At 48.7% G+C, this 418,116-nt stretch overlaps 135 protein-coding genes and 2 non-coding genes across 137 annotated transcripts; 66 read left to right on the top strand and 71 right to left on the bottom strand.

Annotated features, from left to right (window-relative positions):
* Window positions 1-2,055: 2,055 nt before the first annotated feature.
* Window positions 2,056-3,647, top strand: J7337_006796 (uncharacterized protein; the record flags this gene model as incomplete). The annotated part of the gene is made up of 3 exons (XM_044824455.1): window positions 2,056-2,058; window positions 2,122-2,169; window positions 2,601-3,647. The coding sequence occupies 3 exons, from the start codon at window positions 2,056-2,058 to the stop codon at window positions 3,645-3,647; spliced, it is 1,098 nt and encodes a 365-aa protein (XP_044680112.1).
* Window positions 3,648-4,279: 632 nt separating this feature from the next.
* J7337_006795 (uncharacterized protein) lies at window positions 4,280-6,162 on the bottom strand (the record flags this gene model as incomplete). Its single annotated transcript, XM_044824454.1, has 2 exons — window positions 4,280-5,107; window positions 5,158-6,162. 2 exons carry the CDS (start codon window positions 6,160-6,162, stop codon window positions 4,280-4,282), a joined length of 1,833 nt encoding a protein of 610 aa, XP_044680111.1.
* Window positions 6,163-6,827: 665 nt separating this feature from the next.
* Window positions 6,828-7,277, top strand: J7337_006794 (uncharacterized protein; the record flags this gene model as incomplete). The annotated part of the gene is made up of 2 exons (XM_044824453.1): window positions 6,828-7,040; window positions 7,143-7,277. The coding sequence occupies 2 exons, from the start codon at window positions 6,828-6,830 to the stop codon at window positions 7,275-7,277; spliced, it is 348 nt and encodes a 115-aa protein (XP_044680110.1).
* A 637-nt stretch (window positions 7,278-7,914) lies between these two features.
* On the bottom strand, window positions 7,915-9,742 carry J7337_006793 (uncharacterized protein; the record flags this gene model as incomplete). The annotated part of the gene is made up of 2 exons (XM_044824452.1): window positions 7,915-8,237; window positions 8,479-9,742. 2 exons carry the CDS (start codon window positions 9,740-9,742, stop codon window positions 7,915-7,917), a joined length of 1,587 nt encoding a protein of 528 aa, XP_044680109.1.
* A 4,326-nt stretch (window positions 9,743-14,068) lies between these two features.
* Window positions 14,069-16,785, top strand: J7337_006792 (uncharacterized protein; the record flags this gene model as incomplete). Its single annotated transcript, XM_044824451.1, has 2 exons — window positions 14,069-14,648; window positions 14,696-16,785. The coding sequence occupies 2 exons, from the start codon at window positions 14,069-14,071 to the stop codon at window positions 16,783-16,785; spliced, it is 2,670 nt and encodes an 889-aa protein (XP_044680108.1).
* Window positions 16,786-17,070: 285 nt separating this feature from the next.
* On the bottom strand, window positions 17,071-18,857 carry J7337_006791 (uncharacterized protein; the record flags this gene model as incomplete). The annotated part of the gene is made up of 2 exons (XM_044824450.1): window positions 17,071-17,185; window positions 17,236-18,857. The coding sequence occupies 2 exons, from the start codon at window positions 18,855-18,857 to the stop codon at window positions 17,071-17,073; spliced, it is 1,737 nt and encodes a 578-aa protein (XP_044680107.1).
* A 1,401-nt stretch (window positions 18,858-20,258) lies between these two features.
* On the top strand, window positions 20,259-21,440 carry J7337_006790 (uncharacterized protein; the record flags this gene model as incomplete). The annotated part of the gene is made up of 3 exons (XM_044824449.1): window positions 20,259-20,436; window positions 20,491-20,574; window positions 20,626-21,440. The coding sequence occupies 3 exons, from the start codon at window positions 20,259-20,261 to the stop codon at window positions 21,438-21,440; spliced, it is 1,077 nt and encodes a 358-aa protein (XP_044680106.1).
* A 545-nt stretch (window positions 21,441-21,985) lies between these two features.
* Window positions 21,986-22,635, top strand: TIM22 (Mitochondrial import inner membrane translocase subunit tim22; the record flags this gene model as incomplete). Its single annotated transcript, XM_044824448.1, has 3 exons — window positions 21,986-22,069; window positions 22,133-22,228; window positions 22,282-22,635. 3 exons carry the CDS (start codon window positions 21,986-21,988, stop codon window positions 22,633-22,635), a joined length of 534 nt encoding a protein of 177 aa, XP_044680105.1.
* A 416-nt stretch (window positions 22,636-23,051) lies between these two features.
* Window positions 23,052-24,410, bottom strand: J7337_006788 (uncharacterized protein; the record flags this gene model as incomplete). Its single annotated transcript, XM_044824447.1, has 5 exons — window positions 23,052-23,149; window positions 23,198-23,867; window positions 23,935-23,981; window positions 24,033-24,086; window positions 24,143-24,410. 5 exons carry the CDS (start codon window positions 24,408-24,410, stop codon window positions 23,052-23,054), a joined length of 1,137 nt encoding a protein of 378 aa, XP_044680104.1.
* Window positions 24,411-25,780: 1,370 nt separating this feature from the next.
* Window positions 25,781-26,293, bottom strand: J7337_006787 (uncharacterized protein; the record flags this gene model as incomplete). Its single annotated transcript, XM_044824446.1, has 1 exon — window positions 25,781-26,293. One exon carries the CDS (start codon window positions 26,291-26,293, stop codon window positions 25,781-25,783), a length of 513 nt encoding a protein of 170 aa, XP_044680103.1.
* Window positions 26,294-26,706: 413 nt separating this feature from the next.
* Window positions 26,707-28,916, bottom strand: J7337_006786 (uncharacterized protein; the record flags this gene model as incomplete). Its single annotated transcript, XM_044824445.1, has 5 exons — window positions 26,707-26,914; window positions 26,966-27,867; window positions 27,917-27,955; window positions 28,002-28,161; window positions 28,213-28,916. 5 exons carry the CDS (start codon window positions 28,914-28,916, stop codon window positions 26,707-26,709), a joined length of 2,013 nt encoding a protein of 670 aa, XP_044680102.1.
* A 670-nt stretch (window positions 28,917-29,586) lies between these two features.
* On the bottom strand, window positions 29,587-31,402 carry PRP45 (mRNA splicing protein; the record flags this gene model as incomplete). Its single annotated transcript, XM_044824444.1, has 2 exons — window positions 29,587-29,760; window positions 29,819-31,402. The coding sequence occupies 2 exons, from the start codon at window positions 31,400-31,402 to the stop codon at window positions 29,587-29,589; spliced, it is 1,758 nt and encodes a 585-aa protein (XP_044680101.1).
* A 1,190-nt stretch (window positions 31,403-32,592) lies between these two features.
* Window positions 32,593-33,339, bottom strand: J7337_006784 (uncharacterized protein; the record flags this gene model as incomplete). The annotated part of the gene is made up of 3 exons (XM_044824443.1): window positions 32,593-32,616; window positions 32,674-33,129; window positions 33,187-33,339. The coding sequence occupies 3 exons, from the start codon at window positions 33,337-33,339 to the stop codon at window positions 32,593-32,595; spliced, it is 633 nt and encodes a 210-aa protein (XP_044680100.1).
* Window positions 33,340-33,789: 450 nt separating this feature from the next.
* Window positions 33,790-35,280, bottom strand: LEU1 (3-isopropylmalate dehydratase; the record flags this gene model as incomplete). Its single annotated transcript, XM_044824442.1, has 6 exons — window positions 33,790-33,990; window positions 34,061-34,095; window positions 34,156-34,278; window positions 34,332-34,926; window positions 35,012-35,083; window positions 35,230-35,280. 6 exons carry the CDS (start codon window positions 35,278-35,280, stop codon window positions 33,790-33,792), a joined length of 1,077 nt encoding a protein of 358 aa, XP_044680099.1.
* A 609-nt stretch (window positions 35,281-35,889) lies between these two features.
* J7337_006782 (uncharacterized protein) lies at window positions 35,890-37,932 on the top strand (the record flags this gene model as incomplete). The annotated part of the gene is made up of 3 exons (XM_044824441.1): window positions 35,890-35,964; window positions 36,081-37,678; window positions 37,728-37,932. The coding sequence occupies 3 exons, from the start codon at window positions 35,890-35,892 to the stop codon at window positions 37,930-37,932; spliced, it is 1,878 nt and encodes a 625-aa protein (XP_044680098.1).
* Window positions 37,933-38,283: 351 nt separating this feature from the next.
* On the top strand, window positions 38,284-39,186 carry J7337_006781 (uncharacterized protein; the record flags this gene model as incomplete). The annotated part of the gene is made up of 1 exon (XM_044824440.1): window positions 38,284-39,186. One exon carries the CDS (start codon window positions 38,284-38,286, stop codon window positions 39,184-39,186), a length of 903 nt encoding a protein of 300 aa, XP_044680097.1.
* Window positions 39,187-39,403: 217 nt separating this feature from the next.
* YAH1 (mitochondrial matrix iron-sulfur protein) lies at window positions 39,404-40,025 on the bottom strand (the record flags this gene model as incomplete). Its single annotated transcript, XM_044824439.1, has 2 exons — window positions 39,404-39,746; window positions 39,799-40,025. The coding sequence occupies 2 exons, from the start codon at window positions 40,023-40,025 to the stop codon at window positions 39,404-39,406; spliced, it is 570 nt and encodes a 189-aa protein (XP_044680096.1).
* A 444-nt stretch (window positions 40,026-40,469) lies between these two features.
* On the top strand, window positions 40,470-42,041 carry J7337_006779 (uncharacterized protein; the record flags this gene model as incomplete). Its single annotated transcript, XM_044824438.1, has 3 exons — window positions 40,470-40,886; window positions 40,940-41,391; window positions 41,441-42,041. The coding sequence occupies 3 exons, from the start codon at window positions 40,470-40,472 to the stop codon at window positions 42,039-42,041; spliced, it is 1,470 nt and encodes a 489-aa protein (XP_044680095.1).
* Window positions 42,042-43,095: 1,054 nt separating this feature from the next.
* Window positions 43,096-43,926, top strand: J7337_006778 (uncharacterized protein; the record flags this gene model as incomplete). The annotated part of the gene is made up of 1 exon (XM_044824437.1): window positions 43,096-43,926. The coding sequence occupies one exon, from the start codon at window positions 43,096-43,098 to the stop codon at window positions 43,924-43,926; it is 831 nt and encodes a 276-aa protein (XP_044680094.1).
* A 1,710-nt stretch (window positions 43,927-45,636) lies between these two features.
* Window positions 45,637-46,344, top strand: J7337_006777 (uncharacterized protein; the record flags this gene model as incomplete). Its single annotated transcript, XM_044824436.1, has 1 exon — window positions 45,637-46,344. The coding sequence occupies one exon, from the start codon at window positions 45,637-45,639 to the stop codon at window positions 46,342-46,344; it is 708 nt and encodes a 235-aa protein (XP_044680093.1).
* A 785-nt stretch (window positions 46,345-47,129) lies between these two features.
* On the top strand, window positions 47,130-49,253 carry J7337_006776 (uncharacterized protein; the record flags this gene model as incomplete). Its single annotated transcript, XM_044824435.1, has 1 exon — window positions 47,130-49,253. One exon carries the CDS (start codon window positions 47,130-47,132, stop codon window positions 49,251-49,253), a length of 2,124 nt encoding a protein of 707 aa, XP_044680092.1.
* A 2,261-nt stretch (window positions 49,254-51,514) lies between these two features.
* Window positions 51,515-52,960, top strand: J7337_006775 (uncharacterized protein; the record flags this gene model as incomplete). The annotated part of the gene is made up of 5 exons (XM_044824434.1): window positions 51,515-51,645; window positions 51,712-51,779; window positions 51,844-51,849; window positions 51,909-52,534; window positions 52,589-52,960. The coding sequence occupies 5 exons, from the start codon at window positions 51,515-51,517 to the stop codon at window positions 52,958-52,960; spliced, it is 1,203 nt and encodes a 400-aa protein (XP_044680091.1).
* A 964-nt stretch (window positions 52,961-53,924) lies between these two features.
* Window positions 53,925-55,709, bottom strand: J7337_006774 (uncharacterized protein; the record flags this gene model as incomplete). The annotated part of the gene is made up of 3 exons (XM_044824433.1): window positions 53,925-54,355; window positions 54,417-55,461; window positions 55,512-55,709. The coding sequence occupies 3 exons, from the start codon at window positions 55,707-55,709 to the stop codon at window positions 53,925-53,927; spliced, it is 1,674 nt and encodes a 557-aa protein (XP_044680090.1).
* A 1,082-nt stretch (window positions 55,710-56,791) lies between these two features.
* CNA1 (3',5'-cyclic-nucleotide phosphodiesterase (PDEase) (3':5'-CNP)) lies at window positions 56,792-58,707 on the bottom strand (the record flags this gene model as incomplete). The annotated part of the gene is made up of 3 exons (XM_044824432.1): window positions 56,792-57,700; window positions 57,749-58,338; window positions 58,533-58,707. The coding sequence occupies 3 exons, from the start codon at window positions 58,705-58,707 to the stop codon at window positions 56,792-56,794; spliced, it is 1,674 nt and encodes a 557-aa protein (XP_044680089.1).
* Window positions 58,708-59,963: 1,256 nt separating this feature from the next.
* Window positions 59,964-60,997, bottom strand: LXR3 (L-xylulose reductase; the record flags this gene model as incomplete). The annotated part of the gene is made up of 4 exons (XM_044824431.1): window positions 59,964-60,078; window positions 60,134-60,266; window positions 60,323-60,706; window positions 60,757-60,997. 4 exons carry the CDS (start codon window positions 60,995-60,997, stop codon window positions 59,964-59,966), a joined length of 873 nt encoding a protein of 290 aa, XP_044680088.1.
* A 787-nt stretch (window positions 60,998-61,784) lies between these two features.
* Window positions 61,785-62,905, bottom strand: J7337_006771 (uncharacterized protein; the record flags this gene model as incomplete). Its single annotated transcript, XM_044824430.1, has 4 exons — window positions 61,785-61,954; window positions 62,012-62,083; window positions 62,137-62,743; window positions 62,795-62,905. 4 exons carry the CDS (start codon window positions 62,903-62,905, stop codon window positions 61,785-61,787), a joined length of 960 nt encoding a protein of 319 aa, XP_044680087.1.
* Window positions 62,906-65,749: 2,844 nt separating this feature from the next.
* On the top strand, window positions 65,750-69,385 carry J7337_006770 (uncharacterized protein; the record flags this gene model as incomplete). Its single annotated transcript, XM_044824429.1, has 1 exon — window positions 65,750-69,385. One exon carries the CDS (start codon window positions 65,750-65,752, stop codon window positions 69,383-69,385), a length of 3,636 nt encoding a protein of 1,211 aa, XP_044680086.1.
* Window positions 69,386-70,830: 1,445 nt separating this feature from the next.
* On the bottom strand, window positions 70,831-71,845 carry J7337_006769 (uncharacterized protein; the record flags this gene model as incomplete). The annotated part of the gene is made up of 2 exons (XM_044824428.1): window positions 70,831-71,361; window positions 71,414-71,845. 2 exons carry the CDS (start codon window positions 71,843-71,845, stop codon window positions 70,831-70,833), a joined length of 963 nt encoding a protein of 320 aa, XP_044680085.1.
* Window positions 71,846-72,186: 341 nt separating this feature from the next.
* On the top strand, window positions 72,187-72,945 carry J7337_006768 (uncharacterized protein; the record flags this gene model as incomplete). The annotated part of the gene is made up of 1 exon (XM_044824427.1): window positions 72,187-72,945. One exon carries the CDS (start codon window positions 72,187-72,189, stop codon window positions 72,943-72,945), a length of 759 nt encoding a protein of 252 aa, XP_044680084.1.
* Window positions 72,946-73,175: 230 nt separating this feature from the next.
* J7337_006767 (uncharacterized protein) lies at window positions 73,176-74,183 on the bottom strand (the record flags this gene model as incomplete). Its single annotated transcript, XM_044824426.1, has 3 exons — window positions 73,176-73,629; window positions 73,685-74,131; window positions 74,170-74,183. 3 exons carry the CDS (start codon window positions 74,181-74,183, stop codon window positions 73,176-73,178), a joined length of 915 nt encoding a protein of 304 aa, XP_044680083.1.
* A 15-nt stretch (window positions 74,184-74,198) lies between these two features.
* On the bottom strand, window positions 74,199-74,783 carry ARG1 (argininosuccinate synthetase; the record flags this gene model as incomplete). Its single annotated transcript, XM_044824425.1, has 4 exons — window positions 74,199-74,492; window positions 74,549-74,604; window positions 74,682-74,695; window positions 74,761-74,783. The coding sequence occupies 4 exons, from the start codon at window positions 74,781-74,783 to the stop codon at window positions 74,199-74,201; spliced, it is 387 nt and encodes a 128-aa protein (XP_044680082.1).
* Window positions 74,784-76,185: 1,402 nt separating this feature from the next.
* On the top strand, window positions 76,186-81,335 carry J7337_006765 (uncharacterized protein; the record flags this gene model as incomplete). Its single annotated transcript, XM_044824424.1, has 2 exons — window positions 76,186-79,188; window positions 79,233-81,335. 2 exons carry the CDS (start codon window positions 76,186-76,188, stop codon window positions 81,333-81,335), a joined length of 5,106 nt encoding a protein of 1,701 aa, XP_044680081.1.
* Window positions 81,336-82,156: 821 nt separating this feature from the next.
* J7337_006764 (uncharacterized protein) lies at window positions 82,157-82,531 on the top strand (the record flags this gene model as incomplete). The annotated part of the gene is made up of 2 exons (XM_044824423.1): window positions 82,157-82,190; window positions 82,311-82,531. The coding sequence occupies 2 exons, from the start codon at window positions 82,157-82,159 to the stop codon at window positions 82,529-82,531; spliced, it is 255 nt and encodes an 84-aa protein (XP_044680080.1).
* A 418-nt stretch (window positions 82,532-82,949) lies between these two features.
* J7337_006763 (uncharacterized protein) lies at window positions 82,950-84,357 on the bottom strand (the record flags this gene model as incomplete). Its single annotated transcript, XM_044824422.1, has 2 exons — window positions 82,950-83,765; window positions 83,812-84,357. 2 exons carry the CDS (start codon window positions 84,355-84,357, stop codon window positions 82,950-82,952), a joined length of 1,362 nt encoding a protein of 453 aa, XP_044680079.1.
* A 2,196-nt stretch (window positions 84,358-86,553) lies between these two features.
* On the top strand, window positions 86,554-87,967 carry J7337_006762 (uncharacterized protein; the record flags this gene model as incomplete). Its single annotated transcript, XM_044824421.1, has 2 exons — window positions 86,554-86,996; window positions 87,052-87,967. 2 exons carry the CDS (start codon window positions 86,554-86,556, stop codon window positions 87,965-87,967), a joined length of 1,359 nt encoding a protein of 452 aa, XP_044680078.1.
* Window positions 87,968-88,274: 307 nt separating this feature from the next.
* On the bottom strand, window positions 88,275-89,016 carry J7337_006761 (uncharacterized protein; the record flags this gene model as incomplete). Its single annotated transcript, XM_044824420.1, has 2 exons — window positions 88,275-88,687; window positions 88,746-89,016. 2 exons carry the CDS (start codon window positions 89,014-89,016, stop codon window positions 88,275-88,277), a joined length of 684 nt encoding a protein of 227 aa, XP_044680077.1.
* Window positions 89,017-89,482: 466 nt separating this feature from the next.
* On the top strand, window positions 89,483-91,394 carry J7337_006760 (uncharacterized protein; the record flags this gene model as incomplete). Its single annotated transcript, XM_044824419.1, has 2 exons — window positions 89,483-89,579; window positions 89,641-91,394. The coding sequence occupies 2 exons, from the start codon at window positions 89,483-89,485 to the stop codon at window positions 91,392-91,394; spliced, it is 1,851 nt and encodes a 616-aa protein (XP_044680076.1).
* A 1,094-nt stretch (window positions 91,395-92,488) lies between these two features.
* On the bottom strand, window positions 92,489-94,785 carry J7337_006759 (uncharacterized protein; the record flags this gene model as incomplete). The annotated part of the gene is given in 5 exon segments (XM_044824418.1): window positions 92,489-92,647; window positions 92,699-93,325; window positions 93,343-94,056; window positions 94,105-94,617; window positions 94,675-94,785. The coding sequence occupies 5 exon segments, from the start codon at window positions 94,783-94,785 to the stop codon at window positions 92,489-92,491; spliced, it is 2,124 nt and encodes a 707-aa protein (XP_044680075.1).
* Window positions 94,786-95,438: 653 nt separating this feature from the next.
* On the bottom strand, window positions 95,439-107,209 carry J7337_006758 (uncharacterized protein; the record flags this gene model as incomplete). The annotated part of the gene is made up of 4 exons (XM_044824417.1): window positions 95,439-96,125; window positions 96,177-106,859; window positions 106,907-107,064; window positions 107,110-107,209. 4 exons carry the CDS (start codon window positions 107,207-107,209, stop codon window positions 95,439-95,441), a joined length of 11,628 nt encoding a protein of 3,875 aa, XP_044680074.1.
* Window positions 107,210-108,353: 1,144 nt separating this feature from the next.
* Window positions 108,354-108,868, top strand: J7337_006757 (uncharacterized protein; the record flags this gene model as incomplete). The annotated part of the gene is made up of 2 exons (XM_044824416.1): window positions 108,354-108,780; window positions 108,831-108,868. The coding sequence occupies 2 exons, from the start codon at window positions 108,354-108,356 to the stop codon at window positions 108,866-108,868; spliced, it is 465 nt and encodes a 154-aa protein (XP_044680073.1).
* Window positions 108,869-112,582: 3,714 nt separating this feature from the next.
* J7337_006756 (uncharacterized protein) lies at window positions 112,583-113,818 on the top strand (the record flags this gene model as incomplete). Its single annotated transcript, XM_044824415.1, has 1 exon — window positions 112,583-113,818. One exon carries the CDS (start codon window positions 112,583-112,585, stop codon window positions 113,816-113,818), a length of 1,236 nt encoding a protein of 411 aa, XP_044680072.1.
* A 2,233-nt stretch (window positions 113,819-116,051) lies between these two features.
* On the bottom strand, window positions 116,052-118,120 carry J7337_006755 (uncharacterized protein; the record flags this gene model as incomplete). The annotated part of the gene is made up of 2 exons (XM_044824414.1): window positions 116,052-116,112; window positions 116,277-118,120. The coding sequence occupies 2 exons, from the start codon at window positions 118,118-118,120 to the stop codon at window positions 116,052-116,054; spliced, it is 1,905 nt and encodes a 634-aa protein (XP_044680071.1).
* A 3,036-nt stretch (window positions 118,121-121,156) lies between these two features.
* On the top strand, window positions 121,157-124,731 carry J7337_006754 (uncharacterized protein; the record flags this gene model as incomplete). The annotated part of the gene is made up of 3 exons (XM_044824413.1): window positions 121,157-122,440; window positions 122,500-122,887; window positions 122,936-124,731. The coding sequence occupies 3 exons, from the start codon at window positions 121,157-121,159 to the stop codon at window positions 124,729-124,731; spliced, it is 3,468 nt and encodes a 1,155-aa protein (XP_044680070.1).
* An 875-nt stretch (window positions 124,732-125,606) lies between these two features.
* On the bottom strand, window positions 125,607-126,616 carry J7337_006753 (uncharacterized protein; the record flags this gene model as incomplete). The annotated part of the gene is made up of 2 exons (XM_044824412.1): window positions 125,607-126,183; window positions 126,237-126,616. 2 exons carry the CDS (start codon window positions 126,614-126,616, stop codon window positions 125,607-125,609), a joined length of 957 nt encoding a protein of 318 aa, XP_044680069.1.
* Window positions 126,617-127,408: 792 nt separating this feature from the next.
* Window positions 127,409-129,491, top strand: J7337_006752 (uncharacterized protein; the record flags this gene model as incomplete). Its single annotated transcript, XM_044824411.1, has 4 exons — window positions 127,409-128,065; window positions 128,118-129,035; window positions 129,085-129,142; window positions 129,196-129,491. The coding sequence occupies 4 exons, from the start codon at window positions 127,409-127,411 to the stop codon at window positions 129,489-129,491; spliced, it is 1,929 nt and encodes a 642-aa protein (XP_044680068.1).
* Window positions 129,492-130,339: 848 nt separating this feature from the next.
* J7337_006751 (uncharacterized protein) lies at window positions 130,340-130,777 on the top strand (the record flags this gene model as incomplete). The annotated part of the gene is made up of 2 exons (XM_044824410.1): window positions 130,340-130,529; window positions 130,587-130,777. 2 exons carry the CDS (start codon window positions 130,340-130,342, stop codon window positions 130,775-130,777), a joined length of 381 nt encoding a protein of 126 aa, XP_044680067.1.
* Window positions 130,778-131,224: 447 nt separating this feature from the next.
* Window positions 131,225-132,098, bottom strand: J7337_006750 (uncharacterized protein; the record flags this gene model as incomplete). The annotated part of the gene is made up of 2 exons (XM_044824409.1): window positions 131,225-131,786; window positions 131,842-132,098. The coding sequence occupies 2 exons, from the start codon at window positions 132,096-132,098 to the stop codon at window positions 131,225-131,227; spliced, it is 819 nt and encodes a 272-aa protein (XP_044680066.1).
* A 4,388-nt stretch (window positions 132,099-136,486) lies between these two features.
* Window positions 136,487-137,155, top strand: J7337_006749 (uncharacterized protein; the record flags this gene model as incomplete). The annotated part of the gene is made up of 1 exon (XM_044824408.1): window positions 136,487-137,155. One exon carries the CDS (start codon window positions 136,487-136,489, stop codon window positions 137,153-137,155), a length of 669 nt encoding a protein of 222 aa, XP_044680065.1.
* Window positions 137,156-137,730: 575 nt separating this feature from the next.
* Window positions 137,731-138,627, bottom strand: J7337_006748 (uncharacterized protein; the record flags this gene model as incomplete). The annotated part of the gene is made up of 1 exon (XM_044824407.1): window positions 137,731-138,627. One exon carries the CDS (start codon window positions 138,625-138,627, stop codon window positions 137,731-137,733), a length of 897 nt encoding a protein of 298 aa, XP_044680064.1.
* Window positions 138,628-138,991: 364 nt separating this feature from the next.
* Window positions 138,992-140,656, bottom strand: J7337_006747 (uncharacterized protein; the record flags this gene model as incomplete). The annotated part of the gene is made up of 1 exon (XM_044824406.1): window positions 138,992-140,656. One exon carries the CDS (start codon window positions 140,654-140,656, stop codon window positions 138,992-138,994), a length of 1,665 nt encoding a protein of 554 aa, XP_044680063.1.
* Window positions 140,657-143,992: 3,336 nt separating this feature from the next.
* Window positions 143,993-144,082, top strand: J7337_006746. Its single transcript has one exon. It is a non-coding gene; the product is annotated as a tRNA-Ala (tRNA).
* Window positions 144,083-145,871: 1,789 nt separating this feature from the next.
* On the top strand, window positions 145,872-146,767 carry J7337_006745 (uncharacterized protein; the record flags this gene model as incomplete). The annotated part of the gene is made up of 3 exons (XM_044824405.1): window positions 145,872-145,965; window positions 146,019-146,075; window positions 146,124-146,767. 3 exons carry the CDS (start codon window positions 145,872-145,874, stop codon window positions 146,765-146,767), a joined length of 795 nt encoding a protein of 264 aa, XP_044680062.1.
* Window positions 146,768-147,134: 367 nt separating this feature from the next.
* J7337_006744 (uncharacterized protein) lies at window positions 147,135-151,374 on the bottom strand (the record flags this gene model as incomplete). Its single annotated transcript, XM_044824404.1, has 4 exons — window positions 147,135-147,941; window positions 148,093-149,758; window positions 149,811-150,802; window positions 150,928-151,374. 4 exons carry the CDS (start codon window positions 151,372-151,374, stop codon window positions 147,135-147,137), a joined length of 3,912 nt encoding a protein of 1,303 aa, XP_044680061.1.
* A 517-nt stretch (window positions 151,375-151,891) lies between these two features.
* J7337_006743 (uncharacterized protein) lies at window positions 151,892-157,818 on the top strand (the record flags this gene model as incomplete). The annotated part of the gene is made up of 3 exons (XM_044824403.1): window positions 151,892-154,712; window positions 154,761-155,221; window positions 155,269-157,818. 3 exons carry the CDS (start codon window positions 151,892-151,894, stop codon window positions 157,816-157,818), a joined length of 5,832 nt encoding a protein of 1,943 aa, XP_044680060.1.
* Window positions 157,819-158,420: 602 nt separating this feature from the next.
* Window positions 158,421-159,799, bottom strand: INT6 (eukaryotic translation initiation factor 3 subunit E; the record flags this gene model as incomplete). The annotated part of the gene is made up of 2 exons (XM_044824402.1): window positions 158,421-159,335; window positions 159,395-159,799. 2 exons carry the CDS (start codon window positions 159,797-159,799, stop codon window positions 158,421-158,423), a joined length of 1,320 nt encoding a protein of 439 aa, XP_044680059.1.
* A 457-nt stretch (window positions 159,800-160,256) lies between these two features.
* On the top strand, window positions 160,257-160,827 carry J7337_006741 (uncharacterized protein; the record flags this gene model as incomplete). The annotated part of the gene is made up of 2 exons (XM_044824401.1): window positions 160,257-160,727; window positions 160,777-160,827. The coding sequence occupies 2 exons, from the start codon at window positions 160,257-160,259 to the stop codon at window positions 160,825-160,827; spliced, it is 522 nt and encodes a 173-aa protein (XP_044680058.1).
* Window positions 160,828-161,235: 408 nt separating this feature from the next.
* On the bottom strand, window positions 161,236-164,430 carry J7337_006740 (uncharacterized protein; the record flags this gene model as incomplete). Its single annotated transcript, XM_044824400.1, has 1 exon — window positions 161,236-164,430. One exon carries the CDS (start codon window positions 164,428-164,430, stop codon window positions 161,236-161,238), a length of 3,195 nt encoding a protein of 1,064 aa, XP_044680057.1.
* Window positions 164,431-169,710: 5,280 nt separating this feature from the next.
* On the bottom strand, window positions 169,711-170,958 carry J7337_006739 (uncharacterized protein; the record flags this gene model as incomplete). Its single annotated transcript, XM_044824399.1, has 2 exons — window positions 169,711-170,811; window positions 170,869-170,958. 2 exons carry the CDS (start codon window positions 170,956-170,958, stop codon window positions 169,711-169,713), a joined length of 1,191 nt encoding a protein of 396 aa, XP_044680056.1.
* A 522-nt stretch (window positions 170,959-171,480) lies between these two features.
* On the top strand, window positions 171,481-174,793 carry J7337_006738 (uncharacterized protein; the record flags this gene model as incomplete). Its single annotated transcript, XM_044824398.1, has 8 exons — window positions 171,481-171,540; window positions 171,614-171,812; window positions 171,868-172,200; window positions 172,255-172,381; window positions 172,476-172,517; window positions 172,569-172,653; window positions 172,703-172,748; window positions 172,803-174,793. The coding sequence occupies 8 exons, from the start codon at window positions 171,481-171,483 to the stop codon at window positions 174,791-174,793; spliced, it is 2,883 nt and encodes a 960-aa protein (XP_044680055.1).
* A 1,692-nt stretch (window positions 174,794-176,485) lies between these two features.
* J7337_006737 (uncharacterized protein) lies at window positions 176,486-178,241 on the top strand (the record flags this gene model as incomplete). Its single annotated transcript, XM_044824397.1, has 4 exons — window positions 176,486-176,551; window positions 176,607-177,212; window positions 177,269-177,501; window positions 177,551-178,241. The coding sequence occupies 4 exons, from the start codon at window positions 176,486-176,488 to the stop codon at window positions 178,239-178,241; spliced, it is 1,596 nt and encodes a 531-aa protein (XP_044680054.1).
* Window positions 178,242-179,431: 1,190 nt separating this feature from the next.
* Window positions 179,432-181,298, top strand: J7337_006736 (uncharacterized protein; the record flags this gene model as incomplete). Its single annotated transcript, XM_044824396.1, has 2 exons — window positions 179,432-179,662; window positions 179,724-181,298. The coding sequence occupies 2 exons, from the start codon at window positions 179,432-179,434 to the stop codon at window positions 181,296-181,298; spliced, it is 1,806 nt and encodes a 601-aa protein (XP_044680053.1).
* A 745-nt stretch (window positions 181,299-182,043) lies between these two features.
* J7337_006735 (uncharacterized protein) lies at window positions 182,044-184,060 on the top strand (the record flags this gene model as incomplete). The annotated part of the gene is made up of 2 exons (XM_044824395.1): window positions 182,044-183,191; window positions 183,250-184,060. The coding sequence occupies 2 exons, from the start codon at window positions 182,044-182,046 to the stop codon at window positions 184,058-184,060; spliced, it is 1,959 nt and encodes a 652-aa protein (XP_044680052.1).
* J7337_006734 (uncharacterized protein) lies at window positions 184,061-185,524 on the bottom strand (the record flags this gene model as incomplete). Its single annotated transcript, XM_044824394.1, has 1 exon — window positions 184,061-185,524. The coding sequence occupies one exon, from the start codon at window positions 185,522-185,524 to the stop codon at window positions 184,061-184,063; it is 1,464 nt and encodes a 487-aa protein (XP_044680051.1).
* A 164-nt stretch (window positions 185,525-185,688) lies between these two features.
* J7337_006733 (uncharacterized protein) lies at window positions 185,689-186,021 on the bottom strand (the record flags this gene model as incomplete). The annotated part of the gene is made up of 2 exons (XM_044824393.1): window positions 185,689-185,726; window positions 185,778-186,021. 2 exons carry the CDS (start codon window positions 186,019-186,021, stop codon window positions 185,689-185,691), a joined length of 282 nt encoding a protein of 93 aa, XP_044680050.1.
* A 2,537-nt stretch (window positions 186,022-188,558) lies between these two features.
* POL2 (DNA polymerase epsilon catalytic subunit) lies at window positions 188,559-195,426 on the bottom strand (the record flags this gene model as incomplete). The annotated part of the gene is made up of 3 exons (XM_044824392.1): window positions 188,559-194,443; window positions 194,629-194,771; window positions 194,819-195,426. 3 exons carry the CDS (start codon window positions 195,424-195,426, stop codon window positions 188,559-188,561), a joined length of 6,636 nt encoding a protein of 2,211 aa, XP_044680049.1.
* A 466-nt stretch (window positions 195,427-195,892) lies between these two features.
* On the top strand, window positions 195,893-196,456 carry J7337_006731 (uncharacterized protein; the record flags this gene model as incomplete). Its single annotated transcript, XM_044824391.1, has 2 exons — window positions 195,893-196,163; window positions 196,218-196,456. The coding sequence occupies 2 exons, from the start codon at window positions 195,893-195,895 to the stop codon at window positions 196,454-196,456; spliced, it is 510 nt and encodes a 169-aa protein (XP_044680048.1).
* Window positions 196,457-196,871: 415 nt separating this feature from the next.
* J7337_006730 (uncharacterized protein) lies at window positions 196,872-197,792 on the bottom strand (the record flags this gene model as incomplete). The annotated part of the gene is made up of 1 exon (XM_044824390.1): window positions 196,872-197,792. The coding sequence occupies one exon, from the start codon at window positions 197,790-197,792 to the stop codon at window positions 196,872-196,874; it is 921 nt and encodes a 306-aa protein (XP_044680047.1).
* Window positions 197,793-200,790: 2,998 nt separating this feature from the next.
* J7337_006729 (uncharacterized protein) lies at window positions 200,791-201,390 on the bottom strand (the record flags this gene model as incomplete). Its single annotated transcript, XM_044824389.1, has 2 exons — window positions 200,791-201,291; window positions 201,343-201,390. 2 exons carry the CDS (start codon window positions 201,388-201,390, stop codon window positions 200,791-200,793), a joined length of 549 nt encoding a protein of 182 aa, XP_044680046.1.
* A 957-nt stretch (window positions 201,391-202,347) lies between these two features.
* Window positions 202,348-204,303, top strand: J7337_006728 (uncharacterized protein; the record flags this gene model as incomplete). Its single annotated transcript, XM_044824388.1, has 1 exon — window positions 202,348-204,303. One exon carries the CDS (start codon window positions 202,348-202,350, stop codon window positions 204,301-204,303), a length of 1,956 nt encoding a protein of 651 aa, XP_044680045.1.
* A 948-nt stretch (window positions 204,304-205,251) lies between these two features.
* Window positions 205,252-206,274, top strand: J7337_006727 (uncharacterized protein; the record flags this gene model as incomplete). The annotated part of the gene is made up of 1 exon (XM_044824387.1): window positions 205,252-206,274. One exon carries the CDS (start codon window positions 205,252-205,254, stop codon window positions 206,272-206,274), a length of 1,023 nt encoding a protein of 340 aa, XP_044680044.1.
* A 202-nt stretch (window positions 206,275-206,476) lies between these two features.
* Window positions 206,477-207,836, bottom strand: J7337_006726 (uncharacterized protein; the record flags this gene model as incomplete). The annotated part of the gene is made up of 2 exons (XM_044824386.1): window positions 206,477-207,592; window positions 207,645-207,836. 2 exons carry the CDS (start codon window positions 207,834-207,836, stop codon window positions 206,477-206,479), a joined length of 1,308 nt encoding a protein of 435 aa, XP_044680043.1.
* Window positions 207,837-209,830: 1,994 nt separating this feature from the next.
* Window positions 209,831-212,119, top strand: J7337_006725 (uncharacterized protein; the record flags this gene model as incomplete). Its single annotated transcript, XM_044824385.1, has 4 exons — window positions 209,831-209,905; window positions 210,018-211,143; window positions 211,197-211,756; window positions 211,811-212,119. 4 exons carry the CDS (start codon window positions 209,831-209,833, stop codon window positions 212,117-212,119), a joined length of 2,070 nt encoding a protein of 689 aa, XP_044680042.1.
* A 1,957-nt stretch (window positions 212,120-214,076) lies between these two features.
* Window positions 214,077-215,333, top strand: J7337_006724 (uncharacterized protein; the record flags this gene model as incomplete). Its single annotated transcript, XM_044824384.1, has 4 exons — window positions 214,077-214,125; window positions 214,186-214,346; window positions 214,404-215,081; window positions 215,130-215,333. 4 exons carry the CDS (start codon window positions 214,077-214,079, stop codon window positions 215,331-215,333), a joined length of 1,092 nt encoding a protein of 363 aa, XP_044680041.1.
* Window positions 215,334-215,547: 214 nt separating this feature from the next.
* J7337_006723 (uncharacterized protein) lies at window positions 215,548-215,994 on the bottom strand (the record flags this gene model as incomplete). Its single annotated transcript, XM_044824383.1, has 1 exon — window positions 215,548-215,994. The coding sequence occupies one exon, from the start codon at window positions 215,992-215,994 to the stop codon at window positions 215,548-215,550; it is 447 nt and encodes a 148-aa protein (XP_044680040.1).
* Window positions 215,995-216,642: 648 nt separating this feature from the next.
* On the top strand, window positions 216,643-218,569 carry J7337_006722 (uncharacterized protein; the record flags this gene model as incomplete). Its single annotated transcript, XM_044824382.1, has 4 exons — window positions 216,643-216,673; window positions 216,910-217,262; window positions 217,321-217,702; window positions 217,758-218,569. The coding sequence occupies 4 exons, from the start codon at window positions 216,643-216,645 to the stop codon at window positions 218,567-218,569; spliced, it is 1,578 nt and encodes a 525-aa protein (XP_044680039.1).
* A 6,039-nt stretch (window positions 218,570-224,608) lies between these two features.
* On the top strand, window positions 224,609-227,640 carry J7337_006721 (uncharacterized protein; the record flags this gene model as incomplete). Its single annotated transcript, XM_044824381.1, has 2 exons — window positions 224,609-224,915; window positions 224,969-227,640. 2 exons carry the CDS (start codon window positions 224,609-224,611, stop codon window positions 227,638-227,640), a joined length of 2,979 nt encoding a protein of 992 aa, XP_044680038.1.
* A 743-nt stretch (window positions 227,641-228,383) lies between these two features.
* On the top strand, window positions 228,384-230,240 carry J7337_006720 (uncharacterized protein; the record flags this gene model as incomplete). Its single annotated transcript, XM_044824380.1, has 4 exons — window positions 228,384-228,462; window positions 228,591-229,111; window positions 229,160-229,255; window positions 229,305-230,240. The coding sequence occupies 4 exons, from the start codon at window positions 228,384-228,386 to the stop codon at window positions 230,238-230,240; spliced, it is 1,632 nt and encodes a 543-aa protein (XP_044680037.1).
* An 872-nt stretch (window positions 230,241-231,112) lies between these two features.
* Window positions 231,113-233,709, top strand: J7337_006719 (uncharacterized protein; the record flags this gene model as incomplete). The annotated part of the gene is made up of 2 exons (XM_044824379.1): window positions 231,113-231,131; window positions 231,311-233,709. 2 exons carry the CDS (start codon window positions 231,113-231,115, stop codon window positions 233,707-233,709), a joined length of 2,418 nt encoding a protein of 805 aa, XP_044680036.1.
* Window positions 233,710-234,224: 515 nt separating this feature from the next.
* On the bottom strand, window positions 234,225-235,882 carry J7337_006718 (uncharacterized protein; the record flags this gene model as incomplete). Its single annotated transcript, XM_044824378.1, has 2 exons — window positions 234,225-235,519; window positions 235,573-235,882. The coding sequence occupies 2 exons, from the start codon at window positions 235,880-235,882 to the stop codon at window positions 234,225-234,227; spliced, it is 1,605 nt and encodes a 534-aa protein (XP_044680035.1).
* A 2,661-nt stretch (window positions 235,883-238,543) lies between these two features.
* On the top strand, window positions 238,544-241,163 carry J7337_006717 (uncharacterized protein; the record flags this gene model as incomplete). The annotated part of the gene is made up of 4 exons (XM_044824377.1): window positions 238,544-238,906; window positions 238,954-239,153; window positions 239,244-239,577; window positions 239,628-241,163. 4 exons carry the CDS (start codon window positions 238,544-238,546, stop codon window positions 241,161-241,163), a joined length of 2,433 nt encoding a protein of 810 aa, XP_044680034.1.
* A 3,615-nt stretch (window positions 241,164-244,778) lies between these two features.
* On the bottom strand, window positions 244,779-245,404 carry J7337_006716 (uncharacterized protein; the record flags this gene model as incomplete). The annotated part of the gene is made up of 3 exons (XM_044824376.1): window positions 244,779-244,784; window positions 244,852-245,174; window positions 245,293-245,404. 3 exons carry the CDS (start codon window positions 245,402-245,404, stop codon window positions 244,779-244,781), a joined length of 441 nt encoding a protein of 146 aa, XP_044680033.1.
* Window positions 245,405-248,386: 2,982 nt separating this feature from the next.
* On the bottom strand, window positions 248,387-249,981 carry J7337_006715 (uncharacterized protein; the record flags this gene model as incomplete). The annotated part of the gene is made up of 2 exons (XM_044824375.1): window positions 248,387-249,208; window positions 249,262-249,981. 2 exons carry the CDS (start codon window positions 249,979-249,981, stop codon window positions 248,387-248,389), a joined length of 1,542 nt encoding a protein of 513 aa, XP_044680032.1.
* A 1,335-nt stretch (window positions 249,982-251,316) lies between these two features.
* Window positions 251,317-253,368, bottom strand: J7337_006714 (uncharacterized protein; the record flags this gene model as incomplete). The annotated part of the gene is made up of 1 exon (XM_044824374.1): window positions 251,317-253,368. The coding sequence occupies one exon, from the start codon at window positions 253,366-253,368 to the stop codon at window positions 251,317-251,319; it is 2,052 nt and encodes a 683-aa protein (XP_044680031.1).
* A 1,435-nt stretch (window positions 253,369-254,803) lies between these two features.
* J7337_006713 lies at window positions 254,804-254,892 on the bottom strand. The gene has a single exon. It is a non-coding gene; the product is annotated as a tRNA-Trp (tRNA).
* Window positions 254,893-255,348: 456 nt separating this feature from the next.
* On the bottom strand, window positions 255,349-257,198 carry J7337_006712 (uncharacterized protein; the record flags this gene model as incomplete). The annotated part of the gene is made up of 3 exons (XM_044824373.1): window positions 255,349-255,492; window positions 255,543-256,867; window positions 256,937-257,198. The coding sequence occupies 3 exons, from the start codon at window positions 257,196-257,198 to the stop codon at window positions 255,349-255,351; spliced, it is 1,731 nt and encodes a 576-aa protein (XP_044680030.1).
* Window positions 257,199-258,231: 1,033 nt separating this feature from the next.
* Window positions 258,232-260,340, bottom strand: J7337_006711 (uncharacterized protein; the record flags this gene model as incomplete). Its single annotated transcript, XM_044824372.1, has 2 exons — window positions 258,232-258,486; window positions 258,538-260,340. 2 exons carry the CDS (start codon window positions 260,338-260,340, stop codon window positions 258,232-258,234), a joined length of 2,058 nt encoding a protein of 685 aa, XP_044680029.1.
* A 1,140-nt stretch (window positions 260,341-261,480) lies between these two features.
* On the top strand, window positions 261,481-262,412 carry J7337_006710 (uncharacterized protein; the record flags this gene model as incomplete). The annotated part of the gene is made up of 3 exons (XM_044824371.1): window positions 261,481-261,781; window positions 261,883-262,300; window positions 262,352-262,412. 3 exons carry the CDS (start codon window positions 261,481-261,483, stop codon window positions 262,410-262,412), a joined length of 780 nt encoding a protein of 259 aa, XP_044680028.1.
* Window positions 262,413-262,574: 162 nt separating this feature from the next.
* On the bottom strand, window positions 262,575-263,187 carry J7337_006709 (uncharacterized protein; the record flags this gene model as incomplete). Its single annotated transcript, XM_044824370.1, has 2 exons — window positions 262,575-262,835; window positions 262,891-263,187. 2 exons carry the CDS (start codon window positions 263,185-263,187, stop codon window positions 262,575-262,577), a joined length of 558 nt encoding a protein of 185 aa, XP_044680027.1.
* A 1,655-nt stretch (window positions 263,188-264,842) lies between these two features.
* Window positions 264,843-266,926, top strand: J7337_006708 (uncharacterized protein; the record flags this gene model as incomplete). Its single annotated transcript, XM_044824369.1, has 5 exons — window positions 264,843-265,247; window positions 265,888-266,157; window positions 266,260-266,531; window positions 266,579-266,694; window positions 266,754-266,926. The coding sequence occupies 5 exons, from the start codon at window positions 264,843-264,845 to the stop codon at window positions 266,924-266,926; spliced, it is 1,236 nt and encodes a 411-aa protein (XP_044680026.1).
* A 448-nt stretch (window positions 266,927-267,374) lies between these two features.
* On the bottom strand, window positions 267,375-267,638 carry J7337_006707 (uncharacterized protein; the record flags this gene model as incomplete). The annotated part of the gene is made up of 1 exon (XM_044824368.1): window positions 267,375-267,638. The coding sequence occupies one exon, from the start codon at window positions 267,636-267,638 to the stop codon at window positions 267,375-267,377; it is 264 nt and encodes an 87-aa protein (XP_044680025.1).
* An 802-nt stretch (window positions 267,639-268,440) lies between these two features.
* On the bottom strand, window positions 268,441-270,464 carry J7337_006706 (uncharacterized protein; the record flags this gene model as incomplete). Its single annotated transcript, XM_044824367.1, has 2 exons — window positions 268,441-269,973; window positions 270,030-270,464. The coding sequence occupies 2 exons, from the start codon at window positions 270,462-270,464 to the stop codon at window positions 268,441-268,443; spliced, it is 1,968 nt and encodes a 655-aa protein (XP_044680024.1).
* A 3,473-nt stretch (window positions 270,465-273,937) lies between these two features.
* Window positions 273,938-275,777, top strand: J7337_006705 (uncharacterized protein; the record flags this gene model as incomplete). The annotated part of the gene is made up of 2 exons (XM_044824366.1): window positions 273,938-274,378; window positions 274,749-275,777. The coding sequence occupies 2 exons, from the start codon at window positions 273,938-273,940 to the stop codon at window positions 275,775-275,777; spliced, it is 1,470 nt and encodes a 489-aa protein (XP_044680023.1).
* A 1,023-nt stretch (window positions 275,778-276,800) lies between these two features.
* Window positions 276,801-278,304, bottom strand: J7337_006704 (uncharacterized protein; the record flags this gene model as incomplete). Its single annotated transcript, XM_044824365.1, has 2 exons — window positions 276,801-277,967; window positions 278,020-278,304. 2 exons carry the CDS (start codon window positions 278,302-278,304, stop codon window positions 276,801-276,803), a joined length of 1,452 nt encoding a protein of 483 aa, XP_044680022.1.
* Window positions 278,305-281,408: 3,104 nt separating this feature from the next.
* SPN2 (Septin Spn2) lies at window positions 281,409-282,611 on the bottom strand (the record flags this gene model as incomplete). The annotated part of the gene is made up of 3 exons (XM_044824364.1): window positions 281,409-281,741; window positions 281,797-282,359; window positions 282,491-282,611. The coding sequence occupies 3 exons, from the start codon at window positions 282,609-282,611 to the stop codon at window positions 281,409-281,411; spliced, it is 1,017 nt and encodes a 338-aa protein (XP_044680021.1).
* Window positions 282,612-284,238: 1,627 nt separating this feature from the next.
* J7337_006702 (uncharacterized protein) lies at window positions 284,239-285,275 on the top strand (the record flags this gene model as incomplete). Its single annotated transcript, XM_044824363.1, has 3 exons — window positions 284,239-284,241; window positions 284,422-284,851; window positions 284,905-285,275. 3 exons carry the CDS (start codon window positions 284,239-284,241, stop codon window positions 285,273-285,275), a joined length of 804 nt encoding a protein of 267 aa, XP_044680020.1.
* A 667-nt stretch (window positions 285,276-285,942) lies between these two features.
* On the top strand, window positions 285,943-286,599 carry J7337_006701 (uncharacterized protein; the record flags this gene model as incomplete). The annotated part of the gene is made up of 2 exons (XM_044824362.1): window positions 285,943-286,380; window positions 286,429-286,599. The coding sequence occupies 2 exons, from the start codon at window positions 285,943-285,945 to the stop codon at window positions 286,597-286,599; spliced, it is 609 nt and encodes a 202-aa protein (XP_044680019.1).
* A 209-nt stretch (window positions 286,600-286,808) lies between these two features.
* J7337_006700 (uncharacterized protein) lies at window positions 286,809-288,069 on the bottom strand (the record flags this gene model as incomplete). The annotated part of the gene is made up of 4 exons (XM_044824361.1): window positions 286,809-286,981; window positions 287,028-287,385; window positions 287,444-287,598; window positions 287,658-288,069. The coding sequence occupies 4 exons, from the start codon at window positions 288,067-288,069 to the stop codon at window positions 286,809-286,811; spliced, it is 1,098 nt and encodes a 365-aa protein (XP_044680018.1).
* Window positions 288,070-289,071: 1,002 nt separating this feature from the next.
* On the top strand, window positions 289,072-291,560 carry J7337_006699 (uncharacterized protein; the record flags this gene model as incomplete). The annotated part of the gene is given in 7 exon segments (XM_044824360.1): window positions 289,072-289,314; window positions 289,493-289,663; window positions 289,716-290,077; window positions 290,094-290,188; window positions 290,237-291,088; window positions 291,147-291,231; window positions 291,278-291,560. 7 exon segments carry the CDS (start codon window positions 289,072-289,074, stop codon window positions 291,558-291,560), a joined length of 2,091 nt encoding a protein of 696 aa, XP_044680017.1.
* A 55-nt stretch (window positions 291,561-291,615) lies between these two features.
* J7337_006698 (uncharacterized protein) lies at window positions 291,616-292,617 on the bottom strand (the record flags this gene model as incomplete). Its single annotated transcript, XM_044824359.1, has 3 exons — window positions 291,616-291,773; window positions 292,046-292,132; window positions 292,191-292,617. 3 exons carry the CDS (start codon window positions 292,615-292,617, stop codon window positions 291,616-291,618), a joined length of 672 nt encoding a protein of 223 aa, XP_044680016.1.
* A 1,201-nt stretch (window positions 292,618-293,818) lies between these two features.
* J7337_006697 (uncharacterized protein) lies at window positions 293,819-295,771 on the top strand (the record flags this gene model as incomplete). Its single annotated transcript, XM_044824358.1, has 3 exons — window positions 293,819-293,960; window positions 294,020-294,236; window positions 294,370-295,771. 3 exons carry the CDS (start codon window positions 293,819-293,821, stop codon window positions 295,769-295,771), a joined length of 1,761 nt encoding a protein of 586 aa, XP_044680015.1.
* A 566-nt stretch (window positions 295,772-296,337) lies between these two features.
* J7337_006696 (uncharacterized protein) lies at window positions 296,338-297,613 on the top strand (the record flags this gene model as incomplete). Its single annotated transcript, XM_044824357.1, has 3 exons — window positions 296,338-296,471; window positions 296,522-297,171; window positions 297,219-297,613. The coding sequence occupies 3 exons, from the start codon at window positions 296,338-296,340 to the stop codon at window positions 297,611-297,613; spliced, it is 1,179 nt and encodes a 392-aa protein (XP_044680014.1).
* A 429-nt stretch (window positions 297,614-298,042) lies between these two features.
* On the top strand, window positions 298,043-299,604 carry J7337_006695 (uncharacterized protein; the record flags this gene model as incomplete). The annotated part of the gene is made up of 3 exons (XM_044824356.1): window positions 298,043-298,205; window positions 298,306-298,515; window positions 298,571-299,604. The coding sequence occupies 3 exons, from the start codon at window positions 298,043-298,045 to the stop codon at window positions 299,602-299,604; spliced, it is 1,407 nt and encodes a 468-aa protein (XP_044680013.1).
* Window positions 299,605-300,227: 623 nt separating this feature from the next.
* Window positions 300,228-302,249, bottom strand: J7337_006694 (uncharacterized protein; the record flags this gene model as incomplete). The annotated part of the gene is made up of 2 exons (XM_044824355.1): window positions 300,228-301,841; window positions 301,893-302,249. 2 exons carry the CDS (start codon window positions 302,247-302,249, stop codon window positions 300,228-300,230), a joined length of 1,971 nt encoding a protein of 656 aa, XP_044680012.1.
* A 635-nt stretch (window positions 302,250-302,884) lies between these two features.
* Window positions 302,885-303,746, top strand: J7337_006693 (uncharacterized protein; the record flags this gene model as incomplete). The annotated part of the gene is made up of 2 exons (XM_044824354.1): window positions 302,885-303,190; window positions 303,246-303,746. 2 exons carry the CDS (start codon window positions 302,885-302,887, stop codon window positions 303,744-303,746), a joined length of 807 nt encoding a protein of 268 aa, XP_044680011.1.
* Window positions 303,747-304,173: 427 nt separating this feature from the next.
* On the bottom strand, window positions 304,174-305,085 carry J7337_006692 (uncharacterized protein; the record flags this gene model as incomplete). Its single annotated transcript, XM_044824353.1, has 3 exons — window positions 304,174-304,582; window positions 304,633-304,984; window positions 305,037-305,085. The coding sequence occupies 3 exons, from the start codon at window positions 305,083-305,085 to the stop codon at window positions 304,174-304,176; spliced, it is 810 nt and encodes a 269-aa protein (XP_044680010.1).
* Window positions 305,086-307,193: 2,108 nt separating this feature from the next.
* Window positions 307,194-307,598, bottom strand: J7337_006691 (uncharacterized protein; the record flags this gene model as incomplete). Its single annotated transcript, XM_044824352.1, has 1 exon — window positions 307,194-307,598. The coding sequence occupies one exon, from the start codon at window positions 307,596-307,598 to the stop codon at window positions 307,194-307,196; it is 405 nt and encodes a 134-aa protein (XP_044680009.1).
* Window positions 307,599-308,138: 540 nt separating this feature from the next.
* J7337_006690 (uncharacterized protein) lies at window positions 308,139-309,475 on the bottom strand (the record flags this gene model as incomplete). The annotated part of the gene is made up of 4 exons (XM_044824351.1): window positions 308,139-308,936; window positions 308,989-309,065; window positions 309,171-309,192; window positions 309,437-309,475. 4 exons carry the CDS (start codon window positions 309,473-309,475, stop codon window positions 308,139-308,141), a joined length of 936 nt encoding a protein of 311 aa, XP_044680008.1.
* Window positions 309,476-313,418: 3,943 nt separating this feature from the next.
* RPS25 (40S ribosomal protein S25) lies at window positions 313,419-313,925 on the bottom strand (the record flags this gene model as incomplete). Its single annotated transcript, XM_044824350.1, has 4 exons — window positions 313,419-313,444; window positions 313,524-313,747; window positions 313,804-313,841; window positions 313,923-313,925. 4 exons carry the CDS (start codon window positions 313,923-313,925, stop codon window positions 313,419-313,421), a joined length of 291 nt encoding a protein of 96 aa, XP_044680007.1.
* A 344-nt stretch (window positions 313,926-314,269) lies between these two features.
* On the top strand, window positions 314,270-315,069 carry RPS5 (ribosomal protein S5; the record flags this gene model as incomplete). The annotated part of the gene is made up of 3 exons (XM_044824349.1): window positions 314,270-314,409; window positions 314,490-314,673; window positions 314,752-315,069. The coding sequence occupies 3 exons, from the start codon at window positions 314,270-314,272 to the stop codon at window positions 315,067-315,069; spliced, it is 642 nt and encodes a 213-aa protein (XP_044680006.1).
* A 331-nt stretch (window positions 315,070-315,400) lies between these two features.
* On the bottom strand, window positions 315,401-316,234 carry J7337_006687 (uncharacterized protein; the record flags this gene model as incomplete). Its single annotated transcript, XM_044824348.1, has 1 exon — window positions 315,401-316,234. One exon carries the CDS (start codon window positions 316,232-316,234, stop codon window positions 315,401-315,403), a length of 834 nt encoding a protein of 277 aa, XP_044680005.1.
* A 1,007-nt stretch (window positions 316,235-317,241) lies between these two features.
* On the bottom strand, window positions 317,242-317,997 carry J7337_006686 (uncharacterized protein; the record flags this gene model as incomplete). Its single annotated transcript, XM_044824347.1, has 1 exon — window positions 317,242-317,997. One exon carries the CDS (start codon window positions 317,995-317,997, stop codon window positions 317,242-317,244), a length of 756 nt encoding a protein of 251 aa, XP_044680004.1.
* A 3,530-nt stretch (window positions 317,998-321,527) lies between these two features.
* Window positions 321,528-327,670, top strand: J7337_006685 (uncharacterized protein; the record flags this gene model as incomplete). Its single annotated transcript, XM_044824346.1, has 2 exons — window positions 321,528-327,045; window positions 327,096-327,670. 2 exons carry the CDS (start codon window positions 321,528-321,530, stop codon window positions 327,668-327,670), a joined length of 6,093 nt encoding a protein of 2,030 aa, XP_044680003.1.
* A 1,772-nt stretch (window positions 327,671-329,442) lies between these two features.
* J7337_006684 (uncharacterized protein) lies at window positions 329,443-330,008 on the bottom strand (the record flags this gene model as incomplete). The annotated part of the gene is made up of 3 exons (XM_044824345.1): window positions 329,443-329,652; window positions 329,703-329,753; window positions 329,805-330,008. The coding sequence occupies 3 exons, from the start codon at window positions 330,006-330,008 to the stop codon at window positions 329,443-329,445; spliced, it is 465 nt and encodes a 154-aa protein (XP_044680002.1).
* Window positions 330,009-332,525: 2,517 nt separating this feature from the next.
* J7337_006683 (uncharacterized protein) lies at window positions 332,526-333,047 on the top strand (the record flags this gene model as incomplete). The annotated part of the gene is made up of 2 exons (XM_044824344.1): window positions 332,526-332,550; window positions 332,614-333,047. 2 exons carry the CDS (start codon window positions 332,526-332,528, stop codon window positions 333,045-333,047), a joined length of 459 nt encoding a protein of 152 aa, XP_044680001.1.
* Window positions 333,048-335,882: 2,835 nt separating this feature from the next.
* J7337_006682 (uncharacterized protein) lies at window positions 335,883-338,165 on the bottom strand (the record flags this gene model as incomplete). Its single annotated transcript, XM_044824343.1, has 4 exons — window positions 335,883-336,609; window positions 336,664-337,337; window positions 337,387-337,602; window positions 337,653-338,165. The coding sequence occupies 4 exons, from the start codon at window positions 338,163-338,165 to the stop codon at window positions 335,883-335,885; spliced, it is 2,130 nt and encodes a 709-aa protein (XP_044680000.1).
* A 610-nt stretch (window positions 338,166-338,775) lies between these two features.
* Window positions 338,776-339,086, top strand: DPH3 (Diphthamide biosynthesis protein 3; the record flags this gene model as incomplete). The annotated part of the gene is made up of 2 exons (XM_044824342.1): window positions 338,776-338,973; window positions 339,024-339,086. 2 exons carry the CDS (start codon window positions 338,776-338,778, stop codon window positions 339,084-339,086), a joined length of 261 nt encoding a protein of 86 aa, XP_044679999.1.
* An 815-nt stretch (window positions 339,087-339,901) lies between these two features.
* J7337_006680 (uncharacterized protein) lies at window positions 339,902-340,199 on the bottom strand (the record flags this gene model as incomplete). The annotated part of the gene is made up of 2 exons (XM_044824341.1): window positions 339,902-340,032; window positions 340,100-340,199. The coding sequence occupies 2 exons, from the start codon at window positions 340,197-340,199 to the stop codon at window positions 339,902-339,904; spliced, it is 231 nt and encodes a 76-aa protein (XP_044679998.1).
* Window positions 340,200-343,061: 2,862 nt separating this feature from the next.
* LEU6_2 (2-isopropylmalate synthase) lies at window positions 343,062-345,902 on the bottom strand (the record flags this gene model as incomplete). The annotated part of the gene is made up of 2 exons (XM_044824340.1): window positions 343,062-344,279; window positions 344,340-345,902. 2 exons carry the CDS (start codon window positions 345,900-345,902, stop codon window positions 343,062-343,064), a joined length of 2,781 nt encoding a protein of 926 aa, XP_044679997.1.
* Window positions 345,903-345,970: 68 nt separating this feature from the next.
* LEU6_1 (2-isopropylmalate synthase) lies at window positions 345,971-346,583 on the bottom strand (the record flags this gene model as incomplete). The annotated part of the gene is made up of 2 exons (XM_044824339.1): window positions 345,971-346,459; window positions 346,491-346,583. The coding sequence occupies 2 exons, from the start codon at window positions 346,581-346,583 to the stop codon at window positions 345,971-345,973; spliced, it is 582 nt and encodes a 193-aa protein (XP_044679996.1).
* Window positions 346,584-346,909: 326 nt separating this feature from the next.
* J7337_006677 (uncharacterized protein) lies at window positions 346,910-347,441 on the top strand (the record flags this gene model as incomplete). The annotated part of the gene is made up of 3 exons (XM_044824338.1): window positions 346,910-347,153; window positions 347,206-347,276; window positions 347,328-347,441. The coding sequence occupies 3 exons, from the start codon at window positions 346,910-346,912 to the stop codon at window positions 347,439-347,441; spliced, it is 429 nt and encodes a 142-aa protein (XP_044679995.1).
* A 146-nt stretch (window positions 347,442-347,587) lies between these two features.
* Window positions 347,588-347,995, bottom strand: J7337_006676 (uncharacterized protein; the record flags this gene model as incomplete). Its single annotated transcript, XM_044824337.1, has 1 exon — window positions 347,588-347,995. One exon carries the CDS (start codon window positions 347,993-347,995, stop codon window positions 347,588-347,590), a length of 408 nt encoding a protein of 135 aa, XP_044679994.1.
* A 677-nt stretch (window positions 347,996-348,672) lies between these two features.
* Window positions 348,673-349,338, top strand: J7337_006675 (uncharacterized protein; the record flags this gene model as incomplete). Its single annotated transcript, XM_044824336.1, has 2 exons — window positions 348,673-349,029; window positions 349,084-349,338. The coding sequence occupies 2 exons, from the start codon at window positions 348,673-348,675 to the stop codon at window positions 349,336-349,338; spliced, it is 612 nt and encodes a 203-aa protein (XP_044679993.1).
* A 1,408-nt stretch (window positions 349,339-350,746) lies between these two features.
* Window positions 350,747-353,260, bottom strand: J7337_006674 (uncharacterized protein; the record flags this gene model as incomplete). Its single annotated transcript, XM_044824335.1, has 6 exons — window positions 350,747-351,129; window positions 351,184-351,896; window positions 351,947-352,429; window positions 352,483-352,560; window positions 352,613-353,172; window positions 353,222-353,260. 6 exons carry the CDS (start codon window positions 353,258-353,260, stop codon window positions 350,747-350,749), a joined length of 2,256 nt encoding a protein of 751 aa, XP_044679992.1.
* A 7,508-nt stretch (window positions 353,261-360,768) lies between these two features.
* Window positions 360,769-361,869, top strand: J7337_006673 (uncharacterized protein; the record flags this gene model as incomplete). Its single annotated transcript, XM_044824334.1, has 3 exons — window positions 360,769-360,798; window positions 360,986-361,261; window positions 361,321-361,869. The coding sequence occupies 3 exons, from the start codon at window positions 360,769-360,771 to the stop codon at window positions 361,867-361,869; spliced, it is 855 nt and encodes a 284-aa protein (XP_044679991.1).
* Window positions 361,870-362,728: 859 nt separating this feature from the next.
* J7337_006672 (uncharacterized protein) lies at window positions 362,729-364,188 on the top strand (the record flags this gene model as incomplete). Its single annotated transcript, XM_044824333.1, has 2 exons — window positions 362,729-363,294; window positions 363,348-364,188. The coding sequence occupies 2 exons, from the start codon at window positions 362,729-362,731 to the stop codon at window positions 364,186-364,188; spliced, it is 1,407 nt and encodes a 468-aa protein (XP_044679990.1).
* A 414-nt stretch (window positions 364,189-364,602) lies between these two features.
* On the bottom strand, window positions 364,603-365,877 carry J7337_006671 (uncharacterized protein; the record flags this gene model as incomplete). The annotated part of the gene is made up of 1 exon (XM_044824332.1): window positions 364,603-365,877. One exon carries the CDS (start codon window positions 365,875-365,877, stop codon window positions 364,603-364,605), a length of 1,275 nt encoding a protein of 424 aa, XP_044679989.1.
* A 1,068-nt stretch (window positions 365,878-366,945) lies between these two features.
* Window positions 366,946-367,743, top strand: J7337_006670 (uncharacterized protein; the record flags this gene model as incomplete). The annotated part of the gene is made up of 1 exon (XM_044824331.1): window positions 366,946-367,743. The coding sequence occupies one exon, from the start codon at window positions 366,946-366,948 to the stop codon at window positions 367,741-367,743; it is 798 nt and encodes a 265-aa protein (XP_044679988.1).
* Window positions 367,744-368,408: 665 nt separating this feature from the next.
* On the top strand, window positions 368,409-369,119 carry J7337_006669 (uncharacterized protein; the record flags this gene model as incomplete). The annotated part of the gene is made up of 3 exons (XM_044824330.1): window positions 368,409-368,471; window positions 368,698-369,034; window positions 369,073-369,119. 3 exons carry the CDS (start codon window positions 368,409-368,411, stop codon window positions 369,117-369,119), a joined length of 447 nt encoding a protein of 148 aa, XP_044679987.1.
* Window positions 369,120-369,932: 813 nt separating this feature from the next.
* Window positions 369,933-371,334, bottom strand: J7337_006668 (uncharacterized protein; the record flags this gene model as incomplete). Its single annotated transcript, XM_044824329.1, has 4 exons — window positions 369,933-370,316; window positions 370,369-371,000; window positions 371,059-371,126; window positions 371,201-371,334. The coding sequence occupies 4 exons, from the start codon at window positions 371,332-371,334 to the stop codon at window positions 369,933-369,935; spliced, it is 1,218 nt and encodes a 405-aa protein (XP_044679986.1).
* Window positions 371,335-375,945: 4,611 nt separating this feature from the next.
* J7337_006667 (uncharacterized protein) lies at window positions 375,946-377,786 on the top strand (the record flags this gene model as incomplete). The annotated part of the gene is made up of 5 exons (XM_044824328.1): window positions 375,946-375,956; window positions 376,064-376,133; window positions 376,195-376,275; window positions 376,333-376,683; window positions 376,740-377,786. The coding sequence occupies 5 exons, from the start codon at window positions 375,946-375,948 to the stop codon at window positions 377,784-377,786; spliced, it is 1,560 nt and encodes a 519-aa protein (XP_044679985.1).
* Window positions 377,787-381,492: 3,706 nt separating this feature from the next.
* On the top strand, window positions 381,493-388,015 carry J7337_006666 (uncharacterized protein; the record flags this gene model as incomplete). Its single annotated transcript, XM_044824327.1, has 3 exons — window positions 381,493-382,675; window positions 382,731-387,316; window positions 387,365-388,015. 3 exons carry the CDS (start codon window positions 381,493-381,495, stop codon window positions 388,013-388,015), a joined length of 6,420 nt encoding a protein of 2,139 aa, XP_044679984.1.
* A 10,191-nt stretch (window positions 388,016-398,206) lies between these two features.
* On the top strand, window positions 398,207-399,785 carry J7337_006665 (uncharacterized protein; the record flags this gene model as incomplete). The annotated part of the gene is made up of 3 exons (XM_044824326.1): window positions 398,207-398,958; window positions 399,071-399,230; window positions 399,294-399,785. The coding sequence occupies 3 exons, from the start codon at window positions 398,207-398,209 to the stop codon at window positions 399,783-399,785; spliced, it is 1,404 nt and encodes a 467-aa protein (XP_044679983.1).
* A 2,580-nt stretch (window positions 399,786-402,365) lies between these two features.
* J7337_006664 (uncharacterized protein) lies at window positions 402,366-403,461 on the bottom strand (the record flags this gene model as incomplete). The annotated part of the gene is made up of 3 exons (XM_044824325.1): window positions 402,366-402,649; window positions 402,698-402,728; window positions 402,778-403,461. The coding sequence occupies 3 exons, from the start codon at window positions 403,459-403,461 to the stop codon at window positions 402,366-402,368; spliced, it is 999 nt and encodes a 332-aa protein (XP_044679982.1).
* A 471-nt stretch (window positions 403,462-403,932) lies between these two features.
* J7337_006663 (uncharacterized protein) lies at window positions 403,933-405,732 on the bottom strand (the record flags this gene model as incomplete). The annotated part of the gene is made up of 2 exons (XM_044824324.1): window positions 403,933-404,717; window positions 405,051-405,732. 2 exons carry the CDS (start codon window positions 405,730-405,732, stop codon window positions 403,933-403,935), a joined length of 1,467 nt encoding a protein of 488 aa, XP_044679981.1.
* A 4,288-nt stretch (window positions 405,733-410,020) lies between these two features.
* On the bottom strand, window positions 410,021-412,648 carry J7337_006662 (uncharacterized protein; the record flags this gene model as incomplete). The annotated part of the gene is made up of 4 exons (XM_044824323.1): window positions 410,021-411,538; window positions 411,591-411,989; window positions 412,038-412,414; window positions 412,498-412,648. The coding sequence occupies 4 exons, from the start codon at window positions 412,646-412,648 to the stop codon at window positions 410,021-410,023; spliced, it is 2,445 nt and encodes an 814-aa protein (XP_044679980.1).
* Window positions 412,649-413,239: 591 nt separating this feature from the next.
* Window positions 413,240-414,382, bottom strand: ALC1 (Allantoicase; the record flags this gene model as incomplete). Its single annotated transcript, XM_044824322.1, has 2 exons — window positions 413,240-414,219; window positions 414,280-414,382. The coding sequence occupies 2 exons, from the start codon at window positions 414,380-414,382 to the stop codon at window positions 413,240-413,242; spliced, it is 1,083 nt and encodes a 360-aa protein (XP_044679979.1).
* Window positions 414,383-415,370: 988 nt separating this feature from the next.
* On the top strand, window positions 415,371-416,177 carry J7337_006660 (uncharacterized protein; the record flags this gene model as incomplete). The annotated part of the gene is made up of 2 exons (XM_044824321.1): window positions 415,371-415,509; window positions 415,564-416,177. The coding sequence occupies 2 exons, from the start codon at window positions 415,371-415,373 to the stop codon at window positions 416,175-416,177; spliced, it is 753 nt and encodes a 250-aa protein (XP_044679978.1).
* Between the last annotated feature and the right edge of the window lie 1,939 nt (window positions 416,178-418,116).

Raw genomic sequence — 418,116 nt, 5'->3', positions numbered from 1 at the left:
CCAGAGATTCAGGGTAGGTAGATATGCCAAAATTGTAGAAGATGCAATAATATGAGTAGTACAACCTACTCCGCACGACTCGCACATCATCGAATACTTCGTTATTTCTTTCAAGAAAGTAATATAAATCTGATATCGTGAAGTTCATGTTAAGCTGTTTACTATCGTTGTGCGAAGCTATACGCATGTTTTGACCATGAGCTGTTTACCTGCAGGTTCTCAAGCTCAGGAAAATGAGAATGCGGGGAAACAACCATAGAGGCAAACACTCGAGATGCAAAACTGCACCAACAAAAGAGATCGAGTCCGAAAAAGCTTGGCTTCGTCGCCATCATCATGTGGCGGTTCTGGTCGAATCTCAGTGAAGCTCCGGAGATGAAAGTGCAGAAGAGGCCACCCCGCATCCGCATCCGCATCCGTGACCGTAGCCGGAGTCATGGGTCAGGAGGAGTTTCGGGGGCTAAAAGCGGATGGATGGCGGGATACCGAATAGCGACGGAAATCAGATTTTGAGGCATATGAGTTTATGACAAGGTATAGTATGCAGTCATGAGACGATGGAAGTCTTACTACCTAGGTGTCAGTCGCCGGTCAAAGTATACTAGATACAGAGATATCAATGATTAAGAGGAACAAGCAAGTCCTTGTAAAGTGTAAATGAGGCAATCTACGTACGATATCAGAGCCTCAGTGGAGAGTCGGTCCATCTGTGGACAACTGCATCATTGATAACAGTTGACGACTCCGTAGCAATAATTGGAGCCCAATTACTCAATAGCAAGTCGTTTGGGTACGGTTGCTGTGGTGTTATTGTAGTTGTTACGGCATCATCCATCCATCATACGCATGTCCCCCACTTACACCATCGTCAGTATCACATCGCATCGCATCGCCTCGGACAATGTTTCCCTAGAATGTTCCATTCTTCTCCAAGAGGCAGACTAACTTGATTTTCTTCCAATTGGAGTCCCTTGGAGACACAGCATCACCTTTGATTTTTTTTTTTTTTTTTGACAACAAGATATACCTAAAGACGGAGATTTGTACCGTAGCTGCCGTTGACTTGAAGAGGTTGGCGGCTTTAACCCCGCTCTGTGGGTGCCGAAAGAGGCAACCGTGGAGACCCCGCCTGAAGCAAGATGGCCACACGCGATTGGTCTACAGCTCTAGCTCTTATCCTCCACTTTGCCCTTCTCGAGTTTCTCCCCCAGTCAAACCAACACCGAACACCGAGATATGCCCTGTATCATGGACGAGGAGCATCTCGCCCACTTGCCCATACTTTCCTCTTCGAGTAAGACCTCTCCAAGTGTGTGGTCGCACGCACGCACTCCCTCCTCCCCCTCCCCCGCTCTCTACGGCTGCGAGCGTGTTAGTTGGGACGGCATCCAGCGGGTTACAGGCCGGTCACCATGAATTGTACAGACCACAGACACTCGAAATAGCAGCCTGCCCAAGTACCTGATGGAATTGACAGCTCGATATTCAATGTCCGGTCTCGTTGCGGCTGCCAGTTTCGGCGCTTGTCGCCTCCACAGAGAACCTACCGAGATGGATAATGCTTCCAGGCTTTGACGCCTACAGCTGATAGAGTACTCCATGGATCCCCCCCTCAGATGCCGACACCTTCGGGGTTCGCGGGATCGATGGAGATTCGCTGTCTGAGAGACACCGGCCCCTGCCCGTGCCACGGTTCCAGTTCCGTTCATGGCGAGAACGCAAGCATTACAGCGCAGCACTACGCTTGCTACGGTGCTTGTGCGAGTGCGTGTGAGTGTGTGTGAGACGTGGAACCTTGGCTGTGCCATCTTTTGTCTTGTCTCTCTAACTGTGGAGAGCATACATCGTTGTAACAGGCTCGATCAGACGCCGGTGCCCGTTACTTGGTGACAAGATACATAGCCATGGCGCGTTCATTTCCAGAGCATAAATATCTGGCATTGGACCCTCGATATCCTACTTTCTCTCCTCCTCACTCTCATCATCATCATCATCTTTCTTCCTTCTTCTCTTACTTCTTCCTCTAACCAATAAAACCTTTTCACAACCGCCAAAATGGTAAGCATTCCTCTCCATCTATATCTCTATATCCTCTTGAGCCTCAACTAACACATCAAACAGGTCAAGGTTCTTGCAGTTCTCTACGACGGTGGCCAGCACGCCAAGGATGTATGTCTTTTACCATTTCTTTATTTCAACCCAATTCCTCTTGATTCTCTATCAACCACCTCCAATGGTCGTTGATTCTGCCTTCAACTCTCATATCTACCGACAACCACAAACAACTGCCCACACACCATCCCTCCGCGCTTGTCGATCTCAAACGCGGGGGAATGGTCTCACTACATGAGAATCAGCCACATCCAGCCCAATGATGCGGGGCAACGTCTGGGCAACATGCAAAGACATCGAGAAGTGATAGTTGGGTGGCATTGTTGAGCTTGTGCCACTCTTGTGGTATACAATAATACATGGGTCTGAGCAACAATGCAACCCAACTTACACCCAGTGTCTGAACACCGCATCATCAACCCCTCAATCACTCTTCAAATCACTTATCCTCAGTCAATTGGTTTCATGACAACTAACATGTCTCATAGCAACCCCTCCTTCTTGGTACCACTGAGAACGAGCTCGGTATCCGCAAGTGGCTCGAGGACCAAGGTCACACTCTCATCACCACATCCGACAAGGACGGTGAGGGTTCTACCTTCGACAAGGAGCTCGAGGATGCTGAGATCATCATCACCACTCCCTTCCACCCCGGTTACCTGACCGCTGAGCGTCTTGCTCGCGCCAAGAAGCTCAAGCTCGCTGTCACTGCTGGTATCGGCTCTGACCACGTCGACCTCAACGCTGCCAACAAGACCAACGGTGGTATCACCGTTGCTGAGGTCACTGGCTCCAACGTCGTCTCCGTTGCTGAGCACGTTCTCATGACCATCCTCGTCCTTATCCGCAACTTCGTCCCTGCCCACGAGCAGATCGAGGCTGGTGACTGGGACGTTGCCCACGCTGCCAAGCAGGAGTTCGATCTTGAGGGCAAGGTTGTCGGTACCGTCGCTGTCGGCCGCATTGGTGAGCGTGTCCTCCGCCGCCTCAAGCCCTTCGACTGCAAGGAGCTCCTCTACTTCGATTACCAGCCCCTTTCTCCCGAGAAGGAGAAGGAGATCGGCTGCCGCCGTGTCGACACCCTTGAGGAGATGCTCGCTCAGTGTGATATCGTCACCATCAACTGCCCTCTCCATGAGAAGACCAAGGGTCTCTTCAACAAGGACCTCATCGCCAAGATGAAGAAGGGCTCTTACCTCGTCAACACTGCTCGTGGTGCCATCGTCGTCAAGGAGGACGTTGCTGCCGCTCTCAAGTCTGGTCACCTCGCCGGTTACGGTGGTGATGTCTGGGACCACCAGCCCGCTCCCAAGGACCACCCTCTGCGAACTGCCAAGAACAACTGGGGTGGCGGTAACGCCATGGTTCCTCACATGTCCGGTACTTCTCTGGACGCTCAGATCCGATATGCCAACGGTACCAAGGCCATCATCGACTCTTACCTCTCTGGCCGCCACGACTACAAGCCTGAGGATCTTATCATCCACCAGGGTGACTATGCCACCAAGGCCTATGGTCAGCGTGAGAAGAAATAAATGTATTGAGAGAATGGAAGAAATGATTTGTACATGATGATGATTAGTTTTACAACAACTGCATTATAGACGCGGGTCAAAAGCAATCAGCGTTGCAGATAATACAATTTGTTAAAGTTCTACCTCCTTTTGTCTTGTCTTCAGTGACCCTAACAAGATGCCGTGAAAAGCCTACGTTAATCTATCAAGCTACCAATTAGTTTGCTGGATGATCTCTGTCCCAAATATTAATAAAGCATTAATATTTGGGACAAAGACAAATCTATCCTGAAAAACAGAGGGCGACAATTGATATAACACATATAGATGAATCACCTTTGCCAGAATAAATCACATGTGTCCTATCTTTTGATTATCCTTTTTGGTTCCTATAATCACCCAACATTGCAGCAGGCATCGGGCTATCTGACCGACATTTTACACATTCTCTCATAATGACTACTGCTAAACTGAAGCCAAGCAGAAATATGCTGCTGTTCGTTGTCTTTTTACTTTGCTATTAATACAAAATTTCTCGCTATTTTTGGTATGCTTCGTTATGAGCCATCATCAAGCGCCATATGGCTGACCATGATTTTACCATTCATGACATGAATTCGTTGCCAACTCCCAACCCATGCTATACTTTCCAATCATTTCCAGAATTGCCACCACTTCTTTTCCTCGCTGGGCTGTCCTCTCCGTCTCAAGACCTGCTCGTCTCGCCCTCTAATGCGCCAGAAATAAACAGGTACACCAGCTACCACGAAGAACACGACGGCGATAGTCTGGAAAGGCTGAGCAAAGACAGCGCGGCTAAGGAGGAAGAGACTAACGCAGCAAAAAATAATAGGCGTCGTGATCCAGGTCTTGTATGGTCGTACCAGTCCCGGCTCTCGCACGCGCAGGATGATCAGACCCAGGACTGTGAGGAAATAGAACGTGTAGCCTGCAACGCCATAAAAGGTGACGAGAGTGCTGAACTCGCCAACGACCACGTAACCAACTGTAAGAACAGCGTTGAGAGTTAGCGCATAGACTGGCGTATAAAACAATCCAGCATCTTCATCGCCGAACATTCTGCGCATCTTACGCGTGAACCAACTTCGAGTACGCTGCGTGCTGAGCTCATGCTCGTGCGGGCTGCCCCCAATACCAATAGTGCCAAAGATCGAAGGGATGTAGCCCTCTTTCCCAGCCACATAGGCCAAACGACTAGAGGTGAAAGTCGAAGAGTTGAGGGCACCGAAACAACTAGCGCTAACGATGAGCGCGAGAATAAGTGAGCCTACAGAACCAAACACTCGGTTGCCAAACATGACAGCTACTGTGTTGGACCCACCCATGCTCTCGAGAGGAAGGACAAGGAAGTAGGCTATGTTTGCTAGCACATAACAGAGGATGACCAGAGGCATGGCTGTGTGGATGACTCGGGGTAGGTCTTTAGTTGGGTTCTTGAACTCCCCAACGACGTAATTTGTCTGGACTATGTTAGTTACCAAGACTTGCAAACCTGACTACTACAACTCACATTGTCCCAGCCATCATATGCCCAAAGACCGGCATAAAGGGCGAGAGCCCAAGCAGACATGTCGGTCGATGTGTTTTCAAACAGCTGGTGCGGCTTCCACTCAACTTCCGACTTGCCCTTGAGGGTCTTTCCTGTGATGGCAACGACAACACCAGTGACGGTGACGCCCAGCAAAGCGATAAATTTCATGAACATGAGCGTATCGTTGACACGTGTGCCGAGCTTTGTAGACACACAGTTCAAGAACGTTACAATGAACAGACCTACAAGCGCAACAGCCTTGTTGATCCAGGGGCTTACATGCTCAGCGTCAGGACCGATGAAGGCTCGAACAAAGTATTCGCCCATGATGATGGCGATGATAGCGGCACTACCGGGCTTAAGGACCAACATGGCAACCCATGTAAAGAGGAAGCCTATCACCTCGCCAAATGTCTTGGCCAAATAAACTTGAGCGCCGCCATTGAGGGGGATCGCTCCTCCAAGCTCAGCGTACGATGCAGCGCCTGTCCAAGCGAGTATACCGGCGATAATCCAGACGAGGATCGCTGCACCAGGCGACCCAACTCTTGTGCTCACAGATCCCGGCGACGAGAAGATTCCCGAGCCGATAATAAGTCCCACTATCAGCGACAATCCGTTCAAGTATGTCAAAGTCTTGTTCTTCTCCAACGATCCTCCTCCCAAGCCGCCGCTCGGCCTCGATCTCGATGTTGGTGCTCCAATGGGAGCGTAACCTTCGGCACCAGCCGAAGAGCTTAAAGGGAACATATTGGCGGAGAAGTCAAAAGCTGAGGATACTGAGTACGATCGGTTCATCCTGTTTGCAGGATTGGCACTGTCGAGGGGGTCATCTTGTTCGATTGACAGTCTCCGCGACGACGATATGCTGGGCCTTGACGAGATCTCTGTAGCCCCCTCTCCGTTGAGCTGACTTGAGCTGGCCAAGGAAGCGAGCTCCAGCGAGTCTCTCGTATTCGACGGGAGTCCGTAAGGCCGCGCCATTGTGGTGTCTGTGTAGTTGTCCTTTCCCCCTCTTCCCAGCGACTAGTTAATTGACCAATCCGCCAAAATCGAGGAACCGAGAGTATTCAATTCGAGTTTTTCAGCTGTGAAAGACTGATGCGCATCGCAGTTCCTTGTCGCGCAAACTTGGAGTGAATAGTGTTGGGCGATCGACGCCGAAGGATGTGAGGAAGCAAGATCTGTGACGTAGAGATCTCAGTGGTCGGTAGTTGTTTTGAAGCCTTTTTGAAGCAGTCGAGGTTAAAAAGATGGGGTATAAAAGCACAATTAAGAAAGTATTCGTATTCGTCAATAAATTGATTGATTGCTCATGGACTCTCTTCTTCGTTCAGTACCAAAAAGGGGCAATGTTTGCTTCGTTATAGTGGAACATAACAAAGAAAGAGGGCCAAGTTGAAAAGATAGGAGTCGGCTTTACCCAACTCATCACAAGGAAGCTTCTTTGTCAATGCAAGTGCTGCTTCGCTTTTCCCTTCCGCGTATAGATCAGAAACACATTACCACTCTAGCCCAACCCCCTTGCTCTATTCTGTGGAACCCAGCCACTTGCACCGCCACACACTGATTAGTCACTTCCTTTACCATTAACGTCGAGTCCATCATCATCGCCTTTCCAACAACCCTTTCGAGAGCACCATAACACCATGGGCTCCGACGATTATGCTGCTGTCGGTGGTGGTGGTGCCCTGAAACTCAAGGGCGCCAAAATAAACAAGAAAAAGAAGAAGCGCGATAAGACCGATCTTGAAAAGAACCTCGATAGTGGAAACAAGGACGAAGAGAAGAGAAAGAAGAAGAAGAGTGAGGATGGAGAAGAGCAAGAGCCCCACGGTGAGGATGATGAGGACAACCCCGAAGTTCAAAAGACGGAGGCTCAAAAGCGCCACGAAGAGATAAAAAAGAAGAGGGCAAGTCTTTCATTGCCTTATATTGTTGAAACCATGCTAACAAGTCTATAGCTGCTCAAACTCGCCGAGTCTTCAAGTTCCCGACCCGAACTTCTCAAAACACATAAGGAGCGTGTCGAAGAGCTCAATACTTACCTGTCTAGATTGAGCGAGCATCACGATATGCCCAGGATTGGCCCTGGTTAAGGATATCAGGACAGGAGGTTGAGTTGGGGGCGAACATGTGTAGGCGGATGGCTTGGAGTTGTTGGCGCTTTTAGTTATATCCTCGAATCAAATACATTATTCCCACAAATCATTTCTGTTGTATTGATATACAGCATAATCAGAATCGGTTACGCCTGGACGCGCGTAATGTTCACCCCGTGCCGGGCTGAAAGCACGAAGGCCCTGTATCAGAGAGTAAAGGTTACGACCACTATGCACTAGATGATTCCCTGTGTTTTTACGTCGATTGGCTTGACAGGGGAAAAGAAAATGGAATGTGCAATATGCAAACTCAAATGCTTGTATTCGCTCATGTACTATGCATTTTAAATACGATCCATGTTCGGCATATATGCTGGACGCCATTAATGAACCAAATCTCCCCCAAGATACAACCGTATGTGGAAGTTCTTGTCTATTGATTAATCCCGTCTGATGCTTCCCCCAAGTCTATTATCCTGATTTTATACCCATGAAGAAAGGACCGTGATATTCGTAAGGATGAACCCATTCTGAAGAAGCTGGTGGTTGCAATGGGACCACAAGTTCGTTCGCCACGGGATCTGCGTGACATTTTGGTTCGGTTTAAGGTGAGGTCGATGTGTCAATAATCCATTTACAGGAGAATGAAACCACCAAAGACCATACCCACGACTGCGGCAAGAACTGAACCAGCGGATCGAGGAGCGGCGTTCTGAAGGTCAGGGTCGCTGCCAGCAGTATTTTCGGCTGAGGGGACAACCTCAACCCAAGAAGTCGAAGTCAGGGTTGTAATACCACCATCTTCAAGCGTAGAAGTGAAGGTCTTGGGCACTGCACTCGAAGTTCGTCTGGTACCTGTTCCAGTCACAGTGCTTCGTGCGGACTTGGTCTCAGTCGCGCTTTCGGCATCTTCTGAGGTTCGTGAAGCCTCGTCTGTCTGACTTGCGGTTTCCTGGTCTGTCTCGATGTTAGCATATACGCTCAGATAGTAATCGTTTGCAAAAGTGTGTAGTCAACGCAGAGGCAATCAATGGTCAAAAGGCATTTTCAAGTTTTGGCGCACTTGCGAAAGTCACGAAGTCAAGGCATCAGGTTGTGGAGATGACACGAAACAGTAATATCACAACAGGTTTGGGGAGTTGGATTCGCAGCAGTGTCCCTGGAAAGAGCCCTGTTGCTGCTCGTCCGTCCCACATACCGGTAGTCGTCTCTGTCTCCTCTGAAGCCTGGGAGGCTGTTTCCGACTCTTGAGTTGGCCCGGAAGCTGACTCAGAAGTTGAATCGGGGAGGACAGTGGTAGCTTCGGCGACAGTGGACGAGGGAACGGTGGCAGTTTCGATAACAGTGGAAGTATCATCAAGGGCGGTGGATTGAAGGGTCTCACCCGAAGAAGCCGTCTCGGACGGTAATTCAGAAAAAGAGGAGGTATCAGGCAAAGAAGTTCTTCGAGTAGACGTACTGGCAGCAGTGGAGGTTGCAGCACTAGGAGCAGAAGGATTGGAAGTTGAAGCACGAGAAGAGGGAACAGTCTCAGAAGGTTCCTCTTCCGAAACGGACGTACCAGTGGCAGTGGCCTCGGAATCATCGGTGGTCGATTCAGGGGAAGAGTCTTGAGTGGACGAGGGTCGGTTCTCCGTGGTCCTGCGGGTGGTTCGCTGTGTAGAAGCGGCTGAGGATGCAGGCTGAGTAGGCTCCTCTTGGGATTCCGTGGCAGAAGGAGATGCTTCAGTAGCTGAGTCCTCGGCAGGTTGGGCAGTGGCAGAAGGTCGGCCTGTATCCGGGTTAGAGGTGGGTTCCTCAGGTTCTGAGCTCGCAGGGCGCGAGGGTGAGGAAAGCTCACTGGTGGCAGATGGCTGAGTAGCTGACGGTTGGGCCTGGGTGTTTGAGGCCTCATCTGTGGCGCTGGCCTGGTCGGTTGGCTCTCCGGCGGTAGCGGAAGGCTGAACAGCAGTATTGCTAGCCTCGTTCGTGGGTTCATCAGCCGTAGCAGTGGGTTGCTGCACGGTGTTCGAAGCACCACCAGAGGCTCCGCCTGAAGAGCCGCCCGAGGGAGCATTGGAAGCGCCATCAGAAGCGGCATCGGTAGGGTCAGTGCCCTGCGCTGTATCGGTAGGTGGTGGTGTGTTTTGTCGTCGAACCATCTGGGCCATGGAATCGGAAAGATTTGGTCGATGAGCGTTCATGCCATGCTTTCCAACATCACTATGGCGGAGATGTCCAGGGCAGAATCGGGTAGCGCCTCCAATGGATGCTACACCGGCGCCCAGAAGACAGCAAGCGGCCAAAGCAATCAAGGCCTTGCCAGCTGGGGATATCCTTCTGGTCTTTGTCCTTGGGATGGTCTGGGCAGATTCCGAATCCTGGAGTAGTGCTTCCTTTGACGACATGGTCCTCTCTTCTCGGTCAGTGCTCAACAATCCTGCCTCCATGCTGTAGTCGTTCTTGGTGTCGACAGATGCCATGATGTAGAAGTGAGTGAGGAGGTTTGAAGGAAGGGAGAAGGTTGAGTTTTGTAAGTTGAGCAGGGTGATATAAGAAGACTGGAGACGGATATGCAGAGGACGTTTAGCGGCTGAGAATAGTCCAGAATTGCGGACCCAAGACAGATGGCAGCTTTTTTTGGATTTGCTATTTGGGGACGGTACGAGAGACGACTGGCTGAGAGCAGGTGGTGAGGTTGAGGAGGCGAGATCTCAGACGGTGAGTGGTGAAGACAGTGCAGCAAGCAAGCTAGGGTTCAACAACGTGCAGACGACAGCCGGCAAGAGGGGTGAGTGATTCCCTTAATCGATGATGAAGAGTGTCGTGTGCCAAGCAGACAGGAGGTGGCTCTAGCGTACAAGAGAGGAGTCTGCTCGGGTCTATGAATGGAGCACAGCTGGTGATGTGAGGATGAGAGAAGCAAAAGGGACCAAGAAAGTGAATGGTGTGCCGCCTGCCGGTACTGCACAGTACTGTAAGCAATTGACAGTCGACCGAGGCGTTGCGGAGTGTGAGCGAGGGAGTGGAGGAAGTGGAGGCAGTGGAGTGAGTGATGGGTGTTACACGAGCTGAGTCCGTCACGTCAGGCCAACTGCGAGATTGAACTCAACTTCAGGGCGAGGAAGAGGAGAGTTTGGGTGTTAAATGCAGCCTGTGGTGGTAAATCGTGGTTAGGTGAGGGGATCTGTTCTGTCCTGCTAAAAGCCCCGAGACCTAGACTGGTCTTGGCAAGAGGAGGCTGAGCTGCAGACAACTATCACAATGGCCCAAGTAAGCTGTTTTCTTATTTGCTGCTGTGACTTTGGTTTTTTGTCTGCTGAGTGGCAAAGGCCAAAGGTTGTTGGAGATCTAGACAAAAATCGCTATGGGTGTTTCTTTTTTAGGCTTGGGCGGGAACCGCTTGCAGTTTTCAACGACAGCCACTCGGGCACTAGGCAAAGAGCTAGGCCTCGTGTAGCGCTTCTGTCGTCCCGCCAAGTTCAGCCGGCGGCCGGCTACATCCTCCGCCTACTACAAACCCAGTCGCAGAGACCAGAGGGAAGGGCGGGTTAAGCTCTGAGCAGCCCGGGGAGCCTGGAAGGGATGGGCTTTGGTGGAATTTGGGTGCCCAAGGGCGGCTCAACAAGTAGTGACTGCTTGACCTGAAGTTGACCAGAGATTGAGCTGAGGCACTGACCGTCTGATAACAAGGGCACAACTGCTCATTCTTGGAACATCCAATTGCTATAGAAACTTGATAACGGTTTCAGCCATTGTTTAGTAATTATTGGCCATACAGGCTGGGCCATCAACAGAAGTCGGTTGTCGCAATTCCGATATACCACCTTTGGTATGGTTAGGTCTTGGTTCTTGGTTCTTGCTGCACAGGCGTTCATTCAACTCCATCACCACGTAAACGGTTGCACGAGTAATTTTGTCCGTGGGGCCACCGTTACCACATCCGTTGACCCCCCTGGTACCTGTCCTTCCGTTGCTCATACGGCGGCGCCTCATCAACCCGTTCATACGCCGCTAGGATACGGAGCTTCATGAGCTTTGTGATGTCACCGTGGATGTAACGGCAAATGGACAGGCTTGTTGTATAAGAGGAGCCAATATTGTGTGATTGTCTCCGTATGAGCCCATCGTCCTGCCCTTCGTATTCTTTAAAAAGCTCCCGAGGCCCATGGGAAGTATGTCATATCAATTGACAGGTTGGAGGGGAAGGGTAGAGGACAGTAGGAGGTCAAGAAGGGGTAAGAAGTCGCCTCGTTCCCAGGTGAATACGAGGAATCGCCATAAAAAGCTGAGCCTCGAGGCGGGTCAACATTCGGGCCCAAGCCATTGGTCCCAAGATGATGCTTTTTTTTGCCCGCATGGCCCCGATCCTCATTCCATGTTTGACCCACCTGGTTAGTCCCCTGAACCCTGCCCCTGACCTTGGTGTTGTCTTTCCATCTTCATCTTCTCTTATCCAACCCTTTCGAAGCGTTGATCGTGTCCTGCAACTTGGGGCTGCGATTATGAACACAATCAATTGACCTGGTCTGGCGGTATGATCGCCAACGTGCAGCAATGGTGCATATCGGCCATCACTGATCAACCAACTTGTCTGCGTGAACCGCGTTGCTGATGTTTGGCCATGAACCTTTGTCCTATGATACGCCAAGTTTGAGACATGTAATGGTTGCTCTTAATTGTTGTGATAAGAAACCAGGTGTGATATCTTACAACTCTGAACTCGATTATTCGTGCCAACTTCTTTGTTCCTATGACGGATCGACACCTTCACCAACTGCGATGACGGAGATGCGCAATATCAAACTGTGATACGATGGGGAATTTCGGTTGATCCATGAGATGGAGTACGGAAACGTGCACAGTCCTTGGCTCCGCGGCGTGTCCGTCCAAACGAAGCAAATTTTGGTGCCAAGCAGAGATGATGTATGCAACCGGATCTGGCGGCTCAACAATTCTGTGTCAGAATTGAATTGTTATTGACCGTTGATGATCAGTTGCTGCGAAATGATGCTCAGCTAAATCGTGTCATTCATTCACAAAGCTCCACGCGGCCTATCTCGTTACCCGTAAAGTCGATTCCGCCAACGTGGACCAGCGCATCTGGGAGAAAAGAGAATGGCTGGCACAGATGAAATTTCATTGGGTCGTGTGCAGCCATGTTTGCGCTGTAACCCCAGCTTTAACGATTAACCAAATCGCCGTTCGAGTCACTACACCCAAACTCGGAGCATGAAACTCCAGCCTTCTGTGAGAGCAAAAATACATACTAACTGTGTTTTGATGTCCTCTCTGAATGACGGTCAGCTAACACGCACACTTACGAGATGTGTCTTGGTTGTGAGACGCACCAATGCAGCCATGGAGGCCTAGTAACAGTCGGTAGACCAACCACAAACCACAATCAGAGACAAATTGCTGTCAAAGTGCAACTGTCTTGGGACAAGCAAGTAGCAAGTTGACTTTTGGGTCTTAGATCCAACTCTTATTAGCACTGGATCCATTTGGAGCTATGGCTTGCAGTAGGTATGAATATGAGTGATTTCATGGTATGGCGATAGTTGGCAAGGCCAAATCGCTCACTGTTTGGATACAGTTTGTAGACGATTCATCGGATATAACAACAAGGTCCAGTTGACTGACGTATGTATCATCCTTGTAAATGCTTTATACCTTAGACTAGAGGGCGATTGCTGCACTGCCTGCCTGCGTGTGCTGAAGGTCCAGGATGGGCGTGGGGAGACAGCTGAGAGTCCCACTGGCTGAAGGTTGAATGTATGTCTAAATTTAGACCACTCGGAAGCCCCAGTAGTTCGATCCGTCAGACGTCCGATACGATCTGATTGATAGTGAGTGACACTCGCTGTTCTGGTGCTGTTGAGTTGTCGGTATCGTCATGACTATTTTCCCGTTGTATCCATATGTAAGCAAAACAATTGTGTAGATTTCTCTTCCCATGCGCCCAGTAAAGAAGGTTATGCATATGATTTTGTTCCATTCAGTAGTTACATCTTTCTCCTGCTCTCCAAGGGATGGAAAAACAATTTGAGTTTGTTTTCTAAGCCAAGGGGTGGAGTCAAGGCGTTTTATCGAACAAGGAGATATTTAGCGATGGATCTGGAATGTTACAACATCAGTATTCAAATCGTTTAGAAATTGGCAAGAAACATCAAGGGAACATGAGATCAAAACAAGTGTAATCCATCGAGTGCTTTAACTGTCATTGAATATTTGCCTCATAGCTATAGGGTATTTCTGTCGACTTGGTCAATTCGATAGTGAATTTGTTGAAGCCGGATGAGGTTACCTGTTTATGATAAGGCATTGAGCCCCCTCCAAGAGAGGTAAGAAAACTCGACATCTTCAATGCCAAGTGATAAAAAGACTTGAGTAAATCTAGTATTAGTTTAGCAGGATTCTTGCCCAATTATTTTTAGCACTTGAAGCCAAGGTCCAAAGTTTTCCTGCTCCCCAAAGCCACTATCGATTGACGTGGCTCATGAATGGCCGTGCCTTATTTATGTATGCATGCTGCTGACTGATTGAAGTTAGCTGACGAAACACCCGATGGACAAGTCCACTGTCACATGTGGACGAGGACAGATGCTCGAGCTTCTTCCAACAAAATCGACGACGTGGAGATAACTCCACTGACAGGAATAGTCTCCGATCCAAGCTATTCTCACTCTCTTTATTGATCAATTTGGTCCTTTTGTTTGCGACAATCCCCTTGAAACGTGTTTTGAGGCGCATACGCAGCCCTGTTGTCTTCCCATGATCGATATCGAGGTACCTTGAATACTCTCGTCATGACAGAGCATCTCAGCCCCGACTCTCTAATTACTCTCGACCCCGACGAACAAGACAGCCTCCGAGTTCGATCGCGATCGCCTCACCCGTACCATCACCAGAATACAGACCTTCCGCATCTCTCGGATCGTTTTATACTGAGGAACCGCCAAGCGCAATCCGCCAAGACCAGTGACGATGCTCCCCACGAACCCTCGCCTACGACATGGCCAAGTTTTCTCAAGGACTCGCCGCAGACGAGCGACAGTGGCTCCGAAGCCGACGACGAGCATTATCTAAAAGGCTTACCGGCGCCAAAAGCCAACCTGCACAAAGGATTGAGAGGCCTCAATGAACCGCTGTCTGGCTCTTCAACACCTCTTCCGTCACCGGCGCTTCTTGATGGTCATGCCATTCGCACCGTAGACAAGCCGCCCATGCCTACCGAGACCCCGGAAACGAAACGTCTGCTCGAAGCCCTTAAAAAACGAAGAAGAGTCGTTGTTCGACGCATAACTGAGGCTGGCATTGTTTTAGCGCTGGGCCTCATGGTAGCCTCAAATTCCCAGGTATTGCAGCTCATAAAGATCTGGGGAAAAGGTATGCGCATTGCCTTCCTTCTTATAGCCTTGACTTAACCATCATAGATATCCTACTCTGTGGCCTTGTATATGCGGGACTACTCGCTCTGTATCCTGTCCGAGTCGTCGCTTGGGCATACCGTAACAGGACACCATCTCACCCAATACCTCTCGAGCTTCCTGCGCACTTTGACCCCGCGCCCATATTATACCCTTCGGCAATTACTCTATATGTCTCGCTTCTTATTTCGTCAAGCAACCCAGCAGCGATATTACCTAACCTTATTCTGAGCCTGGCTTCCATTCCGCAGAGCGTTATTCCCAAGGCCGATCCTTATGCTACATATGATGTGTTAGCATGGGGCCTAACTTGCATCCCATTGATCTGGAGTCCAAAGCAGCGTGAACACTTCGAAAGCAAGCACCCAGAATCCTTTATTTCAGGAGAAACAGCTATTCTGCTGTATCCTCTCCACCAAACTTTGTGTGTGACATTGCACTATCTCACTACAACTAGTCTCTTGACGGCTGAGCTCCAGCTCCTGTCAATCGCACTCATCAACGTTTTGCTTTTAGCTTCTTCACCCCAGGCTCTGATTCTCAAAGCCCTGTTGTGGGGTGGCGGCCTTTCTCTCCTCTTCTTCTGTGGACGTGTCATAAGCTGGGGAATTGCTCTGGCCAGAGTGCCGAAATGGAGATTTCGGAGAGTGTCAGTCTCCCAGCGGCCACCACTCTGGAAGAGCTTCAAACAAATTTTCTCGCTACGACGGCTGAGGCACGAATTATTAAGACCAGAGTATGAGGATGCTGTGTACGATACCATTGGCTCATCCGAGGACGAGGCAGGCCCATTGTTCAAGAAGCCTACTCGAGTTCAAACATTTCGACCAAGCTCCCCGAACCCAGCAGAACCCGATAGTGCTCCCTCTTCACCCACGGCTACAGATGCTTTCGGTAACTGGTCTTTTGCACGGAGACATACCTTACCACACCTTGATCATGGAAACCGACGCAACGCGACGCATACCCCTTCAGGGCGCAAAAAGCGAGCAACTTCCATGTCCGTTCGGCCCTTCTTCAAGCTTACTCAAGAGCAAGCGACTATGAGGAAATGGCTTTATGCCGGATACGTCTACTTGAGTATCATCACTATCATCCTTGGTGGCATTCGAACTTATGTACAATGGTATGCCCTGGATGGCAATGAGCCTATTGGTTGGGCTTTGGGGTATCTATTTGGTGACTGGTCATGGTTCCGATATCAAGTTGTCAGCCTGAATTTGGAAAGATGGATTTGTCTGCCTACACGAATTGACCCTACAGAAGACAAGCAATGTCACTCTGGTTGGGTACAGCACGTTCGCCATAACGACTTTGGAGAAGCAAACACTCGACTTCTGTTGAGTGCCTACTGGATGGGCATCCTGATTCTGGGGCTCATTATCGTCTTCCGCCTGAAGGACATCTATGAGGTAGATACACGGCGGAAGGTGTTTCACTTTATGATGGTTGGCATGTTTCTGCCCGCAACCTTTGTCGATCCCACGTATGCAGCTCTTGCCCTGTCTCTAATTCTTGCGGTCTTCTTGATCCTGGATCTTCTGCGGGCAAGTCAGCTGCCTCCACTATCAAAACCTATTGCCTCATTCCTCGCACCATACGTCGACGGCCGAGATTTCCGTGGTCCAGTTGTCATCTCGCACATCTTTCTTCTAATTGGGTGCGCAATCCCTCTCTGGCTGGGCCTTGCTTCTCTGCCACGCTCTGGATCTGGCTACCTCTCTGGTTGGGAAGTCACAACTCGAGATGTCAGTCTTGTCTCCGGAGTCATCTGCGTGGGTTTAGGAGACGCAGCTGCTTCTCTTATCGGCCGTCGATATGGGCGTCGGAAGTGGCTCTGGGGAGGCGGCAAGAGTCTTGAGGGCAGTGTCGCCTTCGCTGTGGCTGTCATGCTAGGACTTGGTGCCGCCAGTATGTGGCTGAGAATCGGTGGTTGGCCTGCTGCAGGTGAGCAGCCTGGAGTGATTGCTGGCACACGAAATGCTGCGATGTGCTCATCCATGGCGAGCTTGACGGAGGCTGTTCTTACTGGCGGGAACGACAACGTTATCGTACCAGTGGTGTTGTGGACATGTGTGAAAAGCCTCGGTGTTTGATACAAAAGTACATCAAAGGTGGCGTTCCATTGGTTTCCTCAGGACTGATGCTTCATATAGAGAGCAAAGACATGGCAGACGGCTGCATAGACGACGTAATGTTCATGACAGACTTCAAGATAGTCTCAATTTAGGGTAGTTGTTTCCCTGTATGTTTTAATTATACCCCTTTTCCAATTACAATAATGTAACTCAAACTCTCTCATGATATCTTATGCTCTCCCGACACCAGCGCCCATGCACCTATGTTATGCTTCCGATTCTATATGTTAAACTAGTTTTACATTATGACATGAGATCCTCCAGGATTGCCTCTAGCTCGTCTTTTCTAAATGGCAAGCTCAGCAACTCTGTTCCCAGAGCATCCTTCATACTTGTGATTATTTGATGATCGTGGAATCTAGTCTTCGTTAGTCGTGATTGTGTAACGGAATGTGGCAATGAACGTACTCTTTCAGCAGGGTTCGGAAAGCCATCTCAGAACTGCAGATGAACTCTTCCACGGCCTTGTTGTACACCATTCGATACTCAACACCAATTGGCTCATCGCCGCTGTCGCCCTCCTCCTCAATAGCAATGAGCACCTCACCCACCAAGAGGCGGAACAGATTCTTGGCGTTCTCGGGCAAACTTCGTAAAACAAACGCAACGCCTTCTCTACCATTGACTCGGTGAGCATTCCTCCCGAGAAGCTCATGTACCTCATCCACAACATCCAGCTCGGCGCCATATGGGGCAAAGGTCGTACAGTCGTGGAACGCCATGTTAAACGCAGATCGCACACCTATGTCCCACAGTAGTGCAAAGTCTGGTGTATCAGCTGAGCACACCAGCCTTATTTGAGGATGCGCCGCGAGTTGCGCCAGAGCAGATTGCGAGCCAGATTTACGAAGAGGCGCTGCATCGATTGAGTTGACAACCAGAGTCAACGTTGATGACGTTGTAGCGAGGTGTGAAAGAATGGCAGGGACCATAACGGCAGGTTGCGTTAGAGGAATACGGTGACTCGGATCAACAGCCGTACCAATTGTGCTCAATACCTCGCGCATAGTGGTATTGTGAGCGTAACCATTGATTATAACAATCTTGTCCCCCTTCTCCTTCCTAATGGTAGAGTACAAGTGACCAGCAAGCTTGTGCAGGAGACGTCGCTTCGAACCATAACCATATAGACACAAACTGAACCCTTGCGATAACTCAAACGCCCATTGCGGGAATGATTCGGCATGTAGACTCTCCAGAAACTCGATATCGGCCTCATGGTGATCCTGGGTTTCTCGCATAATAGTAAAGTATTCATCGTGTGTAAGTAGAGCGAGTGATCCCAGAGTATTATTCGAAGTCTTGGCCCGCCCAGGTTTGTTGTGCGCAAAGTATAATTCGTGAGGAGGCAGGTCGCGAGGAGGAGTAGGAGATCGAGCTGGTGCTTTCCGCTGAGCTTTCCGGCGAGGTGTTGATTTCGAAGGTGTCGGAGCTTCATCTACACCTGATGCTTCTGTGAAAATGGCAATATCGCCCTCGAGCGCTTCTTCGTCTTCACTAGATTCGTAGATTTGCTGCGCAAGGCCATCGTATTCCTCCTCATCTGTAAGGTCGTCGCCAACAACGTGTTCTATGAGAGCTCTCGTACTCTTTCGCTTGGCAGATCTGTCTGCTCCTCCTCCAGGTGTTCCTCCATTCAAAGCAATTGACGTTTTCTTGTTTGGCGTTTCAAAAAGCGCAGTACGGGTTGCTTTCGGTGTAGGAGTTTCGCCATTCACAGGCTTCTTTGGTGGTCTCCCTCGTCGTTTTGGTGCAGGTTTAGGGGTTTCATCTGGGTCGACTCTTGATAATGATTCGGATGAGCTTGCATCACTGTCTCCTATCACATCTCGGTGTATAACCTCTGTATGGCCATTCGTTCCGGTGGTGACTTTGGGTGAATGATGAGGTGCACTTCGTTGTCGCTTCACTGGTGATGTTTCAAGGTCGCTTTCGGGAATGGATTCGAGATCTTGGTGCCCTCGCTTTCGTAAGGATCTTGGAGGATCTTGTTGAGTATCAGGCTCAGGCGCTGCATTTTTTGGAGGCATTATGTGATCGTTGAGGCTGGCGGAATCACTTAAGTCCCCCAAGAGCCAAACTTTTTGTAATTGTTGATGTAGTTTCTAGAATGGGTAAAATGAATACAGAGCCCAGGCGCGTGGTAACTACTGGTAACGCGCCTGCTAAATTGGTAGTGGCGCCTGTGGCGTCAGTGCATGTGGCGTGAGCTTCACTTTCAACGACAATTCATTGTTTCTTCACATGTATTTGTACCTAGACAACGACGATGTTGAATCTAAATTTATCAGCTTCATTAAATATCACAAGGCTTATCTTTAGGCCGAGTCTGTGTCTGCCTCATCACACAGTCTCAACTTTCAATGACTTGCCAATTCCTCTTGAAAAAGGCTTGCAAGAAGATGGTCGCAAAGTAGAGATCAAGGCTGTTGTCCTCGACAAAGACGATTGCTTTGCTTATCCTGATAGTATCGAAGTGTATGACTCTTACAAGGTGCCTATAATTTGTGCTCACTCTGATACTCAAGATTGTCTGCTAAACTGAAGCATAGTCTCACTTTGAAAAGCTAAGGTTGGCTTATCCTGGTCGCAAGTTACTTGTGGTGTCAAATACTGCTGGAGCAACGTCGTGGGATAAGAATCTGAAGCTAGCTGCTGAGGTTGAAGAGAACACAGGAATCACTGTGCTCTCGCACTCGGTCAAGAAGCCAGGTTGTGGGCAGGAGATCATGGAATACTTCAAAAAGCACCCAGAGACAGGAGTGACGGAACCTGCACACGTTGCATTCGTCGGTGATAGACTGACGACCGACATGATGCTTGCAAATATGACAGGAGGGTGGGGGTTTTGGGTGAAAGACGGAGTAATACCTCTGGAAAAGAAGAGTATCGTGAGTCGCTGTCTGCCCCTCAACAGACGATAAATCGTCGTAAGGCAACAACTGGCAACAACTGACAGCACTAGTTCTCGAGATTGGAACGACCTTTAGCTTCTTTCCTCTTTGCTAGAGGTATTTATGCTCCTGAACCCCGCAGCATCTTTGAGGAGTAGCTATGTCGGAAGGTGTCGAAGGGAAAAGTCAGAGTCAAACGGCTCGTCTGAACTTCTACGTTTACAATGAATCACAATGCGATCTACGCCATTTTCATTCATTCAGTACGGGCACCTGACCTTTTATAAGCATTTGCATGGCTTAAGCAGACAACGCAAACGGGACTGAATCACTCATCTATTGTCCTGAGAGTCTATAAAGCTGCGTTCGTGATCTTCATTCTTTACTCTTATCTTCTTTCCGCACTGCCATTCTACAAAGGCATCGTCGCTTGCCCTGTATACTTTGCCTCTCGTTCTTCGTTATCGTCACCTTTTTATATACTCGTTTCTTCACTCTCCTCTCTTCTTTGGTCCACCCTAACATTGAACCTCAAACATGGGTGGAAAGACTTGGTCTGTAGACGAAGAACGAATGCTCTGGGAAGTCGTTGTTCCTCGCTCAGTAGCTGCTGCCAACCCAGCTGATCGACGCATGAGCTGGGAGCAATGCGCTCGATATATGAACGACAATGCTGGTGTCATCGCTCAACGCAACTATACTAAGAACATGTTATGTGAGTTATCCATACGCTTCCAATACCTTCTAATGTCTCTGCTGACTCCGATAGACGAGCATCACTACCAGAACATCGTCAAGGGCGGTTCTTCTCCGAATGCTGGTCCATTTGTTGAACGTCACCTTCGCTTGATCGGTTAGTCTTGCACGATCTCCCCCTCGGTTCCAAGGTTCTAATAGATAACAGAATGGTACAAGAACCATAGATCGCCTCCACCGGCTAGTCCCCCTCCAGTTTCGCGAACCTCTCAAAACCCTGAACTTACTGCGCTTTTGAGCCAGCAGTCGAAGCCCAAGAGACGACGGGCCAAGAATACAGCCAAGACTCGAGTCGCGGAGAATCGAAATGCACTGCCCACTATCAATGAGGATGGACCTGGACCTGGGCCGAGTGGCTCAGGCACATCCAACGTCCCATATTCTCGTTCATTCGCCCCGTACGAAGGGACTCAGCAGCAGTTTTTAAAAGAAAACCAGTTGGTCCCCGTTGACCCAAGGGCGAAGTATGCACTCGACTTTCGCCCGCTGCCTAGAACAGTGCGCGCTGCTAGACCAGGAGGCAACTTCTTGAGCCGCCCCATGGAGAAAGTGGAAGGTGGACTTTGGCGCCTCGTCCCTGAAACTCGAGAGAACGAGAACCCTGGAGATTCAATGTCCATGGTCACCCGAAACAGCAATGTCCAGGCTCGACATTCCAGGGCGCAGGAGGAAAGCTCATGGACTCGGCCATATACTGTGGCCCCTCAGCAGGCCCCTCAGGGACCTCAAGGACCTCAGGGAGGTGGCCTACCTTCTATCCGTCAAGCATTTCCTTTCATCAACTTTAGGCAGCCTCTGAACTCGGCTCCTTTTCATGAGACATCACATCAAACTCGCAAGCGCGGCTACAGTGGTGGTCAGGACCAGAATCAGGCCCCCAAGCGACGAAGACTTCCTGATCACCCTTGTCCCCCGTCAAAGCAATTCGCAGCAGCCGAACCAGAGAAAATAAATCATGGATGATTATGGACGACGGTTTGGCTCACAGTGAGGCAAGACGACGCAGACATTGGACGAGGACGAGTGAGAAATTGAGAGTGGGACGGAAAGTGTAGCTAAAGGGGACGCATGAAGGGACTTTTCTTTTGAACTTTGAAGATTTGTGGCTAGGAGGATGATTGCTGAGACTTGACCAGAGGAAATGTATTATTAGAGCAACAACTTGAAGGCAGCAGTTTGTTATGACAGCCTTGTTGATATTTAAACAAACAACAGTTTTGAAATTCCCAGAATTCATTGTCCCACAAGTCAGTGATCCCAATCTCGTTTGATCCTTTGCTTGTTCTTCTCCCTAGCTTTTGAAACATTGAGCTGATTGTCTGCTCGGGCCCGCCGAAGTCGGCATGGTGGGGCCGGATCTCCGACAACGCCCCCCGAAAAGCGGTGACCCTTGGCAGAAATAATCCTCCCGAAAGATTTCCCCAGAGAATCTCAAGCCCATCCGGCTGTAGCTAAACCCGCCCTCCCACTTTAACGACCCGTGTTCCTCATCTCATCTCATCACAACTATGAACTTCCCGGGAATGACACCTACAGGCGGCGCTGCCGCACCGCCTGCGATCGGCGGACCTCAGGATCCCAACGTCAAAGCTGTACGTGGATGCGCAACTTACTCGGGATTTCGCGGGGCGCAAAGCTAACTCTCAGAAATATAGGTTCAATCTGCGATGGAGTCTTGTTTTGGAAAGTCTGTCATGTCGGGAGTTATGGGATTCGGTATGGGTGGTTTATTTGGAATGTTCATGGCCTCTGTACGTTCTTTGGCGAACTTAGAGCCGTTATCCCAAGCTAATATCTCTGTCAGATGTCCTACGATACACCTTATCACACAGCCGCCCCCGGTAGCCCACAAAGCACAATCACATCGCTTCCTCTCAAGCAACAACTCAAGATCGGATTCAAGGATATGGGAACACGATCATGGTCCATGGCTAAGAACTTCGGAAAAGTTGGTGCTTTGTACTCTGGCGTAGAGTGCGGCATCGAAGGCCTGCGAGCAAAGAACGATCTTACGAACAGTGTCGCCGCCGGATGTTTGACGGGTGGCATTCTGGCCAAGAATGCTGGCCCTCAAGCTGCTGCTGGTGGCTGTTTGGCTTTCGCAGCCTTCAGTGCGGCTATCGATGCATACATGCGATCACCACCCAAGGACGATTAAGTGCTAGCAGCTGATGCAAACAAAATTGGGGTTCGAATGAGTGGGTTAAGAGATGTTTAAATACGCTTGGATTTTCTACAGACCTGGGAGTTTACGGTAATCATATTTCTAGAGCATAGGGCGGCGTTGGGAGACGGACTCCTCTCTTTCGGAATGTTTGCCACTGTACGTACGAAGGTGGTATAAGGATAGATATGGAGATGACGATATGGCAATTGTATTAACAGGTATTTTAAGACCCAAGCTTTATAGAGGAGCTGCTCGTGTACCCACGAGTCTACACTGTAATCTTAGCAAAAGAATATATGTCTGCAATGACTGCCTATCGCATAATTGCAACTTGAAGACCCCTTGTTCTTAACGCCGCGCTTTCAAAAGAGCAAGTAGCACACGATCTGCTTTGGACAAACTCAGGCTTAACTTGCCTGGTATACTTGGAAAGTCCCAAACTCCCAATAAGCATTCTCAAATGCTTCAGGGTTGTTGGCGACGAGATCAGTGCATTTGCCTGAACCTGAAAATAGTCAGCATTATGTCCTTCCAAGTATATGAGCCAACTTACATCCAGAGTCGTCCCAAACGTGATAAACAAGACTACCACACAGGTCGATATTGGCAATGATGCTCTGGTTCTTGAAATGCGTGCCAATGTCGCAATGCGTGTTGGGAAAGTCGGCAACAGCAGTACCCCAAGTGTTGGGTTTTGGGCTGTTTCCTTTGATATCTGACGGTATAGAGTCTCTACCGAACTGCCACATGCGAATGCCTTCATGCCGCCATTCAACCGCCATCACGCCTCCTCCATTCTTATTGAAGACGGTACCGTATCCCGAAGGCTTTGAAAGAACGCCACAGCCTGCATTATCGTCCTTTTCGTGGTTGCAGTTTTTCTGTAGTGTCTTTCCTGTCTCCTCGCGGCGTACGTCCATTGAGCAGTCGCCAGTAGTGTGCAAGGTCATTTGATTCCCGTCTTCAGCTTTGTTTGTCGACTCCATCACATCAATTTCTCCATGGTTTGGCCAGTTGTAACGGTCAGTAAGCCAAAGGGCCGGCCATGTGCCACAGCCATAAGGAGTATGCTTGACGTCGAAGATGAAGAGGCCGTTCTCGTATGTCTTCTTGGACTCGATTCGGACAGAAAAGCGACCCGTAGACGCATTAGGCTTGCTGCTGGGGCCTACAGAAGTGTCGACTCGGAGAACGGCAGTGCTAGGCGTAACATATGTGAGATTCTGGAGTGTATTAGGTGAATATGATCCAAAGCAGTAACTTGTGTGGTGGCCGGTAGGGGTGTCTTACAAGTTCCTTTGCTTGCGCTTCTGGAACGTAATGAACGAAGCCCTCAGCTGAAAAGAAGCATTAGTATTACAACCCTGGAAATCGAAGGTAGTTCTTACTGGGGTCGTATCCTGTGAAATAGTTGAACTGGTCAAAGAAGGATTCACCTCCATCTAGGCAGTGGTTAGCGGATCTTTGTATTTCCAAGTTGAGGATGACAGCCACTTACATGTATCTTTCAAGCTGTACGATAATGGTGTGTAGTCAGGATAAATATTCTTTCTAGCTCTCTCCACAGCGATGGCGACAATTATTATCACTATAACAATGATGACTATGATAATAGCGGCCCAGATTCTCTTTCGCCAGTATCGAGGATTCCACCAGGGCATTGATGAGCTCGCATGGCGGATTTCCTGGCCTTTGCGAGCCAGCATTACCTCGTCGTAAATTGGAGGTATCTCTCTAGGCTTGACGCCAGATGAATACATCGACATGTTAGTGTAGTTGAAGGTGGAAGAACTGGGGCAATGGGCGAGTGAAGAGTTGGAGTTGAAATTGTTTGCAGCAAGTGATGAATGACAAGAGGAGAAGAAAAGCAAAGAGAAGAGAAGAGAGTTGGTGATAGATAGAATGGAATGGAATGCAGTGTAGAAGAGATATGTGTTGATGGAGATGGATGAGTTGTCTCAGCCTCGAGTGCACCACCTCAGAAGCATGAGGTACCTTATGAATCAAGTTTCCTTTTTTATTCACAGGAAGGAGGAATTGAGGAATGAATTTCTGTTCAAACATTTAAAGGAGCAAAGCAGCTCTCTTCCTTCCTTCAATACTGTGCAGCTGCAGATAGGTAGGTAGTCGAGCGCACATCCAGGGCAGCCCGTGAGCGATTCGCAGTCCCTTTCTATAAGACTCCTGCCAAAGTTTATTGGGCATTTGACGTAGGTATCATGAGCAGCAAACCACTATAAAAAGGGTACTTGACGGCACTCGCGCCGCCGCCCATGGGGCATCCTCCACATGCCGTCTTTCCGATCTGCCTACTCCCTAGCGCGTGCATCCTTTTGGTGTGGGCTGAAGTTGGATGGCTGACGATGATATCCGCGTAGCCGTGCAGCCGTGTTAGCCACGAGAAATGGGGAGGGTTCAGGGGTAAACACGAGAGACCGCAAACAAAAAACCACTGATAAGTCAGAGTCTCAGCGCCGTTTCCGAAATCACTACAAAAATAGTTCGTGTTGATTGCATTATCTACCTGTCTCAAGGGATAGCTTAAACTCGGAGAATGGCTCCTAGGAGATAGTGAGACGCGTAATCTGCAGACCAATAACTGACAGAAGCGTGTAAACTCAACACTATCATGAATCGACGACCGGAAATACGGCCTGGCAACGCGTCATTTTACTGATCTCTTTATTTATAATCTCCACTGAAAAGAACGAGCTCGAATTATTTGAGTTCGAGAGCCCAGTGGACATTGTCTTATTTTGGTGCCGACGCTAACAGAAATTGAGGATAACTTACACAGGCATGAGGCGTACGAGACATGCCGTGAAGCCGAGAGCCGCTTACAACCTGTCTGAGGCCTGAGGGGATACAAGATGATGCTGTCGCGTGCAAGGGACTCGGCTACTATTGTAACATAACTAACTACCTAACTACTTACAGATAGCTCCTCTAGCTCCTATAAGAAGTATCAAGGGAGCGTTTGAAATGCTACCAAGTATCACGCCTCACTCACTTATCGTCGATGTAATGTAACATGTGAAGATCTCTGATTCCAAATCCCACTCCGCCAGCAGATCCTCGACTCTAATGACGATAAATTTCGTACAAAAGACATCCAATGCCTTCCAGCATCCATGGCTTAGACAGTCAATGTCTTTGAGATAGCCACAACAGCACAAAGCCATGCCCCAACATCAGTTGTCAACATCCTCAAATTATTAACAGCCAACCACCTTTCCAGCATCCCAACATTGTCCGTCCCCTCAGCGGCGCAATTATCCTCCCACAGCGCCCTTAGCTTCCATGCTACAGCAGGCACATATGCAAGATGTCCCAGCGCCAGTGCTGCAGACCAGCCGTACCAGAATAGTGAGCCGCGAGACCGGAGCAAAGCGCGGTCAGACCAGATATTGACGATCGAAGTGCTGAATGTTAGGCCAATAAAAGTGAGGACCGCCCACGGGCCTGAACCGTAGAAATTCTTGATGTAGCCTGGAAGGATCTCATTGGCTTTCTTGCGCTCAATGGGAGACTTGGTAAAGAGGGTGAGGAAGAAACTTTGGTCACGGGCGAACCAGAGTGTGATGCTTGATGAGACGAGGGGAGCTGTTAAGAGGAGGACTCTGGGGTTGAAAAATGCTCCAGAGGCCATTTTGATGCAAGTGAATTGATTAAAAGGTACAAGACTGAGATAAACTGAGCTGTGAGCCTTGATACTCCACGAGAGGGGTTTCCCCAACTTCAAGGTCGGTTTTATATAAATTAGTCTTGAGAGTAAAAGCCTCCGAAAAACATTGACTTTATGCGACCCTGGGATGCTACTGTTGCTTCTCTGATCATGGCGATCCTTCAAACCCTCCTCAGGCACTAACTTAGCTATTACAACCACAAACCCTCCGACTCTGCAGAAAATGATAACCGAATAATTTCGAAAGATCAGCCTTGTCATACGATGTCGGAAAATTCTGGATTCACGTTTCCTGATTATTTTCTTGGGCCAAGGAATCATAAATTTCATCATTCTTTGGTAATCGCTGCTGATAAGGTATAGTCTACCGCCTTAATCTACTCGACTTCCAACCTCAGTGCATCATACTGAACATACACCGATGTTGGCAGCACAGCGGACTCGTAGTTGGTAGCATTATAAGGCAAGCTCAGGATGATCTCATTGTCACCCTTCTTCAACAGCTTGGCATCGAACTCAAATTTATGAGCGATGTTGTAGCAGCTCACTGAGGAGCGAACAGCACAGGAGCTGCTGTGGTCGTAACTTAAAAAGGGTCAGTATAGCTCGTCTTGGAGAGATCCGGGTTCGACTTACGGAATAACCCAAGGCTCAAGATCTTTGCCGTTGATATTCACGGTATACTTCAGATTCGAGTGAGGCTCAGAAGCATTGTAGATATCTGTGTTTCCAGCAGCAGTCTTGGCACCCGCAAGTTGAACGGTAAAAGTTGCACGCTTCTTGTGCTTGACCTGCGACTCCTTCAGATCGAAGGCAATCGTCCAGTTGTTGACATTGCCGTCGCCAACGTACTGCTCTGGACGTACGGAGTTGCCTTTTCCTCCAAAAACACTCCAGTGGACGTAGTTGAGATCCTTGCCGACATCGCTCTCACCAACCTTGAAGTTGACACCCTCAGGGAAGTCCTTGACAAAGTCCCAGTTGGCCCAGTAGATACGGTACTGTTCTGGCTGTAGAGGCTTGGATGTATCGGGCTCGAAACCATGGCGGTATTCACCAGAGGTCTTGTCAGGAGTACCAATTCGCCAGAGTTCCTTGCCTGCGGACTCTTCCCTCCAGCGGACATTCTTCTTCTCGGCCTTGCCAGCCTTGATCTTGACCTTATCCTGAGTGTATTGCCCAAAGATGTTGTCGGCATAGACGGTCAGACGATATGTTCCAGACTTGACTCGAGGAATAGTAGCACGACCGCTCTCATCAAGATTAGCCCAGTATTGGTAAGCCTTTGTGTCGAAGACATTGTCTTGGAAGTCCACGCCGCTCTGTGCGAGAACAGCAATGGCATTCTTAGCCCCCTTGGGAAGATCGACCTTGACCTCGAAGGACCCTCGTGATTTCGTTGGTACATAGTTAGGAACGTGCTTTGCAATTGAATCGTAGAAATCGGCATTCCACTCAGGGTCGGCGTATTGAGCTGCATCGGCCTGAGCTTTCAAGATGTCGGTCTCTCCAGGGAAGCGGTTGAAGTGGAAGTATTGCTACGGGAAGTTAGAGAATTAATATGCTAACTGCTTCAGATAGACTTACAGGTCCAAATGTCCGGTCAAATCCGTTCGTAATATTGGGCTGAACAGGTTAGTTCTAGTCTTGCTAGAGGAGCAAGTGGACTGACCGTTTGATCTCCATGATGATTAGAGCTAATATAGTTGTAAAGAATACCATCAACAACCAAATCTGAATGTAGAGGGCCACCAAAGTAAGTGTCTTTGGTGTTCATGACAAGCCAAGCACCGTACGCATCTCCGTCTTCGGTCTTGGAACCATCAGCGAACCTTTTATCTGTCAGTTAAATATACCACAATACCGAGACGCATAAGACTCACAATCCATAAGCATCAATATCACGCCAGCTGTCTTGGAACGTATACTTGGTAAAGTAGTCCGCTTCCTGCTTGACATAGGGATCATTAGGTGTGTTTCCTAGATACCATGTGGCATCTTGCACCACAACCTGCTTCTCCTTTGCTTCCTTGCCTGGGAGAGGCGCATATTGCTTCGTGTTGGTCAAGAGATGAGTCCACATGTCGTTGTTCGGTCGGAAGAGGGTTCGAAGCTCCTGAAGGTTGCGAAGGAAGGGCTGCTCCTCGTTGTGATAGGCGACTCGGCTGAAGGTATGGAGGCCAGTTTCTCCATCTCTCAAGAACCAGTATTGCTCCAGAACCTGACCTGTCTCGGTGTACGTGTCGGACATGACGATACCGCCATAGTCCTTGCCCTTGCCATCTTTACCCTTAAAGAGTTTGTACTTGGGGGCCACAGAACCTGGCGTCCAGAATCCTTTAGGCGTGCAGTAACAATCAAGGTAAGGCCCAATGCCTGTAGAGCCAGATGGGCTACCGAGAAGGTTCGTTCCGTCAAGAGTGAGCTTTACAATGGCGCCGCCCTTTTTCTGAACTGCCGCATATAGTCGGTCGTTTGAAATCACCAACTGTGTATCGGTCTCGGTCGCATTGAGAGCCGCGGCTACCAATTGAGGTGCCTGGAGCAGCGAAACGAGAAAAGCTGCCGAAAGCTTGCGGAACTTCATAGTCAAGGCTGCAATGGGCGTAAGTGGCAGAAGCTATCGACCAACAACTGCAGGGCGATCAATGCGACCTCAGCTCTCTTTATAACTACAGAAATCACCCTTGACCCACAAACAACCCCCAACAACCTTGTGGGGGATGAAGCTTTCATGAGAAGGTGAAGGGTAGCTTGGCCATGTATTTCCCCATGGGGATGTTGTCGATCACATCTTTTCAGGCTAAGACCGAGCTTTAGCAAATTGTTCGGGAGAAATAAAAGCCCCTTGCTCTCGGGTTTCGGGTCAACGATCAGCGAATATCAGGGGAATGCTAACTTGACGCAGACAAATGACCTTGTAAACCTGGTCAACACCATGGCGATTCTCCAAAGGTTGACAGTTCCTGACGTTTACCCCGCAAATCAGCCCGAATTGGTCACATTTCCGAGATGCGGAGGGAGATGAGATCCCAGTGATTCCACGTATTGGAGCTGGGGCCTCCCCCAACGATGGTCTTAGCACTGGACGGTTGGTATCATGAGGCAGTTGAATAAGATTAATTCGCCAAGCACTGAGGGCTGTGCTCTGGTAGTGTCTTGGTATTGTAAATATGCCTCTTGTAATCCAAAAAACTGCTCATTGACGGCTCACTGAGTCTAACTGTATAACCACTAACTCTGCACAATTTTGCTGTTTAATCCTCGTCGTCGTCAGGGTCGACTCGCGGTCGTTTGGATTGTCTGTTGTCTTCATCCTGCAAGCCATAACCTCGCTTAGATGATGAATTCTGGTCCACCTCAGATAGAAACTTGTCAACGTTGAAAGGATCTCCAGCATCCTTCTCGAACTGAACTGGTCCTTCTCGTGCCTGTGTTAAGCTTGTTAGCAAAGTTTTAGATAGCGTTATGTAAAAAATGGAAACTGACCTCGGCGTCTGCGGCACCTTTGAAAGTTCCCTTGCCAAGGGCTTCACCAAAACGACTGCTCTTCTGGATCTTGGCCATTTCCCGGTCACCAGCCTCGCCATCGTCGTCGTCATCCACATTCGCTCGTGGCCGGTAAATACTGTTGATGGCGTCCTGGGCAGCGAAGAGAGGCTTGTCGTAAGGGTTATCCTCGTTAATACCGCTATCGAATCCGCTTGTTTGGTTGAAAAGTCTCGAGTCATACATCGTCTCCTTTGATTGTGTAGGTTTGGCCAGGCCTAGAGCAATCTTCTCAGATATATCTCTGCCTTGTTCACGGGCCATAACTTGAGCTCGGCGTTCAGCACCCATGCGGTTTTGTCGTAGCTTTCGCTCTTCTTCCCTCTGTTTCTCTTGTCGCGCTTTAACACGCTCTCTGACTTCTTCATCCTCACTATCAGAGCGATCTGACTCGGAGTAACTGTAGCTTCGCGATCGTGACCTCGAGTCCCTCGAGTTCCCAGAGTCACGAGAATCTCGACGCCCACGACCAGCAGCAGCCCGGTCTGCTCGAGCCTTTTGGGCTAATTCTCGAAGGGTATCCTCTTTTTGTAACTTTTCCTTCTCCGCCAGGCGCTGTTGCATCATGGCACGTTTCTGAACCTCATCACGAGCATGACGCTCGGCCATCTTTAAACCTTCGGCAAATCGAGCATGCCCGTCGCTAATGGCTATATCCTGTAAACCTCGTCCATCAGCAGCCAGGCGCTTATCCAATGGTACCGTGAATCCCTTGGGGTTCTTCCAGTTTGAAATTGGGGGAGGAATCCTCCACATTTCTTGGTCTTCAGCGGTGAGCTTTCGTGGTGGTGAGTGCATGACTGGTGGTGGCGGCGAAGGTGGTCCTCGAGGGATCTTCTTATGCTTGAACTTGGGTGGTTCCATGGGGTCTCTTTGGCGCTCGACAATTTTCATGATGCGGTCCTGCTTCTTGGAGTTGTCGCCCATCTGGTTTGCCGGTGTATATCGAACAAATGTAGCGTCTTTTCGTTGCCCAATATTAACATTTTTCGGTTTCTGAGCTGCGACCGCTCCCGAGACCAATGCAGCTAATGCGTTCTTCGTCCTCTCTGTTGTTGCCTCCACAGACTCCTTATCGGGTCGCGAAAGATCGATCTCGCCCGCGTCGGCGCGTTGTCGAAGAGGGATCAACTCCTTGAACGAAGTGTGAACGATACGGTTTTCGCTGTGTCCTTGTCGCGCGATGGCGTCGTATTTGACCTTGCCTTCGGAATCAACCTGGATTGCCAACGCGTTGCTAGAATTTCCTCCTTTCTTTCCCATCTCTAACGGATACTGAGCGATCGGAATTTCGGGGAAAGCACCTCCATCGCCAAAGTCTTCCTGCGATCGAGGGCGCCATCCTGAGCGCTGGCCGTATGCTGGAGGACCAGATCGCTTGAGGACCAGCTGGGTTTCGTCAAGTTGTCCTGGACCAACAATCCGCACACCGCGTTGCTGCGCTCGTACCGGAAGTTCTTCATCTTCGCCTGTGTATTTTGGCTTGGGCAGCGCAGCCTGAAGCGACCCGGCGATTGATGCCATTTTGTGTTTGTGAGAATGAAGTTGTTTAGATCATTCATCAGTCGCGAGGCTCCAAGGTTTAGAATTTCAAGAGGCGACGGCTCTTAAAAAGGTTTAGCGCATAGAGAAGCTTAGTGCCACGCCAAGTTTGGCTGGTGCATCAATCAACCTTGAAAAGCAATGTTTAAATTCGATAGACGCTTGACAATAGGAAAAATTACTTAACTTGTAGAGATTACGAAGCGTGTAACTCATACTCCAGCTGCCGAGGGGTAATGCACCAGCAGTCGGTGTTTATACTGCTTGGTCAAGGCACCTTTGCTGATGTTGACTTTTGGGATGTTAGCCTGTTCAAGCCTTTGTTTGGAAGTAAAGAGCTTGACGGCCTAGTACAAGACTGACAGCAAGGGGGAATTGTATTTATTTATGATTTATTATCATTAATTTTTTTTTCTTTTTAAATATATATATATATATATAACTCGCACTCGAAGACTGAATTTCGTCTCTTCGACTGAAGTTGGAGGCAGCTCACAGTAGAGCAACGTACTTGGCCGTTGAAGCTTTGCAATCAGGCAGCTCCTGGAACCACGTGAAAGACCTCATCAGCCTGTACAGTTCAAGCCTTCAGGTACCTGAAGGATCTGAACTGTGATTAACATATACATCGATAACTTGGCCATTCTATGTTTAATCACATATTTCTTAATCTTTACTATGCAAGTCTAAGAATATAGATATCTCTTTGCTATTTATGGTAGGATTGTCTGAGGCCACCGAAAATTCAGGGGGTCCCTACTGTACTGAAAAGCATGGAGCTATTGGAGCCACCCCAGAAACGTCATAGCTCATTGGTTGGGCAACTACTGGCTAGGTTACTTCAAGTGCATGAAGCTGATCAGGAGATTTGGATGTTGACAGTAGAAGCCAGAAGGGAACTCCAATTTACATGAAGGACATCGGATATTCATAAATGCAAAGTGCGACAGCTTCATGCCGTTTCATTAACTGCCAGGCCAATCAAAAGCGTATCATGACAACCATCATATCAGTATCGCAAATCTGTAAAGTCAACCCAAATACCAGACTCTTAAGGCAGTTCAAGCGCTCTGCTTCCGCTGATTGTACGTAACACTTCCGATATCCATCTCCTTTTGATTTCGCGCCTCATAACACCCTGTTCCGTCGTAGTATATGATACAGCGATTTCCTTATACGTAGCCCTTGCGCGCACCCTTATCATGTAGTTAGCCAGTATTCCGCCAACATTCATACACACAAGGAGGGCTTACCTGGAAAAAGAATCGAACAACAAACACCTGTAGGGCACCCATGCAGATAATCAGACCGATCTGGATCATGCTGAAGTTGATGATTCGGCCCTCAGTGCTGTTGACGGTGGCAAAGTTACGATTTTCACGAGTTCGGAAGTACTTCTGGTTTCGGGAAATGGTCGAAAGCTGGCCAGACACCTTGAAGATGGAGTCCTCAAGGATCGAAGTCTGTTCGGGGGTAGTGCCCTGCTTGGAAGGCAATTGGGCGCGGGACTCGTTCTCGACGGCAATCTCGAAATCGACGAACTTCTCGGCGAATGTACTCATCTCATTATCGAAGCAGAAAGAGTAGTCGCCGACAACATTGGCGGAGAAGACAAAGTCGCCTTGTCGCTCCTTTTGACCATCCATGATGATCTTGCCATTGGGACCCTCGACGACGTAGTCGACATCAAAAGAACCACCGGATTGGACCTGTAGTTCATGTTAAACTCCATGTTGGGCGGGTGACTTGCATTGGAGGAGGCTCACAGCAAAGTAGAATGCGATCTTCTCTCCCTGCTTTTTCGTGGTGGCATGGAAACAGGCCTTCTCGTTGGCATCGAGCTTGTATGTCAAAGCAGTAGCAGCGACATTGGTTACCAGGCCGGCGAAAAGCCCAGCGACAAGCGTTGATAGTCTCATTTTTGCGGCTTTGTATGGGATGTTGTCGCGTGCTGTTCAGGACAAGCTGTCGCTAAAGTGGACATGTGTCGGGCCAACGACCCCTGTTCCTGATTGAACAGCTAACATCACGTGATTGAACTATGTCTCGTGTCCGGGCGCTACCTAGGGAGGCATTTATATCAGATTATTGGTAGCGAACCGCTCATTGGATGTCGGTATGTTGTATATCTCTCTTTTGTAATGATATAGCTAAGTACCTATCTCTAGTGACGGTTATTACTTCGTAGGTAACTGCTGTATTTATTCCTTCGCCAGGTATCTGAAGCTTTTTCTGCCACCACTATTTTCCCCCAGCGCTTTTGTTCTCAACTCATGCTTCCATAGCTACTTTCTTTATATCTTCCGCCCCTCCACCTCTGTTGTCCCCTTGTAACCTCTTGGCCTATGCTCTTCCAGACGTGAGATGTCTCATGCCTTGAGAATCTTGACTACCTCGGCAACGATGGCATCTCCTGCTTCAGCGGTGCCTGTGCTGCCGCCCATATCCTTGGTTCTAAGCCCGGCGTCGATGGCAGCGCTTACCGCATCCTCAACGACTTTGGCCTCGTGGGGAAGATTCAGCGAGTACCGTAACATCATAGCCACGGAAAGGATTGTGCCAATGGGATTCTAGATATAATGTCAGCTCTGTCCTTGCAGCAGATGAATAGGAACCGTTCGGAACAGGGTTTTAACGTACGACAATCCCCTTTCCTGAAATGTCCGGCGCGCTACCTATTATCTGAGTTAGCCACTGATGTCTCGAAGGGCTCGAGTGGAGGCTGGGAGTCTTACCATGAATAGGCTCATAGATAGAAAGCACTTTGGAGCCCACTTCCGGAACTCCGCAGAGACTCGCGCTTGGGAGGAGCCCAATGCTGCCGGTTATAGCGCTCGCCTCGTCGCTCAGAATATCTCCTAAAAGCTCATCAGCCAAACCGACTATGAGGAGGTCGAAGGGCCTTGCTTACCTGCCAAGTTTGGCGCTATCATAACGCCATTGAGCTGCTTCGGGTTCTTGACCATGATCATGGCCGCGCTGTCAATGAGCTGATGCTCAACCTTCAGATCAGGGAACTCGTTTTTGTAAACCTCGTCAACCACAGAACGCCAGAGTCTGCTCGTCGCCAACACATTTGCCTTATCTAGCGAGATGACCCGCGAGTCTCCCCTAGTCTTGGCTAGGTAGCCGCCCAGCCGTGCGATACGCTCGATTTCTGGCTTCGTATAAACAGTAGTGTCGAACGCGTTGACTCCATCGTACTCTTTTCGCTCTCCGAAATACAGGCCCGAGGTTAACTCTCGGACAAGCATCATGTCGACGCCACGGCAAACTTCCGCCTTTAGGGGGGAGGTCTCAACAAGGGCATCGGACGCGAAGAAGCAGGGACGGAGGTTTCCATAGGCGCACATCTCACTGCGTAGCTTGAGGAGGCCCTGCTCCGGGCGAACGGTGCCAGTGCCCCATTCAGGGCCGCCAATGGCACCGAGGAGCACAGCGTCGGAGGCTTTAGCGGCGGCGAGGGCCTCGTCTGTAAGAGGGGAGCCGGTCTTGTCGATAGAACACTGGAGAGCAAAGCAGATGTCAGCGAAAGACTTCTCTCATGTGTGTCTTGGGATCCGAGTGAACCGCCATCCGGGTACGACTTACTCCTCCGAGCAGCAGGTGATTTAAGTTGAATTTGCCAGCAGTCGGGCTGTTGTCCTCAACCGCCTTGATGACCTAAATTCTGCGTTAGACGTGCCCAACGCCAGGTCGAAAAAATATTAGACTCATACTTTAATTGCTTCGGCAATAACCTGCGAAATAACCAAAGTCAGCCTCTCTCCGTCTAGAGTCAACGGTGGGAAAGCTCGCGGGTAGCTTACCTCTGGGCCACAGTGGTCGCCCGCAAAGACAACAATGTTGTGTTCCGTCATGGTTGCAATACTTATCTTGGAGAAGAATCCGTTTTATGTGACGCAGTAGGAGAGTAATTTGTTGGAAAAGGAAGTGTAGGAAATTGAAGAATAAATTCGACGAGATATATCGCTGAGCTTCCCTTACCCTTAGCCCCGCTACACAACTGCCGAGATCGGAGAGCCCGGAGGGGCATTGAAAGCGTGGCTTAGCTGTGAAGCACAAGCTGCAGTAAAGGCGGCGGGGTGGATTCCTGAAAGACCCCTCCAGCTGGTCCAGGTAGGAGAGCTGTTTAGCCACAGTCAAGCCACATACGAACTTATGAGCCAATACGAGCCAAGGCAATGTTACAGGACAAGGTCATCTAAGACCATGACCTCACCCCCTTGTAAGGTAGTCCTTCATAAACAAAGCTTCAGGTAAAACGGGGCTGTTTTCTTGCTAAATAACTTGCTCCTCATGACGCGTTGAGTTGCTGATATACAAACTTCCATCTTTCGTTCTTCTTGACTCTCCTTAATTCCACCGCAAATTTTAGAGCTGTCTTGTCTTACACGCCCCGTCTCATCCCAGCTTTCGCGAACTCCCCCTTACTGTTTTGGTGTCTCCTTTTAGAGGGAGTCGTCGTCATGGCTATTCAAACGAAGGCCGCAAAGCTGTCCTCAGTCGCTCTGAGGATAAGCGCTCTCATATTCTTTAGACTTGTAAGTGGCTCAAACTTGCTACTTGCTAACTAGAGAAAGTGCTGACCATAGACTATAGTTCCCAGTAAGCCGAAGCTCAAGAGGCTTTAATCTCACCAATTAACCGAATCCTCCAGGCACATTTCCCTACCATCGCGTTTGCGCTTTTCGCAATCTATGTTCCTTCTTATATTTCGAGTTACTTCGCTCAGCCAAAAATTGGAGTTCTCGAGGATGAAGTCGACGTCACTGTGAAAGAGTCTACAGTCACCTCTGAAACTCCCTTATTAACAGAGGATGGTGTCGCAGTCGCACCTGAGGCTGAGGTTGTCGCCGAGGTTGTTGACATTGAGGAGAAGCTTACTGTTGGAGAGAAGGTTCCCAGCATCGCAAACATCCTCTTGTCCGGAGCTCCCAGTGCCAGGCGCCCAATTGCGTCGTTCTTGACCTTCCTCATCAATGTCATTCTTATCGGCTTGACGGCTGATGCCTTGTTTCGTGCAAGGTGGTATTATCCTTCTGATGATCTTTCATTCGTCAGACTTGGATATGTGTCGCCATCAGAGGCGAGGTTCGTCATTCGCGAACCCGATCAGTTGCAAATGCCCATCACATTCGAATATCACATCAAGGATGATGAGCCGACCTATGACACCAAGATGTGGCTCACTGCAGGCTACGTCACCTCGACTGATAACATCACCGATTTTACTACAACTCTTACAGTGCCTCTTGACTCCGCGAAGCAGAACATCTACGAGTGGAGGACTTCCAACAACCACACGGGCGAGTTCCGCTCTGCTCCCAAGGTTGGAGAGATGCCAAACACCAAGGACGGCCTTTTTACCTTCCTGTCCACGTCTTGCATTCTTCCCCGATTTCCCTACAACCCTATGGAGCATGCTTTGGCTATCCCCGGCCTGAGGAATCTTGCAGGTCTGCTTCCTAAGCTGGACCCTCAGTTCATGCTCTTCCTTGGCGACTTCATCTATGTTGACGTCCCTGAACGTTTTGGGAAAACGATTGACGAGTATCGCATGCAATACCGCCAAATCTATGCTTCACCTGACTGGGCCCCTGTTGCACAGAATCTGAGCTGGATTCACGTACTCGATGACCATGAGATCTCCAACGATTGGTCTTCCAACACAACTGGCATCTACAGCGCGGCTGTTGACCCTTGGCACATCTATCAAGCCAATGTCAACCCACCGATTTCCGAAGCCGCAGGTCCTCTCAACCTGAGACGCAATGCCACATGGTACGAGTTCACCCAAGGACCAGCCAGCTTTTTTATGATGGACACTCGCAGCTATCGTTCCAGCAACAATGCCCCTTTCAATGCCACGGACAAGACCATGCTAGGAAAGGAGCAATTGGCTGACCTTCTGGCATGGTTGGAGCGTCCTGTTCCTCAAGGAGTTCGATGGAAGTTCATTGCTTCTTCTGTTCCTTTCACTAAGAACTGGCCTATCAATGTGAAGGATACCTGGGGTGGTTTCCTTGCCGAGAGAAAGCAAGTCCTAGAAGCTATGTGGGATTCTGGTGCTCAAGGCGCCAGTGTCGTTATTCTCTCTGGAGATCGTCATGAATTTGCCGCAACCAGATTTCCACCCCCCACTGACTCGCGATGGCCACAGTCCGCTGCTGCTCACGAGTTTTCGACAAGTCCCTTGAACCAATTCGCTTCTCCATTCCCAACGTACAAGCAGACAGATGATGATATTATGATGAAGTAAGTTTGTGCTCCATTGATTAAGGCACAGCCACTAACAAATACCAAGGTATATCCCTGGAGGCAAGTCGAAGTTCGGATCCTTTTCTATTGAGAAACTTGAGACCGGAGGGAGCTCACTGCACTACACCCTTTACATCGACGGAAAGGAAACCTGGAAGACAACGGTGGAGGCTCCGGATGCGCCTGAAGCAGTTCCTGTAGAGGCGGTCGTACCCCCATCACTGTGGGACAGACTCAGCAAGTTCTTTTAGATGCTAGATCTTTACACAAGAGGCGGGACCAGTATTCAGTTTTGGAAAACTATAGCACTATTTAATGGCACTCTTTTCACCTTGGAATCTCTTCCTTGACCCTAAACCAGGACATAAACAATTCCATAGAGTAATACCTGCTCCTCTCTTAAAACACGGCCCCACTAACTTAGCATCAGCCCCACTGTCCATCCACAGAGCTTAGCTCACCGCCCAGGCCCACCCCTCCACTGGCCAGAAAATTTCCCTGGCAAAATTCTCAAAAGTTTGACGTCCAATTCAGATCCGCGACGATTTGCTCTGGAGGCATTGAATATCTCAGCTTCATCAACTCACCACAAACATTTCGCAATGGCCGGACCTGGAAACAAAAAGAAGAGACAACACGATGGTCGTCTACAAAGGCCCACAAAGAAGCAAAAGAGAAAACAACTCCGAGATTACAACAGTGACTCTGAATCCGAGGAAGCGCAAGAGTTTGACGCTGTAAATCTGCTTGATTCCGACGACGATATTCACAATGCCAAGGTGGACGATGTTGGCGACTCCGAAAATGAAGTTTCAAGCTCAGAAGACGAGGGCGCGGTGCCAAATAAACCCCTGAAGAAGACAACAACAAACGCCAAGAATGCCAGAGACAGCAATCCAGAAGCCGAATCTGACGAAGAGGAAGAGGATGATGACGACGAAGGCTCAGATGATGACGATGAGGATGGCGCTTCCACAAACAAACGCAAAAAGTCGAAGCGAAACGACCCCAGTGCCTTCGCAACATCGCTCTCCAAGATTCTCTCTACCAAACTATCATCGTCCAAGCGATCAGATCCTGTCCTCGCCCGAAGTGCCGCAGCCCACGAAGCCTCCAAGGCCGCTGTCGACAGCGCCTTAGAATCCAAGGCGAAAAAGCAGATGCGCGAGCAGAAGAAGCGAGCTTTCGAGAAGGGCCGTGTGAAGGATGTTCTTATCGCAACCACAAACGACACCACTGGAGAGCTCGAGACATCGACATCGGAAATTATGGTGACAGAGAGGAGGCTACGAAAGGTTGCGCAGCGTGGTGTTGTCAAGCTGTTCAACGCCGTTCGTGCCGCACAAGTCAAGGCTATTGAAGCTGAGAAGGGTGTGAAAAAGGAGGGTGTTATCGGTATGAAGAAGCGAGAGGAAAAGGTAAATGAGATGAGTAAGAAGGGATTCTTGGAATTGATCGCCTCAGGAGGCGGTGGGTTGAAAAAGGGAGCGCTGGAAGAGGCGTAATATCATTTCAGTGTGTTCATTACTTTCTTTCGTTTAAGAGGAGTAGTGGAATCATCATGCCATGCTCTTCCGGCCTTACAACTAAATGTCACAACAAAGATACCCCGTATGATGCACCTGAGTCCCCCGCCATCGCCTGGTCTTTTCCAAATACAGTAGTTTTACAAGTACAGAGCTTTCCTCATCTCATATCAAAACATGTGCTTCATTAAGCTTCTTAACTGAAGTCGCTCGCTTGCAGGTTCCTCGTCATGGATGGCAGCTTCACCACTAGGCCGTCTAGCTCCTTGGTCATCTTAACTTGGCAGCCCAATCGACTCGTCTCGGTGAGTCCAAAGGCCAGGTCCAGCATGTCGTTCTCGTCATCCTCGGGTTCGGGCATCTTGTCGAAATATGCGTCGTCGGCAACGATAACATGGCATGTCGAGCAGGCGCAAGATCCTCCGCATGCGCCCTCCATCTCTAGATCGTTTGCTTGGGCGATATCGAGAAGGTTGTCCCCTTCCGAAACAGCAAACTTGTTCTCTGTGCCGTCCTTCTCGATGAATGTGACATAAAGTCTAAGTAATGTCAGTCAAATGCTTTCCAGTTGGGATCTTAAATTCAACATACTCCTCACCGGGCTTCGGGGGGTCAATATGTCCATGGCGCCGTTGCGTCGTGGTAGTAAATGCTCTATGGGAAACAGGCGAGAAGCGAGTAAATCGAGAGATTGTAGAAGATCGACCCTTGGCTTTCTGAGACAGTACATTCTGACCAAGTCGCATCAACTGTATTGTTCGAGGTGCCGTAGCCGAGAGCTTGGCCAAGCAAGTCGCAAAGGATCGTGACGCAGACATAGTTTCGGCGAATTCGGGGATATTGGCGGGGTTCTCGTGGAATATTAATGGAGGAATTGAGGGGCTCGAAAGTTATATATTCAATGACAAGCTGGACAGTCCTTAAGTTGAAGAGGGAAAGTGTTGGGAGGCTCTAGATGCGCCAATTTCAGTCAATGGACGCTTATGCCCCCGTCTCGTCCTCTCACGTCCAAGATGATATTAAGCAAGCCCGAAAAAAAGTGAGTAGCTTCGGATAGCGGATCAGCAAAACAGCGCTTTCGGCCGGGAAATTCATTGGCCGGAGTCCGACGTCTAACTCCGGGTGGCCGGGGTGGGGCCATGGGCAGGCATGATTTCATTTTCTCTGGTGAGAATCGGGTAACGTTGGAGCTCTCAACTATCGCATTTTCTCTATAATTATTTCTTATAGAGGTTTATGTCGTCGTGTTGTCTGGGCCAGCCATGTCGACTCACAGAGAAGGCGTCAATCCCTTGAGGCCGTACTATATCCCTCCCACAATTGGAGAAGCCGCCGAGACAGTCAATAAGTCGACCCCCAGCCCAAACCCATTCCCCGATGGACGACATGTGACTGCAGCTGGTGAAAGGTATGCCTCCAAAGCACGCGATATACTATCCGACCTCGAATACAATGATTACTTGGGCGATACCTCCCCGTCTATGGTCCAGAATGTCAAGGACCTTATCGACGAGCTGCTATGGAAGTACACCTCGGTGCTCATGGCCCAACCTTTCGAGGTAGCAAAGACATTGCTTCAGGTCCGGAACCAGGATGAAAATGCTGCATACGAAACCCCCGTTGAGCCGGAGACGCCTAAGAGGCAGCCCTCTTTCCACGGAAGCTCTATGTATGGTGGTGTAAGTGAATTTCGAGCTTGGTGGGAGGTACACCGCTAAATCATGACGCATAGTTTGGAGACTCAGACTCTGAAGGCGAGGAACCTGCCTATTTCACATCCCACGTACCATCGACTCCCAGTCCTTCGACTCCCAGAGGCTCACACGGTCGACGAGCTCCCTCTCCTGCGAAGAAACCGAATCTTCCGGAACATTACCTCACACTTCGCCGACCAGACTCGATTCTTGAAGTGATCGGGCAGCTATGGGGAAAAGAAGGTGCTTGGGGTGTATGGAAGGGATCAAATGCGACATTTCTCTATACAGTATTGCAGTCGCTGCTGGAAAACTGGGGTAGAAGTTTTCTCAGTGCGATCTTCAATGTCCCGGACATGGGCGTTAGAGAGGACATCGACCGCATGATCGATATCGCCTCGCCTTATCCTTGGGCGTCGCTCTTTGTTGCCGCTGCAGCTGCCGTGGCTACAGGCCTCGCCCTCTCGCCATTAGACTTGGTGCGAACTAGGTATGATCTATCGCATCTTGGTTGCAAAGGCAAAGCTAACTTTGGTCAGACTTATCGTTACTCCGAGCTCCAACGGCCAGCGCAGGACGCTAGCCACCCTCAGAAACCTCCCCTCATACCTGTGCTCGTCGATGCTAGTACTGCCAACCGTCCTTAACTCCCTGATCCACCCTCTTATCACTCTCTCAACACCCCTGGTTCTCCGAACTCAGTTTATGATCGACAGCCATGTCTCGCCAATGACCTTCTCTATCGCCAAATTTGTCGCCTCATCATCTGCAATCCTGCTCAAGCTTCCCATTGAGACTGTCCTTCGACGTGGTCAGGTCTCGGTTCTGTCAAGCCACGAATATGTGCAAGCACTTAGCGGTCCTGACCAACAATTTACAACTATTGTCCCCCCAGGACGTTATGAAGGCACTTTTGGCACCATGTTCCATATCGTGAATGAAGAGGGAACTCACGAGGTCACCAGCACGAAACCGGCCGCAGCAAAGAAAGGCAAGGCTAAGACTAAGGGCGTTGCCGCCACAGTCTACAAGGGCCAGGGTCGCGAGGGGCTCTGGAGAGGCTGGAAGGTTAACTGGTGGGGACTGGTTGGTCTCTGGACTGCCAGTGTGGTTGGCCATGGTGGAGAAGGCGAGTTCTAAGACGGCACAATGATGAATGTTTGTGGTGTATGCACTGAAGTGCATTTTCCTGGCATGGCGTTGCGGTTGGGATGTATCTCTCCCCTACGAGCTTGACGAAGAGACGGCATGATATCCACCTCCATCTTTCTAAAAAATGGTGTAAAATGACAAAAGAGGTTGTTTTCTAGTAGTCCACACATATTTATATCCAAACGACAGATCACAACTCTTGAATATCTTACGAATTCCTGTTCACTTGACAATTAAGTGAGATTTCGGCTTGAGAGATCTCTTTTGCTTAGCAAGCTAAGTACTGGGCCTGCCCTAAATTTCAGTTTTTCTCGACTGGCCGATCCGATGCACTCATACTTGTCATCCAGCCTTCGGCATCCCGGGACTCTTATTCAGCCGTACCAACTTGAAGTGGCGTACGGGTTGCTGCAGGCCATTGACCAACGCTTCTCCAATGAGTACACACAGTCGGAATACCCCATGTTGAAACAACGGCTGCAAGCCTCCGTCACGTTTTGTTCCGTCTGCATGCAGATAGAAACAGTACCCTATTCGTCTAGAGTCCAAGTTCACGCTTTGGTTCAGCCTCTCCCCCCCCCTGATTCAAGCAGTCATTAACGGAATTACCATCCGACTCTGGTTTTTCGTCTGATGCATCTCCTACTGTGGCTGTTTCTTGGCCCTGCGGAACTCTTGTATGGGAATGTTGTACAGATCAGGGGATAAAGGTTGACAGCCGAAGGGGAGACCAATCATGATACAGCCGATACATCCTTCGGGTGTTGATTCGCCAAGAAACAGGATAACTACATCGGAGGAAAAAGTCCTATGTGCCTTTAATCAAGGTAAGGTTATCGTTGGTGTGGAGGAGATGCAGGAGAGTTTCAAATGCAGATATTCAAACGAAATTTGGTAGTTCTAGCTTCAGGTATAAAATCTGAGTGATCTCCCCAAGTTAGAAGAAATGAAAACCGCAGAGCATTTTCTTCATCCAGTTCCAACACTCCTTCTTTGACTACACACTCATTGATCTTTCTCGGCCTCTGTCTTAATCTTCACCATGAGCTTCCCCTTCAAGATGACTCGTTTCAAGGCCGCTTGCTGGCTTGTCCTTCTTCTTCCTGTAGTCATCGTTTCTGCCCATGGTCATGTTGATGAGATCATTATCAACGGTGTGTCTTATCAAGGCTATGGCAGCACGGACTTCCCCTACATGGAGAACCCTCCTGTCGTTGCTGGCTGGACCATCTCGCAGCGAGACAACGGTTTCGTTTCCCCTGAAGCCTATGGCGATCCTGATATCATCTGCCACCGTGATGCCACTCCAGCCGAGGGTCATATCGAAGTCACGGCAGGCGATGTCATCACCCTCCGATGGTCAGGCTGGCCTGAGAACCACATCGGCCCCGTCTTGAACTACCTGGCCAACTGTAAGGGCCCCTGCGAGCGAGTTGACAAGACTGAGCTTGAGTTCTTCAAGATTGATGGTCTGGGTCAACTCGAACAGGGCACTCCTGGCAGGTATGCAGACAGTGTTCTCCAAGAGAATGGAGACAGGTGGAACGTCCGAATTCCAGAGAACATTGCGCCTGGGAACTACGTTCTTCGACACGAAATCATTGCTCTGCACAGTGCTCTTGAGCGAGGCGGTGCCCAAAACTATCCACAATGCTTCAACCTCAGAATCACAGGTGATGGTTCCGACTCTCCCTCCGGGTATCTTGGTACCGAGCTTTACGACATCGAAGATCCGGGGATTTTTGTCAATGTCTACTCCAGCTCTGTTGACTATGAAGTTCCCGGCCCAACCATCGTCGAAGGAGGGGTATCATCTGTTGAGCAGAGCCCCTCCAGAGCTACAACGACTGCAAAGTGTACCACTCGGTACTAGACAGATAGATTATGGCAGGGTTGGTTTCCGATGTCTTGGGGCGGATGTCGTTTTTGGTGCTTTCTGTTTCTTTGGACTGAGGTTGTCTCTTGGGCTCAAGGTGATGAGACACATTTTGCTCTCGCCGCATAGCCCATCATCGCACGAGCTGCCAGGGGTGGCTAAAAGTCAGCACCAGAAAATGGCTTAAATCCAACGTGTACTATCTGATGAGAGAAGTCAAAATTAAGCTTTATTTATACATCAATTAAAGTGTTACCTAAGGTACTGTACCAATCAGAGGCCATCGTCATTGGTCATCACTGGTGGCTGGAACACCAAGCTTGCCGTTAGGTAGAGATCCTTGCGATCTGTATTGTCTGTTACTGCAATCTTTTACCATTGAACCATACTTTCTTTCTTTAAGCCACCCATGTCTAGTACAATGCATCCGATCGATAATTCTCAATTGAAAACAGGAACTGAGGTCATGATTAGGCCCAAATGTCAGTCTGATGGTTGCGATACCGAAGCTGCTATTTCGAGGTTCACTCCTCTCAAAAAGCTATTTGATTCAAGTAAGCTACAGCACAAGCCCATTATCAGAACCCGGGTCAGTACCCCCGGGGACACACACTTACAGGAACAATGATTAACTCAATTGTTTTGCTTCGTTTCGTTTTGGCCGGCTGAGCGTCTACCATCCGCGGCCAAGTGGTTGTCTCAACTCCCAATAGCGCGTCCCCCCAGGATCCTCCCCACTTGTATAAGCGCCAGACCTTGAACCTGCATCGCTTCAATCCCTGAGGCTTCGACACCACCGTCCTATAGAAGAGAGTCGTTTCTGGCCTCGCTTCCGAGCGTTTGGGTTGTGTCAGGGGAGAATAACTTAGAGGGGCACATCGACCACTTCTTGGGGCCTAGTCCACGCTATTTGTCGCGCCCGCGGTTAGGATGCCTTCGTGATTGGCATCTCCAGGCGATCCGCGACCCATGCTCTCAAGGCTGACTTGGTTGTTTCTTAGAACAGAACCAACAGCTCGAAAAATAGAGATGATTCTGGTCTGTGATTCATGTAGGGAAGAGCTAACAATGGGACTGGGCTGCCGGAACAGCTTGGTATGCGTCTTTCAGTTGCGTCTCTCGCTTCTTTATCATCAAGAACTGCTGCACGGCGTCTGCACATGAGGCGCTTTGCTCCCATTACTAGCAACTCTCTTTCTTTCTGGCATATCTCACCTCCAGCCTGTCGGTGATATCGCCCATCTTCCATGTAGATGTGCCATGGCTTTCACTCTCCAGCCTCACGAGGGACATCTCCTCAGGATCTTCCTTGTGCTGGTTTCCTTTCTGCTGGCTCCAGCAAGTCCAGCCGCCGTTGAACCACATGTCAGAGTCTTTGCCAACGAAGAACCTGAAAGCCCTCGAAAGGCTCCTCCATCCTTCTTGGACTTCCCGTCACAACACCAAAGGCGAGATGGGTCGTGTCCGATATCTGGAGACCATTGGTGTGGCAAGGACCTTCCCGGGGATTTCTGTTGCTCCTCGCAGGCTGATTGCAAGGTCCTTGCGGCAAACACAACTGCTTTGTGCTGCCCAAAGAACTCGAAAGGAGAGTGCGAGATCATTTTGCCCATAACCTGCAACATCGAGAGACAGAACCCATCAACGAACCCAGAAGCTGAGGTCAAAACACTTGCACTAGATCGGAAACTAAAGCGCTGCGGCGCCATGAATGGGGCCAAGAGATGCTGTCCTTTTGGATATAGTTGCAAAGACGATAAGGAATGCGTACTCGACAAAGACCAGGACGAAAGCTATGCCTTCTTGCTCCCGGTTCCTGAATATACATCAGCCATAACTTCTGCTCCAACATCCACAGCTACATCCTCGTCAACTTCTGATATCCTATCAGTCGAAACATCAGAAGTGCCTGACAGGGTTTCCCAGCCGCCTTTTGCCTCAACTGATCCTACGACTTCGACTACAGAATCAGCCGCCCCAGGTGATAAGGAAGAGGGGAAGAAGGGCAGCGGTATAAGCCCAACAGGAGCGGTGACTGCAGGCACTGTTGCTGGCGTCTGCTGTCTGGTTGGAGTAGGCATATTTGTATGGATGAAATGGTTCAGAAAGAAGAGAGATCAAGAAACTCCTGAAATGTCGTTGGCCCGAGAATCATGGGGATACTTCTCTACAAGAAGTGCGCCATCAACATTGCACCTGCACCTGGCTCGTGGCCCTGATGACAAGTTCATTGTTACACCAACCACGGCTGGGTTCACACCCTCCTACCCACCGCTGGCCCCAATTGTAGAGGAGAACCAAAGCCCCGTTGAGCTGCCCGCAACACCCGTGTCGCTCTGTATGTGGTCGAACTTCGAAAATGCTGCCGTTGAGGAGCCCAAGTTGGCTTATGTCGTTCCAGCGAAACGGCAATGACAAGTTTGAACAGGGAAACAAAAAAAAGAAAGAAAGAAAGAAAAAACAGACTTTATGATGAACATGATATGCAAAACGATGAACGGTTTACTTTTCTTGTACATAGATTACTATTGTTTTCTTTTCAGTTCCTATCTATCTAGCCTACTTGATTTGCGATTTTGGCAGTGAAAGATGTGTCATCGTGGGATTGTCAGGTTTCTTAAGTGTCTGGAATTTTCATTTACAAGATTACAAACATCATACGGATGACTCTGTGGTGCATCTTGTGATTGCTAGTCTTCTATATATAGTAAATTACTTTGTATTGTCTACACTGTAATATAGAAAGCCACGGCAACCTAAGGCAAGGTAAGACTAAAGATGCAGGAACAATGTACAGTGTAAAGTATGAGACAGCACTGTCTTATTGTTTTAGAACCCACTAACGCAAAGATGCAATGTAGTATTATCAATTTCAGCAAAAGCTGTTCCAACACGACCACATCTCATTGTCGCAATTGCCTCTTCTTCCCCTGCCGATTTTCTCGCCTCATCAAGTGGCGGTTCCAAATTACATATTTCTGCCAACTGCGTTATTTCAACCACCGTCCAAATCCGCTTATCGCATCAATTTTCTCTGTCGCATCTTCACGCCCATAGAACTAGGAGGCCATGGCTTACCTTTCGATCGGCACCAATATTCTACCACTACTTTACTGATCACGGGTCCGAGGCTAAAACACTCCGAGCTGCGCTGCAACTTCGAATTTCTAGGCGGAGGTTAATCCGGCCTCCAATACAGCATGACGTCTCAACATCCTGACTTCGACGAGTTCTACGACGATCAAGTGACAGCTCATCGACAGCTCTTTCCACAGCAGAATCCTTGGGATCGCATCACCCAACCGAGTGTCCTAATCTCTTGTCTCATCGTTGTCATCACTATTACATACAACTTATATGCTTCAACAACCACCTTGCAAGAATCAATACGCCTTTTAGGAACCACGCTCTGGGACGGCCTTGTATTCATTGTCCCTGAGAGCCTCCTGAATGCCTTGGATACGCCCGATAATTCTACTGCAACCGCAACCTCCGAGCCGATGTGTCTCGTCGAACGAAGCCACCATGCCGTCAAAAGCGACAAGATGCGGAGGGTTTTGGGGTTGACTCACCCCGGCGGCGTCATGTCCTCAGTCTTTGAAGTTAGGAAACGCGCCCTCTCCATGACCGGCAGCGTTCTAGGCTTGAAGACCGAATCCGATCGTCCACCAGGTCTTGGCAATATGGACAACTCATGCTACCAGAATAGCATACTCCAAGGACTTTCATCACTCAAACCTCTACCTGAATACCTCTCCACCTATCTTGAAGCATCGAATAAAAGTGGCGATCAAGACGTTGCGCAAACACTACGGACTCTTATCGCCGACCTGAACGACGTTTCGAATTATGGGCGCACGTTATGGACTCCAAGTCTGCTCAAGTCTATGAGCACATGGACCCAACAGGATGCTCAGGAATACTACTCCAAATTATTAGATGATATCGATAAGAGTGTCGCAAAAGCTATCAAGAATGCACAACCTCAACATCCCGGTCTGGCCGTTAAGATTGACAAAGACGACGCTGCTGTAAGTGAGTATAGCGACGACAGTGGTTATCAAAGCATAATATCTTCACCCGAGATCAAGTCGAGCCACAATCCGTTGGAGGGTATGCTCGCACAAAGAGTGGCCTGTGTTCGGTGTGGATATTCCGAGGGGCTATCCATGATACCCTTCACATGCTTGACACTGAGTCTTGGTTTGAACAAGCATCAGCATGACCTGTATGAAAGGCTGGATGCTTACAGCAAAGTGGAAGCGATCGAGAACGTCGAGTGTGCCAAGTGTACCCTTCTGAAGCATGAGGACCTTTTGTCTAAGTTGGTAGACAGGATGCGACACAACGAGACGCCAGACGAGCACCTCCAAAAGGCTCTGCGCCGACTTGAGGCAGTGAAGCTAGCTTTGGAGGAAGACGATTTTGAGGAAAAGACTCTGACGGAAAAGTGCAGCATTCCGGCCAATAACAAAGTCAGCTCTACAAAGACCAAGCAGATTGTTATTTCTCGTGCGCCAAAAAGCCTGGCTGTCCACATGCAACGTTCGGTGTTTGATCCTTCTACTTTCAACATGATGAAGAATTCAGCTCCAGTCAACTTTCCCATGACATTGGATCTTGGCCCGTGGTGCTTGGGTAGTGCCTCCAATTCTTCGACTCAAGCATCGAGTGCAGAGGAGAAATGGGATGGGGACCCTCGAGAATCAATGATAGCTGGTGACCAAGGCTCATCCAAAATTACGGGGCCTATCTATGAGCTTCGAGCAGTGGTGACACACTATGGTCGGCACGAGAACGGGCACTACATATGTTATCGCAAATATCCACGACATAGCCCGCCTGTCAAAGCAGCTGACGATGAGGAACCTGATAGCAAGGTGGATATTCAACCTGAGCTCGAACGACAGAATCAAGAGAACGACAACGACGAACCTGGGATGGACTGGTGGAGACTGAGCGATCACAACGTCTCAAAGGTTAGCGAGGATGTAGTGCTAACCCTCTCTCCTGGCGTCTTTATGCTCTTTTACGACTGTGTGGACTCTACGATGGCTATGAACGATCAAGACGAAAGTATGCAAGATGCCAATGAGGTTGCAGATCTGGGTGCCGCGACCGGGCTGGCCAGTGCAACGGACAAAACGGCTCAAATAGCTCAGGGGCACGAAATTCAAAAGTCCAATAGCAAGCCAAAGGAGGGATCGAATTTGGGAGAAGACGCCACGTCATGCATCGCAAATGATCAGGTTGCCATTGAAGCGACAACGCGCGGCTCTAATTTGATCGCCAATACAGCTTCATTGGTTCATGTTACGCCATAATGCATTGCAAAGCTGAAGGATGGAATTTGGAAAGGAAGAGGCGGTGCATCAGTAGCCAGGGCTTCAAGTCTCGGTGCGCAACAGGCGAAGAGCAGGCACGCGTGGTGTCATTTATGGGTTTTATTCAAAAGCATAGCGATGGCGTTAAAGAACCAGTTTACAATGGTTGGCATACCTGTTTATTGTAAGAAGGGTCTGGGATAAAGAGATCAAGCGGTTCAAAGTGCATGTATTGCAGCTAGTTAGGTTATTATAAGGGTTGGTACCAATGGTGCTACTGTGCACGGCACTATAATGCATAGACGGGTTTCTCGGCTCAGCAAACCGATCGTTATCACAAGCCAGCCAGAATGGAATTGTGAACCGAAATTGTTGTTCTCGCTTCGGTGAATGGGTTAGTATGACTATCTTTCAGTGAGGGAAAGGCCAAAAAAAAAAAAAAAAGTTATAAATATGGTGCCGGCACTGAAGGGCCGAGAATAGAGAGTCGAGAAGCGGTTTGGCCCACTCCAGTAGGAACGGACCCGACGGAGTGCCGAAACAATAACGGCAGAACGCCGACGGCAGAATGCGTAGTGGTATTTTGTAGTGTCAGTTGGTTGATCAACCTCCTGAAGAAGCGGGATAAACTTCAGTCCGCGGTTAAATCGGCAACTAGTAAGGAGAGCATAGGCGTCTAAGTTGATGATGAGTTTCTGAATATCTGCTAAATGTGTCATGTTGAGGAAAATACTAGTCAGAGATAAGATGAGATGCCATCGATATGCAAGTCCTTTGGCACAATTCCTCCTATGCAATGAACATCGCAATTCTGGAGGAATTCAAGAGCTCGTATGATTGTTAGTGGCCCCATCAGATTAGAGCCAGTTCAACTTTCGAGGACCTGGTCTGTGTCTCTGTGAGGTGCTATGTACTCGGCCAAGACCGATCAAAGGGAGAATTGACAGCTGCCATGGGCTTTCTGTTCATCCTGCTCTCACTGTCTCACAGTCCCACAGTCCAGAGGACCAAACAAGTTAGGTGGTTACAGATGAAATCTAGACCAAGGAGGGTCTCCTCGTATAAACAGCTCGCAATTATGCCAAGCTTCTTGTACCAACCAGGGGACGACGCTTAGCTGTGTCAATGCATCAGCCTGATTGGTCAATCCGTAAACAGAAACCCCCGGGGCAGGGTCTCTGGCATCCATGCCCCCAGGTGCTGATCAGCATGGATGGGCATGCCTTGCCGTCTAGCCAGCTGCTTTTGCCTTGTGGGACGATTTGCCCTGCGCCCCTTTGCACTGGAAAAGCTTCGCCCGTGATGATAGGTTTGAGCGTAACTTGCTTGGCAGGTACGAGGAGTAAGACGAGCGACGGGGAGTTCTTTCATGAGGGTCTGTTGACGTATTAGTTCCGCTCTTTGACCCAGTTGTTGGTTGGAACTCGGCGTCTTTGTCTGAAGAGCAGGGCGTGTACTCTGTAGAGTCGTAGGATTTGTTCGTTTGGGAGCCGATGTTGGGTTGTCTATGTCAGAGATCGGCAACATTGAGCCGATGTCTGGCTAGGGACAGGCCTATTTCGAGGCTGAGCGCGATGAGAAAACGTATATCCTTGACTGTGATTGTATCCGTATCGTGTTTTGGTATTTTACTAATTAATAAGTACGATGAACCCACGTGTGTGGTGCCTGGTCGAAATTTGAAGCGCTATCTCCTACTTTTTGTCTCTGCTTCCGTTTCTTTTGATTGTTTCTGCAATAAATCTGAAAAGCAAATAATTCTGACAACAAAGAGCGACGTATATGAAGCTTCCTGCTCTCATACACAGATCGATCACAATCACTACCTAATAAGTGAAGGCAGTCGCAACTAACAAGCTCGAATCAGATCAGCTTTCGCTTGCACCAACAGGAAGGAAGTTGTTCGACCAGCCACTTGCCCAAAACGTGCTATTCGACTTGTCTTGTGAGACCTCCTCATCATCGAGCTCTCTCTTTCCAGCCTCTCAAGACACCAAGTTTCTTTTTCTTTCCTTTCGGTGTCTTTTTCTTCTCCTCCCTCTTTTTGGACTCTCAAACTTTTTTCTCCCTGCTCTCCCTTGGACAATACGTCACTCGAAGACACGAGAGTTTGGGTCTAGCTCCAGGTGGCTTTACACTATTTACGCGCCGTATCGTGACTCCGACGACAGTCAGCAAGCCACCGATCACTTCCTACTCCTCCCAATCTCGAGAAACGAAATCGAAGTGTTGTTTACTTTTAAACTGAGACACTCGAAACAATGGCGGGATCAAATGATCTGGAGGCCAACAACAGGATGTCGCGTGGGTCTGAGGCTGTCGACAATGGATTCTCAGAAAAGCCTCTAAACCAGGGAACAGGTTCAGGAATACACGCCTCCGTCTACATAATGTATGTGGACTCTAGTTATGGCCAAGTTCTATATGTGCGGGGATATCTAACATGATGTTTGAACAGAACATGGATTTTCTTTTCCAATACCACGATTCTCTTCAACAAGTGGCTAATCGACACTGCTGGATTCCGTAAGTCGCCTGCTATCAATCAAGTTGTGTCAAACTGAGTTAGTTTGCTAACCTACCCTTATAGGATATCGTGAGTACTCTACTTGTTCATGCATAGTGTGTCGTGAAGCGAAACTAACAAGCTACCAGCTATCATCCTCACAACATGGCATCTTGTCTTTGCAACAATAGCAACGCAGCTACTTGCTCGTACTACTTCTCTTCTCGATTCACGCCACTCACTCCCAATCACTCGACGACTCTACATAAGGACCATCCTCCCCATCGGCGTCCTCTACTCGGCTTCGCTCGTCTTCTCCAACATCGTGTACCTCTACTTGTCTGTTGCGTTTATTCAGATGCTCAAATCTACCGGCCCTGTCTGCACTCTCGTGGCTTCGTGGGTGTGGGGTGTCGCTCAGCCGGATAGTAAGACATTTGGCAACATCATGCTCATTGTTGCTGGTGTCGCCATTTCAAGTTTTGGAGAGATCGAGTTCTCCTGGTGGGGGTTTCTCTTTCAGATGTGCGGCACCATTGCAGAAGCCGTGCGTGTTGTCATGATCCAGGTCATGCTCAGCGCTGAGGGTCTCCGTATGGATCCTCTTGTCGGCCTCTACTATTACGCACCTGTCTGCACCCTTATGAACATGTTCGTTGTCTTGTTTAGTGAAGGCCCCCGATTTAAATGGGAAGATGCAGCTCAAGCCGGGTATGGCGTACTGCTTGCCAATGCTTGCCTTGCATTCTTCTTGAATGTCATCAGCGTTTTCCTTGTAAGCCAGACTCCGACCCTCAGCATTTCACTTTCATTGCTGACTCCTTTTCAGATCGGTAAAACATCAGGACTTGTCATGACTCTGAGTGGTATTCTTAAGAGCATCCTTCTCGTGGCTGCTTCTGTTGTGCTTTGGGGTACTCACATCTCCCTTACACAAACACTGGGATACGCCGTTGCCCTCATGGGTCTTGTTCTATATTCGATCGGTTACGAACAACTTCTCAACATGTGGGAAGAAGCGGTTGCATGGGGTACCGGTTCCCTCAATCGAGAGGGCGAGATGTCTCCTACTTTACGCAAAGGCATCATGATTGGATGTTTGGGTTTCATCACTGTGATAATTGCTGGCGCGTTATGGCATTATCATGGGCTATCTAGCGAGCATGTAACTCGGGTGACCTCGTCGTGGTTTGCCCATTGATGACGATTTCACTTAGGCATTATATAGACTTTTAATAATGATCAAGCGTTTTAATGAAATTAATTGTCCCATCAGTCATGCATCGTTGTGACGCTGAACTGTTCGAAGAGCCTTGCTATGATTGTAATTCATGTTTAAAGGGGTATCTTATTAATCCACTTAACCCATGGCAAACGAACTTCCAGCTGTATAACTAGACCTCCAATGCTTCTGAAAACTGCCAAGATTATAATTCCTATGTGAAAACCAACTCACTGTCAACGGCGGCTTCGACTTCCCCGCCTTTCCCGTCGAGGAGATAGACTACGCTCTCGCCTGTTCCTCCTGTCCCTCGATCGTTCTCTTTCACGATCCCTGTCACGATCACGTCGATCCGTATCGCGATCTCTGTCCCTGTCTCTTCTGTCTCTGTCCCTATCTCGATCGCGATAGCTATCTCCACCCCTCGGCTTATCACGATCAACTCTGTCTCTGTCTCTGTCTCTGTCTCTGTCTCTATCTCTATCTCGGTCTCGATCTTTTGTTGCATCCCGCTGTCGGCTACGGCTCCTAGAACGGCTTCTCCTCCGCTCCTCGCGACCTCCGGGCGTATATCTGTCGATATCGTCCTGAATCCGGCGGCGGCGTAGGTCAGGAGATATTTCACCATTACTTTTTTTGTCGTCGAGTCCAGGGATCGGGAGGCCTTTGTTCCTGGCGTCCTTCTGAGCCGCCAGGTAAGCCTTGGCTTCTTTTTCCCGCTTTCTGACTTCTTCCATCTTCCACTCCTCGATGCCATCCTGAGCTTTGCTGGAGCTCGGTCGAGCCGCAGTGGCAGTGGCCCGTGATGGAGAACGACTACGACGCTCAGTTGTTTTTTCCTTTTCCCTTTCACGTTCTTTCTCGGGGGCCGCTTTATCCTGCTCCTTCTCACGAGGCTTTGCCTGGTCACAGTCGTCACGAAATCTTTCTCGGCTTCTGCGTCTCAGAGGAGATCTCTCGCGGTCGCGCTCTCGGTCACGAAGTCGATCTCTGTCTCGTTCACGGTCTCTTTCTCGAGGATCATAATGGTCAGCTCCACCAAGACGAGTGTCGTGAGACCTGCTTTGGTCACGTCGAGTGCGGGAACGACTCCTTTCCCGTCTATCAGAGCGCAGTCGTGAGCGGTCCCTTCTGTCTCTGCTTCGATCTCGGCGCTCGGGTCTAGGTCTTGATCGGCTTCTCTCTCTTCGCTCAACCACTCTAGGTCGAGAACGGCTACGATCACGTCTTCGGGATCTGCTTCGCTCGTAGTGGTCATACTTGGGTCGCGATCGGCTTCTAACCGCACGGTCCTCTCTGCCAGTCCGCGAACGAGTCCTCTCCCTTCTAGCTCGAGACCGGCTTCTGTCACGTCTGTCCCGAATACGCGACCCACTGATGCCTCTGTGTGGGGAGTTTGAGCGTCTATCGCGACGAGAATCTCGTTCCCTTAAACGATCACGCTCTCTGTCTCTCTCGCGATCCCCATCGCGGTCGACGATCCGAGAAGCACTACGTCTCGGCTTTCGGTCGTCCGCTTCAGTTCTCTTGGTCTGTGCAGGTGTTCCATGGCCGTCACGTTCAGCTCCGAGCCCTGCATCGCTGGCTTTGCGGCCCTCTGCAATCGACGAACGTTCTCGCCTGATCGGGTTGATGGCCGAAACAGGTCCTGTTTTGCGTGGTGGCGGTGCGAGGGATGAATCAATCTCCAACTCTTGCTTTTGGGCTGGCTTAGAGCTTTCGCGGAGTAAATCGGCCAGAGCCTCTTGCTCCAGTCGATCGTGTTCTTCTTTGGAGAGTTTCTCCTTCAGCTCTGTAGAGGCCGCTGGTTTCTCCTTGTGGCGATCATCCCTATGCCTGTCATGATCACGATGACGGTCTCGGTCGCGATCTCTGTCTCGGTCCCTGTCCCTGTCCCTGTCCCTATCCCTTGTATCACGGTCTCGGTCCCTGTCACGCTCGCGCTCGCGCTCTTTGTGTCGCTTTTCTCTTTCAATATCGCGGAGTCTTTCACGCTCCTCGCGCTCTTGTTCACGCTTTCGGCGACGCTCATCTCTTTCTTCCTGGCGTTTAATTTCGGCTTTCTCTCGCTCTCGCTCTTCCTTCTTTCGTTCCTCTTTAAGGATTCTTCGTTTCTCCTCCTCGATTGCAGCCTCTTTTTGTCGCAGCTCTTCCCGAACTTTTTCGCGTTCCGCACGTCGAGCCTCAGTCTCGGCCTCATATTCTTCGTCTGTTTTGGCGCCCCGAAGCTTTTCTGCCTCAGCTGCTTCCTCGCCGACTTCGGCCCGGCGTGTTTCGCGGATTCGCTCCTCTATGGCGCCCACATCGATCAGCTGGCTAATGACATCTTCTGCTTTGTGATAAACCCCAGATCTCTCTAGGGCGCCATCAATTAGAGCCGCAGCCTTTCTCCGATCAAGTGTGAGAAGCTGCTGTGGGTTGCGCTCAATTTCCTGCTCGGCCACCTCGAGAATCGATTTCGTGACCTGAGCCTCGTAATCCTAATTATGCATCAGTATGGCATTGCGCATGTGTTTCTATCTCTTCGTACGCTGGCTTCAAACTTGTCCCAAACTTGCTTTCGAATAGAATCGTAGGCTCCCTCTTTCTTGAAGCTATGGGCAAGCGATTCTATTGCTGCTCTTGTAGCCGAAGGTAGAGGAAGATCTGAAGCCTTGAATTTGCGCGGTTCAGGAGGAGGCGCCTTTTCGCCATTCGACGGTGGTTGTTCGACACCTGATTGCGCCATGATGTTGGTGGTATCTGCTGAGGCGCAAGATATTGAAAAGGAGATGTGACAACGCGCGTCGTGGAAGCGCGGAGACGAATTTTGAAGATCAGCGCATAGCGCAGTTTTCCGATCAAGTATGGTGAGCCTTAAAGCTAGGGGGCAATTTTCGAGAACAAAGAATAGTTGACATAATTCAAGTCAAGCAAAGGGTTCTTTGAGCGACGTGACATACAAAACGCCAGATCACGTGAAATGCCTTAACTAATAAAGTTACCCTAGATGAACAACCTTGGAGACGGCCATGAATTCATATAGGTGAGTATCTTTCAATATTTCCTTTGAAGCTAACATATTATGTTTTCATATTAAACTAACGATCTTCAACCCATTATAACACTCAAAACCAAAAGTAATTTGGTAGGATTGATCTCACAGCATGTCGGTGTTTCGGCGTCTTTTTTTACCAGTTGCTGGTCTCCGACAGTTGAGACTACCTGCCAGCCAGTATCGGTTGGGCGAAGAGATGCTCTAAGAATGGATGTCAGCAGATATACGACGTACTGTGGCTGTAAAGTCTGCCGCCAGCGTCCAAATGACGGTTGCAGCGGCTTACTCCGAGGTTTATCAAGAGAGCTTCCCCGAGCTTCTATCTTCAGACCAAAGCACAGTCGACTATTGAAAAGCATTCATGTATTCATTAAGGTGCATCGCCAACTTGAGCCTCTAGGTAGCACATCCACTTATAGACAGTGTGCAATGCTATTTGCATATCTACTTGGCACCCGGAAAAACGCCGCTGTCGTCTATCCTGCCTTGTTCCCTGCACAAGTTCAGAGCGTAGGACCAGTAACAACAACCTGACTTTTCGTTGCTAGTATAATGACCAGAGTGTCAAGTCACGATGAAGAGGAAAACCTGGCAGCCTTCAGCAGCCTTCATATATGGGAGAATGATAATTAATCGTTCATCCAAGTCCTTCACCAGTATTTATAACAATAACGTATATGCTACTGTACAACTATGTTCATGACGTTGGAGCCCGGTTCTTGCGATCACTGGCGAATATTAGTGGCCTGGCTCATGGCACGATATTGCATCACTTACGTGCTGAGTCTTCTGGAGAGCTGCTGCAATTTCTTGTCGTTGTTGGCATCATCGGCTGCCTTCTGAAGCGCGGTGTTTCGCTCTTCCTCCTGGTGCTTGACGACTTCTTCATGAGTGGGCGGCAGCCTCTCATTTTGTAAATCAACCTTTCGAGCATCCTCGAATCCGTTGATTGCGTTCTTGAGGCCTTCGGCACCAAGCATGAGGGTTCCCGCGGGCAATCTTCCACCAGATACAGTCTTGAGTTCTGTGACCTTCTCCGACTCCTCGCGAAGCACCTGGAATACACGAGACAGTCGACCGATGGCGAGAATCTTGTTCTTGATGGCTCTGCGTCGCACTTCGATCGACTCAGGGTCGTTGGACAAAGCTGGCGAAGCGGGGCCAGGCGAGGTTGAGGAGGGCGTCTCTTCTTTAAGTTCCTCCTCGGAACAGGTGCTGAGAATGGCGATGAGCATATCGGTGATCTTCTCTCCTACGAAAGGAAGAGACCAGGTGAAAACATCCATGAAATTGGGTAGCCAGTAAGGATGAGGAGTGCAATTGAATTGCCGAATGTTCATAACGTTGTTCTCATACTTGAGTACGGCCGCTTTGTTGTTATAGACATCGAGGTAATTGGGGGCGGAGAAAATGGTCATAACACTTGGAAAACCGGTGGTTCGGGTCTTGCGGTACATGCGATAGCCGGCATCTTGGGCTTCGTGAGCACGGATGATAGAAAGAAGGTTGTTCTTTTCCAAGAAGGCGCAAGCAGCTGGATAGGAGAAGAAGTATGAACATCCTCGGACATGGTTGTGTAAGAAATAGTCGCTTGTCTTCTCCTGGCCGAAGTCTTCGAGAGGATCAGCCCAAAGGATGTCGCACATAAGACCCTGAGTAGGGGGCTCGCGGAAACGATCAATCTAGTTATGTCAGTCACAGGCATGTGGACAGGATGCGGATCAACGAACGCTCTTCAAGTCATCGAGTGTGTGCAACTCGGGGCTCAGTCCACCATGAATACATAGAAACTGCTTGTTCATAACAGCAGCAAGGGGAAGAGCGCAGAATGACTCCATGCAGGCCTCGTAGATAGTCTCTGAGTATTTATGCTTGCATTCGAGTTTGAAGGTGAAGTAGTCAGTCAAGTGGCGACATTCATGGTTTCCTCGCAACAGCCAGAGGGTCTTGGGGTAATGAATCTTGAGACACCAGAGGTAGAGGACACACTCTATGCTGAAGTAGCCTCGATCGACATAGTCACCGAGGAAGAGGTATCGGGTCTCAGCGGGGTCACCTCCGACTTCAAACAGCTTCATCAGATCGTAGTACTGGCCATGAACGTCACCACAGACAGTAATGGGGGCGTCCATCTCCAGGAGGTTGGGCTCGGCGCGCAGAAGTTCGGTACCCTTCCTGATAATCCAAAGAGCCTGCTCTTCGGTAAGACGACCCTCGCGATAGAAATGCTGCTTAAGAAACTGAAGGTTGGGCTTGGAATGGGTGTCATCTTCGAAGAATTGCTCGTCGGTAGGCTTGTACATGGCAGGTGCTTGGACATCTGTGAAAATGTGATAGATTCGAGTCAGTCAAAGTGAGGAAAGCTTATGAGAAAGACCATAGCTTTAATGTTGTAGGCTCCATGATACCAGCCCGAGTGGTAGCTAGGAATATTGTGCACAAATCTGCGACAGTATTGTTGTCGATGATGATGGCGGGGTTGAGGCGGCGACAACTGGAGGGGATATCACGAACCTTTGCACACACGCTCCAAGGTGCTGACCTGGGTGTTATCCTCCATGGTGTGAATGGTAAAATCGATCTCAGGGACCGGCTTCTTCTCCTGAATGGCGCGAATGGCATTGTCGACCTGGACGTTGCGTCGCTCCTCAGTAGAGGGCGCAGTGTTGGCCTCGCCTTCAGAGTCCATGGTGGAGGATGGAGCTGGCGGCGGTGAAGGCGTTGATAGTTGTAATCGATGAATGCGTGATACTTATAGGAACTTGCACAAAGAAAGAATGCAATGCGACTATGTAAAAAGGCAGACGGCGATGCGCAAGAGAAGTTTCTGAGCAAATGCCGTGGCCGGGTTTGAAAGAAGGCGGTTACTGGATATAGGTAGGGCTGACCAGAAAGAGCGGCGGGAGGTCAGGTTGGGAGGTAGGAACTCAGCGGCCACTGCCAGTGGGGAGATGACGGTTGAGCGATTCTACAGGAAGGGGGCCACCGAGGTTGGGTACCCTGGGAGGGAGCTTAAGTACTGTTCCGGCATTGGCAGGTGGAGATATACGAGTAAATGCGGGCACAGTACTTGCTCGTCTGGACAGCTCTTCTGAATCTGACAGCTCCTCATGTTTCGACGACAGGTGCTGCTGACCTCGGTCCAATTAGAAGGCAGCAGTAATTAAAGACAGGAGTCTCGCTCGCGTGGTCATCATTCGTTTACCAATGGAAAGGACACAGCTGAACTTTTCATTCTCTCTTTGCGCTACTGCGCAACGTTAATTTGTCCTACGGGGAAGGGAAAGCTACCTAAGGTACCGACCGTTTGCCCTGAAACTTGCTGCTAAAATCGGATATTTGGCTGGGCATACTCCGTAGAATCTTATCAACGATGCAAGTGGGATCATGGTTTTGACGACGAGAGCGGTGAATGGTGCAATATTATTGCTCACTTCGTAACATTCTGCGCATTTGCACTCATATCGACGTATTTCACGATCCTGCCCATATGGTGTACTTGGTATGAGTATTGTCCACCAAAACCCACTGTGGCAGAGGAATCCGGAATCTGATAATCATTGATGAGGCCATGGTTATTCACATTCCTAGCCCCGCGCCCATCTACGGTTCGTTATTACAAGTCGTCAACATGTCTGTGCTCTTCTTGTCTGCTGAGTAGTTCGTCCATGTGCAGACCATCAGAACCTTGCTTGGAATGGTCATTCCCTGACAAAGCCATCTTGGCGTTTCTGGCTCAGGATGCTAACTCTGAGCATATTGTCTGACCTCTGTCAAGTCTGAGGGCAGCTGCCAAAACAACGTTGACATATGTATTCATATTCAATGCGATACCTTTGATATCTGCTCTCCAAACTCCCTTGTGCCAATGCATAGGTAGGCAGCTAGTCTTGTTGCCCAAACATGACGTGGCATGAATGCTCAATTGCGAACAGTCTATATCCTTTAGGGAACACAGTAACCACCATCAACGACCAGGTCATGACCAGTGGTAAAGGATGAGGCATCACTAGCCAGGTACAGATAGGCTCCCTTGAGCTCTCCAGTTTCGCCTTGACGTCTAGATATGATGTTAGTCAGCAGCAAGTGAAATTTCGATGTCAGTCCAGGCTCACCCAGCAACCGTCTTTTCCTTGAAAATGGTCTTGACGTCCTCGCTGATGAAATCTGTGATCTCGGTCTTGATGTATCCAGGTGATACAGTGTTGACACGAGCAAAGCCTGTCCACTCCACAGCTAGGGATTTACCTAAAAGCTTATAGTTAGTCGTGGAAGCCCAGTTCTGCAAACGATATAACACTTACAGAAGTGAATTACAGCTGCCTTTGAAGCGTTGTATACTGCCTGCAATTGGGGGATGTTGACGATGCTTCCACTCATAGATGCTGTAGCAATGAAGCTGCCCGCCACAAAATTGGTCAATTTCTTTCCATCCAGCGTTGTGCCCTCCTTCTTTTGTCTTCGGAAATGTGCTCCTGCACTCTTGGCGCACCACATAACACCATCGACGTTGACCTCCATAACACGGCGAGCTCTCTCAGTAGGCCCGTCGATGAAGGGCCCGTCTTCCCAGGCAATACCAGAATTGGCCACAAACACATCTAGACGACCATTGAAGTCGGTGATAATGTCGTTGATGGCCTTGTCAACTGCTTCGGGTGAGATAACATTGACTTGGTATGCTCGGCCTGGCACTTCATAAGTCACGATGCTATTGAAAAGGGATAAGCTGGCTTACACTTGACACCGTAGTTCTTTTCGATCTTCTCTGCTTCTTTAAGCGCTTGCTTGTTGCTATTGTACCAGATAGCCACATTGGCGCCAGCCTCTGCCAGCCCTTGAGCAATGGCGAGGCCAATACCTGCACCAGCGCCAGAGACAATAGCTGTGCGACCTTTGAGAGAGAATAGGGGAAGAACTCTGGAAGTATCTGGCACAGCCATATTATCATGGTGAAATGCACCAGTTTTAGGATCCATGATTGCGGATCAGGTTGAACTCTGACAAGATTGATGTTGCTATGCTTGAGCCCCTGGCGTTGAGTGATAAGCTTCGGGTCGACAAGGTTATGCACCCAAATCAATATTTGCAGGGCACCGTCATACTTTATATAGTCCTGTAGCTTTTGTCCAATACCAAACATCCTCGGCTCTTCTCCCAATTGAATATCTATCCTCATTTTGCGACATTTTATCGACGAACCAAACACAACAGACCAAGATCTTCCACAGCCCTGGTCCCTTCGGTGGACCCAGCGCACTGTATTACCTTGAGGTCTGGAGGTCAGCAAGGCACAAAGCCGTCTCCACCATCTGGCGCACCTATGAACAGGCGCCGTTCACAGATTAGCCGTTGTAAGACTTGATGTTTTGTGATACGCTGTAGCAACTTCGTGGAGAAATACCTCTAGTGTGATTGCTATTTCTGTCAGGGCGCGGATGTTCATTATCGGCCCTGTTACTGTCCATTCAGCTCTGATCAATTTTCCATATCTCGCCGGGATGAGTCTGTCAAGTGGCTGAATGGATTTCGCGGGGTTAAAGCGTTCCCCGCCATTAACATAACCTCGTCTGCATTCAGGCTGGCGATTATCGCGGGTAAAATGAAGCCTCTATCTGTCTAATATTAAATGACACGGACACAACCTGCTACAGCCGGGAAGTTATGCGACTCGAGTTCTGCTTCATGAGTCCTACTGGTAAGGCGCCAACCATTTCAACAGCCATCCAGCTAAAATCGAATCGCTTCCTTGTTTACCAGGCTTCTTCAACTTTTCTCTATGGCAGGCGCTTCTTGTTTGGGAGCTTCAGTAATCTCTTTGTAGTTCTTGCCCCGACCGAAACCCATCCTCGTTCTGTTGTTGTAGCTGCGTCCAGCGACCCGACCTCCTGGGGTGTTTGTCACCCGGTAGCAAGACACAAAGTCATCATAAGGGACTGTTGAGTGAAAGGTCAGCCATTATGTAAAGTTCAGAGCATTGATTAAAGACCTACTGTAGGCGCCGCAGATTCGCCGAATACCCTTGAACGCACTTCGGCCGTGCAAAACTCGCCAATTGTTGAAGACTAGAAAAGGTCAATATGTTACTGTTATTTCGGCAAGGCATCTCTCCACTTACTGACGATCTTTCCGGGTTCTAACTTGAACCAATATTCATTCTCTTTGCGGCGCAATATCTCATTCCACACTCGAGCCGCGGCGTACCAGTTCTTGGCGTCGTAGGGATTCACAGCACCACGATCGTCGTTATTCCAACGAATTCGCTTCAGATGCCCACCTCCCTCCTGTTCAATGACAGGATACACTTTATCTGGAGAGATAGAGATTCCTACGTTACCGCTTGCATGCCATGGCAGCTCGACTTGGGCAAGAGTTTTGAAAGCCCAAGGGTTCTCCTTTCTTAGAGTTACAGCAGCTTTGAAGCCGTCAACAAGGAGTGACTCTCCGCCTAAAGACTCCCCTTCCTCAAGCGCTTCACCCGGAGCTGGCTCGTGTGAGAGACAGTGAAATGCTTGTAAGCCTGCAGGCTCGGTAAAATATGTAGTGTCTGTATGGGCTGGCAGAGCGAGGTTCGTGTACGCTGTATCAGCCATAGCAAGATCTGGCGTAAAGTCGTAGAAGCCGCCATAATGTGTATTTCTGATCGGACCCAGGCGCTTTAGGAGATCTTCTGTGGACTCGGGATAGACTGGTGCATCTGTTACGAAGCAGAAGCCGTGAATACGCTAGGATGCATAAGCTATTGCATCATGGTTATGGGGTTCAAAATGCCCTACAATCTTTTTTGTAAGCTCACCGATAGCTTCCCAACCGTGGTCGACGAAGAATTGGTTGTAAGGAACTGAGGGTGGATGAGTCTCAATGGATGAGTCCCACAATCGGATCATACTATAAACTATTAGGGATCTCGATATTGCAAGCAGGGTAGTGGTGACGAGCTTACTGATCTTTACCAAACTCTTCGGCGTACGCTCCTTTGAACCAGCAGGAGAGGTATGACAGAGGATGCTGGCTCTCGTGGCCATCAGACCCTGATGGCAGTCAGTATTTATCGATAGCGCCACCCAAAATCAACTCGGCTCTTACAGTTAATATGGAGCTTGTCCTCTGTTTCTTTGAAATCAACGACTTTGAGATCCTCCTCTCTCAACTAACTCGTGTATCGGTTTAGCCGCATGGCACCCAATGTGACGTAGAAGTAAGTAGTCACCCACCTTGAAAGTCTCAACATTCCTTTGCTTTGTATCCTGGTTAACACATTGGCTGCACTGGCAGTTATCTCTAGAACCCCATGAGCGTTGAGCAAGTGATTAAGAGTGGTCGTCTACTCACCGTAACCACATGTTAGGACTTCCCAAGGCCAAATGTCAGCAGCCTCAATCTCATAAGCGCAGCTTCACTTACAAGGTACGATACTCGGTGGTACTTTTGCCATCCAAGGCCCGGCGTTCCATGCGGATCTGCGATGTTTCTGTACGTTGAATAGTTGTTTTGTGGGCGGGCTTTTCGATTATCCCCATCTCTGATTGGGCTTCCCTTTGCCTCCTTTTGGCTTCTTGGGATAGCATGGAGCCCAGACTGTACGTTTTCTTTCCATAGACTGCGGCGCTCAAAGGACCAGGACGGCTAAAAAGCCTGGTGCTGTGGATAAGAGAGTGATTAGCATGGTTGGTAGAGTTGTGAGAGTATCAAATTACCCTGAACATCGAGCAAGTCGACTGAACATTGCGATGGAGTGGAGAAACAGTAAATAATACTAGATATTTTGTTTAGAGGTCAATGGTTATGAAGGAACAGTCGCATAATACAGTGCCTTCTTTTCCCAGGTGCATAAACCTCGGTATATATCGGCAGCCCTGACATTCGTATCAGGATTCTCCGACGACCCGAGTTCGCGTGAGTCGACAAAGTAAAGGGCGTTTTTGTTCATTGACATGGATGGCACGTGCATAGGTGGAGCTCAACTACATACACTAACCGGCTCCAAGGTAATGTTGCACTTACATACTTGAAATATTCACTATTCAGTTTTTGTTTCTGCTCTGACACCTCTACTTGCTACTGAGATCTCCAAGGAATGATTCAATGGATGGCTGAACCGCCGTTTATAAAAGTAAAACCTTTGCTGAGTTCACTTTCCATGAAGCACGGGCTAAGAAACAGAGCCACACGTTTGCCATTTCCCCATCATACATCAGAGTACAAATAAGGAAGACTGCTACATGATTAGCGGAGGTCTACTATGGCAGGAATGGACGTAAACAGATATCCGGTACTTTTTTATTATATTACTGATTATTTTATTAAACGTTAAAAGAGTTTTAGTTTCCAGTGACCAGCGTGACTGGAGACGGGGATATTTCTACCAAAAATATTGCCAGCATGATCAACATGGTGCCATAGGATATACATCATGTTCATATGTTTCGACAGCCAACACCTCGGAGCGCACTTGACGATAGTTCTCTATTAGACTTGCAATTACCCTGAAGTTTGCAGACCCTTCACTCGTTGAGACAGGCAGTTGGGATTGAGAATTCTTGGCTCGATGCTTATGTGCTCCTCTATGATGATTAAAGTAATCGAAATACATAGACCATGCGATATGGCATCGAACTAACAAAACTCCAATTCGGCTTTGACCTCAACCTCCACCACATCCCTGAACAAGAAGCATGCGCAAGCTATACCAAGCTCACTACAAGCATTGCCATTCGCCTGAATGGTGAAAAACCTCACCATCGCACAGTCGTACCCTTGAGACAACATCCGGCGGCGGGGCTGACATCACGGCGGCAGAGCTACTCGCCTCGGAGGAGGATTTGCCCAGTGAGAGCAATGGGGTGGGTAGCATCGGCGAGGTTTTGGCAACATAGACTCTCAAATTCGTTGAGCAAAACCATGGTTTTCTGAAGACCTCAAGCGCGGGGCAGAGCTCAAATCGAGTACACTTTTTGGGCAAGCTCTAAAAGATCAAAGAAAGCTTCACGCTCCAGGTCTGTTTTGGAAAGCCCAAGTCCGAGGACCAGTATTCGTCGGTCATCAGGCGATCTGAGACAAATTTGGCTGGCAATCTGTGCTGCATAAAGTTGACCTAGAGTTTCACGCTCCTCACCCCCTCCGCCAAATAGCGTTGTTGGTGTGAGATGTGTTGATGGAAGAAGGCCTTTGCTTGAGCTGGGAAGATTCATCTCAACAACTCCAGATGACGATCCTGTTAAGGGGACTTGTATCTGTCACGATGTCAGCTATGGTAGAGCTTGAAGACTCGGAGTACTCAATTACCCATTGTGAAAGTCGACCTTCTTGTGAAATAGTGATGAGTATCTTATCAGCGAAACTTGTGTATGTAATCTCTGTAGCTATGCCATTCACGAGACCTGAAACCTCTTTAGATCTCGAAGGAAAAAAGTCTTCCCTAACATCAACAGTCGCCATTTTTGAAGAAGTATTTTGCTTGAGTAGAGTTTAGCTGTAGCTTTGAAAGCTTCGAGCTACTGGGCTAGGTAGGTTCAGGCGTTCCATGTCGCTGAGCTAGGCGGCCCCACCACCCCGCACTATACCTAAAACAGGTCCAGATTCTGGCGGTAATTCACGGCAGAACGACTTTGATCCCAAAATTTCATGAAATTCATTGTCGTATCTGCGCCTTGGGTTGATCCTCTAACGTATCAATATTTCATGCCATTTTCGCAAAATTCATTGTCAATTCGCTAGACAATTAATTTGAAATGGCCAAATACGTTCCTCGTCAACGCAAGCATAAAGTCCTCGCCCGTGAACGAGCCAAGGAGAATGCTCAGCATGAAGTCCAGGACAACCCAAACCAGGAGATTCTCCTGCCGACGGCCAAGGCTGATCGTGAGGCCAGAAAGGCACAGATGAAGGCAGAACTCCGCCAAGAAGGCGCGAAAATGAGCGGAAAGAAGGCCAAGCGATTAGAGAAATACATCGAGGGCAAGCTGCGCAAGGATGAGTCCCGCGAGTTGATGGCCAAACTTGCTGAGCAACAAATCGACACAACCTTGTTTTCGAGCAGCCGAGTCCTTGGCCAGGGTCGCGAAACCAAGAAAGAGGCATTGAGGCGGGCTATGAGAGAGGAGAAAGCTGGTTTAGAGGGTGGTGAGGAGGAGAGAAGCGAGATTCTTCTTGAGAAGAGAAGAGAGCTTAACGCGGATGAAGAGATCTTGAGCCATGAGAGTGAAGAATCTGAGCCCGACGAACAGAAACCATCCAAGCCCACACCAACTCCTGCGCCCACGCCCGCGCTCACATCCAAAGAGTCGGACCAACCGAAAACAGAAACCTCTGCACCAACAATTGGCTCGGGTCTGAAGAGACCGCTCGAGGTCGACGACGAAGGACGACCGGTGATCAAAAAGCGTCAAAAACGAGGTGGAGTCAAGTCAAAATTCTCCCTGGCGCCAGTCGAAACGCCATTTGAGCTCGAGTCTGAAGAAGCCGACAGTGTTGCAAGTGATAGCAATAGCGACGAGTGGAATGGTTTCAGCGACGACTCGGTTGATAAGGATAACACTGCAGAAGATGACAGCGAAAGCGATGAGGAAGAATATGATGAATCCAGTGAGGAACCCGAAGAGTCTGATGAAGACATGGAAGACGCAGACGACAACAAAGCACAGAGGTCATCGTCTTTCAAGGCATGGGCACACCAACAGCGAAACGAAGCTCTAGGTTATCAATCCATCGAGGGAACAACAACAAATCTTGAAATCCCCAAGCCAGAAAATTTTGTTCCCCGAGCCCCTGAGCAAGATCCCTTACCGATGGAACTGCAACCGACGCAGAATATAAATCGAAAGGTTTACAGCGTAACGGTTACCAGAATACCAGAAGTCCAGGAAGCTAGGCTAAAACTTCCTGTGGTATCAGAGGAACAAAGGATAATGGAAGCGATTCATAACCATGACATTGTCGTTGTTTGCGGTTCCACAGGTTCCGGAAAGACTACTCAAATTCCTCAGTTCTTGTATGAGTCTGGTTATGGTTCGCCCGACTCACCAACACCTGGTATGATTGGTATCACTCAGCCCCGTCGAGTCGCTGCTGTCAGTATGTCGAAGCGTGTTGGTGAGGAACTTGGTGATAAGTCTGAGGTGGTGGCCTACCAGATCCGTTTTGAGGGCACAGTTGATCCTAAGACGGCTATCAAGTTCATGACTGATGGTGTCTTGCTACGAGAAGTTGCTCAGGATATTACACTGAAGAAGTACTCGGCCATTGTCATCGACGAAGCTCATGAGAGAAGCGTCAACACGGATATCTTGATTGGCATGCTCAGCCGAGTTATTAAGCTCCGAGCAGAGCTAGCAGCAGAGGACCCTACGGTCAAGCCTTTGAAGCTTATCATCATGTCTGCTACATTGCGGATAGAAGATCTTACCATGAATCCGACGCTGTTTGCTACTCCACCGCCAGTGTTGGAGGTTGAGGGCCGGCAACATCCTGTCACTATTCATTTCTCCCGAAGAACTCAGCATGACTACGTGGAAGAGGCCTTCAGAAAGATCAGCAGAGGGCATAAGAAGTTACCACCTGGTGATATCCTTGTGTTCTTGACTGGCCGTAACGAGATTCTAGAACTTAGCAAGAAGCTAAAGGCTACATTTGGCGGTCCAAAGACTGCGGATGGACCCAAAGTACAGATATCTGCTAGCGAGGCTCCCATTGAGGTCGAGGATATTGAATTCGGAGACGTGGATGACCGTAATGGCGAAGATTTTGATGAGATACCCATAGATGACGAAGATGAGGATGACGAGGACGAGTTCCAGATCGAAGAGGACCAGGAGGTTGCACCGTTAAAGATGCGAGTCTTACCTCTTTACTCCTTACTCCCAACACGCGAGCAGATGCGAGTCTTTGAGCCAGCACCTGAGGGTACACGAAACATCATCTTGGCAACCAACGTTGCGGAAACCAGTTTGACTATTCCTGGTATTCGATACGTCTTTGACTGTGGACGGTCAAAAGAGAGACAGTATGATCGTCTCAGTGGAGTTCAGAGCTATGATATTGGATGGATCAGCAAAGCCAGCGCAAACCAGCGATCTGGTCGTGCTGGCCGTACCGGTCCTGGCCATTGTTACAGACTCTACTCCTCTGCAGTATATGAGAGAGATTTCCCACCTTTCACAGATCCCGAATTGTTGCGAATGCCTATTGAGGGTATCGTGCTACAGCTCAAGGCGATGAACCTGCAGCATGTTGTCAACTTCCCCTTCCCTACACCACCTGATCGACGAGCCCTTGCTAAGTCTGAGAAGCTATTAACATATCTCTCTGCTATCTCCTCAACAGGACAGGTTACGCAAATTGGTCAAACAATGTCTGTGTTCCCCCTGTCTCCTAGGTTTGCGCGCATATTGTTGGTTGGCCATCTTCATGACTGTATTCACTACACAATTGCTCTTGTTGCTGGTTTATCAGCCGCCGAAATTTTCCTTCCTGAGAACCAAGCGATTCCTGCCCTCGCAGCGAAGGATGATACCGTTATTCGTACAACATCAGACGTCATTGCAGAAGATCGTCAAGCCAATGTGCGAAAGATGTTTAACGAGGTTCACAAGAACTTTTGTTACCTAGACGATAAATCCGATGCTATCAAACTTCTGCAAGTCGTGGGTGAATTTGCTCATGAGCCTACAGAAGAATGGTGTGAGAGTCATTTTGTACGATACAAGGTGCTTAAAGAAATACAGCAGCTGCGAAGACAAATCACAGAATTGTTGAGGACAAATGTTTCGGCCTTTACCAACCTGAAATACCAGGACAAGCTGGAACCCCCATCCCCCAAGCAGGTCGCTGCCCTGAAGCAAATGGTCGCGGCCGGCTTCGTGGATCAGGTTGCTATTCGAGCAGATCTTACGCCCAACCCCCCTGAGCAATTCCGCAAGCCTCGCCGGTCTATCGATGTTCCATATATCCCCTTGATTCCTATCCACGCTGGGAGGGAGGTTGAAAGCGACCGTGCAGTATACATCCATCCCACCTCACCTCTTGCCCACATCAGCATTCAGGAATGCCCCGAGTACATCGTCTACTCTTATCTCCAGCGAGCTGCGCAATCAGTTGATGCGGAGAAGCGCCCCAAGACAAGAATGCATGCCCTTACAGACGTAACTGGCGGGCAACTAGCAGGGCTGGCCAAGGGAACGCCCCTTATCACCTACGGCAAGCCGATCAAGGAGCTCAAGCCTACAACGGGTACAGATGGAGCTACAGTACGAGAGTGCTTCGTGGTTCCATATTTGAGAGCCGAGAGCACTGGTGGTCAAGGATGGCCTCTCCCCGCGAAGAAGGTGAAGCAGAGAAAGGTTCCTGGCAAAGGATGGGTTGTGGAGTAGAGGTTGCAGATATGGAAGATGTTTTCGATAATTTAGTCTTGAAATAGACAGGATACCTCGTGTTTCATAGAAAATGGGATTTCATGTATTAGATGTTTTCGTTCTGAGTCTCTGCAGTAAACGTGTTGTGTGATTGGGTGATCTCGATGTTATTATGCAGCATAATGCTATAAGATGAGAACTTCAGAGAACACGGCTTCAATTGGGCTCGTAAGACTTAAAATTATGCGTTTGCGGTCATATACTTCTGTGATATCGGGCAACTTAACCATTGATATGCCTGAAAAATCCAATCCCATGCGTGGCTTTGGTCACTGGCGCCAGATCAGGTATGATCCATTGCTCCAGATAGCTACCTCATCTAATGATACAAGGTATTGGAAGTCAAGTCGCTGTATCATTTGCCATGGAAGGGTGTCGGAGGCTCGCCTTGTTTGACAAAGACAGCACAGGTCTGAACGCTACTAAGGCGGCCATCAAAACTGTAAGCGGAAATGCAAATCCAGATGTGTTCATCAGACACGTTGATAATCTTGACACCTATGAAGTTGGCAAGAACATGGAACTTGCTATCAGGCATTTCGGACGCATTGACTATGCCATCAACTGTAGTGGTATGTCTATAAGCTGTTTTACTTTGACTCCTACTCACAATGACTCTGGAATGGAATCTACGGCCCAACAAAGAAGAGTCATGAAGAAACCCCTGAAGAGTTCGATCATGTCATCAATACCAACTTCCGTGGTCTGTGGCTGTTTGCCAGAGAAGAACTAAAACATATGATCAGTCAAGATGCTGGAGTTACTCATGATGGACGGCCTGGGTTTAGAGGTTCCATTGCCAATGTTGGAAGCAACCTTGGCCTTGTAGGGAAACCAGAAACTCGTAGAATATGTTATACCTCGAACAGGCTCAAATTTTGATTGACAGTTGGGACAGCGATGTACAGTGCTTCAAAGGCAGCTATCATCAGTTTGACGAGAAGTGATGCTATCGACGTAAGTCGGACTAATGGCTTGACCCCCCTACCTTCTTATTTAACACACGCAGTATGCAAAAGACCAGATTCGTGTTAATCGCGTTTGCCCTGGAGTTATTGAGTAAGTTGTCTTTTGATCTCTCTGTGTCCATACTGACATCGCAGAACTCCTATGACGGCTAATGTTCCAGAAGATGACCCGGCCGTACGTCTGTACGTCATGAAAAGAAAAGGAACCCCACAGGAAGTGACAGATGCTATTTTGTTCTTATCTAGTCCTAAGGCTTCTTTCATTCAAGGTGCTGCATTGTCAGTCGATGGGGGTTATACTATCAGTTAAGAGCATTAAAAGAGATCCATGACAAGGGCACAATAATGAGCTGTATTGGGGTATCAAATTCCTGTTTAAAGACTAAAAACATCACTTTTCCCCAGGTAAACGCCATGCTCCTGCTGGATAATAACTCAAGACGCAGCTGGTGTGCTAGTAGAGTTTGCCATTTTGCTCTTCTTACGCTTAGGCTTGGGAGCAGTCGCTGATTTGGGTGCTCTCTCCTTACTCTCCTTGCTCTCTTTCTTATCATCGATCTTTGTATTGATAGTCGGCGCATTAATACTCCTGATGGGCCCATCCGTCCTTGCGATTTGTGGTGGTTTGCGGCCTGTTGTTGTGAGGTGGAACTCTCCTGGGCGACCTGTGATAGGGTTCTCGTCAATGTATTCGCCCCCGTACTTCATGTGAATCATGAAAGACTCTTCTGCAAGCCTCTCTAGTGACTTCTCATCATCCTTCTGCGCGGCTGCTGCATGGGCAGCTGGAACTTTGCTAGCTTCATCCGATACAGGCATTGGGGTCGCCGCTGCAGAGTTCTGGATCCTTGGTTTTGTTGATGTCTTGGCTGATGGGAGCTGGTAAAAGTTACCCATAGAGGGACCCCATTTTCTGACTGACTCAGCAGTTGTCACGGCGTTGGTAACTTGCGAAGATATCGTCAACTATAACAGTGAGGTTAGAACTGTTCGCAAAACAACTGCTTAAAGAACATACAATTCTTGCTGAAAGAATGGCACTGAGAGTCGGCGCCATATAGATATTCTCCCCCACAACGAAGTATGTGGCGTGAACAGTAATCTCGTCGTCGTCGTATGCTGACTTTCGTCTTGTTTGCTTGCGAATGACCCATACACCTGTACCAGCTCCAGGGCCAGTTTCAGCAGGCTCTTCAACAACCCTGAACTCAAGCCCCGACATGGTGTTGAGATGCGTCTCGAAAGCTTCGCGTGTCTGGATGACTGGATACATCGATGGTACATTCATGGCTTGATTATATACAACAGCGTTGTTCGACGTGCGCTCAAAGAAGGGCGATTCTGCGAAGTAAAAGAGGATGGTGTTATTGTGCAGGCCGCCCATTTGTTGAATCGCCATAGGAGAGCGCCATTGGATCTCATCGAGGGGGGGGTCGTTTGGATTCGACATTGTGAAGGGTCCGAATTATTTTGTTAGCACTATAGGTTCCTTTGTTGTATTTGGTGCTAGTTATGATGGTGATATTTCCTCGGAGTTCAGTGTAAAGGTTCGAGAAACGTATTGAAGCTCCAGCTCTAGGTATTTGGCGTGGGGTTCCGCTTCTAGCGTGTTACAAGGCGGCAGTGTTCCGCCTCAGCGACCCATTCAGTAAAGGTGCCGCGCATCAATTTCAACTTCCAACCTTCAATCTCACAACCTTCGCAGTTCATAACGACGAAAAGAAAACCACCCACATATCGACATAAAAAAGGAGCCTCACTAGTTAAAGCCACCGCCACCAAAAACACGCCATGGATCTGCTTTCAAGTATTCGCAAGACCGGGTCAAGAGGAGGCGTCAACTTTAGCTGGGATGAAGTCGCAAGCTCTTCGCATCGCGAAAACTATCTCGGCCACAGTCTCAAGGCACCTGTTGGACGCTGGCAAAAAGGCCGCGATCTCAACTGGTACGCGAAAGCGGAAGACGACTCTGGAGAACCAAACGAAGATGGCGAGAGCGAGGAGGAGCGTCGAGAGAGAGAACGAAAGGAAGAATTGCGCAAAATTAAGGAGGCTGAGGAGGACGCTATCGCAAAAGCCCTGGGCTTGCCACCCCCCGTACGAAACTCTTCCGGTGCGAACGCCGTAGAGGTTGATCCCAGTAAAAGAAAAGTTGGTCCGGAGAGCGGCCCTCCCGAGGAAGCTGGGAACGAAAAGAGGGAGAACTCAAGACGTCATGACGATGCCGAGAGGCGAGAACGACGAAGACATCGAAGTCGCGATCGCGGTCATGATCGCGAGCGTCGCCATCGACGACACAGGAGGAGCCGAAGTCGCGACCGTGATGAAGGCAGGGAACGAGATGAGGATAGACCAAGGCACAGAAACAGAGATAGAGATGGTGATAAGGAAAGTACCCATGGTCATAGACGCCACCGGGAGGGTCATCGAAGAGGAGGTACGGAGGAAGACGAACGACGATACAGGGATCGGAGCAGGGAGCGCCGCCGATCAAGATCGAGAGATAGACGCAGGCGTAGTGCCAGTCCCAAGCCTCATCGTCGAGACTAAAGCCACCGCTTCTGGCCTTGAACTTGAAAACCGTCGAATATGAGATACCCCTTCCAGCGAAATCAAGGAAAAGCGTCAAGTCGCCATTTGTATCCATCTTGCGTACAAATCAATGAGTCAATTCATTGCGCCTCCCATATAGCAGGAAACTTGCATAGGCACTTTTTAAACTCTCTACCTGACCCAACGCCATACCAAACCACTGTTGTTACATTCATACTATTACAAGATTAAGACTGGCTAAGGGGTTGGCCGTCTTTAGCCTTCTGAGCACCATACTTCTCCAATCGGATTGACTGAATAGCAATGAAACCCGTGCTGTCCATGGGAGAAAAGGTGTCAAGACTGTCCATTGAAGCATCCTCCTGGGAGTAGAGGCTGCTGGTCTCGCTGGATCGGCCAAGGACGTAAACATTGCCCTTGTACGCACGGAGGCGGACCTGACCGTTGACACCCTTTTGAGCAGAAACGATTGCCTCATCGAGCCACTCACGCTCAGGGGAGAAATACATGCCATTGTAAAGGCACTGGGACCACTCGATAGTCACAAATTGATCTCGAAGCTTGCGGACCTTGGAGTCAAGGACAAGACCCTCGAGATCGACGTGAGCAAGGCGGGCGATGGTGAGACCAGGGGTGTCGTAGCAACCTCGGCTCTTGAGTCCAATCCATCGGTTCTCGACACTGTTAACTGTAAGCATAGTGTTACGCCACAAACGAATGGTGAAAGTAGACATACATGTCAATTCGGCCAACGCCGTGGTCGTGACCAATCTTGTTGAGCAGCTTGAACAACTCTACTGAGTCGGTAGCCTCTTGGTCAGGGGTAGCAACCTTCACAGGGAGACCCTTCTCGAAGTACACGGTGAAGTCGAGAGGCTTGTCGGGAGCCTCAAGAGGATCGACAGTCTGAGTCCAAAGGTCTTTAGGAGGAGTGTGATCGGGGTCTTCGAGAATACCGGCCTCGTACGAGCAATGAACGAGGTTCTCGTCCTGGCTCCAAGGAGCCTTGGGGGTTGATGAAACGGGGATGTTGTTCTCGGCGGCGAACTTGAGAAGATCTTGTCGACCTTGAAACTTCTCACAGAATTCGGGGAGTCGCCAGGGAGCGATGACCTTGATGGAAGGGTTGCAAGCCTTGAAGGCGAGCTCGAAACGAACTTGACTAAGGGGTTCTGTCAGTGATCTATGGATTTGTTTTTTTCGTGTTGGAAAGTGCCATACTCGTTCTGCGGCATGTTAACAGATGGTTCTCAAAGTCTGAGGGTTTTGCTTACGCCTTTGCCTGTGCAGCCGTGGCTCAGAAGATTGCAGTTGTACTTCTCAGCAACGCGAACCTGGGCGCGAGCGATTACAGGTCGGGCCAGAGCAGTTCCAAGGAGGTATCGGTCCTCATAGATGGCATTGCACTGGATTGCTCGGAAAACGATCTGCTCGACGAACTCCTTCTGAAGATTTTCAATGATCATGCGCTCCGCGCCGAGAGCGAGGGCCTTCTTTTCGACAGCATCGAAGTCCTCGACCTGACCAACATCGGCGAGGAAGCACTAAAGCAGGAATGTCAGATTGAACCTATAGAAGCAACTGGAGGAGGTTCACATACCACAACCTCATAGCCCTCGAGGATGAGCCATTTCAAAATAGTAGAGGTATCGAGACCTTGACGAAATGTTAGCAATCAATCTCACATTCGATCACTCCAGGTGCAGTTTGGAGAAGGAGTCAGAAGTGTGTACCTCCAGAATAAGCACTGCAATCAAGAGTTAGCGGATGTTCTTATATCAGAAGCCTGTCATCAACGGCATAGGAACTTACAGACAGACACGGCCTTTGGACATTGTGAAGTTGTTTTGTTGTGAGGTTTGCTGTTATTTGGCTAAGATGACGAGAAATGGTGATGTTGAGCAGCCAGCTTCGGTGTGTGCAAGTGTTTTGAGTTTGAACAAATGGGCAGAGGCGAATGGAATATATTATATAACACAATTTTGACTCACTTCGAAATACTGTCACCCCGTACAAAAAGCAAAATCCCAACTCAGGCATGCACCCAGCCGTGCCTATCGCAAAAACAGTGATTCACTTACAAGGCTTCGGCCTCCGACTCCGGCTTCGACCAACTATCTACAAGAACGACCTCAGTATTTACTCAGATTTCCTTTACATGCTTGGCAATTCCTTGATAGGCTCCCTTGATAGGAAGCGAGTCATAGCAATTTGTTAGGGGCGGGGGGAAAATCACCATGAATGGTTCCATTCTGAGCTGCCTAGGCTGCGAATCCGGCCGGCCAAAGCAATTGTTGTTGACTCAGTATCAAAAATTTCTATGGATGGATCTAAGCACGGCCCTGGCAACTCAGACTAAGTTGATAGGATGGACCCATGACGACGGGTAGCAGCGGTGATCCTCTTTTCAACGAGGCCATGTTCATTGGGAAATGCCTAGAAATACTCCGTATATGCAACTCTAATGCACTTAGCCTTCGAGTTTCAGTAATGACCGGAGATTCTTTATTTCGGACGACGCATACTACAAATAGTGTCGCACAAAGCCTTCAGTCAAATCCCCTCTCGAGACGCCGTCAATTCTTCGAGTCCATCAAAGAAAAATGCTACTTAATGAAACCTAAGATCCACCATCTCAAAGTAATCGAACTTTGGTACAAACTGGAGTACAAGACCCAGTAATCTAATACCTACCTTAGAAACTAGCGGTGATGATCATTAGAGCTGGACTTAGCGGCGAGGCTGCCCCAGATCACTATATCTTCCCAGCGCGATGGTGATGGTGTGAGCCGATATTCAATTTGATTGGCCAGAGACAGTGGATAACGTCACTTTCAGGGACCACCTCTAACAGCCTCGGGGTATTATTCTAACTACCACAAGTTTGAGATTATATGAACGGTGAAACCATCTTCATACCTCACCTAACTAGACTTCTGATTTCTCAACGCACTCCCCTTTTGTCGCGCCGTTTGCGTCCTATCTATTGTGATTCTGTCACATCCCCTATATACTCGGGGTTTGATAAAGCCTAATACCGTTTGCCACTCCTCACCGTTGTACGTAGTCGCTGTCTGCCTTGCTTATACTCCGAGACCACTTCCTTAAACTCAGTATCATTACTAATGAATAATAGATTAAAGGTGTCTCTTTCCCTTATCTGGACATACAGCTTTCAACCCCTTATCCTTCCGTCGACACAATAATGCACATATAAACCATCCCAACTCTACCACGATGGACTATTCAAGACTACGAGCCGCTGCTCTCCGCGATGGCGAAGATGAGGAAGCCGTTACTGTCGATACTCGAGCTCTTATCGACAAAGTTCTTGCGCGATACTCAGGCGAATGGACAACATTGCGAGAACTGATTCAGAATGCTGCGGATGCCCAGGCAAAGACAGTCAGCGTCAAATGGGAAACTCTCCCATCAACACAGGTGCCACTACCGAATACCACGAGCCGATCCGAGATACTCAAACACACCTTGTCAAACCATACACTACGCCGATTAGTCGTGCAGAACGATGGACAACCCTTCACAAAAACAGACTGGGGAAGGCTAAAGCGTATTGCCGAGGGCAACCCCGATGAAACGAAGATCGGTGCCTTCGGTGTCGGTTTCTACAGTGTTTTCGCTGATTGCGAAGAGCCGTTCGTCAGCTCCGGCAATGAGGCCATGGCATTCTACTGGAAAGGAAATGCACTTTTCACAAAGAAGTCTCAAATTCCAGCAGATCAAGCTACCCATCATACAACCTTCGTCCTCGACTACAGGAATACAACCACACCCCTACCGAACTTGCTGTCTGTTAGCCAGTTCCTCGCGACGAGCTTGACCTTTGTTGCGCTCGAGCACATTGAGTTCTGGATTGACGACTACCAGATTCTGTCTCTGAGAAAAAAGTCATCTCCGAGTGTTGAACTTCCTCTTCCTCGCGACCTCGAGGCGAGGACAAAGGATGGCCTAATGAAGGTTATCAGCGTGGACCGCACAAGCACGCAGATCGATGCGTCCTACATGGCCGCCATAGGATGGAAACCACAGGCTACGACATCCACCACAAAGAATGAGTCCTACGGTGTCCCTGAAACTCCTTCCTTGAGATCCTTCTTTGCCCGTCTTACGTCAAGTGCGTCACAGGCAGGAATTAGGACAAAAGCACAGCATGAGGAGAATGCTGCGCAAGTGACGATTTCCGAAGATGTGACTAAGCTTTCATCCTCCACAATCTTCCTTCGGGCGACTTCTGCAAGCATCCGTACTAGCGTAGCCTCATCCTTTGCTTCTGAACTCGAAAGAGCGACGAAGAAACCCCCACCAAAGACAACCAAGATCGCTATCCTAACTTCGTCTTATGATGAGACTCAAGCTTCACAAGAGGCCGCAACATCGGGGGCGCTTGGCAAAGCTACAGATGTCTTTGCATCTGTGCTTCCCAATAAAAAGCCGGGCGGTCGCATCTTTATTGGCTTTCCCACCATGCAGACTACTGGAGCTGGACTCCATATCTCAGCGCCTTCAGTGATTCCCACAGTAGAGAGAGAGGCTATCGACTTGAACGCTCGTTGGGTCAGGACATGGAACCTTGAAATTCTTCGTGCTGCTGGTATCATTACTCGGCTTGCTTTTGCCAATGAGATGAGCGACCTGAGTAGCCGAATCAAACAGGTTATGGCAAAAGAGACCAAATTCTCTCCCGCAGTCATCGCCAAGTTCATGCCAGAAGCTCTTCACATTCACAAGACCTTCACATTTGAGGACTCAACTCCCAGCGGTCAAGTTGGTCAGATTATTGAGGAAGCTTTTTGGATGTGCTTTAAGAAGGCCTCAATCGAGACCTACTCAACACGAGGCGTGTTGCAAACAGTCGATGTGCGCATTGCTTCGGATGAGATGAGTAAATTCGTCAACAGCATCCCCGTTGTACCAGAGGAGATGAAGGGTGTTCCATTTGTGAAAAAGCTCATAGATTTCGGTCTCATTTCACACATCACGGTCACAGATGTGAAGAAGGAGCTGGAGACAAAGGCTATGAACAAAGTTCAATTGATGAACTTTATCAGTTGGGCAGGCAAGAAGAGCTTGAGTGGTGAGCTCGACCCTGGCAGTCGATCTGCTTTGCTAGAAGTAGCTGTTGGCACGATGAGTGATGATGGGGAACAAGGCGAGATCATTGCCCTCGGTAGCATTCGGAATCACCTCATCGCGAACAGGATTCCTGCCAACTTGCCCATTCCTCCTACAACAATCCCCCATGCGCTTACTGCCAACTCTCAGCAGGCTGAATTGCGTGCTTTAGGATGGGAACCGCTAGAAATTCTTCCATGGTTGAGATTCCTTCTGGACACAAATTCTTCTAGGCCCGAGGAACAGAACTTGACTCAATCATCCAAGTTTGCCATTCAGATTTTGACTGTCCTTGCGAAGAACTTTGAGAACTCAAGCCCGAACGCAAGAACCACCATTGTTTCTCTTCTTCAAGCAAACACAGTTGTACCTACGAAGCAGGGTATGAGAAAGCCTACTGAGTCCTTCTTCCCGATTGTCAAGCTTTTTGACGATCTTCCCGTCATTCAAGGTTGCGAGAAGATCAAGGAGAAATTTCTTGTCACTATTGGCGTCCGCAAAACTGTAGATCTCGAGACCATCTTTACCAGGTTGTTGAACGCGTCTGGTGAAGGTCACCAGAAATGGAGCCACATGGAACTCATCAAATATTTAGCATCTGTCCGCGAGGATATTCCAGGTGAAGATCTGAGCAAGCTAAAGCAGACACGCTTTTGCCCAGCCGAAGCTGGTCCAAAGGGCATGGAGTCCACTAAGGGAACAACAACGCTCTACAAGGTTTCGGAGCTATTTGAGCCTAAGGACTCTTTGCGTGCATTGCGATTACCTATCCTCCAGTGGCCAGGGCCTCCTGGTAGCTATCGACCTGGAAGCCCAGAAGCTCGATTCATAAATTCTCTTGGATTAAGGCCTTACCCATCTGTCCCTGAACTCGTTGAGCTAATGTCTGGCAACGATGAAAGTCTTCGGGTTTCGTCTATGACATATTTCCTCGCCAACCACCAGATCAACGGGTACGGGTCTTTCCAGCTCGGTGGCAGTCCTAAGGCAATCATGCCTCTTCAGGGTAGTACCCGTCTTGTACCGCCTTCGCAGTGCTTTTACAATCCGCGGGCGTCTATCCTTGGGTTTAACATTTTGAGGAGAGACCTACATGACCATGCTATTGTAAGTTTGATCTATAACTTGACAGTCTCAGCTAATATCTATAGAAATTCGGTGTTGCACGAGATCCGCCAATGGTGGACTGTGTAAACCGCCTCTTGGCATCGCGTCCTCAAGATCATCAGGATGCTGTGGCACTTTTCAGCTATTTCGCCTCTCGAATCACAGAACTCGGCGAGAATACCCTGTTCAAACTGCGTAACGCCTCGATAGTTCCTATCACAAGGACTACTCGATCGTCTGAGAAATCAGCATCTTCCATCACTCATGTCAGTCCTTCACGGGTGTACCTTGGGGCTTCGACTACATATGGAGACATCTTCGACTTTGTCGACTTTGGCCCTGAGGCCAATGCATTCTTGTTCCAATGCGGTGCCAAAAGCGAGCCAACCAAGTTGGAGGTTGCACAAATGGCATGCAGTGAGCCAGCTCGTCTCCTCGGTGTTTTGCAGAGTTCGGAGAAGTACCTGGATCTTCTTAAATCCTTGGCAGAAGCATCCTCAACACTCCACCGAGACAAAGAATTGTGGAGGAAAATGCGTGCAGCACCCTTCCTTCTTGCATACAAAGAACTCGCGCCTCCTAAGGGGAAGTCAGATGACTTAGAGGAAGAGGATGAACCTATCCGACAATACCAGCTTGCCTCTGCTAGTCAAATAGTGATTCTGGATGATATCATCAGCTACAGATTGTTCAAGGATCGCCTTATTTGTGCGCCTGAAGAGGATGCGCTTGAAGAATTCTATCTAGCACTTGGTGCTCAGAAATTAAGCAGCATTGTGCAGGAGGAGGTCAGAATTGGGCCCCACAGTGATAAACAAAAGGCTGCACTCAGTCTCCGCAAGCATGTTGTTGAGAGATCAAAGATCTTTCTCTTTGAGTACACAAACTACCGACGAGATGCTATTAAGCATGACGTAAAATGGCTGGACAAGAACCTTACGGTTCACATTGTTCGCTCAGTGGCTTTGAGAAGGACTCTCAGAGGTCAGCATCAAACTCACACGGAGAAGCGATCGGCAGCGAGTGAAAAGGCCAGCAACGGCTGGGTTCTTTATGTTTCTGATGAGTCGAAGCCCGACATGTACCAGATCGGGCAAGCTATCTGCCAAATGCTGCTAAAACGCCCGAATCAGCAGGCTTACCTATTCTTTGAGCCATTCCTCACACTTGATCTTTACGGTTTGAGAAATCGCGGTTACAATGTCGATCGTATCCTTCGGGCCAAGGCTGCCGAGGCCAGGATTGCTGAGGAAGAGAGACGAGAGGCACTGGAAGAGGAGCAGCGCCAGATCAAAGAGAGAGAAGAGCAATGGGGGGCTGAGGCAAAAGCGGCGGAGGCTGCACGCGAAGCTACCAGGATCCCAGAACCTCTTGGTCCTACAATGCCAGGTTCCTGGGACTCACCCGAGGAGACAAAGCGCTCTCCTGAACAACAGGCTAGGAAGAGCAGGGGATTGTTCGCAAACATCGGTCGTCGACTTGGATTTGAGTCTGACCAGCATGAAGACGAGTCTCACAAAGAGTTGGACAAGTTCTTGGATAGACCTAAGGAGATCGAGGCACCTGGCGAAAACTCTTCCAACATTGGCAAGAAGCCGCAACAGGATGAGGGCAGAGTCACAAGTCCTGCACTTGTGCAGCAGAACTTGCTCAATGCCATCAAATCGACCCGGGCTTACGGATCTGATAGTGTCTTTTCAGAGCCCAAGGTCAACGAGGTCAAGGAACAGGCCACTTACTGTGACAAGACGCCAGCAAATAACATTACTTTCATCGCAGAAACTTCAAATGGTATGAAGATATTCTTCGCCAAGGATATCAAAGACCCAGGGAGTTTCTTGTCGAAACATTTGAATAATCTCAATGTCTTCTCCAGTATGTTGATTGAGGTGGGCAATACCTACTCTATGTCACCTAAAGTTCTGCACATCTTTTATGACGAGGCTGGCGGCACTATTGCTTTCAACACCGGAGGCAGTATCTTCTGTAACTTCAGGTTCTTCTTACAGTTGCACGCCGCGCAAATCGCTGGAGGAAGCGGGCAAGCCAAGGCAGAGGCTGCTACCTGGTGGTGGGTGGTTCTGGCACACGAACTTGCACACAATCTCGTGTCGCTTCACAATGCTGATCACAGCTACTATACGTAAGTTTACCCCATGTCGTCCAATAGTATCATGCTAACGATGCTAGCGAATCTTTTATTCAGCAGTATTTCCCCAAAATCGTGGCCAGAGCGGTCCAATGGACTGCAAATGCTGGGTCTCGCAGCGAAACACCCACGATTGCACCACCTCCGTCTGGTGCACCACCACCTTACCCAGGTCAATTGGGACGAAGCTTGCTAGACTGATGATTGTTTTATCATGGCATAGCGGGGAGTTTTGAGACTTTTGGCTTCTTGGGATATCACCTCTCTGGTTGTTCTGATGGTTATGGCCGTAATTAAGACACTAGACTTGATGTAGACTTTAGATTCTTCCAGTATTATATACAGGGTCTGGTACACACACCTCATGATTTCTGTTTCGTAATATTGATGCAACTTATGGAATATTCGCAATGAGATGATCTTGCTGTCTTATAGTTTGCTAGTAAGATTCATATACCGAGCTCTGTGGAAACGTTCTTCCCACGATGATACTCGCAGTCTAAATAGTGACCGAGAGAAATTTGGCAATGCTTTGGCACGAGACTTTTTCTATTATTCATAAATTGCGAGAAACCCGTTCAATACCTAGATACATATAAGAGATACGTCAGGTACAGGGTAGTTGTGAGACGAGGTCGCACGTGATCATAATCGTGACCAATCAATTCGACTCCAATTGCAGTGAGCTTGGGATGGATCTTGAAGATCACGACCTCACCTTTCGATAACGAACGCTCCCACTCGCATTCCGAGCGAACCTCTCCTCCACGAAACCTCTCCACTCCATAATCCCGAGTACTCGACGGTCAATTGCCCATCATGGTCCACCGCATCGCCTTCTGGAGCCTTTTCGGTATGTCACATACTTGAGCCAATTCGGCCGCCCATAACACCCGAGCATACGACATGAGCAATTGGAGACGAGACACAGGCGACGGACAAAGAGATTCGGACACTAACAGTAGAGAAAAAGGCCTCGGCGCTCGATTCTGGCAAATGGGTATCGAGATGCGCCCATTCTTCAACAAGTCCTCCCTCTGGGTGTACCCCGTATATGCGGCCGGCGGCGCCAGCTTCGGATACTGGCTGCAGGGCGTTGACGACAGCCAAACCTCTACTCTACAAGAACGAAAGGCTCTGCTGCTTGAGAAGCGAGCGCGCAAGGCGGAGCGGGATGCTAAGGCGGAGGCTTAAAGGGGAAAGAACAGGAATGGAAACTTAAGATATCGGGAAACGAAGACCTCTTCGGCTTGTGATAAGATGATTGGAGAGGCAACATTATTGTACATTGTGAGATTGGGAGGTTGAGCGTCGAAATGGGACGTTTGATTCGAATATAATACGCCAAAGCTCTGAACGCTGTGATGATGTGATGTGCAGAACACCAAACGCCTATTGCTTCACGGAACTCGATCTAAATCACCAGATCGAACTCATGTCATGCTATACCACACGCAATGAGTTAAAAACTTATTGTCATTGCCTCATAGAGCTGCCTCTAATCCCAGCACCAACCCAAGACCGAGTTATCAAGAATGGCAATTCAAGACGCCGCGTCATCTAACACCCCTGATAAACTTTTCCACACTCCTTTGACCCAATCCAAGCCTGATTACAACTCCTCTAATTTTCTAAGAATCGCAGGCACAGACGTGGCAGAGGAATTGCCTAGCTCCGTCACAACCACCGAAATATACGTATCGCGGGTAGTGTCAAAGAGCAAGCGGAAGCCGACATCGGTGGATCGCTCGGGGTCGATTTCGTTGTATGTGAGAGAGTCGATGGATACACGCTCTGTGAAATTGACCGTCTCGCAGAGTGCCACAACGCGGACGTTCATATCAGAAGCTGCCGTGGCGATATCGCATGAGCCAGCGCGAGCGTACATAGCACCGTTGCTAAAGATGGCTTCGGCTGCGAGGAAAACCTTAGTTGCCTCATAGAGATGTGTTTGCAGAGCACCAAAATCGGAAGCATAGGTGACTTGGATGCCAGCGGCGGAGAGCCTTTTGGCGTGATCGATGCCGACGCGCTCATAAGGATCATCGACAAGAATCACGCGGAAGTCAATTTTTTTCTTGCGAGCCTGGAGAAGAGTGCGCTCGACGAGGTGATGATGAGCGTATGTGAGTACAACATCGCCATCGCAAATCATGTTGGCAGCAGTCTCAACAATCACGTAGTCTGCGAGAGTGATGCGCTCACGAATGTAGTTGTCAATGGACTCCTTGAGGAGTTTCTTCACGTCGTTGTCGTGAAGATCGACATCCACTTTGCTGATCTGGAGCTTCAGCCACCGGATGGCGTTGCCCATTGAGAAGCACATGGGGCGGCATGCTGTGAGGTACTCGATCTGGGGGTTGAGAACGTGAGGTGTGAAATGGCGGGAGAAAGTGAAGCCAGGAGGAGTTGTGTAAGAGTCGATAACCTGGGGCTGTTAGACTAATAGTAATCATAGGGGCAGAATCTCTTACTTTTTGGAAAGCATACAGCGTCGCCTCGAGTCGTGTGATACTATCACTGATAACGAACGCGCTCATGTGCTCACCGAGAACCAAGACCGCAGGATGGACGTCCTTGTCGGCATTTGTCATTTCTATCCGCCTAGCCATGGAGAGGTGGCTAAAGCAGTCTGGTATCGAAGGCTTGTCGTCCTTAACTACAGCCGTCGCTGCCGCTGGTCGAATAGGGAGTTTTGCACTGCCATGTTGCTGGTGCTGATGTTGCCCGTCCTGCTTAGGCTTTGCTTTGCCTCCCTTCCCATCACCGGACGCCTGTTGACCGCCTTGCGATGGGCCCTGTGAAGCCTGGGTAGCCTTGGCTTGCGCTCTTCTGGCAGCCTTTTCCTCCTTGGCCTTCTTCTTCAATTCAGCGCCGGATAACTTCTTCTCGCCAGCGGGCGCTGCTTGTTGCTGTTCTTTGGGCTTCTGAGGCTGGGCCTGCTCCTTCTTTTCCGTCTTCACATCGTTATTCTCTGTGGTCTGCGGCGCAGGGGCCGAACCCTCGGCTTCTGTGGACATTGGAACCGGTTCGAGCGATCGTTTGTGATGATATCGAGAATGTGGTTATCCGAAGGCGGGGCACTCCCAGACTTTCAGAGATCAAGACCAGAGTGTGCGTTGCGCTAGAACTTGCGTAAAAGAGTCGGTATGGGATTCTCTATGCGATACTTGTGTGTGATTCGCTGGAAAATACTCGTTATTTTTGTAGAAAATAGCACAGTAAAGGTACTATTTGCAGCGAGGCACACTCAAATGGAGGCTTTGAGTCATTCGAAAATAATGATTTGGACCGGCATTTGGATGGGCAAATCCAATCAGTGATCGAATGCCCCGCGCTAGCCAAACCTCAAGAGACATGGGTGTGGCAGTGGGAAGGAAGTCCAGCAGAGCCTCTACATTGCGACGTGGAATGTCACTCGCTAGGTACTTTTATGATACCTAGACAATGAAGCTATTATTTGATATCCCTATGTATTCGTCGGTTCCATGTCGTTTCTTTCGCAAACACCAGGTCTATTCCAGGTCGCATGCGCAACAAGTCACGCATCGCGTCGCATTTTGACATCACGATGCGCCGAAGGGAAATGTCAAGCATCAAACGGGGCAACACCACATTTACCGCAGTCCCACAAGTGCTGTCAGTTTGGCTACGAGGTTTCTTTGGCATCAAGGCATCGTCACATTTACCTTGGGCAGATCAGCTTCACAATTGACGCGACGTAAAGTTGAGCTTCAGGAGAAGCTACTTGGGAGGCAATCATAAAGTCACGCACGCATGGGCTTCCTTCTTCACGGCAGTCCATCAAGAACCGGTCGCAATGAAAGAAAATGAAAGTTCCAAAAATTCCCTTGCCAGGCGAACCCAACAAGGAGCGGTCAGTGTATAGTTTTCAACTAGCAAAATTCCTCTCTCAGCTTATCGCTTCACGGAGAAGGAAAACGCCCATGCACTTGGATGGAGAGGAAAGGAAAAAAGAAGACTGAAAGGGCCGGAGGAGGTCGGGGTTTTATAGCTGAGAAAGATCACCCATGCACGGACCAGTTTGACATATCACCTAAGGCATCAAGGCCAATCCGAGCGTGAATTACAGGAAGGTGGAGCTCCAATTTCCAGGCACCAGCGGAAGGTTCCACTATTGGCAGGCAGGCAGTGGCAGGCACAGAGGCAGCAAGTAGCTTAATTTCCAGCCCAGCGGGCATAGGCTGGCACGCGACACCGTCAATTGGCTGTGCCTACGGAGTACGGAGTAGAGTTTGGTATTATTTCTCAAAGCATATCCGATAATTACTTTAGCATAACTTTCCTTTTTTTTTTTTTTTTTCAACCATAACTTGACTTTGGCTGTTGTTGTTCAGCTGTGTGAACCTTCTAGGCATGAGACTGGCAGTTGCAGCTTTTATAGTTTGTTCCGTTGAACATTCGGCTTTATTTCCTCGAGTTACCTGAACTTTCTTCAGCTTAGCATTCGCTCGTGGCGATGATTTTGGATATCAAAAAGACACAGGGCAAGGTTTAATGCTCCAGGAAGACCTGCGATCAAGAAAGGATTCCTGTTATGAACAAAGCTTCTTACTGGCTGTCCTATCTACGAGATAAGGGAGCCATAAAACTTAGGCCCTGAACCATGAAGGAAATAATTTAAGTTAGTTTCGCATCCTCTTCTCTAGTCTGATGCTTTCTTGCTTCCAGCGGTTTGTATAAGAGCACTATGGACTCACTTGGCACTGGATGCTGATTAACGGATCTTTCGACAACCTACAAGTTCCCTTGCCTTCACAGGCTCTCCTGATCCATAATTAGGAATTCCTGCATTTAGGTTTTTGAGAGTATGTACTCTAGCGGTGGCTGATTTTCTCCATGGCATCCATACCAAATACTCACTTATATAACTCACTACTACCAAGTAAGCTCACCTCAGCCGGATTATCATTTCAATAGTCAAGATAGGGGATATATTCATATGAGCTTTCGATCCTTGAAATATCTTACTATGCCATTCCTTCAATATATAGATTTTTAGGAGAAATGAAATAATAAAAGAACTGGTCATAAATGAGTCAATGGAGTCTTTTGATTCCTTCCAGCTACTGGTCGCTGCGATACCGCACTAGGTACCTTACAGTTCTATATCAAAACCCCCGGCGAAAATTCCATCAACCATTTACCTCCTGTAGGTATCCATAGCATCAACAATACAATCCTCAGTCGCCAAGATGATGAAGAAATTTGCTCGTGCCTACTCTTCGGCGTCAGCCACCCTTGGCTCGAACCCTGTTCCTCCTTCAAAGATTCAATACATTCCTACTTCGGGAAAATATCCCAAAGGCTTTATCGCTTCAGGTGTTTTGGCTGGCGTCAAACCTGGCAACACCAGCAAGCCCGACATCGCCCTCGTCACTTCTGATCGTCCCTGCGCCGCCGCTGGTGTCTTCACAAAAAACAAGTTCCAGGCTGCTCCTGTAACCTATAGCAGGAAGCTTTTGCAGCAGAAGAAGAACGCGGGCCTGCGAAGTGTAGTTGTCAATTCTGGTAATGCGAATGCTGTCACCGGCACCGGAGGTCTTGATGATGCTACCAGTATGGCCCGCACGACAGATCAGAGGGTCGGCGATGAGGACTCTACTATTGTGATGAGCACTGGAGTCATTGGCCAGAGGTTAGTTTCTTCGATTGGCTGAATTTGATGTTCCAATGGCTAACAATTAATCCAGGCTGCCAATTCAGAAGATTCTCGACAAGATCCCTACAGCTGTTAGCAAGGCTGGCAGTTCTCACGAGAACTGGCTTGATTGTGCAAAGGCTATCTGTACGACAGATACTTTCCCTAAGCTCATGTCTCGATCCTTTGAGCTTCCTTCTTCTCCTGGTGTTGAGTATCGCATTGCTGGTATGACAAAGGGTGCAGGCATGATTGCCCCCAACATGGCGACTCTCCTTACCATCCTGGCTACCGATGCCCCTATCTCCCCTGCGGTCATGCCTAATGTTCTTCGACATGCGGTGGACCGATCGTTCAACTCCATCACCATTGATGGTGACACTTCCACCAATGATACTGTTGCTCTTCTTGCTAACGGTGCCGCTGGCGGAAAGGAGGTCACTTCTGAGCAGTCTCCAGACTACAAAGCCTTCCAGGAGCTCCTCACCGAGTTCTCTATTGACTTGGCCAAGTATGTCGTCCGAGATGGTGAGGGTGCTACCAAGTTTGTTACTATCCGTGTTGTCGACAGTGCTTCTGAGGAGGCAGCCCGTGAAATTGGTCGGTCGATCGCTAAATCCCCTCTCGTTAAGACTGCTCTGTACGGAAAGGATGCCAACTGGGGCCGTGTCCTTTGCGCCACCGGATATGCTCTCATTTCGCCTCCTGGCCAACCTGTGAATGACGTTCCTGAGATCACTCCCGAGCGCACCAATGTCTCCTTCGTCCCTACCGATGGCTCAGCTGAGCTGAAGCTGCTCGTGGACGGCGAGCCCGAGCAGGTCGACGAGAAGCGAGCATCGGAGATCCTCGCTATGGAAGACCTTGAGATCGTTGTCAGGTTAGGTACAGGCGACAAGTCTGCTGTACACTATACCTGCGACTTCAGCCATGACTATGTCACTATTAATGGTGACTACAGAACTTGAGGGTTGCCCCGAAGGAGTTGACGATTTTACCAACAATATAGCCTGTATTGCATGTCTACATGACCCGGCCTGTGAATTTTGATACGATCTTCACGATATCTTGTATGAATGCGCAATGAATGCGGTATTCTGGGCCTAAAGGAGACATGCTATGCAATGCCTTGTAAATATTTCCGGAAACCTGCTACGTGACATAGGTTATATATTCACTTATATCTCAAAATGTGATTCTTGCATCCCTATCAATCGTAGGTCTAGTTCTAACCAAATCCAAGTATTTATCCGGAACTCCAAATCGACTATTCCCTTACGCACTCAGAGTACCCTTGGTGCTAGGCACCTCACCCTCTTTACCAGGTATCCTTGTGGTAGCAGCCTTGATAGCAACAGCAAGAGCCTTGAAAGCACTCTCGGCTCGATGGTGGTCGTTGTCACCGTGGAGACAGTGGACGTGCAGCGTAACACGAGCACCCTGGGCAAAGCTCTGGAGACAATGAGGGACCATCTCGGTGCTGAGCTGGCCAAGCCACTCTCGCTTCAGACCGAGGTCAATAACACTGTAGGGGCGGTTGGAAAGATCGATGACTGCGCGAGAAAGGGCCTCGTCAAGGGGAGCGTAGGCGTAGCCGAAACGGGCGAGACCAGCGGGAGTGCCGAGAGCTTGAGCGAAGGCATAACCAAGGGCGATGCAGACATCTTCTGCGGTGTGGTGGTCATCAACTAGAAATATCAAGTCAGTCATTTAACATCCCTCGGTGGCGGTTCTAGGGCAACCAACTGTGAAGATCACCCTTGCAGTTCAGAGCAAGACTCCATCCAGCATGCTTAGCTAGGGCATGAAGCATATGGTCGAGGAAACCAATTCCTGTGTTGACAGCGATCTTCTGCGACTTGCTAGCCTGAGAAGCATGGCTATCTCCATCATTGAGAAGACGGGAGTCAGTGTCCGGAGGGAAATCGCCGCCGTCAAGGTTAAGAGCAAGCTGAATCTTGGTCTCGTTTGTATCACGGGCGAGAGCAGCCCATCGGGTAGGTTGAGAAGAAGCCATTTCTGCGAGTAGACTGGTATAGTCGTCCAATTGAACCTTTCTCGGGAAGTTGTAGACTTTTAAAACTTGACTGCATGACAGGCTCCTGTATCGGCGAGTGCCAAATTGATGGCTTCTGATACGCTACAAATTCGACCCCGCCAACTTTTTTTATCGCCTCTGACAGAGGCACGCTACAGTATAAGCTACCCCGCTGTTGCTGGAGCCACGCCCGCTGTCGCTTCTCAGAACGCCCTTCACACGCTACCTAGGTAAGGTGGGCTCTGGTGGAGGCGCAAACAACGGCCGGGCGGGCTTGCGGTGAGATTAGATCCAGGTCATTGTTGACTTTTGGTGGGATGTTGATTGACGTTATTCAAACAAACCATCTCCAGACCAACCCTATATCGCAACACGCGGAGCCACAGATAAACCGAATATCTGACGGCTGGGCCCCAGCACTCAATGAACTGCGAATAAATCAGGAATGGAGAATTTCTTGAGGGAATGGAGGCAAGATGCCCTCAACAAGGCGCAATATGAGTCGGCCATATTTATCGGCGACAAGCTACTTGCACTGACCAGTTCGTGATATACTGATATAAACAAATCTCTTCTCCATTGTCTAACATCATATCTCGATAGATGACGATCAAGATGCCTTCTGGCTCGCCCAAGTCCACTTCGCGACAGGAAACTACACGCGCGCCCAAGCATTTCTCTCCAGCCAAGACCTCATCGCCAGAAACCCATCATGTCGCTATCTCGCCGGTCACTGCCTTATAAAACAGTCCCGCTTCGACGAAGCTCTTTCTATTCTCGGCGATCGTAACCCAACGCATCTTATAACCAATGGCGCGAGTAACAAGCGCAAGACTCAGCCACGCCACGGACGACGTCGCGATCCAGCTGCTGAGGAGGAGGCTGCCAATAGGAGATATGAAGCTGCTATGTGTTTTCTGCGTGGCATCTGCTACGCTAAACAGAATGCTTTTGATCGCGCAAAGGAGTGTTACAAAGACGCTGTGCGAATCGATGTCCAGTGCTTTGAGGCGTTCCAGCAACTGATGAGCAATTCGTTATTGTCGCCTGACGAAGAGTGGCAGTTCCTTGAGAGCTTGGACTTTGATTCTATTCATGTCTCTGGAGATGTCTCGTCTTCTCAGCAGGCTGCCGACTTTACTAAGATGCTTTACACGACGCGACTGTCCAAATACCGCAACCCTGCAGCCTTTGAGACAGCATACGATTCTCTCTCGACACATTACCACCTTGCATCAAATCCAGACCTACAGCTTGCTCGTGCAGATCTTCTCTATACGCAATGTCGGTACCGGGACGCTCTGAATATCACAAATGGGATCCTACAGGAAGACAAGTACAACTTCAGCGTGTACCCGGTCCATCTGGCCTGTTTGTTTGAGCTGAAAGAGAAGAACCTCCTTTTCTTGATTGCCCACGACCTGGCTGATAGTCACCCTGAAGAACCATGTTCATGGCTCGCAGTTGGTATTTACTACTTTTCGATTGGCAAAATCCCTGAGGCACGACGATATTTCAGCAAAGCGAGTATGATGGACGCACATTTTGGACCGGCATGGATTGGATTTGCACACACTTTTGCGGCCGAGGGCGAACACGACCAAGCAATTTCGGCCTACTCAACGGCAGCGAGATTGTTCATGGGAACACATTTGCCGCAAGTGTTTTTGGGCATGCAAAATCACGCTCTCAACAACATGACGCTTGCGGAGGAGTTTTTGAAAACAGCCTATGGCCTTTGCAAAACAGACCCTTTACTCTTGAATGAAATGGGCATCGTGAAATACCACCAAGACAAACCCAAGGAGGCAGCACAGTACTTTACAGCAGCGCTTAAGATCGCTGATGATATGGATAGCGACCCTTCGGCTTGGTTGGCTACGAGAACAAATCTTGGACACGCTTTCAGAAGGCTGAGACACTTTAATCGAGCGCTCGCCGAGTTTGACGAGGTGCTAAGACAGGGAGGCAAGGATGCGGCCATCTTCAGCGCGAAGGGGCTGATTCTCATGGAACAGAGTAAGCCTGACGAGGCAGTGGTCGTTCTCCATGAAGCGCTGGCGATAAATCCTCAGGACAGCATCGCAACAGAGTTATTGAACAAAGCGCTAGAAGAGACGGCATTGATTGATGGCGCGGCAGAGTCTGAAGCTGAGGATCTCCTGGACTTTGAGCGCACGTTGGGACAACGGAAGCATGATGCAGCCGTCAAGGTCAACGGGAGTCGAAAAACACCAGGGAGACCGGAGAAGGGTAAGGGGAGATTGAGACGAACGAGACGAATGACGGTTTTGGAGGACGAGGACGGCTCGCCTGAGAAGGAGGGTAGTATGATGGAGATGAGCGATGATGAATAAGGGTACCAGAGAGTAGACTCAGAAGGCAAAGCAAGCATAGCATTGGGATGGGGAGATTATCATATGATTGGGATAGGTCTAGGCGTTGGTGGTATGATATGCATTGGGGAACATGACATTGTTTTGAGTTAGTGAGTGTATGAGCATAATACTCTGTCTCGTCCGTTTGAGAAGCGGTCATGTTTGATATCCTACCTAAGTATAGGTGATATCACTAATCAATTAGCACTGAATTAAGTATCTCGCACTCGGATCTCGCATACTATCCGCAAAATAAGCTCTGGTGGAGAGACCGGCACGTTAATCCATCCGGGCCGTCGCATCGGGGAACCAATAATGGGGTGCTTATCCAATCGAATCCCTGAAGCAATCATGGTGACGGAGCTGAACGAAGAGCGAGTGCTTTTGGCGTCTGAAAGTGGAAGTGGCTTGATGATATGACGCGGCGCAGATTGTATATAAGAACAAGGCATTGGACGTCAGCTTATACTCTTCACTCTTTATACTGAATTACTATTTTAAGTAAAAACAACAATAAAATGTCACGATTCTTTCCTCATACTCCTTATGCAGAGGATCAACCTCTTGCACGAACAATACTCACAACACACGTTATCGTGCGAGCGATAACACTAAGCTCAATCATCGCAACGGGCATAACAACAACACGCCACTTGGTCCCCTTCCTCCGCCCAAAAACCACCCCGTTAACATTCTTCCCACGCCTCATCCGCTCTGCATCGACAGGCGCAGTTGCAGCGGTTGGTGTAGGAGCTTTCATGACAATCAACCGTATGCGCGGAAGAGAAGAGGTCGAGTGGCAGGATCGAAGTTGGAGATTACTCGAGAACCAAGGTCAGCTTGAGACTGATGACTGGACTGCTATAGGCGCTGGAGCTGGGGCTTTGATAGGGGCCAATGCTCTGAAGGGTTGGAGAGGTGCAGTTGGAGGACTGGGGTTGGGAAGTATGGGGGGAGCTTTGGCGTGGATGGCTTGGAGATTTGGTGTGAATGGGGGCAAGTTTCCCAAGAAGGAGGAGGATCTGTAACTTGTGTTGTCTTTTGTATACCCCATGTTTATCTAGTATCTATCTCTACAATTTCGCTTTGACTTGATCAATCTCTTCAATCTTCTGGAATTGATAGAAAAAGTCCAGGCTCTGTGGGTTCAACAACGTCCCGCTTGGTTTGATATTACTGCCCGAGATGATCTGCTTGACTGGAAGTTCGACCTTCTTGCCGTTCACAGTTGTCTGAACATTGTTAGTCTACCATATATCATCAGTTTTGACGGTAGTGCTTACTGGAATATCGGGCACCTCAAAGATATACTTGGGCACATGCCTCTTCGTCAACTCATTGGCAATCCTTTCTCGGATTTTACTAGCGAGTTCAGCGTTGAATTTGACTCCTGGTTTCATCAACAGGAACAAAACAACGCTCTCATCATGGTCCTGGGGTCGGCGCTGGCCTACGCATAGACTCTCAGCAACCTCCTTTGCAAAGCTTCCCTCGAGCACTGCGTAGATGTCCGCACTTCCGAATCGGATCCCACTTGGGTTCAAAACTCCATCTGAGCGGCCTAGAATATGAATATGGCCTGTCTGTGGGTGAACTGCTGCAAAGTCGCCTTGTGACCACACATTAGGGAATCGATCAAAGTATGCTGAAGTGTACTTCTTTCCCGGAGCGGGTGTTGTATCGTTCCAGAGATAGAGAGGGACATTGGGGAACGCTGCAGTGCCGACTAAGTCTCCTGGTTCACCATCGGGAACCGGTGAGATCGGTTTGTCGAGGTCCGCAGAAGATGGATAAATTGCCATTGGTGTTCCAATAACCCGTCCTGGGCATCCACCAGCGTAGATGGGAGATAGGGGATTCTCCATGACAAAGCAGGCAGCCTTGGTAACGTCAGCAATAGCAAGAAGAGACTGAATAGGAGACTCACAATATCTGTACCGCCTGAAAAGTTAGCCAACTTGATATTCGTTGGAAAAGCTCCATCATAGAACCAGTCAAAGACCTGCTCCTTCAACACCATTCCCGTACTCTGAACAGCCGTCAGACTACTCAGATCTGCCTCTTTCTGAGGAACTATTCCTTCTTTCATAAGTTCACCCAACCATCTTGGACTAATTCCTAAATTGGTAACACGCTGCTCCTCCACGATTCGTAACAGAACAGAACGATCTGGTACAAAAGGCGAACCATCATAAAACACAGTCCGTCCACCAAAAGCAAGTCGAGTAACGCTAGCAAGATACATGATCCAGCCTGTAGTAGTATACTGAAGTGCAACATCCTTTGGAGTGATTTCACGATGAAGAATAGCCTCTTTAGCCACTGAAACGAGGATCGGACCGACGCCGTGAACGATGGCTTTTGGCGTTCCTGTTGTTCCAGAGGAATAGTACACTACCATTGGGTCTTGAAACCCAACTCGTTCGATGGATGGTGGAGTTGAGGGTGCGGAGGATAGGAAAGACTCGAGACGCTGTGTCTTGGGGATTTGAGAAGTATCGTGAGGAGAGTCGAAACGCTGAACAATGATTGCTCCTTGGAAAGAAGGGCATTCTTCCATTCCTTCAACAACTCCCTTGATCTTATCGCGAAGATCGATGACTTTGCCATTATAGAGAGCTCCATCGTCAAAGAAGACAAACTATTTGGGTCAGCATGGTTATGAGCTTGGTGATATCAAAGAGCTCACCTTGGGGTCAATCTGAACAGTCCTCTGCAACAGCCCTCCAACGCCCATATCAGTAGAGCTACTGCTGAATAGCCCCCCAAGCCAAGTCGTAGCTAGAAACACAACAAGTGTCTCAACAGCATGAGCACCGACCAGAACAACCCTATCTCCCTTCTTGACACCTCTCTGCTTCAATGCACCCGCCAGCTTCCCCACTCTTCTCCTCAACTCTCTCCAAGTAAAATTCTTCACAGAGGAATTGCCCTCTCTGACTTCTGTGATGGCGATAGTATCATCTTCTTTGTGCAGCGTTGAGCGCTCGCCTGGTGCACCGCCTACAGCACCTGTCCAGAGGATATTCTCGGCGTAGTTGATGCGAATACCAGGGAACCAAGTGGGAAGCTTTGTGATTGGGATAGATTCGTCTACGACGTATGAGTAGGAACCCTCGTGGATCCAGTTTTGAGAGGCCCAGAGTTGAGCGTAGAAGTCGCTGCGTTTAGAGACGGACCATTCATATAAGTCGTTGAACGTCTAAAGCGTGTTAGTTACTTTTGCCATGTTTCTTTGACATGTCAATCTACATCATACCTTGAGACTTAGTCCATGTAATTTATTTGCCTCTTGCATAAATGCCCACATCGCCGTGCTCTTGGGACTGGGGTGTTCCCAGACCTTTCGAGGTGTCTTTGTTAGATCCATTATAGTATGTGTCTCAGTCTTGTAAACGTTTCTTCTCAGAATCAGCTCAAATTATAGATCAAGACCAAGGATTGAACTACGGTGACTACAAAAGACCAACATTAAATAGTCTAGGATAAATGTCCCGAGGTAACTTGTCCGACGCGGCAACGCCTCGCCGTGCTCTATCGTGCGGGGTTCCGTCCCCGACATACATATTCATACTTTCAGCTACGGCCTAACTTGGACTGCGATAGGTTGTGAAACTTTGTCGATCTCGTCTATACCTACCTGCATGACAATGTAAGCTAATAAGGTCCTGTTCCGAGCCGAGGCTTGTGGGGAACTCTGTAAGTCTATCACCAGCTTTGGTTGGCTGGTGTTGAGATTCAATTCACCATCATGCCAGTGAACAGTTACATAATTAAAGTACAGTAGAATTTACAAACTCTCCGCTGCTAAAAGTTGATAGCAAGATAGAAACTGCTCCTGAATGCCAGAATATTACATCTTTACCATTTTGGGGTCATATCTGCCCTCCCTATACCATCATACAAGATACGCGCGCTCTCTCAAAACCCGCCAACGCCATGCTTAAAGTCCCAAGACCATGCCAGCCATCTGCGCATCCATCTATTCTCATTTTTCTCCAAGTATAAATATCCACCTGCTCTTTACAGGTATGGCATCCACAGCGCATCGCACTGTGCCAGGTTCATAGGATTGACTGCCTTTGCGATGGCATCAATCACTGTCTGGTTCGCAGGCAGGTTGCCAACAGGGCTGTGCGCCAGGCTGAGTGCCCGCTTGACAATCGATTCACTGTTGACCTGCACAGAATCTCGAAGTTGACCCTCTGTAATTACTCCGTTCCTGTGGCTGCCAGTAAACCAGAACAGCATCTCATCACGCACAAGAAGCGTCAAGGCGTGCTCCAGTTCATATTCAGGCTCCGTCAGGCATCGCGCAATGGCCATCAGCGAGCATGCAAAGATACCTTCAGTTGCAAGTGGTCCCATCAAAGTTTGAAGGTTAGGCGTGAGTCGGAATGGCACCGGTTCAGGGTTGTGGAAGAAGGGTTTGTTGGCGCTCATATAGGACATCATTTCAGACCCCCAAACCTTACCCGTCGCCCTTGATATGTTGATCTTCTGTGGGTATCGGTTGTGCATGTACATGATGTACGTGATGAATGTCAACGCCGCAAGCTGGTACGAGAACTGGCGGCGGAATAGCCAGAACTCTGCAAACTGTGGGAACACCTTCTGGAAATACTCTATCGCCACTGTTGATGGCACCCACTTCTCCTGAATCGCGTTGAATACCTCCAACCGAGCTGTCGCTGCCTGCTCAGGCTTGTTCTGTTCATTGTTAGTAACAGCGAAGCCATGTTCGTATCTTTGACAACTTACAGAGCTCTTGCTTTCGAGGGCTCCGCGAAGCTTCTCCATAGTGAATAGCACAGGGTCATCCTTTGACATGCCCATGTTTCGGCAATGATCCTCATATACTCCCTGTAGTGTAGTGTAGGATGTATCTTCCTGCACAAGTCTGATATGAGGTGCAAAGGGAACCATGATTGGTATCGTGAACTGCAAATCACGACGCCGACTCTCCTTTTTGCGACCCAGTGTTTGGTTAAGCGACCGGAAGAGCTGCAAAATGCGCTCCTCTCGTCGGCAGTGTCGCGCTGCAGGGTGCTGAATAGCCCATTTGTGAATGCTTCCATCGTGACCACGCATTTTAATACGGCGGTAAGAAGCGCTGATAGATCGGACAAGATCGATGTTTGGAAGAAAACGATCGATGCGGATGAAGTCTTGATTTTTGTCCTTGTGCTGCAGGTATTGACCTGGAACCTCCACCTCATCGAATTTGCCATACCTAAATTCACTTAGGTGAGGAGAAAAGTTTTCAAGAAAAGCGCGAGGTATTCGGTGATCCAGCTTTTCCTCAAACTTGTTCCGCCAGCGGCGCAGCTTGTAGATGTACTCGTACATTGTGGGCTTGACAGTAACGAAATCCGCTTCGAATGACTTCTTGATGTGACTAGGCAGGATTGTTTCAGCAAACCGAGTGATGTTCGTTTCGGTCGCCGCTGGGAGCTTCACATTCTTGGCGAAAGATGGCGGTGTTCTACTAACGTAGGCCAGAGCATCGTTAAGAAGAGCAACAATTAGTCGGTATGCGTCTTCGTCAGGGGGGCACTTGAAGTTCTTCTGGATCTGGTCTACCATAGTCTCCATTGAAAGGGCCAGCAGAGGGAAAGCAGTCTTGAGGACTGACATGACTTCTTCGGTGTAATCCCACGGAGGCTTCTTCTGAGGCTGCCCTGGCTGTCCAGGTTGAGGGGTGGCCTTTTGTGCAGCCTTCGAAGGATCAGGTGTTTGCCCGTTGGTAGGCGCGGGAGTACCTGTGGTGTTGCTGCCGTTCGCTTCTCCCTCCGCCTTGACTGGGGTACCATCAGCCGCATTTGCAGTGCCTGGTCGTGATGATGCTGTACCAGGCCTGGGGGGGTCCTGCTTTGTCATGGATGGTGATGCGCTCGCCTTTCCATTGGATGCCACAGATTGTGCGCGTTGTCGTGCTGTTCTGTCTCGGGCTTCTTGATTCTTCTTTATAACAAGAAGATCCTCTCGGTTGGTTCGAAGCTGGAAGTACAAAGCTTGGGGATATGACTTTGCAATCTTCAGCAGCAGTTGGAAAACACGAGGAGCTTCCTTGTGCCCGAGTCCCGTGATAAGTTGTTGGATGAAAGTAATCCAATACCACACGGGTGTTTCACCCTTGAAGTCATCAAAGCCCAACGCGATCGTGCCCTTGGCGTCATCCAAGCTGAGGAGCCACAGGATTCGCGCAAGGAGTTTGCGAGACTTGGCATTCTTGTAGCTTCCCGCAGCTTGCAAGTACGAAGTAAGTGCTTGTCTTGCCGCATTGAGGTCAGTAGGGTCTTCCTTGAACTTGCGGTCGTTAAAGTAGCCCCATTCCGCCCAAGCTTTGGCGGCACCGATGTCAAAGTATAACGCCGTGCCATACGCCGAATCGGCCTCATCCTTTTGCTTGAGCTTCTCCAAAAACATTCCCTTGAGGGTGTAGAATTCGGCTTTCTGAGACGGGCTAAAGTAGTTGAGGTTTGTATTGTTGATAACATCCAAACCACTCGAGAGCTCGTCAGGATTTTCATAGTGGCATTTGGCCTGTTCACGAAGCTTCAAGAAGGCTTCCTGGATCTCAATATTAGGCAGCGTGTAAATGCGGCTCAATTGATTAATGCAAACATCAGGAAGGTTATGCTTGCGAGCGACATGGGCGAACCTATTGATAATCCAGGCAGTCTCGTGGTAACCGCGATAAGCAAACGAGCTAGCGCCACCGGCGTTTTGCTGTCCTTGTTGAGGAAGCAATTGCAAATACGTCTGGTTGATGAGGCTGAATATATGCTGTCTCCAGGTGACGAGATCTTGCCAAGCAGTGATATCATCCCACACATTCGGGAGTCGATCGCGCCAAGCACCCAGCAGTAACTTGAGTTCGCCAGATTTGACATCCAGGTTTGTCTGGTTGGTATTCGCAAGACTTTGGCAAATGACACTGGCGTCGTGAAGCTCAACCAACTGTTGGAAGTTCTGAAGAAGTGGAACGTGGGCATTGGTCAGGCGCTCGGGCAACTGGTGCCATTTACGGATTGAGAGCTGAATTGCCTCATCGCACACGCGAGCGAAGTCCGTGCTAGCCTCTTTCTGATTGTGAAATTTGAGAAGTGACATGAAAGATTGGAAGAAGGCTCTGCGGGGTGTAGGAGCGTCCATAACGCCCTTGATGATATTATCCAAAGCCTCGCGGTGTTGCTCATCCTGCCACATCTCTGTGCTCCGCCAAGCGCACTCGAGAAGGAGATCTTGGAAATTTTCATGCTTAGCGAAATCCTGAAGAATCTCCCACTGTTGCAGCTTCTGTGCACAAAGAACCCAATGATCCTCCCAAAGCATGTACTCGGCTTGGGAGAAGGGTATCACACCAGTTCTGGCCTTGATCTGGGCATTCTCATACAGCTTTTGGGCCTTGTCCCACATGCCGTTCTGTTCGTACGACAGCGCAGCATTAGTTTCAACAAATTGGCACCGACGCCGCCAGGTACCATAGAACAGATCGTCTTCCTGGAGTGAAGCGTAAAGCTCGACAAGAGCATCGAGGTTGCTTTCTCGTACCGTAGCGGAATCGACTTGTGGTTTAATGGCAGAGTTCTCAAGTTGAACCAAGGCAGTATACCAAGCATCGTAGGTCTTGGCCTCAAATTTGAGGACATGTGGTGGAATCTTACACTCAGGCCAAGTCTTTGCAGCACCGTCAAGGATTGACTGAATGACGTTAGGGCGCTTGTCAATTTGCCGACTATGATAATCTTTTGTGAGCAAAGCAACAATGCCGCGTTCTAGATCAATTCGGTCGTCCTTGGCTACAGATGACCAGTAGATTGGGAAGAGGGTTACCCAAAGGTTGTGAGCGAGTTGGGAATCGACATGCTGAAGCTGCACCAATGGTTCGATGACGTCCTTCACCTTGATGTCTCCCAGTTCCGACATGAAGCGACGATGAGTAGCCATGAATGATTCGAACTTGTCATCGATAATGACAGTAGGCTCCCGAGCCTCCATCTCCTTCGTGAAGATTGTGAGCAGGCGAGAAATCGGCAAGGTTCTGAAGTCGGTTTGGTATAGTTGGATATTGGCGTTCGTCTCGACTGCTCCGAGTAACAGCTGTGTAGCCTGCGCGAGCCAGTATGAATCTGAGAGTGTGTCCCAGTTCTGAGAGGTAAGGACGTAGGACAGACGTGCACTGGCCGACTTGGATAAGCTCTTGTCAAAGATAGCCATGAAGCGATTACGCATTTCAACATCCGCTGCACGAGTGCCGATAAGGAATGCATGCTCCATGCGAACAGTCAATTCTGTGCGGGTGATCTTGGGGTCCTCATAGATGCGAATAACGAGGTCCAGGAACTTGGATAGCATAGTTAGGTCTTGTCGGTGCTCAAAGGAGAGCATCTTATGAAGAACAGCCGTCTTCTCCTTAAGTGTTGGCCATGTTCCTTCTGATCGGAATACCCACCCCTCAACCATGTTCAGTATTTCCTCACAAAGCTCAATTGACATGGACTTTTCAACCAAAGTTGCTAGGACGCTGAGGAAGGGTCGTCGATTGTCGCCCAGCACTTCCATCCGCAGCGCTACCACCTGGATTTCTTTGATCATAATCTTGGTTTGAATCTCAAGATCGTAGGCCGACATTTCTCCGCTTGGTGTGTTGGGGTCCTGGTTCCTGTTAACACCAGCTGCCTGACTTGCAATTGCATTGTAGTGCTGGACATGTTCTCTCGCATGTTTGGATTGGAGGGCCTTCATCAGAGAATTGATATGCTGATCAATTACGTTGGGCTTTCGCTGGCCGAGAGACCACAGAATATTGACACCTGAAGTAAAGTTGCTGCTGTTCATTGCTTCTGTAGCGACTTGTGACAGGTAAGCAACAATCTCAGATGTTTGTGTCTCCACTTCACCATCGGCATCGGCGTCCTCCATAGGTGTGTCGTCTGGTACGGAGTCCAGGATGCGTTTGACAATCGACCGGAGTTCACGATTGTCGTCAAACTTCTTGTCGGAAAGATGAAGGCAATCTTGGATCTCGGGGTTTTCTGATTTGAGGCACTTCTCCAGGACTTTCTGGATAGCCGGCATGCTCTTCTGGATCCACTCGTCTGACTTGGAGTTGAGCACGATACGGACCACTTGAAGGGTGTTGATGATGTTGGTTAGAAATTTGTCATCAAACTTCTCCTTATCTGTAGGATCAGCCGTAAGAATAGTTTGTGTTCGTTCGCTCGCCAAGATAACCTGAGTTACATTAGGAAAAAGGTCGAGGTCGAGGTCGCCCCAGTATTGTGGCTGCACCAAGTTGTAGAGGAGTTTCATAGCCTTCTTGCAGAGATCAGTCAACGCAAGAGGGACTGGGGGGATTGACGATGAGACATGATCCCGGGGCTTCGCGGAAGGAAGTTCGTAGCGTTCATTCAACTGAGCAATGAACTCAACAAGATACTTAATCATCTTCATGCGGAAAAGAGGGGGGATCTGATACTCCGCACGGCCAACTGGCTGGGAAGATGCATTTGCCTGCTCAGACTCCAATTTTCTCTTCTTCGTGTTTGGAGACTGGGAAAGGGACCTCGCCCCAAAAGATGCCGATTTTCCTTCAACTCGCCGTTCTTCCCATGTCCAGATCAGCCACATCATGTTGAGGCAGAGCCTCTTGGACTCGTGCGACGCATTTTGGGGAGTGGCGAGCTTCCGTAGAGAACTGATCATCAAAGTGATGTATCTATCACGAGCTTCATAGAATAGATCAGGATGTCTAACAAGGAAATGGTAGATACTCGTCATCTGCTGGGCATTTTGTCCTTCATCGACGAGAACACGCCGGGGGGCAATGGCCCAAGCCGCAACGCGCTCGTTCTGGCCAGTTCCACATCGTTTCGGTAGCATAGGAGCAATGAGTTCGAGTGCTTGAGTAACCAAGGCGCGTCCCTCGTTCTGGTTGGCTTTCAGGAGAGAGAGGTACACCTGAGTGACAATCTTTGGAGGCGTCTCATAATGAGCGATGAAGTATCCAATGACTACGTAAGCAGCATGCTTGTTGATGACATCCTCAAGACGAATGAAAGTCCATCCGAACTTGATGATATCTTTCCGGGCATCCTGAAGAGGTGTATGATAGTATTTGACCAACATTGCCGAAAGCTGCAAAACCTCATAGCGAGTGTGATCGATGCCAGGCTGAGCTTGGTCGTCCGTTGTCGACTCCGGTTGAACCTTCCAGATCTTGCTGCTAACTGCATCAATGACAGCTCTATCCATAAGTCGAGGGGTCCTGTTCTGGTCGAGCTGTTTCCAGTTTCGCATGACGTCCATCGCAACGATTGGGTTAACGATATAATGGAGGAGGAAATGCTTCATCTTGTTTGAAGCAGACTTCCCAGCATAAGTATCCAGGCAGCGGAGGACAATGGTTTTCCAGAAGTCAACTGCATCACTGCAGATTATCCTCTGGTAAATGAAGGAGAACAGCTCCTGGGTGACCCGTAGCTCATCAGATGTCACGCACTCGATCAAGTTGAAAAGAGGATCCAAGTCCTTGGGTGCCCTTTCAAGAGACTTGACGAGGATGGTCATCAACTCTTCAGCTGCTTGGTAAGCAGGTAATCGGAGATGTGCGGGAAGGGTGTGTTGTCGAAGATGTGTTTCCAGCTCCTTGCCAATACTCTTAAGCCAGTCGAGATGCTCCTTTTTGTCCATCCACTTCTCTGCGCTGGGGAAATGGCTGAGAGACTCAAAAATGTGGATCGCATTCACCATGGCAATGAACTTGGCCTCGCTGTTTTGGCTGATAAGCTCATTGCAACGGGTAATGAGACCATCGAGATTCTCAATTGCGACTTCTCGCAAAGCATTACTGTCGGCATGTGCAAGGACCTGGGCCAACAGCCGGCCATATTTGAGGTCTTCGACTTTGCCGAAAAGGAAAGCCCAAATCTCCTTTGGATATCGATTCATGTATCTGTAAATAGGCAAGCGGAAAGGACTCAGTTGAGTTCTGCGCAATTTTTCCTCTAAACCAAGAAAGCAGTCGATCAGTCGTTCCTTAAAGGCTTCAGCGGGAGCAGGAAGCAGATGGAAAATGGTCAATATGGCAGTGATGATCTTCATCTGCGGGTGTTGGTCGAAGAAAGTAAAGGATATCTGTTGCAAGGCACTAGGCTCGACTATTGAGTCGATCTGTTCTAGTAAGCGAGCACCGATCTCGACCTTGAAATAAGAGGTAAGGAGCTTCAGCAACCTAGACAAATTGTCGAGTCCTGCGGTGCTTAAGCGTTTAGGATCCGAGAGGCTCTGTAGCACTGGTCGCAAACCTCCCTGTAGGAGCTCCTTAGGCAGGCGTCTATCAACTGCTAAGACAGACTTTAGGGCATCGTTCGCTGCATTGATGGTGGGTTTTGACTCTGAATACAGGCATTTGAAAAAGACACTGAGGATCTTGGTCTTAGTCGGCTGGTTGGAAAATTCCTCAAACGTCATTGCAGTTGTAAGGAGCTTAATGCACGAAACTCGAAGGTTGACAATGTGCTCATGAGTACGGAACTCCGCAGGCTTGTTCGCAAGGGATTCGTCACTAGCATCCGCAAGCGCCAACGACTCCATCAGAAGACGGTTTAGGTTCTCATCAAATGGGACCCAGTCGTTCTTCAAGCTCATATGGTACGTCATGGCATTGATGTAGCCGATCTGAATACTGAAGGGCAACGCACGTAAAGGCTTGGCAAAGATGGGTTGCAGAATCTTGTCCTTGCAGGGTTCTAACAGTTCCCAGACCTCACACTTTGCCGCTGTTGCAATGAGTTCCAGCGAGTGTTTTGCGGTCTCTCGAACATGCTTGTTCATATGGTACAGATCGTTACCAAATTGTTGACAAATCTGGGAAAGTCGAGGTTGCTTGAGCTGAGGGTTTTGCGTCTGCCCTGGTTGTTGCGTGATGGGCAGTGTATCCTCCTTAGTTATGTCTTTAGTGATGCGCTTCAAGAGGACCTCCAAGCTAGTTTGAGCCAGGCAGCGCGTCTTTTCGGGAAGATCCTGGGGCATGTCTTTGACCACATAAGTAAGCGCACGGATAAACTCGGTTTGCTTGGATGTAATCCACGTGTCGCCCAGGTCAAGTTCAGTAAGCAGGTAATTGATACCTAGACTACCACCAGTCTTGGTGAACCACTCTTCTTCATAGCAGCTGTGGCAGAAAGTGCTGCTTAGATGACTGAAGAAAGGAAGCTTGCCAACATCACTTTCTGAACCAAAGATAATGGCTGTAGCATCATACATCTCACGAATGGCACTCTTACCCGCCTCGCGCACATCAGGGTGATCAGAAGCCAGCGACTCGACAATGGCGTCCGAGAGATTGCGTGTATCGATGTGCAAGGGGCCCTCGCCAGCATTAGGGTCGAAGGGGCTAAATGTGCGCTTCAAATCCACCAAAGCTCTACCAATCTCAATGATCGCGAAGTGCTTGCAAACGTTCAGTAAGAAGGAGCTGGCTTCATCCTTGAATTCCGGGAAAGAATGGGCAAACATGATGGCTTTGAGAAGCCGTTTGACGACCAAATCTTCGCTCTCCTTCTTCGGAATTGATCGCTCACGGTCTGAGATCTCAAAATTGGCGGTGTTGATCTCATACCTTCTCGCAACCAAATCTTCAGCTTGAAGTCGCAAAAGACGCGGGAGGTCATCTGGCAGCTGATCATAACCGATTCGAAGTTTGAGTTGTGCCTTGATCAAGTGCAATGCTTGCTTTTTATAGTAAGCATCATATTGTTTGTTGTGGTTATTCTTAGTTGCCTTAGGAAACTCCATTAACTTCTGGATAGCAAAGTCGATTCCCATGTCAGCAGGGAAGGCTCTGTCCTTTTTAGAGCCCAGAAGTCTCAGATCAAAGCTCGAGGGATCATCAGCATACTCCCTATAAGTAAGCGGCACAGCACTAGTCATAAACTTCCTGTTCCTCCCACCCAGTTTACCAAGAATTCGCATCGTGGTATGAGCGTGAAAGTGGCTGTAAGGGTGGGGTTTGAGATGGTCAAAGAGAGCAGTCATCAGCTCATCAATGACAGGTGCCATAATGGGATCAAGATAGTCGGCTGTTAGGTTATCAACACACAGCTCCAATGTTCGTAGCCCTTGTCCGACAAGATCCGTGCCTGCGCGCAGAGCAACAACAAGTGGGCGCATCAGGAAGCTGAGGTGCGGCAGCAAATGACTAAGTCGAGCCGGGACTGTGAGACAGAGCTCCACGTAGAGGTCGCGCTCTGCTGGCTTTCGTGCAGCCATGAGAAGATTGTTCAGCACATCCAGAAGCATTTCAAGCAAAGGGAGGATTTGCTTGTAAAGCTGCTCGAATTTACCACCACCGATGCTGCGAAACAGCGAGCGAAGAAGGAGAAAATAGTTCATTGGCTCTTCTGCTTTTGTTGATAGCTCGATGGATTTCGTGACAATGTTGACAACGTGTGGTAATAACACCTGCTCATTCTGGTTGGCGAATAGGGTAACGGCCATGAAAGCCAACTTGAAGAGCCTCAACAGAATGGATGATTTCTTGACATCTGCAGAGCCGACCTGGTCGATTCGCTCCATGAGGAATTGTAGAAGCATACCGCAGAAGCTAGGAGAAGTCGCTTCGCTAGCGAGAAAGAATTGGGGTATATGTAGCAACGCTGTATGTTCAAATATCATGTCATAAAGGCGCGGAATCTCCTGCTGGAACACCTCGTGAAAAGTAGCCGGATCAATGGCATGGAAAACGGTAGCAAAGGTCTCAAGAAGGTCCTTCTCCTCCTTGCTACATGAAACCATATAGAAGTTGGCCATATATTCTACTGGCGACATATACTGGGACTCCGCTGCTGGCTTCTCAATCTCATAGTACCTGAAGACATACGCACCCTCTCGGAAGAGCTTGATGATGACCTTGACCTCTTCGGCTGTGAAACCATAAGAAACATCCTGCCAGTGCGTGGGAGCATTTTGAGCGTCAATGGGTGACCCAACGTTACATGTCCTCAACTGATAGAAGGTGTTCTTTAGGCCTGTCATTAAATTTCGAAATAGGAATTTGTTATCGACGACAGGGTCAGCACCTCGATCTCGTGGGTTTGATGTCTTGATTGGTACTGCAGAAAAGATGTCGGTTTCATCCCAGTCGGGGGGACTGTCCTTGTCGGCTAAGTATGTCTCAGGGGTGCCAGCCTTCATCTGTTCACGGTACAGGGCAGAGAGCTTGACAGCATTGGGGTATTGCCGGTTCATGGCCGCAAACTTGTCGGCAATCGCGTTCAGAATCATGATCAGATAATGTCGTGCATCCACCTTATTGGGTAATTTCGCTATGCATTCTGCCATATTCAACAGGAGCTTCGCGCTCATTGTCTGAAAACTTGTACCGGGGAAATTATCCTGCAGATTCCTAGTGTAGACCTCAACAGTCTTCCTGATCTGTTCCGGCTTCAAAGAGTCTCGAACATGGTGGATGAGATCAGCAAGCATGCTGTATGCTAAAGGTCGCATCGTCTCGTGCACTGTCAATCCATCACCAGTGAGCGTTCGCTCATCCAGGAGCTCGTCAATCTTGGGAATAAATATCTTGCGAAAATTATAATTGATGATATGGCGAATCGCAACAATCAATTCCTTGCGTGTGCCGGATTTCTCTCTAGGGCAGTCTTTCAGGAGACGCAAGACGATATCGGGGAGTCGAGGCAAGAAGTCATTCAGATGCGAGGCGTATTGCCGAAGAAGATATGCCAAGAAGCTCATCGTTTTAACTTGAGCAGTAATGAAATCGGCAAATGCCACCCGGTTCTTGATAGCAGGGCTCACTCCCGTATGAATTGTTCCTTTGGCAGCAGCATCAGCGTGTGCTTGCTGTTGTGCTGAAGCTTGGAGACACAGCACATTCTGAATGAGAGGGACGAACTTCCGGACGTTCTGCTGCACCGTGTTTCGGTAGACCTGGAATATGGACACCACAATAATGGGACATTCGGAGAGAACCTTGAAGGAGTGCATGCCCTTGAGCAGGGGGCGGTTCTGTTGCTGTGTATCGGTGCCAAGATCGTTGACGGAGGCGACTGGTGAGCCTGGCCTTGGGGACTGGAAGTTTGTCTGCGAGTTGCCAGGGGTTGAGGGCGCTCCTGGTTGCGATGGCGCATTATGGGGTGCATTGTCAAGCTGCTCTCGAACGACCTTCTCCATTTGCTCGAAAAGCTCTTGAATGAGAGTGAGGAAGAGCTGCACTTTGCCCTGTAACACCTTGTGCTGGTGGCGCATAATGTCCGATATTATCTTCACACATATTGTCGCGTTCTCTTCGTTGTCTGTTCGTACAAGTTGCATCAACAAGTCGACTGTCTCTTCGGCATGGGGTTCGAAGGGTTCGGGAGGAGCGGGCTGGGTAGGTAATCGGTGAATGACCTCGAGGATAGCCATCCGAAGTTTCTGCTACACGTTAGCAGCAGGTTGATCCTTTGGACTTCCAAACTGACCTGGTCTGGTGAGTTGCTCTGAAAGATGCATGGTCCGCGTAAGATGGTAAAGAAGATGGGCATTAATCTCTTTAGGAAGGGCGGGTATATTTGACCACTGGTATAGTGATCTAAGCTATCGCGCAACGTAGTTGCAGCTTCAAGCTTAAGTCTAACATCTAGATTTGGACCTCGTCAGTGGTCATAGTCACAATATTGCAGACATGCGACAGCAGTTCCGGTGGGGTAGATTTCAAGTGTATTCGTACCGATATCTGTTGCGCTGAGTCGCTTAACGACATCATCTATAGTGGTGCCCGACATGGCTGCATTATTGGCGAAACTCCATCCGCAGAGGTGTTGGTATAATGCCGGCCCTTCAAGGTTGAGGGCAGGAAGATTTGAGTTAGGGAGTTGCTTATTGCGATCGATATCGTGTCATTAACAACGAACGAAACAAAAATTCCAATCTTCAAATTCTTTCGCACCAGTCTGTGGGTTTGGGGCGTGATATCGGTGAGGTAATGTGGAGGATTTGTGGTGGTTTGCGATGGACGATAGGCGTATGGTCTTGTTGGGCAAGCTTGAAACTCGAACTTGACGTGAAGGTCTGTCGCGTTGAAAATTACAAGAACGACTATGCTGGGGGGTGCAGCCGCCAATTCCTCAGACGCTAACGCCGTGTTAACTTTTTACCGGCATTAGCTTCACTGTTTAGCCAATCATGCTTGGTTTACTCTCCAGGTCAAGGACCACGAGCTGGGCACGGGCATGGCCGTATCTTATCTTATATCTTATCTGTTCCTCCTCGACGACTAGGTAGGTATGTATGGCAAGGATGAGAACAATCAGATTGTGCTGCATTGTTTGAAATGCTTGATTCCATAATTCGGGCCTTGGAAACAAAAATAACTATTTTTCTAGAATATAATATGGAACATCTACATAAAACATATTAGCGAAATCAACTTCACAACTTAATATGCTTGTCAAGCAAATAATAGCACAGAAAGGGGAATTCGATACAGAATTCCTCATACGTGCTGATTGCCCCACCGATTGCGGTGCGCTTGATAACCTCAGCTCGGGGATAGGGTAACACAGGATGATTCACAGATCAAACAGACTTCAATCTATCTCGCAAAAGGTTTCCCTGCTTGAAATTCTGCTCTACTCTGTGTCCTCTATATTGAACTCTGTTCTTTCTCGCCAGGCTAATCTCCTTCATCACGAATCACCTGCACCACATTTCAGTACGCAGCCTTGTAACTGGCTTATCAGATCCATCTACATAGTGACTCAACCGAAAAAGACCAACACCAGGAAAATGAGCGGCGACTTCACAGCTTTCTTCTATGGTGAGTTATATATCTCAAGACTTCTTGAACCGTTTTGACTAAAGCTTATGCAGGCACCTTGGTGGGTTTGCAAGTCGTTTTCGAAAGCGAGTACTAATCTTTGACTTTAGATGGCTCCCGAGGTGTTCTTCACTGTCTGCTACGGCGATCGTGACCCTCCCAAGGCCATCAAGGACATGCACACATTTACTCCTGCTATCTTGGACGGCTACTGTCGCCACAAAGTTGAGTGTGCAGATTACCCTGCAGTGGTCCCTGAGGAGGGCCACTCTGTCCTTGGCATCTATGCCACTGGATTGACTGACGGCAATGTTGACAAGCTCGACATGTTTGAGGGATCTGAGTACTTCAAAGAGAAGGTCAAAGTCAAGGTTCTCAACAAAGACGGAACTACTCCTGAGAAGGAGGAGACCAAAGAGACATTTGTCTACGTTTTTGACAATCCCGATTACCTTGAGAAGGGCGAGTGGGATTTTGAAGAGTTTCGAAAGTCGAAGATGAAGAACTGGACCAGAGCTGGGCTTGGTTTCGGTGAGGGTAAGTTTACTCAGCCATGCTCAGGTGCTCGACTAATGATAGGGATGCAGATATCCCCGAAGGAACCGGCAACGATGGGTGGGAGTAGTGGAAGTAAGCACCTGTTTCTGTAAGCGCTTTCCGGTATCAGAGGTCACTCGCTTGCTTGATAGTAATGGACTTGTCTTGTAGCGGTGAAGAATAGAGACACTGGCACCATCAAACCGGCTCGCGGAATGGGCCTCTTAGATAAGACGATACAGTCCGACGAGATGAAATAGACAAATCATTATCTCTAAAAAGTTCCGCAAGCGCTCGGTTATGCCAATAATCAGACAACGCACCATGAAGTAATTCACAACTGCAGGTCTGACGTTGGCCTTGTGCCGACAGAGTGTTGGGCCTCATTAAGTCATGGGCGGTTAAATTGTCCCAAGCTGTCGGGACGCACCCGCCCACAGGCTACCGGAGCCTTTATTTCAATATACTGAAGATGGATGTATCTTTCCAGTTGCTCTAATGAAGGGTATAAGCTAGAGTCTCATCTTTTCCATATTTAGTGCATCTTTGCAGATAATACGAGTTCGCGGCGCATTAGGTCTACCTGCTGACGAAACGTTGCGGTGAATCCTTTGAGTAACAAGTGTCGAGAAACTTCCTTTCCAGTGCAAGTTGGAATTAGAATTATCGATTAAGTGTACAGTGAGTGGCAAAGAGATTTGTTCTGTATTAATCTATGTGAGATGTGGCTGATGGTTCCCGGTGATTCTCTCCGAACGTGCTTGGGTCAAGGGTTACAGGTGGAAATCCCCCCTCCTCGTTTAAGAGCAATGAATGACTTCACGCCACCTGTTTACGCGGCTGCTATACCCAGCCCAGTTCGTTATGTTTGAAACTCAAGACAGAGACTAATGAGATCGACAGTGTTCAATTGGTCTAATAACATCGCGTGGATATTTGATGGAGGAAATGTGGTCGGTGCTTTCATGCGGATTCTCAAGTTGAATCTCAATCATGGTTGTCTTGCCAAGTTTTACAAGTACGAGCTGAGTGAGGATCATTTGAACTAAAGACCCTTATTATGACCCTTGACCTTTGTAGATTATGAGAGAATCGTCGTGTTTCGTCCGACATCACCCCTGTATTTTTTCCCCCAGGTCTGTCTGTTAGTTGGGCTGCATGAGCTTATGGTCACGAGAATGGCTGAAAAGCCACCTAACCTAGACATTTGTTACTGAAGGTATATCGGCGACTATACGCGATTCACCATTGGTGACTGTTTGTGAGAGTATTGAAAACAACAACAAAGCTATTTCGAGCTATCTTCATGTAGTGCCGTCAGCCCCTAAGAGAACTGTATCTGGCGTTAACGTCACACGGCGATTGGATCTCATCATGCCCTGCCAGATCCAATAGAGGTACGAAAACATCAAACTACTGGTTTCGGATCCAATATTGTGAAGTGTGCTCCAGTAGACGCAAGCATCATCTCACCTTGGCCTGAAAAGGAATCTAGGCACAAAGCCTCTGTCGATAGACCATACGCTAAAAAGACTTACAAGTGCCATTACTCACTGTAACTGACCAGTCAGCCTGCCACGTTGGCGAGGAAGAAGTCTCGGTTCCCTCCGGGCGCTACACATATTCCCAGCTTTCCAACCAACATCAGATCTCTCGACCCCACTCCAACACCAACACCACCTCTCGTCCAAACCCGAAACACCAAAACACCAAGACGCGAAACATCATGACAGCGCCCTGCAGAAAATTATCACAATGAGGCCTTTATCCGCAACTTACGCAAGGCGCCCACGCCTCGTGTATGATACCTTCTCTTTATGATTGGCTTGTCATAAAAACCCTTTCTCACTAGGAAGCAACTTATGAAACTGTGCCTGTTTCATGAGAGAGAAGAAAAAACGATTATCTCTCCGGGAGCCCAAGGGACGGTCCCCTGCCGTCCTCGTTCGTCACACGGAGATAAATCCCAAAAAGGGAGGAGTGTCAGGAGACATTCTTTGAGATCTTTTCGAGCACACGTGAAAAACTTTTGCCCTGTTGAGGATCTACAGCTGCCCCCTGACTTGGAGGCGATCGTCCAGGGGATACCTGAAGATGACAGGCCTCCAGAATGCCCAGCCTGCAATGACAATGGATCCAGTCGGACCTCCGATACGTACTATCAAGTTGCACCAAGGTCCAAGGACAAGGTCAAGCTACTCATGGTAGCTGCGAACTTATACCTAGCGGTATTTCGATGTGCAGCAAATATCTTTGCGAAATTCCTCCCTGTGGCCGTCAAATCTCACCATCCTCAATTTTTCTTGTCTTGGCCAGAATGAGACAACTGACTGGTTCTGGACTTCCAAGCCACTAATCCATTTCAACACGATCGCTTGGCCATACCCCTGTTGTTCAGCCTTATATCCCTGTCATCGCCCCCTGATTGGCATCGGAACCCCGCTATCAAGAGCTAGGTTTCTCGTAACGGCTGGCCCAGCACATCGGACTGCCACGGCAGGGGATGACACGGATGTCCGAACAATGCATTGACTCGACAATAAGCTCGGATCACTGAGGCAAATCAACAGATGGATGTCGAGTTATTCTGCGAATCCTCCTTTCGAGCATTTCGCCATGTTAGAATTCAAGGGGTATTTTCATGGTGAAATGTATTCCAGGACATGAACAGAAACCTGCTGTGCTGTCCTCCGTAGCATGACGTTGAGAGCAGGGTTGTTCAAAGTCCCCAGTCTGGCTATTGTCTTTCCCGAGCACTTGGTTCGACAGGGCCTGATTGGTGGTCGCACAATTGGAGTCCCTTGCGCCCCAACCACATATTCTTTTCTCAGTCGTCACTTCACCGACTAAGTTCCCTTGCCACCATGGAGAATGTATGGGCGGCCTACGCTAAGCTGACAGCATTGAAGCCGTTCACAAACGACAAATCATTGAGTGGCTCATCACTCTTGTAGAAGGCGCTTGAACTAACCACACAGGGGCCTCGCAGCTGAACAAGGGCGACGGCAATAGATCCGTTGTCGTCTTCCATACAGATCCCTCTTTCAGGCAGGACAGGTTCCTTGCAAACACACGAATCGCTAGTCAGGGGCACAAACCTCGTCTTTTCCTCCGGGGTATGCATGGGTCCCGTCCACTCACACTTTCCTTTCGTGACCAGATGAGTCTTGAAACATCGTCGTCAGCCTATCATGCATCGCTTGCTGCAAATCGTCTCTTAGTCCTCCAGGCCTAACCCCTCCGCCTTGCTTCGAAACGAGACTCAGCAATTGCATTGAAGAAACCTGAGTGGCTATGCATGTTTACTAGAAGTTGACTCTTCCCTGGCTATACGGAGAAAAGGTCCACTATGATCGCCTCTGAGTCGCATGCAGCCCCGTCCGTTCGCGGGTGTTTCTCCCGCTCACGGAATCCCCTTCCCTCGATGTCTGCCCTCAGAACACTGGTGGCCAGTCCATCGAGCGAGTTCAAGTCCATATAAGACGCCGTTTCCTCCCCCGTGTCACTATTCTTCTTCACCAACGACTTCAAAAGTCTCCAGCCAGTCCTTCAAAGTGAGATTGTCTCAACGGCATTTCCATTCCTTCTTCTTTTTTTTTTCCAAAGGCTAGTCCTTTCTTCTGTCTCGACGACATTCACGTATTGCCTGGTGCAATTCGATCCTTCCTTCACTCATACTCAAATCGAGCTACGACTCTTCAGTCCTATACCCATATCACTCGAATCTTGTCTTGACGACAATCTCACAATCTGAACACCAAAGCTATCGTCCGGAACGTTAGATATTATCAACCCTTTCAATATGTTCGCAAAGGCTTTCACTATCGCCACTCTGGCTTCCTTCGCCAGTGCTCATATGCTTATGGCCAACCCCAAGCCGTATGGCAACCCCAACAACAGCCCTCTAGAAGCAGATGGCTCTGACTTCCCTTGTAAGGGCAAGGTCAACGATGGATCAGGTGACAATGTTTACAAGCAGGGCAGCACACAGGAGCTCTCTTTCATCGGCCAAGCTGTTCATGGTGGAGGTTCATGCCAGGTCTCTATCACCACCGACAAGAACCCTACCAAGGACTCTGTGTGGAAGGTGATCAAATCTATCGAGGGAGGCTGCCCCTCCAGAACAGCAACCGGTAACCTGGGTGGTAACGCTGATGCCCCCAACCCCGACAAGTATGATTTCACCATCCCCAAGGAGTTGGCTGCTGGCGAGTACACTCTTGCCTGGACATGGTTCAATCACGTTGGTAACCGTGAGATGTACATGAACTGTGCTGCTATTACTGTTGAGGGCTCAGGTGGGTCCAAGGACCTCTTGAACTCACTCCCCGACATGTTTGTTGCCAATATTGGTAACAAATGTGAGACCCTTCCCGACACCGATCTTGCTTTCCCCAACCCTGGAAAAGATGTGAGCAAGCTCAAGTCGAAACTTGAAGGACCATCAGGCACTGGATGCCAGAAGGCTGGCTCTGGCTCTGGCTCTGGCTCTGGCGGCTCCGACGGAGGCTCTGATGGAGGCGACTCTCAGCCTTCTACTCCTGTGGCTGCTCCTACTACCAACAACGGCGCTCAGCCCACTCAACCCGCCCCTACACCCGCCCCTAGTGCTGGCAATGGCTCAGGCGCCGGATCTGGTTCTGGTGATGGCTCAAATGGTACTCCTGAGATCCCTGGTGGTGCCTTCATTACCGTTTCTCAGCCTTCCGCCTCCCAGCCTACCGCCACCCAAGCACCTGCCACCCCTGAAACTCCCACGGATGGTTCTGGTTCTGGCGAAGGCTCGGGCTCCGGTGATGGTAACCAGGACGGTGGCTCGGGCTCTGGCAGCGGTGGTTTTGCTGCTGGGACTGCTTGTACAAACGAAGGCGAATGGAACTGCATCGGTGGCTCGACTTTCCAGCGCTGTGCCAGTGGCGCCTGGACTGCTACTCAGCAGCTCTCTTCAGGCGTCAGCTGTACTCCTGGCCAAGGCGCTGATATCTCTATGACCACGAAGCGAGGCAAGCGGAACATGCGTCGAGCTCAACGTGCATGAAAGGAAATTTATTTCACGAAGCATGGGGACTTAGATCTAGGGCACGGGATTGGAATATGGATGGACTTGGCGTCTTGAAGGGTGCAACAATTTTCTTTTTATATTTCTGTAAATTTTGATCCGCTGCCACACGACATAACATTGTTTTTAAGAATACACCTCAACATATCTTACCTCAACATATCTTCCAGAGAACCTTTGTTATCACCGGTATGATGAACAATTGCTTTGACGAATGTATTTATTTCCATATGGTGTGGTGTATTGTCCCACATAGTTGAATTTTTGTGGTATCTAGGAATTGACATCACGGAAGCTCAAGGCTACCCAACCAAATGGTCCTGCTCTGAGAGGGCTTAAATAGTTTGAAGATAAGTGACACCAATCTCGTTAAATCTTGTATTGTATTTACTAGCTCCTGCATCAATAGATGAGGCATGGCATTGCTTAGTACCTGGTCTATGCCACCATCGTAATCCAGTCTTTGAAAAGTCATGTTATATCCATGTCTCGCTATCTTTCGGTTGGTTGGTATTTCCTTTCCTTCGTCTGAGAAATTTTAGATAATCTGTTTGCGGCCCAAGTGATGAAGGGTCAATTGGCACGACGTGAGGATCCGCTTCGATGCCAACATGCACATTTCCATCCAGACCAATGTATCTCCCAAAACTCAGTGTTCGAGAGGATTGCCCTGGCGCGTCTTTGTAAGCCGGAGTCGCAAGACGACTCGGTGCAAAATATGCGACGACTGCGCCAAGAGTTGTTGGCATGCGTGGCAAGACAAATGCCACAGCTCTGATGTAGAACAAACCAGCAACAATAGTGTTCAAAGCAAGAATCGTCATGGTGATGATAAAAGATGCGCCTTCCATAAATATCCGTGTTTCTCTCGTATGCCGAATTGCAGAAACCGCCTCACCCCTGTTGCTCGTCTCAAAGATATGGTCATTCAACCCAAGTAAGATTGCGTAAACGCGCCGATAGATATCGGATACGGCTGGTAGCAACTCTTCCGGATCTGGGACCGGATCGTTTGGGTCGAACGCGGATCTCGAACCATTGACAACCATGATAAGATGATTCATCCAGTTCATCGATAGTGAATGGTTGTGCCATTGAGGGTCTTGATCCCATCGTGAATTGTAAGTTTGGAACAATATGTCGGTATGGAGTTCCGACTCGTCATAATCCAGTGTTGTTGTGAGGTTGCTGGTCCTCTCATAAGAAATGACATGACCAAGTGGATCAATTGTAACGTTGAAGATGGCAGTTTCGAAAATCGGCCGACAAATCACAAAACTGGCGTCAACTGTGCCATTAATATCTTCTGCCTTTTGGGTGCGGGCCCACCCCAAAGGCAAACTTCTTCCGCAAGGCGACCTCGTGAAAGTTCTGTCCATTGTTAGACTATATTCCAGAGATGAAATGCCGGTAGAACGATTATTTGCTGACGAGCGGATGACCGGTACGGCTGCAGCGACAAACTGATCATCAGTGGTGCATTGGCTGAGGTTCATCATTTTCGTAGGCCAATCCTCTGGTATTTCGTATTTCGTAGTCAACTTGGATGCTGATACGGTGGTACAATTGGTAGCGGCACCATAACCTCTTGTGCTGACCGTGTATATATCTCCTGTCCTGTTCATACTGTAATCCTGGAGCTGATATTTCTGGAAAAAGTATTCTTGAGAGATCCAAGGAGGAAGAATTGTCCCCGAAGTCAGATTGGCCATTGCCACGTATAAGTGATCTTGGTATAGACTTGTTGTAATGAGGTTTCTATTCAAATCTCGTGAAAGACCAAAGACCGACTCATTCTTGAAACGGGGTGCAAAGACCGGAGACATGGTAACGGTGTAGTTTGCTGTTGTTATGTTTTCGTTAAATAAGGAACCGAGACCAACGGCCAAAAGATTTGCAAGTAAAGCCATAGAACAGACAAGAACGAGGACCAGATGCTTTGATTTCAAAGCCCTCCAAAATACCAGCTGGGGCGGGATCGAGGTATACGTAGCGTCGATAGTGTTCTTCGGGTTTGCTTTCCCTTCCCATAAATCTTTGAACGGCTGAAGAACGCAGAGCAATCTGTTCAACAAAACCCAGAAAGGTTCGACAAGTGTAGCAAATATTGTTGGGATATAGTTCTCCAAAAGTTGTCGAACTTCGAAATTATTAGAGGGACGGGTCAGACCTGAAACCGTATCAGCAAAACCATAGATTCAACAACGAGCTTTCAAGCAAACCATTTAGCGAAGACTCTTGGTGCTTCAGAAACGACAGAAATGCCATAGCACCTATCAATGTAAGAACAAAGAGAAGACCAACCCATCTCTTCAGGGCCAGTGGCTTGACAGGGTCATAGTAGCCTCTCTGAATAGACTTGTTGTAGGATTCAGATGCCCGAAGTCTTGGGAGTAGAAGTATTTCCACGTCCGCTCCATCATTCTTTGATATTAACTGAAAGCCATCCATTTTGAAGTCCTCGAGGAGTCCCTCGTCATCCGCGTGGTCCATCAGTTTGAATGCACTGAGCGCGTCTGGGCTGTTGCTGAAGAAGTCGATGTATCGCCTTATCGAGGATGGGTTTACTGGTAGGTTACTTGGTGCAGCCCGGGAAAACCATAGAACAAAGCCCGTGAATATCGTTACAACGAGCAGAAAGCATTCGACTGCCGTAGCAAAAGCCCGACTGACTATAATCCCTGTCATGTAATACTCGACCATGACGGTATTGTTAGAGAATTTTGTTGAGTTTTTCAAAATCGTCGTCGTAGCCACAGAAAAGAGATATTTGTGAGCATCATTGTATGCTTTGTGCAGCACATCGTGATGTACGTATTGGTCCTTGTCTAGATCCTTTCCCGCCAACGCAAAACCAACCATGTTAGAGACTGGGAACGTGATATTGGTATGGTTTAGTCGAGGATGTTGTTCAACCACCGCATTGAAGGGATAGTCCTTTAAAATCGGGGTCTCCGCCATGCCATTTGCCAAGAGATACTCAAAAGCAGTCCTGTTAAATTCATTGTCGGAAAGTGTTTCTCGTGGACCCAATTCTTTGATGGACTTGCTGTCTGGCTCAAATGTATTGGCGTTGACTGTTGCGAGAACTCTTTGCTTGAAGTACTGAGGCTGGCAGAACATGGCAGATATGTTGAAAGTAGGCGAAGGGTCCCAATCAACTGGGATAGCTTTGCCCCATATAGCTAGAAACTGATGGATTGAATCAGGAGTTCGTCCACAATTTGGGTTCGCAATCTGAAAGTCCGAGTAAGGGCTGGTGAAGTAGCCTATGTAGAACATCCTCGTCTCGTTCCTCGCCCCAAAGCCAGCAGTAGTATTACAGCCCTGTCCATTTAGGAAGCTGAATTGCTCTTGATGCCTGACACCTATTCTTGCGATTTCTGCTGGCCAACAGTTCAACTCGGTCCAAAGCTTTGTCGTTTCTGCAGTCATATTTAGTGAGACTGTTGTGTGTTTCCTGACGTTAGCGAGCTTGGGGTTTGTGTTTGGATAGAAAGGCAGTAGTGCATAATCAGCAGTAGTGAAAGCAGGGAACTGTTGACCAAGCCAGCCTATAGCGTATCCGGTGTTGAGAAACTCGGGATCTAGGACCTCGACATGTTCAGCGACAGGAAGAAGTTGAGATCTGTTGGCGAGCGAGGTCATGTCGGTCTGCTTTACAATCCCTGTACCAAGCAGAGCGCTCTGAAGGGGCGTGAGGGCCCAAAAGACGATAACCATGGCAGTACCCCCAAAGAAGACAGGCCAATGTTTCCTCTTTGCTGCTTTGAAAGGAACCAGAGCCACAAACTCATATTGGTAGTCCAGGAAAAGGGAGTCCTCAGCTGTGGCGCCTTCGCGTTTTGACAATTCGAACCATGGCTGCATCCTCTTGACGTCCAGATCGATCCAGCTCCAAAGCATACTGTATAACACAGCAATAATAGTCGGCACATAAAGATAGCTAAATTTGGCATACGCGGGCATAGCATCGAGAGAAGGTGAGAGAGCGAGACCACCTTGTGCTGTACTACGTTGTGCTAATGTCTCGACGGCGACAGCGAGAAGGATCGTAAGTGCGATCATAGCGAGTAACATCGGCGTCGAAAGCGAAAGTGGTTTCCATCCTTTCGTCCCATGGCTCTTCTCTTCCGAAGATACCTCCTTTACACCTGTAGTTGTCCTAGCCTTGGCGTTTCTTTTTGGTAGTAGTGGTAGACTCTTGTCCAAGGAGCTTGGTGTTGAGTCGGTGGTCACATTGCCCTGCAGCCGAAGGGCTGTCGTCTCCCAACTCGACATAACTAAATATAAAAAGGGAAAAAGTGGCCTGCCACCCTCCACGCAAATAATTTGAAGATAGAAGAAGAAATGTCGAGGCTCAAGGGACGGGCGACAGCCGCAATAAGACTATCGTATCATGGGCGTAATTGATGAACAACAGAACCTTCCATAAGTAGCAAGTGTTTAGAACCAACATATCTCAACCCGATGAGTAAACAGAATCTCTAGCAAAATAGCAGAAGACGTGTTAAGGTAAGAGGAATATGCATGTTGGTCAATGGTTCATTATCACGAAACAAGGATAACTGGGCCGTCAAGGATCTAATACTACCTGAATTGCAAAATCAGCCTGGATTAAGCGCCGAACGAAAGCCAACCAATACTAGCTCCTGTAGATAGTCTAGATAGTCCGATACTTCAGCTTTCGCGCTATGTACTGGGAGGGTCATCCTTGCAGAGTGCCGCACCATCTGGATGGACAACTCAGCACGGTGGCAGTTCCAAAGCAGAAAAAGACGCCAACACTGGTGACCTCCTTCCCATTCCTTTCAGCTAATCGTTGACTCTAGACAAGAGCTTGGGTCTCGGAAACAAGACGTCTTAAGGGACTTAATCTGTTGCCTGGTTACAGCATCAATGTTGAGTGGAATCTACATAAGGGGCTTAAAGAATGGGCGGCTAATTGACCGTTGCGGTTGGACGGAGCGCTAACCGCTCAAGCGCTGAGCCTTTTAACTCGCTTTAGTGCCGGGTGGCGCCTTTCTGTGACGCGGGAAATGAAAGATGATTTGCAGGGTTAACTTGTTTTCCGATTGGACGCTGTGTGTGCGTGTTGGTGATATCCTGAGATCTACGAGTATTGCTGTAGATGTTATCCACCGAAGAGTAGCGTTGTCCTATTTTTACAAATCAAATCAATTTGGCGTAATAGATACCATATTATTATACTAAAGTTCCCGTAATAGATTTGCAACGACACTGGTCGGTGAAAACCTTGCCTTAGCAAGTGTTAGATGGAATCTGAGGTATTGCTTCCAGCAGATACTTGCAGTTCCACAGACGATTTCTGAGCCTTACTTCACAAAGCCCCATTTTGAACCTCATAAGAATTACTCAAAATGCCGTATTTTGGTACACATTCCCACATTCTTACCCCCTTTGATTGAGAGGGGTTTGCATATCACAAGTGTTTTCAACTTCTTAGAAACGAATGCCTTTTTTCAATGGCCTATCTAACAGGCAGTAAGTAGATTGCTGATGGGAATCTTAAATTATATTGAGGTCCTGTGGCAAACTTTCTGTCTGCTTTGCTAGTAGTGATGATCAAGAAGAATGAAGCAAAGAATGCATTTCCATCCTTGAGAAAGTGAGTTACTCAGATACTCATATCGACTATTCTTCTCCACCCGTCTGTTTCGATTGAGCTTGGATTCTGGGTCTAGATAAATGTTACACTTACTATACCTACCTACGTTGAATCACGAACGTGAATGATATTTGCTGACGTTGCGTGTACTTTGTGTAACAATGCATGGCAAACAGGGGCTTTTCCTCGGGTTGTAGTCAATCATATTTGTGCTGCTTTGCATCGATGAGTAGGACAAGCCTCAGTCGTCACTGGATCATGAACAAGGGACGCGTCAGATATCCAATCACCTATAGAAGACAGCTCATCAATCGACAAAGGGAAAGATGCGATTCGAGTGGTACTTGGAGTAGGGGCGTTCGGCTAATCGCGAACTGAAAACACATACGTGGAACAGGACGTAATAGCGAACGCCGCTGATGAAAGGCAAATGTACAGTCACTCGTCTTCCCCAGTTCGGTGGGATTTTGGCGCAAGGTGTCGCATTTGATGACTTTTCGGCATGGAAGTAGAACTTGCGAACCCCAAAAAGGTACGGAACCAAAAGCTTAATTGAAACATGGAACTTTAATGCGAGGTTCCTATTTAATGATAAGAGAAAGAAAAAGAAAGCGATAGAAACTTGTTGCCTTCTGTATTTGATAGGTAAAGGTTCATGTAAGCTGTCGCATAAACCCCCAGATTGAGCCTTCCACCCCAATTAAGATGCTGACTCAGCACTTGCATCATCCATCGCATGGCCAAAAAGAGCACTGCATCAGCTACGTTCGTTTGGTCGACGCCATCATCGCGAGCATCGTCACACTTTCCCAGGCATCCAAATTGTTTCTTCTCATTCAGCATCTTATTGGCGTTTATTATTTATCATTTCCACCATAGGTCTTGATTCACGAAATTATGACCAAATAAGCACGGAGCTCGACCCCCGTACGATTTCATTCATCCTCGTAACTTGAGCTTCGACCGCCACCGTACTGAGGTTGCTTCCATTCACCGACCCACGAATTCCGGGCAAACGAAATCGAGCCTTCCCAGCGAACTCATTTCACTGGTTTAGTGGAACCGTTTCTCTTCACGTTGCACGAACAATTTACTCCACGGTTCCTTATCTACGAATAGTCCGCCAAGTGCCACCCCGCAATCCACAAACTGGAATCCGAAGCACGCCCTTTTCCAACGCACATTATTATCTACGACCTCGCATCTTGATAAAGTATACAAGCGGATTCATCAAGAAATACTGTCAATCAGACATCGATCAAGCATCTAAGTAGCTCCCCATGGCGAGCCGATACGACCTGAGGTCCGCACAGGATCTAGATACGAGCTACGCTTCTTTGCCTGGGACCAGTGGAATTTCTGTCACTCAAAACTCGACGCCTCTTAAGGACAGGATACCAAATCAAAATATGGGAGGTATGTTTACAATGACTCTTATGCATCAAGATCGGTAGCTAACTGTACGACTTCCAGGATGTCACCCTTCAAGATGGATATACGAACTCTTGCACAATAAGTTCACTGTATGCGATGTCTTTGAACGGTTGCGCAAAACGGAACCGAACACTCCAAATCCTTGGGATCACCCCCATCGATTGATGATAAATGGTAACCAGAGTTATTCAACCAAATCAACGCGAGTATTGTCCTCGCTGTGCGTTGACTGCCACTTTCATTTTGTGTTTAAGATGTCATGGGACGAGCGACACTCTCAAGAATCATGCAACTTTCAACAGGGGCAGTGGCCTCCGAGTGATGCGAGATTCCCCTGGCATCATCTTGTTTGGGTTGGTCAAGAGTCGCAATCTTCGCCACTCGTTAAGATTGATGACAGACAACGAAACAAGTATTACCCGCTCGTTGCTTGCGAGCCTTTTGCATGCTCGGCCGGCCCATGTACGTTCTCCGTCACGCTGGAAATCTCGAAACCTCGTATGGCTCGCGAATGGATTGACTTATTACTTGACCACGATACCATTCGCAAGAATGTGCGCCGTGCTAAGGAACAGGATCCGGACCGTTACGCCGCAGCAAATGATGACTGGGCACTGCAAGCTCCTCTGAACCTGAACACATACCTCAAGAACATAATTGAGGCCACTTCACATGAGAACGCGAGGAGCATTTCCAAAAGGAATAAGCGATTCTTTGTACTTTTCGGGACTTCATGTTTTGAAATGTTCAGACAACTCGAATTCGAGGAAACAATTGATGTAGCGGAAGATGGAGTTGATGGAGGGACTTTCACACCACCGATCCCTCCTCAGTCAGATAACCCTTCTGGGGCTACCGATTTAGGTACATATCGAGCATATATCGAAGATGTGAGATCTGAGGTTCAGTGCATTATCATTATACACAGAGGCGGTCAGCCTGCTGAGTTATGCACTCCTGGTATACATGCCGATTTGGGATGTGCAGAGGTACCGAACATGGAATATGTCTTCGTGAACCTTGCGCGTTATGAGATCCTGGGAGTTTTGCCAAATCAGTCGAAGGAGATTGTTGTCAATGCTTACAAGAGACAGTGGGAAATTATTCCTGATAAACGAAAAGAGCTCATTGAGGCTCTCGTGAGTATTGGAAATGATCTTAACGACGAACAGCTCACTGAATACGCTACCACTCAATCATCAATCTTCGAGAGCCAAGTACAAACTCAACCAAACAGTGACGATCGCGAGTTGACGAGCGAGGCTTTGCTATTCTTCGAGCTGCAGCCTCTGAACGAATACAAGGCACAATCCATCGTTCAAGCATTCCGACGAAAGGTGGCGCAAGATCCCAGCTGTGCTACCACCGCCCGAAATATGTTGATGCTGATCTCTCGAGCATCATCCGATGATAACTACACGGCAGAGTTGGTGATGGAGTATGGGGAGGGTTTCTCTTTAGTCACGGCGAAAGAGATTCTTGGCTTGAGTGATGCCAGTGGCTTTGGGCCTGATACGTTGGACGATGTCAAAGAAAAGGTCAGAAATATGCGTCTGTTGTTGTTGAGCCTAGAGCATGAGTCTAATCAAGTGTACAGATTCAAAACGCCAAAGACAAGGATGCCAAGACAACTTACTTGGAGGCTATGGAGAAGATTGCGGAGCACACGAATTCAACCGGTCTCAAAAGCGCAGTTGGAGAACTGAGAGAAATGCATGGTATTGTAGCTTCTGGTGAAAGGAGCGCCGCCGGCGCCTCCGCACAAGCTACGAACTTTGATCTTCCGGTTGGGCTGGAGAATATTGGAAATACGTGCTATCTCAACAGCCTTTTGCAATATCTTTTTACTGTCAAACCAGTTCGAGATGTCGTTATCAACTATGACAAGTTTAAGCTCGAGTTGACGGATGAGAAAATCAAGGAGCGATTGCTTGGTGGTAACAAAATGCAGCTGGATCGTGGCGAAGCTGTTGTTGCTCAGGCTTGTAAGTTTGTCTAGGTAAGGCCTCTACAGCTTAACTGACCGAACTCAGTTGTACAGGAGCTTTCAGATCTATTCAACAATCTTGAAAAATCCGACAAGGTAGCAACGCGTCCGTCTCAGAGGCTCGCCAACGCTGTGCTATTGTCCACCGGCACGCTCCTCAAGGAAACGAAGAGCTCTGTCGAAGCAACAACTGAATCTAAGCCGCCACCACTTCCTACTCGACCACCCCCTGGACCCCCAGCAAAGGAAAACAACGACGTGGAGATGATTTCTGCAACCGCCAATGATAACCGCGACTCAGTTGATACAGCTAGCACAGTCAGCTCGCAAACACTCGTCGAAGAGGATTCAGACCGTTCTTATGAGAAAGTGGAGACCTCTCCAACTACCACTGAAGATCAGGTAATTGACACAGTGATGGAGGTTGGACAAGATGAGGATGTCGTTAAAATCAGTCGAACGAGTGATAAGTCCATGGAAATTCTCGAGGTTGTCGAAACATCGAAGAACGGCACTTCCCAGGATATTGTGTCTACTGATGTCAACATGCCGGATGCCGGGGAGCCACAAACGGTCGACCATAAGGTACTGACTGCCCTGGAACACCAGAATAGGTCTTCTGGTACCGACCAGCAGGATGTAGAAGAGGTGATGGGCAGCATCATCAATCGTCTCCAAGCCGCTATCCGCCCATCGTTTGTTGACGAGTCAACCGGTATTCAATTCGAAGAGATCATGAAAACTTTCTTCGTTACCACCATTAATTACACCAAGAAGTTTGACGACAAGACTTATCAAAAAGAAATTAGTTTTGATCGGTCTATTACTGCATTCCCTGCTCCCAAAGGTTCATGCTCACTATACGAAGCCCTTGGACGAAATTTCGACCAGCAAATTATTGAAGAAGACAAACTTTCACGATATACAGCTATCCAGACGCTACCGCCTGTTCTGCACGTACTCATTCAAAGGTCGCAGTCTATAGGGAGCAAGAACGGCAACCCCGTACTAATTCCTGAAATACTATACCTCGACCGATACATGGATGCCCCCCACGACTCCCCGATCTTCAGAGAAAGAGTCAAGAGTTGGGCCATCGCCAGCCGCATATCTGACATCGAAGCCTCCAAGGCTGCAGTTGAGAGCATGAGTCCAACTGGACCCATTCTCGAGAGCATTGCACAAGAAGAGGAAGCCAAATGCAGTATTGCAGCTGCCACAGAAGACAGTGAAATGACAGATGGTGTGAAGATCGTGGAAGAGGACTGGAGTTTCGATGGGACGGTTGATGACGACTATCTTCTTGTTGGCCGACCCAGCGTAAACTCAGTGACCTCGGCTGGCCTACCTTCCAGGCCAAAAGACATCAAAGACACCGAGACCGCTGTTCGGGAGATGATGGATTCTGAGCTCAAAGACAAGAAGGTAGCTCTGGAAGATTACTACTCCAATTTGAAGAGCAATCCGTACCGGCTCCATGCAGTCATATGCCATCGTGGCCAGCTGTTATCTGGTCACTATTGGGTATGGATTTACGACTTTGAACAGGATGTTTGGCGCAAATACAATGATTCCAATGTCGAGGTCAAACGCAGCACAGCTGAAGTTTTAAATGCATTGAGTACCAGTGGAGAGCCATACTTTCTTTGCTACGTCCGCGATGAAGACAAAGAGACTTACGTCGACGTACCTCGGCGTCAAAGACCAGCACCACCATCAGATACCTCGTCGGAAAACCTCGACGCTGATGGAGATATAACAGTCACCAACAGCGAACCGCCAAAGACCTCGGGGTCACCTCAGGAGCTTCCGCCCGCATATTCGGAGCAAAAGATTGACTAGGGACCTCCTCCACTGTCGGTTAGCAAAGGTGTAGCGTCTGTTCCGCCCAAACAGTCATCACCAGTTAGAACGGACGCGGCGGTGACCTCTGGAATCCAAAGCACTCAAAACCCAATTAAGCGGGTTCCCTCGTCAGACGAAGACGATGCTAGTTCTTCTACAAGAGTAGATGTGTATGAAGCTCCGAAATCACCCACAAAACGACGAAAGTTTGTCGAGACTGATAAACGGGCACCAGAACCCCCAAGATTGCCCCATACCTCTGAGAAGCAACCTCAGGATGGCCCTCAAACAGAGCTTGTGATTGGCGCAAAACTGACCCATGGGGATTGTAGCACAGTAGCTCAAAAGTGCAAAAGTGTTGAGCTAGGGACCCCCGATCGAGCTATCAAGGCGGTCAAGAAACGGATTAAGTTGAAGGTGAAACCTCGGACAGATCCTCTGGCTGACCCCAGACGGCACCGTGGGCCCTGCGGTATAGTACATCGCATTATCGAAAAAGCCAGGCTCCAGGGAAAGCGTGAGAAAGCTACCGAGGACGACGAGACAAAGGAGCCGTAATCTGTGGTGTGAGAAGGACAGAGGTAGTAGAAAAGTACAGGCCATTATTGAACCAAAGAACCTTTCAACGGAGTTCATGTAATTAATAGGTTTTTGGGGTGGGATTTCTTGGTGATGACATGCCCGGAAGTCAGATAGATGCAGATAGATGCAGAAAGAATAGCAGATAAGTCGTTGTATACTGTTCCATGAGTTGCAAAGAGAACTTGGAGCTGACTCCATCTGTTTTAATGGCCAATTCGTCAACCTTTCATATCTCATACTGCCCACATTGCTCGTGCTTTGGTATCAACTCTCAAGGATTTCAATATACCTTATCGGCCAGTGAAAATAGGCTTCCTCTTCTCCTGGAACGCCTTGAGGGCTTCGTTTCTATCCTCGGTATTGACGACTCGCTCATACATCTTGTTCTCAACCTCTTCCCTTGCCCATGCTACAGCCTGAAGAGCAGCCCTCACACCGATTGGCCCTCCTTCGCAAATCTCCTGCGCCAATCTCACAGCTTCACTCAACGCTGCTTTTCTGGCCTCGCCAAGAACATCTGAGCCATCACGCTCGTCCTCGGGTACGACCTCAACAAGCCGGTCGGCAATACCTAGAAAGTATGCCTCAGGAGCGCCAACGCGACGGCCGGTCAGGATCAGATCGCGGGCGCGGGAGAGGCCGATGAGAGCGGGAAGACGGTGGGTGCCGCCGGCGCCGGGGATGATGCCTAGACGGGTCTCAGGAAGACCGACCGTTGCATTGGAACTCAGAACGCGAAAGTGTGTAGAGAGGGCGAGCTCAAGTCCGCCGCCGAGTGCGACTGAGGAGATGGCCGAGATGGTAGGGATGGGAAGGCTGGATAGAGATGTGAGGGTGTTGCGAAGATTTGTGAGAAATTCAGCAGTTCTGTGCCCGGTGATTAGTACAGCACATTGATATTTGATATAGGGAATACTGACTCTCCCTGGCTCATTCCCTTACGCTCCTTGAGGTCCGCGCCAGCGCAAAACGATGTATCAACAGCACTAGCCAGCACAACAGCTCTCGTAGGACCCTTCTCATCTGCGCCAGCTGCACCACCAAAACGCTTCTGCAGTGGCAGTTCTTCGCCATTGGGCCCATATTGACTATGTAAAGCATCGATCTCGGCGCGAAGATTCGCTAGAAGAGCCCTTGAAATGGCATTTCGCGCAGACGGGCGGTTAAGCTCAAGAATGCGAATATGGCCGGTGTTTGGTGCGGGGAGGTTCGTTACGCGGATGAGAGGTTCGGTGGTAGAGGAGTAGTAACGTCTGAGAAGACGAAGGGTCACTACCGGTTGGGAGAGACGAGGTGCCATTTCGAGTAGATCAATTGGTAATTGCTGGGTCGTTATTGATGATGGGGAGCTGAGCTTTGTATATCATCTTAAGGTATCTGAGACACGGCATTGCGAGCCGAGGAATGACGTGCATCGGTTGGTGTCGGTTCATAAATGTTAAGCCGATAACCGATAAGACAAGGACGGGATTTTAAGAGAAGCATCCGTAGATTTATGGTTAATCTAACTTCACACGGTTATATACATCCTTGCCCGTTGAAGCCTTTGATCATATTCTTGTATGTAACCCTAATGAGTAGGATATAGGGTTGTCACTATCAACGAAGCACGTTTGGTGGAGATGATGAGTTGGTCCGAGTTCCACATACAATTATATGATGACGATCGACAATACGACGTACCAAGAAGCTGTTACTGTATGTCTGGTCAGCTTATGATTACTATAATTCTTTTCGACATAATGCTAGGAATTGCTCGCTCTCACCTCTGTTCTAACCTTAAAGCCTGGAAAACAAAATCCATCTCCGCCACCAAACAAGCTTCTCTAAACTTCTATTCTGAGGAAACGCGCCAAGACAGCGGCACATAGACTAATTACAGTAGCGAGACCAGATCCCAGTCAGCGACGAACAGGACCCATTGGATTGGATCTTCAGCCTCCTCCGACTTCTGTTGATCTTCGCTTTCTTCCTTTCCTACTCTTTGGCACATCGGGTAGTATAGCCTTCAGATCAAACAAAGACCATGGAGGGACGTTCTTAATAGAGCCCGTGGAGGATACACTAAGTCTCACCAAGAGACATCTCCGCGATGGCATCAGCATCCATTCTGCAATCGTTGTCGACCTCTGCAACTCTCACGTCGTCTGTGCCATCATCTACAGCCCCGAGTACACCTCTTACTATTCTCATTCGCGATTCCATCGAAGGAACGTCGGATTTCTTCCCGTTTCTTGACATCGCCGGTCTTGGCTCTGGCTCTGATGATGTTGACTCGGGACTCACTTTCAAAGAGCTTTTCGCCACGAGTCTCGATGGGAACCAGGAAATAACTCTGTTCACTTCGGGGTGCCAAGTTGATGGTAGAACCGACTGCACACGCGCCTGCAACAATTCCAGTCTTTTTTTTAGCTCGTTGGAGACGTTCTACAATTGCGCTGCCTTGGCTGCAGCGGCGCATTGGACTCAGGACGCGAAATCTTACTATGTCAGCCAAGAAACTGAGCGCAATGCTAGCGCAATCATGGGATCTGGAACTTTGTCGGAGTTTGACGGTCGACCTGTTCTCAGGTCTCTCATCGCTTGCGCTCAAGACTCTTGTGATAACGATGGTCTGAGCAAACCTTGCAACCGGACAATTGACCGCCTCTCCTATGATACCTCGACCCCTGAGGAGATATTCGAGGCCCTGGATGAGTTTTGTCCAGAGTTACCAGCCGAGGTCAACCCAGATATCTTTGGACCAGGAGTAGGTCCGAATAGCATTTGTTGGGTTCTCTAGACACTGACATGGGCTTCAGGTTCTCATATCGTATGTTCTTCAAGTATGCTTCGCTGCATCCTTGTATCTGCTACTCAAAGGCTTCACTCTCTGGGTCACTATTACACAAGATACAAGCCGTCGCAAGTCAGAACCTAAGCCCTATCGCCTGAAGCGCAGTCTTACCCGAATTGAGAGTATGATCTGGCGTGACTCTGGTGGCTTGTCGCGCACGAGCATTGCGATTGCAACCACCTTAGTCGAGTTTCAGGAGGCTCAGTGCTGGTTTGTCTTTGCTGTTCAGATAGCATCAATTCTTGCCATTGTTGTAAACTCTCAAGAGGGTACCTTTTGGGGCGAGATCGTCGTCAACGCTGCCATTGCATTTCATGTTTCTCAGAATGGCATACTACCAATGTTTCTTATCCAGATCTGTCTGCATCATGAAGGCATTCGCAACTGGCACACTTTTTTGGGCTTCTTCATGGAGTATCTCCTCGCCATCGTCGCGACCTCGCAAAAGATTTATTTCAAAGACGCCTTTGCTTTGTTCAAGAGCCAGAATGAGATAGAAGCATGTGGCTTCAATCCGAGTCCACGAACATATTGCGCTGCAACTCAAGGCATCGATGGACAGTCCTTCAGCTTCTTTCCGCATCCCTTGTTGTACAAGATGACATTTCTTATTCTCGACACCATTGCCATCATTGCCTTGGTAGTTGATCAGCTGGCGTGGACACTTCGCAAGCATCATCTCACTAAACATGTTCAGATTGGATCGTACCGTCTTGGTCGGTGGCCGCGCTGGGGGAAGCAGAAAAGAGGACTTTTTATCAAGACGTGGTTCTGGCGCATCCTTGAAGTCGCATATCTCGTCATCAACATCTTGTACATGATCTCTCTAACGAAAGTCATCAATGCCGAGAGTTTTGCTGCCAACAGGTGGTCGTATGGCCAGGTGAGTTTCCATCCCCTGATCAGTTCATTTATCTCATGGTATTCGATAGATCATCGCTGTTACCGTCTGGGGACCAGTTATTGTCAAGCTGTTCGATCTGTTGCTTTGTAAGCATGCGACAAATATGTTCGAGTTGCTATTTTGCTGACTGCATATGCAGCTGGACCTCCTAAGAACGGTATGAGACTCAACTCGGGTCCACCTAGGCTACGTATCGACAACGTTATAAATGGTCGAGTGGGGACATCCGCAGATGAAGTTATTGAAGATGATAATGAAACTGACGAGAAATGCGACGAACCGGAGCCAAGAGCCAGAGATGAGGGTTTCATGATTCGACAAGCTGCTATTATGCAGTTGAGAGATCCGAATCACGACGGCCGTGATATTGAGGGCGGAGCAATAGAGCCGGATGGTATCATTGCCGAGAGAGACGTCAAAGGCACAACGAAATGACGATTTATGAAGTTTTGTTCTTTTTTCATGATAACGACGGCTGATGATCATTGAAAAATCTGTTATGAGTTTATGTACTAGATTTGAATCCGATTTACCTAGATACGAAAGCTTCAAGCGATATGAAGCCGAACCTATCAACCAATGAAGACGGCCAGGACAACTGTGAGACCTGGAAAGATGACAGAAACTTGAGCCTTCGGTTCTAAAAGCGATAAAAGTACTCCGACATGCTAAGATCGTTCATGGTGTTTTTTGTAACTCTTTCAATGTGTATTTTCGCTTGCTGCTCAAGGCCACAACTGTGTTGAGATTTCAAGGTGAGTTTGTTAGCTGAGTCTGGGTTAATAAAAGCTGTTGCATTTATCTTGTTTGTTAACAAACTCGCCGTAGATCTAATGGCACCTTCCGCTGCACTAACATCAGCCCTTTTTATGTAAACGCACTTTCCCCACAATAGCTCCCAAACCTTCTTCATCGATCGGCCACGGGATCTGTCGATGATGAGATTGAACACAAAACGTAAAAAGAGGACAAGCTCGTTCTAAGCTCAGCGCTTTCTCCCCGTTTATTTCAAGCCTCACTGCGTCATCATTACCTCTCCTTTTTTCACGTGCTTGTTGGTCGCGCCGCAACAGGGAGCTCTTTCCCCGCGAGTGACATCATGCAGCTATGACAAGCTCCCGTCGTCATAACATAAGTTACAAGAGCTTCCCGTGTCTCTCTTTCTCCTTTTGAAAATCATCTCTCTATTCTTCTCAATTTCATCAATTGAACTTTTTCTTTACCTCACAACATAAAAGATACTAATTCAACTCTCCCACAACAAAATACCAGCAATCACCATCATGTCTTTCCTCACAGAGAACGTCATCCGCCGTGTCGTCCTCGCACCTCGCGTTATCGCCTTCCAGGCTCCTCGAACATTCACCACAAGCTTTGCTTTGCAGCGAACTGCCACAGATGCTGTCAAGGACACTGCCAAGAAGGTTGATCGTGTTGTGAGCGACAAGATTGTCGACGGCATTGAGGCTGGCGGTTAGTCATCAACAATCAACTGGCTCAAGATGTACAATTGCTAATAAGGATGTTCAGAAAACGTTGCCTCGAAGGCCAAGGATGTTGCCCAGGATGTGACTGGTGGCAGCGCCACTGGAAAGGCACAAGAGCTCCGGGGAGAGGCTGCTGGCAAGGCTCAGGAGCTCAAGGGTGAAGCCAAGGGCGCTGCTGAGCAGGCCAAGGGCAAGGTGAAGGGTGCGGCTGAGGAGGTCAAGGGCAAGTTGTAAACGAAGCTCACGCTTGCCATGATTCAAATGGGATATAATGAAGCTCAGACCTCACAGTGGTCTGTTGTACGATTACAAGGCATGCATCATAAGACTAAGGGAGCAAATTTCATACATTAAGAAATCAATTTAGACATTCATATTGTGCTAAACTCATCGCAACTATTACCAAGTCACGTTGGCTTCTTACTATGTGATCATACCACAACTGAAAAGCAAGACCTGCTGTCCGTATGTGACACTTGGCTCAGGTAAGTGAAACTTGACGTCATCAATTTTGGAATAGTGTCTTTCCCGATATCATGTCTTATTCATCTCCATATGTATCTTCATATCATTCAGGTACCTTGATAAACATACTTATTCATTCTTATTACACCATGTATTGTAAACATCGCTCCAACCTGCCATCATTTTCTTTCCCCCTAACATTAGAAGTATATGTGCTTACGCAATGTTTGTCTTCTTGGGCTGGACATCGATTTCGCCAAGAGGGAAGCGAACCCATGTGGTATCCTCAGTCATAATACCAGCCGCACCTGCATAGAAAGCTGCGAAGGCGCAGATGCATGAAAATGCGCCTCCAGTCTTGTTGATTCGAATAGCTGCAGTAGGGTGAGTGGTCTGCAGAAACTGAGCCAAGCTGAGGAAGAGGAAAGCGAGGAACAAGAAACCGAGAACAATGAGGATGGCAATGTTCGTCTTGAGAGCGGCCACGAAGAAGATAAGAGTGAGGAAGCACCACAAAATTAGGAAGATGCCCAATGCAAAGCTGTAAGCGCGGTCATCGCCCTTGTATGCGTCCTTGATACCCAGGTCAGGAACGAAGAACATGGCGAAAGCGAGCCAGAAGGCACCGTAGGAACAATGGACGGTAGTACCAAAGGTATTACCGACGCGGAACTCCATAAGGCCGGCAAAAAGCTGAGCAATGCCACCAAAAAAGACAGCCAGACCAAAGATGGCTTGGTCAGGGCCGACACCGCCGAAGGGGTTTGATCCAGGAAGACTGTAACACGGGGTTAGTATGTAAAACTATGACCAGGTAGAGGGGAATAATTTACCCAGCACCGCACTGGTAGAGGCCGAGGACAAAGGTAGTCAAGGCGAAACTGATCAACCCCAATGGGCCAGGATTGGCAACCTTGAAGAACGAAGGGTTGTACACCTGCGACACCATGGACTGGTGAGGCTTCTGGATATTCCTGTTTCGTTCCTCATAGTAATGGTTGGGATGATTGCAATGATAGTGGCCTTCCTCCTTATCAGTGTACTGTGTCGGGGTAGTTGCCCCATGGGAGGGAGGAGTGCCTGAAGACATCCCGTCTGAGTATTGCACTAAGATTTATGGAAGATGAGCAGTGATAAGCTTATCACTTAACACGAGAGAAACAAACTTATATAGAAAGATTCGGGGTAGAGTTCTGGAGAAAGATCTGGTCAACGCACATACGGTCTCGGACATGGCTTTATATCCCCATCGTTCGCACTTGGGTACGAGATCTACCCCAAACTCAACTTTGAGATGACGAACGAACGAACGGACATTCGACCCCATCGGTCTCTTGGAGTGTGGAAACGGCAAGTTCCAAATGGTCACATTGGGAGGATCAACAACAGGCTGAGAACTGATAGTCCAATGTGGCAGTCAAGCTCATTGGAACGCGTCCCATCTTCCGAGCTCAACGACCCACGACACTAACAGCTCTTGAGCAAGAACATTACCAAAGGGCCGAGGATCAAGGATAGGCGTGGAGAATAGGCCCAGTAACCAGTGTGGAGGTTCCCAACATGGTGTGACGGAACCTTTGCAGGGCCTATTATCCCGGGAATGCTGGATATGTCGGCACGCGGATATACCATGCTGGAGACAGTGCTTGGGGTTGATTTAGACGAAGCGGAGCCAGTGTCCGGGGTATAATCCAGTCGTCATAAGGTTGGTGATGAGAATTGTGTGGCAATGGTTGGCCAGGTTCGAGTCAAGTATCCATACCCGCGGAGATTTCAAATCATATCATGTAAACCACTGTGCATTGTGCCGTTTATTTTGGCCAGGGTCTTTCATCAGGGAGTGAAAGTCGATACTTCAAGAATCATCGTCTGCGAAGCTGGGAGGAGTTCAAGGCCAGCTTTGAGGCTCACGCCAAGGCGGGAGGATCAATCCTGGCTCAGCTAGTACTGAGCCTCAACACGAACCAGCAGGGGACCTGCGCGTCGGAGTTATTCCCACGAGAAAACACCCTAGAAGCATTAGTAATAAAGCAGAGAAAAGCTTGCGGTGGAGATGACGACCGAATTGCAATTTGTGTCGTTGATAAGTGGAGTGACTGCCATGACTGCCGGAAGAATTCCGCTAATGAACTCTACCAAGTTCAGCTCGCAACGTGGTAAAAACGAGGCTATCAAGAGCCATGTTCATACGGAGTACTGCTATTGGTTTCATCGGCTCACAGACACAGGAAATGCCGTCCCCAGGTACCGTGTGTCTGGTTGATCTCTTTACGGGTCTTCCCCATATGTGACGAACATTATCGTGTCATTTACCCCAAATCGCGGAGTCGGGCTTTCACTCAAATGAGGAGAAGCATAAACGGACTAACTAACGCGAGAGAAACGTGAATCTTGTCCAGATCGAGGCTCCCGACTTAGCGCAGCGCCTCTAATGACATGGTGTGTATGATGGTTTGTTATTCCCGCGCTTATATCCTTTTATAAATGACAATATCCTCGGTAGCGCTCGAACGGAAGCTCGGTTACGGAGTACATTCAACTGATTGCCGAATGATTCAGGGTAACCAGCCTTTCATCTCGATGAGAGATAGTATTTCAATACTTCAAGAGTCGGATATGTCGGCAGTGTTGGTTGCTGGATGAATTGCTTTACTTCGACCTGATCGTCGGTTGGAGTTGCTTTTGACTGCTTTTACCCGGGAGCGATTGGAAGGAAATACAGTGATAACCCGGACGGATAATGTGAACGAATCTGTCGTCGAATGCAAGGGTATCTCGGGACGTCGGCAGATCGAAGCAGGGATGCTTTGGAGACAGCCTTCACCGTGGTGAACATCTCGGTGAAGAAACAAGGATCTGGTCTCGTGACCATTCCGGCTGTGGCTTCGATCGCCGTTGTCGGGCGGCCCGGGCATTAGATAATCCCTGCCACCTCAGTCGGCGATTGTGGGGAACGGAATCTGCGGGCTTGGATGATCCGCATCCCTTATGTCTCGAGGGAGCACTAGCAAAGTAACAGGTCCACTTTTACCCCTCTTTTAGACCAGTACGTCAACAGTACCGGGAATCAGATATTATAACTTTGATTTTTTAGCTATAAAAATCGTCATTTAAATATTTAAAGCTATTCGCAATAGATGCCGCATTTAATGCCTTTAACCCTAACCTTTATATCACTATACTGCATTCTAAGCCTAAGTAATCTATTAATAATATAGCCTAGCTAAATAAAAAGCCTTCTTAATAAAAGAGATATTATTTTAAACCTCTTAATCTTAAGGAATATAATCCTAATATTTCTATAATAGTTTCGAAAGCTACTAAGCCAGTTAACCTTTTTTTACAGTTTTTACTAAAAAATATCATTAAAAAATAGGTTAAATACACCAATAAGGCTATAAAATCGCTTATTAAAAAAGATCCTAACTTCAGGCTTTATTAGAAGCCTATTAGACTTCCTAAAGTCTACCTTTTTATTAGTATTATTATATATATTGGCCTATATAAAGAAGCTGATCTTAGTAGCTACTAGGCAATAAATACCAAATCCAAATTCCTTCCTAATTACCTGATTTCCCTCCTTATAACCTAAGATCGATTTTTTCAGCTTTAGTAGTATATATAGGTTTTTAATAAAGCTACACTTAACTAGACTAAAAGTTATAATTTCCTTAACTTTCAGAAATACAATAAATACTTAACCTTCCTCTAATAATAAGCTATTTCCTTATAGAAGCCTAGCCTTTAAGTCACTATTAATAAATATATAATCAAATATATAGGAAATTTAAGAATAAAAGTCATAATAAAAAATAAACTAACCTTAATAGGCTTTAAGGTATAGGCTATAGCTAAAGAAGGCTATTTTTTATAGTAGCTTTTTTATATACCTTATATAACCTTTAGGCCTACTGCTAGAGATATTATAAGACAGCCGCCTTACAAGCTACAGGGAAAATCATTAAACCTGACCCAAAGTGTAGTTATTGCCTTAATAAATCTCTTATTAAGTGCTAGTTATTATATCTTTATAGATAACCTTTTCTTATCACTTTCTCTTTATTATATTCTTTAAGATCAAGGTATTAGTGCCATAGGTATAGCTTATATAAATAGTAGTATCTATAAAGATCTTATAAAGTTTAAAAAAGCTAATAATAGAGGCAAGCTAAAATAGGCTTAGGGTAATTATAAGGCTATTTTAATAAGGGATAATAAGGTAAAAGTCTTAAAAGACAGCTACTTACTTATTTACCCCTACTAATCTATATTTTCTTTCCCCTAGGTTAACTAAATTGCTTAGAAGGATAACGCCTTTATACTATTTATAACTTCTGTTTTCTCTAGCGCTAAGATTAAGCAATATAGAAGGAAGTGGCCTATAATAATGTATATATAAGCCTAGGTAATAAAGAGGCAATTTAGTAATAATAGCGTCTTTAACCTTTAGATCCCTTTAATTAGTATTAAATATAATAAGGAAATAGGAGCTGTTAACCTAGGTAACCAATATAGAAGCTATTACTACTATAATTATTACATTTATAAAGGCAGCTAGAGAGCTATTATGTAGTCTTTTTTCTTAAAAATAGCTTTAATTAATAGCTATATTATATAGCTTAAAACCCTAGTTAAATAGGCATATTATGACCCTTAGACCTATTAGAGGCAGGAAGTTATTAGTAGCCTTTTTTATTATTATAGCCCTGTAGTAAGAAAAGAGACTTCCTTTTAATTAAGAGACATTTTTATACTAAATTCATAGTATGAATATATTAATTATTAAAAATAAGGCTCTTATGCCGCCTATAGAGGCATTTGTAAAGGCAATAAATACTAAAAACGACTGCTTAGAGAGGCAGCTGCGAATAGCCTTAATTAGGGTCGTGCCCTGATGACTAGATGGGGCTACAAATAGTGTGATGTAGCGATTTGTAACTCTCTATATTATTAGTACTTCTATTATATATAAAATTAGGTAGTAGCTAAGTACTTTAATATATTACATTTTTATTAGTCTAACCCCCGGTTAGTATAAAGGTAGTGCTCCCTCGGGACGTAAGGGATGCTCATTCGCTGCTCGTGATACGCCGCTTAAACATCCATCTTTTGTAGCTATGGTTTCCTGCTCTAACATGCTCAGTACGCGATATCCAAAACCTTATAGTTCGTGGTGCTGAATATGATTTCAATGTCTCTGGGCTTATGCCATTCAACAAAGCCGTCATGCCGCTGAGCAAACCTGCCATTTCTCTCAATTCCTGCAATGCCTTTCCCGTCGTGTCGAGTATACCGCCTATCCGGTCTATAACGTCATCTAGAGGGGTCCGATTTAGGCACGCACTAGCAACGACTTTCTCAATAGACGGGTATAGGCAATATGCTACAGTAAGCAGCAACCGAAGAGGCAGTTTCAGTCATAATGAAGTACCTGAGTGGCCCAAAACTTCGTATCCTTCTCCCTACGAGATCTTCGCTATGAAGAGTGACGCTCCATATACCAAGCATCGATTCTATCAACTTGTCAAAGTCTACCACCCCGACCGACACAACCATGCTCCCAATACCGACAACATAACACACAAGACTCGCTTAGAACGGTATCGCCTCATTGTTGCTGCCAACGACCTCCTTAGCGATCCCTCTAAACGTCAGCTCTATGATGTTCATGGTGTAGGATGGACTGGTGGTCGCCCTCAGACACTCAACGAAACTGTCCGCAATGCTGATCGTGCCTGGCGTCACAGAGCCGGATCTGCAGCACATAATGCTACATGGGAAGATTGGGAACGATGGTACGATGCCCGTGATGGCAGAGTCAAGGATCCTTTATACATGTCTAATGGCCTTTTTGCCACTCTTGTCGTTGCTATGTGCATGATAGGCGCTTTTGCTCAGATGAGTAGAGCAGATCAGTACGGCGCCGATCTTGTGGAAATGAAGAACCAGTCCAACCTTGCCATTGGGCAGCAGGTTGCCCGTCGTAATACAATTGCGGCGGGTAGGTCCAAGGATGAAAGAGTTGATATGTTTTTGAAGGACAGAGAGAACTTGAATTATGCTTTCCAGCCTGGAAAGTACGACAACGAAGTGCCGCAGGTATCTCAAGGCCATGACCCTCGCCATGAACATAATGGAAAGGCGTGAAAGGAGCGGGAGTGGGCTTAGAGGATGAGGCAACCTGGGGTTGGTGAGAACATACTTTGCTTGGCTGCGGTCCTCTTCTTTCGTTCTGTTTTGGAGCATTGCCGTGTGTCAGCACGCAAGGAGTCTGGAGTCTTTCGATATTGGTCACCAGCTTACAAATGATTTTCTTGCAGAAATTTTGCAGTGTGAAAGAGGTCTTGCCAAAGAAATAACGCCAGTGATTCAAAATTAACATCTAACTTGCTACTCTCGATTACATCATACCGACTACCATATACCATCCCCGTGGTCTTGGCTATACCAAGTGTGGAACGTGGAAACATGAGTCAAAGTTGAGACAGCTTTGATTGATCTCAAGCATAATTAAATTGCATTGGCCTTCCCCTGTCCTATCTAGAGCATAACTAAATAGCTAATTAACTTCAAAATTGACCCTTTGGGACCCATCTCCTATCTTTAAGCGACAAAGCCGTAGCACAAAATCTCGTCGTCTCACTCTCATTCAGAAACACCGAAATTAACCCAGCCCCTATTAGGCAAAAGGTGTCTCCAAGAATCAAGGCTCAAAGTCTTTATTAGAACGCTTTCCTCTGACTTTCTCCTCGTTCCCGACTCTGATCAGTCCTGTTTGACATTGTGCTGAATCTCGAAACCAAAGACACAGGGCTTACAACACGTCGATCAGCCTGGGAAGAACCAGCTCGAGACAGAGGTGAAATAGGTGACATATCATCGTCAGGACTTGGCGGAGACTCTGAGCCTTCTGAGCCATGCACCTCAGTCATACGGCCTCTGCTGACGGTATATGCCCGTGGCTTCTGCCACGCTCGAGTGAAGCTTCTTACCTCCGCCACGGCAGGCTGAGGTGTAGGTGATCGGACACGGTCACCATAACTGACCCAAGAATCCTCTAAGCTCGAAACCCGGTCGTTACCCGATCCTGTTAGAGGTGGAGGCGTTGGTAATGGGGAACTCGGTGGTGAAGGGCTGTAAATTGGTGTCTGCGGAGGAGTAATTTGGGTCACTCTTGAGCGTCTTCGTGACTTTCGGACCAATAGCCAAGTTGCCAAGGCTGCAATGGCCAAGCCAAAAAGAACACCGATTATTATAGCAGCTATAGCTCCATCTGACAGACCACCAGAGTGGTGCAATGTTGAAGCTACAGAACCAGAGCTCTGGCTGCCGGCAGGAGTCGCAGTAGAATATGTAGTATAAATGTTTGTAGTAGCGACGGGTGTCGCTGTAATAGTTGTTGAAGAAGCTTTTGGTATAGTATTAGGTATACCATCTGGATCACTCGAATATGGATTCATCGTCTCCCACACTGTCTCTGTCATGACACCGCTCTCGCTGTCTCGGTCGCTGTGGACAACTATTTTAAATGTCGAACCATGGCTGGATTGCCATGTTCGTGGGACATCTCTGTCCTCATGAGCAGGAACTGTAACGTCTGCTGAAATCATACTAGCCATGAGTTTGTCAGTTTTGAGGAACAAGCTTGTCGTAGATGCACCAGAGTTTGTCATGGCCAAACTTGATTCTGAGAATGCATTAGAAGAAGAGAAGGAGACATTTATTCTAGGTACTGTGCCATTGCTTGTATCGACTGATCCGTGTTTGCTACCTTGTGCTTCAGTGTGCAAGAGAAGCCTTGGTGACACCAGTGATGCCCGGCCAAAGCCTCATTGTTGGACTGGTAAACTATCTTTAGTCGTGGGCTAAAAGCCATCGTCAATCAAGAATGCGGTGGTACGATGTTCTTAGGTGAACACTTCAGGTGACGGGAGAAGAATTGTGTTATTGATCAATGTTACATTCCCTCTGGCATTGGTTGAATCACCGGTCTCGAAGACCCTCTACCTTTGCCCTCATGACACGTTCAGCATTTGCAGGAACAATGCGCTCAGTAGGTCCGAGTCGCATCATCTTTCCCACAAGGAACATGAGCTTGCCCTGAGGAAATGTCTCAGAGCTAGCGAACTCTTCTAAGATCTTGTGCTCTCCTTCCATGGCCTCATCAGCCAACTGCTCATATTCCTCTTCAGGAATCTCGTTGAACCACAAATCGTTCTCTGTAATTGCCTGAGTGACTCCACCTTCGATCTCCTTTAGATAGATGGCAAAGAGAAGTTCCTTGGCAACTTTGCCCGTGATTTGTTTGCGTATCAGATGATAGAGGAGCTGTGACAGGTCTGAGTCAGGAACTTGCTCACAGTCTCCTTGTGGCGTGAACGTCAGATCTCGGGCTGCAAGTGGGCCAGCCTTGTAGGTAGTCAGACGGCCAAGTTCGTGTATGATCCAGTTACCCACCAGAGCAGAATAGCTCTTGAACTCGGGCATCTCGGCCTCGCTGAAATCTTCCGAAAACTTGCCCTGGATGGAGTGAAGGACCTTATAGTAGTATTGAACACGTGAGCCATTCTCCAGGTTAATCAGAGACAACGCATCCTTGGCCGTAAGGCCAAATCGGGCAATCAGAGCGTCCAGCTCCGAATCAGGAGTGACAGCCAGGGACTGACGCAAGTGGCCTACAAGGTCGTTTCCAATGACAAGAGGCGCGATATCAGGGTCTGGCATATATCGATAGTCAACTTCGCCCTCTTTTCCACGCAGTCGCCGTGTTTCAGTAGACCCTATAGACCAACCGCGAGTTTCACTGGGAATAGAGCGTCCGGCTTCTAACTCGCGGATTTGACGGTCACGCTCTGCAATGATAGCGTCCTCAACCGCTTTGATGGTACTCAAGTTCTTGATTTCGGTTCTTGTGCCGAGAGATGGGTTTGATCCATCAGTTCGTCGAACAGAAACGTTGACATCAGCTCGCAGACCTCCTGTTTCCATACCCGATACGCAGGCATCGACGGTATTCAACAGCATCTGAATCTTTCGCACAAGGACGGCAGCAGTACGAGGGTGGTGAAGTTCGGGCTCAGTAATAATCTCAATAAGAGGAACACCAACACGGTTGAAGTCGAGCCATTGAACCTTGCCAGCCTGAGCCAGCGTCTTGGCAGTATCCTGCTCGAGCTGAACCTGCTTGATTCCGATCGTCACACTTTCGCCATCTTGAGGAGAAATTCCATCTCGAGCTAGAAGCGTAATATGTCCATTCTTGGCAAAGGGCTCATAGTATTGAGTGATCTGGTATCCAGAGGGCTGATCCCACCAGAAATAGTGTTTTCGGTCAAATCGACTGACCTCTTGGACTTCGCAGTTCAAGGCCAAGGCTGCACGCAAAGCGGGAATTAAGGTTTCCTTTTGGAATAAGGGCTGGCTTCCTGGCATAGCAACATCGAAAAGAGCAACATGGCTATTGGGTTCATCGTTGAAAGATGTGACAGCTGGCGAGAATAACTTGCGGGCAGTGTTCAATTGAGCGTGAATCTCGATACCAACGGTCAATTCCCAGCCATGAACAGTTTGAGAATCACCCTTTGGCTTCTTTTTGCCTTGCTTCTTGGCCTTCTTGGCTTCATCCTTGAGCTGCTTCCGTAAAGGCATTGGTTGCTCGGGACATGGTGTGACAACTTCAGGAGCAGCATGCAGCCGCCTTGTCGTATTGGCGATGGCTATCGCTGCCGATGGTAGTGATGTGTGTCTGGATGCATGGCGCGTACTGATACACCCTTGACGAGGTACCTGTCCTTTCAACAGATACCTGCTGAGGATAGACGTTGATATTCGTGACATGGTGATAAGACGTGGAAGTTCCTGGTCATATATCTGCAGGATAAGGCTTCTCAGAATCCGCTCGAGCTTGTGTGGTCTGATACAGCGATGTCAATCAAGACCCCAAGCTCTCAAATCTGCTTGGTGTGGGGGGGTTTTGGTTGGAGGGACGTAACGGGGGGTTGCGGCAGAATGCACTATGACTTGGCAGTTCGAATAAGGCTGATCATATGCATACAATCAAAATGGCCTCAAAACCATAGTTACTCTAACTCAATTGGTCTTTTTATGGGGGACTTGAAGCAATCATTGGATGTTCTTTTTAAAGCTCGGGTGGAGCTATCAATTCTTATCGTAGCGAATATCCGTACAGAACCTACCTAAGAACCTACCTTAGTACCTAAAGATCAATTCTAATCACGTGCCTCAAAGACCGGGGTCTCAAATGCCTGTCAGCCTTTGTCTGTCTATGGTTTCTGTATCTCTTGGTATTTGCATTTGATCTTTATGAGTTTTCTTTTCTTGTTAAAAAAAAAAAATATTCATCATAACCAAAACTCATGCGTTTGAATAATCTTCCACCTCTTCTTTCTATGTGAACTTGGCTCGATTCCATATCAGCCGAAAGAGTGTCCCTCTTTTTCTTTCTTCGGCTCTCATTACTTGCCTACTTGCATTGGATGGTTGGATGACTGCTCTCAACACCACTTCACATGCGACAGTCATTGCTTCTGATACCACCCAACACTCGGACTCCCCACCATCACTAATTCATACTCCAATGGCAAGCTTAAGTGCTCAGCCGGCCTCCGCGGCTCAGCTTCTCACGCCGTCGCCGCTGGAAACAAGGCAGTCAGGCGAGCGCATTGACTGAATGAATAGGAGACATATCATCGCGTCGTCATCTTGTGCCGATTTATTAGCTTCAAGAAGTTTTGAAGCTTACACTCTCATCAGCTCTCCCGCATTTACTCTCGATACCTGTCATTTTAAAGCCCCATTCAAAGTTATCGGGAACTTTTCTTCGTCTTACCTTCTCCACGCTTTAATGTCCAATCTCACTAGACTACCTATTAGGCTGACATATCTACGGTTGCTCGCGGATTCTGGCGTCAATTTCCGGGTGCTACAATCCTGTCAAACGCTGTGTTCAGCTTTATCACAGCCTCAACAGACGGCCGCCATTGCTGAGATGCCTCCTATGCTTCAGTGAAGGCTTCAAGGACACCACGTTTATCGCATGGTGACACCTCAATATTACAGTGACGAGTCTTTGATAAAGCGAGCGCGGGGTTTATCTAACAAAGCATCCACGCGAGTTGATCAAAATACCATTTCGCAAAGGACCAACAGCGCCAGCTCACAATGAGCGACAGGGCACAAACAAGACCCCGGCCATCATGGCCTTCTTCGGAGGGCGCCATCCAAGAAACAGTATCACAGCAATCGAAAGTTGAAGACTGTGAAGAAACAACCAGTCAGCCGCCTAGTGAAGGTGCTACTCACTATCCAACACCGCCTAGTTCGTCATCCAAACTACATCACACCCGCTCAAACGTTCAACGAACTGTCAGCGGGTCCGCCGTTACGCAGCCAACACCCAACGACGACGCAGCCGTAACTAAGCCCACCGGCAGCAGAAGCAAGATGCTAAGGGAAGCTAGGAACATGAAGAACAGAGGAGCACGTCGACCTGCCAGTGTATCATCATCCGGGCCTGATCCATACTTTGTCCCCCATGACGCCTTTACATCATCCCCGGAATCGAACTATTTTAAGAATACTCCCAGCGGACGTAAAGCAGTGCCTTCGGCATATGATCCAACAACTGTTTCCATTGCCAACTATCCTCAGTCTCCTGTTAGTCCTATGTCATACGCTGGTTGGGGACCAAACCATACACCATCCGGCTATCCTCCATCACAAGACCCCTTTTCGCCTCAGCAATCGGGTTTTCCACTCATCGAGCAATCTTATCATCCTGGACTTACATATTTGAACCAAACGACCAGTAAATCGGAACCTCCTACTGTTAATCAAAATCCTTCATATGATACTTCATACGACACCTCTTACCCAGAAACCCAGGACGAAATGGCTGTGCCTAATGGAAACCTCCCAATCGAAGCTCTGGATGGATACGCATCTATCGCAGCCAGGATCTCCGGCCGAGCTGAACCGCAACTGATACCCATATATCGAAGATTCGACTGGCTGCTTCACCGCAACCTATTGCGTTATCAAGACCAACTTGGGATGTTGGAGGAAGAACTAATACGCATGGATTCCATCACTACACGATTTGGGGCGCATATACCTGTATCTGCTCGGGAAGAACGGCGGCTCGGCCACCAGATCCATCAAGATAGGGTAAATCTTATGGAAAGAATAAATGATATTCTTTCCAAGTACAGTGAGTGCATCAAAGACCCGGGCACGACTTTATCTAACTGAGTCAGAAATGGCGATGTCGACACTAGAATACATGCAAAAGCGACCACCACCAACGAATGACGAGATACAAGCTTACAGAACTTATCTGAACCATAGGCAGATTTTGATAGACGAAGAAACTCAATTCCTTGGTGCGTCAGACCTCCTCGCCCTATCACACGGGACGGCAACAAATGTTCCTGGAGTCAATCAAGCACCACCTGCCGCTCCTATTGTTCCTCTGAGAACTCTCGTAAACGGTTTTTCTATGAGTTTTCTCTGTCTAGGGGTATTAATGATGGTTCTTCCTGATCTCATAACCCGGCTGGTCATGTTGGTCTGTTATGGTGTGCTGGTAACTACGATATTATCGACTACCGGACATCTCAGACGACTGAGACCACTGTTCGAAGGCTAAAAGGGACATCTCATTTATCCTTTCAGCTCAAGGGCTTCAAGTGCAGCCCTTCTCATGGTAGGCGACTGGAAGGACTTGATAACAGGAGAGGTCAATACCTAAATGCTAGGATTGGGGATTTACTTTTCTCTTTGTACGATGGTGGGCAGAATATGAGCTCATGATATTACATTTGAGAACATGAGAAATCAATTGCGATGAGGGCATCAGGATAAGAGATATATCATGAAATTTGTGTACCAAGTTGAGTAAAGACTTTTCCACAATTCCATGCAGCGAACAAGGACAGCGATTTGGTTTCTACCCAATATCCAACCGGGCGAATGGTTTAGTGGTATAATACTCCCTTAGCATAATTCACCTGAAGAATCTGGGAGTGGTCCAGGGTTCGATTCCCTGTTCGTCCATTGAAGATGGTTAGAATCCATCATTATATCCTCTTTTTGTTCCCCATTAGCTATACGGTTTACCCTATACATCCGAGATCCCGTTTATAGTGCCTCAATACTTTACATAATGGTGCAGTAGAATAATATTGTTTTTAAACATTTGCATAGCCAGGTATATTGCTTATGTGGCCACAACTCTAATCGCAATTCATGCTCTCGATGTCTTGGTATGAGAATGTTGTAGGCAGATGCAAAGGACCCTGAGACATACCGTTTTGTCACAAAACCCACTCTTTCGCTTAGACAAACCTCAACCTGTCCTCCCCATGCCAACAGAGTTACATATAGGTACTTTGCATAACTCTTCTCGGAGACTGCCTGTCCTTCATCGGGTACTCACTCTGAAGCACATGCAAGTGGCACGACACAAGTGGACTGTCCAGACACGTGTTGGAGAGACAATAGCACAGCCTAGGTATGTGAGATTACCCTGAGTCTTGTTGAAGCATCGTATTCATGCTGAGCGAGGGGACCCGCATGTTGCTCAGCAGATTTCGTGAGTCTAGACTGAGGATACTATAGCAAAAGTTGCTGGGAGAAGATGTGAATCGTTAATCTATCTCAGACAGATATGGCTTATGTTGTGTGCAGAAATGCGAGATGCCGCTGCGGTTGCAACGTAGGACAGGGCCCGCAGTCTCGCAAATTCATGTAGAGAATGAATGTCTTCGAATCTAAGTGGCAAGAGTGATTAGACATGAGCTGTAAAACACAATGCTGTTGACCGAGGTCAAGTATGTGGGCGGCAGTTCCTTATGTCAAGGATCAGTTTCGATGAGCAGAGTTACAGTGCAGAGCTGCTCTGAAGACTTGTATATTTCTGACGTTTGATAGCTACGTCGAAGGCTTGGATAAATATGCATATGAATGTAGGAACTTGAACCAATTTGTGTATAGTAGCTACCTGAGAACGTGCAGGGCTCCCAAGAAACCTACTAGCATATACCAGCAACAGATCCAACAACACTCATTCAAGTAACCAAATAGAAAACCCCCCAAGAAATGACACCCAGAAATATCAAACCATCGTTAAGTTCTCGCCCCGGCAACTATGGCTATTGTTAAGACCCTTTATGAAGGGACTTTGTGACTCAACCTCCAGCTCAGGGGCAAACACCAAAAGCGCGACGGGATGCCTCAACACCACGTAGTGCAACAAAGAGTCGGTACCACCAAATAACGGCTGTTGCTTTAGTATTCTATCAGTATCTATAGTTACCTACATGTAATAATTACTAGATGTTACCTATTCATCCTTATTGCTGTTGAACCGTTGCCCCTTGAAACCATAACTCGCCAGCTGCTCGTCACTGCGAAGGTCCGTCACTGTCAACGGACTGACACTTGCAGCCAAACTAACGCAGGGGCCTCTGCTATTGTTTACCTCTGCGCCGAGGTAGAAAAGGAATCCTCTCGTCATTTGATTTTTCCACTTCTCTTGTTCTCTTCTTCACCCTCTCTCTCATCTTCTCTTCACTGCATCGATCGTGCACCTCAACACCCTTTTGCATTACCCTTTGCATACAGTCACTTGCACTACAATATCTTTCAAACACCAAACCTGTGAGTTTTCATTCAACTTCATATTTGCACTCTGTGCGTCTCTTGAAGCATTCTGCACTTGTGCTCCGTCACCTCCACCGCTTTTCTCACACACGCGCCTCGCGCTGTCCTCTCCTCTCCTCCACCGCGCCTCACGGAACACTTGCTAATCTCTTCGATAATCAACAGACTCACCACCTTCGCAATGGCTGTTCTCAAGCTCAAGGCCGTCGCCACCATTCTGGCTTTCTGTGCTGCCTCTGTCGCCGCAACTGGGGGCGAGACTGCTACTTGTCTGTGTTTGTAACCTCATAGGTCTCGTGATATTATATTTGCACTAACACTTGCCCAGCTGCTCATACCACCACTGAAACTGCTGTGACTGATTCTGGTTATACAGTCTCTGACGGTATGCATTTCTATTACCTTTGATATGGCATATGCTGACTGATGGTAGGCACTATTGTCTCTACCATGAACATCTGCACTGTCACCCACGAGACCCAGTGCAATCAAGTCACCTCCGTGCCTTACAGCATCGCGATGCAGCCTTCCTCTGCCGCCGACATTCCCACTGCTCCCACTGGAGGTACTCCTCCTGGCAGCTCCGCTATCTCCGTCGGCGCCCAGGGTACCTCTGCTTCCACCGAGGCCATTCCTCCTGCTGATCAGACTGGATCTCCGTCTACTGGTGTCCCTGTTATCCCTATCCCCTCCCCCTCCGGTCCCAGCTACATCTCTGGACCTGGTTCTGCCTCTGGCAAGCAGGAGACCAACCCTGGCCTTACCAACTCCGCCAGCGTCGAGAACCCTTCCCCTTCTGCTGTCAACAGTGTCACCGATGTGCCCGGCGTCCAGACCACCACCGCCGCCTACGGATCCTCTGTCTCTGACACCGCTGTCGTCGTGACTGACTCTGAGACCCGGTACGAGTCCGTTGTCTCTGGCACTGCCACAGACACTTACCCTTCCTCTGCCGAGGAGACCGACGAGAGCACTCCTACCGGCACCCCTGGTGTCACTGCCAGCGCAGCAGCTAGGATGCTTGCTCCTGGTGCCGCACTCGCCATCGCTGGCATGCTCATTGCTGTCATCTTCTAAAACAAAACTTCTATCATGCTTCCACATGCATTCATCATGCTCACTCTATACTCGGATATATCTTTCACGCTAGAGAGAAACGGATAGTGTTGGATGGTTTGACATGGAAATATCAATGGTCGTTGGTTCAAGAGCCTGCAGCAAGTAGAATGGTGGCACGTACAGGATTGTTATGGATTTTCTGGCTTGTCGGAACCGAGTGAGGGACTTAATACGCGCTGTGCTGTACCTAGGTACTCTGAAAAGAACTCGGATTTGCTACCATCATATGTGTCTTTATTGTACGCCGTGAAACTATCCAAACTAGTGTGCTAAGACTGACCTCTCTATGCGCCGTCACGTATAAACCCTTTATGTCCTGATATCTTTACTCTTTGACATGACATACAGGGCAGCCCCCTTTCATCTTATCCTTCAGTAATCGCGCTCTCATCACCTTCATGCCTATGGAGTACCGACTTCCCTCCTCAGAGCCATTGCCTAAATCAACATCCACTTTCTTGTTCCCATGCAACATCTCCAGTAGATGACTCACGTGAAACACATGCCCGCAAGCATACCCAACTAATGTTTCCATCTCGAACTCTGTAAATGGTTCGTGACATCGTGCGCAGTGTCCCGGTTTCGGCACTCTGTGATCATGGGCCGTAGATGGGTGAGAAGGGTTGGGTTCTGGATTGTCGGGGTCCGTGGAAACATCCTTGACTTGTATATCCACATGTTCCTGTTCCTGAATAACTACCTCGAACTTGATACCCTTACGTTGACCAGCTCGAAGCTCGTTCTGCGCCGTGGCAACCTCGCTGCGAAGGACTCTTGCAACGCCCGAACTAATACTGTACTGGATCTCGTGTTCCTTCATCATGTGCGTAAGCCCCTCCCTGAGACCCTCAATCTCGAGTCCCTCGGGAATTCGCTGCACTACAGTAATTGGGTTGATAGCTGTACCTACTTGCTCCAGCAGACCTCGAATGAAGCTGGGTTTGTCCATGCTGTATTTAAGTAGGTCTTCCCATAGGTCAGGGTCGTCCTGTTCTTTAGCAAACTCAATTGCTTTGTGAACATTCTTTAGACGATCGATGATGAGGTACAGAGCTCGTTTCATTTGGCCCGTTTTAGAGTATAGAAACACGAGCTCGTCGTAGTATGAGAACGTCTCACACTCTTGAACAGCCTGCACTGAGTTAGTAGCTAGAGCGCCACGATGGTTTTTTTTGGAGAGGGGAGAGAGAGGGGCTTAGGGTTGCCTTTTCAAATGTATAGGAGACCGAAGTCTTCAGGTACTGCATAAGCAACGCCCGGTCGAAGGTCGCAAACAAATGTACAGCCAAATCCGCGAAGTTGTCAACCAAAGATTGACTGTCCATCACCAGCCGGTCCACATTCTCTCCACTATGTTCCTGAATGCCATCGCCCTTCCATAGACCTCGGAAATAGAAGTATATGTACAGGTTGAGCTTCTTGGAGAGTAGTTGCTCCACCACAATATCAGGGCGCAGGAGACCATGCTGAGCTTCGTCAACGAGCAGTGTGATGGCTTCTGATGTCGCTTCATCAAGCTCCTCTGCTGCCATTTCGTTGACTTTACCTGATGGAACTCTGAGGCCAATGAAGCTAGGAATATCGTCTTCAACAGCTTCTGCAAGGTGGTTGTCTCTAATCAACCTGAAAGCCGAATCCGCATCATGGAGTTTGATATAGCATTTGAGAGCCTCGCGATGTCGTCCGTTGGCCTCGTGTAACCTTGCCAAGCTCTCTATTACGATCCTCCAGTCTCGCCCCTTTTCCCCTTCGTCGATGCTGTCTTCGCGCACGTCTCGATATTTGAGCTGGTTCTCCAGCGCAGTTGTGATTGTTTTAATGTCGAAAAGCTCAGGTGACCAACGATCCAATAGCTCCCTAAACCTTGGCTTGTCGTTTTGAATATAATGGCCAAGTACAACTTCATAAATAGTCGAAGGAAGGGGCGGATGCATGGGCTCTGTGGGAATGTAGTCCGTGATAGCATCGAATTTCTTCGCACCAGCAAACGTCCAAACCCACTTCTCCCATCTGTCAGGCGTCTTGAGCACCTGGCCACACACTTTACCAGCAGATGCCCAGTTATTCTCTTCAATAAGCTCCTGTATCCAGAGTTCTCCGATACGCCTTTTCTCTCGCTCTGCCGAAGAATAGAAATCTCGCAGTTGCGAATCGACGACAGATTCGTCATCATTGAATTCGTCACTAGGCTCCTGGTTCAGTGTGGGAATCAAAGGAGTACCATCATTAGCCCCTTCGTTTAGCGGTGCCATGATCTCCGGGTGTTCATCGAGTAACTCCCAGGCACGCTGGTAGTGCTGGCGCTCTAGAAGCCATCCCAAATGATCACTCAGATCTCGCCTGGTCGCGAGGATGCAGTCATACGGACTATGTATGAAGATCTTCACGCCTGGTTTGACAAGGCCAGAATGAACGGTGGGGGAAAGTCTTTGATTGTTGCCGGGTCGAATCGTCCCTGCCGTACTCCCTACGAGACTAGAATCATCACCGCTCCCTCGGCTACGCGTGCTAGCTCCGGAACTGAATAGGGAGCGAGGGTTGATGGCCGCATTCCACATATCCGTGCCGATCCCAGCGATCGCCTCCAGAGCGCCCCGAGATGAAGCGATTGCAGACGCAGCATTGCGTGCAGGCAAAACACCTAAGTGGTAATCACCTGATGACAATCTCTCGTAACGACTGACGCTCAAACTGTCTTTGTCGGCTTCGGCCTGGGAGTTGAGATCGATAAGGCGGAGTTCAGGCGGCTGGTTATTCTGTCGGCGGCGAACACCGCCAGAGGGCTCGCTTCCTGTTGAAGGTTTGGATTTATGCTTCTTGTCTGGCGAGTTTGGAATCGATCCGGAATCCTCATCCTCGTCCTCGTCTTCAGGCAAGCAATACGCGAGTACTAACAAAAGGTTGTGGGTATATAACGAAATGCCGGAAATGATGCAATCCATCCGAAGTCTGTGTCAGGTCAGATTTAACTCAAGGAGACCATATTCACTGCAAAACTTACATTTTAACAATTTCAGCACGGCCAACAGTCTTCTCGCCAGCGTGCCGGCCGACACCGACGCCTCCTGGATGAACGTGTATGATCCATATCGTCCCACCCCAACCTACAAGCAACCGCTCGATATTCTTCTTGCCCGATGCAGCCTGTTCTCTGAGCTTGTGTGCAGCAGGAGATAGCCCTTTATCAACATTGCTCTGGTCAGATTCATCCAGTTCAACAGCTTGTTCATCGATCCATTCAACGCGGCCTTTCCATACACTTGCCATGGTCTCCCATTCATCAGTTTGTGGGCGATCAATGTGCCCAACTCGTTTCCAAGCATCTTCTATGTCTGCGCTCTCGAGGTGGAGCTTTGACCGCATAATTTTGATTCCATGTTCATTGAGCCACACCACATATTTCCCAGACAGGGACCATTTAATAGTGCTGATAGCTCCTTCGCCAGAGTGTAAGATAGTGTCTTTGCCACTATTGCTGCCAAGTCCCATACTACCCAGCCAGCCGGAAGCTGTGGCCGCAGCAGTTCCAGTTGTTGTCGAGGTACTGCGACCCGGACCACCTCCGGCGGTAAGAATGAGCTGACCAGCAAGTCCTCCTGACAAATAGGTACGATCTGTCTTGAATTCTGGCGACAGAGCCACAGCTTGAACGGGCCGGGCAAAGTTCCGCAGCTGGACATCCTTCATATCAATAAGAGACTGCACACATACATTGCCATCCAAAGAGGAAGTCGCCACATAAATATCGTTAGATGGCGTCCTGGGGATTTGTGACGCTTCGCGGGGTCTTCTGGAGGCTGCCGCCGGAGATGCATCGGCCTGGCGGCCAGAGGAGACAGTAGCGTTGCTAGATGTCGTATGCCTTGGCGCTGCTTCCGGCTTCTTCTCAGTCGGCAATGGAGGAGGGTACGGAGATATTGATATAGAGGTAACTGAGGCTGAGTGCGCATGGTATACTCTCATGGATTGGAACATGGGGAGCTGAACAATGTGCTGGCCCGGAATTAGTGAGAGTCGCGTTGACCGCCTGTCCAAGACTTACGATATTGCCATTATGCGTTCCAACTATCTGGATAGACATTAGCAAGCTGACATGCCCCGACACAAACGTAACCTACCATTTTATCTCCCGCGACAAGAAACGCGCTAGTTGCATCGCCGTTTCGATACACTCCGTTAAGGTGTTGAGTTAACCGAGCATATTTGAGTCTTGGTTCCTCATCCTCATCCTCATCCTCATCATCATCATCTTCGTCGTCGTCGTCGTCGTCGTCTTCATCGTCAGCTTCATCGTCATCGTCATCTTCTTCTTCTTCATTGTCTTCATCGTGGCCCGACTTTTTATCATTGCTTTCCTCATTCTTTACATCTCTGGCTTCGGTACCCCCTTCCTTGCCCGTCGCATCTCCTGATTCAGCATCTTTCTCGTGCGCGACATCGTCTGGAACTTTGTTTTCTACAAACGGGAACGTTTCGTTGGCGGCTATTGCTGGCTCATGCTCCGACGGTTGGGCATCGGTATCGCGCGCCAACTCATGGCTCGGTTGCGGTGACTGCTCCGTCATTGCAATGACAACAATGATATCATTCTGGAAAGCTATAAAACCCCGAACGAGAGCGTTTGTATGTGCTGGAAAGTTGCTGGGTTGTTCTAAGTAGTTGTTGAGAGCCCTGACCCAAAGCTATGACAGCTTCCAAAGGTCCGATGCGCAAAAGGTCGGTAGAGGTACCTTGTACCTTGCAGCTACGTCACGAGGCAGTGGAGCTTCAAAGAGCTTCGGTTTTGGACGCGCCAAGAACGACTGAAGGGTGTATTCGCGCCTAAGGTACCTACTAGGTAGCCCCACCATCTAACTTAGCACTCATGATAGGTAGGACCAGGGCACCTTCGCGGGGCGCAGTGCACCACTGACAGATCCAACATAAAGTAAACAATATCTTGACGCGCAGCAAAATATATTCAAATCTCTCTCCTTCCTCAAGAGACGACCGACCATCATTTTCTTCTCGAGAAACCATTGGTAATTCCTTGAAGGATCGCTTGTTTCTCGCGCTGAAGCAGCTTATGGCGGGCATTGAAACATGGCGACGGTGAAGTCCCTGGGGTTGCACCAGCCCTCAGGGCTTCAACATGCCATTAACGAACAATTGTTACCGCCGAATCCACCCCCAACGTCCTATACATGGGATATTTCAACAGAGGATCGACTCGATGGAGATCTCGAAGATGAAATCCTTTCGACGGAACACTGCGTCATATGGTGTCGAGGTGGAATATTTCGAAAGACCTTCAGATTCGAACTCGAAAAAGAACCTGTCATACAGGCTCTCCTAGCATACTTTCCGGCTTCCAAGGACGACAAATCTACACAAGAGGAAGAGGCACAATCGGACCAGCGGCCCGCTTTGTCTAAAGCGTTGGTTGTCTTCCTCAAGACACAGGCGCACATATATTTCCTCTCTGGCACCAGTCATATTGTCCATATGCCATTCGAAGTTGAAACAGCATTCGCAGGCCCAGTTGGAGTTATCATTCAACGAAAGCAAAAAGCTGAGAGTGTTGCGCCAATTTCCTTCAAGTTTCCTCGAGTGCCGCCGAATTCCTTCGTCTCTTCGCAGTTGACAGCATTCAATAGCTCTCAATTGACCGCGTTTTCTGTGGAAGGCCTTGGGAAACCGAAGGCACTTTCACTTCGTCTGAGCTCGACTTTAGATAACCTTTGGGAAGCTCCGCTGGAACAACCCGAGTCCCGCTGGCCACGCCTTGTTTCATTGACTGACCCGCTGTTGGAATTGGGACTGGTCGTCACAAACCAAGAGCCCCAAAATGGCAAGAGCTTAAGGCAGACAGCAACTAAGAAGCTGGCATTCCTCGATTCAGCTGAAGAAGTTCTCCATGTGGAAGAGATCAAAATTCCTGGCGCCTTGACACAAGATCTAAGTCAACCTCTGATCATTGCGGTGACAATCAACCGCGAAACTAGTGAATACACTGTCTGGCGCCTCACGTACCTGCAGCATGAAGACCGTTTTCTTGCTCGACAGAAAGATGCTAAATCAAAGACTGCCCGGCGTCGTAGTTCCATGCCTCCTGCATTTGCTAGTACTCCTGGCACACCTGTCCAGCCCAACCTGCGAGAAAGCTTTGGAGCACCTCTTCCAGGAAAGCGGCCGAGAAAGAGTGAGCGCCTTGAAAAGCCCATGATTGACCTTGTGTCATCATTAGAACAACAAGACAAGGAAGGCAGTGGTGTTGCGCGGAGGAGCTCTCGTAGGGTCAGCTCCATGTTGGCGAGAGCGGACTTGTCTGCGTCGCATGAAAGAGCCATATTGCCGGATCAGCCGCTGTTATCCAGTCATGTCGGGGCTAGGAGGCATGAATCACAAGGAAGCCATGCACGCCTTAGTGCCAACTACGCCCATCAGATTCATCCTAGTCTGAGCAGTCTGTTAGCGGCACCTTTCTATGAAGGCCTCGACGAAGGGTTTCACAACATGGGTCTAGATGATCATGAGTTTGATGGGCTACAGCATGAAATACTGTTTACTAAACTTCACAGCGTACCTATGAATAATTCCAATGTTCGATACTCGGATAAGCCAGCCCGAACCCAAACCAAGGTCTTCATTTTGGTGGCGCCTCCGTTTGCAATCGACGGCCATGACCAAAGCCAACTTCTCATTGGCATTCAGGATGCTACCGAGAGACGTCTTCAACTTCTCACACTGGAGCTGGGTATTCAGCGTGGGACTAATATGGGCACCAAGCAAGGGAAGAAGAACAAACCCGACGGTACAACCGTCGTAGCCACCGTTGTTGACAGACGACATGCTCAAAATGTCGTTGACTCTTGCAAACTAATGGACGGTGACCATTCTGCGATCCTAATCCTGTCGGAATCGATGGATGGCCGGCACGAACTAAGTACCCAGGCACCGTGGAGTGTCCTTACAAAAATCTCGCTTTCACTTCTTTTCGTCGATAACACTAGGAGTTTGCAATATTGTGGCAGAGTTGTGGACCGTGATGTTACTCAGAGAAAGTCTGAGGTTATTGACCTCAGTAATGGCAGCATTGTCGGTGTACGGCATCCGCGACAAGGTGGCATTGTTGATGTTGTCGATGCTGAGGGTCGCCTTCACGAGCTCCGTATACAGCTCGAACCGCGGTCACCTCACGCTCGGAGAGTCCTGGACGTTTGTCGTAGCATTCTGCCACATGCACTTGGTGAACACATCTTCGCTGGCTGGCTTCACTGTATGCAATGGATGGGAGGCCATGGCGAGACAAATACCGATATCGAATGGCCTGCGATGACCGTCCTCCTTTTGTCTTTGTTTCTGAGTCTCGGCTGGACTGGCACAAAGCCTTTACAGAAAACTCGACAACTTCTTCGAAGAAGAAGGCACCCTTCGGGGACTTTTGGCTCGATCAGAGAATCGGAGGATTGGAGATACTTGGAAAAAGCTGAGACTTCAAATTCGTTAGGGTGTCCAACTTGGATGATGAATGGAGGTTGGGAGTGGGCGCTGGATGAAGATGGGGACGATCCTGGAGACGAAACACCATCTACAACTTTCATTTCGAAACATATATCTATGGCCAAAGAGTATATGGCCTCTGTACTAGGCGAAACGGCATTCGGAGCCGTTGGTTATATGCCAACTTCACTTGGCAAAAGCATGGAGAGCCGCCGCAAGGTTGCTGTTGATGTGTTTATGGGATTGCACCTACTTCTCGAGGAAGAAAAACTTGATATCATGACACCAGAATTCAGATCTCCTGGCCGTGCTGATCTCCGAGTCATTATGTGTCAAATAGCTCGATGGCTCAGGTGGCCCAGCTTCATCGCTATATATGAGGCGGGCATACAAGAAGACGTTGATCAACGTCATGATTCCGGTATGTTCGTGAACCATCTTTGTGATACAAAGCTAACCAATAGATCAGATCTCAATCTGAGGCCTGCAATCCCTCAGCCACCCGTAAGGCCAGATGTCGTCAACTGGATTCAATCACGTCTCACTGGAGAACGGAGGGTTCCTTACATCACCCCAGCGGATGTTTATTACGCTGGCTCCCAATTGTCCGAAGCGGAAAAGTCACAGGACAGGCGATGGGAGTCTATTCTCCCAAGAACACTTATGTTTAAGCAATTCTTCAAATTTATGAAACCAAGCACGAGTGCAGTACAGATGGTGGAAGCTATGAGGGATGCCGGAATTACACCATTAATTCTTGATACCCTCCCAGAGGCCATTCTTACACCTCTACGTGATGCCATTTCATTGTGTCAACCGCACCCACCGACCTCCTGGTCCAAGGACCTCCTCGAATTGGTTGACCGCCGGGATATCAGCCTCATTCTCGCTCCTGGGAAGCAAGCTAAACCAAGCGCTTCCAAGATTCTAGTAAGATTTCAACCCAGTCTTCACGGACCACCACTTACAAGCATTAGACACCGACACACAATGCCACTTGGGATTACAAACTGCTTTGTCAAAGTGTCGATGAATCAAACAATACCGGATACGATGAGGGTGGAGGAACGGAACGTCAGGCCATCATTCGCTCCTTATTCAAAGAAGATCGTCGTCTTAACGAAGCTCAAGATTTACTTTCCACCCATAAGGCAAGACTGGTTCGACTCGATCCCCACCCAAGTTGGCCAGAGAGCGAATATCTTGAGAAGCAAAAGGAGCTCGTAACAAGAATTGCAGCAGGCACTTTGGCAATTCCGGCAGGCCGGGCTTTGCTATACTACAGTCTTCGCTACCCTTTGATCACGCAGAAGTTTCATATTGGTGGATTTAACCTCAATTGCATTGTAAAACCAACAAATACCACGGTGGGTGTAGACAAATCACAGTTCTCAGAAGAAAAGGTGTGCTGGGGCTTCTTTCACCAAGGCGTCGCAGCTGGGTTAGCTATTTCTCCCCAGGCCCAAGGTATCGATACATCATGGATTCTTTACAACAAACCTGGTCAAGATCTCAACAATCGACATGCTGGTTTCCTCCTTGCTCTTGGCCTGAACGGCCATTTGAAAGATGTCGCAAAATGGGTTGCGTTCAAATATCTGACACCAAAACATACAATGACCTCCATCGGGTTACTTCTGGGTCTGGCAGCATCTTACATGGGTACAATGGATTCGTTGATTACTCGCTTACTTTCCGTTCATGCCACAAGGATGTTGCCTCGTGGAGCGGCAGAATTGAATCTGTCACCCCTAACGCAGACTTCTGGTATAATGGGCATCGGCTTACTATATGCCAACAGTCAACACCGGCGAATGAGTGAGATTATGCTCTCTGAAATTGAGCATATTGACGAAGAGGATGAAGAAGAGCCCCTGAGAAGCGAATGCTACCGATTGGCAGCTGGATTTGCTCTCGGATTCATCAACCTAGGCAAAGGCAATGATCTCAAGGGATTGCATGACATGAGACTCACAGAAAAACTCATTTCTCATGCTACAACAACTAAAAACATTGAAGTAGTTCATATTCTGGACCGAGCAGCTGCTGGCGCTGTCATGGCCCTGGCTCTCATCTACATGAAGACAGAAGATCAGATCGTCGCGCGCAAGATCGACATACCCAACTCGGTCTTGCAATTTGACTACATTCGTCCTGATATTCTTCTCTTGCGGACCTTGACGAAGAATATAATCATGTGGTCCAAGATTGAGCCGACATTTGCTTGGATTCGCAAGAACCTACCACGTCCTTATCGTTCCCAGTTCAAGCTACAGTCAACAACAAAACTGCAGTCAACTGATATGGCATTCCACAGCATAGTGGCTGGCCTCTGCTTCTCTATTGCACTGCGCTTCTCTGGCAGCGCATCTCCTAAAGTCCGGGATCTTCTACTTTATTATTTGGATCAGTTTATGCGTATCGCACAGATACCATCCACTGCAGGCATGCATCCCAATGGTACTCCGCCGTATGATGAAGAACTAACACGAACCAATGCACGCATGTGTCAAGACATCGTTGCCATATCTGCGTCCATTGTCATGGCCGGAACAGGTGATGTTCCTGTCCTACGTCGTCTTCGTGCACTTCATGGTCGTGATGATCCTGAGACACCCTACGGTTCTCATCTTGCGGCTCATCTCGCGATCGGCGCTTTGTTCTTGGGATGCGGAACAGCAACTTTTGGCACCAGCAACCTCGCTATTGCTTCTCTATTGGTTGCATTTTACCCCATTTTCCCTACGAGTGTTATGGACAATCGATCCCATCTCCAAGCTCTTCGCCATTTCTGGGTTCTGGCTACAGAGCAGCGGTGTCTGGTCACAAAAGATGTTCTCACCGGCCAGCCAATCACTGTTCCTGTCCAAATAAGGATGCGTAAGAACACCTCTACTGAGCCGGTTCTGAATCGCACGGCTCCTTGCATCCTTCCACCAATAGACCAGATTGCTAGTCTGTCAACCACATGTGGACCCCAGTTCTGGGATGTGGAGCTTGACTTCTCTAACCCAGAGGTTAGAGCTGCTTTCCAAGACACCCAAAGTCTGTACCTCCGCAGGCGCCCACCGCGCGAAGGAGCCTTTGCTTCAACTCTTCGGGCACTTGGTAGGGATGAAAATGGCAAAGACCCTCTGGAATGGGTCTTTGGACTTGAGGGTCTCCGTGGTATCAGTTACGCCGAGCGAGCAGTAGTGCTCGAGCGAGGTGACGACACTCAGCACTCGAGCAGTGCTGTTGATGCAAGACTGGAGATGGCCAAGGGCATTGCAGAAGGCACAGATCGGGAGCGTCTGGAGGGAGCCAGGTTGCTGTTCGAATGGGCTTCTGTACGTGATCGACTACGAGACACCAACATGTTCGACAGTCAGGAGACCATCACCGAGTCACACGTACGTCGTGAAGTCGTAAGGGAAGACGACCAAGATGCTACAGTGGAAGATGGGGGTGTTTGGTGGATGCGAGACAGTGTCGTCGAGAACCTGAAGGGCATGGTATGGCTTGCTAGTCGTGAAGGCGAGCATTGACAACTGGCTGTAGTGAGGCAACACGCACGTGCAGAATAATTATGAACGCGTATACTGTGGGCAGGACATTGGAGAGGAAAACAACAGATGGGGTGATGAGCTACGAGAATAACGATAGAAAAAAATCTAGCTCGTAATAAGGAGAGCTTCATGGCTTTAAACCATTTATGAAAGTCTTCACAGAAATAATACATCCCAGCTGATGGGAGTGCTTGCTTTCATTTCAACAATCAACTTAAATTTCATTATCCCCCTTGCCTCTTCCCTTTTCCGAGAACGCCATGCAATGCAAACCGCATCACCGGGGATATACAGGGCCTCTAAAACCGCCACTTCTTCCATTTGGCCCGTATTTGTCATTTTTGCCTCGCCGCTCTATCTTTGTCTCTCCGTCTTATGCATTGCTTTATCCTGCTCATCCTCTGCAAAGACCGGCCTCCTCCTAAACAAAAGGGGCTGCGTCTTGTTTCTCCCAGTAGCGGAGGGCGCAATCCTCTGGTCAAGGTATCTTGCCCCTCGCTTTGAATTGCATCGCGCCTTTTGAGCCGTTGCATAAAAGAAAACAGTCATATAAAAAGATCATTCGAAACTAGCTATGGTCTCTACTTTGAAACAGCAGCGTTGAGGACTTGTGTCCTGAAGAAGCCACCCTTGGTCTTCTCAATAACTTGCTGGTAGACGTTGTTAGGAGGGTGGTTCATCACAACGGTGCCATCTTGACTGTCGATCTTGGCGTCCAATCGAGTTTCACGGATCAAGTTGACAATCCACTTCTCACCATCGTCGGGGTTCAGGCCGAGCTTGGCGCTAAGATCGCGGATGTTCATTCGGCTGAAGATCTTGCAATAGCTCTCACAGATCAGGTGTCGGGCAGCATCGACAAAGGCATCGGCGGAAGAAGCAAGGAAGAAGTCGCTGCGGCAGACCTCGGCGGCCATGGAGAGAGCCTCGCGGGCAGCCTCGAAGTCGTGGGCGATGTAGAGGGCGTTGACAAACTGTGTGATAGGGTCGGTGTACTCGTAAGCTTCTTGTCGGACATAACGGATAATGTCCTTGATCTGCTTTTGTTGGATGGAGCTGTTGCGAGCACGGCCACGGCCGGTGATAACGGCAGCAATCAGATATCGCAGGATCCAGGGGCAAGAGGTTTGGATGGTGTTGATGTAAGGTGCGGAAAAGAACATGTCCAAGATAGGTTCCCGAGCACCCTCCCAGTTGAAGAGAGGGAAAAGAGACCAGTGGAGCAACATCGTTCGGTGGTCGAGTTGGGCACGGGGGTTGTTGAAGAGCTTAGAATCAATGTTTTCCCTAACGTTCTTGAGTTCGTCGACAGCAGACTCCCAGTTGGTCTGGAGGATCTCGGAGGCAAGCTTGCCCCAGGTGGCAGCCAAGACCTTATCATTATCGGTGGACAGGACTCGGAATTGGTAGAGCATATCGGCAGCGGGACCGTATTGGCCGCATCGGAACTGAAACTGACCAAAGTCGTAGAGCGCGTTGACCATTTCCATGGTGACCTGGTGAAAGCCTGTTAGATATATTTGACCTTGGCAGTAGAGAGCTCTCAGCTACTTACTCCGTGCTGGTTCTTGAGGAACTCCAAGTTGGCAACCTTGTCGCTTCGGAGTCCGTTAACGACCTCGTCCTGAGTCAGGAGATCGGCGATCTTGGCGGTAGCTTGCTCGTAGTTCTCCAGCTGTGAAAGCACATCCTGTCTCTTCTTGTTGTACTGCTCGGGGGCCTCTGATACACCATGAAGCTCGCAGTAGAGAGTCGCAACGTAATCGGTCATGTTTGTGTCCTCGAGGAGTTTAATCTTTCCGGAAAGAATCTCCTTTGCCTTGGCATCCTGGCCATGCTCCTCGGCTCTCTCACTCTCGAACTGGATCAGAGGAAAGAGAAGATGTCGGCTCAGGTGCGGCGCAAGGCGGGGCATGATCGACGAGCCGTCGGCCGAGACGGCGTTGAGAACGTCCTCCATAGTGGGTGATGTCTTTGAGAAGAGGGAGTCGGTAAAGATCGGTCGGACGAGGGTTCGGTCGGAGAGGGCAGAAAAGTGACTCGCCGCAAAGGTCGTGATGATGGGTTTGATGGAGGGGCACGAACACCTCAGATTTTTGGTGAATTTCGCCAATCCACTCCGTGGTGTGGGGTTTCAGCTTATCGCACCGACCGTGAATTTACCGACGATTAGAGATAAGAAGTCATGTGATCTCGAGATTTTCCATCAGCGGCAAGCTTTCTGGTATGTTTAGAGTGGACTGACAGATAGAGTGTGGCATGTTCAAGAGGTAATGAGCGGAATCAATTGAAACTGTAATTTGGACATTACGTTGCATATCTCTTTCGGGTCTCCTGATCCGCGGTACCGCCAAAGCGAAAGAACCTCGCGACGGAAAACAGCTCTATCCTCCATTCTCCTTCCAATACCTGACCACATGATGAATTTCCTTACCTCTAGAGTCCTGTCCATAGGACGCCAGGCCCTTGCCCAGAAGCCAGCAATCTTCACACAACGAGCGTGTTACTCTGCGGCCAGCACATCTTCAACGAACACCTTCAAAACACACGTATCATACAAGCCCAACCCTACCCAACACCCCGTCAACCCCAACAGGAAGAACAAGATTCCATACAAGGATCGCCAACTCAAGCAACCGTTCGTCCCTCCACCAGCAATCAAAAACCTCGACAAACTCGGCGCAACCCTTCGCTACGTTGTTCGGCGGACGCCATCCTCCCAACTCCCTGTATACCGCAAGTGGATGTCTGGTGGCAACCGCATGATCGTTATCATTAAAAAGATTGATGGAGACCGCTCCAAGTTTATCCAGGATTTGGCTAGGGACTTGGAGATTAAACCAGTGGATATTCGATTAAATCCTACAACACAACACGTGGAGATCAAGGTATGCAATTCCAACATTGGAGCTCTCGACAGACAACTAATTGTTCTAGGGTCATGTCTACGATAAGGCAGTTGAGTGGATCCTGAAGACCGGCTTTTGAAGAGCCGGTCATGAGTGATGTATACGGATTAGCCAGGTCTTATCCTTGACTCAACATATAGGAGGAATCAAAACTGCATCATATTGACCAGTCACCATAAGGGGCGACACAAGATGTACAATACATGTAGTAATGCGAGCGCATCATAGAAGCATATTTTCGTTTGTCCCTAATGTCTGAATTTGTTCACCATTCCAACTTCCTTTATACACCTGTACATAGACAAGCAGTTTCATCATCACCTGTCTTGTCCCCAAACCATCGACTCCAGAATGCAAGTCTAAACGAGAAGCACACGCTTCAAATGACAAGACACCAATCCCATGTTTCTCAAAACACTAACATACAAGCTTGAAGATGCGGTAATGCTATAGATTTTGATCCAAAAATACAATCCCGGTGCGACTATCACCTCCCAAGGGCAAAAAAGGTTGAAAGTTTTTGCAGTACTTCATCCTTTGACCATTCAGCAGATTGCATTGACAGCGCTTCAAGCAAAGCATGAGGTGGTGGCATAGCTTTGGCGGGTATGGATGACGTTGGATCGTTGGGATCTCTGGCCTTCTCAGCAAGTCGTCTTAATAGAGCAACTGCAACAACGACGATATACACCAGCTCAGGGTCTTTTCGGGGTGCTGTTCGGGGACCTTGAACTTGGGGTTGCTCGTATAGTTGACTGAGCTCCCGGATAAGCCTGAATAGATTCTGGGCAAAATCATTGCCAGACGATAGCCAAGATTGGGCGACTCCGCTGTCATGGCCCGGAGCAAGTGAAGCCAAGATTTCAGCAGAAAGAAGCCCTTGCATCAAGAAAGGCTTTCTAACTTCGACGAGGGATGGGAGGTTAGGTTGTCTCGTCTGTGTCTTGGCCTTATCGGGTATGGGTGCTATGGCCAAGCCGAAGGCACGAGTAAGTAACTCATAAGGAGGGCTGCTGTTCGAGTCAAGTGCGAAGACAGCTTTGTAATGACCCCGATTGGGTTCATCACGAGCTAGTAGCTTCGCAAGTGCATCGACAGCATGTGGCAGGTAGGCGTGCAAGCTTGGTTCGTATTGCGTAAAGAATAAGGTTCCATCTGTGACTGAAGGGTTGGGCGCCGGGGCAAATGCCAGAAGAAACTGCAAGAGGCAGAGAGCCTGTTCGCGTCCAGGTATCTCTACAGACCCTGCAATATTGGAGAGCAAAATTACAACATCCTTCATGAAATCGAGAGTATTGTTGTGTGATCGAAGAAGCATAGTTCGGGTACCGAGGTATCTTATGACAGCACAGACAAATTTGATAACAATCTCATCGGCAAGTACAGAATGATTATCGTTCTGTTCGCCGGGGAACGAAAGGTTTCGAAGAATAGTTGTGACGCATATTAGACGATCAACGGCCCGGTCGAGCTCATACTCTTGAGTGCCAAACACTGGCAGATCCCGGACATTAAACCTTTCAAGACGGCAGGCCCTCAAGACGTCTTCGTATGGTGATATTTGAATCTCATCGGAGACTTCGGCTGTATGCTCAGCCAGCATCTCCACTTGATCCTCGGCACATTCGATGAGAGCCTCTATTAGCTCGTCACAGTACCGAAGCTGAATAAAATGCAATTGGTTCATGGAGCACGATGCAGCTGCCAGTACATCAAGGGCTAGGCGCGTCTCGCCATGAATCCCGCTCTGCAAACTCTTAGTAAGAGCACCGATATCGATGTTCCCTAGTTCCTGAAGAGGAGGTACGTCAGGCTTCCAGCGTTCCAGTTCCGCTCCAAGTTTGCTAAACGCATTTAGATCAACACCACCAAATGTTGATAATTCGCGGGCACAAGGGCTGTACTCGTCAGTTTGAGGTGCGAGCCTAGGCATTTTTTCCACAACCGCAGGTGCTGCTGAGGCTTGACGTCCTTCATTTTGTGACATGCTTCCAGCCCTGCGGGTTGCCGGAGAGGGGGCGCCCTGGAACTCTGGCACAGTAGAAGCGTCGATGGTTTGCGATAAGGTGCGATTTCGACCTGGCATCACTGGAGGCTGCGGCTGCATCTGAGGCTGAGGTGTGGAAAATCCGTTAACTGGAGGCTGTCCTGGTTGCATTTGCTTCATGGGAGTTTGTTGCATTTGAGCTGGAGGCCCAGATTGGCCCATGGCTCCAGGGGTCATCTGTTGTCCAGGTTGCATCTGCTTCTGGGGAGTAGCTTGTCCCATGAGCGTGCCTGGAGTTTGTGGCTGTTGTGGTTGCTGTTGGGATTGTTGCTGCGATTGTTGCTGTTGCTGTTGCATCATCCTTTGCTTCTGTTGTTGAGCGATCCACACTTCCTCGAACTTATAAAGGTTGCGTTCATAGATCGTCTTCAACGTCTGCGGAACAATGGGATTCTGGGGTGGCAAGCCAAGCATCTGAGCAACATGGGGCCAGCCGTTAGGGGTTGTAGTTGCCTGCTTGTATCCTCCCTTATTCTGAACCGCTTGAAACAACACCATGAGATTAACTGGTCTGTCCATCACCATGGGATTAGGATCCAATTGCAGGCCTTTTGAGTTCATTAGTGTCGTAAGATTCTTCATAAATTGCTCGGGATTCACGTTAGCCATCATCCTCTGCTGAGGCCTCATGCCTCCTTGCTGCATCTGGCCATTGGGCATTCCGGGTACTGGCTTATTAGGCATCATACCGCGGCCCATATTTTGCGCCTGCATCTGTGCTTGGATTTGAGTATTGCCTTGCAGTTGTTGTTGCAATCTCATCTGATAAGCGGCCATTTTCTGCGCGTCCGCCATGCCCGGGCGTTGAGGAGTTTGTTGCCCTTGTTGCTGCTGGCCTTGTTGTTGTGGTGTGCCCTGTTGTTGTTGACCCTGCTGCATTTGAGGGGGGAACATATTGCCTTGCATCTGGCCCATGTGTTGCGGCATTTGACCCATCTGCTGCGCCATCATTTGGTTGCCGGACATCGCGTTCGGATTTGGTGAAGGTCGCGCGTTCGAAGGTGATGAAGCAAAGTTTGGGTTGAAACCTTGGGCCATATTTTGCATATAGGGGTTTGGCTGGGGAGTGCCATGTTCGGACGGTATCGGTGATGTCTGAGGGTTGAATTGCTGGCCACTGGGAGAGAATGGGTGTGGTGACGCGGTCGCGACCCGTTGAGGAACACTTCCTGGTCGCATTTGGTTGCTCATTATCGGAGAGGGGCTCGCATTGGCGGAACCATTAGGTTGAAGATGAGAAAATTGTCCAGGGTTTTGCTGAACCGCGCCGGGTTGAAAGCCTCCAGCAAATGGTTGTTGCTGCGGCGTCTCAGAGCGCGACGTTGGGAGCATTCCGGGATTTTGGCTAGGAGAACCAGCGAGACTATCCTCGCGAGGACGAGGCCGCTTCGATGGGATAACGGGATTGGTCTGGTATACAGGATTCTGAAAAGATGGTGAAGCATTGCGCATGGAGCCAGGGCCATTAGCCATGGCGCCGCCCATTTGCTGATTAAACTGAGCAGGATTGAATTGGCCTGGATTAGCCATGAAAGCGGAAGGATCCATCATGCTACCGGCAGCGTTAGAGTCGTTCATGTGTGGAAAGCCGTTGCCATTGTGGTTGGGGACGGCGTCGTTCATCCAGGTGCTCATGGCGATCGACCCAACAGGCTATGCGCGACGGAGTTAGCGATCAGCAGGCACGCGAAAAGCGTCCATGGAGGAGCGCCAAGAAGACGAGGATACAATGACGGAAGGCTGAGATAGGAAGCGATGAGTGGGAGATGAGGCAGTGACACGGTGGTGATGGGACAAGTCGCGTCGCGGCGTGGGTTTGGTGGAGAGCAGTGTAGTGCGAGAGACCAGACCGAACCAGAACCAGACCAGCGAGAAGACCTTGTGTCAGCCTGCCAGTACTGGGAATGGGCTTAGGCAAAGGGGACAGGAAAGTGGGAAAGAAGAAAACGCCCAGATTGGATTGGTTGGCACGGTGGTCGGTGCAGGGCGACGCGCTTCAATCAAGCGGCAGATGATAGATGGGAATGACGGGTCGGGTGAGAATGGATGGAAAGGTAGAGGGAGAAAGCGAAAGCCGCGCGACGGGAGCAAGAGAGCAAACGGACGGGCAGCGGACAACGGACTGGACAGCACTGTAGCAGGCTAGCAGCCACCTTTTCAGTAGGCAACCCAGCAAGCGACGCCGCCAGCAGTGGAGAGCAGGGTGATGGACGAGCTGAGCCAGCCAGTGAGGGAGAATTTTTTCGCCAGGCGGGTCTCCGTCAGCAGTAGGGAGTTAGGTTAGCAGCGCCAGGACCATGGGCGGCCGGGGAGGTGGTGCTTGGGAGGGCAAGGACGCGCAGCACTGAGACCAAACCAAGCGCAGGCGACCTCGACAAGCCAATAAAAGTCTGGCGCTCGAAGAGTGACCAACGGGGAAAGGGAAGACAAGAGAAATAGTGGATCCGAATGGGTAGGCAAAAGTGAAAGCGAAGCGAGGAAGCGACAGCGTACGGAGTACAACTCTATCTATCCCATTTCATCGTCCACTTGGAGCGGAGATTCTACTAATGCGCTGAGAATCAAGAAAAAGGATAGCCCCACCTAAGCCAAATAGTGAGAGCGTGTTTGCAGTGCGTTCGCGATAAACTGCAAAGGATGCTCGTGGAGTCGGGTCAGGTCTGAACGGATTGGCCTGGGTTTCAGCGAACGACGAAGACATCTCTGAGAGTCGGGGGGAGGCTGAGTCTGTTTTGCAGTGCGTGGTGCTTGACTGTTCCTGGTATAGCGTGATTTCGAGATCAAGCCAGTTGTGCGCACCTAGACGAATCAGCTATTTGCGTTAGTGAGGAACTAAGGTTAGCTCAGTATCAGATAAGACTACCATAGCAAGTAACAGCAATTTTTAACAGCGGGCCCGAATCTGTTATCATGTTGCTATCCCATTCTTCCATGAACCTGGGAAGCGGCATTCCTGGCGATGTTGCATGTGACAACAAGCGCCTGGCAAACGAACAAAAGGCCTTCGATCAAAGTGCCCCATGATTCCATGGGGCCTGCTTCTGCCAGTCATCAATGAAGCTCAAGTCCATGACTGCATGGCGAACATTGACAATTGACTGCTGGCGATATTGAAGCTGGCCGGGAAACGCCATGACGAGAGTTCGCCATTATCTTGTCTCCAGTCCGGCTGTTTTGTTGCAACTGAGTTACTTCTCCAGTTGATGCTCTCAATTGCTACAGATCTTCAGGCCGATACTGAGAGAGGATGGCGAAAGGCTTCCAGGCTCGTAGTGTAAGCACCGGAGAAAAACACTGAACCATTGTCGCAACTGTAGACATTCTGACGCCCAATCTTGAAGAGTATGTCGGTGCTGTCAAAGTACCTAGTACGCCTCATGTGCAAATCGTCCAGCACTATGCTCCTGTATTTATCCACGTATCTCAGTGGACGTAATCCGCGCGCGCACGTAGCATATGTGTCGCACAGTTTCGGGCCAAATACCCAATGTAACGATTCGTTCGAGACCAACATTGCCTCAGCACACTTGTGCGAGCACTATCTCATTGAGAACGTGGTCAAACACGATCAATAGTGGTAGCTGACTGGCCTTTTGGCTCCTGTGTCCATAGCAATGGCCGGAACAGCTGGAATAGCTTTCCATTGGGGTGACCCTCCACGGCCATACCGCAAAGGCAGACCCCTACAGAGAAACAGGCCATTCGCCACCAGGAACAGGACAAGCCCCTCGGAGCAGTGACTGGGCAGGTGCTCCCAAATTAGCAGCCAGTATGCTCAATAACCATTCTTTCGGGTCAGAGAACATAAACTTGTCTTTGCTTGTTTCTCCTTGAGAGAGGCGCAGACACAAGAGTTATCGGCTTTGAGTCCGGGGTTGGTCTGCGGTGGCGCCTGATGCGGGCTGTCCACCCACCACTGGCGCTTCCCGAGTGGATGCCAGTGGATGGATCCTTGTCAGGCAGGCCGTCATGGCCAGAACAGCCAGCGCCGTCTCAAGTTCGTTCTGGGTTGTCTTTGAGGTGCCAGTGAAAGCTGTCACGATTTTTCGTGAAATCCATTCGTTTTTCGTTTGTTCGGTCAAATCATGCTTGTTTTCGCTTGATTTATGAGCGTGTCGTGTCGAAAAATCAATTTGCAATCGAGTGAATTGCCATCCCACTTACAGCCCAGCGCAGCGGCTTTGGGGGTGCCCTGAAAACCACCCGACAATTTGGAGATGGCTCCGCGTCTGTATAAGTGAGCAGACCAAAAGACAGGCATGCGTACGACAGCAACACAGGTCGAAAAGAGAGGTTTCAAAAGCGAAGGAGTCAAGAAGAAAAGGTACAAAAGGTTTGAGAGGGGGAAATGGGCGGGAAATGGGTAGCAAGAAGGAACGGGGGAAGGGGGGTAGTTATGTGAAATACCTTACCTTGCCTTGCCTTTCTCCGTACCGCCAACGACCAGCCTGTGCTGTGCCTGGGCTTGCGACCTCACTTGAGCTCTCACTTCGGGGGCTTTGATTAACGAAATTTTCTCCGCTCGATTATGCTCCAATTTTGTTCCTCCCATCCAAAGTCACTGTCAATCTGTATCTTATTCACTTGGCTTCAAACTCTTATTCCCACGCTTATCTGGTCAAGCTGTGGTTCCTGAGTGGCGCATGTCTGCCGTTCATCTTCAAGATGGGACTAAGTATTGATTAAGTCTGACCAGCGAAACCACGAAAAGTTCACCAATGATCTTTTTCATTTAGAAAAGGATGTATCGATACGGGCCATGTGTTAGGCTCTGGAGGAATACATGTTGTTTCGTTTCCTTTCGTCGTTTCTCTAGGTCTCCTCTCCTATTGTTTTCCAACCTCTGATCCTCTCATTTCTCACTCACGATCCGACCACCCACTCACACCTAGGGTCGCTTGCGTCGCTTGCGCACTGTACTGTACGATTCCAGATCACCCACGCGCTGTTTTGAGGTGGGCGACTGACTTGGCAAGGCCTGCTTGTGTCACAGCACTAATAACAGTAAACAGTCTCGATCAACGATTGTTACTCTAGCGGAATCTTTCAATTATGCTTTTGTGGGCGGTTCTTAGGTTCGTTGAATTCTGCTGGCGATGACTGAACACGTCCAGATATAGGCTCATGGACCCTCCGCCTCAGACTGTCAGAAAGATTGGAGGATGAACTAGCTTTGCCTCGCCAAGTATGAAATGCAAAGAAGCGGTCTCGCTATCATAGAAAAAGGCTTGATCTTCCCCTCTTTTCCCTCCTGAAATCGGTTTCTCAAGTCTCCTCATTTCCTAACCGTGAACTGCGCCTTATCCAGTTGCCCTGCATGCCATGTGCTTCTCGGTCGCTCTTCTTCCCCTGTTGTGAACTCCCCACATTGATGGAAACTGGGTCGGTGGCGAATAGTTTGTCGTGCTGCAGCTTGGAAGTCAGTTCTGCCTCAGATTGCTCACATTATCTCTCGTGAGAAGTGTCATTTGTTGGCTGGCTAGGCTGGCTAGGGCTGGTCAGCACAATTGTTCGTGGGTGGAAGTGAACGTGATGGTAAGCAATCCATGGACAGGGCTGGACCAACCACCTGTGATGGTTGCAGATCTGTCGCACTCCAAAAGGCAAAAGACCTTCTCCTACCCAACATGATCGACATGTAATTGCCGTTCATTAGCCTTTGAGCCATTGACGCCCTAGACGCCCTGAGGCTTTGGGAGAAAACGCCTCGTATCAATGATAGAAGACAGGCCCAATCCCAGCAGGTCCTAAGGATTGAACGTAAAACTCGCCAGAAAAGATAAACAACCATTACTCTAGGTCACCTCCGAACAAGCATCACATCAGCCCTGGAGCCTGGGACTGTGTCACAGCTGGACGGTCAGGAGGTACTACTACGTAGTAGGCAGTCCTCAGGGGGCAGGAAAACACCGGGCCTTGATATAGGATGTCAAAATAAACTCAGCAAAGAGTTACCTAAGCTTAGGCTAGATTTACCTAATATTTTTATCACTTAGGGTTGAAGTCCTAAATTTTGTTTCCTCCCCTAGGTAGGCAGCGTACAGAAGCCTGCATATAAAACGGCACAGATGCCGTTCTGGCTTCCCCATGCATATACAAGTTACACAACGCATGATGCCATCAATAGACGGCTCCAGTCGCTTGCGGGACCAACAATCGCGTGGCATGAAGCCCTGTTGGTGGATGCGATGCTTCCCGCATATCAACTTTGACTCTGGGAATATATTGACTGAGTGCACTATTCTAGTTACTACCGAAGTGATTTCGATAGAAGCTGCTCAGTTTCATTCAGCTTTCCACATCTTTTGACTTGCTCATTTCAGCTCCTCGTTTCTCTCCAGGCCTACAGGTAGCCCCACAACGGCTTCCTCCTTGACGGGATGATCCCAAAACGCTGGGTCACCCTAACATCGGGCCGCGGCCTTGCAACCATCACAAAGCGATCCCCAGTTTCTCCTGGCCTCTAGATATCAGAAACTTCGGGCCTTAGCACCAGGTAGGTAGGTAGGGTTAAAAAATTATGGGGTTGAACAGCCTGTTGATTCCATCAATGATTATTTTACATATCTAGTAATACCATCTCCATAATACTCATTTAGGACTTTAAGTTCTTAAAGTTCAGCTCTCACTTGGTCCCTTGGCTTCCCCAAACAGGGGATCTCAAAAGTCGATTATACTTCTACAGTTTATAACCCAAGACTGTGTTTATTTAAAGAAAAATTCTTGTTGGTGATCGGAGGCCCCGTCACGATATCTGTCTCTTGGCTGTTGTGTCTTTCCTCCTTTCTCCGACTAGCCGTATGGTATCCACAGTTGTTAAGATTTGCGCCCAATGCAAAGGGAACAAGGTGCAAGTATTATTTTGATTTCCAGCATAACCACATAAAAATGTTGATTGGCTCTATTCATAGCCATCTAAATGGACTCCATCTTCTGTTTGGTATGTTCCAATACTGCCCGAATACCCTCATCCAAAACATCCAGCGCAAGATACCCGTCTATCCATGCCACGGTCTTCTTCTGTAATTCCGTGCGATCTGTTGTGGTTTCCAGATAGCGGCCCAAGCGTGACAGTACCTCTCTGAGGTTCTTGGGAAACTCTGCTGTCTGTGGGTTTACGCCCATAATAGGCTGGCGAATGCGGAGGTTGCATGTGGCTGGGTGGTTGGGATACTCCCGATCAAGGACATCCAGAACATGCTGTGATATCCTAGGCTGAGCCGGGACATGTGTGAAAGACACGAAGAGGTCAAAGAATACCTCCGCAGTGTTGGCGCTGAAGAAAGCCTGCTTCCTGGAGATGTCGAAGATAGCCATAGGGATAGCGCCATCCATGGCAGGGTTTGATTTCAAATGCTGAGCGGTCTGCTTGTCAATAACCTTGGCTTGGGCATTTGATGGCTCAGGAAGATCGTCGTCATCCTCTTCACCATCATCACTATCCAAAAGTCGCAGCTCGTCGCCGTCGTCCTCACGATCGGGTCGGAGAACATCCTGACCAGGCTTCGCGACCGCCTTGCGCTTATCGACCTTTTCGAGCCATTCCATCTCCGTTCGCGCATATTCAACCCAGAGTTTTTCATTCGTCGTGCAGAAGCGGCAACCTCGCATGAAGAACCCACGCGCGGCTGCCATGTCGCCATTCTTCGCTGACCTTCGACCTGCCATTGCCCACAGCTCAGGGTCCGTAGGCATCATGCGTAGAGCATTGGTCATGGTTTTGCGCCAGCGCTTGGATGCTTTGACGCTGGACGTATATGAAAGATATTCTCTCCACAGAGCACTGCTTCCTGGATGTCGGTTGACACCTCGCTCGTAAATCGCAAGAGTACGGCCCTGGCCAGCATGGGCGGACTGAAGGTGTCGGATTTTGAGACGCTTGCAGCGTTTGCTGCGCAGGGACTCAAGCGACTGCTCCCATTGAGCGTACGAAGACCAATCCGACGGCTTATTCCCAGGTGAGAGGACTCTGTGCTCGTAATCGTTGCGCTTCTGGACGATTGTGCGAATCTCATCCTGCGAGGATGATGGGTTAGTTGACAATGTTCTCTCGTAAAGTTAGAACGCAATTACCTTGGAAAATATTTCTTTCTCCTCCCATTCTCGCAGTTGCGGTACAGCACGTTCAAGATAGAACCTCGCCTTATCAGCGACGCCAGCCATTTTGTGTTTGTGCGACCAAGAGGTAATCAGTACGGTTTACAAGGTAAGTACTAGGTAGACAGCAAATTTAGGAAGTTTTTTTGCCGACAAGGCTGACAGATCAATAACTTTTTTAGCGGGCCACTTTTCAGCCTCGTGGGTGGTGGTCGCGACGGCGGGAACCAAAATGGAAATCGCCGTCTACCTACGGAGTACGGAGTAACGTTAGGCTGTTTATTTCTCGCTTAGAGTACCTGGCCTTTGATTCGCTTCGGGAGCGCGCGGGCCAGTGTCAAAAAATAATATCGATTTCCGAGTGTCCCCTGCCCCGGTCGGTCTCCACTTAGCAATTACACTTTCCAAGTATTACGTCGCGGTGGAGGTAACGCCAAAGCTCCGAGGTCTGTTTGTCTTGTCCGAGAGTGAATCTCACCACTTGCATGATCGTTTTCTCTCGTCGCTCGTTCTGAGATTTTGACTCTTGGTTCCCGGATCGCCCGGATGGGATTTTAGAGTGTTTGTTCAGTCCTTTTCTCCTTCGAAATGGCTTCAAAATACAAGGACAAAGATATTGGCGTTGTCCTAAGCTTCAATGGAAGTTTGGTTAGCTGGGCGCATACTGCTGTCGCGTATAGTATGGTTTTGCATCCTCCTCCGTTATAAATACGCAACTTAGATGACTGGGACGCTGATTCGTGGTGTTCTAGCTGCTTTCTTTAGTGCATTGGTTATCGGTGTTTACTTACACTACCACAAGATCGTACAAAATGAGTTCTACGGTTATCCGCAAGAATGGTTCCCCTCAGTCTCTGCGACTATTGGCGATCGGTACCCCGAGCGGTCGTTCTTCATGATCTTCATTGCCATTACATCCGGTACAGCATAGTCGATCGAATTGTACCATATCCCCTATGTACTGATAGCTCCCAGGCCCTCGGTTTGCCCTCGTCGGTTTATGGTACCTCCTCACGCGAAAGCCCGGCCAGAAGCTGCCTACGTTCGTTGCTGTCATGGGCCTACTTCGAACTCTGACCTGTGGCGGCTGGACATACATTACATCTACGGACGACCACGATTGGCATGATATTCTCATGATTTCTTACATTGTTGCGACACTTCCGTGGACGACTGGCTGTATCGCACTCAGCCCCGCCAATCCTCAGGCCATCAAATATCGCAAATACTTGGCATCTGCCTTTTTCGGCACTCTTGTGCCACTGATCTATTTCTTCATTCAGCACAAGGTGCATCGTGTCGCTGGAGGTAAGACAACGGGATCACGCCATTGAAATGTGGCCCACTAACACTATAAACCAGCTTACACGACTTACGCCTTCTTCGAGTGGTCATTGATCATCTTTGATGTGGCCTTTGACGCCGTGACGGCTCTCGATTTCAGTACCTTCGCCATTGAGGTTAGAGATATCAAGGGTGCGAGCAAGGGGTACGTTCAATGGCTTCCCAGATAGTCTTTGGCTTCCAGAACAGCCGTTTGCGAAATATACATGTTTGCAGGCCATTGTCTAAGTCTTTTGCAGTGAGAACCTGTCCTCTATCCCATCCGCCGTCCTGGAAAAGGAGTAAGTACAGACTTAGCGTGAGGAGAAGATTGTCATTAACCAAGTCCTTAGAAAGGAAAAAGCAACCGGCGGTGTTGTTGCTGTTCGCTTCAGCTGGCCCGAAGCACTTGACATTGCCGCTGAAGTCTATCATGGAGTAAGCTCTCTGTTTTGGGACAGAACGATGATTTGCTAACCCATCTCAGTATGTTTTCTGGACTATTCTAACTAGTCTGGGACTTGTAGTGTGGTGTAAGTCAATCTAGATCGTTGATTGAAACCTGTGTGACTCTAACTCAATATCAGACTTCCCGCTTTGGTACATGGGCATTTCAGGATACGAAGTTCTGGTCATGACAACGATTTCACCGTTCATTCTGGCCAGTCGTTCAGCTCGGTCTCTTGTCGTGAACAACTTGCGCGCAGTACACCTTCTGTCTCTCGCAGGCATCGCAGCCTATCTGGTTGAGGAACCCAGTTACCGCCTGTTTACGGTTGGATTTGGCGTTTTTATGTCCTGCTTAGGGTGGGCCGGTACCCTTTTCGCGGAGTCAGTTCACGAGGGCCGCCTTGAATCAAAGATCCTGGGTTGGATGATTGGTCTTATTCTTTCCTCTACTGCCAAGTTTGCGTGGTGGACGAATAACCCTATTTGGCCTATTATGCATGCTGCGAATGGCGGTTGGAACAACACTGGTCTTGTGCTGGGTGTTCTAGCCGCCCTCCGCTTCACCAGACGCGCACCCCTCGCTGCCGGTTTGGCCCCACGGCCCGCCAAGAGTAGCTCGAGTTTCCTTTCATCACTCGGTCTTGCTGGGTTATTCTTTGGCCTCCATTCTTTACTCTCTGATACCAGCACCATGATCCTCTGGGGATGGGAGGGTTATCCCATTCGTGGCCCATACTTCTCCACACATGGCTGGCTCACTGTTCTTGCCATGTCACTTGGTCTGTTCGGCGGAGTCTGGCAGCCTAGGCTTGCAAGCAGCTGGGGAGTCTATATCATCGGTACCGTCGGTGCGATGTTTTTGACTTTCTTCAGTCATTGGTCCGGTTACTACGGTGCTCTGACGCTTGCCACCTACTTGATGGCATATTCTGTGCCCATTTTGACCCATGCAGCCAAGACAAATCCTACGACAACTTTTGGCAACGGTTTCCTCATATACAACTTCTTGGTACTCTTCCACGTTTGGGTTGTGGCATATGCCTTTGTTCCGGGTGGCCAACTCGTTCGTGAGCATACTGACTGGATCATGTACACGATGATGGCCTGCATTGGTGCTGGCGTGTATGGCATCAATGCCTCAGGTCATCAACCGCAACCTTCGAAACGGTCTGTGCCGATCCAGCAGAGGAAGTATTTTGGCGTTGCGACCATCCTTATCAATGTTTTCTTCTTGGTCTCGGCCTTCCAGCGGTTCCCTAGCAACAACTATCAGCCTTATCACGCTGATGACCGCATCCTCACTGCAGGTATTTGGACGATCCACTTTTCGTTTGACAACGATATGTGGGCATCAGAGTACCGTATGCGAGACCTCATTAAGGAATTGGAAATTGATGTCATCGGACTTCTTGAGTCCGACAACCAGCGTATCATCATGGGTAACCGTGATGCTACGCAGTTCCTTGCTGAGGATCTCGGCATGTATGTTGACTACGGTCCTGGCCCCAATAAGCACACATGGGGTGCCGCTCTTCTGTCAAAGTTTCCTATCCTCAACTCGACGCATCACCTTCTACCTAGTCCTGTGGGTGAACTGGCTCCTGCTATCCATGCGACACTGGATGTCTATGGCCAGCTCGTCGATGTATTTGTCTTCCACTCCGGGCAAGAAGAGGATCCTGAAGACCGACGTCTGCAGTCACTTTACCTCGCTGACCTAATGGGCTCGACCCCTCGGCCAGCCTTCTTGCTTAGCTATTTGGTGACAAAACCAAAGGAGGGTAACTACAACACTTATGTGAGCGAGAAGTCGGGTATGAAAGATGTAGACCCGTCAGATTGGGACCGATGGTGCGAATACATCCTTTTCAAGAGACTCAAGCGTGTGGGATACGCGCGCGTGAGTCGCAGCTCGATTACCGATACGGAACTACAGGTTGCCAAGTTCAAGATCCCCGAGTCCAAAGAGGAGATCGAGAAACTGGATGCCCAGCCAGATAAGGAGCGTAATCGCCGAGTAAAGGAGGAGGAGGTCCCTGAGGGTTGGAGATTCCCCGCAATGTTCCGGGGTGACGGCGTGCGAGAGCACAGATACCATGTGTTCAACGAGCCGAGGTATTTTAACTAGAGAGGCTGTATATTACGCTGGGTAAGGGTTTGGGCAATACGACAAGGGTTCATCTCGATGCGTATATGCTATTCATGTTAATGGGAGGAGTTAATGGGAAAGGGAAGATATGGATCATGAATAATGTACGGAGGTGATGTTCATGTGCTTAATTACAGTGTACGCAATATATACTACTGTTGTATACATGTTGGTTGTATGATAGTGATCCAAAGACGCAGCAAAATATTCATTGTTGGAAATTCTTCTCTCTTGAGGCTGGTGCTCTAGGGTATTCCCCATTCGTTCACGGTCGATGATTTATGCGGTGGTGTCCATCAATGCATTTGTAGGCAATTTTGTACAATGTGCCTGAGGAGGAGTGTATGTATTGCTTATACTGTCAGCACGTGGCATTTTAGTTTGCCATTGTGTCGATAATATTTGTTATCTTTCTACACAAACTCCACGATTGGTCTCATGGCTTGTGTACCAGCAAGATAACAGAGTTACAATGAACCTCAAACGTCTTGACGCAGACTTACTACGAAATCGGTCAGCCGCTGACCAACAAGGTCCGAAGAGAGAATTACCATATCGTATTCATTTCTGGATGTATTCCTGCAAAAGAACCTTTGTCAAGCTTGCATTGTGTATGTACACAGACGAAAACTGCAGATTTCCGTGCCCACACCGTAAAGAAATATCTCCGTCCCCACTCGGGCCGCCGAAACTCCACAACGCCGCGGTCATCGTCGGGCCATGTGAGGTTTACAAGCCTCTGTCGCCCGCTGCTGCGTCAGTTATGACCAAGAAAAATAAAGTATTATTGTGATTCCGCAGGACGGACCAGAACCGCTTGTGTGGTGAGCGCCGAATTGGAGCAATGGCCGAGGGGGTCAACAATCCTTCGTATTATACACATTATTCATGACGGCATAAAGACCTTGGCTTGACGTGGACAATTGATTGGCGGCTGACTGTACTTTTTTGAAATGGCAGGTGACCTTTGGGTATCAAGAGGCTGGACTAGGAACAACGTCTGAGCATTGTTGTGAGCCGCATCACTCTGATAGTTGTTTTACGAGTGGGAGTTAGAGGGATTTATATAGTTGATCCGAGCGTTGGACGGATAACTACCACTGTAAGAAAGCTCCCAATACAAAAGAGTAAACTTCCGATTTCTATGCTCCTCGTAACTAGGAATCATGGAGGCTACCGACCGGTAGATGCAATCGTGGATCGAAATACTAATAGCAATTCCCCAAATGGCAAACTCAAAACCCCACAATCTACGGAGTAAGAAGCTCCCCCACAATCTCAAATTCTCCGCGATCCAATACTGTTCCGTCATTTCCAATCCGAACTTAGCCGCTTGAAGACCTCATAAATTCACCCCTCCATCTTCATCAAGTTTGTGATTATTGACAAGCTTTGTGTGCCGCCGCCAGCCGATTATGAGCGTCTTGCCTAGCCAGACCAGGGATGGAAGAAGTCAGCGAAACATGAGAAGTGGGCGGGCATGATGGGCTAGATAGAAAAGAGGGTGGTCATGGGGCTGCCGTCATCGTGTAGGTATGGAGGTGTATCGCTTTGTTTCTCGATAAGACGTATATAACTCCTCCGGGGCTTCCGCCTCTCTTCATCTGTTGTTTACCTCTTATTCTCACAGCTTCTGAGAGACTCACCCTTTCTGCGTGTGAGACGGACAAGATGACGTTCAACTTAACACATCTGTTGGTTTACTTGGGGTTGTTGGTTGGAGGACTAGTTCTCTATGTAAGTCAACACTGCCTACAGAGTCTATGGTAATCAGACACTCATATGTGGCCAGGGCTTCAGCATTGTTGTTTACCGAGTCTTCTTTCACCCTCTAGCCAAATATCCAGGCCCATTCATCGCCAAGATCACAGATGGTTACCAGCTCTACCACGCTTGGAAGGGCGACAGGCACCTCGAGTTCTGGCGCATGCACCAAAAATACGGCCCAGTTGTCCGCTTCGGCCCCAACTCGCTTTGCTTCAACTCCAACAAGGCCCTCAAGGAGATCTACGGCTTCCGCACAAACGTCCGCAAGGCCGAATTCTACAATGCCTTTGTTCACCCTACCGCCAATACGCATAACACGCGCGATAAGGAAGTCCATGCCCGTAAGCGCCGTGTCATGTCTCAGGCCTTCTCCGAGAGCGCCATGAAGGAGATGCAGCGATACATCTTGGGCAACGTCCGTACTTTCTGCGAGCAGATTGGTATGCTGGAGGGTTCTGGAGAAGAGACCAAGGGCTGGACCAAGCCTCGAAAGATGAGCGACTGGTGCAATTACCTTGCCATGGATATTCTTGGTGATTTGTGCTTCGGCAAGGCTTTCCATATGCTTGAGAGCCCGACTAACCGCTTTGCCCTGGAGCTTGTTGAAGCTGCCACAACCCGCCACCTTCTCGTAAGTGTACCACTATTTACTTCCGATATGGCAAAAGATGAAACTGATCCTCATAGTGTGGAACCATGCCCATCGTGAACAAGCTCAACTTGGACAAGATTCTCTTCCCTGGACTCGCTGCTGGTCGTGCTCGCTACATGGGCTACAGTAAGGGCCAACTCGCAGAGCGCACGAAGCTTGGTGAGGAGACAGATCGCCGCGATTTCTTCTACTATCTTCTCAAGGCCCGCGATCCTGAGACTGGCCAGGGCTTCAGCACTCCTGAGCTCTGGTCCGAGTCCAACCTACTGTAAGTGGCACCAGGCGACCTCGAAACACCCCAACTAACAACTGAATAGTATCATTGCTGGATCTGACACCACATCGACCGCGATGGCTGCCACTCTCTTCTACCTTGTCCGATGCCCTCGCGCTCTCGAGCGAGTCACTGAAGAAATCCGAAGCAAATTCAATGATGTCGAGGAGATTTTCCAAGGTGCCACTCTCGCATCTTGCACCTACCTCCGAGCCTGTATCGATGAAGCTATGCGTCTCTCTCCATCTGTCGGTGGTATTCTTCCCCGTGAGGTTCTTTCCGGCGGCATCACCGTTGAAGGCCGTGCCATTCCCGAGGGCACCATTATTGGCGTTCCCCATTATACCATCCACCACAATGAGTCCTACTATCCCTCGCCATATGAGTACGTCCCTGAGAGATGGCTTGTTGGTGCTCTCAACCCCCTCACTGGCGAGAAGACAACCGAGGATGAGGTTGCTCTGGCTGCCAGTGCATACTGCCCCTTTAGCATTGGGCCCCGTGGCTGTATCGGCAAGGGTCTCGCCTATGTTGAGATGACGAACACACTTGCCCGCACTATGTATCTTTATGATATGCGCAAGGCTATTGGTATCGTCGATCCTGCTGAGGGCAACCCTAAGAATGAATGGGGTCGACACCGACCAAGCGAGATGCAATTAGTTGATACATTTACGAGTGCTAAGAACGGACCTATGATTGAGTTCCGTAAGGCTTCGCACATCCAGGCATGAACTCCAACATAAAAGTTTGAGAGAAATAGGCGTTCATGAAATGGATGCACAGGACATAAGACGCAGACACCTACCTAGTCACGGAGATGCTAATTTTGGATCCAGCGAAGGAGCACACAAAAATCATGACTGAATGGTCTAAGAATAGTTAAACGAAGCAAAAATAAAATCAAATGCATTAAGATTGAAGATATATCTTTCGTTACGTTGCCGTGGTAGGGAAATCTGAATAGGTTGACTGAGTTTGAGAGGCACCTTGCATAAATAAGGTGACTACAGAGTACCTAGACTAATCGTCCCCGTAGGTAGTGAGTGAGACACGTGGAATAAAGAGAGACCTTTTAATGTGGGGATTTGTTGTAGAATCTGAATCTAGGTAGCTTCCTAGAGGCAGTATAAATTCTGCTACATAGGTAGTTATATAAGTGACAAAAGCATTTAGATAAGATAGGTGCGTACGTAGGGATAAAGGGGCATGTTTAATGGCCTGGGCTTCTCTTCCTTTTTCTTTTCTTGGATCTCTTTCGGTATCGTCATCTTAATCCATTTATCCCTTCTTCCAAGTCTAAATGGAATGGAACCTGAAGCTTTGCTTGCTCCAGGGGGGGGGGAGAGCTTCAGTGAGCTTCAGAATCTAGCCCATAACGACCCACTAATTGAGCACCAGGTTGTGACAAGCGTTCGCAAAAAACCCGATGGGCCCAACGAGGCTGGGGAAAGGCTGAGAATGCTTTCTATCCTTCTCTAAGCTTTCTCTGTTGGACATTTTCATTCCCTCTCTCCAACTTCGCTTTTCTGGAAACTTGAAATAGTCCGACCGAATCCAGCGAACACGATTAACACGTAACTGGGGTATGCCATGAGGCAGTTTGGCACTTGGCTCATTTGACTCCTGGCGCGCGTCCAAGTTTCTACGCTCATAATTTGACTGGACCAACACGCAATTTCCATTCAATCATCGTCAAACGATGACTTTGTGTAAATTCTTTCAGCAGGGCAACTGCAAATTCGGCAGTACGTTTTAAGTCGATTCTGTGGGCTGCGTTGTTCTCCTTCTGATCACACTGACTTGTCCATAGATAGTTGTCGATTCGAACATGTAAACCCAAACAATCGAAATCAACCCTCAAACCGCTTTGGAGCTCTTGGAGGAGGGAGCAGTCAAAACCCAGCTGGTACGAACACGATAGATGTTGATACACGGAACAAGGATTGACGACTCAGCAGACAAATACAACATTACTATCGACACGATCGAAAAGGATTTGACGAACGAAGTTCCGCAATGGATCCTCTCAGCCTATGCGCCAGGGCGAGATGCTCCTGGCCAGCTCTTTGGCGGATATCCGCGCGAACAGAGCTTTGAAGAGCTGCGGCTACACTTCATGATGGGGAAAGCGTCGGGGAACGAACAGCAAGCTGTGAGCGCCCATTCAATCGGTCTCTACGCGACCGCCCAGACTGACCTTGATTCGACCTTAGCTTAACGAAGCACAAGAGCTATATGCTCAAGCCCAACAACAGATGCAGACCGCTCTGCGCGACATTAAAGGGGCAATTCAGTTTATTGTAGGCGAAGAAAATAACCACCCAAATCGGCACGATATTTGCAAACAGGGAACGCAAGGAGCTCCCTTTGGCGAATTTCTCGTTGGGAAGCGACCCAAGTCGACAATCGCCGATACAGGCGCTCAGCCAACCCCTTTCGGGTCCAACAACAACAACAACGCTTCGAGTCCTTTTGGTGGTGGCGCATCGGTCGGTGGAAGCGCCTTTGGGCAGCCATCGACTCTCGGCGCGAAACCAAGCGCGTTTGGTACGCCGTCCTTTGGTCAACCATCGCAGCCATCTCAAGGAGGAGGCTCGGTCTTTGGTCAGTCATCGCAACCTTCAGCGTTTGGGCAACCATCACAGTTGGGACAAACCGCCTCAGCATTCGGCAAGCCAGTGCAAACCTCAACCTTTGGCCAGCCGTCACAACCAGGGTCTGCTTTTGGCCAACCTTCAGCTTTAGGCGCAAAGCCCAATTCGTTTGGCACACCAGCCTTCGGACAACCTTCGCAACCAAATGCACAAGGCAGTGTCTTCGGAAAACCGTCACAGCCAAATACGCAAGGCAGCGCATTCGGTCAACCGTCACAGATAAATGCGCAGGGCAGTGCCTTTGGCCAAGCCAGCCAACTTGGACAGAAACCGAATCCCTTCGGAGCACCAAGTGGAACGAACAACAGCTCTAGCCCATTCGGAGCCGTCGCAAATAACAATAGTGCCCTTGCAGCGAACCCCTTTGGTGCTCCAAATGGTAGCGCAACAACCAGTCAGCCTGCCAATCCTTTCGGATCCAACAGTAATAACCAGAACAATGCCCCGGCGAATCCGTTTGGACAACCCTCACAGCCTGCTCAGGGAAGCTCGCCATTTGGCCAACCTTCAAGCGCTGCCGCACCGGCTACAGCAACCCCATTCGGTGCATCTAATGCGACCTCGAATCAACCTACAAACAGTCCATTTGGCCAGCCGTCACAGACTCAGTCGAATGGCTTTGCATCACAGAATAACCAAACACCAGCGAGCAATCCGTTTGGTCAAGCCGCGCAGCAGAAACCAGTGAATCCTTTTGGCCAACCTTCTAACGCTGCACCAGCTGCCGCCAACCCGTTTGCTACAACGCAGGCTCAACCCCCCCCAGCAGCAGCAGTGGCGGCGGCGGCATCCGCTGCTTCGACAGGCCCATATCCACCAAACAGCAGTAGACAACATCCGCCAATTGAGAGCTATAGCTCAAAAGGCATGGATGGCCGGCTATCAATGTTCAAGGGCAAATCAGTCATCTACAAGGACGGCAAACCTGGAATTCGAGAATTCGATGGGACCTGGCGGCGGATTTGGTTCCCAGATGGTCCTCCTGCGTTCTCAGCGGATACAGAATTGGCCCCTGAGATGTACGACGACAAGTCCAAGGCTCAGTGGATGGCCTTCGCACAGACCGGGACCTTTGAGGGTGGCCTGATACCCGAACTACCGCCTCCGCGAGAATGTACACTATGGGACTTCTAGCCAAGGAGTCAAGTCGAGTCAGTTCACAGCTTGTTTTATATATGATGTGGAGATGAAGAGTCGAGGATGAATAGAGGGCGTTAGACGATTCAGGAGAATGCATTAATTGGCGTTGTGTATAATCATTGGGGTGGCTTGGATGCATAATCTACCTAGACAGTAAAAGAAACAACTTCACGAGACAAGCAAGCTGAAGGATGGTATCAGATTCAGTGCATTTTTGTGAAGTTGCTGTGTGGTATCAATACAGCAAGCCCCATTTCAAGCTATGAAATGACAGAATAGTTTTATTGAATGCTAGAGATCTTGCAAAGACTAGGTACTTATCCACAACATCCATATCAATAAAGCTCATGAGTGAAATCATCTAAAGATATTTACTTGGTGTTTGCCTTGTAGCACAAACTACTACCTTTTTCTTACCAGGGCAGCTCGGGTAAAGATGCACTAGTCCAGGAGCACTTAAGCGCTTTCATAATCAGAGCCATTGATTGGCTTGAGCGGTCTAAAAGTATCTTTGTACCTCCTCCAGGTTGACTTCATCAGCTTGCAGTTGTGAGAATCCACTTTCTGATGAATCATCCGGCGATGCAAACCCAGGCTTGAGCCACGATATTTATGAAGGTTAGAGCGGCAGTCTATAAGATCGACTCATCTCTCTCCTGGGATCCTTTTCAAACCCAGAATTGCACTCATTTTAGCGCCCAAAACCAGAAGTTTACCACTCACACAAAGACACCCAACCATGGTCTCTTTACCATCCCTCGTACCATTCCCCCAGTCATCATGGCGACAGCATCTCTCCTCCAGCGAATGGAATACACTTCTCCAATCCTGGACATCTATTTGCCGTGCCATTCTATCCCTTTCTGAAAAGGACATCAAGGCAGCCTTGGCCCACGACGACTCCATCGTAATGTTCCTGCTCTCCTTCGCAGAGGAGACAGCAGAGGCAGGCTTCACAATACTAGACTCTCACTCGACAACACTACCAAAAGCTGTATTTCAGCTCGTATCCAGAGTCTTCAATGTATCTCCGCCACCTCAATTATTCGATTATGCGTTTTTGGCAAACATCGCAAGGATGTTCCCCAGGAAAGCTACGGCCGCTTTCATTGCACAGCTCTTTCAGCGACATGCTGCTGCGCTCGAGGCTGCATTGACTGCCCTAAAGAAGCAACTTATCCCACAGTTAGAGGCCGGTATCAAAGGGGATTTGAAGAGCGTCGAAGCTCGTTTGATAAGACTGAATTATCTTTTGCATGCTTCGCCGGATACCTGCACTTTGTTCCTTGCGGGATCTGATTTTCTCGATGGCCTCATCGTGTGCTTCCGCGTCATGAACCCTCCTCTACGCAAAGTGATATTGGCCACGACGTATTTATGTCTGGTTGGGTTAATAGGTACTAAACCAGCCAAATGGTCGATGCTGAGTGATCAACTATACGCCCTCAAAGAAGCGGCTGATGGCCACAAGGCTGGCCCTCTCAATGTCAACGATTCACTGGTCCCTGAGCTCATCACCGACACCCCCCTCTTGAAGATATTACTACGGAGGGCGGAGGATTCTGGCGCGGCGACCGAAAATTTCAAGAAGCGAATTACGGCTTTGGAGAGCTACAGAAAGGGAACCATGGTCCGTCCCAAACGACTTAGAAGAAGGAGACTGGATAAAGGGAAAGGCAAGATATCACAGCAAGAAGTGAATGCCGACTTTCACGTTCATAAAATGAGCCAAATCACTCAGGTTCAGGATTTGTTTCCCGATTTAGGATCCGGCTTTGTGTCCAACTGTCTCGATGAATACGGAGAGGACGTGGAGCAGGTTGTTGCCAATTTGCTAAGTGAGACTCTACCGCCTCACTTGGCGAATGCTGACCGCAGTGAGTCCTTGTACGTTATAACAATATACCTGTTCTTAAACCGCGATTATCTGTTAATCCATCATTAGGTCATCACACCCTGAAGCAGGACATACAGAGCTTGCACCGCGATCTACTCCGCCTCAGGTTCCCACGCGACACAACGTTTTTGACGACGATGATTTCGACCGCCTTGCCATGGACGTTTCTAAGGTTTCATTTGGAAAGAAACCAGCCAAGAACGCCGACGAGATGCTCAAAGACAAAGCAAACGCGCCTAACAAATCGGCCATTCTCTCTGCCCTCGCGGCATTCGATTCTGATGATGACGAACGCGATGATACTTATGATGCTGACGATGTGGGTGGCACTGTTGACGCCTCCAACCAGGAGGCCGACGCTGCGAGTGACAGCAACGAAGAGGCACTGTTTCGTGCGTACCAGATGGACTCAAAGCTGTTTGACCGTGATGCTGGCACAAGGCGAGGTAACCTGCGAGCCAAATTGCGGGAAGAAACTGGAATGACAGATGAAGCCATAGAGGGATGGGCCCTCATCTTAGTCAGGAACCCGCAACAGAAGCGACGATTAGAGGCCAAGTATGCCTTTAGTGGACAACAAGCGCAGCTAGGACGCACATCTTGGCGAGCGTCTCCAGCTGGCTCAGGAGAAGAAGGAAGCGAACCTGACGGGGGATCATCGAGAGGTGGCAGAGGTGGTGGACGAGGGCGAGGACGAGGGCGAGGTCGTGGAAGAGGCGGCAATGTTGCGGGGCCTACAGGCGAGAAAGAGACAGAAAGTGCTAGGAAGAACAAGGAAGCCAATAAGGGGTCTCGGGCGAACCACAATAGACGCGATGCTCGAGCAAAGAAGATGGCACGAGGGGGTTTCGCTGGCTGATCAATCACAAGTTCTCTGCTTCTTCCATCTACCTGGAGCCGGTGCGGCAGCTAGACAAGACGTTCTTCTTTTTCGGGCCTGAGTTGGCGCAGTTGCTTCTGACCCATACAGATCACCAAGATCAAGCTCGGTAGCATAGGGGCTCTTCATATCTGCTATCATGGGAGTACCAGGATAACCACTGGGCCCTGCTGGAGAGACGATACCGCTGAGAGAAACCAGAGTCTCTTCGATGCCCGAGTAGCGGTGATAATCCTTTGGCGTAGCTAGCTCTGAGACAGCCTCAATAGAGGTCAGATCCTGGTCGCCATCACCTGTGCCCATTGACATGCTTTGGAGCGACATCCGCGAACTCCTCCTGCTACTATTGAGGTACACCCGTAGATCGAAGCATTGACGACATGATGGATGTAACGGAAAGCAGTTTGCTTCATCACGATGCTGCGGGAGTTGAGGGCGTGACTGCTGCCCACACTTTTCCTGGATGTCGTCGAAAATGTCTGCGATGGGAGTGAAGTAGGTCACACGTTGTCCAGGCCCCCAATAGTTATTGCGACCCCATACTTGACCGATTAGGCCATTTGTATTGGCGTCAACAACTCCAGCGCCACTGTCGCCGTTGACACCAATGCCTCCACGTATCCAGGCATCCTCATCCTCTTGCGGCCATGGTTCCTCGATAAACCACTCTCTCGTAGCCTTCTGCGTCTGGTTCTCTACCCCAGATACATACGCAGGGATCTCGCAAATCTGGCCGCGCTGATAACCAGATGTTCGACCGCTAGACAGAACATCTGCACCTGGCACAATAGCGGTTGTAGTAGCTATGGTTGGTTCCTGAGTTGGAGGTTGGGTTTCTGAAGGGAATTTGCGAAGGATGTTTGCTTGTGAAGTACGGGCACCGATGAGAGCCCAGTCTGTTACGACAAGAGGCTTATCCATATCACACTCATCCCAATAAGGATCATGTGAAATTCTTGTTGTCTTGAGGTTCAGACCTGACGTGACCTCGAGCCTACCAAGCCTGAAGTTCGTCTCCTGGGCCATGGCATCATGTCCCTCGTCAATGCATCGCTTGCGATCTTGGGATGATGGATGCTCAACCTCCACTTGAGCGAGCTGTTGGTAGGCCTCCATGAAGGGATGAAAGTTGCCCAACCAATAACTCCCACCACCAACGGTGATGCAAGGACCAAGAGTAGCAGTGCTATCTTCAAACACCCCATTTCCTGTCACACCGATACTGTCACCCATGCAAGGATAGCGAAAGAAGTAGGGGTTTCTCGGGGCGCAAATATCGTCCTTATGATCTTTGCCTAGGCCACGAGCCCAGGTAACGGTACGATTAATCTCCCCCTGCGTAAAAGCAAACGTGACTAGCTTGGAAAAGTTGCTGGGAATAAGATCTTGAACGTGGCTAACAATGATGATCTTTCGAGCACGAGAAATAGTTTTTGGGGCCATGATACAAATTCGCCGAATCTGTGGGGATTTGCCTCGAGTGACAGTGACTACGTGACGGGGCCCGACCCAGATAGGCAGATATTGGGAAAGAAATGGAAGAATGGCGTGTTCAAAGACAAGAGGAAAGCTCGTTACTTCTATACACCGTGAGGCTCGCCCTCTGATCAGGTCTGTTGGACTTTCTGCACTTCGTGGAGTGCCTCTGATAGTCAGCCTGTGAGCTATTGAGGAAAGGGAGACTTGATAACCTTACCGGCATTCTTCCTCGCTCGCTTCTCCACGAGGACCTGTAGGCGATCTTGACATTGACGCTTCGTCTTAACCATATCCATAGACAAATCTGTGCCATGATCTCTGTTCTTCCTTTTGAGAGACGCAAGAGCAGTCGTGGGCTTTTCATTTGACGAGGACCTGTTGCCCGTCTCCATGCTAGCTATCATCTTTGCTGGAAGCTCCCATTCCTTTGCATCATCTCTGCCATCCTCGGGGTGAGCCATGGCTATGTGGGACTGAAGAAGGCGAATGTTCTGGAATGTCGTCTCTGTGCAACCGGGTGATGGACAAATGACAAGATGTTTGACTTTGACATGGTAGATAAGTCCGTCCCTGGTGGAAAAGCTCGGCTGGTCACAGCCAGCCCAGTTACACAGATAAGGATGACAAGATTTGACGTGGGATTTGAGGTCCTTGTCAGACGAGAAAGCTCGTTGGCACTGAGGGCCAAGGCAGACGAAAGAAGGCGTCGAGTTATCAATGCTGTTAGTTCGCCCACCTCGACTTAGTGGACTCGGACCTCTTGAGCGACCTCTACCGTTACGGACGGTCATTGCATCACTGAATTCGGTCGGAACAGAGGAGAAAATGGAACCAGTAGAAGAAGTATCGGCACTGATGGCAGAAATCATACTCATCTCTCGCATATCGATTTCACCAGACCAATTGGTACAAGGCTCCAGGCCCAGCTCCAACTTGGCTGGTGATGCAGACCGATAGCAGTCAATATTGAAGTCGGAATGAATCGATTGAATTGGCTGCCGGAAGAAATCAAAAGACATGAGATCGGGAGAGACAGTAGTCTTTGACATCGACAAAGCGATTGAAGCCGGCGTCGTGGGAGGCGTCGATACTGCTTGAACGGTCCGATGCCGGACTGTGGGGCCGTGGTAATGGCCGGGACCGTTGAAGTTAACGGCCCCGCGATGGTCCTTGCGCCTGAGGTTGTTCATTGTGTGAGTTGATTAACTCACAATGGCTTTGTGAGGCTGCAATTGAGGAAAAACACGGACAAAGCAGACTTTGAGGGGTCGAACAAGGAATGGAGAAAATGCAAAACATCCGGCGGGAATTGGGGCCTTCCTTTGGTCATAGGGGACTGTGGTTGCCTGAAGAAAGCTGGCGGCCTCTGCAGAGGTGGGCGAACCACTCTGTCTCTGAGAGGGAGTACATTTTGTGTAAGCAAGTATAAGTGGTTAGGCTGATTGATGATGCGGGACATAAGGTACAGGGGGAGGGCCCAGGTGAACTATGTGGAAAGGAAATAAAACACGAAAACGAAGCCCAAAAGACCACCAGCATTGATGGCTGATATTGTCACAAACATGTTGGACTCGTTGACTACTCTTCGCTTCTCTTTTTCTCTTTCCTTATCACGCAAAGTACGTTAGGCAGACTGGCGATACCTACTTGGTAGGACTTCTGGCCCCCAACTGTGTTCGATCAGCCCCTCACGATTTGGGAGAAGTCCGCAGTTTCATAGGTATTGGTTTGTGGTATAGTGCAGGGGTGTTTTGTGCCTTATGGTAATCGTCGTACTGTAAGAGTTGCTCATACTTCTTATTATTCATTGAGTCATTATTCTTGATTACTTGTCTCGCAATGTTCACCTCTTTCTTATATCTAAAGTGTCTTGCAGTTGGAAGTTGCTTGAGAAAAGGAAACCCGTCCTAGAATTAATTATAGTTGACCTACTCAGGCTTCCTTTCTGTAGACATGATATGTAGTTGTAAGGTCGTTATCATCATTCAATTCGAGCAGTATATGTTTATGTAGGTGAGGCACCTACGCAGCAGTGAAGGTTCTGGGGTAGAGAAGTTCCTGAATTATTTCACATCAAAGAAGGGAAGCATCCTTTATCATATATTTACCTCCATCATGTAGTGTTCATTAAGATGAAGCGATAGATATTCAGGAGTCAAACCTGCCAGTATCTTACTATATAAGTGCCTTGAATCTTGGACTTCCTCTATCAATATTGTACTCTCTATTAATGGCTTTGTTGTCTTGAGTTATTGTTGTGTTGGGTGCCCTCTAAAGAGCCGAATGTTGATCAGTCGCGTTGATAATTTGGAAGTTTATTATGTTGCAACGACTATCTCATATTGAGAGAAGAAAACTTCAAGCCTTGCCAACTTACCAAGCAATATATACCAATATGTTAGCTGGAACCATATGATCTAGAGGTAATCATATTAGACCGTGAATCCAAATGCTTCGGTCTTACATAGGCAGATTCCCAAGAAATCCTTTCGCCTGATCAGGTTGCTCTCTGGCTCTTGGAATGATCCCCTGGGCACGGAGCTCTTGAGGCCAAATGTGTATCTTGGGCCAGTGATCAGTCTACAACGGCTGTTCGGATAGCTTGCCAGCATTGTCAGACCTAACAGCACTGGTATTTGATACGAAGTCCGTCTGGGAGGACAAGGAATTAATACGAAGACACAGCACTTGGAGCATGTTGTTTTCGATCTCGCTGGATATTGTGTCCCCGATAGGACTCTCCACCTCGGAAACCTGAAGAACTGGAGATAGTATTCTTGGTATAGGCAGATGGCGTTGTTCTAGCACAAGCAGAAGTATTAAGTGATAGAAGGAAGGAATTGTGCGAGATCATGAAGAAACTTATTTCTATAATGCTCACCTTTGCACCACCCAAATCATTATGGGGTATGATAATTACGCTCTAAACCAATTCTACTCTTCCACTACTGTTTTCATTATAGTGTAAGCAACTCCATTGTAACCATCATGACGCCGTTCATAAACCTCTGTCAAGTTCCTCGGCCACATCACTAAGCATCCTTAGCCCGTAGAACTTGGCTACCCTCCTCATAACTCCGAGTTTCTTGCTCACGTGTTGTCGCGATACAATTTCCTTCCACTCTCCACTGCAAGTACAGTGTTCCATAAAGTCATTCAGTCTCAGTGCGCCGCACCGGGCACATTTGAGATCCTGTGTTGTCCATTCCACAATCCAGCTCTCTACTATGCCCAACAATCGCTCTTCTATGGCGACACGATCGAACTCAGTGCCACAGAAGCCGCAGCACCAAGCAGCACCTTCGCCAAAGAGGTCTTCATCTCTGCATAGGTCTAGATCTCGCATCATAGTGCAGCTGTCACAAGATATCTGAGGAAGACGAAGGCTTTCTGATGGGTTTGTGAAGGTACCGTCTTTGGAGAACTCGCGCACCTCGAACAAGGCCAGAAGCTCTTTTCGAAGTAATCGAGCTTCAAGTGTGATATTTTTGTCAAGCGATAGAACTTGCATGAGCGATTTGACAAGCTCGAGGATAGGATTTCGAGGGTTGAGATGTGAGCCGGGAAGGGCGGGGAATGTGTAGTCCTGTGCAAGCTCTGGATGAAGTAGTTCACGCTTCTGCTTATTGAGGAGGCCAATGATGTCCTTTTTCAGAGGTTTCTCAAAAGCTTTGCCTAATAGAATTTGGCCTTCATGGTCCTCTAGGCCCTTGCTTGGTAGCTGTGTCAGACGTGGTGTGCCATCTGGGTCCCCGTTATGAGGCCGCTTGAGTTGATGCATCAACTGTATGAACTCAATTACCCAATTCTGAAATGTGGACTGTAGTCGAACAGGCAAGAATGTTGCCATCTGCCAGTGCATGACAGTTTCGAGGTTCTGTTGTTCGGCTTCAATAACCTCCTGACAGGCCTTGCCTCCGTAGTTGAACTCATCGTACCATACAAGATAGTCCCAATACTCCTTAATCTCTAAGTCAATGAAGTGAAAGAGAGGCTTGCTCTTGATCGACTTGATGATATACTCGCTATACGCATATGCGTTGCCAACCTCGGCCTTTGTGGTTTGGAGAATAAGACGATTGGCGTTGGCAAAAATGACCTGAGATCCCACTCGACGGAAGTCAGCCATGAGCTGCTGGAAGGCCTTACGAGACATCATCTGCACATAGTAGTGCAGGGCTCGATCGTACATGAAAGAGTCGGGATTCTCAACCCAGCGAACAAGATGTTGCACGAGAACATCGGCCATAGTACTTCCACGACAGGCTTCAGTCCACCATGCCTTCACCATCTCACGCAAAACCTGAACGCCAGCGTTGGCAAAGGCGTTCTCAGATGCAAGTGTCTCTGAGTCGTCAGCAGCGGGATTGAACGAGACAGAGTCGGCACCCTCAAGCTCGTTGATAAGAGATGAGGTCAGGATAGTGTTGATAGCCAGATTTCTGACATCTATGTCGATACACACGGACGAGAAGGTTCCTGGGTTGTTGACATTTGGCATTTTGACTGTGTCGAGAGGGCCCAGAAGATCGTCCTTTTCATATCCGGCATGATCAGGGCGGGCATCGGGAGACCACCAAAGCACGACTCCATTGGCCTGAAGGCGCCGGGCATAGGCAACATCGATCAAGAATCGGGGATCGTCTCGTTCCAAATTACACAGAGGCACATCGCCGTAACGAGCCAAAGCGGTGAGGTGTAGAATCCAGGATCCAAGACCAAGATAATGGCCAACGAGTCGCTTGGCGATGACATATTGCCACCCAAGAGGAGGTAGAGAGCTATCCCCCACATCGTATTTCAAGGGAAGGACTGGGAACTCTCCCAAGATAGGGACATCATGGATGAGCAGTTTACGCTGAGACGACTGGATAACCATCATCTGTGGTCGTGGCTCATCCTTGCGCATCTTCTTGACTACATCACCTATCTCCAAGTGAGCCTTGCGTCGGGTCGTCACTTGGGTAATCTTGATATGGAGTTTCTCCTGGTAAGTAAAACAATCCTGCCAGTTGGTACCAGCTGCCTCTGCATGCCGTCTAGCGAGCATCTCCGAATACATTTTGGAAATATTGGGAAGATCTTGACCAGAATCCTTGTTCTTCTGCAGAATAACAACATGGGCTTGGTCATTGGTGGTAGAGAAGATACCAAAAATCTGTCGCTCTCCAGTTGTAATGTGAGAAACGTAAATGTAGGCCAGTGGCGACGTCTCGAGATACGTTCGTGTCTTCGCTGGCCGCTTCAGACCAGCTAGATCAAAGCCTTGCTCAAGGCCCTTTCCAAGCACAGCATGTTGTGTCGCGTCAATGGTGCACTGATTTCCAAGACGCAAGACAGCTCGGATGTTCAGGGGTACTTGCTTCTCATATACACCCTCAACACTAGGATGATTAAAGAGGAGGGAGAACTTTTCGCTCTCGTTGAAGTAAACATCCTCCGATACAGTCAACTTGAAGAGATGGCTTGATGTATGACCATTGGGAAGTGTGTAATTGACCTGTTCGACTTCACAGCCATCCACTTCAACATCGGGAAGATCCTTACTCTTGAGATTGAGGAAGACTTGTCGAGGAACATTGACCTTGAGCGTATGAATCTTGGCATCGATTAGGACATATGCCATGACAATACCAGGAGTCTCAGTCGCTTTGAGGTGCAAGACCTGCCAGTTACTCATGTAAGTAGTGTGCGCCTGCTTCATGAATGTTTGCTGAAGATTGTTCACTGCACCGCCTCTTCGGTCACCAAACAATTGCCGTCGACGGATTCTGGCTTGCTTCTGCAACTTCCACTTCTTCTTCTGGTATATCAAGAATGCTTCATAGTTCTCCGAAGCACTTGGCATAACTTCAGGAAGTGCAGACATGGGATCGGGGTTCTCTGCCGGCTCAGGAGACTTGCGTTTCTGGACTGTCGTTGCAGCCTCAGAGGATGCGATGACTGCGTTGACTTGTTTGGGCTTCAAAAGCTTGCTACCGAAATCTTCTACATCATCCAGTCGAGAACCATTGAGGTTGGTGATGTCTTCCAGTGGACTCTTTTTGAAAAGATCAGTGAGCTTCTTCTGCTTCAGTTTGTCGTCCTTGATATTGATCCTCCTTTGAAGCCAGTCAGGATGTGGCACTCGAGGTACAGGGTTGCGGACCTTTTGGAGAGCCGCAGGAATGGTGATCAGCTTCTGAATAACAGAGCCCAATCGCTCCAGGTAATAATCCCAGTCAAGCAGTGCACGAGGATCAGTATCAGTAGGCTCCTCCTTCAGCCACTTCCTCAGATATGTACGCTTGACAGATTCCTCCGCAGAGAAGATGGCCACCGGAACAGCCCGTTCTGTAACAGGTGCGTTTTTGGGTCGAGCGCAGATGATGAACTTACAGTTCAGCCCCTTGTCTTTTACCATCTGCTCACCTAAGAAATCTGCCAAACGCTTGGCAGTTGTGATACTAGTTGACTTCTGGTTTCCGTACTCCTCCAGGGTTTTGGACATGCTTCGATTCTCAGAAATGAGTTCCATCAGCTCCTCGTCTGCCAATGTTGTACCCTTGCTGTGTAGAACATCCAGCCAACGGTTGGCAACCTTGGCAACGGCTCCATAACATTCGGCCAGCGTTTCACCTTCGAGGAAGAACTTGAAAATCTGTTGCTGGAAGATCTTGATGAGCTTGAGCTCACCACGACGTTTCACCTCAAAACCTTTCAACTCAGCAAGACTGCCATCATCGTTGAAGACAGCGTAACGCTTCTTCAAGTTTTTGCCTTCTTCTTTCGATGTGGGTAGAACCATGGCTTTGTATGGACCATCGACTTCGAAAAAGATGGAGTTGTCGCTGTGTGTTTCGTACTTGAGGGTCTTCTTGTCAACGAGTGTCTGGTATTGATGGTTGGTGAATTTTGCATGGACGTGGTGGTTAAGCATAACACAGGGATATGAGATGTTGAGTTTCTTGCCGCCCTTGAGTTTGAAGGAGAAGTTCTCGGGGAAGGTTGCGGGAAGCATGCACCAGATACCGTCGGTATCCAATTCCAGAGGTCGTCCCAGCCGTTCGACCAGTTGTCGAGCCATTTGAATAATGTGAGCACCGGTCAAACAAGTGACGCCAGCCATTTCGAGTGAGTACCAACGAGATCCCTTTCTCATCACATATCCGTAGAATGAATTTAGAATAACCTTGTGAGCCAATTGCAGCGAGTCGTAGAGAATAATCATCTTCTTGGCAGCATCAACCTCGCTCTGGGCAGCACCAGCAGATTGCAAGGATGACGTCTTTCCCTTCCAAACTTTGGCTTTGCCCTTGTAGTCATATCGACGATCACGGAAGTCTCGTACAGTGTTGATATAAAAAGGGTTTTCTCTTTGGCAAATGATTGCCTCTCGCACAATAGTTGTTGAATCATGGATTTTGTGGTAGACCTTCTGAGAATAGAGTTGAAGACGTTTTCGTACAAGATTGGCTTGCTCATCTGCACTGAGTTCCTGGAAGGTTCTCATAGGAGAACTAGGATATTTACCAGGGAACCTCTCGTTCTGAAGGGCATTTTTAATCATGTTATACTCATCTCGTTTTGGGGGCAAGTACTCTCCTCGCCATGCCCAAGGTAACCTTCTATCGCATGTCTTTCCTGGTCGATTGAAGTCGCAGGCAGCACAGTCGGACTCTTGGATCATAGAGTCAGGCTGCAATCGGTTGGTTGTCATGATGTTGGGGTACATCGATGCAACATCCAGATGGTAAATCAGGGGTTTTTCGTTACGGTTCGGCGCTTCTTTGAGCTTGTTCAACCTCTCGACGATCTGAGCCTTGACCTCTTCGTAGTTCTCTACATCATCAAAGTTCTTCTTCTCCTCAACTGTGATTACAAATTTGAGGGCAGCATCTAAATCACCGAGGAGCTCGTCAATAGCTCCAGGGTCGACAGCAAAATCCACCGGGATATCAGCTCGAAAGACTCCCGCTTCGATACTTTCAACGTGGCCACCGACGTAGGTCTCTGAATCGAGGAGATGTCCATCCCAGAAGGCCTCCTTTGGTGTGATATACTTATTCGGAAGTACAATTTCTCGTTGATATGCTTGCACCATCAGCAGCATCTCACAGAGTGTACCAGTTCCCTTTCTCAATACTTCATCACCACTCAAAGGCAGAATCGTACAAAGTGAGAAAATGAAGGGGTGCACATATTTCATGTACAGATAATATGTTGCAACGGCATCGGAGACAGAGTATTCGGCGAGTGTCTGGGGTCGCTCAGTCGCGTACGGTGTCATCAATTCGGGATCCAGCTCGTCTGGGTCGTATCCGAGCTTCGCGACAGTGACAGCTTTCAGGCCACGAGAACCTTGAGGTAGATACGAATCTCGGTTGACCCAATGGAAGCAGTCCATGTGCACACTGTAGTTACACTTGTACTGATCCTCGTTGTCCTTCTTCCATCCAATCTCTTGATACATATCAATTCCATTGATGCTAGCCCGTGCTTCCACAAAGGGCCAATCGAAAAAGTCACCGTTGTAAGTCGCAATTACGGTAGGCCGTGCTTCCTTGATATGGAGGAAGAACCTCTCGATGACAGCCTTTTCATCAGGTTCGTTGAAAATCATAAAGGGGCCTGGGTATTCTGGTTTGGGTGTGTAGTCGAAGTCGCCAATGTCTTCTGAAAGGATTTGGCGGTTAGTAATTAAGAACCCTTGGCCATCAATCATGTAAGAAATCATGATAATCTGATCGGTGGCAGCGTCAGGGAATTTGAGAGGCAGCTTTGATGTTTCAATATCGTAGGCCATTACTACAGGTTCAGCCGGCAACGACCTCTCTTCGTTTGGGTAAATTTTGGTGACACCATGTTTGGCTTCAACAAAGTACCACTTGCCGGCTCGTATATCTGGTTGTCCAGGTCAGTAGGTGATTGGCAAGGGTTCAAGGCAGAATGGAGGACTGTATAGAAGCAATAATCAGGGCAATGGTGAATAGTGGTCTCATGGCCTTTGAGGGCTCTGAAGTAGCAAATACTTGGTTGCAAACATCATGTAAAGTTTGTAGAAGAGTGTGGACAAGGGTTGATCATACCTAAATCTATCATTACTCGTACATGGTATGGTACATCATATTCTCTTATATCGACGATGAAGTCGCTCGCATCGGAAAGGGCAGTATTCATATTTCGGTCGTCATCTCGTGAATCATCAAAAAGGTCGAAGTCACCATTTGAGCTATTTCGTATTAGCTTGATCCTACCAAAGATCAGTTGAGCACTTACGTTGCCACCTCGGCGTAGGCATCCATAGCATTCATATTCTTCTTGTTCTTTTCCGCAATAGGCATGATATCTTTTCTCGCAGCCATGAGGTCATTGACATTGGCAAACCTCAACTCCAGAAATGTCCTTCGGTAGCCGAGTAAGTGGTTGGGCATGTTGAGATCGTCTTTCTCAACTCTTCGAATCGACTTGACAACGCCACCTCCGGCAACCCTCTTGACCCATTCTTCAACCTCAGACTCTCGTCCCTTCTTGACAGCGATCAAGAAGTATGGGTCAAATTCCACAGTAGCTTTGAAGGTCGAGCCGTCGTCTTCGATGAAATAGCAGTCGACAGCGGCTCGACCACCCGGTATCCGTTCGTCCTCTATAGATGTGGGCTGGATGTTGACTAGCCAGCCTTCTCTCTTCTTTCCGCTCTCATAACGCGCAAAGCCCATGTTCTCGTCAATGCTGTGTGCTAGCCGTGTTCGTTCCCATTTCTCGTCTGCCGACGTGGCCTCATTCCTGGACGAGGCCGCGAATGTGCGTGTCCGGTTGCCATGGTAGGCAACTTTGCCTCCTCGGCGGAAGCCCTTCTGAGGGCGACGAAGACTTGTGTTAGGCATCGAGTGTTCTGGGGGGCTCCCCAAAAGGAGTGTGGCTTAACGAGCAGTTGACGATGCCGGGTAACAGAGATTCGACATGGAGAGAGGGGAATTGTATAAGAGCAGTTTAGAAGACAGAGAAGAAGAAAAAGAATTGAGGAAAAAAAAGTTGTTTGCAAGGTCAACACTGAGCGGAGTGTTTCTGTGGAACAAAGTAAATGAAGGGAGTCCCTAGAGACTGGACCGAGATTGGATAAATTGGCAACGTGAGACGCGTTTAGACGCGCCCTCGCGACGCGATTACACCCCACTTTACTTTAATAGATTTTCGACAGAGCAACGAGACGTGCACGGGCCATCAACGCTCCCGATGCAAGCCTTGCTTGTCAAGCGTCATCGGTCTTATCCCACGTGCTTCTAAAGAAAGTCGAGATTAGGGTATACGATCTTGTTCATGACACCGATTGCGTCGCACTTATAGCCAGGAATGGCCTCAAATCCCCAGGAAGGGCAACCGATGCCCGGCGATAAGACCCTGCATGTCTGGTCGAAACCCATAGAGCAAAACGAAGCTACCACAGTCAACGGCGAGCATGGAGCGACACCGACGAATAATAGGCCAACTATTTCAGAAGCCGTTTCTATGATCAAGAAGGATGATTTTGCGAATGTTGCAAATACTCCTTGTGCTCGACAGGGCTTCATCACAGGAATAGCATCTGGTGCCGGTGTTGGAGGATTGAGGTTCGTCCTCAAAGGTGAGTGGACAATGTTGAACTCTTAGTTTAAGGCATAGTCTAAAATGAGTGAAGGAAACCCCGGTAGCGCTGCGAACTGGGCTGTTGGAATGTTTGTTCTTGGAAGTATGGCATCATACGAATGGTGCCAGTACCTACGCCGCGAGGAACGTCGACAAATGAAACGACACATTGAGGTAGTGTCAGAGAATAGGAGAGAGCAAGCAAGAAAGATCCAAGAGGCAAGGCGTGAGCACGACAAACTGGAGGCTGAAAAGAAGGCAGCAGGAAAGCCATGGTATAAGGTCTGGTGACCATCAGGCTGAGCACAGGCTTCTCCTATGTACTATTATTTGTGAAAGGGTGTGTATCTTATGGGTTGGGTATAGCTTGTAGATAACATCTCAAGCGCAAAAAAACAATCGTAGATGAAAAGAGCAAGTAGAAAGAAGTGCTTCCGTGAATTGGGCACCAAATCGTAGTAGTGCTATGATCTCTAAAGACCAGGGTATAGAGCGCCTTGATAAAGCCTTGGATGTACTCCGTATTTGCCAACGATCCCTTCAATTTTCACCAACCGTGAATTCGCATAGAAGAACCATCAAATTTCTTCCTGATTGATACGCCGCTTTCTCCGAGTCGCCAGAATAAAGAAACGCCAAAGTAATCGCAAAAAGAATCTATAGCCACAGCCAGCGTCCCAACAAGCGTTGGCGCCAAATACTAAGGTTATCCTGTAGGGATCGCAACGTTCGAAGCCTCCGTATCCGTGAATCTGACCTTTCGCGGCGGTGACTGCTCCTCTGATCGTCCGAGCTTGACTCCCGAACCACGACCGCGTCGCTGACTGCGTCGTGCTCGTGCCTCGCTCTCTTCTCGTTTGCGATACTCTGCCATCTGCTGCCTCCGTCTCATGGCGCGTGCATGCGCAAGAGCTGGTGTGGGTTTGAATCCAATACCGTTGATTCCAATACCGTCGTCATCCTCATCATCAGGGTCGTAGATGGTGATCTCATCTTCATGCCACGTCAGCGCAGCTCTGACAGGGTCGACAATCTGGGCCTCTTCTTCGTCTGAGTCCTCAAAAGGCCGCCGAGAAGGGCGCTTCATGCGGAGTGGCGGCGAGCCCGTTCTCTTTTTGACTCTCGATTTTGAGTCGGAAAGCCTGTTGATAGACGGGTATGCATGATGCAAGCTCCCATGGTTCTGCTTTTGTTGCCAGGGTTCTTCGTGCACGCGAGCTTTGAGAGGTTGCAGTGATTCTTCTGATGGTAGCACAGACTTTCCGTCAAGATCGACCACTTCTTGGACAGTTGGAGCTGTATCGACCTCGCTCATAATCTCATCGGGTTTCTGTCGCTTTCTCATCGACTTGTCCTCATCCATGAGATTATTACTGTCTTCATTGCTGACTGTTGCCCCGCCCCCACTTTCCAGTGCAAGGCCACGGAACTTGTGGGCAAGGACCCTTGATCGTGAGCTATCGCTGCCATCTTCTGTGTCTGCTTGAGTTGGGACAGAAGAAGGGTGAGAGGAAGACGATAGAGGGTCATGCACAAAGGTGAATTGTATAGGAGATGCCCAGGTTTCTTCTCCACGCTTGCGTTTCGGGGTGCTAGAGATGTTTGCTGACGCGGTGGCCATGGCCATAATTCATTGTTTGACAATTCAGGGCCAGGACGAGTCGAGCCGAGTCCAGAGCCGAGTAGATATTGTCGAAAGCAAAGTAGATAAATCGTTCTAGTCGTTGACGATGCCTTGTCGAGGTACGTTGAAGGGGGGATCAGTTAGTAGGGAGTTTGAGCTGAGTCGATGGCACCTGAACTATCGGTTTTGGTTGCGCAAGCACCACTTGCTACTTGTGACCTTCTGTCAGTACCTGACTTGCTTCACTAGTAATAAACTGTAAAAGGGAAGCGCGAGTGGCAGTGTGACTTGAGGGTATATTCCGATTGGACCTTTTAATCTGTGTTATGATGTCCGAAGAATAGTATTAGATTTCTATACTGCATGACTACAAAGCCAAGTAGGTAAGTATCAGGTTCGTAAGAGCCTCGTGATTAACCCGCAAATTCAGCGTCACATTCGGACTTTCGGGTCACGTTGGATCTGGTTGGGCCAGCATCATATCGTAGATCTGCCGCTGATCGCCAAGCCTCAGATGTTTAGAGCATGATGATAGAATCCTAGCATGGCCAACTTGCATGATAATGAAATATGAATATGTACAGTTGTTATATAGAAATTTGTACTATGTAAAGACCCTCTTACGCCAAAGCTATCTGATGCCGGATGCGGCGTCGTTTTACAGAGTATAATAGCCACTCCAAATCCATACCCCAACGTCATTGCTTCCCCATGTCAAACCACCCCAACACTCCTAATGCCAGATCTCAGACCACTGTGCCATTCCGGTGGCTTTTTTGTATAAAATCTGGCAACGCCATATTTTTTTCCCCGCTGATATTGTTACTCTTCGCTAAACCTGGAATGAAAATGAAATGCCCTAGAAGGAATGCTCGTCATGGAGATTCGTGACGAAGATAGGGTCATGACCAACCCGGTTGGTCTGCTGATAATTAAGCATAATACCGAGTATGCTGAGATTTATACATTATGGATGGCCTATACCAAGTTAGACGGCATGCCGAATACAGGCTTTGATATCCTCATTACTTACGCGGAGCATTTTTGCCCTAGCGCCAATGGTATCAATGCCCAATTGCTGTAAATCCTCGTCTTCTAGGCATGCAACTTGAGCTGGAGACATTCCCAACAAGCATCTTTCATACTTGTGCAACCTCAAAGCTCGAAGCCATTTGGCAGCCCATCGAGGATCTTGAGAGGTGTGTGGGAATACCGGCATGATCCATTTCGGCTTTACAGGAGGCTGAATGATGAGTTCCTCTTGTTGCCTCCATAATTCTCGCTTACGGTCTTTGAGTGCCTGGATCATGGGCTCAATCTCTCGCAGACTTGGTAGTTCTGCGATCGAGTGGAGGGCAGATGACCGTTCACTATCGTCCAATACTGAAAACCAAGTTCTGATTATTCCCATCTCGTCTCCAATCTTGCCGGTATCTCTTCCTGAGGAAGACCCATGATGGTGGAATGATAGTGAAGCAGAGCTTGAAGTTGGTGAGCCCGAGTATGAGCTCGATAGACTAGAAGAATACGAAGACATGATGCTGAAGGCGCGCTGTATATGGTCCGTAGTCTTTGAAAGATGTCAAATATCAGATGCAATAAGAAGAAACTAAAAGAAATATCAGAGGATATTCTGTCTTCAAATATTGCAGTTAACTTGTAGAGCGCTGACGAGGCTCTCGACAGTCTTGTTTGTATGTGGTGGATTGATCTGTGGCGTGGTCGATCTGACAGCGACCGGGGCCGCTTGGAAATAAATCACCTCAGGTCATAAGTTGGTTGGAGCTGGATTGAGCACGTATTTATTAAGGAACTCTCCCAGATGCCAAAAGGCCATCATTCTCGTCTCAGGCCGCCCTGACTCTTTCAACCAACGTTCGATCCCCTATGTCATCACGGATCCATTATGGGCCTTTCTGGTACGGCCCCTCGGCGATTTCGACCAACTCCCTCATGATAGTGGCAAGATATTGACAGAGATAAAGACCATACTTCTCTTTTCTCTCATTTGGGTATTATTTGGTGAGTGTCTATGGATTTAGGGTGGTGAGAGAAATATGAGCAAGTTATTTTTCCTTCTTGCTCCGCTACTGCCCGTACCTCAAATGCCGGCTGAGGCCTCATATCGTGACCCCTGTCGAGTACTACTTCACAAAGCTTTAGTACTCCGTATTGGTCTCGAACTCCTCCGTACTTGTGACTACCTTGGTTGGACAAGGCACAGCTACTTGAAACATGGTGCTTTGACATAACTATGAGACAATAGTCTTGTAAGTGGACAGCATAAGGAACGAGCTACTGGTAAGTGGTATGTAGGTCAACCTTGATGGCTCGGTGCGTTGGTGCACTCTATACCTAGTTAACGCCCTGGAGACTACCTTAGGCTATATATTATCGAGCACCTCTTGGCATAAAGAAGCCGCCAGGCCTTGAATCATTATAAAAAACTAAGCAAGCTGAAGATTATGATAAACTTCTCGCGCGATATTATACACATGTCCAAAGTTTTATGTCACCTTCTAGATGTACAGGATCCTTGCCAACATGCCACCCTATAGCCTCACACCTGGAGATGGTCGGAATAACCAGTATGCATTCCTCGAGCTAGGTTGTATTATAGATAAAGTCTCGAGCTGGGTTCTTTGAGTTCTAACTACTTGCGTATAAATATTCCCATTACCGCTATTGAAAGAAACCAGTGATACTATAAATGAGTGATCAAGGCCACCCGCAAATAGTGTAATGGGTGCTCAGTGGTACACCAACAGCTTAAAATTGTGATACCGCTTCCTCACCACAGGCTACTTTAATCAGTAGGAAGCCTCTACAAGATATTCACAGCAAATGCTTTCCCAAAAATATCGAGACACTCCCTGTGGATCTATAATGATCGAGGTAATTCGATCTCAAAAGGGCTTTTACGGGTATCACTAGTAAAAAGACTTGTCATGTAAAGCGTCCATTGTATATATCAGCTCTGTCCCATACTTTAGGCACATATTCAGCCGCAGCAAACAGTTGTCTCCTCAATCCCCTTAGCCTTGTCCTCAGGCGCTGTCAAATCTTCGACATTGATCCTTACAACGAGCCAGTCACAAAAGAACTTGCCCAGGCCAGCACCAATAAAGATGCTAATAATAACATAGCCGTTGAAGTACATGGCCAAGAGCATAATGATGTAGGCTCCCGCAAAAGTAGTAGCGTGGATGAATGCGCGGATGAACTGCTGCAGAGGTGAGGCTCGATATGTAAGGGTTTGACTTGTGGGAACGACGGCTCCCGTGCAACCCGCGGCGGCGAGAGCAACGCTGTGAGTAGTGGCTTGCCGCTGGAAGCCACGCTGAAGAAGGGCATCGTATTCCTTGCCCATGCGCCGGAAGAACTCGACGAGAATAACGAGGAGGATAACGCCGATACAGGTTGCAGCCATCATACCCTGGTTCTTGATTTGCCATGATGAGGCCAGGAAGCACGCATCGACTGTGTTCCAATTCCACAACATCTGAGGTTATTAGTCAAGGACAAATTGGTATCTCCTGGTAGTAAATCTTACGTCGACCTTACAGGCAGCACCGCTACCGCCCATTCCTCCATGATCCATGATGAGTTGTTAGGTTGGTATTTTCGCTCGAGTTGAACAGTGGTGCTTGGATGATTTAATCGATGATGGACAGTGAATCTAACTTGAACCGAACCAAGACTGTCTTGTTTGAACCAGAAAGTGGCTGGATGGGGAGATAAGTATCTCTAAGACGAATGAATATCAAGGAGTTGAGGCTCCACTGAGAAAGATTGAGCTGTTTCCAAGACTTGTAAGACTGCCGGAGAATTAAGAAGCGACATGCAAGAGCAGAATAGGGTCAAGATTTAAGGTTATGCCGAAGGATGAGGGGGATATTAATAACGCGATATTCTTCCATCACTGATTCGATCCCTGATCATACTGTAAAACCCAAATCTAGGGCTGGAAAGCTTCATCTTCCGTCCACATCCCAAGGTTTGCCAAGCTTCGGTGGATTCCCGGACGTCGAGACGGCCCCACTAACGTGCTCATTCCTGCTCAACTCCTCTTGAATAGCCTCTCTCGCTTGTCTCAGCTTCGTATGTTTCTTTCTATCTCAGGGTATCATTTCTTCCTCAGGGTCCTTCCGGCCAATCTCCAAGAGGGCGTTTTGAGCAAGTAATCAGGAAACAATTCCCCGATATGGCCTGGCTCCCGGCGCCAAGTAGACCTTATTATCACTTCGTACCCGATTATCTCGTAGACCTCAAACATGCTCGTACTAGGTCGTCAAGACCGTGGCGGCGGTTGAATATTCAGTGGAGACTCGGCCGATGGGTCGATTCTTATTTGTATCTAATGGTGTCACGTCTTTTATCATTCTACTCCAATCTTGATACTCAACAGTCGTCTCTTCGCATGGTTTGTGATATATGAGATAGCTACAGATTACCCATCCGTTGTTGATCTGTTGTCCTGCCATTCTAGGAGAGCATCAATTGCCCTTCACATATTTTCCCCTTTTCATAGAACAGCAGGACCACTACGCCCTTCACGATGGTGTCTCTCAACCAGCTGGATGTTCGCCACATCCAAAACATGAGCGAAGCCAAAACCCTGGAACCTCACTGGGGATATGTTGATCGCGCTCTCCCTTGCACAAACGATAAGGGATCTTGCGAGTATCTCGATCTGGTCTACCATGCCCACGATCTAGGCATGCTCTACTCTGGAATCCTTTGGGCTACTATTCTCGCTGTCTTCTTCCTTTGGGCTATTTTGCGACATGTCGGCAAACCCTCATCTCCGGCTATCACTTCTGGAGCGAACCCAAAAGCAGGCTTCGCTAGGGTCCGCAGCAGTCTCAGCTCGTTTACACGGCAATATCTCCTTCCAGATGCCTGCCGGACTATCTTTGGCCGTACCACTCGCTTTCAAGTTGCTGTCATGCTGTCCCTCGTGGGATATCTCACTGTTTGGAGCTTTGTCGGTATGACCTATCAGAAATGGGTCACTCCCGTCAAAGACATGCCTGGAGTCTACAACACTCGCACTACTCTTGGCCCTTGGTCTGACCGAATTGGTATTCTCGCATATGCTCTGACTCCCCTGTCTGTCCTCTTGGCCAGCAGAGAATCTGTCCTTTCTCTTATCACAGGAGTACCTTACCAGAGCTTCATCTTCCTTCATCGCTGGCTGGGCTATATCATTTTCCTTCAGAGTTCCCTTCACACAATTGCCTGGTCTATTGTTGAGGTCCGTCTATACCAGCCTCAACCTAAGGTGGCTGCCGAGTGGATTGTCCAGGAATACATAATCTGGGGCGTCGTTGCCATGATTCTGTTACTCCTTATGTTCATCGGAAGCACCCCTTGGGGAATTCGCGCAACAGGATACGAGTTCTTCCGCAAGTCTCACTACGTCCTCGCCATGGTCTATATTGGTGCCTGCTGGGGTCATTGGAAGCAGCTCAAGTGCTTCTTGCTTCCATCACTCCTGTTCTGGTTCGCTGACCGTGGATTCCGACTGCTTCGTACCGCTTATCTGCATTACCACCATCTCCCCTCGGGTAAGATGGGGTTTCAAGCTGCTCAAGCTGTTATTACTAGGTTTCCCGACGCCGAACATGGAGACATCCTTCGATTCGACCTCGAAAACGACCAGGACCCCTGGAAGATCGGACAGCACTACTTCCTCTGTTTTACTGAGAGCAGCATCTGGCAATCACATCCCTTCACCCCGCTAAATGCTCCTGTCGTTGAGAAGGGTGTCGTGAAGCACTCGTATATCATGCGCGCTAAGGGTGGTGAAACTAAGAAGATGGCTGAGCTGGCTGCTAAGAAGCTCACGACCTCCGAGAAAGCCACCACTTCTGTCATTCTCACTGGCGCCTATGGTGAGACCACGATGGACCACGTTGCACCTGACACCAACATTGTCTGTGTTGCTGGTGGCACTGGCATCGCCTATGTACTCCCTGTCCTCCTTGATCTCGCACGATCACCCATTTCCCGAGACCGCAAGATTGAGCTCATATGGGCCATTCGCCATGCCGCTGACGCTCAATGGGTTCAGGAGGAGATGGATCTTCTACAGCAGGCCCGAAAGGCTCTCAATCTCAAGATCCGCGTCTACGCTACACGAGACTCCAACAGCAGTTCCAGGCTGCAGGTCAGTGACGAGAAGGATGTCACAGATGCTACCAGACAACTCGGTTCATCATCATCGTCAGACGGGATAGAAGAAGGCTGTGCATGCGGCAACGATGTCCCCGTTGCTAAAATCGGAAACGGTATTGTCGACGAGGACCGACACCCTAACCTAACCAAGCTCATCAACGACTTTGTGACTAACACCATTACTGGCCCCACGACAGTCTTTGCCAGTGGTCCCGGTGGAATGATCAGTGATCTTCGCACGATTGTGGCTGGGTGCAACTCAGGAAATAAGGTCTGGAGTGGCAATGGGCGATTTGATGTTAAGCTGGTTTGTGACGATCGTCTAGAATGGTAGGGTGTCTGCGCAAGACCAGGATGAACCATTGTGTGGAATTGTGTGATTTGCAACTTTAAGATACCACTCTAGGGACTTTGCATTTAGATGGCGTTTTCGGGGCTACAAACGAACGGGTTAATTGAATAGTTTGTGTATACAGTGCTGGTAAATACATGCTATTCATGAGGAGCCTAATGCTCAGGGATTTATCTATGCCTTATAGACAACCTCTTGTGGCATTTGGACATGATTCTAGTCTCTGAACACATGTGAATGATTACACCATAATCGGTGGTCGTGGAACACAATGGCCCGAGCCTACCGTGATCATGCCTAAGCTTCACAAGCAGCATTTAGCTCCTTCACAACATTACCATTACACCTGTTGAAACGTGGATGGACACATGTGAGTACTTTTAGTATGCAGGTGATTGGGTACAGCGCACAGTTCAAGCCTCATAAAAATATGCAGTGTAGTAGGTACTGCGCAAACAACGGAATACTGTACCAAGTTATCGCTTACAACCGCACCAGTCACTACGTGATATTGATGGGGCACCCATGACGCACCCCGCACTCAAGTCACCACACACTCGGTCAAGCTGGCCCGAACACCGCCCGTCATCATGTTGAAGGATTCTGGTTGTTCCATATTTGCCATGAAAAGACCCCGCGGCTCATGGCCCCATTCCCATTGGCAGTTTAGCCTGAAGTGTCATGATGGGTCCTACAGCTACATATCCTATTTATCCCTATATGGAGTCTGCTGCTGTGTGCAGACACTACGAAATAGATAAACCTGGCCGCACCTCAATCCAGTGCATAATCATTTTGTTGTTTACCTGTACTTTCTGTTCTATGCTAGGTTTGTTGGTGTAACATAAATACCCCTCAACCCTCATATAGCCATTCTCAACGATACTCGTATTCAAGCATATATCAAAAGGTTTAGTGAGATCATCCATCATGGCTGACGCTCCTATTTCTTTCCTGCCTCTTGGTGCCATCATCCAGTCCCTTGTCGTCAACGGCATCAACATCGTCCAGGGCTTCCCCACGCAAGAGGACTATGAGAAACACAACTCCCCTTACTTTGGCGTGACAGTTGGTCGTGTCGCCAACCGAATTAAGGGTGCTCGCATTGACAGCCTCAATGGTAAGGAAGTTACTCTCGCCGCCAATGATGGACAGAACCATCTTCATGGCGGTAAGATTGGCTGGAGCAGCCGCATCTGGGACGGCCCCAAGCCTGTTGGAACTCGCCAAGTCCCAGGCGTAGAGGGACTGGAGGGTGGGGAGAGCGTTGCCTTTACACTTACCAGTGAGGATGGCGACGAGGGATACCCTGGCACCGTCGAAGTCACTGTGACTTACACAACCGGTACACAAAACGTCGATGGCAAGGAAGTCATCATTCTTGCCATGGAATACGAAGCAAAACTCGTTGGTGGCGCTGATGAGACCGTCATCAACATGACCAACCACTCCTACTTCAACCCCAGCAGAAAGGAGACTATTGCCGGTACAGAGATCACCCTGCCTACAGCCGACTACCTGGCTGTTGGTAGCGATCTCATCCCCACAGGCAAAATTGAGCCTTTCCCCGGTGTCACCGCCAACAAGACCTTCACACTGGGCCCCCAGGAACCCAATATCGACCATTGCTTCGTCTTAAACACAGACCCTTCCTCTGTGCCCCTGGACACCCGCAACCAGTCCCTCAACCTCAATGTCAAGGCCCACCACTCCGGCTCCGGCGTGAACCTCGAGGTTTATAGCACTGAGCCTACCTTCCAGATCTACACCGGTGCCGGCATTGACGTGCCCGCCGTCAACGGTCTGCCTGCTCGTGGTGCTCGTGCCGGTTTCTGTTGTGAGCCTGCTCGCTATGTTAACGCCGCCAATGTACCTGAGTGGAAGAACCAGGTCTTGCTCAAGAAGGGCGACACATATGGTGCCAGAACCGTATACAAGGCGTGGGCCGATTGAATTGGATCACAAAAATGAAAAGAGAAACTGCTAAATAGAGGCTGTTTTTAACGCCTAACTACCATAAGACAATTGGAAAGAAAAACCAGATAACTGCTGTTCCCAGACACCGTTTTGTACAAAGTTTCTCGTGATGCATCCTGATAAATTACACACCGTCAGCATAGACAGGTGAATCATAAGCATAGAATGCCCGTAGGCCTTAATCAGAATCACTGTCATCGTCGCCTAGGAACGCCAAATCCGCCCTTGCTCTCTTGCGTCTCGCAGCATACGTTTCTTCTTCGTCCTCTTCGTCATCATTATTCTCGTTGCCATCGTTTTCTTCGGCGCCACTACCGCCACTTTCAACGACCTTGGCACCCTTGCTCTTGCTGCGGCTTGCACGACCACGCCCCTCTATACCCCAGAGAGCACTCATCTCCTGCGCAGATTCAACCTCGGCTAGAAGCTCTCGCCTCTCTTTGATTTCGCGAGCCTTCGCTTCCGAGAAGCGGCCGTCCATTCCGATATCAGTGAGCATCTTCCTTAGGTGTCGAATCTTTGCTTTGGCATCATCGCCGTATTTCTTCAGCTCGTTGTGCCAAAGCTTTCTAACACCACACTTCGTAAGCTGGCCCTGCAGTCGCTTAATTTCCTCGGTGTTAGGGTCGTCAGATGTAGTGACTTTCTTTGCGGCAACCTTGGTACCCTTTACTGACTTGCTGCCTGGCTCTTTCTTTTCCTTCCTCTTGCGTTTCGGCTTTACTGGCTCATCGATGACATCGGAATATTCTTCTTCCTCGTCAACGACTGGCTTGTTCTCATCTTCTTTGGAGCCTTCCTCTCCATCTTCTGAGTTCTGTGGTTTTGTTGAACTTGTTACCTTTTCACTTTCGAGGTCTCTATTTTCAGCCTCATCATCATTATCTCCTGACACTTCATGTTCAGATTTCATCACTTCCTCTTCTTCCTCTTCTTCAAGCTCAACGGCTTTAGACTTGTGCTTTGGTTCCGTTTTCTTTGGTGCTGTTTTCGTTGGCGCCGCTCGCCTTCGCTTCTTCTGCGGTTTCTCCTCCTCGCTGAGATCGCTCAGTTCGCTCAGTTCGCTGGATACGCTGGGCTTAGATTCAAGGTCAGATTCAACATCAGACTCGTCCTTCTTGTTTGCCTTTTTTGATTTTGGTTTTGGTCTGGGCTTCGTGACACGTTTCTGGCGCTTGGACTTTGGCGCAGGAGATTCAGCATCGGGAGAGGAGCGCTTCACGCCAGTTTTATCTTCTCCATCTGAGTCTGCATTTCTATTGCTGTCTGGAAACCATCCATCCATAAGTTTCTCCTAAAACCTGTGTGAGTTTATGATGTAGACGTCGTTCATGAGCCAAGCATACCACTCTCTCCTTGATCAGACTTTTGCTTTTTTGCTTCCACTCCGCACTTGAGAAAAATCCGTCATCAAGGCTGAGATTCTCCTCGGTTTGTTTGCGAACCTTGTTCACAGTAGTTTCGTCTGGTGTAGCTTGATAGACTTGATAAGTGGCATCGAGGAGCGCCTGCTCGATTTCATCTTCTAAGGGCGCCATACTCAAGTTTAACATAGTATTGCTTCAAAACGATAAATGAACCTTTGTCGGGGTTGCTTGAATAAGAATGATTTGATGGTTCATACATTTCACGATGAGTAGTCGAGTGTTCGGGTTGAGTCGCGTTCAGACGCGCCAGGCTTAGAGTGAGCTAGGACGTTTATTGTGGAGACTTTTGTTTGGCGGGGGAGAGCTTTGACCAATGACAGCTGCTTGCGGTCCTGAAGAGCCATCGTTAGGTACCTAGTTGAGGTTGTTACATTAATGAACACAATAGAATTGGCAATGTTTCTCCATTTTTCGAGGAAACAAGACTCAGTATCGATATGCTCATACAGTGGCTTGTATTATCAAGGTGTCTGAAATGGACATATATAAAGACTGTTCTGTCTTGACTGGACACTTAACCTTTTACCTGTCCGGTGGAGTGGCTTTTAGGTGTAGCTTGGCGTCTTTAAATCCGGGGACAACCTAAGGTAAGTATTTCCTCTTACGTAGATTTCTTTATACTTCAAATATCTTACATCATTAACCACCATCAGTTCAAAATGTCAGCTTCATTAGCTCCAGAGTGCAACGAGGTTAAAGAGTAAGTTCCTCACATATGATAGATAAGAGCCCCATCTCATACAGAACCCTAGGCGGTATGATACGTGTTTCTTAAAATGGTACAGCGAAAGTATGTATCTCGATCTCGACTGTGACACTGAGCTGAACATATGCAGAGTACCTTCGAGGCCAAGAAAAGGACAACAAGGAATGTGCAGACATGTTTAAAGAATACCAAACTTGTCTTAAGGTACTCTTCTTCTAAAGGTTACAGACTTCCTGTTGCTCACTTACCACAGGTTGCTCTAAAGGATCGCGGTGTGGATAAATTAGTGGAAGAGGCCCGGGAAGAAAACAAAGAGAACGATCTAAAACACCTTGGACCAAGAAGTATGATATGTTCCTGCTTCCCATGCCCTCTAACCTACTGATATTGCTTTTAGAATAACGTGTATCGTGTGCTACAGAACACGGCGTCCCGGATGAAGAAAATATGATTGTTCGGACCTCAGGTGCTTAAGAGCTCCGGATCCCTGATGCATATACTCTCTCTACTCGACTCCCATATAATTTTTGCTACCTTGCAATTCCTCCTCCCCGTCCGTTCCATATTATGCTTCTATCGTTTTTGCCTACCATCGTCATCGTCTTGAAGGATGCGGAATCAGGCCGCTCACACGTGATTTTAATTGATTGGGTGACCCACTGTTACTGTAGTCCATTCAATGTTGCTCTTCAGGGACAGAACAACGTGCAATCAGAACCAATCAACTCGATCTCTTCCATTGAGTTGCCAATGCCCTCTTAACCTACATCCTATTTCCCTTTGTTAGTTCTGACGCTCATAGCCAAACGTCCTCGTCGTTATTCAGGACTATCGACTTTGCGAACCTCCGGTCAACATTCGCTTCGTCCCACCAGCAAACCCACTACCGACAGCTTGGCATAGACTCTACTCCGTATATCTTCTAACCTTTTACCGGCGGACGGCATGTACTGCCACGAGGAATAGCGCTTCTATGCACCCCTTTTCTATTCTGACGCTCGGCATTTTCGTCGCTGGTTACATTACTGCCCGTTGGGATCTCGTCACTCGTCTCTATGAGCTTGCCATCTTCGCTTGGGAAAACGGTGTTGTCGTGAGTCCATGCCCCTCCTTCTTGCGCAACCTTCTACAGGGCTAACCTATAACTGCAAAGACACGCGCAGCGAAAGCCTTTGCTGCACTTTCCGTCCTCTTTCTCTCCATTTTCGCCCCGACCGTCTTCCTAGCCAGAAAAGAAACGAATCTGGTACGCCGATTGCAACATCCGAAGCCGCTGACAATGGCTAACAAGAACTGTTCAGCATCCAAGAAGAACGGGAACTGGTGTCTCTGCGCGGGAACAACTCAGAAGACGTGGTTCATTTTAAGAGACACGTCCCAGGTGACATAGTTGCTTGTCATGGTAGAGCATGATGGGCTGATGAGAGTGTTCTGGCCGACGGACATTCGCAAGTCTGATCGCCCTGGTGTCGTGGTGGGATGGCGCAATTCCATATTGGATGTGTTTGTTGTAACCATCCTCGAAGATGTAGATGTTTGTTTGGTGTATTGCAATACAATAGCAGGGGTATGCTAATTGTTCTCAGGCACGAAACACCGAATTTCATCTCAAAGCCGGCACTTTGTTCCGCAGCGAGCTTCACCCTACTAACCAGATCACCGATATGTGTGGCCATAGCTCAATGCATGTCCTTGGCCTCTCGAATGCCATCGATGCAGCCGCCGCAGACCCTTCTTGGTTCTGTGCTACGACCAGCTCAAATCCAAGGCAACCAAAGATTACATGCGCGAAGGCCGTCAGCGTACAACTTATTCTGTATGATCGACCTCAGCCCCAGGGGATGCAATACGTTTCGCTGAATCCGATTGCACTAGCGCTTGGTCATGATGGTTCCTTGTTAGGCGACATAACAGTGTCGGAAGGGGAGCAAGAGACTCGAGAGCGCCAAAAGAAAGAAGAGAATCGCAAATTGGTTGAGAAGCTCAAACAGCACACCATTTTCAAACGAGTTCCTTCAGCACGCGACAGGGCCCTGCCCAAAATCATCAATCAGATAAACTGGTCTTGGGAGCTGGAGAAGACGTTGCAGAAAAATGTGGGACGGCTGGGAACAAGACCACGCCGAAGCCTTAGTGTGTCTGAAAGGGTGGTTGAGACAGCATCGACTATGCGAAATTATGTCATCCTTCAGTTGTGGACATGGTTTACTCTCTACCTTTTCCCTACTATACGCAAGACCTTTGTCCTTGTTCTCATGGGCCACCGCGTTGTAGCAGAGATGCTGCTCTTGCTGCTTGAATTTCGAGCCAAGCCTGGTTATGCGGCCCTGAAAGATATATCGGCTACAGCACAACAAGTTGAGATACGACTACAACAGTTTTGCTATTGGCCGATGCAGTATATGAAATTGCGACAACGGAAAAACAACTGGGCTAGTGTCACGACTAGCCATCCTGATTATATCCGTTTCTACAACAGTTTATGGCTTGTTGCCAACGATGTCATCATCGGAATCGCCCTAGGTTCATATATTATTGAGAATGCAGACTGGGTTGCTGAGCAAATCGGGGATCTACTCCAGACCTACACGGTAGACGCACTTCAAAGCAGCATATCATGGCTCATGGGCTGGCCGGCTGGCCTCAAACTCAATGGTGAACTGGCAGCTTTCTTAGGAGACTTATTCCTTTGGGTCATTGATTACTGGTCTAGTGAGTCTTGTGAACCTTCTCAAGAATACATACCCTTTCTAACTTAGATATAGGTTGTATCGAAACTCTAACACCAGCATTGCCCCAGATGGTGTGGTTCATAGGGTTCTCCTCCTTTGCTGGAGCTAGCATGCCGATTGCCATGTTCTCTGATATGCTTTCCACCCTGACCATTCACATCTACTCGTTCTACCTTGCATCAGGACGTATATACCATTGGCAGCTCACCATTCTCCAGTCACTGTTTCATCTTTTCCGCGGCAAGAAACACAACGTTCTTCGCAACCGTATCGATTCTTGCGACTACGATTTAGATCAACTCCTTGTTGGCACCATCCTCTTTACGCTACTCTTCTTCCTCTTGCCAACAGTCGCTGTCTTCTATCTCAACTTTGCCATCGCAAGGATGGCGATTATCTCTTTAAAGGCTGGCTTTGATACCCTTCTTTCATGTCTAAACCACTTTCCTTTATTTGCACTTATGTTGAGAATAAAAGATCCGAGGAGGCTTCCAGGTGGTATACGATTTGAGCTCCGAGATAGCCATGACTATAGGCACGACAAAGCAAATAATGCTGATGGACTGCCGCCTACGTCTGTTATCTACCTCAAGGTGTGTAGTTCCCGATTACTCGTATGCAACATAGCACACTCACACCATTCTTAGTCGATTCCTCTGACATTTCGGATCATGTTCAACCAATACTTCCAGATGGCAAATCGCATCCGAAAGCACTACCTGTCACCAAAAGTTTTCTTCTGCTTGCTGACGGGCAAGTTCGTGCCGCCAATTAATCGCAAGAACTTGTATAGTCTACAATACAGCATGTTGCCCGCTCGTCGGGCGACCATCTGGGAGATGTGGAGAGCGTTGAACACAGAGACCAGACCAGCAAAGCGGGTGTCGCTGCCTTATATCCCACCATTGTCCAATGCAGGTAGAAGAACCTCAGCGAATAATGGACGGGCTAGATGAGTGGCAAACATGAGAATTGCTTGAGTAGTAATGAACAATAGCTAGAAGTATCAATGAATTCTGTATAGATCGCTGTGAAAGCGAATAGTTCTGCTCGATGGAAAATGGTGTAACCCAAGACTACGTCTCGATCGATGCACAATTACCAGATCTGGCCGTCTCTCAGTTGATTGTCAGAAGCCTCTGCGGGCGTCTATCCTGACTCGTATTGTGCGAGTAATTTGTTGATCGTCATGAATTACAAGTGTTGGTCAGGCTCAGGCTAATGCCAAACGCACTCGTCACAATGTATGTAAATCGGCTATGCAGTTCGGTTGCAATTGCTTCCATCCTCAAATCTTACACACATGAAATATGACGGGAACTTTCATTCTTCCAACCCCACCTCCCCGGATTCACGGCCCTCTTGGTCCTGCATCACCCATGGGTTACTTCAGTTGGTACAGGTACAGCCCATACGACTTATCTTTCATGCTGTACCTGCTTGCTTTTGTGTCTATGTCTGTCTGTTTACCTAAGCAAGTTGGGCTGGAATCAGGATGGCTAACCTTAGGTAACTAGGTAGGTACACAATGTTTCATGGATTGACTTGGGTGATTACAGTAGAGACCTTTCAGCTCAAATTCTAACTTTCAGAAGTGGTTACCCAATGATGTAACATTCTCCAATATTCAACACCACTATTGTTCCCCACGCTGCATGGCGTTGAACTAAGACAAGCTCAATGACCCCCAGACCCCTAAAAACGCCAACCTTGTTTTCTCCTCGGCGGAGACCAGAAGAAGTTAACAAGTTGTTATGGCATTCGAAGGCTGTGTCCGAAAATGTCTGTGCAAACTAGCAATGACGACAAGCTTGCCGATGGTTGGTTGCCAGTGTGACTTACAGGACACCAATAGAAGTGTCTAACGAAGCCATTGTCAGTATCTTCAAGGGTCCTTCTAAAGTCTTGATCGTAGGCTTCTCGAATTCCTGTTCGGTCCACTCTACCAAATGGACTATACGACGATGTGCTCTCATTCTCCATCTTCTTTTGCAACTTGAAGAAGAATAGGCATTGACCCACCATTCCTAGGTATTCAAAGGGTCTAGAACCCTCTCCAAGTCTCCCCGCCGTACTTTTATCTACGAAGTATGGTCAAACCCAGCTCTAAATTGAACCATTTATAGTGGTGCCACCGTTTGGCAAAAACACCACGCTTGCAGCACACCTAACACCTCCCCTTTCCTGTCCCATGCCTTGTGACGCCCGCCAATTTATCACTGACGAATGCTTGTCCTGCCGAACCATCCACCAATTCATCCCGTCCATCCATCTCGAACAGGCTATCCCCCAACCGCTCAGGGCAGGCTGCTCCACTCATCACCACCTTCAACAGCATCTTCCCATTCTCGTCGGCCCCATCAGGCGGCATTGACGTCACTACCAGCTGCTGGTTCGACAAGACCTCAAGTCGTGACCCTGAAAGCTGAGGAAGCGTTGCCAAAGTCGTACGGAGACGAGGGGTAGCAGTGCAGCGCTCTGGGGTAGTAGAAACTAGAGGCACATTGGCATCACCTGCTGCTTATATCACTTCCTGGTAAGTGATTGACACGTTCTCTTGGTCTCTTGATACTGTCATGCATATATATCTCCAAGGCTGGAGAGGTCATCCTCGGCCCAGAGTCCCTGTATTACGTCCTCATCAGAACGTGAAATGGTCCTCCCAGTTCTCTGATTCATGCCTGTTTTTGTCATAGGTCAATTGCACTACCCATACAAAGTCCTTCTCGTCCGCTTTTTGACACCATCTGCTATAACATCATCTTTCACATTTCTTCCAAGCAGAGCATATAAGGGAACTCGAACTAGCAACTAGTATTAACACTGTTCGTAATGGAAACACAGGTTCAAACAACAACCCATCAGCACGACCCTTGGGCTGCCACCCATCAGGTCATTCTTCAATCAGCCACCATGGATCCTAAGCAACGTTTCTATAATCATTTCCTGGATAGTGTCGCAGGTAAGAGTGAATTTTTAGGTATTCGAATGCCCTCCATTGCCTAACCTCCATGTTGCGTAGTACTCGAAGACCTGATCGACGAGCTACCATCCATTGCAAGTGTCGGTGGTGAGCGCCAGGAGGCCATTGACCACATTCTAGCCAGTGTCGCCAAGCTACAAAACGAAGTGTCAGATGCTGCCGATTACACACCTTCTTATGATAGAAAACAGTACTCCGAGGTAACACAGCTGGCCTCTTTGACTCGGTGCTTCGACTGACATTCACATGCTCGATAGACCATTAAGACTCTCCAGGACAAATTGAACGCGACAATCACCAAAATCACACCAAAGTCAAAATTTCAGTTTCGTCGTAAGACCGACCACGTTGATATGGGCGCTCCTGAGAACGACCCTCGACTTAGCCCTGGAAGCCATTCTCGGGCCAAGCATGATACGTCCATTGCATCGACCATCGTCAGTCCTCCTTCGGCGGTAAAGGAAGACACTCTCAGCGAATTACCTCCTAAGGATGCATACAAAAATTACAATGAAGAGATGGCTCGACCCAGCGCATCTTCCCTTCGTAAGCCCAGCTTCTCGGCTGCCAAGAATATTAGCATTTCGAATCATTCAGGGCTACACATTATTCTACCGTCTTCAGCGTCCCGTGCCACCTCTTCGGGCAGCCTCACTGATCTCAAGAATTGTATCATCGACATGTCTATTCCAACATCCTCGGGCTCAGCTTTCCCTGGCCTCGCTATTAAGAACGTGTCCAAGAGTCTTATCGTCGGGGGTCGTGTCAGCGGCGCAGTCCATATCACAGGAGTGTCTGACAGCACTATAGTTGTTGTAGCCAGGCAAGTACGGATTCATGAGTGCAGTAATGTGGACATCTACCTGCATTGTGGCAGCCATCCTATCATTGAGGACTGCTCAGGCATGCGATTTGCACCTCTGCCGAAGCCCTATGTAAGAGGTAATCTTAGTATATGAATAGCTATACTAACAGGCGCATAGATGACTGACGCTGAGGAGCCTGAAGAAAACCAGTGGGATCAGGTCGATGACTTTAAGTGGCTCAAGGCTGGTCACAGTCCTAACTGGACCACTCTGTCCGAAAACGAAAGGCTCAGTGATGACCATTGGAGATCTGTCGTCCCTGGCCAGCCTGGTGTCAGTGTAGAGGAGTCCTTGAAAAAGCTGGGTATTCCACGGAGGTGATGACCATGATGAATAGTTAAGGCACGAAATTCATACCCAGCCACGGGCTTCGTATCTACAGATTAGGTAGAACGCAACGCGCAATCATAAATCCTTTTATTTAATGCGAAACCCCAAACACCCTGCTGATAAAACAAGATAACAACCTTACTAAAAGTTATACTCTAATTCCAAAAATCATACGTGGCCCATCATAAGAAATATTGGACGTGTATCATGACTCCATCTTGTCACCAGCGCTGACTTCATCTTTCCGATCTCTTCCGGTGGCTTCGTCTCTTAATCGTTGTAGTAATGCTCGTTGTTTCTCGATGCGACTTTCAAGGTCACGGATCTCGTCATTCTGTTCGGCGATGGATCGGTCCATGTCCGGGAGCTCACGGACCTGTGCGCGAGCACGCTGCAGCTTGTGTTTCAGACCATCCGTGGCTCCAGGTACATCTTTGAAAGACAATGTAGGTCCAGAGGCGTTGTGACTGGTGGTCCCCGGTGCAGGCTCAGTAGTGATTCCAGCCGACGACTGAATACCGGCACGGACGCGGGCGAGAACGAGAGAGAGCTCGGAAAGGGCGTCTAGAGTATCCGGAGAGAACGTGGGCGGGAGGGCCAATGGGTGTGGGCCAGATGTGGATGCAGGCGCAGATGCAGATGATGGAGACATGGTCTGTCGTTCTATGATATGACTTGATTCAACTTTGACCGCTCGAGGGCTCGCTCGGGAAGGATGGTGGGAGAGAATCAGGCGACGTAGGCGTGGATGCGGTGTAGTATGATATCGGCAGGCAGTTGAAGGTGAGTATCTCTATTACATACAGCTCGGGGAAATAGGCCGAGCGGGTTCTCTCAGCCTTGCATAAAAGCTCGTAGTAGCGTCAAGTTTTATCACAGCTGGTGGTGGGCAAATGGAAAAGATCGATTGGGCCGTTGTGTTGTTGGGTTGACGGTCCGAAAGGGAAAAAAGGGTCAAAGGCCGACAGTGTGAGCTCATCATTATACGTTACAAAAAGGATATCTATGTATACGACGCACCGTGTGAATATAAATCATGGCTGGTGAGTGGCATGACATAAACCCCCACCAATACAACGTGTTTCCCTGCAAACCCATCTGTCGTGTCTGGGCCGATCAAATCACGCATCATTTCTTTTACTCAAGACAGGCCCGAGTTACTCTCCGTCTTATCCTTATCTTCCTAGAGCCTCTTCTTTATACCTCGTCTATTTCTTTCTCATTTAACCTGGTCCTCTTCTTCTTTCTTCTCACTGCTTCAGTGCAAGAAAAAAAAAAGAACCAACAAACAGCAGTCATCATGTCCAAGACTGATCAAAAAGCCTGCCTCAGTACGTCGTCATGCCCCGCCCCCTCCAAATTCCAACAAATCCATTTTCATACCCCGCGATCGCGATAGCAACAGCCCTGCCATGGCTCGTTATCCTGAGCAACGTTTGAAGACAACTACTCCCGTCGCTCAGGAATAGCCAATTGTCTCGCGACCAGATTGGATTGTTACATCCTGTTTTGTCCTCATATATTTGGAGCTGGCCTGGCTAATCATGTTGTTTTTGCATTCTTATAGTCGTCATTGACGGTTGGGGCATTCCCTCTGTCGACAGCCCCAAGGACGGCGATGCCATCACCAACGCCAAGACCCCCGTCATGGACGCTCTCTACAAGGACTCCAAGGGCTACACTGAGCTCGAGGCCTCGTCGCTGGCGGTGGGACTTCCCGAGGGTCTCATGGGTAACTCTGAGGTTGGACACTTGAACATTGGTGCTGGTCGCGTTGTGTGGCAGGACGTCGTCCGAATCGACCAGACCATCAAGAACGGCCAGCTGGCCCAGAATGATGTTATCAAGAAGACTTTCCAGAGTGTTGCTGCTGGAAACGGCCGACTACACCTCTGCGGTCTTGTCTCCCACGGTGGTGTGGTAAGTCATATCATATACAGTTTCTTCTTTCAAGTATCAGTCACTTACACCAGAACAGCACGCCAAGCAAACCCACCTTTACGCCCTCCTCAAGGTTGCCAAGGAGTATGGTGTGCCCAAGGTCTTCATCCACTTCTTCGGTGATGGCCGTGACACCGACCCTAAGTCCGGCGCCGGCTATATGCAGGAACTTGTCGATACTGCCAAGGAGATTGGCATCGGTGAGATCGGTACCGTTGTTGGCCGATACTTCGCCATGGACCGCGATAAGCGTTGGGACCGCCTCGAGATCGCCCTTAAGGGTCTTGTCCTCGGTGAGGGTGAGGCCTCTGAGGACCCCGTTGCTACCGTCAAGGCTCGATATGAGCGAGGTGGTGATCTTGATAGGGATGAGTTCCTCACTCCCATCATTGTTGGTGGCGATGAGCGCCGCATCAAGGGTAGGTTCAGTTTCAAATAGTTGCTTTTCAAACACGACCCCTAACAGCAGCACAGATGACGATACTGTCTTCTTCTTCAACTATCGATCCGACCGTGTCCGCCAGATCACCCAGCTTCTGGGCGATGTTGATCGATCTCCTCTTCCCGACTTCAAGTACCCCAAGATCAAGCCCCTTGTCACCATGACTCAATACAAGGGTGACTACCCCTTCGAGGTTGCTTTCAGGCCCCAGCACATGGGTAACGTCCTCGCCGAGTGGTTGGGCAAGCAAAACGTTGAGCAGGTCCATATTGCTGAGACCGAGAAGTATGCTCACGTCACCTTTTTCTTCAACGGTGGTGTTGAGAAGGTCTTCCCTCTCGAAACCCGTGATCAGTCCCAGGATCTTGTCCCCTCCAACAAGTCCGTTGCTACCTACGATCTTGCACCTGAGATGTCTGCCGATGGTGTTGCCGACCAGGTCGTCAAGCGCCTGGGTGAGCAGAAATTCCCATTCGTCATGAACAACTTTGCCCCTCCTGACATGGTTGGTCATACTGGTGTATATGACGCTGCCGTCATCGGCTGTGAGGCCACCGACAAGGCCATTGGAAAGATTCTCGAGGGCTGTAAGAAGGAGGGCTACGTCCTCTTCATCACAGCCGATCACGGCAACGCTGAGGAAATGAAATTCCCTGATGGAAAGCCGAAGACTAGCCATACCACAAACAAGGTGCCCCTCCTCATGGCCAACTACCCCGAGGGCTGGAGCCTCAAGAAGACCGACGAGGGTGTCCTCGGTGATGTTGCCCCTACCGTGCTTGCTGCCATGGGTCTGCCTCAGCCCGAGGAGATGACTGGCAAGTCCCTTCTCCAAAAAGCTTAATGTTTATGACGTTGATGAGAGCACGTATCCAAAATAAGAGTCCCTGGGATGATGTAGCAGTAGTGGGTGTGGCATTAGCGATTCGTGGGTTGTTGGTGATTGTTGCGCGTGAGTCGATGCGATGACTCTGGAGTTGAGGGCGGCAGCGTTAGAAATTATGCTCGGTTGCATAGACATAGAGTCGTAATCCTAAGAGAGTAAAACGACCAGTTATAGAGACGAACAGTATTGCCTCTCAGTTTATTGCCTGTATCGGTACAAATATATAAGGGAATTAGTCCGCTCTGAGGCCGTCGATGGAATCGATTGATACTACCAGTTTCTGAATGGGTGGATCAACGCACCGATGGGTAGACCTTATAGTACATTAGGTACTTTCTGCTTGTTTCCTGTATTTAAATTGTACAAAGAAAACGGCATTGAAGCACCTACAACAACCAGATTGCCCTATACTGGCTAGCAAATTCCCACAAAAACAATTCTAGATAAATCTCTTCTATACATTAAGTTCGGTGTATGATATGGGAATTGAGATCAGGTGGTTAGTGATCTCTTAATCTTAAAAACCAATAATGCCCTTTCTTGACAGCTGGACTTCCCATATCAGTTAGACATAATTGTCCCGTCCATCACATGGGATGATACACCGACAGTATGAACACTACACGAATGCATTTCTTGGGTCAAATTATGTTTATGATGGAATAACAACACCCGAACTAAGTCTAGGTTATTCGAAATTGGCGACAGGTGAAAGGGGTTGAACAAGAAACAACAATTGAAGGCATCATAAAAGCACTGGATCCTTACCGCTTTATCATATTGTATAGTTACGATTAACTACAGTTCGCTAGTTTTGGTCCTCGTATCAGTTTCACAGGGACTTGTAACAGTCTCTCACTGTTCCTCCTTACGGGTGAATCACTGTACATGCAACTGATTCGGCTTGATGTTGCTACCCTAACTGCTTGCAGTAGGCAATCGTATGTCTTGCTCATATCGGTCTTTGGCTAAGCCTACCATAGTGATTAATGAACCAGGGTCTTGAGGGCCAGGTCGCCGGATGAATACAAACAAGTTGAATGGGAACCCCGTTTCCTATCAGGAACCTAATGGAATAGGAGTTTTGCCATGCAAAAGCCCACTTTCGTCTGCTATGGTAACAGGATTTCCGAGGGACTGTCCCAGAAAGTATGGGGAAAGTGGCAGCAAAGCTAAATCAAAGTCGAGTCTTGAGATACCTGACTTCCCCAGATTGGATGAGTGAAAGGAGAAGGCATCGTGATGGTGGGTTATCAGAAGCATATCAACTGCAGCAACTTCACAATACCACGGAGGCTCAACTTACACTAAAGCTGTTTAGCCAATGGTGTACACGTTCAAGTCTGGTGCGGCGTACGAAAGGGTCAGATCACAGATCAGCTCCCGCATCCTGGGCGATCGGAATCCACAGTGCTTCAGATCTGTGCAACCTCACGAGCCATGCTCTTTTCTCTAATAAGTAGTCACTTCGTCTCAATTCGACGATCGCCCAGGGGTTATGTGTGGCTTCGAACAGCAGATATCTGCCAGGGACGCTCGAACAACATCCATAAAACATCCTAATGGTCAAGGGACGCCGGAGGTCCCGCTCCGGCGGCCAAGGGTCCCCCGAAAGGGCGAGTTAGCTCACGCATCTAGGTAGTTTTGATGCGGGAGCCAAGAGAGGAAGGGTCCAGCTGTGCTTTGCTGTCTCGTTGGTATACGTACCAATCCCGGTGACGATCGTGGGGGAATGGCGAGGTCCCGAAGATCGAGCGGAAATAAGCAACAGCCACAAAGTCGAGACCTCCGACCAAATGCTAGGGTGGACCTATCGCAAGCGGTGAATAGACAAAGAAGCAGAAACACACGTGCTTTGCCCCTCAACCGCTGTGGCTCGTGCCTTGGGGGTGAGGAAATACAGCGGACGGGCTTTGGTGGGAGATCAGCGATTTTTGGTGTAAGTCATTCCGCTGTTTTTCCTCACCCCGAGGATCGTGCATATGTATGACATGAAGACGGAAGACTTGAGTAATTGAGTGTGACGACGGCCGCACTTGTGATACAGCAATCTGTAATTAAGCTTCTGTGCCGTGCGCTGTGAAGAACTGGTCCATGCTGCTAGGCATGAAAACGAACACGGACGCTCATCCATCCGTTGCAAGTGGTCAGGATGTTTCACACATCGTGTGCACATCTGTAATGCCTAGTAGAGATCAAACCCATGGGCCGTCCCGATAGATCAATTTGGGGTGGGGGGCTAGGATGTTTGTGCTTCGCCATGATGGTGTAAAGTAAGGGTTTCATGATCTTTCCATTGTACGATGCAATAGAGTGACCGATCTCTGATAAGACAAGATCCCAAGTACAACCACCAAGATTTGCGTTTCATCTCGCAATCTTTCCTTCATACCGGAGGCCACGACACTTCACCTACAGCTTCGTGCCTGATGATGGTCTCGAACGAATCCATCCTTCATCAACACGTTCATCCATTCTAGATTCAAGGGGGAGCGATGTCGACGGTAAACGGATGATCAACATGGAGATTGTTCAAATCCCCATCACCTGGGGATCGCATTTTGGCATGAGGAGTGAGTCAAACCTCAATAAAGAGGGTGCCTCTAGATTTCTCTTTTCAGGGACGTTGATCGACAATTGTGCAAGAAATCAATCTCCCAAACGAAACAATGGATTGGATGTTGTCGATGGACCCAAGCCATCTTTGCTCAAGCCTGTCCCCGATCCAGCTGCACAAAGGGTCGTCCCGTGGAGCTCGATCCGAGCTACAACTGCGTTTCCTCGAGATCGGGAAGATTGAAGCGCCAGTCTACCCAATCAGAACGTATTCGGTCGCTTATATCCGAAAGAGTTGTGGCAATGCGCGATAGAAGTGTATTGCCACTCGAGACATGAAGTTTTGCGGGATTTGAGAATTCGATTCGCAACTCAAAGTTTGGCATATCATATTGCCACGGACAATCGGGTTTGAGGTGTGCACCTGATCGGAGATACATTTTTGGTGTCGTAGGAACCTGCCCCTGTCCATCAAGAACACACTTGTGTATGAGCGGACGAAAAATCGTCGCGATTGGACGATTGACATTGTCCTGTCAGTCTCGTGACTTTCTTCAGAAAACCCGTTAGAAACCTTAAATATATGGCATTCCTGTCCCCATATTCTTTGTTGCTTTCATCCGTCACACACTACGTACCAAGTAGGTCCTGGGCAAAAACAAGGAATCGAGATTCCGGTCTGTAGAAACCATTCGAAATGTTCTAAGCGCTCAGGGACTTGACCTTGCAAGGACCCTGTATTTCCTCACTCGGATGACGGATCGACGTCACATGGCAAATGATCGGCAAACGAGAGCTTCAGTTGGGTAGTCAATGACAGGTTTCTAGGGGTTTTGGCTGGACTACATATATCGTGTCACATCGCACGCCGGACAAGGTCACAATCTCTGCTCTGAGCATGTTAGCTTGCTGTAAACTGCAACAGGTAAGTACCTACTGCAGAGGCATCACGAAATTGAATATCAAAAACTTGGATAGCAACATAGAATGGTGATCGTAGATGTTTGCCTTTTAACTGTATCGGGTTTGTTTGTGTTTGAGATGAATGGAGATCATTTTCCTGGCAGAGCTGAGTTTCGGGGTACGGAGTTAGAGTGGGTATCTAGCAACCACCACAGCCCATTTCCCTGACTCTTGATAATTGGCCTGGTCTTTAGTTGACTCGGACTACTGTGTTGGATTTCAGAATCGCCGGCTCTTCTGGCGGTGTCTTGAGCAGAACAATAAGGCCATTTGATAATTCGAAGCCAATAAGAGATCAGGGGACTTGACGCGTATCCAGGTAAATGAAAAGCATCCGGCAAATGCAAAGTGCCAGGTTCTATTTAGCACTCGTCGGGAGTCTGGAAGCCTCCAGTCCAAATTGCCTTGGCCAAGCCTGAGCTGATGACAGACGAAAACCAAGATCGTCAGCCAACTTTGACTCGAGGGGTGAAAGAAAACAGGGCAGCTCGCTTAATGGAAATTGCGGAAGACACTGGGCCTCACTTTTCTTTCATCCAACAAGCTGATTCTCCATTGGCCAAGATATGCTCTTCTAGCCCCCGCACTCAGACAGAGCCGGGGCGTAAGCGAAGGCGACGGAGGTGACATGTCAAAGGGGTGTGATCGTAATAGGATTTAACAGCGACCCTGAAAGTCTGCCCTGATATGAACCTGGTCCCTAGCGGGTCACGGAATAAAAACATGAGCGGGTTGGCGTGGCCATTAAAGAAAGGGGTGAACGAATTAGAGGTCCACACCATCAACTGGTGCACCGAGGCGCTAGTTGAGCCCGTTAGAGGAGGTCCCTGCTTTTGGCTTTTTCTGGGTCCGATGGTCTCTGATCACTATACTTCTCCAACGACTTGGAAATCGGAGCAATGAGGGCTCGATCTACCATTCTAGCTCTTGCATCCTCGTCCCAACCTGACATCCTCGCTCAACCCAGCCTTTCCCCCTCGCCGCCTCCGTCTTGTGCTTGTACCTACTGTGAATGGGTGCCGCCGCCGCGCCCCGGCACTCGGCTGCCCTGGCGGGTACGCATCTGGTCTCTACTGCACCAGGAGTGAAGACAAAACTCTTCTGCATCTGGTGGAGGCCCTGAATGCCCTCTTCCCACTGCCCACTGTCTCGAACCCCCCCCCCCCCCCCCCCCCCCAAGACTCGCCATCGGCCTTGAGCCTTAATGAGATTCCTCCTGTTAAGTATCTTTCCAGGACGGGTTTTCCGGCTTGTGGCTTGTTTATTCTTCTTGTTTCTTGAACTTAACTTGACTCCTGAGCTCTTCAGGTTCAGCTTGGACTCCTCAGCAACCCCAATCCCGTCCATTCGTCCAGACCTTCTCTGCCCTCTCAGCTCCGTGGAACGGCAGTAAGCAGTCGCTTCTCCTAATTCCAGCTTCTTCACACCTCTCAACTTCAGTGCCACCTTGGTGCCACCCTGGTCTACTCATATATTGGCCGTTGGGATACTACCTCCACCGCTTGCTCTTTCTTCTTTCCAACACATCTCAGCCTTTGAAGCTGTAGTGTCTTTGTTATTTCTGCACCGCACACTTCGTAGGCTTCCTGTCTTCACTACACGACACTCAAGGAGGCAGCCTTTTGTTTGATCGGCATTTCGTATCAATACCTCACCACGAACGCGCCTTCGAGCCACCGACTTCAGTAACTCGCACGACGATCTAATTCACAATCAAGCAGCAAACTACAAGAAGTACTAAATCACAGAGTGTTGCATTATTGCAAACCTGTTCCGAGCCATATTGGAGCACCAACGAGGACTGGCACATCGAACGATTTATCTACGGTAGCGAATAAGCCAAGCTTCCAAAAGCTTCCTCGTTCGACCAAAGATCACCACCACCGAACGACTGCGACTCTTTTTTGGTGGATGCAACCTATGTTTGTGGCTCGGCTCGACTGTGGAGATAAGTTCTGATTCGCGCCAACTCATACAACGACGCTTTTCGGAAAACCATCAATCTGCGTCTTATTAAATCGGAGAATTTTTGGAGATTTGGCAGAGGAATACCTCAGAAGGCTCTAATTGCCTTGAGGTGGTTTTTAGAAACGGTGAGTGTCCCAGAAACACCCGGTATTTTGCCCTCCTGAGACAGTGTAACCCGCGTCTCATCATCTTTCGTCATTTGGCGATGAAGCCTCGATCGATCGATCGGTCCTTACTCCACAGCCAATAGGAGCTCGTCTCTGTCGTCTGTGAGAACCTTCATTGCTCATACCCTCCATCATCCCGCTCCTTCGTAAACCTATGGATTGTGCTAATTATTCCCCTGACGTTTAGGCTCAGCCTATTGCAAGGTGCTTCCAGGCCCTACGTCACAGATCGTTGGACCCCTAGGTCTATACCAGGACCCTTCTCGGCGACCATTTTTCACGATATGCTTGCTGCCTCACAGTTCTGGAAATGCTAAACCATCCATCAATTTTATGAAAAACAATGCCACTTAACGAAACCACCTCCCACGGAACGCAACCTCCGCCGTCTTCGTCCAAGACTGGCCATCCTCTACCTCGGCGTACCTCTCCCGCCAATTCTGTCACCCTGCGCCATCACCGACTGGCACAAGATGCATCAATTAACGCCGGCCAGGGCTCAGGGCCCGCTGTCAAGCCAACTAAGACAGGATCACCTCGACGAAACTCATCGGGCGACAGTCATGAGACTGGTCAGAGCGATCCCAACACATGGTTTGACCAGTCAAATCAAAACCCAACGGCAACTTTCGACAGCAACGTTATGGAAGGTAAGAGCCAGTGCTAGAAATTGAATTGAGTAGGAGACTGATTGGGTTGGCAGTTGACCCCCCTTTCTTTCAAAAAGAGTCCGACTCTTCGAATGAAGAGAAGATATACTACAACCACCAACTCGCCCCCCCTAAGCTCACTACGGCACACAGCAGCAGTGCAGACGATTACAGAAGTGTCATCGATGATCTCACTGTAGAGATACAGAAGCTGAGGGAGGAGCTCAAGCGATACAAGAACACCGGTCCCGATATGCTCCGAAAGGAGAAGCTCTTCGAAATCAAGGTTCATGGACTGCCGAAAAAGAAGAAGAGAGAGCTGGAGGCGACACTCCGAGATTTCGCTGCAAGTCTTGAAGGGTCTCCCAACGCGTCATCAACACAGAAAAAGAAGTCTCGACACGCTACTCGCGAAAACATGTATTCTGGATCTGGATCGAAACATGCTTCATCTTCCTCAGGGTCAAATTTTCGCCCAGCCGACTCTGCATACGCCTCTATGTCAACCGGCGCCAACTCGGGAACGTCTTTGAGCCGTCCTAGCATGGGTTCTCAGGCCAAGTCGTCTGAGGCGGTTGAAAGTTATCTCCGTGATATCCCTGAAGGGTTATACCCGAGACACATGATTATGACGGAGAAAGAGAGAAAGAAGCTTGTTGTTCGCCGTCTTGAACAATTGTTCACTGGAAAGATTGGTGGGCGCCATGTGGTGAAAAAGCAGCCCGTGTTGCCTAGTGGAAGTTCTGCAGCTCTGGCACCAGTTGTCGCTGAGACACAGCCCACTGTCTCAAACACGTCAAATTCGATCCACGAACCACCAGCTTTACAGACCAGCGGTAAAGAGCCCACTAGAGAAGCTCGAATTCTTCCCCTTGAGCAGCAATCTGGTCACTCTGGTAAAAAGAGTCGATCTGCTGACAATGCATCTGCCTCCAATTCCAATGGCGACAATACCGAGTCCGGTGGTAATGGCAACAGCACAGGGTCAGGCACAAACACGACTCCTCCCATGACGACCTTGCCCGAGCAACGGCCCACACGGCCTCGTGATTTAGACCCTGACCGTGCTCAGGTTCCAGCCGAGAACATGGACTATATTCGCCATCTGGGCTTGGTACCTCCGGAGCTGCTAGCCGAACAACATAGCCAGGATGTGCACCCGGATGCTGAGGGATGGGTTTATCTGAATTTGTTGTGCAACTTGGCTCAACTTCATATGATCAATGTGACGCCCGACTTTGTCCGCTCAGCTGTTTCAGGAATAAGCACAAAATTTCAGCTGTCTCCTGATGGCCGAAAGATTCGATGGCGAGGTGGAACAGAGGGAACAAGATTCAGCAGTGACAGCTCTGGATATAATTCTCAAAAGAGTCCATCTACAGACGACACTGAGGATGGAATGGAAAACAAGCGCAAGCGTCAGAAAACTGGGCGTTCCACAGGCGACGAGTTCCAGTCCGGAAGCTCAAGCAAGAATGGCTTGAAGTTTGACCCACAGCTTTGTGCTCCATCCGAAAGTTTCCATTACAAACCCTTGTTCGCTCAGCAGGATTCATCGGGTGGCCAGACATCACTCGATGAAACCGTTTCTTCCTTCGGTCCTCCAGAGGAAAGTAATATTGGTGAATCGAGATGGGGGCTAAGTGGCTCAGGAGCCTCCAGCCGCAGGAAGCGCCGCCATGATGGTGCCATTATCTACTATAGCGGCGCTCCATTCTGCACAGATCTATCTGGAGATCCCGGAGATATGTCGCCAACGACGCAGATGCGCGCTGCTGGTCAGACCCAGACAGATCAAGATACCTTCAAGGTCCCCCCATCACCTCTCCGACGAACAGATTCAGGTTCCTTCATCAACTATCGGCCGTTGACCGATCGTGGGCTCTTGTCTAGTCAGCAAAGTACAGCCATGGATGTCGATAGTGAAGATCCCCCCAGCCTGACAGATGATGCCGACGATTTGAGCGAGGTTGATCTTGACTTCACGTGGTCTGATAAGGCACAGTACATGCAGCACTTCCCTCTTGAGCCTTGCGGCTTAGGAGGAGTTTTACCCGAAGACCATTTCATGGTTGTTGTTTCAACCAAGCGACCTAAGCAAGACGATTTGTCTGCGTTACCACAAGTTTGCGGTAGAAGGTTTAGTGAAAACACGGATGGTATCATTCGGCGATTGGCGACTATGACAACGTCCTCACCGGACTTGGGAGCTTCAAAATCGCTTCCTGCTACGCATTCTCTCCCCATTGAGATTGAATACATGTCAGGCCGTATCAAGCGGCTGACACCAGTTTCGCTGCCTCCTCCTGCAATTTTCTTTCCGCCGTTCAGCCCTACCGAATCTACAGCCGATGACGATTATGACGATTCAGATGATGTCGACATGTCTTCGTCCTTAAGAGATCTTGTTGGCCAACGAACAGTGCAACGCCGTTCAGATGGATATCCTGATGGCGTTGACCTTAGCAGTGGCGACGAAGAAGGTGATGAACCTGATGATTCGCCGAATCAGAATATTTATGACATGAATCGAGACCCAAAGGCGTTGCCAAATCGGCCCCGACAAGCCGCACGTCGTACCAGTAGCGCTGCTGCGGCTGCTGGCACTGCTCGGGGCGCAAGTAAGAGTAACAGTGCCAACCCGGCGCTTTCACATGATGAGAGTTCTGTTGATACTGCTGGAGCGATTGAAAGTGGTTACAGCAGTAGCGAGGAAAGCGCTTAATGTTCACCTGTTACTTCAGGCTACTTATCACACATTTCATATTTCACGACTTGATCAGGGGTTACGGATTTCACGAATACGGAAGGCTCAAAAAAGATCTCTTGTATAATCTCTTCCTTACCTTGAGTCTCTGTTTTTGAGATAAGGTTGCATTATTTTGCATTTAGCTTGGCGTTTATGAGGACGGATAATGATTCCCTGGATAATCTTTGTTACGAGATGAAGGGTTGCGCAAAGCGGCGTGGGCCTGGGTATGAATTGTTTTCTATATTTCACAAGGATGAAGCACTAGGGAACTTAGTGGCACTTTGAAATACCAAATTTATTGTTGAAACAGTATCTTATTGTCTTGATGGCCTTTACGCGCTAGTTCTCGTGAATGCTAATTGATTTCAACCGAACGTCGGTACTGACAGTCCTGTTTGACTTGTGAAGGATCCATTCATGATCTACTAATATAAAACCAGACTTCCAAACAATGTAATTGTTCAAACTGCCAACTTAATCAGTGCTCTTTCCTTTTTACGGTGGGCTACATATCGTACTGCTTATTTCCCCGCGGATTTAGATTTATTTGGGCCCTTGTTTATATGTTCTTGCCTGGAGCCAACTGCTTCTGCGTCACGTGAATGGATGCTCACGTCTCGCTCGTGTCATCATTCGATTTCTCCCAACGGAATGCACGGCGACCTGGATTCTACACATTCATCCCATTGTCATGAAACATGGTGTATTTAACCAGCATGTTACCTTTGGCTCTGCTCGGCGCCCTCGCAAGTGTCCTGTGCAGAGCAGAAAATGTTAAAAACGTTGCCATCATTGGTTCGTACTGCATTTCGGTATTTTAGAGACTGGATTAAAACACAAACCCCGAGCTACAGAAGTATTCCTTCACAGTGTTGCCGGTCAATCCCTATATCAGGACTGGCATGTACTAACTTGGAGTGTAGGGGCTGGAGCTGCTGGGTCGTCGGCAGCCTTTCATTTATGGCAATATGCTATAGAAGAGGACATTGCTATTAATATCACCATATTTGAAAAGACGGATCGCATCGGAGGCCGCACATTGACAGTCCCTGCGTATAATGATCCTTCTCTACCCATCGAGCTCGGCGCGTCTATCTTTGTTGGTGCCAATCATATTCTTGCCAACGCCAGTGAACGCTACCATCTCCCAGTGAGCGAGCCCCACCGTCTCGAAAAGGATGATATGACTGTTATATGGGATGGCTACGAGTTCGTCTTCCAGACGACCGAGGGGTCCTGGGCATGGTGGGATCTGGCCAAGATGTTCTGGAGATATGGGCTCGCACCCTACAGGTCTAAACAAATCGTGGATGCTATGGTTAAACATTTCCTCAAGATATACGAAGCCCCTTACTTTCCTTTCAAGTCGCTCACTCAGAGAGCCGAACAGTTGGGCTGGAATGAGATTACAAGTATAACGGGAGAGCAGATGTTAAAGCGAAACGTAAGTTCAAACTGTTGAATTGAAAACAGGTGATAGCTAACTGGACAGGAAATTGATCCTCGTTTCGCCCGTGAGATCTTACAGGTTGGCACACGTGTCAACTATGCTTCAAACCTGGCTTATATTCATGGTCTGGAGACTTTGGTGAGTGCAAGATATGACCCTTTGCACACTTCTTGCCTAACTACGATAGGTTTCGTTGGCAACCGACAACGCGATGTCTGTGGACAGCGGCAACTGGCGTATCTTTGAGCATATGGTGGTAGAGAGCGGAGCTTCTATCTCTCGCAACATGACCGTGGCTTCAATCGAAAAAGTCCAAAAGAGAACTCGGTCATCTTCGCCAGTGTATGCCATCACAACGAAAGATGCCGGCTCACAGGACGGCACTTCGAAACAATATGATGTCGGGTTTGACAACGTCATCATCGCCAACCCCTGGCAGTTCAGTAACATAAAAACTGGAGAGGGTGTTCTCGATCGCAAAATCGATGAGATCCCCTATACCAAACTGCACGTTACACTATTTGCATCACCATTGGAGCTTAGTCCCGAATTCTTTGGCTTGAAGGCCGGAAGCAAAGCGCCTGCTACTGTTTACACTACTCTTGGTGAAGACGAAGAACCAAGAAAAGGGGGCGAGGGAGTCGGTCGTACTGGCTTCTACTCTATTAGCACATTGAAATATCTCGTCAACCCTAAGACAGGTCAGAAGGAGCGTGTCTATAAGATCTTCTCGCCCACGCCCGTCACTGCCGATTTCCTCACACGTCTTTTGGGCACCGATATCCCAGACTCTGTGATTTCTGGAAAGTTACAAGATGATGCAAATGCTTCCAATATTATCTCTTGGTATCATCCTCACTGGTTCAACTCTTACCCAGTTGAGCTCCCTCGTGTCACATTTGAGGACCCTATTATCGGCGACGGCATATACTACACGTCTGGTATTGAGAGCTTCGTGTCATGTATGGAAACCAGTGCTTTGATGGGCAAGAATGTGGCCCGGTTGGCTGTAGATATCTTTGCCGGTATTTCTCGCCCGGAACCACCTAAGGAATGGGAGGGATATGAAGCCGGCGAGGAAAAGGAGGAAGGAATTCGTGCTCAGCCTGAAAGTGAACTCTGATCAAAGAAAGTACATATACATTTGCCTCATCATTGTTGGGGATCCTGTATATGCTAGAATGAATTCAGCATCTGAGAGCGATGGCTACAAGACACATTTGGGAAATTCTATCAAACTATTGTTATGCGTTTGGTTTTAATGAGTTAAGATCTAACTGGGCATCCCTAGGTTCTTTTTCTTTTTCGCTTAGAGTAGAGATCTCGAGCTTTCTCTTTCTCCCAAGCCAATCTCCTCTTAATGCTCCTTGACCTGGGCTGTAATTATTTCCAGATACCCCTGCTCCATTAGCCTCAGTGGCGCACGTCAGTTGTGGCAAACATCCAATGACCCCTCCTTCTTCACCCCTCCAACCCAGGTTTCTTCAAAGTACACAAAGAAAAAGGCGGGAGGCAGTCACAGCCTTCTTTCTCATACAGTACTTCCTCCATGTTATGACGCACTCGTCCTCCTTACACGCTCAAGCTTGATCCTGCCTAAGCTGTTGTTGGTCCAGTCAATCCTGGCCGCCCTTGGTGCAATTTCCATTTCCTTTTTGCTGTCACAAGACAACGTAGGAGCTACCTACCGTGCCTAAAGAAATACCTAAGGTACCTTAGTGAGCGAATGGGAAGGTTCTTGACCCGGTTCTGCCTGTTCCTGCTCTGGGTGTCCTGTCACGTCACAGCTTTTTTATTTGTTTGTCGTGCATCGACAGCATCGTCGACTTTCACCTTCCTCCTTTCCTCATCTTCCATCCTAAGCTTAGGGAAATACTCCCCACGACTCCCTGATTCAGCGCCTACAACAATAACATCAAACGTGCAAGTGTCTCATCACAGACTTTCTTTCTATCTTTGCCCGATTCTTTCCTCTGCTGAAAGCCCAGGGTCAGCATGTTCGCCTTACGAGGAAGTAAGTAACTGCCCCGCATCATCCCTGCTCCCACCTTACAACCAACATCTACATGTTGAGCATAAAAAGGAACAGCCTCGCTGCTTCGTGCCTTATCTCTACCATCGCTTCTGCATCTCCCCCCTTCTGCCGCGCCGCTTTCATTCTTGTGCAAGTCTACTAACACTATCGTTCTCAAGTTGGCAAACTGATATTCGGTTCAAGCACGCAGGAGGCATTGATCGAGCTTCCGCAGGGACAACTCTACCTTGTTCGACCTTTATCTCCTAAGGGCTACTCTGAACTCATTTTTCGAGACTCGGCTATCCGCATTCGACGCACAAACCAGGAGTTCCAGTATCAACTCGTTGTTCAGCGCGTCTTTGAAGAAGGCGAGGCAGAGCTTCTTGCCGAAGAAGAGGGTGAAGACGCCGAAATCGACGCCCTTGCATCTGAGAAAGACGAAAAGACCTTCCTACTCGACGAGGCTCTATCTTTCCGTTCCGAGATTCGCGAGAGTGGTGACAAAGTTCTTGCTTGGAAGGATTTGAGCGGTGATACTGGTGACCTCTTCCAGTTCGTTTGCGACCCTTCTGTTACATCATCTCAGGTACAGCAGTTTGTGCAAGTTGCTCAACAGTGCCAATACGAGCGCAAGTATCGCAAGCCGCATTCTACAGCAACAGCCTCCGACCTTCAGCAGTTCGAATTCGAAGAAGAGGACCCGATACCGCCTGCTAGTCCCCTGCATAGCCCAACGTTGGCTCGATCTATCGACTCTGTCGACGATATGTTGTCTAAGACCCAGGCGAATTCCGCTGTTAAGCGTGAGCCTGCCTTCGTGCCCGAACAGGAAATTGAAGCCCCAGTCTTGACTGGTTCAGACGCTAGCAACCCTCCCGAGGCTCTAGAGATATATGCCGCTGTTGTGGCTGAACTCCATGTTTTTGACCCTCAGCCTGGTCATTTCGCTCTCGTTGATGATTCCGTCATTGCTCAAGTCTCAGAAGTTGGAAAATGGGAATACTGGCTCCAGATTGAGTCGAACGATAAGGCGTATCTGGGTACTCCTGTCGTCGCTGACTTTAACCCTGTCTTTGATTTTGAATATCTCTCTTTCGTCTTTAATCATTTCAGTAGTGATGGAACTGCGCGATCATGGCTTCTCAGATTTAAGGATCAGCCCACCTTGGAAAAGTTTCAAGAAGCGATTATGCAAGCCATCTGGGAGAAGCTGAACGAGACCAAGTGGACGAAGATGCAAGACAAAGAACGCGAATATGTTCTTGACGCATTTGGTGACCTAACTATGGAAGACGCGCCTTCCACAGAGGAAGAGGAGGAAGAAGAGGAGGAGCTAGAGGATGATCGTGCGCAAGAGGAGGAGTACGACACAGATGAGGAGAACGATAGTAGCTTCCCCAAGAACGCTGATGGTGAAGTCAATTCGCAATTGGCTGTCGGTTACAAGCATGACCGCTCATTCGTCGTTCGTGGCTCCAAGATCGGTGTATTCAAACATACACCTAACAATCACCTCGAATTCTCCACGAACATCTCCAAAGTCACAACTCCTTCAGGCAAACTCATGAACCCAAAGAAAGTCATGTTGCACAGCGAGGATCGCGATCTCATCTTACAGAATGAAATTGATCCCAACAAGCTCTACCGTATGGACCTTGAGTATGGAAAGGTTGTGGATGAGTGGAACGTTCACGATGACATCCCCGTCGTCACATTTGCCCCCGAGAACAAGTTTGCGCAGATGACCTCTGAACAGACCTTCCTGGGCGTCTCAAACAACGCTCTTTATCGAGTTGATCCCCGTCTATCCGGTAACAAGCTTGTTGATACCGACATGAAGCAATATGCCTCGAAGAACGACTTCTCTGCCCTCGCAACTACAGAAAAGGGCTACATTGCTGTTGCAAGTAATAAGGGTGACATTCGTCTCTTTGACCGGCTCGGCATTCGAGCGAAGACACAGCTTCCTGCACTTGGTGACCCCATCACTGGTATTGACGTTTCTGCCGATGGCCGATGGATCTTAGGAACAACCAAGAACTACATCCTGCTTGTTGATGCCCAACAGAAGTCTGGAAAGAACGAGGGCAAGCTTGGTTTCGAGAAGCCTTTCGCTGCCAATGACAAGCCGCATCCTCGACGGCTCGCCCTTACCCCTGAGCATGTGGCCCAGTTCTACCATGAGACTGGAAAGTCCGTTGACTTTACTCCTGCCAAATTCAATACTGGAGAGGGTGCGGAGGAGACAAGCATCATCACTGCCACTGGTCCTTACATCATCGAATGGAACCTGAAGCGAATCCTTCGGGGTATGAAGGCAGCTTATAAAATTAAGCGTTATGAAGAGGAGGTCAAAGCGGACGACTTCAAATACGGCTCAGACAAGAACGTCATTGTTGCTTTGCCCAACGAAGTAAACATGGTTGCAAAGCAAAGTCTAAGGAAACCCACTCGCGAGAGCATCATTGGCAACGTTCGACTGAGTGATCCGCGTCGAGGTTCCGGACGCATCGGGACCCGAGACAGTGGCCGATACAAACTGGGAAAGGACGATATTGTCAATGCGCCTTATTGAGTAGAACAGAGTGTCACTTGTAATTGCGGTTGATTCGGCAAATTAGGGTAGTACTTCGAAGTGTTACGACTTCATGATGAGGTCCGATACGGAGTTTTGGTGGACTTTGGAATTTGTAATGTACCCGGGTTTCCATAACCTGTCTGCTCTCTTTTTGTCTAGATACCATCTGCTGATGCATTTGCATCGCAATCAATGCACCTTATCACCTTCGAGCCCTTTGCAGCTTACATTTGTCCACGACATTGATATTTTAAGCCATCATGGGCAGAAATAGAAAGAGTCCCATTGACTTTTTTACATATGCGCAGATGATTCAATGACAAGAACTCATATCTGAAGGAACATTTAAACGCAGTCGACACACTTACAAACAAGGCCGATGACTTCATCATGATACTTTTTTATTATAGCGAAAGAAAAACAGTTTATAACGAGACCCAAATCATGACCGCTTGCCCAAACCGTGAACTCGTTCTTGCACAACAATGTCCTTCCCTGCTACGAGACAATTTTTATTGAGAGGGCTCTGTCTGGGAATCGGCTTCCTTCTTCTCGTCAATGGTTAATAGTTCCTCGGCCTTCTTCTCAAGATCAGCGACAGCCTGTTGGGCTTTCTGCTCCAGTCCGATTACAGCCCCAGAGACGTTGCGCAGGGTTTTGGGCTGAGAACCCTCAGTACTAAGACGGGTCATTTCAGAGACAAAGCTAGCACCCCACCAAGCACTGGTGTACTTGAAAACGTAGCGTTCGAGCTTCTTGTAGTTGGCTTCACGTTGTTCGGGGCTCATGGTAACAGCGTCATGTAAAGCATTGGCAAGCTCTTCTGTGTTCCAAGGATTGACGATGAGACTGCCATTAAGCGATTGAGCAGCACCTGTGAATTCGCTCAAAATCATGACGCCGTGGTTCTTCTGTTGTGTCGCAATGTATTCGTAGGATACCAGATTCATACCGTCACGAGTGGATGAGACCAAACAGACGTCAGATACAGCATACAGGGCAGTAAGCTCGTCGAAAGTGACGGATTGATGGAGGAAATGAATGGGCATAAACTCAATGGTGCCAAACTTTCCGTTGATACGGCCGACCAGTTCGTTAACCACAGCGCGGAGATTCTGATACTCTTCGACGTCTTGTCGCGAAGGAACAGCAACCTGAACCAGAACGATTTTGCCAATCCATTCCGGATGTTCGGTCAGGAACACTTCAAGAGCGTGCAGTTTCTGAGGGACGCCCTTGATGTAATCCAAGCGATCGACTCCAACGACGAGCTTGACACCTTCGAACTTTCGGCTGAGTGCAGCGATACGTTCTTGCACTTTTGGCTTCTTCAGTCCTTCAACAAAGTTTTCGGGATCGATTCCAATGGGGAAGGCACCAACTGTCACAAAACGGCCATTCCAATCGACACCGTTGGGGGTCGTGGGACACTCTAGAATGCGGGAGCAACTGCTAAGGAAGTGACGAGCGTAGTCGTATGTATGGAAACCGATCAGGTCGCAGTCAAGAAGCCCAGTAAGGAGTGCTTCTCTGACAGGCAGGATCCTGTAAATTTCACTACTGGGGAATGGTGTATGGAGGAAGAAGCCGATCTTGACATTCTTTTTCGATTCGCCGATCTCCTCACGAAGCATTTGTGGGAGGAGCATCAGATGGTAGTCATGAACCCAAATAAGATCACCATCTTGCACATCCTTGATAACGGTCTTGGCAAAGAGGCGATTGACTTCTTGGTATGCGGCCCAAGCGGACTCGTCGAATGTGATCTCACCAGGGTGGTAATGGAAAAGAGGCCAAAGAATTGAGTCTGCAAGCATCATGTCAGGAACATTCTTGTAATATTGAAATCTTGCTACTTACTAGAAAATCCATTGTAATGTCGGTCGGCAAGTTCATCGTCGATAAAAACCGGGTGCGCGCCGTACTCGTCTTTCAGTCGTTGCTTCATACCCTCGACTTCGTTATCAGGGACCTCGAGACCCGGCCAACCATACCACTGGAAACTGGTGGTTTTGCTAAGACCACTGAGGCCCGTGACGAGACCTCCAGAAGACATAGAAAATGAGTAACTACCATCTTCTGATCGCTTAATTGTGATGGGCAATCGATTGGAGAGTAGCAACAGGCGGCCCGGGGCAGCTTGGCCATTCTCATCGACAGCACCAGGCATGATGACGGTATTGGAAGAAATAATCTCAAACGGGGATATTTGGGGTGTCAAAAGTTGAAAGAAGATAACTTGAGAAAGAAAAAAGTCGGACTATAGTCGGCCTCGTCGCGGTTCTTTGTGGTCGATGGCCGATGATCGATTGTCGATTGTGGAGGGACAGGGAATTGACCTGGCAGCTGGTTTAGAGCCGAGAGGCGTAGATCCCCAGTAGTGGAGTTAGTGTAAGGAGCTTTGGGTTGTTGAGTAGCGAAACGATGACGCTATTGCGCGTAAGGTCAGTCGATTTATTGGAGAAGAGCGTGGTAAGCGGAGACGGTAAAGAATTGAAGAAACAAGGACTTTCTGTGGATATCAAGAGTCAGATGTGTCTGAACTGTTGAGAAGCAGTAGAGCGAGTTGATCTAAAGGAGATCTATAAGATCAAGCTTCAAATGAGAAGTTGAGAGAAGTTGGAGGGGAGAGATCAGGTTCTAATAAAACAGCAGAAGAATATCGCAGAAACTGGCCAGAAGCATGGATGGGGCTGAGGGGAAGAAATGGCAAGTGAGGGGCATCTGACACCTGCCCGCAACTTACCAGTCAGTCAACTGGGTACTACCAAGGCTGGTCAGGTAGTAATAATTAGGTAGGTACCTTAGGTTAGTTTGCGTACCTTACCGAACAGCACTTATTGTTTACCTTGCCTTGTGCCTGATTTTGATAACACCTTTTAGTTCATGAGTTGGAGAGTGCGCTAACAAACTTACGATTCAATTTTAACATGTGCAAATTCGTGCACATTCGTAGTAACATGGAAGATGAACAACATGAGATCAACAACTTGTTCTCTCGTGCTCCTCTTTATTTCACTCACCACATACCTGATCTGATTTCATTGCAATATGTAATGTCTCATGCTTTCTTTCCCTTAGTAGGTATTATCCCGCAAGCCGATAGCTTCCGCCTCCCGGTTGTATTCTATTCGCTGAGATCGAGATCCGGGCCGTTTATCTTAAGATGAGAATGAGGTGGAGGGAGGCATTTACACGAGCCGGGTCGCTATCATCAAAAGAAAACACCACTAGACGCCCAACACCATCCTCCGCCTGTCAATCACCCACGAGGCATTGACTTTCAGTACAGTGACAATGAGAAGAGTGCCAGCAACGAATCGAGAGGTCCGGGTGTGAACTAGCTCTCCACTTCTATACATCTGCCTATTTATTGGTGCTTCTAAAAGTCTGTAGTCCGGAGGTGTTTCCGGAGACGGGGTCGATTCATCGGCCACTATACGGGCATTGCGAACAGTATCTTTGTTCTCGATATTTTTAAGGAGTTCAGTAAATGGCAAAAACGGGTACAGAGTGTGCGGGTCTCCGCTATGATATAAAACTTGATTCTGTGGCTCTATCAACAGCCAGCCTAGTAGGGGAGGAAAGAAAACTCAGGACCTTGATCCTAAATGACGAAAAAACTCAAGTCACTTAGCATAAGTTTAGGATACGGTTTCCTGAGTTTATTTTGATATCCCCAAAACGCAATGTTTTCTGGCTCCTCTGGGCCAACCCAGCCAGCTGTAGTGATGGAAAAGTGACGCATTCACTCTTCGTCCGGGTTCCATCAGATGGCTACAAGGCTCGAGTACTGTATTGCCGCTGCCGGTCTTCACCAAGTGGGCTTTACCATTACACACAGGCCAAATGACCAATTGATAATGGGGACAAGGCATGTTTTTTCCTTGATGGGGTCCATCGGCCGGACCAGAACGTCCTGAACCTGCACCCAGACTTATCACTGGGTTGCAACCATCTGCCCGTCACAAATTGGTGGTGCATAGCCGCCGGTCCGGTAGCCGCAACTAAATTGCTCCCATATCTAGGTATCTTTAGTCTAAATATGAGTGTCTGCGGACTGTAGCTGCTTTTCGATAACATTTGCTCGTTGTGTTATCTAATTGATTATGAGTACTGTTTGGTGATCCGTAACAATTAATAAGGCACAGGCATGCTATGATAATGAGTGTCTACGTCTGGGTGTTGGCAACGTGAGGATCACCGAAGTCAAGCTCACCTCAGGCGTTTGGTATAGGTAAACATAAATGAAAGGAATCTCCCATTCAATATTTTCTTCGTTTGCGCAAAAGCTATACTATAAAACTCCAATATGTAGTAGGTATATCAATGATGCATGTTGATTTCCTGGTCTCACTAAACTTGAGGCATGCAATGACTTTCATGTGTGGAAGTTGGAAGTCCATGTATGTCTTGATTCCTTTACATAAGGGAGGTGTGTATATTAGACATAGTTGCGACTACTTTACTCAGATATGGTATATAGAAACATAGGAAGGAATCCTTTGCCTCCTCCTAAATATATTATGAAAGTGCATTCTGAACTTTTCACCCAAAATTATCATTCTCACTGTAGCAGCTATTATGCTCCGAGTACTAACCTAGACTACCTACTAGGTACCTACTAGCTTTATCCCGTAGGTAGGTAGGTAGGTAGGTAGGTAGGTAGGTACTAAGCTTAGGTAAGTTAGTAGTTAACGTGCAGCGGACGGAAAGATTATCTTATCGATAAGCGCAACTAAATCTAGGAATTTTTCTAGAATCAACACGGCATCGCGACATTAGGCACAGCTACCAACTGCACGCGCAACGTGCATATCCTGTCGCAAACATGGAGCAATCTCAAGACTTCAAGTCGCTCCAGGAGAGTGTCCAGAAGTCACTGATTTCCACAATTAAGACCGTGAACCGAATCGCTGCCGAAGACCTAAGTTTCCAACGGACTGTCAATCCTAGCGTGGGCCAACTACTCGAAGATCGAACTTCGCGGATCCTTGAACTCTCCACACATCTTCTTCTGACTACCGGTAAGGCGTGTGGTGTCAAGGCGCCCAAGCTTGAAGATGTGGAAGACATCGAGATGAACTGGAGGGGCGTTGTCGATGTTGTCGATTCATCACTCGAGAAGGCCGACACAGCCTTAGATGAGTACACAGGGCTTGTCAAGAGAAAGGAGTCACCCTTACCTGATACCGTATGTAAAATAAACCTTGTTTGGAGTACTGCAGCTAATTGACGAAGGCGAACAAGCCCAAGAAGCCTAAGTCCACGAACAAGGTTATCCGAAATGCCAATATGACCAAGCCTCAACTCCTTTTCGAACGAAAGCCTGATAACTTTGCTCCTGCTCCATGGAAACCGATGCTTACGTCGAAGCCAAATGCCAAATTATCTTTGGAGGAAAGCCTCAAGGTCGTCCTTAATGAAGCCGGCACGCCACAGTATGTCTGCCATATTCAAAACAACTCTTCATGAATCATTTGCAATTTCAGACCACTGATGATAGTCAAATACTAATTTTCGCTTCGCAGATACCAACATCCTTATGAACACGAAATTGTCCGTATGTCATATCCGAAACGAGTATTCAAGGAATCCGAACCCATCATGTACCAACCGGTCGAAACAACCGCGGCCACTTTTGTCGACACCTACGAGGGCGTTCTGGAGATGCTGGAGGAACTGAAGGGCGCCAAGGAGATTGCGATCGATCTGGAACACCACGATTTTAGGTCCTATGTTGGACTTGTGTCTCTCATGCAAATCAGCACGCGAGAGAAGGACTGGATTGTAGATACTCTACAACCCTGGCGCCATAAACTTGAGGTTCTGAACCAAGTTTTCACAGATCCCAATATCATCAAGGTTTGTCCCCCAAACCCGAGCAGTAAAAACTATAACCAACACATCAAAAGGTTTTCCATGGCGCATACATGGACATGGTTTGGCTTCAGCGAGATTTGGGATTGTATGTGAATGGACTCTTCGATACGTTCTTTGCGTGCGAGCAACTCCACTATCCAGCCAAGAGTTTAGCCTACCTGTTGTCTAAGTTCGTCGATTTTGATGCAGACAAGCAGTATCAATTGGCTGACTGGAGGATACGCCCACTACCCGAGGAGATGATGTACTATGCTCGGTCCGACACCCACTACCTGCTCTACATCTACGATCGGGTACGAAATGAGCTTGTTGCCGCCTCCGATAGAGGTGATGTCGATAAAGACTACATTGGCCGGGCAGTGGAGAAGTCGAAGGAACAGTCACTTTCCCGCTACGAACATCCCGGTTACGATGAAGAGACTGGTGAAGGCTCCCGTGGATGGTATGGGTATATCTTCAAGAACTCGCACTTAGCACTCGATAGCGAACAATTTGCTGTCTTCAGAGCCTTGTGGAAGTGGAGAGATGACACTGCCAGGAAAGAGGACGAGAGCACCAACTACGTTCTCAGCACCAGGGATATCACAGAGATCGCCCGAATCAACCCGCCGGACGCAAAGGCCTTACACAGCTTGTTACCCCTGAATGCGTCTCTAGCACGACCACGTTTCAATGAGATCTGGGAACAAATCAAAGGGACCAAGGCAAAGGGTGGACTCAGCTTGCTTCACTTCTTCACCTCGATGGCGCCGGATAGCGTGAGAAAGAATGGAATGCCTATTGCAGCCAGGCAAACTGCAAAGTTACCGGTCCTTGATGGAGAGGTCACGGTCAGTAGGCTGACTCGGTCGCAGTTATTTGGCGATATGCCGATCAGCTCTAAATGGGATACTTCAACGCGACCAACCGAAACCGGGGAGGAGCTTATTCCGTTCCCTTGGCAGAGATTCATACGACAAGGCTCGATTAAAGAAGACGTTCAACACGATACAGCCGCCGAAGAGGTCAAAATCTCTGAGCCAACAGATACTGTGGAGAGTGCAGCTGGCAATGCTAAGGTTGAAGAGGTTGACGAAGAGTTTACGTTGAGGAGGGGTCAGAAGCGAAAGTCGCAAGCGATCGAAGAATCTGAGCCAAGCGAAGAGAGCACGGATTCATCACAATATGATAGTGATGAGGAGATGCAAGAGGGTAGTGGAGTCATCGCTGTCGAAGATGAGCCCTCACCAAAAGCGTCCAGGAGCGCTCGTCGCAAGCTTCGCAAGGCAGAGGAGAAGAAGGCTGAAGAAGAGCGAATCCGACGACAAGAAGCGAAGAAGGCTCGCAAAGCTCAGAAGAAGCAGAAGAAGCAGGACGACAAAACCAAGAAGTTTGACGCAGTGCCTTTCGACTATAGCAAGGCTACCTCGGTGCTCCATTCAAACAGGGAATCTAATGTTGGACAGGCAGACGGAAAGGGCAAGAAGAAGGTTTTCGACCCCTACTCGAAGTCTGCGGACACGGACATCAAGGGAGCACGCAAAGCGCCCCCAGTGAGAGGAGAGCGAAGTGCAACATTCAAAAGATAACTTCAGGGTGTCGGATGCCGGGTAACCACGGCGAAAAGAGGAGTTTTGGGTCGCGGACTACGGCACAGGCGGGCCAGGGGGCTCGGCTTTAGTCAGTAGCTTAATCATTATGGCTCCATTCGCTGCTGTTTACAATCTTCATTCCGGGATTGCTATTCTGTCTAAGGTGAACTTTTGTATAACTGTATAGACCATTCTGCATTTTTAACAAAGCCAACTATTTCCGACGTTTATAAGTTTGCTGGGAAAAATACACTTCTAGTACTCCGTATCCGTACAGCTTATAGATTTAATACATGGTATATAAAACAACAGCCAGTGCCTCACTTCACTGTGGTGTGCTCGAGGCATTAACCGCCTAATTCCTTCCCTTGATAATAATACTAGCTGTGGACTTGAATATAAAAAAAAGGGTTCTTCTCACCCCCCTCGACCAGCAGCCATCATCCTATCGATCCCCTAACTAGGTCTATACTACGGGGTACAGAGAATGTTTTCTTTTGATTATTTATCGAACCACACTAGCATCATAGCCACAGTCGAGGGAGGGTACATCAACGATCGAACAGGGTATAAACTCCGAGACGATACCTACCTGCCTACCTAGCAGGCAGCCGTCTCGCTAATACTGGAGACTGTACTCCGTACTACGTAGTATGCACGAATAAAACCTGAAATGCTGGCTATCGAAGCACTTGGACATAAAAGTCGAATGATGCCGCAAAACCCGATTGAACATCCAATGCCTGCCTTCGGAGACGTGATACGGTAATGCAGCTCCACCACGGAAGGGAGGCAAATGTTACCCGTACCCTAATTACCCCGGATTTTCCACTTTCCCCGCTTTGAATGGCCTCTGACCGTAATGACTGCCGACTTTAATGCAAACAATACTTCGAATTGTCGCGTGAGAAGTCATATAAACCATAGTAACGGGCCATAGCAAATTAGAAGCTATTCACAATAACATAGTTTCACAAGCTAAGATATCTAAAATGGCAACCGTAGGCTAAAATGTCCTTTCCCCTTGCGCTTTGACAAATCACAACCACTACGCGTCCATTTGGGTTCTGCTGACGGCTTGGATGGTGGTCGATGGCACCCCAACGTCCAAGGAACACGGCGTGGATGGGTGGTAATAGCCAATCGCAGGAAACGGGAAGGTGCCATCCAGAAGCTGTTCCTGCCAAATGCAGGAGACCCTATTCGGCTGATTGCCCCCTTCATCTCTTGCACGGCAGCCACGGCGTTGACTTCCCCTCATTTTGTGACTCGGATAATCTCACTCTGTCGCCGTGGTATTACTCAAAACCTGGCTTTGTCAATAACAATGGACCAACCCTTGAATCCCCAACTCTGCTTCTTCGTTGCCTTTTGCATCTTTGCCTTCGTCTTGCCGCTCCTTCCGCCAACCCAGTTTCGTTCCATTTCGTTCAATTTCCCTCGAGGCACGCTGAGAAGAGCGTCGACAGCAAATAACTCACGCACACGCACACGCACACGCACACGCACGCCATTGCCGTTGTCTACATCCGCTGTCCCCTGAGCAGGCCATGGTTTCCGAATCACGTCGATGATGTGGCCTATGCCTTTGACGCAACAGAGAGTGATAAGTGGCCAGGCAAGGCCGGCAGGTCATGTGATTCTAAGTGAGGGGAAAGAGACGGGATGAAACCCCCAAGATGCAGCTTTCACATCTCTTTCTTCCTTCTGATTTCTTTCTTGTTGGTGTTGTTGATTCCCAAGTCGTTGTGCTCGTAATTAAGCTTCCTTGTGGCCCTTGAGCGACTTACACCAGCAAAAACGACACCAATCTTTCGAGAACGGTGGAGTCGATTGGGTCTGAACCGAAGCACACGATAATCTATAAAGTAAGTCAAAGCAAGACCTCGGAGATGAATAGTCCCGTTGCGGCATACTGACAAATTGACAGACAGAGGCGTATACTTGCCAGAGAGTTCACCGAGGCCATATGACTCTGTATCCAGGTTTGTGACGAAGTTCTCTTCTTCCATATTCCCATCAAAGCCCGAGCCTCCCTGCCTTCTAAGCAAACCAGGAGAGAAAAGAACCTTGCGTGCGCGTCGACGGCAGACACACATTTAGTCATTGACGACGGTACGTTTTCACATATACCTCAATGCTCCGATCTATACTGGAGCGTCACCAATGTCGTTGTTCACTTGAACCCGTTCCCACCCACGTCCCCGGAGTCCCCTCGCATGTCGTCGTTCGCATCGTCTGCTGTTCGACCTGCCCAAGCCTTCCGGGCCAAGATATTGTTTCTGGCCTCACAAGCAACCGTCGGCACCAGTTCGGTTGTGCGACACATCGCGCATCCAGATTCCGTCTATTTCTCATATTGATGCTCACTCGAGCTCGTGGTATCATTTCGTTCGAGACGTCGCCCTAGCCTTCTTCGAAACTTCGATGCTGTTTGATTGATGAACTTTGTATAGAACCCTGTCGGCCATAGCCTCATTCGTTTCGTCGAAGTTGTTGTCGGTGGCCCGTGGTGCAACCAGTCAGACTACAATGGTTGAACTTTGAGCAATACTCATTGAGATCATGTAACTCAATGGCAGTCACGGCCTTCCCGACAAACCCATCCGAAGTGGCATGTTGACTGTCCTGGAGCTCGAAAGCATTGCATCTCTTCCAGTATTCCCAGCAATCACTCCGGACCAACTCGTGGCTTTGTCGTCAGGCGGATTTGCTTTCTTTACATACCCTCTCAGCAGCTCCACTATCCCACAGATCATTCAGTTGCCTCTTAACCCACTCGAACGACTCGCTCATGCCCGCCCTATTGGTCTTTGCTGTGCGCTACGGCTAGCGACAGACGCTAGTGAGGGTAGAATTTGCACCGTGTGGATCTTGTTTTTTTTTCATATCATGAAGAAACTTCGATCGGAATTGTGTGCCTTGCAATGCAGGCATCAAGCGCGGAGCGACCCATTATGTGTTACAGCCCATACACCATGCTCGGGTGTCAAAAAAACCTGGCCCATCCTCACACTGAAACTGTATGGCAGCACCGGTCAGGTTTTCTTACACCCCCTAGCCGGGTCAACTCGGCTAAGCTGGAAGAACAGTGTCTTCAGGACTGTCTCCGGCTAGCCCGCCAACCCCCAGCACCGGCCCACGGGAGCTCAGCAAATGCCTCATGTTTACAGCTCCCATGCAGTGGACAAAGCTACTGGGAACGATGTCATCGACTTAACGTTAATTGAGACGTCAATTGGGACCATCGATATGTGAAGTCACGATTATCAGACGAACCATTTATTTCGTGATGGTGAAACAAGGAATATATCCATATGCATTGGAAGAAGCGGGATGAATGAGGCTTTTTATTTTACAAATTGATCCCTGGGAGGAATTATGCAGAATTTCCCCAACTCTAATCATAGGAAAGTGCCTATGACCAATGTCACTCCCAGATCTCTATCCCGTCTATTACAAGACAACCTCCCCTCTATCGTGCAAGCTGGCATCAAGCGCACCCATATCAAATTTCTCAGGATATGGCACAATGCACTATGCTCAGCAACCTCCCCTGTCTCGTTGACTCGATCATTCGGCACGAGCCTACCCAATTGGCCGGGAAATAACTTAGGTCTAAAGTGGAGCATGTTAATTCATGCTCGAAAGGGATTAGAAGTGTGAGAATAGGATATTGACTTACGAACTTGGCCATGAGGGCAACCATCAGATCGAACAGACCGATGGCCTCAACGAAAGCGAAACCCAGAATGGCATAAGAGAAGAGCTGGCCACGGAGGGCAGGGTTGCGGGCAACACCGTTGAGGAGGGCGGCGAAGACGAGACCGATACCAATACCGGCACCAGTCAGACCAATGGCGGCGGCACCCATACCCAAGTTCTTGGAGACCTCAACCATGGCCTGGGCGATCTCGGAGGAGTAGGCACGGCGCTGCACCTGGAAGGCGTTGCGGCTGGTAGCCTGGAGAAGAGTCTGACGCTTCATGGCCTGGAGAGGGCTGGCGCCTTGAATCGATTGTGAGCGAATTGTTCATTCACCGTGATGGGCGAAGTTCGATCGAGTCGGGTTCGACACCAGCTCAATTGAGCTTGAAGAAAATTTTTTGCCGCATCAGAAACTTACCAGAGATGGTTCGCTTGCTGGCAGCAGCGACGGGGGCTCGGACAGCAGGGCGAGCGGCCTTGACGGCCATCTGGGAGGCCAGGCGAGAGGCGAAGACACGAGAAGAGGCCATTGTGATTGATGTGTGAGGGGAGATGGTTGATGTTTGAAAGAGGGAGAGGCTGATGGGAGGTTTAAAGAAAAGGAATACGGAGCTCAGCACGAGACAGACGGTAGTGGGAAAAGGAAAAGGGAAGAGAGAGCGTCTGGAGCCGGGAAGAAAGTGAGGATAGGTGGGCCCACACGGGTGGATATTGTCAGGGGGGTGAGGATGTCAGCCGGGGCAACGCTGGGAAGAAGGGAACAACGCTGAATATGGGAGAGATGATTGTTATGGCGTACACGGGTGAGAATATGACTTGAGCACGAACTTGAACAGACGAAAACCTCCCACAAACAAGATATTTGCCCTCTATTCAGCAGTCCAAGACTGCTGAAAAATGATGGGAATGGGGATGATATCACGGGTGCGAATTAGGCAAGGGGATTGAGCTCTGCACGGGTTGCTTAGCCCGTCGGAGGGAATCGGGTGGAGTGAGATACAACAATGCTGAGCTGTGATTGCTCTGGAGGAATTGAGACACCTTCCGGCCTGAGGCTTTTACAATCGGAGGGACACACTTGGCGGTGGACCATGAATCATGGTTGAAGGGCTACAATGAGCGCCAGCTAACAGATTGGGCCGGCGATGGAACGCGCAACATCGAGTGAAATCTCGGTACGGAGGAGGGACAAAGCCGGAACAACGAGAACCCCTAGAGCTAAGACTAAAAAGATATTTTGCGGCAACGGACAACGACGGTTGTACCGGATCTCCGAGACGATACAGCCAGCGGCTTCAATGAGATGTATCATCTAAACAAGTAGGGAGTTGGAATCGCATTCAATCATACAAATCCCGTTGAAATGGTAAAAATCATACAACTATAGGAAGCATCTTGACGTAAGGCCGTCGAGAAGTTTTATCTTGACGACACGAGGTACTATTACAGTGCTGACGCTTGTCTAGCCAAGGCTAGAACAGAATGACAACAGAGTTGATATCAGAGTACCTGGAGCTGCCGAGATATGATTTTGATTGGTTGCAAGTATTGGCCGTGAGCCAAGCGCTGCAACACATTTACCTAGGAAGAGTGCGATGTACACAGTGACAAGACACAGTACGAGCTGAGATTCTTCTCGGTGGCTTTTACAGAGCCTAACCGGCGAATCAAGGAATGAGTTTCCCACGTGTACAGATGGTGGTAGACATTTCGAAGGATGCATTTGATATCGCAAAGTGAAGGTAAAGTCAATCCTGCGAGGGACGGGAGGGGACGAGAATCAATGCCTTTATTGGAAAAGACAAGTACAGTAAAAATGGGACGTATCTCAACAAGTTCAAGTTACTGTCATATCAACCATTTGAGTGTTGGGCTTCTCAATGATCTCGCGGTAGCGGTCGCTGAGCAATTTGCCTCTTGTTTATCGGACATTGAGTTGGAATTGACTTTTCTTGAAGAGCCCGGGTGAATAGACAACGAGCTCTCGATCTGCCTATGTTCTATCATGATGAACAGCCGTAGTATATCAAAAGTGGTAGGATCGGATCTGTACTGTAGTTTCACTGAAAAGCTGGGACATGACAGTCGATTAGCCCTTTACTCCGTACTACCTACCTACCTACCTACCTACCTACCTACCTAGCTAGGCAGCTAGGTATTAGCTATCGTTGGGCGAAAGGAAAAAAATTTCCCGCTCGATCAAACAGCCCATATCGAATTTAGGTTTGGCCGTCGATGAGTTGGGACAGTACACGAATCAAATGATGGACAGCAACGGGTGGTTGCAGCCTTGAACCTCCTGCAATAATTAATTGTACGACAGCGAGGCTGAAGAACGTCGGAAAGGGTGAATATGACGAGTAATATCGTTTTGACTAAATACTCAATTTGTCAGACACTGCATTTCATATACCAGGTCTTGCGAGCCTCATTTAGCGTTATAGCAACATCCTTGAGGATACTATGGTTATGCTCTTCTTGCTATAAAGAACAGAGCCCATTTGTCAATTAGATAAGGTTTGTAAGAGCATGAAGAGGTAAAGTTGCATTGAAACGGACATAACCACTTCCAAAGCCACAGAATATTTAATAATTGCGTGTGAAATAAAGGCTGACACTGTATATTGGTAGCTCCAGCCTCGTCTCTATACCCCACGTCTTTGAGAAGAGTAGTGCTCCCCATATTTTGCATCTCATCTCGGATCTCAAATCTGCAACGAGCAAACGCTTGTGAGTCTGGGGGAACTACCTAGGCTGAGAGATTGGGATTCACCAAGGCCCTCGGTAGGCACATACAGGCACTGTAAAAATCGCTGACTCTGGTGACGAAAAATCTTCGGCGCAAGGGGGTGTGTCAGTCCCATGTCAGTACTCACACTGTTCGTTGGATAAGTAAGGGCAAAATCGGGACGAGCTTGAAAAAACTCGACCCTGTGCGAAACTACACGAGCTTGTCTAAGCTCTTTACCATTTTGGGAAAGCTCGTTAGACTGGGCACAGATGGGTGTCAAAGAGTTAGGTGTGAGAAGAAAGGCTATTTCAGAGCCATTGACCTCGATATACCATTCAAATACACGCCTGGAGTCTCAATTACGATACCAGCGCCAATTCCCAATTCTTTGATGCAATGTTGAACCGCCTTTCCATGCCGAGTGCCTCCGACCGCATCGAGAACATTTTCCCGTTCGACCTCGGCATGACCTGAGGAAGATGGCATGACACAGGTAGGTAAGTTAGTCAACATGCATCCAAACACATTATGCTAGTTGCAGGAGCTCAACTGCATGATCAAGTCCCTTGTAAGCCAAACCTTGGTTGTGGCATAAAGCTATGATGCTCAATCAAGAACCAGGCGAACAGGACCCTGCTGATCCTGCCATATTCAAAAGGAAAAGATGACAATGATAATGAGAGGAAGCTCATTTAATTCGAGCACGGGTATCACTATTGCCGAAGCGTCTAATCTATAGGTACATGTCAGCCAATTGAACAATGACAATATCTCGACTCCATCACTCCTGCGCCTCGACCTCCTCGTCTTCCACCACCTCGGGTGCCTTGATTGCGTAGCCCTCGACAAACCCAGCTGGATCACACATCCGCTCTAGACTTATTCGATTCTCGGCCACATATCGACGGACAGCCTGCTTATTTATCCGCACCCGCGGCACCATTTTGACAACTGACACGGTCTCTTCTTTAACTCCTCCGTCAGCAGTAGGCGATGTCCTTGTCGTTTCTTCGCCTTTCTTCCCCTCGGCCTCGGTCTCGGCCTTGGGGGCAGGCTTTTCCTCAGGCTTCCTTGGGCCCAAACCGGCCTCTTCAACAACACCTATATCCCGTAGCACCTGCAGACAATCTTCAGGAAGAATCCAGGTTGCCTTACTGCAGTCGCTGAGATCCACAAGGACCTCATTCTGGGGCGTCTTTGAGTCCATATTGATAGTCAATAGCCATCTCGCGATTTCGCCTGCCCAGTAACGTTTGTAGCCCTTCTTACCAAGATCAGAAATTGGCTTCTCTGGCCCTCCCAGAATGCCCTCCCGCCGAGATATCTCGTACGAGGCCCCCATAAGCAACGCACCAAGACCCTTTCGTTGCCATGGGGGGAATATAAGAATGCAAGCGAGATTGTTATTATCCCATGACATTTTCTCCTTCGAGAAGAATCCCGTAATTCGAGGTGAAGGCGGCTCAGGCTCAGTTGCAGTCTGTGAAGATCGACTCGGAGGTGTGTAAACAAGTAGGAAGTAGTTAAAACCTGTGACATCGAAGAAGACGGATTTATTGTCGAGGAACAGCTTTGCAAATAGTGACAGGTTCTGGCAAAAGAGCTGAGAGCAAAAGTTAGCATTGAAGCTCTCCTTGGCATAACGGATAAACGTACCCCATCCTTTTCACCATCAACCTCCCAAATGCTCCATTCTCCTTCGTCCTGGACTATCTCCTCTACCAACCGAATGTTTCCTTCCCCTTTCCGTCTTTTGGGACCAGAGGTTTTATTATCATGGGGAACAAGAATCTTTCTACGACCCCGTGGATGAATATATACCTTCCGACCAGGTATCTGAGTCTTTCTCTCACACACATGAACGTGATGACACCAGGCAACCAATTCCTTGGAGTACTTGAAGCAGGTAGGACACACGTAGAGGCGATCAACTACTGGGTGATGTTCGCGATCCCGCCGGGATGATGCTTTACCACCTGTAGCTTGATCCTTGGCCCCCATGTCCTTGCTGCCTGTTTTACCTAGATTGCCGGATGATTCCCCAAGCACTTCTTTTCCATAGTAGCTAGGATACCACGTACTGAAGCACATATTACCCAACACGACTTTATCAATGTTGCGATCGGCTCGAAGAGGCGGCCGTACAGAGGGTGGGACAGGAGGGTTCGGAGGGTGAACTGGCGTGACTGTCGGAGGTGGCGGTCGTTCGAGTATACGTGGTGGTTGCGCCGTAGGGCCATGAGGTCGGACAAGAGCTGAGGTCCGGTGGAATGAGTTTGTATGCGACTGGGGCACATGATAGGTGATTTCAGGCGCAACCAAGTCTGATGGTGGACGACCAGCGGCAATCGGCCGAGGTGGGGGCATGGCTGCCATCGTTGTTGGATGGAAATGGTGAGGGGGAGGCCTTACTGCTGGGCCTGGCTGTTCAAGCGGAGCCCATCGCAGCACAGAAGGGGGATGTTGACTTTGCGCCGTGGGTTGTGATGGAGGTAGTTGAGGACGACCGTTGGAGGCACGGCTCCGCTTCTGTTCTGGGGAGGTTGTTGGTTTCGAAGAAGCTGATAATAGTGTAGGTATTATAGGAGGCGGTACAGCCGTTTCTGTACGTGGTTGAGGTTGTAGTTGCGTCACTGGTGGTGGTGGTGTTGGTGGAATGACTGGGGTTTGACGCGTCGCCCTACGCGCGCTGGTGGGTTTTGATTGAGAGTCAGAAGAGGTTGATTTGAGGGCAGATGCGGGCAACAATTCTTCTTCGGAAGGATCTTGGTCTGGTCGCTTGCGCCTTTGAGGCATCGCTGTGCGAGCCTCGATTTAGAAATATGGTGGTTGATAGAGGCGCTTTGCGTGTAGGAAGGGCACTAGGACTTGGACGTGGAGTTCTGGTATAAGGTCCTGGACGACTACCTTAATCAGGGTAGACAAATAAAAAGGTGTTGTCAAGTGGTTTGCGTTTTTAGCGACTGCTAAGTTACGCACGTAGAAACATGGTTTATTTATCCGTATGATTAGAAGATTTATTTCTTTTAAGGTTGATTCGACATTGGGTCCGTGAGTTATGTAGAGAGCAAGGGAACGGAACGTCATGCGATCAGATCTACAGCTAAGCTAGGTAAGGCAGGCTTAAGTTGCACACTCCGAAGGTAATGTAGGTATGGCAAGGGCAAGACGCGACGCGGGGATACGGCAAATGTTGCGGATTTCCCATCATGTCACAATCACGTCTATCACGTGCTTTAGCTATTGGGCAAGGCAAGTACTAGGTAGGTACACAACATCCCTTTGAGACCGATAAGGCACGTCGGACGTACCGGGCAGAATTCAAACCAATAGGAATGTAATATATGTGGTAAAAGTGGGTCGGATACTTTTGACGTGCCTTATCGGTCTCAAAGGGATGTCTCATGATGTTTGGGTTTACTACCTCACCACCCACAGCACCACAGCCTTCCGCCCCATGCATGATGGTAGAACGGACACTCCTTAACGGCCTTAGTTGGAAGTGCAGGTTTCTTAAGAACAACAACAGCAACAACAACAAACATTTCAAAGGAGTGAATTAATTCATCTCCAAGCTGGATCAGCAAATGATCTCCTAGCCTCCACTTTCTGAAAACATTCCAACAACGTCAGAAACAACCTTTCAAAAAGTGAAATAGACTTGCGAAGCCAGGTAACAGCAAGCAACTGCTCCTCCATCCCTTCTGTTACTCAGTGTCGGCGCAAAGAGCAGGTTGGGGCATGAGCTGCCATGACACGGTCAAGGGTTTCATCACCCTCCTCCCAATTTTTTACCAGAGTCAGGAGCCGGCGACGGGCAAGACCAGCATCGCGATTACGGTACACGCTGTCGATTTTGCGCACATCAGTCTTATCGCTCACGAGCCAACGTTTGTCCTCCTCCATGAACTGACTGTACGAGGTTTCCTCGCCATACCGAGCCTTAACATTGGCAGAGAGATGCTCTTGAACGGCCTTGTTCATCAGAATCTGCGGCCTGGTCGGCTCAGCTGGGTTGGTGAAAGTCGTGTCAACTGCTGGCCTAAACGTTGCGGCTTTGAGGGCTGGATCTGGCAGAATTGGGTACGCCGCGAAGTACACGAGCGATGGGCTCTTCAGCACTGCCTCTGAAATGAGATTGATTGCCGGAGGTGCCACTGCCATATGTCCAAAGTTGAGATAGGACAGACGGCTCTCGGCCGAGACAAGGTCCTGAATGGCACTTACGGTACCATCCTCGATGTAGTTGTAGGCCTGCCCGAGATCGTGAGTGGCATAAGCCTGTCCAAGGTCTAGCACCTCGAGAGCGGGATGACCAGTAGCAGCCTTGCACAGCGCAACGGCACCTTTGGTGCTGACTCCGATCGACTGTAAGAGCAATCGAGTCAGATACGGTGTCTTTGGTAGTGCTTGAGCAAGGGCATTTGCACCAGAATCCCCCAATGGGTTTGATGACATGTAGATGGACGTCAAACCGCAGTGCGGAGACGCGAGGAATTTCCCAATAGCCTGTGCACCCTCAGTTGAGATGCCATTGCCGTTGAGATAGATATGCTTCAGGGGTAGTTTCGCACCCTCGGGCATCTCATGACCTGCCAAGCGGTTGAACAGGTCCGAAACTCCACGATCACCGAGCTGAGTTTGGTCGAGATCAAGAGTTCGCAAATTCCGAACTCCAGTTATGAGTCGATAAACATCCTCAGAGGCATGTGATCCAAGTGGGTTTCGTTTCAACCAAATGTTGGTGATGACATCAGACTTGATCATGGCGTCGACGAGAATAGTGAAGCTGGGTCCGTCGATGCAGTTTCCGGCGAGATACCAAGTATCAATTCGTTCAGGGAGGTCGTGGATGAAACCGGCGATCTCGCGAGCACCTACAGGGCCAATAATGTTATTGCCCAGGAGGAAGTGGCGTACAAACTCATTAGGTCGAAGTGAGTCCATCAGTTTACCAATGTGATCAGGCCCAACGACCATTTTGCAGAGATCCATACGCCCATCCTCATAGACAACGCCTTTGCGGAACTCGGCGCCTTTCACACCATAGTAAGGCTCACCTTGTCCATCATCCAGCTCGAAGCCTTTCTCATCACTATTCAGCTTGGAAGTGCCCCCCACCACAAGGTGGTTCAGGAATGGCGCAAGATCGGCCTCGTGGGCGATCTCAACAGGCATGGGGATTGCTGGCACACCTTCAAGAGAAATCGGATGCTTAGCAGGGTCCCAAACTCCCTGTGATGTGATACGGGAGGCCCAAACAGGCGCCTGGACACCCGGGGCGGCACCGCTGGACAGGCCACGGGTGGTATGACCGTTGCGAATAGTGGCCTTCAGCATGTCATACCTGCGCTGCAAGGCAGCCCAAGCACGGAGACGTACACGGTCTTCCTCGTAGCGTATGATGGCTGTTAGCGAACCTTGATGCACAGGGTACAAAAAGGAAGAAATGGCGACGGCCAAGTTGTGGCGAGAAGATTTGCGTCGAGGGAGTTCATGAAGGGCATCGTCGATCCGATGCTTGTCAAGCGGCAGAGAAACGATTTCATCTGCAGTGAAAGGATGAGAAGGCTTAAAGCCGGGAAGACGCGAGTCGAGCTCGAGGAGACTCTTGCGGCAAAGCGTGGCTAGATGGATAGCTAGGTCCATTTCTACCTCGTCGTGATGCTTGGTCGATGGTACCGAAGGCAAAGATGGTGTTGCGTGCTGATGTGTGGAAAATAAGGGCGGCTGAGTAGGCCGAAGCTCGGTAGCGGAAGCCATGCTGATGTCCGCAACTTTGGATTCAGGTTTTATGGTGTACTTGTGAATTCAAGGCAGTCAGGCTTGTGTGTGATATGAAAAGGAAGAAAGGGCCTCCCATCAGTCCCCTCAAGCCTTTTATATACGGATACAGTACCTATTAAGTTAAGCTCAGCCTTACCGACGAATGACACCCAAATTCTGTAACAAACCTTGCAAGGATGACTTCCACTGGCTGGCACTGCCTTGCTGTTTGTTGAAATTTTGTCAAACGCAGGGCGTACTCTGTTGTTTGCCGAGTGAGTCAACCTCACCTCAAACCTTGAACATGATCTCGTGTTTCCAGCAGCTTCTGGCGGGCGCCCCTACTCGTGTTCACGAAAGGGCCGTGAATAGGACTCTCTGGGGACCATGCGGTTCAGAGTTTTAAAGCTGGGAAGGTATACGTTGCCTGCGTTGTGACAATCAAAATATTCGCGGTTTGACGTTGAGTCTAATCTTCAGCGTCTGGAGCAGAGTAATATCACCAAGAAAAGATCAACACTGCAATCACCCCTCATCCTACCTTGACTTGTTGAGCTTGATCGATGTTCCAGCGCCTTGTGTTTATGTGCTTGCCGCATACGTATCGATTGATACTGATCGGACACAAACAGAGTGTGTTTAAGAATCTTATCGTGGCTTGGATCATACAATATGTTAAGGCAACTATGGATATGGCCCACAAACCTGTCGATCCAAGGGCGTAAGATTGACAATTAGATGCCATAAAGTCCTAAACTACCTAGATGGGTATCTTGTGCTGTAGGCAGACTCAGCTTACTTTTTTTTAATCTTTATAAAAGAAGTATATATACCAAGATATAAATTATATAAAAAAGACTCCCAAGTGTTCATTAGCTATATTTACCCTTAATCTGTATTCCCCATACCGCGCTGCAGCAGCGCCGTATGACTTTAAGACTTGCCTTTAAAGTTATTATGTTTTTTTAGCGTAGTATATGACGCCTTATATATAATATGCTAAAAAATAAGTATTATATTATATTATTTTTATTATAAGACCTTATTAGCTATACCTTGTATATTACTATAAAGATATTTTATCTTTTTAAAATTATTAATTAAAATATAAGTATTAAAGTAAAAGATAGAATTAATTAGCAAGACTTTAAGAAAAAAAAAAGGAAATATATTAAAATATCAGTTACAGACCCTGTCAGTTGAGCTTTTTATAGCTCTTTAGCTGGTCAGGCGACGTGTTTATCTTAATTAAAGTTACTTAAGATACTACAGCCTAAAGGTAATATTATTAATTAAGTTTATTAAGATTTCAGTCTAGCTAGAGACTTTATAGTTAATACTTTTGTGGCTGTTATTGGAATATCTGGGTACCATTTATTAGTCATTACTGGGTCAAGGCTATAAAAAAAATATTAAAATATTAAAGTGTAAATGAGGAACACCGGATTTGAACCGATAACCTTCAGGAATCTCCGTGCTTGATAGCTGGAATCTGACGCGCTACCGTTGCGCCAGCTCCCCATTTGTTAAAAGAAGGAAATTAAAGATATACTATATTCTACAGACAGGGGTCAGTGCTCTACCGCAGAGTATGAGGTCTATCCTGGACGCCATCTGGACAGAACCCCACATTCATTCACTTAGAGAGGTAGTGTATTGCTTTTGGAATATAAGTCTGAAGAAAACGACGTTCCAATTTCTATTTCACCGAGAACGACACAGCATTCCATGCCTCTAAGTTATTCCGGCCGTGCGAGCATCTAATACACATACACTGAAGTCTGGGTACGACGTTCAAACCAGCTCAATCCCTCCCCTTTCTATCCACGCATACCGGCGAACTACCCACCCCCTTCACCCTAAGCGGGCCACTCAAAGAAACTACAGCTAACGGTATCTGGCGGTGTCGGGAAGGAGAAGCCACGGGCATTAATCAATAGGTAGCGAATGCTCTCAGGCCGAGACAATATACAAAGTTTAGATACCGTCAAAGTCTCCGCCGAGATCGTCCTCGTCTAAGTCACCTTCCTGGATCTCCTTGGCCATCTCACGCTCACGCTCACGGGCCTCCTGGGCGTTCTTGAGCTCAAGACGATGTTGATTCATAGGGAATCGCATAGCCTAGTGCGAATTAGTCTCTATCCCGTCTCATGAGTGAATGGGAAACAAACCTTTACACTCTCGTCGTGAAGAGCTAAACATGCTCGAATTCGGTCGTGGAACGCCTCACCCGGCTCACGAGTAGCATACACGTCACCAACCTCCTTGCTCTTCATAAAACCCCTCTCACGATCCAAGGTAGCTTCAATTACACCGTCGCGGATAGCCTTGGCAACAATGTACTCAGCCGACTCCTCGCTACCAAGGTGCAGACGAATGCAAATGTCACGAAGAGAGATGCGAGAGTAGGACAGAGACATCATACGAATACCGGTCTTGATGACGTTCTGTCGTAAACGGAGGATGAGGCTGTACGTGCTATCTCGTCGGAAGGTATCGGCATGATCGGCAATGGCTGTCTCAAAGTCCTCAAGGTTTCCAACTCTGACCGACTTGACCAGGAGGAAGTAGGGCTGGAGAGCGACCTCCATTGTTGGCTGTCGGAACATAGCTCGGTCAGGAATGTCACCCATCAACAGCTCAACAACATAGAGCAGCTTAGTGGCCGTCTGAGCAAAACCAAGGGCGCAGCTGCTAGAAGGAGCCTTTCGGGTGGCAGCAGTGAGATGCTCATGAGCCTCAGTGTAGCGCAGCTGAATAGCTCGAATGCGACCGAGGTAGTAGAGAAATCGTGCTACCTGGTTGTTGACAGCGTTCTCGGGAAACTGGGTATGTGAGACCAAGAGATCAGCCTGGTTGATGTGCGAAGTTGATAGATAGTTTCGCAGCAGTAGAACGATAACCGATGCTTGCGTGTCGACATCTTTACGTAGCACGGCGGTTCGGAGAGCGGCGAGGAGAGTTGGCCGGATAGCGACGACGGGAGATTGGGGAGAAGGGGGAAGAGGTGCAATGTGCTCGCAAAAGATGGAGTAGTAGAAGTAGACCTTGGCAGACAAAGAGTCAAGTGTACGGCGATTGAGCGACTGGACTCTGTCCGAAAGGTACTTAGAGAAGTCGGCACCGCGCTGGAACTGCTTGGAGTCAAAGAGGAAGACCTGGACAAGAATACCAAGGAAAATATCAATCTCAGGAATGGGTTCCTTGGCTTCTTTCTTAGCACTGTTCTTGCCAGAAGTCTTCGCCTCATCGATTTCCATCTCTGAACCACTCTGTCGGCCCAGGATAACATCATCGCGCTCAATAGCAGACAAGAGCGGCTTGACAGCGGCACTCGAGTTGACGGTAGCTGGGAAGGCCTCGGAAATGACCTGTGCAATGATATCGGGGGTCAAACGCTTGCGGATGATGGAGATAGATCGTAAGGCGCGAAGGGAGAATCTGGCGTCGAAAAGTGAAACCGCACGATCTATCAAAGCAAAGTTGCTCTTGATATCTGAGTTTGGAAAGATATGTCAGTGACTGTTTGGCTTGGTCTTACCAAGCTCCGACGACAACTACTAACCTGCGATAGTCTGTGTTACAGGGTCAACCTTGGCCTCTTCCTCTTCTTCGCCCATTGACACGTCACCTTCAGCGTCAGCGGCCATCTTGTCAGACTTTTTCGACTTTGAAGGAGGAACAACAACGGTCATCTCTTCATCACCATCCTTGGCGGACTTCTTGCCCTTGGGTTTTGTGCTGTCCGTCATCTCTACGTCCTTATTTTTCTGAACGTTGTTCCCGGCAGGCTTCTTTCCGTTGTTGTTTGGCGTCTTGCTGGGCATGACGATGGGTTTATTTGTGTGTATTGAGAGAATATGATGCTGAAGCTGCAGAAGCTGTTGATGGTGATAGTGGGAGAATACTGTTGACCCCGTGACTCGTGCGCGCGCTTTGGCTTGTCGTGGTGCTGAGCTGATTGGGCTGGGACGGTATTGGCTTGAAGGATGTACGGTGCTGAGGCCGAGAGAGTAAGGCACGCTTTGCGAAAGAAATTAAGACTGTGGTCGTAGTGGGGAGTTTGGTGCTGGAATGGATTGAGGGAGGTTCAAGGCGATGCTGCTCGTTGCTCATGCTAGCTCACCAAATGGAGACCGGGGCGTGGTGACTGGCACTGGGGCGACTACTGAGAGACTACTTGAAAAGGCTGAAAAGTTACTTGCTTACCCGTCTTACTTTGCGGCGTCCCACTGTACCTCTCAGGTATTCTGAATAAGCTGGCAGCTTGTGGGGCCAGGAGCAGTGACGTTTCGATGTTGCCTGCAGCCTTTTACACAACCTTTTGAATTATCACGATGCTTATGTAAATTGTGCAAATATTATGCTAGCCACTTCTTACAGGTAGGTAGGTAAGTGATAAGAGTGACGAAACCCTGTAGAACAGCTTCCAAAATCGAGAAAAGGGTTTTTATCCAAGAATAGATATGCAAATAGTATGGCCTAAGGGAACAAATCTGTATGGTTCCCAGACTTCTCTTTTCCTGATGTTGGCAAGAGCAGATGGGAATTTGGCGACACTTCAAATTCTAGGACTATAGAGTGTCGGGTCATACTTAGGTAAAGTTGGCAGGCATATATTATGTGCATCATGACTCCGAAGGTCAACTGTTGCATATGGGAGAGGCACCTCATATCATGGTCTACCTTCTTTTCGAGAATAGCCTCATCTTACCAAAACGAATACCCCTTGACGCCGATTTGTTCCGGGTATACACCCAACGCCTGTTTTTGTAAAACACAAAAAGTGTACCAATGCCCGATGTTCTTTTTGCCCGCCGATAGGCGTTTTCATATCCACTACTTTCCCGGGGCCAGGCATCATTCACCCTTGCCAGGCATGACCTTCGCCGCTTGGACTGCACTCATTTTTGCAATCCATCCAGTAGATGGCTGGATCTTGCGGACAGTACGAAGCTCATCAGACGAGTATCCAGGGACACGGATGTTGTAAGTTCTCTCTAAGACAAGTTGAATGTCACGAATCTCGAGCACTTTGGAACCACGCTCCTTTGAGTTTCGACACGCCGCATGGAGGACACTGTCAACGAACGAGTCTGCCATGTTCAGGACGTTCTAGGACTAAATTAGTGATTTCATCTCAACTGCAATATGCGATCAACTTACCTCCTCCACTTCAGGAGTGAGCAGGTTTCCATCTTGCCCCTCGATCGGGCCTCCGCATACTTGCCGAACGAGTTCGTCCAATTTCTTCTTACTCAAAACGTGATCTCCCTCAGCTTCATGGTTGTAGGCCGGAATTCTAGCCATCGCCGGTTGGTTAATAACGCCGCCAAGGGTTCCGCTGCCTTGGGACATTGTAGGCCGACCAGTGTTCACACCACCACCAACCGAAACACCTTGGGGCACAGCTGTAGCCTTTTCAGGAAGCACCTTGGGGATAGGCATTTTAGACTGCATTGGCGTTTGTTGGGGTTGTGGAGGATGTGCATGTGGATGGCCTTGTGGTGTTGGTTGCTGAGGAACGTTAGGTCCCATCACTCCTTGATTCACTGCACTACCCGGTGTAGGTGTTCCAGTTGCGGCAGGCCGGCCAGGCACCGAGGCACTTCCTGGAGTGTTAATAGCCTTCTGGTTTGCAAGATCCATCGCAGCTGAGTGACTGAGAGCCTGCTGAGGACCCGTCGCCGTGACTGGAGCAGAAGCCGCCGCCTGTTGGGGCGTAGGGATCCGTGGTGCGCTCTGCTGTGTCGGCGTCCCAGCCTGATTCTGCGCAGCTGCCGAAGCCATCACAGGATTCATGGGGGGTGCACCAGGTTCCTGTTTAACCTGAACTTGCGCCGCTGGTAGTTGCTGGCGTCCTGGTTGAGGTGTCCCTTGCCCGGGACGTACCTGCGCCGGTGCTGTTCCAGGTGTTCCGTTCACTGGGGAAGCTCGACTGACGGCGGCTAACTGCTGCTTAGCAACTTCGACGGCCGCGTTAACAGGGGCAGTATTGGCCTGCGCGTTGTTCTGTTGCTGAGTCGCTTGAGGTTGGCTCTGCGCTGCCTGGGTTTGTTGTTGTTGATGCTGCTGCTGCGGCCTCGGCTGTGCTTGCGGTTGATTTTGTTGTGTCGCTGCAGCCTGCTGCACCGGCTGATTTCCTTGTTGCGGCAACCTGGCAGAGTTTTGTGCTTGCGGTTGAGTTTGACCTTGTGCTTGAGCCTGGCCAGTGCCCTGCAGACTTCCCTGTTGCTTGCGCACATTGTCAACCCATTTATGGGCATCCGTATGGGCTTTGAGCTGCTGATCCTTCTTCAATTGTAGCTGTCGAAGCTCGTCTTCTTTAAACGGCTGTCCGGCCGCGGCTCTATCATTGATGATTTTATCAATTTGAGCCACTTTTTGTTTGCTCGCATCCATAGTCATCAAGGCTCGGGTATAACGTTCCTTGATCTCTTCTATCCATTTGGTAGCCTCCGCAGCGGATTTATCGATGACGGACTGAGGAGCTCGAAAATTAATCTTATTAACATGCTGCTGGATGTGGTCGGGAACTGGGTTTCGTCGAACGGCAGCAGCAGCAGCGGATTGATTACCTGCAGCAGCCCCGGCAGCTTGTTGCTGAGGCTGTGCTTGATTTGCTTGCCCAGCAGCGTTCTGTTGCATTTGCTGAGGGCGAGCCTGCTGGTTTTGGGCATTCTGTCCTTGCATTTGCTGGGAGCGTCTTTGCTGGATCTTTGTGATAAGCATCTTGGAGAACTCTATAATCTTTTGACGGGCAGCAATGTGATCCGGGCTGTTCTGGGGAGAGTTGTTGGCTTTGTTCCAAAGACCCTGCAATCCGGCCTCGTACTTGGACTTTTCCTCATCACTCAATGTTGGAAGGTTTCTGATTTGGTTGGGTTGATACATAGGTGGTGGGCGTTGTTGTGCCTGACCAGCACCAGCTTGCTGGCCTTGGCCTTGCTGGCCCATCTGAGGATTCATAATCAACGTGATGGAATCGGACTGCAGGCAGGGTCGTTGCTACGGGACGGATCGAATGGTACGGACACAACGATAATACGGGTTGGAAAACGTTACGTGGGTAGAGGATTGGAGTAGACAAGTGTACAATACAACAAATAAGAGGATCAGAAACTTCAAGACCAAGAATAAACCCTATAGTTAAAATCCGGTAGTGTCGTGAATCACTTTACAGACGCGCGCGTCGAAGAGGGCGTGAGAATGACACGGAATAAGTGTCGGTCCGTGTACTTGTATTTGTGATCATGACTGGGGTGCGGTACTGGTAGCCAGTAGGTTACGATAGTTGTTGGGGTCTCGTAGAGTGACGGAACAGGAGATTTGCTTAATTTAGTGGAACTTGTCTAACTAACAAGTACTTATCCGTAGACACCTAGCATGTCCTAGCATGTGTTAGCTCTAGAACACGTCTGTCAGGATGGGCTGGAGCTATCAAATCGTTGCTTGTTAGGTGTCATCATTGGTTTTTCCGATTGTCGGTCGGGGTTTGACTTTGCGCGGGGGAATACGCCATGTGGATGGAAACTCCAGCATCTATGTTATATGACCATACTTGTAACACGTCGATTACCAGCGTTATCAAGAACCAGACTTCTGGAGTATCATTCATGAGCCAAAGTGCTTTGATTGACCTAATTTCTTTGGTTTGATCTGATTCCAACTCTCTCTTTCGTAACACTTGATTTACCAGTCTCCTGGCTCAGAATTTCCAGGTTTAAACTGCCCTACCTTTACATGACCTTACGTATAAGTCAGCAGCCAAGGTAATAAAGAGGAGTTAACAAAGTGCATAAGCCACTGAAGAATCTCCCCAACCATTACAAGGGTCCAGCTTTCCCCATGCATCCAATTTCACTGGGGTCTTTATCCAAGCTTAGCCATAGTTACCTTACCTTAGCCCATCCATTCATTCATCTCCACTGGAGCCCGTTCATCTTTCCATCTGGCCATTACCTGCCTGTCTCATCTTCCCTTCCTTCTTCTTCTTCTTCTTCCTCTCTTCCATTCCTCTCCAGCCGTCTCCTCGAGGTCGACATTTGTTGATTAACTTGCGCCATATTGCTGTCAACTATCGCAAGCTCATAGAAGTAAATTGCCAACATGCGCTTCTCGTCCTCAACTGTTCTTGCGGCTCTGCCCGCCCTTGCTGCCACTCAGGACTCGCCTATCGACCAGTACAAGGCCCAGTTCCAAAATGTCATCGGACAGTTCGCCTCTTATATTCCCAACCCAGGCCACCATGACCCTGTTGCAGCCGCTGAGGCGAAGGCTGGTTCTATGAGACTCAACGTCCTGACCCTTGAAAACTGGAAGCAAACCCTTTACGAGCCTGTTTCCGCAGGTGCTACTACACCTGAGGAGTGGTGGTTGCTCATCTCTGGCGGCAACAAGACATGCTACGGTACGTTTGATCACCAAGAAGTTACACTACATGATCTATGCCATAATTTTTTATTACCACCCTGTTAGTCGTAATGAACTACTGCTAAAATGTAATTCAAGGCCGATGCGGAACTGTCGAGCAGGCCTTCAACGAGACCGCTGCGAAGTTTGCGCTCCTCGACAACACTCCCCATATGGCTTACTTGAATTGCGACAACCAGCCCATTCTCTGCAATGCCTGGTCTGCGGGCCCCGCCAGCCTCTATATCATTGAGATGCTCCCCGAACCCGCGCCGGTCGAGATTTATAGCAAGAGGCTTAACTTGACCACCACAACCTCGGACACTCTGGTTGCCTTCCACGAATCCGGCAGCAAGGACCAGTTCCATCGCATTGACAGCAGCTGGTTCCATCCCTTCAACGGCAAGCTTGCCGAGTACGGCGTAGCTGTTCCCTTCGGCTACCTCATGTGGGCTATGGGCCTCATCCCCAACTGGCTCTTCATGCTCGTTGTCTCTTTCGGTAGCCGCGCCATGATGTGAGTTATTTCAACCCCTGAGCCAAACAAAAGTGATACTAATAGCACTAGGTCCCGTCGTATGCAAGGCGTCAACGGTGGCCCTCAGGCTGGTGCTCAGCGCGCCCAATAATTCGTTCTTGGCAAACACTTGACAGGCTTTAGTGATGGAACCGTCGAATTGTTCGATATCTGGGAAATGTTGATCTGTCGTGCAAATATATGAAGATTCTGGCTCGGAGAGATCATGGTTATTTTCGGGAAGTTGCAGATGCCCTTGAAGTGATATGTTCGTTCATGATTTGTTTTCGCAAGCTGCTTCTACGTTTTTGAGGCCATCAATAACCCCCTCGCTTATGCGACCATTGGCGAATTTCCCGTATCGTAGATCGCTCAATTCTCCTATAGTCTGTTGTACAGAGTCGAGCAATATTGCTTCTTCCTCTTTCAAATGTGCAAGTTCGGCATGTAGTGCACCTGCGGCACCCTCAAGTTCTGGAATAACAGAGTTGAGAGTATGTTTGGCACTCGCTGCACCTGAAGCATCTCCAAATAACTGTAAGCAGCGTCGGTCAGTATTCGCGCGGTGATGTGTACTTGTATGGACATACTGCTCGCTCCATCTCAATCTCGGCGTCTATATCCTCTCGCTCTGCCTCGCGCTTAGCCCGTACGACTTCTCGCCGCATTGCGATCCCTCGTTTCGCTTCATGTGCGATGTTCTCGGCGACTTGGTCGAGAAGATCTGTGCGTTGAGCTTGTAGATCTCGAAAGAGTGATCGAATCTGAGGTGAGGATTGTAGTGGACGGGGGAAAAGGGCTTTGAATTGCTCGAGTGTGACGATAGCGGTCAAAGAAGATGGCTGTATGAGGTAATTTGCAAGAAGTTCTGCTTCTGTTGGTGCCATGTCTACGGTTTCGAGTTGGGTTAACCCCCGTGCAACTGTTTAAAAGGGCCCTCGATGCTAAGACAGATATTGGACCGATATGCTTAGGTAGCTTCGATGGGATGTAATCAGGACGCGTCTTGAAAATGAAGCGCGTGAAGTGCCCCACATTGCCCAAGCCTAAATGATGCATCCCCAGCTTACACAACAGGGCGTTATACAGGAATTTCAGCCTTACCCAAGCTTTCAATGCCTGGGTAGCTAGGAACGAGACAATAGGGAATTTGGGTAGACCTTTCTGCATTAGTAAGTACCATTCGGTGCCCTCCTCGGCTCTTTTCCTCGTCTTCATGTTTTCCCCCCTTTGTTGATAAACGAAGTCTCATACAAACATGAGCTAGGAGTAGTGTAGCTGCGCACACCCATTGTACATATTATCATACTTTTATGCCTCTTGGGCTTCTGTCTAAACCTCGGAGTGCCCGCTGGCGCCCCTCTTCCATCGCGACTAATAACAATAATAATAGTTGAAGCTGAGCTACTGTCAAGTTCACCTCGAGATTTGGTCATCCTGTGCTGGCAAGTCAACGATATCAAGTTCCCGCCAAAGGTCCGAGGAAACGGTCAATGTCTACTCAGAAAATCCATATTATGACCTCTTTCTGGTGGCAGCACTCGGTAGTGAAAAGATCACAGCAGCATTAAAATCGAATGGCTCGGGGGCTCTTGTATCAGTTGGGGTGATTCACATAGAAATAGTATAAAGGCATCTTTAAAGCATACTGTTCATGGTCCTTCTATTATCTGCCAAAAGCAACACAGTTCCCCAACTCAAGCCTTCCACTGCATATAACCAACCTAGACAGATATATATTCGAATTACTCGAGGCTAGGTTACCAGTAGATACCACAATAAAGAGCCACCTAAATGATGGCTAGATGGGAGAAGGTGAAGTCAAGGACCATATATATGCATAGATGTGTAGGCGTCTCTAAGGGATTCGGGTGAAGTCTTTATGCCGTAAGAAGGAACTCGATGGTTTCAAAAAAGAAAGAGAAGAGAAGCACAGGCAATGGCCGGTGTACCGATAGCTGTTCCATTAAACTTCAAAGGTCCAAGACCTTCTCCCAGTGACAAGAACCTAAATTGGCTGGAATCGAATCTGGATTGCATGTCTCGAGAGCGGGCCTGGGGGTGTCCTCCCACTAATTCAGCCTGGTGTAAGCATTAGCTTTCCACTATCCACTCCTTTGTTACCAACAAATCCCTTATCTTATCACATCCATTCAAGTACTTCCATCGGGCTTTGACTCTGAACCAACCTAAGGGGGGCTGTCGCGTCGCGTGGTCACAGTGAACATCCCCTGTCCCTCATTAACGCGAACTAAGTGTGTACCTTGCCTTCTCTAAAGTACGGGTGACTACTCCGTACCTTACCGTAAATTGTTAACAGAAACCTGTACCTGCACTGTATCTGAGCATTCAATCTCATTTATCCATCCACCCACCCATACATTCCCATACCCATTGTTCTTATTATCAACACTCATCGATTTTGGACTGGACTACGGATAGACTTTGGAGAACTACATCTGTGCTTTATTAACTTTGCTTTTATACCACTTCTGTACCACTCTTGTTACTTCTTCTCTTTTTTGTTCTTTACATCACAGACATGGCTCCTGCTCGACAGCAACCGGCGCCACCGCCGTTCAGCAAAGATGAAAAAGTGCTCTGTTTCCACATGGACATGCTCTACGAGGCCAAGATTATGGATGTTCAGCCAGGTGAGAAGCCCAGTGACGGATACAAGTACAAAGTCCATTACAAGGGGTGGAAGAACACCTGGGACGACTGGGTGCTGGTAGACCGTATCCGGCCATTCGACGATGAGCACAAAGAGCTGGCTGCACAGTTGCACGCGCAGTTGAAGCATAACATCCAACGAAGCACTAAGCAGCCGAAAAAGGGCCTGAGAAGTGGTGCTGAGTCTGCTAGAGTCAGCGAGGAGCGATCAGGCTCTGCCACTGTTCAAGGGGGGAGGGGAGGAAGACGAGGCAAAGACTGGGAATTGGAACAGGTAAGAGAAATTCTTTGCTCGTTGATATTCCTTGCTACGTTATCCAGACCATATCACTCAATGCTTTGTTTGCTCTTTTTGCGAGTGTTCTCCGGCGGTTTTGGGCTGTGATATGCAAAATATGGCCTAGTTGGCCCTTTGGTGAGACTGGTTGAAAGAAGAAGGATCTATACTCTGTTACACTATTCACCAAGTCCTCATTATCTCAAAATTGGGGAGAAGGCTGTTATTGTATCATAGTGTGTTTCCCGTCTGATCTATTGAACCAGGGCCATACCGAGCCTTATATTGTGTTCCAGCCTCCGCCTACACCCAACACTGCCCATGGCGCTGCCGTTTTCCCCTCTACGATTCCTTTCTTGTCACTCCTCGCCCTTGTCCCAGCATCAACATCCCACTTTGACAAGGCATCATTTCTACGCACTACATCCTTTCCCTCCCGCAGCTCTTGTCTGCTCTACCGTTTTCAAAGTTCTCGTACTTCCTAGTCTTCTTCCTCCCATCATAACATTTCCCTTGCTTGAGCACTTGCCCCCCTGTCACCCCCAGCCCTTCAACAACGGCAAGGCACTGCGGCGTCATGCAACCGACGGGCGACCTTTCTGCTCCACAAGGCTTTTTTCCTGTCTCCAATGTTCAGGGCTCTCCTGATTTGGCTCAGCCTGACAAGTTGGTGGATTCTCTTAAGTCCGTTAAGAAGGTCAAGTTGGCCAAGCTCAAAGAACCCAAGGATCATCTTGCTCTTCTCCCATCTAGTGGCCATCGCTATGTAACAGAGTCGGGCAAACTGATCCATGATGATCGCTACGCTATGCCCTTGACTGTCGAAGACGAGCCAAAGCAGCCACGTCAGAAGCCTCTCAAGCCTAGTGCCAAGCCCAAGCCGCGCTCATGCGACCAGCTCGAGACGGTATTTTGATCCCATATACACTCCTTGATTTCATATGCCTATACAGCGGCCACCAGCTGTGTTACAGCTCGAATAATCATCCATTTACTAACCTTGCCTTAGGAGGATGCTTTTCACAACAAACCTATGATTAAACTCCCAGTACCCGACCACATTCAAGCGATGCTGGTTGATGATTGGGAAAACATCACCAAGAATAACCAGCTTGTCCCTCTTCCTCACAATAAGCCAGTCGCCAAGATATTTGAAGACTATCTTGCGCATGAGCGTCCATACCGCGAGGAGGGATCTTCCAGCATGGACATCTTGGAAGAAGTCGTCGCAGGCTTCCGCGAGTACTTCGAGAAGGCTCTCAGCAGAATCTTGCTGTACCGGTACGTGTAATCGCTTCTCGACGGTTCAGACAACTGACTGGGACTAGTTTCGAGCGCCACCAGTACATGGAGCTCAAGAAGCTCTGGGAGAACCCTGAGGCGAACCCAGAAATCACCAATGTCTGCGATGTCTATGGCGCTGAGCATCTTGCTCGGCTAATTGGTACCTATTTCCCTTCGCCCTTGATGATAGACAGTTTCTTGCTGACTTGATGCTACCAGTCTCTCTCCCCGAACTGTTGGCGCAGACCAACATGGACCAGCAGTCCGTGTCCCGTCTTCGAGAGGAGATAGGAAAGTTCAATGTCTGGCTAGGACGTAACTGCGAGACATATTTTGTTAACGAGTACGAGACTCCCAGCCAGGAGTATATTGACAAAGCTCGTAGCTTCTGAACCGCACGTTCTATCAAGGAACTCATAGTTTCTAGTACCAGGGCTTTTGCCTTGTGCGCTGCCTGCTCCACCACTTGAGACTGTTTTATTGGGGCAATATCAGGCTTTAACTCTGGCAGATGGGCAGAGAGACAAACTAGGAGTTTCACTCACATTATGACCCATTTTGGGGTAGTACGACTTGCGGTTGGGATAAAAGAGGGCTAGACACGTAATTGTGAGTTGGGGTATTCGTGATACATCTGTAATGAGTACCGTGTTATGGGTGTTTAGGGTCTCAATGCGAAATTCCTGTATTTCATTCCTCCATTCAAGGGATTTGTGAATTAGAACGTGATATGTCTTGATCGCACCTCTAGAGTTTCGTCCTATCTTGCACCAGCTTTTGTACAAGGATCATTACAGTATAGTACACTCCCATTTCTCTTTCTTGGTATCATCACATATTTTACATTCTTGGCACAGCCTTTTCAACGTAAAATCCGGGGTCCGGGGTCCGCGCAGCCTTTACTTCTCTTTTGCTCAGTGCGCGATCCACCTCCTCAACACGAACCAGCTCCTTCACCTTGAGGATCATACCAGCAAACTGTGGGTGAACGGGATGAAAGACGGTCTGCATACGACGGCGCAAGCCTAGAGCGGCGAGGACACCTCTTGTGCGCTCAGGGAGACCGATGGCGGAGCGATGGAGGGTGATGCGGAAGAAAGACATTGTTGGAGGTGGTTGTAGTGGTTGATCCTTGGAAGAAAATGGAGCGCAGGATCTGTGCTTTGTGTGAGCGAGATCTACTTATAAATGGGAGATGAGGGCTACCTACCAAGATGGCCTGCAATTGGAATCGAAGAAGCCCCAGAAAGAACACCAACCCGCCGTTCACGTTTCGTCGGTCGTCGTCAAAGAAGCATGAGCTCAAGAGTCGGCGTCAAAATCACTGGATACACCAACCCGTTTTGGAAACGTGTCATGTGACCACCCAGAGAGGACTTCTCATGATGAACCACGTGGGTCAAGTCTTCCACCTCAGAAATACATCAAACTTCAAGTGATGTCTTCCCCAAGATGTGCTCATTGATTCAAGAGGTTTCTGAGGTGCCGTGACTCGTTATTCCTTAATCTAACATCTTTCACCGTAATGTTTCCCTGAAGATATGATCGATATCATCAAAGACTCGGGAGCTGGCGAACGCTCCACACCTAAAACAAATACGGGTTGACAAGAAGAGTGATCCGAATTGCAAAGGCGAGGGCTCTCGAACCACCATATTATGTTCATCATGACACATCAAGCATGTAACGCGAAAGGATCTCATAGCAAACATCAACATTCATGTCTATAGAATCAAGCGAGTAATATGGAGGTCCATCTTGCGGCCTCCAGCACTAGTTACATTGTATTGGAATCCTCATACAGACCGTCGTTTTTTTCCCACGACGCGTCCAGGCCGGCACAAAATCATCAAATGCTCGACGCCTTATTTCTTCCTTTCCCATTTGAATTATCATTCTCCATCTCTTACAGAGAAACTTCCACCCGGCCCTCAGCACCAGGGGCTCCAGCCTCCCGAAGGTTGGGGAGGAGGTAGGTGATGTCATCCCAAGGATGACGGTAAAGACCAGTACGCAGACGCTTCTGGTCGAGGAAATGGGCAATAAGACCAATGCTTCGGCCAAGAACAAAGAGACCGTTGAGAACACCCATCTTGAGATAATCTTCAGCCTCCTCGGCGGAGAAGGCACCGCAGTTGCGGACGAGATCGACGAAGCAGACAGCAATGCAACCATCAACGTTGAGAATCAGGTTATCTTTCTTGGAAGTGGTGACAGTCTCGACAGCAAGAGCGTAGTCAAGGAGCTTGTGACTAGGGAAGTTGTTGAGAACATATTCCTTAACGAGCTCGACTCGAAGATCGGGGTTGTTTCGGGACTTGATACGGTGTCCAATACCGGGAATGAGCTTGTTGGCCTTGCGCATGCTGTCGACGAAGTCACGGGGGCTGAGACCCTTGTCGAAGGCACGGGTGAACTCCTCAGCGGCGCCGTCGAGAGCACCACCAAATCGGGAGCCAATGGTCAAAAGACCAGAAACGAGGGCGCTGATCAAGTCCTTACCAGCACGGGTAGTGATAATGGTGTTCATGGCACCAGAAACGGCGGGACCGTGATCGGCAGTGAGCATAAGAACCATCTCGAGGAACTTAGAAGCGTATGAAGGCAGGCGGCGGCGGAACCACAGCAGAGACATGACACCGCCAATGCCGATATCCTCCTTAAAAACGTCGGAGATGGGCATGCCAGCGTAGAGAAGTTCCTGGCCACGATCATCGGAGATGGTGGAGATGAAGGCAGCAGGCTTTCGGATGAGACCGAGCTCCTGGGCCCAAGAGTAGTCGAGAGGGATCTTGGGAACAACGGGCTCGGGCTGGGGAACAATAGTGCCTTGGGAGACAAGCTTGTCATACACTTCCTTAAGAGTGGCGGGAAGATCCTCGAAGGTAGCAGGTACGTAGAAGCCGGCCTCCTTCATCTTCTCGTTCTTCATCTTGGCAGTCTCAAGTTGAGAGTTGGCGAAAGAACCAGCGTGGCCGAACTGAACCTCGGTCTTGAACATGCTGGCGCAAGTGCCAATGGCCCAGGCAACGATGGGCTTGGTGATGATACCCTGCTTAACAGCATCAATGACCTTGTACTCCTCAACACCACCGACCTCACCGAGCAAGACAAGGATCTTGCACTCAGGGTCGGCCTGGTATCGCAGGAGATGGTCAATGAAAGTGGTACCGGGGTATCTATCACCACCGATGGCGATACCCTCATACACACCATCGGTATTCTGGGAAATAATGTTGTTGAGCTCGTTGGACATACCACCAGACTTGGAGACGTAGCCAACGGAACCCTTACGGTAAAGCTTGGAGGCAACAATGTTGTCCATCATACCACCAGTGTTACCAATCTTGAAGCTGCCGGGCTTGATACCACCGACCGTAGCAGGTCCGATAATGGTAACACCCTTCTTCTTCGCGACGTGGGCGATCTCACGAGCTCGCTAGAGAGAAATTGTTAGTTGCTTTTTTCAGTACACGACAATTGGCATGTACTTACTCGCTCAGGAACACCCTCAGCAATAATAGCAATGGTCTTGACCTGAGGGTTCTCCATAAGCTCCATGGTGGAGCTGTACACACTTCTGGAGGAAGCAAAGTTGACGACGACGTCGACATCGGGGTGCTTGCTCATTGCCTTGTCAACCTGCTGGTAGACGGGCAGAAGAGTCTCGCTAGTTCCCCAATACATCTTGCTGACGAACTGACCACCGAAAGTGTAGATGATACCGGCGACCGAGGGCTTAGAGCGCTTGCAGATGAAGTCGAAATCGAGCATGCCCTGGACGGCTCGCGGCTGAAGACCGTAGACGAAGCATCGCGTCTTGTCGGTGAAGAGAGCGTGCTCGGGAAGAGGACTCAGAGGTCGGCTGGGAGCCGGGAAACGCTGAATGTTGTCGTTGGCCGACAGGCTGCTGGAGGAAGCGGGAGCCATTGTGAATATCGAACTTGAACGGTGTGAGTAGAGGCGGGAGAATTGAAGGTGTAAAGCGCTGGAGGAACCAAATAAGGTGTCAGCTGCTGGGGAGAGGAAACGCTCTGAGCTCTCAGGGGAGAAGTTGGCTCAAAGGAATTAGGTATGGAGGGAGATGTATGAAGAGGAAGATGGGGAAGGAATTGAGATGAGTAGAAGAAACGGTCGAGAAGATCCGTCAGTTGAAGGAGACAAAGTCGGAGACGAGACAAGACGAGGGGGAGGGGAGTGAGTGGATGGGACGGGACCTAGAAATCAGGAGGAATGACTGAACGCCTCTGGTGAGGTGGGAGGTGGGCAAGTGAGAGCTGGACTGGGCTTGGATTTTTTGGTTTTGGTTGACTTTCAAGGGTCGATGAGGCTTCTCTCAGCAATCAGTGGACAGCTGCAGCACCAATTCACCACGGTGCTATGTCCTGTCGGGTTCTGCTTGAGGTCTCACCACACCCCAAAAAACTTAGTGGGGTTGACGCCTCTGTAACTGCAAGGACCGCTGCTTGGGGTTCAAGTAGCAGGTACCTCAGGTACAGTACATCGAGGGGCAGGAAGTTTACCCCTGTTGGCCCACCTCCCGGTACATCACTAGCCATCGCTCGCGCCAGTTTTCTCACGCAACCCATCGCCCATACCCGCACACAGACCATTTTTTTGGAGCAGATGAACGGAAACAAGCTCACTCACTCACTTTTTGAGAGCCAATAATTGGGTCTTGTCTAATGACTTTTTTTTTTTGGTGATATCTCTCTTGGGAAACTCAATTGCCAAGATGGGGAATTCCTCGGCCGACCAGATGGACGTCCAATGTCTCGAGACGGTGAGTGGTGATGCACATAGTTGAATTTCATCAACCAGCCAGTTGGGGAAGAAGCTTGTATTTTCTTTGGGGATGTCGCTTGTTGCAGGGTCCTCTTTTTTTTTCTTGTTGATCTGTTGAATCCGGGCTTTGTTTTTTTTTTTTTTTTTTTTTTTGGTCAAGGCGCTTTGCAATTGAGCTTGAAGACTGGAGCTGCCACACCATGAGGGGCCGCTGTCCATGCCAGTCTGTACTTGTAGGAGGCGTCTTGTAATGGCGCTTATCCCCCACTATGGCCCTGAGAAGTTTATGAATAGCCGAATTTGATACCATCAAGTAGTCAAAAATACGGGTAATGCTTAAAGAATCTGTGCATATTGTTTTGCGGCCAGGAGACAAGAGACATGTCGACTGTGGCCCGGTGAAACGATAGGGTCATCCCGTGTTTTCGTGTGCAGCCAACCCATGCCCTGCATTAATCCATACGGAGAGCCGTCGAAGATCTTGCAAGATCATTGGTAACTATTTCATGAACTGACACTTGAGTTCACTAGTCCGTTCAACTGTCAGTATAGTAATACTCAGAATGTCGTAAGCCTCTGCTTCAGGAAACTGGCAGGCTAATGATCAGACGCCCTTGGTCAAGTCGGTGATTTTCTTGGCTGGTGGTGGTATCACGTTGAGGTCCGACAGCCTTCCAGTCCTACCAGACCCTTTTCCAGGGAAGAAGGTAGGGGAATGGAAAGGCGGCATGGAAACATTGTTGAGTGGGACACACATGCTCACATTAGCCAAGGTCGGCTGGACTGAAGCTAGCCCTACCGCTTGGTACAATAGCAAGGCTAGAAAAATGAATCAAGTGAAACCTGGCTGTCACTAAACAGCCGCATTGCATCTGTAACTGCGTTGATATTCCGTACCCGTCAAAACGAAGCCACTTTCTCATCTTGGATACCCTCCTTCTGGACTGTCTAGATGTCCGACTGATGTTCCACAGATGGTCTGCAGTTCCAAAAAGGCATGGACGCTTGCACAGCCTGTCCTGTAAAGAAATTTCTCTCCACCGAACATCGGAAGCTTAGATATGCGATTTGATGGATACCGAACCCGTAGCCAACCGGTAGTTGTGGGTTCGGAGTGAACAGCACTGAATAAAATCGGATAGCTCAAGAGCTTGAGGTGAGGCAAGGTCCATCATGGAGGGGAATGGAGGGGCAGGAAATCAAGCTTAGACCATGTCGGGGGTGGCGTCCAGCCCAGCAGGCGCTGACCACCAAAACAAGCCACTGGGCTGGTGTCACCCCGTAGGCTCACTTCACCTTGAGTTGCTCCTCGAACTCACCGCAAGGCCAGCTTTGGGCATTTCCCCCGGAACCCGAGTCAATTCTTGCCAATCTCAGCAAATGGAAGACTTCCAATTTTGTCTTGGTACCCAGGTCTTTGGGGCAGGCGACTCGCTTCGCGTACCCCGGAGCCAACCGTTGCTTAGACCATCTACATAGGTACAGGCCGTATTAGATGTTGTTGATATCTGGATCATGGTAGTCCCCAAAAAGCAATGGAAAGACTCATAAGAAGTGGCCGAACAACTCACGAAAGCTTCCGAAATTTTGAGTCTATCAGATTGGATGGGATAGGATTCGGATCGTAACGTAGGGTGTGTAAATTGACTGCTGCGGTTTTCGGCGGTTTGATGAAATTCGAATCGACCTGTCGTACGTAACTCAAGTTGTCGGTCGTCTCCCCCTGGTCCACCCTGGTCCTTCTCAACAGCTTGGAGTCGGAGTGACATTGTCCATGTACCGGTACTTGACAATCCCTCATCGCTTTTTGGACCCCGTCCCCAATGGATTTCAGGGCCCAGGTACCTCCGCCACGCGCTGATCGACTCTGTAGCTCCAGGTACCCTCCACTGACCGCCCGCCCCAGGCTACTAGCCCAGGCCACGCCAGGCCAGGTTGTCGAGCGCCCCTCCACTCCCCCCTTCAACTTGACCCCTCCACTCCGCCCGCTTCGGGGGTCTTCCCCTTCCATTGAGCTTCCTTCAGGTCCAGTGGTTTTTTCGAGAGAGCTCATCACCTCACTCACACACTCCTCAACTTGCAGTGTCTTGTTCCAAACTCTCGCTGTTTCTTTCTAGTTGCTCCTCCATTCTCACCTCTCGCATCGTCTTGAGCAACCTTGATCCTCTCCTCTTTCCTCGACTTTTTGCCCATCTCTCTGTCATAATCTCATCTCTCCATCCAATCCTCATTTTCGACTTCATTGTTGCAGCCCACTTGAGCTCGTGTACAGTGGTGAGTGTGCTTTTTTCCCCGCCGAACGGTCGTCGACTCTCCTCAAAGTGCCAAAGTCAATCACGATCATGATTGCTTCACTTGAGCATTGAGTTTTGCGCTCCTATAAACCGCTGTGAAATCCATTGTGTAGTTTTGTCAGCCCTGGCTGTTGTTTCAACTTCAATCCTGAGCTGAATCAAATCGGTTTTAAGCCTGCGAGACAACACCGATCAACCTTGGACCAGACCAGACGCAGCATTCGCTAACCGTATTCTTTTCACCAGAATTAAAGAAAAGGAATAAACCGGCACTCGCCAATTCATTCTCAACTCTGCGTTTCTCCTCCTTTCCTCATAATTAAAATGTCCGCCAAATCGATCCTCGAGGCCGACGGCAAGGCCATCCTCAACTACCACCTCACCCGCGCTCCCGTTATCAAGCCCAGCCCTCTCCCTGCGCCTACTACTCACAACCCCCCCAGCAGACTCGCCTCGCTGCACTTCCCAGAGGATGCCAGTGTTGAGGATATTCTGAACCAGGCTGAGGTCACCTACCCTTGGCTCCTCCAGCCCGACGCCAAGTTCGTTGCCAAGCCCGATCAGCTCATCAAGAGACGAGGAAAGAGTGGTCTTTTGGCCCTCAACAAGACCTGGCCTGAGGCTAAGGCTTGGGTCGCTGAGCGAGCCGGTAAGGAGCAACAGGTTGAGCACACCACTGGTGTGTTGAGACAATTCCTTGTCGAGCCTTTTGTTCCTCATCCCCAAGACACTGAGTACTACATCAACATCAACTCAGTCCGTGATGTAAGTTGAAGCATTGTTCCCTCTTGTGTTGTTTTTGGATGAGTTCCTGGAGCGCTTCATATCCTCAATATGAAGATCCTGAAATCGAAAGAAGAGAATAGGAAGAGAAGGAAAGAATCTGAAGAGAAGAAAGGGGTCTGCAGCAACTTGTATTTGCTGCTCGGTGTTGCGTAGTCTAATTGTGGGCTCGTTCTACCTGTGCCGGCAATCCTTCTTTGTACCGAAACGGGCGAACGGATGCCGCGATAAGAAAACAACCCCGTTCCTCTCGGTCACTTCCGCGCCAAACCCCACAACCAGCACCGGTTTTCCGGCCTACACCCAACTGCCAAACTATCTGTACCTAATTTACTGACACCTTCATCTATAGGGCGACTGGATCCTCTTCACCCACGAGGGCGGTGTTGATGTCGGCGATGTTGACGCTAAGGCTGAGAAGCTCTTGATCCCTGTGGACCTCGCTGAATACCCTTCCAACGAGGAGATTGCTGCTACTCTTCTCAAGAAGGTTCCCCAGGGCGTTCACAACGTTCTTGTTGACTTCATCACCCGCCTCTATGCCGTCTACGTTGACTGTCAGTTCACTTATCTCGAGATCAACCCTCTCGTTGTCATTCCCAACGAGGACAAGACCTCCGCCGCTGTCCACTTCCTCGATCTTGCTGCCAAGCTCGACCAGACTGCCGACTTCGAGTGCGGTGTCAAGTGGGCCATTGCTCGATCTCCTGCTGCTCTCGGTCTTACCAACATTGTCCCCTCTGCCGATGGCAAGATCAATATCGATGCTGGCCCTCCTATGGAGTTCCCTGCCCCCTTCGGTCGTGAGCTGACCAAGGAGGAGGCTTACATCGCTGATCTCGACGCTAAGACTGGTGCTTCCCTGAAGCTGACTGTTCTGAACGCCAAGGGCCGTATCTGGACCCTTGTTGCTGGTGGTGGTGCTTCCGTCGTCTACGCCGATGCCATTGCCTCTGCTGGTTTCGCCGACGAGCTCGCCAACTACGGTGAGTACTCAGGTGCTCCCACCGAGTCTCAGACCTACCACTACGCTCGAACTGTTCTTGACCTTCTCCTCCGTGCTCCTCAAAGCGATGAGGGCAAGGTTCTCTTCATCGGTGGTGGTATTGCCAATTTCACCAACGTCGCCAGCACCTTCAAGGGTGTTATCCGGGCTCTGCGAGACTTCGCTCCTAAGCTGATCGAGCACAATGTTTCCATCTGGGTGCGACGTGCCGGTCCCAACTACCAAGAGGGTCTGAAGAACATGAAGGCCGCCACTCAGGAGCTCGGCCTCAACGCCAAGATCTTTGGCCCCGAGATGCACGTCTCCGGTATTGTGCCCTTGGCCCTCGTCCCTGGCAAGTGGGAGGAGAGCAAGGCACAGGAGTTCCAGGCTTAAGGGGTAAAACTTTACCAAGGGGTTAGTATAGTACGAAGGGATGAACGATTTTTAGTACTGCAAGATAGACAAACGGGTACCAGGTGGTGCGATGCAATTCTTGGGGCTTGGGACCAAAAATGGTCGAACAAGCTGTGTACGGCAGTATTTGAGCTATAACGGAAAGAAAGCTAATAGATCTGATGACACTTATGGATTAGATGAGCCTCTCGGTTCTCCAAGATGCTTATGTATCAAGATGCTGTATAGCAGCCCATTGATGTTCCATTGATACCAAGTACATTCTGATGTATCATCCGCTTGCGTGCAATTTTCTTCCTTACTTCGTATTCCTATTGTTGATCAACACTGATTGATTTATTGAGCTCGTTGTATCTTGCTATATCTAGGGGAGGGTACCAAATCATTGTCTCTGGCGTAATCGAGGAAGAGACTCGAGCCACGTGGAATGACATACAATAAGAGCACGGAGTAGTCGCCCTAAAAGAGGCCTATAGGCACAGTTGTAGATGTGTCCTGTGCATTAAACTTATTCGCGGTTTACGTTGAGAAGGCCAATAGGAAAGGAAATGTACTGACTTTTTCCATGCGGATGCATATACTGGGCAATAGCAGCATAACAATCAAGTTGGCGGCAGGATAAGATAATGCTAAGTCAACCAAGGACTGATGACATTGGGGATTTAACATTTAGTATGCCCTACTGTTCAGTTACTTTCACGTCCCACAGCCAGACAGAGTTGTGCAATCCAGGGCAGTTAAGTCCATGTAATTCCTAAGTCAATAACAAACAGTGTATCTGTATAAAAAGCTCAAATCGGAAGGATCTCAAAAACCTTCCAGTGAGCAGGCTCATAATCTGAGCCTGAGAAGTAGTCATGTCACCAAATGGTGGGTGCGGGTAGTATCGTATACTTTTCGTATCTGAAAAAATCAAGCGTGTTACAACTTCCCGTTCCAAGTACCAGATGCAGCACATTATTTGGGTTCTTCTTGCTTCTTGTGCCTGTTCCAGACAGGCACCTAAAGCGCAAACACCATGGCGGCCAAAGGTAGGGCCATAACCCAAGCCAAAGGGCGGTTAAGAATAGCAGCATCTTCATCATCCTCTCCATCCTTGGCATCTCCACCATTTGAGTTGGTGCTGTTGTCGGTGTTGGTACTGTTATTGTCATCGGTAGTCTCGCTCCCTGTGTCTGCATCGTTCTTACCGGACGCATTGGACTCGTCGTCCTTCAGGGGAATGACCTTAAGATTTTTCATAGCACTGCCGTCAGCGTTACTGACATCAAGCTTGACGTTCCAGTCCGAGATATCGATGATCTTTCCGCTAGGTTTGTTCTTAATACCGTTGTCGACCAGCTTTTGGGCATCGTCAGGGATAGTTGGAAGAGTAAAGTTGTTGTCGAAACCGCTATCCTCGATGATGCCAGCCTTACAGGCCGGAGCCTTCGGAGAGCTCTTGCTAGCAGGCTTAGATTGGACCTCCTTCCAGTTGATTCTAGCAAACTGGTTCTTAAGGCGGTTGAAATCTCCGAGAATGCGAAGCTTGTCTCCAGTAATCTTGACGAGGCCATAGTTGTTGTCCTCCTCAGTATACTCGTACACGACGCCACCCGAGAAGACCGGGGTCATTTCGTCTCCGTACATGGCTTGAGTCTCATTCCAGTAACGGGGTTGAGGTTTGTTGCATCCATATTCACTGAAAAAAACAGGGATAGAGGTTGAGTTGAAGCCAGCAACAAGATCGTCGTAAGAAGAAGTCTCAAAGGTGGCCTCAGGTCCACACCATGAGTAGGAGTTGAGCGCAAAGAGGTCGGCACGGCTCATATCACCCTTGTCCTCCGCATCGGCGCACTGGAGGTAGTTCCACGTGTCCCACAGAACATCGCGGACGTCAGCGGCAGAATAACCAACAGGAATTTGGCGCTTCAAATTGTTCTTGATGTAGTTCTTGAGATCGCGGGTGACAGCACGGATATACTGAGGGGCAAACTCAGCAGTGGCCTGGTTGTTGATGACCTCGTTGGCGGAGAAGAATAGAAGAGTATTTGGGTAGTTGCCAAACGCCTCGGTGATGGCAAAGGTGCGATTAAGGTAGGCTGTGTAGTAACTCTCCCATGGCTTCTCCGAGTGAAGAGCCTCACCGGGCAGAGGAGAGTTGACATCAATCATCATATACATGCCGGCCTAGCAAAGGATGTTAGATCATCCTCCACAGAGGCTCAGCCAAATCACTTACAGCATTGAAAATACTAGCGCACTCATCATGGTTGATGTTAGGATCCAGGTTGTAAACACGGATCGCATTGATACCAAGAATCTGCATGAGAGCAGCATCTCGCATGCATTCGTCTTTGTGACTGAGAGGATCTCTTCCGCTGGAAGGATCGTAGCCGGCACTACCTCCAGGTTGGTAGGCCATACCAACAATCTGGAATTTGTCGCCGGTCTCGGGGTTGATAAAGTCAGTTCCCTTGATCTCTAGAGGAGGCACGGCACCGACAACCGCAGCCCCAAGGGCCATGAGGGTGGCTTTGATCTAGCACGCATATCAGTATGTGGTGTAACGAATAGTAATGCGCCATGTACAGCAGCGCAAGGTGAGGGAACATACAAGCATCGCGATAGCGTGCTACTGAATTTTCTTGTATTCGCTTTTCCCAAAAGTCGTGGTAACAGTACGGGGTTGGATTGTAGACCTGGAAAGACGTAACGTAAACAGCTTGATTCACAGCAGAAGGTTGTGTTGTTGACTGATGGTGTTGGTGAGGGGCGCGATGATGAACAAGGACATTTGGTAGATAAAATCAAGGCACGAAATGAACTGATCTCGATGAGAAAGAGCGATAAGAAGCGAAAGGACCACAATTCGACAATGATCGCTTGGCGAAGAAGGAGCGTATGGGGTTGGAATAAAGGGCAAGCAACGAGGTGGAGGAGGAAGAGTAAGAGTGGAAGTGGGTGAAGGTTGATGAATGTCAGTGACTGACAGTGATGGGTCAACCAGCAAATATTGCTTTAAGGTGAAGGCGAGGTCTTACAGGCATGCAACAGTCAAACGAGAAGATCAGACGGGAGCAGATATGAGCAAGCGCACGCAGTATGATCTAGATTCAGACAAAATCCCAGTGCAGCGGAAGAGGTAAGCTCAAATAAGAAAGGATGCCGAGGCCAAGCATGTAATGATGGAAAGGGGATTGGTACATAGATCCCATCGAAATCAACAATAAACACGACCTAGACATCAACGCCGCAAGCCTGTACCGTTTGCAGACTGTAGTCTATTACACCACTATCGGGAGACCGGCCATGGCATTTTGGCTCTTAGCATGAATAGATCAGGTTCCGGCAGAAGCCAAGCTTCAAGCCTAATATGTAAGCAGGTTAAGGATTGGGGTTTAGAATACTCTATACGAGGTCTCTAATGGATAGGTAGGTAGCAAACAGTATCGTACTTCGGTGGCACTAGATACCTTAGATGTCGTTGTATCGATTGCAGCTCATCTAACTTACTCACTATTCTTGCCTGAACGAGCAACTGAAGAATTACAGGACCCTTGTGTTTACAAGGATCCGCGACCTGGTCGAGCCGTTGCCGGGGTTCGTTGGCGCTGGATGGGAAACTCGCTTTACTGTTTGCGGTCTAGATTCGGCGATTGAACGATGAGAACGGGGTCTCGAAGGCAGGTTAATGGGAACGGTCAGACAGAACAGAAGGAATCTGAGACTGTAGTTACATATCAAAGTCAGAAATAAGATACGGGGATGCTCAGCAGCCATTGGTGAATCAGATCTGCTTGTCAAGCCCTTAACCCACGTTATATACCAGGCTCTGATCTGATCTGGTCCGTTCAACATGCGTTGTTATCCAAGACAAATGACCGTCGAAGGGTTTCCTGAACGGTCCCACCACGTTTTAAAAGTACGCTTGTCGCTCGATATCCTTGCACCACTGCTCACTGCAATCTCTAGTTACACAAGTTAAATTACTGGCAGCTTTGACTGTAACAGCGTTTTTCTTGGCATCAATATCGCTGGGTATGCTAACAGAGAGCTATGCCGGTAAACCGTAGGCGATCTTTACCTATGCAACCTAAAATGGATCGTGCTGCATACTGTACAGTTGCAGTACACTTTCCTTGAGTCGCCAGATGTTTGCAGCTACGCAGCGAGTTAAAATGCATCAATGTGGACAAGTGAGCGTAGGATTTAACACTATTGTTGTCTGAGGTTGTAATCCTACAGCCAATGGCTTGACAGGAGCTCACCTGAAAACTACATGTCATACCCAATGAAGATGCCCCGTTAACGTATTAAATGCTTGGCCATGAGTAGCACCGAACCCAGAGCGACGCTTCAATTGGCTTCTGTGTTAAATGTCTGTGATACCTCGTGACCGGAGTCACATGGTTTTTGGTAGCGTAGATATTATCAATTTCTACCTGTGGTAGCTTACAGCACAGTATAAAGTCCAAACACTCGCGTATTATAATATTGGCTGGAGCCCGCCTATACTTACATAGTGTCATCGTCCCATGAAAGACGAAAATTTAGTTATGTCCTATTTACACGATGCGGATATCTGTGTACATCATCATTAGCTGAAAAACGCCGGGTGTTTCGTTACCGGTCATGAGAGACGGAAGACAAACATCTACCATTACTTCATTGAAAAGTCAAAATATCGTTTCAGCGAGACGCGAGGTATAGTCAATAAGGTTTCATATAATGAGAATAACACAATATAATGCTTATTTTTCAACATATCACCATTACTTCATAATATATAAGCGAAGAACGAAGACAGGGTTTTGGCAGAAAACCCCAACAAAAACAGCTTTCCAAGAGGAGCTTTGAGCTTCACGGGTGTATTTACCTTTATTGTACGGAGTATGTTCGACGAATAATTTTCAGGCTACCCTATACTTGTGTGACCACACGCAGCTAAATTCTACAATGATCGTAATACGATGGCTCAGTGACGTTGCCATAGACTAACAAAAACAATAGTATTATACACACAACTTGGATTAACCGAACTTGGGATAGGCTATACCAAACCAATATCCATTAAGTGAGGTTTATAGGGACTACACAAACAGACAAGTGTATTCGAAGTCACAATCCATTCTCATCGGGCACAACAAGTTCGTCAGAAACTCCAAGGGAATTGATACACTATGTAGGCAGGAAACTAACTCTAGATTAGAGTATGGGGTAATCGGTCTTATTAAAGCATAGAAAAAGGCCAAATAGCTCTCCGGGGTAGCACTGAAAGAAAAAGAAGAAAGTCGTGTACAGCTTCGATATGGACTCACGGGTAGAAATGTTAAACGGTACGCAGCCAGGAAGAGTCTGATCATATTCGACCAGTTCCTGTCTCATTTTGAACCTCGAAACATTATACCCCTGCCCTTGCTCGCATGCCGATGTCATCGAAATGATGTAAGAGGCATTGGTTCTATTACGGTCAAGTCGACCAGCGAACCTCCTGACAAAGCATTTACTTTTGAGTTGCTCTACATCAGGCCGTGAAAGATATGGAGGGTCGTAACAAATACGGGCTATCGAGCTGCCCAGAGACGCCGTTGCTCCATCGCCAGCACAACTTCAAAAACAAAAGACAGCCTAGTAGCCGTTCATCGTCATTCGTTGCGAGTTTCGGCTCAACTCGCGATCAGCGGCAGGACTGATGGGTCGGCTGCTAGCTCCACCATGAGCACTGCTCTCCTTCAGGGCCAGCAGCTGCTTGGCACGGAAGGTCTCGTAATGGATCTGAGAGGTGGTCTCGATAAGGTCCTGGAGGTGCGTTCGGAGAAGGAAGTCTCGGAGGTAGACAAATTCGCAGTGAGTTTCGTCCTCAACGTTGATAACTCCCCATCGGTTCTGGCGGCCTCGGACCTGCTTACCATTGACGATAATCGACTTCTCGGAACCGACAACAGCGAAAGGAACAAGGTTCTACTGCGTGTTAGTACGTGCACAATCCGATTGAACTCGAGCGACGTAGACAAACCTTGATCTGACCGTTCAGAGCACGCTCCTCATCATCAAATTCCTCGTTATCATAGGGGTACATCTTGAGGTTGTGGAAAGCAAACTCCTCCTTGATGCGCTCCTTAAATTCCTGACGCTCCTCGACGGTCAGGGTGTCGGCCTTGGCTATGACAGGCACCACGTTAACAACATCAGACAGCTTCTTCAAGACGACAATATCGATGGGCTTGAGAGAGTGGCCCGATGGCTGGATGAAGAAGAGACAGCAGTGGATACGGGTATCCTGGATGTAGCGCTCTCGCTGTGCAGTGAGCTCCTTGCGCAAGTACGCGGAGTGCTGATCCTTGATGTACTTGACAATGGGGTCCCAACAGCGGTCGTTGTTGACAAGGTCGCCGTAACCGGGAGTATCGACAATGTTGAGTCTGAGTCGGACACCGTTCTCCTCAATGTTGTGGGAAACAGCCTGGATCTCAGTGGTCTGGCGGATAGGCTCGTCGGGCTGGAAGCGACCCTTGGAGTCGATCAGGTGAGAAGCGAAAATAGTGTTGATGAGCGTTGACTTGCCCATACCGGTCTGACCTACAATGCGCAAGACATGTTAGTATAGTAACTTAATGTATCCGTAGACAAGTAGTCAGGCTGCGAGTAATCACACCATGGTACCTAGTAGGTTTAACCATAGAGACGATTGAGACAAAGTCGTCACTCACCAACACAGATGACGTTGAATTGGAAACCACGCTTCAAGAGCTTCTTCTCAATCTGAGAAGTGATGCTATCGAAACCGACATGGCTCTGAGGATAGATAGTGTTGGGAGGAGCAGCAGCCATCTTGAATAACTCGTACGGGAGAGAAGTGTTCGATTCAAACGGTGAACAAAGGTAAGAGTAGAGCTCGGGAATGCTGTGAGTATTCCAAGAAAAAAGACTGGACTCGAAGAAGCCAAGGTTAACACGAGCGCGAACAGTTGGCAAGGTCGAAGTGACACTTGAAGATGTAGCGAAGCTGGGAGTTGGAGGTTTAGGAGAGGCGGCGTAGAAACCGATCCTAGGGGGAACTTTTCGGGCACTGGGCTTCCTGCCACCTTAGCAAACAATTTCCCTACTGGAAGGGAGGTGTCAGGGAGGTCCAGGGTCCCAAAGAAAGGGGGAAAGCGCGTTTCGAGCTTCTCATTGGTTCAATTGGGTCAGTGCGTCGGTTAGCTGATGATTGGCTGGCGGCATTTCGAGATAGCCCAAGCCTTCAGACTTTTGAGCTGGAATTTAAAGCCTTGCGCATTTTGATCATCGTGACCCCAATCCGAGTCCGACGACCTGTAGACACTTCAGCTCTATCAGGAAACAAGCATCCACGATTGAAGTATTGGGACATTTATCAATTCAATACCTTTCGTTTCCAAGACTCCAGCACCGGCCTTGGAACTTCGACTGGGACTTGACCACCAAAGCCGACCATCATCTTCAAGCCCATTAACGTCTCTCTGTGAAGATGGCTGCTCCGCTTCTCTCCCGAATATACTCTCCGGCCGTACTATCTGCGGTCTCTTTTCGCCAGTTCACCCAGAAACTCTTCCCGTCGTTGTCGATTGCGATCCCTGGCGTTTCCTTAAACCTACCCACCATCGATGATATCTGGGAGTCTGTGCTACGAGCGGTACCTAAGAACAAGGTCTCCCATTCGAGAAAGCGACATAGACAAATGGCGGGCAAGGCGCTGAAGGATGTGAACAATTTGTGTAAATGTCCCGGATGTGGTCAACCCAAGCGTACACACCGATTATGCCAAACCTGCTTAGAAGGTATATTGTTGCTCTCTTGACATAAGCGAGGCCATATCCAGTCTAACAACCTATAGAAATGAGACAAATTTGGCGTCAGGACTACCCTAATGATAGGTCGATCTGAAGAGAAAGGGAAATGGGACATTGATAATTCACCACTGTACAGTCACCACGGAATCATGCATACCATGGGCGTTTTGGCTTAGTTTGGACCTTGTATGAATATGAGCAGTATACTATGTAAAAGTTTCAACTACCGCGATAAAATTCTGGCAGCTTGAAGAACTGTGAGAACTGTGTTTTAACTCTGTGTATAAAACATTGATGCAGCATGGTTTTGGTATGCAAGAGTATCAATGATAAATGGTCAACTAGGAGTTGCTGTATTGCTTCATACCTACCTGCGTATGGTAGGTATGGATATCTAGAATGCTTTGTCGTGATTTGGAGCTTTATATTTATGACCCTGTGTTGCCCCACCAAGACCCCTGGCATCCATCCGCAGTTCAGTCCAAGCCAAGCACTTTCATTCATACAACGTCATATTGAAGAGCGAGAGAAGCACGACGTTTACCACGGCGTGGGAGAGATGGTAAGGCCGGTCGAAGACTCAGCCACTGAGAAAAGGAACTAATTTCATTAGTCGAAACAATATTTGACCACGCATACCGTGGATAATGGTGAGCTTGACCTCCCCGCTGGGGGGTGAATCAATGAAGCAAGCAGTTTACTAAAGGTGTGTAGCCCACATCACCGACATCTTTTCCATTGCGACGACATCCAAAGCTGTGATATCAGGCAGTGGATCTTCCACGCTTCACGTTCATGATACAACTGATCCTTCATTCCCACTCAAGCAGTCCATCTCAGATGCACACAAGTTGGGGTGCCACCACGTGTGCACCTCACGGAATGGTAACGTCGCAGCGAGCGCTGGATTTGGCGGCGAGGTAAAAATTTGGAAAGTCGACAGCGACACTGGCGAATGGAGTTTGGATGGTGAGATTACAGGATCTTCATCTAAGCCTGGTGAGGCCTGGGCTATGGCGTTGAGTGAGAATGGATCTTACCTGGCTACTACAACAAACGATGGCCGAGTCAACGTTTGGGATGTCATGGGTGAGAAGAAGCCCAAGATTCGTGAGTACGAAACCGGAAGTGCTGGATCTGGAAGCTTTGGCATGTCAGTGGACTTGAGCCGGGATGGGAAATACACGGCCAGCGGCCACCAGAATGGATCTGTCTACATTTTCAACAATGATACAGGAAGAGTCCTGTACTCATTATCTGGTCGGTTGCCTCGTACACCTCTTACATACTATTTCTCTGACATGTGCTATCAGGTCTCGCAAAGCCTGTACGATCAGTTGCCTTTTCTCCTGGTAACACTCGACTTGCTGCTGCAGGTGACGCTGGAATCATCGCACTCTACGACATAAAACATGGAGAACATGTTGGGAACCTGACTGGACACTCCTCGTGGGTCACATCACTCGACTGGAGCGATACAGGAGAGTACCTGCTAAGTGGCTCAATGGATGGGAAGGTCAAGGTATGGTCAATTGAGCGAAGCGCGTGTGTGGCAACCCATAGTGAGACGGACAAAGCTCTTTGGTCTGTAAAGTGGCTACCGAAGACTGTCAGAAGCGAGATGTTCTGCACTGCTGGCGCAAACAGGAGCCTTTCGTTCTACCGAGAGGCTACTGGTGGTTGATCATTGTATAATAGAAACGGGAAACTCTCGGCGATGAGGGAATTCGATCACCAAGACAGTCAGAAAAAGAAAAGACATTACAGGCTTATGTTATCACGTTTCACTAACAGCTTGTACGTGTGAACTTGACGGCATCAATACGATAGATCAGCGGGCCGCAAAGAAATCCACAGACTGGGGGCAAGACCGGGAATCCTAGCAGTACCTGGGATAAGAATTGAAATCTAAACCTTAAGGATAGTTACCAATTCATATCATTCGAAACAGGAACTTCTTGCGGCGCCATGAAGCTGCCCCAATAATTAGGGTCACAGAGTATGATGTAAGGCACGTGATCTCGCGCTCAAGTTCGCGTTGTCCTGCCAATCTTAAGGCTTGCACGTCATGCATTTGGTCCCCTCCAGCCTTCCAATCCCAGGGCAGTCAATGACCCTGTATCCGTACCTGTGGTCAATTTATGTATGAACGACTTTACCTTTCGATCATCATCACCCATCATAAAGCATCCGTTCTCTCAACGTTAACTGCTAAACTGGCAAATTATTCTACTGCTAAGAAACAGCTAGGGCCTGTTTATAGCTCTATCGACTTCACTCACAATTCACCAAGCATCATTCTCAGCATTCAGCAGCGCCATCTCGTTTTAACATTAGGAGCTGAGCCCACTATGCCCACAACTCGACGATCCGCTGCCAGCGCTCGCAGCAGGGGCCCGCCAGCCAAGGGACAGTCTACTTTGAGTTTCTCAAACAAAGTCACCAAACCAGTACCCAAAAGCGCCAAGAAGTCTGCTATCTCTGCTTCCATCTCAAAACTCGACCCCGGCCAGCATGCCTCACAGCGTGAGGTTGAAGATATTGTTGTCAACGACCATGAGTCCACAGAGGCTGATCAGGAAGAAGTTGAGGCAGTCACAGATATTGAGGTAGTCCCAGAACCTGTGAAGTCTGAATTGGAGTCGCAAGCAGAGAAAGTTACAGACACGCAGATCAAGAAGTATTGGAAGTCCATTGAAGACCAATGGACTACGCCACGATTGCACCAGCAAGGTGTATCTTTGAGCGAGAAGGTTCTTCGATATTTCGATGTCAGCTCACAATATGGTGTAAGTCAGCTTGGGCTATCATGGATTCACCGTAGCTAACCTACGTAGCCCTGTATAGGCATGCCTCGCATTAAGCGCTGGAAACGAGCTGAACGTCTGGGTCTCAATCCTCCAATTGAAGTCCTCGCTGTTCTTCTCAAGGAAGAAAGCAAGGGCAACGATAAAATCGAAACGGCACACATGGATGAGATCCTCAACTCGACTGCTGTAGGTGCCTGAAATGTCTCCACCTGTTATTTGGCCACTAGAGGCTGTTTCACGGAGTGAGGCGTTTGAGGGAATGATGTTCAGGTGCCCTTTTCGCTTTATTTGCTGTCTCATTTATTCTATAAGCGCGTAAAGAGCTAGTCGAATAAGAAATCTATGATCTAAACTTGGGTCTCAAAATACACAGAAAGTCTAGAGGTAACTGGCCTCGCGGCCTCCATCTAGTACCAAATACTCCTTGTCCGATGATGCGGAATGGGCTCTTTACCCGCCGCTTCCAGTTCCTTCATACTGTCGTAGAGGAAAAAGTCTATTAGGATGGCGTTGACATGAGCGTCAGGGTGTTGACGCAGAATCTCTCGTCGAATCAGCTCAACACACCAGATACTGCAAGCTAACATGTTCAGTAAAAGTTATCGACTACAGTTTAAACGACTTACCTCGTATTTGTAGCTCCCATGAACATCCGCTCTTTATCATCTTCTTGTCCTTGATGGCGGCTGCTACCGTTGGAGAACAATACAGGGCGCCCATAGTCATCAAAATTTGAGGGATACGATAATCCGCAAACATGGTGATCTTGTCGATGTCTCGAAATTCGCCGTATGACGCGCCGTTGAAACATGCCCAAAGATCCGCAACGAGGATTTGTGCTCTCTTCATCAGCCGAATCATCTTGCCATCTTCGAAACGATGCTCATCACGAAAGCAGTCAAAATCCTGCGCCAGCAAGTTCACCAGGCGTGCCGCAGAACCGTCAGCAGCGTAAATGAGCTCTGCAACAGAGCCATCGTAGTGCTGTTTTATGTGGTCAGAATTACTATCAAATGGCAGGATTGACGGAGTTCTGGCTTACCTTGAAGAGTACCTGGCCAGCTTCTCGGAGGCAGTCTAAACGTTCTTCAAGGAGGGGAATTTCCTCTTCTGTGCATGACCGGAAAACATGGGTGAGGGATTCCAGGGTACACTCTTCTTCGTTCTTCCAGTAGAAAGGATCCGTGATAGGAATGCCTTTAGTGAGGTCAAGTATTAGCTTGCTGTGTGAGTCATCGTGGAAAATGATAACTGACCTTCATCAATTGCTCTTTGGAGAGCTGCCACCAAACTCCAATAACCAGTCCATCTTTTCCCGCGATATTCAATAGCAAAGCGTTCATCATCAGGTAGTTCAGACCAGAAAGAAAAGTTCAGCAAGTCCATAGTGAAAATGAAGTTGACAGTAGTTTCGTCCTTGGCCTTGGGGTGAAGTTCATGCTCTGACCAGGTGGCAGTTGAGTAACTCTTCTGTTGCATTTGCTCATAAATGTTCTCAGCTGCCTTTTTAGATGCACGCATGTCAACGGCAACATCAATGCAACTGTCGTAGACATATTCAGCGCTCTCCAGGACGCCTGTCTCGGGCTCCTCCTGGATATCGATCTTCCCCTGAAGATGTTGGCGGAGGAGTTCCAACAGCTCGGTGTCAACCTCGTCGTCAGACATCGCTACAGAAATAGGTTGTTACACGTTATGGAAAAGGAGAATGAGCCAAGCGCAATGGAGAAAACGTAGAGGAGGGCAAAAAAAGCAAAGAGTGACAATGGCGGGCAGTTTTCTTTGTATGATTCAGTCTAGACTTTCAATGTCGAGTCGAGTATCCAGGTCCCTTATTTTTTTTTTTTTTTTTGGCCTTGGGAGCGGCCCCGCGGTCGCATAACTGCTACCTTAGCCCAGTGTATTTTGCGTCCCTTGCGGCTTGCCATGGCTGAAATACGGCAAAGGAAGGAATTGTATGGTGAATACCTAGTCAAATGCTTCTGGAAGCAACCGGTTCACATCATATTGACTAAATGGGTGACTTTGAAATACCCTTTCGTTGGAGTGCCCCTTAGATAGCTCTACTAGGCAGGTCTGGGAGGCACTCATTGTCCTTGTATCTGCATCTGCACGTCACCATCCCACCCATCCCATCAGTTAAAAAAAAACATAGAGTGCTAACATGTCGAGTCTTCTAAGAGGAGGTAAGCCAGCTAAGGTAACTAGAAACTTGATATGAAGTTAGTAAAATAACTCAGCTGGGCTAGTAGGAACTGAGCAGCCTTTTGGTGAGTTTATTTCAGCATACAAAGGGTTTGAGCCCAAGTTTCTTGCTCTTCGAGGACCTTCAGTTGTGATGGTTAAGTTATTGGTGTGCTCATTGACAACGTAAGTACACAGTGGAGCCCAATCATTAAGCCTTCCATGACACCAAGAATTCCCGGCTTTAGAAGCTCGAAGCTCTGTGATAGGCCCGTCCGATTGGTCGCCCTGCAACGTTGCTCCCCTGCTGAGTGCTCTATCTCAGATCTCTGACCACTAACATCCAATTCAACCTTCCCACCTTCAACTGATCGCGACATTCTTCACCAACAAGCGCACTGACTCGACATTTATGCGCCGCCCTTGGATCGGGATATTCCACTCTTTCGATCCCGTTTCCGTGTGTAGAAAGCGATCACTATAACGATGAATGCGACAAGCGCCGATCAGACTCCGGCCCAGACACTGAATACAGCTATGGCTTCAGCTCCAGCTGTTACTCCAGCCTCTAAGCAGCAACCACAAATACAAACACAACTACAGCAACAGCAGCAGCAGAGGAAAACTGCTTCATCCGAGAACGAATCCCGGAAACGCACGCCGGCCATGACGCGTGACCGACACAACCAGCAGTCGCTAGGCGCATCACTCAATACCTCTGTCAAGCAGGTACGTTTCTTATGCATGGGACTAAATATCACCTCTCAGCCTTGATCTCGCAACATGATCTGACGCGATCCGACGCCTCAGGAGCGATGTATCTAGGAGTGAGCTGTATGCGATGCGACATGGCGATCTTACTCGACCACTTCTTATCATTGTGGGTATGCTAACTCGGATCGCGCAGGCTCGTGTGCTCATGGTTGGTGCTGGCGGAATTGGATGCGAGTTGCTCAAGAATATGGTCCTCACAGGCTTTGGCGAAATACATATTGTTGACCTCGATACCATCGACCTTTCGAATCTGAACCGACAGTTTCTTTTCCGTCACGAACACATAAAAAAATCCAAGGCTCTAGTGCGTCATTCTGCCCAAAATGGAGTTTGGTTAGATACTAATCAAGGCGCAGGTGGCCAAGGAGGCAGCAGAACGGTTCAATCCCAATGCCAAAATTGTCGCACACCATGGCAATATAAAGGACGATGAATTCACTGTGGCCTGGTTCCAGCAATTCCACATTGCTTTCAATGCTCTTGATAACCTCGAAGCGCGCAGGCACGTCAATAAGATGTGCCTGGCAGCTGATGTACCCCTGATCGAGAGTGGCACCACCGGATTCAATGGCCAGGTGCAGGTTATCAAAAAAGGCGTTACTGCATGCTACGACTGCACTCCGAAGGAAGCACCCAAGTCCTTCCCTGTGTGTACAATTCGAAGCACCCCCAGCCAACCCATCCACTGCATTGTATGGGGTAAAAGTTATTTGCTCAAGTATGAATATAGATAGCGACTTGCAGAAGATTGCTAACAAAGAGTTCAGCGAGATATTTGGCACAAGTGAAGATCAGGCCGCGTTTGACCACTCAACAGATGCCGACAATGGTAAGTGAAATGCTGTGTTAAGGGGCAGCACATACTGACAAGAGCCAGCCAAGGAGATTGAGGAGTTGAAGAAAGAATCTGAAGCCCTCAAGATGATTCGGGATGCTACTGGCACGTCCAAGTTCCCTCAGATGCTATTTGACAAGGTGTTCAACGCCGACATCGAGCGACTACGTTCCGTGGAGGGGATGTGGACGTCCCGGCGAGCTCCTGAACCTCTTGAATATCAGACCATTCTCGCACAGGCTGGCGATGCTATCGCCAACAAGGACAAGGCTCTGAACGACGATCAGCGGGTTTGGTCCCTGGAAGAGAGTCTAGCGGTCTTCAATGACAGTCTTGACCGACTAAGCAAGCGAATTCTTGAACTCAAGAAGAACAAAAATCCCGAAGACCCCGACCCCACAATCACATTTGACAAGGATGACATTGATACGCTTGACTTTGTGACAGCAAGCGCCAACATTCGCTCAACAATCTTTGGAATTGACAAGAAGTCTCGTTTCGATACCAAACAGATGGCAGGCAACATTATTCCAGCGATTGCCACAACCAACGCAATCGTCGCTGGTCTCTGTGTTCTTCAGTCTTTCAAAGTTCTGAAGGGCGAGTATGCACAGTCCAAGGAGGTCTTCCTGACCCCCTTTGCCCCAGCTCGACTTCTGGCCCCTGATAGGTCCAGAGAGCCAAATCCCGAATGCCCCGTTTGTAGTGTTTACTTCGCAACTATTGTTGCAGATCTGTCTCGGGCGACTCTCAAGGATCTCGTTGATGACATCGTCTTGTCAAAACTGGGATTTGAAGGCAAGGAGTTTGTCGTGAACAACGACATAGGAACCTTGGTTGAATGTTTTGAAGACGGCGACGACGAGAATCTACCCAAAAAGCTGACTGATCTCGGTAAGGCCTCATTGAAAGGACAAATGAATTGCTCGCGGAGGACTGACAGAACCACTAGGTATAAAGAAGGACTCGTTCTTGACTGTCATCGACCAGGACGACGAAGACACGTTCGTCAATGTGGTTATCAATGTCCAAGAAGGGTTTGTCTTTGTCTCTGTTGTTATTGAACTAAGCTTACAATTATAGTACATTGAAAGAAGACGAGAAACCGGTCAAGGCTACATTCCCGGATGCCCCTGAAATTCCACGCCGACCAAAGAAGCTCCAGCCAGTCTCCGCGAATGGCAATGGGGAACTCAACAACGGGCAGGCCGTTAGTGCCGAGCCTAAGGGTATCAAGAGACCGCATGGAGAGGACGCTGAACCACCTCTCAAGAAACTCAAGATCACCGAACCCGGAACCGACATTGTAGACGTGGACGAAGTCCAAAGCCATGCCGCCGCCGGCGCTATCGTCATTGACGACTGAAGGGTTATTCAAGGGGTTGAAAGGACGATGCGTATATCCTGGGAACCGTGGCTTTCTAGTTAGCGCTTAAGCCACCATCCAGGTTCAGTACGCAATTGTTGGCGAAACGGTTGGTTATCAAAAACATGGCAGCGTCGGCTACCTCATCGGGCGTGCCCAAACGACCCAAGGGACACTGCTTGAGGTAAGATTCACGAGCAGTCTCAGTGAGTTCTAAAACAGTGCATTGCACATTAACATTGGTTTTCGCCTTCGCATGGGTGATTCGCACCAGGGGTTGAAGGCGCAGGAAGGGGAGACTCACCATTCCACATTGGACTCTGTATCCAACCCGGTAGCAATGTGTTGACGCGGATAGAACGACTTTTATACTCAAGGGCTAGGGCGCGGGTGAAAGCTGCGACGATATGGAGTCAGCAGGTTTTTGGCATGTATAATAATGTGAGATTCATTAGCATAAGATTAGGGATATATCATGAACATACCAACGACACCAGCTTTTGAAGCGGCGTATACTGCAGCACCAGCACCCATTTTGGTAGCCATAAGACTTGAAACATTGATGATGCATCCTATGAGCACATGTGAGAAGATGCTATCGGACACAAATAACTGCTCGGTGGGACGCACCATGAGGGGTTAATTTGGCATATTTAGAGGCGAGAATAGTCGCCCGGAGGTTGAGGTTAAGGATGAGTTGAATTTCCTCTTCGCCGGTCCTTTTGAGCGCTGACGTTTGACTGGTCCCAGCACAGTTGACGAGGACATCAACGGGGCCTAGAGTGGGAAATATACCCTTGAAGATATCTGCCCTTTGCACATCCAGGCGTTTGAATTGGTGCCCTGTTGGGCGCCTACTACCTTCGATGTTCTCCATGTACGGGAGAGGCTCAAAGGGTTTGAGTCTGGGCTCAAGGACTTGGCGATCATCAACGGCATTGCGACTCATGATGGTCACAACAGAGCCGCGGTCTGCAAGTGCGCTAGCAATACGGAAGCCCAGCGTACCGGTACCTCCTACCACAATGGCATGTTTACCGCGGAGAGAGAAGGACATGGGCGATGGTGGAGGCGGAATGTGTGAGGTGGTTTATAGATAGTGAAGTTTGATGTGGTGGTGAAATTTGAAGTTGATTCTGTAAATATTGACTTGAATGGAGACGAAGGCCCAGCTTTTTACGATAAAGCTCTGTATACATCGAATTCCACGACATACTGTAAAATGAATATTCTCTATAATTAATTTTCATTCCCTTATCCTTCAAGTCGCTTTTGATCGTTGCGAGCCGAATTTCTCTGCTTCTCAATTGTACCTACCTATGCTTAATTACCTACCTACCTAGGTACGGATACCTACCTGCCCTAGCTGCCTTACCCAGCCAACCTCCCATGCAGCACCGATGTCATTGTCACACTGTACGACTGTTTGGCTGAAAAAAAACCCCAACACCATCGAAACACCTGACCAAGCAATCGGTTCCTGGCTGGCTGTATGCCATGGCTGATATCTGTCTCCTAGTAGCAGTTGCTTTTTTGCACATCCTCAAGACGATTTCCCTGTTACTATGAGTATGTCCATATTAGCCTCTGTAAATACTTACAAGCCCAGAACCCCCTGTCTTTAAACCAGTGGCTGGCTTGTTTGGTGCATCTCATCAGCTTCCATGATGGGTTTCGCTTCTGGGTAATCAACAGGGGACTGAAGGGGAGAACCGCAAAGTTTCAAGTTAGTGAGGTAACCGATCCGCTGACTAAACCCTGATTTCGAGTGGTCTTATCTCGTTGTCCTCTGCGAGTGCCAAGGGTTGAAGCCAAACGTAGCGGACGTCGATAAACACTCAAACAAGATGATGGCGGACGAACATCTAGTCTACCTAATCTGACCCGTTTCTCCCACGACAAGGATCTATTGACCATTGTTGTTCCTTACTGGATACCTACATATACATAGCTGACAACCTGCCTGCTTCACTCGAACCTCGGCCTCTGCTGGTCTGGTTCAGTTCATTGTAACATAGTGCAAAACTCCACTTGATCAAACTCCCGCCGCTTCCATCCATCGCTGGTTAACTATTCCCACTAAACTCCTCCATTGCAACTACATTCTCAGCAGGGCTTCTGTCCATTGAAGCCCAAGGCCGCACTTAGGCTCACGACATTCCTTATCATCTTCTTTGACCTCAATGGTTTCGTCATTGTGTTAGATCTTGTACTCGTCGCAATTTACGTACTCTTACCTTTACTTCTGCCGCAAAACCATGAGCGACCCTCAACGCGATGCCCCGCCGTTGAGCGCCCACATTCCCGCTACCACCACAACCACGACGGTTCTGCCTACGACAAACGGCTCTGCCAAAGGCGACGACGTTCCCGATGCCGGACTGAGAAGTCTCGATCACTGTACGCCTCAGTAACGACCTCTCTCGCGCCACGCGCTTTGCTGATTGCTCCTCTCGCAGACAAGCGCGCCCTGCCAAAATGGCGGTACAATCTACGCCAACAGATGCTACCTCTGATCCGCTGGGAGACACCCTACCTTGCGTGGATGCAAGAGAGGTTGCGGACTCCAGCTCTCGATAGCTACTTCGCCATCACTGCCAACCTTGGAACCCATACCTTCTTCATGATCGGATTACCCATCTGCTTCTGGTGTGGTTATGCAGCATTTGGCAAGGGGTAAGTCACACCATGTTCCGCGTCTACATTCGCTGCGCCGCGCCGCATGATGTTGCGCCGCAGTTGCAGTAACAAATATCCAGATTCTCGAGATTATAGGATTTAACAGGCACTGACACGCTTCGTTGTGTAGACTTGTACATATTCTTGCGCTCGGTGTCTTCTGGACAGGCTTTATCAAGGACTTCTACTCTCTCCCGCGACCACTTTCGCCTCCTTTGCACCGAATCACGATGTCTGGTTCTGCAGCCCTCGAATATGGTTTCCCTTCGACCCATAGCGCCAATGCCGTATCTGTCGCTGTCTATGCGCTTCTGATACTACGCAGTCCCGATAACACGCTAGCTCCAACCACGAAGTTCGCACTCGAATGCCTCTCATACTTCTACGCTGCTTCGATCATATTTGGGCGCTTATACTGTGGCATGCATGGCTTCCTCGACGTAATTGTTGGGTCCTTCATGGGTGCCGCGATTTCTCTTCTCGAATTCTACTACGGACCTCCCCTGGATGAATATATGCACTCCAGCTCTTGGGCTGCGCCTCTTGTAGCTGCCTTGATTATTCTTATACTCGTACGCATCCACCCTGAGCCGGCAGATGACTGTCCATGTTACGATGACAGTGTTGCCTTCGCTGGTGTTGTCATTGGTCTCGAATTCGGCACTTGGACGTACGGCAAAATTGCGCTAGATCCTTGGGAGACTCATGCGCATGGAGGAGGATCAGTGGATATTACGCACTTGGGATTGACTGCCAACGTGGCTAGGATCGTTTTCGGCGTTCTTGTCGTCTTTGCGTGGCGCGAGACGATGAAGCCTCTACTGCTTAAGCTCTTGCCTCATCTATTCCGAATATTTGAACAGGTTGGGGTGAACATGCCTCGACGGTTCTTCACTCCTGCTAGTAAGTATAAGACTGTACCAACAGGCTCTCGTATCGATACGCTTTTCCCTTCGCCGTCCGACTTCCCACGCATGGTTGAGAGTATCCGAAACCCTACCACCCGAGGTCGCTCTGTGTCGATTGGTCCTCAGAGTGCCGCAGATGCATACGAGACCTTGGCGTATAGAGAGCGCAAGCGACGCGAGAGTGTCAGCAGTAACCATAGCTTGAAGAGCAAGTCAAGCAACCTGGAGCTCCAGACCACGCATGAAGACTATTCTGGCAAGGGAGCTCAGGCGTCTGGTGCACAGGCAAACCGAATCGTCGAATTCGAGCAGATGATGGGGACCGGCGAGGTTGTGACAACACCAGCCGCCGATGATGATCGGGTTGAGATATTTGTTACGGGTACCGAGGACGGGTTGGGAGAGCGGGAGATGTTCTCGCAATTAATCAAACCTCGTGTGCGATACGACGTCGAGGTCGTGACTAAGCTCGTTGTTTACACTGGTAAGTTTACGGAATTTTTCTCTGACAAGAGAAATGGTTTGCTGACTGGTATGACAGGTATTGCTTGGTTTGCAGTGGCTATTATCCCCATAATGTTTGAGATTGTGGGCTTGGGGACGAATCAGTTACATGAACGATGAGTGATGAGATGAAATGAGACAAGAGAGGCCACCGCTTTGTATTATTTTCCATTGGCCTCCAGGATGAAATTAGATATTCTTCTTTTTAATGAACATATAGGGTGATGAATGATGAGCGCTGGAATGGTTTATTGGTTAGGTATGTCACCTTTGAGTTTCTGTGGGTGATATATCTCAAGACAACTTGAGAGTTGCAATTGATACTGAGTTGTATTCATGATAGGGTATCCGAACAGTGCTATAACAACATTTGATTTGAAAATAAACATCATTCAAAATAGCTGTCTCAAGGAAGAATGATACTTCAGTTAAAGGGTGTAAGGAAGTGTGAAGTTGACGATTTCGCCCTTGTGATTGGCCGTTGCTATGCGCAAGGGTCTTAATTGACCGACACGCTCAGACGCGTTTAGGTATAACCTAGCACGTGTTCCTCACTGACTTCAATATTCAAACTTCCATAACCACAGCGCAACAAGCTCAAGAGTTGCGGGCCGAGCAACCCCGGAAAACATTCCATCACCAAAGGAACTACAAAGACCGAAAGCAACAAGAAAACAAGCGCAAATATGTCTGATATTGGGGATGAGATGGACGTTGACGTCCCCGTTGTCAGCAAAGATGTGATGTTTTCCTCTGAAGCCAAGCAAGGCAAGCGAAGTGCTGCCAATCTGCCAGTTGAGGCTGAGGATAGTCTCCCTTGGTAGGTACTCGTAAGAAACGCCATAAAAGATCAGGATTAATGGAGCCCAGGGTTGAAAAGTACCGCCCAAACACCCTCGACGACGTCTCGGGCCATCAAGATATCCTCGCTACTATCAACAAATTCATTGACCAGAATCGTCTCCCTCATCTACTCCTCTACGGTCCTCCAGGTACCGGAAAAACGTCGACAATTCTGGCCCTTGCTCGTCGTATCTACGGAGCTGCGAATATGCGCCAAATGGTTCTCGAACTCAATGCCTCAGATGACCGTGGTATTGATGTAGTGCGGGAGCAGATCAAGACATTTGCTAGTACCAAACAGATCTTCTCCTTGGGTGGTGCATCTGCCCGCGCAGGCAACTCGATGGCTGGATTTAAGCTCATTGTTCTGGATGAGGCTGATGCTATGACGAGCACAGCCCAGATGGCGCTACGACGGATAATGGAGAAGTACACCACTAACACACGATTCTGTATCATTGCAAACTATTCCCACAAGCTTAGCCCAGCACTTCTGAGTCGATGCACACGGTTCCGCTTCAGTCCGCTGAAGGAGGGTGATATTAGGGTGCTGGTTGACAAGGTGGTGGATGAGGAGCACGTTAGGATTGGCGGAGAGGCGGTCGATGCGTTGGTGAAGTTGAGCAAGGGTGATATGCGAAGAGCACTGAACGTTCTACAGGCCTGTCACGCATCAAGTCAGTCTGCATGCCTCTCTTTCCAAACGTGACTAACACAGGCCCAGGCACACCATTGCGAGCGAAGGATGCACCTAAAGTGCCTGACAGCGAAATTGAACGCGAAAACATCACAACGGAGACTATTTATAACTGCATTGCGGCACCCCCACCTGATGCCATTAAAGAGATTGTGTCGACGCTGCTGAAGACATCTGATGTCACAAGTTGTCTAAACACTATTAACGCTCTCAAGGTGTCGCGAGGTCTTGCGCTGGCGGATATCATCACGGCGCTCTCCGAGGAGTTGGTGAAGCTAGAGGTTGGTCCCGAGGTGATGATCACCTGGCTGGATGGTCTCGCCAACATCGAGCATAGAGTCGCCGGTGGAGGCAGTGAGTTGATTCAGACTGGAGCAGTTGTTGGAGTTGTCCGAAACGGAGTTGAGTTGATGAGCCGATAATCTCAGGATCTCTACAGCTATCGAGCGTCGCGTCTTCACAAGGACGTAATGAGTTGATTGACATTGAAGGCTGAATATTCGTATGATGTTACACAACGATTAACTATGCTACAAGCATTAAAAGCCTTTTATAGTACATAGATGAAACCAATTAAGCATCATGGCGATGATTTTAACCCCAAGCGCCGCGACTTTGTAAAGCTGTTAATAATGTATCTGTCAGCCACTATCCATGTCTAGTGGCGCAAGCTCATGCAACCCTCGTGTAAGCTTAGAACTGTCACCGGACAAATTTACTACACCTCAATGGTAGCTTATCAACATTAAAACGGTGCGCTGCGACTTCAACTCTGCAGTCGCACTAACTCACCGAGAAAAATAGCTGTACGCTTGAAAGACCAGCAAGTCCTGCATACAAATACCGTTACAATGACCTCAATTGCTTCCTCTGATGCTGGAAATTTAACTGTCGAGCCACTGTCAGAGCGCAACGTCTCTCGGATCCCGCTTATTCTGCCTCATGAGCGCGTCTTTCCAATCCAGATCGGCAGTGAATTATTTAAGCTCTCAGGGGCATCGTTATCCTCTGACGGTGAGTCTTGACTTTACAAGTCTCTTTGCGGCAACTGACTTGTCGCATTGCGCTGACGCAGTTGATATCTCTCTCATAGCTCTCGACTAACGCCTCGTAGCACCTTCGTACTTCTCTCAATACTTTGTTTGCCAGTTAGAATCGGCAAAAGAACGAAACGACGAGTCGAACTCGGCTATCCGAACGCTCTATATTGATCGCGATCCAGCCATCTTTCGAGATATCTCTCTTCATCTTCAGGGCTACCATGTTCAGCCTCGCGACGGCGAGCACTTTGTGCGTCTGTTTTCAGATGCACAATTCTATAGCTGTTGGTCGCCTGCATCTTGCAAATCAAATTTTGAACTGACATTCTGGATAAACAGTGCCCAAGCTGATCTCTCAGCTCTACGAGGAGAGCATCTTTATCTCCATCGGCCATCGCGAGTTTCAGATTCCTCGTGAGATCTTCAACGACCCCGGAAATTCTCCCAACTACTTCTCCCTAGGCTTCGCAGCTTTCTTCTCACGCCCGGATGATCTCTTCCCTGGCCTTGACCGCGAAGGCCTAATCCGTCCACCCTCGATCCTCCCTCCTTCGGTTCCGAAGCGCAGTGCTGACACATTTGCTGAGCTCCTACACTTTCTCCGAGGATACCCTATTCGAATACGTGATGAAGCACACCGCCAAGATCTCCTCAGCGATGCGCGCTACTTTCATTTTAAAGGCCTTGAGCAGCGCCTTATCCCACATTCGCTAAGTTACAATCAAGCCACGAAACGCGATGAGATTGTCCTTCGTCTTGAGAACATACAGAAGAGTGGCGTTAGTGTTTTTATCAGCAATACAGATCCGTTGGCCGGCTTTGTGCAGTACGCTCGACCTTATGTGGACGAGAAGCCTGCTGAGCTGGTCCTTGAAATAGGCGGCGAAACAACGAAGCTTCATTTCTCAGGGAGTAATGCTAGGGCAGAGTTCTTCAGGGACACCAAAGCACGAGTTGCAAAGTTGTTTGAGCTTGTCTCGTCAAAGCTAAATTTCCACCAAGCGATCAAAACTGAACATCTCACCAACCACGGACAGTTGACAAACCTCGGAAATGCACTATTAAAGGAAGATCTTGTTCGTATAGTCCTGGAGCCCGAATCCGCCATCATTCTCGATGGGAAGGACTATCTCGAGGATTTCATCAATGCCGCGGCATCCGAATCTTCCGCAAACGAATATCCCCGGAAGCGAAAGAGGGCAGATGGTGACTCAGGCGATGAGGAGTGGGTTGTCACGACAGGGCAATGGAGGTTACGCATTCAGAACGCACCAAACGGCAAGGGTGTTGAATGTATTCTTGTTGCAGCGAAGCTTGATGCAATGCGCTCGCAATTGTCGCGCAACATGTCAAGGAGCTTTCTGGGAAGCTAATTCAGTATTTCTTTCACGTGGTCTTTGCAATCGTAGTGGCGAGAACGGTAAATGCTTTTATGTTACGAATTAGATCTGTAACTGGCATCTCGGAGATAATAACGAGCATCTACGAGACGTCCAATAGTATGAGATGCCACACGAAAATATGAAAACGGGGGTATTTGGCACAGTGATAGTGGTATTGCAAATACGGAAGAAACAATTTGTACACAATCCAGCCAACGCATATTAATTATGACCAAAGCCAAGAAAAGACTTTGTCTGACACATGTCATGAGAATCCACGAGACCATCCATAAAACGGCCATAGAAACAAGATGGAAAGTCGCTGAACGATGCTGCATGTTCTTGAGTCGCAAGTGACTTGACAAAAACATTATATGAAGAAAACACAATAACGCCCCTTCGCCCTGCAGGAAAAGAGAAAAAGTGATGGGCTAAAGGGTGAGCGGAAATATAGGAGGCCATCAGGAGAGGTGAAAAGCGATAACTTTTTATGAATAGTCGGGTCGGGTGGGAAAAGAGAAAATTTCCATGAGAGGGAAATAGGGGTGACTGTGAAGAGTGGTAGGGTGTTCGTCAGGTCGTGTCATGGCTCATACAATTTGGTCGTTCAATATTTATCGCCCTTTGCCAGCAACCTTGCCCGTAGGAGCACTCATATCTCGTCGTTCAATGCCCTCGACCATTCGACGGCTGGGTGTCATTGTGCCCTGTGCCATTGAACGGGCACGGCCACGACGTTCACGGATCTTCGCGAGAGCCTGCTCGCGTGTCATGGTAGGGGTGAGAGCAGGATTTGACATATCAAAGGTGGTGCCTGTGCTGTTGTGTGATGGTGTGCGAAGGCGTTCGTTGAAAGAGGCACTATTCCCGACCTTGTCGTCATGGACTGGCACGGTTGTCGTGGTGGTGACGGTGTAGAAGGCATTTGTGGTATGAGGTCGAGTGTCAGGAGAGACAAGTATATCCTCAGCTACGTCTGGCATGGTCGGTACTGAAGGAACAGGTGCTGAGTGACTGTGAGGAGCGTTGAGAAGTGAGGCCAATGATGTTCTTTCTTGAGCAAGCATGGCGAAGGCTGGAGGCTCGACCGAAGGGGTTCGTGCGTATCTCCGGTAGTTTTCGTACTCGCCAGAGTAACGAGGCTCCATCTCAGTGCCATCACCGATCGTGGTTTCAGCCTCAACTTGCTCTTCAATTACAACCTCGTCAACATCCTGATATTTGCTCTCAGCATGGCTTTCTCGCTGACCCTTGGCAGCAGCCTCGGTCTCTTCGATTCTGCGTTGTGCCTCAATGATCTCGGCTTCTTGCTCCGAAACCGTCCGGAAAATGCCTTCTTTGGGACAGAATATGGTGCTTCGACGGGGTTCTTTCCTGGATTTAATTATACGTTGAAGGGGCTCTTGGAGGTGCTGTTCTTGGACTGACTCAGGCTGAGCATCAGGCTCTGTTCCTCTGTCGGGCTCGGTCCGTACATGCGGTTCCTCGATACAGGGAGAAGTTGTAGTACGCTTCTCGCCCTCTACTGCCTCACTATCCAGTTTCAGGACCTTGTCGTTTGGTCCCTCGAGTCCAAAAGAGCTTCGGCGTTTCTGGCGAGGGGCCTCGACACTGGCACGACGGGTTGACCTCGAGCAAGCACAGCAACGGAGATGGCATTCGGCCTGTAAGAATTCAATCATTTCGTGTGCACGGTCTGCTCTTTGACGCTCCCACTGCAACTGAGTGGACAATTCCTCAATCTCAACCTCACTGGCCTCCGAGGAGATAATGTCCATTGTCGATAGAGAAACTCGAGGATCTCTTGACACTCGCCTCTTGTCCTTGTTAGGAGAGCCAAACTCATCGTCAGCATCCTGTGGCGGTAGAGGAATGCGACCTTCGGCAGCGATACGGGCAACTTCTTCGTTCTTGGCTGCAGTCTTGTAGGCGTCACGTTCCTGCTCGACGAGCTTGATACGCTCCAGTGCTTGATCTAGTCGTTCTTGGACACCAACAATCTGATAGCGCGCTTCGAATGCTTCTTGTTCTCGAACTTTGCTCCTAGCCTTTTCTCGTTTAAGGTTTTCGTCGATCATCTTTGCGTTGGTACGTGCTGACTTGAGTTCTTCTTGGAGCTTGACGATCGATGATTGCGTTTTGAATGTCTCTTTTCGTGCACGGCGTATCTCCTTTTCCCATAAAGCTTGTGTGTGTGCATGGGTCTCCTTTGCTCGGCCATAGTTCTCCTGTGACATGGTCAACATGCAATGTTTACATTGGCTTCCGAGAACACCTACCATCAACGACTCCAGACGCTCTCCGACTTTTCGCTCACGGTCTTTACCCTCATCGATGGCCTTTCGTAGATTTTTGTTCTCCTCTCTATATTTGCGCAACTCAGTCTCGGCCTCTTCGCGGCCAAGCATGGCGCGCTTCAAAGCAGCATCTGCTGTTTTGCGTTCCAGCTGTTTTGATTGCATAGTAACACTAAGGTTGTTGAACTGGCTGATCTTATCATGAACGGAGTTATCTCTTGAGCCACCACGTAGGTGAGAGAATGCGGACTCCCGCTCTCTTTGTTGGTTCACACGGTCCGCAGTGACGGCCTGAAGAGGGCCGCCCGGTGAGCCGGGTGGACTGTTTGTCTCTTCCATTGTTGTTGAATATGAGTTCGATGCAGACGTGGAGGTAGATATGAGGTATCAAACTGAACTGATTGAGTTTTATCGCAAGTGGCTGCCGTTATGCAGGGTCGACAGTTAAGTTGAAGGTTATTAGTGTGTTGTGATAAGGCAAAGTTGAGTAAAAGTGGTGCTGGTGTAGTATCGATTGTTTACCATCCCACTTTGGTGTGTATCAAATGGTGAGGAACTTGTTGCTGTGGTGATGGAGAAGATGTCAGGTGACCTAATGCGAGCAATTTGGACGTTTATTTTTTGTTTACCCCTAGTGGTGTGTTTGTAGCATACTCTGAATTGGACACTCCAATCAGCTGCTTTTACCTGTGCTGACCCCGCGAAGTGGAGTGAGCTGGTTGATAAGGCGTGTCATAATCACGATAAAGCTGTCCAACGTCGCAAGTTAACTTCATTGATCCATGGAAAAGGGAAAAAGTTGAAGCTTCCGACTCCGAGCAGAGGCCAGGTCAAGGTAACAGGACACGCCACTTTATATTAAGATCGCCCCTATTGTAACATTCTTTACTATAAATCTGCTTCTGTGTCCTTTCAATTCTTTTTCTGCATCTTTTCTAAAAACTTGTTAAAGATCACGTTTGTTACTTGTCAAGATGGCCGATGAACCAACTCTGCGACAGCGAAAGCCTCAGCCCAAGAACGAGACTGAATCTGAAGTCTCTCAGCCTTCGACTCCGCCAAAAAAGGGCAAGAAAAGGTCCTCGGCCAAGGTCGATGAAGAAGACCCATGGGATGGCTACTCCCCTTACCTCGATGTCGTTCGTGTCATCAGCTTCATTATCGTGGCCTCAATGGGTCTGAGCTATGTTATTAGCGGAGGAGAGAGTTTCTGGTGGGGACACAAGAACAAGCCTAACTGGATGACCCAGAGATTCTACAGGGACTTGATTCTTGGACCTGTACGTTGAATCTATGATGATTGCCGGGCTATTACTAACTACCGTTCTCCGTTAGCCACCACCTGTATATATGACCTTGGAGGAACTCTCCCTCCACGACGGTACCGACCCCGACAGACCTCTTCTTCTTGCCATCAATGGTACGATTTATGATGTCTCCAACGGCCGCCGCATGTACGGTCCAGGGGGCTCCTACAGCTACTTCGCTGCTACCGATGCTGCTCGCGGTTTCGTGACTGGCTGCTTTGCTGATGACCAGACCGCCGACCTCCGTGGCTATGAGGAGACATTCCTGCCGCTCGACGATCCTGAAATTGACTCTCACTGGACACCCGAGGCCCTCGCTGAGCTTAAGATCAAGGAGAGAGAAGAGGCTAAAAAGAGAGCCGACGCCGCGCTCCAGCATTGGGTCGACTTCTTTGCCAACAGCAAGAAGTACACCAAGGTGGGATATGTGTATCGGGAACCCGACTGGCTGGAGAAAGAGAAGCCCAAGAAGCTCTGTGACCAGGCTCAGAGAAGCAGAAAGACCAGAAAGATTCCCAAGAAGGATTGATCCTTACTCACGCTGGCGATGTTGTATCTTTGTTTTTCTTTTTTATGAGCAGCATTCTCTTCCAAACCCAACTGGGCCAAGGCTTAAAAAGCATGATTCACATGACCGTGAAACGTTAGGAACTTCAAATTAAGGGATAATGAGGATGATCTCTCTAATGGTTTTGGGTATTCTTGGTTATCTAAACGTTCAACCTTGATACACTCTCCCGTTAAACCCAGCCGTAAACACCGTTGATGACTGTGCCTATCCCGAGGCTGCCCAACCGTTCCAGCAATTGGTACAAATATTGTTAGACCAAGCCAAAACTCGGGGAACGCCTTGCTATAGCAAGGTCTTCCTATGGTATATGACTGACTAACAAATATCCCCATTAATTGTTCCCAGCATTATGTCCATCCATTCAAAAGTTCGTCATGCGCTCAGCTTATAGTACATACATAGCAGCGGCACCAACTGCGAGCAGCATCGAAATAGGGGCCTTCAGCTCAGCAGCAGCAGCAGTGACCACAGGATCGCCCGAAGAACCAGATGTGGGAGTGCCAGTAGCTCCAGGGGCAGAGACCCCAGTTGGCGTGCCAGAGCCATCCTCGGAACCGTCATCGGAGCTGCCGTCATCGGAGCTATCGTCGCCGGAGGAGCTGCCGTCGTCTGAGCTATCGTCTCCGGAGCCGCCACCAGAGCTACCGCCTCCAGAACCGCCTGTGTTGGTGCCATTACCACCATTTCCGCCTTGTGGAGAGCCGCCACCTTGAACAGGAACGACTTCGGAGACTGTAGCCGAACTGCAGAGGCTCTTGTAGTTATTGAGCGATCTTGTAGCATTGGCAGATGTGCTGGATGACGTTTAGTAAAGAAACCTGGCATAAGGTCGTAACAGACTCACTTTTCGTTGATAACCATCGACATTCCACCCTGACAGTGTTTTGCCTTGCTGCAGAATAGCCACATAGGCTTCTTGTCCTTGACCATGATGGTGTAAGTGGGAATCATGCCCTTGGACATGCTAGCCTCTACAGGTTGGTAGCCAGAGTAGATGCCAGTGACGTTCGACATAACGTTGCCAATAGGCACACAAGGGTCGTCGAAGGTAGACTGTGTCACTGTGTGGTTACCAGCCCAAAATTGAAACTGAACCATGGTTCCTGGCTCTGCTGTGATCTTTTCAGGCCAGAACCTGAGGCCGGTGGCATTTGTTGCTGAGTTTCTACCAACCGAGACGACTTGGACATCGACAGCTAGGAGGACTGTTAGTTGATTCTTCTTCTTTATGGCGTCATGGGCACACACCTTCAGCAACAGCCGCAAGGGCTACAATAGCAATGTGAGAGAAATACATAATGATTAGAGATTTGGGATTGTGAATATTTGGATAGAGGCAAAGGAAGGGCACTCTGGGAGGTGTTCAGAGATGGGAGCAAAGAAAAGAAGCGACTTGCGCTCAAGGACTAGCCTCGTCTAAGAAAGTAACAAGAAGAATTAATGAAAGATTGAAAGAACAAAGGAAACGCGTCCAATGAGAACAGGACCAGACTGTTGATTATGGAACGAGATGGAGAGATGAGGAGAAACAAAACAAAAGAGACGGGACGGATTGGTATATATACATCGATCTAGCTTAGAACTTGGCCTATGATGGCCTTGACCCTGATTACGAGTTTCGAAGCACATCTGAAGCACGCCTCTCTACGGCGCCGAAAGATGGATCTTGGGGCTTCCGTCTCGGCTCCTCGGTAGACTTACAGGACAGGCGTAGTATGAGACACTGTTAACAAGGCTTTGCTGGAAGAGTTGAGAAATGAAACAAATAGTGCTGGGTATGTCTTGGCTAACTTTGGTATGGCTTGGGAACTACCCAGGTTATATGTCAGGTTCAGATATCGAGCTCAACGACATAAAATTCGCAACTGAACACAGAAGATCGACTATCGCAACTCGGATAAACGATTATGATGTCTTCCTCTGATTCGTATTCCCATTGTCAGCATTGACTTGGTGGTCTTTCTGTTCAAAATGAGTTTGTTCATTTTGTTGGTCAACTCAACTGAGAAATCAACCCATGGCGCTTAGTATGTCTATTATCCAGACCTATACCATAACAGACTAACAATTGGATATTTTCGGTGACTATAGGCCTCGGCTCCAGGCCCAACCGTGTCGGAGCAGATCGACCAGGGGTTCGTCTGCTTCGGAAGTGCCTCATCCGTAATATCTTGAGACGAATATAGTTTCGCTGTCACTATTGGTCCTTAAAGAGTTTAAGGGCCTAGAGGGCCACATGGGTGTAAAGCTGCCGTACGGTAATTTGAAACTTGAGAGCCTTGGCTTTCTCTTGACGCAGAATAACATTATTTGAGTCCGCACTGACATTGCATTAGTTTGTCGGGTTTCAGCTGCGATGTTTCGTGTTGGTTGCAGATTCCAAACGCACCTAAGTATGTGGGGGGGTGAGCTGTTGGAGTATGTATTGCCATTTGGAACACCCCAGTTTTATTAACTTGCTATGATTAACCTCCTAAACCGATCTTATTTACACGAGATGTTAGACCATTTTCGGCTTGCTCAATAGGCGGCTACATATCGTCCTTAGCCAGTGTTGATTTTGAGGCTCACAACGGAACTTCTTAGACGAAACGCTGTATAATGGGCGAGAAAAGTTGCTAAAACCTAAGACTGCGTTCATCAAATAGGAACGACAAGCAATATGTAGCACAATGCCAGGTTGAGCTCGCCGCTATTATAGACATTAGGGCCGCTTGGAGCTCTAAGCTGCGGATTACACGATCCTTCTTGAGTGAGGTTCCAGGAGCCATTACAAATGTAACCTGTCACAATCTAGAAATATGTTGCAACACCATCTAGCTGACTCTACGAATACGTCTTGATTCTTCCTTCACATCAACCAAACGCTTACAACTCAAATTCGTGGTATGACAACTTGCCAGACAGCCCCAAGTCAAGGATTCCGTATCATCGTACATAGCCAGTGAAAGCTCACGCACTTGTGGCAAAAGATCGGGGTGCGATCGCAAACACTACTATGAACAATCGGTGCTGGCACAGTTGGAAGACACCAGGCGCAGAGCACGCGGCCATTGCATTTATCGGATGGTACTCTATTCTCACTTCCTTGAGCTTGAGATGGATATTGGGCGTAGTAGGAGACATCGTGTTCCGATAATGAGCTTTCGAAGATCAAAGTCTTGGTTGCTATTTTGTTAACGTTTATGAAAAGTCGGTTGAATGCTTTTCAAATTCACGTACCCGTATTATCGTCAAAGTGCAACATAGGAAGTCGCTGACCCGCAGTGCCACCATCCGGTCGCTCTATGTGTGAAAGCGCCAGTAATGCGCGGTCGTCGCCGGGGTTTCACTCCAGATGCATACCCATTGAACACTTCGACTCTTGTTCACCCCGAAGGTGCCAGAAACACCAATTGATACCGCTCAAAGATCCAGCAACAACTGTGGCGATACTTTCTCCAGGTCCTCAACTTCGAGAAATCCGCCATCCTTCTCGACAGCCGCTCGCGCAATAGCCTCTCTCACAAATACATCAAAGTATTTGCCCGCCGCGGCGTTTGCATCTCTTGATATTCGTGTCGCATCTTTAGCAAAGAATTCGTGCAGCAACCGTGTGAGCAGCTCTGGCGGAATCGACTTGTCGGGTTCCTCTTCTTCCACAGCTTCTGCTTCCCGCGTTGAGTTCCCTTGTCTGTCGTTATCGTCATCTGAGAGCTCAAATGGATTGCTCGATTGTGGTTCAGACTCAGGCTCTGATGCCTTGGCGCCTTTCTTCGTTGTGGCTTTTGGTCGGCCACGGCCTGTACCCGATGGTTGCTTTGGAGGCATGTCAAAAGTTCAGGCAGACTCTAAGGTCCAACGTTATAAGTTGTTGTATCACGCGAGAATTAAAGGTACTTTAGCAACCGTGTCGAGCTCCACGTTAGGTAGGTTAGTACTTAGGTACTGTTAGCTTAGTAAGCATCCAACATCAACCCACAAACACAAAACAACAAACCCCTCAGTATCACGAAGTCAGATTACGACGAAAGGAAAAAACTGTTCAAAAACGAAGTGACATCACAAGGAACAGTGGATAATGTATTGACAGTAAAGGGAAATTGCATTGGTGTATAAATTACAGCGGCCTAGAACGGAAGGCAAAGCAAGATTAGGAAAAGACGCCGTGCCTATGCCACTCTAACCCGTAAAGAGCTGCTGTTTCAGAGGACCACGTCGGGTATCTGTGACAACTTCCCTCAACCTGCACTTCGATCTCGCCTTTTAGTTTCAACCAGCGGACACCATGTCAAGCCCGCAGATTAATATCCCCCCGGATTCCTTATCCCACCACACACATGTCTATACAGGGTATGTTATACAAAGCGCTTATTTGAAGGCCTTGCCGAAGAGGAGGACCTGGAGCTGATCGTAGATGGAGAGGACACCAGCACCGGCAACACCACGGAGAATGTTGGCACCAGCACCCTTGAAGAGAGACTTGACACCCTCCTTGGCAACAATCTGGCGGGCAGCATCCATAGTGTTCTTGTACTTGACGGCCTCACCAGAGGTCATCATCATGCGTCGTCGGATGGTGTCAAGTGGGTAAGAGGCGATACCGGCACCAGTGGTGACGATCCAGCCGAGAGCGAAAGAGGCAAGGAAGTTGTTGGCCAAGTTACCGACAAGGACGACGGGCTTGATGGAGTCGTACATTCCGAAGTAGAGACCGCGGTAGACAACGATACCAGCAACGGAAGGCATGAAACCACGGTAGAGACCGGCAATACCATCAGAGGCGAGGGTCTTCTTGTAGACATCGACGAGACCGTTGAACTGACGGTCACCACCCTTCTTAGCGTTCTTGGCATCGTTGGCAAGACGGGTACGGGCGTAGTCCAGAGAGTAGACGAAGAGGAGGGAAGTGGCACCAGCGGCACCACCGGAGGCAAGGTTACCAGCCATCCAGAGAGCGTAGCCATCCTTGTCCTTCTTGTAACCGAACATCTTCTTGAACTTGTCACGGAAAGCAAAGTTCAGAGCCTGGGTAGGGAAGTATCGGATGACGTTGGCGGTGTTTCCTCGCCAGAGGGACATGACACCCTCATCGGCCATGGTGCGCTTGAAGCAGTCACCGATACCAGCGTACTTGCGGTCGAGGCGACCGGTCTTAAGCATCTCATCCTGCTGGGAGTTAGTGATTGAGATTGTGGATGTTTGATAGTGTTTAACTGACCTGGTTCTGGATGAGGAGCTTGACACGCTCAATGGGAGCGGCAGCGGTCTTCGAGACGGCGGCGGAAACACCACCCACTACGAGTTGTTAGTATCATGAACGAAGCGTTTATTCGTGAAACGACAAAGGGCATCGTGCCCTATGAATTAATGCTCATAAGCGGTAGCGACGTGGGAACATACTCAAGAAGTCGGCCATGAAGGGCTAAAAGGATGTTAGCATTCTACTCTTGACATACTGTGGCAGTCCGCAGATGCCAGCTAAGCATAAAAAAAACACATCTTCATCAACTAGAGCCCATTGAGTAAATTGCAATCGATGCATCCATATTCGATGATCGACTACATGGAAAGACTCGCGGGCGGCTAATTGATGAAGATATCTTCTTTTTGATGCCGCGGCATTTCACAGTCGAGGGGATCTGTGATCAAAGGAATAAGAAACTTACCGGCATGCCCAAGACCTTCTGGGGTTGCTCAGCAGACATGGTAGCGGTTGTGAAGGTCTTTCCCTTGAACAAGAAGAAAGGATTGAGGGGAGATTGAGGATGAAAGAAGAAAGAGAGAGAATGGAAGAGTCGAGAGGAAATAAATCTGCGCCGACGGGGGGTGCGAGGTATTTGGGGGGAGGGAAAAAAATTGCGGCGGATCTGAATGAGAGACGCTTTTGAGCGAATCTTTCCGGGCTCGCGCTAACGGGAGCTGGGACCCCAGCCAACCAAAACCAAGCCAACCTGTACTCTCCACGGCAACAGTGCGGGTTAGAAGCCTGAGGCCACAGCCTCGCCCAGGTCTGGGCGCCCCGGGTACCCAAAGCGCCTCTGAGCTTTTTTTCAGGGGGTGGACAAGTGGCCACTCAGTGACGATCAGTGAACTGAATTGTGGGTAATTTCTGGCACAAATCCAGGTTTGAGCTTGCTGCCCGGCTGCAAGATGAGATGCCGGTTCACCCCGATTTTTTGTCGAGCGCCGAGACCTAGACCCGTTCTAAGACATGGGAGCTCTCTTCAGTGTCATTTTTTACTGTACGGGGTACTGTACAATACAGCAGGTACCTACCTCTAGATTTGGTGCTTGTAGGCTGTAGGCTGCAACTATGGGCTCCTGTGACGATTAGCTGGCCCCCAGAAGCATTCATGATAGTTAATTGCCCTGCAGGTGGAAAAGTTTTCTGTGTGCACAGCATCTATTAAATAAACCATTTTAAACCAATTTCTAAACCATCTTGCTTCCATGGATTTCTCTTACCGCAGTTATCATCATGTACTGTAATTGGCTTATCTCGATCAAATGTCGTCAGTCTCTCATTACTCTGGATATTATCTCTCCGCCTTCCTTCCCTCCATCATGACATCCTTTCACCCACCTTTCCTAGCCCCAGTTCGTTCTCTAATCCACTAGCTTCTGGTCCCTCCACAGGTCGCAACGCCCGAAATAAGCCTTGCACATCTGGTACAGTGCGCAAACTTTTTGCGTCAATCAAGGTGAGCCACGCTGTATTGGTCTTGGTCTTCGTCTTCTTGGATCTTCCTCATCGCCTCCCCCGGTTGCACCCCCTGGTTCAGCCTATCCGTCCAATTGGTTCTGTTTGTTTGAGCTGTCCTGGAACACGGGGAACAATCTTTTTTTTATCAGAATTTTGCTCGGGTCCAGTTCTGTTCAGCAACCGAGGAAGCTTCCAGCTCAACGATCTCCTGGAGTAGCCGCACCACCCCGGCCCAACTGGCTCTATGTATTGGCTTATCTGTGCCATGAATGTTGTTCTCTGTGATAGTCGAAAATTGTGAGTTAAATAGTAAATGGATCAATTGTCCTGGCGTCATTAGTCCATTGGCAACGATGTCCCACATCATATGGGAACCAAAGTTCCACAAGAAAGGTACTATAACGGTTCAACTATTGAATAGGGTCCTTCTCTGCTTTCGGGGAATGGTTGAATCCATGTTAACAGACAATATGTGATAATGGCAAGACTGGGAGGAAACGGTACCAAGAGTATAGATAGCTCTTGCGTCTTAGGGAATCATGGTGGAAGTTTATCAATATTGTTGAAACCACGGGACAGAATGTGTTACCCTTAGAGATTCTCTAAGCATGGTTCATATGAAGCTTCATAAAATAAACAAAAGTACCCATGGGGACTGTGATAGAAGTCTAGTCTTCTAATGCTTCTATAATAGAGGCCATTAAAGATATTGGATCACAGCTCTAGACAGCTGGAGGCTAGAACATAATGAGTTTTCTTAGGCTTCTTATATTAAGTTCTGAACATTTCTTGCTCTCCGAGGGTAGCTTTCCAGCTTTCCTAACTTTCCTCAGGCTTCGGTCAAAATACAACAAGCTCATCCCTTTGAGCCGAATGAAGAGTCCGCCACCGCCTCGCTCGTGTCTCGTTTGGAAACGCACTGTACTATACAGTGTGAACTAGGGCTTATCGTCATGCAGATTCAGCAACCTAGGTTTTTCTCTCCAGTTATGTCGTTGGTCCTTATTTAGCTTATCTCTCGGGACGCCCGTTTACTCGAGTCAATACAATCAATCCATAAACAGTAATATTCACCAATTTCATGATCAAAAATCCAATAACTTCGTCCTCTGCCTCTTCCTTCTAAAGAGATTTATCGCTGGGTCATTGCAAACCCCGAACTATAAATCGCTCAGGATCTTGCCAAATGTTTTTGCTGACCCTCTTTGGAGCCATTGACCTATAAAAACCGACCTCTCGAAAAGGACAGACCCTATCATCTACATAGTCTCCTGCCTTATGTTTATAGATTACAATTTTCCGACATCGCGCTGTCACGAAGGTGAAACGGTCTTCATGACTACGTGATACCTGTTGCTCTGCTGTATCCAGATGGGCCGGTCTTTCTAATCTTACTGTCGTTAGGTTATAGGTACCAGTGGACAAACCTCTGCCATTCGTCCTCAGATAGCCGATGTGAAATATATAGCACATACTATCTGTCCACAGACTAAGCGGTTACGTCCTATCCAGGTTAGAGTGTATGACCTGCGTCCATTCTCCATTGAGCTCCCTACCTGGTCACCAAGCGAAAGTCATGATAAGAGGACTGCCTCAATTGTTTGCAGGTATTATGGACTTGATGCCTTTCCTGAGGATCAACATATATACTCAAATGACCTACAACAACCACGGTTCCGTACGTTGTGCTACAAGAGCTTCTTCTGTCAACGTCGATGCCACAACTGAATTACCTAGTACCTTATTGTAGATGTTTTAGGTCACGTGTACATTGAGACTCTTCAACGTGCTGGATTCTTGCCCACGATGCTGGACTCCTAGGGCAAGACTCATCTTCTCTAAAAGCTTAGAACTTGATATTAGGATGAAACTGAGTTTTTGATGAGAAACAAGGCTACAATGGCACTACCAGGTGCTACAATGATTACCAAGCAACCAAGACCACCAACATAACTTCGTATCTATGGGGAACGAAGGCAGGGTGCTGACAGAGACTTTTACTTTATACCTCAGGCTTCAGCATAGGCAGCGTTTGTCTGAGCCCAAAATGGGAACTCATTGTCGAGCTACTGTGGAGTGAGATAACAGACGATGAAGTCCCAGGCGAGTACTGAAGACCGCATATCGAATACTAGTTCCTCCTTGTGCGAAGGAGCAGAGAAATCGTTATTTTAGCAGCTACCACGCATGATCTAGCAATCATTCTTCGCGAGCCTCACTAACCTGTGTTGCTGGCATACGAACTCGCCAATCGCTCTCACATGGAAGAGATAGGCTCTGGATTCAGTCAAACATCTCAGATCAGCAGTGATCATACTACGTAGTGTCTAATTCAGTTTTGTTGGAGGTCCTAAAGTCCCAAGTGATTGCAAGCAGCATCGCAATTTTCGGCCAAACTCGGATCTCTGAGTAAAAGTAGAATACGTTGACAATGGATTTTATGAGCCTTTGACAAAGGTAAGGTAGCCGAGGACGCCAGAGCAACGGCCGCCTGCTCCAGTGAATCACCCACCTTATCACATGTACGGATGACCCAAGTAACCCTCTACACATTGTAGGCAGCAGATGTTGGGTTTACAGTATCATAAATCATTCAGTCAAGTTTTGCTTTATCAAAAGCTCATAACTCACAGTGTTTGATAGCCTGTCAAAAGTTAAGTAATTGCAAAATGGTTGTGGGAAATAGGACAGTAGTATCTCTTTCCATACTATCGGGACACATGGTTGTAAATCACAAGGAACTATAGTTTGGTCGTTTCGAAGATTTTTCATTCCGTGGCTTGTGTGCTAAAGCGATCCCGTCCCAATGCTTAACCGAGCATGAATAGCGTCCTAAACCAGGCTTTTGTTTTTCGCCTTGCAACACCCTCCGACCATGCGGCCTGTCTATCGTCCAGGCCGCCCAGACGCACAATCGTGAGACTCAAGTTTATCGTTCATTGCATTTAGTCAGAACCACCGACGGCACGGGCTGGGGTCATGTTAGCAGTTCATCGGATACAGCGCATCGGACCAGAATGTTTGCGCGAGAAGGGGGAAAGAAGCCATACTGTAGATCTTCATCTTGCTGTGAGTGACCACAGGCTTGATGATGCCCTTCTCCTCGAGGTCGGCAAGACACTGTCGTGCCAGAGAGCCGTTGATCTTCATTCGGTCGACGAGGGTGGCAATGGTGACGAGACGGTAAGATTGCACATCCTTGTAGAGCTTCTCAGAGGTGGTCTTGTCGAGAACGACGGCGTGTTGGGCCTTATCCTTGACCTTTCCCTTGGACCTTTCATGATGCGTAAGTTTTTGGAAATCGTCGATGATGGCACGCCTTATACATACCACTTCTTCTTTTGCTTCTTTGCTCCAGCGGCGGGGGCCTGATGTCCAAGTCAGTCAAAACTTCATGTTTGCAAAATTCGCCGCCTCCGCGCTGAGGAAGGGCGTTATCGTGGACTTACCATTTTGTCTGATGTGCTGTTGTCTGGGTTGGACAAGACAAAGTGTGGTGTTCAATCCGAAGACCTCGCTCGATTGACACTGCACGATTGGAAAGTGGAAAGAGCCACCCGAGATGTTGCAGGGCAGCCGAGCCCTAAGAAAAAAGAAGGTGCGACCCTGACCCGAGGTGAGTGGTTGCCCTGATTGGTTGCACCCGCCCCACCCCAAGCACATTCTGCCCTCCCATCGTCTCTCTCGAATCTCAGTTGCGCCCACATTGTTAACTTCGATTTCGAACTCCCTCCCACTTCGATCACAACTGTACTAACCGCAGCCCGTCAGTCCCGAGACCACTGCAACAGCCAAAATGTCTGACGCCGGCGAGATCGAGGTCGAGAACTCCGCCCTCTATGAGGTGCTCCCCAAGGATGTTGTCAAGGAGGTTGGCAATGTCAAGCTCTTCAACAAGTGGGACTACGATGTCGAGGTCCGCGACATCTCCCTGACGTACGTTTTGACTCTGAAGAAGTTATCTTGAAAAACTTCACTTGTGCGCGACGGGATGCTGACGGATGGCCTACGAATAGTGACTACATTTCCCTCCGAAACCCCGTCTACGTCACCCACACTGCTGGCCGTTATGCTACAAAGCGATTCCGCAAGGCCAACTGCCCCATCATTGAGCGATTGACCAACTCTCTGATGCACCACGGCCGTAACAACGGAAAGAAGCTCATGGCTGTTCGAATTGTCGCCCACGCCTTCGAGATCGTACGTCCAACCTAAGAAGCCCATGAAGGGGGAAATATTTTTTTCTTGGCCTTTACAGAGTGCTAACATCAGGGGTAGATCCACCTCATGACCGATCAGAACCCCATCCAGGTCGCTGTCGACGCCATCGTCAACTGCGGTCCTCGCGAAGACTCTACCCGAATTGGTTCCGCCGGTACCGTCCGACGACAAGCCGTTGATGTCTCTCCCCTCCGCCGAGTTAACCAGGCTATCTCTCTCCTCACCACTGGTGCTCGCGAGGCCTCTTTCCGCAACGTCAAGTCCATTGCTGAGTGCCTTGCTGAGGAGTTGATCAACGCCGCCAAGGGTTCCAGCAACTCTTACGCTATCAAGAAGAAGGACGAGTTGGAGCGTGTGGCCAAGAGCAACCGATAAAAGGTGCAACGGTGGTATCATGATTGGAAGGGTTGGCTTTGGCGCGTTCCGGCTTCTTTCCAGAATTGCATTTTGCGTTCATCGGGTCTGGGAACGCGGCTAGGGATTTTCTTAGGTGGCTCTAGATTCAATAAAAGTCGAGCTCCCTTAGAGGTGAATGAACTAAAATTCAATGTATAAGCAAAAGCTGTCTGTGTTTATAATTATATGGTTTTCCATGTCCGGCCCAACTGACTGTCCCGCCTCTGAAGAGAAACTCAACATTGAGTCTTTCCCTGTCAACTGGTTGTAGTATTATGTATGTTCACTTGTTTTAAGAAGCAGAAGGCAACTAATCTAAACGGGATGTCTTCTCTGAAATTTCCAAGCGCTGAAACATACCAACATGAGGCATACCCTCCTCCCACCAGGTGCCCATCTCCTCATCTACTTCAAATCCCCATTTCTTCCAAAGCTGCACCACCTGCTTCTGCGCATGGACGCAGACGAGCCCTGACCACTGGGGAATCACCATGACATCTCCGACTGGATTGAGATGTTCGAGGCCGACTACTTTGATGTTGGGATTAAAGTATGACGGGTGAGTTTTCAGCCAACTGAGCACTGTATTGACGAGCAGCCCAGAGATGCCATGTCCTCGGAACTCTTTGATCACTGCCAGTCGTCCTAGTTTTACATACGGCTCTTGGCCATTGTGAAATATCGTCTCTCGGTCTTTGATATATGGCTTGATTCCCGACGGTTCCTTCATCTTCTTGCTTCCAATTTGGCTACCATTATCGTCTTGGAGGATCCCATTCCAGTATTTGCCCCCTCTCTGTGGGTGTGGGTCGTGCGGAAACGGCACCAGTCTGATGGTTCCGATCGGTGTTGAGCGTGTCGAGCTCTTCCGAGGTTGTATCACATTTCCCTCTTCATCGCGAACTTCCAGCTCCTCGACCTTGTTGACGCTGGCGTAGACAACCCAGTGGCACGAACGAGGATCATCGTCATCAACTTCGTTCTCGGCCGGAACATTTTGTTCCTTGACAAAGACTTGCTCGCGAACTTCCAGGGCATCTAGGAAAGTCTGGGGGATCGACGATGGCTGCTCTTCGAGAGGCGTTCCGCGTTTGTATCCGTCAAGCTTGCTAGGCTCAAGGAGACTGATGAATGGTGTCCCCATTTCGAGTGTCTATATGTTGTAGCTCCGTATATTCTTTGGTATGGTTTGAAGGCAACACTTGATCAACGTATGGCTAAATTATAAGATCGTTGAAGGCGGGAAATATGGGAAATGTCTCTGCCGTGTGGAAAAGGAATGATATGGATGCGTCGAGATGGCAGAATGCCAACAAGAGTACAGGCGCAAGAAGAAGAAAAAAGACGAGTGTGTGATGTAGGCACCTATGAATTGCTGTGGCTGGGTTCGGCTAATTTCCAAAAGTAATAATAAGAATTATTTAAAAAGGAATCGAGAACTCGATCTTAAAGTCGGCGACGCGGTTGCTAGTGATTTCAGATACACTCATCAAATATGATGTCAATCCACAGCGCGGGGCTCATAGCAAAACCGAGCTACCTATGCCTATGTGCGGCGATTTAATCCTGCCTGAGTAGTTTCACTGATAACATCCGTGGCTGCAAAATAAAACGTGGATTCTCGATTGGTTGAAAATGAAAAACGCAACGTGCATCTGCTCGCCACTTCAGGATATCTTGAATTGTGCGAGAAGGTTTTGCAGCCAGAGAGGTCATCACCACATTCTGTCGTTTTTGGGTGGACCCTTACTTGAGCTTAAATATCACAGAGAAGATACACATACATATTGTGACGATACAAGGCCCACATGCTTGTTCCGTCAACGGCCCACTGTCTTTCGTGAAGTGTCGTTGGCTGTGAAGAAGCTTTTTCGATAATTGTAATTGGATGCCAACTGGGTAGAAAGTGGCAAACAACCATCACTTGGCAACAACAGGATCACCTATGATGCAATATCTGGAAACCCGAATCACCTAGGCGTGCAGAGATTATTGGGAATATGTACTTCTTTGAGAGGATATCCGTTATGCGAAGACCGACTTAGGCTGTCAATTAACACATATATACTAGGACTCTTGCAGGTTAGAGGACTGAACCGTTGTCAATCCCTTTCAGACGTCTCTTGCACACGTGAGAATCTATGGGGGCTTTTAGACGGCTGCCTTGTCCAAATTTGACTCGAAGCTTCCGTCCTTGAATGGGACATTGGCACTGCCGAAGTCAGTGTTTGTCAAAGCTGTACGAGCCGCAGCGGTCAAGCTCTCCCAGGCAACCAGCGGCTGCTGGCCACCTTTTTCGTTGGTAAAGATCATTTGGTGATTGGTAGGCCAGATGGCAGTATATCCCACTAAAGGACTGTTTCCGGAGAACGTACCAGATGTTCTCTTGTCATATCCTCCGTGTTGAGAAACTGCCATGCCAACAACTGTAGCACTTGTGCTTTCACCAGACAACCATATCACGGCGTTTTCCCAGTCGTGGCGATGCCCTAGTCCGGGAGAGGGTGAATCCTTTGGCATATACCAAGAATACATAATACCGTAGCGGCCATTGGAAGTCCCGCCTCGTACGTAGACCTGGCCCGTACTGCTACTGCAACCTCCATTAGATGAGCCACTTGTGGCTAGGCCTCCTCTAACAACCAGGTCAGCTCCAGTTCGAGGATATATAAACTTAACATACCCAGTGTTTCCGTTGCTATCAACGGCAGGGAAGGGCACGCATCCGTTGAAGACCTTGAGGTAAGGCTTGTACTTCAGATAGAGTGACCCAGCTGTATTGGATGGAACAGTTTGTGGAAACCCAACGACAGCATCGTGGTTAATAACAGAACGGCGCTCGATGGGTGATGCGAGGATGCCTGAAACCAGGGCAAAGCCCGACAGAAGTTGAGTAACGAGCACCATCTTGCTTCCGGCTGCTGTCAGAAGTCAGTATTCAGTGGCAGGCATAAGAGAGTAGGCCTACTGAAGGTGGGCAATGTATCAAGTATGTGGCGGTAGCTCTGGCCTGTTGATCCAAGACTCAGAGGTCAATCTTTCAGCTGGAGAACTGCCAGCTTATAAGTCGGCCGTTCTTGGACCTCCGCCTGAGATACTACGTTGAACTGCAGGGTCTATAATAGCACGAGGCTGTATGAGAACATGGAATTGGCGGGTTATATAGAAATCCCCGGCCGTAGCGTGGACGTTGTCCGTTGGGCTGCCTTATCGGGAATCATGGCCGAAGGCATAGCCTTGGAGAGAAGCAATGTGGGGGGTTGCTCTGATCATGAGGCAAATGGGCTATGGTGTTAGTTGTGAGTTGTTCCAGTTGGGTACTAGAGTAACTCAAGAACCGTTTAGAAGATAAGTGAGTTGACTATCCTCTGCTGCAAGTTGGAACGATTGCCCTGACGCAGCATGCGAAGTCGGAAGGTTCACGGAAGGTTACTAATATGGCGTATGTCTCTAAGGTGGTTGGTGTTATCGATCAGAAACCCGTGGTTTAGTAGAGGATCTGATTGGGGATAGATCAACTTGACGTGGTTGTCAGGTGGGTGTTTGCCCCCGGCTGTTCTCCTCTTAAGGACATGGGTCTTTATATTATTCAGTGGTCGACTGCCGATAACAGAGGAACAAGCCGACGACTGCACTTAAGCACCCCGATATTTCCAATATGCAGCTTTTTGCATTCGGATCCAAACTCCCGCTCGCTATTACAGGCATTTGTTTGTCCCGGGAAACTCGAAGACAGTGAATCAATACAATATAAGGCTGCATAGGCACTTGGTGTATGGACCTGAGTCGACAGCCATTAAATCAACTGTCAATGAAGAGCAAAAGCAGAACTCGCCCCTTGCTGATGGCGACGGCTCTATATATACTGTCGCTGTACAAGTGTGTCGAGCTCTGTATTGCATATAGATGAGGATTCTGCATATATTGGTCTAGGGTAGCTCAGTATATCTATGAGATTGGGCCCCTCAAACAGGCCACGTGATTGTCAATCATCAGGACAAACACCAAGATGAGGGCAGACAAGCCAGTTAGGCAGGATAGGCAGCGACCTGGGTGAATGACTGCATTTCACATATAAATTCTGACCCGGATTCCATAGAACTACTTAGACTTTTCAACTTATCTGTTCATGACCTTCAACTTTGACCTTATTGACCGTATCTACGTGTGACTGACCGACCCGCTCTAGCTCACAATATCAAGCTTGAGTACACATTTTCCCTTCCGCATATCACACATGTAATGAAGCTTCGATTACAATACGGAAAGTCCTCGCTAGGAGGAGCATCTTGCTTCGCTGGAGTTTCAGCTGTATTGAAATTATGTGTCTTGGCGTGATAAAGTTATTGCGAACACGTTAGTATCACACTTGATAGAGACCATTATGCTTTAAATAGGTACTATCCTCGATTTAATGTGTTTAAATAAGACGAGCAGTTTCTGAGTAAACATCCGTAGCTCGTCTGATTTGATTAACATTTTAGGGTATGCAGCTATGAATATTTCAGATGCTTCTACGGAGTAGTAGCACTGAATCTAGGATACGTCGATACCAAAGTCACGCCCCTTTGTGAACCATAAGCCACTCATGCAGGATGAGGTTAACCGTGGTACTCCGTACATATCAGAGTTTTGGGTCCAACTAATGCAGGGTTGATGCAAGGATGTTACAAAGCATTCTCACCACGGATCTGAGTTCCGTCGGTTGTCTCAGAATTGGAGGCTTAAATTCCAGCATGGCAGGGTAGTTTTAGTTGTTTAGCCTGGGTCATTAGATTCCCCTCGAAGAGTGTGAACTATGGTGTCTTTGTACCACCGGAAGTATGATTCCGTTTATGTCCGGTTAATGGTTACTGACGGTTGATTGACCTTTGAGGCTATCATGTAAGACAGGACATTCCTTTGATCAAAGTCGGTGGCTTGGATATCACACGATGCAGTAGCATTCTGGCTGTTTGGGAAGGTAGTGGAACCCGACTAAAGCAAGGGTATCAAATCTGCACGATGATTCATGCTGATGATAGACCAAGAGCCAGAGTTGGGAATGCAAATGCGAACCCTGCATATAGATGGAGATGATACATAAGGTACCAGATGGTTAGACGGGTTGGACGCGGGCCGTCGATGAGAGTGGGTTATACTGGCACGAGCCAACTCGATAACCGGACACATTTCGCATTTCGCCGGATCTGGGCATTTATCGTATTAAAATCTGCACGGACTCACAGAAGCTTTCAGGTTGCTGGGGATGTCGTCTCATTAATGTTACCTTGGTGGCGTGTAAGACGGTCCATGCAGTGTGAGCGAAATGGGCAAAAAAGGGCTGCAGGTCTCCAGGTGAGCGGTACGTTAATGTTAGTTAATGGCTAATTCTGCCCCATTTCTTTTCTTCGCGTCTAGAATCTCGAGTTTGCATCTAATCCCCAAACTCATGGGCTGTCGATCCACAACCTCATTAACTTGCAGCATACCGCAGACACTAGCGGAGACGGGATGGAATTGAGATTGGGCATGATCTCAGAGCTGAAAAAGCAATTATTCTTCACATCTGTTAGACAAGTACATTGAGATCCATACATGCAGTAAGAGATATGTTGGTACTGTTACAGACCTTGACTAGAGCTGGCGCATTTTGTCCCCTCCCGAGACCTGGAACGGTATCATACTAGCCCAACTTTCTTGACTCTTTTAGCACATAACGATCCATCTCAACGTTGGTTTCATCACTTGTGCCATAGCACTTTACCCTTTCAATCTAACAATAGCAGCTTTCCTTTATTGTGCTCTTCTCTTCTGGCAATTCTTTGACGTTCCTTTTGCCCTTCCTGTCTTGCCTATTCCATTCGCAGCCTACGCTCGAACCAACATCTATCCATATTCATCCCGCGAAAAGGCTGAGGCCACCCCTCGATCTAGAACCCTTGCCAGAACCCGCCGCAAGCTATTTCGCGTTTGCTCAGGGGGTTTGAATTTGATTTGAGCGACCTGCCAACCAAACTGAACAGCTCACTCAGCAACAACACTCGCTTTGGGTCAACTCGGCGCATTCGAACAACTATCGACTAACAACGAGTAAAACGCTCGCTACCTTGTGCCTGTGCCTGCGCCTGTTTAACGCCATATCATATCCTGTCGTTCTCGGAACTGCGCTGTAGGGACTAATTCCAAGGTCCATGAGCCTGCGATTGGTCGACGGGGCACACGTTTAACGACAGCTCCAGGCACTGCGCTCCGATATCTGGATTCTTGATGAGTTCAGTAGTGCAACAAAGACCAACCGCCCTACTCATCAACTCCTGACCCGACCTTCTCTCGAACCGTTAAAGCTTATACCCACCTCTCGCCGTTGCCGACCCCCAGCTGCGAAACTCCAACTACGCCAGCTCTGGCGGCTGTGAACTCTTCGATAAAGCTGCACCAGTCCCCTACGGTATTCAATGCCCTGGCAGCCTCTTCCCCGCATCGCGTTCGCCGTCGCGACCTATCCTTTCCCAGCTTCGAGTCCCGCCGACCTCCCCCTCGAGATTGGCGATGAGCTCTATATTATCGAAGAGACACCAGACGGCAACTGGCTGCGCGGCTATCTCGTAGCGCCTCCCAGTCTGCTGGCTGGTCTGACTTCTGTCAAGGGCCAGACACTTGAGGCGCGTGTCTTCAGCGGAATTTTCCCACGAAGCTGTGTTGAGGTTCGCGAGATGCTAGGAGAGCCCGAAGAGGGCGACGAAAACGACGATGCAGCAAGTGATGGCCCAGTTTTGGATGTTGATATGCCTCGCGCGAGTGATAGTGCCAAGAGTGGTGTAACGAACGTTTCAGCGCGCAAGAGCCGTAAAGATGGGAATAGGTCAACAATCTCAAGCAAAGGTAGAACGCCGTTCAAGGAGCTTCCCAATGGCACTCTGGGAAGTCTATCAATACCCGTGCATAGAGATCCCAACGCTCCACGCCCTGCCGCACCCGTACCAATGCTCAAGATCGGAGATGAAACACCAACTTCGCTTTCGGAACCCTTAATAGATGAGATCGCCTCGTGTCTCCGAGAATGGCATTCCACCAATCTCCACGAACTCCTGCTCTCCCGACAATATAGCCGACTAGATCAACTCTCTCAGCTTATCACAGGCCTCAACTTACATCGGCAACAGTTTCTGTATAACGTTCTTACTGCACACGAATACGATCTTTTACGTGAAAGGACCGTCTGGGACTTGGTTAGGGTGAATAAATTATGTGGAGGTGAAGTTATTGTACGAGATCCTGAAGCCCGGGGAAAGGTCCTGACAGCCGACGATTGTATTATCAAAGTCACCAAGTTGCAGTCTGTGATGAGTCTGTTGGATGAACCCCCACAGTCCCTTGTGGAATTGAATGCTCTACACCATCTCATGGTTGATATTAAGGGCTTCGCCGGTGCCTCGATTGAAGAGACCTCACTGTTTTTTTACCTCGTCAGCAAACCTCAACATGGTCAACCCACCACTCTTTCGGAAGGCTTTACAGTAAAAATCCCTGCTGGGGGCACAATCGTCAACCTGGCCAAGCATGCACAGACGAAGACTCTTTTCACAGATTTATCCTCGCAAGACGTGGGCGATGTTCCTTCAGCAGAAACAGAGCTCTTCCTGGTTGTCAAAGTGTTGGCATCTCAGCAGATTATACCCTCACAACCTCTCTCGCGCTCAGGTACCGGTCCAGCGGCCCCATACTCGAGAGACCACATGAAACCGACATCTTCAGGCGGAATGAAGGCAACAAGACGGAGCCTTATGTGGGGTGGTAAGAGCTCAAGATCTGGCATTTCAAGAGGTTCACCTGTGGCGCGGATGGATGCCGTTGCCGAGCAAAATGATGAACGACTTTCAACAAGCGGCGCCGAAAGCCGAGAAGGCACTGGACCTCCAAGTACAGCAGGCTCAAAAACCGGCAGCCCCCCAGATGGAGTGCAGATCGCGGATCGTACAATCGGTCTTGGCGTTCTCCGATTAAATCCAGTCATGAAGCAAGATGACGAGGTTGAACATCTTATTAATATCTGGTCGACATCTTCGAAGCATGCAGGCGAAAAGGACGCAAGTGATGATTGGGATCCGCTAGTCAAGGAATTATTGGACAGCCCTTCTGGACACTACGAAAAGTCCCGAAGGGGTGAGCGATTGCAGCTTCAGCTAAAGAGTTTTAGTCACTCCGACGCTGACATCCTCATAAAATCCACTCCCACGATGCTCTCAGGCGTGGCGAAGACAAGCAAGATGGGATTCTCCGGAGCCCCCACAAGACCTCGCTCTGACATCTACTTCACCTTAATTGACGCTGCCCTGGGAAAACAGAACCTTCTATCTCGATTTGGTGGTAGCGCAACGGCCATGCCCTCTAGTGTTCATGGAAACAACCTCCAGATAACCCTCGAGGTTAGAAAGACCTCCGGAGAGCGGATTGAGAACTGCATCTTTGCCTCCTCCAATACCGAAGCCTTGAGCACATTCAAATCGATAGCTACGGATCGAGGAGAACCCTGGAATCAGACACTGCGTCTTGCTCTGGCCCCTAACGAAGTCCCACAAGCTCATGTGGTCATGTTTGTATCTGATATGCCCAACCCCCCATTTGCCATTGGCCACATGCCGTTATGGGACCAGGGAGCATTCATAAGGGATGGTTTACACGGTCTGCTCCTTTATAAGATAGATGAGCATACCTCTACCGCACAACCGGGGCCGACTGGAAAGGGCGGGTATCTGTCGCTATCGTGGACCCCGCAAGGCAAAGATGACCATCCTGCGGAAGTCACTGGCCCCCTGGCTGTGCTCCGTATCGATACCTATCTCTGCAGCACAAGATTCTCACAGGACAGAGTGATCTTGGGGCTCTTGAAGTGGCGAGATCTTCAGCGAGAGGAGGTTCCAGGTGTGCTTAGGCAACTCATTTTTGTGCCTGAAATCGAAGTGGTCAAGCTGCTCAGCGATGTACTTGATGGTCTATTCGGAATCCTCGTGGAGTACTCCGGAAGTCATGAATTTGAGGATCTTGTTTTCACCGCCTTGGTCAGAGTATTAGGCATTGTACATGACCGAAGATTCAACCTAGGCCCACTGGTTGATCAGTATGCTGAGAACCAGTTCAATTACCCCTTTGCGACTCCCTGTCTCATGCGATCTTTTACACGACTCCTTCAAAATCCAACAGAGCCCGAGACCGCCCGAAAGCTGCGTGCTACTTTCAAGGTTGTCAGGCACATCCTTAAATTTATTACACATGCTAGAACCCAGCAGAAAGAGAAAGAAGCTGGCATTGGTATCACATCCAACACCACCGGTTTTACACGCGAGCTCCGCGCCATCTTTAAGGCTCTTGACGCGATGATGCGTAACTCTGCCCCTGCACTTGTTGGAACACAGACGCTCGCCGTCCAATATTTCCACACATGGCTACCAGAACTTGCTGGGTTGCTGACCACAGAGGAAATATTGCATATTGCCATTGACTTTATGGACTCGTGCATGGATGTCAAGGGCAAACTTGTTCTGTATAAGCTTGTCCTGATTATCAATTATGGCAAACTGGACTTATTTGCCCACCCGGACCAAAAATTGGCCCTTAGCACCAACACTGTTCGATGGACCACTCCTCACTGGGGTCATTCTGAAGAGGTGACCGACCAATGGAGAGACCAGATTCGTCTATGCTGTTCTATATTGGCGAGTCAGATCGACTATCTCGGCTCAGAAATCCCGGACCACATTCCGAAAATAATCGATTCTTACCTGGCGATTCTTGCTGCTCCCCGCAAGCCGAAAGACCGCCTTTCTCTTCTTTTCCCGTCGTCCTACCCTTTCCCTACTAAACCTGTTAATGAAGACCTTCAGTTCGATGAAGCCTTGGTCGAGCTTTCTGCTATTTTGTCCGCAATATCTAATTCACCCTCAGGCATGCAACTGGAGCTTGCCGAGGACGACTTGACTACTCTATTAGAGAATCTTCTTAGGGTACACATGAGCATACTGAAGGGGGAAGCATATCCCTTAGGCTGGTTGAGTGTACACATTCATCATCACAAATCGACTATGCGAATACTTGAGTATCTCGCTGGTACAATGCTAGAAGCTTTCCTTCCCGACCCAGAGGAAGCAGAGAGCTTTAATACTGAGCTATGGAAGCTCTTCTTTACCACACTCCTTAAACTCGTGGGCAGTACGTCTCTCGCGTTAGAGACATTCCCGGAGCAGAAGCGAAGAGCAGTGTGGAAGATTGCGGGGGATGTTCGAGAGCATGGTGCTGAGCTCCTTCGCCGCACTTGGGAGGCGATCGGTTGGGAAACTACCTCCGATGAACGAAGCCGATACAATCTCTCAAAGATGGGAGGGTACCAAGTTCAATATGTCCCGGCACTTGTTGGTCCTATCGTCGAATTGTGCCTCAGCGTGCATGAAGGTCTTCGAAGAATGGCAGTCGAAGTGCTACAGACGATGATTGTCAGCGAATGGACACTGAGCGAGGATCTATCCATCATTCAGACAGAGACGATCGATCGATTGGATCTTTTCTTCAAGGAGAAGCCTTTGACTGAGAGCATCCTCCAGAAACTGTTCATATCCGAGCTACTTGAACGTTTTGAGCCTCTAGCAGAAATTCCTGACGAACCGTTGTATACAGCTCTACGTGAGTTTGTTGGAACTATAGATGAGTTTCTCGACCTCCTAGTTGCAGTACACAGTAGTGAAGATCCTGGTGAAGCAACACATCTCATTAATCGTTTGCGGCTCATGGAATTCCTTCGGGATATGCAAAAGGAGGAGATCTTTGTTCGCTATGTGCACCAGCTTGCAGACCTGCAAGCCGAATCGCGGAACCATACAGAAGCTGGTTTGGCCCTACGGCTGCATGCTGATCTGTATGAGTGGGATCCGGTTAGCCAGACGCCTGCTCTGTCTGACCCGGAATTTCCGGCACAGTCTCAGTTTGAGCGAAAAGAGAGACTCTACTTCGACATGATCAAATACTTCGAAGAGGGAGAGTCATGGAGCCATGCTTTGGCAGCATATAAAGAACTACAAACGCAGTACGAGACCAACATCTTCGATTTCTCCAAGCTGGCGAGGACTGAACGAGCAATCGCAACGATATATGAGACTATCTCCAAAAGTGACAAACTTGTTCCTAAATATTTCAAGGTTGTCTACAAGGGGCTTGGATTCCATGCTAACCTCAGAGACAAGGAGTATATATATGAGGGATCTCCAAGCGAACGCGCTTCCGCTTTTACAGACCGCATGCAAGAGCAGTATCCAGCTGCTCAAATTGTCACTGGGGGCGATGTTGAAGATGTTGAAGGCCAGTTCCTGGTTATCTCAGCTGTCACTCCTCATCGCGACCTCAGCCATCAAGTTTTTCAGCGCGCGCGGGTACCACAAGTAATTCGGGATTTTCTTTTATCATCTCATCCTCAGACATTTTCTATCTCCACACGACGCAATACAAATGGCCCCGTCAAGGAGCACTCTGCGGAGAAACTGGTTTTCACAACTGCTGATGCTTTCCCTACAATACTTCGTCGCAGCGAAGTTGTTGACACGCAAGAAGTCAGGCTGGGCGCCCATGAGACAGCCTTGGAGCGGGTTGTCCGCAAAACCCAAGAAATGACTGCCCTTGAGCATCGAGTAGCTGATGGTAATGGGGATCATGCTCAACTTCTTCTCGATGCAGTCAGCGTTTCTGTCAACCCAACTTCTGAAAGTAGTGTAGCCTGTTACCGCAAACTGCTGCCAGAACCCAAGGAAGTTAACGATGATGCTGAAGATGATGAAGACCAGGAAGCGTCAGAGGTAGAGCTAACACCACAAGACAGCGCTATCAAGATGGCACTTGTGGACCATGCTATCATGATCAAGAGGTGCCTTGCCATGTTCGCCCGAAGTCCCAATGAGATTCTCAACAGTAGACATGAGGAGCTTCATAAGTGTAAGTTGGCCTTTAACCACAAGCTGGTCCAGTCAACTAATTCCTTATAGTCTTTGAGAGTACATTTGCGTCGGAAATCGCACACTTCACGCCTCCTCAGCCCCAACGCGAAACGGTTACGACACCTTCTCCTACTTGGAGACGATCGTCTCGTTCTTCTGAAGCTAGCCCCAAACATAAGAATATTGGGGTTTCGGTGAACGGCGTCACCACAGAGGAAGCGTCAGTCATTAGGCCCGTCTCAAAACGAGGCACACGACTCAGTTTCCTTGGTGGCAGCAAGAAGAAGGAACCCGAATTGCCAACTGAGCCTGAGGAGCCTGCTGTTGATATTGAAACAGCGAGCAACCTGAGCCGTTCTTTGAGTCAAAGTCAGAGCAAAGAACACAACCGTCGGCATAGTTTTTTCCGGACTCAATCCCATGACGAGAAGCATCCTGAGTCTCCAGGAGGTTTTAGCAGCCGAGGGAGTTTCGACCAACAATTCGGTGGCGGCAACGAAAAGGCTGTCGAGAACAAGATCCCTAGCAAGAAGGGCAGTGTCCGCAAGAGATTCAGCATGCTCAAGCTTGGCCGCAAGGGCAGTAAAGGCAATGGCATGATGGGAAGTCTGGACGAGGAGTAGGACTACTTCCGGGCTTATTTCGGCCGCTACAACGTAGGGTTCGACGATAAGGCATCCCAACACTGAGGGACAAGACTCTCTCAACACCGATATGAGACGGTGGAAACATGAACGGACTGACCTATAGAGGTCCCCTTTATACCCTTTCTTTGTATTTCTGATTCTTTTATGAATGTTCTACCCGAAAAGGGAGTTAGAGGGAAAGAAGATGTGTATTCACAACTAGAGCACCCATGGTTGGATTACCTTGGGGACGGAGACGACTTGTGAACCAGGGAGAAAGAATGGATATACAATGTGCTGATACCTCACTGCCCTTCTGACTACAAGGAGAGACGGGCTCTTTTCTTTTTTATATTTTATTATCTTCTGGTGTTTCCCTTACTGATGTTGCCAGCTTCGCCACAAAAAGACCTCTTCGCATTCATTTGTTTCTTTACTTTTTCGCAGACTATTTCCGTCATGTAAGCTTGGTGTTATGGATACCTAGGATATTATTTATGCCTAGTTATGGCAGGCCATAGGGGACTGCGTGCGTTTGCATGTTTGCGACACACTTGTACAATTTACGTCTAGAGCCTGTGTGGCCTCAAGACTCGATAATTCATTCTACTGCGTCTTGTGTAAATAGCCTGGCCCCCTGACTTGGGCTTATGTACAGAAGATTTATCTTGTAGACTGCTACCTTTATGACAAGAACTCGTTCGAGGCACAACAATCAATGTAGTAGAGATTTATTTGGCAAATACCAAGTTAGGACACATATCAGTTGCTCACATCAATCCTGTTATGGAGCACAGTTTGTCTGCAAACAGGCGACATTAAGTTTCCCGGTCTGTAGCTGTCACCTTCCTTGGTTTCCGGGATCTATCTCGCTCCTTGCCATGCAGTAAACAGTCATGGGTTAGTCGCATGGTGTATTGCCATCCCTAAACCCTCAAGCATAACCTCTCATTCGAAGAAAGATAGTTAACCTTCTTCCGGGGATTTTAACGCAAACAAATGCGGAGTAAGCGTTCGATGCATATTTTCTTGGTAAGCATGTCGCTGCTCCTCCGAAGCCAAGCTACCAGGATCTGTTGCTTTCGAATAACGATAGGACTCTTGAGGGCATCTCCTTGTCCGACGTGTCTCATATACAAAGCTGGTACTACGGTACATACACTGTGCAGGTTGTGATACAAGTATTCTTCAGAAAGTAGAGGGTCAAGTTTCCATAGGTTGAATCCCTTCCTATTCTGAGTACGACAGTGCAGTTGAGCCTCATGAGTGAATCAAGGAGCCTGGGCATTGAACGTAGTTCTCCGCTAGCACTGGTAGGAAGGGAAGTAATGTCTAGATAGAAGTGGGTGGTAGAGATTTGCAATTTTCTTACAATCTAATGACGGGATACACAACAACGTCGCTGAGGTCCTGGTAGCAACTGTGAAGATTATTTCCTGGGAGAAAATCCTGAGGATGTCGGAAAGCTGTAGGGCCATCTCCTTAGCTTTTCTTTGGCGGACTGGTTCAAACTGGGGACAACTGAGAAGGGTGTTGTATGCTTCAGCAGTCCATGTCCCCACGGTGAAGTGGTCTGCACAACGGCTCGTGTTAGCAGTCTCGAGTTTTATGCACGCAGGTCTTCATGACTGTTTTTACATACCTCTCTTGGGTTCAACTGAGGCTCGCATGTGGTTTTCGATAGAACCAATAGTCTGTACGCTGCGTGGGATGGCATCGTAGAGAACAGACTGAAAGACCCTGACATTAAGATACCTCAAAATCACGGATCAGACGATGGCCTTGTCAGGCTCTGAGAAATTTAGACCATTCATCAGATCCAGGTATTCTCTGAGAATTCTCTTGAATCTGTCAGCATCGACTATGCGCCTCTTCACATGTGTCAAAAAAGCATGAGCATCATCGCCACAGTCCTCCAACCAGGGGTTCATGAGCTTCTGGACCCAGTCCTGAATCTGTTCAATAAGAGCATTGTAATCCTAGACTTAAGATTAGCATTTGTAAACAAGGACGTGTAGTTACTAGAAACCGGCTCTTGTGCCTGCCTAACCTCTTCAGGTGTCAGATCCTTGCGGTAGGGCTGGAGACTGAATATGTGGGATCGCGCATCATTGAGTTGTTCTCAGAGCACACGGTTGTCCTCGGTCAGCCCTTTAGCCTTGCTCGCCAGGGCCATGTGGAAGCTCAACTTATGCTCCATGTCCATGGCTTCCTTCGTGAGCCAGTTTACCTTCTCCTCGGCGATCTCTTTCTTCTCATTGAGTTCGGATATCCTTTGTAGGATATCTTCGACAAGGCGAACTTGAGGGTTTTCCTCAAGAAGAGGTGTAAGCATAATAAGCGAAACTCTCGGTTTTCGAATCAGCGAATGAACCAAGTGAGCCAACCTTTTCAGTCGCGAGCGATGGTTCTGTTTTCCGAAGCAACTGCAGCTGAGCCTAGCCGAAAATGCTGAGGATATGGAAATTTTCTCTAGAGTGACGGGATTCCTTTAAATAATGTTGAGCTGTGCCCTTTCGAGCTTCAATATCTCGCTCATGGTCCCCATGAGTCTTGGTTGTGCTAGGGCTTTCAGCGTCCCAACTGCCAGGCATGATTCCAGATGACATGTTCCGAAGTTCGTTCTCTGGAGAAATGGCATGCGTTGCGCTTCTCCCTGGCTGAGGTTTTGTAGAGTGGGAGTTTCAGAGGCTGGGTTGACTCGAGGCATGCAACCATTTCCTTCTTCAGCGCTTATTTTGAGTCTGCTCATTTCAATGGATTTGTTTGTAAGCATCCAAAGGAGAGAGCCAAGCGCAAAGTCGGGCGTCGGTAAAATGGTTGAAATAAGATGTTGTGTTGAGTTGTGAGTTTCTGATCAGAATAATTGTGGAAGTCCAGCTACCCAGGTTGTAAACGTTGTATGTAAACAAATAGGTAGAACAAAGCCATGAATACGCCTCATTGAGCGGCAGCGGCTGGACGTGTGCTACCTTGTTACGGCAAGCAAACATGCGGAAATATAGTGTAGCAATGAAGAAGAGAAAAAGGGTAGGAAGGCGAGGCGCTTTAGTTTTCGGGTGCCCGCAGACTCCAGCACCTAGTTAGATTCACCAAAGCCAGACCTCTACAATGGATGTCAGCAGCCACAAACAGCGACCAGCTACAGGATCAGGCATGCAATCTGACTGGCCTTAGCATTGTTTCACAGTGTGCAGACTTGTGGCTGTGAGTTTATTCCGGCAAAGAGAACCTAATAACCTAGTTTCACAGTGTACTTTCATTTCCTTTTTTCTACATAAGAAACCTTAGTACAGTTCCCAGGAGTTTCAGGAAAACGACATTCTCTCTTTAGGTAGTGATATCTTGAAGCGCTTTATAGATCCAGAGCGGGGCGGGATGTTTGTCACTGGCAGATGAGGTGTCAGTCGGTTAAACCGTCATGTTAAATACGATAAAGACCAGTGAGACTAATGAAATTAGATCTGATGCCATTTCAAGTCGCATAGAACTCTACCTCATATCGCCAAACAGGCATGGTCTGAGTCTTTCTTATTGGAAGTGGAATGAAGTACAAAACTTTAAAGTAACCCCCACAGAGTGATCAGCGAAACCCCTGTTACACCCCTGCAGAGGGTGGCACGTCCTGGGGGAGGAAAGAAAACTCAGGAGCCTTGATCCTAATCGATGAAAGTATTTGGGGAAATCTAGCCTAAGCTTAGGGGACCTTTTGCTGCGTTTATTTTGACGCCCTATATCCAGGCCTGATCTTTTCTTGCTCCCTGAGGGACACCAAACGGATTCATACTCAGCCGCATCTGCTTCTGCTGAGACTAATGCTTTAGTTAGTGGCTGCTCTGTATTAACGTCCATGCACATCTGCCTCTTACCGTCCAGTATCGTTCAGGTCAACAGAGGTACCTACTCGTAGCTTTCTAAGGGTTTTATACTTCTGACAGATTACCGAAGCCAAGTTTGTGATCATTCTATGGAACAAGTGCGACCTGGGGGGATTTAACAGCCCACTCGCTCAACATGCGAACAAATGCTTCTCATTACCTACTCAAGCCGAGTACTGTATTCTGGTAAGGTAAGCATTGTGACCCAAGATCCTACCAGATGAATTATTTAGACTTCAAACCGTGATGACTGAATTGCCGGAGTTTGATACCCTTAAAGATACTGCTAGAATGAAATTGAAAGCCAGCAGCAACAAATCAGACTTACATGGGAGATGAGCGAGTGCCGAGAGGGGCTTGTTCAGGCAGGAACAAAGGATACATGTTTTGAGGTACCATAGTAGACAGCAAAATCACCTTCCTCATGGATAGGAGCAGGTCCATCTATGGCATCACTGCCGCCTTCTGCCTAAGTACGTTAAGGAGCAGCGCTTCTCCCTATTACGCTCTCTCTCTCTCTCTCTCTCTCTCTTGCGTTTGAGAGATCTTCACACATTTTCATTTCTTACAAAAAGACCACTCTCCCTCCTCTTTTCCTTAGGTACCTACCTACCTATCCATTTCACACTTGTGGCTCAGCTACCACGCGAGGCGCATCGTTACCCCGAGCCGTGAAACTGATATCGTATTTATTTTCGTTTTCATACCCAGTCACCACAAACCCCTTTTCCATGAGGTGGATCAGGCCAAAACAGCCGATCGAAAGATTATCGTCGGCATTGATTTTGGGACCACATACTCTGGAGTAGCCTGGGCTGAGAATCGCAACCCATCACGACGGACTTGTATCACGCAATGGCCTGTATCTAATGCCAATAAGGAAGAACAGTCTAGCGATAAAGTCCCCTCAAGAATTCGATACAGCGGATACAAGATCGAATGGGGGTTTTCTGTCCCTGTGAATGCACCTCAACATGAAGTTGTTGATTGGTTTAAGCTGTGAGTGTCAAACCCTTCATAAGTATAAACAGCTGGAAGGCTCATGCCCTCAAAGGGGCCTAGACCCTTCCACACAGGCTGCTGGCCACAATCAAAGAGCCGAGGGTGCACGAAGCGGCCGAAATACCGACGAACTTGTCACCGACTTCATTGCGCAGCTCGTTGAGCATCTTATGTACACCTTGCGCGAGAAGCTCGGCAGCGGTCTTGTCAAGAGCACTTCTTTGGAATTTGTCATCATGGTACCGGCTATTTGGAGCGACTTAGCAAAGGAAAAGACTAAGAAGGCATGCGAACAAGCTATGATTTCCGCGTCCGAGCACCACGTCCATTTGGTTTCCGAACCCGAAGCAGCTGCTATTTATGCCCTTCATGACTTGGACCTGAACGCGCTTCACCCCGGAGACACCATCGTTGTGGTCGATACAGGCGGCGTACATAAAGTCCCCTACTGCTTTGAGGTAGTTGTGATCAACTTCTTTGCATACCATCATTAAACATCATATTCGCACACTCAACACTGCCTACTAACCTGGGCTGGGCAGTGAAGCTTCAACTTATTCTTGGACGGGAGATCAGGCACCTGCTTCCGTTGCGAAACACTGTGTTCCATTTTCTGATTGCTCTGCTCTCTCTGCAAAATGCTCTGCTTCAGGAGAAACAAAGGCTACAAGGTGGCACCAAAAGAGAAGAAGGCTCAGGCAACGACTTCGAGGTCAACTTCAACTTCGACTAATCAGACATCTATTCCGAGAACCAGAAATGGCACTGACACTAACCCTGACACTGCCACTGTCACTCAGCGCAGGAATAATGTGACTGCAAAAAGGACACGTCCTTCCCCTGATGGATCCTCAAATTCTTGCCCTTCTCCCTCTCGAAAACGCAACACTGAGCAAGCCCCCCCTATTCAACCGCCTCACCAACGGTCCAAAGTCGCACGCAACAACGACATGTCCGCCCAAAATAGCAGCTTCTATGGGCGCGTTAACTCGGCCATCACGAGTGGTTTTGAGGAAGACTGTAGTGCTACGGCAGTGCAAAATCGAACGAACAAACCTCGAGAGTCATCATCAAGTAACGCGGCTCAGTCTCAAGCGTACGACACAACCCCTGTACCATTAACACAGCCCCTTTTTCGCTATCAACGTCCTTCTTTTCTCGACGACTTTGACTTTACTGCAGAGTCTCCTCACGATATAGTTATCGCTCCTGGGTTTATCTCTGCTTTGTCGCCCCGACGAGCCCATCATTCTGCCTCAGCGTCTATCCTAAACTTTGCAGACTTCGACCTTGAGAATACAGACACTAAGATTTCTGATATCAGATACGACAATATTTCACCCCATGAAAAACCTATAGCTAGCGCCGTCGCCTCATCTTCATCTCCGTCCTCTGCGAGCCCGCACTTTGATCTGTCCGAATCACCAGACACTGATACTGTGACAGCAAGCGCCGTAGGCAGCCGAGAGTGTCTTGCCTGTAGCGACACGAAAGCTCCAGATTCTTTTCCAGATTTTGTCACTTCGAAATGCACGCACACTCCTTCTATATGTTTGGATTGCATGGTGCGATCAATCCAAGTGGCCATGGAAACCGAATACTGGAACGAAATCAGTTGCCACGAGTGTAAAGAAAAACTAGAGTATAACGACAGTCAGCGCCTTACAGATGAACAGACGGTTGCCAAGTATGAAAATAGTACTCAAACCGATAGATTATGACTAACATCATATAGATATGAAGGACAGGCGCTTCGAGCTGCTGTGGCAGACGAGGAAAACTTCTTCTGGTGTACCTCTGATTGTGGCTCTGGACAAATCCACGACTCTTGGTCTACTCAGCCCATCGTCGTTTGCATCAAATGCAATCATCCCTCATGCTTTCGTCATGGAATCAACTGGAATGAAGACTTGTCTTGCGACGAGTATGATCGGCTTCAAGAGGATCCAGAATTTCGTAGCTGCCTGGAACTGGAAAATGAAAGGTGGGAGGAGGTTCAAGCAGCTCAAGAATAGGCAGATCGGGATGTTGCTCACAGGCTTGCCGCTGAAGAAAACGCTGAGACTAAGCGCCAAGAGGCACAAGATGGGAGAGCGAGAGATACAGAGGAACCAGGAGACGCAACGACAGCTAGAGCAGGACAGGCATGAGAGGCAACGAGAACTAGAACGTGAGAGGCAGAGGAACCAGGAAAGGCAACGAGCTCTTCGCGAAAAAGCATCGCCCCGGAATGTAGCAGAAGAAAGGCACAAAATTGCAGCCAGAAGAAGAGGAGAAGAGGCAAAGAGTAACGTAACATTGAGGGCTACATCGAAGCCATGTGGAGGATGCGGATGGGCTATCGAGAAGAGTTTCGGCTGGTAAGCATAAAATCTCCATGTTCTACAAAGACAACTACAGTACTAACAAGCATTATAGCGCACAGGTGACATGTAAGCTCCTTGCACCCTTTACTGTTTTCTTTTATCTTTCCGCACGTGCAAGTCTTGCTATAATGCAGCGTCACTATCACGGGTACTATGCGTTCACATAGGACCTCCACGCAGACCACGTTACATGGACACTAATCATAACAGGTGTAAAATGTAATTGCCAATTTTGTTGGGACTGCGGCTCGAAATGGGGCCGTCCACATATTTGCCTTGGTCTATTTGCTCGGTATCAAATTGAGTAGTGCCAATGAGTCTGTATCAAGTAGCTGAAAAATGCAGCAAGATACAGGGGCACTACTCAATTTACTTAGCTTCTGCGGTAGGCCGCAGTTTTCTTTTAAGCTAGCTACAGGCGTACTACCTATGCAGTGTTGATTATTGTGTATTACAGGTTCAAGATGTGGGTATGTTTCTGCTGGGAATGCGGCGCCGACCATCAGGCTATCATGAGAGGCGATAACAGCCTGCATAAGAAGACATGCCCTTTTCATCCTCAAAACCAGAGGAGTGGATAAGATATTGGGATAGGCTTTGGAAGGATGGTTGAGATGAGAGGTTTGTTGGATGGGCTGGGAGCCATGACACCCCCAGGAATATGCACTTAAGCTTTGTCCTTTAAGAAGCCTCGACTATGTATAACGTAAAGTCAGCTTGGTTATCCATTTTGAGACTTGATACAGCTTGTATATGTCAGTACATTACAAACATGCAGGACACCATCAATTGTTCGGCGAAGAAGCTGTTTCGATTATTGCCTGTGGTATAATACCATATCAAGTAAACATTTTACGCCAATGTCTAAGTACCTTCAAGAAAAATACACTTGTATCTGTGCAAATATTTACCCACGGGCACTCGGTAATATTTCCACTAAAACCATAATATAGGCTGTGCCGCCTAAGCAGCCGTCAACTCGGCGATGCGGCGCTCCAATTCGGGGACCTGGCGCAACCGAACCTCCAGCTCTTCCTTCTCATCCTCAAGTTTAAGACGTCGATCAGCATCAAGCTTGGTGAAAACATAGTTGCCCTGGCCATCAAACTGAAGGATGTGAGAGTGATACTTCCACAAACTTCGGCGGTGACTGACGGTCATAAGAGTGACGCCTAGGGCCTTTGCTGTATCATACATGGCTTTCTCTGTCTCAAGGGTAACGCTGCTGGTACATTCGTCAAGGATAGCGTACTTCGGGCGATGATAAAAGAGCCGAGCCATGGCAACACGCTGTTGGAGACCACCAGAAAGAACATCGCGCCACTCAGCCTCAGCGTCCCAACCCTCCTCGTATAATTCGGGTAGGTGCTCAAGACCAAGGATCTTGAGATACTCGAGAAGGTCTGCGTCCGTCACACTACGAGCACGCATCTGGCGAAGAGAATCCGGGTAAATTATTTGTTGGCGAAGGGAGCCTCGGGAAAGGTAAGGCCGTTGGGGTATGTAGAAAATGGCGTGGAAAGGGGGTTTGTAGACTGTGCCTCCATAAACAGGCCAGAGACCGCCGAGAATGCGGAAAAGAGACGATTTTCCGCAGCCGTTAGGCCCAACAACAAGCAAGTGGTCTCCGTGTTTAAGAGTGAAAGACAAAGCTTTGATGAGGACGTCACCGTTAGGCGAGATAATGGGTCTATTTGTGGGAATGGGTTAGCATAGTGATGAAAGACAGTGATCTCCAACTTACACATCAATAAAAGTGATATCGTTACTCTCGTGGACAGTCCCACGCCCCTTGAGAACAGCCTCGTTACCTTCAACGCCCGAAGAGGAGACGAGCTTCTTCTCAAAGTGACCAGCCTGGACATCATCCATCACATCCAGTAGAGTAGCAACACGAGACGTGTAGCCCGCCAGTTCCATAACCTCTCTATATGAGAACATGATACGGCCAAATGCGTCGGATGCAGAGAGAAGCATCCGTCTATTAGTGACAAAGGCTTCTGTTCGATCGCCCATATTCATCGCGATGTGACCAGGCATCTTGACAAAGACGGGAACACTGCAGAGCATCAGACCAAGCGCGCCCCAGAAATATTTAATGACAAAATCTTCCATAAATCCGTGGTAAAAGCGTCGACGGAGGATGTAGTTGACGTGCTTGATGAGAGTAAAGTAGCCCTTGTCTAAAGTGTCCTTTTCAGCGTTGTGGCCCCCGTATAAAGCGACTTCTTCGCTATAATCGATGAGGCGCGAGTGCTGGAAGCGGAATTCGCCCTCCAACCTTGCTTCATCTGCAACATATTTACCAAACGGCGGAGTTAGTGCTCTCATCACGTTGGCTGATAATTGCACAAGGAGTGACATGAAGACAACGCCTTCACCTCCAACGCTCTTCGACAAGGACCAGGTATATATTGTCTGAATGATGTCAGCGACATTGTTGCCAAGTGCAAAAAACTCAACATACCATGTCGAGTAGAGGTTTGGCTAAATTACTGTACAATTCGGCCAGACTATTCGAGAACTTTGATACATCGACCGCAATCAGTTGATCTGGATTCTTTATTCTGTCATCCAAAGCCGAAATACCGTAGAAGGTTAGATTGGATAAGTATTTGTCATGTATATGCTGCGTAAGCCGCGATCGATATTTAAGCGATAGTTCAGCTTGATGATACGATAGCTAAAGCAGTTGTGAGTAAGCAACGAATATCGGGGAATAATCAGACTTACCATGGAGTTGGTGAAGGTCGCAGGGACCGCGATGAGCATCCACCATACTATGCGCTTCAGGAACTCCCTTCCGTTTCCTTTCACGAGAGCCTTTACAATAGCACCATCCATCTCGGCGACGCGTAGACTAATTAAAGTCCTGAGAACCAAGAAGAAGCTGTGGCTCATCAGTAACCTCGACTCTTTGCTGCGCCATCCTGGAACAACAATCTTGAGTAGCCGAAGCAATGACCGAAAGAACTCGCGATTCAGCTCGACTTTCTTTCGGGGTGTTTCCTCGCTTCCACTGGATGTGGTACCACGACGAGCCGCGCGCTGGGCAGATTCACGGGCGGAGGCTGCCTTTTGCTCGGAGATGGCAAGGCGAATTCGATTGGCGAGGGCAGCGAACAGAGTGATCCATACAGCGCGTGAGATACGTGTGCGATTGGAAACGTAGAGAGTTGTGAGTTGCGAGATGAGACCCCGGAGGGTCCGATCGCCAGGCAAGGCGAGCTTCGATTGCGATGCCATAACGCGCGCGCAGACCCAGAGGCTCTGTAAATTAAGTTGATAATGGTATAGTATTATTGAGCGATCCCTAGCGATGATTCTGTAGTCACTTGAAGCCGAAACGTAGTCGAGATTGGGGTTGAGCCGAGGCGTATCGACGTCACATCACGGATCTATTCAAAGCAGCTAAGCGCATAGGAAATCGGAAGTCGAATGGTATCCAAATAAGAAAAAAACGAGTACTGGTTCAAGAAACAGACTTAGGATCAAGACCCAAAGAAAGGGAGAAAGAATTCAAAGTGTTGAAGGGAGTAAGATTCTTGCGCTACATGACCAAGGACGTCTTGTGAGCTCCGAGATATCGATGGCAGTTTCCCCATACAGAAGCTTCCTCGGTCGATGAATCTGGGGGTGTAAGCCTCCCCACATTTTTCTACTGCGCTCGGCATGTGATTGACATTTGACTCAACAGCCACAGATTGAGCACAGCCACGTTTAATGAACTTTCCGCGGGGATGACTAAAATTTTCGATCGCATCGCGGGGCACCTTTTCTGAACATTTTGGATTAACACAACATCACCGAAGACTTTCTTATTACGACCATATTAGCCATCAAACTAATAGCCACAATGTCCGACGACGAGGGTATTTCTATATACGATGAAGTCGAGATTGAGGATATGACTTTTGACGAGGCTATGGGAGTTTACCAGTTCCCATGTCCTTGTGGCGACAAGTTCCAAATCACACTCGAAGATTTGCTGGACGAGCAGGATATTGCCGTGTGTCCTAGTTGCAGTCTCATGATTCGGGTTATTTTTGATCTGGTACATCTTTCGACAAAGCTTTGCTCGTAGTTTTCTGTTAACAAGTTCAGGATGACTTACCAAAGCCACCCACTTCAGGCACCTCGGGCGGACAGGTTCTTCTAGCCGCTTGAGTGAAGCAAGAATGGCGATAGGAATCATACATATTGCGACTCCCCATGCAAAGGCCCGGCACGACAGTCGCCCTTCCGCCGTAAGCACGACACCCTCTGAGGAGCTTGAGACTTCTGTCCAACTCGGTACCGGTAAATCGGCCTCGAACTTCCGGAATCCTTGAAAATCCCATTTTCGCAACGTCCTCAGCCCAATACGAGCAGCAACCCCTTCCTCTGGTAGGACAAGAGTGGCCCCAGGGTATCTGGAAGCCTGGCTCACTCGATGTACTCTGTCTAGGGTGTTGCAAAAAACATGAGAGTCGCTTAAACGAAAACCCACCCATGTGTCACCAATCCGATTGTCGTGTTTTTTTCTTTTTCTTTTGCAATCCTAGGCGTTCTGTGTCGCTGCCACAATTAGCCAACCTACAAGGGCGACGTGCAGGGAAGAAGCGATTGAGGCCCCAGTAAGATAAGAGTACAACACAAACGTGATGCCGGAAATAAATTTGCCGCCACTCCGCTGGTTAAGGGTTACTGCCGAACTTCCAAAGACAAGCAGGGCCATGAGAGGTTCAAGAAGGCCGGGGAATAAGAGAAATACATTTCACGAAAAGACATCAGACAATGGTGGTGGTATGCGATTAGTATTAATATAGCTGGAGATAATTCTGCTCCATTGGTCTATCTATTATAGTCAGGACAAACCATTCCCGATCTATCTCCATCGAAAGTTATACGCGCACCAGCACGGTTCCTCCAGGACTATATGCATCGGAATGCAGCATGTCCTCATATCCACCAAACCCTGTACAAGTTCCGAATGTCAAAATTTACAGGGCAAGGGCAACGGCGAGAGCACCAGCGAGACCGCTGAGGCCGAGGGCAGCAGCGCCGTTGGCCGGGGTGGAGCCGGAGCCAGAGCCGGAGCCAGAGCCAGAGCCGGGCTTAGTACCGTTGGTGGCTGTTAACGTTTATGTTAGTTGTGAACTGTCGTGAACAGAAGATCGTGAGAAAGGGTTTGAACTAACGGGCACCGGGAGTAGCGACGGGAGTAGCAACGGGAGCCACAGGGGTCTGGGCAGCAGCCGCAACAGCGACGAAAGCGAGGACGGCAGCGGAAGCGTGCATTTTGATGGTGGTTTTAGGTTGTTTGGTTGTTGGAATAGTTCGAAGAGAATTAGATCGGATTTAAACGAGTGTTGGTGTAGCGATTGTAGTTGTCGTAGTTGTTGAGTGGATGCTGAGGATAAGGAAATGTATGAATGAGCTGAGGAGCTTCGACTCCTATATACCTGAGAGCCTCGCAAGGATCGAGAGGAGAGTCAATCGGTGCAGTACATACATGATACATGATACCAGCCCCAGGGGGCGGTTGCATCATCCCAACCCCAAGCCACCCACTTCTTTTGGTGTCTTCGAGTTCCACCGTTGTACTATACATGACTCCACCGCCAGGATATTTCGATATTATCACCCAATACCAGATGCCAGGGCCTCAACGAGGAAGTTAATCCGGTGTGTCAGTTACAGAGCTGAGAGGGTCCACACTGACTTTCGTTTTCTCTGTCTGAAAATCAAGGCACAGTGTCAACGCAATCTACAGTGTCAGTTGAGGTTGAATTAAAACAAGGCTCTCCGTTGAGTCATGCTGGACAACACTGGTTGACTGCGGTGCAAGATTGACGCGGCTGTACAGTGAGTAATTCGATGATTCAGCAAAAAATAGATATACCCAGCCTTCCGCCAACCGTTCCGCTGATGCTAATCCTTATGCACGACGGTATATTGTTGCTATATCAACCAACCAAGATCTGACACTACCCGCAGCCATATATATGCAAGACGACAAGATTTTGACTTGATGGGTGTACACCACGGGAGAGACAGCCAACTAAGCATAAAAGCACTGTAGAAGGTTCAGGTCCAGCGTAGCCAGCTAAAGCCAACCTCCAATGATTCATGGAAACAGGAACAGTCCTCAAGATGATCAGCCGTGCAGTTCCATAGACCTACACAGTTTCACTGGGCAACAAGAAACTTGCGTCATAAACGCAACCAAGTTTTTATTATGTATACTGCACTGTATCTGACTGAACCTTTGAGAATCAAGGAACAATCATGAATGGTCGCTGTTGGGCGTGGGTTAGTTTGTTTGGGGTTGGTGGAGGCGGATTGCGCAAGCTTTCCAGGCCAAGGCGAATAGAAAAGAAGAAGAGAAAAAAAACGCTCGATTGGGTTGCCAGAGAATGTTTCTAAAAACAACCGCAAGGTAACTGGAGACGGGTTGCGCAACCACACCAACCAGCTCACTATTGATATTACTGAAAAATACAAGGAACCCGCGCGAATAGCGGCTGCCGGTATTCCCTATTTCCCATTCTCCCGCAGTTGCAGATGAGACCTTCAGATCCCTGTGCCCTGCTAGCCTGTGCCCTGAAATCTTGTGGCTGGACCAAGTGCTAGGATTGTATTTTGCGGCTCGGACTAATTATATGTAGATCTGTGTTGGATTTTTTAATTGTGGTTCTGACGCGCAAGCAGAATCAAACAGCCCAGACCAGGCTGCGGCCTTAACAGCAACCACAAAGCCACCAGTCAAGGGGGAACGGAGAGGGAGAGGGAACAAACAGGAATGATCGTCCAGCCACTCTCACTCTATTATCGTTTCCTGTCACGCATTGCATTAAATCGAAACAGCGCGGACATTCCGACAAGCTCCATCATGATCGATTGCCTCGAACTTTGTCGTTCACTTAGACCAGAGAACCCCCAGCAAAACAGCAAATATGAATGGCCTGTGCTGTTATAGTGGTTCCATAGAAAGTCAAGCTCCCTGCCCCTGCCGGCTTCTTGCTAGCTTGCCCCCGGCACTCTGGCCTTGTCTGCCTCCCGTCCTCTACCGCTTCCGTCGCCTGCATCGCTCCCGCACCGCGCACGACGCGCAATTGATGGTACCCCATCAGTGAATGTACATACCCATAATTCCATATTTTAATCCGAATCAACGGTTGGAGAGGAGTGTCCAGGTATAGTGATAATGACTAGGTCCCTTGAACTTGAATACTTGTACTCCGTATGCCCCCTTCAATCTTTGTCTCCTTTAACCGACCCGCAAAACTCCATATTTTTGCATGAACAAGCTTTCGGGGCCCCTTTTGTTCATTATTCTCGATAACAGTCATCATCCATACCTATGGTCCCAGGGGTTTGTTGCAGGCCAAATGGGGATGCAGCCGGAAATATTCAACATGAAATTAATCATTGTCCCCTACCCTGTTCATGTAGTGCTCGGAGAAAAAAAAAGCCAAAGGTACAACTGTAGAAGCTCAACCAAACTGTCTGTTTGATGTGAGTAAACTCCTATTGAAATTTTGAATGCCGTAGAAATGATGCTATCGACTACCCCCGTCTCGTGACTCAACCTTGTTCTGTCATGTTCTGGAATAATCACTATTTTGCAATTTGGCAATAAGTATCGGAATTATCACAATCACCGCATGGCTATTCCGTACCTATTTTCAAATCTCGTCACTATCACTGCCACTTTTGGGCTTATTGTATAGTAGCAAAGCACTACGTACGTGATGTCAGTGTAGGCGTATGCCTGTACCGAGTCCTATGGACAAGAATAGCCTACCGAAGAATTCGGACTACTATATCGAGTTCGTGGTATCGAGCATGGAGGCGAGTCAAGGTCAAGAGGGGAGGCCCGGAGGGAGGCCTAAATGGGGTTCATCAGGCTCAACCCAGATCAAAATCCAAATCACGGCAATCATGCTAGGGATAACAAAACAAGCCCGTCTCTAGTATAGCTAGCTGATCGACGTCTTTTCCAATTTTAACTCAAAACACAGATCTATCGATCCACACAGAATACACACATCTGATCCAGGAACACGTGACCTCGACCGATGAGTTTGCATGCCTTCCTGTGTGATACATTCTATTGTGGCAACAAGCAAGATCGTCTCCTTTTCTTAGCTCTTACATTCAAGCCTCGACATTCTCAAAATAGAATGTTGGCTGTCCAGGGACTGCATGCTCGGCTGTAGGCACTGAAAGCTCCACCTCCTTACCATCTCCGAGATTGATTCCTTTCTTGCTGCCCTCTTCGACTGAGATGATGTGACAAGCAACCAGGCCGCTAGTTCGCTTCAATCCAGGAACCATCTGCAGGAGAGTCTCTTTCTCGTTGAATGCCAGCTTCTGCTCCAGAACCACGCTCGCTGGTTCACCGGCCTGAAGTCGTCTCTTGAGGTTCTGCACAAATGGCATAGCCTTCTTCATTTCGCCCATCTTGCCAATCTTGCCATTGAGCTCCTTATCGTTGACTGTCTTGGCCTCCACGTTCCACATCTCCTTCAAGAGGTCAATGTATTTCGCTTGCCAAGCTGGAAATTTGTCCGTGACAAAGATTGTGAGTTGCTTAGGCTTCTTAGGGTCGAAAGATGTCTCCTTGCCCTTGGCCTTCTTCTTCAGTTGCAGACCCTCCGCCGAGTTGACGTTGGAAGCAGTGTTTCGTACATAGTCACGCTTCGCCGACAGGGAAGCAACGACCTCCTTGATCTCGGGGAATCGAGCATTATGGATAGTGCCCTTATTCTTCAGCACCTCAAGCCAAATGTACTCAGACCAGTGAGGAGCAACGACCGCCAGCAACAGAGCCTGTACCTCGATATACCGGAGGGCAAGATCGCGGTGCAGTTTTATGCCAGCTGCTGCACAGGCTTCTCGATAGAAATCGCGAGCACTCGTCAACTCATATAGACCAGCCTTCAAGGCCAGCTTGTAGTTGGTGTTGGCATACTGCTCAACAGCCTCCTTGATAACCGCGTTCATGTCGTTGTTGAACAAAGCGTCCTGGAACGAATTCAATTCGCCAGTTCGAAGCTGATCCTGGTCCCGAACGATGTCCTCACACCACTCTTTGAGAGTATACAATCGGAGAATGTTCGTATCGGCAACATCCTCCTCGAAATTGGCGTCGTTTACACCGTCACCGGCATCTGCAAGAGCAATACGAGAAGCATCCGCACCATATTTCTCTGTCAAGTCTCGGAGAGTCATGAAATTACCGGTGCTCTTACTCATCTTCTCGCCATTCAGCATCAGATGACCGTTTGCACGAATAGCTTGCGGCCAGTACTCGCGAGAGAATAGGGCAAGATGGTTGTAAGTCATAAACGTCAGATGATTATTTATGAGGTCCTATAGAGCACGAAGATTAGTCTCACTTCATCTCAATGTAAGCGCTTTCGTTTCACTCACTTTGCCCGATACTCGCACGTCGAGAGGATAGAAGTACTCAAATTCGCGGCGCATCTTCTCCAGAGTTTCTTTGGGAATCTTGCTGTCTGTGACGATCTCGTCACTTAAATCACGGCGGCTGAAGATATAGTCCCAGACTTCGTCGATCATCTGTTCGGGTTCGACATTTGCGCTTCCCTTCGTCTTGCCGAAAATATCTTTATGCAAGAGATGTGCGATAGTGTAGTAGGCCATGTAGACGGTTGAATCACTCAGACTCTCGACAAGGAATTGAGGATCCCAAGGCAGCTTCGAGCCAAGACCGAAGGACCGAGCACAAGCCCACTGGTTCAGCCAGTTCAGAACGCCTTCAAAGCTGTTCTTGACCTCAGGTGTGTAAGTGTTTAGACCATTGTCCACATAGTCAAGGGCGGTCTTCTTCCACGATTCCTCACCATAGTCCAGGTACCACTGATCCATAAGAGAAACGATACATTCATCCGCTGACCGGCTGACCACCTTGCGCTCAGGTTCAGAGTAGGCGAATGCCTGACCAGCATCGATCATCTGCTGTCGGACCTTGGGCTTGGCAACCTCGACCTTCTCGCCCTTGAACTCACCTACTTTCAGGACACCCTGGTAGAAGCCCTCCTTGTAAGCAAGCTCCTTGGCCTCTTCGAGCTGCTTTGTATCCTTGGGAGAGGCAATCTTGAGCTTCTTGACTAGAAAAGGGGCGCAGAGGTCACCGTAACTGGGTGTCTCAATAATGGGGAAGATTTCGAGCTCGGCCCATTCCTTCTGAATCCCATAATAATCAGCCTTCTTAGCCAGGTCGGTCACAGTAGCAAAGTCATCGGGACTGTCAGAAGGTACGGAAGTGACAACTCCAGTGCCCTTTGTAGGGAGAACAGTCTCCATAGGCAAGACACGGACTCCCTCCTTGTGTAGAGAGAGAGGAGCATCAACAAGAGTGCCAACCATGTCGGAACCAATGATTTCAGCAGCCTTCTCAATGACACCCTCCTTAGCAAAGATACCCTGGTACGCCATGTTCCTTGCTGCGCGCTCCGTCATACAGTAGTAGTCGGTCTCATTAACTTGGAAGATCCCGTAGGTAATCTTAGGGCCAACGAAACAGCAAGTCTGGCCATACATAGTCTCAGGCCTCAGAGTGGCCGCGATTTGGTAAACATTGACACCATCCGGGAGCTTACCCTTCAAGGTCTCGGCAGCTTTGGGCGCCCATTCGAGAACCTTAATCTTCAGGGCAGTGTATTCCTGGGGTCCAACACCCTCACCCTCAGCTCGATCGTGGTCCATGCACGGCTGGCCATCCTTAATGGAGTAGATGGTGTATCGCTTGCCGAATTTGATCTTGTTCAGCGCCTTGAGGCTGTTCATCTGCCATCGAACGAAAGCGTCGTAGTAAGGGTTGGCATCTGTGGTGACAAAGGATCGGCGCCAGTCGATACGGCAACCAAAGTTGGTCAGGTCTTCTCTGCACAGAGGAGGAAAGTATTGGAGCCAGTGTTGAGGGTCGGCAAACTTGTGAATCTCCTCTGTAGGTATGCCAATAGCTTGCATGATCTGAAATTGGTACCTGTCGAAGCACGTTAATACTACGGCGAGATTGTTCAAGATGTAGAATGCAATTACTTCATTTTGACAGCCTTTGCTGCAGCCTTGCCTTTTGTAGCCTTGAACTTCGTGATGTCCTCCTTGGCTTGTTTGGCAGCCGGAGTCTTCTCTTCGACGACAGGTTCATCATCCTTGTAGCCCCCAAAGTCTTGACCGAACATCTTAACTTCGTTGACGAGCTTGTCGGCACAAGCCTTGATGGGCATACCAGTGCAGTGGAAGCCCATGGGGAAGAGGGTTCGCTTTCCCTGCATGCGTGCAACACCAGCGGCGAATTCAACCTTGCTGACGGAGAAAGAGTGACCAGCGTGAAGGGTTCCGTTCATGTAAGGGTAGGCCATGGTTCCAAAGAATTTGGGCTGCTGCTCCCGAAGTTCGGCGGCGGGAATGGAGTGGAGGGGCACCTCATCCGTGGTGGGAGCATTGGCTTCAAAGACTTTCTCGTCCTGCCATTTCTGTTGATATTTCTTCTCGAGTGCGATCAAAGTGTCTCGCTTCTCAGTCTGGTCATAGTTAGAGTGGCAACTTAAAAACGGTGGAGGAAGTTGGACCTGCACCTTTGAGCTCCTTGGTCTTGGAGATGTTGAGAGCCTCCATAGCCTTGGGGACAGAATCCGTAGAAGCCATGGCCGCAAATGGACGAGACCTGGAAATAAAGAATTTTTTGTCAGTTTCTCCCCAATAGTATGTTCAAATAGGAAGGTTGAGTGAATAATACGCACTTCTAAATTCCGTGGAAATTTTTGAGTCACTGTTTGGAAGGGATTGAATCGGACTTGAGAAGGAGGGGTGAAAATCGCGGGGCACACTCGTACAGTAGTGCTTCCATGTGGCTAGTGATGTGGCGGTGATGTGGCGCTCTTGGGGATTCTCCAACACTAACGACAATCCTCATGTGAAGCTTTATGTCTTGACCCGTTGAGTCACTCGAGGTCGGAAGCGACTTAATCACAATGTTTCCCACCCTGATGAGACGCATGGCCTCATCTTCAAAGGACAGCCTTCTCAAGAAGGCTCCTTTGACGGTGGCAACCAATCCTTACAAGGCCCGAAAAGTGTGGCCTCCCAACTTCAAGCTGCTTACTGTCCAGCAACAACTCCGGTTTGAGAAGAAGTACAAACGTCGCATCATCTTAGCAAGTCGTGCACCGCGATGGGTGAAATTTGTCAAGACTGCTCAGCTCCTGACGATCGTTGGTAAGATTACCCTCATGCAATCATTTCTGGACTTGTCTAACTCGAACTCCAGCTGCACTGATCTGGATCTGCTTCTACTCTGAGTTCGAGTGGTGGGGTCAGAAGTATAAACCTTCTGAAGAGGTTCGTATTTGTGATTGTAAGAGAACCAAGAACTGCTAACGCCATCATTAGATTCGTAGGAAGACCCAATATCTGTTCGGCACGGTTGATCCGGAGAAGCGACACGAACGACGACCAGATGCGCCGCCTTTTCATCCCCCAAAGGACGAGCCAGAATCAAAATAGTGTATTTAATATGTATATTATTCAATACTTGGAGTTTGGCGTTAGTCTCGTAGAGACGAAACATATATGCATATCTCAACAGGCAGACACATCTTGTAATCCGCTCTATCATGCATTTCGTTCGTCGCTCTGAATAGTCGTAATTCTCATCGCCCAGTCCAAGCAAAATTGGCACCCATACCAAGTCCACTTCCCAGGCCAGTAGGCCCTCTGCCTTCGTTCACAGGTCTCTTCGCAACCGTTCCTTGTGCCTTTACCCCTGAGACAATGCGATCCAGGTTTGTCTCTATTACCACGCCCCCTATTATCATTTCCGATAAGGTAGAGTGCAGGGTTTCGAAGTTAAAGATTAAGTCCAGCTCACAGACGTTCTCAAAAAGCTTGTCGAGGGCCTCCACGTAGACTTGGATCAGATCAATTAGGGCAAGCGGCGACTCGGTCGATGTAGAGATGACGATGAAATAAAGGGTCGCATAGTTGCGGTATGTCACTAGTGTTGGAACATCGTTCTGTTCTTCCGAGGAGGTGTGGGAGGTGCCTGAAGCGGCGAGCATAGGTGGAAGGGGTAAGAAGTTACAAGATCCGGCCGGTCGATTCGAGACGAGTGTAAATATTTCGGAGATGAGGCGCTGCTGTATACTAGTTTCCTTTGGGGTGCATCTGAGTTTCTAGTAACAAAGCTGAAGGGGATAAAGCATACCAGTTGGGTATAGAACTTCGTCAGACGAGGCTGACCTTGGCCGTTGAAGACCAGAAAGGCATTGATCATGATTAGGAACAGGAGCTCTTCATGCCCTCGCATAAACCAATGTAGACGACCTCTTGGAGTAGGTAAGGTATGGATTCAAATGGCATTGTAGGTTGAAAGGGTGAATGGTGAATGGTGGGGCATGTTTCTGCAGTGAAGACGCGAAGCTGATGATGGCGGGATGCAGGAGCTACCTTACATTCCCGCGCGGTACGTACCTTCATCGAAAGTCATGGTACAATCCAATTGGTCAGTCCCTCCTGGCAGCTGTACTTATGTAGCCACACCGCGGGGAGCTTGGCTAAGGTAGCTTGGTTGCTTCAATTCGTTCTTCTTCTGAGTAAAAGCGATTGACCGAGCTCATCACCGCAAATGCTCTTCTGGTTTTCACTTACGGGCCACTTCTAACCACTCAATACGATACTAAGCCACGACGCAGTAGTCAATACGCAGTTTCCAAAAGTTGTTTTCTTAACAAACAAGATGTCCCGACAAATCGCATTTCAAGCTTCCCGCTTGGCTTCGCGAGCGATCCGCTCTTCAACGCCCGTATGCCGCTCAAGCTTCCGCATCGCTCCTGCAATCTCGCACTTTTCTATTCTATCTACCCTTTCGCAAAAATGCTTCTCGACTACGGTTTCCGACAAGCGGGGTATCATGCCTGACACGGAGAATCCTGCCAAGCCTTTGAACGAAGCCGAAGAGATCCACCAGAACGCTGTTGTCGCCGATATTACTGAGCAAGAGTATCATGACCTTGCGGACGAGTACCTCGATAATGTTGTCAGCAAGTTTGAGGAACTCCAGGACCAGCGAGAAGACATCGACGTCGACTTCTCGGTACGTATAACTTATGCGATTATCGTCAACCCTATCTGATACATTTACCTACAGGCTGGAGTCCTCAGCATCAGTTGGCCTGACAAGGGCACATACATCATCAATAAACAGCCCCCTAATAAGCAGATATGGCTGTCATCTCCCATCTCTGGCCCTAAGCGCTATGACTGGTGCCTCTTTGGAGAGGGTCAGAATGAGAAAGAGGGCACAGCTGTGGGTGACTGGATCTACGTCCGTGATGGATCCAGCCTAAACCAGGTCTTCTCTGAGGAGCTTGGTGTTGACATTGACGTTCCGAGCGAGGAGTAGAGCTTCCTTCCGAATACCGATAAAAGACACAGCAAGCATGATTAAAGGAGAAGTCTATCACAGACAAAGTAAAAGCATTCATGCAGGCGTTGAGGGCTTCGGTTAGCCTAGTGAGGATTGCGGTTTATGTTAATGTATTGTACATGTACTATCTAAGGTCTCTCGCCGTTCGGGGAATTGGAAGTTCCCAAGTCAGAACGCATCCAAATAATTTGTCGTTTGTTTCGCCTAAGATCTGCCATTAACCATACAATTCCTTTTGTCTTGCGTATCCAGTACAGGTTCCTTTCATCGTCTCAACAAAGAGCCGCTAGGGAGGCTTCTATGGTCCCCTCAAGCCTTTGATAGCCAAATACACGTCCGTGGCTCTGTTCCCTCTTTGTCTGCAAACTTGATGTCTGTATGTCTGTTTGTGTACCGGATTGCTCTTCTTTGCATAAACTTGAGGGAGCCTCAAGTAGTGTCAACGGAGACAGATGCCCATGGTTTTATTAAGCATAGCGACTGTCATATCATAATGATTATACGCAGTCATATTTGCATCCTTCATCTCCTGTCTAATCGCGACATAAGCACTGCTCACTCATTGAGATTGATTCAGACTTACGCTACATGTTTCAAAGGATCATTAGCTGAGTAATCCCGTTTCTGGTACCTCATCTGCCGGACTCGCAATAAGTTCTTCAAGATCTTGTGCTCCAATCCTTTCTCTTTCGCTGCCGCCTGGAGAAACCATATGGTTCGCTTTATGCCCCGTCCATCATATGTGGCACCTGGCTCGCGAAAGGCCCGCCGGAGTTGATCGCGAGCTACGAAGCGAGCAGGAATTGTGTATTGTACTGCCTTGAGAATATTTCGATATAGATGTCGGTAAGCATGCCTTATCTCGGTCGGGGTGGCCATGCTTGCAGAATTTGGATAGACAGATTGCATGTCATCGGTATCCCAGTCACGATGTGTGAGAAGTTGTAATGGGCCCACTTTAACTATCACGGAACAAATCGAGTTCATGTGTAAACTGCGAGAGGGCGGAATCTTACCCCATAGTAGCAATATACGTTCTTTAGCATGGTTACTTCTTTATCTGTATCAAGCCGCTCTTCTCATTATATATGATATACAGGCCATTGTCAGCCGTCTAACTCCATGAAAGCTCGGTCTAAAGATATCGATCCATAGATCTTTAAAGAAATGCAGCGATCCTCATCCAAAAAAAAAACACACATATCACCTTCGTTCCGTAAGTCTCCTTTAGACTCTGGCACCTTTAATTGATTCTTTCCCATCAAGTGTCTCCAGTATCCTTCAAGGCGATAGTTGCGCTATCTTATCCTGGTGGTAACGCATCCTGCGCCTTGTGCGCCATCTATATGCAGGTATTCTTATAGACAAACTCCAAAAGACTTCATCAATAGTCATCACGTCGGTTCAAACGGCCCTCTTCTTGTTGATCAAGAGGAGCATACCGACCTTGCGCGCTGCTGCCACTATCGGACCTGTTTCGTCCGACCACTCTTGATAGCCAACCACCAATACTTCGTTCATCACCGCCGGTCTGTATCTGAGACTTGCTGTCATCATCGATCGCAGGGGGGTCGAGGGAGAGTCCAGGAATGGCAGATGAGGGTCCAATGAGCCCTCGAGAGGACCCTACAGGAGATCCGGCCCTCATCAAAGAACCAGTTTCGGTGCCGTGTAACGAAGGAGTGCCAGCAACGGTACTGGCGTCTCCGAACAGCGAGTCCATATCTTCCAGGCGCACACCACAGGTCTCCGGGTAGATAAAGTATACTTATAACATGTCAGTAATGTGGTGTCAGCTCAGGTATGACAAAAAGAACTTACCAATAATCACACTGGCCACACAAAAGAATGCATGAACCAGATACATGCGCCACTTAATCCATTCCTGGAGAATAGGCGTCATTTCACCCACAAGCCAGTTGGCCGCCCAGTTGGTTGCTGTAGACAGACTGGCACCCTTTGATCGAATGCTGAGAGGGAGAATCTCGGGAGGATAAAGCCAAGGGATAGGTCCCCATGAGTAACCAAAAGCGGCATTGTAGATCATGACGAACAGAACAACCAGTCGAGGAGTCCACTTAATGTCGAGGAAGAGGAAGTAAGAGATGAGCGATAGTGAAATGGCCATAGCTGTGGCACCAGAAAGAAGGATCTTGCGTCGGCCCCAACGATCCACCAAGTACCATGGTGGAATTGTTGACATAAGATATGTGAGACTGTTGAAACCAGTCATGAGGACAGCGTCATGACCAACCCAACCAGCAGACTCAAAGACGTATGGTGCGTAGTAGGAGATGACGTTGATGCCATTGAGCTGGGCGAGCGCTTGGGCGGACATTGCAATAAAAACTCGGGTTTTGTATCGACGAAACATGTCCTTATATGTTCGCTCGCCTTCTTGGCGTTGAAGAAGGACGTTCATCTTGATCTCGCGATACTCATCTCGAGCCTTGGGATCATGGATGTCGCCACCTCCGTACAAATTAGCAATGACCACCATCCCTTCTTCGTCATGATCGTTGTCCAAAAGCCACCTACGAAATTAGCAAGCCATTTCGACACACACCAAATAGGACTGACTTACCGAGGTGATTCAACAATGACCAGACTGCCGAGTCCAAGCAGAGCCCCCATGAAGCATTGCAGTCCAAGAGGAATGCGCCAAGAATAGTCACTCTCAATATAGCCGCAGCCATAATCAACCCAGACAGATGTCGAGTAACCGACGATGTTTCCTGTGAACTCGATACATGCCAGTTTTCCTCGGTTATGAGGGGGCGAGATTTCAGATTGATAAACAGGCACAATGGTCGAGAGCATGCCAACTCCGAAACCGGCAACGAAACGTCCGGCCATCATCATGGGCATGGAAGTAGCCAGAGTCTGGAGAGCACCTCCGACGAAGAAGATGCAAGACCCGTAGAAGATGGTGCGTCTTCGACCGATGATGTCGCCAATGCGACCGACCATCAGGGAAGTGATGAATGCACCAATCTCTAAGATAGCAACCATAGTACCAACGTATGCCTTGGAAGGATGATCAAAATAATCCATGAAGTATGGTCCACTGGTAATCAATTAGTCAAAACCAAGACGGATTCAGAAAGCATTGGAACTTACGTGATTATACCTGACATGACACCTTGATCATATCCAAAAAGGAAAACACCGAGTGATACGAAGATACTGGTGAAGTAGCTGGTAAAGGTCAGTCTATAAAATTGCATGCGACAAGAGTGCATAATCTTACATCAGGGCCTTGCCTGTCAGGCCATGGATTGAACCTGTACGTCCAGCCATGATGGCGCCGAGTACACGTTCAGCGCGAGAGGGACCTGGGGGGTTGAAGTTGGGAACCTCAATAGCCTCCTTGTTGATAAGGGCAGATCGCGACTGAGAATGACGGTGGTGATGTGAGTCCTGGATGCGAACCCTCTTCTGGTTGCCGTGCTTGGGATGTCGGCGATGAACGTTGGCCAGAAGTTCGTCCTCGACGTCTGAAGAGAGCTGTAGACGCACAGGGTCGTGCTCGTCGGCCAGCTGCTCGCCAATATCGCCGGTGTCTGTCCACGACGATTCAGAGCCAGAATAAGACGAGCGACGATGAGATTTGGCAACGTCGGGGCGGTGTTGGCCGTTATCGTCGCTATCGTCGTCGTAGGCACGATCGTGGTCGTTGCGGGACGCGAGCAATGACGTCGCTTGTGAATCCGGGTCTTGGTGTTGTTGATTATCAGGACGAAGGGTCCGGAGAGGAATGTTTGAAGGAAGACGTGAAGACTTTGAGGGAGGAATTTTGGGAAGATGGGGCTGTTAAGCAGCAGCGCCCGTCTGCAGAGAGATTGAAGGTAAAAGGTACGGAAAGAGAAGGGGAAAGGCCGAGAGACAACGAGGTCATCGGCACCTTGAACGGTCCAGCGATAGACGGAGGGGAATGGGAAAGATGGGGTCGGGTGACCGGGGTGTGGACGGTACGGAATCAGGGTCTATCGGCGTCTATGGTAGGATTCAATCGGTAAAAAAAAAAGTTGACTGGTAAACACAGCAAAAGATAGTGATACCTGACTGGGGCGCAGGTTCAATTGGGCGTGTGAGGTGGGTTCCTAGTCAGTTGAGATACGCTGTATCAGGCCTTGTTCCTCTGGACTTGTTGGGACCCCTGGTTGGTGGTAGCTCAAACTGCGTCACTCGGCAGCGTAGATTTTGGGATCAGGTACTTCGGAGTGACCTTGGACAAACTGCGTGTGCATGAAGTTGCGAGGCGGTACAGGCGGAATGCGCGGTAATAATCGACAAGGAAAATACTGTCATGGGCCTTTTGGCTGAATTGATGAACGATTTTCAGAAACAGAATGAACTAGACGAGACAAGACCAAACTGCCTAGAATGGAGTCGTAGCTGGGGAAAAGCTGGAGTGAACACGCGGAGGTAAGCTGTAGCTGTTGGCTGGGGTCGGTGCAGTGGACGATAGGCAGATGACCACGATTGAGACAGGATAGGACCTCAAGCGGACAGTTGCTGCACCAAGTGACAAATCTCAGTAATAGTCAGGCGAGACAGCAGCAGGGGCAGCGATCACGAAAATGTGCAAGAGATACGTCTGGGAGGGAAATGACCGACTTGAGGGTGAGGAAAACGGGACGAAAAGAGGTAGCTCGATGAGAAGGATGAAGGTTGGTAACGAAGGGGGAATAAAGACTAAGGAAATGCTGTTCAAGATGAAGGAAAGGCAGTAAGTAACTTGAGGGATAAGACAAAGTCGACGACTAAAACTCGATCGAGAGCAAGCAAGGGGACGGCTGCTGGAAAATAGTATGAACGGGAGTTTGCCTTTCAGGGGAGGCTTTCAGGAGGTCGAGGTCGCGTTTGCCTCGCCTGGGCTGTCAGATTGAGATCCAATAGTATGTAGGATCTCTGTTTACTGCATTGCATCCAATTTTTGCACTGTACTTAACTGAGCTGTCTGCGTCTGATCTCCATACTCGCTAGGTAGGTACTCTATCTCAAGCACTGTAGCGATTCCACTTTACCCAATCTCTAATCTTGCTTGAATGCATGACCATCAGTCAGTTCGCTCTGGCCAGTTTCAATTTTTACTGTTTTCTCAGGGGTAATATTGGCTCATCTCTGCCAGCCTTAAACTCCGAATTTGAACGGTCTCACAGATACAGGACCTTCACATGCTTGCAGTTTATCTCGATGAGAATATGTCTTGGAGACTCCACGTTCCCAAGCGGGCACTTCTCCACGCTTTTTACTATCGGCGCTCGGGGCAAGCTTGCCAGCTTGCCGGCCGTCGTACTGGTAGGTCATTTCGAACTATCGTGAAGTGTGGGGTGTGTGGACGCGTTATAGAGCCAAGCCAGTCATAGTGGGGGTTCACAGGCAGCTTCGTCGATAAAAACAACTACATCTCAATCAATGAAGAACAAAATAAGGATGCCACTCTAAAAAGATCTCTCCTCAGCTGAGACAAGTCAGATGAAGCTCTGATAGATCTGACTCGTAATCGCATTTAAGGCTGTGCAAGCATAGCCAGTCACATGCCTTGTTACCCATTCAGTTGGAACTCGAGTGTGACTGTGGAAGGGAAGCTGGAAACATGCAGGTTACATTAATTCCCTCCTGACAGGACATGCGCGGTTCATGCAATTTGATTTATCCTCATCTACAACTTGAGACGTGTTAATGAACAGGTAAGCCATGCTCCCTCCCTCGTTTTTTTTTTTTTTTTTTTTTTTTGTCATGAGTCTGTGAGGCAGCTCACAACCTTTGTAACCCCAGATCAACCTAATCTTGACCAAGATCCAATACTAAAAGCGGCCAGTTCCAATCGTTGGTATTTCCCCACGAAGTCAATGTTCACGAGGATGTTCTCTCCACATGCTAAGTAACCCCCAGACTTCGTGGCATGAGAACTGATGTACTTATCAGGTACTTTGTCCTCCCACCCAAGAACACGCTATCGCAAAGAAGGAAGACTCAAATCTCAATATGTTCTTCGAGTTCCACTCACACAACTGGTAGTCCAGGGTAATTCCAGGTTCGCAGTGATTTGGTCTTCCGCCTATCGTCTTCTTGATATTGATGTTGGCGGGCCGGCTTGACTCGTGGTGGATCCAAACTACGTCACTCTATCTCCATTATTGATTCTTGTGGGCTGGACAGGGTCCATAATCGAGTTTGTCAAATGCTAGATCATAGATCGCTTTTACATATTTCACAATAGTTGTTGACTTGATACAATGATAGCCTAATCATGGATTTCTGAAAGCAACATGGACCTTTGCTTTAAATGGCAATTCTTATCAGCAAGTTCATACACATTCAAGTTCAATGATGGACCTTGCTATCGTATACTAGGATGTAGCAAGGTTGAAAGATTAGAACATGTCGATCTAATGTTGACCGACCCTTTGAAAACAAGCTATCAAACTGGCGGACTACTCCATACATTGTCCCCTGTTCCACCAGTCGCGTGATTTTATGTCAGGGTCGGGCCTCTCGTCAGATGAAACTGGTAGTAATCCTCTACATCGTGTTAGGCCTATGCATTCGCTTTGGTCAAGCCATATGAAGTGTAGACATAGAGATTACATATGATCAGTTCTAACTCTGCCTTTCTCCAGATGCTTGGTTATATCTTCGCTGCTGAGATATATCTTCCTCTATTACAATGGGCATAATAGGAGAGATATTGTGTAGTTGTCGTGAGCAAATCACAGTCTTCAAATAGCAAGCATAACCTATGAATTACAATATTACACAGAAGTCCTCATAGGCAACCCTGAATCTTGAACCGCCTAAAAATAGGTGTGGTGACTCTCTATTTGTGAATTTCCTTCCCGATCTTTTGGTTATTGGCAAGTAGGGTCAACAACAGCAAGAATGTGATACGTAGGTAAAGCAGACCTATCGATCTGGAGAATAGGTTAAGAAATTTACATCCTTGTTTCCTGTAATCTATTTATCTTCGAGGTCCGAATGCCTAATAAAACCTTCTGTGTCATTTATGTTGGGTGTTCGTAGGCTCACTCAAGTATGAGTCTGGCAGGCTAACAGACTGAAACTTGGGAATGATAGGATCCTATGGTACTAAAAACATCTTCGGTATATACATGTGATCAAATCTCTTTTAAATTATCCTAGGCGACGTTTGTAGATGGATTGGGGTGGTCACATATGTTTGTGTCGCGAGCATTTGCTGCCTTCGTCTTGGTCGTGGTGTTTTCAAACCTCTGAAAATAAACTGATTCAATTAAAGTGGAGCCCCTACCTCTTATATATGGTAAAATTTGGTATTAAGTGATCTCGTGTTTCGACTCGTTTGCTCCTCGTTCATTGCATTCTTGTCTTCATTTATGTCATTGATAGGGGCAGTCTACAACTACGAAATATCGCTAGCCTCATAGTGTATATAATTAAGTCCTAACGCTAAATAGCCTGAAGTACCTTTTCGCACGCATATTCGTGTTTGTTGCCTTCGGTCTTTAGCTTTTTTGTCGTTGTGCACCTTGGGTAGAGATGGTTGAGCAGGAATTGCAACTTGGTATTACTCAACGCCTTGTGTTAATTTGTACGTAACCACACGCTCTCAGTAGCTTCAGTATAATTGGGCCTAGTGTTGGTTTTATAAGGGGCTTAAGATCTGAGTGATTCTCGTAGGCTTCTCGTAGTGGTAGCTGATATAACCACATTCATGATCCTCTGGCATACCATTCCAGTATACCTTTCCGGCCACTCTTTTGACATTTTTTACCCTTGTGGCAGTTAGTTTAGGCTATTTTGTATGATGGTTTGCTTGCAAAAATAACTGGCTGAAATACTGTACGTGTGTTCTAGTTGTAGTGTCATAATCATGTCCACTCGTCAGATGTGATCCGCGACTCAATGAAGAATCTTAACCCCATGAGTACAAACGCACACATAAAACATCCATCATGACAGACCGATATAGATGCCAGTAGTTATATTCTGCTTAACTTCGTAAGTTTTATGTTTTTTATTGACTATGAGATAAGCTGTGGACTTGGGTGGGATACCCTACACCTACCTAGCACCTTGCACTCTTGCGTTTGCACGCAGTATCACAGAATTTCACGAACATCACTGTTACATTCAAGCCGATGATGAGTAAAATTGTTGCGGTAATCCAAATCATAAAATGTCTACCAGGTGGCTATATACGACTGTTTTTCGGACATCGGACGGACGCAGAAAGTATCCCATGAACGTATACAGACCCAGCTATGGATAGACAAAGCATTGAAAGATAGAATTGTTGATAACGAAGTCGAGGACCGGCTAGGACAGGAAAGCTAGTTCCCGAAAGATGAGAATATTCGCCCCTTGGTCGTCACTCCTACACGTATTAAACTCAGGAACATCGATCAAGCTTGTAGCAATGGCATTACTCCAAAGATCTGGTTAAGATGTATCATATACAGCCACAAGATAACGAGCATGGATGATGCTGCGCCACATGCATGAAAGACCTTAGTCCTCGAGGGTTCATCACATTGGTCTGTTCTGGGTTAGTACATATGTAGCACATACATACAGAGTGTATCTACGGGTTGTAAGAAGGCAAGGGGCTTGGAGCCTGATAAGTGGCAGAAATATTTACACGAGCTTAGGGTACTTACTATAGGATAAATCACTTCGAGCTTAGCATGCTTGTTGACTCTAGCTATTATGTATGTATTGTTTCCTACCTCATTAGAAAGGTGTCGCAGTCTTCCTGGACCCCTAGGTCGGTCGGTGTACGCAACGCGGTGTTGAAAACAGGCCTGAAACAAGACGTCGAAAACCTGAAGCACCAATTGCAGTGTTAAGTTAGAGGTCTCCAAGAGTTGATGAAGCAAGTTTGTCGTGATTCTGAAACAAAGCAGGGTCTGCTGGCATAGACGATCAAGGAAAAATAAGTTTAGCTGCTGACCAACTCAGCGCTCAGCTGCACGCTGATGTAGAAAGCTACGGATTCGGGGTCTGGATTCAACCCAAATGGTGGAAACGTTACTCAAGCAGGAAATTGGAGTGAATATCGATGAAGCTGGAAGCAAGAATAGAATGTGGGCCACATGTGCGACGTGGCTGATGTTGTCGATCACCAAAAGGCTGTGGCAAAGACGGATGAGATTGGATTGATGAAAGCAGACTGGTATTCGCACAAGTTCCTTGGCGGGCATTCAAAAATGTCTTGGCAATTTGAGCTTCCAAGTTTGGAGGGTGCTGACTACCTAGCAGCTCAAGGGAGACATGGGTCGTTGGGTCAAGGGCAAGTGCTGTATCCGTACTATTGAGCAGGGCATGAGTTTCATAGGGCCAAAACCAACGTCTAGACTCCATAGACTGGTAGAGCGAGGGATGGGGCCATTTAGCAGAGGACAGAGTAAACTTTAAAGGCAAAGAATTGTCTCGCTTCGCAACAAGAATCATGCAGGTGATTCATCGCTAGAGAGGATCATTGATAATTATTGAGATTTGAGCATTGAGCATAAAGCGCCACCCAAAAGCCAATGCCAAGACTGTAATTTACTTTAGGCCACAATTGGACGAGTGAAACGAAACGGCCGCACTACGACCCGCCTTCAATATCCCTACACAGCATTTAGCGTTATGTTTAAGGGCATCAGTACTCAAGTTACAGAGTGGAGACCAATGATGATGTGAACGATGAGATGCAGGAGCCCGCGACACAAGACAGCCGATACATGCCAGACTATGACCGATTTCTTCAAGATCAAATTGAGGGGTGGTTGGTTTGTATCGTAAATGAGTTCATATGCACTGACATCTACCCACATCGTGACTTGCATGGCGCCTCTCGCATCTCTATGAGGTACCCAGGTGGGTTGCAAAAAAACCGGGATTTCTGTATTACTGGTCAGAAATAAGCAATCAGCTAGCCGAGAAAAAGCTTGGGTAGATGACCAGGTATTTATGTCGCCTGCTCTCTTAGTGTATAAGGAATCCCGATTCTTTTTGCTACCCACCTGGTGCCCTCCAAACATGCTGTCGATTGGTGGGATGTGACACTGAAAGATCAAAGCTCTATGCCAGTCTGGGTAATATTCACCGGTACGAGAATGTATAACACAAACAAACAAAGTAAACATAGCTCTCGTTATCTGAGTCTCCTTTACAACCCTGTCTGCTAGATCTTTGCGTTCAACAACAGCTCGACCTGTGACTCGTCTAGGCTCAGAAACTTGACTTCAATATAATGCCATTCCACCCTTCAGTCCCTCCCTCTTGAACAGACCATGCGTTTTGTGAACAAGCTTGATCAAACCCAACTTATCAATTCAGAGCACAAGAAGAGGTTGCCTCATGCCTGCAACAGCAATCTCATTGACCCCAGCTTCATCAAGCGTGGCCCATTGCAATTTGATGATCCGAGCCAATCACTAACTGCAAATATGTTAGCGTTTACTCGAAAGCCTGGTACAACAGCCACTCAGCGGCCCTTTACATAGTAGGTACCTGCGTTTTAGTTAGTGACCGGGGAATAGCGAGCCCGCATCTTGATGCCCGCGAGCGTAAAGTTGGCGTGGGGCCACCTTAACAACACAACAAGCAGAAGCCGACACAGAAGCAGAAACAGAGAGTCATTAGCAGAAGTATCCGTACCTTTGCGCATAAGGTAAGGTAGGGAACACGGGCTAAGGCTACCGAACTTGACCAACGGAACGAATTGGAACTTGCCATCCTAGGGAACCCTGCTGAGTCTCTCTCCCTGCTCACCTGCCCTGGTCTGGCGTAGACGGGGCTTCCAATGTGATGCGACCCTGGGACTGGGTGTCCATCGCTGAGACTACCCAAAAACCTGCTAGAGGCCCGCTGGGTCGTTATGTTATATTGGCTCTTGCCGCCTCTCTTTCGCGTGCGTGTATGCCAACCATCTCTTCCTGTATCAATCAGCCCGTAACGTCACGATCTGACCTGCTTTGGATGTCGCATCTTGCTTCAGAATTAATGTCACCAAAACCAATTTCTTATTAATTGTTACCCGCAGCATTGCCAGCTTTACCGCAAATTTCTACATTCTCGATTGAGGACCTGGACACACCGCGAAATTACAGCTTGTCGTTCCACCAGCCACCCGCAGCCCCGTCCTAGCAACGACACCGTCAAGTCAACCACCGCCCGAACACTCGCTTGACCAGGGGCCGAGAAAATCCTCCTTCCTTGTTTCTACTCTACATACGGAGTATTCATCTTTGATATATCTGTACGAAAATCCGACGAAACCTATACGATCAAAAGTCCTCCCGAATTTCCTTTGTCTGTAATTCTGTTGCTCGGCCGACTCCAACCTCGAACTCGACCTACTCTACTCTCCCCAATTGTGGTTGCTTGTGGATGCACCCCCTTTGATCAAGGAGCTTTGCATCCGCAATCACAATGGGGTCTACCGAATTTGGAAATTTTCATGTACGTCCTTGACTTTCTGTCGTTTAACAGAGTTCACGTTCTAACTTATGTGCAACAGGACTTTTGCAGAGATTCGACTCTCCCAGTCTGTAATGTATGTCCGACCTTCCTACCTACTACCTACTACCTACGCCATACATCGTCATGTGGAGTCGGGAACAATGGGGACATTACTGATCGTCGATAGCTTTTATCTCAGAACCACGATCAGAATGGCAATTGGGGAGGCTGCCAGCTCACGGGTATCTCCCTGAGCGGAGGGCGGCATCTGGGAAATTTAGGATCAATCCTCCTCGCCGGAGCTGCCATTGTTACCGCCGTCTTTCTCCTGTTGCGATCCGAAAAGAAGCGAGCTGCCGTTGGTCGAAGGGAGATGCAAATGTTTCTCGTCGGCTACATCATCATCAGCATATGCGAGATCTTCTCAGTAGGAGAGTTCCCACTGAATAGCACCGTGAGAATTGTAAGACCGCGACTCTTTTCTGCTAATTCTTTTGCTTCACAGTGTGCTAACAAGATCAGGCTTTCTCTGCTATACATATTGGCATGATCATTGCCACGTGTTGGATTTTAATGCTTAATGCCGTTGTTGGGTACCAGATCATCGACGATGGAACGCCACTCTCAATCGCTCTAATCGCCATCTCGGCTCTTCTGTTGCTTATCGGAACTGGCTACATCGCCCTCGACACCGGCTTCTCGTGGACCGGCTACTGGGACGCTAGCTATGATGCTCCCAGGAACCGAAACATCGCCCTTTACGTCCTTTACCAACTGGTCCCTCTAATCCTCCTCGTCGCCTTCCTTGTTCTTGAGGCTATCCTTGTAATTCGAATTCTGGGCGAGACGCGTCCTATGATTTATCTTGCCGCCGCAGCTCTTCTTTTCGCCATCGGTCAGGTCTTCAACTACGCGATCAGCAAGTATATCTGTGACGGCACGAGTGGAAAGATTGATGGCGCCCTTTTCCAGACGCTATTCACCCTGTTATCCGTTATCATGGTTTGGGTTTTCTGGTCCAGTATCACTGAGGACGACTGGCCCATGCCGGTAGCCAACACCTACCCCTGATGCGGCAGATGAGCATTTTGGCGGTATTTCTCTTGGGACGGCGTTCAGTGGCGTATCTTTTTTATTCGGTTTCGATATCCCTCATTACACTCGGCGGCCGAGCTCACGGTCGAACGACGTACATACGTTGACGAATACGATTTTTTCTGGAGCAAAACGAAGTTGATTTTCATTTGGATTATACGGCCATTTATGCGACGCAACTCGATAGACCGTTGGTTGGGTATTTACATGAGGAAGAATTATCTGCGAATCATGTTAAGATGTGGAAGGAGGATCGCGTTGCAGTTCTGCCAATAGGCCTGGATCTAAGAACAGTTGTTGGGTTGTATGATTCTACAAGCTGTTGTAGAATAACCTGTTGTACATCAGCTTGGATAGTATTTATTAGTTTTCGACTTCGAAGTTATACCCTGACGAGCGACTAATGTATAAGAAATCGAAGTTAATTTAAAAACTGAAAGAACAATTTTTAAAAACCAGATGAACTGTTACGCTAACCCTATCCCAATGTCAGCTATGTGAATAACATGCCATGTCGTTGGCTGTTATGCCGTAGCAGCGGTCGCCGCCAAACTACACCAAAAAACCAAGCTTCTGCCTGTGATTGCGCGATTGGTTAGTTGCAACTCTAAAACTTCAAGAGTGGATCTTCGTAGGCAAGGCTGCAAACCTCTTTCAGCCTTGCGAACCTGATTCCGTCACCAACATCAACATCTTCGTTAATCTCCTCCTTGAGTAACATTACCCCCAAAGTAAGCCATCGGCTTGCTTCCGACTCTATAACTCGTTCCTATTACCAAAATCGGCCTCGACAACTTCGTTTCTTGACCAAAGTACGATCTAAACAACCACGATCATGGCCGACTCTGACGGGGAGTATGTCGCCGACATGTCGGACGATGATCTCATGGATCACCGCGTCACTGACGACGATCCTCAAGCTGCGAAAGGAAAATCTGCCAAATCGAGAAAAGGCGACTCAGCTAGAGCATGGGAAGTCTCGAAACGAACATGGGAGACGAATCTACCAGAGGAAGAAGATGGAATACTTAGTCTCACAGCGCTTGAGGCTGAGAAGCGAAAGCGATTACTACGCGATACGACGCCCCTACAAAGAGGAATCATTCGACATATGGTGCTTGTGCTGGATATGTCTTTCGCTATGATCGAGAAGGATCTGCTACCTACAAGGTATCGCCTCACACTGAGCTACGCGGCTGCATTTGTGCGAGAGTTCTTTGAACAAAATCCTATTTCGCAACTAGGAATCATTGGTATGCGAGACGGAGTTGCTGTGAGGATTAGCGATATTGGAGGAAACCCGGCAGAACACTTGGAAAAGCTAAAAGGGCTGGAAAACGAAGATCCCCAGGGCAACCCAAGCTTGCAGAACGCTCTGGAGATGTGTCGAGGAGCTCTGTTGTGAGTTTCTAACTGGGCCACGATAGAGGAATAGTCGAACTAACTTGCTATAGCCATGCGCCTTCTCACGGCACACGAGAAGTACTTATCATCTATGGCGCATTACTATCGAGCGACCCCGGCGATATCCATGAAACCATTGGCAACCTGATAACGGATCGAATACGTGTCTCCATTGTCGGTCTTTCCGCCCAGGTCGCTATTTGCGCTGATCTGTGCTCACGAACGAACGCCGGTGACGAGTCACAATACAACATCGCGATGGACGAGGTCCATTTCCGTGAACTTTTCCTTGCAGCCACGACTCCCCCTGTGACGCGCACGGCGGAACAGAGCACAGCCAGTCTTCTCATGATGGGCTTCCCGTCCCGAACACTTGTTCCTAACGGGACTACAAGTTACTGCGCGTGCCATAATCGGCCGTTCCGAGAGGGATATCTCTGCACCCGTTGTGGCGCTCGTGTGTGCCGCATCCCAGCTGAGTGCCCAGCTTGTGACCTCACCCTTATTCTATCGACGCACCTTGCCCGCTCATATCATCATCTCTTCCCGTTACGAAACTGGGTTGAGGTGCCCTGGACTAGAGCCAATCACTCTACAGCCTGCTTCTCATGCTTAGCGCCATTCCCTGAGCCACCAAAGGGCAAAGCACCCGACAAGTCTAGAGAAGACAGTGGCGCCCCAAAGACAGCCAAGGGCGTCAGTGAAAGTGGGCGATATGCATGTGAAGTGTGTGGACAACACTTTTGCATCGACTGTGACGTCTTTGCCCATGAGGTTGTCCACAACTGCCCAGGCTGCCAGAGCTTATTATCTAAGACAGATGCCGCGGCCTCATTGGGTGAGGCGAACGGCACAGCTGCATATACCAACGGTGATGTTGTAATGACATAGAGCTTGAAACTATATTTGAAAAACTATGTGTAGCTTAAGATCAAAGAGAGAGGAGGTTGTTATCCCAAGAGCGAACAAAAGAAGAGGCAACATTCATTCAGGTCATAAATACTGTGAGTAAGCATCACACATCACGACCTGGAAGCGGCGCATGAGGAACAAAAGTTTCTATCAAGTTTTATTGCATTTCAGTCTAGGTATTCCTGTGAGCAAATGGCTCCGTAGGCACTGGTGCGGTGTATCGCTGTCCAGTATTGATTGCAATAATGATATGCCATCGCAAACTCATCTCATGGTCTAACAAAAGTTTGGTCCTCCTTGAAACCTACCCATGGAAAAAGGGCTATGTATATGCATATGCGATGCAGTTTTGATTTCCCATCCTTAATACTCCCCATCTCAGAGACATCCCTTTTATAGGTTGCCACGCTCCGCTTGCTCACGCTCAATAGCCTCGAACAAGCTCTTAAAATTACCGGCGCCGAAGCCGTCGAAGTCGTTGCGCTGAATGATCTCAATGAAGACTGTGGGTCGGTCCATAAGGGGCTTGGTGAATAGTTGAAGCAGGTAACCACCCTCATCGTAGTCGATTAGGATGTTGAGACGCTCAAGAGTCTCGAATTCTTCCTTGAGCTCCCAGTTGCGACGCTCTGTCTTGAGACGATGGCGCATGTCAGTGTAATATGAAGGTGGAACGTCGATGAACTCGACACCACGAGCGCGTAGGGCTGAGACGGCAGTGATGATATCGGGAGTTAGAAGTGCAATATGCTGGACGCCAGGTCCAGAGTTGAAGATAACGTACTCCTCAATCTGGGACTTCTTCTTGCCGAGAGCTGGCTCATTGATGGGCATCTTAACAATGTTATTTGGTGAAGCCATGACAACGGAGCTCAGAGCTGAGAACTCGGTACAGATCTGTGAATCGTCCACAGACCAAAAACGGTGAAAGGAAAGGCATTGCTCGTAGAAAGCGCAGGCTGAGTCCATCTCGTTCCAGGACTGGTTACCGACACAGTGGTCGATGCGGGCCAAGGGAACATCTGGCAGAGACACAGTGGCACTATGTTTCTTCCAGGCTCGGTAGCCAGGGAGGAAGGGCCCTGTGTAGTTTTGACGGGAGATGAGGGTATGGGTGGTATCACCATATGTACAAATGACGGCTGTGGAGACGGAGCCATGCTCCTTGTCCTTGCTGACCTTGGGGTCTTGAACAGCAATAGCACCCTCCTGAACCGCCTTGTGATATACTCCGTCGACATTCTCGACCTCAAAGGCAACATCCTTCACGGCGTCGCCATGGCGTTCGAGATGAACATACATCTCCTTGAGAAGCTTTCGGTCGAACTTGGAGATAGGTTCATCGTCTGGGAAATGAGCCTCTGATCGCAGAGGCGAGGTGAAAACGAAGCGGACATCGTTGTTCTCAATGACATACGAGGCGAAGTATCGGCTTCCAGTCTCGAGCCCCTTATATGCGATGGGCTTGAAGCCAAAAAGATTGGTGTAATATGAGGCAGCCTGTTTGGCATTGCCAACCCACCAGGTTATGTGATCATAGCCGGTGAAGTTAGGGGGCGGCTGCACCGCAAAAGTGTTGTCTGCTTGGTCGAGGGCAGAAGTGATAGGAACAGTAGTAGGCTGAGTTGCCTGCTGAGGAGGGGAGTTGGTGATGGCAGAAGGGGACATTGACACACACGGTTTGATGGGTGAGTCTTTGATATCAGAATAGAGTAAACGTTTGTTTGAGACTTGTGTTTTAGGGTCGAATTGTTTCCGTGTGGTGACTTCGAGAAGCTAGGTATGCAGGAAGTTGTTAACTGACTTGAATTGATGGCTATGTATGAGATGGGGGGCTATGGCCGAGTATATGTAAGAAATCCTAATGTGCTTCAAGCCCGGCTTAACCATGAAGCAACAAGTATTGCTTGTTTCTTTGTCATCTCTCACACGGAACGGCTCCGCCTGGAGAAGGCATTATACGGCCCAAGAAAGGCCTGCCAGAATAAGCAGGAGATAACTCATACCAGTCATATCCATCGGTAACATCCTCGTTGGCTTTCAGAGTTTCAATGAAACTGGGAACCAATAGGGTTTGCGGCGTAAGAAAGCAAAGCCATGCCCGTCATGGCAGGGTTAAGGGTCACGCGCGGGGCTTCCGCGTCAGACGGCGGTCTGATTGATATCATCAACAGAGCCAAGAGAGCCCAAGTGATCGATCTCAAAGGCGGTAGTGCCGAAGGTTGTCGATGGTGGTTGTGATGTTATCACTGCGGAACTTCCCCGGCCGAGCGTCCCGCTGCGGCGCCAGCCGCCCCAAGCCGACATTGGCCGACTACTTCCAGAAGTCCCAACACGGCTTAACAAGCACTCTACGGCGGCATGCCCTGCGATGGACTGCGGAACTGTCAGCAGCAAAGCCGGCCGAAACATCCTTGCGAATGAAAGATGCGCGACAATGCAGAGAACTAGTCGCCTGAGTATTGATCCTCCCGCTAAAGCCGAGATCGTCCCTCAAGCAGGTCGGTTTATCTAGCATGCCCGTACCAGGAATCATATTTAGAACCCTGAGCCAGCCCTTTTCAGTGCCATCTCTGTCGCTCAGCACGTCACATCAGATTCCGAACGTCCTAGGAATTACACCTCCAGAGACAGTTTCCTGTATCTATCGTCCTCGCCAAATATCAGAATCGCAGGTCTCAAATCGAATCACTGAGTTATCTTCACCTGCCCAGCCACTACTCGACAAAAGTCGAAATGGCATCTGTATGCTTAAGCCAACACGATATCAATATCCTTGAGAAAATCAAGGATCCGGAGTCAAACCCATATGCCGGTATCGTTCTAGACTCCTCATTACCACGGGACCCAAACATTACGGATGCCACGATATATGAGCGAGTAGTCGAGAGGGAGCGAGGCATAATTCGTTCCATCAAGAGCCTTGAAACCCAGTTGAAGAGTCTTGGATCTGAGGAAGGAAAAGATGTTGCTGTCAAGGGCTATCAGCAAAGCCTTTCGGCGGTTGAGAGTATGATTGCCGAGTATCCCAACTACGCCAGCGCCAGAAACAACCGTGTACAGATCCTCAGGCGGCTATATGGAGATGCGATGATGCTCTCCCATACCAAAGACACCCCCGCGCCCTTAATAGAGTCACCCGACCAGGCGGAAAGGAAAAAAGCTGTTGTAACAGCATTGAGCGATATCGAAGCGTCGATCGCACTCCTCACCCCTTCATCACTAACCATGCCTATTTCTCCTCAGGCTGCGCGCACTCTGTCTATGGCTCACACCCAACGAGCTGCATTATATCTGAAAACAGCCAGACTAATGCTAAGTCGCTCTTTGGATATCGATGGGATCCTCGAAGAATCCAAATGGGAAAAACTCGACTTCGAGGGTGCCGCATCTCGAGACCTGGCGTTTGGTGGAAGGTATGGAAATCCAATTGCAAAGGGTTTGGCCGTAAGTGTCAACCCAACGGCGAAACTCTGCGGACAAATTGTTCGAGAAGCGATGAAGAAAGAATACGGCCCATCTTTTGGTGACTAAGTGCATGTATATAATGAGATAGAATATCCAAAAAGGCTTGATACGCCATTATGATATTGAAAGTTGGCAGAACCATAGTGACTCATGTGCCAAAGCAAGCCCAGACATAATTATGAAGACTTGGAAGAAAGTCCAACTCGTCTATGTTGTGAATCAGTTTTTATCCTATTTCCAACTAATGATTTGCGGGATTACCGTCGTGCAGCTTCAAGAGTCTGTTGAGTTGTTCGACCTTTGTCCTTTTCTTCACGGTTGATTCTGGTTGCAGCGGCTGAAAGACCAATCAAGATGCCGAAGATCGGATCCGCAGTACGGGAGATGATATATGTTGGTGCAGGCATCGTGAGATTTCTATCTTATCAAGTATATGAATACTGGTGAGGCGAGGTGGCTCAATGGAGGAGCTTTGCCTAACACCCATCCATCTATTGGATACAATTGAAGCCGCCAACTCGCTTATGTAATACAGAATGCCCCCAAAGTTCAGGGCAGATTCTCTGCACGGACCCTGACACAGGACGCTCCGAAAAATGGAATCTTGTCATGTGACTAGCTGGGTCTCGCTTGCCACCAGCCCACACAAAATATTTTGGTGCGTAATTTGAACTTGTCTTGACAACTCCTCGCAACTTCACTAACCAGCAGACAACACACCGCCGGACAAGATGAAGTTCCTCAAGGTCGGCCGAGTCGCCATCATCACCCGCGGCAGATACGCCGGAAAGAAGGTACGACCTCGACAAATTTTATACTGCTATACCATGGCATTTCCCGAGTTCTGCGGCATCCGAGCAAGATAGGGTCGGGGGAAGGGATTGAAACGAAGAGGTCACTGGTGTTTTATATGACAAGACACGGAGCGCAGAACTCGCGGGAATGCTATGATATGAAACGATCTGTGCCATAGTTTTCTTTCCAAAAAAACATTTCGCTGACTCGATATACTTCATATAGGTTGTCATCATCCAGCCCGTTGACAATGGCAACAAGCCTCACCCTTTCGGCCACGCCCTGGTTGCCGGCATTGAGCGATACCCCTCCAAGATCACCCGCCGCATGTCCAAGACCCGTCAGGAGAAGCGAAACAAGATCAAGCCTTTCATCAAGGTCATCAACTACAACCACTTGATGCCCACTCGCTACACCCTGGAGCTCGAGGGCCTCAAGGGCGCCGTCTCCAACGACACCTTCAAGGAGGTTTCCCAGCGCGAGGATGCCAAGAAGACTGTCAAGAAGGTGCTCGAGGAGCGATACACCAGCGGCAAGAACCGATGGTTCTTCACCCCTCTCAGTATGTTACACCATCGCTGCGCCATACCACTCGAGCAGAGCTGCACGAAAATCCGCCGAGTGCTCTTGGCATTTACATGAATTAGAGCGTTGCTGACCACCCACCGCAGAGTTTTAAAAGAAAAGGAATCGTTTCTCCATCACGGTTAGGGAGTTGGCGGGATGTACAGAGCATCGATGGCATTAAGGAACGCCGGTTTTTATGGGCTCAATATGAAGTTTCTTAAATCACAACCAGATCTCTACTTGCCGCGTGATTGTAGCGTCAATATACAACGCGGATCGGGCGGACGTGTTGTCCTGACCGAAGGATACCACTGGCGGCGTTCAATGAATTGATGCCATCAATGAGGTGTTGAGTAGACCTTGAGGACTTTTTCTTGACGGTTGAATGCCTACGAGGTTTACGAAATCCATAACATGAATTAAAATTTACCGTCAAAACGTTCATTACTACGTTCACACATATACAGAACCCGGTGAAACGAAAGGGAAAATAGATCAATGAACTTTTGTTATGCTGGGTTTTGTTTAACCGTTTCGTTTCTACATGTCTATGGCCAAACGCCGTCTAGAGTTACACATCAATTAGACCTTTCGTGATGCGGTTCATGCATGAAACCGCTACCTCGCGCTCTGCGCCCAGCTCTATGGCTTTACACTTCATAAGACCCTCCCTTCCCCAATCAAACAGAATATATCAAAAGATCTCCAATCCACAGAAAAGTGCGCCAAGCCAATTCGACTGTGGACACATTCGGACCAAGTTCAACAACTTGATTGGGCGTAATACATAAGGAAATAACGGATATAGAAAAGAGGTTCCTTAGATCGCCATTCGCCCCCGTCAACCAAACGTCCGGGTCTTGCTTCACATTGAGACCGTATAATACAGAGCTCTAGACGTGCTGGGCATCGTTGATGCCGAAACGGTTAGAAACCTCATTGGCCAGTCTAGTGGGATCAACCTCTGAAGAGTAACCGGGAGCAAGACCACCGAAGAAGGTGAAGATGAGGAAAGCGGTGGCAATGATGATGGTGACCTTGCGGAGAATGGGCTTGCGAGCACCAAACTCAGCCCACTGTCGGTTGGCATCAGCAATGTGGCCCTTGATCTGCTCGTAGCCGAGCTTGTAGTAGACCATGCCACCAAGAGCAATGGAGTAACCAAAGAATTGGAGGCCAGTAACTTGGGTGCCCCAGATCATCATGGAAGCAATGACCAGGAGAATATCCTTGAGAACACCGCAGAGTGTGAGGACGACAGCAGAAGTCTTGCCGATCTGGTAGTCTCGTTAGTATCAAGTTGCGCAAGGATTGTCAAGGAAAGCATACCAGGAAGACGACGGAGACGTTGAGCATGAAAGCGCAAAGACCGTTGAGGAAGAAAGTGAACAGACCGACGTGGTAAACCTCGGCCATCGAGCACCTGGGGATCTCCCAAATAAGAGCAACCACACCGTTCATGACAGCGCAGATGGGAGCAAAATAGTACAGAGAGACGAGAGGGTCCATCTTGTAGTCAGCGGAGCTCAGCAAGCGCTGGACCATGGTAAGTCGCAGAGCCTCAAAAATGATACCGCCCATTTGGAAGAGCACACCAACAGTGACGAAGTGAATTTCGCCCATGGAAGCAATGATGACACCAACAACAATAGCGGAGACATTGAGGAACTGCTTGAGGTTGGGAGCAGAAACACCCAAAATCCAGCCAGAGATGAGAACGGCGACGGGTGTGGTAGCCTTGAGCATCTGGATAAAAGCAACAGAGAGGTACAAATATGTCAAATTTCCACAGATCAAACTCAAGCTGAAGAAGATACCGATGGGCACAACGGCACGGACGTAAACGCGAGCTGTCATCTTGACGGTCTTGCGGCCGTCAAGGTAAGGAGTCCATCGGGCCATAATCTGAGTGACGACTGTCGCGAAGGTCAAGTGGTAGGTCGTAAGAATGACGGGGTAGCCTGGAAGTTGAAATGTCAGCAAAGGAGCAGACATGTCCCATCAAGGTGGACAACGTACGGAAGTTGAGGGTATCGAGGAGCCATTTGTTGAACAGAATGACAGATGATGAAAAACCAATCCATGCACTGCACAATGTGGTTAGCAACGGTTCTGGCGCATCGACAAGTCACTTCATGGGATAGTCGAAAAAACTACTGACATAACATAGAAAGTAGGGTGAACTGAAGCGCGAGCAGACTGTGACTTCTCGAGACTGGGGTTAACCGTTGGAAGAACAGGAGTGGTCGCACGAGGCGTCTCGCCCGAGACGCGGATCTTTTCGTCAGCCGACATTATGATTATTCTGGTTGTTGGTGATGTTAAGGATACGATGAGAGATGGTTGGGGCTGTCGACGAGAAAAGTCGTGGTTGTAGATAAGAGACCCCTTGAAGACAGATTTTAGGGGGGACGCGCAAACGAGCGGACGGACAGCCGAGTCCTCTAATGGAATAGAATCGGAAAATGCGAGGTGTGCTTGATATGCAATTTGGCGGGGTCCAGGAGAGACAAGGTCTCAAAGAAGAGAAAAAAGGCGAAAAAAAAAGGTTGTTGATCTCCTTGGACTTTGGTTTACGGTGGCCTTGTTTCGCAAGGGATAAGGTCAAGAGAAAGACTGAAGAAACAAGGCAGCAAGGCAAGAAGTCGTCTCTGGTACGAGAAGAAGAAAGAGGGGGAAATGAAAAAAGGAATGAGAGGGATGGCTTGGGATGAAGAAGGGTACTTCAGTTGATGAAAGGGGAATAGGCAATGTTGACTGAATCTCCAAATCTCATCCAGGGGGTGTGGTGTGGGCTATGATTGTTGTTTTGGTTGGGGGCAAGGCAAGCTAGGAATCAATCAAGGGTGAGGCGCGGCAATCAAAAAAAAAAAAAAAAAAAGATGTTATGGAAGGGGTTTTCCCTCTGAAAGACTGAAATTAGCATTTTGATGCATATTAGTGGAGGAGCCACAAAGCTCAGCACGGGGTCGTCGACCCTGCAGTGACTGACTAACTAGCACTAATAAGCCCCTCAGCCAGTTGAACACGAACAAAGTGGATGACGGGAACGAGACACTTCTCATGCTCAGGTACTGGTACCCCCAGCCGTGTGGCACCCGAAGTCTGCAAAAGCTGATTTGACGCGTGTACAGGGGCAACTGCTGGAGGGATGCAAGGTACTATGTACAGGTACTGTAGCTGCAACAGGAACTGGCTGATGTTTTCTATTCAGGGGCATCCGCTAGTTACGGTCGAGCCAAGCTTGACGAATCATCACGCCCACGTTGTAGATCGCCCTCCAATAGTCATTGCCAGGTAAGCTGACGGCTAATCTCGCACTGTGCACTTACTGCATTTCGATGCGAATCTGGACTTTGCGATGGTGGTGAAAGTTTAAGGGAGGAATGTTTGTGGCTGAATGGCCCAGTTCTACGGAGTAGTATTGTACGTAGATACCTAGTACCTAAATCAACGAAAAAAGGAACGAACTCATGCTAGATTGAGTACCTAGTTCTGCCGTTCAATCAGCACTGTTCCTTTAAAAGCTGTCAGTTTCTACTCTGTAGAAGAGAATGTTTATCCTCACGGATATTGTCGACTCATTATCTACCCTCAGATGTCTCCAACTGTCAACTGTCAACGATGGAGACCTTCACACCCGCCCCGGTTGAGCGCGCCTCCAACTGCCGGAACCATCTCGGATTTGGACATTTTCGTCTAAATACATTCAGGGAAGATCTAGATCCCGCCTAGTAAAGAAAACAAACCCAAAAACAAGTAAAAAGTGCGGTTCACATAATACATGAGTTCCTTAAAGTTCACAAGCTATTCTCTTGCGGCAAACAATTGGGACTATCGATTCCTTAGACTGCGAGGCTTCATTCTTGCATTCCCATGACATTGACGGTCTGGCCCTCACTTACGTGGTCTATATTGGTATAATACTCCCCAAACAGAAACATACGTCACTCTAATCTCGTCTCGGTTTGCACCTTGGCCATGAGCGGCAGCTATTCAACACACAGTATTCTTTCTTCCTTCAGCGGCACGGAATGATTGAGCTTATACTCCGTAGATCCAGCTTGGCATTCAAACATAACCAGAACCTCAACACCAGCTCATCCACAAATCTGCAGATCCAGCCGAGACGGCTCAGAGGTCCATGACCTTGGGCCGAAGAAACGACCCAGTTTGCCGAACTTGGCTTTTAGTTAAGCATTCTTGGGGGGGCCTAGAGGGCCAAGGACCCATTTTGATTGTGTCAGAAAGCCATGGTGCTTTCTGACACAATCGAGAATATACGGAGACAGACATAGTGAGATATCAACCCGAGCCGAGGAAATGTACCAATCTTTGGAAATTCATAAAGGGTCCCTGTTCCCATGTCGAGCCAGGACTCGCTGTGCATTGTTCAAAGCTGGCTCATGGTGGATACCAGCTCTACAATTTCCATTGACTAAGGTAAGAATGTTACGTCCATCCTAAAAAAAAAAAAAAAAAAAAAAAAAAAAAAAAAAAAAAAAAAAAAAAAAAAAAAAAAAAAAGGCCATGGCAAAGAGGTGTTTTACGTGGCGTCCCTTGGGGGGGAAACATCCGTACGTCGTGCGAGAGGAGACATCTGTTACCGTTGTGAGTAGTTAACATCCATGCCACAACGAGCCAAGACCAGGCTGAAGAAGGCGGGAACTCACTGGCGAGGCGAGCCTTGCGTTGGAAGCCATGCACGGTTGGCTCTTGATAAAACCATAGTAGCGCCAAAGCGATCCTGCTGGCTGGTTGATCTGCTTCCTGTTTCAGATTCCATACAATGCTGTCAGAGGCTGAGAGATTGTCGAACAGCCGTCCTTGGTGGAGACACTTCACAAAACGCCAGTTGATCCTTTGCTATCTGGGACCAGTGACGTTTCTTGACCGAAGGTTACGAGGCCTTCTGCGTGGCCTCGCAGCCCTTCATCTCGTTGCTCCAGCATGTTGACGACCATGGCAGTTTCAAGGTCGGCTTACATGAGCCGATATTGTGGAAACAATAGCCATGATCATCGCTCAATCAAAGGAGGTAAGGGCCAAAGAAAGAAGGGAGAGGCGAAAGCTTGTTACATGCATGTAACAACTAGCGTGGATCAACTATAGACATAATTCTACTTGAACGGTTGACCGCTTCGTGCTAGCAACATTGTTTTGCTTCAGACTCCATCCAAAGAGATTTGAACATAGAAATTGTTTGGGCAATGATTGGATATCCCGTATCTTATCATGATAAGGCTGAATTCATGCTACACTGTACAGGTACATCGCTGCTTTATGAGAATCCCCATCACCCCCGGAGCCGTCTTGCAAACCACCCCTGACATTACATATTTTCATGTGGGCTTCTCAAAGCCGGCCTTCAGCAACAGTAATCAGTGACATTTTCTTGACAGTAGTTTGGAAGAAATTTCGAAGACCTCGGGTTGCACGAAAGACGGGTATTCTGGAACACGAGCTTGTTTGCCATAACTAACGAGCTTCAGCTCAGCAGATAAGAATAATGCACATAAACACAATTGATCAAGCCTGGATATAAGCATCAAGTTCTGGCTTCGTTTTTAATTTGGCGGTGGTCAGAAGAGAAATTGAGATCTGGTTGTGGGCGTGCTTTGGGTTGGCCAGCGCATAGAGTGACTGGGAGAGTGGTCAAATTGTCCAGTCAAAGGCGCTCTTGACAGTGATTATCTTATCTGCCATGGAGCGTTGAATTACATCTCATCTTAGGAAATTACAGCAAAAGACTGTGGACCTACGTTGTACAGTACTGAGTAACCAACAAACTATCGAATCCATCGCGTGGGATCTTTGACCAGCAAGCATGGCATGCCTTTGGCCGTCATTGTCCGAAATTCTAACTAACTGCAGCAATAAAGTTGGTACATAACGCGTTGATTATTTTAGGAACGCAGGTTTCAAATATATCAAACCTAGGTATCGGATTAATGCAAGATCGGCCTCAAGGTACTCGGAACGCTGCTCTGATATTGGAGTTGACGGAATCTTGGCGGAGTCGAGACGACGAGAGCCACCCCGACAGCTACTAGGAAAAGAGGCTAATTGTCCCCATTCATGGCACAGTGTCCGTTACACATAGGCCGAATAGCGTGTCGATTAAGATTTCATGCAATATGAATATTGCGACTACTACGGAGTACTACTCCGTACTGTAGCTGGTTATCATATTCGTATTCTACTGTGGAAGGCGATCGGAAACTGTCCAGGGCAGGCTGGTCGTCGAAAGACCCTTTATAGACAGACAGTGGAGTTTGTCTTTCAGTTCCTCGCTTGAGGCGACAAGGTTGATCTGTCTATGTACCTGGCAGTGAGATTGCCTTTCACAACACATCATGTCTAATCCAGTTACACCACAAAGTAGCCGCTGCAAAACTTACATATTTATGCAGGTCCGGTATCAACACATCCATGGCCCAAGCTGGGCTGATAATAATCTCCTTTCCTGAGAGTCCCTGTCTTTATCATGACTCTGACCCTGATTGTGCTACCAACAACCAGAGAATATATCACACAGATCATCCAATCCCATGTTAGAACCAGGCCACCCACGCCCACCCACCATCTACAGTATCAGGGGCCCGCGGGTGGGGCACTAACTAAGGGAGGCTAGGAGGGTCGAGGGGACCCGACCCAAAATAATTTTAGCCCCGCCATCGATCCGTTACCGTCTCCTTTTCTGCCAGACTCCTGAAGCCACCTCACTTTCTACAATCGCGGTCAATATCAACAGCAACCACGAGACTCTGATCATCTCGCTGTCTTCTTGTTCTTCTGTACAACTCATTCTCCCCTCCGTCGCTCCATTGTTGTCGGCGTCTGCATATTTCTGTGCTTTTTGCGGTCTTCCATCCATCCTCTTCAGCTTCATCTAATACCCCCACCATGGCCGACGTGTGAGTTGCTTTTGTGCCTGTTCGCTATTGCTTAACGCCTCCGTATACTAGGAAGCATTTTTCGTTCATGCAAAAGAGCGTCTTGCTGATATTTATCATCTTTGTAGTAACGTTGATGTCCTCGTTATTGGCATGGGACCTACTGGTCTCGGTGCTGCCAAGCGTCTCAACCACATTGTATGCGCTCACCGCCACCTTCACCTTGAGGCCGAGAATTACAGGCTGACGATGTTAACAGAACGGCCCTTCATGGCTGATTGTCGATTCCTCTGACAAAGCTGGTGGTCTTGCTGGCACTGACACCACTCCGGAGGGTTTCGTAAGTCGTCGTCTCCCAACCTCGATGAATAAATTCCTAACCTTGCGATTGCTCTAGCTGTACGACGTCGGTGGCCACGTTATCTTCTCCCACTACAAGTACTTCGACGATTGCCTGGACGAGGCCCTCCCCAAGGATGATGACTGGTACACTCACCAGCGAATCTCCTACGTTCGCTACAAGGGCCTTTGGGTTCCTTACCCCTTCCAGAACAATATTTCCATGCTTCCCAAGGAGGACCAAGTCAGCTGTATCGAGGGCATCATTGATTCTGCTCTTGAGTGCCGTGTTGCCAACACCAAGCCCAAGGACTTTGACGAGTGGATTGTCCGTATGATGGGTGAGGGTATCGCCAACATCTTCATGCGACCTTACAACTACAAGGTCTGGGCCGTCCCTACCACCAAGGTACGACCACAGATTCGGTATAATACAGTGAAGTCAGTGTGCTGATAGTACAACAGATGCAATGTCAGTGGCTCGGTGAGCGTGTCGCTGCCCCCGATGCTAAGCTTGTTACCAAGAACGTTATCCTCAACAAGGTCGCTGGTAACTGGGGCCCCAACGCTACTTTCCGATTCCCCGCCCGTGATGGTACCGGTGGTATCTGGATTGCCGTCGCTGAGACCATTCCTAAGGAGAAGAAGCGATTCGGCAAGCAGGGTGAGGTCACCAAGATTGACGCCGAGAAGAAGATTGCCTACTTCGCCGATGGCAGCACAATCGGTTATAACAAGCTCATTAACACCATGGCCGTTGACCACCTCGCCGAGAAGCTCGGCAATCAGGAGCTTGTCGGCCTCACCAAGCAGCTTTACTACTCCACCACCCATGTTATTGGTGTCGGTATCCGAGGCGAGCGCCCTGAGCGTATCGGTGACAAGTGCTGGCTGTATTTCCCCGAGGACAACTGTCCCTTCTACCGTGCCACTATCTTCTCTAACTACTCCCCCTACAACCAGCCTCAGAAGGATGCCAAGCTCCCCACGCTTTACCTCGCCAATGGTGAGAAGCCTGCGTCTTCCGAGGCTAAGGAGGGACCTTACTGGTCTATCATGTTGGAGGTTTCCCAATCTACCATGAAGCCTGTCGATGTTGAGAACCTCCTTAAGGATAGCATCCAGGGTCTCATCAACACCGAGATGATCAACCCCGAGGACGAGATCGTCTCTACTTACCACCGTGCTTTCGACCATGGTTACCCCACCCCCAGCCTCGAGCGTGAGGGCGTCCTCAAGCAGGTTCTCCCCAAGCTCGAGGCTATGGACATTCTATCCCGTGGTCGATTCGGCAGCTGGCGATACGAGGTCGGTAACCAGGACCACTCCTTCATGCTCGGTGTTGAGGCCGTTGATGCTATCCACAGCGGTGCCGTCGAGCTGACACTCAACTACCCTGACTTCGTCAACTCCCGCCAGAACACTGAGCGACGCCTCACTCAAAACTTCATTGTGGCTCCTCCTCAGACCAACGGCACCAAGGATATTCCAAGCCACTCCAAGGCTCAGTAATCTTACAGCCAATGGAATAAATTGGAAATGGAGTGAAGGTATAGCGTGAGCAATTTATGATTGGGCACGTTGTTTGATATCTCAAGAGACATGTGTACAAGAAAACTTTGTGCGGAGCGAGTTAGCGCCTCGAGAAACGATGAGTCCGAATTTAGGATTGATGACGAGACATAGGCCGCTGCTGGTGAAGATTTCCAGTTAGCTGGACGGAATGGATAGGATTTCGCTTGACAAGACGGGGCGATATGATAGAGATAGATCTGGGATTTTTGCTCTAGGGTTAGACAAATGATCGGATTATCCTATACAAATACATAATAGTATACAACATACAATAGAGCTTAGACGATGTTCATGTTTCCATCGTTGATGCTATTCTGGCGTTTCTGGGCCGTTTATCTCTTCTGGTGGAAGGATTTCGGTGTTTCAGCCCTTCTGAATTAGAGCTGTTGTCTCACAGTGATTGGTTCCCAGATGCTTGATGTTTCAGTGACATTTAATCCCCTGCCACTTACTTCATGGTCTATGTGCGTTGTGCAATGTAGGGGTCGGCGCGAGAATGTAACTGAGATATCTCAAGCCTGTTACTGTCAGCTTCAAATCTCTTGAAGGGAATACGTGACCAAAGCTACCCTACCTACCTTACCTACCTTACCTACCTATGGATCAGTTTAATGAACAACAAGCGCTGACTTGGTTGTGCTGCCCCATAAACGGCGCCACAAGGGTCCATCGCGCATGAGCCGATTTTGTGAAGCCCACACAACTTCTTGACTTGAGATTCTGATACAGCAGGCCATGATTGAACTTGTGGATGGGCAATAACAGAACATTGGGATTTCACCTTAGCAGCATGAGACTGGATAAAATTTTCTCGTTCATTGTAAACTTTGGCCAAAACAGAAGGGATGGGCAAAAAGAGGCACCGAGTGATAATAGCTTGAGCTGTTATGGCTGCCCAAAGCGGGAATAGTGGCGCTAGAACTGCTGTAGAGTTTCGGCTGAAACAAATGGAAGTCAATGGGATCGTGGCTACTAAGTCGGAGATGGGAAGTGAGATGAGGTTAACGATGACTGTGGTAAGAGAGCACAGTTGTTTCTGCATGATGTTTTGAAACGAGTCAAGTCAGTCCACTCAGGTAAAACTGCTGGATGATGCAATGAAAGCTGAATATGGAGTGTGGGAGGGTATGTATGACTACCCTGAATTGAATCACAACGTGTTCTGCTTGACACTTGATGCGTCCACTTTCTTCAGCCAGAAGCAGGGTTATTACCACCAATACCAATCACCATGGGTACGAGGTCCAACTGTCAAACCGGATGATATCCTTGCTGTTCCGCCATCCAGTACTAATTCAAGACGGGACCAGCTCGTGAACAAGACTTGGACCCTGTATCTTTTGGCGCACACACGAAAACATAGGCAATTACCGCTAATTAGTTCTGAGCTACTCCGTACTCGATGGGAAATATGATTGACTCCCCAAGATATGTCCAGTTCATGGATCGATTGAATAAAGGCTGCCTCTGCTTGGCCTGGAAAGTAACCAAGTTACAAACCCAAGGGCGCTGCTGATCCAAACAAATAACCCGACACCCCTACGCTAGGTACGGTAATAAGGAGTACGTAGTTGCCTCTCTCACTTCCATGGAGGAAAGCCTGGGGAGGGGCGGAAATCCACCTCAACCTTGAAAGTCCACTCATCCCAAATCTAAACCAACTTGAACCTAAACCAACTCTATCCCACCCTGTCTGTGTTCTGTGCTCGGCGGTCACGGTACGGTACAGTAACCACCACCCACTAACACAAGTTGTGCATTTGACTTCATCATTTCTTCACTCAAGTGTTGTAGGATCAACGGACTCTTCCTCCTCACCCCAGACTCCCTACCATAACCTCGCCCGCTCCGCTACGTCGTATGCCTTTTGATAGCGAGCCTCTACCGTCATAGACATCATATCACTTTCGACAGTCTTGAAATTACCTACACACTGTCCCGGAAGAGTTCGACCAAACACTCGGCCTACCAAACGTAGATCCTGCATACAATATCTCATATCCTTCCTGTCGTTGATTCATTTGTGCACGCCGAATCTTGCTGCGCCCGACTCTCTTTTCCACTTGTCATCCTCCGATACTGAAATAACAGCCATTGCTCTGCGCCCTCGACGTTGAAACCACGGCCGATATATCTCCGACGATGGGCACTTCATTTGCATGTGCCTAAGCCTCTAATAGAACTGAACACCGACGATCGCTTCTCGTGGTCTTTCTGACCTGCCACCGACACCGATTGTGATATCCACGAGGCGCGCCGTCGTTCGCGCTCCATCATGGACGGTGCTTCTCTCGTTACCGATGACCTTCTTGATCCCCCGCCTCGAATATACGAGCGACTTCGTCAGATAGCTGGTTATACATGGGATGAAAGCCAGCTGCCTTTCCATTCTTCATACGACTTCTGGTAAATTCTCCGCTATACCCTGCGAACCTTCCATCATCAGCCCTCGCATTATAGCTTGCTTCCACCATGTGCTTCTCATTCTCTGACCGCTTCTAGGCACGTATTCGGCACGCGGTGGGTGTCCTCGGTGCCTTCGCCTTCGAGCTCTCACAATGCCTCGAGCCCAGGATCCGCCCTGAGGCTACATTCTGGCCGCCCATCGCCGTTAGAAACTTACGCCCAAATATCGAATATTGACGGGTACGATACTCAAGCAATAACACCCCCAGCCTCATCGTCCTCCAATATACCAAGCGATGCCGCATATATCGAAGAACCAGTCGTTGCTCGTTTATCATATCACGCCCTACGAGAGGAGCGGGCTTTTCACATAGCTAAAAGCTTAATTGCCACTTCAGATCCGACAGGGGAGCACATTGTTAAACCTATCGACTTGATTAGGCTACAACCCCTTCCTGGCGATCGCGCACAGGTTGTTGTTTCTATATACCAGCATCCTGGACCCAACTATCTACTCGAAGTGCTGGACATGGGACCGGCTTTTTACAGAGCTCGCATACATGGGGAGACATTCAGCTCATTACGGAAGAACGAACCCGAACTGCACCCGCCAATCTCTCTACAATATTTTCTAGATTTTGCTATAGGTGCGACTCAATGCCTGGAGCTTCTCCACCACAACCTTGGCATGATCCATGGCGAAATCCGAGGCGATGCGTTTCACTTCAATATCGAAACTGGGCAGGTCAAAGTTATGTCTTTTGGGTCTGGCATTCGCTCGTTCGAACACGGCCTGACGAGCACGGGATGGTCAACGCTTTCGAAAGAACTTGGGGCACAGAACAAACTATTATATATAAGCCCTGAACAGACAGGACGAATGCCTGCTGAGCCAGATAGTCGGACCGACATTTATTCTTTGGGTGTTTTATTCTGGACCTTACTGACTCAGAGGCCAGTCTTCGAAGGTGATAGCCCCCTTGACATCGTACAGGGCGTTCTTGGTCGGAGAATACCGAACGTCTCTACAGTGAGGCTTGATATTCCTGACGTGGTTGGGAGGATCATACAAAGATGCACGGCTAGAAATGTCCAGGACCGTTATCACTCGGCGAGCGGGCTTCGTCATGATTTAATTAAGGTCCAGGAGTTTCTCGGTGACGGAGATTGGTTGGCGCTTAAGGAGTGGAGGATTGGAACTAAGGACGTATCGTCGTTCTTCATGCTTCCAGCGATCATGATCGGCCGCCAGCAAGAGCAAGCAGAATTAGCCAAGGTCATTGATCGCGTCGCAAAAAGCCATGCCATGAACTTGAAGGGAAACACGAACCGGTTCTCTGACGGCTCAACCTTGTCAAACGATATGGCCGCTTTTGATGATATTTCTAGTGAGGGAGCGAGCTCTGTGGATGGCACAAACTATCGCAGCGGTTCTTTTACCCACACTGCTTCTTCTGACCCTAAGCTACCAAAGACCAACTTCAACCCCTTGTTCTCAGATACCCAGACGGTATCTGGCGATACAATTTCATCTTCACCATCCGGGACCCTTCCGAGAATTGCCAGGCCATGGGAAAGACACCAGTCAATCTCAATTGAGACACGCAGTCTTGTCGATAGCTCAGGACCCGATTCCCAAAATCGCCACAGCGTCGTAGAGTCGACAGCGTCCAGCCTGTCAAGACAGCTGGGCTCGGCCAAGTTTAGACGGCGCGACCATTGTGAGGTTGTCACAATCGAAGGTGCAGGGGGTCTTGGAAAGAGCTGTCTTGTTCAAAGTGTTCTGGCGGATGCCAGGCGGCGGGGTTATTGTGCCACTGCGAAATTTGACACCGCAAGGAGAACAGCATTTGGACCTCTGCTTAAGCTGCTCTCGTCCCTGTTCAAGCAAGTCTGGGGTGAGAGGAATACGGAGACTCCTTTTCACCAGGGCCTTAAGCAGTTCGTTCGCCCTGTCTGGCCAATGCTGCACCGTCTCTTGGGCCTCCCGGAGTTTCTTCTCGGCCCCCCAGAAGCATCAATTGGCCGTTCGATCTCATCGTCCCTTCAATTCGCCTCGATCAGAGGTAATGGAAAGTCTGGGCTAAAACGACGGGGTTCATCTCCTGGAAGCTCACCCAAGCCAGTTGCCAGGAACCCCAGCGTTGCTTCACAATCATCCTCAGACTTTCTTCGAACGGGTACATCCACCAAGACAATGCGGTTGATGAACATATTCCTAGATGTACTTCGCGTGTTCACTGCACACAAGTTCATCTGCTTCTGCTTGGATGATCTTCACTTTGCCGACGATGAATCAATGGAGCTCATATCCCAAATCATCGCTTCGAGGATGAAAATGATCATCATTATGACCTACCGAACTGAAGAGATCACATGGGATAAGATCCAAAGCATGATCCATCCCCCTGAAGGCGAAGGTATGTACTAATATATGCTTTAGTCCCATGAATGGCGACTAATTGCTACCAGCAGAGTATCCTCGTTCGGGTGGTCCTTTGGTCACGCGTATAACATTATCACCCTTGACCGAAGATGACATAGTTCAATACGTCTCGACAACGCTTTGTCGACCAAAGGAAGAAGTCTTGCCTCTTGCTTTGGTGTTGCAATCCAAGACGGCTGGCAATCCATTCTACATGCGAGAGATGCTGAGTGCTTGCCACCGGAAGAAGTGTATCTGGTACGATTACAGAGACAGTCAATGGCATTATGATCTTGACAGGCTTTTTGAACAATTTCAAGGGGAAAAGGATTACGACATACTTGATACAGGCTTCATCACACACCGACTGTCAGAGCTCCCTGCAGCAGCACGAACTCTTCTTGCTTGGGCTGCTCTTATCGGCAATTCATTCTCCTTTGAACTCATCTGTCATTTGATGGGGGGTGAGTTTGATTACCATGAGGATGATAAGGGATCATGCTGTGCGACGTTTACACACAAAACCTACTCGCAAGGAGAGGCAATCGCTGGTCTTCAAGCAGCCATACAGGCCTATATCATTGTACCCAGTGAGACCGATGATCGATTTCGATTTGCCCATGACAGATACATTCATGCTTCGGCAGACCTGCAGGAATGCAATTCTCGGAAGATGCATTTCATTATTGCCCAGACACTCCAAAAATACTATGGCGGCGAAAACCAACAGCTGGACAACACAGCCTCTCATATTTGCGCAGCAGTTGACATCATCAAGAGACGAATTTTAAATCGTTACCAATATCGCAAGCTGTTGACGAGCTGCGCCCAAGCCGCCGCAGAGAGCGGTGCGAAGCCCACAGCCGCAAAATATTACAATACTGCTCTTACGCTCCTCCAGGACGACCCCTGGACAGACGGCAAAGAAGATGTATCTTACGATGAAACAATGCAGCTTCACCTCAGAGCAGCAGAGTGTTATCTTTACATGGGCCAATATACAGCGGCCAACGAGATTCTCAACACTATTTTCGAGAATGGGAAATCACCATTCGACAACGCACCAGCATACGTCTTGCAGTCAAGAATATACGCCCAGAGTGGTGATTCCGCTTCTGCTCTAGTTTCACTCAAAGACTGCCTGGTCGGCCTTGGGGTTACCGTCGATGATGAGCCAAGCTTCAAAAAGTGCGACGAGAAGTTTGAGCGCTTGTCAATCCAAATTCAAACGATGGGCCGTGGCGAACTTCTCAATTATAAGCAAGCAGAGGATCCTAGTGTCGCACCTGTCGGAGCTGTGCTGGCTGAAACCATCAGCGCTGCTTGGTGGAGCGACGGCTTACGGTACTATCATCTCACTCTCATGATGGTCGAGATGCATCTCGAAAGGGGCGCGTATCCACAGTCCGGAATGGCATTCCTCTATCTTGCGATGATCGCATTGTCCCGGTTCAATATGACACAATTTGCGGTCGAGCTAGGCAACACGTCCCAAGAGTTGCTCTACCAATCTCGAGACCCTTTCTTTCTCGCCCGTGGTTTGATGCTCTACTCGATATGTATAGGACATGTTCACATGACGATGCCCATGATCATGGCTCAAATGGAGGATGCCGTGGAGTATGCATCAGTCGCTGGTGACAGGATATCAACCATAATGAGCTACGGCGTGTCCTCAGTTTTCAAGTTTTTCAGCGGAGAAACCTGTTCAGACCTCGAAGGCTTCTGTCAATATGGCTGTGAGGAAATTCCCAACTGGTATGCTGATTCTAGAGGGGGTTCAATACTCATTGCCGTTAGACAGCTCTGCCGGGCTCTTCAGGGCAAGACTCGCACTAGCAACGCCTTGGAAGTCATGAACGACGAGACACATAACGCGGAGAACTACAAGAAATGGCTGATCAGCTGTAGCCGTAAGAGTAACCGCTCTGTCACTTTCTACCAGAGCTTCGAGATCATACCCCTATTCCTCTATGGACATTACGAGCGTGCCGTGGAAATTGGAAGCCACGCCGTTGATCAACTTAGTATGCTCTGGTCAGCGCACAACAGTAGGTTGATACTGTTGTTCCACGGCCTCGCTCGTGCTGGATACCTGCTACAAAAGCTCCAACTCCCCTGCTCTCCAACTGAAGACTTCTCCTCGCAGGTCGAAGAGGTCATAAAGGAACTGCGCCACTACGTGAAGATGATGGATGAGTGGTGCACTGTTTCTGACATTAATTACCTAAGTTGGATGAAGTTTCTGCAAGCACAGGTTGAGGAATTATCTCTGAACCATGGGAATGCCATTCAGCACTATGAGCAAGCATTGGATCATGCAGCTGAGCATAATTCAGTTTTTGATGAAGCTCTTGGCAATTATCTTATGGCTGGTATGTTCATTCGACGAAGTGCGCGTCGGTCAGCTCGAGCAGCACTTCTTGAAGCAGTTGGCTTATTCCGGCAGATGGGGGCTCTCGGTGTTTCAAAAGCCATCGAGGAGGAACACAGCCTGTTACTACATGGTCCTACAAGGAACTACCGTACTTGCGATACTGGCGTTCAAACCGACTTTGTCGCTGATGCCAGCTCAGTTCAATACAGGACTGGAGAGGCAGAGGACGGTGGAGATCTTGCACGCATCCCTTCCAACACGATGAACATGGCCGACCTCAACAAGGGCGAGCGCATAGGAGCATGGCGAGGCTCCATGAATATTCAGGCCGAGCCCGGGGTGGGACTGCCTGCTCTCGATATGATCGATCTGCACGCCATCCTTGTCTCGTCGCAGGTCATCTCCTCTATGCTGCAAGTCGATGAGCTTCTGAAAACTATGTGCGACGTCATCTTACAGACTTGTGGTGGCTCAGCTACGCTGGCTGCCATTGTTGTCCAGGAGAACGACATGGATGCTTGGTGTGTAGCAGCAAGTGGTGATCCCGAGAAAGGAGCTTCCGCCCATATCCCAGGTATTCCCATATCAGGAACCTCACTTATTGCAGAGAATGTGGTTCTCTACTCTACCCGCTTCCTTGAGTCAGTCTTTGTCCCAGACCTAATATCTGATGAGAGATTCGGCAATGTCAACGAGTCCTGGCTTCAGAGAAACCCCGTTGGCAAGAGTATTATTGCGATTCCGATCTGTCATGGCAACAAGCCTCTCCTTGGCGTGCTCTATCTGGAGGGTGAACCGGGTGCATTCACAGATCGCAACGTCACGGTCCTGCAGCTTCTTGTCAACCAGATTGGCATAAGCTACTCGAACGCCCTTGCGATGAAGAATGTCGAGAAAATATCTGCAGAAAACCGCTCTATGGTAGCCGTTCAGAAGCGCGCACTTGCCAAGGCTCTTGAGGCAGAGACAAAGGCCAAGAACGCGGAAGCGGAAGCCAAGCGAAATGTCAAGCTGGCGGAGGAAGCAGCGAAGGCTAAATCCATATTCTTGGCCAATGTGTCGCACGAACTTCGCACTCCTCTCAATGGCGTAATCGGCAACTCGGAGCTTCTTCGCGACAGTGATCTGAATAAGGATCAGCTCGAGATGGCCGACTCAATTCGAGTCTCCGCTGATCTGCTATTGACGGTAATCAATGACATCTTGGACTTCTCCAAGATGGAGGCAGACAAGATGAAGTTGTACATCATTGCCTTCAACCCGGAAGACATGGTCCGCGAAGTCGTCCGGGCCGTTTCATATAGCAATCGTGAAAAGACGTCCAAGAAGAATGTCAAGATCGTACAAAACATCAACCTACCGCCGATGCTAATCTACGGTGACCCTATCCGTTTACACCAGGTTTTGGGCAATCTTATTGGAAACAGTCTGAAGTTCACCGAAGATGGTTTGATCACTATTGGTGCTCGTCTGGACAAGGAGACAAAGGAGCACGCCACCCTCACTTTCTGGGTTCGAGATACTGGCATCGGTATTCCTCCTCAGCAATTGGCCAAACTATTTCAACCCTTTAGCCAAGCGGATGCTAGCACAGCTAGAAAATACGGTGGAAGCGGTCTCGGTCTCAGCATCTGCAAGTCTCTCATTGAGACAATGATGAAGGGCAAGATTCGGCTCGAGAGTGAAGAGAATGTGGGCACAACTGCTTGGTTCACTGTCACGTTTGAGAAGGCCAAGCCTGATGTTGCTGCAGGAGACGCGCAGACCAAAGCCACGCCATCTGTCGACCGATACTACGCAGCAACTTCACCTGTGGAGAGAGCGGAATCGCCAAATCCTTATCTGGACTTATCTAAGGTCCCTAAGGATGAGATTCGCATTTGTGTTGCTGAGGATAACCCGATCAATCAAAAGATTGCTATACAATACGTGCAGAGATTGGGGTATAAGGGGGTTGTTGCATACGACAACGGCCTGAAGGCTGTAGAGGGGCTCCGGCAGAAGGCCAAAGAGGGCAAACCATATCATGTTGTCTTGATGGATGTCCAGATGCCGGTTCTTGACGGTTATGAGGCGACAAAGCTAATTCGGAAGGACTCTCTCGATGCAGTACGCACTATTTTGGTCATTGCCATGACCGCTTCTGCTATCCAGGGGGATAGGGAGAAGTGCTTGGCTGCTGGTATGAATGACTATCTCGCCAAGCCAGTTAGATCAGAGATTCTGAAAAAGAAGCTCGACGCATATCTCAGCGTTGAGGTAAGGGAATCTGGTGTTACTGATGGAATCTTCACTAACATGACGTAGCACCCACCGCCAAAACCAGAAGCTTCTCCTCCGGCACAACACGACTCATCTTCCACACCTAGCCCTCACACGCAATCCGGGGTGGCTACTCACAGATCTAGCTCATCGCTTGTTCTTCCATCTCCTGTAGTCAAACCGAGTGTGGCAACAAAGGGGTTGGCCAACGTGCCTCTTGATCCGATGCAGGAAGAAGCCGTGTTCAACCAACCAGTTGACCAGACGGCTCTACAAGCACAAGACAGCCCTGTCTTCAACAGGGAACAAGATCCATCGCCACTAGCCATACGTGGCAGTTCACCGCACTCGATGAATGCCTCTGGCCTTGGCCGTGTTTCAAGTGATGATCGGTCTGTAGACGCGGCGTCAATTGCAGACAGCTCAACCTCCCAGTCACAGAAACGACTGCCTCGAAAGCTTGTAAAAAATCGCCGCAACAGCGAGTCAAACAGCGAGCGACCATCGCTTAGCAACGTATCCAACGACAAGTCGCGAGGTGTTCTCAAAAAACCGCAACGGCAGAGCACGACGAATCTTGTTGAAGAGAGCCAAAAAGCGGAGAACAACTCTTACAGTTCTGGAAAGGATTCTAGCAAACGTAGTAGCCTGACATCCTCTGCCTCATCGTTGAAGGATAGGATTTTTCCTCATTAGGATTAGGATACTGAAGATACCTTTGCTTGATGAGGTCAGGCAAAGCCTCGTCAATCTTCTGACGAGGCACGGTTCTTGCAGGCTCTGAAACCCAACATAACTATCTATGGCACCTGGCCTGGTCCATTTTATAGACCTAAACTACCAGCATGGCGAAGAGAGCACCAATGGATGACATGAATTTATGGTCGTGTTCAAATATGGCAGGCACTATTGGGATGTGGTGGAATGGAACTTGATGGTCAAGGATTTGGTGAATTCTCCGGACAAGGAAAAAGACACTATATGGGTGGGCGAAAAGAGCTTTCTCCCGCTTCACAACCTTCATGTTATTGGGCATGATCTAAATTTCGGATACTTGTTTTTACTTCAGCGAGGAGCTTTCGAGGAGGATGGGGGCTTGTGTTGAGGCGCAGGTGAGCGAGGACATTCGATTCTTGATGGCCAAGGGGTAAATGCTATGTGGTGGGCTGTTTGGAGCCCTGCAAGATACCTCGTTTTTGCTTTATTCTATTCTTCTCGCGGAAATCATCGACTCATCATAGATAGCATGATCCACTGTTTGGGACCCAAGTGCCAAAGAGAACAGGAGAATATGCCACAGTACAGTTGAAATGGTTTGTGAAAGTTCAGCATTACGAATACAGAACGTTGTGAGGGTACCTAACAATGAAATTCTATGTACCTTCTGAGCTCTGAGGAACTGTAATTGGTTGACAGATGCACAGTGGTAGTATACAGTGCCCTTCGGTTTACCTCGAACAAAGCTCCACGTCAGTTCGCCGAAGCTTGACACCATAAGGATTGAAGGGTGTAGCGAATTCGAGTTGAACCAAGCTTAATAATCGTAGCCATAAATGGATATGATCGACATGGAGTAAAGGGTCAGACAGAGGCGAGGAGCCACATGGGGGACTCACGCTAGCGGCCGTTGGCGACAAACAACGCATTGGTGTCCGAGATTAACTTAACTTAGATGAGACGAGTCTCCGACGACATCCATTCAAGATAGGTCAGACCCTACGGAGTACGGCCTGACTACATGTCGTCGACGGGATGATAGCCACACATACATACCGTCACAACAAGTGGCGAGGGTCATGGGTGGAGAAGCGGAAAAGGAGTTGACGTGTAAGCTGACCAACCGATCAATTCTCGATCAATGGCAGATCCCGGCTTGTCTGGTTGGTCAACAATGAACTTGGCTCAAGGATTCGATCTCGCGTAAATACGTGCAGATGTCACTGTGGAGGTGAAGGGGTTCTCAGCTGGCAATGTGCGAGCCCACTGAGAGTTAAGCCAGTTCAGGACCTGATTTAGGTTCCAACAGGAAGAAAATCCATTCGTGGCAGCATTGCGGCCTTTTGTCTCTGGTAACCACGCCGCGTGCATTTTTTCCATTATGTTCTTTTTTGTCATAGTTCAGTCCGAGCCTTCAAACTGCTGGCACATGAAGACGAGGTCTCATGATCTAAAATCACTGTCCTTTCTAATAAAAATTTGAAACTTGGAACGACCAGGCATAGCAACTAGGAGGCAAGGGACGATACGTACCGAGAGTAGTTGTGGTCCGTGGACTGACTCCTTGTTCCTTGATTATTTGTTCTAGGCCAGCAAGCCATACTGAAATCAACATCTGGAAACAGCATCTCGTATTTGGATGATATCAATGGAGGGAAAATGATCGACAGAGACAAATGAGCTCACCCGGGCAAATGAGATCTCTCCCCATGCACTTGAAGTCGGAGTAATCCAGCCGTGTTGCAAGTTCTGGTACGGAAGCCGGCCTTGTTAGTCAGGGCGGGTAGGTTTTCGTCAATTCCGGACTACCAAACAGAGAAGGACAATCACTGACATCCAGTGCGGCCTCCAGTGTCGATCCCCCTACAATGGCTTGCCTTAAATCTTGGGGCTCGCAGGCCCGTGTGTTCTGGCACGATAGACACATGTCAGATGGGACGGGGAGCGCTAGCAGGGGAATCACTTCGCTGATCTTGATCGCCCGAATAACCAAGGGCTTGTGGCGCTGCGAGTTTGAGATGTGGGTTATCGAATCATTTACCCATCAACACGTCCAGTAGCCTAGTGATCGACCATGGCCATTTCTTGTTTGATGCGGAAATTTTGTGGTCGATTCGGTACTCCATACAGGGTAGATACTCTACAGCTAGACCGCAAAGGCCAGTAGTGTAACGGTGCCTAGGTGCAAGTAGCCGATCACCAGAAAATCTCGGGAGCCAGATAGGTACACAGACATTATAGCGGTGGGTTCCCGCAAAACAAAGGCGAGTTTCGTATCCTGATTTAGTTACCGGACCGAGGCCGAGTCTATCAATTTACTCCAAGATTTTCAGTATCTGGTTGTGATCACAAGTGCAGGCTTTGGGCTCAGTCCTCTCAGTCAACCAACGACATGGGCATCATTGGATTGTCTGACACCTCTCCATAAGTTACGGAGTACCCCTTGACTAGATAGGTAAGGCAGGGCGTTTAAAAGGATACTCTTACTCTGACCGCGAGTTGAGTCCCGTCTAGACCAGACCCGCACATGGATCGGGATAGCCTAGCTACTTAGACCCAAAAACTACAAGGGTGTAATCGGATTGGGCCGACCACGAGGGTGGGTGGGAAAGTCGCTTAAAGGCTAGCTGCCGATCCATCAGCTCACACGGGCAAACAAGAGCTTCCAGCTTCATCGGTGGCGGCAAATTAAACGAGCCTACCAAGATAGGTCATGTACTGTATCTGTGCCTGAGCGAGCCCTGTCGCAAATCCTGGGCGGCGACTAATCAGTAAAGGATCTGCGAAATTGAGTTGCTTGATGTGCAGTACGGAGTAAGGTAAGCTAGTAAGGCATAATGAACAGCAATTATAGACTAGATGCCGCAAAGCAGGTGATCGTGGCCCATCGACAGGCATACGGTAGTTATGATCAGGAAAATGATTGAAATGTCAATCTAATTCTTTTGTGTTAAGAAAACTCCCTGATAAAGCACGTCTACGTGCGCTCTCATATCATAGACAAAGTGTTAGATGTAATTGAGCTATACAACCAACCCACAGAAGAAGACGGACGTAGATGTTGATTGAGACAGGCCCCCGTTCCAACAGTTGGCATGGCGTGGCAAGACGCGCCAGTTCCTTTCACGCGCATGTGTATTATTCGAACGAGCACATCATAAGCTTGAGTCAAGTTTGTAGGCGTAGGTAACGAACAAGACCAGGATTGCAAATTGGAGATCCACGACGATACCTCAAAAGGATCAGTGCATCTGCTGACAATGTATGTATGAACGCCCTCAAGTTGCGGCTGAGGTTCTGAACAGCTTGGCGAGATGACATGTGTAAACGGCTAGTGTGACAAATTAGTCGCTTGGTTCATTTTAACTCGGGCTCAGAGATTTGTGTAGATGATATCGGGCGCTATCGTGCATCGGACGCAACATCCAGTACGTCGTCAGGCGGGCTAACCCAAGACAAGATTGAGACGCGCATGCGACCAGTTGAGTCGGTCTGTTTCTGTTGAGTGAAATGCAAAACGGACATGGTTCATCTCATATCAGTGCTGGTGTCGGATGTGGTTCATTGTAGGATGATGGATCCAGACTTGCAGGAGACAAGGATAATGATGCACGAGTCCAAGTGAGGTGACGAAGTGTGGAACAGGAAGCCAGGGATGGATGACGAGAAGACGAGATGAGAGTGTAGTCAAGCAAGGAAGTCGTTGAGAGAAGGGTCGTTGGACAAAATGAAAATGGGAGGAAATGCCCAGGTTGGAAAAACTTCCACCAAAACAACAAAGATGAGGGGAATGTCGTAGGAGGAGTTGGGCAGGGACAGGGGACAGTGCGTGACTTGGTGTTTCAGATGTCCATTCTCGACATGGGGTCCCCAAGCTGCAGGTGCGTCTCGGGCCCGACCGACCAACTTATTCTCTAATTGGACAAAGCATGATATGGTCCTGGGATCCCTAGTCCTTGGAACTGGAAGAGCATGCCCTGGCGCATGTTCATTGGTACAAGATCTGCACCGAGCCTCACTAGGAACACACCCTACAGGCTAATACTAATTAATGCACCTAACCTTACAAAGGTGTTGACTCTCAGGGCAGTCCGAGGTAGATCTGGAGACGTTGTACGGGAGTACTCCGTACACATCCGTATGCAATCACTGCGAAGAGATGCTTGCATAGAATCATCACTAAGGCCAATGTACATGTGTAGTACGACCAACAACAGATTTTCTTTGATGCTGACTCCAGCGAGTCTGTTAGCCAGCTAATTTATTTGCGATCCAGGATAGTGCTTCAAGCAGCGTCATTCTACCAATACTGGTATCTTATCTGATATCCCAACAGCGGACAGAGTGGTCAAAATAACACAGAAAGGTGGGAACTTGATTCCCCGTGTTGGGTTCGTGCTGATTACCCAGTTGGTAAAGCAAGACAGATTGGGCCTTGTATCTGACCTGATTCATACTCCAAGCGTCAAGCTCGTACTACTCGTCCAATATGAGAGACACCACGGATCTCCTTGTACAACAAAGCTGTTGTGAAGCAGAGAAACCGGACGGAATGTTCGAGAGGATATCGGAAGCTATTATGGCGGTACCTGTGCAGGAACTTTCCACGACTCCCGGTCGTAGGCAATGAAAAACCCCCACAAACCAAAGCAGATGAAGGATAAACCACAACAGATGGGGTTAATCTACGTCAACGAAATTTTTGAAACTTGGCTCAACTCAGAAATACCATCGGTGACAAGACGAGATTCAAATTGGAAGCCAAATTTTTGCAAACATCGCTGCATCCACCCCAAGAATTTTGAAGTTCTTCCCAGATCAAATCATCCCTTGCAGGTGACTCGCTTCGAAGTGACTGCAGAGGTAAGGGATGAATTTCAGCAAGCCCTGCATGTCTCTACGCGAAACAAACAGAATAACATAAGGAAGCGCGCTTAGAGGCAGCTAAGACAGGTATAAGAAACTAGACCTGAAAGGTCGAAATGAAAATGAACTCTGTTATCTACGTATCGTGCTCTATTAATCGTATCTGAGGATGTCGAGGGTCCGATAGCCTCATAGCCTGTGTCCCGTTCGCATTGTTGTGTGACTTAATAAAGCCATATGCTGGCTGCTGCCATGTAAACATAGTTACGTTTCTATAAGTTGATTATGGTTAAGAGGGAGTGGTGGTTAATCCTGAGCTAGCCCAACAAACGAATTCGAGGGACTGATTAACAATCTTTTATCCGCGTACTGGTATGTGCACAGGTCAGAACCTTGACCTGGATCGTGGCGCATTTCCGATATCTAACGGCGCACATCAAAGGGTGGTAACGGTTTTCGAGAGGGTAGGGCTTGCCCAAAGGGTGGAGTACCGCTCGTCTCCTTGCTCATCTTTGCCCATAGGTTGATGACGAGGGCTAGGATTGGATGGGTTCTGGCTATCTAACTCAAAGAAGCCTCACGTTTCCTTTCCTGCGGCGGACGAGATCAGTCTCAAGTTGTGGGCTTGTAAAGCTGAGGAATCCTTGTAAACCAGACGAATCTAACGGCACACAGCACAATGCGCCTAGTCAGGAGGGAGTGTTCCATTGGCCGTTCTTATGCTACCGAACACATAGGTACCTAAGGTAGGTAGCTTGGCCTTCGACTAAAGCTGCAGAGAGATTCAAGTGGCCTAGTGAGCCACCACCACGAGAAAACCATGCTGCAACGTGCTTTTGACGATGGACCTGGCAAGTGTGGCTGCGTGGCGATGGGTTCAAGCCTTCAAGGATGAATTGGGAAAAGACCCCGCCCATCACTTGGTGTTGAGCAACGCTAATCTGTAGTGTATTACTACCAGGCGCCTCGAGGCCCTGCAGAACGGTTGGGTATTAGATTGGATCGACTACAAAGAGGGTGCCAATTCTTCTCGACCAATGCATTATGACCAAACCTGGGCATCATTGTTGGCCCTGATCCTGGAAAGGCTGGCTACTAAGGCAAGCAGGCCTGGTAGCCTCCACGGGTTACTCTGACATCTGGCACTTTGCCATGAGTATGCTTGAGAAAAACGACTAGATCTGCAACAGCCTGAGACGGGTTTATGATGACGAAATATGATGTTGGGTTGCTATTGGACATCGTGAGCACCAGCTACCCGTTCTACAGTTATTGACTTGTGATATGATCGGGCAATTCATGATCGGAGACTAGTGTCTGACAATGCCTCGTCTTGGCCAACTTCCCTTCATGCGTAATCGTTCAGCAGGTGGGAAATACACATATAATATCTCCCTGTAACTTCGGTAAAGTGGGTTGGCAGGATGGGCATTTGCAAAGATGAAACGCGGAACCGCGACATGAAAGGGGACGTCTGTGGTGGATGTAAGCCCACACACAAAGTAATAATACATACCTAGCTTGTTCAAACCCAGCGCCACATGAGGTCGGAAGGAGCGGCTGAGGAACTTGGTCACAAGCTAATTGCAAAGCATCTTGGCGTAGACCCGAGCAAAGCCCAGAACCCAGGGCTATTGCCAGGGTGGCTCGGGGCTCAACTGCCTGCTTCTCTTTCTCTTATCTTTCCCTACCTTTCCCTGCCAATGCTCTGCAATTATGTACGAATACCTGCCGAAGTCGGAAGATGATGAGGTCCTCGCAGAAGCGAGATACGGGTAGCAGCTAAATGCAGTAGGAGACTGGCCACGCCCAAGCCCGGGCTCATAGTACCTACTGCCTGCCTTGGGGGATTTACATTATATTAAGTAGGTATGGTAGGGAGAGAGAGGAATCGAGTTGCTTTAGACCAAAAACAACGCTACCTATTTCGTGGGAAACTTCTTCAATGGACTTTGCAATTCTTCGACCCTTCTATCCATGTTATGCCCCCCCGTCACACCCGAAACAATAGATCACAAGCCACAAGCATTTGAGCCTAGTATGTACTTTACCAGAGAGCGGCTTAAACCCGGCTATGACGGGGACCGCGCTTCGTGCAACAGCTTTTACCCAAGATTTCTAGCCCGGTAGGTATTCTTAAAATTCGATCCATACTTTCATCCACTTCCTGTGCCTCGATTAGAGTCGCATCCTTGTGACACACGATCGGCTTGAGTCTGAAGCTTCATTTCAAACGAGGCCCACGACTTCGATTGCACCATATCAATCGAAACCCATTGTTTACATCCAATACAGAAGCTGCGCTACGACCTGACTCACTCAACATGACCTGTTTCGAATTTCTACGGCGGCCAAGTCCCTACCTCACCCTGAAATTTTAATGGCAAACCTTGAAGACAAAAGCGAAGCAAAATCACAAGCAATCGCACAACAGGGAATACGAAGGTTGAGGAAAACTTGGTATCCAAAGTACGTATTTGATCAAGCTCTGCAGACCCTACCATTAGCCTAACTGCATTGAATTAAGCTGATGCGCTAAAGACTAACATCCAAATTATTGTTTTTCCTGCCACAAGTGTCTGGCGTATGTACATTTCAGGACCCTACCTACCTAGGTATCAAGCCACTCGTGGGGCTTCCACCAGCCCACCTTCCGCATAACGACACGATTGATGGCTTTCCAATTACCGCCCAACTACCGATTCGAGGCGACATGTCTTGCCAGCCCGCCCGTATATCATATCGAGGCTGAAAGCCTTGTTTGGGTAGGAAGCTCAGATGCTGCAGCAGCTCGGACACTTTGCTTCGGCGCTCGTGTCGTTAGCTCGTAGCTGCAGCCTGGGGAAAGGTGCAGAGTCACTCGGTACAAAGAAAGCTTATTAACAAGAGTCCTTGGGTAAGAATGTCTGCAGCATCTTTTGCCTTGTCGATCTTCAGCATAGCTTTCGAGAACATCAAGCTACGAAAACAAAAGGGGGGAGAAGAAAGAACATTCCATTGGGCCTGATTAATAACGTACTTCTAACTACCACAAACGATGTTGTATCTGGATATGTGTTGATGAAGTTGGTAGTTCTTCTACCAGTATTATTTCTCGCACCGCAATCTACACACCTCTTTCATCATGTTGTGCACGCCCCTCCCTGGTTCCCGATGCCACTCACTCCACTTCTTATGATCTATTCATCCCAAACTTGTACCCTTTTTGGTCCCTCCATCCTATCTTCTTGTTGGCTGCTCGAAACCCCAGAAGCATGCACGACGCACGTTCAATTCGATGGGACTGTCTGGGTTTTCTATCTCCATGGCAGCAATCATCCCAGCCCTGGACCCCCTCAGCCACTTCTTAGGTCTACCTCTGCCACTGCCCCTACAATACCGACCCCTGTTTTCTGAGTTGACTACCTTTTTTAGTGTTTTGTCTTGTCCCTACTATGTGTCCCGAAATCTGTCAAATCTCTTCTGATACACGCTTTTATCCTTAACTTTCAAAGGCTGCCGTGTTGGTATCCGTACTTGACAAGATGATCCAGAGGATAGCCGTTCTTTCTGCTGGAACGATATTCGCTCTAGCCCTTGACTTAAATGTTTAATGCCGGGCTGTTTTGGCCAGATGGAGGTTTGAACCCGTGCTTTGGCGCATGTCATGGTCGTTCGGCCGTTGAAGCTGTTGGCTGTAGTCTCTTGTCCTTTGATCCCTAATCATCTTGTTAGTTTGAGCATACCCTGCTCGCTCAGGGCAAGTTCCCACAATGCAGCGTTTCCACTCTGTCTTGAACAGTCTTTGACTGTTAAATTACGACCTAGATGCGTCAAGATGCGGACCGGCAGAGAGTGACTCGGCGGCCGGCGCTTGATGATGTGCGTCTAGGCAAGCAGGTGGGCGTGTGCGGGCGTGTGCGTGTACTTTCACTTTCCACCACTCACTCTTCCTCTCTCCACTCATGCCGAAGCTCACTCGAGCTGCTCAGCCCTCTTTTCTCTCTCTCTCTTTCCTTTCTCTCCTCCATCTTCTATCGAGGATCATCGACTATCTTCTCCTCTTTCTATTGTTTGGGCTTCCCTCCTATTCGTTCATTAAAAAAACCTTGGTCCCTGAAGCCATTGGTCTCCTGCCATAGCTCCCTGAAGTCGGCAAGCTACCCTCGTCTTATTCGCCTCAGTTGTCAGTGGTAAGCTAGCTTGGACAGGACGACCAACAACACAGAACAGGACGGAATATATCCTTGATTGAGGGTACTGTTCGACACATTCCTTTTTCTAAACTTACAGGACGGCTTTTCTTGGAGACTCTAATCATCGATGTCAACAACAACCTAGACGTACCCGTTCAGTTGTGAATAGCAAGAGTGATTCACTGGGCAATACACCACGCTGGCTGGTACCTGCGTCTTGAGCTGTAATCCTTTGAAGCATCCTTACTCACTACTCCGTCGTTTACAACAACTTCGCTGAGCTTAAAGCTCCAATCTCTCTCTTAACTTTCCCCTTCACTGCGGAACTTTCCATATTTGGGCCCTCTGTCCTTCATCTCGGCTCAATCCATTCACATCGATTCAACTTTGGTTTCTAGTCGTCTCTTGTCAGCCTTGGATCTTCTCCACTTCTCACACAAGCTTCCTACTAACTCGCACTCGTTGACAGCTCTTTTCTGCGCGTGCCCCCCATGTGTGCTATGTGGAAGAGCCATCCATGACTGGTTCCAAATGAACTTGGCCCTGCTTGTCAACTGGTTTCATCAGCCCCGCTCACCTCGACCGCCACAACTCTGGAGCTGGCCGACATCTCCAGCTCGCCGCCTGTCACCTCTGGCCATCTTATACAAAGCTCGCATATCCACAACCGAAATTGTACGCCGCTTCTTTCTGTTCTCCTCTTCTTCCTTCTTTGATATCACTTGCTTTACATTCTTGTCGTCTGTTTCTTCTCCCTTTTATAACTCCAGTCCCCAGTTGAGACTTGTATTAGAGGAACCACGAGACAGTTACAGCCAAAACAGCAATATTTTTTTGGCAACTCTTTCCTTTCGATGTTGTTGTTTTGCTCCCTGATATGCTTGATCACTTGATCTGGCTGAATCGTACCGCCAGAGCTACCCAGATTCTCAAGCGTGGAGTGCAATCTTGTTGTATAACATCGTTGCCCGCCTCCATTGCCCAGCACTCAGTTAACTGTTTCTTATCTGTTAAAAAAGTCAATTGCAGCAAGCCCCAGCCTCCCAACAATACATGCGCCTTCCATATCCACGCATTCACTCTTGCCGTACAAATATCCCCACTGGCGTAGCCCAGCTACCATACAACGATGCTTACCGTCAAGCAGCCACCAACTTACGGCTACAAGTCCGTCCATGATCTCCCGACTCCGCCTTCAACCTCTCGACCTTCTCCCCCCTTGATAAATCGAGAACCAGCAAGCAATTCTCCGCCTGTCACCTACCGGGGACATAGTCCACCATCACAGCCCATGTCGGCTCCTCATCGTGGCCTGCCCCCGCCGGCAGCCATGACTCTTCCTCCCCAGCAGCCCCCAACGGCTGGTGCTCCTCCACCTACACATCTTCCACCCCATCCGCCTCCTCCGCCCCCGCCACAAGCATCCTTGGGCCCCTCTGGTCACCAGCAGAGAGATTCATGGGGTCAACTACCTGCTCCACCTCAGCAATGGCAAGGAGCAGAGGAATCCATGAGACATTGGCTACAGGCGAGGGCGGAAGAGGATAAGAGAAAGCAGGAAGAAGAGCGGACGAGGCAGGAGAGTTTGCGTCTAGAGCAGCGTAAAGTTGAAATGGATATGCTGCGGACGTCGCTTCAGGCAGGTATACCTCCTCCCATGGTTCCTTTGGTGTTTGCAGGCATGGGGAGCGGAGGAGTCGCGCCACAGGCTGCCCTGGAATGGGCTCAGCAGTTCATGCCTCCTGGACAGGCTCCTCCCCGTGCCCAGATCATGCCCGCGCAGTGGCCTGTGTCGCCTGAACACCAGCGAGAATCTCAAACACTGTCGCATACCCACGCACAGCACCCGGGCATTCCATCTGCATCGACCCCAGCAGCCGGGTATGTGTATCCGCCATCACCATCAAGGCCTCGGGGCCAGACAGTGAGTAGTGTTATAGGACGACCCATGGGCATATCGACATTACCGAGTATCAACACCAACGTACCACAGCCCGCACACGCTCCTCCTCCGATGCACTCACATCAGCATCCGCATATGCAGCAACAACAGCAGCAAGAATCCCAGTCGAGTCCTTCGATATACTTTCACCACTGGCAGCCACCAACATCACAAGCTAGCGGAAGCTCGAACCGACCCGGAAGTCCTTCTGGTTCGTCCAAGACCAAGAGAAAGAGAGACTCTCTGTGAACTGACATAGCTTCTGTGACCATAGGGGAAACTCCCAGAAAGCGCAAAGCAACAGGGCATCATGCCCCTTCCCCCACCCGCAGTGAGCAGCGATATCGGTCACCTCCGCCTCTTAGTCAAAGCAGCTCGTCGAGCGCGGCTTTTCGTGGATCGCGACGTGGTCATTCACGTCAAAGAAGTGACATGTCACCCTTCAGAGTCGTCGGGCCGGGACGGTCTCGCAGAGAGAGTTTTGGCGGACCTTTACGCCGAATGTCACCGATACGCGCCTCCACTCCCATGCCCTCACAAGAAAGACCGGGCAACGAGAACAAACAGTCAGTCTCAGCTATATTGTCAGAGGAGCCACCGCCCAGCACACGGTATCCAGGGCCCCATCGCCCGAGCGAAGAGCAAGATAACCGCTACAAGCAGCCATCATCTGGAGATTCAAAGCCACATCGAAGCATCGAAGAAACCTCAAAATTGCGAGAAGATTCAGGGGAAGGACAAGGCGCTTGATGGTAGTGCACCCTAGGCGCGGTTTTGTCGATCGGCTCTGACGCTTATGCGCCACATGCAGTCATTTTATGTCTAAGCGTGGCTTTCAATTAATTTACGATAATCCACAAATCACACACAAATATGAAGGGTAATTTGCCCGGCCGGATTGATCAACTATCCCTGGCTTGTTAGTAGGCATACTCGAATCAATACTCTGTACCACCTACCTATCGAGGCAAATATGCATCAGACAAGTTGAGCGGCTTTCCCTCATGGTTACTACTAAAAACTCGGACTCAGACTCATCGAAATTGGTCCCTAGGCTTTACATCAGTCTTTTAGACGTTTGCGCCGCAACTTTGTTTTACATATACGTCTCGTTGAGCTGCACTGGAGAGGGCAAGGGTTGGCTAAAGGTTGGGTGCACGGTACAAAACGGAGTTTTTTACTTTGATTTTCGGTTCAATAAAACTAAGGCATGAAGGAATAGCATTGGGTACAGCGGGCTCGGGCTCGATGAGACGAAGGAAAGGAAGAAAATGGGAATATTATTTGATCTATGGACAGTTATAGACACCCTATGGACTTAGATTGAGGAGGATGAAGTTTCGCAGCTTCAGGCAATGCAGAACTGACATTCTCAAGGAGGTCAATTTGAGCGTCATCAAACAGACTCAGAGCGGAATGAACAACAACAATTGTCGCAGACCGAGGAATGGAGAGCACTCTTGCCATTGTTTATTTTGAATGTCAAGCCACATTTTAAGAGGCTTCGGCCCATACAAGAAGAGCAGCCTCATCCTACTAGAACCCTCACACTCTATTTCTCAAAGTAGTCCCAGGAACGCCCCAAAACAGAGTTGCGGTTGCTGGACGCCCATAACACTAGCAGCACATAGCTTATTCTGATGAGCTTCAAGCTGCATTAGGGATCCAGGAGTTGAAACTTGTATCCTTGTAAGAGAGGGGTCTGCTCTGGTCTAGTCCTCAAAAAGTCTCGATGCTACCTGGGCTGCAACCCAAAGCCAGCCATGTCGTTGAACTTTAGAGAAGTCTTCAATCGAAAGAGTGGGAGTGATAGGGGGAGTCGAGAATACGAAAAAGCCACAGTACATCTGACTTACCAGAAGAGGAAAAGACTTATGGAGGAGCTCTACAAGAACAAACTGGGTCTGCTGCATGTAAGCCACTATGCTACTGTGCTTTTCAAAAGTTCACAGAAAATTTATGCCATGCTTATTTCAGCTCTCATCATGCATGCGTGGCTTGTGTAGGAGTGTCTTGAAGGGGTAAACTGGGCCGTCTGGGCGTGATATGGAAAGCAGTTTGGAAGCAACCAGCGAAAAGGCATGAGAAGCAGAGTAGGATCCTCTAAAGAAGCTATAATCTCGTGTCATTCCCTTATTCGGCTCATGCTATAGCCCGTCGACTTATCGCCAGGTTGGTTACATTGAAGCTAGGGTCAAACTCAATTCTGTTTTTATTTTTTATCTTCAATAGTACCAGAAATAAGGACAGGGGATCAGCAAATGGTGTTGGCTGCTGTACAGTTTAAGTAACTCAATGATACAATCCCAACAATTCTGAATATCAATAACTTAACTTGGCTAAGTTTTAGACAGTAGATTCCACAATCGAGGCTGGTCGCTTGCCCTCGCGTTGGTGAGCCGCTCCCGGCCTCATGGCGCCGGTTCCCCCGCACCGGAGCTCCGGGAGTGGTCGGAGACTCATGCCCAAAGAGGCAATTAGCACGGTCGAGGTGGAGGGGCACAGACTGGTCTGTCAAGAAAAGCAATGGGGGTGAATGGATGGACAGAAGAGAATGACAACTTCAGACGTTGAGGCTGACGGAATCACAGAGATCCGAGTAACTACATACGAATACCTGGAGAAACAAACTTTGCTGGGTTTTTGTTGGGAGGGGCCAAATACACCCGATTACGACTTAATAGTTACTGTTATACCTTGATGTTACCGTCTTCTGTATGACTGGAGCCATGTCACCATATTCTGTCACATATAGCATGATCTGATCAAGCCATAGTTAGCTAAGGCTGAGATAGTTACATGGATCTGACCAAACAAGCGAGGCGAAGTACTGTTACAATAATACTGCATAGTTATACATTAACTTCGAGGCTAATAACCTAACTTAGCGCTCGACCCTTGATTTATCTCTCGGCTCTCCTTGTTCTATATCTTTTGCCATCTCTTTATCCTCCTCGTGTACATTAAAGTGCAATCCACGCCGTATTTTCCCAAGCCTCATCAAAGCAACCCCAGAAGCAAGACAGTAAAACATAGTGATGCCAGGAGGGGTATATAAGATTAGGTTCCGTGGCTCCAAACGCTATCAACGATCAAAAGGGAAAAACTCCCATCCTTTTTCTGAATCCATGACGCTCTCATGAACCAATACAAAGAAAAGAATGGCCTCGGTTAGGTATGTGGTCCCTCAGAGGCCGAAGCATGAAGGGGGTATCAGCAACGCAACGCAAAACAGAAAAACACCTTGAAGGGTATCGTGATACAGCTCCACATGTACAAAGAGAAAGCAGGCCAAAAGACAAAGGAGAATGCCCTCGTTAGGCTTGAGTCATGGCAGTAAGACTTGCTACGCCCTCTTCTTGCCGTGGTGTTGTTTGTATTCCGCCTTGACCACTTTCATCAAAAAGTCCTCATCTTTGACGGGGATAGGTGATGTCAATGCCTTCATGGCGTTCTCGAATTCCGCACCCAAGAGGACCTCTCGGAGGGCTTGAGCCAATGCTGCACTAGTAGCGTGCAAAACATCGTATTCCACCGTCTGAGGAGTGTTGGTCTCGGACTTTCGTGATTCGTACATAAAAGACGTGTCATTACCCAATAGGAGGAAGACATCCCAGATTCGCAGCTGGGCTGGAAAGGGTACGGAAAGGTTAAACAGCGTCAGGTACCAGCGCGTACCATAAGCAGTAGTATCAATACATAACTCGTCCTAGAATTGTCAGTGCCCAACTTGGGATGTCGAGAGGCTTCAGACTCACGAGTTTACTGGCTACTTCCTTATTAAGCCAGTGCTTACTGAAGTCGCCCATGGCTGCCATGAGTTCCTCAAAACCTGGACGGTATAGACGAGCCAGTCCACGGAGATGCCACATTCGCACTAGCATGACAAAGCACTTCTCTTCGTCGAAGTAGCAGAGCAGTGTTGCCGCGAGCGAAGCCATGCCCTGAACATAACCTGTCTCAGGATAGTAGATTGATATCGCATGAAGAACCCTGAACAGTAGTCGCTGGCCACCTCGATAACGTCGTCGAAACATAATATGGCGACTGATGGTCCTGGGCACGTCCAAGTCGATCTGCACATCATCTGGGGAGCTTCGTCGCTGGAGCCGATGAAATTCGGCTACGATTCTCTCCTCGGAGGGTGATCCCTCATGTTCCCTCGCGCTGGTGGCCATAAAAGACCACCAAGCTGCCCCCCTCCATCGGTCAGGTATTCCTTTCCATGTCCTTTCAATCAGCTTAGGGTTTCTCATGTCGAACTCAAACTCCATGCCCTCACCCTCGCCGCCCCGACGAACAACTTTAGCCATTTTCCTCCATTTTTCTGACCTTTCCCATTCCTTGCGCTTCATAACTTCTGTCAACTTCTCAGCTTGAATCTCGTCCACGATGTCCTGGAGGCTGGGGGCTGCGTTGAGCATGTCGCCTGCTTCGTCCATCCACCGCCTGTCGCGATTGTGGGGCAGCAAGTTGCTGGCTTGTCGTATTACTGATCGAGATGAGCGAAGCGATGTTGATATTGATAATTCGGATGTTTGTGTGTTGAGCGACCTTGCGGAAACTTTCCTGGTTGGAGTCCGTCGACCACTACCACTAAGAGTGGATGTCAAACTATAAGGGTCTCGTTTTTGTAACAAGCTACGTTTTCTTGGGGAGCCCGAGGCTGACCGCGTCTCTGTTGGTGTGCCCGTTCTTGAACCAGGCGGTGGCGGTAATGTGATGAAGCCGTATCGGTCAACATGAGCACCTTCAAGGTCATCCCAATCTTCGAGTCCTCCGCCTCTAGACAGCAGGGAAGAAGAACTTCCAGATGCGGGCATTTGCCAGGCCGGAGAAAGGTGATTTGGAACACTAAAAAGAAGACGCAGGTTAGCATAAATCATAGTCCGCAATGATTATAATAGGGACATTCAAGGAAAACCATACGGGTCAAGTTCATTCTCCTCAGACGGGACCTCGGGAGTTGGTTCAAGACGCTCGCAGTACGAGTGCCTCTTACCAGGCTCACCGTGAGAACCATCGCCAACAGTATAGAGCGATCTCACCTTTTGAGATTCCTTCTCCACGTCGGCGGCCAAGACACGAATGTCAGGGGTTGAAATCAGGCCCTGGGGAGAACCATCGCCTGCCCCCTTCACTGAATTATTCATGTCGTTGGACTCGTCGCTGGGTCGAGGAAGGGTCTGTGACTTTGGGGTCGTTGGCGTTGTAGGAGTAGGAGTGATGGAACGAGGGGCAGTAATTGAGGGAGTGGGAGTTGGGGTAGCGCGACCCGAGTCGCTCTCGTCATTGTTTGCAGTCGCGAGCGTGTCGGCGTTGGTAGAAGAGGGCGAATCAATTGACATGGTGTGCTGCTTGATAGCGCCGTCAATGGCAGCGGCGTCTTGAGCTCCCAACATGATGCTGCCGCGATTGGAAAAAGAAACAGTGTTCATGAAGGCATCATCGAGGATGTTTTCGCAAGGGATAGACACGTCGAGGGGAACAAAGGGGAGATCGTTATTAGATGAAATGGATGTGGTGCCCGCCAATGTAGCAGTGCTAGTGCTGTTATTCGAGGTTGTGGAGGCAGAACGGGACCTGTTCCAAAAACGGGAAGAGCCCTGTTCCTTATCCGACGGAAGCGACCCAGACTCAGCCAAATCAATCGCCGTATCGGCATCAGTGGCTGGAGCGTTGACGGTAGCGCCAAGTGCTGTGGTAATAGTGGATAGTGCACTGACGGTTGGGGTACTAGATGCGCTGGAATTGGCGGTGCTAGCGGTGCCCCGCCACAAGGGTTGAATTGGACTGTTGAACATTTGCGAAAATGTACCGAACCGAGAGGACCCCGATCTTGATAAGCCCTTGGAGATTGTGGGGGGAGATGAAGAACAAGAAGTACGAGGAGACGATGGGATTGAGGAACAAGGAGATTTGTGAGAGCGAGAACTTGATAGAAGGGGGCATGTTGGGGAGGAGGGAACTTTGCCTGTAAGGCACTCTGAGTAAGGAATTGAGAAAGGAACAGTGGAAGCAGTCGTCCTACTTGGTCGAGTAGGTGTTGCAGGTGCAGGTGATGGTAACGGTGTATTGGAGTGGGACACCTGAGGTGGAGGGGGCGGCGTGGTGCATTGAGCGTTGTACACGACACAAAAGGGATCGGTAGGTATTGATGTTAGCGGCTCAAAGATGCTATTCTCGTCCACAAATGGATCGTCGTCTCGCTGCGTTGTCATACTGGGCAGCGGCATGACGGACGATACCAGTGATGATACGTTTGATTCCACTGCAGGAATCTTGTTTTTGCATTCGGGTTCCGAGTGGCCATCTTCGTCTTCTTCTTCGTGAATTGTTGAAGTAGACTTGTTTCTAGCAACCCCAGAATCACGCTTCCACTCTTCCACTGATACTGGAGAAGTCCTGAGAGTTGGTGGTGATGATGATGACGACGATGATGAGCCTCGGAGGGCCGGGTGCTCCTCAGCAGGCGGTGCGACAATACCAGGAGGTACAATCACAATAGGACGGTGGCGGGAGCTATGAGATGATGCCGAAGAAGAAGAAGGACGACGTGAGAGCCGAGTAGGGTCTCGTGAGACAATGAGAATCGGAGGTTCTGCAGGTATGGTCTTCTCGTATCGCAAAGCCACTATACTGGGATCAAGTCGTAAACTGGTTCGGCGTTCAGGCTGCTTCTGCCGCCCACTCCCAAATTTGGATGGCAACATGGCGCTATTCTGTGAATTGAACAAAGGAGCCAACAACGAGGATGATGCAAGTTTTAAAGACCTCGAACCAACTACCAGTTTGACTGGTTGGTGTCGACAAGGTGGTCTTCTCGTGTAAATAGAAGCTTGGCTGTAAGTAAGACCCCAGCAGGTTGGTTGGGTGAGTAGCAAATGCAAGGGAGCAAAGCTGATGCTGGGGGTCGAGCACACCTAAGACCAGACCCAATAGCTCAGGTGAGAAGTCCAAGAGTAAGCTGAAGAAAGGGAGAGGGCCGTGACCTGGTGTTATAGACAGTTACGGCCAAGTCGATATTCCAGAGAGAACCCAAGGGAGAGTCTTATCAAGGGAGACTCGAAAATAAGCGCCAAAATGCGGACTGAACTGAACTGGAACTTAAACCTATCGAAAATAGGTCGATCAGAATTGATTTGAGTCGAGTCGAGTCATCCAGGTCTTAGACTTGAATGAGACAATGCAATCTCGTAGATGTCAAGTTGAAGGTTGCGGGTATGCAAAGAAATGTTCAAGGATCGTTCTGTACCGAAAACTCGAAGGGTTGGCACGACATTGATCGAGACTGAATTGTCCCGTGTTTTGAATTTTGTTCAAATATCGGTCGTGAGACAAGGTCATAAAGTCGTGTGCAGGTGAAAACAACGGTCGAAGTAGTTAGAGTGAGGTGCAGTGCATTTGATGGAAGGCACAGATCACGGTCTCACAAGAATATTCGATCAAGCAAGCAATGGGGAAGCCAAGCGAAGCGAATCGATCTCAAGATGGAGATGGAAGTGCGTTCCTTATACACCATATCAATTCTACTACTGATGACTAGCCTTGCTAGACCGACTCATCGACAATGCAACAACAACCGAGAAAAACAAACAAAACCTGACTTTTTCACTCTTCTCTTCTTTCTTTGGTCCATTTACTGACAGCCACATCATCCACCGACTCCACGGTTTTCCGTTGGCTACGGCAAGAACCCGCCCGCTACATGCGGTAAGTAAGTTGAGTTACGGGGAATCGAGTATAGAGCTAAGGCAAGGCAAACGAAGCGAGTCGAGACGGTGAAAACTCAATGGCTCGATGTGGTTGACGTGTGGGTTGGGCGAATCCACACCGCACTTAACACCCGGCTAACCATGTACAGGTCGAAATGTCGGAGGTTGACCATCAGGTAATCACAGATAAATGAACGTGACCGACCGAAATACAACACATCGACGCATGGTTAGTCATGGGCTTGGGAAGAAAAAGGCACTCGGAAGAGCTCAGGTGAGGCATTGATGAATGGCTGGCGAATTGCATGCATCCCATGTAACCCCTTCTACGGCCATACCACACTCCTCGCTCTTCAGGCACAAAGAAATGTTACCCAACAGAAAACATTATACATACAATCCGGGTTTAAGCATGGTGACACCCTCTACAACCGAATGTACCTCGCTATGAACCAGGGCATAGACTTTGGAGGCTGCTGCAAGCAAGACCACAAACGGCGACGGTGGCGGCGATGAGTCTTTTAATTATCATCACGATCTATAAGCCGTGTGTTGTGTGCTGTACTCCGTATCTTCAAAGCGTTTGCATTCCGGAAGCAAGGGGTCACCGAGACATACTCCAGTCAAAGACAAAGACAAGCCCAGCACAGGGTAGGCAGATAAACGTCAGGTCTCACATTTCTTCCTCAGCTGCTTAGAGAGGCACTTCTTTTGCCAACCAGCATGTCTTCCAACCATGCCGCAACAGGTTTCGGGGCGAGCTTATTGGGCCTCTGTGAGCTATCACAATGATCCAATCGATACCCAACGTCAGAGTCATCCATACCGACCAGGATTAGCGATAGGGCCGCCTAGAAGATGTAGGGTCTGCAAGGTACCCGCGGCCAGACACCAAACGATGGCCATTCATCGCTCAACACAGCACAGTACCACATAGCATTGAGCGAGGATAAGACAGCACGGGACAGGATAACCTGGTCTCACGGTAGCCTCACACTTTCCAATTACGCGTTTCTTTTCTGCTCGAATCCACGGATTCAACCATAGTCAATTATTCTGGAACACATCTAATAGCGCCTCAGCCACCAGTCACTTAGCCGAAGCCGAGACCCTTAATAACAACAGCCTCAAAACAAAGACAAAACTTTGATAACATGTCCTGGTGTGATTGAGTGAGAGCGTGTTACATACTACGCAAGTAAACCACGCAACCTCCTATTTTAGATCAACAGCTACACAACTTTGCATCCCTCCCGTAGCCTTAGTACAGTACTGTAGCTATAACGTTGCCGCCACTAATTTCAGTACACGAGAACGCGTATCAAACTCTGTTTTTCTCTATTCATATCATCATCAATTCGTCACCATGAGTTTTACATGCTGATACGGGACACTGATGAGCAATAAGCACTCGTTCATCTTTAGTCTTGACACCTACTTCTCTGATTCCACATTTTAAAACCAAAACCTCTTCTTGGAGTAATTATGTGTTTACGACTACTGACTTAGTGGTTCCCTAGCTCTGGGTTCAACTCAGATGATGATCTCCCGATAGGCTGTGCTTAATTGAGACTTTTTTATGCGAGCTCTTACACTTTATCACATTCTTAACCAAGGCCCACCACGGAACCTATTTTTTCCTCACATGAAGCACAGCGAAATACGAAATGCTTCATTTCGTTTCCCCAACGAGAATGAGGAACCCATCTTGGCGAAGACGAAAAAGCAAAATTGAAAATTGTCTCAGTCTTCACATTATTATCGCGCATCTTTACAGAGCGATCTGTGGGATATCCATCTGCCCTGGGAAGATCTACCCGCTCCCGAACCTAGGGAGATTTTTATGTTGGGATACATGCAGGGATCGGACTTTGTCCTGCTTTGGTGTTGAGCCGGCCAAGGCAACATCGAACAGACGAGATTCTCCTCGTTTGGCTTATAGGGAGCCTGCATAATAATGAAAACAAAAAGGAAGAAATATCGTAGATGATACCGGAAAGACTGCACGTACCCTTTCGTCCCGGCCGGGACCGGGCCAAAGTGAGTCCACGTTCTGCCCATAGAGTGAGTGGCCTCTCTGAACGCTGCCTAGGGGAGGAAAGAAAACTCAAGACCTTAGCCCTAAGTAATAAAAATACTTAGGTAGATTTAGTATAAGCTTAGAAGACTCTTTGCCAAGTTTATTTTGACACCTTATATCAAGGTTTGATGTTTTCTTGCCCCCCGAGGGCTGCAACTGTAGCTGTCACCGCCCAAGACCCATGTCCTAGCCTGTCGATGCCAACTCATCGGGCAACCCCTTGCTGCTGAGGCGGGAGACATGGGCGAATAGCGGTAAAGGACATTTTAATCGTCTTTTTCCTACGCCTCTTCTGTAAATCTTCGAGGCTGGCAAAGGTGACGTAAAAGCCGGATGAACGAGCAGCAAACACTTGTAGAGGACTGGTCTGAGACAGGTAGGGCACACAAACAACGCACAATTGGGGAAACGCGAAAAGAAGTGCCCTCTAGTTAAGCTTACTCCGTACTGTACATCCAGACTGCCAACGGTTGAGTGCATGCAGCAAAAGACAACGTCGCGGTGTTCTAAAGTGGATACAAAACCCTTGCTAGGCTAGCTAGGCTGGAGTATGGCACATTTGGCCCATAAAGCTTGAAGTTTGCTCTGCAACCACAAGCCTGATGAGTCAAACAGTCACTGTTCGATCAGGTGGCTGGTGTATGGGGGAGTTGAGAGGGCTGGCACATGTCTCTCATGATTAGAAAAAAGCAACAAAGAATTGGCAAACCATCAGGTTCTTAGATTTTCCTTGCACAACTCCATTTGCCATGTGCTGAACTATACAACCTCGCTCGTGTTAGAATATACAAATGAAGACATATTCCATTTTGCCTCTTCTGGCCTGGAAACTGTATAGGATGGGTCGTTTGCCAAATGCCCCACCGTCTGGCGATGGTCTTTCAACGCGTTGAGAACGTGGCAGCGGATGCGCGTCCGTCACCGTGGGGTTTCTCTCGGCACTCAGGGCTTGTTGCCCCTTGCAGGTTGCATAGGAGGCTTTCCGTAGTCTCTGCCACCACTGGCTTGATTCGCCAAATCTGGCCCATGAGATGCGCCTTGACGTCCACGTTCTATCACCGAACCCTTGATATCAACTGCGAGAGACCTCGTTGCTTACGCAAAAGAGTCTCAGAAGCAGCCCTCCCCCATCATTGGATCTTCCAGGTCGAGTCTCGCTGTCTGCCGGTTTGGTTGTGCATCCTTGACGGCCTTAGTGTCACTTCCTCAAACTTCTTCATTCTCCCAATCTGCTTCGCCGAACATGGGTCCCTTTCTAGTTCCGCCGCTCACCTCCAACTTCTCAAGAAACTCCGGTGGCACCGTGGGGATATACTTGCGCTCTCGCTCACGGTTAACTCCACCGAGTCCAGCGCCGTAAGTTACAAGCATGTCAGTTACCGACGGGAGCACGAAAGGCAACATCAGGGCGGGATCCAGCAGCAGATGCTCTGGCATGTCGTCATCGTCGTCCCAATCATCCTCTGGAGGACTGGCAGTACTTCCAGGAGTGGCGAGATTATTCCCGTTTGACCGGCCCTTTACCGGTGTCACTGGTGTGCTGTCCTGGCCCGACTTTTGTGGTGAAGGTACACCACTCCGCCGTCTCTCTCGCTTGAGCGCCGCCTCTTTCTGTAGATTAATCAAGTATTTCATAGCACTTTTTGGTAATCCCTTCTCGCCCACTTCTGGCCTGTAGTGGTTGGCTGAGTGGATAAGTTGCTGGGGACTCAGTCTCTTGAGCTGCTGTAGTGTGATAACCAGAGCCTCCATATCATCTCCATTAAGTGATGAAAAGCACTGGAGCCATTGGAGTAGCTGGATTACGGGTGCCAGATGTCTTCGAGCAGCATCCATTGTTGACTCCCCAGAAGAGCGCATTTCACCTCCTTCAAAGTGCTCTGCCTGTCTATTATTCGTCCGAGCCCAATCTTCTAGGATTGAGATATTCATGCGAATCTGCATGGCCTTCGTTCTTGCCAGGTACTTTCGATTTGACATAATGCGGTTGAAGAGCTCTGCTCCAATCCAGTAAATAAGCTGGGAAATGATTTGCGCAGTGATGACGGAGTGGATATCGTAAAGGTCGAGTACAAATAGAGTAGAGGAGAGAAGTGAGGTGACGTTTCGGGGGGCTGGCTTTGCTCGCTGCTTCGGTGATGGTGGTCTGAATCGCTTTTCTAGTGGCTCCTCTTTGACTTCTTTCTTTCGCTTAAAGAGCTTCCACTCATTTTGGAAAGTGATATCCTCGAATCCGGGAATAGTCTCGTGTTCCAGCATGGCTACGTCCAAGACCTTGTCCAGACGTCGCTCAGCATCTCGTACAATGAGAATAAAGATCTCATTTATCAATTCAGCCAGCTGCGCCTGGAACTCACCCGTTGCCTCAAAAAGCCCAGGGTCTTTCTTCAGATAGTGAAGCAGTAGGGTGGCGTTTGAGATCCAAAATGCTAGAATAGTCATGTCCCACTGACACCTCTCAACAACATCATTGATGTAATCCATAGCTGACACTAAGAGTCGCTCCAGAAGTTCGGGGCTTGAGTGGTAATGCGCATATCGTGCGCTAAGAAATATCATGTTGGCTGGCACCGGTTTCTGTGTCGGTGATCTCTGCGGCGTCATATTGGTAATAACGATATCAAGAATGCGTTCAAGTTCGTGTTCTTGAAAAACAAACATTTGATCATGTAAGCAGCGATTCCAGTCGAATTCTTGTTGCTCTTCCTCAAACTCATCGACAGGCTATGTTAAGAGTCAGTCCAACAGCTCTTCACGATTTCGATTTGGACCCTACCTCGGGTTGATCATCCATACCCACGTTTCCCAAGTCAACCTCGAGATCACGAGCACTCTCCATCATCAGTCTTCTTCGCATCTCATTCTCAGCCATCTCTTCTTCGAATCTATCCTGGGAGAACCCAGGTCGGTAAAAGTCATCTGTTCCGGCGCTTCCAATACTGTAGCCATTATCGTGGAGATAGAACGACATCTCGCTATCCGGGGGGACAAAGTCGAATGCTGTTCGTCCCGATGATGTCTTTTGGTCGGAGGAGGCATTATTATCGAGGAGAAGTTTAGCAATACCCTTGTGTCGATTTGTCATGGCCCACATTAGAGCTGTCCATTGATTGCGATCTTGTTTGTTTACGTTGGCACCTGCATCGATCAATGCTTGGACAACAGGTTCATGGCCCTAACTGGAGGTTAGTGACTTATGTGCAACATATGACGGCTCACCCACAAAGCAGCTAGCATAGATAAGGGGCGGTGTCCCATCCTCGTCTTCAGCGTCCAAATCAATATAGTCTTTTGCCTTTCCATTGAGAAGCTTTCGAATTCTGTCGACATCGCCGTTACTTGCAGCCATGTTGAGTGCCTTTTGTAATTTCTCCTTCTTCTCCGCCTCGGACAAGCTTTCACTATTCACAACCTCATCTTCGTTCTCGAAAGCAGGAGCTGCTTGGTGCGCTGCCTGGGCGGCCAGCATTTCCATTAATCGCGTGTCGCTGTCTTTGGGTCCTTTGGTAATGTCATCCTCGTATTCGGGGTCGTTTAGCGATAGGTTGCCAAAGTTAAGAGGCTTTGCTATAGCTGGTGTTGTGAGGAACTGGGACTGGCCTATTACAAATGTGTCAGTGACGTGTTGGGTTATACAAGATGCGCAAATGCAAATGCAAATGCGCAGTGGCGATGCGACGAACCTTGCCAGCCATCGTACATCTCGGTCTCGGTGATCAGGTGCTCATTGGGCACATGCCTTCTGTCATCGAGAGATCTGGGTAGATCTGCAGGGAGAGTGCGAGGCTTTTCCTCAGGCTGTGTTTCGGGGTTGATAGAGTCCCCTAGATCCATGATGGAGGGAGGGGCAGAGACAGATTCAGATTCGTCGCGTGGTGCATGGAATCTTGCAATAGATGGTTTGACGATAAAGAAATGCGATCTTGCTAGTTCTCTACTGTTTCGTGGATAAGTAGGCGTTATCGGATCGAGATGTCGTCGGGGCTGAAAGTTGGTTGCTTGTGTTGATGTCGTCTGAGTTGTCGTGGAGAGCAACCTACCCACTTTGTCCCTGGTGAAATCGTGGAGAAACCGTCATTCCGCTTAGGTTTTGGAGCAGCTCCGCTAAGATATACCACCCAACGTTAATTACCACCTCTACACATACAACACATGTCGTCACCGATGTACAGCCACAGCATTACTGGATATAGCTTTGTACTCAATCCGGTATTTCATAGGGTCTCTGCTTCAAATAAAACCGACATCATCTATAGACATGGCAGCTAATGTTTGTGATGCGTGAAATAAGAAGCGAATTGTTTGAGATTGATGTGTATCCACCCAACAGTAAGATGATACTCAATACATGCCAATCTTAGCTTATGCCAATTAATTTCATTTGTATTCATCACGAACATATCCAAAGTTCATCCGTTAAGTACCCTAGACTGCTCGCTTGCCAAATGCCCGCAGTCGTTTCACTCCACCATCAGGAATCATGATAAGCTTTACGTGGGTTACCAGGGCCTTCTTCTCTTTCTCTTCGCTCTCAAACTGATGCTCCTGATCGGGTCCCGTCTTGCTAGGGGGTACAAAGACTCTCCAGGCTGTGGCATCTGCGACAGGATCGCCATGGCCTGTCCACTCACAACCTTCAATTGAGACCTTTTGAGGATAGTTGCCTCTAAAGTGCGCAGTATCAACAACCCAATTCTCGATGTATCCAGGGGCACCGAGCTTAATGATGGCGAAGTCTGTATGATCCTTTCCTCGTGATCGCTTTGTCTCCCAACCGTCGCCCATATCCTTTCCTCGGCCAGGGATGATAAGATTGTCCTTGGTTCCAAAGTGCTCGTCGCTGCACGACACAGCAACACCGCCGTTTTGAGCTGCAGCAAGATCGAAGATGGCATCCTTGTCTTCAGGGAATACGGGGACGGCGTGCCCATAGAGACGGAATCGTGCGATACCGCCATCGGGGTACATGTTGAGCCTCACATGTGTGTATGCCTTTCGGCTAGGAGTCTTGAGCTTCCAGGCAAATCGCTGAGAAGCACCACACTCCTGGATCCCGAGGATGGTCTCCCATTCTCCTCGGCCTCCTCCCCATGAAACAACTTTGTCGTCATCTTGGCTGAAGATACCCTCAACAGAGATAGCAGGAGCATGGTTTCCGTTGAAGAAGGCTGTATCGATCTCGACCCCTTCAATCGTGCCGGAGGCGACGCCCAACTTGATTATGGCGTAGTCGAATGGCTCCTGATTGTGTCGTCGAGTCTCCCAACCATCATACCAAGCACCTGTGAAGACCATCTTACCTGGCTGAGCAATCGGAGCTCTGGGGTTCAACAGGTTAGACGCTTCACAGAACCATTGGTCAGAGTAGCCAAGGACTCGGCCACCGAGACCACTGGAGATAAGATCTGTGATTGTTCAGCATTGTTACGACAGGTCAGTATAAATGAGCCCATATAAGTTCATACCAATGCATGTTGAACGGAAAGTCTTGTTAATGTCGTCTGGACGAATCGTTGCGACCTCGACGTTGTCGAGCTTGTATTCGATTTCGTCAGCAATGGAAGTCATGATGTGAAGTGTTTGTTTATGCAATGTATAATGAGAGTCTGCAGATCTATAGTTCTCTAGAACTTGGGGGTTGAACAATTTTGTAGAACGGTCTTATCGCCTTATTTCCTTCGGCTGCGCACAATGATCTGTCCTATTAGTCGGAGAAGGGGAGCTCGGCCACTTCCGAACTGCCCACTGATATGGCCTTAATATTGGATCATGGCAAATGCTTCCGGGTTTTTGGCCTGATCTCTTATTTTTATTGGACGTTTCGGTACTGCAAACAATCTGACGATCCTCTTACGTACGATCCTTCACCAATCCCAGCTTTTATTGTGATGCAGCTTCAGATAATTCTGGAGTTTCGGCTGGCCACCGGCCGTCTGGCCAATTGCCGTCCCGTCGCCGGCTTCGGGGGAGTGGAGGATCGTATCATTTAGCCATCCAGCCGTTTTTCAGGGACCTTTAAAGCGACAGTGGGCCAACCAGATCATCGTTTGTGGCGAGTCGGTTTGAGTAGATGAAGAGCTAATCTGGTAGCTTAAGCTGCTTGCTCGAGTAATAGATAATTATGCCAGGTTCATACATAGATCATCTGCCAGTACTTCTGTTCCGTTTTCATTTCCTTCTTCCTTACCTTGGTACCCTAGACATTGACGCGATTACTGCGCTACATGATGTATCCGTCGCTCTACCCCGCGCTATTGCCAAAACATGACTTGTGATTGGCCAAAGCTCAGTCATCTCATTGACGTCAACGGTGATTGCAAATAGAAGCGAAACGAAAACACGAATCTATCATTGTAAACTTCTCACTTACATACGTGACCTATCTACATTTGCGAATACCCTCCAAGTGCATACGCAGTTGATAAGCCGGGGGCGTGGATAAGTGAACGGAGAGTTCGACTGGGCACCTCTTTATCCGCTATTTCGTTTGCAGATCGTATACATAAAGCTCGAGTCTCACACTCAGAAGACGACTCTACCTGTTAGTTCACTCACAATGGCAAGTGCTACAGGTGTCCCGGAGCGATTCCCCCCTATCGAGGATTTGCCAGCCAGAGAAACCGAGCCTCTCCTTGGTCGACCTGGCGATGCTGCGCAAGAAGATGGGGTCCCCTTGATCAAGAATCTTGTTCTCGGTAAGCTTCGAATTTGTACATAACCGACATATAGCTGACTGTACGTTATATTAGGTACTGGAATAGTAGCTCAGCTAGGCGTGGTCCTACTCACTATTCTGATCTGGGCAAGCGTCCTCTCTAAGCCTTTGATCCTCTTCTCAGCCCACCCACTCCTTCAATCTCTCGCGGTTCTCACCCTCGCTCAGTCTGTTCTAAGTCTGCAGCCGACCCATACGGCAGAGCAGAAGCGTGTCGGCCAGCGCGTACATGCCAGTCTCAACCTCGTGGCCTTTTTGATTCTTGTTGCTGGCGTGACCATCATCGAGTATAACAAGATTGCAAACAACGGTCCCCACTTTCACTCTGTCCATGGCTATCTCGGTGTCATCACTTCTATCGTTCTTCTTCTCCAATACGGTGTTGGTTTTACCATGTGGGCTACCCCGGCCCTATATGGCGGCGTGGACAATGCCAAGGCTGTCTGGAAGTATCATCGCTGGAGTGGATATATCATTTTTGTCCTGCTCTTGGCTACCGTCGTCAGTGCTGTCGAGACAGACTACAATCACAATGTGCTCAAGATCAAGCTGTGGGCCGTGCTATTGCTGGCTATTGTCACTTTGGTGGGTGTTGTGCCTCGGATTCAGAAGCAAAAGCTCGGCTTCCCAGGTCCTGGCTCGACTTGACCGTCCTTGGTCTGTATCACTTGAACCCTGCTGGAAACCAGTTACAAGGAATCTGTAGGTCCTCCTATGTGCGATGAGTTCGCGAACAGCCTTAGAACACGGTGACTGGTGTGTGGTCTCACTGTTTGCAACTGTCGTCCTGAAAGCTTTTGTACTGCGCCTTTGGCACGATTGTGAGGAATTTGCTGGGAGTAGTCGCGCCTCTCGCCGCTATCAGCGAGCGAGATTTCATCATGTTTAATGCAGTTCTTTTTTCCCACCCTTTTTGTTACTTAGGCATTGGCGCTTAACTATCACAATGTACTCAGTTTACCTGTCTCACGATGCGATATAGGAAATATGTCTACGACGAAGCTAGCAACTACATGTCATCAACTTCTGAGTTGTATCGACCATAAAAGCTACAGTACTGTGTGCAACACGCTGACCATTCAAAGACTTGTAGTCGTAGATCTGCACTTCCTTCAGAGCAAGTGTACCAAATGTGTACAACCTCAGTCTTTATTGCTCGAGTGATATCATCTGTCATATCGTATTACAGGACCTGAAGCCGAACACATCTGATGGCCAGACATAGTCCATCATAAAACGCTCTGGAGAAACATTTTCAAGACAGCTGGAGGTTTAATTTTGGCATGATAGAAAATTTATGATCCTCTCTACCCCAATCCAGGAACAACGGGTTCTCTTTCGTAGAGGCAGAGAGAGGGTTAGGTCTCTCATCAGATACGTGAATGAGTGAAATTTCGGGTTTCAAGACGAAGTATTATCTTAAATTAGTCCAGGAGTCTTGTTGTATAAGACTGAAGGTTGGTGTTTTCTCCTACCCCTGAGACACTGCGGTGATATGTCGCCATTCAAACATATTCTGCCGTTTTGTGGAATTTGTTGGCAACAGACAAACGATACTGTTTTCTGTCAATGAAGTGTTTCTGGTGGAGCAGCATAAGACAGAGAACAAACTTGTATATACTATGTAATTATGCTATACCCCTCGGTGATGTATTTTACGAGTTGTTATCGCTCTCCTTATGCCTGGGAGGTTACGCAGTAACAGACAAGGCGATACAAAGCTCAGGTAAATCCAGTTCTTGCAGCTAGACATTACAGAGTCCGAATACGCTCATACTGTTGCTAGCTAGAAGACTTATCATATGTGAAATGAGTAGTTTTAAGAATGCATACCGTTCTCAGGAGACTCTTAGGCCCCATCTAACCCTTATTCTATCTGTATGGTCTACTTAAAAACCGTCAAAGCATCTCATCCTTAAGATCCGGACCGATGACTGCGGTCCAGGCGTTCCTCAAAATTCCCAATACAAGAGATACTACAGTGCATTTTAACAGTGAACCGAGATCTGGACCCTAAATTTGGCACATATGTCGGCCACGTTTATTATATGCCAGGTATGGTGCCGTAAATAGCATGCAATATGACATGATAGACAGGCAATTTCACGAGCCTCCTAAACTATTAACTTACCTAGATCGCTAGATTTCCTTAACAACGCAACTATGACGGTGAATAGTCGATAAGCTTTCTTAGCCCTGGCACTATTACCTTCACCTACACGCAATTGCAGGTGCATATCTATTTGATTACTCTGCATCTCTCATAGTATTACTACCTTACTTTTTGCGATAAACATCAACTCCGCCGAAGCCGAAGCCTAACCGTTAAGCACAAGGCTCAACAATGCCACGTGAACCCACTACCTTAGATTGGTAAGGTAGGTATTGATCACGGGTCAACTTAATGGAGAGATCATGCCAAAAGGCCAATGCAATATGGAAGTGAGGCAAGTTGAAGGCTGAGATTTCACTAGCCATGGGCACATACTATGTACATCGAATGAAAACCATGTACGTATGACAGGTATTTTATATTCTAAACACAAAATCTTCAAGTCATTCGATAACCCACATCTCACCAGACCCC

This window comes from Fusarium musae, chromosome 5, assembly GCF_019915245.1.
Source record: "Fusarium musae strain F31 chromosome 5, whole genome shotgun sequence".
NCBI lineage: Eukaryota > Fungi > Ascomycota > Sordariomycetes > Hypocreales > Nectriaceae > Fusarium > Fusarium musae.
This window is presented reverse-complemented; position numbering and strand designations above follow the sequence as displayed.